Source organism: Loxodonta africana, chromosome 19 (genome assembly GCF_030014295.1).
Source record: "Loxodonta africana isolate mLoxAfr1 chromosome 19, mLoxAfr1.hap2, whole genome shotgun sequence".
Lineage (NCBI taxonomy): Eukaryota > Metazoa > Chordata > Mammalia > Proboscidea > Elephantidae > Loxodonta > Loxodonta africana.
The window spans coordinates 22493422-23067637 of record NC_087360.1 but is presented as its reverse complement, the minus strand read 5'-3'; the positions used below and the strand labels follow the sequence as shown (position 1 = coordinate 23067637).

Genomic DNA, 574216 nt, shown 5'->3' with positions numbered 1-574216 from the left:
GGGGTTGCAGCTGCTGTCTGTTATCATGACCAGTTGTGGGGAGAGGCCAAAGAGAGAATTGGAGAGGAAGAAACCTCACAGCTCCAGCCTTTTCTGAGGCCTCTTGGGACCTGAGCTTTGGGTGCTGGGCTACACAGGTGCAGGTGCTGGGGGTTGGGAGACAGGAAGGGCTTCTGGGAACCAGCAAGCCCCATGTCCTCTCAAGGCCAGCCTCCAGCCTGGCTCAGGAGCCCTGGCCAGTGTGACCAGGCCTCCTCTGGTTTCCATCCTCACGCCCACACCATTCAGGCCCCCACTGAGAGCCAGGCCTCAGGTGTAAGCACATGAGCGCAAGCACAAACATGAAAGAACACTGTCTTAGTCATCTAGTGCTGCTATAACAGAAATACCACAAGCGCATGGCTTTATCAAAGACAGGTTTATTTCCTCACAGTAAAGTAGGCTGAAAGTTCAAAATCAGGTGTCAGCTCCAGGGGAAGGCTTTCTCTCTCTGTCAGCCCTCTCATCAGTCTTGCCCCGGACTAGGAGCTTCTCTTCGCAGGAGCCCCAGGTCCAAGGATGAGCTCTGTTCCTGCCACTGCTTTCTTGGTGGTATGAGGTCCCCACTCTCTGCTTGCTTCCCTTTCCCTTTATCTCTTATAGGATAAAAGGTGGTGCAGGCCACACTCCAAGGAAACTCCCTTTACATTGGATCACAGATGTGACCTTAGTAAGGGTGTTACAATCTCACCCTAATCCTCTTTAACGTAAAATTACAATCACCAAAAGGGAGACAACCACACAATACTGAGAATCATGGCCTAAGGAAATTGACACATATTTTGGGGTGACACAATTCAATCCATGACAAACATACATGTGTGCACACGAACACATTCATGGGCAAGGCCTGCCTGAACAGGAGTGAGTGCTCACAGCCCCAGCATCAGGAAGCCAGCACCAGGCCCCTGCTGCCTGGGCCCTCCAAGCCCTGTAGCACCACCCAGGGGCCCTTTGTGCCCCCGACCCATTTCCCCAGGACTGGGGTGGACACAGGCCTCTTGCAGGCCTGTCCTGAGCATGAGGGTCCCACTACAGATCACACCCTGGAGGTGTGCCCAGGCCCCACAGGAGGCTATGAGTAGTCCTGGGGAGAGCCAAGGGTGGGTCCTGGTGTGTCACTGACCCAGGTGGGAGAGGCCACGTAGGAAGCCTCTCCTTCCGCCCCCTCCACTAATACTCCCCACCCCCACCCCATGAGACCTGCCTCACTGTGTGAAGGCTGTTTTCTCTGGAAGGCAGCACACAAAACGCCCTGGGCTCCTGGGAGCCTTTCCAAGGGGAAAGCTCTGAGAGCTGAGCAGGAGACAAGCTTAGGCCATGGTAGGGCAGAGATGAGAGACACCTTGGGGAATGAGGAAAGGAGGTGTTGATGCCCCTGGATCTTCCAGACAGAGCTGGGCCAGCCTTCTTTTCCCCATGGTGGCATAACAGGAGCCATGAACTGCTGGCTAAGGGAGTAGGGATGTCTGTGCAGCTGCCCCTGTGTGTGGGCTCCCAGGACAGCTGAGCCTCATCCTGCCATCCATGAAGCACCCATGACCACACCACGGAGGCTGCCCTCCCTCTGAGCTCCTCTGCTGGACCCAGATGCCACCTGAGAACGTCGGGCAACATGCCTCTGCTGCTGAGAGGGGTTACCTGAGGTGGGGAAAGAATTCAAGGAGACGAAGGTCTACTGTGAGACAAGTCACCCCTTCAGGGGCTCTCATCTGCTCTGAAGAGGAGAAATCTCTCCATAAGTGCCACCTCTTCGTCCTTCCCATACCCATTCTTCTTCTGTCCTAAGGTGCCCCTCATGGCAGCTGTCACTCATATTAACGGTGTCACCATTAGGACACCCTTGTCAGGCTGCAGAGTGGGCCTGCTCATGTAGCCTCAGAGGAGGCAGATGGACACACAGAACACAGAGCTTCTGGGTCTAGCCTTTGTTGTTTCAGAGCAGAAAGGGCATCTCTGCAGAGCTTCCCAGCAAGCCCCTCTCTCTCACACACATCATCTTGAGAGGGGCTAGGCAGAGGGGAGGCCAGGCACAAGGTTAGCACCGAAGCTAGGCAAGGGGCTGGTGTGATGGACCCTGTGTCTTCCCAGGGAAGGACTTTTCCCCTCAGTGGGGAATCCTTTGCACGGAACCATTGGTGTAGTGGCACGGCGGAGGCATCTGACCTCCCCTAACTTCACGAGGGGGAGAGAGAATCACTATCAGCATCGGTCCAAGGCTTAATCCCATGAAGCAGAGGTCAGACATATCTCCTCTCTCCAACCTTTTTACTGATTCTGACACCAACCATCCCTCCCACGGCGCTCTACTTCTCTGCTGGGTTTGATAATTCGTTGCAATGGCCACATAGAGCTCACAGACCATACTCACAGCCATGGGGTTTATTATGGAAGCAACAGGTTACAATTTGGGATCAGAAACGACTCAGAGTAGAGTTCTTTGGTCAGGATAGCCTCTTCTCAATTGTGCCCACAGGCATGCCTCTCTCTGGCCCTCAGCCTCTCTACCCCTTGGCCCAGCCTCTGCCCCACATGGACAAGCGTTACAAAGCTTATTAGCTCCACCAGTAAGTGCCCAGAGACACCCTACTCTGCCAGCAAGGCTTTTGCCTAAAGGTGCTCAGCTTTCTCACTCCATGGGCCGGGAAGCCCACTGTACCATCTCCTGCCAGGCTCCTGGCTCTGCTGCCTCCGCTTCTGCCGTTTCTCTGCCACTGCTTCTCAACATCTTCGGTGCTACAGCTCGCTCTCCGTCTCCTGGGTCTAGGAGGTTCTCAGTGCAGGTATCCCAGGTCAAAAGACACACTCCACTCCTGACTCTTCTTTCTTCGTAGTAGCGTGGTCCTCCCCTTCCCATCTGGCTCATTTTAAGCCTAACAGGATAGCAAAACTAACCAATCCCCTAGTTAGGGTCTAGACACCTTATCTGCATTATTAGCAAGCTGCCCAATCCCCTTGGTGGTCCACAAGTACCTTATTTGCATGGTCTCATCCAATCATTTGATGCGAGTTACAAGCCCATAGCAAAAAGGCCAAGAAGAGCAATCCATCACACCGAGGCCACCCCCTGGCTTTTCTGGCCATGGTTCTTTCATACTTGGAGGATAACTTCCCACTCCCAATCATCTGACCAGCCCAAAACAGTCAATAACAACTAGTCCTTCAGTAGGGCAAAGAGTTCTCAGGGTGAGGTTACTAACATACCAGTCATTCAGGTCTGCTGCAGATGTCCATCTGATCTGGTCAGATTCTCCAATAGTTCATCTCAGCTTCACCCTTCCTGGTGTCTAAAGGCACTCAGCTTTCTTGCTCCATGGGCTGGGAAGCCCACTGTGCCATCTTCTGCCAGTCTCCTGGTTCTGCTGCTCCTTCGTTTCTCTGCTGCTGCTTCTCGCCATCTCTCATCATCTCCAGTGTTACATCTCTCTCTGTCTCCTAGGTCCAGGAGGTTCTCAGCACAGGGACCCTGGATCCAAAGGATGCACTCCACTCCTAGCTCTTCTTTCTTGGTGGTAGTGAGGTTCCCCACTTCCTATTGCTGGGACAGCTCATTTCAAACCTAGAAAGATGGCAAACCTGACCAATCCATCGTCATTAGGGTTCCATGCACCTTGTTTGCATGGTCCACCCCCACAAGGGTACCAAGCACCTTATTTGCATTATTAGCAAGCCGTCCAATCCTCTTTGTGGGCTGCAAGCACCTTGTTTGTATAGTTCTACCCAATCATTTGGTGGGAGTTAAAAGACCATGGTGAGAAAGGTCATATAAAAACTATCGCACTGCAATTGGAATGCCAGGGGCCACACTAACAAATCCTACCAACTACGCCAATTGTGCAAACCAGCTCAGGATGACTGAGATCACCCACATGTGATGCCAAATTGTGCAGCGGATAACAAATCCCACTCCACACGTCAACTGCATCCTGTGGAAAGCTCAGCTTCCCTTGCCTGTTCAGTTCAAACCCCAGACGCCCGCACAGCCCTTCTCTCTCTCTCATCCCCAGCCACCTGGGGCTGGGTCAGTGCGTACTGGCTGCAAGCTTTGGAGCCCACACGACTCCCTCCATTTTAGGTCAGCCAGCCCTAAATTCAGGATTTTCCTCTATTCCCTCAGGGTATCAGCTGCAAGCCCAGGAGTCCACTTGACTACCTTCACCTCAGACTGGCCAGTTTGCACTGCTCATTTGGGTCTGAGAATTCGCTGGAATGACTCACAGAATTTACGGAGAGCCATACCAGCAATGACAGCTTTGATATAACAAAAAAGGATACAAATGAAGAGATTTGTAGGGTGAGATCTGGGAATGTCACAGCATGGAGCTTCTGCTTCCATTTACCCAGGAAGGATGCACCATCCTCTCCCATTCGGTCACGAACTGGGAAACTCCATCTGGGCCTTAGGGCTCAGCACTTTTATTGGCCTCCCACACGACCATGATAGATTACATCAGAGGCTTAGGCAAATTTGGGCCCCCAGGTGGTCCTTCTTGGTCTTGTCAGCCCCCATTCATTAGCCTCAGGTGTTGATCTAGCTAGAAAGAACTGAGAACAAAAGGCCAGAATGCCTTCTGCAAGGAGATTCCACACCTTGCAACCATCCACACCTCTTTGCCTTGTACAATTGCATTTGTAATTGTGCAGAATCAGCCATCTGGACTGGCACCTCAAGACTAGCTAAATTTCAGAGAGGGCTTGGTTAGGACAAAGCAGCTTAGAACCCAAGCCCTGTCTCCTGACTCCTGACTCTCCTAGCCACTTAACAAGGACCTGTCCATGCATGTGAGTTTAGGGGAGGAGGCTATGTAGGAAGCCAAAAATGGACCCTATCCAACTGGAATGTCAAGGTGGCTTCAGGGAGGGGTAAAGTTGAGTGAGCCCTCCCAGGGCCAACAGGTCTCAAGGTGGTCAGCTCCAGGGCCCATCTCTTTAAGGCGCCAGTTAGCAAGTAAGAAAGAGGAAGCTTGAGCAAATCTGCACCTGATTTACAGGTGCCTACACAGAATTATGCCATCCACTCAGAGGCAATTTTCAAGTTAAAATGTTGTCACAGGGCTGTCACAGTTTTGATCTTTCTTTTCTGTTCTTTTTCAACCCACCCACACTTTCTAGTTGGGTTGGAAAGGGGAGTGAGGGGGATAGAGCCTGGTTTAGATTCAGAGTTTTGGAACTGTTACAGCTAATTGGGACTTAGAAATTATCCAGTTTTCTTTTAGGAAAATTCAGGTCCAGAGAGAAGTGAGCTACCCAAAGTCACAACTCTTCTGTTGGCTTCACAACTTTTAGGCGATCAAGGGTATCCAGCCAGGCCTTCCACAGTTATCTCCAGGGCTATCTCTTGGGGTTTCAGCTTCAGTCTCTTTTCTACCTAGTTCAGAGATTCCAAATAATCTGCCACTTGCTCCTTCCAACCCTGCCCCACACAAGTCGGAATGGGGTCAGACCAATAGGTTGGAGGCCTGGCTTGGCCGCCGCCTCACTCTTTGTCCAGGCAAGTCACTCTCTGAGCTACCATGCCTACTTTGTCAGGAAAGACAAAACAGGACAATAAATGTGGAAGTGCTTTGGAAGATACGTGTACCATAAAATACCCAGGGTCAATATTACTTGCCATAAATCCATTCTTGGTTCAGAAAATACAAGAGGACAAGCAATCACAGCTCCAGTTTTCTGGACATCAGAGAGTGGAATGGAGGCAGAAAGGGGAGAAAGACAGAAGCACCTGAGAGAGGTCTGCTTGCCTGCTGTCTCCCTTCTCACTGACACAGCCTGCCACTGCCAAGTCCAGAAACATGGGAAGTGTGGATGTAGATGGTCCAGCCCCTGTGGGTCTGGGAGGTGGATGTGGGAACAGACACATGACCTGGGCAAGGGGCACTGGTTAATGGGTCATTTTAGCCATCAGGGTTGCCCTCAGAACCCTATCTTCTGCCTAGTCTGCCCTAAGTTTATTAAAGTCTAAAAGTCAGAGGGTTTGGGCTGATCATTTATATGAACAGAGAATCAGAATTCAAGACAACCTCAGGTGGAGGGATGATAAAACCGAGCAGGGACCAACGGAAAGGTCTGCTCTGAGTTTGAAAGGCTAGATACCAGGAGGAGATGCGAGAGGAGAGAGACTGGTCCTGGATGACCACGAAGGGCAGGCCAGTCAACAGGGCTCCCAGGGTCAGAGGGCTAAGACAGGACACTGTGCTCTGTTCTCAACACCAAACCTCATCAGTGACAAGGCGAGTTACCAAATGGGAAAGGGCCTGCACAAGATGGTAATCTCTCAATTACACCTAACAGAATTAATAAGTGGCCAAAGGCAGTAGGTCAAGATGGGGTATATCTGGAACCCGAAATTGAAGATGGTTGGAGGCAGTGAGGTTGGAGAAGACTTAGGGAGAGCAACTACAAAGGACTTAGGCTGGAAGAGGAACCAGCTTGCCACCGGCTCTTCCAAGGGTCTACAGGCACTCAGGGCTCCAGACACTCTGGTGGGATAACGGGTCCACATCTGAGGCCACCATTCTGCACCAGCTTAAGGTCCAGCCTCTGAGGGTTTGCAAGCCTCACTGGCACACGGGAGTTTGGTTCCCTTCCTGGGCCTGGAGAAGCCTCCCATGAACCATGGGGCACAAGGCCAGATATAAACGGCTCATCTTTCTTGGCCAGAATTGTCAGTCTTAGGATGCTGGAAGTCCCATCAGGTACAGAGGGAGTAGACAGGGCATTGGGAGGAGGAAAGGATAAAGTCTAAAAAAGGTCACAGAGAAATAATATACATGTTAGACTTCATTAAAATAAAAAAAAAATTGTGCATCAAAGGACACTATCAAGAAAATGAAAAAACAACCCACAGGGTGGAAGAAAATATTTGTAAGTCATTTATCTGGTAAGGATTTAATAAGGAGAATATATAAGGAACTACAACTCAGCAATAAAATGACAAACAACCCAATTAAAAAATAGACAAAGGACTTGAATAGATATTTCTTCAAAGAGACCTACAAATGGCCAATAAGCACATGAGAAGATTCCAGTCTAAACCACCATGAGATAATACTTTACACCCACTTGTTGTTGCCGTTAGCTGCAGTTAAGTCAGCCTCCCCAGCTTATGGTGATTCCCATGCACGATGGAAGGAAATGTTGCCCCATCCTGCACTATCTCCATTACTGGTTGCCAGTCAGACAGTTGTGACCCATTGGGTTTTCACTGGCTAATTTTTTGAAAGTAGGTCACCAGGCCTTTCTTCCTAGTCTTCACACACTACTAGGAAGGCTATAATAAAACAAACAAATAACAACAAAAACCAAACAAACAGAAAATAACAAGTGTCAATGACTGTTATAGATTGAATTGTGTGTCAACTTGGCTAGGCCATGATTCCAGTACTGTGTGGTTGTCGTCTGTTTTGTGATCCGGTGTGATTTTCCTGTGTTGTGGATCTTACTTCTATGATATTAATGAGGCAGGATTAGAGGCAGTTATGTTCAGGAGGCAGGACACAATCTACAGGATTAGGTTGTTCCTTGATTCAATCTCTTTTGAGGTACGGAAGAGAGAATTGAGCAGAGGGCAGAGACTTCCCACCACTAAGAAAGAAGAGCTGGGAGCAGAGTGAGTCCTTTGGACTCAGACCCCTGTTGAGAAGCTGCTAGATCAGGGAAAGATTGATAACAAAGACCTTCCCCCAGAGCCAACAGAGAAAGTCTTCCCTAGAGCTGGTGCTCTGAATTTGGACTTCTAGCATCCTAAACTGTGAGAGAATAAATTTCTCTTTGTTAAAGCCTTCTGCTTGTGGTGTTTCTGTTAGAGCAGCACTAGATAACTAAGTGAGGACGTCAAGAAATTAAAACTCTTATGTGTTGCTGGTGGGAATGTAAAATGGTGTACTTGCTGTGGGAAACAGTTTGTCAATTCCTCAAAACGTTAAACATAGAATTACCATAAATAAACAAACAAAAAAACCCAGTGCCGTTGAATCAATTCTGACTCATAGCGACCCTGTAGGACAGAGCAGTAGAACGGCCCCACAGAGTTTCCAAATGATTCCAGCAATTCCATTTCTAGGTATTTACCCTAAAGAATTGAAAACAAGGACTCAAACAGATACTTGTATGCCAATGCGCACAGCAGCACTATTCACAACAGCGAGATGGTGGAAACAACCCAACTCAACTGTCCATCAACAGATGAATGGATAACAAAATGTGGTACATACATACAACGGAATATTACTCAGCCGTAAAGAGAAATGAAGTCCTAATACATGTGTATAACATGGATGACCTTTGAAAACATTATGCTGAGTAAAAAAAAACAGACAGAAAAAGACAAATATTGTATGATTCCACTTTTAGTTTAGTCCTCCACTGCCATCAGCTGGCCATGTGACTTGGGGTAAGGCGGACAATGGTCCCTCTCTGCAGAATGATGAGACAGGCAGATGGCCACAAAAGTCCCTTCCAGCTCTCACGTTCCCTGAGTCCGTGACTAAGGACTAACCCGTCCTCAGGCTGGCTAGAAAAGGAGCAAGGGAGGCTAGGGGCCAGCCCTGGGAGAGAGAGAGGGTGAAGGAGATACAAGCTAATAGCTCTTGAGGAAGGAAGGACATGCTGGGCTAATGGGATAATTGGATAATCCTCAGAGCTAGGGGCTGCCAGGCTGGGGCCAGCTGTTAGATTCAGACACAAATAGCACAAGCAAAACAACAGCGCTGGTGCAGGAAGCAGCTTGCTGACAGATAGTGGAGGAGGGGGAATGAGAGGGAAATTGAAGCCCGGTTTTATGGGAATGTTGAGAACGGGCCCTTAGGGATCTAGCACTATGATCCTGTAACAAAGACTACATTAAGGGCCTTGGACCCATCTCTGTACCAGAGAACATTCTTAGGGGCCACAAGCTTATTTTGGCTTTTACAGCCCGTGTCCCAGCCGCCAAGGCCACCCTGAGGGGTCGTGAAGCCCTCACCCAAGCCCATAGAGGGTTATCTGCAGATGGTTGACACACTTGTGAAAATATTGCTGAACTTTTATAAAATAATAATCTTGGATACATGTAGGTTATCCTAGGACCAGACATCCCCTTCATTTTAGGCTAAAGTAAGTTAGTGGGGGTGGGACATAGAACAAAAGAAATTTGGCAGGTGGTGGGGGGCAGTGCGGTTCTAGGAGTCAGAGTTTGTCTTCCAGCTCTGGCTCTGCTGGGTCACATGATTCATGATGTGCTTTCTCTGGACCTCAGGTAGTCCATCCAAAGAATGGGGTGATAAGCACTCCCCTCTCAGCAGGGCCATGGTGGAGCTCAAATAAGATCACAATTGGGAAAGTAATTTGAAATTTAAAAGTGCTTTGCAAAGTAAATTACTCCCAACACTAACTCTGTATGATTTTAGAAAGACTATTTCCTTTCTCTGAGTTCCAGTTTCTTCCCCTGGAAGAAATGAGATATGAGTGGATGACATTTAATTCCCTCATAACTCTAATTCTTATTTAAAAAATTGTTATTTTTTACTTGTATACAGTATAAGGGCAGTATGAGAAAGGAAAATTAAAGGCCAATCTTATTCATGAACATAGATATAAAATACTCAATATGAGCAAACCATAACCAGTAATGTACAAAAAATAATATAAGTCATCACCCATTAGAGTTTATCCCAGGAATGCAAGGATAGCTTAACATTGGAAAATCAATCAGTGTTAATTTTAAAAAGTTAAAGAATACTATGTGAGCATCTCAGCACATTTGATTTAAAAAAAATCAACACCCATTTATAATAAAAACTCTTAGTGGACTAGAAATATAAAGGTATTTTCTTAACCCAATAAAGCATATTTTCTAAAAATCTACAGCAAACATCATTCTCAAAGGTGGAATACTAGAAGTCTTCTCTTTCAAGTCAAGACCAAGCCTGGCCACCCTAATGAGCTCATTAATAAAATCAAATGAGATAAAAGATAAGCAGCCGTCAAAGTATTAAGTACATAAAAAGTTATTAACTTTTTATCATTCTCAGGAGATAAAAACACCTGTTCTCTTGCTTTTAGGTTCATGAGATATCCAGTTTGTAAACACATTTGATTTTGAGCTTTGTCATTGAAGATAAGAGGCATGGTGGTGGAGGGTGGAATGTGGGACTAATTCCAGACATAGAACTCTGTGCTCCCTTTTCCTGGCTTTTCTGCATGGGGGCTTTGTGCCACTGAATTCTCTGGCACAGGAAGACAAAGAGGCAGCCGGGGGTCTCAGGAGGCAGGGTCAGCCTGTTCTGACAAAATATTGAAGTTGGCCCAGCTGTCTCCCCTGGGCCCTCTCACTGGCTCAGCCCTCACTGCTCTCCCTGGGTGTTGTGAGGCGGAGGGTGGTAGGGGGGTGGTGGGGAGTCTGCACAGCCTCCTCCTCCTCTCAACTAACCAGTGCTAGGTTCTCCCGATTCCAGTCCGTGAGGAAGATGAGGCTGGGACCTGGGCCTGATACTCAGTGCCTGGGCCCAGCTTGGTGGAGAGTCCGAATTCTGCAAACGCTGCACTGTGTCAGAAGGATGCCTGTGTGTCTTCTCCCTCCCCAGCAGTTCTGTGCTCACAAGGTAAACATCAGCTGCATCCCTTATCATGGACTGTTGGTGGCTGTCTTTGTTTCCTAGAGCTGCTGTAACAGAAATACCACTAGTGGGTGCCTCTAAAGAACAGAAGTTTATTTTCTCACAGTTAAGGAGACTAGAAGTCTGAATGCAGGGTACCAGCTCTAAGAGAAGCCTCTCCCTCTTCCGCCAGGGCACTGGCCCTGGGGGAACAGCCTTGTGTCAGCTTCTGTAACCCCATCGTTCCTTGGTTCCTTGGCAATCTCCATGTGGCATCTATTTTTCCCTATTTGTGCTTGCTTCTCTTTGTGTCCATGCTACTCTTTATAACTCAGATGTGATTAAGTTTAGGACACACTCTACACTGAGATGGTCTCATTAATATAATGAAGAAAACCCTATTCCTAAACAGGATGGCATCCACAGGTATATGGGTCAGGACTCCAACACATATTTTTTGGGGGGACACAGTTCAGTCCATATGAGGTGCCATTGCATGGCCACCCCAGGCCCCTAGAGAGAAATGAAGGGCCATGGGGCTGGTCCCCTGGGGTCGTGTACGGAGGGTATTCAAGGACCGGCTCCCCTCCCTGCCCTGACTTTCTTGGTGCAGCCTGAGCCTCCTCACACCACATTTCATCAAAGAGGTAGTGATGGAAAGGGCTTTGTGGTGGAGCAGGTTACGTCCCCTGTCTTTTCTCAGTGTTAAAATGCAGAAATCTTTCCTGTTCTCCTGCTTCGTGGTGCTGTTGAGAAGACCACATGTGAAAATGAACAAGAAGAGAACTGAGACAAGCAAAGCATCTCCTGAACCAGCCTGGCCTCCCAGGCTCCCCTTCCTGTGATCCTTGGGCCACTGCCAGCATGGATGGTGGTCCCAAAACACCTCTAGTTGCCCTTCTCTCACCCTAACCAAGGATGGAGGACTGGACTTGGAGGGCCCTGCCCTCTGGAATGACCTCTTAGCTGCGCAGGATTGTCTTCTATGCCAAATGGACCAAAAGGAAGGAAGGCCAGCGAGACATTGATTCTTTTCTTAGCTCTTAAACATTCCAGGAAACCAGTGCTCTGACTGGGACCAGAGGGGATTCCAGTTCATTCTGCCTGTTTGCAGACAGGGTCAGTCGTGTCAGACAGGGAGTCATTTTAGAGATTCAAGGAAGGCCCCTGTCCAAAAATCCCTTCCAAACTTATTTGCTGTTGCTTAGAAATCCATCAGTAAAGCTTCCGCTATTTGGCACAGGCAAATGTGGGTTTTTGTCTTCTTTTTAAAGTGAAAATCACACAAAATCTGATCCATCACCTCAGTGTGAATGGGGGAAACTGGCTCTTTTCCTGAGAGTGGGTGTAGATGGAAAGGAGCAGCCAGGAACACGTTAGGGAGGGGATGGGGGGAAGTGGAGTGGAGGGGTGGGGTTGGGAAGGCTGTAGCTCCTGAGGCCAGAGGGAGAGTGTGCTGGCGAAGCCTTTCACCTGGACAGTCAGGAGTGGCCTCCATAGGCCCATATAAACTACATGGCAAGCTGGAAAACAAGACCAAAAAGAGGTAATGTCTTATGATTCCATTTATATCTAGAAAATGTGAACAAATCTATAGTGAGAGAAAGCAAATCAGCATTTGCCTGGGCCAGGAGGGGTGGGGGTGGGGAGTGGGATCACTAAGAGGCATGTGGGGACTGGGGGATCAACACCCTGATTATGACAATAGTTTCAGACTTGGTGCTCTGCTCTGTAAAGATCACAGCCTAGGAAACACTATGGGGCAGTTCTACTCAATAGCACCCAAAACAACAACATAGATGTGTCAAAACCTATCAAATTATACATTTTTAATATATGCAGTTTATTGTATATCAATTATACCTCAATAAAGCTTTTTAAAAGAGTTTAAAAAACAAAATGATGTGGGTACTGTGCTAAGGTCTTTGGGTGGCGCAAATGGTTCGCACTCATCTAAAGGTCTGAACCCACCCAGTGGCACTGTGGAATAAAGGCACTGTGGTCTGAACCCACTCAGTGGCACTGTGGTCTGAACCCACCCAGTGGCTCTGTGGATTAAAGGCACTGTGGTCTGAACCCACCCAGTGGCTCTGTGGATTAAAGGCACTATGGTCTGAACCCACCCAGTGGCACTGTGGAATAAAGGCACTGTGGTCTGAACCCACCCAGTGGCTCTGTGGAATAAAGGCCTGGAGATTTGCTTCTGTCAAGACTACAGCCTAGAAAATCCTATGGAGCAATTCTACTCGGTAACAGAAGGGGTCACCATAAGTCAGGGGCCGACTCAATGGCAAGGGGTTTGGGTTGGTTTCCCATGTGCTAGCCAGGTCCTAATTCTCACATCCCCTCTAGCAAGTTCTGGCAGAAACCAGAGTCCTCAGAGGAGGTGCTTTACTTCTCTGAGCACCAGTTTCTCTTCCTGTGATTTGATAGATAGGTTGACAGAGGTGAATTAGATGACCCCAAGGCCCCACCCAGTTGCAAAGTTCTATGTTGTGAGGGTCAAATATGATAACTGCTAGGAAGCCATTAGAAAAACTTAAAGCCTTAGATATGAAAATAAGGTAGGAATTATCTAATAACTAGTGCAGATAAGGGTACTGGCTAAAAATAGTGGCTCGAACACATATATATAACTTCACTATACATAAAAACCCACTATGAGGCAGTGATGGTTCCGTGATAGAATTCTCACCTTCCATGCCAGAGACCTGGGTTCAATTCCTAGCCAATGCACCTCACGCACCGCCACCACCCTTCAGTCACTGGAGGTTTGTGTGTTGTTATGTCCCTGAACAGGTTTCAGCGGAGCTTCCAGAGTAAGATGGACTAGGAAGAAAGGCCTGGTGCTGTACTTCTGAAAATCAGCCAATGAACACCCCATGGGTCACAGTGGTCCAATCTGCAGCCAGTCACAGGGACGGCACAGGGTTGGACAGCATCTTGTTCCGCTGTGCATGCGGTTGCCATGAGTCAGGGACCCACTAGATGACAGCTAACGACAACTGCAGTGCAGTGTGTTTCTCTCATATATGGCCTTTCTGGCCTTAGGTTTATAATTCTGCCAAAAACAATTGGTTGGGCCACAATCTCACAAGGGACTGGTTAGTCTACTATGCAAATAAAAAAAAAAAGGGTATGTAAAACCATCCAATAGGATTAAGTCACCTTGTGAGAATTGGTTGATTATGATTCAGATTGAGTGACTGTGGTCTACCAAGGGGATCGATCAGTTTGTGGTCTGGCTGGGAGGGCCATGCCTTGAAAGTGAATATATGCGCTCATTCCACAGAGGTTGAGTGGGACCTCACTACGGTCAAGAACAGCCTGGAGTGGAGTGCATTCTTTGGACCCGGGGTCCCTACACTGAGAACCTCCTAGACAGAGAAAGAGCTATAACACTGAAATGGAGTAAAACAGTGAGAAATGGTGGCAACCACAGTAGAGACCAGCAGCAGAGAAACAGCAGCAGCAGTATGAGCAGTGGGAACTGGGAGACCGGTGTGAGGCAGCTGTAGTGGGCTTGCTGACCCACGGAACGAGAGAGGTGAATGCCTTTGAACTAAGAGACCTGATGGCGGAGTAGGGTGCCTGCGGGTACTTGTTGGCAGAGCTAAAGACTGTAACCTTTGCCCAAGCAGGGCAGAGGCTGAGAAGGGTTGCCTGCCTGTAGGCATGGCCAAGAAGAAGCTGAGAGCTGTCTTGGCTGGAAGCTGTCCTGATTGAAGAACTATCTCCTGTCTCCTGAGTTGTATTCTGTTACTTCTAAGTCAATCCTTATCCCAAGTTATAGCCTGTTACTTCCCTAAATAAACCACATAATCATGAGTATGCTCTGTGAGTTCTGTAAGGCCACTGCAACGAATTATCGAACGCAGCAGAGAAGTAAAGAGTGCTGTGGGAAGGATGGCTGGTGTCAAAAATGGTGAAAAAGTTGCAGAGTATCTGACCTCCACCTCACAGGAACCAGCTTTGTGCTGATCCTGATTTTCCTTCTCCCTTGTGGATGTAGATGAGGTGCAATCTAATAAATGATGCAGCAAGACCACAACAACAAAAGCCCCACTAGAGGGAATTTTTTCCCCCAAAGGTAAAACTTTACAGTGGGAGCTCTTGAAAAGAAAAAAAATATGACATCAGAAATGAAAAGAATTAGAAGAATTAATGAAAGAATGAGAAGACAGGTTGAGGAAATTTCCCAGAGTGTAGAATAAAAAGACAGAGATAGAAACTAGGAGAGAAAAGATGAGAAACTTGTCCCAACATCTGAATAACAGGAGTTTTAGAAACAAAACAAAGGAAATAATTCAAGAGAACTCTCCAGAATCAAAGGATGTGAGCTTTCAAACGGAAAGTGTCACCAAGTGGTCAGCACAAAGAATAAAAACGTGAACACATCAAGGCATACCACTGTGAGATTTCCTAAAGCTGGGACAAAGGCATGGGCCTTCTCAAGGGCAGCACTGGGAGCCAGCAGACAATGGAGCCATGCTATCAAAGTGCTGAGGCAAAGTGACTTCTTATCTGGAACTCCACACATAATCAATCAAGTGCCAGACATGTCAGATGTGCAAGATTTCAAAATCTGTACCTCTCCTGCACACTCAGGAAGCTCCTGGAGGGCATACGTCATCAAAAAGAAGAAAGGAGGCAAGAAATCAGAAGATATGGGAACTAGGAAGCAGGTGATCCAGCAGAGGAAAGAGGCAAGGGATCCCCAGTTGATGGCAAAGGGAGGAGCTGCGTCTGCCAGAGCAGGGGAGAAGGCTCCAGAGGTTTTTCCAAGTACACATTGAGAGAAGATCTGACAACTGGACAGCGTTTAGGATTCATTAGTGATCAGACCTTAGAATCCTAAGTATACAAAAAAAAAAAAAGATACATTGGAAAGGAAAAGTAATCATAGTTGACTACATGGTTTTGCTGTGAGTGGCATTTACACTGTCATAATAATAAACACACTAACTATTAATCTAATGAACATTCCAAAATAATATACTGGGAGCAAGGTGGTCTGGGAAGTGTATGTGTATGGGAAGCAGGGCAAGTGGGGAAAAGGGCGCCAAATCCTCATCTTCCATAGTGGGAAGTCCACTGATAATGCCTACACCGAAAGATCAGGAAGTAGCAATACAAACATGTTATTTAGAGATAGGTGAATTCCAGACGAATTAGCTAAACAAGTTGAAGGTGGTCCCTCCAGGGAAGGGGAAGTGGGGGCGGGGAGGAGGCTGAAGACTGAGGCTCTTTGTCTCAACAAACCTTGCAGAACTAGTTGACTTCTTAATCTATGTGCCTATATAACTTTGATAAAATTTAAAACAAAAAAGGGAGGGGGTATGGTGAAGGATGGTGAAATTAACATTACTGAATGCTTACAAAGGAGCCCCGGTGGTGCAGTGCTTAAAGCCATCGACTGGCTCTGAGGGAAAAAGATGTGGCAGTAACCCTATGGGGTCACCATGAGTTGGTATCGACTTGATGGTTTCGGGAGTGCTTTCAGTTATTGGCGAGTCATTGTGACTCATGGTGCCTCCATGGGCGTCAGAGTAGAACTGTGCTTCATAAGGTTTTCAGTGGTTTATTTTTGGGAGTAGATTGCCAGGTGCCTCTGGGTAGGTTCAAATCTCTAACCTTTCGGTTAGTAGCCAAATGCTTAACGGTTTGTGCCACTCAGGCCTGGCAACCTCCTTCTGTAAAGATTACAGCCAAGAGAGTCCTGTGGAGCTAAGTCCTACTCTAACACTTGGGGTTGCCATGAGTTGGAGTTGACTCAATGACAATTGGGTTTGTTTGTTTTTGAGTGCTTACAGTGCAAACACCTGTCAATACAGGTACGTGTTCTACATATAGGTGCCAACCTGCAGATGCCCAGGTTTTATGAGCTGCTAAGGGTCATGCAAAATACATAACACATGTATGAAAGTGTTCCTATCTGGGAAATAGCATGGAGCTCATTCCACAGCTGCCACTTATTGCTACCTCAGTAGAGTGACTACTTAGCCTCTCTTCGCTGTCTCAGCTTCAGAATAGAGATATACAAGGAGTGGTGGCCATTGCACAGCAAATGTCCGCAAATCATCCAGGCTGACAGGTCCTTGTTTGGAAAGAGCAGGGTAGAGTGGGGCAGGGAGGCACTGCCTGAGGGTGGTGAACAGCCCTGGTAGCACAACTAAAAGTGAGCTGGGAGCTAGCTGCGTATCAGGCTCTGATTTTTGTCCTCCTCTCTTAAAGTTCAGTGGAAACTGGAGAGTTTCTGCTTTGAGGTGTTGAAATGGTGACTCCTTAAGAGTTTTTTTTTTAAGAGTGGGTTCTATGACAGCTACCACCAGCAGTCACAGCAAAGTGCAGATTACACCCTTCAGAGAGCCCAAAACCAACAACCAAACCCATTGCTCTCGAGTCCATTCTGACTCATAGTGACCCTATAGGACAGAGTGGAACTGCCTCACAGGATTTCCAAGAAGCAGCTGGTGGATTTGAACTGCCAACCTTTTGGTTAGCAGCCGAGCTCCTAACCACTGCTCCACCATGGCTCCTCCTGTCAGAGAGGCCACAATCTAATTCGAGAGCTAAGGTGAACCATGAGCCAGCACCATTCCCAGCACAAAGCCCAGTATGGAGAAATACAGCCAGAACAGGAATGAAAGAAGCAGATCCCAGGGTCCCTTCCCCACTGCATCACACTTGGTGTCCCTGGGTAAATCTCTCACCCTTGATGCTCATCTGGAAGAAAGTAGACTCCTCTTGGGCAGAGACCTGGTCTGTCTTGTCCCCTGCTCTGTTCTTAGCACCTAGCACAGTGCTCAGCCTACAGCAGGGACTCAACAAATACTTGCTGAATAAATAAAATGGATAGTTTTCTATAACCTTAAAACTGGGAAATGACCCCATTTAGTGCCTTAACTTCACAGATGAAGAAAACAAAAGCCCAGTGAGAAGAAAAATATGTTGGAGGTCACCACAGCTAAGCAGGAATGGAGCTGAGAGTCTAGCCCCAAACCTGAGAGAGCTCAGGAGAGGAGGGGTCAGGGGAGGTGAGGAGGGGGAAGAAGGCACCTCTAAGGAGAACTTCAGGGAGCCAAATAGTATTCTAAGCTGATGAGTAAAGTCTGACTATGGAACAAGCTGCAGTAGGAAGAGCACACAGTATTTGGGTTCAAGTCCCAACTCTGTACTTAACCTGTGTGATCCTGAGCTAGCTACCTAATTTCTGAGTCCATTTCTTCTTCTGAAAACCAGGGATCATAATAGGATCTGCCTCTGTGTGGTGGAGAGGTGGGTGTTTGATGTTCAATACCACTTTGCCTATTAAACAGGGTCCTCACCTACCCACACCAGGGGCCTAAGAACTGGTGGCTCCACCCACGTCACCTAGCCACCCACGACAGGGGTCCAAGGATAAGTGGTACCTTCCAGTCCTTACAACCAAAAGCACTGGGTGCCCATGGTCTGTCTGCAGAACCCACCCACCTGTGCACTCTAGGGAACAGGAACGTGCTTTCCTCACAGACTCTTGGGGAACAGTTGTCAGCCCCCTTCCTTGTTCAGAGCATGACCTCCTTCTGCAACCAGATACCCCTGCCTCTCTAAGACTGTAGGACAAAGCCTGTACCACACACTTGATGACCAACTACCTGGACACCTGACCTGAATCCATACAAGAAAAGTGAATGGACTCCTAGGCTCATATACCTGATAACAGCTCTAGCCCTCTGGTGACAGGACGTTAGAGCTTCAAAGGCAAAAATAATCAAGCTAGCTCACTCAAGCAACTTACTTCAGCATATCAAAACAAAACAAAGAAGCTAAGATATAGTAAGCAAACATAAAATAAACTACTATGATAACTTACACATGGCTCAGAGATAACAGTCAATATCAAACCCATAAAGAAGCAGACCTTGATCACTTAAACAAGCTCTCAAAACAAAGAATCAAGGAATCTTCTGGATGAAGGTGTCTTCTTAGAATTACCAGATACAGAATACAAAAGATTAATAAACAGAACTCTTCAACACATCATGAACGAGACCAGGAAAGAGATCAGGCAAAACGCAGAACAAGCTGAGGAACATACAGATAAATCAGTAGAAAAAATTAAAAAGGTTATTCAAGAACATAATGAAAAATTTAATAGGCTGCAAGAATCCACAGAGAGATATCAATCAGAAATTCAGAAGATTAACAATAAAATTACAGAATTAGACAACTCAATAGAAAGTCAGAGGACCAGAATGAGGAAGAGGAAGGAAGAATTAGTGAGATGGAGGATAAAACACTTGGCATCAATATATTTGAAGAAAAATCAGATAAAAGAATTTTAAAAAATGAAGAAACCCACAGAATCATGTGGGACTCTATCAAGAAAAATAACCTACGAGTGATTAGAATACCAGAACAGGGAGGGATAACAGAAAATACAGAGAGAATTGTTGAAGATTTGTTGGCAGACAACTTCCCTGATATGGTGAAAGATGAAAAGATATCTATCCAAGATACTCATCAAACTCCACATAAAGTAGATCTCAAGAGAAAGTCACCAAGACATAATACAATCAAACTTGCCAAAACCAAAGATAAAGAGAATTTTAAGAGTGGCTAGGGATAAACAAAAAGTCACCTACAAAAGAGAGTCAAGAAGAAAAAGCTCAGACTACGCAGAAGAAACCATGCAGGCAAGAAGGCAATGGGATGACTTACACAAAGCATTGAAGGAAAAAAATTGCCAACCAAAAATCATATATCCAGCAAAACTGTTTCTCAAATATGAAGGTGAAATTAGGACATTTCCAGATAAACAGAAGTTCAAGGAATTCATAAAAACCAAACCAAAACTACAAGAAATACTAAAGGGAGTTCTCTGGTTAGAAAATCAATAATATCAGATATCAACTCAAGACTAGAACACAGGACAGAGCAACCAGATGTCAACACAGATATGGAAATCTCAAAAATAAATCAAGATAAAAAAAAGGTCAAAACAGGCAAAAAGCTATGTCATTATGTAAAACAAGACAACATTAAAACAATAAAGAGGGACTAAGAAATGGAGTCATAGATCTTTCATATGGAGAGGAAGTCAAGGCGATATAAAGAAATAAAACTTAGGTTTAAACTTAGAAAAATAGGTGTAAATATTAAAGTAGCCACAAAGGAGACTAACAATCCTACTCATCAAAATAAAGACTCAGCAAAAACAAAATCAACAGCAATGAATAAGAGGAAAAGACAATATGTATAGATAAACTACTCAGATCAAAAAATTAGGTGGGAAAAAGAAACTGTCAAATAAACACACAAAAAAAGACATCAAAACGACAGCACTAAACTCATACTTATCCATGATTACGCTGAATGTAAATGGACTAAATGCACCAATAAAGAGACAGACAGTGGCAGAATGGATAAAAAAACACAATCCGTCTATATGCTGCCTATAAGAGACACATCTTAGAGACACAAACAAACCAAATCTTAAAGGATGGAAAAAAATATATATATATCAAGCAAACAACCATCAAAAAAGAGCAGGAGTGGCAATATTAATTTCTGACAAAATAGACTTTAAAGTTGAATCCACCACAAAGGATAAGGAAGGGCGCTATATAATAATTAAAGGGACAATACACCAGGAGGATATAACCATATTAAATATTTATTCACCCAATGACAGGGCTGCAAGATACATAAAACAAACTCTAACAGCATTGAAAAGTGAGATAGACGGCTCCACAATTATGGTAGGAGACTTCAACACACCACTTTCAGTGAAGGACAGAACATCCAGAAAGAAGCACAATAAAGACACAGAAAATCTAAATGCCACAATTAAACAATTTGACCTCATAGACATATACAGAACACTCCACCCAACAGCAGCCAAGTATACTTTCTTTTCCAATACACATGGAACGTTCTCTAGAATAGACCACACATTAGGTCATAAAGCAAGCTTTAGCAGAATCCAAAACATCGAAATATTAAAAGCATCTTCTCTGACCATAAGCCCATAAAAGTAGAAATCAATAACAGAAAAAGCAGGGAAAAGATATCAAACACTTGGAAACTGACCAATACTCTGCTCAAAAAATACTGGGTATAGAAGACATGAAGGATGGAATAAAGGGATTCATAGAATCCAATGAGAATGAAAACACTTCTTATCAGAACCTTTGGGACACAGCAAAAGCAGTGCTCAGAGGTCAGTTTATATCAATAAATGCACACATACAAAAAGAAGAAAGGGCCAAAATCAAAGAATTATCCCTACAACTTGAACATATAGGAAGAGAGCAACAAAAGAAACTCTCAGGCACCAGAAGAAAGCAAATAATAAAAATTAGGGCAGAACTAAATGAAATAGAGAACAGAAAAAAAACAATTGAAAGAGTTAACAAGACCAAAAGCTGGTTCTTTGAAAAAATTAACAAAATTGATAAATCACGGGCCAAACTGACAAAAGAAAAACAGGAGAAGAAGCAAATAACCCAAATAAGAAATGAGATGGGCAATATCACGACAGACCCAACTGAAATTTAAAGAATCATATCAGAATGCTAAGAAAAATTGTACTCTAATTAATTTGAAAACCTAGAAGAAATGGATGAATTTCTAGAAATGCACTACCTACCTAAACTAACGCAAACAGAGGTAGAACAACTAATGCACACATAACAAAAGAAGAGATTGAAAAGGCAATTAAAAAACTGCCCCCCTCCCCCCAAAAAAACCCTGGCTCTGACGGCTTCACTGGAGAGTTCTACCACACTTTCAAAGAGTTAACACCAGTACTACTAAAGGTATTTCAGAGCATAGAAAAGGATTGAATACTCTCTAACTTATCCTATGAAGCCAGCATATCCCTGATACCAAAACCAGGTACCGACACCACAAAAAAAGAAAATTACAGACCTATATCCCTCATGAACTTAGATGCAAAAATCCTCAACAAAATTCTAGCCAATAGAATTCAACAACATACCAAAAAAATAATTCACCATGACCAAGTGGGATTCATACAGGAACACAGGGATGGTTCAACATTAGAAAAACAATTAATGTAATCCATCATATAAATAAAACAAAAGACAAGAACCATATGATCTTATCAATTGATGCAGAAAAGGCATTTGACAAAGTTCAACACTTATTCATGATAAAAACTCTCAGCAAAAGAAGAATACAAGGAAAATTCCTCAACATAATAAAGGGCATTTATACAAAGCCAATAGCCAACATCGTCCTAAATGGAGAGAGTCTAAAAGCATTCCCCTTGAAATCAGGAACCAGACAAGGATGCCCTTTATCACCACTCTTACTCAACATTGTGCTGGAGGTCCTGTTGTTGTTGTTGTTGTTAGGTGCCGTCGAGTCGGTTCCGACTCATAGCGACCTTATGCACAACAGAACAAAACACTGCCCGGTCCTGAGCCATCCTTACAATCATTGTTATGCTTGAGCTCATTGTTGCAGCCACTGCGTCAATCCACCTCATTGAGGGTCTTCCTCTTTTCCGCTGACCCTGTACTCTGCCAAGCATGATGTCCTTCTCCAGGGACTCATCCCTCCTGACAACGTCCAAAGTATGTAAGACGCAGTCTCGCCATCCTTGGCTCTAAGGAGCATTCTGGCCACACTTCTTCCAAGACAGATTTGTTTGTTCTTTTGGCAGTCCACGGTATATTCAATATTCTTTGCCAATACCACAATTCAAAGGCGTCAACTCTTCTTCGGTCTTCCTCATTCATTGTCCAGCTTTCACATGCATATGATGTGATTGAAAATACCATGTCTTGGGTCAGGCGCACCTTAGTCTTCAGGGTGACATCTTTGCTCTTCAACGCTTTGAAGAGGTCCTTTGCAGCAGATTTGCCCAATGCAATGCGCCTTTTGATTTCTTGACTGCTGCTTCCGTGGCTGTTGATTGTGGATCCAAGTAAAATGAAGTCCTTGACAACTTCAATCTTTTCTCTATTAATCATGATGTTGCTCATTGGTCCAATTGTGAGGATTTTTGTTTTCTTTATGTTGAGGTGTAATACCTACTGAAGACTGTGGTCTTTGATCTTCATTAGCAAGTGTTTCAAGTCCTCTTCACTTTCAGCAAGCAAGGTTGTGTCATCTGCATAACGCAGGTTGTTAATGAGTCTTCCTCCAATCCTGATGCCCCATTCTTCTTCATATAGTCCAGCTTCTCGTATTATTTGTTCAGCATACAGATTAAATAGGTATGATGAAAGAATACAACCCTGACACACAAAGCTTTCCTGACTTTAAACCAATCAGTATCCCCTTGTTCTGTCCGAACGACTGCCTCTTGATCTATGTAAAGGTTCCTCATGAGCACAATTAAGTGTCCTGGAATTCCCATTCTTTGGAGTGTTATCCATGGTTTGTTTTGATCCACACAGTCAAATGCCTTTGCATTGTCAATAAAACACAGGTGAACAACCTTCTGGTATTCTCTGCTTTCAGCCAGGATCCATCTGACATCAGCAATGATATCCCTGGTTCCACGTCCTCTTCTAAAACTGGCCAGAATTTCCGGCAGTTCCCTGACGATATACTGCTGCAGCCATTTTTGAATGATCTTCAACAAAATTTTGCTTGCGTGTGATATTAATGATATTGTTCTATGATTTCCACATTTAGTTGGATCACCTTTCTTGGGAATAGGCATAAATATGGATCTCTTCCAGTCAGTTGGCCAGGAAGCTGTCTTCCATATTTCTTGGCAAAGACGAGTGAGCACCTCCATCACTGCATCTGTTTGTTGAAACATCTCAATTGATATTCCATCAATTCCTGGAGCCTTGTTTTTCGCCAGTGCCTTCAGAGCAGCTTGGACTTCTTCCTTCAGTACCATTGGTCCCTGATCATATGCCACCTCTTGAAATGGTTGAACATCCACTAATTCTTTTTGATGTAATGACTCTGTGTATTCCTTCCATCTTCTTTTGATGCTTCCTGTGTGGTTTAAATATTTTCCCCATGGAATCTTTCACTATTGCAACCTGAGGCTTGAATTTTTTCTTCAGTTCTTTCAGCTTGAGAAACACCAAGCGTGTTCTTCCCTTTTGTTTTTCCATCTCCAGTTCTTTGCACATGTCATTATACCACTTTACTTTGTCTTCTTGAGAGGCCCTTTGAAATCTTCTGTTCCGTTCTTTTACTTCATCAATTCTTGCTAGCCAGAGAAATTAGGCTAAATAAATAAATAAAGGACATTCAGATTGGTAAGGAAGAAGTAAAATATCTCTATTTGCAGATGACATGATCTTATACACAGAAAACCCTAAAGAATCCTCAACAAAACTACTGAAACTAATAGACGATTTCAGCTAAGTATCAGGATACAAGATAAACATATAAAAAATCAGTAGGATTCCTCTATACCAACAAAGAGAACTTCAAAGAGGAAATTACCAAATCAATATCATTTACAGTAACCCCCAAGAAGATAAAATACTTAGGAAGAAATCTTACCAAAGACTTAAAAGATCTATAAAAAGAAAACTACAGGACACTACTGCAAGAAACCAAGAGACCTACGTAAGTGGAAAAACAAACCTTGATCATGGATAGGAAGACTCAACATTGTGAAAATGTCTATTCTACCCAAAACGATCTATAGATACAGTGCAGTTCCAATCCAAATTCCAATGACATTTTTTAATGAGATGGAGAAACAAATCACCAACTTCATATGGAAAGGAAAGAGGCGCTGGATAAGAAAAGCATTACTGAAAACAGAAGAACAAACTGGGAGGCCTCACACTACCTGATTTTAGAACATATTATACTGCCACGGTAGTCAAAACAGCCTGGTACTGGTACAACAACAGATATATAGACCGATGGAACAGAATTGAGAATCCAGACATAAATCCATCCACATATGAGCAGCTGATATTTGACAAAGACCCAAAATCAGTTAAACGGGGAAAAGTTAGTCTCTTTAACAAATGGTGCTGGTGTAACTGGATATCCATCTGCAAAAAAATGAAACAAGACCCATACCTCATACCATGCACAAAAACTAACTCAAAATGGATCAAAGACCTAAATATAAAATCTAAAGCAATAAAGATCATGGAAGAAAAAATAGGGACAATGCTACGAGTCCTAATACACGGCATCAACAGTATATAAAACATTACTAATGATGCACAAATACCAGAAAAGAAACTAGATAACTAAAAAAAAAAATTTTTTTTTTTTTTTTTAACTAGGAGCTCCTAAAAATCAAATACCTATGCTCATCCAAAAACTTCTCCAAAACAGTAAAAAAATTACCTACAGACTGGGAAAAAGTTTTAGCTATGACATTTCCGATCAGCATCTGAACTCTAAAATCTACATGATACTGTAAAAACTCAACAACAAAAAGGCAAATAACCCAATTAAAAAATGGGCAAAGGATATGAACAGACAATTCACTAAAGAGGACATTCAGGTAGGTAACAGATATATGAGGAATGCTCACAATCATTAGCCATTAGAGAAATGCAAATCAAAACTATAATGAGATTCCATCTCACTCCAACAAGGCTGACATTAATCCTAAAAACACAAAATAATAAATGTTGGAGAGGTTGTGGAGAGACTGGAATACTTATGCACTGCTGGGAAGAATGTAAAAAGTTTACATGCACTTTGGGAATCTATTTGACACTTCCTTAAAAAGCTAGAAATAGAACTACCATATGATCCAGCAATTCCACTCCTTGGAATATATCCTAGAGAAATTAGAGCCTTTACATGAACAGATATATGCACACCCGTGTTCACTGCAACACTGTTTACCATAGCAAAAAGATGGAAGCAATCGATGTCCCCATCAATGGATGAGTGGATAAATAAATTATGGTATATTCACACAATGGAATAGTACACATCGCTAAGGAACAATGATGAATCTGTGAAACATTTCATAACATGGAGGAATCTGGAAGGCATTATGCTGAGTGAAATTAGTCAGTTGCAAAAGGCCAAATATTGTATGAGACCACTATTATAAGAAATAGTTTAAACAGAGAAGAAAATATTCTTTGATGGCTATGGGGGGGTGGGGAAGGAAGAAGAGAGGAGAGGGATATTCACTAATTAGATAGTAGACAGGAACTATTTTAGGTGAAGGGAAAGACAACACACAATACAGGCGAGGTCAGCACGACTGGACTAAACCAAAAGCAAAGAAGTTTCCTGAACAAACCGAACATTTCGAAGGCCAGTGTAGCAGGGGCGGTGGTTTGGGGACCATGGTTTCAGGGGACATCTAGGTCAATTGGCATAATAAAATCTGTTAAGAAAACATTCTGCATCCCACTGTGGAGAGTGGTGTCTGGGGTCTTAAACGCTAGCAAGCGGCCATCTAAGATGTATCAATTGGTCTCAACACACCTGGATCAAAGGAGAATGAAGAACACCAAAGACACAAGGTAATTATGAGCCCAAGAGACAGAAAGGGCCACATAAATCAGAGACTACATCAACCTGAGACCAGAAGAACTAGATAGTGCCCGGCTACAACTGATGACTGCCCTGACAAGTAAAAAAACAGAGAGCCCCTGACAGAGCAGGAGTGCAGTGGGATCCAGACCTCAAATTCTAGTAAAAAGACTAGACTTAATGGTCGGACTGAGACTAGCAGGACCCCGGAGGTCTTGGTCCCCAGACCTTCTGTTAACCCAAGACAGGAACCATTCCCAAAGCCAACCCTTCAGACAGGGATTGGACTGGCCTATAGGATAGAAAGTGATTCTGGTTAGGAGTGAGCTTCTTGGCTCCAGTACACACATGCGACTATGTGGGCAGCTCCTGTCTGGAGGGGAGACGAGAAGGCAGAGGAGGACAGAAGATGGCTGAATGGACATGGAAATAGAGGGTGGAGAGAAGGAGTGTGCTGTCTCATTAGGGGGAGAGCAACTAGGAGTATGTAGCAAGGTGTATATGAATTTTTGTATGAGAGTCTGACTTGATCTGTAAACTTTCACTTAAAGCACAATAAAAAGTTAAAAAAAAAAAAAAAGGATCTGCCTTACAGAATTTTTATTAGAATTAAAATATGTGGTATGTGAAGAAAATATTTTGCAAGTGGTTGGCCGGGATCCCCCCTCCTGAGTAATCACTCACTCACTAACAAATCAGTGTGGATTATTAGTAATTGTCCAGCAGCTTATTGTCACTTTGAAAGATGCAGCAGGGCAGAAGGCAGGAGAAGTGGGCAGTTAGAATCTAGGGGACACAGCAGGGCCGGATGTGAGTGGCCGAAGCTGAGCATAGAAAGGGCCTGCCAGGTGTCAGAAACCAAGGTCCTAGACTCTGTGACTTGGGGGCGGGGATTCTGTTCACCCTCCTGGTCTGTTTCCTCATATGCAGGGCAGAGATAACAATGCCACCTCCGTTAACTGGGAAAACCAACTGGGAGGCTGTTGTAAATTCACCAAGATTGTGGTGTGAAGAATTTGTAAGAATGATCTATCACCATCTCTGAAAATGGGAGATCATCAACCCTTCATAAGAGCATGGATGAGGGGCAGGACACACATTGATAACCAACCTGGCCACCCTAAAATTCTACTCTCCTTACTCCCTTCCCCAGAACAGGTTCTCCCTTGTTGCTGAGGAGTACCACACAAAAACGGCTCCTGGAAAGAAGGAGACCCAGGAATCAGAGAAGGAACGGGGCCACAGGTCTAACTGCCTCCTTTGCAGGACTTCATACTGGTTCAGAACAGTTCAGTAATTGCTGACATAAATAAGGGCAGTGTATTATACATTACACATTGCATAGCAAGCAAATATGTTGCCCATCAGATTTTCACCTGTGTAGGAGACACACAGTGGTGCCCAACTCAAAGACGGTGGCCGATAATGCTGCTTTGAATGTGTGTCACTCTCCACAAACCAAAACCAAACCAAACCTGCTGCCACTGAGTCGATTTGGACTCATAGCAACCCTATAGTTCTGCCAGTAATCCAATCTCCCACACGGATCTTGAAAGTTTCAGGGGTCTGATACAAGAGACTGGATTATTGGCAGGACTGTGGAGAGCAACACACATTCAAAGCGGCATGGTTGGCTGCCATCTTTGAGCTGGGCACTGCTCTTTGTTTCCTACTTGGGTCAAAATCTGATTGGAAACAGATTTGGTTGCCGTGCCACACAAATGCTGCCCTCGTTTACTTGGGCAATTATTGAAATGTTCCTGAACTGTTCTGAACCTGATTGAAGCCCTGTTCCTTTGCCATGGGACAAAAACAACTGGATGGTGCCCAGCTACCGTTACTGAATACTTTGATCAGGGTCTCAATAGATAGATCCTGACCAAAAGAGGGTAAAATGTGGAAAGAATTTAAAATTCTTATGGAACCCAGACTCTGACCCATTGAGACTGGAAGAGCACCCAAATCTAATGTCCTGAGACAATCTTTAATCCTTGAACCTAAATTATCGCTGAAGTCATCATTAAACCAAACAACAGTTGGGGTCAATTAGTAAAAAAATGTTTACTTTAAGCATGGCCCCATCTTAAAGAATAATCTATATGAGATCAAAATGACAACGGTAGCTCTAAATTATAGATGAGAAATTTAGGAGGCAGTGAATCAAACTCGAAAGTGTGAAATAATTGGGTAGAGATAAAAAGAATGATGACACAATGGGAAGAATGTAACCTATGTCAATGTAGAAATTGTTGAATGGGTTATATTTTGCTGTGTATATTTTCACCAAAAATAAAATATTAAAAAAAATACTTCCTGGAGACAGTATGGCTAGCAGGAAAGATGGAGAGGCAGTGGCTCATGGTCACGCCCAGGCATGAGGACCTTGCCCAGTAGAGCTGTGAGTTATGCATCTGAAGAGCTGCACAGGAGGAAACCAGTTTTGTCTGCTCTTGGACACTAAGTTTGTCTTTTTTAGGAAGAGAAGAGGATGGAGGCCCATGAGTAAAGCTCAGTTTTTCCACTTTGTTATATGAATAGTAATTAGAAAAATGCTACCTTAGAACTAGGGGACTACTGAAGAAGAAGAACAAAGTGAGAGGTCTCACATTACCTGATTTTGCACGTGTTATACTGCCACGGTAGACAAAACAGCCTGGTACTGGTACAACAGACACATAGACCAATGGAACAGAATTGAGAACCCAGACGGAAATCCATCCACCTACGAGCAGCTGATATTTGACAAAGTCCCAAAGTCCCTTAAATGGGGAAAAGACAGTCTCTTAACAAACGGTTGAAGATAACTGGGTGTCCATAACTAGATAACTGGATATCTATCTGTAAAAAATGAAATAAGACCCATACCTCACACCACATACAAAAAGTAACACGAAATGGGTCAAAGACCTAAATATAAAATTTAAAACGATAAAGATCATGGAAGAAAAAATAGGTACAATGCTAGGAGCCCTAATGCATGGCATAAATAGAATGCAAGCCATAACTATCAACGCACAAACACCAGAGAAGAAACTAGATAACTGGGAGCTCCTAAAAATCAGTCACTTATCCTCATCAAAAGACTTCACCAAAAGAGTAAAACGACAACCTATAGACTTGGAAAAAATATTTGGCATATCCAGTAAGGGTCTAATCTCTAAAATCTGTAAGATACTGCAACACCTCAACAACAAAAAAACAATCCAATTAAAAATGGCCAAAGGATATGTACAGGCACATCATCAAAGAAGACATTCAGGCAGCAACAGACACATGAGCTCACAATCATTAGCCATTAGATAAATGCAAATCAAAACCATCTCACCTCAACAAGGCTGGCACTAATTCAAAAAGAACACAAAATAGCAAATATTGGAGAGGTTGTGGAGAGATTGGAACTCTTATGCACTGCTGGTGGGAATGTAAAATGTTATAACCACTTTGGAAAATGATACGGCACTTCCTTAGAAATGTGGTATTTCCATAGAAATACATATGATTCAGCAATCCCATTCCTAGGAATATACCCAAGAGAAATAAGAGTTATCACACAAATAAACATATGCACACCCACGTTCACTGCAGCACTGTTCACAATAGAAAAAAAGATGGAAACAACCTAAATGCCCATCAACAGACGAATGGATAAAGAAATTATGGAACATACACACTATGGAATACTATGCAACAATAAAGAACAATGATGAATCTTCGAAGCATCTCACAGCATGGATGAATCTGGAGGGCGTTATGCTGAGTGAAAGAAGTCAGTCACAAAAGGACAAATATTGTATGAACTCACTATTATAAGAACTCAAGAAAAGGTTTACACACAGAAAAAAAGCATTCTTTGATGGTTATGAGGGTGGAGAGGGAAGGGAAATTACTAACTAGATAGTAGACAAGGACCAACTTTGGTGAAGGGAAGGACAACACACAATACAGGGGAAGTCAGCACAACTGGACCAAAGCAAAAGCAAAGCAATTTCCTGGGCGTATTCAAACACTTTTGAGGGACAGAGTAGCTGGGGTTACTCTGGGGAGCACTGTTTCAGGGGACATTTAGGTCAACTGGCATAACAGTTTATAAAGAAAATGCTCTACATCCCACTTTAGCGAGTGTCATCTACGGTCTTAAAAGCTTACAAGCGGCCATCTAAGATACTTCTATTGGTCCCATCCCACCTGGAGCAAAGGAAAATGAAGAAAACCAAAGACACAAGGAAAATACTAGCCCAAAGGACTAAAAGGCCAAATGAACCAGAGACTCCACCAGCCTGAGACCAGAAAAACTAGATGGTGTCCAGCTACCGCCAATGACAGGGAACACAACAGAGAGTTCCAGACAGAGCAGGAGAAAAAAGTAGAACAGAATTCAAATTCACGTAAAAAGACCAGACTTAATGGTCTGACAGAGACTGGAAGAACCCCGAAACTATGGCCCCTGGATACTCTGTTAACCTAGAACTGAAACCATTCTCCAAGCCCACTTTTCAGACAAAGATTAGACAGGACTATAAAACAAAAAATAATACATGTGAAGAATCTGCTTCTTAGTTCAATCAGATATATGAGACCAAATGGGCAGCTCCTGTCCAAAAGCAGGATGAGAAGGCAGGAAGTGACAGGGACTGGTTGAATGGACACAGGGAACCCGGGGTGGAAAGGGGGAGTGTGCTATCACATTGTGGGGATTGCAGCTAATGTCACAAAACAATACGTGTATACATTTTTGAATGAGAAATTAATTTGAGCTGTAAACTTTCTTTTACCTAAAGCACCATTAAAAAAAAAAAAGACCTTGGGGGGAAAAAAAAAAGAACTAGGGGATGGTATTTGCATCTTGGTTGGGAGCTCCAAAAGGATGTGGCCTTCTTTGGGGGCTGAATTAGATCAGAATTCAAAAAAAAAAAAAAAAAAAATCCAGCAACTCTGTATTAGCTCTTATGCACCAACTTCCCAGGTTCACTCCTTCAACATGTTTTCTTGATTACTTACCACACATCAATCTCTATCATAACTCGTAGAGATACAGTGATTGTAAATCCAGAGATACAGAGAATAAAATAAGAGTTCCTACCCTTGCAGAACTTACAGTTGAGTGGGGAATACAAATAAGGGCCCAAGTATGAAAATAAAACTCTTTGGCCTACCATTGAAAGCCAGTTCAATCTGGATCCAGCCAACCTCTTCAGTTACCTTCTACCCTCCTACTCAGACACCTTGCTCCAACCATTCATCCCAATCAACCCTTCCTAAGCTCTGTAGGTTCCCTCCTCATTCTCTCTGGAATGCTCTCTGTGCCTTATTTAAATCCTATCCACCCAGCAAGCTGTGGTAGGCAGCTAGGATGGCCTCAGTGGTCTCTGTCTCTGGGTATTCACACACTTGTGCAATTCCCTTCTCTGAGTGTGGGCAGAAACTAGTGACTCCTACTATGAATAGAATATGGCAAAGGAATGGGATTTCACTTCTCAGATATGTTACAAAAGGACTGTGGCTTCTGTCTTGGGCATTCTTGCTCTCTCCTGATCTCTCGTTCTGGGGGAAGCTGCACCATGTCTTGAGGTAGCCCTGTGGAGTGGCTTATATGCAAGGAACCAAGGCCTGCCAATGACTATTGAAGTGAGCTTGAAATCAGTTTCGTTTCCACCCCTATAGAGCCTCTAGTCTGAAAGCCCAATTGCAGCCTCATGACAGAGCTTGAGCCAGAGGCACCCAGCTAAGCTGCCCTGATTCCTGACCAAAAGAAATTGTGAGAAAAGAAATAGCTATTGTTTTAAGCCACTAAGTTTTGAGGTAATTTGCTTGTGGCAATAGATAATTAACACACAAGACCTGGCTCAAATTGGAGTCCCTGGGTGGTGCAAATGTTTAATGCACTTGGGGGCTGAAAGATGAAGGTTCGAGTCCATCCAGAGGCACCTCAGAAGAAAGGCCTGGCAATCTACTTCTGAAAAATCAGCCATTGAAAACCCTATGGGCCGCAGGCTCCAGAATGGGTTGGAGCCACTGCAGGCGCACCAGGCACCGCAGCTCCAGCCACCTCTGCCAGCCCTGGGACCGCATCTGCGTTCACACTTCTGCCTCGCCTGAGCAGACCTCAAAAGCAAAGACAAAGTGGCTGCCTGGGAAGCTCCCCAGTGGCCAGGAACCACAGGCTCCAGGATGGTTTGCAGGGGACTTCGCATGTCCTAAGAACTGCCTGTGCTCCCTCAACCCGCTCTACATCTTGGTCAGCCTGCTGCTAATTGGAATTGCTGTGTGAGGCATTGGCTTTGGGCTGATTTCCAGTCTCCGGGCGGTCAGTGTGGTCATTGCAGTGGGCGCCCTTCCGTTCCTGATTGCATTAGTGGGCTTATTAGAGCCAAATAACACCATAAGATTTCTTTCTTTTTTTTTTTTTTTACATGATTATTCTCTTACTTGTATTTATTGTTCAGTGTTCTGTATCCTGGGCTTATTTAGCCCTGAACCAGGAGCAACAGGGTTAGCTTCTGGAAATTGGTTGGAACAATACAACAAGTGCTTGAAATGACATCCAGAGAAATTTAAACTGCTGTGGTTTCCGAAGTTTTAGCCCAATGACACCTGTTTGGCTACCTGTCTCAAAAGCCGTCACCAGTGCTCGCCGTGTGTTCCGATAATAGGAGAATATGCCAGAGAGGTTTTGAGATTTCTTGGCAGCATTGGCCTGTTCTGTTTTACAGAGATCCTGGGCGTTTGGCTGACCTAGAGTTACAGGAACCAGAAAGATCCTCGAGTAATCCTAGTGCGTTCCTGTGATGGAAAAACAAGGAAAATCATTCATTTTCTGATCTCTTTCACTTTCTGTAATTTCTGTAATTTTTAAGTTAACCTGATTTGCCCATTTAATTGAGGAAATAGTATCTGAAAAATTACATAATTGACACTGAAATTATACACTTTTACTCTCAGGTTTCTCTAAATGTTTTTCTTTTCATTGCTGAAAAAAAAAAATCGAACTCTGACGCTCAGTGGTGCTTATGATCTGCTGTATTCACAGTGCCTGGCACTGTCTGCTGTGGCCATTCTTAGCATTCGTACCTGCAAAAAAGCTTTGTATGGCACTATAGTGTTGATCATATTGTGAGTCTGAATACACATTTCATTGGAATAATTTTATATAGCACTGTGCTGTGTAGATAGTTCCTACTAGAAAAAGAGTTGAAGTTTATAAAAGCCAGAGAGTATGAAGTTCTGTCATGTTAAATTCAATAAGGGAAATCCAAAATCTCAATTTTTTCGTCTTTTTAGGAAAGATGTGTTGTGGTGAAAACTTAATACAAAAGTGATACTTTAGTTCTAGTAGTCTTTTATGACTACATTAATGTATTCTAGAAACAGTTGTCTTCAGAAAAATGTTGGTTTAGTTTTTAAACTTTTACAGGTAAGTGCAATGGAGAAGTAGTCCTACGAAGCATTCTATTATGTAACATTTACCTTTACAACAAGTTAGAGTAATTAAGAAAGTATATTTATATAACCTTGATTATTATTTTGTGATAATTTGAAGTCCAAAAGACTGCATTTTTAGACATGTCACTATTGATACGTTGGCCCATGTAGCGAAAAGATATTTGATTACATCTTAAAAAATAAATGGTTAAATACCTTTTTCAGTATTTCTCAGTATTTAACAGCAACTTGTCAAATCCATGCATATTTGAACGTGATCTCTCATAATTTGAAATTGGTATTGTATATTATGTAAAAAAAATTAAAGAATGGTGTTATGGATTGAATTGTGTCCCCCTAAAATATGTGTCAACTTGGCTAGGTCATGATTTCCAGTAGTATGTGGTCATCCACCCTTTTGTCTTCTATTTCATGATTTTCAGTATTATGTGCTCGTCTACCATTTTGTCTTCTGATGTGATTTTCCTATGTGTTGTAAATCCTATCTCTATGATGCTAATGAGATGGGATTATCGGCAGTTATGTATACTCAGTCTATAAGATTAATCTACAATTTAAGCCAATCTCTTTTGAAATATAAAAGGAAAAAGTGAGCAGAGAAATAGGGGGACCTCATACTACCAAGAAAGTAGTACCAGAAGAAAAGCACGTTTTTGGACCCGGGGTCCCTGCACTGAGAAGCTCCTAGTCCAGGGGAAGATTTATAATAAGGATCTTCCCCCAGAGCTGACAGAAAGAGGATACCATTCCCTGGAGCTGAGGACCTGAATTTGGACTTCCAGCCTACTAGACTGTGAGAGAATAAACTTCTGTTTGTTAAAGCCATCAACTTGTGGCATTTCTGTTAGAGCAGCACTAGATGACTAAGACAAATGGAAAACTAAAAGAAAACACTATGGAGCACAGCTCTACCCTGACACACACAGGTTCACCCTAAGTTGGAGTGGACTTGATGGCAACTAGTTGGTACTGAGTTTTCCTTGACCTTCCTAGCCTACAGCAGCCTTTGCCTCCTGGGAACCTCCACGTACATTTGTTCTTCTCCTTGGCCATTTTGCACATCCATAATGTTAGCTCCTTTTCATACTGTGTGTTTCTCGTCCTAAGTAACCTGAAGCCAGGAGTTGCTTAAATTTCTTGTGTGTCCCTTTTCAGAGCTCATAGTTTAGCAAAGAAAAGAGATAAGTGGTCTTTGAGAGGCTAGACTGTCAGAGAGAGTGGCCCGACGTTTGCTAACTGACGGACAAATGACTTGTAGATGGGAAATGGAGGTGGATGCCAGAAGAGAGAAGAGGTGATTTTGGGTCTTTATCAGCCAGCCAGCCCTAACAGCCAGCCCTCCTTGTGACTTCTTGCTGGCGATTTCCCTCCTATTGTGTGAGACTCAGGGCCCTGGGTGGGCTGTCGTGAGAGGCAGCAGAGAGGGCGGCTCTGGGGTCATTTCAGAGGAGGGGAGTGATTGTTTTCTCAGTACCGTTCTCTCCGCGTTTATTCTTTCAATTGGCCTCTGTGGCAGGGTTGCTCTGAAGCCTACTTCCTACACGTAGCACCATTTGTTTAAAACACATACCACATACACACAACAAACCAAATGCAAAGGAAAAAGGGGGAAAAAAGGCTGCCGAAGATCAGAGTCACTAAAAGTTCAGGCTAAGAATAGACAAGGAACTCTGAGAGCCGCTCGGCTATGTGACCTTCTGCAGGGTCTTGGCCCTCAGCCCGACCCAGCTTTGTTTGTTTCTAGGCCTTTACAGAGACAGAGCACTGCCTGGAGAGTCAGGAGACCTGGGTGCCAGGCCTCCTTCGATGAGTCCTTCCTGTCTCTGGGCCTCAGTTTCCCATTTGCAAAATGAAGGATTGAACTAGGCACCAAGATTTTCCAACTCCAACACTGAGAGGAGGCAAAGGAAAATGGGGAGAATGCCAGCTGGCCTAGGAACCTGGATACCTGGCTTCTCGTCCCAGCTTTGCCACGAAGGAGCCCAGTCTCTCTTGGCCTCTGCTTCATCATCTGTAAAATGGAGCTCTGGTGGTGCAATGGTTAAGCACTCCACTTAACCCAGTGGCTCTTCTGGAGAAAAGTCTGGTGATCTGCTCCCATAAAGATTACAGTCTAAGAAACTCTATGGGGCAGTTCTACTCTGTCATATAGGGTCTCCATCAGTCAGAATTGACTCAATGGCACACAACAACTACACTCATCAAATCTTTCTTGAGCACATATTGTGTGCCAGGCCTGGTGCTAGGATAAGATAGTGGGACAAGACAAACACAGCCCATGCTGTCATGGATTTCCAGTCTGTTGGACTGGGGAGGAAGGGAGAACTGTGATCAAACAATTGCACAAATGAGCTTGGGGTTAATGCCAAGGTGAGTACTCCAAGGGAAGGACGACTGAGTTTCCTGAGGACCATAAGCAGCTCAGTGGCCACAATCTGCTTCAGATCCAAAGCCTCCATGATCCCACAGGCAGCTCTGAGAAACCTTTTTTTTTTTAATTGTGCTTTAAGTGAAAGTTTACAATTCAAGTCAGTTTCTCATACAAAAACTTATACACGCAATTTTATGTGACCCTAGGTGCTCTCCCTACAATGTGACAGCACACCCCTTCTCTCCATCCTGTATTTCCCGTGTCCATTCAACCGGCTCCTGTCCCCCTCTGCCTTCTCATCTCACATACAGACAGGAGCTGCCCACATAGTCTCGTGTGTCTACTTGAGCTAAGAAGCACACTCCTCACCAGTATCATTTTATGTCTTATAGTCCAGTCTAATCTTTGCCTGAAGAGTTGGCTTTGGGAATGGTTTTAGTTTTGGGTTAACAGAAAGCCTGGAGGCCATGACCTCTGGGGTCTCTCCAGTCTCAGTCAGACCATTAAGTCTGGTCTATTTACTAGAATTTGAGGCCTGCATCCTACTTTTCTCCTGCTCCATCAGGGATTCTCTGTTGTTTTCCCTGTCAGGGCAGTCATTGGTGGTAGCCAGGCACTCTGAGAAACCTTTTCAAGACTCCAAGGAACCCATGTTGTTATGGATTGAATTGTGTTCCCCCAAAATGTATGTCAACTTTGCTACTCAATGATTCCCAGTATTGTGTGATTGTCCACCATTTTGTCATCTGATGTGATTTTCCTATGTGTTGTAAATCTTAGCTCTATGATGTTAATGAAGTGGAATTATCGGCAGTTATGTTAATGTGGAAGGACTTAATATACAAGATTAGGGTTTTTTTAAAGTCAATCTCTCTTGAGATGTAAAAGAGAGAAGCAAGCAAAGAGATAGGGGTACCTCATACCACCAAGAATGAGGAACCATGAGTATAGTGCGTCCTTTGGACTGGGGTCCCTGTGCTGAGAAACTCCTTGACCAGGGAAGACTGATGACAAGGTCTTTCCTTCAGAGTAGACAGAGAACAGAGAAAGCCTTCCCCTGTAGCTGAAACCCTGAATTCGGACTTCTAGCCTCCTAGACTGTGAGAGAATAAATTTCTCTTTGTTAAAGCCATCCACTTGTGCTATTTCTGTTGTAGCAGCATTAGATATCTAAGACACACATCTAATGCCATAGCTTTTTCAGAATGGCACAGCTCAATTAAACCAAGCAACCAAGAACCATCTATTGGGTCCCTACTGCAGGGAAACCACCACCCAATTTCTGCCTTCCTGGCGCTTCCATGAGTGGGCAGGCTGGACTCAGACACTGACATCACTATGGAGTGTCTCATACCACTCTCCGCTAATTGCCTCTTCAGGCAGTAACTTTTGTGAGAGTCAAGAATCGATGGGGATTTAGATGTGCTAGGCAGAGAAATTTCCTTACGAGCCCTGAGATAGGCCCTGAGGGTCTGTTGGATAGTTTTGGGCAAACAGAAACAACAGTATCAGGGTGCAACGGCCCCATTTCTTCCAACCAGACAGTACAAGCTCCTGAGACATACAAGGGAGGTCCAACGTAGGAAGCTCCTAAGGCCTCTGTTTGGGCAGGAGAGATGCAAGCCCCCCTTTCTGTCAAGGAGGAAAAGCCCTCTCCTTTACCTGCACGAACACTGCAGGTATTCATACATGGATTGGGAAACCTGCTACTGTAAACTTCCTGACTTGGGACTGCTGCCTGTCTTCTGAGTTGGTGACCTCATTTGTAAAACAAGGGTTAGATGGTCTCCAAAGTCCTTTACCACACCTGGAAAGATGGCTAAAATCTGATTCTTTCTTCCAGTAAAACTGGTGGCTGCAGCTGTGGAGTATGAGCCATGGAATTGTAGACAAGTTATTAAGCTTTCTAAACCCGACTGGAGAAATAATTTGGAAAAGGATAGCAATAATGGTTGCACAGCTCAAAGAATGTAATCAATGTCACTGAATTGTACATGTGGAAATTGTTGAAATGGTGTTTCTTTGGCTGTGCATACTTTCACCCTCGACCCCTCAAAAAAAAAAAAGTGTTCGAAGAAGATTTCAAAAGATGTAACTGTTTAGTTTTTAGATTTTAAAATCAAAAGAGTAATACATGCACATGATTTAAAAAAAATCAAAGACTACAAAAGAATATACTGTAAAGGAATATGTTCTCCGTCCCAACCCAGAACCCCTGGTCCCCTCCCCTTAGGCAACTAGTCATTTCTGTCTCTCCTTCTAGAAATAGTCGAGGCATAAACAATTATTCTTTAAAGTCTATTATATCTTTTCCTTTTAGTACAAGTGGAAGGAAATGATATCGTGTTCTGCACTCTTCTTTTTTTTTTTAAATAATATATTTCCCAGCATGTTCCAAGAGCCCTGGTGGTACAGTGGTTAAGAGCTTGGCTGCTAACCAAAAGGTCAGCAGTTCAAATCCACCAGCCATTCATTGGAAATCCATACTCCCACCTCTGAGAAGAATTCCATAGCAGAGACTGACTGCAATTATTTTAATGAGTCCTCTAGTTGAACATTCTGATTGTTTCGAATCTTTTTCGAGAATAAGCAGTGTTGCACATATAACTTTAGGCACCTGCAGGAATATATCACCCAGGGGATCAGTTCCTAGTTCTGGTGTTGCAGGGTGTTGCATGTTAAACATCAATATTACTAAAATGACAACTTCCTTAGAGTCAATCCCAGTGTATACTCAGATCAAGAATTCATTCATTCATTTTTTATTTGACCAATATTTGAGAGCCTGCTGTGTGCCAGACACTATTCTAGGCCCTAGGGTCACAGCAAATGAACAACAACAACAAAAAGACAAAACGCTATTCTCTAATGGAGCTTACATTCTTGTAGGGGGAGAGGTAAACAAAAAAGTAAACTACATGTATTTCAGGTGGTGATAAGTGCTATAACTAAAATAGAGAAAGGAGTGTTGGCCAGAGGTGGGGGTTGACAATTTAAGTAGGGTGGTGAGGGTGTAAGGAGCCTTAGTGGCGCCGTGGTTAACATGTAGCTGCTAACCAAAAAGTCGGCAGTTCGAACCCACCAGTACTCCTTGAGAGAATGATGTGGCAGTCTGCTTCCATAAAGATTTACAGCCTTGGAAACACTATGGGGCAGTTCTACACTGTACTATTGCGTTGCTATGAGTCAGAATTGACTCAGTGGCAGTGGGTTTGTTTTCTGGAGGGTTGGTGAGGGTATGAGAATTCTAAGCTGAGGCTTATCTGTAAAATAGACATAATAACACTACCTGTACCACACAGTTCAACTCTGTTCTATAGGGTCGCTATGAGTCGGAATTGACTCGATGGCACAGGGTTTTTTTTTATACCATAAGATTATGTCTTGCACATAGTGAACATATTATAAATGGCAGCTATTATTATTATAAACAAGAGGTCCCTGGGTGGTGCAAACGGTTTGCATTCAACTACTAACCTAAAAACGTTGGTGGTTGGAACCCCCTCAGTGGCACCATGGAAGAGAGACCTGGCGATCTGCTTCCAGAAAGATTACAGTGAAGAGGCGGAGCCAACACAGAGTTATAGCTAGAACCACCATGCCGTGCCTTCACAGCAAATACCCAAAAAACTAAGTAAAACAGATACAAACATCAATCCTGGAACCCTAAGCGTCAAATGAAGGGATAAAGGACTCAACCAAGCACCAAATGGAATAAGAAACTGACAGAGAACAGAGAGCGAGAAGAGCTACGGAGTGGAGATTCCCTATCAGCTAACGCAGCACAGATTCGCCATCTTGGACCCCTCAGCTACCAAAAACAGCAGGCAGGGAGTACGGGAAGGCAACTACATGGAGCTCCCAGCGGGAGACAGAGCACCCAGTAACCAGGGATATGCTCTTTCCCACCCTCATTTCCTCTGCACAGCCTCTGCCTCTTTCTGGCAGGCCACAGTCCCTTGCCCTGGGAGGCACCAGCTCTTTGCCACTTGGATTTGCCCTGTCCCCACCAGCTGGCTCCTTCAGTGCCATTTTTTTTGTTGCTGTTGTTGCTTTTTTGGCTTCTTTTGGTTTCTTCTCTCTCTCTCACCTCCTTACTTTTCTTTCGACCTGGTGCCATATGCCATCTCTGCGCCTTCTTGACCGGCTGAGCAGCACTGATTGGCTGGGGAACCACTTCCCCAATCTGCACTGCCAAGCCTTGGGGCTTTTCTTGCCTCTTTTTTCTCAATTTCTTTCTCTCTCTACTTTCCTTTCTCCCAAACACCTGACATTGTGTGCCATCTCTGCTCCTTCTAGGTGGGCTGTGCAACATCACTCAGCCAAGGAGCCCTTTCTCTGATCCATGCAGCCGGGCCAGTGGGATCCCTTGTGGCATTTTCTTTTTCTTTTTGTCTTTTCTCAGTTTCTTGCCTCTCTCTAGCTTCCTTCCTTTCCTTCCTCCCCACAACCTGGGCATGTGAGCCTTTCTCTCTCTCTCTTTTTTTTTTTTTCCAGTTTCTTATCTGACTCTCCCTCCCTTCCTTTCCTTTCTCCCACTCACCTAGCTACATGTGCCATCTCTGCCCCTTCTTGATGGGCTGCGCCTCACCATCTAGCTAGGAAGCCACTGACACATGGCTTCCCTGGGTCTACGCCACTCCAATGGCAGGCTCCCTCAGTACATTTTTGTTTTGTTTTTGGCTTCTGTTTCTCTCTCTTCTTTCCCACACCCACTTAGCTCCACGCATCACATCCTCCCCCTTCCCTCCTGCCTATATGCACCACACACTGAGCACCCCATCCCCAAGTGCGATACAGGCATGGACCAGGGAACTCCGCCCTGCTCTGCCCCCTGGCCCTGCCCTATCAACCCCATTACATACCGCAAATGACCTATTCCCATCCCTCCCCTTCCACTGGACCTGTCCTGCAGCATCATAGCTGAGCAACTTGTCCTGTCCACCTAGACAAGGTGATAAGAAGTATCATACCCACAGATGAGCAAACAAAAAAGAATGCCCAGACTGCCTACCCGGAATTTACTAAATAAAACACAAAAGCAGGATGAAACAAATTTACAATCAATAAATGAAGAAAATAATTCTGAATATCCCAAAGACATCAGACAATATCAAAACATATCAAAAAAAAAAAAAAAAAACAGGACAGGGTGGTTCCAGTAAGCATCCAAAATAAAACACCAAATGACCTTCTGGTAGAAGAAAGGGCACTGGAACTACCTGACAGGGAATTCAAAACTCTAATATTCAGGACTCTACAAGAGGTGAAGGAAAACGCAGACAAAAATAAGGAAAAAATAGACAAAACCATGGAAAACACAGACAAAATCATAGAACAGACAGACAAAACAACGGAGGAGTTCAAGAAAATAATACAGGAAAAAATGTCAAAATAAACACACAACTAGAAATCATACAAAAACAGCAATTAGAAATCCAAAAGATAAACAAGATTTCAGAAATGGACAGTGTCATAAAAGGTTCGAGGAGCAAGTTTGAAGCAATAGAAGACAGGATCAGCAAAATTGAAGACAAATCCTTGGATACCGTTTTGTTTGAGGAAAAATCAGAGAAAAGAACCAAGACAAATGAAGAAACCCTGAGAACGATGAGATACAATCAAAAGCAAATATTTGTAAGTTATCGGAGTTCCAGAACAGGGGAGAAAACAGAAAACACAGAATCATTGAAGAATTGCTGACAGAGAACTTCCCTAAGGGCAACATGGCACTATAAACAGAAGCACCACGCCATCCTTCCACAGCAAAGACCCGAAAAACTAAGTAAAACAGAGACAAATGTCATTCCTGGAACCCGAAGTGTCAAATGAAGAGATAAAGAACTCAGCCAAACACCAAATGGAATAAGAAACTGACAGAGGACAGATAAAGCAGAGAGGAATATGTGCGGAGGTTCCTTGTCAGCTAACACAGCACGGATCCACCATCTTGGACTCCTGTTGGAGATCAGCTGACAGGGAGCAGGGGAAAGCAGCATGACAGAGCTCCCAACAGGAGACAGAGCACCCAATAACCAGCGATACATAGTTTCCCACTCCCCATTCTATCCCCGCTGCTCTACCTCTGAGCTCCCTTGCTGGTGGCAGTGTTTCGGCGGTCTGGGAAGTGCAGCATCCATGCTGCTTGGATTTTCCCCACCCACATCACATATCAGCAGACAGAGAGTACCGGAAAGCAGCTTCACAGAGCTACCAGCAGGAGACACAGCATCCAGTAACAGGTGATATATGCTTTCCTGACCTCTACCCCTCTTTGCCTCCTCCTTTGGCCTCCTCTGCTTCCCACCAGCCACAGCCTCTTGGCCAGGAGGCAATTGCTTCCACCCTGGGCTGCTTGGAATCGCCCCACCCACACTGGCGAGGTCCCTGAGCTGATGTTGCTTCTTTCCCTCTCTTTTGGTTTCTTCCATGCCTCCCACAACCTCCCCCTACTTTCTCTTGAACACCTGGCTCCGTGCACCATCTTTGCTTTTTCTTGAAAGCCTGTGAAGCCCTGCTCGACAGGGGAGCCACTCCCCCAGCCCGCAACACCACGCTGGTGGGATCTCTGGGGCTTTTTTTTTTTTTTTGCTTGTTTTTTGTTCTCTTTTGTTTTGTTTGCTTGTTTTCTTTCTCTTTTAGCACTTGGGAGCCCCTTCTAGCTGGGCTGCACTGCACAGCTTAGGAGGCACTCCCCCAATCTGCGCAGCCACGTGGACAGGATCCCTGGGGGCATTTCTTCCTTCCCTTCCCTCCCCTCCCCTCCCCTTCCCTTCCTTCTCTCTCTCTCTTTCTTTTCTCTCTTTTTCCCTTTCTGTCTTTCTTCATTTCTCAGTTCTTGTCTGTCTATACTTACCTTCTTTTCCTGTCTCCTGATTACCTGGTGCTGTGTGACATTTATCCCCCTCTAACCAGGCCACACTGCACAGCCTGGGATACTTCCCTGGTCTTCACAGCCACACCAGTGGGACCCCTGGCGCTTTTCTTTTCCAAATTTTTATCTAGTTTTTTTTTCTTTTTCCTTTTTACATTTCTCAGTTTCTCATCTCTCCACTTCAATGGCAAGCTTCCTTTGCACTCCTTTCATTTTCTTCTTTCTTTGTTTGTTTTTGGCTCCTGTTTCTCAATCTTCTTTCCTTTACCAATATTAGCTCCATACATCACAACCTCCCCCCTCTTTCCTGTCTACTTTCACCATGTGTTGAACATCACACCTCCGAGCAGCATGGGCACAACCTACAGGAACCTACCTGGCACTGATTCCTGGCCCACCCTGTCAGCCCTAGTACATGTCACAAACAACCTACCCCAACTTCTCCCCTTCAGCTGGGCTTGCCCTGCTGCACCATAGCTGAGTGACTGGCCCTGCCCATTGGACAAGGAGGTAAAAAGTATAGTGACTAGAAAAAGGAAACAACAAAGAATTCACAGCCTGCCTGCTCAGACATAACCAAATTAAAAAAAAAAAAAAAAAAGGACAAAACAAACAAATCTACAATCAAGAAATGAAGAGAATAAATACTGAATGTCCTGAAGACAGCAGACAATATCAAAACACAAAATAAAATAAAATAAAAAAAGAACAGGATGGTTCCAGTAGGTATCCAAAATAAAACACCAGATGACTTAACAGTAGAAGAAAAGGCACTAGAACTACCTGATGGGAATTAAAACCTCTAATATTCAGAGCAATCCAAGAGTTAAACCAAAAAGCAGACAAAAATGAGGAAAAAAACAGACAAATTTATGGAAAAGGCAGACAAATTCATGGAAAATACAGACAAAAAATGGGAGAATTCAGGAAAATAATAGAGGAACAAAATGCCAAAATAAATTCACAACTAGACATCATACAAAAACAACAATTAGAAATCCAAAAGATAAACAACAAGATTTCAGAAATGGACAGTGTCATAGAAGAGCTGAGGAGCAGGTTTGAAACGATGGAAGACAGAATCAGTGAAATTGAACACAAACACTTGGATACATCTCCGCTTAAAGAAAAATCAGGAAAATGAACAAAGAAAAATGAGGAAACCCTGAGAAGTATGTGCGATATAATCACAAGAAAAATCTGTGAGTGATCAGAGTTCCAGAACAGGTAGAGAAAACAGAAAACACAGAGAGGATCCCTGAAGTATTGCTGACAGAAAACTTCCCTGATATCATGAATGATGAAAAGCTGACAATCCAAGAAGATCAATGAACGCCATATACGATAGACCCCAAAAGAAAAACACCAAGTCATATCATAATCACACTTGCTAAAACCAAAGATAAAGAAAACATCCCGAGAGCAGTTCGAGAAAAAAAAAAAAAAAAATCAAATACAGAAAGAAACAAGAAGACTAAGCTCTGATTATTTGGCAGAAACCATGCAGGCAAGAAGGCAATGGGATGAGATATAGAAAATCTTGAAAGAAGAAAATGTCACCCAAAAATAATATATCCTGCAAAACTCTTGTTCAAATATGATGGCAAAATTAGGATATTTCCAGATAAGTAGGAATTAAGGGAATACATAAGAACAAAACCAAACTTACAAGAATTATTAAAGGGAGTCCTCTGGTTAGAAAACCAAATCTACGCTACAATACCATATCAGCCAGATACCAACCTAGGTAATGAACTCTCAAGGATAAAACAAAACTAAAAAGTTTGCAATAGGGAACCAAAAAAGAAGAAAAAAAGAAAAACGAAACCCATTGCCGTCAAGTCGATTCTTACTTATAGCGACACTACAGGACAGAGTAGAACTGCCCCATAGAGGTTTCCAGGGAGTGCCTGGTGGATTTGAACTGCTGATAGTTTGGTTAGCTGCCATAGCTCTTAACCACTACACCACCAGGGTTTCCAGCAGGAAACCAGAAAGGTAAGTCTGTAAATGACAACAGCATCAGAACAGCAAAAGAAGGAATAAACCATGTAGGTATAGAACTTTCAAATGGAGATGAAGTCAAGGCAATACCAAGTAATAAATACTGGTTTAAACTCAGGAAGATAGGGGCAAATTTCAAGGTGACCACAAAGAAAGTTAACAAACCTACTCATCAAAATAAAGAAGAAAAATATAAAGTCTAAGTAAACACAAAATCTACAAAAACAAAAGAAACAACAACAACAAAAATCCACAAACAAAAGGAATTCAGCATAGGGGAATAAGAGGAACAAAGAAAATGTCAGTACCACAAGAAAAAGCACTACAAAATGAGAGCAATAAACTCACACCTATTAATAATCATACTGAACGTAATGGCCTAAAACCAAAACCCATTGCCGTGGAGTTGATTCTAACTCACAGCAACCCTGTAGGACAGAGTAAAACTGCCCTATAGGGTCTCCAAGGAACACTGGTTGATTCGAACTGCTGACCTTTTGGTTAGTAGCTGAACTCTTAACCACTATGTCACCAGGGTTTCCAAATGGCCTAAATGCACCCATAAGGAGACAGAGAGTGACAGAATGGATTAAAAAACAGGACCCATCAATATGCTGTCTACAAGAGACACACCTGAGAAACAAAAACATAAATTTATTAAAAATCAAAGGATGGAAAAAAATATATCAAGCAAACAGCTACCAAAAAAGATCAGGAGTGACAATACTATCTCAGATAAAATAGACTTTAAAACAAAACAAAGGCCAAAGAAGGGCATTACATAATGATTAAAGGGACAATCCATCATGAAGACATAACCATAATAAATATCCATGCACCCAATGACAGGGCTCCAAAATACAAAAAAAAAAAAAGCTCTAACAGCACTGAAAAAAGAAATGGACAGTTCCAAAATAACAGCATGAGACTTCCACACACTTTTTTTTTTAATTTTTATTGTGCTTTAAGTGAAAGTTTACAAATCACATCAGTCTCTCATACAAAAATTGATATACACCCTGGTACTCTCCCCCTAATGAGACACCACACTCCTCTCCACCCTGTATTTCCTCGTCCATTCAGCCAGCTTCTGCCCCCTCTGCTTTCTCATTTCCCCTCCAGACAGGAGCTGCCCACATAGTCTCTTGTGTCTACTTGGTCCAAGAAGCTCACTCCTCACCCGTATCATTTTCTATCATATAGTCCAGTCCAATACCTGTTCTCCATCACCACTGCCGTAAGCAGCCAGGGCCCGGGCGCTGGTGCCACCCTCCTCGAAGGTAAATTCCTCAACATAATAAAGGGCATCTATATAAAACCAAAAGCCAACATCATTCTTAAAGGAGAAAGCCTGAAAACATTCCCCTGGAGAACAGGAACAAGACAAGGATGCCCTTTACCACCATTCCTATTTAACATTGTGCTGGAAGTCCTAGCTAGAGCAATAAGGCTAGAAAAAAATAAAGGGCATCCAAATTGTTAAGGAAGAAGTAAAACTGTCCCTATTTGCGAATGATTTGATACTATAGGTAGAAAACCCAAAAGACTGCAGGAGAAAGAATCAGCAGAGTAGCAGGATACAAGGCAAACATACAAAATTCAGTTGGGTTCCTATACACCAATATTGAGAATGATGAAAAGAAAATTAGGAAAACAATATCATTTATAACGGCCCCCTAAGAAAAAAAAATACTTAGGAATAAATCTAACCAGGGACGTAAAAGACCTGTACAAAGAAAACTACAAAACGCTACTGCAAGAAACCAAAAGGGACTTACATAAATGGAAAAACATACCATGCTCATGGATAGGTAGACTCAACATTGTGAAAATGTCCACTCTACCCAAAAAAAAACCCAAAGCAACCTACAAATACCATGCAACCCCGATCCAAATACCAACAGCATTCTTTAAAGAACTACTCATTAACTACTCATTAACTATCCAAGAAGCCTCGGATAAGTAAAGCACTACTGAAGAAGAATAAAGTAGGAGTACTCACACTACTTGACTTCAGAACCTATTATACAGCTATAGTGTCGTAACAGCCTGGTGCTGGTGCAAAAACAGACACATTGACCAATGGAACAGAATTGAGAACACAAATGTAAATCCATCTGCCTAGGGTCAAAAGCCCATCAAATGGGGAAAAGACAGTCTTTTTAACAAATGATGCTGGCAAAACTGGATGTCCATCTGTAAAGAAATGAAAGAGGACCCATACCTCAAACCACACACAAAAACTAATTCAAACTAGATCAAAGACCTAAATATAAAACCAAAAACTATAACGAGCATAGAAGAAAAAATACGGTAAATGTTAGAGCCCCTTATACACAGCATTAACAGGATACAAACCATAACTAACAATGCAAACACCAGAATATAAGCTAGATAACTGGGATGTTCTAGAAATTAAACACCTGTGCTCATCAGAGTGCTTAATTATCAATTTACTTAATTTAATTACCAGTTTACTCAAAAGAGTAAAAAGAACCTACAGACTTGGAAAAAATTTTTGGCTATGACAAATCCAACAAAGGTCTAATCTCTAAAATCTATGGGAAAATCCAACACTTCTACCACAAAAAGACAAATAATCCAATTAAAAAACAGGCAAAAGATATGAACAGACACTTCGCCAAAGAAGACATTCAAGCTGCTAACAGGCAAGTGAGGAAATGCTTCTGATCACTAGCCATTACAGAAATGCAAATCAAAACCACAGTGAGATACCATCTCACACCAACATTACTGGCAGAAAAAAAAAAAAAAACCTGAAAATAATAAATGCTGGAGAGGCTGTGGGGAGAATGAAACTCTTAAGCACTGCTAGTGGGAATGCAAAATGGTTCAATCATTTTGGAAAATGATATGGCACTTCCTTAAAAAGCTAGAAATAGAAATACCATATGACCCAGTCCCACTCCTAGGAATATATCCTAGAGAAATAAGAACCATCACACGAATAGACATATGCACACCCATGTTCCTTGCAGTATCATTCATAATAACGAAAAGATGGAAACAACCTAGGTGCTTACCAACAGATGAAGGGATAAACAAATTATGGTACATGCACACAATGGAATACTACACAACAATAAAGAACAACGATGAATCTGTGAAGCATCTCACAACATGGCTGAATCTGGAGGACATTATGCTGAGTGAATTAAGTGAATCACAAAAAGACAAATACTGTATGAGACCACTACTATAAAAGCTCAAGGAAAGGTTTACACACGTAAAGAAACAATCTTTGATGGTTACAAGGGAGGGGTGGGGATGGAAAAACACTAAATAGACAATAGGTAAGTGGTAACTTTGGTGAAGGGAAAGACAGTACACAATACTGGAGAAGCCAGCACAACTTGTCCAAGGCAAGGTCATGGAAGTTCCATAGATACAACCAAACTCTCTGAGGTACCACGCTACTGGGCTGGGGACCATGGTCTCAGGGGACATCTAGCTCAACTGGCATAACATAGTTCATAGAGAAAATGTTCTACATCCTACTGTGGTAAGTAGTGTCTGAGGTCTTAAAAGCTTGTAAGGGGCCATTTAAGATACTCCACTGGTCTCACCCCATCTGGAGCAAGAAAGAATGAAGAAAACCGAAGACACAATGGGAAGATTAGTCCAAAAGACTAATGGACTACAACCACCACAGCCTCCGCCAGACTGAGTCTAGCACAACTAGATGGTGCCCGGCTACCACCACTGACTGCTCTGCCAGGGATCACAATAGAGGGTCCCTGACAGAGCTGGAGAAAAACGTAGAACAAAATTCTAAATCACAAAAAACAAACAAACAAACAAAAAGACCAGACTTACTGGTCTGACATAGGCTGTAGAAACCCCGAGAATATGGCCCCCGGACACCATTTTAGCTCAGTAGTGAAGTCATTCCTGAGGTTCACCCTTCAGCCAAAGATTAGATAGGCCCATAAAACAAAATGAGACTAAATGGGCATACCAGCCCAGGGACAAGGACAAGAAGGCAGGCGGGGACAGGAAAGCTGGTAATGGGGAGCCCAAAGTCGAGAAGGGGAGAGTGTTGACATGTTGTGGGCTTGGCCACCAATGTCACAAAACGATACGTGTTTTAATTGTTTAACGAGAAACTGGTTTGCTCTGTAAACTTTCATCTAAAGTACAATTAAAAAAAAAAAAAGATTACAGTCAAGAAAACTCATGGAGCGGTTCTACTGTGTCACACATGAGTTGAAATCAGTTCAATGGCAAGGGGCTTGGGCTTTTTGTTGTTGCTATAAAGAACTTTACAGCTGAGGAAACTGCGGCCCAGAGAGACGCACTTTGTCTGAGGTCTCAAGGAAAATTAGTGGCTGAGTAAGAACCAGACGCCAGGTTCCTGACACCCATGTAACTGTCAAGGTACGGAAGCACCAGGAAGCCATCCTCCCGGAGCTGATAGTGGCCTGCGTGGTTTTCAGGTGGAGGACGCTCTGATAATGTGCTTTTCAACATCAGCAAGAAGGGAGGGGAGACGTGGAAGGCCCTTCTCTGAGGAAAACAAGTCGGCTCTCCCGGACGGAGGCTAAGCCTGCCGGGTGTGTGCACAAGACGCCCCAACTCAAGCCAGCACACTCAGCCAAAGGCAACAAGCTTTCTGGCTGCTGCTGGCCATCTGCTCTGATGAGACTCTCCCAAGCCCTGGACTCCCATTGGTTTCATTCCAAGGAATCTCCTGGAGAGAAGATAAGCAGAAATGAAGTCACAGCTGTAGAAATAATATGATCTGGAGGGAACTTGCATTCTGTTTGGCTGGGTAAGATTTTCAAGTAGGCCACATGGGTGGTGGTGGTCTCTCAATCGCTCTCTGTGCCCATTCTTCTCACCGTGGCACCTCCTATCCCCACCTACAACCAGGGATCCACTGCTTTCCCGGGCCTTCTCCCTGCCTGTGTTCCAACCTTCCATTTAGCCTTCTCCATTCTTTATTGGAAATCTCCCTCCCTCCACTCATCCTCACCCCTCCTTTGGGAATATCTATTTTGAAAGAATAAGTTTACTAGCTGGACAGAGTTGGCATGGACAGGATTCCAGGAGGCCAGCACTGTGGGCTTGACCTCTTTAATAAGTGCTTATATGCAGTGGTGTCACTAGGAGAGTGCGGGTGTGTGGACCAAGCTGGGTGACACCGTCAAAGGGGGTGACACCAAAACGACCATTGATAAAATTTTTTTGCAGTGTTGCTGCAGAAATTTATTTTTTATAAAAATATCCCTGTAGTTAGCTATAACAACAAAAACATATTTTGTAAGTCCAGCTTACATTTATCAATATACCTACAAGGCTAAAACTCTATGCTATTTTATTATTTTCTAACACGCTCCAGTCAGAGCTGTCGTTATTACCCAATTACAAGGACGCTTCAAATCACGTGTTTTTTTCTGTATGACAAGGACACGCTGTCATTTTTGTGGCTGCCGGTGTTTTTTTATAGTTGCTGATTTTGTAAAACTTTCTAGCGTCTTAGCTACAATATTGTGATAATTAGTATTTGTAAACTTATACCATTAACTTTTTTTGAGAATGAAGTCGTAATGAAAGGAAAAGAAGGAGCAAAATCAAAAAAGGCTTCCACTTAGTTACTAATAATGTAATTCAATGGAGAAAGATTTTACAAAACAATTTTTGTTGTTAGTAGTCATATAAGAAATATTACATTTAAGCAAGTTACAACTATATTTATCACATATTTAGTTGAGATACTCACTTAGTAGTGAAACGCTTGTGTATTTATTCCTGTTTATTTTATGGTATTATTTCATTTATGAATATATTTCCATATGCATTTGTCTACAACTTCCACATTATTTGGACTGTTACTGGTCATGCAAACCTAATCCATTAATGTATCTCATGTAATGATGAAGTTTAATGAGAAAACGAACATAATTTTGATGTAGGTCTTAATGCTTTTACTTCAAATTCTATTATTTTCTTACTGAATTTTCACTTTAACTGCATGAAACTATGTAAATGTAAATACATTTAGGCTGTGCATATGATATTGTAATTTAAAGGTGTAATTTTAATTTTATTAGTTGTTTATGTCACTACTATTGCCATTACAGTCAGTGATACAGAGGAACTAATGATTTACAGTGACACGAGTACAAAAAACATTGCTAAGGATTCTGTATGGTCCAGTATGGGAGGAGGTCTATGGGGGCAGTGACACCATGAGTTACCACACTGGGTGACACCAACCCTAGTGATGCCACTGCTTATAGGAACTTGAGCAAGTCCGTTAGCTTCTCCGGGCCTCAATTTCTTAATCTAAAAACTGCTATGTATCATTTCAGGTATTGTGAAGTAGATTTTTCTGCAGAAGTCAGACCCAATGATCTACCTAAAGACAAAAAGTACACAGAGAAATGGTGAGGCGAGGGTAGAAGTTTTTAGGGTAGAGGTGCAGGACACTAGTGTGTTACTAAGTGATGTGGCATGATGACCAACAGACGGCAAATGGCACCCAGTACCTAGTCCTAGAAGGATGTTCACACTGGGCAGGAAGGAGGCCTAGGCTTTAAAGTCTACTCCTATATTGAGTAGACCTCAATGCGAGGACAATCCAGACCAGCTCTGGAGCAGGCCATATCTACTCTCGAGAGGGGAAGTGTAAGTAAAAGAAGCTTTAGCCCAGGTCACCAACCCCTCAGCGACTTGAGCATCACAGTGGAGGGGCTAGCTACAAAATTCCTCTCTAAGATTGGAGTAGAAAGAGGAGAGAAACATTCAAGCAGATTGACAAGAGGGATCTTGAACTCATATTTGCAAAAGCGACCTAAGAAGGCTTCCAAAGATGTTAGGTCTATGAAAAATAGACTTGCTGCATACAAGTTCAAGATTTTTTACACTTCTTTTTAACCTTAAAATACATACCATCACATATATAGTCAGAATATCAAACATTCCCATTGCCACTCATAACGACCCTATAGGACAGAATACAACTGCCCCATAGGGTTTTCAGGGAGTGGCTAATGGATTTGAACCATTGACTTTTATGGTTAGCAGCTGAGCTCTCAACCTCTGAGCCACCAGGGCTCCATCCAAAAATTACTTGAATGTATTTTCTCTGTGTACATATGTTATCAATTTGATACATAGATTAAACTGTTTCTGATTTTTTTATCAGTATTAGAGTTTGCTTTTTAATATCCTACTTCATGTCTTCATTTTAAACAATACAGTATAGCAAACTGTATAGCAATTAGAATAGCAAATTGTTGGTTCATCCCTATTCCCTCCATACCATTTCTACCACCCCCTAGAGATAATCATTTTCATTGGTTTCTGCTTAAACCTTCCTTTCTGGTTAACCCATCCTGTATTTCATTTTGTAGAATAAAAGGATAGATGAAAATATATAAATGTACTTAAAAAAAAAAAAAAAAAGATGTTAGGACTGTAAGCAAACATGTGGCCAGTGACATTAACAGAAGAGGCTTCTGCTGGAGTAATTAGACAAAACTTAGACATCTTAGTTACCATTGCTAATGAATGTCGTCTTTCAAGGTGGAGTCCACAATCTCAACTTTGCCCACAGAGAAAGGTAGGGAGCACCATGGAAGATGGAGACTTGGAGTTCTAAATTCTAAAATCAGCGGTGGAGTTGCCACCTCATTGCTCCTGCCTGGAATGGCGGTCCAGACCCAGACTTTCCTTCAGTGACTCCAGTGAGCTGACCAAAGCTCTCACAGGCTGGAACCCTGGAGCGTTGTGGGACCTGCAGAAGCCACTGCAGACTTTGGTGCTTGGGTTGTAAGTTTGCCACGCCTGCCTTGTATGGGACATCGGTGTGCTAAGACCTCCAGCTCAGCAGGCATCCTCGAAGGGAAACACTGAAGGAGGTGGCCCTGTCTTCACAAAGCCCTCAGTGACTTTCCACTGAGCTCTGGGAAAATTTGACAGCTAATTGTGGCTGAATCATAACCTGGAGGTCCTGACAACGCAGATCTCTGAAGATTCCTTTCTTTCCTTTCCCAGTTGGGGGACCTGGGCAGATTCCAGCTGGGTAATTCCATTTGTCCTCTGTTTCTTGCACATACACGTAAGTACAGTGCTGTGGGCCCTTGTGGTGGCTAAGGGGTGTCAGAATAACAGCAGCTATGATCTGTAGTCACAATAGGTAGTGTTTGTCTAGTCCTCAGTGTGTCTCAGGCACTTAAATAGATTTCTTTTTCATTGAGTCTTCACAGCCACCATGTGAGGAATTTACTGTAATTATCATCCCCAGCTTACGAATGAAGAAACTAAGACCCAGAAAGGCTGATGTCACACAGCCTGTATGTGGGGGTGCCAAGATTCCATTTAACCTAAACATTCTAACTCCAGTGTCGGTGCTCCTAACACTGTTATGCTGTAGCCAAGCACCAGCACAGAAATTCCAAGCTCAGAGGCACTTTAGATATTACAGACTAGCCCCCAGATTTTTTTTTTTTTATAATTTTCATTGTGCTTTAAGTGAAAGTTTACAAATCAAGTCAGTCTCTCACATAAAAACTTATATACACCTTGCTACCTACTCCCAATTACTCTCCCCCTAATAAGACAACCCGTTCTCTCCCTCCACTCTTCTTTTCGTGTCCATTTCGACAGCTTCTAACGCCCTCTACCCTCTCATCTACCCTCCAGGCAGGAGATGCCAACATAGTCTCAAGTGTCCACCTGATCCAAGAAGCTCACTCCTCCCAGCATCCCTATCCAACCCACTGCAGCCCCCAGATTTTGCAGCTGAGAAAATAAGCCCAGCGAGATGCTGAGAACGGCCCAGTGGCAGAGCCAGGATTCAAGACTCTTCCTACTATGTCAGAATGCCTCATTCTCTGCCCCACCCTGGGAACCTAGAGTTCTTTGGTACCTTATCCCATTTTCTTTAGGGAGTGGAGCTTAAATTTATATAAACACAAAAATACTTTCAAATACTTTTCCTACAATATACTGATCCCCCAATTTCTTCCCAGACCTTTTTAGGGGCATTCTTTTTTTTTTTTTTTTTAATTTGGCTTCTTCTTGCTGCCTTCTTCCTTTTTGAAAGCTGAAGCAAGCTAAGGCAATTTCAGGTAGGATAAAAGAATCTTTTTTAATTTTTTTTAAAACTAACTTTCCCTTCTTTTATGAAAGCATTGAGAACACTAGGACACTATATTCAATATTCAGCTATGATTTCTAATTGTCAAGCATCCAATAAGTGTTTCTTGAAGGAGCCCTGGTAGCACTTGGCTTCTAACCGAAAGGGCAGCGGTTCAAACCCACCAGCGGCAGAAAAAACCTGGTGATCTCTCTGGAAATATTACAGCTAAGAAAACCCTATAGGGCAGTTCTACTCTGTCATGTGGGGTCGCTATGAGTCAGAATTGACTCAACGGCACACAACAAACAAAATCTCAGAGTTTTGCCTGGGTGGCATAAACAATTAAGTGCTCAACTACTAACTAGAAGGTTGGTGGTTTGAGCCCACCAGAAATGCTTTGGAAGAAAGCCCTGGCCATCTGCTTCTGAAAGGTCACGGCCTTCAAAATTCTATGGAGTACAGTTCTACTCTACAACACATGGGTCACCATGAGCCGGAATTGACTTGATGGCAACTGGTTTGGCTTTTTGGGTTTTAAACTCTTCATGATAACCCTCATCTGCCCTGCTCTCTTAGAAGATGACTGACTAAGGCTCTTTGCCCCTTCCCCTCAACTCCTGGGTTTCCAGCTCCAGGTCTAACGTGGGCAAGTTCTTCCTCAACCCACAGTCTCTTGTCACCGAGACGAGTGTCCCTACGGCTCCCCAGGTAGCCTCTCCACAGGGAACTTGACATCACCCTTACCTGTTGTTAGATGCCATTGAGTCGGTTCCAACTCGTAGCGACTCATGTACAACAGAACAAAAAACTGCTCAGTCTTGCACCATTCCCACAAATGTTGTTATGCTTGAGCCCATTGCTGAAGCCACTGTGTCAATCCATCTCCTTGAGGGTCTTCTTCTATTTCTTTGACCCTCTACTTCACCAAGCATGATGTCCTTCTCCAGGGACTAATCCCTCCTGATAACATGCCCAAAGTAAATGAGATGTAGTCTCGCCATCCTTGCTTCTAAGGAGCATTCTAGCTGTACTTCTTCTAAAATAGATTTGTTTATTCTTTTAGCAGTCCATGGTATATGCAATATTCTTTGCCAACGGCATAATTCAAAGGCGTCAATTATTCTTCAGTCATATCTGGACCAATAAATTGTCCCTTTTCTTTTGTGATAGATTAGAGGTGGGTAAGAGCCTGAATAAAACACTGGTGGCATAGTGGTTAAGCGCTACAGCTGTTAGCCAAAAGATCACCAGGCACTCTTTGGAAACTCTATGGGGCAGTTCTACTCTGCCCTATAGGGTCGCTGTGAGTCGGAATCGACTTGACGGCAATGGGTTAAGAGCCTGAAAACAGCAGGGTGCAGTGGAAAAAGCTTGGGCTTTGTAGTCGAACTAACCTTGATTCCTCTGAGCAGATTAGTTAGTTAATCATATGTTGACTGGGTATGAGACCCCTGCTTACCAGGTAGTGATGAGAATTAAATGATTTTAAAATACATTATACATCTACAGTAATCAAATCAGCTTGATACTGGTATAACAATAGACACACAGACCAATGGAATAGAACTGAGAGTTCAGAAATAAACCCATACATCCGTGGTCAGCTGATTTTTGACAAGAGTGTTAAGTCCATTCAGTGGGGAAAGAAGAATTTCTTCAATAAATGGTGTTGGGAAAATTGGATTTTCACATGCAGAAGAATGAAACAGGATCCATGTCTCACACCATACACAAAACAAATTCTAAATGGATTAAGGAACTAAATGTGAAAACTACAACTATAAGATTCTTGGAGGAAAATATAGGGACAAGGCTCTTAGGCCTAGCTTTTAATAACGAATTATCTAATATAGTAATAAAAGCACAAACAACAAAAGAGTAAATAAATGGGACCTCGTAAAAAATTAAAACTTTTGTTCATCAGAAGACTTTACAAAAAAAGGGAAAATACAAGCTACCAACTTGGAGAATATCTTTGGAAACCATATATCCAATAGGAATCTAATAGTAAAATACATAGAAAGCATCAACAACTTAACACAAAAACAAATAACCCAATCATAAAATGGACAAAAAACCCGAATAAACATTTCACCAAAGAGAACATTCGAATGGCTACCGAACATATGAAAAGATGCTCATCATCATTAGCCATCAGAGAGATCAAAGATTTGCATGAAAACCACAATGAGTTACCATTTCACTCCCACTAGAATGGCTAAGATAAAAAAAAAAAAAAAAAACAGAAAATAACAAATGTTGGCCAGGATGTGGGGAAATTAGAACCTTATCCACTGCTGGTGGAAATGCAAAATGGCATAGTTGTTGTGGTTAACAGTATGGTGGTTCCTCAAAAAACTAAAAATAGAACTACCATATGAAGCAGCAAGTCTACTCCTAGGCATATACCTGTTATCAGTTGAATTGTGTCCCCCAAAAATGTGTCAACTTGGTTATGCTATGATTCCCAGTATTATGTGGTTGTCCTCCATTTTGTGACTGATATAACTTTCTAATGTGTTGTAAATCCTAATCTCTGCCTGTAGTTAATGAGGCAAGATTAGACGACGTTAAAGAGGATTAGAGTGGGATGTAACACCCTTGCTCATGTCACATCCCTCATCCAATGTTAAGGGAGTTTCCCTGGACTGTGGCCTTCACCACCTTTTATTTTACAAGAGATAAAAAGAAACAGAAACGAGCAGAAAGTGGGTGACCTCATACCACCAAGAAAGCAGTGCGGGGAGCAGAGCATGTCCTCTGGACCTGAGGTTCCTGTGCAGAGAAGGTGCTAGACCAAGGGAAGATTGATGACAAGGACCTTCCTCCAGAACTGACAGAGAGAAAGCCTTCAACTGGAGCTGGCATCCTGAATTCGGACTTCTTACCTACTAGACTGTGAGAGAATAAACTTCTGTTCGTTGAAGCCATCCATATGTGGTATTTCTGTTATAGTAGCCCTCGATGACTAAGACAATACCCAAAAGATTTGAAAGCAGAGACTCAAACCGACACTTGTACACCAGTGTTCATTGCAGCACTATTCACAATAGCCAAAGGTGAAAACAACCAAAATGCCCATCAAATGGATGAATGGATAAACAAAACGTGGTACACACGTACAATGGAATACACACAGCCAATAAAAGAAATGAAGTCTTGATACATGCTACGATATGGATGGAGCTTGAAGAGATAAGCTAAGTGAAATAATTCAATCATAAAAGGACAAATACTGTCTGACCCCACTTACATGAAAAGATAAAAACAGGCAAATGTATAAAGACCAAAGTTGTATAGTGGTTACCAGGGGCAAGAAGGAGGGGGGAAGAGTGGGCTATTGTTTATGGTGTACTGAGTTTCGTTTTACTGTGATGGAAAAAAATCACACTGATTAAAGGTAGGGTTGAATAACTGATTAATATAATTGCTGAATTGAGACACAGAGCCAGTAAGTAACTTGCCCAAGATTACACAGCTATGTGCAAGGCCTTGTACTAAGCACGACAGGCACAGATGGATAAGAGAGTTCTTGCTTTCAAAGATCTCATAAACCAACCAGACAGATACACAAGTGATTGCCTCATAAACAATGACCTGTAAGCCATGTGTTAGGTATTGCAATAAACATATACACAAGGTAAGAGGGCTATTTTAAGAAAATCAATCTAAAAGTGTTCATCTAAAAGGGCTCTACTGAAAGACAAAAACATGGAAATCAGAGTAACTAACTTCCTAGCTCATCCAGCTTCCTAGCTTATACACCAGCCAGAAGGTGATGACAGTGATGTTGGTGGACATAGTAAGGATGCAAAACATTAGTTCTAAAGCAGGAATGATAGTAACAGGTTTAACGTAAGAAAAATAAATCAAAAGACAAGCCATAAATTGGGGGGAAATATTTGCAAGACATATACCTGATAAAGGACTTGTATCCAACACATACAAGGATCTCTTAAAACTTAACAATAAGAAAACAATCCAGTTACAAAATGGGCAAAAAATCTGAACAAACACCTCACCAAAGAAGGTATTCCCACTGCCATCAGGTCAATTCTACCTCATGGTGACCACATATGGTATGAGTAGAACTGCTCCATAGAGTTTTCTTGGCTGTAATCTTTACAGGAGCAGATCACCAGGCCTTTTTTTGCAGCACCACTGGGTGGATTCGAACTACCAACCTTTACATTTATACCAAATCCGTTGCTGTCGAGTCTATCCTGACTTATAGCAACCCTATAGGACAGAGTAGAACTTCCCCATAGGGTTTCCAAGGCTGTAATCTTTATGGAAGCAGACTGCCACTCTTTCTCCTGTGGAGCAGCTGGTGCGTTTGAACTTCTGACCTTTTGGTTAGTAGTTGAGTACTTAACCACTGTGCCACAGGGCTCCTTATGTTAGTAGTTGAGCACAGAAGAAGATATAGAAATGGCAAATAGGTATTTGAAAAGATGCTCAGTGTCATATGTTATTATGGAAATGCAAATTAAAACAACAATGATAAATCACTGCACACCTGTTAAAAACCAAACCCAGTGCCACTGAGTCAATTCCAACTCATAGCAACCCTATAGGACAGAGTAGAACTGCCCCATAGAGTTTCCAAGGAGCGCCTGGTAGATTCGAACTGCTGACCCTTTGGTTAGCAGCCATAGCACTTAACCACTACACCACCAGGGTTTCCACACAACTGTTAGAATGAGTAAAATCCAAAACACTGATATTACCAAATACTGGTGATGATATGGAGCAACAGGAACTCTCATTCAATGCAAGTGGGAATGAAAAATGGTATAGCCACTCTGGAAGACAGTTTGGCTGTTTCTTTCCCTTTTTTTTTTAAATAATTTATTTTTTTGTTGCTGTTGGGAATACACACAGCAAAAACATACACCAATTCAAGTGTCTACATGTACAATTCAGTGACATTGATTACATTCTTCAAGTTGTGAAACCTTTCATACCCTCCTTTTCTGAGTTGTTTCTCCCTCATTAACACAAACTCACTGCCCTCTGCTGAGCAGTGAAATGCTTTAGCGTGGCTCGCTCTTCTAGCCATGGCCTTAGCGTGGCTCGCTCTTCTAGCCATGGCCTTGTAACTCCCACAAAATAATTGGGTGGAACTATGCAAATAAGGTACTTGTGGAAGCAAGGGGATTGGACAATTTTGCTCAGGTATGGGTCTTGTTTCTTTTTTTTGCAGATAGTTTTTTTTTATCTAGTTAGGCCAGCACCATTTGTTAAAGAGACTGTCTTTTCCCCATTTAACGGACTTCGGGCCTTTGTCAAATAGCAGCTGCTCATAGGTGGATGAATTTACGTTTGGATTCTCAATTCTGTTCCGTTGGTCTGTGTGTCTGTTGTTGTACCAGTACCAGGCTGTTTTGACTACCGAAGTGGTATAATAGGCTCTAAAACCATGTAGTGTGAGGCTTCCAACTTTGTTCTTCTTTTTTAGTAATGCTTTACTTATCCGGGGCCTCTTCCCTTTCCATATGAAGTTGGTGATTTGTTTCTCCATCTCATTAAAAAATGCCATTGGAATTTGGATCGGGATTGCACTGTATCTATAGATCACTTTGGGTAGAATAGGCATTTTCACGATGCTGAGTCTTCCTATGTATGAACAAGGTATGTTTTTCCACTTACATGAGTCTCTTTTGGTTTCTTGCAGTAGTGTCTTGTAGTTTTCTTTGTATAGGTCTTTTACGTCTCTGGTTAGATTTATTCCTAAGTATTTTATTTTCTTGGGGACTACTGTAAATAGTATTGATTTGGTGATTTCCTCTTTGATGTTCTTCTTGTTGGTATAGAGGAAGCCAACTGATTTTTGTATGTTTATCTTGTATCCCGATAGTTTGCTGAAATCTTCTACTAGTTCCAGTAGTTTTCTTGTGGATTCTTCGGGGTTTTCTGTGTATACGACCACATCATCTGCAAATAGAGATACATTTATTTCTCCCTTACCAATTTGGATGTGCTTTTTTTTTTTTTTTCCTTTTCCTAGCTTAATAGCTCTGGCTAGGACCTCCAGCAGGATGTCGAATAAGAGTGATGATAAAGGGCATCCTTGTCTGGTTCCCCTTCTCAGGGGGAGTACTTTCAGGCTCTCTTCATTTAGGATGATGTTGGCTGTTGGCTTTGTGTAAATGCCCTTTAACATACTATGTAATTTCGCTTCTATTCCTATTTTGCTGAGAGTTTTTATGATGAATGGGTGTTGAGTTTTGTCAAATGCCTTTTCTGCATCAATTGATAAGATCATCTTTTATTTGTTTTTCTAATGTCCAACTGCCACGCATACCTGGTATGAATCCCACTTGGGTTGACACACGTTTTGGGGGTCACGATTCAATCCGTAACAGCAGGCTGCTGGCTCAAGTCCCAAGAACTGGAGTTTGGATGATGATGAGCTGAGTGCAGGATCCAGATCTGATCAAAATGTAGCAAGTTTTGCCAGAAAGTCCATATATGTTGAATGTAGGCCATACTCCCAAGGAAACTCCCTTTCAACTGATTGAGTGCTTATAGCAGATCTCATCATGGAAAAGATTCCATTACATCAGATCTTATCATGGAGGTGATATATCATTACATAACTGCCAAACTACATAACTGCCAAATCACTGAGAATCATGGTCCAGCCAAGTTGACACACAACCTTAACAATCACAAACAGCAACACTAAAAGGTTATTCCAAAGGTTGTACCACAGGCTGCAGGCAACTTCAAGAGTTGTTGTGTGCTGTCGAGTCAGTTCTGACTCAGTGACCCCACGAAACAGACTAGAACTATCCCATAGGGTTTTCTTGTTTGTAATATTTACAGGAGCAAATCTCCAGGACTTTCTCCCCCAGAGCTACTATGTGGTTTCGAGTTGTCAACCTTTTGGTTAGCAGCTGAGTGCTTAACGGTTGCACCACCAGCGACTTTAAAACTTCAAAAGAAGTTTTCCAAATATATTCTAAGAAACGGTAATATCAATGTGGGGAAGGAATGGCAGAGAACGTTACGGAGTCCCTACTAAGGGGTGGGCATTGTACTGCTAATTATCACACAGACCTGATTTTCATTTAATCCTTGAGCAACCTTATAAGAAAATGCTACCATCTTATGCTAAAGAAAAGTAAAATAAGGTCCAGAAAATTTAGGTAACTTGCTTAGGGGTATAAAACTAACCATAGCAGAAGTGGGACTCAAAAAAAAAAAAAAAAACTTATGATTTTGCTTTTTACCTTGCTGCTTCTGTTAAGATATTTCTTTCCAATGGATGGAAAAGTTATTCAACAGTATTTTTACTTTATAATCGTATCTCACGTAGCCATAAATTTAATAGTCTTACGATTAAATTTGGTTCACTGCCACTTTCTCTATAATTAATTAGGGAAATATTTGCCAAATGCCTAACATGAGCATCCAGCCATAAAAATTTTGAAGTGACCAACGCCACTGAACAATTTGTGTAGAAATTGTTGAATGGAAACCTTAACGGCTGTGTAAACCTCCACTGACACACCATAAAATATTATTTAAAAGAATTTTTTAAACTAAGCCCACCTTAAAGAAGAAGGGAAAAACAACCAAAGCTGCTGCAGTCGAGTCGTTTCTGACTTATAGCAACCCTACAGGGCGGAATAGAACCACCCCATGAGGTTTCCAAGGCTCTAATCTTTATGCAAGCAGACTGCCACATCTTTCTTCCACGGAGCAGCTAGTGTGTTTGAACCACCGACCTTTTGGTTAGCAGCTGAGTGCTTAACCACTGTGCCACCAGGGCTTCTTTATAGAAATATAGAACCGTAGAAATAGAAAAGGAGTCCCTGGGCGGCCCAACTGGTTGGGCACTTGACTACTAACCAAAAAGTTGGTGGTTCGAACCCACCCAGAGGTACCTGAGAAGACAGGCCTGGTGATCTGCTCCTGACAGGTCACAGCCCTAAAAACCCTGTGGAGCAATCCTGCACTGCACACGTGGAGTCACCAGGAGTCAGAATCAACTCGACAGCAAACTAACAACAAGAACAGAAATAGAAATGTCTTCAAATCATCAGAGTTATGATTATGCCAGCATAATATGATTTAAGTATGTTATAATCCAGGGCCCTGGTGATGCAGTGGTTAAGAGCTCAGACTGCTAATCAAAAGGTCGGCTATTTGCATCCGCCAGCCGGGCCTTCGAAAAGCTAAGGGGCAGTTCTACCCTGTCCTATGGGGTCACCATGACGGAATCGACTCGACAGCAATGGGTTTGGCTTGGGTTTTATAGTCCAGGGCAACGAGCAAATAGTATTTTTTTTCCCTTTATACAATGTGACAGCTGAGGCTGTCCTGTGTTCGTCATCAGGGGCTTTATGCTTGCCATCACAGTTGAACTCCAATAGCAAGTTTCACTTATTCCTCCCTTCAATTCTCTTGTTCGCCACTGGAACACGACACACTTTTCTATATATTAGACTGTTAGACTATCTTAAACTGGGTCGGGAGCCTGCAGGCTTAAATTATTTACAAGAAAAACATTTCCACTTGTCCTGCCAAATGAGTTGATCAATGTTCACTTAAGTGCTGCAATCATCTGGCGTTCTGTAAGGTCTACTTTCTCTGCAGGTGACAAAGCCGCCTGCAATCTTCCTTCCTCTAATTGAATAATTTTCAGGCTTGTGCCTTATCCTTCCGGTTTTTACGAATTCATGCAATCGATTTCCCCTGTGAGTACAGTCAAGGGCATAATGGCAAGTCTTTCCTCAGCACCATGCCTCTAGAGCTCTCCGGATCAGGCTCCGGGCACAGTGTCAGCGGAGCCCTGTATTTACTGTGTATCCCAGAGACTGGCTCCTCTGCCTGGCCATCTCATTCTGTTGTAAGCCTGCTTTTCCTTCTTCTGGGACTGCCCTTCCTATGTCCTCCAACTGTTCTGGCTCAGATGCTTGTTCTTCTGTCTCTGAACCTACGTGTCACGTTTGGTAATGTTCTCACTTAACATCATAAACACAGCTACTGTTTATTAAACACTAGCCATGTACTGTATTTAAAGCCTTCTGCATGTCATAAAAACTGCCCAGCTTTCTCCTGCCCCTCGCAATGCTCCTCCAGTTTTCTAGGGGCCTAGCACAGTGCCTGGCACACTGTGGGTACTCAATAAACAGAGGCCACGATAATGATGATAAGAATAAGCACCATACGAACTTATTCTTGTTTGACTCCAATGCTTGGCACATTGTCTAGCTCACTCAATACACATTCGTAAAACTAATGATTAGAACAAATATTGACTGACTAGAAGATCCCTGTGACACTCATGGTGTAGCTCCAGGTAGACAGCTGTTATCTGCAGATGGGAAAGTCCAGAACACACACCCGTTTGGCCTGGCTTAGAAAATATCTAATTCTTTCTATATACGAGTTTTGCCATGACTCTGTGTGCAGCTCTGGTATCTACTTGGCCTCTTAATCCCCATACAGTTTTTCCCCCTAATCTAGCGCCAGACACAACTTCTTCCATGTTGGGATTGCTTTTTACAACCACGAGGTAGTTATGTCACTCCCTGATTCAGGGACCAGAACACCTGTCACCACTATGTCCCAGGTTCTGGGGTTCACACACTCCTACAGTAAAAGTGGTCCATTTCCTTTAAAGCCAGCCAAAGCAAACCAAACTAATGGTAATAATAACATCTTCCCATCAGCTGACTCTTCGGTAAGATCACGCCCTTGACTTTCACTTCCTCAGATACTAAACTGTCTGTCTTGTATCGTTCTATGGCCTGTTTATGGTTCTCTATAACATCCCACAGGTTTTTGTTTCTTTTTTGGTTCCTGGTAAAGCAGTACACACTTATCATGCATTATGTAGTTCAGCCTCCCATCTGATGGCTGACTTGCTTCTACAACACTCCCACCAAGTGGTCAGCTGGCCTGCACTTGGACACCTGCAGAGGTGGCCTGCTTCGTCTTTTGACACCCCCTGTGGGCAATAACAGTCTTGGGCTGAAATACGCCTCCCAGAGGTGGTATCCGTGAACTCCAGCTCCTCTCCATAGGGCCATATGGACAAATATAAACCTCAGAAGCACGGCCCCTTCAGGAATCTGAATCAAGTGACAATATCTTTCCTGAGTTTGTTGGCTTTGTTTTGTTGGAAGAATATTCCCAGTGTGTTCAACTATTTGTTGTTGTTGCTACATGTTCTCTTTTGGATGTTTTCAAGATGATCTCCACGCCTCATAATGTGTTGGTGCCAGAGCTGGATTAATTTCAGATGTGCTCCGGCCAGCTTAGGCTGGAGTGGGACAATCACCTCCCTTGTGTTCTGGACACTATGGCTTTCATGATGCAACCTGTGACTTTATCAGCTTTTTTTGGCAGCCACAACACAGTGTTGACTCATGTTGCGCTTAGCAATAGACAGCTGAATACCCCTAAATGCCGCATGTATTGCTGCTAAGCCCATTGTTTACTTAGGCAATTGTCTCAGGGGGAGAAAGAGGTAGAGAGGAAGGTTTATTTATCACATTGACACTTCATGAAAGTGGGGGCCTAGAAATTCAGTCTGGGATTTTGCATTCGTGATGGTCCAGCAGCCATGCTTAGTTTGCCGGCACAAATTACTAGATAAACTACTGATGAGTCAGTTTCAGCTTTGCTTCTTTTTTTATGGCCTCAGACTACAGCCTTCCTCAAAATTCACCATCTTTCAAATGTATGCTATTTATGATCTGAAGAACTGATTCGAAGAATATAAATGATGCAATCCAAAGCCACTATTACCACTGGAAAAATAACTCAGAGGTCAGTATCCAGTACATTAAGGATGGTGTCTTTATGATTTCCTGTGAGAGAATTATATCCTAACACCTTTTCCTCAGTTAAAAATAATATCTTACAGAGATAACATTGTATAGATTTTCATAGATATTTTCAATTTAGCTAATTTGATTCTTTCAAATCAAAGAAAGTGGGGGTGGGTATTACTATCTTCAATTATAAATTAAGAAACTGAGGGGACGTGGGGCCAAGATGGTAGAGTAATCAGATTCTTTCTGTGGTTCCTCTTACAACAAAGACACAAAAAAACAAGTGAAGTGATTATATGTGACAGTCTAGGAGCCCTGAACGTCAAAGGCAAAGTTGGGGAATCAGACTGAGCAGCAGGGGGTGGGAGAAACGTTTCAGAAGCATCAAGGAGTTGCCAGACCTGACTATCCAAGATATCTATCCAAGAAGCTCATCGAACCCTACCTTGTGGAAGTAGGATCTGCTTTTAAAATTCTCTATCTTTAATTTTGGCAAGTTTGATTAAAATATGCCTTGGTGGCTTTCTTTCGGGCCTAACCTTGTGTGGGGTTCAATGAGCTTCTTGGATATCTTCTCATCTTTCAGTATATCAGGGAAGATTTCTGCCAACAAATCTTCAACAATTCTCTCTGTATTTTCTGCTATCCCGCCCTGTTCTGGTACTCCAGTCAGGAGCTAGGGATAAATGGAAACCCTGGTGGTGTAGGTGGTTAAGTGCTACAGCTGATAACCAAAAGGTCGGCAGTTTGAATTTCACCAGGTGTTCCTTGGAAACTCTATGGGGCAGTTCTACTCTGTCCTATAGGATCACTATGAGTCGGAATCGACGGCAACAGGTTTGGGTTTTTTTCATTTAGGGATAAACGAAAAGTCATCTACAAAGGAGAGTCAATAAGACTGAGCTCAGAATACTCAGCAGAAACCATGCAGGAAAGGAGGCAATGCAATGACATATATAAAGCCTTGAAGGAAAAAAGTTGCCAGCCAAGAATTGTATACCCAGCAAAACTGGAAACTCATCATCTCTCAAATATTAATTAGGGTATTTCCAGATAAACAAAAGTTTAGGGAATTTGTAAAAATCAAACCAAAATTGCAAGAAATACTAAAGGTAGTTCTCCAGTTAGAAAACCAATAGCATCAGATAACTACCCAAGACTACAACACAGGACAGAAGAACCAGATATCAACCCAGATAGGGAAAAAAAAAAATTAGATAGGGAAGCCACAAGTAAATGAAAGCTAGAACACTGAATATAGGGAAACAGATGTCAATATGTAAAAGATGACAAATTAAAACAAAAAAGAGGGACTAAGTAGTATAGTCATAGATCTTTCATATAGAGAGGAAGTCAAGGAAATATAAAGAAATAAAAGTTTGGTTTACACTTAGAAAAATGGGGTAAATATTAAGGTAACCACAAAGGAAACTAACAATCCTACACATCAAAATAAAATAGAAGAAAAACATAAAGACTCAGCAAATACAAAATCAACAATGAAAAGGATGAAAAGAAAATACATAAAGAAAAACAACTCAGCACAGAAAATTAAGTGGAACAAAAAAACTGTCAACGACACATGAAAAAATACATCAAAATGACAGCACTAAACTCACGCCTATCAATAATTACGCTGAATGTAAATGGACTAAATGCACCAATAAAGAGACAGAGAGTGGCAGAACGAATTAAAAAAAAAAAAAGATCCATCTATATACTGCCTACAAGAGACACACCTTAGACTTAAAGACACAAACAAAGTCAAAGGATGGAAAAAAAAAAATCAAGTAAACACATGAAAGAACAGGAGTGGCAATATTAATCTCTGATAAAATAGATTTTAAAGTAAAATCCACCACAAAGGATAAGGAAGGACACTATATAATGAATCTGAAACATCTCATAACATGGAGGAATCTGGAAGGCATTATGCTGAGTGAAATTAGTCAGTTGTAAAAGGACAAATATTTTATGAGACCACTATTATAAAAACTCAAGAAAAGGATTAAGCACAGAAGAAACCATTCTTCGATGGTTACGAGGGTGGGGAGAGAGGAAGAGGGGAATTCACTAACTAGATTAAAAAAAAAAAAGGGAAGGACAGCATACAGTACAGGGGAAGTCAGCACAACTGGACTAAACAAAAAGCTAAGAAGTTTCCTGAATACAACCAAACACTTCAGGGACAGAGTAGCAGGGATGGCGATCTGGGGACCATGGTTTCAGGGGACATCTAGGTCAACTAGCATAACAAAGTTTTTTAAGAAAATGTTCTGCATCCCACTTTGGTGAGTAATGTCTGGGCTCTTAAAGACTAGCAAGTGGCCATCTAAGATGCATCAATTAGTTCCAACCAACCTGGAGCAAAGGAGAATGAAGAACACCAAAGACAGAAGGAAAATATTAGTCCAAGAGTCAGAAAGGGCCACATAAACCAGAGCCTCCATCAGCCTGAAACCAGAAGAACTAGATGGTGCCGGGCTACCACCAATGACCACCCTGACAGGGAACACAACAGAGAGTCCCTGATGGAGCAGGAGAAAAGTGGGGTGCAGACCTCAAATTCTACTAAAATGACCAAACTTAATGGTCTGACCAAGGCTGGAGAAACCCTGGAAGATATGGCTCCCAGACTCTCTGTTAACCCAGAACTATAACCATTCCCAAAGCCAACTCCTCAGACGAAGATTAGACTGGACTATAAGACATAAAATGATACTCATGAAGAGTGTGCTTCTCAGTTCAAGTAGATACATGAGACTAAATGGGCAGCTCCTGTCCAGAGGCAGGATGAGAAGGCAGAAAGGGACAGGAGCTGGCTGAATGGACATGAGAAATCTGGGGTGGAAAGAAGGAATATGCTGTCACATTACAGAGAGAGCGAGCAGGGTCACATAAAAATGTGCATATAAATTTCTGTATGAGAAACTAACTTGAGCTGTAAACTTTCACTTAAAGCACAATAAAATATATATGTAAAGAAACTGAGACCCAGAAAGGCTGTGACTTGTTTACGGTTACATGGTTAAAAGGGCTAGAACCATGTCTAAACACTGAGTCCTTGGATTTCTAGTCCTGCGCAGTCCCCACCGTACGCATGGCATTCCAACACAAGTGAGACCTGCCCCCAGCCTGTAGGGGCTAGTCTCTGAGAGGCTCTCCTCCAGGTGTGAGGCGGCATGTGCTATATTTGTCTGTGCCATCCCACAGGAAAAGACGGTCTCACTGAGCATTCACTATGACACTTAAGTGGCACTGAACTCCAGCAATCGTAAAATCATAGACTTTAAGAGAATTAGGCCAATGCCTTCATCTTTAGAGGGTAGGACAAGTTACCAAATAATTTACCTAAAACTGCACAGTTCACCTCAAGTTGCAAATCCAGGACTAGAACCTATTTTTATATAAACAGTCCAGTGTTCTTTCTGTTACACTTTACTGTTTCTCAAAACGCAACAAGTAGGCACCTGAAAATAGGGTCTGATATGTATTCTCCGTAACTGAGGAATGTTCTGGCTAAAGATCCCACCAAACTCCTAACCCAAGGGAATGTGGATCGGGAGGCTAACGAGAGAGGGACGAACCAAGAGATATTGAACCAGCACTTCCTAGTACAGAGAGGTGTACTATGTGAAGCAACCTCCAGGCTGGACCACGCTCTCCCCGCCCTACCCCGTATCGACTGTTGTTTGACCCTCTCCAGAACTTGTACTAGTGTCCTAGATGACCAGGGTGCAAAAACAGCCAAGAGTCTTGTTGAAAGGTGAGGATTGTAAATCTGCCACAGCCAAGGGTTGTCTCAAAAGCAGGCTAAACAAGCAACTACTGAGTTAATATATGTAAAGGAGATCTGGTGACTATAGAAACATTTATAAATACTGATATGATGTTCAATTTGGTTCAACAACATTTATTGAGTATCAGTTATATGCAAGACACTGTCATACTCCTATCCTTTCTGTTGAAACTTAACAGACTCAGTATTCCTGCACAGAGTGCTACAGAAACACAGAAGTGGGGACTTAGGCAAGACTGAAGGACCAGGAAAGGCTTTACTGCAGAGAAGTCACTTAAACTGAACCTGAAGGACCGAGTAGGAGTCATCCAGGTGATGAAGGAGCCATGCCTGAGCAAAGAGAGAGGTATGAAGTGGTGTGGAGTGTTAGTGTGATGAGAAGCAGTTCGACACTTCTGGAGCTCAGAGTGTGAGGCAATGGAGAGGCATGGCAGGAAGGCAGCCAGATCAGAGGGCCTCGTGCCATGGCATTCAGTCTTCAGCCTAAACTGATGGGGTACTGGTGATGAACAGATCACCACAAGAACCATGGCAGAGGGGGAACTTGAAGTTGGGAGGCAGATGGTCTGATTATGAGTTTGCTGACATATCCAGGGGATGATGAGAGCCTGAATAGCAATAAATGTATAAGATGCATAAGACAGGCCACATTCCAAAAAAAATCGTATAGTGAATGATGTTACCTGAGGCGTGGGGTCTCCTGATCTAAATATTTCCCTCAGTGCCTCTCCACATGCCTGACATTTCTACCATCAGAGGCCCTTTCTGTAGGATCTTTGAGTCCCCTACTAAAATCGAGTTGATCGGTGCATTTCTGTGTTGATCAACTAACATGGACTGTGAAATTTTACTGGGAGTAAAGAAGGTCTTGTAGGGCTGGAAATAGTTGTTCATGAAGGGAGACACAAGGGGCCCAAAGCAGAAACAAGGAACAAAAAGTTCAGGCTGCTAAAAGGGAGATAAAGAAACTTCCTATGTCAAAACTTAGGCTGGGCTCGCCCTTCTCTGCTGCAAAACCTGTGTTTAGTCAGCTTGGATGCTCTCTCCCAAAACTCTTTCATGTGAGACACTTACATTTACTTAAGGATAATAATAATAACAACAAAATAAGCCCTAGCAAAGAAAGAAGAACTGTGACTTGTGAGCAAAGAAACACTGTGTAGGGATAAGTTAACCCCGAAATTAGACTTTTAGAAAGCTGCTTAGAAATTGGTCAGCTCAGATCTTGCCCCGCTTAACTCTGAGTGAAATATTGGCTCCTAGAGTTTCTTTCCCAGTAAATGTCGTGTTTAACTTGGATGTCAGACAAATACCAAGAACTCTTGCCCCATACCTCACAGTATTATTGGGAAGATCAAATACGACAAAAAGATAAAACAGCCTTTGAATGCTGGGAAGTGCAGGACAAGGGCATGAGCAGCCCCTCTGGTCTACAGGAGAAAGGGGGCGGGGTCCCTACATCAAGGCCCTGGCAAGGATTGCTTGTCAGTGATGGTCATCAGTGTTTGGTCCTTCAACTGTGGATGAGCAAAACCCATGGTATCTAAAATACTTTCCCCAAGGATGAAAATTAATGCACACCGTGAACTAAAAAGTAACCGCTAAACACAGGCATTAATTTATTTTTAACAAATGAGCTCTTTCTATAGAACCAGCTTCTGTAATAAAACTCCCTTGTTACAAATAAGCGTTAAATAGTGGAATTTACAGATGGCTAGATTACTAGGATCTATGTTCTTAGAATTAGGAAAAGACTTATATCATCTATACAACACTCTCTACCCAGCACCCTCCTCCCCCGTTTTACAACAGGAAAACTGAGATAACGGTGGCACTCAGACTAAAATGCAGATTCCTCACTCCTCGTCTAAGGCTCTGTCTTAGTTCTCTGGTGCTGTTATAATAGAAATACCACAAATGAATGGCTTTAAGAAACAGAAATTTGTTTTCTCACAGTTTAAAAGGCTGGAAGTCTGAATTCAGATTGCCAGCTCTAGGGGAAGGCTTTCTCTCTGTCGGCTCTGGGGGAAGGTTCTTGTCTCTTTATCTCCTGCTTCCTGGTTCCTTGGAGATCTCCATGTGTCTTGGCATTGATCTTTCCCATCTCTGCTTCTCTGGCTTGTTTAATCTCTTTTATATCTCAAAAGAGATTGACTCAAGAGACACCCTACACTAATCCTGCCTCAACATAACAGAGACAACACATTCCCAAATAGAATTACAATCACAGGCAAAGAGGTTAGGATTTACAACACGTATTTTTAGGGGACACAATTCCATCCATAGCAGGCTCTTTTCTAAAAAAAAAAAAAATTTAATACAATATTTCAAATATAAAGAAAAGCATATCATTGTTGTTAGGTGCCGTTGAGTTAGTTCCAACTCATAGTGGCCCTATGTACAACAGAACAAAATACTGCCCTGTCCTGCATAATCCTCACAATTGTTGCTATGTTTAAGCCCACTGTTGCAGCTGCCATGTCAACCCATCTCCTTGAGGGTCTTCTTCTTTTTCACTGACCTTCTACTTGGAAACCCTGGTGACATAGTGGTTAAGAGTTCAGCTGCTAAGCAAAAGGTTGGATTCACCAGGTGCTCCTTGGAAACCCTATGGGGCAGTTCTACTCTGTCCTACAGGGTCCCTCAATGGCAACGGGTTTAGTTTGGTTTTTCTACTTTACCAAGTATGAAGTCCTTCTCCGGGGACTGGTCCCTCCTGGTAACATGCCAAAGTATGTGAGACAAAGTCTTGCCATCCTCGCTTCTAAGGAGACAAGAAAGACTTGTTCATTCTTCTAGCAGTCCATAGCATATTCAATATTCTTCGCCAATATCATACTTCAAAGGCAGCAATTCTTTTTCAGTCTTCCTTATTCATTGTCCAGCTTTTGCATGCATATGGGGAGACTGAAAATACCATGGCTTGGGTCAGGCACACCTTAGTCCTCAAAGTGACGTCTTTGCTTTTTAGCACTCTAAAGAGGTCTTTTGCAGCAGATTTGCCCAATGCAATATGTTGTTTGATTTCTTGACTGTTGATTGTGGATCCAAGTAAAAGGAAATCCTTAACAAGGTCAATATTTTCACTGTTTATCATGATGTTGCTTATTGGTCCAGTTGTGAGGATTTTTTTTTTCTTTTTTTTTTTTTATATATTGAGGTGTAATCTGTACTGAAGGCTATGGTCTTTGGCCTTCATCAGTAAGTGCTTCAAGTCCTTTTCACTCTCAGCAAGCAAGGCTGTGTCATCTGTATAACGCAGGTTGCTGGTGAGTCTTTTTCTAATCCTGATGCCACATTTTCTTCATATAGTCCAGTTTCTCAGGTTATTTGCCCAGCATACAGACTGGATAAGCATGGTGAAAGGATACAACCCTGACTTACACCTTTCCTGATTTTAAACCACACAGTATTCCCTTGTTCTGTTTGAAAGACTGCCTCTTGGTCTATGTATAGGTTCTGCACAAGCACAATTAAGAGTTCTGGAATTTCCATTCATTGCAATGTGATCCATAATCTGCTATGATCAACACAGTGGAACGCCTTTGCATAGTCAATAAAACAGAGGTAAACATCTTCCTGGTATTCTCTGCTTTCAGTCAAGATCCATCTGACATCACCGATGATATCCCTCATTCCACATCCTCTTCTGAATCCAGCTTGAATTTCTGCAGTTCCCTGTCGATATACTGCTGCAACAACTTTTGAACGATCTTCAGCAAAATTTTATTTGCATGTGATATTAATGATATTAAGAAACGTATTTGTAAAAACAAATACCCAGATTTTTTAAATGTTCATATTCTTGTGTTTCAGATCTTTTTAGAAAGAATCAAGACATCATATATAGCAGGTGATCCCCATTCCTCTACCCTAGTCCCCTATCCGCCCTCTCCAGAGGTAACCACCACGCTGAGGTTGTTGTGTTTGCCATCCCTCCTGTTCAGGCTTTTGTACACGCACTGTCTTAGTTATCTAGTGCTGCTATAACAAAAATACCACAAATGGATGGCTTTAACAAACAGAAATTTATTCTCTCTCAGTCCAGGAGGCTAGAAGTCCAAATTCAGGGTGTTAGCTCCAGAGAAAGGCTTTCTCTCTGGTGGCTCTGGAGGAAGGTCCTTATTGTCAATCTTACCCGGTTGAGGAGCTCTGCAGTGCCGGGACCCCGTGTACAAAGGATGTGCTATTCTCCTGTCTCCTGTTTCTTGGTGGTATGAAGTTTCCCTGTCTCTCTGCTCACTTCTCTTTTATATTTCAAAAGAGATTGATGTAAAACACAACCTAATCCTGTAGATTGAGTCCTGCCTCATTAACATAACTGCCTCTAATCCTACCTCATTAAAATCACAGAGGCAGGGCTTACAACACACAGGAAAACCACATCAGATGACGAAATGGTGGACAATCACACAACACTAGGAAACATGGCCTAGCCAGGTTGACACACATTTTTGGGGGGCACAATTCAATCCATAACACTCACCCAATGATTTTATATCCATAAACCATACCATGTTGCCACAGAAAGAGCTAATCTTCAAAACAAGGAGAAGAGTCCCTCACTCTGGTTATAAGTCTGAGTTTGGCTGGATATTCCAGAAAGAAACCAGGGCAGAGTTTAAAGTCTTTTTGAACAATTATTGCAGAAGGCTCTAGTGAAGTGTCTTATTCTTCAGAGTGCAAAATTAATCAGACAAATATAAAAAACTTAATACAACTTTCAGCTAGCCTTCTCAAGTTAATGTTTCATATTTGTGAAATACTGGTTATAAGGAGTTAGTGTAAATGACCTGTCATGGAACAACATGGAAAGATGAATTAAGCAATTTAACTAGTAATAAGTTTGTATTCCTGCTTCAAGATCCAGCTCAAATGTCACCACCTTAACGAATCTGTCTTTGATCCCCGTAAGAATTAATTCTTTCTATACTCCAGTACAGGGTCAGCGGAAAAGAGGAAGACCCTCAAGGAGGTGGATTGACACAATGGCTGCAACAATGAGCTCAAGCATAACAATGATTGTAAGAATGGCTCAGGACTGGGCAGAGTTTCGTTCTGTTGTGCACAGGGCCGCTATGAGTCGGAAACGACTGGACAGCACCTAACAACAACAACAACATAGTCCTTTGAATGCCAAAGTCCTAGTAGATACAAGAATAAAACAGACCCAGTTCCGTCCCAACCTGTTGCCTTCCAGTTGATTCTGAAATGCTCTAACAGAGGTATTAGTAAAGGCCTGGGGAGCCTAACCCCAGGCAATTGGAGAAGACTTTACAGGGGAGGGGCTGTTTGAGCCACATCTTGGAGGATAAGTAGTGTTCACAAAATGGAGGATGGAAGGTCATTCTATGTAGAAAGACACTGTATGAGAGGGTACCGGAGGCTGGTAAGATCTTAGTTCCAGAAAGACAACTAAGGAGAAACATTGGAGGTAGAGAGACAAGATAGAAGACTGGCAACAATCCAAGCAAAAGATGACATGATCACAGAGCATAAAGTGTGAGAGGGGAGGATGTGAGCAAAAATTCTGATAAATTTAGCAAAATTTGATGTTTGATTTTATGGGGGTGGGGAGAGAAAGAACATGGAGGAGTTGGGGATGACTCCCAAAGGCTCGGCAAATGAGGAGGTAATAAGGCTGTTAAGAGAAATAGGTAATACAGTATAGAAAAGCAGACCTGAGAAAGAGGGAGTCAAGTTACATTTGAGACATTCTGCCTTCCTTGAAGCCTTCAACGATTTCCCTTTGTAGGTGAGAAATCACCCCTTTCTCTGAGCTCCCATAGCACATTGCCTATACTTTTTTTTTTTTTTTCCTAACCTGCAGTTGAATTGGCCCTCCAAGTCCAGACCACACTATACACAACAGGATCAGACCGTTGTGATCCTTAGGGTTTTCATTGGCTGATTTTTGGAAGTAGATTGCCAGGACTTTCTTCCTAGTCTGTCTTAGTCTGGAAGCTCCACTGAAACCTGTTCAGCATCATAGCAACACACAAGCCTCCACAGACAGACAGGTGGTGGCTGTGCATGAGGTACGCTGGCCAAAATTGAACCCGGGTGTAAAAAAATGGCACAATGGCAGCATCAGACCTCTGCGTCTAACTTCACAAGGAGGAGAGAGAATCACCATCAGCGTCAGCCCAAAGCTGGTTTCTATGAGGTGGAGGTCAGACATACCTACACCTTCCAACTTTTTACCAATTCTGACGCTAGCCACGGCACCCTCTACTTCTCTGGTGGGTTCAGTAATTCCTGGCAATGGCCATACAGAACTCACAGACTATACTCACGGATATGGGGTTTATTAGGGAAGCAACAGGTTCACCTTGGGATCAGGATCCAGAAGCATACAGGCAAAGGCTGGAAGGCTTCCCTGAAATGGGGAGCACATCCCTCCCTTCAGCGCAGGACAGCTCTCTCAGCTGCTCTCAGCCGTGCAAGCAAGCAGGCCCTTCTCTCTGCTGTGTGTGTCCCCTCAGGACAGGCCTCCTCTCACCCCTGAGGACAGGCTCCTCTCAGCCCTGGCCTCTGCCCTGCTCCAGCAAGTGTTACAGTCTTTTAGCAACATCAACAAGTACCTGGAGGTACCACGCTGTGCCAGCAAGCCTCCTGCCCAGAGGCGCTCGGCTCCCCTCCTCTGTGAGTCAGCACATCCACTGCAGCCACCTTGCTCCATGAGCTGCAACGCCCACCATGCTGTCTCGTGCTTGTCTCCTGGTTCTGCTGCCACCATTTCTCTGCTGCTGTTTCTTGGCCATCTCTGGTTTACAGCTCTCTCTGTCTCCTGGGTCTAAGAGGTTCTTGGTGAAGGGAACCCCAGGTCCAAAGGATGTGCTTCACTCCCAGCTCTTTTTTCCCCCCAGGATTATGGGGTTTATTAGGGAAGTACAAGCTACAATTCAGGTTCAGGAACCCTCAGGATACAGTTCTTAGATCAGGACAGCTTCTTCGCTGCCATGCCCACAGGTACCCCTCTCTCTGGCCCCTCAGATTCTGTCCTGCCCAGGTCCCAGTTCTTGATGGCAGTGAGATCCCCTTTGCACCTCTAGGATTGGCTTAGTTTAAGCCTAGGGGGATGGCAAGACTGACCAATCTCACTAGGGTTCCACACACTTTATTTGCATGGTCCCACCCAATCATTTTGTGAAAGTCACAAGATGGCTAATCGAAAACTCATTGCCATCCAGTCAATTCCTACTCATGGCGACCCTATAGAACAAAGTAGAACTGCCCCCGCAGAGTTTCCAAGGAGCAGCTGGTGGATTCAAACTGCCGACTTTTTGGTTAGCCACTAAGCTCCATGCATGGCTAGAAGGGCCATATAAAGTAATTCAGTGCTCACTGAGTCTGTCACATGGAAGGCAAGAATTCTACCATGGAACCATCACGCCCTCTTTGTTTATACTTTTTCATGTCAAATTATTTAAATCTGCAGTCTTGTTTGGTATTTACAAGTTTGTCTCTAACTTAAATCATGGAGGACACGTACTAGGTTTTGTTCATTTTTGTATTTCCCTAATATACAAAAAGTTTCAATTAAAGTTTGCATACTTGAAAAGGCAGCTCCATCAGACACTAGAAACTGTCAGTTAATAATGATCAAAACTAGGAAATAAGCAACCTATATAAAGTATCTCAAAAAATTGGTCCTACTGCACCTACTTTTAACTATTATTAGCTCTCTTTGTGCTCGTCTTTTCTTACTTTTAAATAACACTGTGAGTCTTATTGTATTCCTATCTTACAGATAAGGCAACTAAAGCCCCAAATCAAAGCAAACCCGTTGCTGTGGAGTCGATTCTGACTTACAGCGACCCTGCAGGACAGAGTAGGACTGCCCTATAGGGTTTCCAAGGCTCTAAACTTTTTTTTTTTTTTTTTTTTGGACTTTAGATGAAGATTTACAGAACAAACCAGCTTCTCATCAGTCAGCACACATTGTTTTATGACATTGGTTAACAACCCCGCGACATGGGCAACATTCTCCCATCTTGACCTTGGGTTCCCCATTACCAGCTTTCCTGTCCCCTCCTGACCTCCAGTCCTTGTCCCCGGGCTGGTGTGCCCCTTTAGTCTCACTTTGTTTTATGGGCCTGTCTAATCCTTGGCTAAACGGTGAACCTCAGAAGTGACCCTACTACTGAGCCAAAAGTGTATCTGGGGGCCGTACTCTCAGGGTTTCTCCAGTTTCTGCAAGGCCAATAAGTCTTGCCTTTTTCTGTGAGTCACAATTTTGTTCTACATTTATCTCCAGCTCTGTCCGGGACCCCCTATTGTGATCCCTGTCAGAGCAGTCAGTGGTGGTAGCCGGGTTCCATCTAGTTGTACTGGACTCAGTCTGGTGGAGGCCATGGTAGTTCTAGTCTATTAGTTCTTTGGACTAATCTTTCCTTTGTCTTTTGTTTTCTTCATTCTCCCTTGCTTCCAAAGGGTTGAGACCAGTGGAGTATATTAGATGGCCACTCACAGGTTTTTAAGACCCCAGACACTACTCACCAAAGTAGAACGTAGAATATTTTCTTTATAAACTATGTTATGTCAACGAGCTAGATGTTCCCTGAGACCATGGTCCCCACAACCCTCAGCCCAACAATTCCATCCCTCAGGGAGTTTGGATTTGTCTATGGAGCTTCCATGACCTTGCCTTGGACAAGCTGTGCTGGCTTCCCCAGTATTGTGTACTGTCTTAGTCTTTACCAAAGTTACCACTTATCTATCGTCTATTTAGTATTTTTCCATCCCCACCACTCCCTCGTAACCATTAAAGATTGTTTCTTTTTGTGTATAAGCCTTTTCATGAGTTTTTATAGTAGTGGTCTCATACAACATTTGTCCTTTTGTGATTGACTAATTTCACTCAGCATAATGCCCTCCAGATTCATCCATGTTGTGAGAAGCTTCAATGGTTCATCATTGTTCTTTACTGTTGTATAGTACTCCATTGTGTGTATGTACCATAGTTTGTTTATCCATTCATCTGTTGATGGGCATCTAGGTTGTTTCTATCTTTTTTGCTATTGTGACCAATGCTGCAATGAACATGGTATGCATATCTCCATTCATGTGACAGCTCTTATTTCTCTAGGATGTATTCCTAGGAGTGGATTGTTGGATCATATGGTATTTCTATTTCAAGCTTTCTAAGGAAGCACTGTATCATTTTCCAAAATGGCTGTAACATTTTGCATTCCCACCAGCACTGCATAAGAGTTCCAATCTCCCCGCAGCCTCTCCAACATTTGTTATTTTCTGGTTTTTTGATTTGTGCCACTAACAACGCTATAATCTTTATGGAGGCAGACTGCCACATCTTTCTCCCACAGAGCAGATGATAGGTTCGAACTGCTGACCTTTTGGTTACCAGCCGAGTGCTTAATCACTGCAGCACAAGGGCTCCTCTTTATTGAAGCCAAGAGTGACCAAGTAACTTCCCTGGGTTCACAAGGTTTACAAGTGGCCAAACCAGGATTTGGACAGATTTGGTCTTTCACAAGGAGTCAGTGGGCAGTACAAATAGTTAACGCACTTGGCGGCTAACTGAAAGGCTGAAGGTTCAAGCCCACCCAAAAACAACTGGTGCGTGGTATGTTCTTCCACCATGCTGCCCACCAGAGAGCTAAGCTAGTCTTACCGTTCTAACTCCCAAACCCGCTGCCATCAAGTCAATTCTGACTCATAGCGACCCTGTAAGACAGAGTAGAACTGGGTTTCCAAGGAGCGGCTGGTAGATTCGAACTGCCTACCTTCTGGTTAGCAGGCAAATGCTTACCCACTGCGCCACCAGGGCTTGGTTCTAACTCCCAGTAAGGCTTAAAAAGAGGCCCCTTCTTTGGCTCCTGAGAGTGCCACCCTCTGGATCACCAGGAACACCCAGAGTAGTGCTCACCTCTGCAGTAAGCTAAAGTGGCCCCTGCCCAAGAACATGGAATCCTGGGTGGTGCAGAAGGTTCACATTCTTGGCTACTAACCAAAATGTTGGAGGTTCAAGTGCACCCAGAGGCACCTTGGAAAAAAGCCCTGGCAATCTACTTTAGAAAAACCTGCCATTGAAAAGCCTGTGAAGTTCTACTCTGATTCTGTGAGGTCTCCATGAGTCAAATCAACTGACCCAAGAACGTGCCCATGATGGACAAGCCCCCCTGCTGCCCAGGAAAAGGGGCACCCCGAAAGGGCCGAGGGTGCCGAGGTGACGGAGTAGGCCCGCATGTCAGTGCCGACACCACAAGGCAGGCTGACTCTCTGTTGCCCCATTGCTGACCTCGCAGGGAGACCGGTCAGGCTTTCTCCCAGGTGGGCGGCCAGCAGGGCCGGCTCTGGAGCAATAATCCTCTGACGCGACAGGCTCTGGAAACCGGCCCCCTCCTGCCGCCGGTTGGCGTGGGGGGCCTTGCCAGGGGCTGCCCCTCTGCTGGGGAGGCAGAGGTTGAGCGGGAATGGGCAACAGGGGCCGATCAGCGACTGCAGCGTTCCGCTCGGACACCCCCAGCCTCCTGGAGGCACGCCCGGCCCCCGCCGCCGCTTCTTCCGGTGCCGTGCCGGCAGGCAGCCCTGGCGGCTGAGGGGAAGGGGCAGAGGCGAAGGTGAGCGAGTGGGCGCCCTGGGGCGGCTGCAGGCGGCCGGGGGCCCTGACTCCGCCGGTGAGCGACGGTGCCGGCGCGGCCTGGGCCAGACGATCCACTGAGGCGCGGGAGCAGGGCCGGCGGGTCCGCGGAGGGGGCGGTCCTGTCCGTGGAGGGGGCGTGTCCAGGCGCGTGCGGCCGAGGCGCGAGGGCACGGGGCGGTCCAGTCCGCGAGACTCTGGAGCGCTGATTGGCTGCGCGTCCGGAGGCACGAGGAGGGGGCGTGTCCGCACAGCAATCCCCGCTCCCCCATCTCCCCCACTCTCCGTCGAGGGCGCGTGCGCGGGCCTGGCTGCCTGCTTCACCCGAGGGCAAAGGGCTGAAAGTTCTGGCCTGGACATCGGGCTTGTGCACACCAGGCAGCATGTCGGGGCCTCAGTGGGGGTCGCTGGAGCAATGCTTGGAGCAGCACCTGCCGCCCGCAGACCTTCGGGAGGTGAAACGTATACTCTATGGCAAGGAGACCAGGTCTGGGGCTCACAGGCTGAGTTGGGGGGTCCTGGGCCCACAAAGCGTGGGTCTGGGGGACCAAGGGGAGGGCTTCAAGGTTTGGGGGATTCTGAGGTGGGGCAATAAGCTCCTGAGTGGGGCATCGAGACTACAGGGACTTGACGGGCTCCAGGGTGCTCAGGGACTGCAAGACCAGTGTAACCTTTACAAGCTACTTACCCCCCACCGTTCCCTGGAACCGAAAGGGACAGGTCAGAGTTTACTCTCCTGGGCATTCTCTTTGGCCACCCAGCCCTTCTCCCAGCGGAATGAGCAGCGTCCTCCCTAGAGTCAGTGTTTGGAGGACCCATGCATGGCCCAGACTCAGCGGAGTCAGTTCCTTCAGCCAGAGCCCCCACAGGTATGTGGAGTGTCCATATCCAGCACCCCTACCAGCAGTGGCCCGACCTCTGGAGGACCCTTAGGGGTAGAGGCAGGCTAAACCTGGTTGGAGAATGAACCAGGCTTCCTTCCCACTGGCTGGCTCCCTGCGTGAGTTACCAGCTTTGAATGTAAACGTCTTTCCACTCCAGCGAATCTCACTAGGGTGTTTCCTTGTTGTTGGTTAGTGTGGAATTGACCCTGACTCACGGCGACCCCTGTGTACAGAGTAGAATAGCTCCATAGGGGTTTCAGGGCTGTGACTTTTCAGAAGCAGATTGCCAGGCCTGTCTTCTGAATGCCTATGGGCGAGTTTGAACCGCCATCTTTTCAGCCAGTAGTTGGGCACTTAATGGTTTGTGCCAATACAAAGCTGGAAGAGACCTCTCTCTTTACTCTTGTTTTCTCTTCAGTGCATTCTCCACGCAGCAACCAGAAGGATCGCTGAACATGTAAATCATATTCTGTGGCTCCTTTGCTTAATTAAAACCCTACCATGGCTCCTAGAATGATATTCAAATGCCTGGCCCCGCCTGCAGGGCCCTGCGGTCTGGCTCCTGATTTGTCTACTTCCACTTCCCACAATCCAGCCAGAGTGCACACTTCATGACCTTGAGGCAGTGACCTTGCGGCTTATCTATAAGAGGGTGTTGACTGGAGTTACTGCAAACCTCAAACCCACAGATGTTTTCACAGCTAGTGGGTAGTAGAGGTGGAAGAACTGCCTTTGGAATGATGGTTGAAAGGACTCTTCACACCCAGAGGGTAGGGGCTGGATGATGTTCAAGACCCTCCCAACGCTCTCCCCAGGACTTCTCTGGTACTTTCTTAGAGTTGGGGCATCCAAAGAAGGTATCTTAAAACAATGAGTGTCTCAGCTTCCAGGGCTGGGAATGAGTTTGTTTTAAGGGTAAAGTGGGCATGTTCTCCTGGGTGAGAGAAGTGGTGGGGAGAGTTTCTGGGGGTCAGGGAGAGGTAAAGCAAAGGAATATTAGGAAAAGAGAAATAAGTTTCCCACCCAGGAGACCAGCTGGGCACATTCTGGAGTAGGGCTAAGGCCAGGCCAAGGACTACCTTGCTAAAGGGATTTTGTCTAAGTAGCCGAATAGCTCCGGGGGGTAGGTATCATCATGGGCAGTGAGGTGGGAGTCAGCTCAGTGACCAGTGACAGGCTAGGTGCACAGTAACCCAGTGAGTGGCTCCCCTTTCCTATCTTTTTCCTACTCTCCTTTCTTGGCTCTGTGCCACTCAGCACTTGCCCCTTCCAGGTTTTACCTTTAGGATATAAAGCTTTGTACTTGCGCAGTCCTTGTGATTAGATGAGATTTGTCTATGAACTGGGCTGTGAACTAAAGATAGAAAGTTATTTAAAAAAAAGCAAACAGTTGCTGTGGACTGTGACTCATGGCAACCCTATGTTTGTCAGAGTAAAACTGTGCTCCACAGGAAATAGAAAGTTATTAATCATTTAAAAATTTCTTCTCCCTCTGAGTGGTTCAAATGGTTAATGCGCTCAGCTACTACCTGAAAGGTTGGAGGTTCGAGTCCGTCCAGAGGCACTTGGAAGAAAATCCTGGGGATCTAATTCTGAAAAATCAGCCATTGAAAACCCTGTGGAACACAGTTCTACTCTGACACACGTGGGGTCACCATGAGTTGGAGTTGACACGACAATAGCTGGTACTTGGTCTCCCACTGAACTCCTGTGGATTCCTCAAAGCCAGATTTGGACATGTCACCTCTGGGAAGTCCTGGTGGCTCTGGAGTCCTCAACCCCTCTCTGGACTCACACTGTGCTCCACAGCCTCTCCTGATTACTTGTGCCCAACCAAAAGGAAACACTAGTGAGTGTTTGCTGAGTGAATTAGTTAAATCGGCCTTGCCTTAGCCCCAAAGAATATCATTCTCAGTTTTAAGACAGTCTGAACCAGGAAGCATTCATTCACTCAACAAACATGGCCTGAGCACTTGTTTTTGTCTTACTTGTCTCTGTACTTCAATCACTTGTTTTGGGCTTGAGGTACAGAGATGAGTAAGCATGATTCCCACTCTCAAGGGCCTTCCTTTTTCTGGAGGAGACTAGCTGATGACTGCCCTAGGTGTGAGAGGACACAAGGAGGCTGGCGGGAGCTTATCATTCAGAGGGGGGACCAGGAGGGGCATGGGGGCTGGAGGGAGCTTACCCCTGTGGGGTGGCAGGCCAGGAAGGCCTCCCAGAGGTGGCAGTGTTTGAGCCGTAACCTGAAGACGACAGAGGATTTAGTTTAGGGACAGGAAGGGCTTCAATATTCCTCGCCAAGCCCCTAATACCAGGGGACCTGCCCATTCAGGACTGTGGGTGTGAGACATGGGTCATGGAGAGCTGTCCCAAGAGAGGAGGCATGGGGTGCCGGGCTGGATCCTGGGGGCTCTGTGTCATGCTGGGGCCACAGGACTGTTCCCTGAACATGGGGAGCCTTTGAAGATTTGCCTGGTGGGAATGGACTGGAAAAAAGTGGGTGAAGGATGGGGAGCCTAAAGCAGACAAAGTCCTGCAGGTGGAGAGGAGCAACGTTCCGGGGGCCCCAGGTGGTGGGCGGACAGACAGTGTGGACCCACCTGGGGTGGCGAAGGAGGCCAAGATCATGCCTGGCTTCTGCTTGGACATTGGGGGCTGGCAGGCTAGTTTAAGGAGGGACACTTTTAGGGAAGGATGATGAGTTCAGCTCTGTACACGATGAGTTTGGGGTGCCTTTGGCATCCCCAAGTGGAGGGTCCAGTGGCTGTTGGCTGTGTGGAGGTGGCCTTGTGGAGAGATCAGGCTTGGGAGTTGTTGACCAGAGGTATCATTCCAGGTGGTGGAAGGGGTACAGAACAGGAGAGGAAAGAAGTGTCAAGTGACACAGAGATATCTAGGAGGATGAGACAGCAGGGAGACCACTGGCTTTAACAGCTAGAAGGCTGGTGACTGGGTCCCCAGCAGTTGCCCAGGTTGGAAGTGGGAGCTAGAGCACAGGGGACTGAGGGGAAGTTTGTCCGGGGAGTACCTGAGGTAACAACAGGGACACGTGCAGAGAAGGGATTGTCTTTCACCCCTCCTCTGTCTCTCTCTGTGTCTTCCCCCCACCCCCCATTTCCCTCTTTATCTTTTCCTCCCTTACTTTCTTTTCCCCCCTCTTTCTTTCTCTTTCTGTTTTTATCTCCATCTACCCTGTTCATCTTCCTTTTTCTTTCTTTCTTTCTCCCTCCCTCTCTCTCCCTTTTCCTCTCTCCTTCTTCCTTCTTTTCCGTTTATTAGTGGAACAGACTCACACAGCTTTCAGAGTGGCTGCGGTAGGTCTGTGCACAGTGACAGGGAACGATGTCTGGGCTATATGTATGGCGGAGTAAAAAGGGCCCGTGGAAGACCAGAACATACAGAACATACAGAATGGCATAGAACATACAGAACGGCATAGCAGAACACACACATAGAAAAATACTATGTGTGAAAATAGAAAATAGAAAAATAAGAGGGGCTGGCCTCTGGGGTTGGTGACTGGGGCTTAGAGGTGGGGAAGGGAACTTTTTTTTTTTCATTTTCTCCCCTTTTCCACTGATTGATCCCCCCTGCCACGAGCATGTATCACTTTTCTAGCAAAGCTCTAGTTTTAAGTATTTAAAATCCTGATGAGGCCGCAGAAGTGAGACGTTGCTGATGAGGCAAGCGCACAGCTCCTCTGGTGGGCATGGTGGGTCCCGGAGAAAGGCCCGGGAGGTACATAACACAGGGGGTAGGGCTGGGCCAGGAAGGGCCAGGCCTCCCTCTGTAGTCAGAGTGAGGCTGTGAGGGGCCGGGGGGCTGAAAACTGATAAGGGGCACAGAAAGGCTTGGTGTGCTTGCAGCTCATGCGCTAGTCCCTCTTCTGGGCTGTGATGGGTTTGGTCCCCTTTGGTGGGCACCCCACGCATTTATTGAATGAGTCTGCACAAAGTGTAGCTCAGGCTAGGTTCCCGAAATCTAAACGGGCGGGATGCAGTGCTGGAACACCTGGATGACAGGAGACATGGCGGCCTTGTCGGCAGGACCTGGATGGTAGATGGGTGCCGAGGAGAGGTAGGTGTCCCAGGGATTCTGTGAGGGAGGGGCAACCCGAATGAGGCAGTCTGCAGGGAGCCAGAAGGCCCAGGTGGTGCAAATGGTGAATGCTCACTTGGCTGCTAACAGAAAGGTTGGAGGTTCAAGTCTTCCCTGAGGCACCTTGGAAGAAAGGCCTGGTGATCTACTTCTGAAAAACTAGCCATTGAAAACCCTGTGGAGCGCAGTTATACTCTGATACACAGGGGGCTGCCCTGAGTCAGAGTCGATGGGATGACGACTGGTTTTTTGGTTTGGCAGGGAGCTGGGACTAGAAGGGTAGGCAGCCCCAGGGGTGGCGATCGCACTTGTAGACTGCTGGCCACGAGATGGGGTTTGAGTATTTGGAATGACGGTGGTGGAAGAAAGGTGGGGAGAGGATAGTGGACGGGGGGACAGTTACAGCATCTCCATTTGACATCTTGCTGGAGTGAGACATGGGTTTGGTTTTTTGTGGGAGGTGAGACAAGGCAAGGCCAAGGGGGACAGGACTCACCGGAACCATTACCAAAGGGTGGTATGGCCCACCTGCAGGCCCCGGTGCACCCTCAGGCCCAGGGGAGGATAACCACGTGGAGCCTATTTCCCAGGGCTGGCTGGGAGCGTGCAATTACAGTTACTAGAAAGCTACTGTGTGTGTCCCCATCTGATGCTGTCCTGGGGTGGGGGATGACCTCTGAGGCAATCTCTGCTGACCAAGGCGGGGGGGTTGCGCAGTGTGGGCACCGCTGCTGTTTGTAACCCGCCGATCAAATTGAAGGCAAGCTGGTTGTCAGGGGTGGAACTGAACCGGAGCTGTCAGGGGGCGGTTCAGAGCACAGGGCTGACAGGGCTGTGATTTTGAAAGGAACGTCTCTGAGAGAGTGATTTAAGGTGGGAGCAGAGTGTTATTATTAGATCACAGCTGTCAGGTTACCTTTGATGTATTCTCAGGGTATTTCATAACCACCTCTCCCTTAGATGGGAGGCCTTCCTGGCCAGGGGACATGTCCTGGGACTCTTGTGTTGTTCACTCGGGGGCCGAGCAAGCAATGGGTGTTAGGAAGTATTTGCTGCTTGATGAGAGGTTTTGTAGATAATCTACTTGACTTTGCTAACAAACCATCAGCCAGGATGAACACTGGGGCCTTTGGTCTGATGGCTGAAGTGGGGGTGACCTACCCAGCATCAGGCCAATGGGGGCCACATTTCAGAAGCAGCAGCCAGGCAGTGGGGTCTCTGAGACTTACAGTCCTAGTGGGGTATAGCCACAGGATGCTTCTAAGCCACGTGTTCCTCATCTTCCATAGCCTGTCCTGTCCCCACACCCTGCCCTTCCCCCAGGCTCAGCACAGCCCTCGGAGACTAGTTCTTACATAGTTTTGGAATCAGTTCCCCCTCTCTGTGCTGACTACTGGGACTTGAATTCCTGCCTTCATCTCAGCACCTCAAAATGCCAGCCTCTCTTGACTGGCTGCCCTGCCTCCTGCTGCCCCTCTGCCAGTCTTCACCATGCTGCCTCCCTAGAAAGTCCAGGCTTGTCAGTGTGCTGTTCACCATGCGGCTCCCCCACCTTGGCCCTCACCCTGACCTGCTGCAGCCCCCGCCTCCTCACCTCTGAATGAAGGCCACACAGTGAGGAGGGAGAGGGTGGTTTTAAACGTGGCAGATCTCATCAAAACCATCTCCCTTCTTCTCTCCTGCCCACTTCAGGAAGCTCAACCTGCCCAGTGTGGCACTGGACGAGGCCTCTGCAGGGGACTTTGAACTGCAGGGGTATGCCTTTGAGGCAGCCAGAGAGCAGCTGAGACAGCCACGCACCGTGCGCGTGGGGCTGGTGCAGAACAGGACCCCGCTTCCCGCGGATGCTCCGGTGGCTGACCAGGTGCACCTCTTTGACCATAAATATGTGAGCCTGGATGTGGCCCTAATCTTTGTTGTGAACCTGTCCATTGTCCCTGGCTGGTTGCCTCTGCCCCCACCCCCCAGGCGGCAGCACAGCACCCATGGTGATCACAGGGATGGCTTCCACCCTGGCTGGCCTGCCATCTGGCCTGCATCTCTGCTTGTTATCATCTGGCTCTTACCCCTTTGCCTTTCTCTCATCCCTCACTGTCCTCCCCACCGTCCCCTCTTCTCCTCTGCTGATGTTGATCTGAAGTTCCATTTACCAGCTGGGGGGTGCGCTTTTGGCGGCTGGTGCTGTGTCCACAGGACTCTGCCTTAGTCTCCTGCCAGCCTACATAGGGCTGGGCCATCTGTGTTCCTGGTTAAGCCGAGGTAGAGGCGGGGACACACGCTACCTAGAATGGTCAGCTGACGGTGCCTGCGGGGCTACAGGGGTATGACGGGCATCCCTGTGACCTTATAGGTGGTGTACAAGTATAACAGATGCATCTTGTATTTCCCTAAGGAAACATGTTGTCACAGATGCAGGTGGTTTGTTTTATATGCTTCTCACCGTGTTCTTCCAGCTGCCTAAACCTTCAGGGCTTTCTCTTCAGAGGGCTCCTCAGATGTAGTATGCTAGAGAATTCTTAGGTATTCCGAGACACGGGAGGTCTGATGGCCCTGTCTTGCTTTTCTTGGAATAAAAGGTTTCTGGCCCCTGCGTGGTGCAAACAGTTTGCACTCGACTTGGCGGTTCAAACCCACCCAGTGGCACCACGAAAGACAGGCCTGGCGATCTGCTTCTGTTAAGATTACAGCCAATAAAACCCTGTGACTTCTTAAAATCAAACAATAGTTTAGCTTAACTAGTGAAGAATGTCTGCCTTGAGCATTGAGCTCTTTTAAGAGCTATCTATACGGGATCAAACTGACAACAACAACTTGAACGATTAGACAGGAACCTTAGGGGGCAGTGAGCTTATGTTAATGGGAGAGGAACAACTTGGAAAAGTAGGGTGAGAATGGTTACACAACTCGAAGAATGTAATCAGCGTCACTGAATTGTACATGTAAAAAAAAATAGGAACTGTCAAATTGGTGTATGTTTTGCTGTGTATATTCTCAGCAATGACAACAACAAAAAAGCCCTGTGGAGCAGTTCTACTATGTAACACGTGGGGTTGCCACGTATTGGAGTCGAGTTGATGTCAGTGGGTTTGGTTTGGGTTTTTTGGTTCTCAATTCCTTTTTTTGTGTTTGGATCAGCTGTTTATGAATATATCTGGTAAAGCAGAGGGTTCGCAAAAATGAGGGAAACCTTATGTGAGATGAACTGACAACAATGGATTCACACATACCAAGGATTGTGAAGATGGTACAGGACTAGGCAGCATTTTGTTCTGTTGTATATGAGGTCGCAGTGACAACCACCAGCATTCGGATTATCAGGGATTAGGGGCAGGATGTCGTTCTCGCCCCCACAGCACCTAGAATGCTTTGCACTGGCAACACCGAGCAGATGTGTGCGTGCTCTCATGGCTGGGGCTCTGTCCACCGAACCCTGGAGCCCTCACATGGACAGCCACACCGGGAGAGAGACAGAATATAGAAGAGTTTGTGCTCTGAATTCTCAGCCTGATTCTGTTGGTTGTTCTTTGAACAAACACTTCTAAATCTCTCCTGGGAGCCAGGCAGCATGGTGGGGACACAGAGAAGATCAGAATGCTTTTTTCCTGCCCCCAAGGAGCTTGTGGGGCATGGGAGTGGCAGGCAAGGGACAGACAGTGACAGCACCATGGGACAGCACTGCCGCAGGATGCAAAAGCCTGGGAGCACCAGTCACCCCAAGACTCAGCCTGCTGAGGATGGGAGGGTTGGGAGGGTGGGTGGTGTGGTCGGGGAGGATTGGAGTCAAGGGTGGGGTGGGGGGAGAGAGGACACGTTCCTGCAGAGTGCTTAGCACACATCAGGCACTTGGGAGAATAGAAGTGGCAGGACAAGGGTGCCCAAACCCATGGGTGCAGGATGGTGGAAAGGGCTGCATCCGGGGCAGAGGGAGGGCTAGCCAAGGCCATGAGCACAGGGTGCTGTGGCCCCACTGTGTGTGGACCCTGATTGCTATAAGTGACACATGTCCTCTCCTCCACACCTCTCAGCAACCTCAGGTGGTGTTCTCCCCATTTTGCAGGTGAGGAAACTGAGGCTCACAAAGACTGCTAGCCAGCATCCAAGTGCCCACCTCTTATTGCAGATTTTTGCCCTAATGAAAGAATCAAGCATCAGAACCTCCCTACCCTACTCACCATCATGCACCTGGTCGGGGGTTGGGCGTTTCCTGTGTGTTGAATGAGCTCCTAAAAATGGCCTTACCAGTAGAACTAAACTGGGTTTAATCCTCGCTTTCCTTTGTCAGGTCTCCGCCCTTCACAGACGAATTGAGGCCATCACAGAGGTGGCAGCCATGTGTGGAGTCAACATCATCTGTTTCCAGGAAGCTTGGAGTAAGTCTTTGTGGTGCTGCTTTCTCTGCCACCTTCAAACAACAGTGTATTATCTCCATATTGTCAAGAGTGTCTGCTACCGATTTTTATAAACATTTCCTTTCTTTTCTCATCCCTAGAAAAATTCTTTATCAATAACACCAGGAGCCTAGGTAGCCCTCGCATGTGCCCCAGTCTGTGGTCTGGTCCTACCACTTCTGCCTACTGAATGATCTGAGTCTACTCATTCCTCCCTACCTCTTCAGCACTGCCCTGAACCAAACCACCATCAGCTTCCCCTCAGCTTTTGTGATTGCCTTGTCTTGTGGGGGGGGTTATTTTAAATAAGTATAGAAATGCTCAGGCTTGTCATAATAAAGTCATTTAGTTTATCGTAAGGTAGTCATGGCATGGAGCACAGGCAAGACTCCAAGACATTCATGTAGACCTGGAGAATTGGGGCAGGGTAAAGGTAGTCCAAGAATTAAATCCAAATCTTCAGCCGTCAGGTGTTTACCTTTGACAAGTAGTCTCGGGAGGAAGGTTTGACCAGTGGCTCGTCCTCCGGTGGATGTCCCTCATAGCTGGGGTCCAAGGTCAGTGGCTGTGGGCAGAGCCTGGCAGTATCTCAGTCTTCGGAGAAGGTCAGAGTCTCAGTGGACAGAGTTGTTCTACTTTTGCCTTGCTCTTGTTGGAAGAGCAAAGCCCAGAGTTTGGGTTCAGTCCCTCTGGTCTGGTATGGGGAAGGACCAGCTCACACAGCATCAGGGTGACTCACATCACAGGTTCATGATCAGGTGCACACTGGGGTGCGTAACATGATAAACTAAGGACTGTGCCACATCATATCAAAGTCAAGCAGGTGTATAAGGTAGCTAAATATATTAAAAATTAGGACAGAAAAGTTGCTTTTCAGTTTTAGATTGTTTACAGCTTAGCTTAAATGCCCAAGTCACACATTACCTATTTCACACATGTAATTTGGGGTCACTACATAAGCATACATTACCTGCCTCCAACTGGCACCTGCGCCCTCCGGTCTGGGCCCTGCTAATTTGCTCTCCACACCTTATGGGAATAATCGCTGCTGCCGTCTGTGCCTTCCCACCTCTGCAGCCTCATCTCTGCTGAGCTCAGCCACAGCACCTACTGTTGCCTCTGCCTGCAATGCTCTCCCCTCCCACAGCCTTGTTAACCGTGCTCAACCCTCAGGTCTCCACTCAGAACCACCTCCCTAGCTAAAGTTGAGTCCCCTCCTGGCATCATGTACCTTTTGTTTATTTTTTTGTATTTTTATCAATGTTATTCATGCTCATGGTTTAGAGTCAAATGAGTCTACAAAGTCTGTTACGAAAAAAGTATTTATCCTCCTCACCAGAGTCTTTGGATTTCCCTTTGCTCTGTGGTGGTTTCCTGACTTTTCTGCTTTGCATCATCTGTGGACTCCTCAGTGTGGATGAGGATAGTATTTGTTCTTCTCTCCTCCTACCCCCTACACACACATGGACCCTTCCCGTTCCATCCCTCATCTGTTCTCTGCCAAGCCACTTTGTAAGCTTTGATTTCTTTTCCTGAATAACCTTCTTTTCCCTGAAGTTGGCTTTGTTTCCTACATACTTGCCACAAAGTCAATCCCAAACTTTATTCTGGTTTCCTAAATTCTCTTAAACAGTCTACCCATTTTACCTCCTTAAAGGAACCTGTCCTGAACCTTTTGAGCCTTCTGACCGCTCTCATCTGAATGAGCTGCCCCTTCTACTGTCTGCACAAATGTCATCCTGGGATTTCCTTTGACCCATCATCTTGGGGAGTCCCCCTGCCTCGCTCTTGAGTTTCTTCTGTCTCACATCTTCCTCTTTCTTGGTTTAAGCCCTCATTTTGGTGGAGTAGTTCTCTAAGAAATAACACGTAGAAGGTAAATTTCTTGAGACTTTGCATGTCTGAGAATATGTTCCTTCTACTCTCAAAAGTGTTTGATAGTTTGGCTGGGTATAGAATTCTAGATTAGAAGTACTTTTCCTTCAGAAGTTTGACACGTTGCTCCATTGTCTTCTAGCTCTGGATATTGTTGAGCAGTCCTAAATCATTTTGATTTCTGATCCATTGTATATTAACTGTTTATGCTTCTCTGGAAGATTCTAGGATCTTCTTTTTCTCTAATACTCTGAAATTTCATAATGATGTACTGTTGTGTGTATCTATCTTAATCCATTCTGCTAGACACCCAGTGGGTCCTTTCAGCCTAAAAACTTGGGTCCTTCAGGTCTAGGAAATTTTCTTGTATTGTTTCACTGGTGATTTTTGCCCCTAAATTTTCTCTCTCCTCTTCCCATTATTCCATTTATTAGGATGTTGCAACCCTGGACTAGTTCCCTAACTTTCTTATGTATTATGTCCTATTTTCTTTCTCTTTGTAGTCTTGCTCAATTTTATGAGAGATTTCATCTAATTTGTCATTTAGTCCTATTAATTCTTTCATTTCTGCTATCATACTTTTAATTTACAAGAGTTCCTTTTGGTGGTCTACAAATTCCTATTCTATCACATCTTGTTCTAGTTTCATGGTTGCAATATTTTCTCTTTAAGGATAATTAATATTACATAATATATATTTTTTCTCCCTACGTAGTCCCTACTTCAGATTGGTCTTTTTTTTCCTTTCCTAGTTGTCTGCTTATATTTTAATAGCTAGAAATTAAAGAGTTGATGGCAAATTCTGAGTGTGTGGAGGGCCTCATCCTCTGAGATTCCTTACAGGATGGTCTGGTGCAGCTGTTTGTTAGGTAATCCATGTTGCTGGTGTCTTCAGGTCATTATTTTCAGGCTGCTCACGTTCCCAGAGAAGAAAAGTCTTCTAATCTCCTGCCAAGAAGGAAGAGGACTGGGCCCCAGTGTGCTGATGTTTACTCAATCTTTCTTTCTTGACACATCCCTCTTTGTCATCCAGGCTTTTCCAAGGCCAGAGACCCTCTGTGGAACGCTCTCTGGAGAATGAGCCTCTAGCCGTCTCTAGGGGGAAGAGGCAAGTCTCTATTCCTAGAGTGGGGGAAGGGTCTGGGCATCAAACTGCTTAATCAGACTCCACCAGTCCTCCTTGTTTAACCCCCTCTCACTTCTCCACCTTCAGGCGTACACAGGGCTTTGGCTGCCTGAGCTCTGGGGTCTGTGGTGGCCTTCTCGACTGCTGGGGACTCGGTGTTCAGATCAGCCGAGATACATACCTGTATCGCCCTGCTTGCCAGATTTCATATTTTGTTGCTGGTCTCCTCTCTCAACGCCCCACCTTTGTTTATACCTTTACATAAAAATCCCTTTAGTATTGGCGGGGTTTCAGGAAAGAGCAAAGACTTATGTCCAATCTGCCATCCGCCGTCTCCACAGATGTCCGTGTCATTTTTTATGTTTCTTGTTAGAACTGTATTTCCACTCTTGTTTGCGTGACTCTTGATTTGTCTGCCTTCTCAGTGCCTGCATTTTTTGTCTGTCTTTCCCATCCCTACTCCCCACTGCTTTTATCGTTAGTGACAACAACCTCTGGTTTATGGCGGGCACTACAAAATACCTACTGGATTGTTCAACCAACTTCTTCCCTTTCTTGGGCCTGGAAAACTGCTCATCCCTCAATACCTAGAACATTTGCCCCTCCTTTGTGGGGCCCTGGGGGCTCTCCTACTTGCAGCCATACTGAGTTATAAATCGTCCCCTTCCCTCTAGAGCAGGGCCAGTCTGAGTCTGGAGACTGACTCCCCCTCTTGCTTGAAAACGCCATGGTGGTTGGGACTCTGCAGCCAGCCTCACCCGGCCCCAGTCCACAGCCTTCTTCTGTGAGTTTGTTTACATTACAGAGCTTGTGTAAACAGGAAGAGAAGACATTAAAATGGAGATGGAGAAATTTGGAACAAAATGGAGAAATGGGAGGTTTTATTCCCTTGGGGCACTTGAGTCTCTGCTAAGGTTCTAAAAGCTGAGAATTAATGGTCATTAACAGACATTTTTAACAGACATTTTTGTTATCAACAGCTTTTTTTTTTTTTTGGCTTCCTTAAAATAGTTAATCCCTCTTCCCAGAGGCAAGCCTGAGGCATCCTGAGCCAGGCCCCCAAGCTGTTGTTGGCAGCAACTGCTGTCCACTTACCTGTGTGTGTGGGGCGGAGGGGGGGCGGATAGTGGTGGTAATGCTATTGGTGGCACCTTCTTTCTGGCACAATTTTAGGACCAGGTGTCCTGAGGCTGGAAGGAAGTGGAGACTGAGGCTTCTCTTCCTTCTCTGTGAAATGAGGTCAGTCACACCTGCTTCACCGGGTGTCACAGGAGGAGCTGCTCATTACCAGGCTTCTCACGGTGCCTGGCATGAGGGGGGTATTAGGGAAATGGGGGCCACTTTTACTACCACCTGGAGTCCCTGAGTGTACAAACGGTGAACAGGCTCAACTGCTAACCAAAAGATTTGAGGTTCAAGTCCACCCAGAGGTACCTCCAAAGAAAGGCTTGGCAATCTACTTCTGAAAGATCAGCCATTGAAAACCCCACGATGATAGCGATAATGGTTACAAAACATAAAGAACATAATCGCCACTGAATTATACATGTAGAAATTGTTGAATTGGCAAATGTTTTGTTGAGTTTGTTTTTACCACAGGAAAAAAAAAAGTTAAAAACCTGTGGTGCACAGTTCTACCCTGGTGCACATGAGGTCACCGTGAGTCGGAATCCACGTGACAGCAGCTGGTTTTTTATTACCACAAACAGGCCGCACCTCATGCCACAGCCAGTTGCAGCAGCACCCAGTCCCATCGTGGTGCTTCCTGCAAGTCTTAGCGCAGGTTACTCAGAACGTGGACCATGGCTGCTCTTGCTGGGCTGCCAGCAGGTGTACCCTGAAAGGAATGGCCTTGGGTTATTGTGAGAGGGAGATGCACAGTATCCTGCATTGGTCCAGACAAGGAATTGAGTAGTCCGAAGGAAGAGGAGAAGACAGGCAACCCAGTAGGAAATGGCCAAGGGTGTGACTGAGAACGCCCAGAGATAATCCAGAATGGCCAGTGGACAGGTGGCAAGGGGCTTACCTCACTAGTGATAAGGGAAATGATGACATGCCAGTTCCCACCATCAGATATTAAATATCTACAGATATTAAAGATATCCAAGAGTCCACATGTTGCAGATATTCCAAGCATGGCTGAGATCCTTGAACAACATTACACACAGACCAAGGTCCCTGGCCCCCTTCCCTCCCCCATTGCACTCCCTGCCCCGAGGAAGTAGCACTTTGAACCGGGTGTGCATGGGGGTGACAAACATGTCTGTACTGTCACTATATATATATGCCTCTACTGTTTAAGAAAAGGCAAACTAAAATCAGTTTAATGATTTTCGTGCTGTTTCTACATAGTACCTGCTTCTACTATTTTACTATTTCTCTGCTGAGAAATGCAGACATGTCCATACATATCATCACATTTAATCGTTTTGGCAACCATGTGACCTAGTTATTTCAGAAAGGAAGGTGTCGGTGTTTATTCTCATAGCTCATAAGTAGTGTAAACATGTACTGTGACTTTTGATTCTGTGGGTTTCTTCTCACTGTATCTCAATAGAGAGAATTTCTATTTGCAATTCAGAGAATATTTTATATTTGTTTTGGTAGCATAAATAGAGCCCTGAGCAATTGTCCTTTCTTTTTAATGTTTTACTGTGTTTTCAGTGAAGGTTTACACAGCAGTTTAATTTCCCATTCAGCAATTTCTAGACAAATCGTTCAGTGACATTGGTCACATTCTTCACAATGCGTGAACATTCCCATTTCTGTTCTGGTTGTTCCACTTCCATTAATCTAGTTATTTAGCCTGTTATTTAGCTAAAAGGTGACCTCAGGAGCTTGTTTCAGTTCAAGGTTTAAAGAGCATCTCAGAGTGAGCTTCTCGGAGCAAGTAGACACATGAGACTATGTGGGCAGCTCCTGCCTGGAGGGGAGATGAGAGGGCAGAGGGGGTCAGAAACTGGCCAAATGGACATGAAAACAGAGAGCGGAGGGAAGGAGTGTGCTGTCTCATTAGGGGGAGAGCAACTAGGACTATATAAAAAAAAAATTTTTTTTATATAGCAAGGTGTATTTAAATTTTTCTACGAGAGACTGACTTGATTTGTAAACTTTCACTTAAAGCACGATAAAAATAAAAAAAAAATAAGTATCTCAGAACAATAAAAGTCTCGAGGAGCCCTCCAGTTTCAAAGTCGGAATTTTTTAAGAATTTGAGGATCTGTTGCAGATTTTTCTCCCATTCTGTCGGGATCCATCTATTGTGGCCCTGATCAGAATGGCAGGTAATGGTAGCTGGGTACCATGTAGTTCTTTTGGTCTCGGGGTAGATGAGGTCGTGGTTCATATAGACTAGTCTTGTAGACTAGTTTTTTCTTCGAATCTTTTGTTTCCTCCTTTTTTTTTTTTTTTTGTTCTGGACTAGAGAGACCAATAGTTGTGTCCTAGATGGCCGTTTGCAAGCTTTTAAGACCCCAGACACTACTCGCCAAACTAGGGTGTAGAACATAAAGTATATTATGCCAATTGACCAATATATCCCACAAGACTATGGTCCTAAGCCTTCAAACCCAGAAAATCAATCTCGTGAGGTGTTTGGTTATATCTAAGAAGTATCCATAACTGTGCCCTCATGTGGTTTGTTACATATATGAATATATATGCATGCACACACATATATACATATACAAATGCATACACTTATATATGCACACTCGAGGTCATATTTTGGCTCTCGTGGACTTGCTCTGATTTTCTTCAGTTTCAGCTTGAACTTGCATATATGAGCAATTGATAGTCTGTTCCATAGTCAGCCCCTGGCCTTGTTCTGAGTGATGATACTGAGTTTTTCCATCATCTCTTTCCACAGATATAGTCAATTTGATTTCTGTGTGTTCCATCTGGCGAGGTCCATGTGTATAGTCGCTGTTTATGTTGGTGAAAGAAGGTGTTTGCAATGAAGAAGTCATTGGTCTTGCAAAATTCTATCATTTGATCTCTGGCATTGTTTCTGTCACCAAGGCCATGTTTTCCAACTACTGATCCTTCTTCGTTTCCAACTTTCACATTCCAATCGCCAGTAATTATCAATGCATCTTGATTGCATGTTGGATCAATTTCAGACTGCAGCAGCTGATAAAAATCTTTGATTTCTTCATCTTTGGCCCTAGTGGTTGGTGCATAAATTTCAATCATAGTCATATTAACTGGTCTTCATTGTAGGCATGTGGAAATTATCCTATCACTGACAGCGTTGTACTTCAGGATAGATCTTGAAACGTTCTTTTTGATGATGAATGCAACACCATTCTTCTTCAAAAACGGCTGCAGCAGTATATTGACAGGGAACTGCCAGAAATTCAGACTGGTTTCAGAAGAGGACGTGGAGCCAGGGATATCATTGCTGATGTCAGATGGATCCTGGCTGAAAGCAGAGAATACCAGAAGAATGTTTACCTGTGTTTTATTGAGTATGCGAAGGCATTCGACTGTGTGGATCATAACAAATTACGGATAACATTGCGAGGAATGGGAATTCCAGAACACTTAATTGTGCTCATGAGGAACCTTTACATAGATCAAGAGGCAGTTGTTCAGACAGGACAAGGGGATACTGATTGGTTTCAAGTCAGGAAAGGTGTGCGTCAGGGTTGTATTCTTTCACCATACCTAGTCAATCTGTATACTGAGCAAATAATAGGAGAAGCTGGACTATATGAAGAAGAACAGGGCATCAGGATTAGAAGAAGACTCATTAACAACCTGCATTATGCAGATGACACAACGTTGCTTGCTGAAAGTGAAGAGGACTCGAAGCACTTACTAGTGAAGATCAAAGACCACAGCCTTCAGTATGGATTGCACCTCAACATAAAGAAAACAAAAATCCTTACAACCGGACCAATGAGCAACATCATGATTAATGGAGGAAAGATTGAAGTTGTCAAGGACTTCATTTTACTTGGATCCACAATCAACAGCCATGGAAGCAGCAGTCGAGAAATCAAAAGACATATTGTATTGGGTAAATCTGCTGCAAAGGACCTCTTTAAAGTGTTGAACAGCAAAGATGTTACCTTGAAGACTAAGGTGTGCCTGACCCAAGCCATGGTATTTTCAATCGCCTCATATGCATGTGAAAGCTGGACAGTGAATGAGGAGGACCGAAGAATTGACGCCTTTGAATTGTGCTGTTGGTGAAGAATATTGGATATACCGTGGACTGCCAAAAGAACAAAGAAATCTGTCTTAGAAGAGGTACAGCCAGAATGCTCCTTAAAAGCACGAATGGCGAGACTGCGTCCTACATACTTTGGACATGTTGTCAGGAGGGATCAGTCCCTGGAGAAGGACATCATGGTTGGCAGGGTACAGGGTCAGCAGAAAAGAGGAAGACCCTCAATGAGATGGATTAACACAGTGGCTACAACAATGAGCTCAAGCATAACAACGATTGTAAGTATGGCTCAGGACCGGGCAGTGTTTCGTTCTGTCGTGCATAGGGTCGCTATGAGTCAGAACCAACTCGACAGCACCTAACAACAACAACATATATACGTACATATATATATGTACCTACACACATATATGGAAACCTTGATGGCGTCGTGGTTAAGAGCTATGGCTGCTAACCAAAAGGTCGGCAGTTCAAATCCATCAGGTGCTCCTTGGAAGCCCGAGGAGACAGTTCTACTCTGTCCTGTAGGGTCGCTATGAGTCGGAATCAACTTGATGGCAATGGGTTTAGTTTTTGTTTTTCATACACATACATACATAGATATGTACCTGCAGATATATTTTTTGGTTGTTGTTGCAAAATTATAAACCCTGGTGGCGTAGTGGTTAAGTGCTACAGCTGCTAACGAAGAGGTCAGCAGTTCAAATCCACCAGGCACTCCTTGGAAACTCTATGGGGCAGTTCTACTCTGTCCTATAGGGTTGCTATGAGTTGGCAATCGACTCGACGGCAGTGGGTTTGGTTTGGTTTATAGTAATTACCAAAAAGTCCCTTTTGCTTATGTACATCTTAGTGACTCATTTACCTTTGTCAAGCTATGTGCACTTTGCCCTCATTCAGTGTTAGCTTTCCCATCACCAGAAATAATAAGCATGTGCTGCTAACCAAAAGGTCGGCAGTTTGAATCGACCAGGCACTCCTTGGAAACCCTATGGGGCACTTCTACTCTGCCCTGCAGGGTCACTGTCACAGATTGAATTATGTCCCCTCAAAAATGTGTGTACCAACTTGGTTAGGCCATGATTCCCAGTTTTGTGTGGCTGTCCTCCATTTTGTGATTGTAATTTTATGTTCAAGAGGATTATAATAGGATTATAATATCACCCTTACCCAGGTCACATCCCTGATCCAATGTAAAAGAAATTTCACTGGGGTGTGGCCTGCACTACCTTTTATTTCTCAAGAGATATAAAGGAAAGGGAAGCAAGCAGAGAGGAGGACCTCATAGCACCAAGAAAGCAGCACCAGGAGCAGAGCGTGTCCTTTGGACCTGGGGTCCCTATGCCCGAGAAGCTCCTCAACCAGGGAAAGATTGAGGGCAAGGACCTTCCTCCACAGCCGACCAGGAGAGAAAGCCTTCGCCTGGAGCTGATGCCCTGAATTTGGACTTTCAGCCTTTTTTACTGTGAGGAAATAAATTTCTCTTTGTTAAAGCTATCCACTTGTGTATTCCTGTTACAGCCGCACCAGATAACCAAGACAGAACTTGGTACCGAGAGAGTGGGGTGCTGCTCTAACAGATACCTAAAATGTGGAAGTGGTTTTGAAACTGTGAATGGATAGAGAACCAGGAGCAGCAGAGAACCTGCAGTGGCAAAGAAGCTGCAGCAGCAGAGAACCAACAGCAGCAGAACCAAGAGACCAGCACAATACGGTGCTAGAGCTGACCGCAAGCCAGAGAGCTGAGTACTTGTGTGCAGGAGGCTTCCTGGTGGAGTGGGATGCCTCCGGGCACTTATGGGTAGAGGTACAGAGCTTTGGAACACTTGCCCCAGCAGGGCAGATGCAGGTGTGAATCCTGAGGAGCCGAGAGGCCAAGAAACCAGAAAACAGAAGCTGAAGATACAAGGAATACAAGAAACTGAGCTGCCTCAGTCTCAAAAGGTATGGCCATGACCTCAGGAGTTTCAAAGGGTGGAGCCGTGCCCTACGGTGTTTCTAAGGGTGGAGCTGCCACTAAGATGGAAGAGGAAAACAGTGCACCTAAAGCCAAGGGAGCAGAGTTGCTGTCCCAGTGAGCCTGGAAAGTGGTGCTGAAGCCGAGGGCTGAGGGGCTTCCACTCAGAATTCAGAGAGTATGGCCAATACCTAGAGGCTGGAGGGCAGGGCCATTGAGTAAATTGTCTCAGAGAACAGAGGATTATTTTCAAAGCATTAAGGGCTAATGTGTTCTGCTGACTTGCTTGGTGCTTGTTATTCCTTCTTTTCCTTGATTTTCTCTCATTTGTAGTGGTAATGTCTAGCTTGTGCCTGTTCTGCCATTGTACCTTTGGAATCAGATAACTTATTTTCTAGATTTCACAGATGAAGAGGAATTTTTGGATTTTGGGCTTGGGAGTTAAGACTTTTGCTATAATATGATGGGATGACTATGTTTTGCATGTTGCGAGGATGTGATTTTTTGGGGGCCAAAGGGTGGGATGTCATGGATTAAATTATGTCCCCCCAAATATGTGTGTATCAACTTGGTTAGGCCATGATTCTCAGTATTGTGTGGTTGTCCCCCATTTTGTGATTGTAATTTTGTGTTGCAGAGGATTAGGGTGGGATTGTAACACCACCCTTACCCAGGTCATATCCCTTATCCAATGTAAACAGGAGTTTCCCGGGGTGTGACCTGCACCACCTTTTATCTTTCAAGAGTTAAAAAGGAAAGGGAAGCAGGCAAAGAGGGGGACCTCATACCACCAAGAAAGGAGCACCAGGAGCTGATCTTGTCCTTTGGACCCAGGGTCCCTGTGGCTGAGAAGCTTCTCGACCAGGAGAAGATTGAGGACAAGGACCTCCCTCCAGAGCCAACCAAGACAGAAAGTCTTCCTCTGGAGCTGATGCCCTGAATTTGGACTTTTAGCCTTCCTTACTGTGAGAAAATAAATTTCTCTTTGCTAAAACCATCCACTTGTAGTATTTCTGTTAGAGCAGCACTAGATGACTAAGACAGTTGCTGTGAGTCAGAATCAACTTGATGGCAATTTTTTTTTTTTTTTTTTTTTAATCTAGAGAGTGAATACCCCTCTCCCCTCACCCACTCATCCCTGGCAACCACTGATGAACATTAAAAAAAAAAACATAAGGTTCTGTATATTTACCTATTTATGTCATTTAGTAAACATGGGAACATACAATATTTGTTTTTCTGCAGTTAGCTTATTTTTTTTAATAGTTTTTATTGTGCTTTAAGTGAAAGTTTACAAATCAAGTCAGTCTTTCACACAAAAACCCATATACACCTTGCTACACACTCCCAATTACTCTTCCCCTAATGAGACAGCCTGTTCTCTCCCTCCACTCTCTCTTTTCGAGTCCTTTTCGCCAGCTTCTAACCCCCTCCACCCTCTCACCTCCCCTTCAGGCAGGAGATGCCAACATAGTCTCAAGTGTCCACCTGATCCAAGAAGCTCACTCCTCACCAGCATCCCTCTCCCACCCATTGTCCAGTCCATTCCATGTCTGAAGAGTTGGGTTCGGGAATGGTTCCTGTCCTGGGGCAACAGAAGGTCTGGGGGCCATGACCACTGGGGTCTTTCCAGTCTCAGACCATTAAGTCTGGTCTTATGAGAATTTGGGGTCTGCATCCCACTGCTCTCCTGCTCCCTCGGGGGTTCTCTGTTGTGTTCCCTGTCAGGGCAGTCATCGGTTATAGCCGGGCACCATCTAGTTCTTCTTGTCTCAGGATGATGTAGTCACTGGTTCATGTGGCCCTTAGCTTATTTTTCTCAACATAATGTCTTCCAAGTTCATCCATGTTATAAGACCCTGAGCAATTTTCTTAACATAATTAAAATTACTATGGGTAAAAAAAAAAAAAAACAAACAATGTGTTTACTGATGCTTCTTAGTGAATGAGTCCCTGGTGGAATCTAGTCAGGCATTAGCTGTGGTGGAGTCAGCCCCCCGATTCATGGCAACCCCATGTGTTACAGAGTAGAACTCCTCCATAAGGTTTTCTTGGTTGTAATCTTTAGCAAAAAGAGTCCTGGTGGCAGAGTGGTTAAGCGCTCCCCTGCTAGTTTGAACCCACCAGCCTCTCTGTGCAAGAAAGATGTGGCAGCTGCTTCTGTAAAAAATACTACTGCCTTGGAAACCCTACTGGGCAGTTCTGCTCTATCCTGTGGGGTCGCTGTGAGTCAGAATCAACTTGATGGCAATGGGTTTGTTTGGGCTTAATCTTTAGGGAAACGGATTGCCAAGCTTTTCTTCCACGGTGCCACTGAGTTAGAACCACCAGCCTTTGGATTAGCAGCTGATCACGAACTGCTCATGCCACCCAGGATACTGGGAAGAATGCATTTCTCCTTGGAGGTGCATGTCCCGTCCAGTGGTACCCAGGCTTGGTGTGGGGTCATCAATGGGTGGCTTTCTTATTCCTGAAGAAGCCCTCCCGTCCTTGGGAGGAGGCAGTCATGATGGTGGAGTGCCGAGGGGCCCAGCACCGTCCTCAGTGGCCGCTGATACTTCTCCCAAGGAGTTCTGGCCGGCTGAGCTCTTACCACCTTGCAGGTAGGTGGGCCAGCAGCTGAGGCTCTGCTGGCCGGGAGCCACTTTTTGCTGTAGCGTTTGCAGTTGCTTTTTTAAGACTGTAGGAAGGACATTCAACCCAGCCCCTGATCCTGCCATGAAGCCCAGAAGAGTAGGGTCTGCCCAGTGCCCTAAGCCGGGATCGGGTCCAGGAAGCCATTTGCCCCAGCGCTCCTGAGGTCTTGTTCTTCTGTGGTGTCCCTTCCCCTACACTGCCAGGCTGAGGAGCCCGCCCAGAGCCATGAACGTTGGGTGTTATTCATGATTGTTTTTTCCGATTTCAGCTATGCCCTTTGCTTTCTGTACGAGAGAGAAGCTTCCGTGGACAGAATTTGCTGAGTCCGCGGAGGACGGGCCCACCACCAGATTCTGTCAGAAGGTAGAACATTAACTGAACATTAATGCCTCCTCCGAAAGTAGCTGCCAAACACGAGTAGGTTGCAGCCCACGGCCACAGCTGTCAGGTGTGGCTGTCCACCAAGGAAAACATACCAGCCTGGTGCTTGTTTTATAGATAAGACTATTTGCCACCTTTTTTTTAGTGTCCTTTCACTTACATTATAGCGTTTCAGGGTCGGAAGGGCTTTTAGTGGCTTTTTGAGGCGAGGGACCTGAAGCCCAAATGGGGTGGCCTGGGATGACACCTACAGGTTCTACAGCCAGCGAGTCATAGAGCTGCTCCTTGGGAACTGAGGATGTCTAAATCTATATCCAAAGCTTTACTCGATTATTTTACCATTTGCTTGAGCTAGTAGCCTGTCTCATCAGGGCAGAAATTGGTTTTGATTTTTCTTAATTAAAACCTCCTAACAATTTTTTTTTTTTTTTTTAACACACGTCATATGCTCCCATTTATACGAAGTGTCTAGAATAGGCAAATCCAAAGAGACAGAAAGTAGTTGCGTAGGGCTTGGGGGAAGGACTGCTAGGTCTTCTTTTTGGGGTGGTAAAAACGTTCGAAAATTAAATGGTGATGGTTGCACAACTCTGTGAATATACTAAAAACCACTGCATTGTGCACTTTCAAAGAATAAATTTTATGGTATGTGAATTTGGTGGTAGAGTGATTAAGAGTTATGGCTGCTAACCAAAAAAGGTCAGCAGTTGGAAGCCACCAACTACTCCCTGGAAACCCTATGGGGCAGTTCTACTCTGTCCTATTGGGTCACTATGAGTTAGAATTGACTCAACAGCAACGGGCTTTTTTTTTTTTCTAGATGGTACAAACAGCTAAGTGCTTGACTACTAGCTGAAAAGTTGGCAGTTCGAACCCACCAAGAGGCAGCTCAGAACATAGGCCACCTGGCAATCTGCTTCCAAAATGTCACAGCCTTGAAAACCCTGTGGAGCACAGTTCTATCCTGCACACATGGGGTCTCCCTGAGTGAGAATCGACTCAATGGCAACTAGCCACAATAACAACAAAGCTCTTATTAAAAATCTCATAACAAAGAGATAAACCAAACCAAACCCGTGGCCATCAAGTCGATTCCGACTCATAATGACCCTATAGAACAGAGTAGAACTGCCCCATAGGGTTTCCAAGGAGCACCTGGTGGATTCGAACTGCCGACCCTTTGGTTAGTAGCCATAGCTCTTAACCACTACGCCACCAGGGTTTCCAGCAAAGAGATAATGAACAGTGATTTGTCCTTATTCTCGCCTCTGAGGAAAGAACCTTTTCATTCCTCTGTGTCTCCTTTTCAGATTTTACACACATACTTGGGATTTTTTAAGCAGAGCTGTATCATACGTTTACACAAACACCTCATGCATTATACTTTTTTTTTTTTTTGCTGACTGCCCTGTGCCAGAACGGTTTTAATTTCATCATTATTGTGTGTTATGTGTGTGAACACGTTATTTATGTGGGCGCGTTATTTGTGAAAAAATACAGTAGTCACAATGATTCTAATCAAGACAGAGTTGTGCTTCCAAACATCAGCGTTCTTGGGTGATAGGAAGGCAAACTCATATCCACCAGGTTGTTAATTCTGTGCTGTGGAAATAGAGGCAGGGGACTGGTTAGGAGACCATTGCAGATGGTGAGCCTGAAGCAGGATGGGAGAAAGAATGGGCACTAATGCCAAAGGGACACCTGTCTGCACAGAGAGGGGCCTGGGGAATGGAGGCAGCATTCACACAGCTCCTAACATCGCCTTCTGCCTGGGTGTACCTTTTCCTGCCATGAAGACTAAAGGTGATGAAAGGCTCATTAGCATGGAGGACGAATGACTAGCTGGGCTGCTCATCCTGATGGCCACCACGTCCTGATGTTCTTATTTGAGATAAAAAGAATTCAGTACCAAAGAGCTTTTTTTTTTTTTGACGGGGCAGATAATGGATGAGCAAAAGGGTCCCTGGGTGGCGTGAGCGGTTTGTGATCAGCTACTAACGTACAGGTTGGCAGTTGGAACCCACCTCGTGGTGCCATGAAAAAAAGGCCTGGCGATCTGTCCACGTATAGATGTATAGATGACAGCCAAGAAGATACTGTCTAACAGTTTTACTCTGTCACATGGTGTCGCCATGAGTCAGTCGACTTGATAGCAATGGGTTATGGATTTGAGTTCGAGTCTTACTCAGCTAAGCATGGGTATCAGGATGACCCTGGCATTTCATCTTTTAAACAGCAAATTCAAAGGACAGCTCTGTGGCCAAGCTTAGTCAGGTAGCAGGATAATGAAATTCTTCCCCGAGAAAAGCATGACAGTGGATCTGAACAGAGGGCTCTGCTGTCTCCGCTTCCTTTCTAGCTGGCCAAGAAACATGACATGGTGGTGGTGTCGCCCATCCTGGAGCGGGACTTCGTGCATGGGGATGTCCTGTGGAACACAGCTGTGGTGGTCTCCAACTCGGGCGCTGTCTTGGGGAAGACAAGGAAGAACCACATCCCCAGAGTGGGTGACTTCAATGAGGTGAGTGTCCAGCCATCCGATGGCCAGCCCGCTCGGTTTGTGGGCCTCTCTGTGAGCAGAATTCTGTGTGGAATCCATTGGATCGTACAACGCTGAAACAGCAAGGCTGCCGCACTCGGCGTGTCCCTGGACACTGCCCTGCGCAACCCAGGCTCCCTTGGGGTCTCGTACATCTAGCACATGGGGTTATTCTTCTTGTTTTTAAAATATAATCTGATTTGGCTTCCTGAAGATTTTTTTTTTTAATAATTTTTATTGTGCTTTAAGTGAAAGTTTACAAATCAAGTCAGTCTGTCACAGATAAGCTTATATACACCTTACTACATACTTCCATTTACTCTCCCCCTAATGAGACAGCCTGCTCCCTCCTTCCAGTCTCTCCTTTCGTGACCGTTTTGCCAGTTTCTAACTCTCTCTACCCTCCCATCTCCCCTCCAGACAGGAGATGCCAACACAGTCTCAAGTGTCCACCTAATACAAGTAGCTCACTCTTCATCAGCATCTCTCTCCAACCCATTGTCCAGTCCCTTCCATGTCTGATGAGTTGTCTTCGGGAATGGTTCCTGTCCTGGGCCAAGAGAAGGTTTGGGGACCATGACCGCCATGATTCTTCTAGTCTCAGTCAGACCATTAAGTCTGGTCTTTTTATGAGAATTTGGGGTCTGCATCCCACTTTTCTCCTGCTTCCTTAGGGGTTCTCTGCTGTGCTGCCTGTCAGGGCAGTCAGTCATCGGTTGTGGCCGGGCACCATCTAGTTCTTCTGGTCTCGGGATGATGTAAGTCTCTAGTTCATGTGGCCCGTTCTGTCTCTTGGGCTCATAGTTACTGTGTGACCTTGGTGTTCTTCATTCTCCTTTGATCCAGGTGGGTTGAGACCAGTTGATGCATCTTAGAAGGCTGCTTGTTAGCATTTAAGACCCCAGACACCACACTTCAAAGTGGGATGCAGAATGTTTTCATAATAGAATTTATTTTGCCAATTGACTTAGAAGTCCCCTTAAGCCGTTGTCCCCACACCCCCGCCCTTGCTCCGCTGACCTTCATAGCATTCAGTTTATCCCAGAAACTTCTTTGCTTTTGGTCCAGTCCAGTTGAGCTGACCTTCCCTGTATCGAGTATTGTCCTTCCCTTCACCTAAAGTAGTTCTTATCTACTAACTAATCAGTAAATAACTCTCTCCTACCCTCCCTCCCTCCCTCCCCCGTCTCGTAACCACAAAAGAATGTGTTCTTCTCAGTTTATACTATTTCTCAAGATCTTATAATAGTGGTCTTACACAATATTTTTCCTTTTACATCTGACTAATTTCACTCAGCATAATGCCTTCCAGGTTCCTCCATGTTATGAAATGTTTCACAGATTCATCACTGTTCTTTATTGATGCGTAGTATTCCATTGTGTGAGTATACCATAATTTATTTAACCATTCATCCGTTGATGGACACCTTGGTTGCTTCCAGCTTTTTGCTATTGTAAACAGTGCTGCAGTAAACATGGGTGTGCATATATCTGTTCGTGTGAAGGCTCTTATTTCTCTAGGGTATATTCCGAGGAGTGGGATTTCTGGGTTGTATGGTAGTTCTATTTCTAACGTTTTAAGGAAGCGCGAAATCGATTTCCAAGGTGGTTATACCATTTTACACTCCCACCAGCAGCGTATAAGAGTTCCAATCTCTCTGCAGCCTCTCCAACATTTCTTGTTTTCTGTTTTTTGGATTAATGCCAGCCTTGTTGGAGTGAGATGGAATCTCATCGTAGTTTTAATTTGCATTTCTCTAATGGCTTTTTTTTTTTTAATGGCTAATGATCGAGAGCATTTTCTCATGTATCTTTTAGCTGCCTGAATATCTTCTTCAGTGAAGTGCGTGTTCATATCCTTTGCCCAATTTTTGATTGGGTTGTTTGTCTTTTTGTGGTTGCGTTTTAACAGAATCATATAGATCTTAGAGATCAGGCACTGGTTGGAGATGTCATAGTTGAAAATTTTTTCCCAATCTGTAGGTGGTCTTTTTACTCTTTTTATGAAGTTTTTAGATGAGCACAGGTGTTTGATTTTTAGGAGCTCCCAGTTAGCTGGTTTCTCTTCGTCATTTTTAGTAATGTTTTGTATTCTGTTTATGCCTTGTATTAGGGCTCCTAACGTTGTCCCTATTTCTTCTTCCATGATCTTTATCGTTTTAGTCTTTATGTTTAGGTCTTTGATCCACTTGGAGTTAGTTTTTGTGCATGGTGTGAGGTACGGGTCCTGTTTCATTTTTTTGCAAATGGATATCCAGTTATGCCAGCACCATTTGTTAAAAAGACTATCTTTTCCCCAATTAACTGACACTGGGCCTTTGTCAAATATCAGCTGCTCATATGTGGATGGATTTATATCTGGGTTCTCAATTCTGTTCCATTGGTCTACGTGCCTGTTGTTGTACCAGTACCAGGCTGTTTTGACTACTGTGGCTGTATAATATGTTCTAAAATCAGGTAGAGTGAGGCCTCCCACTTTCTTCTTCTTTTTCAGTAATGCTTTACTTATCCGAGGCTTCTTTCCCTTCCATATGAAGTTGGTGATTTGTTTCTCCATCACATTAAAAAATGTCATTGGAATTTGGATCGGAAGTGCATTGTATGTATAGATGGCTTTTGGTAGAATAGACATTTTTACTATGTTAAGTCTTCCTGTCCATGAACAAGGTATGTTTTTCCACTTATGTAGGTCCCTTTTAGTTTCTTGCATTAGTACTTTGTAGTTTTCTTTGTATAGGTCTTTTACATCTTTGGTAAGATTTATTCCTAAGTATTTTACCTTCTTGGGGGCTACTGTGAATGGTATTGATTTGGTGATTTCCTCTTCAGTGTTCTTTTTGTTGATGTAGAGGAATCCAAGTGATTTTTGTATGTTTATCTTATAACCTGAGACTCTGCCGAACTCTTCTATTAGTTTCAGTAGTTTTCTGGAGGATTCCTTAGGGTTTTCTGTGTATAAGATCATGTCATCTGCAAATAGAGATAATTTTACTTCTTCCTTGCCGATCCGAATGCCCTTTATTTTTTTGTCTAGTCTAATTGCTCTGGCTAGGACCTCTAGCACAATGTTGAATAACAGTGGTGATAAAGGGCATCCTTGTCTGGTTCTTGTTCTCAAGGGAAATGCTTTCAGGCTCTCTCCATTTAGAATGATGTTGGCTGTATAGATGCCCTTCATTTTGTTGAGGAATTTTCCTTCAATTCCTATTTTGCTGAGAGTTTTTATCATGAATGGGTGTTGAGTTTTGTCAAATGCCTTTTCTGCATCAATTGATAAGATCATGTCGTTTTTGTCTTTTGTTTTATTTAGATGGTGGATTACATTGATGGTTGTTCTAATATTAAACCAGCCTTGCATACCTGGTATAAATCCCACTTGGTCGTGGTGGATCATTTTTTTGATATGTTGTTGAATTCTATTGGCTAGAATTTTGTTGAGGATTTTTGCATCTATGTTCATGAGGGATATAGGTCTGTAATTTTCTTTTTTTGTGATGTCTTTACCTGGTTTTGGTATCAGGGATATGGTGGCTTCATAGAATGAGTTAGGTAGTATTCCATCATTTTCTATGCTTTGAAATACCTTTAGTAGTAGTGGTGTTAACTCTTCTCTGAAAGTTTGGTAGAACTCTGCAGTGAAGCCGTCCGGGCCAGGGCTTTGTTTTTTGGGGAGTTTTTTGATTACCTTTTCAATCTCTTCTTTTGTTATGGGTCTATTTAGTTGTTCTATTTCTGATTGTGTTAGTTTAGGTAGGTACTGTTTTTCTAGGAATTCATCCATTTCTTCTAGGTTCGCAAATTTTGTTAGAGTTCAATTTTTTGTAATAATCTGATATGATTCTTTTAATTTCAGTTGGGTCTGATGTGATGTGGCCCATCTCATTTCTTATTCGGGTTATTTGTTTCCTTTCCTGTATTTCTTTAGTCAGTCTGGCCAATGGTTTATCAATTTTGTTAATTTTTTCAAAGAACCAGCTTTTGGCTTTGTTAATTCTTTCAATTGTTTTTCTGTTCTCTAATTCATTTAGTTCAGCTCTAATTTTTATTATTTGTTTTACTCTGGTGCCTGATGGATTCTTTTGTTGCTCGCTTTCTATTTGCTCAAGTTGTAGGAACAGTTCTCTGATTTTGGCTCTTTCTTCTTTATGTATGTGTGCATTTATTGATATAAATTGACCTCTGAGCGCTGCTTTTGCTGTGTCCCAGAGGTTTTGATAGGAAGTGTTTTCATTCTTGTTGCATTCTATGAATTTCTTTATTCCCTCCTTAGTGTCTTCTATAACCCAGTCTTTTTTGAGCAGGGTATTATTCAGTTTCCTAGTATTTGATTTCTTTTCCCTAATTTTTCTGTTATTGATTTCCACTTTTATGGCCTTGTGGTCTGAGAAGATGCTTTGTAGTATTTCGATGTTTTGGATTCTGCAAAGGTTTGTTTTATGACCTAATATGTGATCTATTCTAAAGAATGTTCCATGTGCACTAGAAAAAAGAAGCATACTTTGCAGCTGTTGGGTGGAGTGTTCTCTGTAAGTCTATGAGGTCAAGTTGGTTGATTGTAGCAATTAGGTCTTCCGTGTCTCTATTGAGGTTCTTACTGAAAGTCCTATCCTTCTCCGAAAGTGGTGTGTTGAAGTCTCCTACTGTAATTGTGGAGGTGTCCATCTCACTTTTCAGATCTGTTGAAGTTTGTTTTATGTATCTGCAGCCCTGTCATTGGGTGCATAAATATTTAATATGGTTGTATCTTCCTGGTCAATTGTCCCTTTAATCATTATGTAGTGTCCTTCTTTGTCCTTTGTGGTGGATTTAACTTTAAAGTCTATTTTGTCGAAATTAATATTGCTACTCCTGCTCTCTTTTGATTGTTGTTTGCTTGATGTATTTTTTTCCATCCTTTGAGTTTTTGTTTGTTTGTGTCTCTAAGTCTAGAGTGTGTCTCTTGTAGGCAGCATATAGACGGATCGTGTTTCTTTATCCAGTCTGAGACTCTCTGTCTCTTTATTGGTGCATTTAGTCCATTTACATTCAGTGTAATTATAGATAAGAATGTGTTTAGTGCTGTCATTCTGATGCCTTTTTGTGTGTGTTGTTGACAATTTCATTTTTCCACTTACATTTTTGTACTGAGATGTTTTTCTTTGTGAATTGTGTGTTCCTCATTTTCATAGTAGTCGAATTTATGTTTGCTGAGTCGTTATGTTTTTCTTGGTTTTTATTTTGAGTTATGGAATTGTTAGACCTCTTTGTGGTTACCTTAATATTTACCCCTATTTTTCTAAGTAGAAACCTAACTTGTATCATCCTATATCGCCTTGTTTTCCTCTCCATGTGGCAGTTCTATGCCTCCTGTATTTAGTCCCTCTTTTCGATTATTGTGATCTTTTACGTAATGACTTCAATGATTCCCTGTTTTGAGAATTTTTTTCTTTTTAAAATCCTGAAGATCTTTGAAGTTCCAGTTAACCAACTGCCATCAAGTTGATTCTGATTCATGACGCGCTGGCGTGTTTCAGAGTAGAACTGTGCTCCGTGGGGTTTTCAGTGGCTGGTTTTTTGCAACTAGATCACCAGGTCTTTCTTCCAAGGCACCGCTGGGTGGACTCAAACCTCCAGCCTTTTGGTTAGCAGCTGAGAATGTCAACCGTTTACGCCACTCAGGATCTCCTAGCCAGTTGCCACTGAGCCTGTTCCAACTCATGGTGACTCCACGTGTGTCGGAGTAGAATTGCGCTTCGTTGGATTTTCTTTCTTTCTTTTTTTTAATTGTACTTCAAGTGACTAGCAAACAAGTTTCTCATTAAACAATTAATACACATATTGTTTTGTGACATTAGTTGCCAACTCCACGACATGTGAACACTCTCCCCTTCTCGACCTTATGTTCCCCATTACCACCTTTCCTGTCCCCTCCTGCCTTCTCATCCTTGTCCCTGGGCTGGGGTGCCCATTTAGTCTCATTTTGTTTTATGGGCCTGTCTAATCTTTGGCTGAAGGGTGAACCTCAGGAGTGACTTCATTACTGAGCTATAAAGGTGTCTGGGGGCCATACTCTCAGGGTTTCTCCAGTCTCTCTCAGACCAGTAAGTATGGTCTTTTATTTATTTTTTGTGAGTTAGAATTTTCTACATTTTTTTCCAGCTCTATCCAGGACCCTCTATTGTGATCCCTGTGAGAGCAGTTGGTAATAGCCGAGTACCATCTAGTTGTGCTGGACTCAGCCTGGTGGAGGCTATGGTAGTTGGGGTCCACTAGTCCTTTGGACTAATGTTTCCCTTGTGTCTTTGGTTTTCTTCTTTCTCCCTTGCTCCAGATGGGGTGAGACCAGTGGAGTATCTTAGATGGCCACTCACAAGCTCACCAAAGTAGGATGTAGAACATTTTGTTTATAAACTATATTATACCAGCTGATCTAGATGTTCCCCGAGACCATGGTCCCCACAGCCCTCAGCCTAGTAATGTGATCCCTCAGGGAGTTGGGATGTGTCTGTGGAGCTTCCATAACCTTGCCTTGGAGCCGCTGGGTTTCCAGTGGCTGATTTTTCAGAATTTGGTCACCAGGCCTTTCATCTGAGGCACCTCTGGGTGAACTTGGACCTCTCTAAGCTTTTGGTTAGCAGCAGAGCCTATCTGTTTGAACCACCCAGAGGCTTTCTTTGAAGTAAGTGGTATGTAAATTAAAACCAAAATAAATAGTATGCAGTGTGGCATGATTCTTGTGGTCCCCTTTCAGGCTCTGAGCTCCTCACCTGCCCTGGTCCAGTCCTTGCTTTGGGGAGCTATTTCTTGTCCCTGGCGCACATGGGTTCTGGTTGGCCTGTGTCCAAGTGTCGAGTGACCGTGCATGACTCTGCATGTGTGTCCCATGGAGCATCTCGTGCCCTTGGTCAGGGCATAAGTCAGGGTGAGGGTGCTGTTTGACTGGTTAATGCAAATATATGGGTAGGTGGGATGGAGGGGGTGGCCACTTGAAGGAAAGGATGAACTCTCAGACCTCAGATACTAAGTCTGCACTTGATTTGCAATAAATACAGCTGTTCAGGGTGTGATGTCCCCAGTCCTGTCCCCCTCCACCCATGGTCATCTGGGGGGCTCCTGGCCAACTGCCAGGCCAGTCAGGCAGCTGAGGGACAGTCCCTAGGAGAGGGCAGAGCCCTGTGCTTCTCAGGAGCAGCTGGAGGTGGGGGTGAAATATGTGGCCCCTTGCTGTTTACCCTGGATTAATCTTTAGCCCTGCAGATGGAGCCAGGCTTGTTGCAGCTCAGCAGGGCCCGCGTGTCCTCCTAGTGTGCATACCCTGCGCTGCCCAGCTCCTGTGGGTTTTGAAATTAATGGAAAGAAGTGAAAAGCTCTGGGAGCAGACCTCTTTGGGGACCGCAGCTTGCCCTCTAGCCCCCCTCAGTGCCATCTAGAGAAAAGTTCCACCCTGAGGGGCAGGTGAAGAGGCAGGGATGGTAGGGCTGTAACCCAACCTGGCTCCTCCTAGGCCACCTGTGCCCACCCTGTAGGACGTCCTTCCCTGGGCAGGGCACTCCGGAGCTGTGTGGAGAAGGGCACTTTCAGGGCATGAGTCTAAGTCTTAGATTTGGCCTTAGCAAGCCAGGCAGGTCTTGTGGCCTCTCAGGGTCTGTCTTTCCCTCAGAACAGGGAGATGCTTGCTCTTGGGGACCACTGGGTCCCTTCAGCTCTGACACTCTCCAGAGGGACGCTGACCAGCTCGTGTGAGCACTGGCCAAGCCCCAGTCTCTAGTGGCCTCGTGGTTGAAACCTAACCATCACTTATCCTTGAAGCATTGTGGGAAGTTGCTTCGGGAATTTTTTGACAGATGAAAAACGAGGTATAAACCACAGTGATTTCCCCTTGGGGTTGGTTTGTTGTTACCCTGTCTGGGTTTGTTTTGTTGTTTTTAAACATATTGAAATTCTGGAACTGAAGTCAAACCCAAGAGTGGCACTCTTGGAGCACTGATGCGATTCATTTCTTTCTGTGAAGTCCAAGGCAGTTCCATGCGCAGAGCACCAAACGCTGGGTCTTTATTTTCCAGTCCACTTACTACATGGAGGGCAACCTGGGCCACCCCGTGTTCCAGACCCAGTTCGGGAGGATTGCTGTGAACATCTGCTACGGGCGGCACCACCCCCTCAATTGGCTCATGTACAGTGTCAACGGGGCAGAGATCATCTTCAACCCCTCAGCCACCATTGGAACACTCAGGTCACTTGACAGGCCGGGATGTGGGGGTGCCTGAGCTGGGAGCTCGGGGGTGAGCCTGGGAAACCACAGCGGGTGGGTAGGACCACCAGGGTTTCTATGATATGTGTTTAACCAACTGTTCAGTGAAGAAAAAAAAAAAAAAAAAAAACTCAAAATTACGATTACAAACCCCTGAAAGAGACACTCCCCTGTAAAACACCAATCTTGGCTACAATATTGAATGTTGACAAGATGGCCCCCATCTCACCCCCAGTGTTAGGATTCACAAAAAGCAGCGCCTTCAAAGTGCCAAGTGGAGCACGTACTTGGCAACAATGGCTGTCCTTCTCCCATCACAGTGCTGCTCCCTTTGGGTGCTCCTGGGTTGGGGGAGAGCACGGGGAGGGACCGCTGTTGAAAATGAGGAAGTTGGAGCTGAGAGACTGTGTATTAGTTTCCTAGGGCTGCCGTTGTAAAGGACTACACACTACTTGGATAGCTTAAAACAACAGAAATTTATTCTCTCACGGTTCTGGAGGGTAGAAGTCCTAAATCAAAGTGTCTGCAGGGATATGTTCTCTGAAGCCTTTAGGGGAGAAACCGCTCCATACCTTTCTGTCAGCTTCTGGTGTTGCTGGCCATCCTTGGCATTCCTTGACTTGTAGATGTATCACTCCAATCTCACTTCCCCGGTCACATGGTCTTCTGGCCTGTGTGTGTATGTATCTCTTCTCCTCCTCTTATGAGGAGCAAGTCCTATTGGGATAAGGGCCAGTGCGAGCTCATCTTAATTACATCCACAACAACCTTATTTCCGGTTAAAATCACACTCACAGATACCGGCAGCTTAGAACTTCAACGTATCTTTTTTGGACACAATTCAACCCACAGCGGGTCCCTAAGAGATCATAATCAACTGGCTTGGAAACTTTCTTTTAACCAGTGACATGTTTTCTTGTTATAACACCTAACAACAAGTATTTGAGGACAGTGGTTATTCAGTGGTAGAATCCTCACCTTCCATGTGGGAGACCTCACGCGCAGCCGTCTGTCCACGGAGGCTTGTATGTTACTGAAATGCCTGACAGGTTTCAGCAGAACTTCCAGGTTAAGATGGTCTAGGAAGAAAAACCTGGTGAGCTACTTCAAATATCAGCCAGCGAAAACCCTATGGATCACCATAGTCCAATCCCATTGTGCATGGTATTGCCATGAGTTGGGGGCTGACTCCATGGCGACTGACAACAATGATAAGTGTTTAGGTGTTAGCCTAATCCCTAAACAGATAAAATTGCTCTGGCAGGTGGGTGGGGGAGTGGCCCTGGCAGCCGATGAGGCTCCTAGGAGGGCTCCCAGCACTGAAGGAAAGCCCGTTTAACAAATGGCTCCCTTCCCTAACGGGGAGCATTTGGGTGGTTTCCAGTTCCTCATCACTGCAAGCAGTGGGGCTCTAGGAATTCATCACACAGGCTTTTCTCCCCAGTTTCCTTTCTCTGGAGCAGGGTCCTGGGTGCAAGTGGGGGCTCACATTTACTGTCTCGAGCAGCAGGTGGACTGTCCCTCTGGGAGACCAGGTGGCGGGTGAGGTCTCCTGGGCAGCTTGGGGCTCTCCATCAGCCCACGCTTATCTCCCCTGTCATTGCTCTTGGCAAAATTTCAGTCGAATTTCTTCTGAATTTCCGAATGTGAGACAGTTCCACCCTGTCTTTCTTGTAGGCACGGTACGCCCCCTCCCTGAGAGTGACCCCCCTCTGTGCATCCCCTACAGGGCTGGGACACAAACCCAGTCTGCTCCCTGGGCCCACGGCCCTGTCTCCCCACTTGGGAGCTTGCCCCAGTCCAGAAGGGCAGCAGAGGAAATTCCTATCTCTGGTCTCCCCTTGGTGGCACAGTAATTAAGAGCTCAGCAGCTAGCCAAAAGGTAGGCAGTTTGAATCTACCAACCACTCCTTGGAAACCCTATGGGGCAGTTGTGCTCTGTCCTATAGGGTCACTATGAGTCGAGATCAACTCAAGAACAATGGGTTTGGTTTTTTGGCTGGTCTTCCCTCAGAAGAGAACCCACCTGGGACCTCCTGCAGCCTGGCCAGCAGGGACAGTGTCCCATGGTGGTGTGGGGCAGGGTGGTTATTGATTCTCCAGCCACCAAGTCTGGGCAGACCCTCAGGCCACCCCAGAGCAGCCCCTTCTGCTGGGTGTGAACACCACCTCCCCACAGGGCCCCTGGAAGGGCCTGGAGCCAATACTCTGGGCAACTGAGCCTGACTAGCTCTTGGGGTGCTGCAGAGGCCCTCACTAGCCTCTTTTATTAGCTCCAATTAAGCAAACAGAAGCACCTCGACGTAATACACACGACTGCTTATGCTCTCTGCAGCCTGTTAAACTTATTAAAAATGATTGATCTTCCTCCCTTGGCCAAGAGTCACCCAACCTGGGCTCTCAGGGGTGCAGTATACACGGGAACTGGGTGCTGCATGGGCCCTTAAAGGTTTATGTCCTTTGGCCAGGTGATTATACTGCTAGATCCTCAGCCCAAAGAAGTTATCTAAGAGAGGAGCAAAAGGCTGTGCATGTGAAGATGTTCACAGAAGCAGATTCTAGCCCATCTCTCCCTGATACAGCCACTGAAAAGAGGCATTACGAAGATAACACAGCATTGTGGCAGAAGGTCTACAAGCAGTTAAAAAGATGTTCCCAGGCTGTGGTCATACCCTGTGAGACTTTTCCCTACGGACAAGGATGGTCAGAGAGTGTGGAGAAATTAGAACCCTGGTTATTAGGATGGGGGGGGTGGTTCTGGATGATTGCCTTAAAACAATCAATGATGGGTTGTTGGGGAATCAATGGTTTTTAAGTCCAGTACCGGGCAGATTCCCACTAGCTGCACACAAGTATCGAATCACAGTTTCTGAAGTCATCCATCCCCTTCTCTGGCATCTTCTGCCCCCTGTGTCAGACCCCCCCACCCCCTGCATAACCCTGTGGGTTGGCAGGGCTGTCATCATTCAATTCTGGGTCCGGCACTTCTAGGTATAGGTTCCCGGGTGGTGCAAACAGTTAAGCGTTAGCCAATAGCCAAAAGGTTGGTGGTTCTAACCCACCAGGAGACACCTTGGGAGACAGGCCTGGTGAACTGTTTCCAAAAGGTTGTATCCTTGAATACACCATGACACAGTTCTACTCTGCACACATGGGGTCACCATGAGTCAGAATTGACTCAACAGCAACTAACGATACCAGTTCTAGGTACCCGTGGAGTCTAAGTGCTTTTGGATGGATTGAGCGGTTCCAACAGACTGTGGTTGTGTCCCTCGAGGCCTGTGTGGCTGAAGATCTAGCTGTATGTACGTGTTAATTAGGAAGTTGCCATCCTGTCCCCCCTCACATTTGCCCTCCGACTGTGTTTATTTTTAGTGGCCCGGTTACACTGGGAAGATGGCAAGTGTGACCCTCCCCACCAGACTCTGCGCAGTCCCCGAACACGCGGGCTCTCACGGCCTGGCTTCCTCACCCTGAATTGTTTAGAGAGCTGTGGGTTTGAGTCCCACACAGAGCACCCTCCCTGGAGGATTGCAAGAAAGATGTTTGATGGCAATCGCCCGGCTGCTGTCGATTTAATTCCTGAAAATGTCACTTATGGGTGTGTTTTTGGTGCAAATCTTTTCTTAAAAGTTTTGTCAAGCTTGGTTTAGCAGCTGGGGGAAAAGCAGCAGAATGAGGCCCCTCAGTCAAGCCTGTGCTTTTCTCCAGTCTCTTGTGAATCTTCCTAAGAATTAGGCTGTGACAACCACCCACACTCCACCTACTCCCCGGTCTAAACCAGGTGCATGCTGACAGGAAGGAAGGTTCCAGGGCGTTTTGCTCCCAGTCAGTCAGCATTTCTAAGTGGGTATTATGTCTGTCAGTCTGAATCTTAATGCTTCTGTACCTCCGACAAAAGATCAGTAGTGACAAGAAGGCCGACTGGATTCCGGGGCATTTTCTAGTTGGGGGGCTGGAGGACAGGGCCTCTGGTCAGAGCGAGGTCTCCCCTCTGGTGTGTGAACTGAGGGAAGACCCACAGCTCAGCTGTGCTGCAGGGGCCTCCTTCCTGGGCTGTCCCCTGGCCAGTAGGAGGACCATGGAGCCCCTGCCTAGAGTCTTGGGGTTCAGAAGAGAATGGGAGGGCACTGGGAAACAGGGCCAACTTGGGGGCAGTGACCCCGGCTACAGAATCCTATTTATTACCTTTCTGTAGGCCCATGGGTGGTGCAAACGGTTTGTCGTCAGCTACTAACCTAAAAGTTGGTGGTTCAAACCCACCCAGTGGTGCCATGGAAGAAAGGCCTGGCAACCCATCAAGATTACAGCCCCCCAAACCCCATGGAGCAGTTCTATTCTGTAACCCGTAGGGTCGCCATGAGTTGGGGCTGACTCAACAGCAACGGGTTTGGGTTTTTGAGTATTACCTTTCTGGTTTACTGTTTCCAACTGCCCGAGTCTACCCCTTTGAGACCGTTTGGTATGGCAGCCCAGTAGGGTGAGAGAGAGTGAGGCAGGTAGAGTTGGCCTCCCAAGCCCCCCAGCCCCTCCCAGTGTTTACCAGGCAGTTGAGGCTCTGCCTAGCCCACAGGTGTGCTCCTAGGAGGGGGACGTGGCAGCTGTAACACTCCCCTGCTACCAGCCACAGTGGGGAGCTTCATCTGCATGGCCACGCCCTCTTAACAATCTCCCCCTTTTAGGAAGTTTCCAAAAGGGAAAGTGAAGCATGGGGCCAGGACTTGATCCGGGTCTGCCTGACCCTCTTCTGGCAGCCCCCAGCCATGTGGCTTCTGCCTGCAGCAGGACATCCCCCAAAGTCTTTGTGGGCTTGAACAGGGGTCTGCTTGCAGGCTTGGGTGCAGGTAGCCTCCCTGGTATCCCCGCCACAGGGCTGGGAGCTGGTGGCTGCAGCCTGGGGCTGACTGGGGACATCAGCAACCTGGTTCCTCTCATTCCTCTTCACAGTGAGTCCCTGTGGCCCATTGAGGCTAGAAATGCAGCCATTGCCAATCACTGCTTTACGTGTGCCATCAACCGCGTGGGCGAGGTGAGTCCCCAGGAGCCTACTGGGCTCCTAGGTTCAAACCAGGTGTGCTGGGGAGGGGAAGAGAGGGAGGCTGCTCCTGAGATGGGCCTTCGTCTTTAGGCCAGCACAGGGCACACGGAAAGGACTGCCATCTGGTGGCCCTGGTGGGGAAGTGTCCACCTGTTGTTGCACATTCTTTTCTCTGAGTGCAGGCCACAAATCCTAGGGCCCCAGAAGGGGGAAACCGGCTTGGCCTGTGTGTTAAGTACGGAGCAAATGGTACCTTTGTTGCCAGCTGCACAGTAAGGAGCAGTGTAAAACCAGTGCCCCTCGAATGCCTTCCACAGCTTGGAGAACAACAGCTCGGTGCCCAAGGTCTGTCTTTTCTGTCAGCAGATTAGAACTCCCCAAAGGCAAAGTCCAGGTCTTTCCCTTGGTTGTCAAATTCCGCAGTTCTCAGCACGGACATTTAACAAGTCCTTGTTGATTGCCCAGTAAGTGCAGGCGGCTCCATCCCGTGTTAACTGTTCTTCAGTAACGCAGATGCAGCCTGACCACTGTTCTCAACCAGGGAGCTTATTTGTCATGAAGTGTAGAGTTAGTGCCACCTATGGGCTTTTTTTTTTTAATGGGCTTACCTTCCGGTAAACCAGTTGCTATTGAGTTGACTGACTCATGGTGCCCCCATGTGTATCAGAGTAGGGTTTTTCATGGCTGACTTTTCAAAAGTAGATCTCAGGCCTTTCTTTCCAGGCATCCCTGGGTAGACTTGAACCTTCAGCCTTTTGGATAGCAGCTGAGCATTTTCACCACCACGCAGGGACTCCATAGGTTTATCTTATTTTGGTTTTATATCACAGGAGCACTTCCCCAATGAGTTCACCTCTGGAGATGGGAAGAAAGGTATGTTCCATGGATTTCCATGGCAGCTGCGACTGGCTGAGGAGTGGGCCTTCCAGGGCTTTGCGCCGCATTCCCCTCCCCCATCTTGCCAGACTTCCTCTGGCACATAGGAGGTGGCATTGGCCCCTGTCTGCCTGGTGACTTTATGCAGCCAGCCATCACTGACTGGCCTGCAGCAGAGGGCCTAGTGGTGGCAGTAAGGGTGGGCAGTCCTGGCCACCTTATCCCGCGTGGGGCTTGGATGCCACCCCACCCGCAGGACTGAGTGATGATGGACCCAGGTGATATGGGGGCAGTCCTTGGTGAGCCCCCAAGGGGAGGTGGGGCTCTCATTCAGTCTGCAGTTGCTCGTGGGGTCTCCCTCCCTCTTGCCCTTTACTCCCCCCCCCCCGCCACCCCCCCCCCCCAGCTGTGCCCAGAGCATCAGCAGGGATCGCCTGAGTTACTGGAGTCCAAGGCTTGCTCTAACCTGAGGGCAGGGACCACCTCACCTCTGCTAGCAATCCTCGCCCCTTGTCTCTGGCCAGGAATGCAGAGGACTGGGGGCCTGCCCCCATAACCAAGGCAGGTATCTGAACTAGGTCAGGGTGGCCCCAGAACTTGAGAAGGGCTGAGCACTTCCTGAAAGGGTGCTGGGGCACCCTGTGTGCAGAGCCTTCAGCCCCAGTCAGCTTCCTACAGAGGCAGCGTAAAGAGGGAGGGAAACACTGTATCAGCCCTCATGGTGCACCCTCTGCTCCTCACCTGCGAGTTGGGCTGTGTGCCAGCTTAACTGGTAAGGAGCTGCAGGGGGTCACAGCTGGCAAGTGGGGCGCGGCCTCCAGCTGCCTCTGTGGGGCACCATAGGAAGCCCAACAAGGCCATGTGAGCCTGAAGGGCTGGGGTGGTGATGTCTGGAGCTAAGGGCCAGCACCTCTATAGAGTGGTCCTTGGAAGTCTCCAGGAGGTTTTACCTCCTTTTAGGAGAGTGAGTGGTAGGAGGGTGGCTTTGGCAGCCTTGCCGAGCCTTCAGGCCTGGGAGGGAAATGGGCTTTAGACCTCAACGATTGTAACTTGTAACGCTAGGAAGTATGGTGTGGCTGCTCCCTCCCCGTGTCCACTGAGCCTGCAGGGCCATGCTCACCGGTGCTCCCCTTTGCTCCTTCATAGCACATCAGGACTTTGGTTACTTCTATGGCTCCAGCTACGTGGCAGCTCCAGACAGCAGCCGGACCCCCGGGCTCTCCCGGAACCGGGATGGGCTGCTGGTAGCTGAGCTCGACCTTAACCTGTGCCGGCAGATGAACGACACCTGGAACTTCAAGGTGGGTCCCCAAGTGAGCCCCTGGCCCTGGCCTGCCCTCGGTGCTGGAGCCCCTGCTACTGGGTTCCCCTTCAACCCGAGGACCAGTGGTGTAGAGCCCAGGCTTGTCTCAGCCTCCTAATGGTTCTAACCGGCGCAGCCAGGGCTAGTGTTTATGAGGTGCCATGCAGTCCAATGATGCATAGGCCTCAATAAATCTTTCTCTCTCCTGACCGAGATTCTGGGCACCGTCGTACGGATCAATCTCAACTTCGTTTGTCCAGAGAGCGGGCTGGGTCGGCTGCTGTCATCCCATCTCTGGTCCAGCACTTATCACAAAATGAATGTTCATACCTAGTTCTGCCTGTGGCCAGTTCCCAAGGTCCAGGCCGGTACAACATGGGACACAGACCATGCAAAGAAGTGAAACGTCCACCCAGCCCTGCTGCTGCTTCGCTTTGGGACCTCAAACAAGTCACCCCTGCCCCTGGGCCTTGGTGCTCCTGTATAGAGTGAGGGTCCTCGAGCTGCCTCTTACACCCAAGGCTCTATGACATGGGAAGAGTGCAGGTGCCCGCCCTCATGGATGGGGCAGGTAGTCATGGCCTGGGACCCCTGAAAGGGCTTCAGGTTGCAAGCTTTCCTGTATTAGTATCTGGCAGTATTTCCACTGGGCACCACCACCCATTTGTCAGGAGAGGCTTGTGGGTTGCTCTGATGCTGGACAGGTTTCAGCGGAGCTTCCAGACTAAGAATAAAGGCCTGGAAACTGACTTCCAAAAGCCAGGCAGTGAAAACCCTATGGATCACAGTGGTCCGATGTGCAATAGATCATGGGGATGGCCAAGGATCGGGCAACATTTCTTTCCATTGTACTTGGGGCCGCCATGAGTCCAGCCCATGCGAGGGCAGCTAACAATAACAACAGCATTGTTTTCACCAACTCAGCACCACTGATAAGCAAATCACACATGTGGGTGAAGGGTCTTGTTGGCAGGACTGAATGAATAGCTCTTCCTAGCAAGTCTGAGAGGGACCAGGGTTTCAGATCCGTCAGACACAGGTTCCAGGCCTGGCTCTTCATTTACCTGAGCTTGGGTTCTTGGCTGGATCCCTGTCAAACCAAGGTGCTGCTCAAGCAAAAGACTCCTGGCCCGTTTCTTCTCTTCCTGGGCCTCTCAGACTCAGGATTCCACACAGATTAGAAGTTGGAGCCAAGAACACTGGCCAATTCTTTTAATAAGGCAGTATCACCATGATACTAGAGGCCCTGGGTGGCGCAAAAGGTTAAGCGCTTGGCTGCTAACCGAAAGGTTGGGGGTTCACATCCACCCAGGGGCATCTTGGAAGAAAGTTCTGGGCGATCTACTTCTGAAAGGTGATAGCCTTGAAAGCCCTATGGGGCACAGTTCTGCTCTGGAATTGACTCAATAGCAACTGGTTTTTTTTTTTTTTAATCACCGCGAGCAGACTGTTTCACACTGGAAACAGACTGTTGCTTACTGGAAACTTCTTAAAAGTGAAAGAGTTCCCAGGCTGTGGTGATGGCCAAGCTCCTGTTGAGGGAATGCCAGGGGAACTCCCTGGGTGGGCTTTCCAGCCCTGCCCTCACCCACCCCCAGCCTCTCTTTGTGTCTGTGATGAGATGCCATATGGTGTGGACAGACCTCTGGACCAGATTCAGGAGACCTGGTTTCAACTCCCACTGCCCTCTCTACTGGGGGTCTGCACAGGCAGAGACCGTGCCCTCCAGATGGACAGTTTGCAGAGGTCACCCGGCAGTGTGTTCGTCACCGGTCACAACAGAAGTGGTGGGCTGGGTGAGTCATCTTGGCCACAGCACTGAAACCAGCTCTGAGAGATGACACAGGGCTTGTTCCTCTGTTACGTAGTCTCTGAAAGTATCCTGTCAGCCAGCCTCCTGACAAGTTTCTGTCCCACGGCTGCCCTCCAGTGGCAAGAGGTGGTAGCGAGTCAATGGGAGCACGTTTTTAAACTAAACTAAACTAAACTAAACTAAACCGAACCAGCGGCTGTGGAGTCAGTTCCAACTCAAGGCGATCCCACGTGCATCTGAGTAGAAAACTGTAGGGTTTTCAGTGGCTGACTTTTAGGAAATAGATTGCTAGGCTTTTCTTCGAGGTACCTCTGGGCGGACTTGAACCTCCAGCCTTTGGGTTAGTAGTCAAGTGCTTAACCGTCCCGTCACCCAGTGACTCCTACTTAGAAGAACGAGAGCCTCTAAAGTGTTCTGTGTTTTGCTTTCAGATGACGGGCAGGTATGAGATGTACGCACGGGAGCTTACAGCAGCTGTCAAGCCCAACTACAGCCCCAATATCGTGCAAGAGTTGCTGACCGTTAGCCCCAGCCCACCCAGGGAGGGCACCTCTGCCCTTAGCAGATTAGCAAGTGAGATGAGCTTAATGGATCCAAGTTCTCCCTAAAGATGGCACCATTCAGTTGAGTTCAAAATGCCCAGCCTGGGGAAGAAGGGATGGGGAACAACTGCTTCACGGGCACAGGGTCTTCTTGTGGGGTGATAGAAATGTTTTGGAACTCGATAGAAGTGATGGTTGCACATTGTGAATGTCTAAATGCCACTAAATTGTATGCTTTAAAATGGTTCATTTTATGTTACCCGAATTTCACCACAATTGAAAAGAAATTTCCAGGCACTGCTTTTGTAGGTTGACTTGGTCAGACAGCTGGCACACTCCCTGCCCAAGGTAACTCACTGTTGGCTCCTCGAGGGCCACCCAGGGGTCTGTACCCAAGTGGAAAGAGAGTGAGGCTGGTCGAGTCACCGAGCTACCAGATGGCATGGGCAGGTGGGACGGTCTTCTCATGTGTCCATTTGGCTTGGCTATAGCCCCTAGTCATTTAAACACTAACTTAGGTGCTGCTCTGAAGGTGTTTGGTAGTTGTGACTCAAATCCATAACCAGTTGATGTTACCCAAAGACCCACTGCCATCAAGTCGATTCCAACTCATAGCGACCCTATAGGACAGAGTAGAATTGCCCCGTAGAGTTTCCAAGGAGCACCTGGCGGATTCCAACTGCCAGCCTTTTGGTTAGCAGTCATAGCACTTAGCCACTACACCACCAGGGTTTCCATTTGATGTTAAGGAAGGGAAGTTATCCTAGATCATCTGGGTAGACTTTTATTCAATTAGTTGAAAGGCCTTAAGAACAGAGCTGAGGCTTCCCTGATGAAGAGGGAGCTCCACCTGCGGGGCAGCAGCAGCAGTGTCTCAGAGTTCCAGCCTAGCTTCCTGAGGGCCTCCCTGCCTGCCATGTCAAGCCTGCTAGCGGCCCCAGTCACATAAGTCAATTCCTTGGGATAAGTCTTTACATATATACATATATTCACATTAAAGACCACTACCGTCAAGTCAATTTTGACTCAGAGTGACATTACAGCACAGAGTAGAACTGCCTCCATAGGGTTTTCAAGGCTGTTAATATTTACAGAAGCCGACTGCCACATCTTTCTCCCATGGAGCAGCTGGTGGGTTCCAACTGCTGACCTTTTGGTTCACAGCCAGGCGCTTCAACCACAGCACAACCAGGGCTCCACATTACCACCATGTCTGTGTGTATATATACACATCGCCACCATACATGTGGTATACATATACATGTCACCACAACAGGAAATCTCAATTCCTTGATTCCCAGACTTCAGCCAGTTTACAGACCCATAGCCCCTTGATTAAGGGGAAGCTGGGTGCCCTTAAGGAAGGACAACACGGCCAGAAATTTATACTGTGAATCTTCCAGCCTCCCAAAGGGGCCAATGGCCATTTACCAGGGTGACTGTGTACTGAGGAAAGGGAATAATCAGGCTTTTCAGGGATTACTGGATACTGGCTCTGAACTGACGCTAATCCCAGAAGACCCAAAATGTTATTGGTCCATTAGTCAAGAGTAGAGGCGTGTGGAGGTCAGGTTACCAATGCAGTCTTACCTTAGGTCCATCTCACAGTGGGTCCAGTGGGTCCCTGATTTCATCATGTGGTTATTTTCCCAGTCCTGGCTGCATAATTGGAATAGACATACTCAGTAATTGGCAGAATCCCCTCATTGGTTACCTTACCTGTGGAGCGAGGGCTATTATGGTAGGAAGGGCCAAGTAGAACCCACTAGAACTGACTCCACCTCCAAAGATAGTAAACCAAAAGCAATACCACATTCTTGGACAGATTGCAGAGATTAGCACCACCATCGAGGACTTGAAGGATGCAGGGGTGGTAATTTCTACGATATCCCCGTTCATCTCACCTGTCTGGCCTGTGCAGAAAACAGATGGATCCTGGAGAATGATAGTGGATTATGACAAACTTAACTAGGTGGTGACTCCAGTTGCAGCTGTTATTCCAGATGTGGTTTCATCGCTTGGGCAAATTAACACATCCCCTGGTACCTGGTATTATGCAGCTATTGATCTGGCCAGTGCCTTTTTCTCCATCCCAGTTTCTAAAGACCACCAGAAGCAGTCTGTTTTCAGCTGGCAAGGCCAGCAATACACCCACTTTCACTGTCCTACCTCAGGAGGACATAATTTAGTCCACAGAGACCTTGATTACCATCCCCTTCCACACAACGTCACAATGGTCCATTACACTGATGATATTACACCAATTGAAAAGGCTCTGTAACAGGTCCAGGCTGTTGCGCAAGCTGCTCTGCCACTTGGGTCATATGATCTGGCTGATTCAGCGATGCTTGAAGTGTCAGTGGCAGATAGATATGCTCTTTGGCGTCTTCGGCAGGCCTCTATTGGAGAGTCACAGCACAGACCCTTTGGACTTTGGAGCAAGGCCCTGTCATCCTCTACAGATAACCACTGTCCTTTTGAGAAACTACATTTTTGTCTGGTTACTGGGCCTTAGTATAGACTGACCATTTAACCATGGGCCACCAAATTACATTGTGACCTAAGCTGCCCATCATGAACTGGGTGTTGTCTGACCCACAAAGTCATAAAGTTGGACATACACAGCAGCGGTCCACCATCAAATGGAAGATGGTATATACAAGATCAGGCCCTGAAGACACAAGTAAGTTCTATTAGGAAGTGGGCCAAATGCCCATGGCCCCTACTCCTCCTACATTACCTTTTCTCCCCTAGCCTGCACCTGTGGCCTCATGGGAAGTTCCCTACGACTAGTTGACTGATCAAGAGAAAACAAGGGACTGATTTACAGATGGTTCTACACAGTATGCAGACATCACCTGCATACTGGAAAGCCGCAGCACTGCAGCCCCTTTCTGTTGCATCCCTGAAGGACAGTAGTGAAGGGATGTCCTCCCAGTGGACAGAACTTTGAGCAGTGCATCTGCTTGTTCATTTTTCCTGGAAGGTGAAATGGGTGGTAGAATTCTCACCTTCCACGCAGGAGACCTGGGTTGGATTCCCAGCCAATGCACGTCATGCACAGCCACTACCTGTCAGTGGAGGCTTATGTGTTGCTGTGATGCTGAACAGGTTTCAGTGGAGTTTCCAGACTAAGATTAGGAAGACGGGCCTGGCAATCTCCTTCTGAAAATCAACCAATGAAAACCCTGTGAGTTCGATCTGCAACAGATCGTGGACATTTGGTTCCATTGTGCCTGGGGTTGCTGTGAGTCGGGAGCTGACTCAATGGCAGCTAACAACAACAAGAGTCTATATCAATTAATGGGCTACGGCCAATGGTTTGGCTGGATGATCAGAGTTTGGAAGGAACATGATTGGAAAATTGGTGACAAGGAGGTCTCGGGAAGAGAGATGCAGATATCTCTTTGGGCAAAGAATGTGAAGATATCTGTGTCCCCTGTGAATGTTCACCAGAGGGTGACCTCAGAAGAGGAGGATTTTAATTATCAGGTGGATAGGATGACTCATTCCGTAGGTAACAGTCAGCTTCCTTCCCCAGACACTCTGTCATTGCCTGATGGGCTCATGAACAGAGTGGTCACGGAACAGGGGTGGAGCTTATGCATGGCTCAACTACATGGGCTTGCTCTCACCAAGCCCAGTTTGACTACAGTCGCTGCTGATTGCTCAATCTGCTAGTAGCAGAGACCAACACTGGGCGCTCGATATGGCACCACTCCCCAGGGTAATCAGCCAGATACCTGGTAGCAGGTTGCTTGTATTGGACAGCTTCCATCTTGAGAGGAGCAACATTTCATTCTTACTAGAATAGACACTTACTTTCCCTGAACACAGTGATTCTGCCAAAACTTCAGTCCTTGGACTTACAGAATGCTCTATCCAGCAGAATGCTGTATTCCACACAGCATTGCCTCAGGTCAACAAACTCACTCCACAGCAAATGAAATTCAGCAACGGGCCCACATTTATGGAATTCATAGGTCTCACCATGTTCCCAATCATGCTGAAGCAGCTGGCTTGATAGAATGGTGCAATGGCCATTTGCCGTGTGATAGATCACTGTTGTGTGTGGCCTTTCTAGCCATGGTCTTGTAACTCGTACCCAGGTGATTGGGTGGGAATGTGTGATAGGGTAACTGTAGCCCACCAAGGGGATTGGTCAGTTTTGCCATCCATCTGGGCTTGAAATAAGTCACCCCAGAGGTGGGAGAGAGAAGAGCCCACCACCACCAAGGAAAGAGAGACTGGCAGCAGAGACCTGGCAGTAGGAGATAGCACGGTAGGCTTTCCGGCCAACGGAGAGAGAAAGCTAAGTGACTTTGGGCAAAGACTGAGGGCCAGGGAGAGTTATACCTCCGAGCACAGCTGGAAAGAGGCTGCCCTGATGGAAGAACTCTATTCTATCTGGCGAGGTCCATGTGTATAGTCGCCATTCATGTTGGTAAAAAAAGGTATTTGCAATGAAGAAGTCGTTGGTCTTGCAAAATTCTATCATTTGATCTCCAGCATTGTTTCTATCACCAAGGCTATATTTTGCAATTAATGATCCTTCTTTGTTTTCAACTTTTGCATTGCAATCACCAGTAATTATCAATGCATTCTGATTGCATGTTTGATCAATTTCAGACCACAGAAACTGATAAAAATCTTCAGGTTCTTCATCTTTGGCCTTAGTGGTTGGTGCATAAATTTGAATACTAGTCTTATTAGCTGGGCTTCCTTGTAGGCATATGGATATTATTCTATCAGTGACAGCGTTGTACTTCAGGATAGATCTTGAAATGTTCTTCTGGACGATGAATGCATCACCATTCCTCTTCAAGTTGTCATTCCTGGCATAGTAGACTATATGATTGTCTGGTTCAAAATATCCAACACCAGTCCATTTCAGCTCACTAATGCCTAGGATATCAATGTTTATGCATTCTATTTCATTTTTGACAACTTCCAATTTTCCTAGGTTGATACTTCGTACATTCCAGGTTCCTATTATTAATGGATGTTTTTAGCTGTTTCTTCTCATTTTGAGTTGTGCCACATCAGCAAATGAAGGTCCCGAAAGCATGACTTCATCCACATCATTAAGGTCGACTCTACTTTGAGGAGGCAGCTCTTCCCCAGTCATCTTTTGAGTGCCTTCCAACCTGGGGGGCTCATCTCCTGGCACTATATCAGACAGTGTTCCACTGCTATTCATAAGGTGTTCACTGGATAATGCTTTTCAGAAGTAGACTGCCAGGTCCTTCTGCCTAGTTTGTCTTAGTCGGGAAGCTCAGCTTAAACTGTCCTCCATGGGTGGCCCTGCTGGTATCTGAACACTGGTGGCACAGCTTCCAACATCACAGCAACACACAAGCCTCCACAGTACGACAAACTGATAGACACATGGAGGACCCCAATTATAGTAAGGAAATATTTTACATAAAATTTAGATAAATGAGGGAAAATATGGTATAGTAGTTGATTTTTTTTTTTTTTTTTTTGGCTAGACTGTGGTTCCTAGTTGCCTGATCAAGCATGGTTTAGATGTTACTGTGAAGGTATTTTGTAGGTGTGATTAACATTAAAATCAGTTAGCTTTAAACAAAGGTGATTACTCCCTATAATGCTGAAGGCCTTAAGAACAAAAACCGAGGTTTCCCAGAAAAGAAAGAATTTTGCCTCAAGGCTGTAACATATAATTTCTGAGTTTCCAGCCTGCTGGCCTACCCTACAAACTTTGGACTTACCAGCCCCCACAATCATGTGAAACAATTACTTAAAATAAATCTGTATCTCTATTGCCATAGCTAGAGTCCCTGGGTGGTGCAAACAGTTAAGCTCTTGACTACTAATTGAGAGGTTGGTGGTTCAAACCCACCCGGAGGCACCTTGAAAAACGGGCATGGTGATCTGCTTTCAAAAGGTTACAGCCTTGAAAATCCAGTGGAGCAGTTCTACTCTGCACACATGGGGTCGCCATGAGTCAGAACTGACTTGACAGCATTGACAGCAACTAACGACACCATCATATCTATATCTGTATCTATCCTATTTGCTGTGTTTCTCTGGAGAACACTGACTGATACATATGGAGAAGGGAAAAAAAATATTCTCTAGTCCTCCAACCCAGAGATAAACCATAGATAGACCTTTTGGTTAGCAGCTGTAGTTCTTAACCACTACACCACCAGGGTTTCCAAGAGATAAACTATAGTTAACATTTTGTCATATTTCCCTTTCTAATCTTTCTTTATGCCTATTTTAACATAGTTGGGATCATAATGCATGTATATAATTATGTGGTATTCCCCTTTGTTTCACAATATAATGTGAGCTTTCCCTATATCGTAAAAATGATTTTAAAGTATTTTTACCAGCTATATAATGTTCCACATGTGAAGAGACCCTTATTTTTTTTATCCTTCTACATTGTACATTGTGATTTATTTATTTACATGTTTGTGTGTTTATGCATTGCTATTACAAATGATGCTGGTATGAACATTCTTATGACTAAATTAGGCTTATTTGTGTTGTTTTATTTAGAATAAGAAACCCAGTTGCCTTTGAAGCAACTCTGACTCATGGCAACCCCATGTGTGTCAGAGCAGAACTGTGCTCCGTAAGGTTTTCAGTGGCTGATTTTTTGGAAGTAGATGGCCAGGTCTTTGTTCCGAGGTACCTCTGAGTGGACTGGAACCTCCAACCTTTCAGTTAGCAGCCGAGTGTGTTAACTGTTTGCACCACCCAGGGATAGGTTCCAAGAAATGGAATTCACTGTTTAAAATGCATGAACTTCACATCAGAAACTGTGAAGAATCTGAGATTTTACACTATTTGCAAGCCCACAAGTTAGCCTGCCACAGTTTCATGGATGCTGGCAGCAGACATGACACTCCTCAGGTAGAGACAAAGAGGAGTTTATTACAGCAGTGGTAGTAGCCAGAGTATCAGCATTTTTTTGTACCAGCTCCCCAAGCTACAGTTTCCATACAACAACACCAAGAAGCAACTCCTGCAAATGCAGTGGATTGCATTAAGGAGAGGAACTCTGAGCTTAGGGAGTCCGAATCTTTTATACTAGACAGGAAGCATGTCTGCCCTTTGCTCTAAAGGGAGACATCTCCCAGGGTCGCAAACACACACACTTTATACTCCAGAGGGAGGCACTGTCTCTGGCTTCCAAGACTGTTTGCTGTGCAAACATCCTTGAAAAGATAGTCCAGAACAAAGGCCTTCACAGTTTCAGCTCTCAAGATGTGCAGAAATGTTAGACCCATGGAAAATTGTCTCCCATCAACATCCGTCTGTCATTTCTACACCATCCTGGCTTCTGGCAATTTCTGCATGAGTACACCACTCCAACAGCGACTCTGATTAATCTGATCAGGAGAGGCTCGGACCAAATCAGTTTAATTTGTCTCACAGCATTTAGTTAATTCAGTTCAAGTTAAGCAGCAGGATGAAGCCAACCTTAAGCATTGGCCTCAGTCCTGCCTCCCGGGATCCTGGACCCGACAGGCTGAATCCATCCCCTAAATTATCAAGGCCTACCGTGGAAAGCAGGTGGCTTTCTCAAATACTGAACTTTCTACTTGGCCCAAGTGGTTAAGCCAGGTAGAACTGGACACATGAAATATTGCACAATCTCTACTTCGGCTCACAAGGAGGAAGTCTAGGGCAAGTCTATCACCTGTAACACTCCTGCCAATGAGTTGAGGCTGACCTGAATGTCTTCCAGGGTCACAGTGGGATCATTGGTCACTCCAGCTACAGTTAGGGACAAATTTTCCATCACTCTAATTGGTGGCTCCCATTATAGGGATAACTGTCCACAGGGTGCACAGAAATAATGAGTCAGTTATCTCTCCAGAAAGCTCCCCTGAGTAACAAAAAACAAAACAAAAACAAATCTGTTGTTGCTGAGTCGGTTTTGACTCACGGCAACACCATGTGTTAAGAATAGATCTGCTCCATAAGGTTTTCTTGGCTGTAATCTTTTATAGAGGCAGACCACAGGTCTTTCGTCCATGGTGCCACTTGTGGATTTGAACCACCAACCTTTAGGTTAGTAGTCTACTACTACTACTTTAGGTTAGTAGTCAAGTGCAAACTGTTCCATTTGCGCCAGCCAGGGACTTTTGAGTAACCTAGGGTAGCCTCATTTTAGGGAGATCTTCACAGTTGTCTAAGGGCTACATGATCTATTGATGGTGTTTGCTAAACACTTGAAGGTCTGTCATGACCACCCCTAAGATGGAAGTCAGTGCTTTTGGGAGGGAAGGCAGACTTTGCTGTCAATCTTAAGGTGCTTGCAAGAGTTGGGAGGGCTGCACCAGGGCATTTTCTTTCATAAAGAAGTCTCCAGGGGTATTTCTGAAAGATCGTTACTGCCCCTCCCTCCCAATCACCAGGGGTCTAAGGTGTTTCCTATCCAGGTGCCAAAGCTGTTGCTTCCATTTCCTTCACTGCAGCAAAATCAGCTATAATGTTACCTTCTTTCCAGTCATCCCTTACATCCAGACCTTTTGTTTAGAAGGGTCAGGTGCAAGAGGGACAAGGAGACCAAATTATGTTCTCCTTTGTCCCATATAGGCCATTGAACATAGTAAGCAGTGAACTTACCCAAGTGGTCCTTATGATCTAAGACCATGTCAGTGTAACAGGAGAATCCAGGTGGCTGAGCCAGAATTAAGTTTTAAGCCCTTAGCCACCTTTTGTTTGGGCTTCCACCTGGAGGGTATGCCAACCAGGCTGGCCTGGGGTTGCTGATAGAGAAAATAAAGAAGCAACATGCCCAGGAATATTCAGGAGAGAATCCTAAATTTTCAAAATAGATCTTTGTAACCCTTCCACCCCTTTCACCCAGATCATTACCCAGTAAGCAGTCTTTCTAGAGACAGCTACATTCAGTGACCAAATTGCTTTACTTAAAGTGTGTGGACCAGGAGGAGTTGAAGGAGGGAGAGTCAGAAATCTTTTTTGTGTTGATTTTTGAGGAGGCCATTCCAATGCTCATCAATACCAGAGGCCTACGAATGGCAGGGAGTGTGGAAGGGCCATTGAATACTTTGACTATCAGCCTGTTGAGTGGCTATTGTGGTAAAAGGCACATCATTATCAGACTGCAAATGGCCCGGGAAGTAAAAAACATGGCACATGTTAGTTTTAAAGGCTACAAAGGAGTAGCCACAGTTGGAAGATTGGACTGGACCAGCAACATTAACTGAAAAAGTGTCAATGGTCGTGAGGCACCCCCAATAGCTCTGAGAGGAAGTCAAAGGTCCAATATTGTCAGTCTGCCAGGGCACTGTGGAAGGTGACCTTCACTGAGAGATAAATATGCCAACTTTTGAAAGGAATCACAAGTCTGGCATGCAGTGGTAGCCTCTGCATCTTTTATTTTGTGTCCAGGCCACAATAGTGGAGATGTTGAAATACACAGTACATTAATGGATCCAGGTGGCAAGCTGGGTAGTGCGGGCTCCATTATCAGCTCTGTTCCAGTTGGTATCAGAACATAGGCTGTCATCATGAGCATCTACATGAGTGATCCAGACAGTTAGACCACTGCCACAGTTTGTCTCCACAGTTCGTGCCCCCAAGACAGGTATCGTAATCTGATATTTTGAGGTTTTCTAAGTGGCAGACCAACTAGGCCATTGGTAACATTCCAAGAGTCAGTAAAAATATAACTGGGTTCATCAAGGGTGTTAATGGCCAGAGCTATGAGAATGGCCTTGAGTTCTGCCTACTGAGCAAAGAACTCACATCTGTTTTCAGTTCTGCACACCTGGGTGTTGAAGTTGAACAGCTATAGCAGTGGGCACCATCAGATTTTAGCTTAGTCAAACCATCAGTGACCCTGGCCCAGGCAGTCAGGGAAACCACTGTGAATTGAGGTCCCCATTGAGCCAGTGGCTTTGTTTCAGGTGGTGGAGTGGAGGATAAAGTTTCCCCCAAAAGGGTAGCTGCCAATTTTTTTATGTAAAGCTGAGATGCTACTAGGGTCAGGCTAGCAACATTTTTTTTTTTTTTATTGTAGTAAAAAATATATAACAAAAAAATTGTCATTTTACAACCCAAAACCCATGTTGTCATTTTTTGTCTGACTCATAGTGACTCTATAGGACAGAGCAGAACTGCCCCCATAGAGTTTCCAAGGAGCGCCTGGCAGATTCGAACTGCCAGCCTTTTGGTCAGCAGCTGTAGTTCTTAACCACTGAGCCACCAGGGTTTCCATTTTAGCCATTGTTAAAGATACTACTCAGTGGCATTAATTACATTCACCATGTGCAACCATCACCACTATCCATTTCCCAAAAGTTTTTCATCACCCAAATAGTTGGGGGTCGACTTGACAGCAGCTAACAACAACCTTAATGCTGCCCCATTGTCATTATATTAAGTTTTTGCCCAGTTTTAACATAAGAGTTTTCCAAGGCGATGGGGCTAACTGCAAGAACTATTGATGCATGTCATTTTCTACTAACGGCCTGTGAGAGTCTCACCCTTCTCCCAGAAAGTCATATATCCGTCAGCATCCCATCCTCTTGGGAAATGACTATGGGTTATGCTTGCACAACATGATTAATGTACACCTGAAAAATGTTGAATTGGCAAATGTGTTGTATATGTTTTTACAATAACAATTTTAAAAAAGGAGGCGGGGCCAAGATGGCAGAGTAGTCAGATGCTTCTAGTGATCCCTCTTAAAACAAAGACACCCCCCCAAAAAGTGAAATGATTATATATATGACAAGCCACGATCCCTGAAAATCAAAGGCAAAGTTAGAAAACGGACTGAGCAGCAGGGGGAGGGAGAAACAGTTCAGAAGCGGTGAGGAGCTGCTGGACCTGAATCACCAAGAACCCTCAGGCCCCACTCCTTGGAGCGACTGTGGCAGGCCTAGTGGTAGCATTCCAGACATGGTTGCCTCAGGGAGAAACAGCGAACCGCACAGCCTACTCACACATCCAGAGCTAGAGAATAATGGTGCTCTCGGTAAAAGCTAGGTACTTGAGTTTATTTTACCACGCCCCTAGCCTCCAGGCTGGCTTCAGTGGCTGTCAATTTACCTGGGCCCAAGATAGGTCCTGCTGAGCGTTCTGACCCATTCTCCTGGCCTTGGAGAAGAAATAAATTCACAATTGAGGGAAAAGATAATCTGTTAGCTCCACTAAGCTGGGGAGCTCAGGACAGAAGCGGTTCCTGTCCAGGCACAAATAGTCCGCGGACTTTGAATACCTTTCAGCCCTGCGTGGATCTTTGTGGGCCAATTTCAGGAGAATATGCCCTTGTTGGCAGACTGCAACTGTTTCAGCTGTGCAGTAGAGAGGTGGGTGTTTGATGTTTGACAATTCTTTGCCTATTAAACAGGGTCCTCACCTACCCACATCAGGGGCCTAAGGACTAGTGGCTCCACCCACGTTACCTACCCACCCACCACAGGGGTCCAAGGAAAAGTGGTACTTCCCAGTCCTTACAACCAAAACCCTTGAGCATTCATGGTCCAGCTGCAGAACCCACCCATCTGTCTGCTCTAGGGAACAGGGACACGCTTTCCTCACAGACACTCAGGGGATGGTTGTAAGCCCCTGGCCTCGTTCTTAGAGTGACCCCCTGCTGCAACCAAATACCTGTGCCTACACCTATCACCCCTGCCTCTCTAAGACTGTAGGACAGAGCCTGTACCACACACTTGATGACCAACTACCTGGACGCCTGAGCTGAATCCATACAAGAAAAGTGAATGGACTCCTAGGCTCGTATACCTGGTAACAGCGCTAGCCATCTGGTGACAGGACGTTAGAGCTTCAAAGGCAAAAATAATCAAGCCAGCTCACTCAAGCAGCCTATTGGGCATATCAAAACAAAACAAAGTGAAAAGCAAGGATACAGTAAGCAAACATAAACTAATACAGTAACTTATAGATGGCTCAGGGACAACAGTCAATATCAAATCACATTAAGAAGCAGACCATGATCGCTTCGACAAACTCTCAAAACAAGGAACCCAGGAATCTTCCAGATGAAAGTGTCTTCCTGGAATTACTAGATGCAGAATACAAAAGATTAATATACAGAACTCTTCAACACATCAGGAACGAAATGAGGCAAAACACAGAACAAGCAAAGGAACACGCAGATAAAGCAGTTGAAGAAATTAAAAAGGTTATTGAAGAACATAATGAAAAATTTAATAGGCTGCAAGAATCCATAGAGAGATATCAATCAGAAATTCAGAAGATTAACAATAAAATTACAGAATTAGACAACTCAGTAGAAACTCAGAGGAGCAGAACTGAGGAACTGGAAGGCAGAATTAGTGAGACTAAAGATAAAACACTTGGCAACCATGTATTAGAAGAAAAGTCAAGATAAAAGAATTAAAAAAAATGAAGAAACCCTAAGAATCACATGGGACTCTATCAAAAGAAATAACCTACGAGTGATTGGAGTACCAGAACAGGGAGGGATAACAGAAAATACAGAGAGAATTGTTGAAGATTTGTTGGCAGAAAACCTCCCTGATATTGTGAAAGATGAGAAGTTATCTATCCAAGATGCTCATCGAACTCCACATAAGGTTTATCTCAAAAGAAAGTCACGAAGACATATTATAATCAAACTTGCCAAAGCAAAGATAAAGAGAGAATTTTAAGAGTGGCTTAGGGGTAGACAAAAAGTCACCTACAAAGAAGAGTCAACAAGAATAAGCTTGGACTACTCGGCAGAAACCGTGCAGGCAAGAAGGCAATGGGATGACTTATATAAAGCATTGAAGGAAAAAAGTTGCCAGCCAAGAATCATTCATCCAGCAAAACTGTCCCTCAAATATGAAGGCAAAATTAGAACATTTCCAGATAAACAGAAGTTTAGGGAATTCGTAAAAACCAAACAAAACTACAAGAGATACTAAAGGGAGTTCCCTGGTTAGAAAATCAATAATATCAGATATCAACCCAAGACTAGGACACAGGACAGAGCAACCAGATGTCAAACCCAGGTAGGGAAATCTCAAAAATAAATCAAGATAAAAAAAATGCTCAAAACAGGGAAACAGTGATGTCATTATGTAAAAGAAGCCAACATTAAAACAATAAAGAGGGACTAAGAAATGTAGTCATAGATCTTTCATATAGAGAGGAAGTCAAGGCAATATAAAGACATAAAAGTTAGGTTTAAACTTAGAAAAAATAGTGGTAAATATTAAGGTAACCACAAAGGAGACTAACAGTCCTACTCATTAAAATAAAATACAAGAAAAAAATACTCAGCAAAAACAAAATCAACAGCAATGAATAAGAGGAATAGACAATATATAAAAATAAAGTACTCAGCACAAAAAATTAAGTGGGAAAAAGAAACTGTCAACAACACACAAAAAAAAAAAAATCAAAATGACACCACTAAACTCATACCTATCCATAATTACGCTGAATATAAATGGCCTAAATGCAGCAATAAACAGACAGAGTGGCAGAATGGATAAAAAAACATGATCCGTTTATATACTGCCTATAAGAGACATGCCTTAGACTTAGAGACACAAACAAACTAAAACTCAAAGGATGGAAAAAAAGTATATCAAGCAAACAACAATCAAAAAAGAGCAGGAGTGGCAATATTAATTTCTGACAAAATAGACTTTAAAGTTGAATCCACCACAAAGGATAAGGAAGGACACTATATAATGATTAAAGGAACAATATACCAGGAGGATATAACCCATATTAAATATTTATTCACCCAGTGACAGGGCTGCAAGATACATAAAACAAACTCTAACAGCATTGAAAAGTGAGATAGACAGCTCCACAATTATATTAGGAGACTTCAACACACCACTTTCAGTGAAGGACAGATCATCAAGAAAGCTCAATAAAGACACGGAAGATCTAATGACAGAATCAACCAACTTGACCTCTGGACATATACAGAACACTCCACCCAACAGCAGCCAAGTATCCTAGTGCACAGGGAACATTCTCTAGGAGAGACCACATATGAGGTCATAAAGCAAGCCTTAACAGAATCCAAAACATCGAAATACTACAAAGCATCTTCTCCAACCATAAGGCCATAAAAGTAGAAATCAATAACAGAAAAAGCAGGGAAAAGAAACATTTGGAAACTGAACAATACCCTGCTCAAAAAATACTGGATTATAGAAGACATTAAGGATGGAATAAAGAAATTCATAGAATCCCATGAGAATGAAAACACTTCCTATCAGAGCCTTTGGGACACAGCGAAAGCAGCCCTCAGAGGTCAATTTATATCAATAAGTGCACACACACGAAAAGAAGAAAGGGCCAAAATCAAAGAGTTATCCCTACAACTTGAACAAATAGAAAGAGAGCAACAAAAGAAACCCCCAGGCACCAGAAAAAAGCAAGTAATAAAAATTAGACAAAAATTCAATGAAATATGGAACAGAAAAACAATTGAGTTAACAAGATCAAAGTCTGGTTCTTTGAAAAAATTAACAAAATTGGTAAATCATTGGGCAAACTGACAAAAGAAAAACAGGAGAGGAAGCAAATAACCCAAATAAGGAATGAGATGAGCGATATCACAACAGACCCAACTGAAATTAAAAGAATTATATCAGATTACTATGAAAAATTATACTCTAACAAATTTTAAAACCTAGAAGAAATGGGTGAATTTCTAGAAACACACTACCTACCTACACTAATACAAACAGAGGTAGAACAACTAAATAAACCCATAACAAAAGAAGAGATTGAAAAGGTAATTAAAAAACTTCCCCCACTCCACAAAAAAACCCTGCCCCTGATGGCTTCACTGGAGAGTTCTACCAAAGTTTCAGAGAAGAGTTAACATACCTACTACTAAAGGTATTTCAGAGCATAGAAAAGGAAGAAATACTCCCAGACTCATTCTATGAAGCCAGTATATCCCCGATACTAAAACCAGGTAAAGACAAGACACCACAAAAAAAGAAAATTACAGACCTATATCCCTCATGAACTTAGACACAAAAATCCTCAACAATATTCAAGCCAATAGAATTCAACAACGTACCAAAAAAATAATTCACCATGACCAAGTGGGATTCATACCAGGTATGCAGGGATGGTTTGACATTAGAAAAACACTTAATGTAATCCATCACATAAATAAAACAAAAGACAAGATCTTATCAATTGATGCAGATAAGGCATTTAACAATGTCCAACACCCATTCATGATAAAAACTCTCAGCAAAAGAGGAATACAAGGAAAATTCCTCAACATAATAAAGGCCATTTATACAAAGCAAACAGCCAACATCATCCTAAATGTGTAAAGAGTCTGAAAGCATTCACCTTGAGATCAGGAACCAGACAAGGATGCCCTTTATCACCATTCTTATTCGACATTGTGTTGGAAGTCCTAGCCAGAGCAATTAGGCTAGATAGGGAAATAAAGGGCATCCAGATTGGTAAGAAAGAAGTAAACGTCTATCTATTTGCAGATGATATGATCTTATACACAGAAAACCCTAAAGAATCCTCAAGAAAACTTCTGAAACTAAGAGTTCAGCAGAGTATCAGGATACAAGGCAATCATACAAAAATCCATTTGATTCCTCTATACCAACAAAAAGAACGTCGAAGAGGAAATCACCAAATCAATACCATTTATAGTAGCCCCCAAGAAGGTAAAGTACTTAGGAATAAATCTTACCAAAGATGTAAAAGACCTATACAAAGAAAACTACACGATACTAATGCAAGAAACCAAAAGAGACCTACAGAAGTGGAAAAAAATACCTTGCTCATGGATAGGAAGACTCAACATTGTAAAAATGTCTATTCTACCCAAAGCGATCTATAGATAACAATGCAATTCCGATCCAAATTCCAATGACATTTTTTAATGAGATGGAGAAACAAATCACCAACTTCATATAGAAGGGAAGGAGGCCCCGGATAAGTAAAGCATTACTGAAACAGAAGAACAAAGTGGGAGATCTCACACTACCTAATTTTACAACCTATTATACTGCCACAGTAGCCAAAACAGCCTGGTACTGGTACAACAGATACATAGACGAATGGAACAGAATTGAGAATCTAGACATAAATCCATCCACATATGAGCAGCTGATATTTGACAGAGGCCCAAAATCAGTTAAATGGGGAAAAGAAAATTTCTTTAACAAATGGTGCTGGCATAACTGGATATCCATCTGCAAAAAAATGAAACAAGACCCATACCTCACACCATGCACAAAAACTAACTCAAAATGGATCAAAGACCTAAATATAAAATCTAAAACGATAAAGATCATGGAAGATGAAATAGGGACAATGCTAGGAGCCCTAATACATGGCATGAGCAGTATATAAAACATTACTAACAATGCACAAACACCAGAATAGAAACTAGATAACTGGGAGCTCCTAAAAAATCAAACACCTATGCTCATTGAAAGACTTCACCAAGAGAGTAAAAAGATTATGTACAGACTGGGGAAAAGGTTTTAGCTATGACATTTCTGATCAGTGTCTGAGCTCTCAAATCTACATTATACTGCAAAAACTCAACAACAAAAACACAAAAAACCGACTGCCCTGAAAGGAAACACAACAGAGAGCCCCTGAGGGAGCAGGAGAACAGTGGGATGCAGACCCCAAATTCATGTAAAAAGACCAGACTTAATGGTCTGACTGAGACTAGAAGGACCCCAGAGGTCATGGTCCGCAGACCTTCTGTTAGCCCTAGATAGGAACCATTCCCAAAGCCAACTCTTCAGACAGGGATTGGACTGGACTATGGGATAGAAAATGATACTGGTGAAGAGTGAGCTTCTTGGATCAAGTAGACACATGAGACTATGTGGGGAGCTCCTCTCTGGAGAAGAGATGAGAGGGCAGAGGGGGTCAGAAGCTGGCCGAATGGACACGAAAATAGAGAGTGGAGTGAAAGAGTGAGCTGTCTCATAGAGGGAGAGCAATTAGGAGTATATAGCAAGGTGTATATAAGTTTTTATATGAGAGACTGACTTGATTTATAAACTTTCACTTAAAGCACAAAAAAAAAAAAAAGACAACCCAATTAAAAAATGGGTAAATGATATGAACAGGCATTTCACTAAAGAAGACATTTCAGGTAGCTAACAGATACATGAGGAAATGCTCACGATCATTAGCCATTAGAGAAATGCAAATCAAAACTACAGTGAGATTCCATCTCACTCCGACAACGCTGGCATTAATCCAAAAAAACACAAAATAATATTGGAGAGGTTGGGGAGAGACTGGAACACTTACACACTGCTGTGGGAATACAAAATGGTACAACCACTTTGGAAATCAATTTGGTGCTTCCTTAAAAAGCTAGAAATAGAACTACCATACAATCCAGCAATCCTACTTCTTGGAATATATCCTAGAGAAATAAGAGCCTTTACACGAACAGATATATGCACACACATTCATTGCAGCACTGTTTATTTACCACAGCAAAAAGATGGAAGCAACCAAGGTGCCCATCAATGAATGAATGGAAAATAAATTATGGTATATTCACACAATGGACTAGTACACATCAGTAAAGAACAATGATAGATCTGTGAAATATTTCATAACATGGAGAAATCTGGAAGGCATTATGCTGAGTGAAATTAGTCAGTTGCAAAAGGACAACTTGTATGAGACCGCTATTATAAGAACTCAAGAAATAGTTTAAACATAGAAGAAAATATTCTTTGATGGTTACAAGAGTGGGGAGGGAGAGGGAGGAGGGGGTATTCAATAATTAGATAGTAGACAAGAACTATTTTAGGTGAAGGGAAAGACAACACACAATACAAGATGGGTCAGCACAACTGGACTAAACCAAAAGCAAAGAAGTTTCCTGAATAAACTGAACACTTCGAAGGCCAGCATAGCAGGGGTGGGGGTTTGGGGACCATGGTTTCAGGGGACATCTAGGTCAATTGGCATAATAAAATCTATTAAGAAAACATTCTGCATCCCACTGTGGAGAGTGGCGTCTGGGGTCTTAAACACTAGCAAGCAGCCATCTAAGATGCATCAATTGGTCTCAACCCACATGGAGCAAAGGAGAATGAAGAACACCAAAGACACAATGTAATTATGACCCCAAGAGACAGAAAGGGCCACATAATCAGAGACTACATCAGCCTGAGACCAGAAGAACTAAATGGTACCCAGCTATAACCGATGACTGCCCTAACAAGGAACACAATAGAGAACCCCCGAGGGAGCAGGAGAGCAGTGGGATGCAGACCCCAAATTATCATAGAAACACCAGACTTAATGGTCTGACTGAGACTAGCAGGACCCCAGAGGCCATGGTCCCCAGACCTTCTGTTAGCCCAAGACAGGAACCAATCCCAAATCTAACTCTTCAGATAGGGATTGGATTGGACTATAGCATAGAAAATGATACTGGTGAGGAGTGAGCTTCTTGGATCAAGTAGACACATGAAACTATGTGGGCAGCTCCTGTCTGGAGGGGAGATGAGAAGGCAGAGGGGGACAAAAAGCTGCCTGAATGGACACAAAAATACAGGGTGGAGAGAAGGAGTGTGCTGTCTTATTAGGGGAGAGCAACTAGGAGTATATAGCAAGGTGTATATAAATTTTTGTATGAGAAACTGACTTGAGTTGTAAACTTGCACTTAAAAAAAAAAATTTTTTTTTTTGCAATAAAATTTTAAAAAAAGGCATCCCAGCCTGGTCGCCGAAACTGTCAAGAACCATGAAGTATCTGAGATTTCACCCTTATCAAAAGCTCACAAGTTAGCCTGCCACAGTTTCATGGATGTTGGTAGAAGATACAAAACTTCTGGGTCAGAGACAATGGACAGTTTTTTACAGCAATAGCTGTTGCCAGAGAATCAGCATTTTCTTGCCTGGTTTCCCAAGCTCCATCTCCAAAGGGTAACACAAACAGGGCCAGGTGACAACCGAATTTCAATGGGTTGTGTTATAAAAAAGAAAGCCTGAGTTTAAAGAACCACCCTGGTGGTGTAGTGGTTAAGAGCTACAGCTGTTAACCAAAAGGTTGGCAGTTTGAGTTCACTAGGCGCTCCTTGGAAGCTGTATGGGGCAGTTCTACTGTGTCCTATTCAACGGCAATGGGTTTTTTACGGTTCTTAAATCATTTATAGTGGGCAGTATGCCTGCCTGTCTTTTGCTTCAAAGGTGGACACTATTACTCTCTTCCGGGGCTGTAAGCAAACCTTCCCTTTGCTCCAGAAGAAGACACCATCTCTATCTTCCTAGGCTGTTTGCTATACAAACACCTTTAAAGAGAGAGTTCAGAACAAAGGCAATCGGTGCCTCTGCTTGTGAATGAAACGTGCAGAAATGCAGAGCCCTGTCGGGGAATTGTCTCCCAATAGTACAGTGCTAAATTACACTGTGAAAAACAGTCTCCGTTTACCCTTCCACCAGTCCTGGTGGGAGAAAGTGTCTGCTGAATTTTGCATGACATCAAAGGCTCAAATGCAACCTCCCCTATAAGGGTGGCTGTTTTGGAAAGTACAGGAAAGCCACTGAGACAGGAGTTGTTAAAAACGCTGTAGGCTTAGAATCCAAGGCATTGGGTTCAAGTCCCAGCTCTGCCTCCTAACCCACTCTGGGTTTCACATCTGGGCCAGACAGGGATAATCCCTGCCCTGCCTACCATTCACATTTACTGAGCACCCACTAGGGGTCAGGCACCAGGGCTGCCTCAGTGGAGACAGGATGATGTGGTTGAGTAGGGATGGGGGCGGATGGGTGGAGGTGCCCCTTTAGAAAGTGGTGACATTTGAGCAGAACCCTGAGGGAGGGGGCAGGGGAACAGCAGGTGCAAAAACCCTGAGGAAGGAAAGGACTTTGGCAGATGAGAGGCGGGCACCAAGAGGAGACCAGCTTGGCTGCCCCATGGGTCTGCGTGAGGGTGGAGTGAGACGTAGCTCTGAGACACTCCCCAGGGCTGTGGGAAGCGCTCCCCCCCCCCCCCGCCAAGGAAATCACAAGGACTCTGGGCAGATCCTCGGGGAGCAGATTTTAGGGCAGGCAGCTGGGAGAGGTAGAGGAGTGAGGCTGTGGGGCAGGAGAGAGTGAAGAAGCCCTGGAAGGGCCTCTAGTCTGGGCCAGGGGCATCTCTGCCTCTTCATTTCCTGTGTTGAGTTTTTTCCACGAGCACTCACAGCCATACAGGTCCACTCCTTAGCCCTTGGGAACCAGCAGCTCAGCAGGATGATGCCTTAGTCTCTTCCTGGTTTTCTCATTTCTGTTGAGGCTGGAGGGAGGAGCGAGTCTGTGATGTGGGTGCCCAGATGCCATGGGGGTAGGTCAGATGGGACAAGCTGGCAGTAGGGCAGGACACATGATCTTCTAGGGGATTGCAGCCACTTGCCAGTTTTCCACCTGGAGGCAGGCCCCGGGGGCCAGCGCAGCCAAGCTCCAGAGCTGAGTTTGCATTCTGGCACCATCTCAGCCTGACAGGATCTCTGGGGGTAGCTCTGACCATGGCTGGGCCAAGGGTTGGGCAAGCAGCAGGGGTGGATATGGGGCTGGCTTTGGCTTGCCAAGTGATGACCTTGGGCTGGTGGCTGCCCCTCTCTGGGCTCTGGTCTGCACCCCAGGTAGATCAGTGGTCACCCAAGTGTCAGTGTATTTCACGGAACTCCAGTGTTACACACACACAAAAGGACTCTGCAGCTAGGGGAGCCCTGGATGGATGGAGGTTACACAGAGCCATTCCGACATGACCTAAACCTCCTGGGGGGACAGTGGCATGCACTGTGTGCCAAGCTCACCTGCTGGGGACACCCATTTGCACAGAACTTCTTACTGGTGTTCTGAAAGACATGTCTTGGGGGGTGCTAGGCCATATGGTCTTCAGGCCTTTTTAGCTCTGCTCAGAGATTTAAAACCCTGAGCCCCCCACTGACTGTTGTGGTAGGCAGCCTTTAAGGTGACCCCAGTGATGACGGCCTTGTGGTGTTCATGCCTAGTGTAATCCCCAGTGTGCACTGGACTTGGTGATTTGCTGTCAACAACAGATGCTGCAGAAGTGAGAGGCTGTCACCTCTATGACGAGGTGGCTTCTGTCCTGGGCATTCACTGGCTTTCTCACAGGCCACCAGCTGTCAAACAATGAGGACACCTAGTCAGCCTGTGGCCAACAGCCCCAAGAGCTTAGGGGAGATCCTCCAGCCCCAGCCAGGCTTATGAAGTAGCCACAGCCCCAGCTGATGGCTCAAGCTAAGCCATACCCAGACACAATGAGATGACAGATGTGCTGTTTGGGTGATGTGTTGTGCATCAGTAGATAACTAAAACATCTCACAATGGTCCACAGTCCATGTGTGTCTGGCTGTACGTATATAAGCACTGATAACATGTGGAATCTACCCCTCTGCCTAGACAATGGCCCAGTGTGGCTCCCTCAGGCACTGGTGGCCTTTGGGGATCCGAGGGTGGCCTCAGGAGGTGCTGTGCAGAGGTGGGCTCATGAGGTGACTAGGAATGGGGGTACCACCCCCTACTACAGAGCACTACCAAGGTGGGGTGGCATGTGTATTCCCACCCCAGGAGCGGCTGGTCCTGGTGTGTCATCTGGGCTTAGAACTCTGTTCTGGCCTGGCCCTCAGCTCCCAGTGAGACCCCTCTCTGGAGTTCTCTCCTGTTGCGCCATCCCACGCTGCATGCTCTGGACAGCCTACTCCACCTAGGGCTCACCAGCCACCCACTCTTGTCCCTCCTGCCTCAACACTCCCTGATGCTGTCATTTTTCTCCCACCATCAGGTTTAGGCTGTGCCCATTCAGTGTGGGGCCCTTGCTCCTGAGGCTTGAGCTGAAGTCAGAGAGGCATGTTCATGCTTTGCTGGCCACAGGCAGGACGCTCATTTTGCTGCCTGGTATCCTACTATAGCTGGGGGCTTGCATGGCCCCCCTGGCGGGGTCAATGCCCAGTGTCTACAGGGCTCTCTTCAGTTTGGAGTAGCATCCAAGACCTCAGCCAGAACTCCTAATACAGTAAAACCTGCAAAAGCCAAAACCTGTGTGTCATGGATTGCAATATGTGCCCCAAAAATGTGTGTATTAACTAGGTTAGGCCATGATTCCCGGTATTGTGTGGTTGTCCTCCATTTAATTGCAATTTTACGTTGAGAGGATTAGGGTGGGATTGTACCACGACCCTTACTCAGATCCAGTGTAAAGGCAATTTCCCAGGGGTGTGGCTGGCACCACCTTTTGTCTCTGAAGAGGTAAAAGGAAAGGGAAGCAAGCAGAGAGTTGGGGACCTCATACCACCAAGAAAGCAGCACCATGAGCAGAGTGTGTCCTTTGGACACGGAGTCCCTGCGCCTAAAAAGCTCCTCAACCAGGGGGAGATTGAGGACAGGGACCTTCCTCCAGGGCTGACAGAAAGAGAAAGCCTTGCCCTGGAGCTGACGCCCTGAATTTGGACTTGTAACCTACTAGACTGTGAGAAAATAAATTTCTCTTTGTTAAAACTATCCACTTGTGGTATATCTGCTTTGGCAGCACTAGATGACTAAGACAGAATTTGGTCCCGAGAGAGTGGGGTGCTGCTCTAACAGATACCTAAAATGTGGAAGTGGTTTTGAAACTGTGAATGGATAGAGGAGCCACAGCTGCAGAGGACCAGCACAGCATAGAACCTGCAGTGGCAGAGAAGCAGCAGCAGCAGAGAACCAACAGCAGCAGAACCAAGAGACCAGCACAAACAGCGCTGGAGCCAATCCACAGAGAGAGATGAGTGCCTGTGAGCAACAGGCTTCCTGGCAGAGTGGGGTGTCTCTAGGCACTAATCGGTGGAGCTACAGAGCTTTAGAACACTCTCCGGGCAGGGCAGATGCGGGTGTGAGGCCCAAAGAGCTGAGAGGCCAAGAAACCAGGAAGAAGCTGAGAAGCAGAGCTGCCTCAGTCTCAAAGGTCTGGCTATGACCTCAGGGGTTTCAAAGGGTGGAGCCATGGCCTCTGGTGTCTCCAGGGGTGGAGCTGCCACTGAGATGCACTAGGAGAATGGTTCGCCTAAAGCAGAGGGAGCAGAGTTGCTGTCCCAGTGGGCCTGGAAGGCAGAGCTGTTTCAGGGCTGAGGGGGCTCCGCTCAGAATGTGGAGAGTGTGGCCAGTACCTAGAGTCTGGAGGGCAGGGCTATTGTGTAAATTGTCTCAGAGGGTTATTTTCAAAGCTTTGAGGGCTAATGTAATGTGTTCTGGTGACCAGTTTGGTGCCTGTTATCCCTTCTTTCCCTCCAGTTTCTCCCATTTATGATGGAAATTTCTAGTTTGTGCCTGTTCTGCCATTGTATCCTGGGAAGCAGATAACTTGTATTCTAGATTTCAAAGACAAGGAGGAATTTTTGGCTTTTGGCCTTGAAGTTAAGACTTTTGCTATGATATGATGTGATGAATATGTTTTACGTGTTGCAAGGATGTGATTTTTGGGGGGCCAAAGGGTGGAATGTCAAGGATTGAATTATGTCCCACCAAAAATGTGTGTATCAACTTGGTTAGGCCATGATTCCCAGCATTGTGTGGTTGTCCTCCATTTAATTGTAATTTTACGTTGAGAGGATTAGGGTGGGGCTGTACCACCACCCTTACTCAGATCCAGTGTAAAGCGAGTTTCCCTGGGGTGTGGCCTGCACCGCCTTTTTATCTCTTAAGAGATAAAAGGAAAGGCAAGCTAGCAGAGAGTTGGGGACCTCTTACAACCAAGAAAGCAGCACCAGGAGCAGAGTGTGTCCTTTGGACACAGGGTCCTTGTGCCTGAGAAGCTCCTCCACCAGGGGAAGATTGAGGACATGGACCTTCCTCCAGAGCTGACTGAGAGAGAAAGCCTTCCCCTGGAGCTGACACCCTGAATTTGGACTTGTAACCTACTAAACTGAGAAAATTAATTTCTCTTAAAGCCATCCACTTGTGGTATTTCTGTTATGGCAGCACTAGGTGACTAAGACATTGCTAAGGCGGAAACCTGTCAGAGAAAGAAAACTCAAATCTTTTCCACTAAAACCAGCAATAGGGAAGTAGTAAGACTGCACCCTGTCACAGGCAGAAAACTTGTGAAACCCAGAAAAACAAGCCAGTCCTGTTGAGTTCCAGCTCTCACAGGTATCACTGTACATCTCCACGATGTGGGCAATGACTGAAGAGCAGGGTGAGAGCACAAGGGCGGAGACAGGGACCCCACCCAAGAAGCCAGCTTTGGCTCCACCAGCTCCCTGCTGGTCCTGGGGTTGGCAGAGGCTGTCAGATCACCCAGCACTCCCAAACATGCCCTTTTACAAAGGTATAATTTTTACCAGATGAAATACTAGATAGAAGCCTCCTATGTAGAAGGGGGAGATGCTGGTTGGGGGCAGAGGGTGCAGAGAGGGCTGGCCTCCCCCTACCTGCTCCTGTGGCCGACTGCTCCCCTCACTCCCCTCACTCCCTCTGCCCAGGGCTCTGCCTCCTCCATGCCTCTTCAGGAACCACAGCCAAGACACCCACCAAGGGCTCCCTCCACCACTGCCACAGGCCTGGAAAGGGGAAACTGGGTTCTAGGCCCCAGCCAGCACCAGGGACAGCCAATCAAGACCCAGGTCCCCAGGTGCTTATGAGGCTGAGGGGACCTGCCTCAAGGAGTGACTAGGACTCGGGATGGAGACAGGCATTCTGCAAACCGGGGCACCTCCACAGGCGGGCAAGGGCTTCGGCCACTCTGCAGTGAGAATAACGTTTATTGAGAATGGCTTGTTACAAACAAAATATATTTATGTATAAAATCTCTGCAATGCAAAATATCCCTTTCGCTCCCTGCAGCTGGAGCTGGACCCCAGTGTGTGCAGGTGGGCATTAAGTCCCTGATGTTTGGGCTCCTTCTCTGGCCCACTGTCATGTCCTGTGCAAGAAGGCACCACAGCCAAGGTTTGTGTCCTGCCTCCAAGCCCTCCCAGGCACATCAGACAGCTCAGGGGTGGACCACCTCCAGCTTGGGGGCTTGCCCTGAGAGCCATCTTCGAAGCCTGGGAACTGTCTCTCTGCGTCCTGTGATGAAGTAGGTGCCATGACCACCATCTGTGGTCCAAGTGGCTCCAGGCAGCAGCCCGGCCTACGCACAGCCCTTGCTCACACTCAGCCTCCCGGAAGCTTCCTTTCCTCTCATCATCCTTCTGACGCGGCCAACTCAACCATGCTGCCATGCCTCTCCCAAGAAGACCAGGCTGTACAGCTTCCACGTGTGAGACTCCAGGGCCCAACTGCTCTGGGCCACGGGCCACCAGCATTAAGGCAATGGAGACGAGACCCATCTGGAGCCAACAGTCCCTGAAATCGGGGTGGCTGCCCAGCCAGCAAAGTGACCCTGCATGCCAACGTGCCCCTGGCCAAAGGCTGCTTCTGGTGTAGAGGAGCAATGTGGAGGTGCCAGTTCTGGGATGCAGAACACCCGGTGGGCAGGGCCGATGGGCAGGGGGGAGGGGTGGCAGTATCATCACCTTACTGCAAACCAGGACCTGGGTGTACATGGGGGCCCTACACCTTGGCCAGGAGGCGGCCCCTGTGAGAATGCTCCTAGACTCAAGGCTCCACACTGTCCTGGGCTGACTTTATCCAACAGCCAGGTTTGTCTACGAGGACAGGGCCGACACTCAGCCTGCTGGCGCTGGCCCCTTCTCTGAGGGCAAACCTGGGCTGGCTGACCTGCCTGGTGAAGAGAGGTGCTAGTGGTTCTGAAGTACCTGTGATATCACTATTATTGTCTGATGTGAAGGTGACCCTCGCCTCCAAAAGAGAAAACCTAAATCTCAAAAACTCATGAGACGAGACAGCTACAGCCTACACAACTTGCTGGGTTGTGTGATCCTGGGCAGGTGCCACCCTTCTCTGTCAAGGGTCCTGGGGTAAAAAGCAGGGCAGGGGGGCACAAGCTGGTTGCAGCCAGGAGAGTCGGGGTGCTGGTACTCTGAGGGTAGGCCTGGCTGTCAGGGCCTTGGCAAGTGCCAGCAGGCCTCATGGGTGTGGGGGCTCTTTGGGGCCGAAGCAATTGTTCTTGGACCTCAGGGCCAGACATTCCTAGGCCACAGTCTGTGCTGCCAGTCATCTGGCCCTCCAGTGGGACGGAGCCCACCACAGCCCTAAGGGCCCAGAGCTGGTGTACCGTGGAGGACTGGGCCTTGGCGCCCCTGTGCCCAGAGATCTGGGCTCTCCCCAAGGGCCAGGGCTCTGTGGGACGGTGTGGCTACATCAGTGGGCAGGGTCAGAGGCATCCTGGACAGCAAGACCTGGGCCTGCTGTGGGGGGATGAGGCGGTGGCAATGTGCCTCAAGGGGTGCTAGGGCTCTGCAGCCCTTCCCAGAGAGCAAGGGGAGAGAACAGTTCTTGAAGGGGCCCAAGGTGGGGTATGATGTCTCCCATACCAGGAATCGTCCTGCTCCTCTCAGGTTAGTGACGTCTCTCTCCAGGGCTCACATGCCGAGGTCCGTAGGGAAGACTCCGTAGGCCTCTCCCTCACCCTGGGGCTGTGCTCACAGACAACAAGGGCTCCTGGGGTGTGAGCTCCCACTGGGCATGTCTGACTCAGGCTTGGGATCCTGGGGGAGTTCCCCTTGGCAACCAGCACTGAGAGGCAGCAGCTTCATTATCCCACTTCCCAAAGCCGGGCTGCAACTCAGCTCCCAGCCCAGCAGGCTGGGCCAGGTCTTCTGAGTGGGCCCCGTGCACCAGGCCCCGCTGTCAGCTGTCCAGGTAGACAAAGAGGATGTCCTCGTCCGTGCCATAGCTGGTTCTGGCCTCCTCGAAGTTACTGACACTGGTGCTGCACATACCTGTAGGGGTGTGGGGGGTGCCCTGCTAGTGACTGAGCAGCTGGGTAAGTCTGACCACATCCCACTGCCTGGCTACCTCTCGAGACTTAGCTCAAGTTCTGCCTGTTCCAACCTCATGATCTCATTCTCTGACCAATTCAACAGAGGGAGAGAGTGAAGCCCAGGGAGGGGAAGAAGCTTGCCAATACCGCGTGCATCGGTGTGGGTCAGGCCAGTCTCTCCCTACACCCTGGGCCAGGATGGGTCTCAGCTGGGTATGGTCTGGCCAAGCCTTCCTTTCTCCACCAGTGTTTTGGAGCTGAGAATTACCTTTACCCAAAGAATACGGCCTTTCTCTCCTGTTCTGGGATACAACCCGTTTAACAGTTAATGGTCGTGGTTAAGTGCGCTCTAACTCATGGCGACCCCAGGTATGTCAGAGTAGAACTGTGCTTCACATGGTTTTCAGTAGCTGATTTTTTGGAAGTGGATCACCAGGCCTTTCTTCTGAACTGCCTCTGGGTTAGCAGCCGAATTCTGTCACTGTTTGCACCACCCAGGGACTCCTAGGTAATCTCTAAACCCATGGAGTTCCCCCAGTGACCAGAATGTCTTTGTTAGGCAGGCAGGGCCCCCAGACCACACCTGATGGTTTAGACATTTGAGGTGACTCGGGTTGGACTGGCCACACAAGACCCACCACGGCATAACAGCCCAACCTCTGGGGAGGGAGAAGGACAGGAGACGGAGTCTAATCACGTGGCCAACGATTCAATCAGCCATGCCTAGTAATGAAACTCAGTGACAACTTTGGACATGGAAGCTTGGAACTTGCAGTGGTGCATGGCTGATTGGGGGGTGGGAGGGAGCAGGGCCTGGGCAGTGGTGCAGGGCTGGTGGGGGCGTGTGTGGGAGGGCAGAGCCTGGGCAGTGGTGCTATGGCTGGTGGGCGGGTGGGGGGAGTAGGGCCTGGGCAGTGGTGCAGGGCTGGTGGGGGCTCGTGTGGGAGGGCAGAGCCTGGGCAGTGGTGCTATGGCTGGTGGGCGGGTCGGGGGAGCAGGGCCTGGGCAGTGGTGCAGGGCTGGTGGGGGCGCGTGTGGGAGGGCAGTGGTGCGTGGCCGGTGGGCGGGTGGGGGGAACAGGGCCTGGGCAGCAGTGTGGGTCTGGTGGGGATGTGGCGGGGGAGGGCAGAGCCTGGGCAGTGGTGCATGGCCGATGGGGGGGTGGGGGGAGTAGGGCCTGGGCAGTGGTGTGGGGCCGGTGGGGCCGTGTGTGGGAGGGCAGAGCCTGGGCAGTGGTGCGGGACCGGTGGGGACCGTGTGTGGGAGGGCAGAGCCTGGGCAGTGGTGTGGGACCGGTGGGGGTGTGTGTGGGGGGGCAGAGCCTGGGCAGTGGTGCGGGACCGGTGGGGGCCGTGTGTGGGAGGGCAGAGCCTGGGCAGTGGTGCGGGACCGGTGGGGGTGTGTGGGGGGGGAGAGCCTGGGCAGTGGTGCAGGGCCAGTGGCGGGGGTGGGGAAGGCAGGGCCTGGGCAATGGTGCGGGGCCAGTGGGGGTGTGGGGGGGGCAGAGCCTGGGCAGTGGTACAGGGCCAGTGGCAGTGGTGGGGGGGAAGGCAGGGCCTGGGCAGTGGTGTGGGGCCAGTGGGGGTATGAGGGGGGGCAGAGCTTGGGCAGTGGTGTGGGTCTGGGGCCTGGGCACTGGGGGGGTTGGGGGGGCAGGGCTTGGGCAATGGTGCGGGGTGTGTGGTGCGGGGCTGGGTGGGTGACTGGTTTGCCTGCACCGCCACAGGGAATGGAACCGATGACAGGAGTTCGGGGGGTGGGCAGGAGCTCTGGGGAAAGGACGAAGAGGGAAGTCTTGTCCATCCCAGGGTTCAGGGAGGGACCGCGGGCATGTGTACTCACGGTCGGCATAGGCGGGGTTGTTGTAGAAGATGCAGCCAGCGGCCCGGTTGTAGCCACGCAGCACAATGAAGTGTCCCTGGTAGTCGGGGGTGCGGCAGAAGCAGCGGTGCCCACGGGGGGCAAAGCAGCAGTACTTGATGGGGCTTGAGCAGAGGTCACAGTGCAGCACACCCGAGTTCACCAGCACGATGGCCACATGACCCTGCGCCAGGTGCGCCTGGATGTCCTGCACGCTCACTGTGCTGTGGGGAGGGGGATTCGGGGAGGCATCAGCTGACCGCCAGACTGCCCACCTCTAAGGTAGAGCCACGAATGGGCTCCCTGCCTCTGCCCATTCCCATGCCACCCCTTCCCCGTTCTGCCCTGTGTCAGAGGTCAGGGTCACGCACGTCCTCCCCTGCTCTGAGCTCCTGCATGTCCTGCCTGGTCTTGGGGCCTCCTCCCAGCCTGTGAGATCAAAGGTGCATAAGGCCCCTCTCCTAGGACCCGACCTGTGAACTGGCTGAGGATGGCTGCCTGCAAGGCCCAGAGCAGCAGGAGGCGCCTCTCGCCAGCCTAATCAGGGCCCTAGAGCCACACGCGGGAGCCCAAACCCCTTTTTACTGAGTCTCTATTGTTCCTTTAGTCTAAATTATACGTGGTCTATATTGGAAATTCCAGTCCAATTTAGCTCTCCAAGTCTGAGCTAAGCATGGCATGACAAGTTCCGACCAGATGCTTCTCTGAAGGTGCTGTTTTTTTCCTCAGGCCCCTCAGAAGGCCTTGTCGGCAGCCTCTCCGGAGTTGTCCCTGTCCAGCTGAGAGGACCATCTGGAGCAGCCCAGACAGGCACACAGGCACTGCCCCACGCAAAGCCCTCAACAGGCAGCCAGCTCAGATGAAGACCTACAAAAGGCGAGGGCCCCCCTGGCCAGCTGCCACCGTCTCTCAGAGGGAACACCCACCTGCTCGTGCCCACCCTCATCAGTGGCCTCCTCAGGAACAGGAGTGCCAGCCCCATGTGGCCTGGCCCAACTCCAGCCCATGCTAGACCACGTGGCCATGTGGCTTGCCGTCTTGGCCTGGGGAAGCCTGTCCTTTTCCCTTTGGTCTTTGAAAGAAAATAACTGGCTGAGCTCCAAACAGCCTGTGGATGGTGGGGGTCTCAGCAACAAGCAGCAGCCCCCCGCCCCCAGCCCTGTGAGCCCCTAGCCAGCACATTTTTCAGGCCTTGTCCCTTTATTAGTGCTCCTGTGCACTGCCCACACCCTCACTCTGCAAGCCAGCTGAGGCTGGCGGAGTCAGCCTCTACACCATCCCTCTAGTACCTGCTTAGGAGCCACCACGAGCCTGAGCCTTGGATGGAAAAACCAAGCTTAGGGGCAAGGAAGCTCCCACGGTCACTTGGTATTGTGGGTTAAATCGTGCCTCCTAAAAAGGTATGTTTAAGCCCTAACTCCTGGTACTTGTGAATGTGATCTTATTTGGAAACAAGATCTCTGCAGATGTTATCAGGTTAAGATGAGATCATAATGAATTAGGGTGGCTTTAAATCCAACATGACTGGAGGGAAGTTTGGACACACGGACACACAGGAGAGAAGGCCACGTGAAGCCTGAGGCAGGAACTGTGATGCATCTACAAGCCAAGGACGCCAAGGACGCCAGCAACACCAGAAGCTGGAAGAGGCAGGGAAGGATCCTCCCCTAGAGCCTTCAGAGGGAGCACGGCCCTGCTGACACCTTGATTTCAGACTTACAGCCTCCCAAACTAGCCACCTAATGACGGTGGCCTGAAGAAGCTAAGACACTGTGTAGGAAAACCCAGTCCTGCCTGACTCCAGAGTCCACCGCCCTTCCCAGGTGCACCCCGCAGAGGACCTCAGCCCTGTAAATCTATGCATGAGTGTGCTAGAGGAAGGGTGTGGGGGCTCACCATTTCTCCACCAGCACCTTGCAGGCCTTGGCCTGTGCGAACAGCTGGTTCACCCGGGTCTCCTCTGTGTCAAAGTGCTTCCTGTAGAAGGACTGGGGGGAGAGGGGCAGGCTGGAGCAGCTGCCGCCCTGGCTGCCCTCACCCTGTTTGGAAGATGGACTCAGAGATGGCAGGAGAGAAGAGGAGCCACCCATGGGCACAGGGCGTGTGCAGCCCACCTAGCCATAGCTGTGTCTATCCTGAGCTGTAGAGGGGCTGGCTGGGCATGAGGACAGCACAGGGGCATGAAGAGGATGCTGGGGGCGGCTCTCTGGGGGGACGAGTTGCCCGGGGCTTATACGCCCAACAGGTGGACAGGTGGGCGGGGGCAGGAGCTGGTAGAGGATGAGCAACAGGTCCACCTGGGCCCATTCTGCTCAGCCAGGCATGGCCAACCGGACAACTTTGTTTGTTACAGAGGCCTCAAGGAGGCCCAGCCCCACAGGAAAGGTGAGGAGACCCTGTTTGGGGGCCTTTCCTCTGCCTCAGCCGCAGGGAGCAGGCCAGATCTGAAAGCCTCATGCGCAGCCTCCCCCAGCCTGTGAGATCAAAGGTGCATGAGGCCCCTCTCCTAGGACCCATCCTGCGGCGGGCTGGATCCACTCTGGCCTGAAGGGGGCAGAGATGTACCAGGTGTTGGCATGGCTGACCATGTATTGGCATAATTTAAAAAAAAAAAGAATTCTGGCTTTCGTTTAGAATATCAATTATACAACTTAGAGCTGCTATCCCCTTGGGAAGAAAGATAATGGGCCTATGATGGCCGGATGAATTTGGACAAAGTGGTCTGTGCCCCTGGACCCCACCTCCTGCTAACGCATTGAAAGGCTGCAGGAAGGTGGCCTCAGACATAACCTCCTGAGAGCTGTGGGAGGTAGGCCAGGAGGGCCCCTGGGCCGTGAGGCAGGGGTGCCAGGGGATCCCCAGGACTCGCTGCTCAGATGCTCTGGGCAGGTGTGATGGCTAATTTTATGTGTCAACTTGGCTAGACTATGGTTTCCAGTGCTTTGGCCAAGCCTAGACTAATTACTGTTCTGTAATTTAACCTGATGTAATCAATTAATTAGTTGAAAAGCAAGCTCCTTAGGATATGGCCTGCTGACAGATTATAAACATATTTTGGCAGAACTCACTCTCTGCTCTTCACCCCTCCTGTCACCTGACCTATGGATCTTGGGACATAAGCCTGCAGAAGTCACCAGCCTGTTGCCTGACCTACGGATTTTGGACTTGCCAGCCCCCCGCAACCACGTAAGACAATCCCTTGAAGCAAATCATGATCTATCCCTCTACCCCTCTATCCATCCACCCATCTCACTGGCTCTCTTCTTCTAGACAACTTTGACTAAGGCAACAGGCTGGAGCTCAAAGGCCACCTGGTCTTACCTGCTTGCAAGCCCTGCCTACAGTAGGTCTGTCACTGCTCCCTCATCTCCACTCGCCTTTGTGCCCCTCAGAGGGTCCTTAATCATTACTTCCTCCAACAATTGCAAGTGGTCAATCACATCCTCCCACGGCCCATTAGGCAGGCCCTGGCAGGCAGCTCCTCACCTGGTTCTTGTAGCCCTTGTCAACGCCTAGGGTCTGGGTGCAGAAGCGGTGCCTCACGCCAAAGTGGCGCATTAGGTAAGCCAGGTCGATGGTCCAGATGCTCCTGGTCAGCCGCAGCGCCTGCAGGGCACTTTCAAACTCGCTGTCGTCCACCTGGCCTAGGTACCTGCAGTATACAGGCACTGAGGCCAGACCATCCTCCACCCATAGGCCCACCAGCACTCCAAGGCTCCATCCTTCATCACGAAGCCCTCGGTCCTGTCCACTGGTGCCCAGGCACAGTCTGAGGGCTGTCAGACACCACCCTGGCCTCAAGAGTCAAGGGCTGGGTCTGTTTCTCGAGTGTCCCATGTTGTGTGACTTTGGATCAAATGCTTCCTCTTTATAATGGGGACTTTGGGCTGCACTGGCAGTTTCCAAAGTTTTAGGCACAGAGCCCTTTCCTTGAACTCTGTCTTTCCTGGAACCCCAGGGTGTAAAACAGGGAAGAGGGAAGCCTCTCTGGGACTCCAGACAACAGACTGGATTCCCACACAAGGTGATAACCACAGTCCCTTCCAGCCCTGATGTTCATGTAGCCTCAGCTTAGAGGTTGGCTCTGAGGTGACCCCATCTCCTGTGGCTGGGAACCCGAGGCCAGAGGGTGTCTTAGGCGTGGGCCACTCTGTGGGGCAGGTCTGAGCACAAGAAGATTCCCAGCCAGCCCCAAAGCCCAAGAGGCATGGCCAGAGGGAGAACTGGAGGCCTGGTCGAGCCCTTACCAGCTTTGTATATGGGACTATCCCCTGAGGGAAGCCGAGCCTTTCTCAGTCCTGACCACAAGGCCTGAGGACAGTGGTCCTGCCCAGAGGGAAACCAGGCCTCTCCCAGTTCTGACCACGATGGCCCGAGGACAGTGGCCCCAGTCTCTGTGCTGCCCTCCCCGGGCGACCACTCACCGCAGCACCATCCTGGAGCAGGCCAGGCCACAGTCCCAGTGGTAGAGCTGCTGGATGATGGGCACGGGCAACTGCACAAAGTCCCCTGCACAGAAACACAGGGTCACCACCAGTCGGAGCCTCTGCCTTCATCCCCACCAAGACCCTGCTGGGGCTCTCAGGGGCCTGCCTGCCTGAGTCCCTCCAGTCCCTCCAATTCACTGTCCTGCAACAGCCAGGGGTCTCCCCAAATGCAGTCAGAATGGGTCACCCCTACTCAGAAATCTGTAGTGGTGGGTGCCCGTTGTGGCTGCTGCCTCCTCACCTCCCCACCCTCACCAGGCCTACCTCCAGGCAGAATAGTCACCTGCCACAGCCCCTAGCCCCAAGGTCTTTGCACACCCGAACCCTCTGCCTGGACACTCCTGTGCTTACTGTGCCCCTCAGGCACCGCTTCTCCAGGATGCTGCCCATCAGGTCCAGCCCCCTTAACGCACACCACAGACCCCAGGCCTCTCCTTCCGAGCCCTTCTCCAGGTGAGTGCTGTGAGGAGGTAGGGATAGGGCTGTTGTAACCCTGGGGCCAGCATGTAGGAAGCACACAGCACAGAGTCATGTCTGATTCCAGAGGGCCCTGGAGTGTCCCGACTCCACAGTCCCCAGAACTCCCAAGGTTCAAGCAGCATAGTTAGGAAGAGCAGCACGTCAGTGTGCGTGAAATGCTCTGCAAGCCTCACCACTGTGTCCATACCACGGCAGTGAGGGGCAGTGACAGGCACCAGACTTCCTCGTGCTGCACCGAGCCCAGCCATCTCTAAAGTGCAACTTTGATCCGACTCCATCATCCAATCCACACACAGTTCTCAAGCACTCAGTAAGGGGCTAGCATGTGCCCTGGAGATCCAACATGGAGGATACTGGCAAGTTCCTGTCCCGGGAAAGTGAAACTAGGCAGAGGATTGACCATGCCATGTGCAACAAGAAAACAGCAAGGGAGGAGACCCTGAGGAGGGCAAGGGAGGAAACCCTGGGTGGCACGAGGGTTAAGTATCTGGCTGCTAACTAAACGGTTGGCAGTCCGAACTCACCCACAGATGCCTCGGAAGACAGGCCTGGCGATCTGCTTCCAAAAGGTCACAGCCAAGAAAACCCTATGGAGCAGTTCTACTCTGCATACATGGGGTTGCCATGAGTGGGAATCAACTCGACGGCACACAACAGGGAACATGGTGGGGGACTGTTGTGGGCTGAATTGTGTTACGTTCAAGTCCTAACCCCTGGTACCTGTGAATGCGACTTATTTGGAAGTAGGGTCTTTGCTGATGTCATCAAGTTAAGAGGAGATCATGCTGGATTAGGATAGGCTCTAAATCCAATGACTGGTATCTTTATAAAGACAGAGACACAGAGAAACACTGGAGGGAAGATGGACACATGAAGACCAAAAGAGACTGGAGTGATGCAGCTACAAGCCAAGGAAGGCCTGGAGCCACCAGGAGCTGGAAGAGGATCTTTCCTGGAGCCTTCAGAGACAGCACAGCCCTGCTGATACCTAAATTCGGACTTCTAGCTTCCAGAACTGCAAGAGAGTAGGTTCCTGTCGTTTAAGCTGCCCAGTGTGTGGTAATTTGTTACAGTGGCCTCAGGAACCTAAGCCAGACTGTGCCTTGGAGGGTGAGTCAGGAAAGGCTGTGAGCAGGAGCCACCCACAAGACAGGAACAGTGAGCAGATGATAGCGTGGGCAAGTAGCAGGCGCTGGGGCCAAGGTAGCAGGGCTAGCATGGGGCTTACCAGGCTTCCCACTGTGGAAGGCCAGGAATCCAGACAAAGTTCAGAGCCCAAAATTCCAGAAGGGACTTCCCTGCACTGGCCACCACTCCATTACTCATTAATGATGCCCATTCAACGCTACGATCCAGCTGCTTGTCTCTCCCTCTCAGGGGTCCCAGGGACTCTCCATACTGAGCCGCTGGGGGGCCTGCCCCCTTGACTTCCACCGCTCCTTCTTCTGCCAGCAGGAGGGACCACTCCCAGGGCCTAGGGTTACCCTGGGCTTTCCAGCCTCTGTACAGTCCTGGCCTGGCCTGACTCCCAACTCCTGAACTGCTACGCTTGAGCCTACCCCAGCCATTAGGGCTGGCTCCAATGCCTCCACCTCCGATGCCACAACCTTTCATGTGTCTGCACTCTGCTTGACCCGAGTCTATGCTCAGTCCACAGGACAGGCCCTGTACCTGGCCCTGCACCCAGCTCTGTGCCCTGCTGGACTGAGTGTGTGCTCCCAGGAGGCAGGGACTTGCAATTGTCCTCTGCAGCACTGTACTGCCTCACACCCCACTCCTTACCACCACTGGCCTGCAGCAGGGCATGGAGGCCAAACTGCCACACACCGCCCCCTTGCTGAGCCGCCTGACCTGCCTACTCTGTGAAACGGCCACCACAGACCCCAGCCCATAGAGTGCTGTGAGCACCCAGGCAGGAATATGTGTAAAGCCCTTTACGGGTGCTGCCCTGACCCTACCCCCAGCTAGGGCCTGGTGCGTTGAGCCCATGGGCTTTTCAGTGACTGATTTTTCAGAAGTCGATTACCAGCCCTTCTGAGGCACCTCTGGGTGGATTCGAACCTCCAACCTTTTGGTTAGCAGTGAAGTGCATATACTGATTGCACCCCAGCAGCTCCACGTCTACCCCAGGTGCCTTTGAAAGGAGCCCAGGCCTCTGCCTGAGGTTCTCACATGCTTGCCTCCTTCTCCTTCCACGGATTTAGTCCTGCCTGATTCCTGCCTGTCCTTCACCCCAAATTCCTCCCCCAGCCCCAACTCTGTCTCCACACACAGCTGCCTGAGGAATCCCATGCAGTTTCCCAATGCTCTTAGAGTCCTCTCCTCTTCCTGTGGCCCTGCCCACCCAGGCCCCACCAGCCTCATTCACCCTGCTGCAGTTACTCTGTGAACCCATCAAGCCTCATCCTGCCCAGGGTCTTTGCACATGCAGGGTGCCCTAGCCTAGAACTCTCTTCCCCCGGCTGTTCTCAAGGCTGCTACTGCTTGTCATCAGGTCCCAGTTCAAAGTCTCCTCTGAGCAGCTTTTCCTGACTATACCTTTTGAGGGCAAAGGGGGGACCCTCCTTCATAGCATCCTCTTTGTTTCACATGGTACTTATCAAACGAAACTAAAAAAAAAAAAAAAAAAACTATTATCTGTCTCCCCACTAGACTGTATGGTTGCTGAGGGAAAATACCTCACCTCATCTTGTTCACTGTTATTCCCAGTACCTGGCATCCGATGCTTAAGATCCCTGGGTGGCGGAAATGGTTTGTGCTATCCTGCTAGCAGAAAAGTTGGTGGTTTGAACCCACCCAGCAGTACTGTAGAAGAAAGACCTGGCAATCTGCTTCGGTGAAGATTAAAAATCCAAAACCAAGCCCACTGCCGTTGAGTTGATTCCGACTCATAGCAACTCTGTAGGACAGAGTAAGAACTGCCCCATAGAGTTTCCAAGGAGCACCTGGTGGATTCGAACTGCCAACATTTTAGTCAGCAGCCGTAGCACTTAACCACTACACCACCAGGGTTCCCTGGTGTAGATTACAGCCACGAAAATTCTATGGAGTGGTTCTACTCTGTGACACATGGGGTTGCCATTAACGACAGTAACAGTACCTGATGCTTAGGAGTAACTCAATATCTGTTGGAAGAAATGAACTTATTAAGCACTCGCTGTGTGTCAGGCTCTGGGGACACACGGGTGATTAAGACTAAGCCCTGCCTCTGAAGACTCATATTCTAAAATAAGTATGCCCCACATGGGCTGAGGGGAGGGTGCAAGCTCTATATAGGGTGCTGTACAATCATGGAGGAAGGAAGGTGCCTCCCTTCTCAAGCACCCCTCGCTGTGGCCACACACCACCTGTTTTTCTCTGCACAGGCTGTTTATGCCTAGCCTTTGCACTCAAGGGTGCCTTAGTCTGCACCGTTCCTCCCATCTTTGAACATCTGGATACTGTGATTCCGATCCCCTCCAGGCCTCAGTGTAGAGTACCTGAGGTCACACCCACCTTCGCCAGCCAACAGCCTGAGAACACCTCAGTGGCAGGCAGGGAACCTCTGCCCCGAACAGGTGTTCAGACATACTTGGGGAAAACCAAAACCAAACCAAACCCACTGTCATCGAGTCAATTCTGACTCATAGCGACCCTATAGAACAGAGTAGAACTGCCCCATAGAGTTTCCAAGGAGCACCTGGCAGATTCGAACTGCTGACCTGTTGGTTAGGAGTCGTAGCACTTAACCACTACACCACCAGGGTTCTCCATACTTGGGGAAGAGAAGGCATTTTCCTGAGATGCCTGGGGCTGCTTGTCACTGCAATGATTTCCTGCCCCCAGGCTTCCAGACCACTGCCCTCTGCTTAAGGCTGCCTCCCTACTTTGGTTGGCACCAGCTCTGGCCACACCAGCTAGGCCATCTGTGGCCAGACCTCCCCTGTGGCCATGCTTGGCAGCATTCTCTAGGGCCCTGGGAGTCTTAGCTACCCCTCCTCCTCATGCCCTGAGCTCCAGAACCCTTGGTCCTGAGGCCCCAAAGGGCCAAAACCCCAGGTGGCTGTCCCCAGCCTTGGCCCAGGCAGGCCACTCTATAGAAAGCTGGAGGTGATTTTCTGCGTGTGGTGGGTGGAAGGATGATAAGGGCAGGCAAGACCTTGGTTTTTGTCCTGATAACAGCTTCAGCCCTTCAAGCCCACAGCCACTACCAGATGTTAATACATGGCACCAAGGAACACCCCAAGAGCTGGGCCTGCTTGGAGGGCCCTGGCATCAGCTGGCAGCTGTCATCAGAGAAGGGAGGGCGCTCAGTGGCCCTGGGTGCTCACCACCTCTCAGCCTCAGTCTGCTCATCTGTAAAACTGGGAATAACAGCAGCAGTAGCCTCCTTCATCAGGTCATCATGAGGATTAACGAGGTACTGCACATACACCACTCAGCACAGTTCCCACCTCATAGGAAACCCCCTATAAATATGAGCCGGGACTCGCTCAGGCTCAGGAAAGGCAATGTCCTGCCCAAGAGCGTAGCTGAGCTAACTGGAGAGCAGGGCCTACACTCTGCGGCAGCATCAGACCCCTGCTCCACCCTGCAATAACAAAGGCGACCCCTCCCTCGTGTGAGGACACCATCCATGACAGCTCAGGGCCAGTCCCATATGCTTTGGCCTCTCCCTGAGTTGGCACCTCTTCTCAGCAGAGCAGGAACCACCGCACTCCCCTACTATCCCCTTCTCAGACAAGCAAACTCAGGCCGCGGCACTGCCCCACCAGTAGTGGCCTCTGCTTCCCCAAAAGGCCCCCTTAGGGCAGAAGGAACCAAGGGTGAAGACATGTAGCAAGAAAAGAGCTGACCACAGTCTGAGAAGGGGAAGAGAAGGGGCGCACTCGCTCTGTGCTCCCGCCCAGTCCCCTGCCCTTCTCTGAGCCTCAGCGTCCTCCACAGTTCCCCGAGGGGACACATCTTCCACGCGTCTCCGGCTGGACTTCCCGCTTCTAGGCAAGGTGGCGCCCCGCCTCACAGCCGGGACCGGCCCCACCCCGCCCCACGGCCGGGCGACAGGGGCCTCAGCTCCGGGAGGACAATGAAACCCCGACTGGCAAGTGGGGCTGGGGCGGGGTGTCCAGCTGGCCCCGTCCCGTCCGAACTCCAGAGCGCTGCCCAGGCGGCAGTCCGCCCAAGGTCGCGCGGCCGGACCCTCGTCCCCCGGGGCCAGGGTTAGGCCCTGGGGAGGCACTGACCGGGTTCGAGCGGCGGTCCCGCTGCCTCCGCCTCCGTCCTCATGACCCGGGCGGCGCGGGGCGCCCATGGCCCCGACCTGGCGCAGGCTACCGCTCGGGCTGGGGCGGGAGCGCGGCGGCGGCGCGTCTGGTCCGCGGAGGGGACAGAAGGCGACGGTCCGCGGCCCCGAGCCCCGCCCCAGCCCTGCCTGGCAGCGGCCCCGGACGCCCCGCCCCCACCTGGGCCCCGGCTTGGAGGCCCAGTCCCTTCCGTTCCCCAGCCGCCTGATCGAAGCCTGCCCCGGCCATTCGCTGTCTCGCCTTCTCTTGACCCCGCCCCTTTCCCTAGCCCTTGCGCCGACGCACAGGCCCGTCCCCGCGGATCCCCGGAAGCCCCACCCCTTTCTTGGAGCCCCGCCCCGAAGGCTGGCGCTCTCCCTTAAGTCAGGCTCCGCCCCTGTGGGCCTCCCTCAGGTATAATCCCTGGCCTGCCCCTTGTTCCGCCGGGTCTCCAGGAGACCCAACCCTACTCCGACTACTCTATACCTCAGTTTCCCTGTCCATATAATGGATACCTCGCCTCGCTCGGGGCGCTCCTTACCGGGCGGTGCCGGGTTCCAACGGCTAACTTGCGAGGGCAGGTCCTGGCGCTTAGTCCCACAGCCTGCCGCCCCCGATCCGAGAGCCCAGGCCCCGCATCTCCGCCTTGCCGTCCAACTCGGCCTTGGTGTGGGGTGCCTGGAAGCGCGAGCTCCCCTTTCCCCTTGCCGGCCCGAGTATCGGTGTTTCCGGCGGCACCCAGGCCCTGTCATCAGCACGCTTTTTCGGGGCCGGAACTATAGTGCCACAGCCCGCGTTTCCCATCCGGTTGGGTGAGGAGGCAGCCGAGGCGAGACAGCGCCCACCACCGAAGAAAGGAAGGGGGCTGGCCTCGCGCGCGGCATTCTGGGAACGCGGGGTCTTCTGGGAGCGCGGGACCGCCATTCGCTCGCTCACGCTTTCGGTGCTGCTGAAGTCGCTTGTCCACGGAAGAAGTGGAAGAGGAGGCCGCAGCCGGTGAGGAGAGGCCGGGGACGGGTGACGGGAGGCCGAGGCTCCCGTGTGGGGCCGGGGCTGGGGAAGGACGCGCTGCCTTGAAGTTCTGCGGGCCCCTGGGAGGGAGGAGAGGGAGAAGCCCGGGGCAGTAGCGTCACCTCACTCGCGCCTGGAAGTGGGTTTATTGGCTCCTTCCAAAACTACATATTTATCCTTTTTGTACACCTCTCCATGTCATTGTTTTTTTTTTTTTCAGTATCCAGAAAATAATACTGGAATCGTTTCTGAGTGATTACCTCCTTTACCCCAAATCTTGTTTGGAGCTTCCTTTTCAAGGTTTTTTCACTTCGGATCATCTCCTGCTTTCCACGCTGTTGCAGAAGTTTTAAATGCTGCTACGTGTTCATTGGGTCATTTCTTCGCATGATTCTGCAGTGGTTCTCTCTGTCTTCAGCATAAAATCCAAACCCCTAAAGCTAGAACTCAGGGATTCTCACCAAAGGAAACCAACTTTTCCAACTTCATGGTCCCTTTCCGGGGTAGCGTTGAGTCTCCTGGAATCCCTTTCTGTTCTAGTTTTCAGCCTTTGTTCATTGCAGATTAAAAATGTTTGATGCTTTTTTCTTTTAATAGGTCCAGTCAGGTGCTTGCCCTGGTTGGCTTTTTTCTATAAGATAAACCTTTTTGCTTATAGCATGTCACTTTGTGAACTCTTCGATATTTTCTCTTTAGCTTCAGTGGTGATGTAAATGGGGTGCCATGGGACACTAAATAGATTGACTTAAAAGCATAACTTCCTCCTAAATTTGTTGGTGGATCTTTTGGTCTGCGTTGTCCACTGTGGTAACCACTAGGCACCTGTGGCGTTTTGAGCACTTGAAGTATTGCTAATGTGACTGAGGAACTGAAATTTTAGTCGTATTTCATCTTTTTAAAGTTCTAAGTAGCTACATGTGGACTGTGGCCACTGTATTGGGCAGCTTGGGTCTGTATCGTAGGTTCTCAAAGTGCAGTCGCCCACAGCAGTGAGTTGGCAGGTACGTTTGTACGGTACATGCATTCACTCCCCTCCCTCCTGTAATATTGGCTAATGGTCATTTGGAGAAGATAAAGCGATCTGGTAGTGAGGAGGGAGACGGGAGGCACTCTCTTCATTCCCCTTAGCCTTTTCTGCCCAGCCCCACTTTTCACCCTACCCCTCATCTTGCACTGTTTGCCAGATAGTTTTTTCCAAAGGAGCTAAACACCTTTTTCAATAGCTCAGGAAATACAGCTAAGTTTTATGGAGTGCCAGACCCTGGTGGTGTAGTGGTTAAGTGCTACGGCTGCTAACCAAAGGGTTGGCAGTTTGAACCTGCCAGACGCTCCTTGGAAACCCTATGGGGCAGTTCTACTCTGTTCTATAGGGTCGCTATGAGTCGGAATCGACTCGATGGCACTGGGTTTGGTGTTTTTGGTTTTTAGGCCCTGAAGGAGGCATGTGCATGCTATATGCCTTTTCTGGTTCTGAAAGATGAACTAACTGTTGTCTCTCTCACTGCAGAGTTTTCTTCCTGCCAAGATGTCTATTGGTGTGCCGATTAAGGTTCTGCATGAGGCTGAGGGCCACATTGTGACATGTGAGACGAACACCGGTGAGGTATATCGGGGGAAGCTCATCGAGGCAGAGGACAACATGAACTGCCAGGTACCTTGCTTTGCATATGAGACTGAAGGCGATAATGTGAGCCTGTGTTGGAGGACAAAACTGTGGTGACTAGAGCGCCTTCTTGAAGTTGGTCTCTTTCAACAGTTATTACTGAGTGCCTTATGAGTACCAGGCCCTCTTACAGGTACTCGGGATGTGGACATGAGCAAGAGACTTACTGTCTCGAGGCAGAAATGGTGTTTGGAAATTTGGAATATTTACTTGTCCTTTGTTTTCTCCATTCCATAATCATTTTCTCCCATATTTTTGGGGCTTTTTGAGATAAATGACACTATTCCTTTCAGGTTCAAGGCCATTATTAAGGCATGACATGTTACAGTTAGTAGCATCTCCTACTCACATGCTGTATTTACTTGCCATCTTCTTGGAGAAGGGGTCCCATTTTATTATTGCATCAGTTATTGTGAGGTAGGCAGGTTTGGTAATAGTTTTGTCATCTATGAAAATAGGATTCATCTACTAAATGTCACTCCATTAGTATATGATGGCATAGCCTCCTGATCTGGTTCAATTCCCATGACACAATTTGCCCTTTTTCTCATAATCGTGATACTAGAGTCATTTTACGAAGTATAAAACAGCCGGTTAAGAGCATGGACTTTGAAATCAAAGAAATATGGGTTTGAATCCTAATTGTATAACCTCAGGTATATTAATTACCTCAGTTTCTTCATCTGTAAAACAGGGGTGATGTTATTTCGGGCCATCTGAGGCACAGACACCAAGGTACAATTAAACATGCAAGAGATTTATTGGAGGAAGTGACAGGAGAAAAGAGAGGAAGCAGGAGTGGGCAAGAGAGCCACAGTCTGTCGTGCAGGCCTAACACTGGTGAAAGAATAGAGGGAAGAAAGGATCGAGTAGGAAGAGCCTGGGGCTACATTGTAGCTCTGAGGATGATTCATAGCCAAGCATAGATGACTCATTTGAGGAGTCTGGCATGGGACAGAAATGGCCTGTCTCTCGTACCCCTGCCGTAGGAGCAGTCTGGGGAGAGTAGCCTTGGGGTTTATGCAGTGGTGGGTCTCAAAGGTGTGACACCCAGAGGCCATCAGCTCCGTGCACTCCTCACAGCCTGTTCTCCCTCAAAGAGAGATCTGAGCATCTCAGGGCTGTCACAAGAATAAGCCTGAGCCCATGGCCTGTTGTCAGGACCCGATGAGCTGTGTGTGCGGCAGCTGGTGTGCTGCCTCTCCACCTCTTGAGTGATTGAGATTTTATTTTCTAAATGAGGGAACTGAAGGTCAGAGAGGTAGAGTGACTCACCGAGCTGACACTGCAGGTCAAGCATCCTAACTATCCACCTGTTATCTTGCCAGATTCATTCATTCACTTGTGCTTTCTCTGTAGCTTTGAGCATCTTCTTGCAGGTGGATCAGCTGGCAGCTTACTGGCATTGGAGGAGGCAGACGTCTGTGACCGCAGGTTTCCCTCTTCTGTGTGATGCTGTGGAGCTGCATGCTGTGGGCTCTGAAAGGCCTGTGGTGCCTGGTTTCCCTCAGGAGGGTTCCAGGAGGTGTGACTGGCTTTGTCCCAGCGCTTTTGCCTTCATGAGCAGCGGCTTTCATAGACCCAGGCTTGGGGCTTAAGGGTGTCCTTATCTGTTTAAGGCACTGTCGTTTGCTGAATAGAATACAGGACTGGGGACAGTGAATCTTGATGTGTTCATCTAACCAGCTGTACCTATTTGGGCAGGTTACTGAGTTTCCAGGGCCCCAGACTTCTCTGTGATATGAGGGGTCTGAAGAGGTTACAAGCTATCTTAGAGATGCGGTCTCTCATAAAGGAGGATGCACAGGACCTGGCATTAGACAGACCTACAGTTGGGGGCAGCCTTGACCTCCTTCACCCTGCTCCCTCCTCTGCATCTCTGCCTCAGGTTTGTTGAGCAGACGAAATGAGTGGATGTGTGCAACACTAGCTGAGAGCACAGTTGGTCACCTGCATCCCCGCCCATGCCAGGGTTCCAAGGCCTCACCAGATCTACCAGCACCTAGGCATGTTGAATAAAACCCAGTGGGCTGTGGGAGAGCCAGACCTAGCGGCAGGTGCGTGTTGACAGTAGCTCGCCCAGACAGATCCTGCTCTGTGAGGCTGCCTACCTTTCCAACCCTAGTCAGTCCTGCTTTGCAGAAACTGAGACATCTTAGTGCTTTCCGTACTTGTTTTTTTACTAGAGGGCAACTAGAATTTCGTATCTGACATGATGTAGTTTTTTCATAAAGTTTTGTATTATAAAAGCGGAGTGGGTCGTTAGCATACCCCAGGGATTTGGAAAAGAGATGACAGGATTGCACAACTCCGTTTTACATCTAGATGTATTTCCTTTTGGACTCTTTCCCCAGGCATGTATTTGCGTTTTACTCTGCTCCCTTTCTGAAAGAGCTAGAGGTGGCTTACGAAAAATCATAACAAAGTAGATAAATGGATCAAAGTGCAGGCAAGCTGGGGTTGAAAGTAAAATGAAACCAGGCAGTCAGTAAGTAAACCTGAGTCTTGTGTATTTAGTACAAGTACGTTTAGATGTTACCTTAGAACATGCAGTTTTAAGCTTCCTGGAGGTAAGGCACAGAGGGATATCATCAGTTCTGAGCTCATAGTATCCATAAGATTAAATATCAAAAGTGTCTTTTTCCCCGGCACTCACATTTGGGAGAAACTTTAATCTGGCCCCAGATGAAGGAGGTATGGTCCTGTATTAGGTAAAGTCCTTAACAGTATCCCCATTAAAAAAAAAACAAAACCTTTTAGGGTCCCTCGGGTATTATTAATATACACCTGTTCCTTACTGGGAGACCCTGGTGGAGTAGTAGTAAAGAACTGTGGCTGCTAACCAAAAGGATCGGCAGTTCAAATCTACCAGGTGCTCCTTGGAAACCGTATGGGGGCAGTCGTACTCAGTCTTTTAGAGTCACTGTGAGTCGAAATCGACTCAGTGGAAACGGGTTTTTGGTTATCCCTCACTTATTGCCTATCTCATTATCTGACAGTTCCCATTTACAGCAGTAGTAAAAAAATCTATTTTGCACAGTAGTGACCCTATTGACACACACCCTAGCTGGGCGCTGGGCGAGGGTTGTCCAGGGCACACGGAGGGAGGAGCTGTGCCACGTCCAGGATATTTAACCCCAGTCTAGAACCTGTGGGGCGCCCAACACTCCGATTCCTCCAAACCTGGGCTCCCACCTTCTCTCCCTCCCAGCTCTCTCCAGCATGCCCGACAATCTGCCTCGCATGGGCAAAAGGCAGCGCTCACCATCACGGAGCTGCCCTCTGGCTGAGGCCTCCATGCATCGTCCAGCCAGCGCCATCCTGCTTCCCGCACCAAGTGTACTGTGGAGCCCAAGCTGGGACGTTGGGCCAGCTGAGGATGCCTTGCCAGCATGAATTCAAATTCCAGTGAGCAGAGCGACGGCAAGCCCCTGACCACTGCAGGCACACACAGGCCGTGGCCACCAAGCTGGGAGGCGGGGGCCAGGGCAGGAAATCACAAGTATTTCACATAATGACCTGGTCTTTGAAACCTAACCATGTCAGTAAGTGAGGAGTGGTCTCTTTCCATTGCACTTTTTTTCCTATATGTAATTTATTTTAATTTTTGTTATTGTTGAGAATGTACACAGCAGAACATACACCAATTCAACAATTCCTACGTGTACAGTTCAGTGACTTTGATAATATTCTTTGAGTTGTACGCCTATGGTCATCCTCCTTTTCTGAGTTGCTCTTTCACCATTAACAAACTCACTGCCCCCTAAGGTTCCTATCTGATCATTCGAGTTGCAGTTGTCAGTTTGATTCTATGTAGATACATCTTAAAAGAGCACAATGCTCAAGGCAGATACTCTTTTTGTTAAGCTAAACTATTGCTGGTTTTAAGAAGACTTCAGGAGATGTTTTTGGTTTAAGGTTTAAAGATTATCTCAGGGCAGTGTTTTCAGGAGTTCATCCAGCTCCATGGCTCCAGAAAATCTGGATCCTGTGAGAAGCTGAAATTTTGTTACGCCTTTTTTCCCGTTTGATCAGGGTTCTTCTGCAGTCTTTGATCAAAACATTCAGTAATGGTAGCTGGGAATCATCTAGCTCCTCTAGTGTCACGGCGAAGGAGGCAGTTGTTCATGAAGGCAGTTAACCACACCTTCCATTTCCTCTTCCTGTCTTGCCTCTTGTTCCTCTCTTGCTCCAGGTAAATAGAGACCAATTGTTGTGGCTTAGATGGCTGCTTGCAAGCTTTTAAGAGCCCAGACACTACGCAACTAACTAGGAGGTAGAACAGAAGCACTAAATACGTTATTAGGCCAATTGACTGGGATGTTCCATGAAATCATGACCCTAAACCTCCAAACCGAGGAACCAAATCCCATGAGGTATGAGGTATTTCGTTTTACGTAAGCAGCTACTTTTTTTGTTGTTGTCGTCCTCGTGTTAAATGTCAATCACACAACTTCCTGTTCAACTTTTTAGAGATGTACAGCTGTTGACCGCAATTAACATTGATTGGCCGTGCAACCCTGCCCTTAATCTGTGTGATTTTTCCATCACCGTGTATGGAAATTCAGTACTCCGTAAACAGTAATCTCCTCTCCTCCTCCCTCCTACCCCAGGTAACCACTAAGAAACTTTGGTCTCTATACATTTGCTTGTTCTTGTCTTTTTATACAATTGAGGTCATACAACATTTGTCCTTTTGTGATTGACTTCTTTCACCCAGCATAATGTCTTCAAGCTCCATCCATGTTGTAGCATGTATCAAGATTGTTTTTTTTTTTTTTTACTGGGTGTATAGTATTCCATTTTATGTATGTACCGTGGTTTGTTTATCCATTCATGTCTTGATGGGCATTTAGATTGTTTCCACCTTTGGCTATTGTGAATAGTGCTGCAGTGAATATTGGTGTATTAGTTTCTGCTTTCAAGTCTTTTGGGTATGTACCTAGGAGTGGAGTTGTTGGGTCATATGGTAGTTCTATTTTTAGTTTTTTTGAGGAACTGCCACATTGTTTTCCACCATGATTGTTCCATTTTGCATTCCCACAAGCAATGGATAGTGGGTTCCAGTTTCCCCACATCCTCACCAGCAATTGTTGTTTTCTATTTTTTTTGTTTTGTTTTTTAATCATAGCCACTCTAGTGGGAGTGAAATAGTATCACTGTGGTTTTGAATTGTGTGATTTCGAGCATCTTTTCATGTGTTCAGTGGCCATTTGAGTGTCATCTTTGGTGGAATGTTTTTTCAGGTTCTTCATCTATTTTATGATTGGGTCATTTGTCTTTCTGTTGTTAACGTTGCTAACTTTTATATATAATTTGATTATTGGATTCTTATCAGATATGTGGTTTCCAAAGATATTCTCTCAGAAGCTTGTCTTTTCATTTTTTTGGTTAAGTCTTTTGATGAACAAAAATTTTTAATTTTTATGAGGTTCCATTTATTTTGTCTTTTGCTGTTTGTGCTTTTATTGTATTAGATAATCCATTGTTAAAAGCTAGGTCTGGTAGCCTTGCCCCGGTGTAAGGCTGTTTTGATTACTGTAGCTGTATGATAAACGTTTTAAAATCAGAAAGTGTGAGTCCTCCTGTTTCGGCATTGCTTTAGCTATTCAGGGCCTCCTGCCATTCTGTATAAAGCTGAGGGTTGGTTTTTCCATTTCTCCAAAGACAACTTTGGTACTTTTGATTGGGATTGCATTGGATCTGTAGATCGCTTTGGATAGTATTGACATCTTAACAATATTAACTCTTCCAATCCATAAATCTGGAACAGTTTTCCATTTAAGTCTTTTTTCCCTGGTAGCATGGTGGTTAAGAGCTTGGCTGCAAACCAAAAAGGTTGGAAGTTTGAATCCACCAGCTGCTCCTTGGAAATCCTATGGGGCAGTTCTACTCTGTCCTATAGGGTTGTTATGAGTTGGGATTGACTCGAGGCAACAGGTTTGGTTTTTTTTATTTGTTTAATCTCTTTCAGCAGTGTTGTAATTTTCATTGTGTAAGTCCTTCACATCTCTGGTTAAATTTCTTCCTAGGTATTTTATTCTCTTAGATGCATTTCCCTTTCAGATTTCTCACTGGTGGTGTATAGAAATCCGGCTGATTTTTGTTTGTTGACCATGTACCCTGCATCTTTGCTAAATCCCTATCTTCGCTCTAGAACCTTTCTTGGAGATTCTTTGGGATTTTCTATATACAGGATCATGTCATCTACTAATAGAAGTAATTTTATTTCTTCTTTTCCAATCTGGTTACCTTTAATTTCTTATTGTTCTGGCCAGGACTTGTAATCATAATGGGATAGAAGTGGTGAGAGTGTCACCTTTGCTTTTTCCCGATTTCAAGGGGAAAGATCTCAGTCTTTTTCCATTAGGTATAATGTTCGCTGTTGGCTTTTTGTGTATCCTCTAAATTGTATTGAGGGATTTCCCCTCTGTTCCAATCTTCTTGAGGATTTTCTTTAAGAAAGGTCGTTAGATTTTTTCAAATGCCTTTTCTGCATCCATAGAGATGATACGTGGTTCTTTTTTATTCTATTGATGTGGTGTATTACATTGATTGATTTTCTAATGTTGAACCATCTCTGCATTACTGGAATAAATCTCACTTGATCATGGTATATGATTCTTTTAATATGTTGTTGGATTCCATTCACTAGTTTTTCTTTTTGAGGGTTTTTGCATCTGTATTCATAAGGTATATTGGCCAGTAGTTTCCTTGTGATGTGTTTGTCTGGTTCGGGTATCAGGTTATGTTTGCTTCATAGAATGAATTAGGGAGTATTTCCTCCTCCTGTCTTTTGGAAGAGTTTGAACAGGATTGGTATCAATTTTTCTCTAAAGTTTGGTAGAATTTTCCGGTGATGCCACCTGGTCCAGGACTTTTCTGTTGGTAGGTTTTTGATCAGTGATTTAGTCTCTTCACTTGTAATGTGTCTGTTGAAACTTTGTTTTCTCTTGAGTCGGTTTGGGAAGGTTGTATTCTTCTAAGAATTTGTCCATTTCATACAGGTTACCGGTTTGTTCCTGTGTAATTACTCTGTCATAATTCTCTTTATTTCTGTCAAGTCAGTTGTAATGTCTCTTTTTCATTTCTTATTTTGGTTATTTGCATCTTTTTTTTTCCTTCGTCAGTGTAGCTGAAGGTTTGTCAATTTTATTGATGTTTTCAAACAACCAGTTTCTGGTTTTGTTGATTTTCTCTTGTTTTTCTGTCTTTGGCTTCATTCATTTATGCTGTGGTCTTTGTTATTTCCTTTCTTCTGGTAGGTTTAGGCTTAGTTGCTCTTCTCTTTCTGCTTCCTCAAGTTGTTAATTTAGGCTGTTGATTTGTGATCTTTCTTTTTTCATGTAGACCGTTTTTTGCTTGCTATACATTTCCCTCTTGAGTATCGCCTTCACTATATCCCAGACGCATTGGTTTGTTATACTTTCATTTTCATGTGACTCTAAGAAATTTGTGATTTCTCTTTTGTCCTTGACTCATTGGTAGTTTAGTAATATGTTGTTTAATTTCCACGTTTGTGTATTTTCCAGTTTTCTTCTATTATTGGAAAACTTCACTCTGTTATGATCAAAGAAAACAAAACACTTTATATGATTTCAGTCTTTTTAGATTTATCAAGACTTGCTTTGTGACCTAACGTGGCCTATCCTGGCGAATAATCCACGTGCACTGGAGTAGAATGTACATTGTGCTGTGTTGGGTATGTTACCAATTGCCAATCTAACACAAAGGGTCCTTTTCTTTTCCTGAGTAAGAATACAAGTGGAAGACAGACTTTATCTTCAGCAAGCTTTATTTTGCCTGAGTCAAGCAAAAGGAGTCAGCAGGGGATTAAGCCTCTCCAAAAGGCTGACTCCAAAAGGGAAGCAAGGCTAGGGCTTATATAGGTTCGGTGGAGACAATAAAGTGATGAATATTTAGTGGGCTTCTTTCAAGGGCGGGTACTTCTCAGAGTGGCAGAGCATGTTAATTAGGTTGCCCTCGCATCTGGAATCCAAGTTGGAACCCGCTGATGTTCAAGATGGAGTCCTCCCAGCAGCCTGTGGTGTCGCTTATTATGTTATATAGCACAAGCGCACTGATCTTTGGCACTACATCACCATCTTCAGAGGTCTAAGGAAGGTTAAATAGCGGTCACGCATTGTTCTTCTGCATATGTGGGAGCCTGTAAAGGGGGAAGGGACTAGAAAAAACACTAAGAAGGAGATAGTAATTCATGGGTTGTTAGAACCTCTTGTTGACAGGGTGTGGTTCCTGTTTACCCAACTTCTAGATAGTAATCTTTTAACAGCTCTTTTGTTCTGCCAGGACAGTTATCCTGTATCTGTCTCAGGTAGAGTATTGTATATATGTCAAGTTCAGTTGGTTTATAGTGTCGTTTAACTCTTTCATTCAGGTCCTTGCTGATCTTCTTTGTAGATGTTCCATCCTGTATGAAAAGCAGTATATTGAAGTTTCCAGTTATTATTGTGTTGTTATTAAGTGTCGTCGAGTCAGTTCCAACTCACAGCCACCCTGTGTACAACAGAACAAAACATTGCCTGGTCTTGCGCCATCCTCACGATCATTATGCTTGAGCCCATTGTTGTAGTGCTATCTGTTTTTCCCTTCAATTCTATCAGTGTTTGCTTTAGATGTTTAGTTGCTCCAGTGTTTGGTGCATACATATTTATGATTGTTAAATCATCTTGCTGAATTGACCCTTTCATCACTGTATAATGTCTATCTTTATCTCTTCTAATAGACTTTGTCTTAAAGTATACTTTGTCTGATATTAAGATTGCCACCCCAACTCCCTTTGGGTATTATTTGCACGGAATATTTTTTTCCATTCTTTCACTTTGGACCTATTTGTGTCCTTGGGTTTAAGGCATGTCTCTTGTAAACAGCATATAATTGGGTCTTGTTTTTTATCCATTCTGCCACCCTTTGTCTTTTGATTGGGGTATTTAGTCTATTTACATGCACTGTAATTACTGATAAGAATTTTGTAATTTGGTTTTGTGTGTGTTCAGCCTTTTTTTTTTTTTTTTTTTTTTGTCTTTGTTCCTTACTAAGGCTTGCTTTTGTGTTTTGTTAGTTTTTTGTAGTGAGCCGTTTTGGTTCCCTTCTCCTTTCTTTTTGTGTGTGTTTTTTAGATGTTTTCTTAGTGGTTGTTATGAACATTACATTTAACATCCTGTATTTGTAACATCTAGGGCAAGTTGGTACCAACTTCAGTAACATTCAAGAAACCGTATACCTATAGCATTCCTCCTCCTCCCCCCGCCGTTTTGTTGGTGTTATCACTGGTTTTGTCTTTATATTTAATGTGTCCTATAGTGTAATTCTGTCTTTGCTTTTTATACATTTGTTACTAAAAAGCATGAAGGATAAAACAATTAGAATTATCAAGCATGAATTTTTTTTATAGTGTAATTCTGTCTTTGCTTTTTATACATTTGTTACTAAAAAGCATGAAGGATAAAACAATTAGAATTATCAAGCATGAATACCTCATTACTAGGCCTTATACTTGCCCATCTAGTTCCCTTTATTAGGGATCTTTTATGTATTTTTTTGAATTACTTTCTACTGTCTTTTCATTTCCATCTGCATACTCCCATTAGTATTTTTTGTAGGGCCATTCTGGTGGATGTGAACTTTCTTGGCTTCTATTTGTATGGGAATGTTTAAATTTCACCCTCATTCTTGAAGGACAGTTTAGCTGGGTATATAGTGTTTTTGGTTGACAGGTTTTTTGTTTTGTTTTGTTTCAGCACTTTATATCATTCCATTGTCTTCTGGCTTCCAATGTTTCTGAGAAGAAATTGGCACTAATCTTATTGGGGATCCTTTGTATGTGTCTGTGTATCTCTCAAAGCTCTCAGAATTCTCTCTTTATCCTTACTGTTGGAGAGCCTAACGACAGTGTGTCTCAGTGTTGATCTCTTCTGGTTTATCTTGCTTAGGGTTCTTTGAGCTTCTTGAATTTGTACATTAATGTCCTTTGTCACATTGGGGAAATTTTCTGTCATTGTTTCTTCAAATATTTTTTCTGTCCCTTTGTGTCATTTTCTAGGATTCCTATGATGTGTATATTAGGTCTCTTATTGTTGTCCCATAATTTCATTAAGGTATGCTCAGCCTTTTGAGCCTCTATTCTTGTTCTCTCCAGTAATTTCGATTATCTTACCTTCTAATTCACTGATTCTGTCTTCTGCCGGATTAAATCTTGTTAAATTCTTCCATTGTGGTTTTCATTTTGGTTACTGTTCCTTTCAGTTGCAGTATTTCTCTTGGCTTCTTTTTATCCCTGTTTTTAGATCCTCATTTTGTTTTTGCTTTGTTTTCTTTATTTCTTTTAGATCTTTGTCTTTGTTTTCCCTTAAATCTTTAGTTACATTTAACATTGTTGTATTTTTACACTTACATTTTTTTCATTATTCAGTCTTCCTAGATGCCTTTCACTCCCTTCATCATGTTCATTGGGGTGGGCCGTTGTTCCTCTTTTCTTCGTGTGTCTTGTGATTTTTTTTTCTTGGGGCATTGAAATTTTCGAGGGTGTCAACTTTCTCAGTTTTCCATAGTATTTAGTGGTTTTGCCCTCACTGCTTTCTGCAAAAAACTCTTATGTGGGCAGAGCCTTCGGCCTTTGCTGACCATTTCCTCTCCCTCTCTGCGATAGCTCCTTCTCACTCCCTAGTTTAATTGGGATTTGCAAGTTCCATATCTTGGTTTTCAACTTTCAGTGTCTCCCAAACACACCAAAGAGTATAGGTAGTCCACCAGTGGGCACCACCACTTAGGTGAGATGTCATGCATTAATCAGCCTGTCCACCAGGGCTCTTCCCCCTGCGCCCCCCCCACCCCCCGCTGTTTATTGCTCCCATCTCTTCTCTGGGGCCATAGTGGTTAAGCGCTACAGCTGCTAACCAAAAGGTCTGCAGTTCAAATAAACCGGGCACTCCTTGAGAACTCTATGGGGCAGTTCTACTCTGTCCTATAGGGTCGCTGAGTCAGAATCAACTTGACGGCAACTGGCACTGGTCCCGTCTCTGTTTCTGTGACCACATTTTTAGTCAGAAAACCCACAGCCAGCAAGCCCCTTTCAGGGTGGGTGTTGCCCTCCGGTTTTGCCTGAGGTTTCCTTCCCTGCTTTGTGTGGGCTGTTTATATTTGAGCGGGCATTCAGGGAGAACACAGAAAGACTTTCCTTCATTTCAGGAGGAGAAAGGGCTGACACTCCCCATAAGGACCTCCCAAGAGACCTGTCTTGTTGGTTTCAGAACCCAGTGGCCCTGTAATGGTTGAGGTAGTAGTCTCTACAAAGGTGGTCCGCCTCCTGACTCCACTAAAGGGAACCTTCTGCAGGATTTCGTATCAGACCAGCACCCAGCAGTTACCAGATGGGGGAAGAGTTGTCATACTCCAGATGGAGCTCCAGAGAGGTCTACCTTGTTGCTCTCAGAGTCGGCCCAGTAGATTGTTTGCAGTGAATGCAGCCTCCACTTAAGATGCCTGCTTCCTAGCAGATAGCAGCCTCAGTCAGCAGTTCTCAGTGCCAACCAGAAAGTGGGGGCAGACTAACCTGAAATGACAGGGAGGTTTGTCCTGTTGGTTTTGGAGGTGATTTTGGGGTGATGAGGGAAGCAGGTAGAATGTTAACAATGGGAGCAGATTCCACTGCAGGGGCTTTCTGTAGTAACTCATAGAAGTCTTTTAGCTGACAGTGGGGGAGGGGGTGCTGGCACACTCCAAACAGACCCCTGGGGAGGTCTGCCTTATTGATTTTAGAGCAGAAGCTAGGAGTCCTGTCTCTTTGCACAGGCAGGGGGGTGGTAGTTAGGGAAGCAGGCTCTTTGGCTGGGGCCAGAGGCAGGGGCAATGAGAGAAGTGATTTTCCTATAGCATGTAAACTCATTGCTGATTTGCTGCTTCTTGCCTGTCTGTAGTTCCCTGCTGGTTTCCTTGCTCCCTGATTCAGAGTCCATTGAGGCCAAGCACCATTTCCTTGTTGTATTTGTGAGGGAGAGTCAAAGTGATGGTCTGTGTATGCCACCATCTTCCCAGAATCCATTACTCTTTTCTTGACATTTATGTTAAACCCAAAATGAGATGAGGTCCCTGGAATGGAGCTCATGGAGTCAAAGGACATAGGCACTTCTGTGCTTCTGAGGCATGGCCAGGAAGGTAGCCAAGGCTGTAGGATATGGCATCAGCTGCAGCTATGAGCATCTCCTGAGGGCCCCATATGGTTGAGAGTGAACAGGGCCATTGATGGGCCGTCCACGTTGTTCTCTTTAGTTGACTTCTGTTTTTAGCAGAGATGGGACATGATGGGGGTGGAGGAACATACATACCCAGTCTCTTACCCAGCTCCAGTGGGAGTAACTGAGAACCAGAACCTCCAAGTGGGGAAGTTGGCTGTGTGTACTTGACATAGACTTGAAGCACTCCTGTCTTTATTAAATGTCAAGGAGGGTGTGTTAGTCATCTAGTGCTGCCATAACAGAATACCACAAGTGGATGGCTTTAACAAAGAGAAATTTATCCTTTCACGGTCTAGTAGGTTACAAGTCCAAATCCAAGGCGTCAGCTCCAGGGGAAGGCTTTCTCTCTGTCAGATCTGGAGAAAAGTCTTTGTCCTCAATCTTCCCTTGGTCGAGGAGCTTCTCAGGTGCAGTGACCCCATGTCCAAAGGACATGCTCTGTTCCTGGTGCTATCTTGGTGGTATGAGGTCCCCAACTCTCTGCTTGCTTGCCTTTCCTTTTATCTCCTGAGAGATAAAAGGTGGTGCAGGCCCCACCCCAGGGAAACTCCGTTTACATTGGATCGGGGAGGTGACCTGAGTAAGGGTGGTGTTACAATCCCACCCTAATCCTTTTAACATAAAATTGCAATCACAAAGTGGAGGACAACCACACCATACTGGAAATCATGGCCTAACCAAGTTGACACACATTTTGGGGGGTACACAATTCAATCCATGACAGAGAGAAGTAAGGGATTTTACTTCAAAATATGAAGAAAAAAAAACTTAGGAAAGAAGGAAAAATTTGATGAAATATTAGGAATTATGAAAGGAATTCTAAGATGAGGCATAATGAGTAGGAATAAGCATATAATTTTTATTTTACAGGTTAAACTGTACGTATGTAACTTCTGGATGATTTTTGTAGCAGTTGATTTTATTAAGAATCCAGGTGAAGTGTTCTCAGAGGTTCCTTCTTAGATTCATAGTAAACGCTAGAAGTGTTCTCCCTGTCTAGCTGTGGTCATATTTAAACATTTTAGGACATCCTGTGACTTTTTTTATGGTAGAAGGGTGTTGTATTAAATATATAGGTTTTTGTAAGTAAAGAATGTTACCCAACTAAAAGTAGACAAGTCACAAAACTGCTAATTCACAGAAGAAAAAACATACAAGAGGACATTTAAAATGAAAAAATAATGGCCTTGTTAATAATAAAATATGCAAATTATAGAACTGAGAATTTTTAAACTAGTAAACGGGCAAAAATAAAATTAATAATGCTGCAGAGACTTCCTGCTACACTACTCGTGGTAGTGTAAATTGGTACATCCTTTCTAGAAACACATTCAATAGTATGTCAGTGTTCTTAGAAGAGTTCATGCCCTTTTTGTGCAATAATTCTACTCCTAGGAACCCATTCAAAATTGTGGACAAAGGTTTATATACAGCGGTACATATGCAGTACTTTTTTTTTTAAAATAGCAAAAACCTAAAAACAACCAACATGTTTATTTAAAAAGTTAAAATAAATTATAGCTAAACAAATTAGGGTATGTTAAAAATGTTATGGAGTCCCTGGGTGGTATGAACGGTTAGTTGCTTGGCTGCTAAGCAGAAGGTTGGGGGTTCAAGTCCACCCAGCGGCTCCTCGAAAAGTCTGGCAACCTACTTCTGAAAAATCAGCTCTTGAAAACCCTGTGGAGTACAGTTCTACTCTGACACACTTGGGGGTGCCATGAGTTGGAGTCGATTCGGTAGCGACTGGTTGTCTTATTTAATTTGATCTTCAGCAGTTCCAGGAAGTAAGTGGCAGTCTGATGTAGTGGTTAAAAGTAATGGTTTAGGGTCAGCTAAACTTGGGTTCAAATCTCATAAAAGCCACATAGCGGCAGTCTGACCTCAAAACCAAAAAACCAGACTCACTGCCGTCGAGTCGATTCCGACTCATAGCGATCCTATAGGACAGTAGAACCGCCCCACAGAGTTTCCAAGGAGCGCCTGGCACATTTGAACTGCTGACCTCTTAGCAGCCGTAGCACTTAACCATATTCCACCAGGGTTTCCAGTCTGAACTCAGGCAGGAGAATAGAGAATAGCTAAGTACATGACCCAGTTAGGGTTCCTCACCACGTGAGAGCACTTAGCATGCTTTAGAAAATCTGGTGTGTGGAGATAGTATTGCAACGTGGATGAGAGCTAGGGCTGTGGCACCTGGCTCACAGGGTTCAACTCTGAAGTCCCTGATATTCTGGCTATTTGGCTTTTGACAAGTTCCATTGTTTTTTATCTGTAAAAATGGGAAGGTAAGCTCTGTCCTAGGAGGGTTGTGAGGATCACATGTGTGAAGTGCTTTGTGCAGTCCCTGGTGCACACAGTACACACCCTGTGAGCAGCACATTTGTTGTGTTGCTCCCCCAGCTTACCTGGCCCTCTGGCTCCCAATGCCAGGTTCTGTATTCCTGGACGCCCTGGTCAGTCCAGGCCTCCCTCTTTGCATGCTCTATCCTCCCTGGTGCCATAGGCCCTTGCTGACGAGCCAGTGGTTTCCTTCCAGATGTCCAACATCACAGTTACCTACAGAGATGGCCGAGTGGCACAGCTGGAGCAGGTGTACATCCGTGGCAGCAAGATCCGCTTCCTGATTTTGCCTGATATGCTGAAAAATGCACCCATGTTAAAGAGCATGAAGAATAAAAACCAAGGCTCCGGGGCTGGCCGGGGGAAGGCTGCTATCCTGAAGGCCCAAGGTAGGTGTTCCTCAGGCATAGGCCCTTTTGCTGCCTGGGAGTGTGAGTGGACTTGGTTTCTGCCATCTGCACGCCCACTACCCGCCCTTGGGGGAACCTCCAGGGCAGGAAGCTGACTTCTCCCGGTTACAGGGGCTCCGTAGAAAGAAGGTGGGGAACTCTGTCAAGAGTTAGTCTCCTCTAATCCATCTCCAGGAGGCCCTTCATTCCAGAAGGCCTGGCTCCCCAGAGGCTGGGGAATTTTACTCTCATCAGGTATGCGGAGCAGACACACAAAATGTGTGGAGCTGGCTCTGGCGCATCCTGGCCCAGGGCGGTGGGGCACATGCACTGGTACCCCACAGCATGTGCTTGAAGAAATGCTGATGTTGGGGGTCATTTTCAGATCCGAAATAAACAGCTTTGAGCTACTTTTACCCATTCAAGGGTGCCGGACATCTATTTTGAAAGCTTATTATATTTGAAATTAAGTCCTTCCTTTAGAACATTCCAGTAGTGGGACTTCAGCCTTTCCCAGTGGTTTAGCCTGGCCTTTCTTCTGGGTCAGCCCAGTCAGAGGTTTTATATTTGGCCCGAAGGGAAGATCTGCCCTGTTGATTTGATGTGAAAACAAGCGTAGTCATTAGAAACTGTCTAAGTGTTACAAAAAGATTGCAGTTCAGGGAAGTACTGGGTTCTCCATCAGTACTGTTAGCTCTCTACATATTTTATATGAGATAGTTTTCTAGATTAAAGATGCAATAGAGCAATGCTTTAAAATGCCCTCCAAGAAAACCAACCAGAGGGGGCCGAGCCAAGATGACATCCTAGTCACACCCACCATAACGTCCCTCTGCACCAAAGACCTGAAAAACCAAGTGAAACAGAAGCAGATGACGATCCAGGAACTTGAACTTAAAAAAGAAAGTCTAAGGACTGATTGGAAGGAATAAGGAAAGCAGCAAAAGAGGGGTAACACGCAAAAGTGGAGTTCGCCAGCCATCCAGGTCTGCCGTGGCTAGGACAAAGCCAGCGGCAGGCTTGGGTGAAGAAAACAGCAAGACAGCTCCACGACTTTCCCAAGAGGGACAGAGAACCTGTATAGACACATCAGGAAGGAAGTGGAGACAGGGAGGATACCAGATATAAGACTGGAGATACTCAGGAGCAGGAGCGGTAGCCCTGGACCTCAGGGCAGGTGCAGCGAGACTGAGTGAACATCTGCTTGCCATTCCTTTCTCCCTTCCCCTGTCCAGGAGGAAGGGTGTGAGCATCTCTCTACTGCACTTCCTTTACCACTTACACCCCACCCCCACCCCCACCCCCCCGCAACCAGCAAGAGGCGATAAACATGCCTGTATTCACCTAGCACATTGGCCACTCCACCTGCACAGAGAGCATCATTCCCTGTGCCTGAGCCACCAAACTGAAGACAGACTGAGGCCAAAGCCAAACCATCCCACCACCTTCAGCTGCCCCACAAGATCAGTAAACAGAGACCCAAGATCCCACACCTACCTGCCCAAAGACAGGTGGGGGGGCTCCAGCACGGCCAGTCCGGCAACCAGAGCACCACTCCAACCACACCTGCCAGAAATCACAAAAGAAAAACAAATACAATAACCCCTTTAATGTCCCAGAGACAACAGACGATAGCAAACCACCTAAAGCAGGGCAAGATGGCCCAAGCAAATGACCATAGTAAAGAATCAGAAATCCTCCCTGAGGAAGAAAAGGTAATGGAGCTTCCTGATAAGGAATTCAAAAGGCCTATATATATATAGGGTCCTCAAAGGAATCAAGAAATACACAGACTAAATTATGGAGAACAAATAAAACCAAGGAAAGCACAGACTAAACACTAAAAAGAATTCAGGAAAACAAATATAAGAACAAAGTAACAAAATAGATAATTGCAAACAATACAGAAGCAGCAACTAGAAATCCAGAAGCTTAACAATAAAATTGCAGAACTTTTCAACTTAATGGAAAGTCATAGGAGTAGAACTGAAACAATTGAAGACAGGATCAGCAGAACAGACCAGTCCCTTGACACTAGTCTGTTCGAAGAACAATCAAAAAAAAAAAAAATGAAAAAAGCCTAAGAGTTATGTGGGACACCAGACAGAAAACTAATAATATACCAGACAACAACTTGAGATGAAAGCACATGACAATATCAGGCAGATAGCAACCCAAGTAAAGAACTCGAAAAAAATAAAGCTAAACGATGGAAGATGGGGAACCAGAGACGTTAATCTGTAACTGACGACCACTTCAAAACATTAAGGGGAAATAAAGGGTATAGTTTTAGAACTTCCATACGGAGAGGAAGTCAAGGCAGTATCAAATAAATTACTGCTTTAAACTTAGGAAGATAAAGGTAAATTTCAGGGTAACCACAAAGAGTAAATAAACCTATTCATCAAAATATAAAATAAGAAAATCAGGGATTCAGCACACACAAAACAAAAAAACGATGAAGCAAATAAAAAGACAAGCCACAACTTAAAAAAAGAAAAAACACAGAAAATTAAGTGGAGTGAGGAAACTGTCAACACCACGAAAAAAAAACATAATAAAATGACAGCAATGAACTCATACCTATCAGTAATCACACTGAATGTAAATGGTCTAAATGCACCAGTAAAGAAGCAGAGTAGCAGAGTGGACAAAAAACACGACCTATCAATAATGCTGTCTGCAAACTGTCTGCAACAGACTGACCTTTGGCACAATGATACAAATAAACTAAAACTTGAAGGATGGAAAAAGATACATCAAGCAAACAATAACCTAAATAGAGCAGGAGTGGCAATATTAATCTCCAATAAAGTGGGTTTTTAAAGCAAAATCCACTGCAAAAGACAAGGAAAGAATTATATAATGATTAAAGAATTAATCCAACAAGAGGACATAACCATAGTAAGTATATACGTGCCTGATAGAGCTCCAAGATAAATAAAACAAACTCTAATGGCACTGAAAAGAGAAATAGACACTTCCACAGTAATCTTAGGATACTTTAACACACCACTTCCGGTGAAGAACAGAACAACCAGAAAGAAACTCAGTGAAGACACAGAACATCTAAACACCAAATCAACCACCTTGACCTCGTAAAGGTACAGAGCTCATCACCCAACAGCAGCAAAGTGTACATTTCTTCTCCAGTGCTCACAGATCATTCCCCAGAATAGACCACATTTGAGGCCACAAAGCAAGCCTCAGTAAATTCAGAGGCATTGAGATAATACAAAGCATCTTGTCTGACCACAGTACTATAAATGCAGAAATCAGTAACAGGAAGAGCAAAGAAAAAAACCTAATAAATGGAAACTAAATAATACCCTGCTTAAAATCTGCTGGGTGATTGAAGAAGTCAAAGATGAAATTCAAAAATTCCTAGAATCACACTAGTTAGGTGGTAGATAAGAGCTACTTTAAGTGACAGGAAAGACAACACACAATACAGGCGAGGTCAGCACAGCTGGACTAAACCAAAAGCAAAGAAGTTTCCTGAATAAACTGAATGCTTCGAAGGTAAGCGAAGCAGGGGCAGGGGCTTAGGGACCATGGTTTCAGGGGACATCTAAGTCAATTGGCATAATAAAGTCTATTAAGAAAACATTCTGCATCCCACTTTGGAGAGTGGCGTCTGGGGTCTTAAACGCTAGGAAGCACTCATCTAAGATGCATCAGTTGGTCTCAACCCACCTGGACCAAAGGAAGATGAAGAACACCAAGGACACAAGCTAATTACAAGCCCAAGAGTCAGAAAGGGCCATATAAACCAGAGACTATATCAGCCTGAGACCAGAAAAACTAGATGGTGCCTGGCTACAACCAATGACTGCCCTGACAGGGAACACAACAGAGAACCCCTGAGGGAGCAGGAGAGCAGTGGGATGCAGACCCCAAATTCTCATAAAAAGACCAGACTTAATGGTCTGAGACTAGAAGGACCGCGGTGGGTCACGGCCCCCAGACCTTCTGTCGGCCCGGTACAGGAACCATTCCCAAATCCAACTCTTCAGACCTGGATTGGACTGGACAGTGGGTTGGAGAGGGATGCTGGTGAGGATTGAGCTTCTTGGATCAGGTGGACACTTGAGACTATGTTGGCATCTCCTGCCTGGAGGGGAGATGAGAGGGTGGAGGGGGTTAGAAGCTGGTGAAATGGACACGAAAAGAGAATGGAGGGAGGGAGCGGGCTGTCTCATCATGGGGAGAGCAACTGGGAGTATGAAGCAAGGTGTATATAAGTTTTTGTGTGAGAGACTGACTTTATTTGTAAACTTTCACTTAAAGCACAATAAAATTATTAAAAAAAAAAAAATCCTAGAATTAGATGAGAACAAAAACACAACGTACCAAAACCTTTGGGACACAGCAAAAGCATTGTTCAGTGGTGAGTTTATAGCAGTAAATGAACACATGAAAAAAGAAAGGACAAAAAACATGAACAGCACAACCCGAACATTTATAGAGCAGCAAAAGAAGCCCACAGTCACCAGAAGAAATGAAAATTAGAGCAGAAACAGGTAGAACAGAAAAACAAAGAATCAACAAGACTAAAAGTTGATTTTTGAAAGGATTTAATAAAATTGAAAAATCACCGGCCAAACTGACAAAAGAAAAACAAGATGCAAATAACCTGAATAAGAAATAAGGTGGGTGACATTACAACAGACCCAACTGAGATAAAAAAGATCATAACAGAATATTGCAAAAAATTGTACTCCAACAAATTTGAAAACGGAGAGGAAATGAACAAATTTCTAGAAACACACCACCTACCTAAACTAACACAAACTGGTATGGAAAATTCGAACAGACGCATAACAAAAGAAGAAATTGAAGGGGTCGTGAAACTCTCAATGAAAAAAAAACTGTGGTCCAGACGGCTTCACTGGAGAATTCTACCAAACATTCAGAGAAGAGTTGGCACCAGTTCTACTCAAATTATTCCAGAACATAGAAGAGGAAGGAATACTCCCAAACACATCCTGTGAAGCCAGCATAACCCTAATACCACAGCCAAGCAAAAAAAAAAAAAAAAAAAAAAAACACTGCTGTTGAGTCGATTCCAACTCATAGCAACCAGAGTAGACTGCCACACAAGGATTCCAAGGAGCGACTGGTGGATTTGAACTGCCAACTTTTTGGTTAGCAGCCAAGTTCTTAACCACCACGCCACCAGGGCTCCAAGCCAAGCAAGGACAACACTAGAAAAGAAAACTACAGACCAGTAGCCGTGGTGAATACAGATACAAAATCCTAGCAAATAGAATACAACAGTATATCAAAAAGATAATGCATCATAATCAAGTGGAATTCATACCAGGCATACAGCGTTGGTTCAACATTAGAAAATCACTCAACGTAGTCCACCACATAAACAAAACAAAGGACACGATCACATGATCATATCAATAGATGTAGAAAAGGCATTCGGTAAAGGCCAACACCCATTCCTGATAAAAGCTCTCAGCAAATATAGCAATAGAAGGGCAATTCCTCAACATTTTAAGGGAATTTATGCAAAACCAATAGCCAACATTATCCTCAGCAGAGAGAATCTGAAAGCATTCCCCTGAGAACAGAAACCAGACAAGGAGGCTCTTAATCAACATTGTATTCTAAGTCCTAGCGAGAGCCATGGGACAAGAAGAGGAAATAAGAGGCATCCACATTGGTATGTAAAACTATCCCTGTTTACAGATGATATGATTCTATACATAGAGAATCCTAAGAACTCCAAAGAAAACTGTTGGAACTAATAGAAGTATCCAGCAAAATGGCAGGATACAAGATTAACATCCAAAAAGCAGTTGGGTTTCTCTGCATCAACAAAGAGAACTGTGAAAAGGAAATCAGGAAAACAACACTGTCATAGATTGAATTATGTCCCCCCAAAAATGTGTGTATCAATTTGGCTGGGCCATGATTTCCAGCATTGTGTGGTTGTCTTCTATTTTGTGGTTGTAATTTTATGTTAAAAAGGATTCGGGTGGGATTATAACACTGCCCTTACCCAGGTCACATCCTTCATCCAGTGTAAAGGGAGTTTCCCTGGGCTGTGACCTGCATCACCTTTTATCTCTCAAGAGATGAAGGAAAAAAAAAAAAGATGAAAGGGAAGCTAGCAGAAAGTGTGGAACATCATAGCACCAAGAAAGCAGTGCCGGGAGCAGAGCACATCCTTTGGACCTGAGGTTCCTGGACTGAGATGCTCCCAGACCAAGGAAAGACTGATGACAAGGACCTTCCTCCAGAGCCGACAGAGAAAGCCTTGCCCTGGGGCCGGCGCCCTGCATTCAGACATCTAGCTTACTGGACTGTGAGAGAATAAACTTCTCTTTGTTAAAGCCATCCACTTATGGTATTTCTGTTATAGCAGCACTAGATGACTAAGACAAATACCATTTTCAGTAGCCCCCCAAAAGATAAAATACTTGGAAATAAATATAACCAGGGGTGTAAAAGATGTATACCAAGAAAACTACAAAAAACTACTGCAAAAAACCAAAAGAGACCTGCGTGAATGGAAAAACATACCATGTTCTTGGATAGGAAGACTTAACATTGTGAAAATCTCAATAGTACCCAAAGCAATATATAGATGTAATGCAATCCTGATCCAAATCCCAACAGTATTCCTCACCAAGATGGAAAAACTAATCACTAACTTTATATGGAAGGGAAAGAGGCCCCAAATAAGTAAAACCTTCTTTAAAAAGAACAAAGTAGGTTGCCTCACACTGCCTGATCTCAGAACCTTCTGTACAGCCACAGTAGTCAAAACAGCCTGGTACTGGTACAACAACAAACACGTAGACCAGTGGAACAGAATTGAGAACCCAGATGTAAACCTACCCACCTATGGACAGCTGTTACTTGACAAAGGACCAAAGGTTATTGAATAGGGAAGAGACAGTTTCTTCAACGAATGGTACTGGCAAAATTGGATATCTGTAGAAAAATGGATCAAAGGCCTAAATATAAAACCTAAAACCATAAAGATCATGGAGGGAAAATCAGGGGCAACTCTAGGACCCCAATAGATGGCATAAATAGATTACCAAATATAACTAAAAAAGCACACACAGACGAAAATGAACTAGATAAATGGTACCTCCTAAAGATTAAACACCTATGCTCAACAAAAGACTTCTCCAAAAGAGTAAAAAGAGAACCTACAGATTGGGAGAAAATGTTTGGCTATGCCAATTAAAAACAGGCAAAGGATATGAACAGACACTTTACCAAAGAAGACTTTTAGAGTGCTAACAAACACGAAGAAATGCTCATTACATCATTAGCGATAAGAGAGATGCAAATCAAAACTACAATGAGATACCATCTCACCCCGACATTACTGGCACTAATCAAAGAAAATAGCAAATGTTGGCAATGTAAAATGCTGGTGGGAAGGGAATGTAAAATGGCACAGCCACTATAGAAAATGGTACGGCACTTCCTCAAAAAGCTAGAAATAGAAATACCACATGATCCAGCAATCCCACTCCTGGGCATGTACTCTAAAGAAATAATAGCTGGGATACAAATAGACATATGCATACCCACGTTCATTGCAGCATTGTTCACAATAACAAAAAGGTGTAAGCAACCTAAGTATCCATCCACAGAGGAATGGATTAACAAACAGGTACATACACACAATAGAGTACTATACAATGATTAAGAATATTGACGAATCGCCAGAAGAACTAGATGGTGCCCGGCCACAACTGATGACTGCCCTGACAGGGAGCACAACAGAGAACCCCTGAGGGAGCAGGAGAACAGTGGGATGCAGACCCCAAATTCTCATAAAAAGACCAGACTTAATGGTCTGACTGAGACTAGAGGAATCCCGGCGGTCATGGTCCCCAAACCTTCTGTTGGCCCAGGACAGGAACCGTTCCCGAAGACAACTCGTCGGACATGGAAGGGACTGGACAATGGGTCGGAGAGAGATGCTGATGAAGAGTGAGCTACTTGTATCGGGTGGACACTTGAGACTGTGTTGGCATCTCCTGTCTGGAGGGGAGATAGGAGGGTAGAGAGGGCTAGAAGCTGGCAAAATTGTCATGAAAGGAGAGACTGGAAGGGCTGACTCATTAGGGGGAGAGTAAGTGGGAGTAAGGTGTATATAAGCTTATATGTGACAGACTGACTTGATTTGTAAACGTTCACTTAAAGCTCAATAAAAATTGTTATAAAAAAAAAAGAAAACATTCTGCACCCCACTTTGAAGAGTGGCATCTGGGGTCTTAAACACTAGCAAGCAGCCATCTAAGATGCATCGATTGGTCTCAACCTGCCTGGATCAAAGGAGAATGAAGAACACCAAGGACACAAGGCAATTACAAGCCCAAGAGACAGAAAGGGCCACATCATCCTGAGAAGAACTGGATGGTGCCCAGCTACAACCGATGACTGCCCTGACAGGGAACACAACAGAGAACCCCTGAGGGAGCAGGAGAGCAGTGGGATGCAGACCCCAAATTCTCATAAGACCAGGCTTAATGGTCTGGCTGAGGCTAGATGGACCCCGGTGGTCATGGCCCCCAGACCTTCTGTTGCCCCAGGACAGGAACCATTCCCGAACCCAACACTTCAGACATGGATTGGACTGGACAATGGGTTGGAGAGGGATGCTGGTGAGGAGTGAGCTTCTTGGATCAGGTGGGCACTTGAGACTATGTTGGCATCTCCTGCCTGGCGGGGAGATGAGAGGGTGGAGGGGGTTAGAAGCTGGCAAAATGGTCACGAACGGAGAAAGCGGAGGGAGAGAGCAGGCTGTCTCATTAGGGGGAGAGTAATTGGCAGTATGTAGCAAGGAGTATATGAGTTTTTGTGTGAGAGACTGACTTGATTTGCAAGCTTACACTTAAAGCACAATAAAAATTATTAAAAAAAAAAATCAAAGGTAATGCCAAAATTTGCGATGAACAGAATATCAGATCATCCGATGAAGTCAGGATCGATATTACTGATTGTTTTGCCTCTGGCTCCAAGATGTCTCAGCACCGCACTGTTTGTCACTTGTCCTATCCTTGTTTATTTTTAACGCTTTGCTCACCTATGGATTTTTTTAATAAACTTATTTCTTATATATTACATTAAAAAAAAAAAGAATATTGACGAATCCATGAAACATCTCACAGCATGGATGAACCTGGAGGGCATTATGCTGAGTGAAATAAGTCAGTCACAAAAAGACAAATATTAGACCGTTTTTATAAAGTAACAACAAAGGTTTACGCTCAGGAAGAAAAAGACTCTTTGATGGTGACCAGGGATTGGGGGGTGGGGAAATTACCAAAGAGGTAGCAGATGGTGAAGGGAAAGGTAATGCACAATATGGGAGAAATCAGCACAACACGAGCAATGCAAGAGAGGACACTGAGAGGAACGCAGGAATAAAGGACAAATAGCCTAGACAGTCCTGCAACAATGGAATCAACAAACAGTAATCTATGAATTGAGGTCGCTATGAGTCGGAATCGACTCGTTGGCAGTGGGGCAGTGGGGTAGATAGGCCAAAAGGTGAGGGAAGGGGTAAGGGAACACACCCACCAGCATATACAGGTTCAGTAGTGGAAATTTCTAAATACATGGCTCTAGGTGCTTCTCATAGATTAATATAGACAATAGAGCATACAAGTGGCACAGTTTGGGAAACTTCTTAGATGTAACTATACACCTCATGGGATGAAGTTCCCTGGCTCAAAGGCAAAGGACCATAGAGTCGGGGGACTTCTACATCATCTGGCACACAACATAGTTCTTAAAGTCAATGTTCTACATTCCTACTTTCTTGAATAGCGTATAGGGTCTTAAAAGCTTCCAAGTGGCCATCTAAGATACAATTATCAATCTCTTAATGTAGAAGTCTGGAGCAAAGGAGAGGGAAACTGAAGACCCAAGAGAGCAATTAGTCCGAGGACTAACGGACCTCATGAACCACACCCTTTATGACCCCAAGACCAGAAGAGCTAGGTGGTTCCCAGCCACCACTACTGACTGCTCTGACTGGGATTACAAGAGAAGGTCCTGGACAGAGTAGGAGAAAAATGTAGAAGAAATAATCAGATTTACACAAAGACCAGGCTTACTGGTCTGACAGAGACTGGTGGAACGCCTGAGATTATGGCCCCCAGACACCCTTCTAACTCAGGATTGAAGCCACTCCCAAAGTTCACCTTTCAGCCAAAGATCAGGCAGGCTTATAAAACAAACAGGCAGGAAGGAAAAAGAAAACTTGGAGTAATAGAATCAGGGGTGGAAAGGGAAAGTTGGGAGACTGCTGACCCAAAGTGAGATTGCAACCAAAGCCATGAAATAATTTGTGTATAAATTTTTGAATGAGAAATTAATTTGCTCTGTAAACTTTAACCTAAATCACAATGAAGAAAACCACCAGACACATCCAGCCCTTCCTAGGCAGGAGGCGGTCTTGGGGAGAAAGAACCAGGAGTTCCGGACCTTTTGTCCTGGGGCAGGAGTGATTTTCAGGAATGCTGGCTGGCTTCCTTGCTACAACTGCAGCCCTTTTTGCTTCCTGTGAGCAGGGTTCTCCTTGTCACTGTGCAGCAGGTGAGACCCACCAGCAGTGCACTAGAAGGGGCCTCGGCATTGAGTATGCCCAGGCCTACTGTCTTCTGCCTGAGCTGTCTGGGTCTCCCAACCCTGTGTTATGGTCCCGCGAACGTGTGGTGGGTTCTCGTGTGACTTTCCTCCCTCTTCTGGATGGCTCCAGGCTCTGTAAGAAAAGTGATATTCCAATTAGTAATCATCAGAAATTTCCACTTGTCCTTCAGAGCCACCTGTCCCCTTCCTTACCCTTGAGTCATAGAGAAAAACTGCAGTCTTGCCCTTTGAATGGGGAGTGGTTTTTGTTTAATTGCTGTTATGAAACATTTCACACATGCAGAAAAGCTCAAAGAATAAGAAAATTCCTCTCCACAATTTAGCAGATGTTAACATTTAACCATACTTGTTTCAGAATTTTAAAAAGGGAATTAAATACATCTGTAATGTTTCATTGGCTATCCCCAGCCTTTCGGAGAGAGCAGTGCTGGATTAGAAGGCAGCAGGCCAGTGCTGTCTCCACCTGGGATGCCCAGGCGCCAGTCCCCAACCGCTTCTGGATCTCTCCCCCTGTGAATGCAGTAGGGCAGGGGTGGTATTGGACAGGTGGCTTTTCACGTTCCTTCCAGCTCTGATGGACTAGGACTCTGGACACGAGCATGCAGTGGCTGCCCTAACCTGTGCTGTTATCTCCTCCCCTTCCAGTGGCTGCGAGAGGAAGAGGACGTGGAATGGGACGTGGAAACATTTTCCAGAAGCGAAGATAATTTTATCTGTTGAACAGAACTTTGCCCTTATTTTTTGTTTTTGGTTAGGTGGGTATGGGCGACGGGGTGCTTATCTATATGTCGTAGGTTTGCTTTTGACATCTTTTCATTAGGTCTGGGGAAATATTAAACTAAATAAATAACGCGTTTTTGTTTTTGAGAAAGTAAGGACTATATGTTCATTTTGGAGTCAGGTGTTCCTGTTTGCTTTGGCAGCAGGTCACATTTTGACACCCTGGGGGATGTCCCAGAGAATGCCATTACTTTGGAGTAGCCCAGTTATTGATAAGAGTTAAGCTGTTGTTCCAGGCCAGTTGCTGGTTAAACCCCAGAAAAATTCACCTCGGAAAAACTCCTAGAACACACGCACTGGATCTTCTTTGTCTTTTAGACACAGGCACTTAATGTGATGCTTTGTTCAGTGAAGAAATACCATAAACTCAGCTTTAACAGCACAGCATGGGTGGTCCCGGCCTTGAAAAAGTCCAGTGCTCTGACCTTTGTAGTCTGGAAATCCTCGAGGTTCAGCATTTGCCAAAGAAATCTAATATCAAAAAGTAAGTCAAAGGTGCATCTAAGGACCTTATCAAGAAAGTGAAGAGACAACCTACAGAATGGAAAAAATATTTGGGTTAAGTTTTTAATGTCCAGAATATATAAAAAATTTCTACAATTCAAAAGAAAAAGACAACCCAGTTTAAAAATGGACAAAGGACTTGGGCAGACATTTCTCCGAAAAAGATAAACAAATAGCCAATAAGTTCATGAAAAGGTGGTCAATGTCATTAGAGAAATGGAAATCAAAACCAGCTAGATACTAGTTCACACCCATCATTGTTAGTTGCAGTCGAGTCAGTTCAGACTCATGGAAAGTTGCCTGGCCCTACACCATCTTCATGATTGTTGATATGTTTGAGTCTGTTGTTGGAGCGATAGTGTAGGGCCTTCCAAACTAGGAAGTTCATCTTCTAGCACTATTCTGGACAAATTCTGTTGTGATCCATAAGGTTTTCACTGACTAATTTTTGGAAATAGATCATCAGGCCTTTCTTCCTAGTCTGTCTTAGTCTTGAAGCTCCAGTGAAACCTGTTGACTATGGATAACCCTGGTGGTATTTTAAATACTGGTGACAGAGCTTCCAGCATCACAGCAACACGCAGGCTACCACAGTGTGACAAACTGACAAATGCTGGTCATATCCATTAGGATGGCTATTATCAGAAAAATACAAAATAAGTATTTGGCAAAGATGTGGAGAAATTGGAATTATTTGTGCATTACTGGTAGGAATGTGAAATGGTGAAGCCACTGTCTAAAACAGTTTGGCAATTTCTCAAAAAGTTAAAAATAGAATTACAAGACCCCATAATACCGTTCCTAGATACACACTCAAAGACTTGAAAACAGGGACTCAAACAGATAATACGTTCAGCAGTGTTCTTTGCAGCACTATTTACAATAGCCAAAACGTGGAAACAGCCCCAGTGTCCCTAAACAGATAACGGATAAATAAAATTATTTTCATATATATTCATATATGAATATTATTCAGCCATAAAGATAAATTCTGATACATGCTATGATATGGAAGACACAAACAGACAACTGTTACATGATCCCACTTACATGAAATGAATAGGCAAATACATAGAGACCAAAGTTTGTTACTGGTTAACTGTGGGCTGAGGCAAGGGGGATGGGCATTATTGCTTAAGGGATACTGAGCTTTTGTTTGGGTAGTGAAAAGCTTTTGAAAATGGATAGTAATGGTTGTACAACATGGTGAGTGTAATTAATGCCACTGAATTACACGCTTAAAAAATGTTAAACTGGCAACTTTTTTGTTAATATATATTTTTATCACAATTAAAATTTGTTTTAAAAAGGAACTCAGGATCCTAGTGACCAGCACTTGTAGCTCATGGCCCGGCTACACAAGGAGGGTTTTCTGGTGAGTGGGGAAGCAGATTGTGGTCAGTTTATCTCACGTTGACTGGCACGTCCATGGATTTTAATGTAGCAAAGGTAACTAGAGAGGACAGGGTATGCAAAGTTCCTTAAGTGACGAAGCCACGGAAGTTGGAAAAGCAGCCTCAAGAAGTCAAAGTCTGAGAAGAGATTATGCAGGAATTCAGTCAAGAATGATCTACAGCATAAACCATCAAGAGGTAACTGGACCTTAGAACATTGCTTGTTGAACCAATTGCTCAAATAATGGAAGAGAGAGGGAGAAAGTCCAACACATCAGTTAACCTGAGCTCAAGTAGTGGTTTTTTAACAAGCTTTGTCTTGTAATCACTACGCTACTATAAAAATGGCCATGCAGGGACACCCACTGGCATGGTAAGAGCTAGCTGTGACCCTGCCTAGATCCTGGAGTACACCTTAAAAATACTCCCATTTACAGTTTTGTTTCCAATTAAATGTTCATTGTCAAATTTTGGAAATTTTTAAACTGGTGTCTTTGTCGTCTAGTGCTGCTGTAGCAAATACTACAAGTGGATGGCTTTAACAAACAAGTTTATTTTCTCACAGTCTGGTAGGCTAGAAGTCCAATTCCAGGGCGTCAGCTTCAGGGGAGGGCTTTATCTGTCAGCCCTGGAGGAAGGTCCTTGTCATCAATCTTCACCTAGATGAGGAGCTTCTCTGCTCTGGAACCCTGGGTCCAAAGGACATGCTCTGTCCCAGCGCTGCATTCTTGGTGGTGTGAGGTCACCAACTCTGCTCACTTCTCTTTCCTTTATCTCTTGTAAGATGAAAGTAGTGCAGGCCACACCCCAAGGAAACTTCCTTTACGTTGGATCAGGATGCGACCTTTGTAAGGTTGTTATAATTCCACCCTGATCGTTTTTAACATAGTCTAATCTTGCCTTATTAACCACAGGCAGAGATTAGGATTTATAACACACAGGAAAATTAAAATCAAAAAATGGAGGACAACCACACAATACTGGAAATCATGGCCTAACCCAGTTGACACATTTTTGGGGGACACAGTTCAATCCATGACAACCAATAAGGAAAATTAACTTAAAATTGGAATTATATATATATATATATATATAAAGTTTTCTATCCCTATATCCACAAGGTTAATTATGAAAGCAGCCCCCCTCTGCCACTGCCCCCATTTTCACTGCCTCAGGATCGTCACTTCCAACTCTTAGCTGACTGGTCTGTATTTACCTCCGTTTCTCTCGATTTAAGATGCTTTCACGACTTGTTAGATGCCGTAGAATTGGTTCCAACTGACAGCAACCCTATATATAACGGAATGAAACACTACCTGGTCTCAGTATTCTTTGCTAACACTGTAATTCAAATGCATCAATTCTTCTTGGATTTTCCTTATTCATAGTCCAGCTTTCACAAGTGATTGAAGATATCATGGCTTGGGTCGGGCACACCTTAGTCCTTAAAGGGACATCTTTGCTTTTCAACACTTTAAAGAGATCTTTTGCAGCACATTTGCCTGGTGCGGTGCATCTTTTGATTTCTTGACTGCTGCTTCCATGGGCATTGATTATAGAGAAGTAAAATGAAATCCATGACAACTTCAATCTTTTCTCTGTTTATCACCACACTGCTTATTAGTCTAGTTGTGAGATTTTTGCTTATGTTGAGGTGTAATCCATACTGAAGGCTGTAGTCTTTCATCTTCATCAGTAAGTGCTTAAGTCCTCTTTACTTTCAGCAAGGAAGGTTGTGTCATCTGTATATCGCATGTAGCAATAGTTTGTACTTTTCCATTGCTCAGTACATTCTTTTATATGAATATACTCAGTGTATGTATCCATTCTGCTGTTGCTGGACATTTGGGTTGTTTCCACTTTGAGGCTGTGACAGCTAGTGTTGCCATTCTTGGACATGTCTTTTGGTGGACATCAGTACTCATACCTGCTGGGTGTTATCATCAGAAGTGGAATTGCTAAGTAGTAGGGGATGTATATGCTTAACCTTAGTAGATTCTGCCAGACGTTTCTCCCCTAAAATAAACCAAACGTACCTCTCAACCCCCACCATCCCCACCAACCCCTAGGCAACTACTAATCTGCTTTCAGCCTCTATGGGTTTGCCAGTTTTGGACATTTGATATAAATGGAATCATACACTATTTGTCCTTGTGTGATTGGCTTCTTTCACTGAGCATGTTTTCACGGTTCATCCTTGTCATGGCTGAATAATATACCATTGTATGGATATATCACATTTCATTTATCCATTTATCCGGGGCAGATTATCCAATAGGCAAAGTAAGCACAGTGCATACCTCGCTTACCAGATCATATGTAGTGAACAATTTCACACTTTTTCACTACATCAAAGAGTCTACTTCTAGGTATGACTGGCACCTGAAGCCACACTGGGACTGTATGTGACTCTTCTTTCCCTTCTCTATTGTCAGTGTTCTGAAGGGTCTGTTTTCATGCTTTGTGCCAGACCCTTGATGAACCCTTTCAAAATGAACTCTCATCCTTTATTTCTGGGAAACTTTCTTGAATTATTTTGTTATTGTTTTCCATCCTCTGGTTTTCTGTATTCTCTTTTTCTGGAATTCCTGTCATGCAGATGTTGAACCTCCTGGATTTAACCTTATTTTTCTTATTTTTACCCCCATTTCCTTGTCTTTTAATTTCCTTTATGGAAGATTCCCCCAAGTTGATTCTCTGTTCTTCTTATAGTACCTTGTTCCATGGTTGCAATATCTTATCTCTGAGGACACTAATGTTTTGTTGAAGCTTTCATCTCCCTGTAAGTCATGTTTTTTTCCCCCTCTTTTTGTTTTGCATTTAATTGCCACGTTACAGACTTTGCTTACTTACCTGGCAATCATCAGTCGCCCTCATATTTAAGAATGGGATATTAAAAAGAGTATTATGAGGTGATCCAATTGAACATCTTCTGGGAAAATCCCCAATGTCCGTACCTTTAGGACTTCCTTTGTGGGCCGATCAGATTCCCTGGAGAAAATGCTAGTCTCATATTAGGAGAGCTTATCTTGAGCTGCTGGCCTCCTGTGAACTCAGTGAGGAAAGAGGGTTGGGTGGTTTCAGCATTCTAGTATGCCCAGATTTACTTCACCTTTTAGTTCTCTGGGGGCGTCCTCCTAGACCAGAAACCCTCTATCCCCATCTAGAAAACAAGCTCCCAACTTTCTGGCAAGATTAGGGAGGTGCAGTCTCAAGATGATGGGGAGATCTGAATACTTAAGCAAGTTCTTTTTTTTTTTTTTTTTAAAAAGGCTTGTATTTTATTTGAAAATGTATTACTTTAACAGAAAACAACTGGACAGATAAGATTATAAAACAAAGGATGGTGTCATAAAAAGATAACTGACCAAGAAACATGGGTTCTGGGTCTGACTCTGCTGCCACTGCTACTTCTCTCTAAGCCTCAGGTTTATTATCTATACAAGGGAGGGTTTAGACTCGGGATTCACTGGTGCTGACTATCCTGGCGTGTTTTCACCTGCTGGGTATTCCATAATCACTTTTAAAACAATCTTCTGCTTCCAAGATGGAGGTAAGGGACTGGATTTACCCTGGTGTCTGAAACAACCAAAAACCCAGACAAAATACATGAAACATTGATTTTCAAGATATTGGTATCTGAGTGATCCCTCAGAGATGGGAAATAAAGGTGAACTGTACAATTATGTCTTAGGCTGGGTTCTCTATAGAAGCAAAACCAGTAAAGCATATAAATATATACTTTGTATCAAGGAAATGGCTCACATGGTTGTAGAGGCTGGAACGTCCCAAGTCAAGTCTGCGGGTCAGGATGGAGGCTCCTGATTGACATAGTCAACAGGCTGGCAAACCCAAGATGGGCAGGTCAGGCAGCAAGGTTCTGACTTACAGGCTGTAAAGACCAATGAATCCCAAGATCAGCAGGTAAGTTGCTAGCTCAGGTTCCAAGAACCAGAGGTCAGACGAACGGGAGCCAACTGCAGGTTCCAGAGTGACCAAAAACCCATGAGCCTTGCCAGAAAGTCCACCTATATTGGATGCAGCCCCCACCCCCATGGAAAATGTTTCAACTGATTGGCTACTCACAGCAGATCCCATCATGGAGGTGATCACATTACATCAAATCTCATCATGGAGGTAATCATATCATTCTACGACTGTCAAACTACATCGTAACTGACAAACCATTGAGAACCATGGCACAGCCAAGTTGCTACAACCATAACAATCACAGATTGCTCCAGCGTATTACTTTGCAAGAGTTTCCAGGCTGTGGCACAAGAAGGGGAACCTGCCTAGGTTGAGTTAGAACTAAGAGTTCAGAGAGACCAAGGCAGCTAGAGTCCATAGGATACAATACCAGCTAGAACAAATCCATTCAGAGAGAAATATTCCAGAAAATATTCCAAAGAACTAAATGGTGCCAAGCTACCACTGACCACTCTGACAGGGATCACAATAGAGGGTCCCAGACAGCAGGAGAAAAATGTAGAACAAAATTCAAATTTACAAGACCAGACTTACTGGTCTGACAGACTGGAGGAACCCCCAAGACTATGGCTCCGAACATCCTTCTAACACTGAACCGAAGCCACTCCCAAAGCTCACCTGTCAGCTAAAGATTAGACAGGACTGTAGGGTCACTGTGATTCGGAATTGACTCCACATGGGTTTGGTTTGATTTTGGATAAAACAATAACACATCTGAGGAATGTGCTTGTTCGATCAGTCAAGTATATGAGAACAAATGGGCAACACTTGCCCAAAACCAAAGACAAGAAGACAGGAAGGGACAGGAAAACTGTATGAATGGACAAGGAGAATCCCGGGGGGTAGAAAGGGAGAGAGTGCTGACACTTTGTGGGGAATGCAACCATTGTCGCGAAACAATTTGTGTATAAATTTTTGAACGAGAAACTTATTTTTCTCTGTAAACTTTCACCTAAAGCACAATTTTTTAAAAAAAATCCACACACACAAAGACCTCAAGCACTACACATCAAACTAGGAGGTAGAACAGAAGCACTAAACATGTTATTAGGCCAATTAGCTGGAATGTCCCGTGAAACCATGACCCTAAATCTCCAAACCAAGAAACCAAATCTCATGAGGTTTTTGGTTTTACATAAGCCACCTCAGCAGGTATTCTTTTTTTTTTTCCTTTGCTGTTATTGTAAATATAAGTATCACAAGTTTTGCCAATTAAAGTTTTTAGAGGTGCACAATTTATTGACAATAATTACAGTAATTGGCAGTGCAACCCTATCCTTAACCAATCACCATTAACACCCCCCTTTCTCCCTCCCTCCTGCCCCATGGTAACCACTAATAAACTTTGTGAAAAAGAAATAATAGTTAAAAACTTCAAACTTGATGAAAATAATAAACCCACAGATTGAAAAAGCTCAGTGAGCTGCAAACACAAGAAATAAGAATACCAAGGCATATCAACTTAAAACCAGTGGTAAAACGAAGGTTTTATAAAGCAGCTAGAAGGAGGGAAAAAGTTACTATCAGAGGAACAAAAATAAGAATGACATTTCTCATTGGTAACAAGGCAAGTAAGAAGACAGTGGAGGGAATCTTAAAGAAAAAACCAACCTAGAATTCAATACTTGGCAAAAATGTCTTTCAAAAATGAAGGCAAAACAAAGACTTCAGGCACACGAAAGCTGAAAATACTGATCACCAGAAGACCTGCTCTACAAGAAATGTTTAAGGATGTCCTTCGGGCGAAGGACAGTGTTGTGTAACAACACAGCAGCACCTGAACCCAAGGTTGGCCGCATCTCCAAGAGACCGAAGAAAGACTCTGGAACTAGCGATCATGACATATGGTTTATTGGGAAGCTAACTTACGGGATCGTGGTCCAGGGCGGCAGCTGGACCAGTTTAGCAGTCTGCAACTACCTAGCAAGGGACACAAGGTTGTATACCACTCCAGCTGGGTCCAAGGCTCATTGTTTTTCTCCCACGTCCTTGGGCAGTGTTCCCAGAGACTTCACGTCCAGGCCCAGATGTTTTCCTTCTTGTTACTAAGGTGTTCCTCGACCTCAGCCACTGGCCTAGTCACGCCACTCCTGGGCTTGTACCTTAGCCAAGTCCATCCCAAATTAATCCCCAGCATGCTTCAGGGAAGAGCAAAGATGACTCCATTAGGATATAACTGAATAGCATTACCCTACATTCCAACCCTGCATGCCCTCCTAATGTCCTTACAATCTTATTACCCACTCCTGTGCGGCAGCCCTCAGACTGGGTATGCAGAGGAGCATCGCAAAAGTAGACCACATACTCAGTGTAACCAGCAACACAGGAAGCTTGTCCGCCAGGCAGATGGGAGGGATTGCAGCCAGCTGGAGATGGGGTCAGTGACATAATGTTCGATAGCAGTGATGTGTTGCTGTAAGTCCTGCGGAGCCAAAGACACATTCTTAGAGGCATCGGGGCTATACATGCAACATTCAGTTTTTATCATGGCACAGGTACCGCCCTGGGCGGCAGTCAGGATGTCAGGGGCCATCCTACTCTGAAAGACGGCCTTCTGTATTTGTTGAGTCTCTCCATTTAGAAGGGTGATTGCCCACCTGGTGGTGTTAAGTGCAGCCATGGTGTGTCTGGCTAATGCCTCTACGTGCCACTGCACATCTATAGTGGTGACCTAGGGCAGAACAGGGCCAAGGGGTAAAACCACCATGATGTGTGCTGGTATCTGTGCCAGGCTGTTACAGTTTGCCAATTGCTGGGAACTCTGGGGAGGGTGGAGTAAATATTAGCGGCTATGTATGGCCTCCACCCAGGTGCCACGCCCCACCCAGTCGTAGGGCAGGTATGGCCACCCATGTGAACCACATGCCAAGAGCCACCCTTTAGGCAACAAGTATGCCCGTACCTGTAGACTTTGCTTCCCTAACTAACTCTCAGCAACAACTAGCAGGGCTCTAGCACACCGTTGTCAGGGATCCGACCCATCACCCTGAGGGGACGAGAGGTATTAGTCCCATTCTGACACTCCCAGCAAAGGGGGACTTGGCCCTTTATAAGGACTTGCTTCCACTTGCAGTAGGGCATTAGACACTTTGCATGATGGTTTTTCCAACATGCTGTACCTCTCTTCTGCTTCTCGCCACAACTGGGACCAAAATCCCAATGGCACTCTCTTGTTGTTTTGCCTTTGCCACAGGCCCCACCCGTACCCCTTGAGGTAACAGGCTATGTCCAGTTGGTACCACTGACCCTGCATTAACACTCCTAAGGCCTGTATTTACAGTTTCTGGGCGGGGGTAGGCTTAGACCTTACCCATCACACTTCAGGCATCACTTGCGTCTTACCCGACCAGATAACACCCAAGTACTTGACCTCTGCGTTTTTCCCTCATTCACTGTCCATCCCCACAACTGGAGGTGTGCGACTACCTTACCAGCTGCAGTCTGCAAAGAAGCAAATGAATCAGAGGTCAGCATGACATCATCAATATAGTGGAATACAGCCACCTCGGCGGGGGAGTCCACTGCTTGAGGTCAGCAACAGCCATGCCATGGCATATGGTGGGGTTATGCAGGTACCCTTGTGGGAACATGGTGCCAGTCCATTGTCTAGCCTCCCAACTGAAGGCAGACTGGTCCTGGCTGTCTGAGTGTAGAGGGATGCTAAAGAGTTATTCAAGTCGAGCGCAAAATGGTAAGTGTCCAGTGTCTCCCCTGTTTGTTCCATCATCTGTGTGTTCCAGCATCAGACAAGGGGGGAAGTCACATTATTACATACCCGGTTGTCCACCATCATTCTCCAGGAGCTGTCCGGCTTGTGCACTGGCTAGACAGGACTGTGGAAGAAGCTCTCGGCCGGTCTCAGAATCCCCACTCAGCGCAGCTCATGCACGGTCCCAGTGATTTGGTGCCTGCCGGGGAGGCAGTACTGCTTAAGGGCCACAACCCGAGCTGGGAAGGGCAACCGCACAGGGGTTTAGCATTACCTCATAGTACAGTTTTTACAGCTCTTACTCGCAGGGGGAACTCAACAGCAGAGGTCTGCTGCTCCAGCCCCGACAAGATATCTATGCCCAGGATGTATTCCGGTATGGGGCTGTGTATACCTGATAGGCCTTTGGAGTAGCCTTCCAATCTGCAGCACTTGTTTGATTTGGTACACCCTGATGGCCCCACCCCCATCGTAAGGGTGCATCACCGTAATAAGGGTGCATTCTGTTCCTGTGTCCACCAAAGCCAAAACGTTGCTTGTTAGTGAGGGTCCAGTGTGTGATCATTTCAGTGTGTGGCCTCTGGTACCCCATCACCAAATGGAGGGCTTCTCAAACCTGCGGGACACCTTAGCCACACCCCTAGTCAAGAGGCGAGGGAGGCTCCCACCCCTCGGCAGGGGGATCCACAGGCTTGGTTCCTCTCATCCTCTCTGGTCAGTGCCTTTGTGGAGCCCAGATCTTTTGTCAGGAACAATTGTATACCAAAGAAACACATTTTGTAGAATAGACAGTTTGATCAAACCTACAGCACAAATAAGAAATGCCTTTGCAAAGAACTGCTGCATTGAGACTCCAGACTGCTTGCCTGAGATGCATGGTCCAGGCTGGTGTCGTCCCCTCCCATCAGCCATTTAAACCTGTCCATTGAGGTGCTCAATTGCCCCTGTGACTTGGGGTGATAAGGAATAAAAACAGTTTATTCAGGATCCAGTGGAAGCCTCTGTATAGGATAAAAGGCCCCGATATGATTTACCTGCGGAGAACACCATGGCCTGTTGGCTGGGGAATCAGTCCCTGCCCAGGTTTTAGCCTCGTCCAGGATCTTGTAGGCGGGTCAGCTTTCCTGTGCTGTCCAGCGTTTTCTGATGACGGGCACACCATGCGTGTAGGCTCAGTCTAGGATGGTGTGTGGATCTCCATGGACCATCCTCTCATAAATCCAGGATGTGGCCTATTGTACATCTCTTTACTCCGGAGCAGACAATGCTCCAGGCTCTGTAGTCAGTTGTTAAGGCCAGTCTGCTCGTTGGCTGTTTTCCACTCTCAGCATAGGGGCTTTTCTGATGACTATCCACACAAGTAACAAAAGCTTATCAGGAGCAGAACTGATTTTGTTTTCTTTTGCCCGTATGTCTCATCTCTGTAGGGCTTGCTTTATATGTCAGTCCGAGGGTTGTCAGTGGCCAGATTGCATGGCCAGGCTTTTAGCTATAGCCCATGTCGCAGTTTCCATGTGCCCCTCTAAAAGTGGCCCTAACTGCAGCAATTCCTATCAGAGCTTGAAGGCCAAAGGTTTCAAAGGCGTGCATTAATACGTCAACACCATCAGTACATACAATAAGGATTTGTAGGGGCCACAAAGGGAATCATCCATAGTCAGGCTGGGCAAGTGTCTCAATGATAGTGAGCTTAGACCCCAAAGTCTACCTCACCAAACTTTAATTGTAACACAAGATCTTTAGTCCTCCCTGGTGACAGAGGAACCTGGGCTTAATCCTCAGATTTAATTATTTCAGAAAGAAGACCTGGGAAATTCGGCAGAGCCCTCACTCATTTGTGGCGCCAGGCCTCTACCATACCAAGTGCAAGCAGAGGTCCGGCCCAATTGCCTGGTAACCTGCAGGCGGGCCCCCTATAGTTTTCCCCTTACCATTGCAGGTGCAGCTATGTTGCTGCTTGGTTATCTTGGAGGGGGCAGATATCAGAGAGGGTCTCTGAAGTCTCTTCAAGGTCACGCAACACAACCTATCTTGAAGGGCTTTTTACGCCTTTTTTTTTCCCCCCCTGCTGTTTTAACTCTTGCATTGCACTGGGTGTCACAGGGTGTTCTCTGTGCCAGAGGCCTGCTTAGCCTCCCCAACTAGCTCCAGTCCCATGCTCTACCAACTGAACTAGCCAGGCTCCGCTGACCAACCTGGGATTTCCCCCACAGAGGAGCATACGGGCCAGACCTCCCTACATGGAGGTCTCTGGTCACCCCAGGATTTCCCCCACAGACGCCTCTTGCTCCCGCAAATGGAACACTAATGTTTCAGTGGAGGAGAAATATGCTGTGTGCAAATCCTCCAATTGCAGCTCTGCTTCCAGCTGCCTAATTAGGGCCCTAGTGGCTGGCTCCACATCAGACACCCCTCTCAGTGCTGCCAGTAGGAGCCACCCCCCACTAGCTGCCGAGCCTCGGCAATCCTGCTTTCACTTTGGGACTTCCAGCTGACACAGCATATCTTCAATGCCATTAGGAGTTTGCAGGGCATCCCCGTGCTCACATGGTGGGCTCCAGCTATCCAAGATAGCCACAACCCCACCAACCCCCAGATGGAGGACAGGGGCCATCCCAGGATTCCCCCTGTCAAAGTCCTGCTCACTGCCGTATGTCCGGCATTCACGGAGGTTTCCTCGGTCTTCTGGCTGGCTCGCCAATTGTTGTGTAACAACCCAGCAGCAGCTGAACCCAAGGTCAGTCACATCTGCAAGAGACCAAAGAAAGATTCTGGACCCAGCAATCATGACATATGGTTTATTGGGAAGCTTACTTATGGGACTGTGGCCTAGGGTGGCAGCTGGACCAGTTTAGCAGTCTGCAACCACCTAGCAAGGGACACAAGCTTATATACCATTCCAGCTGGGACCGAGGCTCATTGTTTTTCTCCCACGTCCTTGGGCAGTCAGCATTCCCAGAGACTTCACGTCCAGGCCCAGATGTTTTCCTTCTCGTTGCTAAGGCATTCCTCGGCCTTGGCAACTGGCCCAGTCACACCACTCCCAGCCTTGTACCTTTGCCTAAGTCCATCCCAAATTCATCCCCAGCATGCTTCAGGGAAGGGCAAAGATGGCTCCATTAGGAGGGGATGCATATAGCTGAATAGCATTACCCTACAGACAATGATGCCAGATGGAAATGTGGATCTATCCAAAGAAGTGAAGATCTCTGGAGATGGCAACTGTGTGGATAAATATGTCGTTTTTTCCTCACTAATTTGATCTCTTTAGAAGATAATTTAGTATTCGTCTTAGTTATCTAGTGCTGCTGTACAGAAATACCACAAGTGGGTGACATTAATGAACAGAAATTTATTTTTGCACAATTTAGGAGGCTAGAAGTCCAAATTCAGGGTGCCAGCTCTAGGAAAAAGTTCTGTATCTGACCTCTCTGGGGTAAAGTCCTTATTTCTTTTCAGCTTCTGCTCCTAAGTTCCTTGGCAGTCATGTGGCCTGTATCTTCCCCTTCATTTGTGCTTCCTTACTTGCTTGCTTAATCAGCTCTTTCATATCCCAAAAAAAAAAAAAAAAAGGTTAATTTAAGAGACAGCCTACACTAGTACTGCCTAATTAATATAACAAAGAAAATCCATTCCCAAATGGGATTATAACCACAGGTATAGGGATTAGGATTTGCCACACATATTTTGGGGAGACATAATTCAATACATAACACCATTTAAACAAAAATAGTAACAATGTATTATAGAGTTTATGACATATGTCATAGTAAAATACATGACACTATTAGCGCAAGGACCAGGAAGGGAGAAAGCGAAGTATACTATTGTAAGGTTCTTATACTATATGTGAAGTAGTATACTATCACTTGAAGGTAGACTGTGATTGTAAAATGGAACTACTAGTAGTAAGTAGTGGCATCAGAACCTATCTAACTTCAGGGAGGATGAGGACCAGGATCAGCCCAAAGCTGATTCCCATGAGGTGGAGGTCAGACATACCTCTATTCTCCATACTTTTTACCAATTCTAACACCACTTGTCTCTCCCACGGCACTCCCTACTTCTCTACTGGATTTGATACTCCATTTCAGTGGCCACACAGAACTCAGAGACCCTACTTCAGCAGTTAAGTGGTTCATTAAGGAAGTAACGGTGTACAACTCGTGAACAGGATCAGCAGGCCACCGAGGATCAAGATCAGGAAGCATGTAGGCAGTCTCCCTTCTGCAGTGCAGGACAGCTCTGTAAGTTCCACTCAGCCATGCAGGCCTGCTCTCAGCCCCCTCAGGACAGGCTTCTCTTGGCCCTGCTGTCTGTCACCACTGGATCTACCTCTGGGTCCCTTCTGGGCCAGTTGCTGCCAGCTCTGCAGCTTCCAGGCCTCTCACTGTCTTTAGTGTTAACAGCCCTTGACCTGTGTTACAGCTCTTTTAGGAGATACCTTGCCTCCTTTCTCTCTCTGCTTCTTCTTTCTTCCTTCAGCTTCTTCCTGCTGCTTCTCTTTCTGCATCTTTTTGTCTCTGAAACCTTTTCTATGGCTGCTTATAACTACAAACTCCTCATGAATTTCAAGGCATGACTTTCCCACTAAGCCCACAAATTGACCAATCCCCTCTCATTAGGCCACAGACCTACTTCATTTGCATGGTAGGCTACAGATGCCTCATTTGCATATTCTGTGGTCACTTTATTTGTATAGTCTGTTGACCAGTCCCTGCAAAGTGCATACCAATCACACGGCAGGCTGCAGCCCAGGACCAGATAAAAAGTGTCAAACCACCAGTTGTTTACCCAGGAAATGTCAATCAAGCTGGACAAAAGTAACGAACCCTCTGGGGTAGAAAACTAGGGTAAAGGTAACTTCTCAGGGCTTAGGGGAAAAGTATCTCAAGCTGTTTTTCCAAAGAACCAAGGTAAAAGGCCACATAAAGGAACTCATTTCACCACAGTGATAAATTTAAGACATATAAACCTCAAAGCAACCACTAAACTAACAAAACAAAGGGTTAAGCCAATGTCCATCAACTGATGAATGGATGAACAAAATGTGGTATCTACATAGAATGCAATATTACCGAGCCATAAAGAAGAATGAAGTACTGATACAATCTACAACATGGGTGAACCTTGAAAACATTATGCTAAGTCAAAGAAGTCAGACACAAAAAGCCACGTATTGTATGATTCCATTTATATGAAATGTCTAGAATGAGAAAATCCATGGAAATAGAAGCAGATTAGTGGTTGCTGGGGGAGGGGGGAGAGGTGAGAAATGGGGAATGACTGCTTAATGGGCACAGAGTTTCTTTGTGGGGTGATGTTCTGGAATTAGATAGTGATGATGGTTGTGTAACACAGTGAATATACTAAACGCCACCAAATCGTACACTTTAAAATCATGAATTTTATGTGAATTTTACCTCAATAAAAAAGAGTTAAGCCAACAAAGGAGATAAATTAGATTCATAAATAGATAATTACTCCAAAAGAAGACAGGAAAAGGGAAATGAAGAACAGATAGGACAAATAGAAAACAACAAGATGATAGCCTTAGGCTAACTGTATCAATAATCACATTACATGTAAATGTATAAACATTCTAATTAAAAGGCAGAGATTGTCAGATTGGGTTTAAAAAAAGGCAAGACCCTACTACGTTTTACCTACAACTAACACACTTTAAATACATGAATAGTTTAAATATGTATATATAAACCCCATTGCTGTTGAGCCGATTCTGACTCATAACAACCGTATAAGACAGAGTAGAACTGCTTCATAGGGCTTCCGAGGAACGGCTGGTGGATTCAAACTGCTAAACTTTTGGTTAGCAGCCAGTGTCTTAACCAATCTCTTAATCAGGGCACCACACACACACACACGCGTGCGCACACACACATGCAAGTATATATATTAAATATAAACGTAAAAAAATATATAACAAAGATAGTACGTCATGACCAAGTGAGGCTTATCCTAGGAATGCAGGGTTGGCTTTATATTCATTAATCAATCAATGTAATTCACCATATTAACAAACTTTAAAAAATCATCATCAGCTCAATTGATGAGGAAAAAGCATTTGAAAAAAATCTAACATCCATCACTGATTTAAAAAAACAAAACAAAACTTTTAGCAAACTAGAAATAGAGGGCAACATCTTCAACCTGATAAAGGGTGCCTACAAAAAAAAAAGCTATAGCTAACATCATATTCAATGATTAAAAACTGAATGTTTTCCCTCTGATACCAGAAACAAGACAAAGATGTCTGCCCTCACCATTTCTCTTCGACATTGTACCAGAGGTTCAAACCAGTGTGATCAGGCAAGAAAAAGAAATAGAAGGCATTCAGATTGAAAATGAAGACGTAAAACTGTCTTTATTTTTGAATGACATGGTCATTTATGTAGAAAATACAATGAAATCTAAAAAAAAAAAAAAAACTATAGTATTCAATAAGTGAAGTTGTAGGATACAAGATAAATGTAAAAAATCAGTTGTATTTCTATATGCTAGCAACAAACAATTGGAAATTCAAATTTACAAAAACAACTTCTACAATAACATCAACAATATGAAAATTTAGGAATAAATCTGACAAGAGAGGTAAAACATCTGTACACTGAAAATTACAAAATTGCTGAGAGAAAATTTAAAAGCTCTAAATAAATGGAGAGATATACCTTGTTCATGGGTGTTGAAAGAAAAATCTGATCAACAAGTCAATTAGATTTAAAATCATTTATTGAGTGATAAAGTTCTCAAACAGGGAACACTGAAACTGAGGGGTGAGAGTTTTACATAGTCGCAATGCCTTTTCGATAACTAAGTATCTTGTCCTTTGCTTTGATTGGTAATTACATCCAATTTTCCTTTTGCTTTGGGCACTGAAATCTAAACTGGCTTATTTTGATTAGATGAGTGTTGCTCATTCATGCTGATAAGTAAAACTTGCTAAAGTTTCTATTCTGTTTTTATTTTTTGTAAATTGCCTTATAACTAATTTTTGTTTGGTTTTTGGTCCAGAAGCCATTTAACTCTTACATCTAAACAAACAAACAAAAAATTAACATAGGTCACAAGATTCAATATTGTCAAGATGTTGATTTTTTCCAAATTGACAAGCTGTTTCTAAAATTCATATGGCAATGCAATGGACCTAGGATAGCCAAAACAATGGATAAAAAGAATGAAGTTAGAGGGCTAACAGTCCCTGGTTTCAATAATTATTATAAAGCTACAGTAATAAAAACAGCATGGTACTGACATCAAGATAGACAAATAGATCAAAGGAATAAAACAGAGTGTCCAAAAGCAAATCCACACACATATGCACAACTAATTTTTTTACAAAGGTGCAAAAGCAATGCAGTGGAGAAAGGATGGCCTTTTCAAGAAATGGTGCTAGAACAATTGGATATCCATATGCAAGAAAAATAAATTTGGATCCATACCTTGCACCATACGTAAAAATTAATTCAGAATGGATCAGAGACATTAGCGTAAAACTTAAAACTATAAATCTATTAGAAGAAGATATAGGAGAAAATCTTTGGGACCTTGGGTTAGATAGAGATTTAGATATGGCATCAAAAGTACTATTCAACCCCTGAGGGAGCAGGAGATCAGTGGGATGCAGACCCCGAATTCTCATAAAAAGACCATACTTAATGGTCTGACTGAGACTAGAGGAATCCCGGCGGCCGTGGTCCCCAGAGCTTCCATTGGCACAGGACAGGAACCATCCCCGAAGACAACTCATCAGACATGAAAGGGACTGGACAGTGGGTAGGAGAGAGATGCTGATGAAGAGTGAGATAATGATATCAGGTGAACACTTGAGACTGTGTTGGCATCTCCTGTCTGGAGGGGGGATGGGAGGATAGAGAGAGTTGGAAGCTGGCAAAATTGTCACGAAAGGAGAGACTGGAAGGGCTGACTCATTAGGGGGAGAGCAAGTGGGAGTACGGAGTAAGGTGTATATAAACTTATATGTGACAGTCTGACTTGATTTGTAAACGTTCACTTGAAGCTCAATAAAAGTTAATAAAAAAAAGTACGATTCATAAAAGACTAAATCGATACATTGGAGTTCATCAAAATTAATAACTCCTGCTCTTCAAAAAACACTGTTAAGGAAATGAAAAGATAAACCACAAATTAGGAGAAAATCTTTGCGAAGCAAAATCTAATAAAGGATTGTATCCAAAACAAATAAAGAACTCTCAAAGCTAAACAATAAGAAAACAAAAAAAAAACAGTTTTAAAAATGGGCAAAAGATTTGAACACTTTGTCAAAGAAAATATATGGATGACAAATAAGCAGATGAAAAGATGCTCAACATCTTAGAGATATCATTAGGGATGTGCAAAATTAAAGCCACGCTGAGATTACACATCTATTAGAATGTCCAACAAAGTATTGATGAAGATGTAAAGCAACTGGAACTCTCATATTCTGCTGGTGGAAGTGTCAAATTGTACAGCCACTTTGGAAGTCAGTTTCACAGTTTCTTAAAATGCTAAAAATACACCTACTATATGATCCAGCCATTCCACTCGTAGTTATATACTCAAGCGAAAAGAAAATGTGTCCATACAAACACTTGTACACAAAAGTTTATACCAGCTTTACTTGTAATAGCCCCAAGTTGGAAACAACCCAAATGTTTATCAACATGTGAATGGATAAATTGTGCAATATCCATCCAGTAGAATACCACTCAATGATAAAAAAGGAACTATTGATACAGCGTGGGCAAGTTTCAAAATAATTGCGCCAAATGAAAGAAGCCAGACCAAAAAAAAAAAAAGTGCATTCTATATGACTGCATATATATAAAACTCTAGAAAATGTAAACTTTTCTATAGGACAGAAAACAGATCAACGGTCACTTGGGGATGAGGGCAGACAGGGAGGGATGGAAGGGAGGGTTACTTTACTAAAGGCCCAAGGGAATTTTTGGGGGTGATAGATATGTTTACCATTGTAACTCTGGTGATAGTTTCATGGGCATATGCATAAGCCAAAACTTATCAAATTGTACACTTCAAGCTTGTAACACTTGGTATGTCCAGATTATTTATCTCAATTACACTCCAATAAAACTATTAAAAAATAAAAAAGTGCACAGTTGGGAAAGAAAATACTGGTTTTCGTTGGTGTTGGGCAGCTATCTCTAAGAGGAAGACCTAGGACCTAGAGGAAAACCTCTGTGCTGGGTTGATAACAGCCACTGGGATCAGTCACCTGAGATTTTGGACTCTCAAGATGAAGACTGTCAGCATGGCTAGTGTTCCTATAGTCTAATGTCCTAACGCCTCTTATTTGGGCTCAAATTTCACAGGAGAAAAAAGAAGTTCCCAAGTGTCATCACAGAGGTACAGTGGAGCACAGGTATCTTTTCTACATGTTTCTTTTCTTTTTTGCAACTACCACCACTATTTATTTCCAAAACCCTTTCATTACCCCAAAAAGAAACTCTACCCATTCCCTCAGAAAGAAACTCTACCCATTAAGTAATAACTTCCCATTTCTCTTCCCCCAGAAAGGGTTTTCAATTGCTGGTTTTTCAGAAGTAGATTGCCAGGCCTTCTTTCAGAGGCATGTCTGGGTGTACTTGAATCTCTAATTTTTTTTTTTTTTATTGTACTTTAGATGAAGGTTTACAGAGCAAACTAGCTTCTCATTAAACAATATACATACTGTTTTATGACATTGGTTGCCAAGCGAACGACGTGTCAACCCTCTCGCCTTCTTGACCTTAGGTTCCCCATTACCAGCTTTCCTGTTCCCTCCTGCCTTTTCATTCTTGCCCCTGGGATGGTGTGCCCATTTTGTCTAGTTTTGTTTTATCGGCCTATCTAAACTTTTGCTGAAGAGTGAACCTCAGGAGTGACTTCATTACTGAGCTAACAGAGTGTCTCGGGGCCATACTGTCTGTCAGACCAGTAAGTCTGGTCTTTTTTTTTTTTTTTTAGTTAGACTTTTGTTCTACATTTTTCTCCAGCTTTGTCCAGGACCCTCTGTTGTGATCCCTGTCAGAGAAATTGGTGGTGGTAGCCAGGCACCATCTAATTGTACTGTAATCAGTCTTGTGGAGGCTGTGGTTACTTGTGCTCCATTAGTCCTTTGGACCAATCTTTCCCTTGTGTCTTTGGTTTTCTTCATTCTCCCTTGCTCCGGATCGGATGAGATCAGTAGAGTATCTTAGATGGCTGCTCACAAGCTTTTAAAATCCCAGACAATACTCACCAAAGTAGAATGTAGAACATTTCCTTTATAAATTATGTTATGCCAATTGAGCTAGATCTTCCCCCAGATCATGGTCCCTACAGCTCTCACCCCAGTAATTTGGTCCCTCAGGGTATTTGGATGTGTCTATGGAACTTTCATGACCTTGCCTTCATCAAGTTGTGCTGGCTTCCCCAGTATTGTGTACTGTCTTACCCTTCACCAAAGTTACCACTTATCTATTGTCTATTCAATGCTTTTCCCTCCCCACCTTTCCCCTCTCTCATAACAATTAAAGATTGTTTCTTTTTGTGCGTAAATCTTTTCATGAGTTTTTACAGTAGTGGTCTCATACAGTGTCTGTCCTTTTGAGATTGACTAATTTCACTCAGCATAATGCCCTCCAGATTCATCCATGTTGTGAGATGCTTCGCAGATTCATCATTGTTCTTTATAGTTGCATAGTACTCCATTGTGTGTATGTACCATAGTTTGTTTATCCATTTATCTGTTGATAGGCATCTAGGTTGTTTCCATGTTTTTGCTATTGTGAACAATGCTGCAATGAACATGGATGTGCATATCTCTATTCATATGATGGCTTTTATCTCTCTAGGATATATTCATAGGAGTGGGATTGCTGAATCATATGGTATTTCTATTTCTAGCTTTCTGAGGAAGTGCCCTATTGTTTTCCAAAATTGTACCATTACGCATTCCCACCAGCAGTGCATAAGAATTCCAATCTCCCTGCAGGCTTTCCAACATTTGTTATTTTCTCTTTTTTGATTCGTGCCAGTAATGTGGAGGTAAGATATCTCATTTTGATTTTTTTTTTGTTTTAGTGGCTAGTGATCGAGAGCATTTCCTCATGTGTCTGTTAGCCGCTTGAATATCTTCTTTGGTGAAGTGTCTGTTCATATTCTTTGCCCATTTTTTAATTGGATTATTTGTCTTTTTGTTGTAGAGGCTTTGGATTTTCCTGTAGCTTTTAGAGTTTAGACCTTTGTCGGATTTGTCATAACCAAAATTTTTTTCCCAGTCTATAGGTTCTCTTTTTGCCCTTTTGATGAAGTCTCTGAATGAACGTAAGTGTTTAATTTTTAGAAGATCCCAGTTATCTAGCTTATCTTCTGGCATTTGTGTATTGATAGCTATGGTTTGTATCCTGCTACTGTCATGTATTAGGGCCTCTAGTGCTGACCCTATTTTATCTTCTATGATCTTTTAATTTTTTGTTTCATAGTTAGGTCTTTGATCTGTCTCGAATTAGGCTTTGTGTATGGTGTAAGGTATGGATCCACTTTCATGTTTTTGCAGATGGACATCCAGTTTTGCCAGCACCATTTGTTAAAAAGACTGTCTTTTCCACCATTTGATGGACTTTGGGTCTTTGTCAAAGATCAGGTGACTGAAGGTGGGTGGATTTACAACTGGGTTCTCAAATCTGTTTCATTGGTCAATGTATCTATCATTGTACCAGTATGAGGCTGTTTTGACTACCGTAGCTGTATCGTAGGTTGTGAGTTCAGGTAGTATGAGCCCTCCTACTTTATTCTTCTTCAATAGTGCTTTATTTTTCCAGGGCTTCTTCCCTTTCCATATAAAGTTTATGATTAGTTTTTCCATCTCTTTAAAGAATGCTGTTGGTATTTGGATCAGGATTGCATTGTATTTGTAGATTGCTATGGGCAGAATTGACATTTTCACAATGTTAAGACTTCCTATCCATGAGCATGGTATGTTTTCCCATTTATGTAGATCTCTTTTGGTTTCTTGCAGTAGCGTTTTGTAGTTTTCTTTGTATAGGTCTTTTACATTCCTGGTTAGATTTATTCCTAAGTATTTTACATTTTTAGGGGCTATTATAAATGGTATTGTTTTCGTGATTTCCTTTCATCGTTCTCTGTATAGGAATCTGTCATGGATTGAATTATGTCCTCCCAAAAATGTGTGTGTCACCTTGGTTAGGCCACGCTTCCCAGCATGAGTGGTTGTCCTCCATTTTGCGATTGTAATTTTATGTTAAAAGGATTAGGGTGAGATTATAACACCACCTTCAAGCTGATCACCTCCCGGATCCAAGATAAAGGGAGTTTCCCTGGGGTGTGGCCTGCACCACCTTTTATCTCTCAAGAGCTGAAAGGAAAGGGAAGCAAGCAGAGAGTTGGGGACCTTATACCACCAGGAAAGCAGCACCATGAGCTGAGTGCATCCTTTGGACACGGGGTCCCTGTACCTGAGAAGCTCCTCGACCAGGGGAAGATTGAGGACAAGGACATTCCTCCAGAACCGACAGACAGAGAAAGCCTTCCCCTGGAGCCGATGCCCTGAGTTTGGACTTCTAGCCTACTAGACTGTGAGAAAATAAAAATTTCTCTTGGTTAAAGCCATCCGCTTGTGGTATTTCTGTTATGGCAGCACTAGATTACTAAGAATCCAGCTGGTTTTTGTATGTTTATCTTATATCCTGCTCCTCTGCTGCATCTTTCTACTAGTTCCAGTAATTTTCTTGTGGAGTCTTTTGGGTTTTCTATGTATAGTATCATATCTGCAAATACGGACGGTTTTACTTTTTCCTTACTGTCATGTATTGAATTGTGTCCCCCAAAGATATTGTCAACTTGGTTAGGCCATGATTCCCAGTATTGTGTGACTGTCCTCCATTTTGTGATTTTCCTATGTGTTATAAATCATAATCTATGTGGTTAAAGAGGATTAGGGTGGGACATAACACCCTTGCTCTGGTCACATCCCTCATCCAATGTAAAGGGGGTTTTGCTGGGGTGTGGCCTGCACCACCTTTTATGTTACAAGAGATAAAAGGAAAGGGAAGCAAGCAGAGAGTTGGGGACCTCATACCACTAAGAAAGTAGTGCCAGGAACAGAGCCTGTCATTTGGACCCAGGGTCCCTGTGCAGAGAAGCTCCTAATCCAGGGGAAGATTGATGACAAAGAGTTTCCTCCAGAGCCGATAGAGAGAGAAAGCTTTCCCCTGGAGCAGATGCCCTGATTTTGGACTTCTAGCCTATTAGACTGTGAGAAAATAAATTTCTCTTTCTTAAAGCCATCCACTTGTGGTATTTCTGTTATAGCGCACTAGATGACAAAGACAGAATTTGGCACCAGAGAGTGGGTCGCTGCTCTAACAGATACCTAAAATGTGGAAGCAGTTTTCAAACTGTGAATGGATAGAAGACTCAGAAGGAAGCGAGCAGAACTGTTAACACCAGAGAAGGCTCAGATGGTGAGAAACAGCAGCAGAGGACCAGCAGCAGCAGAACCAGGACACCAGCACCAGACAGCGCTGGAGGTGACCCATGGAGCAAGAGAACTCAATGCCTGTGCACAGGAGGCTTCCTAATGAAGCGTGTGCCTCCGAGCACTTACTGTTGGAGCTAGGCTTGCCAACCTACAAGCCAGAGAGCTGAGTGCCTGTATGCGGGAGTCTTCCTGGAGGAGTGGGGTGCCTCCAGGCATTTACTGGTGGAGCTACAGAGCTTGGAACACTTGCCCCAGCAGGGCAGATGCAGGCATGAGGCTCGAGGGCTAAGAGGCCAAGGAACCAGTAATCAGAAGCTGAAGACACAAGGAACACCGGAAGCCAAGCTGTCTCAGTCTCAAAAGGTATGGCCTTGACCTCTGGGGTTTCAAGGGTGGAACCATGGCCTCTGGTGTTTCTAAGGGTGGAGTCGCCACTCAGATGAACTAGGAGAATGGTGTACCTAAACCCTAGGGAGCAGGGTTGCCATCCCAGTGGCCCCGGAATGTAGAGCTGAAGCCCAGGGCCGAGGGACCTCCACTTAGAATCTGGAGAGTATGGCCAATACGTAGAGTCTGGAGGGCAGATCTATTGTGTAAATGGTCTCAGAAAACAGAGAATCATTTTCAAAGCCTTGAGGGCTAACGTAATGTGTTCTGCTGACTTACTTGGTGCCTGTTATGCCTTCTTTCCCTCCAATTTCTCCCATTTGTAATGGAAATGTCTAACTTGTGCCTGTTCTGCCATTATACTTTGGAAGCAGATAACTTGTATTCTAGATTTCACAGATGAAGAGGAATTTTTGGATTTTGGACTTGGAGTTGATTTAAGACTTTTGCTATGATATGATGGGGTGAGTATGTTTTACATGTGGCAAAAACGTGACTTTTGGGGGGCCAAAGGGTGGAGTGTCATGGATTGAATTGTGTCCCCCCAAAATATGTGTCAAATTGGTTAGGCCATGATTCCCAGTATTGTGTGGTTGTCCTCCATTTTGTGATTTTCCTATGCGTTGTAAATCATAATCTCTGCCTGTGCTTAAAGAAGGTTAGGGTGGGACGTAACATGCTTGCTTAGGTCATACCCCTGATCCAATGTAAAGGGAGTTTCACTGGGGTGTGGCCTGCACCACCTTTTATGTTACAAGTGATAAAAGGAAAAGGAAGCAAGCAGAGAGTTTGGGGCCTCATACAGCCAAGAAAGTAATGCCAGGAGCAGAGTGCATCTTTTGGACTCAGGGTTCCTGTGTGGAGAAGCTCCTAGTCCAGGGGAAGATTGATAACAAGGACCTTCCTCTAGAACCAACAGAGAGAGAGCCTTCTCCTGGAGTGGATGCCCTGAATTTGGACTTCTAGCCTACTAGACTGTGAGAAAATAAATTTCTCTTTGTTAGAGCCATCCACTTGTGGTATTTCTGTTATAGCAGCTCTAGATGACTAAAACACTTACCAATTTGGATGCCTTTTCTTCCCCCCCCCCCCCCCCCGCCCCCCAATTGCTCTAGCTAGGACTTCCAACACAACATTGAATTAAAAAAAAATTTTTTTTTTGCCATCAATTCCGACTCACAGCAACCCTGTCAGACAGAGTAGAACTGCCCCATAGACTTTCCAGGGAGCACCTGGTGGATTCAAACTGCTCTCCTTTTGGTTAGCAGCCATACTTCTTAATCACTACACCACCAGGGTTTCCCAGTGTTGAACAGGAGTGGTGATAAAGGGCATCCTTGTCTTGTTTCTGTTCTCAAGGGGAATGGTTTCAGCCCCTCTCCATTAAGAATGATGTTGGCTGTTGGTTTTGTATAAAAATCAAAAACCAAACCCAGTGCCACCGAGTCGATTCCAACTCATAGCAACCCTATGGGACAGAGTAGAACTGCCCCATAGAGTTTCCAAGGAGCATCTGGCAGATTCGAACTGCCAACCTTTTGGTTAGCAGCCGTAGCACTTAACCACTACGCCACCAGGGTTTCCCGGTTTTGTATAAATGCCCTTTATTATGTTGAAGAATTTCCCTACTACACCTATTGTATTGAGAGTTTTTATCTGGAGTGGGTGTTGGACTTTGTCGAATGCCTTTTCTGCATCGATTGAGATGATCATATGATTCTTTTAATTATGTGGTGAATTATATTGATTTTCTAATGTTGAACCAACTTTGCATACCTGGTATAAATCCCACTTGGTCGTGGTGTATTATTTTTTATATACAATGCTGAATTCTATAGGATAAAATTTTGTTGAGAATCTTTGCATCTATATTCATGAGAGATATTGATCAACTATTTTCTTTTTTTGTGGTGTCTGCCTCATTTTGGTATCAGGGTTATGGGGGCTTCATAGAATGAATTTGGAAGTATCCCTTCCTTTTCTGTGTTCTGAAATAGTTTGAATAGTACTTGTGTAAGCTCTTCTCCGAATGTTTGGTAGAATTCTCCAGTGAAGCCATCTGGGCCAGAGCTTTTTTTTGTTGGGAGTTTTTTTTTTTTTTTTTTTTAATTACCTTTTCAGTCTCTCCTTTTGTTATGGGTCTGGTCAGATTTTCAACTTCAATTTGTGTTAATTTGGGTAGGTAGAGTGTTTCTAGAAATTCATCCATTTCCTCTAGGTTTTCAAATTCGTTGGAGTATAGTTTTTCATAGTACTCTGCTATGATCCTTTTTATTTCAGTTGTATCTGTTGTAATGTCCCTCATTTCATTTTTTATCTGGGTTATTTTGTGTTCTCTCCTGTTTTTCTTTTGTCAGTTTGGCCAATGGCTTGTGATTTTATTGATCCTTTCAAAGAACCAACTTTTGGTTTTGTTGATTATTTCTATTCTTTTTCTATTCTCTGTTTCATTTATTCTGCTCTGATCTTTACTATTTCCATTCTTCTGGTGGCTGTGGGCTTGTTTTGCTGTCCTCTTTCTATTTGTTCAAGTTGTGTAGCTAACTTTTGATTTTGTCCCTTTCTTCTTTTTTGATGTGTACGTTTATTGCCATAAATTGGCAATTTTGGTATAACGTGTTTTCTTTCTCCTTTAATTCTATAAATTTCTTTATCCCACCTTTAATTTCTTCTTTTACCCAGTGGTTTTTAAGTGGGGCATTATTCAGTTTCCATGTATTTGATTTGTTTTCCTTGCTCTTCCTGTTATCAATTTCTATTTTGAAGCCATTGTGGTCTGAGAAAATAGTTTGTATTATCTCAGTGTTTTGGATCTTGTTGAGTGTTGCTTTGTGGCCTAAAATATGGTCTTTTCTGGAGAACTTTCCAAGTGCGTTGGAAAAGAATGTGTACTTTGCAGCTGTTGGGTGGAGTGTTCTATATATGTTTATGAGGTCAAGTTGGTTGACTGTCGCCTTTAGATCTTCTCAGTCTTTGTTGAGTTTCTATATGTCCTGTCCTTTATCAACAGTGGTGTGTTGAAGTCTTCTACTATTATTGTGGAATTGTCAGTTTCTCTTTTCAGTGATGTTAGAATTTGTTTTACGTATTTTGGAGCCCCATCATTGGGTGAGTAGATATTTATTATGGTTATGTCTTCATGATGGATTGTCCCTTTAGTCATTATATAATGCCCTTCTTTGTGCTTTATGGTGGATTTTTTTTTGTTTTTGTTTTTGTTCTTCTCAGTTTTTACTATTTCTCAAGATCTTATAATAGTGGTCTTATACAATATTTGTCCTTTTGCCTCTGACTAATTTCGCTCAGCATAATGCCTTCCAGGTTCCTCCATGTTATGAAATGTTTCAGAGATTCGTCACTGTTCTTTATCGATGCGTAGTATTCCATTGTGTGAATATACCACAATTTATTTACCCATTCATCCGTTGATGGACACCTTGGTTGCTTCCAGCTTTTTGCTATTGTAAAGAGAGCTGCAATAAACATGGGTGTGCATATATCTGTTTGTGTGAAGGCTCTTGTATCTCTAGGGTATATTCCGAGGAGTGGGATTTCTGGGTTGTATGGTGGTTCTATTTCTAACTGTTTAAGATAACGCCAGATAGATTTCCAAAGTGGTTGTACCCTTTTACATTCCCTCCAGCAGTGTATAAGAGTTCCAATCTCTCCGCAGCCTCTCCAACATTTATTATTTTGTGTTTTTTGGATTAATGCCAGCCTTGTTGGTGTGAGATGGAATCTCATCGTAGTTTTAATTTGCATTTCTCTAATGGCTAATGATGGAGAGCATTTTCTCATGTATCTGTTGGCTGCCTATTTCTTGATTAAATAACATCAGTTGAATTCTGGAGACACACATATACCTCCTAAGCCAGGGAGAGCTAAAGTCCAATATTTGTTTGGGGCTAGAATTTAGTCCGATTTTCACTCTACAGAAACAACTTTACTGTTGGCAAAAGGGAAATATAATGAAGAATGGGGAAAAGCCAACTGGAGAGATGAGCCAGGCCCATCTTCCTCTTTCCCTTCTAAATGGATTATTTTCTTTTTCTAAACAAAGATCCATTCCAGAGGGGGCAGATATTTTTCCTAAAGTGATTTTTGGGTGGGAAACGACTGCCTTCCTGCTTCTGCTTGCCAAACTGAAACTTTTTTTACGTTGATTTTTACAGCAAATGGGTCAGCCTGTATCTGAATTTCTGGCAAGCCCTAGAACATAACACTATACTTCTTTTGCATTTATGCCTCTCTGGCCGGACAGACTTTTAAAACATGAGGTAAATCAAGTGGGAAGATTAAACTCAGATGGTTTTGTGCGGACTACCAGTAATGAGGGGTAAAGCTGGTGTTTTTCCAGGGGCTTATTTGATTACACATCTTGTACTTCTTTTTAAGGCCAAACTAGGAGAGTTGGAAAGTACTGCTGAAGTCCAAAATGGGAAGCAGCCCCTAGTCACTCTTTTTTTTTTAATAACTTTTATTAAGCTTCAAGTGAACGTTTACAAATCCAATCAGTCTGTCACATATAAGTTTACATACATCTCACTCCCTACTCCCACTTACTCTCCCCGTCTTGAGTCAGCCCTTTCAGTCTCTCCTTTCTTGACAATTTTGCCGGCTTCCCTCTCTCTCTATCCTCCCATCCCCCCTCCAGACAAGAGTTGCCAACACAATCTCAAGTGTCCACCTGATATAATTAGCTCACTCTTCATCAGCGTCTCTCTCCCACCCGCTGACCAGTCCCTTTCATTTCTGATGAGTTGTCTTCGGGGATGGTTCCTGTCCTGTGTCAACTGAAGGTCTGGGGAGCATGGCCGCTGGGATTCCTCCAGTCTCAGTCAGACCATTAAGTTTGGTCTTTTGATGAGAATTTGGGGTCTGTATCCCACTGATCTCCTGCTCCCTCAGGGGTCCTCTGCTGTGCTCCCTGTCAGGGCAGTCATCGATTGTGGCCGGGCACCAACTAGTTCTTCTGGTCTCAGGATGACGTAGGTCTCTGGTTCATGTGGCCCTTTCTGTCTCTTGGGCTCTTAGTTGTTGTGTGGCCTTGGTGTTCTTCATTTTCCTTTGCTCCAGGTGGGTTGAGACCAATAGCTGCATCTTAGATGGCCGCTTGTTAGCATTTAAGACCCCAGACGCCACATTTCAAAGTGGGATGCAGAATGATTTCATAATAGAATTATTTTGCCAATTGACTTAGAAGTCCCCGCAAACCATGTTCCCCAGACCCCCGCACTTGCTCCGCTGACCTTTGAAGCATTCATTTTATCCCGGAAACTTCTTTGCTTTTGGTCCAGTCCAATTGAGCTGACCTTCCATGTATTGAGTGTTGTCTTTCCCTTCACCTAAAGCAGTTCTTATCTACTGATTAATCAATAAAAAACCCTCTCCCACCCTCCCTCCCTCCCCTCCTCGTAACCACAAAAGTATGTGTTCTTCTCAGGTTTACTATTTCTCAAGATCTTATAATAGTGGTCTTATACAATATTTGTCCTTTTGCCTCTGACTAATTTCGCTCAGCATAATGCCTTCCAGGTTCCTCCATGTTATGAAATGTTTCAGAGATTCGTCACTGTTCTTTATCGATGCGTAGTATTCCATTGTGTGAATATACCACAATTTATTTACCCATTCATCCGTTGATGGACAACTTGGTTGCTTCCAACTTTTTGCTATTGTAAAGAGAGCTGCAATAAACATGGGTGTGCATATATCTGTTTGTGTGAAGGCTCTTGTATCTCTAGGGTATATTCCGAGGAGTGGGATTTCTGGGTTGTATGGTGGTTCTATTTCTAACTGTTTAAGATAACGCCAGATAGATTTCCAAAGTGGTTGTACCCTTTTACATTCCCACCAGCAGTGTATGAGAGTTCCAATCTCTCCGCAGCCTCTCCAACATTTATTATTTTGTGTTTTTTGGATTAATGCCAGCCTTGTTGGTGTGAGATGGAATCTCATCGTAGTTTTAATTTGCATTTCTCTAATGGCTAATGATGGAGAGCATTTTCTCATGTATCTGTTGGCTGCCTGAATATCTTCTTCAGTGAAATGTGTGTTCATATCCTTTGCCCACTTCTTGATTGGGTTGTTTGTCTTTTTCTGGTTGAGTTTTGACAGAATCATGTAGATTTTAGAGATCAGGCGCTGGTCGGAGATGTCATAGCTGAAAATTCTTTCCCAGTCTGTAGGGTGGTCTTTTTACTCTTTTGGAGAAGTCTTTAGATGAGCATAGGTGTTCGATTTTTAGGAGCTCCCAGTTATCGGGTTTCTCTTCGTCATTTTTGGTAATGTTTTGTATTCTGTTTATACCTTGTATTAGGGCTCCTAGGGTTGTCCCAATTTTTTCTTCCATGATCTTTATCGTTTTAGTCTTTATGTTTAGGTCTTTGATCCACTTGGAGTTAGTTTTTGTGCATGGTGTGAGGTATGGGTCCTGTTTCATTTTTTTGCAAATGGATATCCAGTTATGCCAGCACCATTTGTTAAAAACGCTATCTTTTCCCCAGTTAATTGACACTGGTCCTTTGTCAAATATCAGCTGCTCATACGTGGATGGATCTATGTCTGGGTTCTCAATTCTGTTCCATTGGTCTATGCGTCTGTTGTTGTACCAATACCAGGCTGTTTTGACTACTGTGGCTGTATAATAGGTTCTGAAGTCAGGTAAGGTGAGGCCTCCCACTTTTTTCCTCTTTTTCAGTAGTGCTTTGCTTATCCGGGGCTTCTTTCCCTTCCATATGAAATTGGTGATTTGTTTCTCTATCCCCTTAAAATATGACATTGGAATTTGGATCGGAAGTGCGTTAAATGTATAGATGGCTTTTGGTAGAATAGACATTTTTACTATGTTAAGTCTTCCTATCCATGAGCAGGGTATGTTTTTCCACTTAAGTATGTCCTTTTGAATTTCTTGTAGTAGAGCTTTGTAGTTTTCTTTGTATAGGTCTTTTACATCCTTGGTAAGATTTATTCCTAAGTATCTTATCTTCTTGGGGGCTACTGTGAATGGTATTGATCTGGTTATTTCCTCTTCGGTGTTCTTTTTGTTGATGTAGAGGAATCCAAGTGATTTTTGTATGTTTATTTTATAACCTGAGACTCTGCCAAACTCTTCTATTAGTTTCAGTAGTTTTCTGGAGGATTCCTTAGGGTTTTCTGTGTATATAATCATGTCATCTGCAAATAGTGATAACTTTACTTCTTCCTTGCCAATCCGGATACCTTTTATTTCTTTGTCTAGCCTAATTGCCCTGGCTAGGACTTCCAACACGATGTTGAATAAGAGCGACGATAAAGGGCATCCGTGTCTGGTTCCCGTTCTCAAGGGAAATGCTTTCAGGTTCTCTCCATTTAGAGTGATATTGGCTGTTGGCTTTGCATAGATGCCCTTTATTATGTTGAGGAATTTTCCTTCAATTCCTATTTTGGTAAGAGTTTTTATCATGAATGGGTGTTGGACTTTGTCAAATGCCTTTTCTGCATCAATTGATAAGATCATGTGGTTTTTGTCTTTTGTTTTATTTATGTGATGGATTACATTAATGGTTTTTCTGATATTAAACCAGCCTTGCATACCTGGTATAAATCCCACTTGATCAGGGTGAACTATTTTTTTTGATGTGTCGTTGGATTCTATTGGCTAGAATTTTGTTGAGGATTTTTGCATCAATGTTCATGAGGGATATAGGTCTATAATTTTCTTTTTTTGTAATGTCTTTACCTGGTTTTGGTATCAGGGAGATGGTGGCTTCATAGAATGAGTTGGGTAGTATTCCGTCATTTTCTATGCTTTGGAATACCTTTAGTAGTAGTGGTGTTAACTCTTCTCTGAAAGTTTGGTAGAACTCTGCAGTGAAGCCGTCCGGGCCAGGGCTTTTTTTTGTTGGGAGTTTTTTGATTACCGTTTCAATCTCTTTTTTTGTTATGGGTCTATTTAGTTGTTCTACTTCTGAATGTGTTAGTTTAGGTAGGTAGTGTTTTTCCAGGAATTCATCCATTTCTTCTAGGTTTTCAAATTTGTTAGAGTACAATTTTTCATAATAATCTGAAATGATTCTTTTAATTTCCTTCGGTTCTGTTGTGATGTGGTCCTTCTCATTTCTTATTCGGGTTATTCGTTTCCTTTCCTGTATTTCTTTAGTCAGTCTAGCCAATGGTTTATCAATTTTGTTAATTTTTTCAAAGAACCAGCTTTTGGCTTTGTTAATTCTTTCAATTGTTTTTCTGTTCTCTAATTCATTTAGTTCAGCTCTAATTTTTAGTATTTGTTTTCTTCTGGTGCCTGATGGATTCTTTTGTTGCTCAGTTTCTATTTGTTCAAGTTGTAGGGACAGTTCTCTGATTTTGGCTCTTTCTTCTTTTTGTATGTGTGCATTTATTGATATAAATTGGCCTCTGAGCACTGCTTTTGCTGTGTCCCAGAGGTTTTGATAGGAAGTATTTTCATTCTCGTTGCTTTCTATGAATTTCCTTATTCCCTCCTTGATGTCTTCTATAACCCAGTCTTTTTTCAGGAGGGTATTGTTCATTTTCCAAGTATTTGATTTCTTTTCCCTAGTTTTTCTGTTATTGATCTCTAGTTTTATTGCCTTGTGGTCTGAGAAGGTGCTTTGTAATATTTCGATGTTTTGGACTCTGCAAAGGTTTGTTTTATGACCTAATATGTGGTCTATTCTAGAGAATGTTCCATGTGCGCTAGAAAAAAAAGTATACTTTGCAGCAGTTGGGTGGAGAGTTCTGTATAAGTCAATGAGGTCAAGTTGGTTGATTGTTGTAATTAGATCTTCCGTGTCTCTATTGAGCTTCTTACTGGATGTCCTGTCCTTCTCCGAAAGTGGTGTGTTGAAGTCTCCTACTATAATTGTGGAGGTGTCTATCTCACTTTTCAATTCTGTTAAAATTTGATTTATGTATGTTGCAGCCCTGTCATTGGGTGCATAAATATTTAATATGGTTATGTCTTCCTGATCAATTGTCCCTTTTATCATTATATAGTGTCCTTCTTTATCCTTTGTGGTGGATTTAAGTCTAAAGTCTATTTTGTCAGAAATTAATATTGCTATTCCTCTTCTTTTTTGCTTATTGTTTGCTTGATATACTTTTTTCCATCCTTTGAGTTTTAGTTTGTTTGCGTCTCTAAGTCTAAGGTGTGTCTCTTGTAGGCAGCATACAGATGGATCGTGTTTCTTTATCCAGTCTGTGACTCTCTGTCTCTTTATTGGTGCATTTAGTCCATTTACATTCAGGGTAATTATAGATAAATAAGTTTTTAGTGCTGTCATTTTGATGCCTTTTTATGTGTGTTGTTGACAATTTCATTTTTCCACATACTTTTTTGTGCTGAGGCGTTTTTCTTAGTAAATTGTGAGATCCTCATTTTCATAGTGCTTGACTTTATGTTAGTTGAGTCGTTACGTTTTTCTTGGTTTTTATCTTGAGTTATAGAGTTGTTATACCTTTTTGTGGTTACCTTATTATTTACCCCTATTTTTCTAAGTAAAAACCTAACTTGTATTGTTCTATATCGCCTTGTATCACTCTCCATATGGCGGTTCAATGCCTCCTGTATTTAGTCCCTCTTTTTGATTATTGTGATCTTTTACCTATTGACTTCCATGATTCCCTGTTATGTGTATTTTTTTTTTTTAATTAATCTTAATTTGTTTGTTTTTGTGATTTCCCTATTTGAGTTGATATCAGGACGTTCTGTTTTGTGACCTTGTGTTGTGCTGATATCTGATATTACTCGTTCTCTGACCAAACAATATCCTTTAGTATTTCTTGTAGCTTTGGTTTGGTTTTTGCAAATTCTCTAAACTTGTGTTTGTCTGTAAATATCTTAATTTCGCCTTCATATTTCAGAGAGAGTTTTGCTGGATATATGATCCTTGGCTGGCAGTTTTTCTCCTTCAGTGTTCTGTATATGTCGTCCCATTCTCTTCTTGCCTGCATGGTTTCTGCTGAGTAGTCAGAACATATTCTTTGATTCTCCCTTGAAGGAAACCTTTCTTTTCTCCCTGGCTGCTTTTAAAATTTTCTGTTTATCTTTGGTTTTGGTGAGTTTGATGATAATATGTCTTGGTGTTTTTCTTTTTGGATCAATCTTAAATGGGGTTCGATGAGCATCTTGGATAGATATCCTTTCGTCTTTCATGATGTCAGGGAAGTTTTCTGTCAGGAGATCTTCAACTATTTTCTCTGTGTTTTCTGTCCCCCCTCTCTGTTCTGGGACTCCAATCACCCACAGGTTATCCTTCTCGATAGAGTCCCACATGATTCTTAGGGTTTCTTCATTTTTTTTAATTCTTTTATCTTATTTTTTTTCAGCTATGTTGGTGTTGATTCCCTGGTCCTCCAGATGTCCCAGTCTGCATTCTAATTGCTCGAGTCTGCTCCTCTGACTTCCTAGTGCGTTGTCTAATTCTGTTATTTTATTGTTAATCTTTTGGATTTCTACATGTTGTTTCTCTATGGATTCTTGCAACTTATTAATTTTTCCAGTATGTTCTTGAATAATCTTTTTGAGTTCTTCAACAGTTTTATCAGTGTGTTCCTTGGCTTTTTCTGCAGTTATCTTAATTTCGTTTGTGATATCATTAAGCATTCTGTAAATTAGTTTTTTATATTCTGTATCTCATAATTCCCAGATCGTATCTTCATTTGGGAAAGATTTTGATTCTTTTGTTTGGGGGGTTGGAGAAGCTGTCATGGTCTGCTTCTTTAAGTGGTTTGATATGAATTGTTGTCTCCGAGCCATCACTGGGAAACTAGTTTTTCCAGAAAATCCGCTGCGTCCAGTCCAAATCCCTGCGGGACGGTTCCCCGGCTCGGACGCTGCTCTTTCTGCTCCAAGACCAGTCACTGCCTCCCGGGGACTTCTCCTACTGGCTGCCGGATTTTGTTTTAAAGTCTATTTTATCTGATATTAGTATTGCCACTCCTGTTCTTTTTTGGTAGCTGTTTGCTTGATATATTTTTTCCATCCTTTGATTTTTAATAAATTTATGTCTTTGTTTCTAAGGTGTGGCTCTTGTAGACAGCATGTTGATGGGTCCTGTTGTTTTATACATTCTGTCACTCTGTTTCTTTATGGGTTCATTTAGGCCATTTACATTCAGTGTGATTATCAGTAGGTGTGAGTTTATTGCTGCCATTTTGTGGTGCTGACATTTTCTTTGTTCCTTTTGTTTGTGGGCTTTTTTTTTTTTTTTTTAGTTTTTGTGTTTATGTTTTTATGTTTGACTTTATGTTTTTCTTCTTTATTTTGATGAGTAGGTTTGTTAACTTCCTTTGTGATTACCTTGAAATGTACCCCTATCTTCCTAAGTTTAAACCAGTATTTTATTACTTGGTATTGCCTTGCCTTGCTTGCGATTTGAAAGTTCTATACCTACACCATTTATTATTTTATTGTTCTGACGTTGTTGTCATTTACAGATTAACCTCTCTGGTTCCCTATTGTAAATCTTTTAGTTTTGTTTTATCCTTGAGAGTTCATTATCTGGGTTGGTATCTGGCTAACGCGGTCTTGCGTCATAGATTCAGGCTGTTGTCTGATGTTGTGAGCCTCCAACCTTTAGGTTAGCAGCTGATCATGTTAACCATTTGAACCACCCGGACACTCCCCCCAGTGGTAGAATACCTGTTGCCATCAAGTCAATCCTGACTCATAGCAACCCCCCAGTGATAGAATAGATAATCTCTAGTCTAATTTCTATTTGAGCTTGCCTATTCTAGATATTTCATATAAGTGCTATTGTACAATATGTGTATGATATCTGTAGACCTGTTGTGTCTTGCTTCTTTCACTCAGTGTGTTTTTAAGGTTCATCTGCATTGTAGCGTGTATCAGAACATCATTCCTTTTTATGGATAAGTAGTATTTCATTGTGTGTATATAATACCCACATTTTGCTTATCCATTCATCTGTTGATGGACACTTGGTTTGTTTCCACCTTTGGCTATCGTAAATAATGCTGCAGTGAACACTGGCGTACAAGTATCCCTGCTTCAAAGTATTTTGGGTTTATACTTAGGTACTTGTTTCTTTTTGATGCTCTTAACATCCTGGCAAGGCAGGTTCAGCTTGAGGGGCTGAGGTCCAGAGAAAGAAAGGCACTTGCTGAGGTCCCACTGTGGAAGTGTATCCTGCTTCCCTGAGCTCACTGCCCACCTGGGCTTCCTTCAGTCTGTGCTGAACTACTTCCAGATCCACTTCTCATTAGTGCCTTGCAGTCCTGGAAGAGGGCAGTGCCCAGATCATCGCTGCTACCCTCCCCAGTTGATAGATAGATAATCAGCTCCAACTCATGTTGACCTTGTATACAACAGAATGAAACACTGCCTGGTCCTGTGTCATCCTCAAGACTACTGGGATGTTTGAGTCCATCGTTGCAGCTATTGTGCCAGCCCATCTCACCGAGGGTCTCCCTTGTCTTTGTGGGACCTCTGCTTCACCCAACGTGATGTCATCCTCCAGCAATTGAGCCCTCCTGATGACACGTCCAAATCAAGTGATTCAGACAATGTTCCCTTGTGATCCATAAGGTTTTCACTGTCTGATTTTTGGAAGTAGATCACCAGGCCTTTCTTCCTAGTCTCTTAGTCTGAAAGCTCTGCTGAAACCTGTCCACCATGGGTGACCCTGCTGGGATTTGAAATACTGGTGGCATAGCTTCCAGAATCATAGCAACATGCAAGCCACCACAGTCTGACAAAGTGACAGATGGGGGGTACCCCCACTTATTTACAGATGAAGAAACAGGCTCAGGGAGGTCCAGGGGCAGTGTTGCTGAAGGGACTCAAGCTCCCTTCCACTCCCTGCTTTAGGACACCTGCCCGCAGAGCCACTGAGGCCATTTTCCTGCCTGGAATGTCCTCTTTGGAAGAGGCTTGCTCAGGACTTCAGGTGCATCTTGGGGACAGCCCTGGGGTGGCTGTGTGAGAAGCAGCGTGTGCAGTGGCTAGCAATGGCTAATGTCCCCGACTGACGTCCCAACGACGACTGACTCCACAGCCAGCTCCTCTAGGCCTAGCTTTCTGATCTTGGACAAATCCCTCACCCTCTGCCTGCTGCAGTTCCTGCACCCATAAAATGAAGGTGATAGCAGTCCATACCTCACAGAATTTGGAGGTGAATTCACTGAGTGTAGAGCCCTTGGAACAATTTCTGGCTCGGAGAAAGGCTCTGTAAGTGCTTGTTAAATGAATAAATGACTTCAGCTCTGCCTAGTGCCAAGGTTTGGGACCCTGCCATTCACACCCAGAGAACCCTAGGTGGAGGCCCACGTGGGCAGGTGCCTTCCAGAAGTTATGTCACCCTCGCTCCAGCATGAAGGGGGAGGTTTGGTGTATTTAGTCTCCAGGAGGACAGCGCCAACCCGAAAGGACTACACGCCAGCAAGTGATGGGCCAGGATCAAGGCCAGGGCTGTCTGGCTCCACTGCTGGCCTGAGAGAGGCTACGCAGGGCCCACATGCTTCCTCCTCTTTCTGGGGCTTGGTGCTCTCGGCCACACCAGGCTGCGTGCGACACAAGCCCCCAGTTGCCGGCGTCCCTGCCTGCATGGCAAGGAGGTCCAGCCCTCCTGGCCTCTCCAGTGGACGGGAGGCTCAGACTGAGGCCCTCAAGGCACATGGACACCTGCCTCTTGGCTGTTTCATGCTCAGCTCAGCTGTTTCATCGAGTGCCTCCTTCCATCCAAGAGGTGGGGAGATCGAGACCATCTGCTGCCACCCTGGATTCTTCCAGAGCTCTCCTGACGACGCAGGCTCTTGTCCCCACGCACCAACCAGCACCCCACCCTGTAGGAACCTTTACATGCAGTGACATTCCAGGGATGGTGGCTGGACCTGGGCCAGTGGTGGGCAGGGAGTGAGCCAGCAGGAGGCTTGACGATTCCCAACAAGGAGTTGCAAGGAGAGTGCAACTGCTACGTGTGTGTGTCGGGCCTGGGGGCTCTCAGCTGGCCAAGCCAGGGTTGGTGTCCCAGCCTCCTCTCCACCTGTCCCTTCCCACAGCCCACCCCACTTTGTGCCACCTTGATAAGCCTGGACCCCCTGTTCTGGGGGTGGGGCACAGGGAATGCCTGCCCTTCTGAGACACTGGGCAGGCCCATGTGTTTAAAACATGGAGTTCTGGAAGGAGCCAGCCCTCAGGAAGGAGCGTGAAGAGCAGAAGGGACTGTAGACACCGTTTAACAGAGGGGAGAGAGGAGAAACTAAGGCCAGGGAGGAGGAGGGCCTTGCCAGGGTTGCAGAGCAAGACAGAAGCAGGGCGGGCTGAGCTAGTGCTGTTGGCTCCATTTCCACCGTCTCCAAGGCTCACAGGGCCTGAGCTTGAGGCAGCATAGGAGGGGCCCTCTTCCTCCCTGACACCCCATCTTCACCCTCTTGGCCATTCCCTTGCCTTGGAGACTATTGCGCATCCAACTGGCCCGGGGATGGCCTGAATGCTGTTCCCCAGGGGTCAGAGTCATACCCATGCTGGTGGCTGGGGCACGCAGACCCAGTGGACCCTATCCCCAGACCTGGCTCCCTGGCTCTGCTTGGGGGCCTTAGGCCACTGGCAGCTACTGGCTCCCCCATGGTAGGTCTCAGTTTCCCTGTGGACATCTCCAAGTTTCCTACTTGCCTGCCCTGTCCTCCTAGTTGGGCCAAATTCTAACACCACACCCAGGACTATGAGGGTGACCAGTGTTTTTGGCTTCTGGCTTGAAGCCCCCCTGCCCAGAGGAGAAGGGACTGACTCCCCCCAGGAGCCAGCTGCCTCCTGGGGGGCCCTAGCTCTAAGGCCTCCTACTGTGGGCTGTGCCCAGTTCTGCCCTGCATGGAGTCCCACCATGGGAACCCCAGGCCTTGAGGGGACACACGAGTGCTTTGTCTCAGGCCTGATGCATCTCCAACCCCAGAGAGCTGCCGACTCACCCTGTACAGGGAGTCCAGGGGTAGGCACTGGGGCAGTGGGCAGTGCTGCATAGGGGGAAATGAGCCCCAAGTATCCCCCACAGGCATGCTGGTTTGCTCCCTGCAAGCCCTGGGCTCAGATATGAGCTCGTTTGCTGTACAGCTCCAAGCAGGGCTCTGTCCTCTCTGGACGCCCACCTACTCTTCCCTACCCCCCTTCTCAAGGTGCCCATACCCTGCCCAGATGTGAGGCCCAGGTCCCCAGAGGCCCCTCTAGCTCCCTGACCCACATCGTTGATCCCCAGCACCCCCCTGCCCACCCCAGGAGAAGAGTGACCTGAGGTCTGCAAAGCAGGAAGGCTGAGGCAGGTGGTGGCACCCTTTAGTGTGGGGTCTGCACGGTGGGTATGGCCCCTGCTGAGGGGGGCTGAGATCCAGGCTGGGCTGACAATGTGGCTCTGATGAGTCCATCTTCATATCGCTCCCCCCGCCACCCGCCCCGCAACCCCATGTGCTCGGGATCATCAGTCCTTCATGTAGCAGTGAGCTGGGGAGGTCACCTGGCGCAGCAGGCCTGGGGTTTGGGCCCTCGCGCTGCAGCCGCAGAGCATGAGGTGGCCGCAGAGGGTGTGGCCCTGGCCACGCAGCCCTTGGGCTCAAGGTCCAGGCTCTCGTGGATGGTGGACAGTGCGGTATGCTGGCTAAGCCATCAGCACAGGCTGACCAGCAGGGACTGTGGCAGGGAGGCCATGTCCATGTTGTTGTGCAGGTCCATCCAGGCCAGCGAGGGGAACTTGGCCGGGTCCTTGACTGCTTCAGTAAGTACCCGAGTGGCAGCCCTCGACAGTGGGTTGCCTTTGAGCAAGAGCTGGGCAAGATGTGGCAGTGGCTCCAGGCCCTGGGCGCCTGTGGCCCATTCCAGGGATGAGCTTGTGACCCTGAGAGGTGGCCTCTTGAGCCACCTGGAGCCTCTGCCTCAAGCAAACAGGAGCTAGGGGCTGCAGGATAACCAGGCAGGATGTGGCCTTAAGAGAGCTGTGTGGCCTCTCCAAACCTCGATCTCCTTCCCAGTGAAAAGGGAATCTTGCCCCAGTGTCCACCTTGATCGAAGCCTCTGGGAGGGCTCAGCCAATGCTTTCGAAGACCACCTGGAGTCCAGAGGCCAGCCCTTTGACAGGCCAGTACTGAGGGGGATGGAGGCAGGACAGTCCCAGAGAGATGAGAGGGCAGTTGGGGCTGGGGGGCTAGGTGGGCTTCCAGGGCGGGGTCTCACAGAGTGCAGTTCAGCCACCAGTTGTCCATTTGGGTAGCCCTGTTTCCAATAATGCCAGCTGGAGCAATAGGGAGCCCAGGATGGGCCCAGGGGCTGGAGGAGGGGCCGTGGCTGCCCCTTTACCCCTTAACTAGGTCTTCCTGTGGGGCAGGCCAGGGCCCCGCTGCCGCTTGGAGTTCAGGCTGAGGTGGCAGGTGAGCTGCCAGCAGATCTTATCCAAGGACATCCAGAACTCATAGTCCTACAGAGGCAGGGGCAGTGCTGTCAGCTTGAAGCCTAGCCCCCTTTCTCGAGGTGTGTGTCCAAGTGTCATGTATCTCAGAACAGCCTGCCAGCCCTCCTCCCCCAGCTCTGGCTGTAGCCTGGCCTGGGCCCAGGGGAGGCCGCCCACTGGGAGCTGGACAGGCTGGTCTGAGGCCCGAAGTGCCTGGTGGGAGGACACCAGACAATGGGCCCTTGTTCCCGGCCTTGAGGCCCAAGGCCAGCATCTCAGGCCCTTAGCCGGCTGCCAGCCCACCCTTGGCGCTCCAGGGGACTTGCCGAACCAGGAGGCCGGACCAGCCTCCTCCAGGGAGCCCTCTCACTGACTCCACCTCAGGGAATAGGAACAGCCCAGGTCAGCTTGTCTTCCTCTGCCTCGCCAAGCCGGGCAGCACTGGTGGGGCTGGGGCTGGGATGGCGGGCTGGGCATGGAAAGTTCTACCCTACAACCACCTGGCTGTCTAGGTCCTGACCGGGCACTCAGAGAGACCCAGTTCTGGACAAAATGCAGGGTTTGTGTGAATCCCCGCTTTACACGGGGCAATTCAGCACACACCACTGAGTGCTGGACAGGCTCCTTTCTCTGGTCTCTGTTCGTGGCCCCCATAGCATTCACACAGGTGGCAGCGAGCCCTGGGCCTCTGTGACGGCTGCAGGCTGTCTCAGGACTCTTGGTGATAATCCCACCTGATGTGGGTTTTCAGAGTGGGGAGGACCCACAGCAGACACCCTTTTTCCTACAGAGGCTCATGTGCCTGGGCGTCAGGGGCTCCCAGAAGCCTCGCACCCTTAGTGTTCACGTGGGATGTCTACAGGTCAGTCAGCTTGGGGCACTGGACAGGCATGGGGCTGCAGGCAGACCCAACTCTGCACAAGGCCTGAGCTGTCATGAGAAGCAGTGAGCAGGCTGTCCCTGAGAGTGTCTGCACCCATGGGGACGTGCAGACAGGGCTCCAGCCTGGCGTGGCTCTGAGGAGCTCTGGTCCCATCAGCAGGTCTGTCAGGACAGTCTATGTCCTGCAGGCCCCCGTAGGACATGTGCCGCCACTGGGAAATGGATTGGCACCATGCGCTATGATTCAGGATGGAGGAAGCAGGGCTCATATGTGCTCAGTTGCTGGCCAGCCTCTTACATGGAGCCCAGGCATCAGGGCCCAGAGAGGGACAGGGACCTGCCTCCACCACACAGCAGGCCAGACAGGGATCTAGGCTCAGCCTCGCCCTGGGCTCACCTTCTTACTGCACTGCCGGACCCAGGCCAGGCTGATAGCAGGTCATGGGAGGCAGGGTCCACCAGGTTGAGGAGGGTCCCCTCAAGGCCCAGGTCCTGCAGGCAGTGCGGAGAGATTCAAGCAAGCCAGGGTGGGCCTCCCTCCTCCAAGCCCGCCTTTAGGAGTGGGGGTGCAATGAGTAGGTCGTTGAGCCTGTAGACCACACTACCTGGTGATGAAACTGGCGTTGTGACACCCTGCCTTTGCTGAGGTGGGGGCTTGTTCAGGGGATTATCTTCGGGCCCCTTAAATGCTGCTATCCTCCAGCGTCCCCTTCGGGACCCTTTGCCTCCCACCTCTCTCCGGGCCCTTTTGAGCTATGGGCACTGTCTGCCGACAGGTCCCAAGCCCATCCTGTGGGGCAACTTCTCTCTCAGCTCAGACCCAGCATGCTCACCTCCTCTGGAGCCTGCCTCTCCTCCTGGGCCCCTCCCCCAGGCATCCGGGAATCATCCAGGATTCTTCCTGCATCCTCTCTGCTCCCAGCTTACCTAGCCAGTCCTCTCATTTCCCTCCCATTGCTCCTGCCCAGCTTCCTCCTGGGCTCCTGCTACCCCTCCAGTCCACTCTGGGGCTGCCAGGGGCTGCTCGATGCACACCTGAGCTTGACCCTTAACCCCTTCCTGATGTCCAAGGGCAACATCAGGGGCTTAGGCACACTGCTTACGTCACCTTCAGAGCCCCCATGGCCGGGCATTCACGCCACCCTAGCCCACCTGCCTCCTTGTTCACCCCTCTCCCACAGCAGGCACAGTCCCACTGCCCAGCTCCAAGCCTGCCCTCACCTTCCTGCCCCACTCCTGGGCCTTCTCCTTTGTCCACGCCCACAGCCCTTGTCTGGTGCTGAGCTCCCTTTGGGCCTGCTAGAGGCTATATTGGACACCCTGGTTGCATAGTGGTTAAGAGCTACAGCTGCTAACCAAAAGGTCAGCAGTTTGAATCCACCAGGCACTCCTTAGAAAGAGGCTATACAGCCAGCTGGGGGGCAAGCACAGTCAGGAAGGGCCCCTGAGCCTCGTGTGGGCGCTCTGCAAACCACATGCTCTGTGCATAAGCTCAGGCTCAGGAAGACAGGCCAGGTGCGATGCCTGTGGCTGGGGCTACAGGTCCCTGTGGGTATGGCAGGGCAGGAGCTTCTCGGGGGCCAAGTTTCGACCCCTGGCACCCAAGTGAGTGACCCAGTGGTCTCTGAGGGGGTGCCTTCCCTCCCAATGCCCACCTGGTGCCTTGGGGCCCCGGCGCAGGTCTGTGCCTCAGGGCAGATCCAGCACTGCTCTGCTGTTTGCCGTTAAAACTCAGAGATGCCAGGTAGGGAGGATCAGCAGCAGGGAGGGTAGCTGGTGAGCCCAGGCTGACCCAGACAGGGCCCCAGACCACAGCTGGCCTCTGAGGCCAGGGCAGTGCCTCTTAAAGGGCCAGCTCCACTTTCAGCCTGTGGGGCCCAGAGCAAGGAGATCCAGTGTGCAGGAGGTGCTGGTGGCCCTGGGCTACCTCTTCACTGTAAGCCTTCATTCCCATATCTAATCATTCATCTTCTGTAGGTCAAAGACCTGCATGGATGATTGAGGCCCACAGGATGGGCAGGTGGCAGTGGTGGTTGCTGCAGGGGTGGGGGCTTGCCTGGTGAAGATCCTGGGTCTAGAACCCAAGACTCCTATGGCAGCCCAGGGCTCAGGGTCTGAAACTCGGGTCCTGGTGCTTGGAGGCCACCCAGATGTGCTGGTGTTGTGTAGAGATGTGGACATGGGTCTCCAGTGGGCACCAGCTGCCTGCTGGGAGGACAGGTGACACGTGCCTCGGCTGCAATGTTGTCCTATGGGGAGGCTGTACTGCAGACGGGGGGCTGTGGCCTACCCCACCCTGGAGAAGAGAGGGCCTGCTCTCTTCCCACTCACCCTCAGTACAAGACGCTAGCCCCACACTTGCCACTCCTCCCGTCCCCCTTGCTTCTTCTGGAGGCTCAGGCTGGGGTACCTCCTCAACAAACACGTTCGCCCTCAAACGCAGAGACCCGACACAGACGCCACACTCCCGATCCCTCTGCACACACCCAGTGTGTCTAGCCTCCCTCAGCCCTCACATCAGCCAGTCGCCCTCCAGCCCAGTCAAGACCCCGACTCCGCCACCCGGGCAGCTCCGCATTGCCTCCCGGCCCCTTCCAGCTCCCCGCCCTCCCGCCGCCATCCCCGGCCCGCGCCAGGGCCAGCTCCGCTCCTTCTCTCGCCTGGCGCAGGAGGCGCAGGAGCTGCTGGGCGCGCTGCGGCGGCCGCTCGCGGAGTGTGGACCGAATCTCGCGGGGCCAGCGCACTCGGCGCTCGTAGGGCGTGGGCCACACTCCGTCGCCTCCCTGGCCTCCCATCCCACCTTGGGCCCCGCTCGCCGACTCGGCCGCGCCCCCATGGCGGCGGCGCGGCGCCGAGCGGGCGGGAGGCCGGATGTGCTGGCCCCGCCCCACCACCGGCCTGGCCCGGGATGGCCGGGTGGGGGTGCGAGGCCGGGGATGGCCGGGTGGGGGTGCGAGGCCGGGGATGGCCGGGTGGGGGTGCGAGGCCGGGGATGGCCGGGTGGGGGTGCGAGGCCGGGGATGGCCGGGTGGGGGTGCGAGGCCCGGGCCGGAGTAGCGGGGCGCGGGATGGCGGGGCGCGGGGCCCAGTATGCCGTGGTGGGGAGTCAGGGGCCCGGGAGCTAGTGGCGGAGCCCGATCCGGGCGGGGAGGGACGGGGGCTAGGGTAGGCGCTCCTGCTGAAGGCTCGGGAGCTTCCCACAGGGCTAGAGAAGGGTCGCGCTGGCCCTTGGCAGCCTGAGGAGGTGCTGAGCTGGGCGGAACGAGGTGGCGTTTGGCGCCTCTCAGCCCTCTGGCTCTGGGCAGGCTGTGACGTTACTTTGGGGGAGGAAAGAGCACTGGACGTGGAGTCTACAGGCGGGGCTGGGCTCAGTGCCGTTGCCACATTAGGCCAGCGCTGCCCCGGCTCTGAGGGCTCTCCCTGCAGGGGATAGATGTAGTATCTGACCCACCACCCCTGCACCGCAAACATTTACAGCCACGCCCTGCGTGGCAGGGACAGGCCTGGCCGGTGGGGTGGGGCCGCCCGCTGACCCCTGCCTGGGAGATAACCAGGATAGGAGCACTGGTTAACCGTTAGCCTGGCTCACGGAAGGCCGGCAGCGACTGATTCCAGCTTCCCACCTAAGGAATGCCTGGGATGGGTCAGTGGGAGGGATGCCTTGGCTCCTCCTGGGGACCAGGTTCGGACCCATCAGGCTCAAGGGGCCTCCACACCGGGGCTCTTTGGTTCCAGGCCTGTTGCCCTTCTGCAGCAGCCCCAGCTTTGGACCCTTCTCAAAGCCCCAGCTTTTGGCTCCCTGGGACAGCGAAAGGCAAGGAGGGTGGGTGACCAGCATGAGGGAATGGGCACAGATGAGTGTGTGTGTGGAGAGGGAGACCCGTCCAAAGGCACAGAAGTGGGGGGGGGGGGGACGGGTGGGAACACCAGTCGGAAGGCACAGAAGTGTGTGTGTGTGTGTGTGTGAGGGGACACCAGTCAGAAGGCACAGATGGGTGTGGGTGTGTGTATGTGTGTATATGTGAGGGAAGATCCGTTCGAAGGCAGACAGGTGTGTATGCCTATGTGTGTGTGTCTGTGAGAGGAGACCTGTCCAAAGGTACAGAGTCGTGTGTGTGTGTATGTGTGAGGGGAGACCTGTCCGAAGATAGATGTATGAGTGTGTGTGAGGGTACAGATAGGTGTGTGTGTATCTGTGTATGAGGGCACAGATAGGTGTGTGTGTGAGGGAGACCTGTCTGAAGGTATGTGGTGAGTGAGGACCGTGCAGCTCCTTCCTTTGGGGTAAGTATTGCCTACCCAGGGCTGTGTCAAGGGACAGGGAGCTGAGCTCCCACCTCTTCTCAGCTGAGCCCCTAGATAAGACAGAGGACAAAGAGTCCTAGTCCCTGACCATTGTCCCCCCAACCCCTGTTGCCTGCTTGGACACCCTGTTGGGCCCTCCCCTGGGTCCTTTCTGTCTGGGGCCCCTTTGTCCCCTGGCCCCGCCACCTGGACCTGGCTGCCTTCCACCCCTCCCATGGCTGGCATTGTCCAGTGGCACCTTGGCATCAAGGTTTCCTCCCTGGCAGAACTGCCTGGCCGACAGCCTACCCTCATCAGTCGGGGCACTGTGCTACAGGGACGCGGTGGCCTTAGCAGCAGTCCAGTGCCCTAGTGGCCTCCTGGAACGTAGTCCAGCCCTCAGCTGGTAAGCCTGCCCGTTCCTGCATCCTCAGGGCAGAAGCCAGAGCTGGGATGGCTCCAAGGTCCTGGCCACGTCCTCTCTGGACAGCGACCTCAAGAATGTGAGAGACTGAGGTAGAGGTGTGTGTAGGGGGAGGCTCAGCGTGGGTGTCATGAAGGGGACACAGGCAGTGGCATGGGCGGGGGCGGGGGGTGACCAGAAATCAGAGTCCTGTGGAAAGCATCACCCCACCCCCCTTGCCCCACCCTCTGAAGCCCTGGCTGAGAGACTCCTGGAGGACCTAACTCCAGAAAGGAGGGAGGGTGGGGCCTAGGCCAGATCCGGGATGGGTCTGTCTCAGTCAGCATGGGGGGACGTGCTGAGCTGGCACTCTGGGATGTCTCTGGCCTGATCTGATTTGGGTGGGAGCTCCCAGAGTCAGGACTGCCCCCCTCCCCAGCCTGCACGTGCGTTTAACCAGCGGCTGCCAACTCCCCCCTGGAGTTGCTATGGAGACCCTGTGGGGTGGGCAGGACTGTGTTGTGGCCCTCTCAGCTCTGGGGATGATTGGAGGTTCCAGGGCTTGTGCTGGGCCCCTCGAGGCAGCCCTGCAGCCCCTGGGAGCCACTGAGGTGGAAGACTCAGGGACATTACTGGACTCCAGGCCCTGTGCAGTGCCCTGGGCCCCTTAGTGGGCCCTGCCAGTAGGCAAGTAGTGGTGACAACCATACCTTTATCTTCCCAAGTCCTCAGCCATTATGCGGTGGCCCAGCTAGAGTGACAGAGAATCAAAGTTCAGTGACTCAGCGGCAGGGTGGAGGGCTAGGACTGGACCTTGACCTGCCTCACCTTTGGGCCCATGCTGCACCTACCCAGTGGGAAAGTCCAAGACCAGGGGGAAGAAAGCCAAGCTGGGGCTGATGGTGCTTCAGCTAGTAGGTGGGGCCACTGAGCCTCCTGGCAGCCACAGCAAAGAAGGATGCAGGATGGTTTCAGAGCAGTCACTGGCAAGAAGGGCAGAGGCCAATGCTCCATGGAGACAGAGGTTCCTAGGTGCTGTCTGTATATGGGTGGGCTGTCAGTCTTTTGCAGTGCCAGGAATTGCTGGGGTGGGTGTCGGAGGCAGCAGTGTGTGGGCGGTACAGGTCAGGCTCAGGACCCAGGTTCAAGCCCCCTGGGCTGCCACTTATTGGTGTGCAACCCTAGGCAAGGTATGTAGCCTTTGCAAACCTCAGTTTCCTCATCTGTAAAATGGGAACAGTCAAATGCCCATCTGGCAAAGGTGTTGCAGGAGCAGAGACACAATAGGAAGGCTTCCAGCACACCGCTGGCGTTCCACCTGTGCAAGCTACTTTTACTAATGTATCTTCTACGGCTTTTTACGGAATCCATCTGGCCACCCATCAGTCATCATTCATAAACTCAGTTTGGATTACTGGGCACCAGGGGACTAAGACAAGGTCCCTGGTCCCTGGAAGTTGCAGTAACCAGACAGCAACCCACAGCACGGGGGAGTCCCAGGCCCCTGAGCAGGAGGACTGGGATGGCTGGGAGGAGGGGGCATTGAGGCTGGGGTCTGAAGGGAGTGTGTCACAGGGGGAGGAGAACAGCATGCTCCAAGTCCCAGTGGGAGCACAGAGGAAGGGGCGGAGCCAGCAAGGCTGGAATTTATCCTTAGGCAGAGCGGGCCTTTGAAGGGCTTTCAGGCGGGGAGGGGTGTGCCCTGATTTGCATGCCGGGCACTTGAGCTGCAGGAGGGAGACAGCAGAGGGACCTGGGGGTCGTGGAAGAGCGCCATCAGGTGAGGGGGTGGCCCACAGTGCCTGGGGCCAGGTGTGGTGAAAGGTGGGAGCAGCTGGTCAGGACCGGTGAGGAGGCCAGGGCCGCTGTGTAGGACCACTCGGCCAACACAGCGCCATTCTGGAGCGGCCAGGGGAGGGAAGGTTCTGAGCTCAGGTTTGGGCGTGTTGGCCAAGGCGGCCATCATCAGCAGCGACTTGGCTCGCAGCACGAGGGGGACTGAGCTCGAGCCCAAGGCAGTCCCACAGGACAGGTAGGGGTCCTGGAAGCCCGGTAGAGTGTAGACGGGAAAGCTAGGCAGTACGGGCACAACTGGCTGGCTTGGAGTCAGAGAGGGGAGGTGGACAAGCGGATTATGGGGTCCTGGAGATGGCCGTAATAGTCGGGGCAGGGGCACAGAGGAGATTCAGGTGTGTGCCTCCCCTGTTCCTCAGTTGCTGCCAGACACTGCCGATAATTACGGGGTGATGGGATAAGTGCCGCCTGTGCAGGGTGCTGTGGGCCGAGGATAGGGCGGGCCGTCCCACGGGTCTGCAGCCAGGACAGACACTCAGGGCCTCTGCTCAGAGGTGTTTGGAAGCTTGGGGATTGGGCTGGGTTAGGGCCTTGAAGGTAGCGAGTGCTTCCTCCAGGCTCCATCTGTGCATGGCCGTCTCAGAGAATTGCCCCAGTGCTTCAGGTGGGAAACCGAGGACAGAAAGGGGAGCCTCCCAGGTCCCCACACCAGCAGTGACTGGGGTAGGATTGGAACCCGGGGCCCTTCAGCTATCTGCCCACCCACCTCCAGTTCAGGAGTTGGTCTTGGTGCCTCCAGGCGCAGGATGCTCCTAGGTGTTAATGAGCTGACATCTCCGGAGGCCCTCCTAGGCCCCACTCCAGCCCCTCTCCTACATCCAGGTGGGTGCTGGCACAGCCATCGGCCAGGCGCTCTGGGAGGTGAAGCCGCTCAGCCCCAGGGCCAAGGGCTCTGGTCTGCCTGCCCTCGCCTTGTGCCACAAGGGGCAGCAGCAGCCCCTCACCGCGTTGGAGTCTTCATTCTATCCCTTCACCGTGTGGTCTGTGCAGCTTTGAGGAGCTGGCCCTCCAGGGCCAGGGTGGCCCCTGCTTCTCTGTCTGCGGCCTCAGGGTCTGAGTCAGGCTCGCTGTTGCTGCTGCAGTAGATGATACAAGAAGGCAAATTGGGGCTCAACCCTTCGAAGAACTTTCCAACCATCCACGGCTTGTCTGCCCTGGAGATGGTGAGGCAGGTGTGTAAGCCAGTATTTCCAGGATGCTGGAGATGGGAGATAGGAGACCAAAGCCTTGAGATTCTGTGATCCTAAAGATTAAGATGCTATGATGCTTGGGTTTGAAGTCAGTTTTGTCCAACCAGTTTACCAAGCCCCTCCTGGGTGCCAGGACAGCAGAGGACACACAGTGCCCCAGGAGGCTGAGATCCTGTAGGGGCTTGACCAGGGCTACGTACCTGCAGTGCCCTGCTCCCTGAGATGTCATATGTCGGCAGCTGTGGCTTGACCTTGGCGTGAGACCTGCAGGTGCTTGTCTGACCTGACAGTGGGTGAGCCTGGGGAAGGCTGAAGTGATAAGTACAGGAAGTGGTTTGCACAGCTTCCCCTGTCACAGGTCACTGCTCTGCCAGTGGCTTTGGGCAAGTCCTTCATCTCTCAGCTGTGACTTCTTGTGTTGTAGCACCTTCTTGACCACCCAGTGCCCCGTTTCCCAGGCAGAGAGGTGGGGTAAGTGTGAGTCGGTTGGAATAGGAAGGGCTCGGAGGGCACCTTGGGCTGTATCTCAGAGGGGAGCTGGATCTTTGCTGAGCCACCCACCCACTGGACCAGCCCCAGCTGTGTCTGGCCAAGGCCCCTGCGGCACTCTGGCTGTCAGGTCCAGCACAGCGAAGGTGATTAAATGAAAGGCATTGAGGTGGTGGGTGGCAGTCCTGGTGCTGCCTGCAGCTGCCCCTGGCTAGAGGCCAGCTGGCCCAGGGACACTCCTCAGGCACAACGGCACAGGGGGCCCTGGCTGGCCAACCCCTTGCCCATGTGCTACCAACGCTCCTTTCTCCCATGACCCCTGCCCTCTGTCCATCAAAAGAACCAGGCTGGTTGCTAACGGGCACCCAACGGGGTATTAACCAGCAAGCCTGGTTAATGGGTTACCAGCCAATGACACATTCACCAGCTCTCAAAGTTCAGGCATGCCAGCCTGGCCTTCAGGTCTGAGCTTGGCTACCTCCCTTCCCGGCCTCAATGCCTCAGGCTCAGGAAGGGCAAGAGGCCAAGAAGTCTCCGTGAGGCTCCCAGAGGAGCCTCCAGTCCCTGGGCACCCCCAAGCCATGGCTCAAGGAGACCCCTCTGCCTGGCGTGTCCTCCCTGATCCAATCCCAGCTCCAGCCTGGCTCCCAAGCCCCGATCCTGGTGTCTGGCCCTCCCTCAGGCCCTGGACCCCTCCTCTTTTGCTGACATCTCCAACTAGGCTGGGGATGCCTTGAGAGAAGACTCAGAGGGTCCTTGATTTGGAGAATGTGAATGCGTGAGTGAGTTTCAGCTGGGCTGTGCTCATGGTGGCCATTTTGGCAGGTGGCAGGCTACGTGTAGACCTAATGACCTGAGGGCTGGGAGGGCAAGGATGGGCTTGGCCCAGCCAGCCCTCTGGGGCACCCTACCCTACCCTATTCCTTGGGCCAGAGCAGGTGAGGGCAGGACCAGCTGGGCCAAGTAAGGCTCCAGAGCCCGGCTGGCTCCAGGACCCCCACCTTTCCTCCCTGCCTCCATTGCTTCCTGACCTCCATCAGCCACCTGCCAACACCTTGGGAAGTTGGGGGACAGGGACAGGCTCCCTTCAGTCTGGGTGACTAGGCTCCCAGCGTGATAGCCCCCAGACACCCCATCTGCAGCTCTGAGGGTTGGGGACAGGGCATGTGTGGGGCTTCTCCCACCCTGGAATTGTGAAAGGGCCTAAAGCTCCTCAGATCTGGTTGGGCCTTAGATGCTTACACTCCTCCCCTGCTGGGAAGCTCACCTCCTCCCAGGACACCTTTGGTCTGACGCTCTGCCTTCAGGGATTCCCAGCCTTGTTCAGCCCCCCAAGGCCCTTGAAGCTAAGGGTTCTCAGTCCAGGTATGAGGGGCTCAGGCAGGCCCTGAGCTGCCCTGGGCCACACAGCCTCTTCTCACCTGGAACAGTCCTGTACCTTTAAAGCTGCCCTCTCCCAGGGTGTGGGGGAGGGAGGGGAGAAGCAGCAGTCACAGTTGGGGCAGACACAACAGAAGGACTGGCCAGAGACTGGTGACTCTGGCTGCACCCCAGTGCTGTGTGACCCCAAAGTGCCACTCACCATCTCTGAGTTGCTGGATGTCTAGGTGGGAGAGGTCAGGGTTGGGGCCTCATGGGAGCCCCAGCTTGGCCATGTGCTCAGCTGTGGTCTGGAGGCATCCTTTTCCCCATGTAAGCCTCAGTGTATGCACCTATGAAATGGGCATGAGGTACACTTGGAGGAGGGAAGTGTATGTGGGCCAAGCCTCAGGCTCCTGTATATGGGCTGGAGGCCTCTGTTTCTCATCTGGTAAATGGGTTTGAGACCACCTGTCCAGGCTCTCTGACTTGCTTTGCCTCAGGTGCTGGGTGCATGAAGGAAGGCTGGGGGGGGTTGGGTAGGGAGCTACCTAACTTCTTTGAAGACGCCCTTGAGGAAACCACTAGCAGCCCAGAAAGTGGAATTCTTGGAATTAAAAGGGAGGAGTGCCACACATGGAGAAACCGAGACCCTAGGGACAGGCAGCCCTGGGCAGGGGGAGCAGGGAGGAGGGCAGCTCGAGTGTGGCATCGAGCTTGGGATGGGGGCTGAAAGGAGCTGTGTGCCTGGTCCTGTTCGCCCTCTCTGGGTGCTGAATGTGACTGGGGTGGGGTGGGGAATGGGACAGGGCAGGTTGTGCAAGGGGGCATTGCACAACTCCAGGGAGGGCCTGGCTGACTACTGTCATTGCAGGTGCCTAGGCAACAGTTTCTGGGCAGGTAGTGGCTTTTCCTATTTCCCAATCTGATGCCACCAGAGAGGAGGTGGAGTCCAACTCTGGGCCTGGGTATTAGTGAGGACTGTGTTTTCATACCTGGGGAGGTGCCTCTGAGCTGGGGGCTGGCAGGGCCAGTGGGGGTCCTGGCACACCTGCAGCTCCATGTGCCTCCTGGTCACCTGACCTTGGGACGCTGAGTCTGCCTAAGCCTCCGTTTCCTGGCTGGGCTACCCATGGCTCTGGGGTTGTGGTGACACAGCATGGACTGGGCTGCAGGATTAACAGGGAAACTCCAGGCCGGCTGCTCTCTTTTCTTCTTCCTGTTCCCCTGTGCTATATCCTGGGAGCCTCTCTGCTCAGATTTGGGTTGGAAGGGTGTGTGTGTGTGTGTGTGTGTGTGTGTGTGTGTGTGTGTGTGTGTTGGGAGGAGGGGAGAGCCGAAGCTAAAGTTGGTATATCTGGGTGAGTGAAGCTTGCATACTCCTGGGGACAGGGAGCTCATCACCGTCTCTGGCCTAGGACAGGAGCCATAGGGTGTGGAGCAGACCTCCAGCCCAGCTCCTGCAGCCATTCCTGGGGTGATGTGATTTCCCTAGATCCACCATGTCCCAGGGCCCCTTCTGACCCACTCAGCTTCCTTCATTCTGTACGTCATGCCTCTTGATACGGCCTTTGATGAGGTACCTCCCCTCCCCTGGGACCTGCAGCTGCTGCCAGGCGTCATTTATGCCCCATCGCAGGCCGCCCTCTGTCCTACAACTTGCCCCAGCCTGGATTTTCCTATTGAGGTCATCTTTTGGGGTCTGGGCCCTCTTCTGCCCACTCAGACATTCATCTTCCTGCCCCCTTCCTCTACTGATCCTGGCACACCTGGGCTGTTCTGGGCAGGGAGGAAACAGTTGAGCAGGCTGGGGCTCAGGGCAGAGCCCTGTTGTTCTCCGCTGTAGACCACTGCCAGCTTCAGCCTGAAATGCGGCAACCCAGGCAGAACCTGGTTCCCTGACATCACTGGCTAGCATCCATCCCTCAGGGACAGATCCTGGAGCCTCAGTCCCTGGCTCCCACCCATCCGTCCTCCCAGTAAACCTGGTCTGCAGGAGGAGAATCTGCATCCTGGAACTGATAGGGGTTTCAGAGAGGGTGTATGCTGAGTTCAGTCCAGAGCCTGCCTGAGGTGCTGGGTGACAGACCAGGCCTGCGCTGGTCAGGTGTCCAGGACAGGGGGCAGTACCTGTCAGGTGGGTGGGGCTATGTGTCACAGGCAGAGAATAGATGTCAATTGGGGGCTGCAGGGGCTCTGGGGGCCTGGACACAGGGGGCCTAGGGGGCATGACTCAGGAGGTGCTGACTTTTGTCCTTGGCAGACAGGAATGGGAAGCAACGCTCAAGGTCCCCTGGGCCAGGCTGCTGCTGCTCCAAGCTCTGGGTTGGTTGGGGACATGCAGCCACAGGGGGCGGGGATGGCATGGCCAGGACACGTGGGCTGGTTGCAGCTCTGACCACCTTGGGCTCCGCCCTTCTGGTCCACTCAGATGGTTCGCCTGGCCTCAGGCATAAGGTTCCTGAGGGACAGGTGGAGGAACTGATCTTGATGTTCAAGGCCCCAGGCAGTGTTCTGGGGAGGAACCCTTTGTATCTCAGTCAGGGTGTGCTGAGGCTTTCCACCCCCGGGTTCTGGCCTGGCATTGGCTTTGCTGTGCTTCACTGCCTTGGGAACCGTCTCTGAGACACTGGAACTTCCCTAGATTTCCAGACCCTCTGAGTAGGGATGGCCAAGCTGGGGGCAAAGTCTGGCCTCACTGGAGGGGCTTACCAGGGGACGCCCAGCCTTTGGAGGGAATGGAATCCAGGAGAGAGGGGAGCCCTGTCCAGGCCCTTCCAGAACTTCAGTCACTGGTGACAGCTGAGTCCTCACTCCCCCTTGCTGCTGTGACTCGGCCCCCTGCAGTCCTCCTGGCCAGCTGGGACTCTCCTGGGGGTGGGGGGGATGCTGGGCACTGCCCGGGCTGCCCTGTAGCCCCTGTGGGATCAGGTGAACCCTTCTTCCTCAGAGGCGCTCACCCCCACATCCCAATTCCAATTCGGAGGCCTCCTTGAGGAGCCCTGCAGGAAGTGCAGGCGTGGCTCTGGGATGCTCCTGGGGTGGGGTGCAGCTGGCGCTGGCGCTGAGACTTTCCCAGGCAGCAAGTCAGCCTCCTTCCCTGAGCCCAGCCCCAGCTGCTGTCTGAGGGAGGGGCTTGCCTGGCTCCACTGCCCGGGGCCTCAGGTAAGCACATCAGGGTCCCAACGGGGCAGCCTGGGTTGGAGGCCATGCACAGTGACTGGCCTACTCTCTGGCCTCAGTTTCGCATCCTGGAACCAGCTTGGGGGCAAGTCAGATCTCTGGGCTTGGACATTCTTCTATTGACTCTTTGAGAACTTGGCAGGGGGGTGGGAAACGGAAGCCTGGTCCCCCAGCAGGGTGTCTTCCGCAGGGCTGGGGATTGCTGTCTGCAGAGGCTGGGCTGCCCTCCTGCTGCCTGCCCAGGGTGGGAGGAGATAAGTCAGTGCTGCCCAGATCCCTTCCTCAGTCTCTGGCAGTCTGAGGAGGGACTCACTTGGGCCCTTGGGTGAACAGATGGACAGACAAATGAATGGACAGTGGGGCTAGAAGGTCATGGTGGCCCACACCAGGGTCCTGAGGAGGGGAGTGGCCTAAAGGGGGCCTCAGCTCTGGTCCCATGGTCCATGAGAGCCACTGGGCCTCCTGCGGGGACCTGGGCAGCCCCATTCTGCCCTGCTGAGCTCCATGTGCTGGGAATGTTGCATGTCTGAGCACAGGCTTCGTGCTGCCGGCCGACTCCTGAGGCTTTTTGGACCTCCCAAGTGCCGCTCTTTCTGCCAGGACCTGGCACCCCAACCCAGCCCAACCAGAGGCCCGGGCGCTCAGTGTACCGGACAGTGAAGGGCACAGCCTGGTGGGCATTTTGGGAGGATTAAGGAAGGGGCAGTATGGGGCTTCAAGCCGTGATGGGGGGTGCTGGTTTGAATTCGATGGGGATGAGCAGAACTGGCCAGGTCCCTCTTCTCTGGGGTCAATGTCCTCCCCTGCACGGAGGGCAGTGGGCTCTATATTTCCCCTCACAAGATGGGGGTCACATACCATCACATCATTACCTCCATGCTCACCGAGCCTAGGGGTGGAAGGGGAAGTCCCTCTACCCCAGTGTTTGGAGCCCCCTCCTTGGGAGTGGGAGTGGCAGAGACTCTGTTCCTAGACCCCAGTTAGGGTTGACCCACTGCTTCCTCTGTCCTACATCTCTTCCTCCCCATTAGGGCCACACCCCTGGGCCTGCTGCCACTGCTATGGGGCCACAGGGCCACTGCTGTCCTTCTCTGCACAGGCTGGAAGGGAGGTCAACAGGGAAATGACCCAAGAGCCAGAGGTTGGCTGCTGCTGGCTCCCTCACAGAGTCCCAGTACTCTCCAAGTGCCTCACCCGTCCTAACCTCCTCATTCTTCCCATGCCCCTGAGGCAGTACACTGGCACCCCTGGCACAGAGGTGAGTGACATGCCAGGTTCCCACAGGCTGAGTGGACAGGCCAGCACAGACACAGCAGGTGGCCAGGGTCTGAACCGTGCTTCCTGGCTCTGTGCTGCCCCCCAGCCTGGTAGCGTCACCCCTTTTGTAGCGTGACCTACATCCTGGCAGTTCTTCAGCAGTGCCCAAAGGCCCTCTCAGCAGCACCTGGGAGAAAGGCTAGACACAGTCATGCGCAGGTGGGGGCTGACAGTGCCTGGGACTCCTGAAGTGGTCTGTAAATGGAAACAAGCCAAGATGAGGGTGGGCAGGGAGGCCTCAGGTACTCCTCCATTTTCAGGAGGACGAGGGCGCTGCCTGGCTAGGAGGCTCAGAGAAGACCCCTGCACAGCGTGAGGGAGGCCCCAGTTATTTCACTGGCCATTTCAGCCAAGCCCTCCTGCATTTCCTGGCCTCCTCTCCCAGCAAGGTACAGGGTCCCCACTCACTGACGGGAGGTAAGTCCCATCCCATGGCGGCCAAGCTGCTGGTTTACCGAGGGATACTGTGGGGTGCCCCCTTAAGGGCAGGCCAGTCAGGAGGCTGTGGGAAGTCTTGGGTTCAGGCCAAGTTGGGGGACACGGGTGGATCAGGCTCCCCGGCAGTGTGGGCACAATGCTGGGAGGGGGGTCTCTGGAGGGACCAGCTAGCAATGGGCTTTACTGGGAGGGGACTTCCAAGGATGAGCAGGGAGGAGTTGGGGTAAACAATAGGGACCAAGACCATTTGGCTCATGAAGCTGTCTGACAAAGGTTTGGTGGGCCGGAGGAGACCCAGGGCCACATTTCTGAGGCCTTAGATCTAGGCTGTGTTTTGCGGGGCTGGGGCAGGCCCTGACCCTGCTTGCCACCCTTGCCCAGAGCCATGAAGAAGCGGTACGCAGTGCTGGGCCTGGTGGCCATTGCCCTGGTGGCTCTCATCATTGGCCTCTGCCTCTGGCTGCCCTCATCCTCCCAGCTTCCCAGCCATGTGTACCCCAGGGGAGCCGTAGCTGCAGACGCCAAGCACTGCTCAGAGATTGGGAGGTAAGTGGGACCACCTGTGCAGAGCAGGGCATGGGGTCCATGTGGGGACACAAGTCCTAGAGGACAGCCATCACATGTGGACTTAGGCAAGACCTTCATTCCCCTGAGACTCAGTTTTCCCACCTGCAAGGGGGTGTCTGATTATGTGTGGAGCTGCCTGTCCCCATGGACTCTCTCAGCAGCCTCTGGTTAGAGGAAAAGGGGACACTGACCCCAATAGCAGCACATGGCGGAGCCACTTTCTCAGCTCCAAGATTATCTGTCTTCTTGGATAAACTCTGCTGTTGTGTTTTATTTTAGATTGATTCCTATCTCACATTATATACAAAACCCACTGCCACCACTATCACCAACTGCCATCAAATCAATTTCAACTCATGGTGCCCCCATATGTGTTAGATAGAACTGCGCTCCATGGGGTTTTCAATGGCTGATATTTGGCAGCAGATCACCAGGCCTTTCTTCCAAGGCACCTCTGGGTGTACTTGGACCTCCAACTGTTTGGTTAGCAGCCAAGCACATTAATCATTTGCACCATCCAAGGAGAAAAAACAGTTTTCACTTAACTAAAGACTTCAAACAGAAAAAAAAATGTTATTTTAATTAAAAAAACAATTTGCCAATTTTTTTCCAATGACAAAAATCATCTTAGCTTGAAAAAGAGGAAACTATAAGGTCTCTGGTGGTACCGTGGTTAAGAGCTGTGGCAGCTGACCAAAAGGCCAGCAGTTCAAATCCTCCAGTTGCTCCTTGGAAACCCTATGGAGCAGTTCTACTCTGTTCTATAGGGTCACCATGAGTCAGAATTGACTCAACTGCAATGGGTTTGGTTTTTTTTTTTTTTTTGGTTATAGGGTCCTTAGGTGGCACAAACGCTTTGCACTAGACTGCCAACCTAAAGGTTAGTAGTTTTAATTACAGCTGAGAAAACCCTACGGAGCAGTTATATTCGATAACACAGAGGGTCACCCTGAGTCATGTTTCTTTTGTGTCGATTTAAAAGCCTATCAGTTTTAGAGTTGTTGTTAGTTGCCATCAAGTCGATTCCGACTCATGGTGACTCCATGTGTGTCAGAGTAGGAGATCGCCAGACCTGTCTTCTGAGGTGCCTCTGGGTGGGTTTGAACTGCCAACTTTTAGGCTAGTAGTTGAGTGCCACCCAGGGACTCCTGTTTTAAAGTTACATGTCCTTAAGAAAAAAAAAAGGAATCCTTATGGGTTCTTCTTAGGTCCTTCTTTGGGCAGGTGGGCAGCAGGGTGTGTGTGGGAGGTGGGTCCTGAAGGTCCTCACCACCCCACCATATGTAGGGATGCCCTGCAGGACGGCGGCTCAGCGGTGGATGCTGCCATCGCGGCCCTGCTGTGTGTGGGACTCATGAACGCCCACAGCATGGGCATCGGGGGTGGCCTGTTCCTCACCATCTACGACAGTGCCACAAGTGAGTGCTGGTGGGGGGCAGGGGCGGGGGCAAACGACACATGGGGTTGGTCCATCTGGGGCTGGACTAGGGCTTTAGGAAGCACAGCGGTTCCTCCTGGGCTCACCTGAGGTGAGGGTCTGTGTGTTGGTCTGGACTGCCTACCACCTGCCTCTCCTAGGAAAAGCTGAGATCATCAACGCCCGAGAGGTGGCCCCTGCGCGGGCCTTCGCCACCATGTTCAACAGTTCGGAGCAGTCTCAGGAAGGTAAGGGTGCAGGCGCTGGGCTGGGACAGGCACCGTGCCTCATCCATGTGGCCTCCTCCTGCCTGGTGACAGAGGGGCAACTCTGGCAGCTGCTGCCGCCCACCCCCCAGAACACCCTCCCGTAATGAATGGCCAAGGCCATCGTCACAAGGGATAAAGGGACAAGAGCTTCTGTTACTCTGGTCAGACTCACCTTGTACAAGGAAAGAGTAATCATATTATGACAGCTCCCACTTACAAGGGCCTCACTGGGTTGGCACTCTGCTCAGCACTTTTCACCAATGAGCCCCTTGAATCCTCCCCGTACCCTTAAAGAAGGCGCTGTGGAGATTCCATTTTACAGGTGGGCATGCCCCCAGAGGGGTCGTGTAAATTGGCTAGAAGGTGGTGAAGCCAGGATTGAACCCAGGCTGTCTAAACCCCAGAGCCTGCATTTTAAACAGGCATCCCAGGCCATCCATCCATCCATTCGTTCATTTGCTCACTTGTGGAACAGCTCTTTAGGGTTTGGGACCGGGGCTCCTTTTTCTGACCTGTGCCTAAGCAGAGAAAGAAAAAAGTACCACTTACCTTTGAGTCTACTCTGAGTAGAACTGTGCTGTACAGGGTTTTCAAGGGCTGATTTTTGGGAAGTAAATTGCCAGGCCTCTCTTCTGAGGTACCTCTGGGTGGACTCCAACCTCCAATCTTTGGGTTAGTAGGTTAGCAGCAAGAGTGTTAACTGTTTGCACCATCTAGGGACCCCCTAATCAGAGAGAAGGACCTCAGTGGCAACGAAGGGGCACCAGCCAGGTTGAGGGAGAAGAAGATGGAAAGGAAGGGGCAGGGGCACCAGCCATAGTGGGTTTGATTCCCTGGCTGCAGGCTCTGACCTGTAGGCTGACCCTGGGTGTTCCCTGTGAGTGAAGCCTCACCAACAGAATCTTTGTATTTTTTTAAATTCAGAATCTTTGTATTTTACCAGTTGAGAAACTTAGGGAGTGTAGAAATGAAATCATTCAGAGAGTAAGAATGCTGAAATCTGATAGACTTAGCAGCCTATGGGATCTTGGATTCACGTATTTAACTAAAGCTTATTGAACATCTCTTAACAGTGCTGGGTGCTGTTCCCTAAGCCAGGGTACAAAACACAGCAGATAAAATCCTTGTCTAGCTGACATTCTGAGTGGAGGAGAGAGGACTACCAGAAAGTGAAGAGTGCTAGGGAGGGCGGCAGACATGATCAGGGAAGGGAAGTCAGAGCAAAGGCCTGGGGCGGTGGTAGGGGGATGGGGAAAGGTAGGGACAGGGAAGGGTAGGGGTCAGAGAGTGCAACCCAGGTCATGAAGACTCCACCTCCTGTGTGAGTGAGGTGGGGGCCCTGGCATGCCTGAGTGGAGGAGGGTAGGCTCTGACCCATGTCTGCTGAGCTCACTGCAATAATCTCGGAGAAGGAAGAGGGTGGTGGGAAGGGGCTGACACCGAGCTCACTCACAGGGACCACCCAGGGCCGGCCTATGGGGCGAAGCCAGCAGCTGGGGGATCAGACCAGCAATGCCTGGCACCTTAGTTTCTTCTCCTCCGTTTCCTTTTTATCCCTCAATCCAGCCTGTCTCTTTTGAGTGGTCACCCCTGGTGGCCACTGGCCTCCACTCTGCTGCCTAGGGAATTTAGCAGTCAAGAGCTCGGCTGCTAACTGTGGCAGTTCAAATCCACCTGCTGCTCCTTGGAAACCCTATGGAGCAGTTCTCCTCTGTCCTGTAGGGTCACTATGAGTCGGATTCAATTTGAGGACAAGGGGTCTCTGCTCAGGGAGTCCCCGGAGTGGCACAGACGGTTTGCAATCAGCTATTAACCTAAAGGTTGCCGGTTCAAACCTGCCCAGCAGCATCACGGAAGAAGAAGCCTGACAACCTGCTTCTGTAAAGATTACAGCCAAGAAAACCCTATGGCAACCCTGGAATTGACTCAGTGGCAGTGGGTTTGGCTTTTGTATTTTTCTCTGTTTAGGGCAGGTTAAAAAAGGGAGCCCCTGCCCCATACTCTAGAGAGCTATCCCCAAAAGTGAGCAAATAAACAAACGAATGAACGATTATTCAGTCTGTAGGTTTGCTGATGGGTTGGGTGTGATGTGGGTGTGAGGTGTCCACGATGATCCCTGGGAGGAGTTGAAGTGGTCCCTGTCATCTCAGGGTGGAAGCGGGCAGGTACATGGGGTGGGGCCACGGCTGCCCCTTTCTGGATAGAAGTGAGTGCTCAGGTGGGCAGCAGGGACCCCTGAGGAGCTGGGGGCCAGGGGTCTGTTTCCAGCGGAACCATGGGCCCCTCAAAGGTCAGAGGGGAAACCTCTTACAGTCAGATGGGGAAACCAAAGCCCAGAGAAGGGACAGGTCAGGGATTGGTTCAGGAGAGTGGAAAAGGGCAAGGGAGGCCTTTGCTGTGGGACTGGCTCAGCCTTAAGGGGTGGCATGGCTGGAGCTGGAGTCAGGGCCAAAACTGCTCTGGCTTTGGAAGGTCCTGGTGGAGCACATCAGTATTATGAGATGAGAGGCTTCCCCATAGCCTCACTGGGCACCTGTGGGCCTGGCACAGGATTCGGATACAGATGTCCTGTGGGGACAGAATCTGATCCTGGGGCCACGAAACCCAGCACCCACATTACCATCCCTCCATGCCCATGCCTGGCGTGCCTAATCGATCCACACTGTGCCCGCCAAGCCCACATATGATCTAGAATACGTTTCCTTCCTGTGTTCCATTGGCTCCATGTGAATGGGTCAGGGGAAGATGCCTGGGGTGCTACCCACAGAGGCCCTTCTTGGCTGTGGCTACCCACTGGGCCTCTCTCTCCACAGGGGGGCTGTCGATAGCGGTTCCAGGGGAGATCCGAGGCTACGAGCTGGCGCACCAGCGGCACGGCCGGCTGCCCTGGGCCCGCCTCTTCCAGCCCAGCATCCAGCTTGCCCGTGAGGGCTTCCCTGTGGGAAAGGGTCTGGCTGCAGCCCTGGAGAGAAGCCGGAGCACCATCGAGCGGCAACCTGCACTGTGGTAAGTCTGCATGCAGCCAGGTCCCTGGGACACAGGTGGGAACAGGTGTGGCCCCAGGGATGCTGCAGGTGGTGACCTAATGAATACACAGGGCAGAGAGGTACAAATTATTCCTGCTGTGTATGAGGACACATCCTCAGCCTGGAGCTTGGGGCCCCAGTGGACCCCCTGGTTGGCCTGGGTGGGACCCTTGAGGCATGGCATGGCCTGTCAAGGAGGGGTACTCAGGAAGATGTCCCCGGTGGAAAGGCTACGCACCTGTGGACGGGAGGTAACCATTCTTGTGGCCTTGTTTTCCCGGTGTGGGTGGGCTGGAAGGTGAGGGTCACCCCACAGCCCGCCTCATCTGAGTACCCTCTGCCCAGCGAGGTGTTCTGCCGGGACGGAAAGGTATTGCAGGAAGGGGAGCGAGTGGTCATGCCAAGGCTGGCCAGCACGTACGAGACGCTGGCCCTCGAAGGCGCCCAGGCCTTCTACAACGGGAGCCTCACAGCCCAGATCGTCCGGGACATCCAGGCAGCTGGTAAGTGAGCAACGTGGACTGGGGTGAGGGGCTCCACACAGGAACCCTGGGCTGAGGTCCTAGGGTAAGGGGCTCCACAGTGGGAGTCTGGGCTGGGCAGGGCTCTTGGGGAGGGTCGGGGCCATGCGGTATTACAGCTCCTGCTTAGGACAAAGCAGAGAGGCTGTGCCATCCCAGAAAAAGCCCCCAGGGCATAAATGGAGGGTGGGCAGGAGCCTTCCTAGGAGGGGAAGCCCTAAGGTACAGACTGAGGATCCGGGAGGCTTCCTGGAGGAGGTAATGCCAGAACGGCAGCTGGGGTGGACTTTGGCAGGTAGAGAGAGGAATGGCATTCCTGGTAGTGGGAACAGCTCAGGCTGAGGCCTGGAGAGAGAGGGCTTCATTCACCACAGATGAGGGTGGGCTTGGTGAGCGTCTCAGTCTGGGCTCTCTAGAGGCAAAACCAGTGAGATGCATGGAGGGAGAGAGAGAGAAACAAGGGAGGAGGAGGAGGAGGAGAGAGAGAGCTCTTGTTCTTGACTGAGCATGAGACAGATCACCCATGTATACTCTGGAGGCAGACCACACCCCCAAGGAAACTTCTCTTTCAACTAATTGGTTGATCACATCAGATCACATCATGGAAGGTGATTGCATTACATGAGAGGAGGTGGCGTGACGTGACGTGACATTCCAGAACAGCTACCAGTCCAGTGTCTGGCCACACCACTAGGAGTCACAGAATAGTCAAGCGACATATACAATTCCCTACCGTAGTGGGAGAGGCAGCGGAGGCACTGTGACCTGGGTGGGATGGGCTCTGATGGGCTTGGGCTCTGAAAGCCTTTCTCAGGTGCTGTTTTGTCAGCATTTCCTGGTGGAGTGTGATATGCTAACTTTATCACTGACAAAGTGTAAATTTCCCATCTGTCTGGTCTCTTCAAAGATTAAGAGTCTTCAGCCATGCACTCCTGGAGAAGAGGCAGGGCACGGGGAGATGGGAGCAGATATTTTCCATTTAGAAAAGACAGACCAGGAGGCCCATGAGGCAGGCAGCCAACAGTGGCTGGCCTTGTCCTGGCTGTGGGGTCTTGGGCCCTGCCAGGGAGAGCAGGGAGGACTGGGAGGGTAGCTGGGAAGGTGGAAGGCAGAGAGAGCTGGGGCCCTCTAATGGGCAGGGTCTCAGCAGGATGCAGCCCTGTTCCCCCACCATGATTTAGCCCTGTCCTCCCCTCATGACGTAGACCCATCCTCCCATAGTGCAGGCCCATCCCCTCCCCCATGGTACAGCCCCCTGCACCCCAAGGGCACAGCCCTGTCCCTCCCTCCCTATGGCACAGCCCTGCCCATGTGTCCACCTGGGCTATTGTCCTGTCGCAGGGGGGATTGTGACAGCTGAGGACCTGAACAACTACCATGCTGAGCTGATCGAGCAGCCACTGAACATCAGCCTTGGAGACTCTGTGATTTACACGCCCAGTGCCCCCCTCAGTGGGCCCGTGCTGGCCCTCATCCTCAACATCCTCCAGGGTGAGCTAGCCCTGAGGGCCTGACGCTGCCCCCATCTGTCCAGTACAAATGACTGAGTGCCCACGCGTGCCTGCAGGGGGCAGTGTGGAATGACCAGGGCCGTGATGGGTGGGAGGTGGCAGCAGCATCCCAGGGGATGGTAACAGCCCTGGAAATGCAGGGCTCCAGGGCTGGGGTCATCTTCTCTGCCTGGTAGCCTGAAGCCCAGGCTTGGACTGGCCCTTCTCCAGCCTTGCCCTAGTCCACCCTCACAGTAGCCCTGAGGTGGCCATGGCTGGTTATTTAACTCTTAGCTTTTCCCTTCTCAAGGTGGGCAAAAGTGCTCAGGGAGGCATGAGCTGCCTGGACACCCAGGGGAGAACAGGAAGGGTCTCCCTGCCAACATGGGCCCGGTTCTATCCAACCAGGGTACAACTTCTCCCAGGCAAGCGTGGAGACCCCTGAGAAGAAGGGCCTGACGTACCACCGCATTGTGGAGGCCTTCCGGTTTGCCTATGCCAAGAGGACCCTGCTTGGGGACCCCAAGTTTGTCAATATGACTGAGGTAAGGGGCACCCCAGCCTCAGGCTGGCATTATTAACGCACTGGCTTCCCAGGCTCTTGTTGTTTGCCTGCTCTGTACCAGGGATGGAAAAGTGACCTGGGGCCCTAGAGTCTAGGCCACTGCCCCCACAGAGCTCACAGCATGGGGAGGGCCAGGGAAACAGCCACACTACCAGTTCTTAGCACGCCCCCTGCTCTGGCCACCCTTTCACCTTGGGGCTTTTGTATGTGGTGGCCCTCTGCCCCGAAGGTTCTTCTCTGTGGTCAGAGTGAGGTGAGGAAAACCACAGGGTGCTGGAGGCCCCAGGGCGAGTTCCCTAAGCATGTACTGAGAGGACAGGTATGCCAGTGGGTACACCTGGGGACCTGTCACCCCTAGGAACCAACACACTTCCCGTAACCTCCCCCTTGTCATGTCCCTTCCTGCGCAGGTCCTCGAGTGCCCCCCGACCGCTTTGATCCAGGGCCAAAAAGGTTCACATTTTGCAGTCACCCACTGTCTCTCTAGTCTTGCAGCTGAGACTAGACCCCTTGGCTGTTCTGGGGGTGCTTTGAAGACCAGAGCTGTTCCCTTGCAGAATGTCCACATCCTGGGATAATCAAGAACTCTGGGAGTGTTGCTCAAACCTTTGTGGCTATCTTCTTTGCAGGCCTCCAGGACCCGTTCTTTGGGGCACTCCCTCAGGCCTTGGGGACCACAACGGTCTTTTTTTTTTTTTAATCAGCCCTTTAAAAATATAAAAAACATTTTTGCCTGAAGGCTGTACAAAAAACAGGTCGGATTTGGCCTCAGCTGCTTTGAGGTTTCCTCCCTCATCTGCTGACTCTTACCTGGTTACCTGAGACAGGTTGTGGCTCTGGGCCCTGAGCCTCCTCTCTTCTCTGCCGTTTCTGCCTGGGGGACCTCGTCCAGGCTCACAGCTCTAAATAGCCTCCTGTATATCATGTGGTAGATCAGTGGTAGAATTCTTGCCTCCCATTTGGAAGACCTGGGTTCGATTCCAGGCCAATGTACCTGGTGCAGAGCCACCACTACCCATCTGTCAACGGCGGCTTGCGTGTTGCTATGATGCTGAACATGTTTCAGCTGCTTTTTCAGGCTAAGACAGATGAGGAAGAAAGGCCTGGTGATCTACTTCTGAAAATCAATCAGTGAAAACCCTATGGATCCCGTTGGGCCTGAAGACCCACCCGAAGGCAGCTAACAACAACATACTCATGTCTGCTCATTTATCTCCCAGCCCCAACCTCACCCGTGAGCTCCACACATGTAGGTCTACCTACCTACCTGTGACAGGCTCGGCCATGTCCAACGGCGGCGCCGATGTCCAACATCAAGCCCCCGCTTGTCCCCACCCCTGCCCCTTTGCCGTGTCCACCTCCCTGGTAAAAGCAACTTCAAGCCACAGGTTGCGGGCCTGTCTTGGTTCCTGGCCAAGCCACCTTCCTATCTTGCCTGGCTCCACCCGAGTTGGGTTCTACCCTTGTCCCCACACAGCTGTCAGAGGGACCCTGTGAAAACAATCCCAGGGTGCTTACTGCTCTGCTCCAATTCCTGCCCTTCAGGGCAAGAGCCAATGGGATAGGCCTTGCCTGCATTCTCAGCCCCCTCTCCCTAACCCCCTTCCTCCTCTGCCTGTCATTCGTAGGCCTAGCACCACCTGCCTCAGGAACTTGGCATTTACCCTTCAGGCCTCGTTCAGTGCTCTTTTCAGATGCCACCTCCTCTGAGGAGCCCTCCCTAACCACTTCTTGTCCCCCTTGCACCCTTCCCTGCTGTGGTGCTTCCTGCAGAGGTGCTTCCTGTGGAGGGTGGGTCCCATGAAGGCAGGGACCTGTGTATCTGCTCCCTGATGACCTCCATGAGCCCCTAGTGCCCATACATATGTGCAGGAAAGAATGAAGGACTGAACACAGTGAGAGGCTGGGGCTTGCCGGACAGAGAGACAGCTGTTCAGAGCTGCTGGAGTCTGCAGAGGCAGGGGTTGGAGAAGGGCCAGTCAGATGGCCATGTGAGGCACCTGGCCCACCCCTGAGAGCCACAGGGCCTTAGGGTGCTGGAGGGTTGTGGTCAGAGCCATGGTGGAGGACTTTCTGAGACCTGCTCGCACAACCCTTTGCCCCATCCCCACCCCCTCCCACCTCCTCAGGCTAGCTCTGGGGTCTCAGCAGGTGGTCCGCAATATGAGCTCCGAGTTTTTTGCCGCCCAGCTCCGGGCACGAATCTCAGACGACACCACGCACCCCATCTCCTACTATGGGCCTGAGTTCTACACGCCTGACGACGGGGGCACAGCACACCTGTCTGTGGTCTCTGAGGATGGCAGCGCAGTGTCTGCCACCAGCACCATCAACCTCTAGTAGGGGATGCCGGCCTCCTGGGAGGGGGTGGGGGGTGTGGCCGGGTGCTGGGGGGGCTTGGCTGGAAGCGGGGGGAAGCAGGAGGGGGCAGGGGCTGACCGCTGTCTTCTACCATTCAAGAGGTGAGTGTGGGCAGGGTTGCCATGGATGCGACCGGTGGGAGGGTAGGGGTGGGGCCCCAGCACGGGGGGTGGGGGGGCTACAAGTTGGTGAGGGTCTGTGTAGCGCGGTAGCAGTCTGACCCTACTCCCCGCTGCTCTGAAGCTTCGGCTCCAAGGTCCGCTCTACGGCCAGCGGGATCCTGTTCAACGACGAGATGGATGACTTCAGCTCACCCAGCATCACCAACCAGTATGGGGTGCCTCCCTCGCCTGCAAACTTCATCCAGCCAGGTATGGGATAGGGGCTTGGGCTGGGTGGGGGCTGCATCCCGGGCAGCCCTGCTGACCCCATCCTTGCCCTTCCTGCCGGCCCCAGGGAAGCAGCCTCTCTCATCCATGTGCCCGTCGATCGTCGTGGGCCGTGACGGCCAGGTCCGCATGGTGGTGGGCGCCTCTGGTGGCACGCAGATCACCACAGCCACGGCGTTGGTACGTGCCACCCCTGCCTCCTCCCACTTCCACCCTGGCCACGCTGATCGCTTTGCCCTCCCCGCCCTCCCAGGCCATCATCCACAGCCTGTGGTTTGGTTATGACGTGAAGCGGGCAGTGGAGGAGCCCCGGCTGCACAATCAGCTCCTGCCCAACACTACGACACTGGAGAGACACATGGACCAGGTGGGTGGTGGGCGGGTAATGGAGTCACCCAGGCTGACATCATGAGCCCTTGGGCAGCGAGGGCCAGCTCTTCTGCTCCAACAAGATCCACAGTCCCAGCTGCCCCAACTCATTCTACTGGCCACGCAGCCAGAAATGGCGTGGAAGGCATGGCTGGGATACCCCTGGCCCCACTGAAACCCTCTCTGCCCCCACCAGGGAGTGACTGCGGCCCTGGAGAGCCGGCACCACCACATTGAGTTCACGTCCACCTTCATCGCTGTGGTGCAGGCCGTTGTCCGCACAGCCAGTGGCTGGGCAGCTGCCTCAGACTCACGGAAAGGCGGGGAGCCTGCCGGCTACTGAGTGTGCAGGGCGGCCAGGCTGGCCCAGGGATGAGATGCCTGCCAGGGCCAGGAGCGGGACTTTGGGAGCTTGCTTCCCCTGGGAATGGCAGAGCAGCACAATAAAGAGGGCCGAAGCACCAGGCTCTGGGTAGCCTCGTGGCCTGGCCTCAGCGTCTTTGTGTGTGAGTGGAGTGGTCCCCTGGGGAGGGGTGAGAAGCAGGGTCCTGGTCACTGGAGCAGCGGGCAGGGTGGAGCTGACCCGGAGCTCTGGGCCTGGTAGTGCCACTTCTTTGCATAGGCCACCAGGGGGCACCTGGCTCTGGCTAAGGAAAGGCATGGGGGATGTTTACCTGGACAGGTGTTAGGAATGCGGTCCTGCCCCCTCAGCCCTCTTGGCCAACGAGGGGGGCACGGTGCCCAGCTCACGTTGCGGGGATGTGGGGAGGTGAAGCTGAAGTCTGAGGGGAGGGGTGGAGGGGAAGCTTCTCACAGGATTGGGCAAGAGGCTGGAGCAATACATGCTGGTAGGAGCCCAGCCTGGGGCTTTCCAAGCACAAACCCAAGTGTACCCAAGCTAGGGTCAGCTCCAGAAGGAGGCCTGGTTCCCAGAGAACAGAGGGCTGGGAGTGGTGCCCAGGCCCCCCGGGGTCAGGGGCTGGCTGGGGTCTTGGCCAGAAAGGGCCATTTTGGAAGGGGACCCAGCGGACTGCCTCTCTAGTCCCTCCGGGCAGGACCGAATTACCCAATAAGCAAGGTAAGCACTCCTAATCTGTAGTGAACAATTTCACATGGGTTTCAGCCCCAGCATGATGCCCATTCCTCTCCCTGGGTCTTTGCTCAGGTGGTCCCTGCCCCTGGCCTCTAGGCCCTGTCCCCCAAATCCCTGGCCGCCAGGCTCTATGGTGGGCAGATAGCCTGGTCCCAGCCCAGGAAGGCACTTTGGCTCCTGGTTGAAAAATGTCACTGAGGCGAGGGCATCAAGTGGAGACCAGAGAAGAGCTTGTACCCCCTACCCCAGGCAACTCGAGACCAGACCTCCAGGAAGACTTGCCCCTCCCAGCCTCTAGGGCCCAGACTGGCCAGGGCTCTGGACCTATGTGGCCTGTATGGTGGCCCCTTGTGCACTGGGCCTCACGTTCTCTACTGCACCAGATCGCAGCCCCAGGTCTGAGTGCTGAGTGCTCAGCTGGAGAAGAAGTGGGAAGGCCATGGAGGACTGAGTGGGCATCCAGCACAGTCAAAAGGGCGCCTAGTGGACCTGACTCCCGGGTGCCTCCCAGGTGGGCACACCGAGTGAGGCTAGGGAAGGCAGGGCTGGGCTGGTGTCCCCAGGGGAGAAGGCACTGCATGGGCGGGAATATTCTGGAGCATTGAAAGATGGAGGGTCTGGGAGGCCAGAGCTGCAGGCAGGAGTCAGGGCCCAGGACAGGAAGCTCCAGGACAGATGGTCTGGGGGTCACTGGTGCCTGGAGGGGGGATCAGTGGTGCCTGGGGTGGGGTACATGCACTGTCTGCACCCCACATAGGCTTGTCATGGTCCAGTTGTCTGGCGTTCTTTTGTTTGCCTGCTCATTGTGCAGACTGGGAAGCTGAGGCCCCCTGGGGATCCCCAGCCCCCAGGCCAGGCTGTGGCTGAGCTGGGACTTGAATCAGGTCCTGAGTGGCTTGGCCTTGGGCCCCTCTCCACTGCTTTCTGGCCCTTGCAGCCCCACCTCTGTTCCCCAGACCCCCATCACCCTCTTGCTCTGCTCAGAGGCATTGTCTAACAAGAGAGACGCCCACCCTCTCGGCCTGGTCCAGGAATCCCTGTTTGAGCCCTAAGCCCAGCTTCCCATCTTCTGTGGGAACCAGAAATGACTGTGGGGGGCCCTCAGCGCTTGGGGTCAGCCTAGGCACCATAAGCAGCAGCAGTGTTGGTACCAGAAGGCTGGTCCTGGACAGGCCAGCCTGGCCACTGGCTTGGCAATGAGAGAGTTAATGACAGCAGCAAGTGCTGCTTCCTTCTGGAAGGAAAACTCCCCCCAGATACCCATCTGCTGGCCCCCCCCTTCCTCCCTCCCCCCCCCTGCCCCGCCCCCAGCCACCAGGGCTGGCAAGGGGCCGAAAACTGAAAGTTTGGGCGTGCGGCCAGTACTGCCTCTCTTGGCCAGCTTTAGCGAGTGCTGGGAGGGTGCAGCAGCGCTGCTGCCGCCACCACTGTCTGTCCTGTCCTTCGACGTGTCCTATCTGTTCTCCTGGCTGTCCGCTGCTCAACTATAAACCTATCTGTCCACCCACCCGAAGCTTGTCTTTGTTCAGTTGTCTAGCTGGCCAGCCTTCTCGTACTATCCAATCTGTCCAGCTGTCTGACTGTCTGTTGAGCCATCTGCTTGTCTGTCTCTGCCCACCACCTATTTGTCTGTCTGTCCAATGATCCGTGAGCCCACCAGTGCCTCTTCTGGTCCATCTCTTCATTTGTCTGTCCCCTGGCCTGTTCACCCGCTTGCCTCCCCTCCCCCAGGCTGTGGAGCCATGGCTTGGGGCCATGGGGCCACACTCAGCCTGGTGCTGCTGGGGCTTGGGCTGGCCCTGGCCATCATTGTGCCTGCCGCGGTCCTCTCCCGCCACCATACCCCTTGTGGTCCCCATGCCTTTGCCCATGCCGCTGTAGCTGCTGACTCCAAGGTCTGCTCAGACATTGGACGGTAAGTAAAGAGGGTGGGAGTTGTGTGGCTCTGGGCAGTGGTGAGAGCCTGGTGAGGGCTGTGTGTTGGCATGCATGGGCCGATGGGTTTGCCCCAGCGCCAAGCTGCTAGCTGCAAGGATGCAGCCCAGGACTCTGCTCAGGGGCCCATCTTCACACAAGTGGGAAATGGGGGCTCAGACAGGGTATTGGGGGCAGTGCCATCAGTCCGGTCCAGCCTGACCCCCATGGTGGGTGCAGGGAGTCCCCTGAGGCTGGCATCCTCTTCTGGTGATGTGGGCGAGGGGGGGCCAGGGTACAACATGTGAATACTGACCTGCCTGGGTGCCAGCAATGTTGCCCAGGGCCAGTCTCGGGCTGGGGAGGACCCTGCTCCCACCCAGGGCTGCATCTCTGAGTCACTCGGACCTAGAAAACCCGCCCCTGTGGCGCCACATCCCCCACATTCCCCCCTCCTGGTGCTGGTGCCGGGCCCTTGGCCAGCAGCAGGCGGAGCAACTGTGTGTTGTTTGGGGGGGCCGCAGCTGGCGTTTCCCACCCCTCTTCCAGGAAGCCCAGCCCTAGGGAGGCCTTGCTGCCTCCCCCCACTGCCCACTGCTTTGGCTGGGTCTGCTTCCCAGAATATCTGCCTCAAAGGCCACTGTAGGGATCAGAAGTGCTTTGTCACCGAATGGGACAGTCCCCAAGCAGGAAGAGTATGGCTGGGTACCAGCTCTGCTCAGCACTCTGCTCCCTTTCTCCCCGCCCTACAGGCTTCCTCCTTGGTTTGTGCGTTTGTTCATTCATTCTTCCCCCACTTCATCTATCCATCTGTCTCTGCCCCAACTGCTCATGCCAGCACCTGGGCCCCTACCCTCACTTGCCTGGCTCTCTGGGCCTTCCCAAGACCTCCTCTCCCCTCCCCTTGGGACTACTCCTCCATGACAGTTGCTGAGCTGGTAGCTCAGGGGTGAGGGGGGCTTGCTTTTTAGCAGGGGACCCAGAGACATAAAGCGAACCCAGGGGCAGTGGAGGGAGCCCCTACCCTGGGAGAGCCCTTTCTCTGCTCTGGAGGACTGGTGGACAGAGACGTGGAGCCCACGTGAGGCCAGGAGTCTGCCCCCACTACTCCGTCTCTCTCTGTGATGAAGGAGGAGGGCGGATGTGGCTTCCCCCAGTGTTTTCCTGTCAAACAACTCTCTCTGCTTCCTGTTCTTGTTTGAAGAAGCTACGAGGAGGAGGAATCCTGGCGCTGGCCCCAGCTGTTGATGTGGAACAGAAGGTCATGAAACCCCTGTGTCAGGAAGGCAGGAAGGGGCTGGTGCAGCATCCTCGCTGTCAAGTCCCTCCTGCGAGGAGTCTGTGCTCCCAGTGGCTGCACTGCAGCGGGGTCTTCTGGGGGCCGCCCGGCCTCCTTACCCATGGCCCTCCCACACCCTGTCTCCTTCCACCCTGTCAGCACCAGGGCATCTGCTGTAACTGGGCCCTGGGTGAGGATTCCTGCTCACCACACCCAATAGACATACAACCGGCTTCCCTTCCCTCCAGTCTGTCACCCCAGTGTGATGCTTCTGTGCAAACTAGGCTTGTGTGCAAACAAGGTGTTCTGAGGCTCCGAGTGAGGGTCTGCCTGTGAAGGAGACTGTGAGCGTCAGTTCAGGGGCTCTGTGCTGTCTGCCTGCAGTGGTCTCTCAGGATGCTGCTCTCCTTCCGTCTTCCATGGAGTCCTTGTGTAACTTGGCTCATGAGGAAGTTAAGGCCTTTGCAGAAGAGGCTGCCTGGTGTCACCGAGTGGGGGTTAAGCTGGGGGTGGCATTAGAGCCTGCAGACTGCCAGACCATCATTCCCACCCCTGCTGCCCAGTTGCAGCCCCCGTAGGGGTAGGACTGGGTGCGGGGTCAGCCTCTCAGGACCTAAGGCTAGTGTCCAGGGTCAGAGTGGACACTCTGACCTCACTCTGGGGAATGTTCAGAGGGATTAGGGTGTGGCCCCACCCCCCACCCCCAGGGCTGTGGCTCTTGGTACCACCTCTTCTTCCACTCCCAGCTTCACCTGGGCCTGTGACCAGTGTGGCCCTCTGTCCTCCCATGCCAGCTTGCCAGCAAATGTCTTGAGTTCCCTCTCCTCTGGAGCTCAGGCCAAAACAGACAGTGCACCTGGGACAGTGCACATGTGAGCACTCGTGTCTGAGAGTGGTGGTGATGGCAGCCCCATGGGAAAAGGCACATTAGACAGGTATGATGGTTTTGCATGGCACCTTTGCACAGCAGAGGAATCCCAGGCTCAGGATGGGAGAGCCACTTGCCTGTTGTCATGCAGCTGGGGAGCAAGAACTCTGCAGACATGGGCAGGTTCATGGAATGTATCAGTGTGTGCTTGGTTTGCATAACACTTTTGTCCATCAATTATGAATGGAGCCACCTACTATGTGCCAGCCACTGTCTACGGACACAGCCATCAACACAACACACAAAAACTCTGACTTCTTGTTTGGAAAGACAGACAATAGACAAATATCATACCTAATGTTGAGGACTGAAAACTGATCATTGGCCATCTGCATGTCCTCTCTGTGAGTTTCTATTCAAACCTTTTGCCCATTTTTCTTTCAACTTGTATATCAAATGCATTTTCTGCATGACTGAGATAATCAATTTCTATTTTAAAAAATGCAGTGAAGGGGGTGCCAAGATGGTGGAGTAGTCAGAGGCTTCCAGTGATCCCTCTTACAACAAAGACCTGAAAAAAGCAAGTGAAACAATTATGTTTATGAGAAGCTATGAGCCCTGAATATCAAAGGTAAAGTTAGAAAATGGACTGAGTGGCAGGGAGAGGGAGAGACGGTTTGGAAGTAGAGAGGAGTTGCCGGACCTGAATGGGCAGGTACCCTCAGGCACCATTCCCAAGAGTGACTGAGGTGAGCTAGTGGTAGCACTCATCCGCAGTTTACTCAGGGAGAAACAGCCAGTCACACAGCCTACTCACACCTCCGGAACCAGAGAAGAATGTTGCTCTCGGCAAAAGCTAAGTACTTGTGTGTATTTTACCGCGTTCCTCCCCCCAAGCCAGCTTCAGTGGCTGTTGATTTCTCTAGGCCTGAGATAGGTTCTGCTGAGCTTCCTGAGCCATTCTCCCAGCCTTGGAGAAGGAATAAATTCACAATTGGGAGAAAAGATAATCTTCCAGCTCCACTAACCTGGGGAGCTCAGGACAGAAGCGGCTCCTATCCAGGCATAAATGATCCATGGACTTTGAATAACTTTCCCTTCTGCACGGACCTGTGTGGGCCTATTTCAGGAGACTAGGCCATTGTTGGCAGACTGCAACTGTTTTAGCTATGCAGTGGACAGATGAGTGTTTGATGTTTGACACCGCTTTGCCTATTAAACAAGGTCTTTACCTACCCTCATCAGGGCCCTAAGGACCGGTGGCTCCACTCAGGTCACTCAGCCACCAGCAACAGGGGTCCAAGGATAACTGGTACCTCCCAACCTCTACAACAAAAAGCATTTGGTGGCCATGATCCATCTCCAAAACCCACCCATCTCTGCTCTCTAGCGAACAGGGGCGTGTTTTGCTCACACTTGGGGGATGGTTGTCAGCCCCCTGCCTTGTTCACAGCCGTGACCCCCTGCTACAACCAGATACTGGTACCTACACCAATCACCCCTGCCTCTCTAAGACTGTAGGAAAGAGCCTGTACCACACACTTGATGAGCAACTACTGGGACACCTGAGCAGAAAAGTGAATGAACTCCTAGGCTGACATACCTGATAACACCTCTAGCCATCTGGTGACAGGACGTTAGAGCTTCAAAGGTAGAAATAATCAAGATAGCTCACTCAAGCAACCTATTTGGGCATATCAAAACAAACCAAAGCAAAAAGCTAGGATATAGTAAGCAAACACAAAATAAACTATCACGATAACTTAAAGATGGCTCAGAGGCAACAGTCGGTATCAAATCACGTGAAGAAGCAGACCATGATTGCTTCAACAAGCTCTCAAAACAAAGAATCAAGGGATTTTCTGGATGAAAGTGCCTTCCTGGAATTACTGGGTGCAGAATACAAAAGATTAATACACAGAACTCTTCAAAACATCAGGGATGAGATCAGGAAGGAAATCAGGCAATGTGCAGAACAAGCCAAGGAACATACAGATAAAGCAGTTGAAGAAAGTAAAAAGGTTATTCAAGAACATAATGAAAAATTAAATAAGCTGCAAGAATCCATAGAGAGACATCAATCAGAAATTCAGAAGACTAATAATATAATTTCAGCACTAGACAACTCAATAGAAAGTCAGAGGAGCAGAATTAAGCAAGTGGAAGGCAGAATTGGTGAGATTGAAGATAAAGCACTTGGCAACAATATATTTGAAGAAAAATCAGATAAAAGAATTTAAAAAAATAAAGAAACCCTAAGAATCATGTGAGACTCTATCAAGAGAAATAACCTACAAGTGATTGGAGTACCAGAACAGGGAGGGATAACAGAAAATACAGAGAGAATTGTTGAAGATTTGTTGGCAGAAAACTTCCCTGATGTCGTGAAAGATGAGAAGATATCTATACAAGATACTCATCTAACTCTGCATAGGTAGATCTTAAAGTCACCAAGACACGTTATAATCAAACTTGCCAAAACCAAAGATAGAGAATTTTAAGAGAAGCTAGGGTTAAATGAAAAGTCGCCTACAAAGGAGAGTCAATAAGAATAAACTCAGACTACTCGGAAGAAGCCATGCGGGCAAGAAGGCAATGGAATGACTTATATAAAGCATTGAAGGAAAAAAATTGCCAGCCACAGATCATATATCCAGCAAAACTATCTCTCAAATATGAAGGTGAAATTAGGACATTTACAGATAAACAGAAGTTTAGGGAATTAGTAAAAACCAAAGCAAAACTTAAATAAATACTAAAGGGAGTTCTCTGGTTAGAAAATCAATAATATCAGGTATTAACCCAAGGCTAGAACACTGGACAGAGCAACCAGATGTCAACCCAGATAGGGAAATCACAAAAATAAATCAAGACAAAAAAATGCTCAAAACAGGGAAACAGCAATGTCATTATGTAAAAGAAGACAACACTAAAACAATAAAGAGGGCCTAAGAAACATAGTCATAGATCTTTCATATGGAGAGGAAGAAAAGGCAATATGAAGAAATAAAAGGTTTACACTTAGAAAAATAGGGGTAAATATTAAGGTAACCACAAAGGAGACTGACAATCCTACCCATCAAAATAAAATACTAGAAAAAACTAGAGACTCAGCAGAAAGAAAATTAACAATGAGTAAGAGGAAAGGCAATATATAAAGATAAAATCCTCAGAACAAAAAATTAAGTGGGAAAAAGAAACTGTCAACAACATACAAAAAAAGACATCAAAATGACAGCACTAAACTCATAAAAAAAAAAAAACTCACACCTATCCATAATTACACTGAATGTAGATGGATTAAATGCACCAATAAAGAGAGAGTGGCAGAATGGATAAAAAAAAACACGATCCATCTATATGCTGCCTACAAGAGACACGCCTTAGACTTAGAGACGCAAACAAAAACTCAAAGAATGGAGAAAAATAGATCAAGCAAACAATAATCAAAAAAAGAGCAGGAGAAACATAATAAAGGGCACTTATACAAAGCCAACAGCCAGCATCAGCCAAAATGGAGAGAGCCTGAAAACATTCCCACTGAGATCTGGAACCAGACACGGATGCCCTTTATCACCACTCTTATTCAACATTGTGCTGGAAGTCCTAGCCAGAGCAACTGGGCTAGATAAAGAAATAAAGGATATCCAGATTGGCCAGGAAGAAGTAAAAGTATCTCTATTTGCAGATTACAAGATCTTATACACAGAAAACCCTAAGGAATCCTCCACAAAACTACTGAAACTAATAGAAGAGTTCAGCAGAGTATCGGGATACCAGATAAACATAAAAAAATCCGTTGGATTCCTCTACACCAACAAAAAGAGCATCGAAGAGAAAATCACCAAATCAATGCCATTTACAGTAGCCCCAAAGAAGATAAAATACTTAGGAATAAATCTTACCAGGGATGTAAAAGACTTATACAAAGAAAACTACAGTACACTTCTGCAAGAAACCAAAAGAGACCTACGTAAGTGGAAGAACATACCTTGCTCATGGATAGGAAGACTTAACATTATAAAAATGTCTATTCTACCAAAAGCGATCTGTACATTTAATGCAATTCTGGTCCAAATCCCAAGGACATTCTTTAATGAGATGGAGAAACAAATCACCAATTTCATATGGAAGGGAAAGGGGTCCCGGATAAATAAGACATTACTGAAAAAGAAGAACAAAGTGGGAGGCCTTAGTCTACCTGATTTTAGAACCTATTATACCGCCACAGTAGTCAAAACAGCCTGGTACTGGTACAACAGAAACATGGACCAATGGAACAGAATTGAGAATGCAGACATAAATCCATCCACATATGAGCAGTTGACATTTGACAAAGGCTCCAAAACAGTTACATGGGGAAAAGAGAGCCTTTTTAACAAATGGTGCTGGCATAACTGGATATCCATCTGCAAAAAAAATGAAACAAGACCCATACCTCACTCCATGCACAAAAACTAACTCAAAATGGATCAAAGACCTGAATATAAAATCTAAGACGATAAAGATCATGGAAGAAAAAATAGGGACAATGTTAGGAGCCCTAATACATGGCATAAACAGTATACAAAACATAAAGAAAGTAGAAGAAAAACTAGATAACTGGGAGCTCCTTAAAATCAAACAATTATGCTCATCCAAACACTTCACCAAAAGAGTAAAAAGACTACCTACAGACTGGGAAAAAGTTTTTAGCTATGGCATTTCTGATCAGCACCTGATCTCTAAAATCTACATGATACTGCAAAAACTCAACTTCAAAAAGACAAATAACCCAATTAAAAAATGGGCAAAAGATATGAATAAACGTTTCACTAAAGAAGACATTCAGGTAGCTAACAGATATATGAGGAAATGTTCATGATCATTAACCATCAGAGAAATGCAGATCAAAACTACAAGGAGATTTCATCTCACTCCAACGAGGCTGGCATTAATCCAAAAAACACAAAATGATAAATGTTGGAGAGGCTGTGGAGAGATTGGAACACATCTGCACCGCTGGTGGGAATGTAAAAGGGTACAACCACTTTGGAAATCGATTTGGCACTTCCTCAAAAAGCTAGAAATAGAACTACCATAGGATGCAGCAATCCCACTCCTTGGAATATACCCTAGAGAAATAAGAGCCTTTATACGAACAGATGTATGCATGCCCGTGTTCACTGCAACACTGTTTACAACAGCAAAAAGATGGAAGCAACCAAGGTGCCCATCAACAGATGAATGAATAAATAAATTATGGTATATTCACACAATGGAATACTACATATTGATAAAGAACACTGATGAATCCATGAAACCTTTCATAACATGGAGGAATCTGGAAGGCATTATGCTGAGTGAAATTAGTCAGTTGCAAAAGGACAAATGTTGTATGAAGCCACTATTATAAGAACTCAGAAAATAGTTTAAACAGAGAAGAAAATATTCTTTGATGGTTACGAGAGTGGGGAGGGAGGGTGGGAGAGGGGTATTCACTAATGAGATAGTAGATAAGAACTACTTTAGGTGAAGGGAAAGACAATACACAATACAGGAAGGTCAGCACAACTGGACTAAACCAAAAATAAAGAATTTCCTGAATAAACTGAATGCTTCAAAGGCCAGCATATCAGGGGTGGGGATTTGGGGACCATAGTTTCAGGGGGCATAATAAAGTCTATTAAGAAAACATTCTGCATCCCACTGTGGAGAGTGGCATCTGGGGTCTTAAATGCTAGCAAGTGGCCATCTAAGATGCATCAATTGGTCTCAACCCACCTGGATCAAAGGAGAATGAAGAACACCAAAGACACAAGGTGATTACGAGCCCAAGAGACAGAAAGGGCCAAGTAAACCAGAGACTACATCAGCCTGAGACCAGAAGAACTAGATGGTGCCCAGCTACAACTGATGACTGCCCTGATGGGGAACACAACAGAGAACCCCTGAGGGAGCAGGAGAGCAGTGGGATGCAGACCCCAAAGTCTCATAAAAAGACCAAACTTAATGGTCTGACTGAAACTAGAGGGACGCTGGTGGTCATGGCCCCCAGACTTTCTGTTGGCCCAGGACAGGAGCCATTCCCAAAACCAACTCTTCAGACATGGATTGGACTGGACAATGGGTTGGAGAGAGATGTTGGTGAGGCGTGAGCTTCTTGGATCAGGTGGACACTTCAGACTATGTTGGCATTTCCCTCCTGGAGGGAAGATGAGAGGGTAGAGGGGTTAGAAACTGGTGAAATGGACACGTAAAGAGAGACTGGAGGGAGGGAGCGGGCCGTCTCATTAAGGGGAGAACAACTGGGAGTATGTAGCAAGGGGTATATAAGTTTTTGTGTGAGAGGCTGACTTGAGTTGTAAACTTTGACTTAAAGCACAATAAAAATTAAAAAAAAGAAAACATTCTGGATCCGACTTTGAAGAGTGGCATCTGGGGTCTTAAACGCTAGAAAGTGGCCATCTAAGATGCATTAATTGTCTGAACCCACCTGGAGCAAAGGAGAATGAAGTACACCAAAGAGACAAGGTAATTATGAGCCCAAGAGACAGAAAGGGCCACATAAACCAGAGACTACATCAGCCTGAGACCAGAAGAACTAGATGGTGCCTAGCTACAACTGATGACTGCCCTGACAGGGAACACAAAAGACAATCCCTGAGGGAGCAGGAGAGCAGTGGGATGCAAACCTCAAAGTCTCATAAAAAGACCAGACTTAATGGTCTGACTGAGACTAGAAGGACCCCGGAGGTCATGGTTCCCAGACCTTCTGTTAGCCCAGGACAGGAACCATTCCCAGAGCCAACTCTTCAGACAGGAATTGGACTGAACTATGGTTTTTTTTTATGGGGTAGAAAATGACGATGGTGAAGACTGGGCTTCTTGGATCAAGTAGACACATGAGACTATGTGGGAAGCTCCTGTCTGGAGGGGAGATGAGAGGGCAGAGGGAGTCAGAATCGCCGAATGGACATGACAACAGAGAGCAGAGGGAAGGAGTGTGCTGTCTCATTAGAGGGAGAGCAATTAGGAGTATATAGCAAAGTGTATACAAATTTTTGTATGTGAGACTGACTTGATTTGTAAACTTTCACTTGAAGCACAATAAAGATTGAAAAAAAATGCAGTGAATGTTACACCACCCTGTATTCTGGAACAAATTCCCCTTGTTGGTGACTTAATATCATTTGAGTATATCACTAGATTTGATTTGCTAATATTTTGTTTAGGATTTTTGTCCTTATGCTCATGAGAAATATTGGTCTGTCACTTTCCTTTCTCTTAATATCCTTGTCAGCCTTTGGTATCAAGGTTTTATTTATTTACTTATTTTTAAGACTGGTTTACTTCATCCAAACACTTAATTTGGAAGAATTTAGTAGTTAAGCCATCTGAGCATGAGTTGTGTGTGTGTGTGTGTGTGTGTGTGTGTGCGTGCGAAGGCTTTTAAATGATGGATTCTATTTCTTTAATTGACATAAAATGATCATTTCAATTCTGAAAGCAATACCATTTATAATAAAAAAAAATTTTTTTTTTTTATTATAGTCCCTAAAAAAAAAAAAAAAAAGGAATAAAACTAATCAGGGAGGTAAAAGACCTATACAAGAAATCTATAAAACTACTGCAAGAAATCAAGAGGCCTACAGAAATAGTAAAAATACCATGTTTATGAATAGCTGCCTATAAACATCATGAAAAATACTACCCAAAAACAACAACAACAACAAAAAATCCCAAAGAAATCTACAAATACAATCCTGATCCAAATGCCAACAGGATTATTTAAAGAGATGGAAAAACTAATAATTAACCAGATAAGTAAAGCATTATTGAAGAAGATGAGCAAAATAGGAGGCCTTGCACTACCTGACCTCAGAACCTACTATACAGCTACTACGGTAGTCAAAGTCACCTGGTACTGGTACAAGGACAGACACATTGACCAATGGAACCGAATCGAGAGCCCAGATGTAAATATATCCACCTACAGTCACCTGGTCTTTGAGAAAGGCCCCAGGTGCATTAAATGGGGAAAAGACAGTATTTTTAATAAATGGTGCTAGCAAAACTGAATGTCCATCTGTAAAAAAATGAAACAGGATCTATACTTTATACCATACACAAAAACTAACCCAAAACAGGTCAAAGATCTAAATATAAAACCAAAAACTATAAAGATCAAGGAAGAAAAAATACACAAACACCAGAAGATAAGCTAGATAACTGGGATCTTCTAAAATTTAAACACTTAAGCTCATCAAATGACTTCACCAAAAAAGTAAAAGAGACCCTACAGACTTGGAAAAAAATTTGGGCTATGACATATCTGACAAAGGTCTGATCTCTAAAATCTATAGGAAAATCCAACACCTCTACAACAAAAAGACAAATAATCCAATTAAGAAGTGGGCAAAGGATATGAACAGACACTTCACCAAAGAAGACATTCAGGTGGCTAACAGACACATGAGGAAATGCTCTCAATCACTAGCAATTAGACAAATGCAAATCAAAACTACAATGAGACACCATCTGGCCCAAACATTACTGCAACTCTTAAGCACTGCTGGTGGTAATGCAAAATGGTACAACCATTTTGGCAAATGATATGGTGCTTCCTTAAAATGCTAGAAATAGAAATACCATACGATCCAGCAATCCCACTTCTAGGAATATAACCTAGAGAAATAAGAGCCATCACATGAATAGACATATGCACACCCATGTTCATTGCAGCATTATTCACAGTAGCAAAAAGATGGTAGCAACGTTTAAGTGCCCATCAGCAGAGGAGTGGATAAACAAACTATGGTGCGTACACACAATAGAGTATTATGCAACAATAAAGAGCGATGTTGAATCTGTGAAGCATCTCATAACATGGATTAATCTGGAGGGCATTATGCTGAGGGAAATAAGCCAATCACAAAAGGACAAATATTGTATGAGACCACTACTGTAAAAACTCATGAAAAGGTTTACACACGAAAAGAAACAATCTTTGATGGTTATGAAGGAGGAGAGAGGTGGGATGGAAAAATGCTAAGTAGACAATAGTTAAGTGGAAAGTTTGGTGAAGGGTAAGAGTACACAATACTGGGGAAGCCAGCACAACTTGTCCAAGGCAAGGTCATGGAAGCTCCGTAGACACATCCAAACTCCCCGAGGGCCCGAATTGCTGAGCTGAGGGCTGTGGGGGACCATAGTCTCGGGGAACATCTAGCTCAACTGACATAACATAGTTTATAAAGAAACTGTTCTACATTCTACTTTGGTGAGTAGTGTCTGGGGTCTTAAAAGTCTGTGATCAGCCATCTAAGATACTCCCCTGGTCTCACCCCATCTAGAGCTAGGGAGGATGAAGAAAACCAAAGACATAAGGGAAAGATTAGTCCAAAGGACTAATGGACTACAAGTACCACAGCCTCCACCAGACTGAGTCCAGCACAACTAGATGGTGCCTGGCTACCACCATCGACTGCTCTGACAGGGATCACAATAGAAGGTCCCAGACTGAGCTGGAGAAAGTGTAGGAGAGAATTCATGTTTACACACGAAAAAGACCAGACTTACTGGTTTGACAGAGACTGGCAAAACTCCAAGAGTATGGCCCCGCAGTCATCCTTTTAACTCAGTACTGAATCACTCCTGAGATTCACCATTCACCAAAGATGAGACAGGCCTATAAAACAATAACACACATAATTCAACCATGTATATAATACTAAATGGGCACACCAGCCCAGGGGCAAGCACGAGAAGGTTGGGGGGTGGGTGGGACAGGAAACCTGGATGAATGGAAACAGAGAGCCCAAAGTCAAGCAAGGGAGAGCGTTGATGCGTTGCAGTGTTGGCAGCCAATGTCACAAAACAATATGTGTATTAATTGTTCGATGAGAAACTCATTTGTTCTGCAAACTTTCACCTAAAGCACAATAAAAGTAAATAAATAAAATGATAAAGTTTCTATTTCTTCTTGTGTCAGTTTTGGTAAATTCTTCCAAGAAATTATTTAAGGTAAATTGTCAACTTTATTGGCATATAGTTGTTCACAACAGAGTCTTATTGTCTTTTTGATGTCTAGAGGGTCTGTAATGAGTCCCCCCTTTTTACTTCTGATATTGGTAATTCTTATTTTCTCTCTTTGTTTTTGATCAGTCTTGCTAGATGTTTTGTCAATTTTTTTTTATTGTTTTTAAAGAATCAACTTTTGGCTCTTAATTTTTTTATTGTACATTTATTTCCTCTTTTCATTTGTTTCTGAGTTTATCCTGATTTTTTGTCTTCTACTTCTTTCGAGTTTGAGTTGCTATTATATTTTATGTATACATTTTGAGAAACATAAATTACAATATAGATACATAGGATTGTTGCTTTTTAAACCTTCTTTTGTGATAAGGAGCCTTGGAGGTGTAATGGTTAAGCCTTTGGCCGCTAATAGAAAGGTCAGCCGTTTGAAACCACGAGCCGCTCTGCAGGAAAAGATGTGGTAGTCTGCTTCCATAAAGATTAAAAAAGCATAGCAACAATTATGACGATGGCACAGGATAGGGCAGTGTTTTGTTCTGCTGTGCATAGGGTCATTATGAGTCAAAACTGACTCAATGGCTGGAAACAACAACATATCTTGTTGCGTTGTTCTTACATGCCGTCAAGTCAGTTCTGACTCAGCAAGCCCGTGTGTGCAGAGTAGAACTGCTCCACAGGGTTTTCAAGGCTGTGACCTTTCAGTAGCAAATAGCTAGGCCTGTCTTTCAAGGTGCCTTTGGGTGAGTTTGAGCTGCCAGCCTTTTGGCTAGTAGTTGAGCACCATTTGTGCTACCCAGGGACTTCTTTGTAAAGCGGCCAAGCTCTTAATCATTGTGCCACCAGGGCTCCTGGTAAAAAAGTAGAGGATCCAGCAAAACAAGGGAAACCCTCCTAAAATGGACTGACACGATAGTCACAACAATGGACTAAAAAATGCTTATGATCATGAAGAGCGTGCAGGACTCAGCAATATTTCATTCTGTTATACATCAGGTCACCATGAACTGGAGCTGACTTGACAGCAACTAACAACAGCAAAGATTACAGCATACATCCTTGACTTCTCAAATTTACCATCAGTTAGCACTTTTACCCTCTACCCGACCAGTGTGAGAACCTCAGAACACTCTAACTAAATTTACCCCCTCATGAATTTTATGCTCTTATTTCTGTGTATTTTAATTATATATGTGTATGTATATGCATATATGTACACTGTGACACTTGTGAGAGCCAAAACTTGACGGGACGCCTTGTTTTTCTAGGTCTTGGAAGTTTTCTGCCTTTGACAGGCTGCAGCCTTATCACTTTTCTATTGCTCTATTAGTGGAAAGTATTGGCATTTTCCTTCTCTGAGAAGTTTCTGCCTTACACAGGTTCTGGCTTTTGCAGGTTTTACTTTATACGTGTGTTTAATGCTTTAGACTTATTTATGTTGATAGTAGTTATGGAATGAATTGTGTCCCCCCAAAAATGTGTGTCAGCTTGGTTAGGCCATGTTTCCCAGTGTGTGATTGTCCACCGTTTTGTGATCTGATGTGATTTATCCCATGTGTTGTAACTCCTAACCTCTATGATGTTAAAGAGGCAGGATTAGAGGCAGTTATGTTAATGAGTCAAGACTCAATCTATAGGATTAGGTTGTAGCTTGAGTCAATCTCTTTTGAGATATAAAAGAGAGCATCGAGCAGAGAGGAGAGGGACCTCCTACCACCAAGAAAGAAGAGCCAGGAGAGGAGTGCTTCCTTTGGACCCAGGGTCCCTGTGCTGAGACACTCCTAGACCCAGGAAAAGATTGATGACAAAGACCTTCCCCCAGAACAGACGGAGAGAGAAACCCTTCCCCTGGAGCTGGCTCCCTGAATTTGGATTTCTAGCCTCCTAAACTGAGAGAATAAATTTCTGTTGGTTAAAGCCGTTTACTTGTGGTATTTCTGTTACAGCAGCACTAGACAACTAAGACAATAGCATACAGCATAAAGACAGCAAAACACTATGAAGCCCCATGCATTCTTTATCCAACTCCAGCAACTATCATCCTGTGACCAAGGTTATTTCCCATATACGTTTACCCACTTCTTCCCACCCCATATTACTTCAGTGCAAATCCCAGATACATAATGTTACCCATAAATATTTCATAATGTTTTATTATTTTTTATGTTTAACTTTTTTTTGTTTGTTTATTGTATTTTAAGTGAAAGTTTACAGTTTGAGTCAGTTTCTCATGGAAAAACTTCTACACATTGTTATGTGACCCTAGTTGCTCTCCCTAAAATGTGATGGCAACTCCTCCTCTCCACCCGGTATTTCCCATGTCCACTCAACCAGCTCCTGTTCCCCTCTGCCTTCTTATCTTGCCTCCAGACAGGAGCTGCCCACTTAGTCTCATGTATCTACTTGAGCTAAGAAGCACACTTCTCACCAGTATCATTTTTTATCTTATAGTCCAGCCTGATCTTTCTCTGAAGAGTTGGCTCCAGAAATGGTTTTAGTGTTGGGCGAACAGAGAGACCAGGGACCATATCTTCTGAGTTCCCTCCCGTCTCAGTCAGACCATTAAGTCTGGTCTTTGTACTAGAATTTGAATTTTGCACCCCACTCTTCTCCTACTCCATCAAGGACCCTCTGTTATGTTCCCTGTCAGGGCAGTCCTTGGTGGTAGCCGGGCACCATGTAGTTCTGGTCTCAGAATGATGCAGTCTCTGGTTTATGTGGCCCTTTCTGTCTCTTGGGCTCATATTTTCCTTGTGTCTTTGGTGCTCTTTATTCTCCTTTGCTCCAGGTGGGTTGGGACTAACTGATGCATCTTAGATGGCTGCTTGCTAGCTTTTAAAACCCCAGTTGCCACTCACCAAAGTGGGATGCAGAACATTTTCTTAATAAACTTTGTTATGCCAACTGACCTCGATGTGCCCTGAAACCATGGTCCCCAGACCCTGCCCTTGCTACTCTGTCCCTCGAAGTGTTTGGTAGTATTCAGGAAACTTCTTAGCTTTTGGTTTAGTCCAGTTGTGCTGACCTCCCCTGTATTGGGTGTTGTCCTTCCCTTTACCTAAGATAATTCTTGTCTAATATGTTGTTAGTGAATACCCCCTCCCTTCCTCCCCACCCACATAACCATCAGAGAATGTTTTCTTCTTTGTTTAAACCTTTTCTTGAGTTCTTATAATAGTGGCCTCATGCAATATTTATCCTTTTTCAACCAACTAATTTCACTCACATAATACCTTCCAGATTCATTCATGTTATGAGATGTTTCACGGATTCATCATTGTTCTTTATTGTTGTGTAGTATTCCATTGTGTGAATATGCCATAATTTGTTTATCCATTCATCCGTTGATGGGCACCTAGATTGTTTCCATCTTTTTGCTATTGTGAACAGTGCTGCAATGAACATGGGTATGCATATATCTATTCCTGTGAGGGCTTTTTTGAGTGGGATTGCTGGATCATATCGCACTTCTATTTGTAGCTTTTTAAGGAAGCACCGAATTGATTTCCAAAGTGGTTGTACCATTTTACATTCCTACCAGCAGTGTGTAAGTGTTCCAGTCTCTCCACAACCTCTCCAACATCTATTATTTTGTATTTTTGGATTAATGCTAGCCTTGTTGGAGTAAGGTGGTATCTCACTGTAGTTTTGATTTGTATTTCTCTAATGGCTAATGATCCTAAACATTTCCTCATGTATCTAGTAGCCACCTGAATGCTCATATTCTTTGACCATTTTTAACTGGGTTAATTGTCTTTTTTTTTTTTATATAATTTTTATTCGTTTTAAGTGAAAGTTTACAAATCAAGTCAGTCTCTCACACAAAAACCCATATACACCTTGCTACACACTCCCAATTACTCTCCCCCTAATGAGACAGCCCCTGCTCTCTCTCTCCACTCTCTCTTTTTGAGTCCTTTTCGCCAGCTTCTAACCTCCTCCACCCTCTCATCTCCCCGCCAGGCAGGAGATGTCAACATAGTCTCAAGTGTCCACCTGATCCAAGAAGCTCACTTCTCACCAGCATCCCTCTCCAACCCATTGTCCGGTCCAATCCATGTCTGAAGAGTTGGCTTCGGGAATGGTTCCCGTCCTGGGCCAACAGAAGGTCTGGGGGCCATGACCACCAGGGTCCTTCCAGTCTCAGTCAGACCATTAAGTCTGGTCTTATGAGAATTTGGGGTCTGCATCCCACTGCTCTCCTGCTCCCTCAGGGGTTCTCTGTTGTGTTCCCTGTCAGGGCAGTCATCGGTTGTAGCCAGCCACCATCTAGTTCTTCTGGTCTCAGAATGATGTGGTAGCTGGTTCATGTGGCCCTTTCTGTCTCTTGGGCTCATAATCACCTTGTGTCCTTGGTGTTCTTCATTCTCCTTTGATCCAGGTAGGTTGAGACCAATTGATGCATCTTAGATGGCTGCTTGCTAGCGTTTAAGACCCCAGAGGCCACTCTTCAAAGTGGGATGCAGAATGTTTTCTTAATAGATTTTATTATGTCAACCAACTTAGATGTCCCCTGAAACCATGGTCCCCAGACCCCTGCCCCTGCTACACTGGCCTTCGAAGCATTCAGTTTTTTCAGGAAACTTCTTTGCTTTTGGTTTAGCCCAATTGTGCTGACCTCCCCTGTATTGTGTGCTGTCTTTCCCTTCACCTAAAGTAGTTCTTATCTACTATCTCATTAGTGAATACCCCTCTCCCACCCTCCCTCCATTCCCCCTCTCATAACCGCAAAAGAATTTTTTCCTCTGAGTTTAAACTATTTCTCAAGTTCTTATTACTGGTCTTATACAATATTTGTCCTTTTGCAACTGACTAATTTCACTCAGCATAATGCCTTCCAGATTCCTCCATGTTATGAAATGTTTCACGGATTCATCACTGTCCTTTATCGATGCATACTATTCCATTGTGTGAATATACCGTAATTTATTTATCCATTCATCTGTTGATGGACACCTTGGTTGCTTCCATCTTTTTGCTGTTGTAAACAGTGCTGCAGTGAACACGGGCGTGCATACTTCTGTTCGTGTAAAGGCTCTTATTTCTCTAGGATATATTCCAAGGAGTGGGATTGCTGGATCCTATGGTAGTGTTTTTTTTTTTTTTTTTTTTTATGGTAGTTCTATTTCTAGCTTTTTGAGGAAGCGACAAATTGATTTCCAAAGTGGTTGTACCCTTTTACATTCCCACCAGCGGTGCAGATGTGTTCCAATCTCTCCACAGCCTCTCCAACATTTATCATTTTGTGTTTTTTGGATTAATGCCAGCCTCGTTGGAGTGAGATGAAATCTCCTTGTAGTTTTGATCTGCATTTCTCTGATGGTTAATGATCATGAACATTTCCTCATATATCTGTTAGCTACCTGAATGTTTTCTTTAGTGAAGTATCTATTCATATCTTTTGCCCATTTTTTAATTGGGTTATTTGTCTTTTCAAAGTTGAATTTTTGCAGTATCATGTAGATTTTAGAGATCAGGTGCTGATCGGAAATGCCATAGCTAAAAACTTTTTCCCAGTCTGTAGGTAGTCTTTTTACTCTTTTGGTGAAGTGTTTGGATGAGCATAAGTGTTTGATTTTAAGGAGCTCCCAGTTATCTAGTTTTTCTTTTACTTTCTTTATGTTTTGTATACTGTTTATGCCATGTATTAGGGCTCCTAACATTGTCCCTATTTTTTCTTCCATGATCTTTATCGTTTTAGATTTTATATTTAGGTCTTTGATCCATTTTGAGTTAGTTTTTGTGCATGGAGTGAGGTATGGGTCTTGTTTCATTTTTTATGCAGATGGATATCCAGTTATGCCAGCACCATTTGTTAAAAAGGCTCTCTTTTCCCCATGTAACTGTTTTGGGGCCTTTGTCAAATATCGACTGCTCATATGTGGATGGATTTATGTCTGTTCCATTGGTCCATGTTTCTGTTGTACCAGTACCAGGCTGTTTTGACTACTGTGGTGGTATAATAGGTTCTAAAATCAGGTAGACTAAGGCCTCCCACTTTGTTCTTCTTTTTCAGTAATGTCTTATTTATCCGGGACCCCTTTCCCTTCCATATGAAATTGGTGATTTGTTTCTCCATCTCATTAAAGAATGTCCTTGGGATTTGGACCAGAATTGCATTAAATGTACAGATCGCTTTTGGTAGAATAGACATTTTTATAATGTTAAGTCTTCCTATCCATGAGCAAGGTATGTTCTTCCACTTACGTAGGTCTCTTTTGGTTTCTTGCAGAAGTGTACTGTAGTTTTCTTTGTATAAGTCTTTTACATCCCTGGTAAGATTTATTCCTAAGTATTTTATCTTCTTTGGGGCTACTGTAAATGGCATTGATTTGGTGATTTTCTCTTCGATGCTCTTTTTGTTGGTGTAGAGGAATCCAACGGATTTTTTTATGTTTATCTTGTATCCCGATACTCTGCTGAACTCTTCTATTAGTTTCAGTAGTTTTGTGGAGGATTCCTTAGGGTTTTCTGTGTATAAGATCTTGTAATCTGCAAATAGAGATACTTTTACTTCTTCCTGGCCAATCTGGATATCCTTTATTTCTTTATCTAGCCCAGTTGCTCTGGCTAGGACTTCCAGCACAATGTTGAATAAGAGTGGTGATAAAGGGCATCCGTGTCTGGTTCCCGATCTCAATGGGAATGTTTTCAGGCTCTCTCCATTTTGGCTGATGTTGGCTGTTGGCTTTGTATAAATGTCCTTTATTATGTTGAGAAATTTTCCTTATATTCCTATTTTGCTGAGAGTTTTTATCATGAATGAGTGTTGAACTTCGTCAAATGCCTTTTATGCATCTATTGATAAAATCATGTGATTCTTGTCTTTTGTTTTATTTATGTGGTGGATTACATTAATTGTTTTTCTAATGTTGAACCATCCATGCATACCTGGTATGAATCCCACTTGGTCATGGTGAATTATTTTTTTGATATGTTGTTGAATTCTATTGGCTAGAATTTTGTTGAGGATTTTTGCATCTACATTCATGAGGGATATAGATCTATAATTTTCTTTTCTTGTGGTTTCTTTACCTCAGTTTGGTGTCAGGGATATGCTGGCTTCATGGAATGAGTTTGGGAGTATTCCATTCTTTTCTATGCTTTGAAATACCTTTAGTAGTAGTGGTGTTAACTCTTCTCTGAAAGTTTGGTAGAACTCTGCAGTGAAGTTGTCTGGACCAGGGCTTTTTTTTTGTTGAGAGTTTTTTGATTACCTTTTCAATCTCTTCTTTTGTTATGGGTCTATTTAGTTGTTCTACCTCTGTTTGTGTTAGTTTAGGTAGGTAGTGTGTTTCTTGGAATTCATCCATTTCTTCTAGGCTTTCAAATTTGAGTATAGTTTTTCATAGTAATCTGATATGCTTCTTTTAATTTCTGTTGGATCTGTTGTAATATCGCCCATCTCATTTCTTATTCGAGTTATTTGCTTCCTCTCCTGTTTTTCTTTTGTCAGTTTGGCCAGTGGTTTATCAATTTTGTTGAGTTTTTCCAAAAACCAGCTTTTGGTCTTGTTAATTGTTTTTCTGTTTTCTATTTCATTTATTTCAGCTCTAATTTTTATTATTTGTTTTCTTCTGGTGCCTGTGGGTTTCTTTTGTTGCTCTCTTTCTATTTGTTCAAGTTGTAGGGATAGTTCTTTGATTTTGGCCCTTTCTTCTTTTTGGATGTGTGCATTCATTGACATAAATTGATCTCTGAGCACCGCTTTTGCAGTGTCCCAAAGGTTCTGATAGGAAGTGTTTTCGTTCTCATGGGATTCTATGAATTTCTTTATTCCATCCTTAATGTCTTCTATAATCCAGTATTTTTTGAGCAGGGTATTGTTCAGTTTCCAAGTGTTTGATTTCTTTTCCCTGCTTTTCCTGTTATTGATTTCTACTTTTTTGGCCTTATGGTCAGAGAAGATGCTTTGTAATATTTCAATGTTTTGGATTCTGCTAAGGCTTGCTTTATGACCTAATATGTGGTCAATTCTAGAGAATGTTCCATGTGCACTAGAAAAAAAGTATACTTGGTTGCTGTTGGGTGGAGTGTTCTGTATATGTCTACAAGGTCAAGTTGGTTGATTGTGGCATTTAGATCTTCCGTGTCTTTATTGAGCTTCTTTCTGGATGTCCTGTCCTTCACCGAAAGTGGTGTGTTGAAGTCTCCTACTATTATTGTGGAGCTGTCTCACTTTTCAATACTGATAGAGTTTGTTTTATGTATCTTGTAGCCCTGTTATTGGGTGCATAAATATTTAATATGGCTATATCTTCTTGGTGTATTGTCCCTTTAATCATTATATAGTGTCCTTCCTCATCCTTTCTGATGGATTTAACTTTAAAGTCTATTTTGTCAGAAATTAATATTGCCACTCCTACTCTTTTTTGTTGCTTGCTTGCTATATTTTTTTCCATCCTTTGAGTTTTAGTTTGTTTGTGTCCCTAAGTCTAAGGTTTGTCTCTTGTAGGCAGCATATAGTTGGATCTTGTTTTTTAATCCATTCTGCCACTCTCTGTCTCTTTATTGATGCATTTAGTCCATTTACGTTCAGGGTAATTATGGATAGGTATGAATTTAGTGCTATCATTTTGATGTCTTTTATTGTGTGTTGATAGCTTCCTTTTCCCACTTGATTTTATGTGCTGAGTAGATTTTCTTTATATTTTATCCTTTCCTCATATTTGTTGTTGTTGATTTTGTTTCTCCTGAGTCTGTATTTTTCCTTTGTATTTTATTTTGATGAGTAGGATAGTTTGTCTCCTTTGTGTTACCTTATTCTTTACCCCTATTTTTCTAAATTTATGACTTTTATTTCTGTGTATCACCGTATCTTCCTCTCAATACGGAAGGTGCATGATTACATTTCTTAGTCCCTCTTTATTATTTTAATGTTGTCTTCTTTTATATAATAACATCACCGTTACCCTGTGTTGGGCTTTTTTCTTTTTTTAATATTGCTTTTTTTTTTTTTTTTGTATTTCCCTATCTGGGCTGACTTCTGGTTGCTCTGCCCAGTGGTCTAGTCTTGGGTCGATACCTGATATTATTGATTTTCTAACCAAAGAACTCCCTTTATTATTTCTTGTAGTTTCGGTTTGGTTTTTATTAATTCCCTCAACTTGTGTTTATCTGGAAATGTCTTAATTTCACCATCATATTTAAGAGACAGTTTTGATGGATATATGATTCTTGGCAGGCAATGTTTTTCCTTCAATTTTTTAAATATGTCATCCCATTGTCTTCTTGCCTGCATGGTTTCCGTTGAGTAGTCCAAGCTTATTCTTATTAGCTCTCCCTTGTAGGTGACTTTTCTTTTATCCCTCTCTGCTCTTATTATTGTCTCTTTATCTTTGGTTTTGGCTAGCTTGATTATAATCTGTCTTGGTGACTTTCTTTTAAGATCTACCTTCGATGAGCATCTTGGATAGATAACTTCTCATCTTTCACAATATCAGGGAAGTTTTCTGCCAACAAATCCTCAACAATTTTCTCTGTATTTTCTTTTATCCCTCCCTGTTCTGGTACTCCAATCACTGGTAGGTTATTTCTTTTGATAGAGTCCCACATGATTCTTAAGATTTGTTCATTTTTTTAAACTCTTTTATCTGATTTTTCTTCAAATATGTTAGTGCCAAGTGATTTATCTTCGAGTTCAGAAATTCTAGCTTCTACTTGCTCAGTTCTGCTCCTCTGACTTTCTATTGAGTTATCTCATTCTGTAATTTTATTTTTAATCTTCTGAATTTCTGATTGCTGTCTGTCTATGGATTTTTCCAGCTTATTAAACTTTTCATTATGTTCCTGAATAATCTTTCTGAGTTCTTCAGTTGCTTTATCTGTGTGTTCCTTGGCTTGTTCTGCATATTGCCTCATTTCCTTCCTGATGTCTTGAAGGGCTCTGTATATTAAACTTTTGTATTCTGCATCTGGTAATTCCAGGAACGCACTTTCCTCTAAAAGATCCCTGGATTCTTTGTTTTGAGAGCCTGTTGAGGTGATCATGGCCTGTTTCTTTATGTGACTTGATATTGACTGTTGTCTCCGAGCCATCTATAAGTTATTGTATTAGTTTATGCTTGCTTACTGTGTCATAGCTTCTCGCTTTGTTTTGTTTTGGTATACCCCTATGGGTTGCTTGAGTGAGCTAGCTTGATTATTTTCACCTTTGGAGCTCTGGTGTCCTGTCCCCAGCTGGCTAGAGCTGTTATCAGGTATATCGGCCTAGGAGTCCATTCAGTTTTCTTGTATGAATTCAGCTCAGGTTTCCAGGTAGCTGGTCATCAAATGCGTGGTACAGGCTCTGTCCTACAGTCTTAGAGGGGCAGGGGTGATTGGCATATACACCAGTATCTGATTGCAGCAGGGGGTCATGCTCTGAACAAGGCAGGGGTCTGAGAACCGACCCCCAAGCGTCTCTGAGGAAAATGCGTCTCTGTTCCCTAGAGCGTGCTGGTGGGTGAGTTCTGCAGAGGGACCATGGGCACCCAAAGTTTTTGTTGTAAGGACTGGGAGGTACCAGTTATCCCTGGACCCCTGTCGTGGATGGCTGGGTGATCCAAGTGGAGCCACCAGTCCTTAGGTCCCTGTTGTGGGTAGGTGAGAACCTTAACAGGCAAAGCAATGTCAAAAGTCAAACACCCACCTCTCCACCAGACAGCTGAAATGGTTGGAGTTTGCCAACAAGGGGCTATTCTCCCGAAATAGGCCTACACAGGTCCATGCAGAAGAGAAAGGTGCTCAAGGTCCACTGGATGGTTTATGCCTGGACAGGAGCCTCTTCTGTCCTGAGCTCCCCTGGTTAATGGAGCTAGCAAATTATCTTTTCCCCCCAGTTGGAAATTTTTTCCTTCCCCAAGGCCGGGAGGACAGCTCTAGGTGCTCACCAGGGTATATCTCAGGCCTAGGGATTCAGCTGCTGAAGCTGGCTTGGGGGGGGGGGGTGCGGTAAAATATAGGCAAGTACTTAGCTTTTGCCGAGAGTGCCATTCTCCTCAGGTTCCGGAGGTGTGAGTGGGCTGTGTGGCTGGCTGCTTCTCCCTAAGGAAACTGCGGCCGAACACTAGGACCAGCCCGCTGCTGCCGCAGCCGCTCTGGGAATGGTGCCCGAGGGCTCCCCGCGATTCAGGTCCGGCGACTCCTCTCCGCTTCTGAACAATCTCTTCCTCCTCCTGCCCCTCAGTTCGTTGTCTAAGCTTGCCTTTGATGCTCAGGGCTCCCAGCTTGTCACAAATATACTCGTTTCACTTGTTTTTTCGGGTCTTTGTTTCAAAGAGGGCTCCACAGAAGCGTCTGTCTATTCCACCATCTTGGTTCCGCCTCTAATTGTCTTTATTGTTGAGGTTTTGCAGTATCTTGTAGATTTTAGAGTTTAGACGAATGATCGGATTTGTCATAGCCAAAATTTTTTTCCCAGTCTGTAGGTTGTCCTTTTACTCTTTGGATGAAGTCTTTGGATGACCATAAGTGTTTGATTTTTAAGAGCTCCCAGTTACCTAGTTTCTCTTCTCGTGTTTGTTAGTTGTTAGTAAAGTTTTGTATTCAGTTTATGCCATGTGTTAGGGATCCTAGCATTGTCCCTATTTTTTCTTCTATGATCTTTACCGTTTTAGAGTTCATATTTAGGTCATTGATCCCTTTTGGTTCGTTTTTGTGCACGGTGTGAGGTATGGGTCTTGTTTCATTTTTTTCAGATGGATATCCAGTTATGCCAGCACCATTTGTTAAAGAGACTGTCTTTTCCCAATTTAATGGCCTTTGGGCCTTTGTCAAATATCACCTGCTCATACGTGGATGAATTTATGTCTGGATTCTGTTCCATTGGTCTATATATCTGTAGTCGTACCAGTACCAGGCTGTTTTGACTACTGTGGTGGTATAATAGGTCATAAAATCAGGTAGTGTGAGGCCTCCCATTTTGTTCTTCTTCTTCAGTAATGGTTTACTTATCCAGGGTCTCATCCCTTTCCATATGAAGTTGGTGATTTGTTTCTCCATCTCATTAAAAAAATGCCACTGGAATTGCATTGTATCTATAGATTGCTTTTGGTAGAATAGCCATTTCCACAATGTTGAGTCTTTCTATCCATGAGCAAGGTATGTTTTTCCACTTCTGTAAGTCTCTTGATTTCTTGCAGTAGTGTCTTCTAGTTTTCTTTGTATAGGTCTTTTATGCCTCTGGTAAGATTTATTCTGAAGTATTTTATCTTCTTGGGGGCTATTGTAAATTGTATTGACTCAGTGATTTCCTCTTCGACATTCTCTTGTTGGTGTAGACAAATCCAACTGGTTTTTGTGTGTTTATCTTGTACCCTAATACTTTACTGAACTCTCCTACTAGTTCCGGTAGTTTTCTTGAGGATTCTTTAGGGCTTTCTGTGTATAAGATCATGTCATCTGAGAATAGAGATACTTTTACTTCTTCCTTACTGATCTGGATGCCCTTCATTTCTTTATCTAGCCTAATTACTCTGGCTAGGACTTCCAGCACAATGTTGAATAAGAGTGGTGATCAAGGGCATCCTTGTCTGGTTCCGGTCCTCAAGGGCAATGCTTTCAGACTCTCTCCATTTAGGCTGTTGTTGGCTGTTGGCTTTGTATAAGCGCCCTTTATTATGCTGAGGAATTTCCCTTCTATTCCTATTTTGCTGAGAGTTTTTATCGTGAATGTGTGTTGAGCTTTGTCAAATGCCTTTTCTGCATCAATTGATAAGATCATGTGGTTCTTGCCTTTTGTTTTATTTATGTGGTGGATTACACTGATTGTTTTTCTAATGTTAAACCATCCCTGCATACCTGATATGAATCCCACTTGGTCATGGTGAATTATTTTTTTGATATGTTGTTGAATTCTATTGGCTAGAATTTTGTTGAGGATTTTTGCATCTAAGTTCATGAGGGATATAGGTCTGTAATTTTCTTTTTTTGTGGTGTCTTTACCTAGTTTTGGCATCAGGGCTGTGCTGGCTTCATAGAATGAGTTTGGGAGTATTTCTTCCTTTTCTATGCTCTGAAATACCTTTAGTAGTAGTGGTGTCAACTCTTCTCTGAAAGTTTGGTGGAATTCTCTAGTGAAGCTGTCAGGGCCAGGGCTTTTTTTCTGCTGTTGGGAGTTTTTAAATTATTTTTTCAATCCCTTCTTTTGTTATGTGTTTATTTATTTGTTCTACCTCTGTTTGTGTTAGTTTAGGTAGGTAGTGTGTTTCTAGAAATTTGTCCATTTCCTCTAGGTTTTCAAATTTGGTAGAGTACAGTTTTTCATAGTATTCAGTTATGATTCTTTTAATTTCAGTTGGGTCTGTTGTGATATTACCCATCTCATTTCTTATTTGGGTTACTTGCTTCCTCTTCTGTTTGCTTGTTTGTCAGTTTGGCCAATGGTTTATTGATTTTGTTAATCTTTTAAAAAGAACCGGCTTTTGGTCTTGTTAACTTTTTCAATTTTTTTTCTATTTTCTATTTCAGTTAATTCTGCTCTAATTTTTATTACTTGCTTTCTTCTGGTGCCCAAGTGCTTCTTTTGCTGCTTTCTTTCTGTTTGAGTTGTGGGGTTAATGTTTTGATTTTGACCCTTTCTTCTTTTTGGATGTGTGCCTTTATTGCTATAAATTGACCTCTGAGCACTGCTTTTGCTGTGTCCCAAATGTTCTGAAAAGATGTGTTTTCATTCTTATTTGATTCTGTGAATTTCTTTATTCCGTCTTTAATTTCATCTATAACCCAGTAGTTTTTGAGCAATGTGTTGTTCAGTTTCCATGTGTTTAATTTTTTTTCCTTGATTTTTCTGTTATTGATTTCTACTTTTATGACTTTATGGTCAGAAAAGATGCTTTGTAATATTTCAATGCTTTGGATTCTGTTAAGGCTTGCTTTATGGCCTAATATGTGGTCTATTCCAGAGAATATTCCATGTGCATTGGAAAAGAAAGCATACTTGGCTGCTGTTGGGTGGAGTGTTCTGTATATGTCTATGAGGTCAAGTTGGTTGATTGTGGCATTTAGATCTTCTGTGTCTTTATTGAGCTTGTTTCGGATGTTCTGTCCTTCACCGAAAGCGCTGTGAGCACTGGAGCTGTCTCTCTCTGTTTTCAATGTTGTTAGAGCTTGTTTTATGTATTTTGGAGCCCTGTTGTTGAATGTGTGAATATTTATTATGGTTATGTCCTCTTGGTGTACTAACCCTTTAATCATTATATAGTCTTTATATAAGTCCTTCCTTATCCTTTGTGATGGATTTTACTTTAAAGTGTATTTTGTCAGAAATTAATATTGCCACTCCTGCTCTTTTTTGCTTGTTGTTTGCTTGATATATTTTTTCCATCCTTTGAGTTTTAGTTTGCATCTTCAAGTCTAAGGTGTGTCTCTTGTGGGCAGCATATAGGCAGAGCTTTTTTAAATCCATTCTGTCACTCTCTGTCTCTTTATTGGCCAATTTAGTCCATTTATGTTCTGTACAGTTATTAATAGCTATGAGTTTAGTGCTGTCATTTTGATGTCTTTTTTTGTGTGTTGTTGACAGTGTCTTTGTTCCACTTAATTTTTTGTGCTGAGTCATTTTTCTTTATGTATTTTCTTTTTATCTTTTTCATTGTTGATTTTGTATTTGCTGAGTCTTAACATTTTTCTTGTTTTTTATTTTGATGTGTAGGATTGTTAGTTTCCTTTGCAGTTATTTTTTTTTTTTTAATATTTAGCCTTATTTTTCTAAATTTAAACCAATCTTTTATTTCTTTGTATTGCCTTGGCTTCCTCTCCATATGAAAGATCTATGACTACATTTTTAGACTCTCTTTTTTTGTTTTGATGTTGTGAACTTTACATAGTTACGTCTCTGTTTCCCTATTTTGAGTGTTTTAGTTATGATTTATTTTTGTGATTTCCCTATCTGGGTTGATATCTGGTTGTTCTGTCCTGTGTTCTAGTCATGAGTTGTTGTGTGATATTATTGATTTTCTAACCAGAGGACTCCCTTTATTGTTTCTTGTAATTTTGGTTTGGATTTTCCAAATTCCCTGAACTTTTGTTTATTAGGAAATGTCCTAATTTCACCATCATATTTGAGGGACAGTTTTGCTGGATATATAAGTTTTGGCTGGCAGTTTTTTTCCTTCAAGGCTTTATATATGTCAACCCATTGCCTCTTGCCTGCATGGTTTCTGCTGAGTAGTCTAAGCTTAGTCGTATTGACTCTCCTTTGTAGGTGACTTTTCTTTTGTCCATAGCTGCTCTTAAAATTCTGTCTTTATCTTTGGTTTTGGCAAGTTTGATTATAATATGTCTTCGTGACTTTCTTTAGGGATCTACCTTGTGTGGGGTTCAATGAGCATCTTGGATAGATATCTTCTCATCTTTCATGATATCAGGGATGTTTTCTGGCAACAAATCTTCAACAATTCTCTCTGTATTTTCTGTTACCCACCCTTTCTGCCCTCCCCCATACCCTGTTCTGGTACTCCTATCACTCATAGGTTATTCCTCTTTATAGTGTCCCACATAATTCTTAGGGTTTCTTCATTTTAAAAAATTCTTTTATCTGATTTTTCCTCCATAAGTTGGTGTCAAGGGCTTTATCTTCAAACTCACTAATCCTGACTTCCATTGCCTCAATTCTGCTCCTATGACTTTTAAATTTGTTGTTATGTTCTTCTCTAATCTTCTTTAGGTCCTCTACTGCTGTCTGTGTGTTTCTTGGCTTGTTCTGCATTTTACCTGGTCTGCTTCCTGATCTCTTGAGGAGTTCTGTATATTACTCTTCTGTATTCTACTTCTGGTAGTTCCAGGAAGTTTTCTTCATCTGGAAGATTTCTTGAATCTTTGCTGTGGGAGCTTGCTGAAGCCATCATGGTCTGCCTGTTTATGTGATTTGATATTGACTGTTGTCTTCTAGCCATCAATAAGTTATTGTATTTATTTATTTTGTGTCTGCTGTTTGTGTCCTACCTTCTTGTTTTGTTTTGATATTCTGAAATAGGCTGCTCATGTGAGCTAGCTTGATTATTGGTGCCTTTGAAGCCCTAACGTCCTGTTCCCAGGTAGTTAGAGCTTTTACTAGGTATGTGAGCCCAGGAATCTGTTTACTTTTCTCATATGGACTCAGCTCATGTGTCCAGGTATTCAATCACCAAGTCTGTGGTACAGGCTCTCACCTACAGTCCTAGACGGTCAGGGGTGATTGGTGTATGCACAGGTATCTGACTGCAGTAGAGGGTCACATACTGATCAAGGCAGGCTCCTGACAGCTGCCCCGAGTGTTTGAGGAAAGCATGCCCTGTTCCCTAGAGTGCATACGTGGGTGGGTTTTGCAGCTGGACTATGGGCACCCAATGCTGTTGGGTGTAAGGACTAGGAGACACCACTTATTCTTGGACCCCTGTTGTGGATGGCTAGGTGGCGTGGGTACAGCCACCAGCCCTCAGGTCCCTGATGTGGGTAGGCGAGGACTCGGCTTAATAGGCAGAGCAGTGTCAGATGTCACAAACCTCCCTCTCCACCATATAGCTGAAATACTTGAAGTTAGACTTCAGGTATATACACTGTTGTACTGTGCTAATAACAGCCTACAGTGTTGAAATGGGCCCACACAGGTCTATGTAGGGGCAAAAGGCATTCAAAGTCTGTGGACCCTTTATGCCTGTGCCTAGGCAAAGGAGCTGTTTCTGCACTGAGTTCCTGGCTTATTGGAGCCAGCAGATTATTTTTTCCCTGTTTGTTAATTTGTTCCCTCTCCAAGGCCAGGAGAATGGCTTAGGGTGCGTGATGGGTCCTACTTCTGGCCCAGGGGATACAGCACTCTCTGAAGCCTGCTTGGACCCAGTGCAGAGTGGGAAAGGGGCAGGTAAGTGGGAGAGAGGTTTTTCCCAGAGGAGTGTTTTTTGTTTGCACAGTAGGTTATATGCGTGTCCTTATCTTTTGCTGATTGAGTGCTGCTTTTCACTAATTCTGGTGGCATGAGTAGACTCTCCACCACTAGGTCTGTCTCAATGTGGAAAACTCATTCTGAATGCCACTGCTTGCTTAACCACACTTGTGCCAGTGGATCCAGCCTGCAGTGTGCCATTTCTCCCTAGGTCAGGTCTGGCAACTCCTTGCTGCTTCTGAACAATCTCTCCCTCTCCCTGCCATTCACTCTGATTCCTCAGCTTTGCCTTTGATATTCAGGGCTCCTAGGTTGTCATATATGATCAATTCACTTGTTTTGGGGGGGTCTTTTTTATAAGAGGGGCCACAGGAAGCACCTGATTACTCCGCCATCTCGGCCCCACCTCCTCTGTTTTAATATTTTAAGGACCACAATATACTATCATTTTTTACCAACAATATTGAGCTGGATTTTCCCACGTATTTACCTCTTCCACTGCTTTTAGTTGCTTCTTGCATCTCTTAGCTTCTATGTGGAACAGTGTTTCTTCTGCCTGAAGAATACTCTTTAGTATTCCATATAGTGCAGGTCTGCTGCAGACAAATTCCCAATTTTCATTTGTCTGAAAATGTCTTTACTTCACTTTCATTTTGAAGGGTACTTTCAGTGGGCATAGGATCCTAGATCAGCAGATTTTTTTTCCCCTCACTTTCCTCATCTTGTCTTCTAGCTTCCATTTCTTTCTATTGAGAAGCCAACTCTCAGTCCAATTTTATGGTTTTGAAGTGCTGAAGCGGCTTAACTACTAAGTGAGTAATCTGTAAAATAAATGATTTTAGAGGTTTTATTGAAGCACACAACACAATTTATAAATTGCGGAAGTAATGAAACCAAGCCTCATAAGTAAAATCAGTATCCTGAGGAATGGGTAAAATATTAAGAAATTATACACTCAAAAAAGGAACTAAATTATTGGGACAGCAGTTGTGGTAAAATCAATGAACATTGTATTAATCACATCTTGACTGAATATACGTCACACAGTTATGGTAAAAGTTATACATATTGTATTATAAGTAGCCTAAGAAACCACAATGGCTTCGTACTTTGTTTCTGACTGGTTGATACCTTATAAGAAACCACAACCTTAATTCTGATTGGTTGATTATCTTGTAATAATCTACAGGTTGCATTAAGAGTTTCCTTGGAACAAACTATAATATCCAATAAGCATGTTTTCCAGAGACAGAAAAGTTGAAGTAGATTTCTGACAATGGCCAAATGACAAGATGGAGTCTTAATTGTATATGAAGTTATAGGATGAAGTCAGGGCCCTAGTCATAAGTTGCAGTTTTTCCACAAACTGTGTCTCAGATTTTTTGCTCTTACTGAGAAGTCAACTTATGTTTTTTTCCTTTTAAAATTTTTGTCTTTGTTTTTGAACAATTTTACACTGATGTCCAGGTACTCTTTATTACTTCATTAAAATAAATAAATAAATTTTAGAAAATTCTCAGCTTTATCTCTTCCAATATTTTTTTTTCCCATTCTCTCTCCTTATGAAACTTCAATTTCACATAACTTATATCTTCTTAATGTATCCCTATGTCTCTTAATCTTTCTCCTACCTGTTTTATCCTTGTTTTCACTCTACTTCAATCTGGATATTTTGCATTGATTTGTCTACCAGTTCACTAATCTTTATTTCACCCTATATCTAATCTACTGTTAAATTTATCCATTGAGCTACTAATTCCAGTTATTTTTCAGGTCTTAAAATTCCATTTTTACAGTTGTCACTAAGTTCTCTGATAAAATTCTTAATCTTGTCTGTTCTATCCTTAAACATAGTGTTATGGATTGAATTATGTCCCCCAAAATATGTGTTGTAAATTCTAGCCTCTATGCCTGTGGTTATAACCACATTTGGGAATGGGTCGTCTTTGTTATGTTAATGAGGCAGGATTAGCATAGGGTCTATCTAGTGTCAATATCTTTTGAGAGATACAGGAAATTAAACAAGCAACCAAAGCAGAGACAGGGGAGGAAAGATGCCAAGCCACATGAAGATTTCCCAGGACCAGAAGCTTAGAAGAGACAAAGACCTTCCTCCAAAGCTGACACAGAGAGAAAGCCTTCCCCTAGAGCCAACTTCCTGAATTTGGAATTCTAGCCTCCTAAACTGTGAAAAAATAAATTTATGTTTGTTAAAGCATCCATTTGTGGTATTCCTGTTATAGCAGCACTGGATAACTAGTTATTTTAAAGTTTGTGACATGACAATATGAAAATCTGGAGACCCTATGGGTCTGTTTCTATTATCTGTGGTTTCTCTTGGATTTCATTCATGTTGTTTAGTCCCTTGTTTGTTTGCTTATTTTTAATTTAGTACTGGATCATGTTAAAAACTTCTTTAAAGTAATTTTTAGAAATAATTTGAGGCCTTGGAAGAGGGAACCAAAATCTGAGATCATCTTAATCCAATCTAAGGTACTGAGATTATCTGAAAACAGGCCACAGTCCTTGTAGGTGCTGATCTATTTCTGGTTTAATGTTACTTGTAGGATAAAGACTAATCCCCAAATGTGAGAAGTTTTCCAGGATCCCCTCCCCCAGTCACATGAGAATGTCAAAAGTACTACTTTGCCTCTTAGCCACCTCTTCTGGGACTGGCAATCATTTTGGGGGGAAAAACAGCTCCAAATGCTAGGTTCATCTCTCTCTACAGCCTTGTAATTCTTCACTGCCTTGTTAGCTCTATGATGCCTTTAAGCAGGTATTTTTTATTTGTATGGCTCTTTAAAATTTTATTGGAATTATGTAGTTTCCCATTACTAGGATGTCTTTCTTAGAAGCACAGCCAGAATGCTCCTTAGAAGCGAGGAAGGCGCTTCTCAGGTACTTTGGACAGGTTATCAGGAGGCACCAGTTCCTGGAGAAGGACATCATGCTTGGTAAAGTAGAGGGTCAGTGAAAAAGATGAAGACCCTCAGTGAGATGGATTGTCACAGTGGCTGCAACAATGTGCTCAAACATAACAACAATTATGAGGATGGTGCAACACCGGACAGCATTTCGTTCTGTTGTATACAGAGTTGCTAAGAGTAGGAATGGACTCCATGGCACCTAACAGCCGGATGTTTGATTTACATTTTTAAAATTGAGGTAAAATTCAAGTAACATTAAATGTACCATTTTAAAATGTACATGCCAGTGGCATTTAGCGAATTCACAGTTTTGTGAACCATCACCACTATCTAGTTCTAGAACATTTGCATCATCCCAAAAGGAAACCCTATAACCATTAGTCGCTCTCCGTTTTCCGCTCCTCCAGCTGCTGGCAACTGCTAATCTGCTTTCTGTCTCTATAGATTTACCTATTCTTGACATTTCATATAAGTGGAATATCATACAATATATGCCTCTTGTCTGGCTTGTTACCGTATTTTTTTAAGGTTCATCCATGTTGTAGTTATATTTTCACTTCTTTTTATGGCAGAAAAATATTCCATGGCATTGATTTATAACTACTTCTCACTTATTGACTGTCTTATTCAACATTTCACATTTATGACAATAGTAAAAAATCTACCTGGTGGGCCTTAGGAGCCAGATGGGGAACCGGGCGGTCCTTTGCAACCAATGGCAGGCCTGCTCCATGCAAGAGGCAGTGACAGCTGGCTGTGAGGAAGCAGTGGGAGCCAGGCCTCAAGAGTGTGTGTGTGTGAGGAAGGGGTGGTGAGGTGGGGCTCAGAAGTCTCTTTTTCCAAAGAGGCCTCTCTGCCACCTCTTCAGCCTCTGTCGTGCCCATGTGGCCAGGCCTCACCTGTCTGAAGGCCTGGAAACCACCGCTGCTGAGGTCTGTCTCCCAGGCCGGCTAGGCGTGATGCTAGAGAGGTGCAGGGGTCTGTGCAGAGGCCCGGAGCACAGCCAGGTGATGGTGGGCCCCTGCTGCTCCACAGCATCCTGAGACACATTGGTGAGAGATGGGGGTGGGTGGGTGTACCGCATTTTGTTTATCCCATCATCAGTGGAGGGACACTGTATTTTTCCCACCTTTTGGCTATTGTGAATAGTGCTGATATGCACATTTCTGTACCAGTTTTTGTTTGTGGCTGAGTCATTTACATTCTCACCAGCAATGGATGAGGGCTCCACCTTCACATTCTTACCAACACTTTTTTTTCTTTTTACATAGCCATCCTAATGAATGTAAAGTGGTATCTCATTGTGGTTTTGATTTGTATTTCTCTAATGACTAATGAAGCTGACCATCTTTTCATGTGCTTATTGGCCATTTGTATATCATCTTTGGAAAATGTCTATTTGAGTCTTTTGCCCAATTTATAATTGGGTTGTTTGTCTTCTTGTTGTTGAGTTTGCCCAGAAGGATGCTTGTAGGAGTTCTTTATCTAGCCCAGATACTAGACTATTATCTAGCAGGTATGGGCAAAGTTTCATTCTGTCGTATGTGGGGTCACTATGAGTCAGAACCTACTCGACAGCACCTAATGACAGCAGACCATTATCAGATATATGATTTGCAAATACTTTCTCCCATTTTGTAGGTTGTCGTTTCACTTTTTTTTCTTTTTTATTAACTTTTATTAAGCTTCAAGTGAATGTTTACAAATGCAACCAGTCTGTCACATATAAGTTTACATACATCTTACTCACTGCTCCCACTTGCTCTCCCCCTAATGAGTCAGCCCTTTCAGTCTCTCCTTTCGTGACAATTTTGCCAGCTTCCCTCTCTCTCTATCCTCCCATCCCCCCTCCAGACAAGGGATGCCAACACAATCTCAAGTGTCCACCTGATATAATTAGCTCACTCTTCATCAGCATCTCTCTCCCACCCACTGACCAGTCCCTTTCATGTCTGATGAGTTGTCTTCGGGGATGGTTCCTGTCCTGTGCCAACGGAAGCTCTGGGGACCATGGCCGCCGGGATTCCTCTAGTCTCAGTCAGACCATTAAGTATGGTCTTTTTATGAGAATTTGGGGTCTGCATCCCACTGATCTCCTGCTCCCTCAGGAGTTCTCTGTTGTGCTCCCTGTCAGGGCAGTCATCGATTGTGGCCAGGCACCAACTAGTTCTTCTGGTCTCAGGATGATGTAGGTCTCTGGTTCATGTGGCCCTTTCTGTCTCTTGGGCTCTTAGTTGTCGTGTGACCTTGGTGTTCTTCATTTTTCTTTGCTCCAGGTCGTTTCACTTTTTTGATAATGTCTTCGATACACGAAAGTTTTTAATTCTGATGAAGTCTAATTTTTCTATTTTTTCTTTTGTTGCTTGTGTTTTTGGTGTCATATCTAATAAACCATTGCCAAATCCAGTGTAATGAAGATTTACCCCTATGTTTTCTTCTAAGGATTTTATAGTTAACTCCATCTTTGCCTTTGATTCATTTTAAGTTAATTTTTATGTATGGTATACGAGACCTATCTTCATTCTTTTGTATGTGGAAATCCAGTTGTCCCAGTGTGTCTTGGTCATCTAGTGCTGGTATAACAGAAATAGCACAAGTGGATGGCTTTAACAAAGATAAATTTATTCTCTCACAGTCTAGAAGGCTACAAGTCCAAATTCAGGGCTTCGACTCCAGGGGAAGGCCTTCTCTCTCTGACAGCTCTAGAGGAAGATCCCTGTCATCAATCTTCTCTTGGTCTAGGAGCTTCTCTGTGCAGGAGCCTTGGGTCCGAAGGGCATGCTCTGCTCCTGACACTGCTTTCTTGGTGGTATGAGGTCCCCATATCCCTCTGCTTGCTTCTCTCTCATATATCTCAAAAGAGATTGGCTTAAGACCCTGTCTAATCTTGTGGATCTCATCAATATAACTGCCACTAATCCATCTCATTACATCATAGTGATAGGATTTACAACACATAGGGAGATCACATCAGATGACAAAATGGTAGACAATCATACAATATTGGGAATCATGACATAGCCAAGTCGACAGATATTTTTGGAGAGACACTATTCAATTCATGACACAGTGATTTACATTTTAACAGATTATTTTGTTAAAATGTGTAGGAACAAGGTGGGTACAGAGGGACCATGTAAGAGGCTGTTGTAATAACTCAGATAAGAGATGTTGGTGGCTTGGAACAGGGTGGTAGTGATGGAGGTGATGAGAAGGGATCAGAATATGGGTATTTATTTATTATTATTATTATTACTTTTAACCATCAAGTCAATCAGCAGGATTTGAATGTGGAGATGAAAGAAAGGAATGAATCATGGATTACTCCAAGGTTTATGGCCTGAACAGAGGGGTGAATGGTTGTATAATTTTCTAAAACAGCAAAGATTGGGAAAGGAGGACTTTTGGGGGCACAAGTGGGAGGGAGATAAAAAGTGCAGTTTAGGTGATGCTAAGTATGAAATGCCCCTAGACAGCCAGAGGAGGTATCTTGTTGGTAGTGGGATGGAAGAGTCTAGAGTTTAGGGGAGAGGACTGGGTTGGAGATAGAATCTGTCATCAACGTAGAGGTTGCATTTTAATCTGTGAGCCTGAATGAGCTCCTCCAGGGAGAGAACATAGATAAGCAAAGACCCAGGTCTGAGAAGGAGCCCCTGACTTCATGAAGACAGGAGAACAGAGGGTGAGAACAGGTGGGCAGCCAGAGAGGTAGGGGGAAACCAAAGCATGGCGGTGGGGTGCCTGGGAATCTGAGCACAGAGAGTGCTTTCAGAGGCAGGAGTGATACACAGGGTCAGATGCTGGGAAGTGAAGACATGTTCCATTGAGTAGGGAGATAAGTCCTTTGTGATGGGAGTTTAAAATGTTTTTCCCAGGTTTTCTTCTGATTTTGTTGAGGAGCTTTATTTTTATTAAAAACTTGCATTTCTCACAGCAGTCCTCTTTCTCATGGCTTCTGGCTTTGTGCCCTCATTCCCACTCCAAGATTACATGTGTCCATGTGGCACCCATATGTGCCCTAGGGTGGGCCAGAGAGGGGACATGTGGCCCACGAGCTGGGGAAGGACTGTCAGGTCACAGGTGCCTGAGCCGAGGGAGGGCATTGAGGTCAGAGGTCCCACCTGGGTCCCCTCCCATTTGGGCCCTACCTATAACTGTGGTTTACATGCTGGGGAGGATTCTTAGGTGTGAGGGGAGAGGCAGTCCTGGCGAGCTGTGTGGGCACTCAACACAGACCAGTCTGACCAGTCTTTCAGAGATGAAGGGCTTGCCCTTCCTTGCCCATGTACAGATGGGAAGCCTGAGGCCAGGATGTTATATGAGGGCCACCTGCAGAAGTCCAGCGTTGAAGAGCTTGTGGCCAGTGTGTCCCCAGAGAGATGGGGAGTGGAGGCTGCCTAGGTGGGTCCCTGGAGCCACTGGGAGGGACAGAGGGGCTGGCCTAGGTCTGGTCTTGCCTGATGCAAACACCCTAGACAATAATGGCTGAGGAAGCACGTGGCAAACTGAGAAGCACCTTATGTAAAGCAAGGGGCCCTGTAAATGGCATTGCACTCTGCAGTCTGTAGAGTGCTGCGGACCTATGAGTGGCTGGACTTGAGGGGGCAGACTGGTGTGTTCTCTGAGTTAACTTGGGGTTTAGTGGCAGCAGACGGGTGACCTGCTGACCTGTCACTGTTCCCCAGTAAGCCCAGGTAGGGAGGATGGGAAGGGAACCAGGCCGCTTACTCTGTGCGTGTCCCCTAGAGCTGTTCTGCAGCAGCGCGGCTCGCCCATGGATGCTGCCATAGCAGCTCTGGTCTGCACTGGTGTTGTCAACCCTCAGAGCACAGGCCTGGGCGGAGGGGTCATCTTCACCATCTACAATGCAACCACAGGTGGGCCCCAGGACCCTCACGGTGAGGGAGGGCTTGTCCACAACCACTTGGAAACCACGAGGTACTCCTAAGCCCCGCAAGTGTATGGCCGAGACTGTCCTGCTCGCCATGCCCAGCCAGCCCCCCACCATCCCTTCCACCTTGGCTGCACAAAGCCCTTGTGGTAGGTCCTGTCTGAATTTTAGTACCATCTCATGGTCCCGAGATGGAACTGAGGCCTAGAGCAGGCAGGGGTCATCTGAGGGGTGCATGATGTGGGGTAAGGCCTAGCAGCTCCAGGACCCACCCACCCTACATCGTCTTGTCCAACACGGGCCAGCTCCCCTGACCATCCTCACACCCTACCCTGGCTCCAGGGAAGGTAGAGATCATCAACGCCAGGGAGACGGTGCCCGCCAGCCCCACACCAGGCCTACTGGATCAATGTGAGCAGGCCCAGCCACTAGGCACAGGTGAGGACAGGGAAGGGCACTGCCCTCTCCCCTCCAGGCCAGAACTGTACCTGAGGGGACAGTGTGGCTCCCAGACAGCCTGTGACTCCTGACACCAGGGTGATGGGGGACGGGAACCCCATGGGGGCCTGACCAACTCCTGTTGGGGGTGTTTTCCTGGGGGAGAGGCTCTCTGAGTGGAAAGGGACTGCAAGCAGAGGGACCTGCCTGGGCAGAGGCCTGGAGGGATCAGTAGAGATGGCCACAAAGGTTGCTGGGACTGGGGTAGGGGTCCTTGGACCAGTTTGGTGGGGTGTGGACTTTGGCCATGGACTTTAGATAGAGGCCAGTGGAGAGCCATGGGAGTCTGAGCAGTAGTGTCAGGTGCATGCTCCAGAAAGCTCACTCTGGCTGCCATGGGGTGGGGGGTGGCGGGGCGGGGGGTGGGGGCAAGAAGCCTGATGGGGCCAGGTATGAGGGTGACAGGGTCCCTGGGGCAGGCCTAAAAGTCCCAGAGCGGGGACACTGCCTGCTGTGCAGGGGCCCAGTGGATTGGGGTGCCCGGGGAGCTCCGGGGCTATGCTGAGGCCCACCGCCGCCATGGCCGCCTGCCCTGGGCGCAGCTGTTCCAGCCGACCATTGAGCTGCTGCGTGGGGGCCACCGCGTGCCCCTGGTCCTCAGCCACTTCCTGAACAACAGTTTACTGCGGCCTTCCCTGCATGCGTCATCCTTGAGGTAAGCACATACTGTGGCCCCGGCCCAAGGCCCCTGGCAACCCCACCCCATTCTATCCAGAAGTTGGAGGCACAGCATGCACAGGGTGGTGTGTTTCTGCTCTATCCATGGACCTCAGGGCTCCCCATGCCAGAGCCTAACTCAGAGGGGGGTTCTGGAACCCCAGGGTGGATCTGCCCTCCAGCACTGGCCCCTTCTCATTCTCTCAGGGTGGCAGGAGGGCTCTGGCCACCCCTCCCCATCCTGTCAACTCACCAACCAGGTCTCCTCAGCATGTAGGGTAGACTGTTCCCGGGAGGACTCAGGCCTGCGGGAGCGGTGTGTGCAGGGTAATACTGCTTCACCCAGTCCTGGAGAATCTGTCCCTGATACCCATCCAGCCCCCTTAGGACCCTGGGCCTGGGCTGCCCATGTAGGGCTCTGCCAGAGCTCCAGCCTCTCAGAACCTAGCCTCACCCTGAGGCTGTCCCACCCCCACCCCAGGCAGCTCTTCTTCAATGGGACAGAGCCCCTGAGGCCTCAGGACCTACTGCCGTGGCCTGCACTGGCCACAACCCTGGAGACCGTGGCCACAGAGGGCGCAGAGGTCTTCTACACCGGCACGCTGGCCCAGATGCTGGTGGAGGACATAGCCAAGGAAGGTGAGCACACTTGGGCCCAAAGCCCTCACTGGCAAGAGAAGGAGCTAGGTTCTGGGTGCTGGCCAGGCCTGACAGGCCCTGCAGGAGTACAACTGTCTGGGGGCTCCGGATGGCTGATGGCTGCTCTGTCGTCTGCGCTCAGGTAGCTGCCAGGATCAATGGGACATGTGCCCAGCCCAGCCCACTGCCAGCCTCAGGGCCCCGAGGTCAAAGCCCTCGAGTCGGTGCCAACAAATTTGTTGGCGATGGCTGCTGCAGCTCCTAGGTCTAACGGCAGTCGGAGGTTGGCAGGGCTTAGGGCCAAGTTGGCCCTCTCTAGTCTCTGGGATGCCTGCCCTCTCCCAGCTTCCCTGTCCTCTCTCTCCCTGGCCCCCTGCCCCTGGTGTCTGCCCACCTGTCCCAGTCCTGGACCCAGGTCCCAGCCCTGATGTCGCACCCACTGCCCCATCATCACCCTGCTGCTTAGCTGCTGCATGCTGGTCTAGGGGATGAAAGGAATACCTGGTGTGACCTGAGGCAGTGTCTGTCTGTCTCCGCCTCAGTTTCCCCATATGTACTTGGACACCTGGCCAGGGCTGGGGTGCCCTGAACCCTCTCCGTCTCACCCCAGGGAGTCAACTGACCCTGCAGGACCTGGCCGCGTTCCGCCCTGAAGTGGTGGACGCCCTGGTGGTGCCCCTGGGGGATTACACTTTATACTCACCACCACCACCAGCAGGGGGCGCAGTTCTTGGCTTCATCCTCAGCGTGCTGAGAGGTAAGATGCCCAGCCTCTGAAAATCTGGGATCTCGGGGAGCCGCTGTCCTTTTCCAGCTCACTCCCCTCCTCTGTAAGCTGGGGTTGGCACAGGGATGACACTGAGTCCAGGGCAGTGGAAATGAGTCCAGATCGCATATTGGGAGGGCCATCTGCAGGAGTGTGGCTGCTTGGGGCTCGGGATGGGGCTTTGCTGAGGGTCTGATGTCACTGTCCACCAGGTCCACCTCCCACACTGGGTGACCACCCCAGGGTACAGGATGAGGTGGGCCTAGAAGTGGTTAGCTGTCCATCAGGGATGAAGGCCCAGGCACAGCCAGTCAACTGCAGGTGGCAGGGCATCTTACCCATGCCTGGCCTGGTGGCTGCCAAGGGTGGAGAGGGCTTTAGCTTCCTGGGGCCACTTTACCAAAGTGCCACAAATTAGGTGGCAAAAAAAACAGAAAGTTATTCTCGTACAGTTCTGGAGGCTGGAAATCCAAAATCAAGAGCCTTGCTTCCTCCAGGGGCTCTAGGGGAGAATCCATTCTTTGCTTCTTGCAGTTTCTGGTGGCTACTGGCATTCCCTGGCTTGTGGCCGCATCACTCTGATCTCTGCCTGCATCTTCACATGGCCTTCTTCTCTTCTCTGTGTGTCTATCTTATAAGGATACATGTGTCGGCATTTAGAGCCCACCAAAACAACCCAGCATAAATGTTTCCCCTCAAAGTCCTTAATCTATTCACGTATTTTGCCATATAAGATAACACTTTCAAGTTCTGGGGATTAGGATACAGAGTTTTTGATGGCAAGACTGAGGCCCCAAGCCCACCATTGAACCCACTACACAGAGCAATCACCAGCTGCCCCCCACCCCTCTCCAGGGTTCAACTTTTCTGCGGAGTCTGTGACCAGGTCTGAAGGGCGTGTGAACATGTACCATCACCTGGTAGAGACGCTCAAGTTTGCTGGGGGGCAAAGGTGGCGCCTGTGGGACCCTCGCAGCCACCTGGAGGTCCAGGTGAGGTAGCCTGGGGGAGAGACTTCCTCCATGGCCCAGGGCAACATAAAGGGAGAGTCAGCCCTGTGGCCCACAGGTCATGAGACCCAAACAGTGGGGCAGAGGTGGACGGAGGCATGTGTGGTTCCGGGCAGTGACAGCCTGGAAGTGCCCCTGGGCAGGGAGGAAGCAATGGGTCTGGGATCTGGAAGGGGCTCTGGAATAGCAGGGTGTAGGAGGGCAGCAGTGAGACTGCAGGGCCTGGAGGGAGGGCAGGTGGTCAGCAGGTAGAGGACAGAATGGAAAGGCCCCTAAAGAGGCTGAGAGTCCCAGCCCCTCAGCTCTGCAGACCCCACTGACCCTGCACCTGCCTGCCCACCCCAGAACGCCTCCTGGGACCTGCTGGGGGAGGCCTTGGCCCAGCACATCCGCCAACAGATCGATGCCCGGGGTGACCACCCTCTCAGCCACTACAACCTGGCCGGGGCCTGGGGTCAACCAATGGGCACCACCCACGTGTCGGTGCTGGGGGAGGATGGCAGTGCTGTGGCCGCCACCAGCACCATCAACACGCCGTATGTGGGCCTGGGGTGGCCAGCAGCCTCACTCCTTTGCTCCCTGGGTCTTAAGCCCCCTGACAAATGGCCTGGGACCCACCACTCCCAGCTTCCCCGAGTTGTCTCCATGGGGATCAGCTTGGCTTTTGTCCTTTCCTTCTTCCTCTCTGTCAAAGCACACCCCTCCTGGCCTTATACTAGGCTGCTGGTGGGTGGTCCTGAGCCTTATCCAGAAAGATGCCTGATGGGGGCATGGGTGAGTCTTTGGGGGGCCCCACATAGGCAGTGCAGGGGAGGGGGGAGTCGTGGTTCTGGCGCGCTGAGAGCAGCTGCTACAATTATGGGGTTCTAGAAGCGTGGCCCAGCAGCACTGCACTCCCCCCATGTCAGAGATGGGGAGGCCCAGACCCCACACCCAGGCTCTGCTCCCTGTCTGCAGCTTTGGCGCGATGGTATACTCCCCGAGGACGGGCATCCTGCTCAACAATGAGCTCCTGGACTTATGCTGGAGACGCTCGCTGGGCTCTGGCATCACCCCTCAACCTGGTGAGAGCAAGTGCTTCCAGCACGACACCCCCCCTCCAGGTTCCCCAGGGCTCAGCTGGGGACAGGAGGAAAAGTGGGGCAAGCCAAGTGTTGTGTGGCAGCCTCTGGGAAGGTCACCCCGTTTCTCTGAGCCACAGCTTGCTCAGTGGTGAATGTGGGCAGAGGTGGGGAGCTCCAGGAGGGCACTGGTTCAGAAGCAATGCCTAAGCAACACCTGTCTGGCCTCCAGTTCCAGGTGAGCGGCCCCCGTCATCCATGGTACCCTCCATCTTAGTCAACACAGCCGAGGGGTCGAAGCTAGTGATCGGCGGGGCTGGGGGGGCGCTTATCATCTCTGCCGTGGCCCAGGTGAGTCTGGGGACCCCTGGTTGGAGCAACCCAATTCTGGGTGGCCCCTTTGTCCTGCTTTCCCTGGGGGGTGGGGTGGGTGTGTCCCTCCCTCCCAGAATCCCCCTTTTCTTCCCAGGCCATCATGAATAAGCTGTGGCTTGGCTTTGACCTGAGAGCAGCCATTGCAGCCCCCATCCTGCACGTCGACAGCATGGGCCGTGTGCTGTATGAGCCCAAGTTCAGCCAGGTGAGGCCATGGTTTGAGACACAACTAGGCCGGACACCTGGGGCAGAGGCTCTACTAAGCGCCTCCACTAAAGTAAAAGCCCCCTGGGAGGAAATGAGCTACTATCTTAGGCCAGGCACACTTAGGTCTGGGAAACCTCGATGGGGGAGGCAACGAGCCAATTCTGTGAACTCCAGGACAGTGTCCAGGGTGTTTCTATGCTTCTCCCAAGCTAAGGACCTCAGTGTCTTGATCCCTGGGTTTATTTACACCATTCTCTGGAAGCTGTTTTTTCCTGGCTGTTGCCTCTCACATTCTTCCTCATGGAGACTTGTTTCCTTGTATGGTTTGCAACTTCTATCTGTGAGTTTGTTTGTAAAAGGGGTTGTTTTTCCCGTGGAAGTCTGCAGAGGGATTTTGTTCCAGGGCATTGGGGGTTGTACTGGTGTTCATTTCTTTTTAGTTCCCCCACAAAAGCCTCCGGTACAGCTCTAGTGAGTCAAATTCTCTTGGCTGACTTTTCCCCACCCCAAAGAGATGGTCAGCTTCCTCAGAGCTTCTGTGGGCTGGTGGGTGTCTTTTCCGAGAACCTGTTTAAAAGACTGACAGCTTTTCAAGGCTTCAAGCTTTATATACCTGGAGTCAGTTCAGCCAGCTGGGGTTCAAGGTTCGCAAAGCTGATTTTCCTGTTGTGAGTCTCTCTTGGTCTCAAGGCTCCTTCCATGACCCTTCTCCGAGAACCACAGATTGAGGGGCCTTTGGTCCAAAAGGGGTGTACAATCTCTGAGAACCTAGGTCTTCAGGACTTGGGACTAAGGACTTCAGCCCGTCAGATTCAAATTCTCAGAGTCGGATGCCCTCTCTTTGTAGTATCCTCTCAATGGTGTGAGGACTTGAGTGCCCCCTTGGGGCCCATAAGTTCCAGTGACCTTAGATCTGGAGGATCTCAGGATCCAGGCCTCAGCCTCTTAGGCCGTTTCACCTTGAGTCTTGCTAAGTCAGGTCGTTAGTCTGTGAAGGTCGATTCTCGAGACCTGGTACTCTGAGGACCTTAGACTCTGGGAATTTGGGAGATGACAGTCTGGGATCCAAGGTTTGTGTAATTCAGCAACCCACCAGCCCTTGGGAGTCAGAGCATTGGCTGTGCAGGTCTCAGGTCTTCCACCAACAAAGTCCTAGGCTCTGGGCTTGGAGACCCTGGACTGAGGTGAGGAGGATCTTTACAGACAAGACCCAGGACTGAGGTGAGGAGGGTCTTCATGACTCAGGGCCTTGAATTTGGCCACTAGACTCTAAGGAACGTGGTCTCTGAGGACTGTGCGTCCTGTGGCCTCAGCAGTGAGGGCCTAGGGCTTCAAGGACATTGGGCAGTTAGTGCCCTGGGCACAGAAAAAACACAATCAGAGGGTGTAGCACTTCAAACACTTTGTCCTCTCAGAGGTTCAGGCCATACTTCATGACCTTAGACACAGGGCACTGGTAACTTTGTTCCTAGGTGTCTTTGGAATCTAGGACCCTAGTGGAGTGGGCTAAGGTTTTTGGCCTGTTTGTTTAAATTGATATCTAGAGATCTTAGGCCCAGGTCACAAAGGTCCCTACACTACCAGGAATTTTGCCCCTTTCCAGGCTGGTGTATAAGGCCCATAATCCAAAGTAGCATTTTAGAAACCAGTACTACAAGTTTAAGGCCTTCCTCCTTGGTCTCTAACTCCCTCAAGTTCCACGGATTCGATCCTAGGGCCTTGAACTTTTAGGGCCTTGTGCTCTGAGCACTTTAGACTCTGGGACCACTGGCGTCATTAGCCTGGGGTTCAATTTCCTTGGACTCTTGGATGTTCAAAATGAATGGTATCTGGGGCTTTGGGTCCTCCTCTTAGCTTAATCCCCAACCAAGAGGGCCCTAAACTTGCAGCTTGCAGGGCCATGAGCCCTGAGGAGTTTGACTACTGTGCTCATGACTGTCAAAGGTCTCAAGTCTCCTCGTGTGTGTTGGGATCTCAGATTTTATGTCCCTGGGTGTTGAAGGTTTCAAGTTTTGTGTGTGTTGGGATCTCAGGTCCATACATTCCTGGATGTCGAAGGTCTCAAGTCTTGTGTGTATTAGGATCTCAGGCTCTACATTCCTGGGTGTTGAAGATTTCAAGTTTTTTGTGTGTTGGAATCTCAGGTCCTAGGTTCTTGGGTGTTGAAAGTCTCAAGTTTCCTCGTGTATGTTGGGGTCTCAAGTCTCATATAGCAAAACAGCGTTCAAGTCTGTGGACCCTGGAAACTTGGCACTTGAGCCTCTTCCTCCTCAATATCCCGAAGTCCCTGGGCACAGAGAAGCCAAAGCACGGCAATCCTGAGGACTTGGGACTCCATAAGCCCTAGCCTTCTAGAACGCTTTGCTTCCAAGGTCCTCAGAACTGGGGACCTCTCAGGCTAAGTCCTTAGACACTGCTTCCTCTACCGAATGCCCCTCAGAGCACCTCCAATCTTGCATTCTGAGGACTCTTGGTGTCTTCAGACCCAGCACAGAAATGAACTTGCATCTCAAGGTCCTTCTGGCCAAGAGACCTGTGTCACATCCTCCTGCCATATTCCCTGGAGACTGGACTTCTCCTCTAAAGCCCTTTGATTTCTTCAGGCTGTTGAGTGGGGGGCTGCAGGCTCTACGCCCTCTAGACCAGGCTGACCGTTGCTGTCTCTGACACCTTCCGTGTCCACGGCCTTTCCCTAGGAAAGTCTCAGGGTCTGAGGACCTGGAATTGTCCTACATTCTGAGTTGATTTTCTCAGATTCCTGCCCCAGGACCTCACCCTTCTGGAGGTGGACCTAAGCTTCACACCCCTGTGAATGTGCTTTCTCTTCCCTCCAGGAGGTGCAGACAGGGCTCCAGGACAGAGGCCAGAAAAAGACCAGTATGCGCTTCTTCCTGAACGTGGTCCAGGCGGTGTCCCAGGAGGGGACCTGTGTGTTTGCAGTGTCGGACCCAAGGAAGGATGGGGAGGCCGCAGGCTACTGAGGAGAACTACTCCACAGAGGGCCGGGCTTTGGCCCTATCATCCATCCTGGGCCAAGGCTAGTCATGGCCATGTCTCCAAGGGCTTCAGCTGAGTCTGTAACTCTAAGTTGGGGGGCCAGCCTGGGACTAGAAGAGACGGGGACCAGCTGGGAGGGAGATGACTGTGGAAGTGAGCCTCCTCCCTGATCCCCTCAGACCGCTTCCTGGCCTGGCTTTGACCTCTCTAGCCTTCCCCAGACTACTCACCCAGGCCTCCCAGCCCAACCCTCTGGCTTAGTCTCCCTCTGTATATCCTCTAGTTCAAGATTAAATCAAAGGCCCAATTCAGGAGGCTCTGAGTGGGGAAGAGTCCTCAGAAAGCACTGCTTGTGGGTGAGCTCCTATTGTCCTCCACAATGTTCTGCCGTGAGGAAACTGAGACTCAGAGATGGGCTGGGCCTCGCCCAGGCTGCCAGCTGGACAGAGACAAGGCCCACTGCATCCTGTCCACAGTATTTGCTAAGTGCAGCAGCAAAGCTGGCAAGAGGGCCATCTGTTGGGCCAAAGTCAGGAGTGAAGCCCGGGGTCTTGTCCCTTGTGCCAGGTAATGTTTGGAAGAAGCAAGACCTGAGCTACCTGCAACCCCAGCAGCCCACATTCTCTAGACCAGGGTCCTCACCTTCGTGCTATTGACATTTTGGGCCAGATAATTCTTTGTGGTGGGGACTGTCCCCACCGTAGGATATTCAGCAGCTGCCCCAATGGCAAGTACCCTTATCTCCACATTCCACAAACCAAACCCACCACCATCAAGTTGATTCTAACTCATAGCAATGCTATAAGACAGAGTAGAACTGCCCTATGAGGTTTCTAAGGCTGTAAATCTTTTTTTAATTTATTTTATTGTACTCTAGATGAAGGTTTACAGGACAAACTAGTTTCTCATTAAATAATAAGACATATATTATTTTGTGACTTTGTTTGCCAACCCCATGACTTTTCCCTTCTCGACCTTGGTTTCCCTGTTACCAGCTTTCCTGTCCCTTCCTGCCTTCTTGTCCTTGCCCCTGGGCTGGTATGCCCAGTTAGTCTCATTTTATTTCATGGGCCTGTCTAATTTTTGGCTGAAGGATGAATCTCAGGAGTGGCTTCATTACTGATCTATAAGGGAGTCCGGGGGCCATATGCTCAGGGTTTCTTCAGTCCCTGTCAGACCAGTAAGTCTGGTCTTTTTTTTTTTATTATTAGCTAGAATTAATTTTATTCTACATTTTTCTCCAGCTCTGCCCAGGACCCCCTATTGTGATCCCTGTCAGAGCAGTCAGTACTGGTAGCCAAGCACCATCTAGTTGTACTGGACTCAATCTGGTGGAGCCTGTGGTACTTGTGGTCCATTAGTTCTTTGGACTAATCTTTCCCTTGTTGTCTTTGGTCTTCTTCAATTTCCCCTGCTCCAGATGGGGTGGGATGAGTGGAGTATCTTAGAAGGCCGTCCACAAGCTTTTAAGACCCCAGATGCTACTCACCAAAGTAGAATGTAGAATTTTTTCCTTCTAAACTGTTATGCCGATTGAGCTGGTTGTTCCCGAGACCATGGTCCCCAGAGCCCTCAGCCTGGTAACTAGGTTCCCCAGGGAGTTTGGATGTGTCTTTGGAGTTTCCATGACCTTGCCTTGGACAAGTTTTGCTGGTTTCCCCAGCCAAGGTTGTAAATTCTTCAGAAAGCAGACTGCCACATATTTCTCCCACAAAGTGGGCTGGTGGGTTTGAACAGTTGACCTATTGGTTAGCAGCCTAGGGTTTAACCACTGTGCTACCAGGGCTCCCAAAGAAAAGCATCCAGGAACAATAAAGAACAAGGAAAGCAGAAGGAAGGACAAAGTAATAACTGAAGCGAAAATTGATAAGTTTGAAACAAAAAAAACAAGTCTTTGAAAAAATATATGTACTAGATATACTACTATTAGCTAGCCAATTAGTAAAAAGGAAGGAAGCGTGAATACATACACAAAATGAGAAACGAAAATGAGAAAATAACCTCAGATATATAGGGAGTTAAAAGTAGCATAAGAGACTACTCACTTCTATTCAAGTATATTTGAAAACCTTGACAAAATAAATGACTTTAGTTGCTGCCTAGTTAGTTCTGACTCATGGTGACCCCATGTACTAGAGAACGAAAGGTTGCCAAGTCTTGTGTCATCTTTACAATCATTGATATACTCTAGTCCACTGTTGTCAGGAGGGATCAGTCCCTGAAGAAGGACATCATGCTTGGCAGAGTACAGGGTCAGCGGAAAAGTGGAAGACCCTCAATGAGGTGGATTGACACAGTGGCTACAACAATGAGCTCAAGCATAACAAGGATTGTAAGGATGGCACAGGACTGGGCAGTGTTTCACTCTGTTGCACATAGGGTCACTATGAGTCGGAACCAACTCGACGGCACCTAACAAAGACAGCAGTCCATTGTTGCAGCCATTGTGTATTTGAGAGCCTTCCAACCTAGACAGCTCATCTGCCAGCACTATATCAGATAATATTCTGTTGGGCTTCACAGGGTTTTCATGGGCTAATTTTCAGAAGTAGATCATCAGACCTGTCTGACTAGTCTGTCTTAGTCTGGAAGCTCTGCTGAAACCTGTCTATTCTGGGTGATCCTGCTGGTATTTGAAATAATACTGGCATAGCTTCCAGCATTGCAGAAACATCCAAGTCCCCAAAGTACAACAAACTGACAGACAGATGGTGGAAATTACTTTCTAGGTAAATATAAGTAAGATTGCAATATTTGGGATGTACTTGTACTAAAAGAAATTTATTGTTGCTTATCTGAAATTCAGATTTAACTGGGCATCCTATAGTTTTTTTTGGTAAATTTGGCAAACTTAGATATAAATGATAAATTGATCCAAGAAGGGGCAAAAGATCTAAACGATGACCATAGAGGAAATTGAGAACCTTGCCAGAATAATTGCAGTCAGTTGACATTGACTGAATCGTCTCCAGGTCATGGCAACTTTATGTACAATAGAACAAACATTGTCCAGTCCTGTGTCAACCTTATGGTCACCGGCATAGTCCATTGTTTGAGGCCATTGTTGTGACCATTGTGCCCATCCATCTCACTGAGGATCACCCTTGTCCTCACTGGCCTTCTGCCTCACCAAATGTGATACCCTCCTCCAGCAATTAATTGATCCCTCCTGATGACATGTCCAAAGCAAGTCAGGCAACGTCCCATTGTGATCCATAAATTTCATTTGCTTATTTTTGGAAGCGGATTACCAAAACTTTCTTCCTGGTCTGTCTTAGTCTTGAAACTCCACCAAAACCTGTCTACCATGGGTGATCCTGCTTGTCTGTGAAATATGGTGGCCAGAACACTACACCCTTTTGGATGGTTCTACAGGCAAAGTGTATTCAGCTATTAGAACCAGAAACCTCTCCTGCTAGTTAAGCTCCCACAGTAGAGAACAAGGAGGGAAATATCCACATTCACTTTATGAAGCCAGCAACTGGCAAAGAAAACCAATCATGTTTATGAAACACAATGCAAAACTTCAAAAAGACCAAAGGTTCTGGATCGTCTGAATTATCCCTGGGAATGGGGATTGTGTTTCTAGTCAGAAAATTAGTGATGGTTGTCTGTATGATCCTTTTCTTTTTTGCTTCGTATATTTCATAATAACATCTCACTGCTTCCCGAATCTGCCTATTGACTTTAACAAAGTGATCAGCATTTGGGCCCATGTTTTCAAGCAACTGAAGCCCCTGATTTAGTTTAGAAAACTAAATCTATACAGCGGTGTTTTGAATAGCAAATCTTAAAATTGAATATCTGTGAGTGAAATCTGAGAATAATAACATCAGCAAGTTACATGCTGAAACATTATACGTAGTACATATTACTAATGAAAAGACGTACCAAAAAAACAGATCAATGGATGGTCTTAAGTGCTGTGTGTTTTAGCTCGAATACACTGTAAGTCCAGACTACCTGTGCATCTCAAAGCAATCAAAACAATTGTTGGGTGATGACCAAGGGCTGGGTGCTGTTTTATTGCCTTACATGTATTAATTCATATAGTTCTTCCTAAGAAGTGTGACTTATCACTACCCCATTTTACAGATGAGGGCACTGGAGTCCTAGTTCTCCAAGGGTCATACAGGATAAATACCAAAGGTCAAGAAAACTGGATAGACAAATTGAGAAAATTAATCTTGACCCCTACCTCACACCATATACAAATATTAATTTGGGATGGATCATAGAACTGAATGTGCTAAAACAGCTGCCTCTGCAATTGCTACAGTGTCATTTATTCTAAAGACCCCTATTTCACCCACTGAAATTCATTGGTATCTTTGTAAAAAAAAAAAAAATTCAAGTAACCAAACCCATCAGATTTAAAACAAATTATAAACATAGAGTAGTTAAAATAGTGTAGTACTGGCATATGAGTAAACTTAAGAAATCAATCAACCACAATACAGAACCTAGAAAGGGATGCAAATAAATATGAACTTTGTCTATGCTCAGTGAAGATACTGAAGCAGTAAGAAAAAAGATGCACTGTTAAGAATTGGTATTGGCAAAGGATATGAACAGACACTTCACTAAAGAAGACATTCAGGTAGCTAACAGATACTTCAGGAAATGCTCGTGATCATTAGCTGTTACAGAAATGCAAATCAAAACTACAATGAGATTCCATCTCACTCAACAAGGCTGGCATTAATCCAAAAAACACAAAATAATCAATGTTGGAGAGGTTGTGGAGAGAATGGAACACTTACACTCTGCTGATGGGAATGCAAAATGGTACAACCACTGTGGAAATCAATTTGGTGCTTCCTTAAAAAGCTAGAAATAGAACTACCATACGATCCAGGCATCCCACTCCTTGGAATATATCCTAGAAAAATAAGAGCCTTTACATGAACGGGTATATGCACACCCATGTTCATTGCAGCACTGTTTACCATAGCAAAAAGATGGAAGCAACCAAGGTGCCCATCAACAGATGAATGGATAAATTATGGTATATTCACACAATGGAATACTACGCATCGATAAAGAACAATGATGAATCCGTGAAACATTTCATAACATGGAGGAATCTGGAAGGCATTATGCTGAGTGAAATTAATCAGTTGCAAAAGGACAAATATTGTATGAGACCGCTATTATGAGAACTCGAGAAATAGTTTAAACAGAGAAGAAAATATTCTTTGATGGTTATGAGAGTGGGGAGGGAGGTAGGAAGAGGGGTATTCGCTAATTAGATAGTAGATAAGAACTATTTTAGGTGAAGGGAAAGACAACACACAATACAGGATAGGTCAGCACAACTGGACTAAACCAAAAGCAAAGAAGTTTCCTGAATAAACTGAATGCTTTGAAGGTCAGATTAGCAGAGGTTGGGGTTTGGGGATCATGGTTTCAGGGGACATCTAGGTCAATTGGCATAATAAAATCTATGAAGAAAACATTCTGCATCCCACTGTGGAGAGTGGCATCTGGGGTCTTAAATGCCAGCAAGCGGCCATCAAGGTTGCATCAGTTGGTCTCAATCCACCTGGAGCAAGGGAGAATGAAGAATACCAAAGACACAAGGTAATTATGAGCCCAAGAGACAGAAAGGGCCACATAAACCAGAGACTACAGCAGCCTGAGACCAGAAGAACTAGATGGTGCTGGCTACAACTGATGACTGCCCTGACAGGGAATGCAACAGAGAACTCGTGAAGGAGCAGGAGAGCAGTGGGATGCAGACCTCAAATTCTCGTAAAAAGACCAGACATAGTGGTTTAACCGAGGCTAGAAGGACCCTGGTGGTCACTGTTCCCAGACCTTCTGTTAACCCAAGACAGGAACTATTCCCAAAGCCAACTCTTCAGACAGGGATTGGACTGGACTATGGGATAGAAAATGATACCGGTGAGGAGTGAGGTTTTTGGATCAAGTAGACACATGAGACTATGTGGGCATCTACTGTCTGGAGGGAAGATAAGAAGGCAGAGGGGGTCAGAAGCTGGCTGAATAGACATGAAAATAGAGAGTGGAGAGAAGGAATGTGCTCTCTTATTATGGGGAGAGCAACTAGGAGTATATAGCAAGGTGTATATAAATTTTTGTATGAGAGACTGACTTGATTTGTAAACTTTCACTTAAAGCACAGTAAAAATGAAAAAAAAAAAAAGATTGGTATTGGAACAAGTGGCCAGTCCTCTGGGAAAATAACAAAGTGGGATCCCTATGTTTTTCTTTACACCAAAGAAAATTCTAGTTGGATCAAAGAACTTAAGAGTAAAAAAATGAAACCATATGAATACCACAAAAAACATGAGAAAAATTTATATTCTTAGACTGAAGAAGGCCTTTAAAGTATGGCATAAACCAAGAAAAGGCTGGTAAAATTTTAAAAACTTATTTGGAAAAAATGTACTTTAAAAATCAAAGAAAAACTTGGGAAAAAATATTTTCAAGACATACCATACTTTTACGCAAATAACGCATACGTTCTATGTTTGTTTGCCAGCTGCCTCTTCCCCTCATGAGGTGTTTCCTCAAGAAACTCTATACCAGTTTTATTTTACATGTTGCTATTAAAAAAATTTAGCATAGCACACTTATGAAAATACCTCACGGGGGAGGGCGTGGCTGGGAAACAAAGGTAGAAGGTGTGTCTTATTTGCATAAAAATATGGCAATTAGATCTTGGACTGGTTTAATATTTAAATATTTAATACGAAAGACCAAGTATTCATCAGAAATACACAGAGGGATATGACTCATTTGTCCACAGAAAGAAAACTACAAATAGCTGCTAGAACACAAAAAGTTGGTCAACCTCATTCATAACTCAGCATCTCCAATTAAAACAAAGGACAGAAAAAGTAACTCCAAGTTCAGAAAGCTTCACTGGTGAATTTTCCCAAACAGGATGGAATGAAAAACACCAGTCTTACACAAACTTTTGCAGGAAGCAGTAAAAAGGGAACATTGCCCAACTCTTTTTATGATCCTAGCACAAGTGATGTCAAAACCTGACAAGGAAATTTCAGGAGGGAAAAGTATAGGGTAACCTCATTCCTGAACAGAGATGCAAAACTCCTAAACAAAATATTAACAACCAAATCCACTGAGATATAAAAAAGATAATTCATCATCACCAATTTGGGTTTATTCCAGGAATGAAAGACTGGCTGAACATTAGAAAATCAAGCAATGCAATTTACTATAATAACAGAACAAACCAAAACTATCAACAAAAAAAAAAGGAAAACCAACACACGTGGAAAATCATTCAACAGAATTTCCCAACATTCACTCACTATAGAAACTCTCAGCAACTGAAATGGAAGGAGACTTCCTTAATCTGGTAGGGGTGGCTACAAAAACCCATAGTGAATATCATACTTAATGGTAAAACAAAAAGCCTTCCTTTTGAGATGGGAACCAAGATAAGAAACCTTCACTTTCATTACTTCCTTTCAGTGATATAAAGGAAGTCCTTGCCAGCACAATACCAGGAGAAAAACAAATAAAAAGTAAAAGGATTGGAAAGGAGGACCTAAAACTGTCATTATTTGTAGACACTCTATAGTCAAATTAGAAATAAGTGAACCTGGCAAGATCACTGGAATCAAGGAAAATATACAAAAATCAATTATATTTCCACATACTAGTCACAAGTAGAAAACACCTTATAAAATGAAATCACTTATAATAGCATTAAAAAAAAAACCTTCAAATACCTAGAAATAAAGGTAACAAAATATGTGTAAGACCTCTACACTGAACACAACAAAACATAATTTGAAGAAAGATTTAAATCAATTGAGCGATATACCATGTTCATGGAATAGAAGGCTTCATATCGTAAAGAAGAGTCCCTGAGTGGTGCAAATGGTTAATGCACTTGGCTGCTAACTGAAAGGTTGTCAGTTCAAGTCCATCCAGAGGCACCTTGCAAGAAAACCCTGGTGATCTAGTTTCAAAAAATCAGCCACTGAAAACAATAAGGGAACACAGTTCTACTCTGACACACATGGGGTGCCATGAGTTGGAGTCAACACGATGGCAACTGGTAACTGGTATACTGCAAAGATGTCAGTTTTTCCCAAATGCGTTAAAAAAAAAATTTTTTTTTTTTATCTATTTAGTCCAAGGAAGTCCTGATTGAAATCCCAACAGGGTTTTTGTGGAAATTGGCACAGATGCAAAGAGCCAGGAAGAGCCTGGGCAATTTTGCAGATGGAGAACAATGGGGGACTCACACCCAGATCTCAAGAACAAGCTGTGGTGGACCATTTGGAATCGGTGCAAAGAGAAACAAACAGGCCCTCGGAATAGAACAGAGATTACGATAGAGGGAACACGGCCTTGCAGTTTCCAATGAATGGTGCTGGATTGAATCACACAGTAGGGAGATGGGAAGGGAAGATGGGATAGAAAGTGGAGGGATTAAGGGCTGGCTGGACCCACACAAGAGAGCAGGGGGCCCATGAGGATGGACTAAAACCTCTGACCAAACTACCTCCCTGCTTGTGGCCTCTGACTTTGGTGACAACCGGTTCTGCAGCTGGGACCAGTGTCAGGAGCTAAACACACACCTGGCCCAAGGGAGGGTGGAGCAGCGCTGGCCTGCATCTGCCTCATGACAACAGAGCTAAGCAACTCCCAGTGTGAAGTTCACTGCCACCCTTCTGCTCCCCATCGCTTCCAGAATTTCCCCCTTAGCCCATCCCCACCAGAAACACACAGGGGAGGGGCGTGCGGGACAGCCACTCAGATCAGCCACATTTGTTTATCCCTCGATTGAGGAGGAAAACACTGGCTTCTTATGCCAGTCCAGGAGGCCGGTGGCGAGATGCCATTTGGGATAGCTCAGGAGGAACCCACATGAGCTGTGGAACTAGCAGTGAATTTCTCTGCAGGTAAATGTGGACTTAATCACAAAGCACAACGATGTTTGAAGAAGCTGGAGCCTGACTATGACTTAATTGTCCGTCAGCTCGGGACTAGTTAGGTCCATCGTGCTGTTTGAATTTTTTTAACCATGTGTGCTTACTGTTTATTTTTAATACTAATGAAAAACACAAAACCATCTTTTCACAGTCCGGCCCCTGGTACCTAGTTGGAAAGCCAACAATAGACCCCAAAATGCACTACAGCTTGATCACAACACAAGGGCACCGTCCCCACAGCAGTGCAGGCAGCGTGTCATTCTGTTGTGCGTAAGGTTGCCATGAGCTGGAGCTAACTTGAGGGCAGCTCGGAAACCCTGGTGGCGTAGTGGTTAAGTGCTATGGCTGCTAACCAAAGGGTCTGCAGTTCGAATCTGCCAGGTGCTCCTTGGAAACTCTGTGGGGCAGTTCTACTCTGTCCCATAGGGTCACTATGAGTCGGAATCAACTCGACGGCACTTGGAATTTTTTTGAGGGCAGCTCACAACAGCAACAGTACCAAGTCGGGGAATGGAGTCGGTGGGTCCTCTTCTGTGCTGGGACTGAGCTGGGACCAGGTTTTCGTGGCTTCCACAGACTCCTTAACTGCAAAGGCAGCTGGGAAATGAGGAGACAGAGGACAGCTGGGCTCCTGGTGGTCTCAGCAGCACCTCATTTCCCTAACTGGTTTTTATCCTGAGTCTGGACTGGAGTGACTAACCCAGGAAGCTCGCCCTGCCTCCCTCCCCCCACCCCCCTTTCCGTGAGGGGAGGGCCCAGGTCACTTCGAGCTCCATGAGGACAGGGCCTAAGAGTGGGCCCAGCAAAGGCCTTCCCCCTGCTCCCTCCGTGCTCCGACCACATCCAGCCAATGTGAGGCCCTAATGGGAGGCTGAGGACCAAGAGAGAATGAGGTGGTTACTTCTCACCTCCCTGTGGCCTCTGTGCTCAGGCCACACCAGCCTGCATGATTCTGACTTTTGTGGGTCTTGGCCCTGGCTCCAGCAGCACCTCCTCCCTTAGTCATAGCCAGGGTGGTGCTGGTGTCCTGTGGGGCCTACTCCTCCTGTGTGACTCCACTCCACATGCCCTGCAGCTCCAGGTTCCAGGATCATGTTCCTACCCCTGTTTTTGTCGGCAGGCAGCAGCTCTGAGGCCATGACTCTGATGTCCTTCCATCCCCCGTGGGCACCCCCTAGCAGCCACTGCTGCCTGTCCTCCATGAAAGGCTGCTGTTTGGGACCCCTCCCTGAGGCTGAGGTGCACGCCTGGTTTGTGGTCTGGGAGCCGACCTCTCAGCTCCTCTGCCCAGCAGCGCCCCTACTCCCTGCCCTGGGAAAATCCCCAAATGGGGCTTCCCAGCCTCGCTGCCCCGGCACTGCCATCAGGACCAGGAGCCAGCTGGGCAGGCAGCAGAGCTGCAGACCTTACATCATCTCCTGCAGGGAGAAGGTGGGAGGGCAACTCAAGGACCCATCTGGTTGGAGAAGGGTGTCACTCAGAGGGTGGGCCCTGGGGATGATGAAACCTGGTGAGAATGAGGTGCCTGGTGCCTCAGCAATCCCTCTGCTGGTCCTCAGGCCCGACTGTGCCTCTCTGCATTTGAGCCTTTACTCAGGCTATTTCCAGCCAAGAATGGCCTTCCCACCACTCCCAGCTCTGGGGGCTGCAGAATGGGCTCAGGGCTCAGCATCCGCTAAGTTGGGGGTGGGCTGCCCCAGTTGCCTTGGCCAGAGGAAACCAGCTTCACTCACTGCAGGTGCCTGGGGGAGGTGGGCCCAGCCCCACCTCATCTGCTGAGAAGGTACCTGACTGGGAGCCAAGGCCCCACCGCTGCCCTTCCTGGAGGGTGGGAAATGGAGCTGGGGGGTGGGAAGTGGTCCAGTGGGCGGAGGCTGACCACCTCCACGTGTCAGAGCACCTGTCACCTCCAGGCCTGGAACTCTCCTCACTGACCCCTCCTCTTCCTCTGACTCCTGGGTCCTCCAGGGCCAGGCCAGCCCCCAGTCCCTCACTTTCAGCATTGCCACACTGAGCATACCCTTGATCTGCTCAACCGCCTCCTCCAGGAAGCCCTCCAGTCAGGACCTACCCTGACCCAAGGGGAGGGCTGAGGGGCGGGAGGCGTGGCTGTGCCTTGTCTAAGACTCTGAGGCTGGATGATGTCTGGTGGCCCTGACACAAGTGGAGATGGAGGGGACACAGGGATGGGCCATTACCAAGCCACACCTGTGGATCCCCCTGCAGGGCCTGTCACCTGGACCCCATCACAGCCTCCCCTCTGCTGCCTCCACATGGCCACTCCTGGACCCCATCACAGCCTCCCCTCTGCTGCCTCCACATGGCCACTCCTGGAACTGCATCCCCAGCCCCCAGGCCTGCCCTTCCCTGGGGTCCTCCCCTCCCTGGCACTCCCTCTACCAGGGTCTTTCCAGGATGAAGTCGGACCCATCCTGCCCTCCCTATGCTCACGGCCCCCAGCAAATACTCTGCCACAAAGGAGACTTTCCACCTGGGCCGGAAGCCTCCACAGCTCCATCTCTCCTGGCACCTACATCCCTCCTCTCCCTGCCCCTCAGGTAGTGCTGACCAATGTGCCTCCAGGGAAGGGGCAGGGAGGGCAGGTGGTGGCATGGGGCCTGGGCTCTGTATCTGGCTTTTAAATCCTCCTGGGCTAAAGGTCCAGGGACCTGGAACAGGGCCTCAGTCCCTAGAGGAACAGGGATGTCACCACCAGTGGCTGCACCTAGCCACAGAGTGGTCCACCTGCCGAGCCAGGGGTAGGGGGCTGGAGACCCAAGGGCTGGGGGGCCAGGGGGCTGGGCGGCCAGGGGACAGGGGGCTGGGGGGCCAGGGGACAGGGAGCTGGGGGGTCGGGCCCAGGGTCAGTCCAAGCCAGCTTGTTGCAGGGCAGCTCTTCTTAGGGACCCCCAGGTTGGAGAACAAGGGCAGGTGCTTGACCTGGGGAGCGGGTGGGCTGGCAGTCCAAGTCTGCCCGTCTCATGTCCTGAGCACCCTAGTGTGGTGGCCTGTACCAAACCCTGGCAAACATCGCCCTGCCAGATGAAGAGACAAAGGCTGGGAGGGACCTGTGCCAGGTGACCAGGCAGTGGGTAAAGGGGGTGGGAGTCAGACCCAGGTCACTCTGGGTGCTGTTGGTGGGTGACACACAGGGCAGCTGGGGAGCTCTCTGGAACCGAAGGGTAGCATAAACACAGGACACCAGGGATGGGGCACCTAGGCTGTGTTTTTCCTCATATGAGGGGCAGGGTGCTTCCAAGTGATGTCCATAGACAAGCTAGAATTATAAGCCTGGAGTGTCAGGGGGTAGTCCCTTCATCATGTGGATGCTGGCTCTCCGCTCTGGGGTACTGAGGCCTCTCTGTGCCCGTGGGCTGGGCCGGGTGGGGTCTCAGGCAAGGCAGGATCTGGGAACCGAAGCAGCAGGGCATTGAGGGGTCACGTTGAGGGGCACTGGGACTCAAATGCTCAGGGGTCAGGGTTATGTGCATTGGACTATCAGGGCGTGTGTCTTGGGTATTTGAATATCAGATGCTGGAGTTTTAGGGCTAGGGACTTGGGTGCTAAAACTCCAGGGTATGGAGTCTGGGCCTGGTAGAACGACAGCATGGCCATGGCCTGGGGTCAAGTGTCTGCACTTGGGCAGCAGTTTTGGTCCGAGCAGAGAGTGGGCACCAGGTCTCAGGTATCCAGGCCCCAGTGTGTATCCTTGGCGTACAGCTGGCCATGTGGGCTAGGCACTCATGGCCTCGGGCCCCAGGCGATGGCCCTGCAACAGAGACACATGCAGCATGTAGCAGGCAGGGCACCTCCGGTCTCAGGAGAGCCTGTGGGGCAGGGCAGGGCCGGGCGGGGGTGGTCACCTGTGGCCCTTTCTGCGCCAGCTCAGCAGCACGTACAGCAACACGACCAGCAAGGCCACGGCCAGGCCTCCAAAAATGATGCTCAGCAGCACCGTGGAGCTCCGTCCTGGCTGGCACCTCGGGGTGGGCATGGACCAGGTGCCGTCTGCCTGGCAGGTGCTGGCTTCTGCCCCGTCCAGGCTGTAGCCGTGATCACAGCCAAAGCGGATGGTGGAGCCCACCAGATATGTGATGCCTTCTTTGTGCCCGTTGGCAGGTGGCGCCACCCAGCCACAAGACACCACTGGGGGGCAGGTAACAGGGCTGAGATGCTGGCCTGGGGTCCATCCCAGTGCCCCTGGCCCCCTTCCCGTCAACCCGGGGGATCCCATCTCAGTGCCCCTAGCCCCTTTCCTGCTGACCCAGGGGATCCCATCCCAGTGCCCCAGCCCCCTTACCACCGGCCCTGGAGGAGGTCCCGTCCTAGTGCCCACAGCCCCCTCCCCACCACTCTCACCCAGTTGCAGGCTCTGCACGAGGCGCTGGTGCAGCTGGTGGGCAGCCCTTGTGGCATTGCCCACACTCAGGCTCCCAGTGGCCACTACGTCGAAGCTGCAGAAAGGGTCCTCCCCACAGAAGGCATTCGCCTCGTGTACCAAGTGGGAGTAGGCAGTGACCTCATCGGGGAAGAGAGGCTGGAAGGATGGGTCGTGCTTGGGCCGGAACAGGAAGTTGTTGACCAGGAAGTGGGAGTCATAGGTGAACAGGGATGACTCATTCCGCACAGCCCCTGGGGGCATGGCAGGGTGGGTCAGGCTGCACGTGCTGGTGGCTGTGGGTCTGTGTGCCCCCTGCCCATCGTGCCCCTACGGTCACTCACATTCGGCTCCAAACCCAAACAGCTGCCGGGCACTGGCGGTCGCAGGCAGGACGTGCCCACTGGGCAGTGTGAAGTCATCGGCAGGATTGTCGTTGAGCGTCCCGAGGAGTCCCCGGGTGTGGTTCTGGAACTTCTCGGGCAGCAGGATGGTCACACTTAGGGACGGGCCCTGTGTGCTGACCTCCAGGCCAGCCCCTGATGACAGCATGATGGACACACGCTCCTCAGTAGCTACCGACAGGAACATGCCTGGATGTGGGGTGGGGGATATGGGGTTGGGGCTACCTCCACAGGCACCGTCCCCTGCCCCCGTAGCCCCAGGATGGGGTGGGTCAGCACCAGTGGGGTGCAGGGACCAGCAGGCAATGGGAGGGCACCCCCAAGGCCAACCCTCCACCTCTGCCCACACCCGTGATGGGATCCCCTCAGGTGCCCAGCCCCTGCAGAGAGCCCCATGCCAAGGCGGTGTGTTGGCAGGCTGCCTGCCAGGCCCACCCCCAACACCCTCAGTCCCCAACTGAGAACACTGTACTTGCTCAGGTTTCCTGAGGCGGCACAGCTGTGGGAAGGGGATCAGATGCTGGAGCTGGCAGATTGGCCTCTGTCCCTTCCAATGGACCCCCTTAACCCTCTAGGGGAAGGCGGGCAGGGTTAATTTCACTGTTCTAGGGGCTGTGGTGAGAAGCTTGCCCACCGTCTGGTCTTGAGGGGCTTAAGACCAGCCCCATGTATTGGACCTGGGCATTTCCATAGGGCAAAGGAGAGGCCAACAGCCCACAGACCAGACCAGCACCTTGAGGCTGGGCTTTTCCACAAGTCACCCAACCTCAGGCCTAGATCCATGTCAGGGGATCGGATTCACTACCTGCTGGGTGTGCCGGCACTCCCAGGTACCTCTATAGTTGGAGTGCAGGGTGAGGGGCTAACCATCACTCTGCAGTGAGCCCTGGGTGGCCCCTGTCTTTGCGTCCGAGCCCTAGGACATCCCCAGCCTACTGCCAGGGCTGGGAAAGGTGGGAATGCCCCTGGGCCTTTGGCTGCTCACCCTTGAGGTCCATCCAGCGTTGCTCGTCAAAGCTGAGTATGTGCTGGTTCAGCAGCACCTGCAGCATCTTAGCCCCATCAGTGAGCCGGACCTCCAACACGTCCGAAGTGCCCTCCTGGACCACCACTGAGGTCAGCCCTGTGCCAAGGGCCTGCGTGCCTGGGGGCAGACAGGGTTACTCGGCTCGGCCTCCCACTCCACCAATTCCCAGAGTCACAGCTCCCAGGGTCAGGGCTGGGCCTGCTGGGCGCCCCCAGCCAGCCTCACCATTAGGCATCATTCCTGGCTGGGCCCTCGCCTGCACGCTGAGCTGGGTCAGGCCCGCCTCCAACAGCACGTACTCGCCATGCCCATTGAATGTGAAGTTGGTGCCATCGAAGGTAAGGAAGTGTGGGTCCCCAAAGGCAGAAGCTGGGAGACAGCAGGGGTGGGTGGGTTAGACATGGCACACCGTGCCCCCACCTGGGTCCCAGGGTCCCACAGCTGGCCGGCACCCACCCAGGCGTGGGGGCTGGTAGTTGCGGCAGCCGCTGGAGGGCCGCCGGCGCATGTAGCGGTGGCACTCGGGCGCCCAGAGGCAGCAGTGGTAGAAGCTGATGACATCGTAGAGCCAGTGGGAAAGGCCAGGCACACGGGGTGGCACTAGGTATGGGGGTGCGCCCCAGTCATGGCCGCGGTCCGGGGTGCTGCCGCTGCTGGAGTCTGCAGTCAGGAGCTGCGTGCCGTCTGCTGTGTAGCAGCACTGCTGGCCCGATGCATAGCGGGGGCTAGGGGTGTGCACAGGTTAGGGAGCACCAGCAGGTGCCCCCACCCCCTGAGCCCCCCAGTCTGGGTGCTCACCTGGCTTGCACAGAGCGCACACAGTGCACAGCCCCTGGGTGATAGGTGCACACGCTGCCCTGCTCAATGTCACAGCCATAATCCGTCTGCAGAGTGACCGGCATCATCTGGTCACCTCGGGCCCTCCCTGGATGGTGCCCCCTCTGCCCCAGCACTGTCCTGGGGTTTCTCCATGGGAGACCCAGGGCCTGACGCCTGAGGAGCACAGGAACTCAGGGGTGCTAGTCCCAAAAACCTGGCCCCAGACTGCCACCTCTCAAATCCTAAGAGCTAGGTCCTAGAATTGGCATCCACAGACTGAGGCCTGCAGAACCCAGCCAGGGTGAGGGACATATGCGCCCTGCCCCAACCCCTCAGCCCCATTGCAGGTGGAGTCTCACAAAAAAGCGGCCAGAGTCAGCGCGGGCCTGGGCCAGGGTGCATGGGCACTCAGGCAGCTCCCCCAGGAAGTCTGGCAGCTGGTCCTCCAGCTCCTCCCAGGCCAGGCACTGGGTGCGTGCCCAGGCCACAGGGTCAGCCCGGAAGTCGTCACCCAGGTGCCAGGCCAGCGCATGCTCGTTGCTCCAGAGTGACCGCACATCCCTGTGGGGGAACACAGCCCTGAGGGGGGCCCACCCCCACTTTCCACCCCGCTGCCCACTCCAACCCCCTCCAGACCCAACCCTTACCCCAGCCTCCTGCAGATCCACCCTTCAGCCCACCCCCACCTTCTCTCTCCCTGTGGCTCACCCTCACCCCTACCCCACAGCCCACCTCCACCTCCTCCATGTGGCTCACCTCCACCCGCCTCCACCCTACAGTCCACCAGCCTCCCTGCTGAGCCATGGGTCATAGGCAGGTGGTAGTCAGGACATGGCCTCACCCATCCCCTGTGCAGCCCTTACCTTTTTCCTGCCTGGTGAGCGGCGTCCAGGATACGAAGTGCCCCCACTTCCCACCGTTGGTAGTTCTGTGGCGCAGGTTTGGGAGTAAAGGTGAAGGTGCCAGAGTTGGAGACATTTTCAGCCAAGGTGTACAGGTACGACCATTTTGCTGTCCACTCCTCTGAGTATGGCTTCCCTGAGGGCAGAGAAGACCTCAGTCAGCCCCAGCCCCTCTGTGGATCCTGGGGTGGGAGGGAGTTGGCACCGGTCTTCAGCGTGCAGAGCAGCCTGATGGAAGGACGAGGGACTGTCCCTGTAGGAGGGCCTGCCCTGCAGCTCCAGCCAGGACCTGGGCTGGGGGACCCCTACCTCCCACACCCAGGGTTATGGGCCCACTCCCGGCCAGCCCTTGGGGCTCGGGGAGGATGGGCCTCTTTTGTTTTAAGGACAAGATGCACCTCCTCCTTGCGCAGCCTGGAGAGGGACCCAAGCCACCTGCCCCTTTCCTGAGTTAATTCCCTTTCTCTCCCTTGGGACTCAAACCCCTGGTCCCTCCAGGCCCACAGAGGTGACCCCCAACCACTCACCTGTCTCCTCATAACCCCACAACTCGATGGTGACGTAGATTGTGGGCAGCGCCCCGGGGCTCCAGGTCACGGAGAGGTTGCCCCCGGCACCAGCGGTGCCGTAGTACTGCCATCGGGTCTCGTTCACCAGTGTGCACTTCTCTGTCTGTGACACCTTGCTGGGGTGCACTGGGTGGGGGAAGAGGCCAGTGAAGGTGAGGGGAGGGGCTCCGAGGACAAAGGAGTGAGCAGACCCTTTTGGCAGAATGGAACACGGGACATGGAGGCAGGGAGCGGCTGGGTGCCTGGTCTAGCCAAGCTAAGCTGAGCGAGGGTGCCTAGCCCTTCTTGTTGTGGGACCCAGCTGGGATGTCTGCTTGGATGCCAGTAGGGGTGGAGTCAGGAAACAAGGCAAGGAGATCCCCCGCCCTGTCGGGTGCAGCACCCACGGGCCAGGTGGGAAGCCCAAGGACTGGATGGGCCAGCACAGCGGGTGTGGCGGAGAGGCAGACTTCCCAGTGCATAGATGAGTGCTGGGAAAGTCCCTCCGCCTGCGATTGAGGGGTGCTCACCAGCCAGCCAGGTGCCAGAGCGCTCAAAGGTGCGGCCATTGTCCAGCGAGAGCATGAATGGAATGGGGCCACTCTCATAGATCAGGGGTGACACGCAGTGCACCTGCTGGCTGTCATCCACATGGCCGTGTGTCTCCACACTCCCCTTAAACCTGTAGGGCCAAGAGCCAAGAGGTGGGCCAGGGCCAGGGGAGGCAGCTGACCCTCCCCAGGGAACCCATTGCTGCTAGTGGGCACAGGTACGAGGGGCGGCGCCCACCTGCAGACCACACCATCGGTGGGGCCAGAGCGTAGGTGCTGTACCACGAAGTCCTTGCCGCCCATGATGGAACCTGAGTAGGGCAGGATGTCCAGGCAGAAGTCCCGCACATCTGAGCAGCAGCTGCCCAGTCCGGAGCAGGTTGGGTGGCAGGAGCAGGGTCCACTCTTGTCCCCACAGCGCTGGGCACAGCTCTCCTGGGCCCCTGGGGGAGAGGACACTGATAGCTGGGTGAGCTACCCCATGCCCAGGTCTCATCTAGGCTCCCTGATGCCCATCCCAGAGAGACATCCCCTGGGGACATGGGGGGAGGGAACCACAGAGCTCGTGGGGATGGATGGGGTGATTCTCAGCACAAGTCAACCCTGGGGCACAACTGACCCTCAGCCACCAAGTTCCCCCGTTGCAAAGGCAGGGGTTCCCACAAGCCACAGTTGCCTAAAACCTCAGTGTGGTCTAGGGACCACTCCAGCTCTCCTGGGCCGGGATCTGACAATGTGGCCACTAAAAGTCCCATCTGAAGTCCAGTGGAGGGGATGTGCCAGGTGGAGTTCAACCCACCCCCTCTCCTGGGGCAATGCCCCGAAGATACCCCTGCCCTCAGGAGAGGCATCAAGGGGCACACACACCCTTCCTCCTGGGGGGGAGGGCATTTCCGGCAGAGGGCTGTGTTTTGGGAGGGTTTGTCTTTTCAGGCAGACCTGGAGGACCGGTCAAAAGCAAAGACTAGGGTGTGGTGTAGGCACCCTGGTCCTTCCTTATGTGTCTCCCAGGGCCTGGGCCAGAGCCACTTGGCCCCACTTCACCCATGGTACATGGTTTGGCACTCAAGTACATCAATAAATATTTATTGACCCATTTTTTTATGGAAATGGCTCAAGGGGGTGGGGGAGGGGGCTGAGGGATGCCAGTAAGTGAGATAAGACCAGGAGGGAACGGGATTGGGGGCACTGCCCAGCCCTTCTTGGGCTAGGGTCCTTCTGTAGTGCTGCCGTCCCCTGACTTTGAGGACTCAGTCCCACCTGGGTGAGGACTATTCCCTGGGTGGCATGAGGCACCTGTGCACAATTGTGCCCTCCATTGGCCAAGGTGCAGGCCTGAGGCTGTCTGGCCTCCTGCCCCAGCCCACAGCCCCCTGGCCCCCGGCTTTTCTGGGTGAGCATTAAGGCGCCCCAGGTCCCCGTCCTAGCCCCAGCCCACAGAACCCCCGCCTGCGGGCCTGTCTGGGGCGGCATTAGGGGAAGCCCCAGACCGCCGTCCCAGCTGGCAGCCCCTCGACCTGGATCCCAGGATTTCCCCTACCACCCAGTGCCTTTCCAGGCTGCTGATGGACAGGCAGAGGCTGAGCCCGAAGCAGATGGAGGAGCGCCTGTCCTGGCCAGCCCCGCAGCAGATGGGCAGATAAACAGAGGGTCGGGGCGGGCGGACGTACCTGCGGCAGGCTGGGGGCCCAGGCCTAGGGACAGCACCAGGAGCAGCAGGGCCCACGACAGGAGGGCTAGCTTCATGGCGAGGCCGGGTCTGCGGGCGGGCGGCGCGGGGCTGTGAGGGCTGTGGGTCGCGGCCGCTCCCTCCCGGCTGCCGCCCCGCCCCTGGCCCCGCCCCCGTCCGCCGGCCTCCCAAAGTCCACAGGTGGCGGGCCAAGGGCGCGCGGCCTGCGGGGTTAGCACATTCCTGAAACCCGCCTGGGATGCAAGTGAGCCGGACCTCGGCGGAACCTGGGGTGGGGGTGGGGATGAGGGTGGGGGCTAGAGGGTAGAGGACGGGCGACCTTTGGCCCCGCACGAACAGGAAGGTTGAGGGGGGTGGCACCTGCGGGATGGGTGGGTGGGACCATGCAGTCCAGACCTTACCCTCCCCGTCCTCAGAGTCTACCCAGCCATCCTCAGCGGGCTGGTTGGGGGTTGCAGGGGTCAGAGGGCGGACACTGGCTGGGCGTCCTGGCTGGGAAGGAATGGAGCTGGGGTGATGGTGAGACAGGCGAGAGATCGGACTGGCTATAATTAGCCTCTGATTCACTATTCTTGGAATCTTAACCTAAGCGCAGACCACCATATAACTTTTACTGCTAGCACCCAAGAACTACTTGTGATTAACAAACTAGGTGTTGTTAGACAAGATGTTGTTGTTAGGTGCCATCAAGTCGGTTCCGACTCATAGCAATCCTGTGCACAACAGAATGAAACACTGCCCGGTCCTGCGCCATCCTTACAATTGTTGTTATGCTTGAGCTCACTGTTGCAGCCATTGTCAATCCATCTCACTGAGGGTTTCCCTCTTTTCTGTTGACCCTGTACTTTGCCAAGCATGATGTCCTTCTCCAGGGACTGATCCCTCCTGACAACATATCCAAAGTATGTAAGACCCAGTCTCACCATCCTTGCTTCTAAGGAGCATTCTGGTTGTACTTCTTCTAAGACAGATTTGTTTGTTGTTTTGGCAGTCCATGATATATCCAATATTCTTCGCCAACACCACAATTCAAAGGCATCAATTCTTCTTTGGTCTTCCCTATTCATTGCCCAGCTTTCAAATGCATATGATGCGATTGAAAATACCATGGCTTGGGTCAGGCGCACCTTAGTCTTCAAGGTGACATCTCTGCTCTTTAATACTTTATCAACAAGATAAGGGGCTACTTTCCAAGGCCCTGTGTGCTTGACCAGCTATAATTACATAGCCTCTGATTCAGTATTCTTGGAATCTAAACCTAAGCACAGACCACCATATAATTTTTCCTGCTGGCACTCGAGGACTACTTGTGACTAACAAACTAGGTACTCAGACAAGATAAGAGGCCATATATCTTATCCCTACATGCTTGACCAGCTATAAATTACTGATAACCCTCCTGATTGTTTTTGAAGTCCCCCAACAGGTGCAGAGCATGCAAAGTAAAAGTCAAGGTAACCTATGGATGACCTTCCACATGAGATAATCATGAGCAAGAATCCCTTGCTGGGACTCAAACCAGGATCCAGAGACATCACACATGTGCAATATCCCAGAGTAAGTTCTGTTCAACACCCCAGCAGCCCTTGCAACAGACTCCATCTTAGTTCCGACAACCTCTGGGAGGAAATCCATCTTGAATTCCAACTGCGTGAGCATTTGATTTTCATAATCCCTCCCCTTCTCCTGGAAATCTCCTTCCATCTAATGAATGAAGAAAATCTTTTATAAGCCCTAGGAAATCCCTTGTTCATGAGCGACTGGCAGCTAGCATAGGTGGAAACCCCTCTCCATCTCTCCCTTGTGAGCCTTTTTACTTTCTTCCTGTCACTAATAAACCTTTGTTCATGTGGAACCTCTGAGCCTCTGCTGGTCATTCTTGGTAAGAAGACAGTAAGAACCTAGGCAGGGCTTAGTCGCAAGCTGGGAAGCCTTGCCCTGTAACAAAGGGAAGCCTTTGCCAACTCGCTGGGAGCCCGGAGGCCCCTCTCCACCCTCGGCCTATCTGCCCTGTGTCACTCTCAGAGTTTGCATAATCTTCCCAGCACTCCCCACCCCATCGTCTTTTTTATGCAGGTAAGGAAACTGAGGCCCAGCCAGGGTGAGGTCTTGGAGAGATACAGTGCCCGGTGGCTGCTGGCAATGCCACATCCAGGAGGTGAGGAGGGCTCAAGCTTAAGGTTGTCACTGGGCCTGGCCACCTCCAGCTGCAGGCCCAGGTCCAGCCAACGCTTCTCAAGGCATTCAAGGGGATGCTGCAACACAGTGCAGGATCTTAGCTGGCCTGGGGCTTTGACCAGCAGGCTGTGGCCTCTGTGCCCGTTGTCCCTGCCACAACCCCTCTTAGGGGTGGGTGTGTTGCTAAGAGCCCTGAGGTGCCCCCAAGAGCTGACTCTTAGAGAAGGGGGCAGGAAGCCTGCCAGGGTATGGGAGTTGGCTCTGGGGCCTAGGTTTGCTCCCTGCCCCACCTCATACCTACTGCCCCAAGACAGATGTGAGCAGGGCAAGCCCCCGCTGCCTCTCAGAGCCTTGGTGTAGAGGGGAAGCCCCTCACTCCCAGGAACCTGTCAGTGGCTGCCCTGGTCCTGCGCCAGGAGCCACTCCAAGGCAAAAACTCTACAGAAGGGTCAGGCCGAGGACAGAGTGCCCCAATAGCTCTAGTATGGAAGACGGCAGAATGTTCCGGGCCCTAGACATCGCAGTCCCCGAAAGAATGGGAAGGTGCTGGGGGAGTTTGCTGGGGTCTGCTCCTGGAGGGGGTCTGGTGCACCAGAGGAGGGCAGGCTGCTGGTTCCTGTTTCTCCCTGGGTGGGCATGAGGTTAGACACTGGGTTTACAGTCTGGGCCCCACACTGCCACCTAGTGGTGGCACCAGGCCCTACCGTGGGCCCGGCCCAGGGCGCCCAGACCCCCTCTCCACCCTCCACCAAAATGATTGCATCAGCAGGGATCCAACCACAGGCACGCCCAGGAGGGGCAGAGGACCGGGTGTGGGGGGCGGGGTAGGAGAGGGGAGCTGCAATGGCTTAAGATGGCCCCTAGGTAGGGGTTGAGGTTGAGGGGCTGACAGTGTGGTTTTGGGCTGGCCATGGAGGGGAGATGGCTGGTGTGGGCCTGGAACCTGTACCTCCCCCAAAAGGCCAGGTCCGCAGCCTGGTCTAGTGTTCTGCAGCAGCAGACTTAAAATTCTTAACCATTTCTGAACATGGAGCCCGTACATCTGTTGAGGGTGCTGAGAGGTAGATCTTCTCACCGGCCTGACACTCCCACCTCGTGGGACTCTCCGGCCCCCATTACACCTCCTTGATCTTCAGGGCCACACTGACACCCCCATGGGATCCAGCACCAGCCACCCTGAGGATCTTCCCTGGTCCTGCAGGTGCCCTGCTGGCCTGGTGGGTCCCCAGGGCTGCCTGAGCACCAGGCTCTGACCTCTGGAAGGAGGGTCCAGAACCCTGAGGGGAGCTGCAGGGAGCCCCAAGCCTGTCCTGGCTACCCCCCAGGAGAGGAAAGAGACAAAGACAACTGTTACATCTTTATTAGAAAAGAAATTAAAAAAAAAAAAAAAAGGACATGGGGTGAGCCCGGTCCCCGAGTAGCTCTGCACCGTGATGGCTGCCTCAGGCGGGGTGCGGGGGGATTTATAAAGGTGAGATTTCATGAAAAAGAACGCCGGCCCTGCTGTCCAGATGACCACCTCCACGAAGCTCAGTCAGCCGCCTCCTCCTGGGCACCAGGATCTCCTCCTGGCATGGTGGCCCAAGATCTGTTGCCTTGACCCCGGAAGCAGGAGGACCCAGTGAGGGGGGAAGGGCTGCTGAAGAAGGGCCCCAGTGGGCCTCAGCCTTGCCCTGGGCCGGGCCAAAGGAGTGTCCCAGTGCCTGGGCAGGATGGGCCCCCCTCAGATGTCCATGTAGTCATCATCCTCATCTGTCTCACTTTCCAGCGAGGACTCCTGGCTTGATGTCTCCAGGACCTCCAGGGCCGGCTGGCACAGGGTCTCCTTCCTCACATTGGCAGCTGACTGGGCAGACAGGATGGCCGACTGCAGATGGGGGGAGGGCAGGCACTGGTCAGGGGCGGCGAGGCTCCCACTTCGGAGCCCCTCTGTAACCTGAACCCCCCCGTTTGCTCCCCCCTGCCCCAAGGGGGCTCTCTGTAACCTGCTCGCTCCCCCCACCATCCCCATTGTCACCTTCAGCTTCTGCTTGGTCTCCTCTGAGATGCTGCCTTTGGGCGAAAGCAGGGTTGGGGTGGGCGGTGTGACAGTGATCTCGGGAGGGAACTTGGTGGCAGCCTCCGGGATGACCAACTTTGGCATGTTGGGCAGCAGACGTGGCTTGGCCCTGGTGGAGTCGGCTTTGCCTGGGGGGCCCCCAGGTGGCTGGACGCCCCCACTACTTGGGGCCTTGGAGCCAGAGGCTGTGGCGGGGAGGGAACGTGGGGCAGAGCCTTGTGACAGGCTCCAGAGGCCCAGCCCCTCTCCCTAGGATTCCCTCTAGAAGACAGAGGCACCAGAACACCCCTCCCCTGTTGCCTGGACTCCCTGCTGCCTTCACTTAGCCCTGGCTCCAGCCCACCCACCATGCTGACCCAGTCCAGCCCAGGCCTCCTCCCTGGCTGCCTGGCTCCCAGGCCCTGCAGGAACTGACAGGCTCTGAGCTGTGCACCCCAGGATGCAGCTGTGCGTTCTGCGTGCCTCGGCCAACACCCTGCCCCCCAGGGACTCACAGGCCCTCCAGCCTGTGCACAAAGGTGCTCAAACAGTCCTGAACCATCCCAGGGCTGGGCTGGAGGGGACGACAGGCAGCCCAGGCAGGGTCTAGACTAGGTTGATAGCCAGGGGCTGCTCTCCTTTGCGCTCCTGGACAAGCTGGGCAGTGTGCCCAGGGCCTCGAGGAGGTGGGTGGTGCAGGCTGCAGATGAGCCCGGCAGCTGTGGGGACCATGCACTGGGAACAAGTGTGACCTGGCTGGGCTCCACATTACTGCCCCGCCACGGCTTTAAAAGGAATGGGGTTCATTTCCTGCCCACGGTGGCCCTCGGCAGCTGGTGCCAGTCCTGCCAACCTGAATGGTCCTTGGAGGCCTTAGCCAAGGAGTCCCAGGGGCCAGGCATGGTCCTGGCTGGCGGGGCGCTGTCGGGAACAGGTTCGGACCCCATACTTGGGCTAGGGTAGTAGCTCAGCTGCCCATGGGGATGCTGGCCTAACCCATCAGTGTCTCACTCCTCCTCACGTACCTGCCCTCCCAGCCCCTCTGGGTGTGCCCCCACCCAGTCACAGCTAGGCAGCCTCAGCCTTGTGGGGCAGAGGCCTGGTTTTTAGCTGACCCTGCATGGCCAGAGCGAGTGCTAACCCTTGGGAACCACCTCCCACCCCCATCCCCAGTGCCTTCCTCTGTGAAGCAGCAGAATGAGACATTCTCAGGGCCCTTCTCTGGGCAAATTCCAAGTCCTGGCTTTCTCCTCCCCCCCTCTTTGCCACAGCCCCCAAGCCCCTCAGCCAGGGCCTCCTTTCCCCACCTGGCTCCCTGCCCACCCTTCCCAGCCTTGCCTCCACCCATACCAACACCCACGCTTACCCCTCAGTAGCCCCCCTTCCTCTGTACCTCATGTCCACTGAACCCTGCACAGGCCCCTGTCCTCCACACAGGCCCAATGTGTGCATGTGACCTCGTGCCCACCCCAGGCCTCTCTGCCCACACACCCAGCGCCCATCCGGGGGCCTCAGGGAATGCCCAGCGCTCCCATCCGCCTTACCCTGGCTGCAGGTGGGCTCAGCAGCTATCAGGGGGGTGGCCTCCGCTGGGGGCACTGCAGATGCTGGCTTCACCTGCTGGCCGTGCCGGGGCTCCTGAAGTGTGAAGCTGGCACCCTCCGCCACTCCTGCCAGCTCTTCTCCCTCTGGGGGGACATGGGAACCAGCTGAGGGCCACATCCTTACCCATTCACAGAGGCAGGGCCGTGGGGGCCTCTGGCAGGTGGGTGCCAGGTCTGCCCTGCCTTCTGCTCTTCTCCCCTGGGGTCACACACGTCTGTGGCTTGGTCGCATGGCAGAGCAGCAGGATGGGACTACACTGCTGGTGACCCTGCTTGGGGCAGTTCTCCACCTCCAGATGTGGGGTCCTTGGACTTGCAGGTGTTTGGAGGCCAGGCAGGTCCTGGCAGAAACTAGCCAGAAGTGGGTGGGTGGACCGGAAGCACAATGGTGAGCAAGATGCCACAGTCCACGGTCCCTCCATTAACACACATCCCATAGCAGTTGAAGCCTCCTGGGCAGAAAAGTGTCTGCTTCCCCCACTAGCTAATGTAAGGAGTACTCAGAACCTTGACCAAAAACCAAATCAACTGAGACTGAAGGGACAGAGCAGCATGCTGGTACCACTCTCCAGCTGGGCCCGACCACACTGTCCCTCGCAAGAGGCAGGGACAGTACCAGCTGTGCCACCTTCACCTGGATCCTCAGAGTACCTCAGCCAGCACAGTGGAAGAACTGCCATTGGGCCATGGCCACTCTCAGGCTTCCCCCAGCCCTGCTTCACCTGCCTCCAGGGTCCCTCACCACCCTGGCTCTTTGCCTCCATTCAGGTCAAGTTGGCAGTGCCCTACTTTGCCCACTGAATGCCCACTGCAGCAGGTGAAGCTGGCCTCTCCTGGGCCCAGGCGCTCCTGGGACATGGATGATGATGGGACCTGGCAAGAAGCTGCCTGTCCCCTTCCACCCCACCCCATGTCTGGTCCTAGAGGACACAGCTCCTCCTGGGAGCTGTCCAGCCCCAGAAAGGTCTGGGACCACCCAGGGACACACCCCTCCTCCAAGTGTCCTTCCGCCATCAGCCCTTTGGTCCCCATGCAGCCCTGAGGGAGCAAGGTCAGGCCAAAATGTGGTGGGAGCAAGGGACTGGGCAGGGAGTCATTTAGTTGGGTTTTGGAGAAGGAAATATAAAAGGATCAACTCTCCCAGCTGAAGTGTTTGTCAGAACACACTGTTCCCTAGATCCCACAGACAAAAACATGTGAACTACAGCCTGGGCCTGCCTGAGGCAGGCAGATGAGAGGACAGTATAGGAGGGGAAAGCCTCGGGGTACCCCACAAGCCCACCCCTGGTAGTCCAGTCCGCAGAGCCCCTACAATGTGCCAGGGTGGGTCTGTGTGATCAGCAGTACATGGTAAGCTGATGGGAAGGCAGCCCCCATAATTAGGTCACAGAAGACACAGTGGGGCCTTTCCCCTGCTCTCATGGGTCACTCACTTGGTGGAGCCAGTGCCAGCTGTGAGCACCCCCAGGCAGCCTGTAAGAAGGCCCACCTGGGAAACTAAGGCCTCCAGCTGAGACTGTGAGTGAGCCTGGGAGCAGACCCTCTCCAGATGAGCCTTCAGATGACTGCAGCCCCAGCCTGATCTCCACCCCGGGAGACCCTGAGCCAGAAGCATTCCACTACGCCTCTCCTGAGCTCCTACCCCTTAGAAACCACAAGATAACGCTGAAGACCGGAGTTGACGCTGAAGGCCCACCCGCCGCATGCTGTGTCCTCACCGAAGGCCTGTCCACCTGCCTGCACGCCTCACAGAAGGCCAGCCTCACCCCTGCCGCATGCTGTGTCCTCACCGAAGGCCTGTCCACCTGCCTGCACGCCTCACAGAAGGCCAGCCTCGCCCCTGCCGCATACTGTGTCCTTACCGAAGGCCTGTCCACCTGCCTGCACGCCTCACAGAAGGCCAGCCTCGCCCCTGCCGCATACTGTGTCCTTACCGAAGGCCTGTCCACCTGCCTGCACGCCTCACAGAAGGCCAGCCTCACCCCTGCCGCATACTGTGTCCTCACCGAAGCCCTGTCCACCTGCCTGCACGCCTCACAGAAGGCCAGCCTCGCCCCTGCCGCATACTGTGTCCTTACCGAAGGCCTGTCCACCTGCCTGCACGCCTCACAGAAGGCCAGCCTCGCCCCTGCTGCATGCTGTGTCCTTACCGAAGGACTGTCCACCTGCCTGCATGCCTCACAGAAGGCCAGCCTCACCCCTGCCGCATACTGTGTCCTTACCGAAGGCCTGTCCACCTGCCTGCACGCCTCACAGAAGGCCAGCCTCGCCCCTGCCGCATGCTGTGTCCTCATCGAAGCCCTGTCCACCTGCCTGCATGCCTCACAGAAGGCCAGCCTCGCCCCTGCCGCATGCTGTGTCCTTACCGAAGCCCTGTCCACCTGCCTGCACGCCTCACAGAAGGCCAGCCTCACCCTCCGGCAGCATCTGTGGTTTGCTGCTGCACTGGGACGGGGGTAGGGAGGTTCTGCGATTAGCCATGTAACCTTGGGTGTCTCGTTTCCTGACTCATCTGGAAACAGGACTGCTGCTCCGGGCAGGAATGTCTGGCAGGAAGACCAAACTAAAGCCCCTCATCAGCTGTGACCCAGGGTTGCTGCACCTGCAGGCATGTGGCCTGACTGGGGACTGAGGTGGGAGTCCTCCCTCTCTTGTTCTGTCCACCAGGTCAAGCAGAGGGCAAGATGGCCTGAGGTAGATAGGAGATGTAGGGACAGGACTGGGTCTTCGTGTAGTGAGTGACCCACCTCCACCAACTGACTTTTATTCAGACCGTGGGCTCCCCCATCACTGCGCTTTGTAATCACCACCACCAAAACCTGTACCTGTGCCCATGCTGACTACGCACCAGGCACTGCTCTAAACCCTCAGTGCTCTGTCTCTACTACATATTATCTTACACAGGAAACGAAGGCAAAGAAAGAAAGGTCATGTGGTGGCGGAACAACCCTCATAGGTCTTCAGCTGCCCTTTGCCCCGTACCCTTCAGAGCCATAGGAGCTGACCCAAGGGAAAGTGACCCTGCCTCCCAGGGCTGGAGACCCTGCACCTTCACACTCCTCCAAACGAACCGGTGGCAGTGTCAGGTAGAGAGACTGCAGGACAGAACAACAGAGGGAGAACCACACCTCAGCCTCCAGTCACGGACTCAGGTCACAGCTGATGAGGGGCTCTTAGGCCAGACTTCCTGCTGGGCACTCCTGCCTGGGGTGGTCCTCTCATCTTTCAGTCAGTAGGAAACGACACACCCAAGGTTACACGGCTAACCACAAGCCCAGACATTGCTGGGAGGGAAGGCAGGCCTTCTATAACAACCTGGTATGGGGAAATGGCTTGGGTGGCAGTAGAGGCCAGGCCTGTGGAGCAGGGTAGAAGGGAGGGGAGGACGTGCATGGAGGGCCTGGGAGGTCCGTACATCCCTGGCTGCCGCCATGGCCCAGGCTGGTCACTCCTGGCTCTGTCAGCTGGTGAGATGAGCCAGTTGGGGGCAGTAGAAATGAGGGCCCAGCAAGGTGGGTGCGACAGAGCAGAGGCCCAGGGCCATCAGTGCCCACCCGGCATGACCCTGGGACCTGGACACCAGCAGGGGAGCCCTGGGTGGAGACAGACCCCAGCTGGCAGTAGACATGCCCACCTGCTCCCCTTAATGCCCTTAATGCCCCCACCAGAAGCCCCAGGCTTGCAGCTGTCCTGGCCCCTCAAGCTGCCACGTCCTGGGCTGTAGGAGCAAGGGTACCCATGGATGAAGCCTCAAGGCCCACTACAACCTATGCCCGCCCCCTTCACCTTCCTGCAAACCAGCTGCCCTCTGCTGGCCCTGCGAACTGCTTGCTCGCATCAAGGCCTGGCATCAGGGTCCTGAATGTTGCATAGGTTGGACACTCCTTTCTTCCTACCTGACCAGTCTGTCCTCTATTTGTTGTAAGGCTTGTAGGGCAGAGAAGCTGCTATGCCGGCAAGCATGCCGGTGATGATGTTCCTGCCTTCCTCCTCCCACCCCATTCTACAGGTTGGGACCACGGCAGCGAGGGTGAAACTAGGAGAGATGGACACAGGGTGTGCTGGCCAGGCCTGTACCAGCTACCAACTCACTGGTGGCTGGCAAGGGCACAAATGGCCTGCCTACCCCCACATAGTTCTGACGATGTGTTGCCCTCCTCCCTCTTCCTGTCAGCTGGCAGGGGGCTGTCAGGACCTGCTCGTGGCTCTATGGGGACCCAGCCTGCCCTGGTCCCTAGCAGCACGAGCGCCACAGCCAGCAGGTAGTAGGGTAGGACTCACCTGGGGCCAGAGACGCAGCGCTGGGGGTGGCCTCAGGCCTGTGTAGCCTGGGGGGGCCAGGGTCCTTAGCTGGGTCAAGGGCGGAGGTTGATGCACAGGGCAGGCAGCTGATAGTGGCCATGGTGGCAGCTGGGGCAGGGCGGAGCTTAGCGTGGCTGTCGCTGGTCCGTTGGAGGGTGTCAGCTGGTACGGTGTCAGGGGTTGTGGGTGCTACCGCTGTGGGGAAAAAGTTCTCTCGGCTATCTTTGGGGTGCTTTGGGGTGGTGGGAGTGTCCCCGGCAGCCTGTGAGGACAGAGAAGAGGCGAGGAAGGCTTGGAGGGCAGGTCTAGCGTGCAGGAGGGTCCTTGCTGAGCAGCCTGCCAGCACTACCCCACAAGCATGGGGGAAACACCATCTGGAGGCCGCGGTAACTGGCCTGGAGAACTGCTTCCCAAAGGCCAGTAGGGAGGGTCCTGAGGGAGCTGGGGAGACCACCGCTGCCCCACCCTAGTGTGGCAAGGAGGGGCCCCTGCAGCCTGGCTTCCTGCCTACCCCTGCCACAGGATATTGTTCCTAGGCTTTTCTGGTTCCTTTAATGGGGCCACTCCCTGCCACCATAGTCCACCCTTTCAGGATGGGTGTCACCACCAGCTCTCACAGAAGCAAGCAGGTGGGGGCAGCAGACCCTGCAGTGGCCTCTCTGTGAGCTGAGCCCCCACCCTGGCTCAGGATACTCAATACCCACACCTGCCACCCTATCTGGACTAGTGCGGGATCTGACCCTTTCCAGGGGCCCCAGGCTCTGCGAGGGCAGCCTGCTCCCCCCAGTGTCTCTGTCCCTTCTGACACCTGCTTTGCTGGAAAATGCCCCAAGCCCAGCTCCACATGGTGGGGACATGCTGGCCTGTGGACAGCCCGCTCCGTGTTGGTGCTCCTGGGTCAGCCTCCTATGCTGGAGGACAGACTCTGCAGGTGTATCCAGCGGGGGAGCTGCTAGCATAAGCAGTCACAGGGGGTGGGGAAGGAGCGAAGGGGGCGGGTGCTGGGCCCTGTTCTCACTCAGGACTGGCCTCCAGCGGTGACGACAGCATAGGCTGCCATAATGACAGGGCATGCTGCCAGCAGGGAACACTCCTAAGACGGTGGTGGCTCTGAGTACATTATGGGTGGGCTAGAGGCAGTCCAGGCCAGTGGTAACTAACTCACCTTTCCACCCACAGGGTCTCCCAGCTCCCCTGACAGGCCAGGCCAGGCCAAGCCAGGTGCCAGGTACAGTGCCCAGTGGGTTTGGCTTATGGGGGGCAGAAACGATAGCCCCATTCCCGCCTCCTCCAGGAAAAGGTCTACCCTGGTGGGGCCAAGGGAGATGTGGGCTGTAAGGGGCCACACACGCAGCCCTCTTCAGAGGGTCTGGGGCACAGGAGAGGCCTCCTCCTACCCATGGGTCCAGGCGGCAGGCGGGTAGGACTATCCTCCCCACCCCACTGTCTCCCTTGGTGGGCTGTGCCTCGCTCCCAGCCCCTGCCCCCATTCAGCCAGCTTGCTCTGTCTTGCCCTGCAGACCCCAGCTCCACCATCACTTCCTCCACCTTCCACCCTTCCAGGTGATGTTAGCTGGGTGGGCACCATCCTCCCTGAGGGGCAAGGGGGCCCCTTGGGCACACACTTGGCAGGTCAAGGTCGGGGCCTGGGACTCTAACTCACTGTGGTAGAGGTTCAGACACTGGCTGCAGCCAGGGGCTTGGTGCAGAATGGGGCTTACCTGTCTCTGGGCAGAGGCCCCAAGGTGGACTTGACAGAACTTCACAGCCTGCTCCAGTGCTGCCTCCTCATCCACCTAAGGAGGAGATACTGTGTCAGAGACCTGGGCTGGGAGGCCAGCTTCCTCCCCTTGCTGAGCAGCACAGGGCACCCTGTACCTGGACTGGTCTGCGGGGGCCCTAAGGCTCAGGGACTGCCCACCTACACCATGGCTGACCCCACTGGCCCTACCTCAGCCCTGCCTGGGACACTAGGACAGGTACCTTATCTATCTCCTGGGCAAGGGGCTGGGAGGGGGGTTGGCCAAGGTCCCATTGCACCACGCTGGTGCAAGCCTGCACTTGGGCTGTCCCTCTGGCCATTTCTGTGGCTGTGTCACTTACATCATCAATGGCTAAGGCTGACCAGGAGGGTCAGGGTTCCAACCACGCCTTCAGAGTGTGGCAGAGGCCCAGGCATGAAGGACGGTGGAGTCTCTGAGCCTGAAGGCACCCCTTAAGGAGGCAGGATGGAAGGCCATAAGCAGAGAAGGCCTTTCAGAATCTGCGGTCTGGCTGCTGCGCAGGTATGATGGAGACACCCTGGTCAGCAAGGAGGTCTGACAGTGACACCCTACATGGGGTCAGCAGGGCCCTGGACAGGGCAGTGGGTGGGCAGGATAGTGCTGGGACAGGCCAGAGGGCAGCAGGGTGGGAACAAGACCAACTGCACCAGCAAGAAAAGCAATACTTTCTAATTGATCAGCAACATAAGCTGGCAGAAGTTAGAGTGGAAGCTGGTGAGGTGGCAACCGAACAGGCCCTTTGAAGTGCAACCCACGAACGGATACAACTGAGAAGCGGTAACCAAGAGCTTTCAAGTTCTGGGGCTTCTTTCCATGGAAAGAGCTTCAGAAATAGAGAAAAAAGTATGTGCTTGGTACATAAAAAATTTTTTTTAATATAAAAAGGGAGGTACACAAAGAGGAGCTCAAACCATCCAGTCACATCTACTTGAAGCCATAGCTACCTGATAATGACAGTCAAAAGCTGAGGGGGCTGAGGAGGAAGCATGCCGCCATGTGAGGACATGGCTAGGGGACACTAACACACCAAAGGATGGACACACACACTCACACAGATGGACACAACGCACACACACAGATGGACACGTAACACACACAGGGATGGGCACATACACACACAGATGGACACATACGCACACACACGGATGGACACATACATTCACACACACGGATGGACACACACAGAGGGACACATACATTCACATATGGACACACACACACAAAGATGGACACACACATGGATGTATGCATACACACACACTCACATATGGACACATACACTGTCAGAGATGTACATGTATATTCACACTCACATATGGACTTATTCACACACAGAGATGTACACATACACTCACATATAGACACACTCAGCAATGTACACATACACTCACTCACATATGAACACATACACAGAGATGTACATACACACTCACAAATAGATGGACACACATGGATGGACACACACACATGGATGGACACATACACTCACACATGGACACATACACTCACACACGGATGGACACACACTCATACACACGGATGGACACATACACTCACACACACGGATGGACACATACACACATGGATGGACACATACACTCACACACGGATGGACACATACACTCATACACATGGATGGACACATACACACGGATGGACACATACACTCAGACACACGGATGGACACATACACACACACACAGATGGACACATACACTCACACGGATGGACACATACACTCAGACACATGGATGGACACATACACTCACACGGATGGACACATACACTCAGACACATGGATGGACACATACACTCAGACACATGGATGGACACATACACTCAGACACATGGATGGACACATACACTCACACGGATGGACACATACACTCAGACACATGGATGGACACATACACTCACACGGATGGACACATACACTCAGACACATGGATGGACACATACACTCACACGGATGGACACATACACTCAGACACATGGATGGACACATATACTCACACACACATACACTCACATGCCCAGTTTCAGCCTCATGGAAAACAATGACATATGAATGAGAGAAGTCCAGAAGGAGCTGCCTACCAGAATGCACCCAGAGGCTCCATCATGGTAGACGGGTCAGGAGTCCCAGTTACCTCTGCTGGGTTTGATGAGATGTCTAATGTGGTCTCATTTCTTTAAAAGTTGAATATGTTGTTCTTGTGGGCTATTGTTGAATCAGCCCCTGACTTATGGCGACCCCGTGCACAACAGGATTGGACTGTTGTGATCCGCAGGGTTTCCATTGGCTTATTTTTGGAAGTAGAGTGCCAGAACTTTCTTCCCAGTCTGGAAGCTCCACCGAAACCTGTTCAGCATCACAGCAACACTCAGGCCTCCACTGACACGGGCAGTGGCTATGCATGAGGTGCGCTGGCCAGGAATCAAACCTGGGTCTCCACGTGGAAGGCAGCGCTCTCTACCACTGAACCACCAGTGCCCCTATAAAGGTTGAATACAGACTTTTAAAAAGCTTACTGTTTTTCCGACTCTAAAATTATCCTATGCCATCCTATTGTCGTACTGCGGGGGCTTGCGTGTTGCAGTGATGCTGGAAGTTATGCCACCGGTAGTGAGGTACCAGCAGGGTCACCTGTAGTGGACAGTTTTCAGCTGAGCATCCACACTAGGACAGACTAGGAAGAAGGACCTGGCAGTCTACTTCTGAAAAGAATTAACCTTATGAATAGCAGCGGATCTGTTGTGTTGTTAGTTGTCCTCAAGTTGGTTGCGACCCTATGCACAACAGAACGAAACACTGCCCGGTCCTGCGCCATCCTTACAATTGTTGTTATGCTTGAGCTCACTGCTGCAGCCACTGTGTCAATCCACCTCGTTGAGGGTCTTCCTCTTTTCCACTGACCCTGTACTTGCCAAGCATGATGTCCTTTTCCAGGGACTGATCCCTCCTGTCCAAAATATGTAAGATGCACTCTCGACATCCTTGCTTCTAAGGAGCATTCTGGTTGCACTTCTTTCGGGACAGATCTGTTCGTTCTTTTGGCCATCCATGGTATATTCAATATTCTTCGCCAACACCACCATGCAAAAGCATCAATTCTTCTTCGGTCTTCCTTATCCATTGTCCAGCTTTCACATGCATATGATGTGATGGAAGATACCATGGGCCGGGTCAGGCGCGCTTTAGTCTTCAGAGTGACACCTTTGCTTTTCAACACTTTGAAGAGGTTCTTTGCAGCAGATTTAACCAATACAACACGTCTTTCGACTTCTTGACTGCTCCTTCCATGGCTGTTGATTGTGGATCCAAGTAAAATGAAATCCTGAGCAAATAATCCGAGAAGCTAGACTATATGAAGAATGGGGCATCAGGATTGGAGGAAGACTCATTAACAACCTGCGTTATGCAGATGACATAACCTTGCTTGCTGAAAATGAAGAGGACTCAAAGCAATTATTGATGAAGATAAAAGACCACAGCCTTCAGTATGGATTACATCCCAACATAAAGTAAACAAAAATCCTTGCAACTGGACCAATAAGCAACATCATAATAAATAGAGAAAAGATTGAAGTTGTCAAGGATTTCATTTTACTTGGATCCACAATCATCGCCCATGGACGCAGCAGTCAAGAAATCAAAAGATGCATTGGGCAAATCTTCTGCAAAGGACCTCTTTAAAGGGTTGAAAAGCAAAGATGTTACCTTGAAGACTAAGGTGTGCCTGATCCAAGCCATGGCATTTTCAATCGTCTCATATGCACGTGAAAGTTGAACAATGAGTAAGGAAGACCGAAGAACTGATGCTTTGAATTGTGGTGTTGGTGAAGAATATTGAATATACCATGGACTGCCAAAATAACAAACAAATCTGTCTTGGAAGAAGTACAGCCAGCATGCTCCTTAGAAGCAAGAATGGCGAGACTGCATCTTACAAACTTTGGACACGTTGTCAGGAGGGATCAGTCCCTGAAGAAGGACATCATGCTTGGTAAAGTACAGGGTTAGTGAAAAAGAGGAAGACCCTCAATGAGATGGACTGACACGGTGGCTGCAATAATGGGCTCAAGCATAACAATTGTAAGGATGGTCCAGGACCGGGCAGTGTTTCATTCTGTGGTACACGGGGTTGCTATGAGTCGGAACCGACTTGACGGCACCTAACAACATCAGACACAACTAAAAATGCATGAACAAAAGAAGATAAATTAGTAACTGGGACTTCCTAAAAATAAAATATTGATGCTCATCAAAAGACTTTACCAAGAGAGTAAAAAAAGAACCTACAGACTGGGAAAAAAATCTTTGGCAGTGTCATATCTGATAAACATCTTATCTCTAAAATATATAGAAAACGTCAATAACTCAACAATAAAAAGAGAAATAATCCAGTCAAAAAATGGGCAAAGGACTTGAAAAGACACTTCACTCTTTGTTTAGCTAACAAACACATGTAAAGATGCTTGAGATCATTAGCCCTTAGAGAGATGCAAATCAAAATGACAATACGATACCATCTCACCCCTGCAAAAACAACACTGATCAAAAAAACAGAAAACAACAAATGCTGATGAGGTTGTGGGGAGACTAGAACTCATATGCTGCTACTAGGATTGTAAAATGGTACAATCACTACGAAAAACAGTATGGTTATTTCCTTTCAAAAAGCTAGAACTAGAAATACCTTATGATCCAGCAATGTCACCCCAGGTACACATCCTAGAGACATAAAAGCAATGACACGAATAGACATGTGCACACCTATGTTCATTGCAGCATTATTCACAATAGCAAAAAAACAGAAACAATCTAAGTGCCCATCAATGGATGAATGCATAAACAAACTGTACATGCATACGGTGGAATACTATGCAACTATAAAGAGTAACAAGAAGTCCATGTAACATCCTATAACGTGACTCAATCTGGAGGACATGCTGAGTGAAACATGTCAATCACAAAAAGACAAGTGGTCCCACTATTATAAAAAGTCAGGAATAGAACACACAGGGAGCAATGTTCTTTGATGGTTACTAGGGATGGAAGGGGGAGGGTGGGAAAATCACTTTCTAGATAAAATAGTAGATACTTATTACCTTTTGTGATGGGAAAGACTATACCAATATAGGTGAAGTCTGTACAACTTCACCAAGGTAAATGAAGACACTAAGAGGTATGCAAGAATAAGGGACAGTTTCAGCCAATGCTATAACATAAATAACTTTGTAACAACAGTAATAACAACCAAAAAATATGGGTGTAGTTACATAGGTAGATATGCATGCACATATCTGTATAGGAAGGCACATGTGAGTATACGGGTATGCAGGTATAGCTGTATCTGTAGGCATATGTATATACGTGTTTATGTGTGCCACATGGAAATGCTGGTGGCGTAGTGGTTAAGAGCTATCGCTGCTAACCAAAAGGCTGGCAGTTTGAATCCACCAGCGCTCCTTGGAGCAGTTCTACTCTGTGCTATAGGGTTGCTATGAGTCAGAATCGACTGGACGGCAAGGGGTTTGGTTTTTTTTGGTGTGCTACGTATACATTCACATATGTAATAAGGCACACAGGGGCACAGTTCTGGAGAATTCCTAGACATATCCAAACAGCTGGAGGGACTCGTTTACTCAAATAGCAGGCTTAATTAAGATCACACCTTCTTGGCACATCTCAAGTCAATTGGCATAACACACAGTTCATAAAGATAATGTTCTACATCCTAGTTTGATAAGTAGAGTCTAAGGTCTTAAAAGCTTTTGAGTGGCCATCTAAGACAACTACAGTTCTCTACTCAGCTGGAACAAAAGAGAATGAAAGAAACCAAAGACTCAAAGAGGAAACCAGTTCACAGGACTAACAGCCCACACATACCATGGCCTCTTCTAGCCTGAGACCAGAATAACTAGGCGGTGTCTGGCTACTACTACCAACCATTTTGACCGGGACACAACAGAAGGTCCCAGACAGAATGGGAGAAAAATGTAGAACAAAATTCATATTCCTAAAAAAGACCAGATTTACTGGACTGACAGAGACTAGAGGAACCCCTGAGACTACTGCCCTAAGATACCCTTTGAACTTGGAACTGAAGCTACTCCTGAAGTCACCTTTGAGGCATCTAATAGATTATCTTATAAAATAAACATCACCCATGAATAATGTGCTCCCTTAATCAGCTATATGAAACCAAACAGTCAACATTTACCCAAAGGCAAAGATGAGAAAGCAAGGAGGAGCAGGGAAGCTAGATTAGTGGAAACAGAACAAACAGAATGGAAGTAATGAGAATGCTGACATACTGTGAAAACCATAACCAGTGTCAAAGAATAGCCTGCATAAAAATTCTTAAATGTGAACCTGATCTGCTGTGTAAACTTCCACCTAAAACACGCTATTAAAAAAAAAAAAAATCCCATGCTCATTGCAGAAAACCTCAAACGTAGGAAAGTGACAGCAGGAAGGGGTGGGAGTAACACCTAAAGCCCCCCAACCCAGACTGTAGCGCTCTGGGTGTTGACGCACTCCTCCAAGAGAATATGAACACGAAGCATGAAGGTTCTGCTTCAGACTGGCCTTTGGGTGCCCCGTCCCCAGCCCTACCCTGGCCTCACCACCTCCCTAATCCTTGCCCCGCCCCCACCCCATCCCACCCCCACTGTCATCCCAGTGAAGCCCCTCACCCACCCGACCCCACAGCACAGTCTGTGCCCTGTCACCTGCTTGATGAGCATGTAGGTCTCAGACATGATCCTTTCGATGCGACCCAGATCATAGGCCACACCCTTCTGGCCCTGCTGCCACACGCGGTAGGCATCCAGCAGGAGAGTCTTGCCTGACTCCGAGTCCTCCAGAAGCTTCCTCTTGCGGCTGGACTTCGGGGCAGGCTCCTCTGGAGGGCCTGCCCTGTGCCCTGGCACCAAGGGGGTGGGGGCTGGTGGGGCTGGTAGGGCAGAGGCGGGCAGGGCAGGCTGCTGCCGGGCACTGATGCTCAGCTCCTCCAGCGACAGTTCGGTTGGCCGGCTCTCAGGGCCCCACTCCCGTGAGGGACGACCCAGAGGCAGGGGAAGTGCCCGCTCTGCATCAAGGCGACGAGCAATGACCTCGTCAGTGTCCATGGGCTCTGTGGAGCCAGCCCGGGGGCTCTCCTTGTCCCTGCGTTCCCCACTCTGGTCTCCACCGTCGCCTGCATCCAGGGTCACAGGCCGGTGGTTGGGGGGGGTTGCTTTGCCCCCTGGCTCAGCTCCTGGCCCTGAGCCATCAGCCAGGGGAAGCTTCTTGGGGTGCTGGAGGCCCTCCTGGCCATCCTCAGGGCTGGCCTTGTGGGAGATGTCCGTGGTCATCCTGGTTCCGGGGAGGCCACAGGCCTTGGGCCCTGGGCGTTCGGATCCCTACAAGGAAATGGAAGATTAAAAGAGCCTCTGTCCCTGGGGTCTGCACCCCAACAAAGCTCCCTGGGCGCCAGGCCAGCCACTCAAGACGTCTGCCACTCAACACCACGGGGTTCTGTACATCTTCTAGCCATCAGGGCTGAGTCCTCATGTATTGGAGGAGCATGCTGGCCCGAGACCTACTGGAGGAAGGCCTCCCCTCTCCAGACCCAGCTGCACTGGGAGGGTTTCCTCAGCCTTGGCCATTTGAGCCCCCTGGGCAGCCCTGGACACTGTTGAAGGGGACTCGCCTGTAGGCACCCAGTGAGCTGAGCTGCTGTGGCTCTCATGTGTCCCCACCTGCACTGTGTGGTGTGGGGGTGGGGTGAGGACACCCCCAAGCTCTGGCACTGTCCTGGGCCCCTGTACCACACCCTGGCCAGCCTGCCTGGGCAGGGGGCTCTGGGGCCAAACTGTCAGTGCAAATCCCAAAGCACCCACCCGCTACCCTGGTTACTTAACCTCCTAAGCCTCAGTTTCCTCAGCTATAAAATGGTGATGGATGTACCTGCCCTGGAGAAGGAGAGAGAAGTACATGTGTGCACAGCACCTCTCATGGGTCTGCTCAGCCCCTAGAGCTGACCGTGGGGAGGGCATCGTCAGCAAAGCTATGAGCCCAAACGCAGGACAGGAGCCCTGGGTTGGGTGTGATGCTCAGAGCTTGGGCCCTGTCACACTAGTGACTACAGTGCTGCCCCCATGGTATCAGTGATAACACCCCACCTGGTGCAGTGTGTCAGCTTCACAGGTGAGGCTCACGCTCAGAGACACAAGGATCTGCCTGAATGGCTGTGTGTAGGTGCGGAGTCTGGACCCCATTTGGGATGGACCTGGATGCATGTTCAGGGGCATGTGGGGGAGAGCATGGTGCATTGGAAGGGCCGAAGTGGGAGGGTGATGCAGGGGTAGCAGTGGGGAGGCATGGGGTCTCTGAGCACAGGCAGGCAGCGTACCTCTGCAAGCTCACTCAGCGTGTCCTCCAGCACCTTCACGGTGAGGATGAAGGCCCGCTGTGCCAGGACCTGGCGGTCAGCATCACGCAGATACTTCCTGCAGAGGACAATAGGGCCCCAGATAGCACATCGCTCAGCAGTGAGCATGACTGGGTGAAGGCCCCTTCCCTGAGGCCCTGTCCCTTAGCCTCCCACCTGCCTGGGCTCTGCTTTCCCAGAAGCCTCCCGGCCCTAGCGCAGTGTACACCTGTGGCCTCGGCATCTGCATGCTGTTCTGTGCCGCCTAGGCCTGGCTGTTTGAGTCTCCAACACACCTCTGGCTCAGCTCCTGGCATGATACCTGGCAGCCATAGGTGATGCAGCAGTGAAGAGGTGTAGCGGGGCTGGCCCAGAAGGTGCCTGCTGGCCTGACCAGCAGTGGAGGGCCTCACAGCCTGGCCCAAACCGTGTCGGAGCTGTGTCTCTCCCAGGGTGCCCTCATGCCCCTGTAAATGGCAACTGTGACGCCTCCCCTGTCCTGTCTGCCCTTTCCTGGGGGCAGGGTCCCTTTGAGGCTGTTGTCGCTGGCCCTTGCCTGGGGCACTATGGCACAGTTTGAATGCCTGTCCTCCTCACATTAACAGCAGCTCTATTAGCCCCGAGTTGGGGGAGCAGGAGGAAAGAAAGGGTAGGCAGCTCCAAGTCTCAATGTGGAGACAGAGTTCAGAGGAGCATTCAGGGCAGGGTGGTACCATTTACATTTAGACACTGGGATAGAGGACCCTGAGGAGGGCTGTCCAGGCCACCTGGCTGCACATGCATACCCAGGACTGGCCACCACCTGTGCTCTAGCTCTGGGTCCCTGATCAGTGGGCATGACTGGCTGAGTAAGCAGGTGGAGAAACTGGTCTGGGCTGCAGACCCCAGCTGGTGTACCCATCCCGACTGCAGCATCCCCATGGGGGCTGCCTGGCCCCTGGCCTGGTGGATGGCATTCACTTTCACTGATCCAGCCCCTTGGCCCCCAGCCCCATGGTGGGCTATATTCACTTGCCCTGGCCTGGACTGACAGGCTGCACTCACTTTGCCCTAGTCTGGTCACTGACACCCTCGAACCCCTGGTGGGTGGCACTCACTTGCCCTGGTCGGGTGTGCGCTGCAGCATGGAGGACACCTTCAGCAGGGTGCTGTGATCCCGTAGCTGGGCCAGCACCTTCAGCAGCAGCACAATGGAGCGGTTCATGTGCCAGGCGAAGCTGCCTGGCCGGTCGATCTCGTCCACGGGGATCCGCCAGATGCCCTGCAGGCAGGTAAGGGGTGTGAGCAGGGCTGCCCAGAACCAGGGGTTCCCATAGTCCGCCCTGGAGCCAGGGGACATCTGCCTGGTCCAGTGAGCCTGCCCCTCTCCACTGGCCCACACCCTGGGGTCCCTACAGCTCTAGGGAATGATGCTTGGCCAGGAAACCCTGCCCCTCTCCACTGGCAGACGCCAGCCTCACACAGATGGCTCCTTCTTGGTATCCCAAGGAGGACTGGAGTGCTGCAGCCCCACTTTCCCCAACAACAGCAACCTGGCAACAACAAGGACCTGCAAACCCTCCTGAATGGCTGTGTTGCACACATTTACTTGATACGTCTCCCTAGGTGGCACTTGGGCCACGCCTGATCTAATGTGGTGACGGTGAGGGCCCAGGACATTTGTCTCTCCGCATAGGAGAAGTCTGGCCATAGGATCAAGTCCTAGGGGTGGGACTGCCTGCCACATTGGACAGTTTACTCTGGCACGGGCCCTCCCCACTCTGTGATGGCCAAGTCGGCTAGCTCCACACCCCCACTGAGCCTGCCATGATGTTTGACCACACTCGGGGTTCAGCCAAGGTTTGGGGATGGCACCAATGTCCAGGACTGACTGAAGAGTGATGCAAAGTCTCGTGTCTGGAAGGACTGAGGCTTCGGTGCCACACTCTAGGAGTCCCGTCTCTGTGGTGGGACCCCTCGGGCCTGGGAGGACTTGGCTCCCAGATGGGTCCCTGGAGCCCACATTCTGGAGAAGCTCCTGTTCTAACGGACACACGGCCTGGCCGCATCACTGCAGTGAGGGCTCTGGGGCAAGACTACCAGCTTGTGGCCATGCTGGGTGTACAGGCAGCCCTGCACCCACCTGGAGCAACAGTTCCAGGAGGGAAGCCAGGATACTGCTGTCCTAAGCAAGCAAGGGCCCGAGAGGGGCTTACAAACCTCTGCCTGGACCCCCTGTGGCTCTGGGTCCAACCGCAGAACCAGGCTAGGACACTGGGCAAAGTGATAGCCTGGCTTGCCTAGCGATGGAGAGACCCTCTGGGCAGGGTGGGATGGCATGGAAGTCTACAGCCACCCTCCACCCCAGCAGTGCTAAGCAAGGTTGTCAAGTATACCCCGAATGGACAACACCAGGGAGCTGAGGCTGCCCACAACCAGGAGGCTTATCAATGCTGCACCTCCCACCCAGGCAGATGCCGCTCTGCTGAGGGGATGCTGCTCAGAAGGCATAAGGGACGATGTGCTGAGAAGCCTCCCAGCCTGCAGAGGCCAGAATCCCAGGCTCTGGCACCCGCCCTCTGCCTAGTGTGATGGCAGCGGGGGGAAGGTGCTGTCCCAGCCACCCCCATCCCCAGTGACAAAAGACTAAGGAAGGGAATGGCCCCTTTAAGGCCCCACAAAGACATGCTCATGGTGTCCTCATGACAGGGAGCTCATAGAGTTGGGGTGACTCTGCCCAGGCCACACAGCACAGGTGTGAGTTCCAGGCCAGTTGTAGGCCCACCTGACTCCAGATCCCATCTCTCCATCGCACCATAGCTTTGTGGATAGGGGCGTGCTCCCAATGGGCCTGCCAAGGGAAGGCCTTCCCCCAACCCCCACCAGCACCACTCCCCGCAGCTACAAGAGCTCTTCCCACACCATACAGGCGGGTCACACCCATATGTTACCATCTTACCCCTCTCAGGAGCAGGGAGGGCCTAAGTAGCTCTCAGTGAATCCCCACCCCACCCTACCCCCCAAAGGCAGGTGGTGTTACTCCCCCCTGCCCCCTACAGACAGAAGCCTCTACTAGGGTAGGATGGGCCTGGGATAAGGATGCTGCCTGCCCTCCTTGGGGGGAGCAGGCACGAGAGGAGGCAGAGAGTCATATCTGTGCCTCCAAACTGTGTCTGGGGGATGGGTTTGAGAGGACCCTCCCCGGGGAAGTGCCTCAAAGGCCAGGGAAGGCCTGGTGTCCTCACGTTGCCCCATCCTGCATCTCCACCGTCACAGAGCCAGGCCCTGGGTATAGGGAGGAAGGCCCGGGCTGGGGGCGGGGGTCCACAGCCAGGCTGCCGGGGGATTAGGCCAGCCTGGTGAGACAGCAGGGCAACGCTGAGGAGAGGGACAAGGCTGTGGGGCCTCAGACATCAAGTTAACACCTCCACAGTCTCCTAGGCACTTGGGGCCAGACAAGCTGTCTACAGTAGCTGGGCCTCAATGCCTGGCCCTCACACCCGCCAGGACACCCACCTCTGTGGGTACTTACAATCTCTGGAAGTGGCCCTTCTTCACACTGTGCTGGACCCTGGGGACAGTCCCCACACCCCCACCCCAGCACTGAGGGCCTATGCGCTAGCGCTCTCCCACTTCAATGTTGCTGCCCCAGTTCCAGCCTCCTTATCAGCCCTCAGACCTACTCAGACAGCCAGCGCCGAGGCCAGCTTTGGGACAGGACAATCTGGCTACATCCCTGCTTAAACCCTCCACAATTCCCTTTAAGCCCTTGGATGCAGTCAGCCACCCTAGGCAGGCCATGCACCCACACTGGGCCAGCCTCCCCTCATGGGGTGCCTTCTCCAGCCCCACATGAGCGTGAATGTCATGCCTGCCAACTACGGCTGTCCCACTTCTTCCTGAGTGCCCCCCACCTCCACCCAGCGGCACTCCTGAGCCCCTCAGGCCCCCGGGGACACCACTTCCTCTCTGAGGCCCTCTTGGCTTACTGCCGTCCTCCAGTTCCAGCTAAGACCACTCAAGGACAGCTGATGTCACTATCAGGGTGACAGGCATGTGACTAGGGTGTGTCCCCACCAGAGGGCCTGCTTCAGCTCCAGGTCCCCAGGAGGGGCAGGAGTGTCTCCTGGCTTGAATGCAGGCTCAGGGAAGCCTAGGTTTAGGGGGGGTCCCAGCTCCCCCTGCTCCCCACCAGGCGATTGCCCTGGAGATACCTACATTCACTTGTACAGGGCCAAAAATCAATAGACGCTGAGTCGATTCTGACTCATAGCGACCCTACGGAACAGCACAACTACCCCACAGAGTTTTCAAGGAGCGCCTGGTGGATTCAAACTGCCAACCTTTTGGTTAGCATCTGTAGCACTTAACCACTACACCACCAGGGTTTCCCTGAACAGGGTAGGTGGGAGGTAATTCTGCTCACAGCAGCCTCAACTCTCTTCAGAGCTCCAGGTAAAGAGGAGCCCCACACTGGAGGGCCACTGGGAAGGTAAGCAGGTCTCTGTGCCGAACCAGCAATTACTGCAAGTCAGAGGCACCACAGTAATGTGCTGTGTGCTCACAGAGCACAGGTGGCAGGCTCACGGCCAGTGTGTCCCCACCTCCCTTCTCCCAGAGGGCTGAGACAGTGCTGATGGAGAGAAACCGCACTTGGTCCCCTGCAGGGGGGCCGATGGGCAGAGTGGATTTGGCAGATGCTGGGGGTGGAGATAAGCAGGGCCCTGCAGGAAGGCACACGCCTACTCTCAAGCTCTGGGATCGAGGGCACAGGATATCCATATATACATGTACACACGACCAGCTACTGAGCTGATTCTGATTCCACCCCACCTGGATCAGAGCAGAACTGTGCTGACCGTCTGGAAATAGATCACCAGGGCTTTTCTTTCGAGATGCCTCTGGGAGAACTCAAACCGTTCGCCTTCTGGTTAGCAGGTGGGTGTGTTAACCTTTTGCTCCATATATACATACATATATATACACATACACATATAGAAAACTCTGGTGGCACCGTGGTTAAGAGCTCTAAACAGAAGGCTGGCAGTTTGAGCCTACCAGCCGCTCCCTGGAAACTTTATGGGGCAGTCCTACCCTGGTCTACAGGGTCACTATGAGTCGGAATCTACCCCACAGCAACAGGTTTGGTTTCCTGTCTTGTTACATATGTACATACAAAAATACATACATACGTATATACATATATATATATGCATGTACCACCCACAAAGGGCGATGAGCTCCACCTGCCTTGTGAGGGCTCCCTTCTCTGGCTGGGGCTGGCAGCCCCCTTCCACCACAGCTGCTGACCGAACACCTCACTGGGCAGCCTCTCCACAGCCACCTGAAGAGCAGGCACAGGGGTCCTCTGCCAGAGACAGATCCCTGTGGGGTGTGTGGCCCAGGAGTGACAGGGCCAGGATATGGGTGCCAGGCCATTGCTCAGCCATGCAGGTTACAGGCACTGGGCACTCAGGGCGCTGCCTGGCACTGGCTTCCTGCCACCCTACTTGGGGGACGGGCTGTAGCCGGTAAGTGCATTTGGACCTAGTCCTGAGTTTGGCGGGGATGGGGTCCAAGGGTGCCATTGCTGGCCCACTGAGAGCCTCCTAAGCATGCCATCCCCCAGTCCTCTGAGAAGCTGGCACTCAGAAGGAGATGACTGACGGAGCCCCAGAGACTCTTCAACCCCCAGTGGAACAAGCTTGGGACTCAGGGATCTGCCCTTGCTGCCCATCTGGGCTCACATACTTGCCCTGGGCCAGGTGCTGACTCCACGGAGGCTGGGAATGAATGAGGGTGCTGCTGCTCTCAGCACCCGATTAGGGTGCAGGGGGAGGAAAGGCAGGGGCCAGGCAGGGGTGCAAGGCTAGGACTGGACAGTGCTGGAAGCCACAGAGTAGAAGGCAGGTGGTAAACAACAGAGACACATACAACACGAGGGGAAAGAACCTACAGTAAGTAAGACTTCTCAAAGATACCGCTTCCCAACGTCAGTATTAAAGACCAACGCAGCAGAAGCCCTCTCCCAGGATGGCAAGGCCTGCTAAGGGCAAAACAAGGCTCTGGCTTGGTGTAGGTCAGGGCTTTTACTCCCACGCCTCTCCTAGAGCCTCCAGAACAGACCATCATCTGTCTCCCAACACCTGTGACCTGCACCACACTCTAGAGCAATTTGGATTCCTACCAGGTACTAAGTGGAAGGTTGGTGGTTTGAAGCCACCCAGCAGAATTGTGAAAGAAAGGCCTGGCAATCCACTTCCAAAAAATCAGCCACTGAAAATCCTATGGAGCCCAGTTCTACTCTGACACCCATGAGTTAAGAGTCAACTCCTCAGCAATGGCTTTTCTCACAAGGGATCTCTATTAATCCGTATCATTTTCAGACACGCGTATGCATATATTTTCAGAAACAGAATACCAATCAAGGCTGTGTGCACTTGCTCCCTGCTCTCTCTCAGAACGTGTGTGAAATGTACATACCTGTGCGTTTTCTCATTTTACTGTGGCATCTTGCTTAGCCTTTTCCTGATAATCTGGTCCCTAAGGGCACATGTGCTAGGCATGTTTGGCTGGCTCGAGGGCCTTCATTCATTCGTCCACATTCATTCATTCACCCACATTCACCTGCAGCTGTGCAGGCCTCACCTTGATCTACTGGAACCATGTACCTCCTACCACCTTACCCCGTAATGGGCCTGTCCCCTCCCCACTACCAGGATTGGGCCAGGGCTGAGACTTACCTTTGAGCCTTGGGGTAGGTGTGGGACCCCAGCCAAACTTCCCTTGGGCTTCCCTAATAGGAGCCACCAGGAATGCCTTCTTGGCTACCTGGCACAGGACTAGAAGGACAGACATAAGCCCAGAGGTCCTGTGGCTGTGAGGCCAGCTCCCAGGGATAGCAAACTTGAGACTGAGGAGCCACCAGGCAGTCACGGGCCTGCAGAGTGGTGAGGAAATTGCTAACTCCATTTTCTGCTAAGCCAAAGCCCTGATACAACAGCAGCCAGGAGACAGGATGGACTTGCCCCTCCTCCTGCTCAGCCAGAGAGGGAGAAGCCAAGCACAACTGCTCTCCCCCAAACCCTCTGTATCACCCCTCTGGGAAAGCTGGCTTTCCTGACGAGCCCACCTTCCCCACCATGGAGCCAGGTGGGACATCAGGCCCTACCTGCAGAGACTGCCCCCAGAGGGCGGGCGGGTAGCTTCAAGAAACACTAGAGTTGTGCAGGCTGCACTGAGAGAGAGCTAAACGGGGACAGTGAAGATGGGCTGGGCAGATGGAGGAAGCCCAGAGGGGCTGGCAGCACCACAGCGTCCGCAGGGAGGGCCACAGTAGAGTTACCGATGGGGCTGGAGCCAAGAGCAGGCACGGAACCAGGGAGGCAGGTACCCAGCGGTGGTACAGGTGAGAGCTGACCCTCAGGGAGGAGCAGTGCTGGCATCTGGGGTGGCTTGGAGCCAGGGTGGCATGTGAGGTGCCCTGACATGGGTCCCTCCTTGTCCTCCTGCCCCTGCTTGTCCCTAGGCATGCACACATGCCTCCATATCCCTGGAGCCTCTGTGGACAGTAGCTGGGTTGGTGCTTGGGGGGCTGTGGGTGTTCGGGTACCCAGCTGCTGCTTAGGAGCACTCAGAAGTCATGGGGCTGTGCCCACAGCAACTCCCACAACCCACGCACCTTCTTAGTAGCATCCTGACACTCCCAGCCCTTTAGTGGCTCCAGGCTCCTCGACAGCAAATGAGTCACTGAGATGGCCCACAGCACCCCAAATAACTGATGGGGCACCAGCCTCACTGAGCATGCAACACAAGTAACCAGACCCTCCTGGTGGCCTCAGGATGCAGATGTCTTCCCCTTCTCTTGAGAAAACGGAGCTTCGGCAGCTGCCCCACACTGAAGTGGCTCAGGGCCATCACTGGCTGCCAGGCAAGCCTGGGGTCCAAGGAGGCTGGGGCAGCCACGGGTCTGGGGGTGCAGAGTCTCTCCTAGATGGGTAGGGCCATGGTGGGCACAGTGCCCTCAGCCTGGGCTACTGCTCACCAACGCTCTATCCCTTCATAACAAGGCTGAGTCAGGATGCAGGCCAGAGCTCAAGGTTCTGGGGCCTTGGCCTCCAGCCATGGCAGTCTCAGCATAGCCAGGGCTGGTGGTGGGTGGCAGAAGTCCCAGAAGGTAGGGAGGCACTGTGTGCCCCCAGGCCGTGATGCATGCTATCTCCACACCCTGTGGTCTCAGGGCTTCTTCCTGCAGTGACACGGGCACCAGCTCTTCTTTCCCCAGACTCCTCAGCTCTGCCGGCCCATCTGTGCTGCCCTCACTCAGCTCAGGACAGCAGACTTCTGCCTGATCCACGCTCCAGCAAGACCCCTGGCTCCTCGAATACTAGGGCCACAGGTGCTCCCCAGCCCCAGGCCATCTCTGAGCTCAGCAGCCTGAGGTTTTCACAGTAAACCCAGTCACTCTCTGCTGGTGGCTGCAGCCACGCTCTGGAAGCACCTAAAGCTATTTTGCAGCTCCATTTCACCTGGCTCCTGGTGGGCCACAATGCACAATCATGGCTCTTCCTAGAGTCTCTTCCTCGCCAAGGGCACACACACACACACAAAAACCAAACCTATTGCCATTGACTCAATCCCAACTCATAGTGACCCTCTACGACAGAGTGGGGCTGTATATCATACGGTTTCCAAGGAGTACCTGGTCGATTCTGGTTAGCAGCCGAACTCTTAATCACTACGCCACCAGGGTTTCTAAGGGCCCAAAGCCCCCAGGAAAACAAACGCCCCAAATGCCAGAGCAGGGAATATAGTGGTACGGGTGTGGCCTGACAGGCTCTTCTCAGAGCGGCTACTGTCAGACCCAGGCTTGTCACAACGAGCACTGAGATTCAGGATGGGGGGCCAGGCCCAGGATTGGAGATCCAGCCCACACTGGACTGACCTACCCCTCATTTCCCAGAGAGGGACTCTGGGTCCAAATAGCCTGCCCATGGCTGCCCAGTATCCCGAGGTTGGGCTGGGACCCAGGACCATGCCCCCCCCCCCCCCGCCAACAATGCAGCCCTTTCCCACACCCTCCTTTAACACAAAGGAATGAGAAGTCAGAGTGGGAGCGGTTTCACAGGCTTTGAAACAGAAGCACAGAGAAGTTATGGTGGCACCAAATCATTTCAGTCTTGAGACTGGTGCCTTTCTGACTAAACTTTGGGATGCAAGAAAACCGTGGCTGAGCTCCCATGCAGGGAGTCTCAGCTGTCTCAGGGCAGGCTGGCATTGGACACCCACCACAGATGGGTGGCCAGAGTACACCTCTAGCACTCACAAGTCTCCGGGGCCCCTGCCGTAGGAACTGTCCTCCAGCACTGGTCCTCCAGGAACTCTGCTGGGTTTCCCAGCAGTCACCTGCTGCCATACCCCAGGACTCAAATGCTGCTCCTAATCACTCTCTACTCCTGGGGCCAGCCCTGGGGAAGGGGGCTGGGCCTAGGCGCTGTGCAGAAGGCTCAGGGCAGTGATGGCACTCTGGGAGCCCGTGGCCTCAGCCTGATAAAGGGGCAGCCCAGGGCTGGGCAGTGGCCATCTGCTCTACATGGTAGCTAGTCTCCTCTCCAGCTCACCTGTGCTGCCCAGTCACAGGCATGCATGCCCCCTCAGGTCCCGAGAGGCTCAGGCCAGACTAGTCAGGACCACCACGGGAGGGTTTCAAGGACTAGCCCAGCTCTTAAGGGGGGAAAGGCAGGCGAGGGGTCTGCATTTCTCTTGTTTGCCTGGCTTCCAGACCCTTGAATAGAACATGGCCTCCTGAGGAGCTTGGTCTCCTCGTTCCCAAGCTCCTCAGGGTAGGGGAGGCCAGTGACAGGGACACTGGCCCACTGGGTCTGCCACAGACCTTCTGGAAGAGGAACGTCCCTGGCCAAAACTAAAAGCCTGCCCTCCAGGTCCCCTCAGCCTAGGGCCACTTTGAGGCTTCTGAGAGAGACCCATGAGGGCAATGGAAACATCCTGTCCTCTCTGGGCTCCTGATGCAACATCTAGGCCAAGCTCTGGCAGGTTCTGGGGAGTTCACGCCACAGCAAATTCCTCTGCGGTTGGCTGTGGGTCTCCCAGGGCAGGTCAGCCCGGCAACTGTTCAGACTGTCTCATGCATGCCAGGGCCATGCCTCACATGGATGGGCGAGGTACACCCCCAAGGGGGTCCTGGTTGGGAGGACAGACAGCAGACACACGTGGTTATGGTTCAGGGGTCGGTGTGAGGGGATAGAGAAGCTCATACAAGGGTTTATGGCTGAGAGAGTAAGAACTTTGTGTGAGTGACTGGGTATCAGTGAGTGCGTGTATAGTACGTGTGTAAGACTGTGAGTGCTGGTGTGTATGAAAGCAAACAAACGTGTGTATGTGAGCATGAATGTGTGAGAGTGTATGAATGTAACTACCAACATGTGAGTTTGTGAGTATGTATACTCTGAATACACATGTGTGACTGTGGATGTGCGTGTGTGTATGTGAACGTGTATATGCGTGTGAGTGTGTGTCGGAGGTGTTCAGGGAAAGCCACAGAGGAGCCAAGCTGGAGCAAGAATCAGAGGAGGAGCCTGTCAAGTGGGTGCAGACATGGGCAGGAAGGCCCAGGGGTGAGTCCGTCTCCCTCAGGGTCTCCCCAGCCACCCTGGGTGTCCAGAGCAGTGGGGACATGTAATCTTTCCTTGATTTTTAAGTCAGTAAACAGAACAGACCTATTTCCCATGCAGTTACAAACTTCCCATCATTAAAGTGGCCACAGTGTGCCTCACCCCACGGAGGCAACCTGGGTTCACCCATCCCTGACCAGCGGCACTGGGCCTGAGTCCCAGGGTTCCCATGGAGAATGCTGGGATGACCCCCTCCACACAGCTATCCTCCCGCTCCTAAGGATGTACCCTCAGAGGGGGGCCAGTGTGGTAGAGATGGAGTCTGGGGGCCCACCGTGGGCAGGGGGTGAGCCTCCATCAAGCTACCTGCAGTGAGATAGTGAATAAAGCAGTTCACTCTGACAGCCCTCACACACACACATGGTGCTGGCGCACCCGGGGGAAAGCCTGCTCCCCAGGTAGAGGATTTTGGCACCTCCCGGCATGGGCACCACAGTGACTCAGCGCACCAGGCAGGTAGGGCGGGAGCTGCTGGCATCCCACTCCTGGGAAACACTGCTCAGGTGGGAGGAGCTGGCTGCCATGAGCTGAGGACCAGCACCGTGTGGAAGCTGGAGCTGGGAGAGTGGTGAGCCTCTACTAGGAGGGGTGCCCCATCAGGAGCAGCACAAAAGCTTTCTGGCAGTTCTGGGACACCTTGGTGCTGTAGCCTGACCCCAAACTGAGCCAGGAGTAGGGACAGAATCTGAACTGCATGTAGCCAGGTCAGTAACAGCTGTGAGAAAAATACCAGCATCCTCCATAATCTTGGGACAATACCTGTAACCTGCAAATCCAAAAAACCACCTAAACCACAAGACCGCTTAGTGGGGAGCAGGTGAAGGACTGCAGGGCTGCATTGGGTGCCTGTGCTCACAGGGTGAGCAAGCCCACACACGGAAAGCCTCCCACCTCTCCAGCAAGTGACCTCACACACACCTCTCCCTCAGTGGACACTGCTGCAGGGCACTTGGCCAGCAGGGAGCTGAGATGCCAGTAGAGTTCCACTCACCCATCTTCCCGCCCCTGAGAAAATGAGCACTCAGACAGAGCCAGACCCACGTGGAAGAACCACGGAAGAGCCACCTACCCAGCAGCCTGAGGCAGCGAGGACCAGGGCTGAGTTTCCCAATGGGAAGCTCTCCATCTTCTGAGGCACTAAGAGCCCGTCCCTCCCACAGTACTCCGAGGAGGCTGAGGGCCCCAGGAACAGGCCAGCGTGAACACCCCGGGGGCAGGAAGTCTTTGCAGGTTCCACACAAACCCAGTGGGGCGTCTCCCCGCCGCAGGATTGCGCAGAGACCGCTGGGGCATCCCGGGTCCTCCCCACCCCCACCCAGCCGGTCCCTGTCGCCCTGGCTGGGCTGCCCGGGGCCAGGAATTCTTCCACACCATCCACAGGTAACAAAACCCAGTCAGTGCCCACAGGGCTGGGGAAGCCTGCAATTTGTCTGCGTTGTGTGCCACTTCCAGCCTCTCCTGCCAACGGAGCCCGTGCAGTGGGTCTCCAGAACTGCGGGCTGCCCCTCCCCCGTCCCAGGAGACCCAGAAACGACAAACAAGTGACTGTGGGCGCCCTGCTCCCGCTGGTGTGCCCCAGCCCTCCCACTCTGCCGCGAGACTAGCTTCCCGCCCCCGCACAGAGGCTATTTATAGCTGGGGACACTCCGCGCCGGGGCCGCCGCTCCCCGCCAGCAGCTCACCATCCCCGGGCGGCTTGAGCAGCTCCTCGGCGCCACCGCCCGCCCTCGCGCCCCAAAGTTGCCCGGGCCTGGCCAGTGGCCGGCTTTCGAGTTCGGCGGCGCAGCACAGCGCTCACCTCCGCACGCCGGCCAGCCCTGGCTTCCTCAGGGTGGGCTCGCTCGGGGCTCGCCCCTCTTCCCCTCGGCGCCCCGCACGCGCCCCCACACGCAGCCCCGGCCGCCCACCTGACGCTGCGCAGGGCGCCGGCCCGGCATGGGCCCCGCGGCCGCCGGCGGCCAACTTCCTCCGCAGGGGCGCCCGGGAAGCCACAGCCCCGAGGGCTTCCTGCTGCGCCCGGCGGGCCGGGGCGGGAGCGGCCGCCCAGCCAACCGGGGAGGGCCGAGCAGAGGCGGCAGGACGCCCGGCGAGCGGGCCAGGCCGAGCGGAGAAGCAACTGCGGCCCCGGCCCCCGCCCCGTGCCCCGGGCAAGTTCCTACCCGCCGGCTCCGCCGTGGCATCTGTGCAGCGGAGCAGAGGCGGGCGCCGGGCCATGGCCGCCGAGGCAGCTCGCGCCGGGCCGGGCGGGGCAGGCAGAGCCGGACGGGGCGCGGGCTTACTTGGCCTGGCCGCGGGCCCAGCACAACTACGCCGGCCAATCCCCGCGGCTCCAGGCCTGGCCGCCGGCACTACGGTGGGGGGCTGCGGAGCCGCCAAGCCGAAGCCCTCACTGGGGGAACATGTGGACCCAACGGCCCAGACGGGCCGACCCCGGGCGCAAGCTGTGGGTATGGGGCCACGGGCGGGGTGGTGGGAGCCAGGAGTGCTGAGTCGGGGTGGCAGTGAACTATAGCTTACGCCATGGGCTGTCCCAACCTTGCCTGCTCCGCGCTATGGAATAGCGCCCCCATGAGTTGTGCCACGTGGCACCCCGGACAAAGATTAGGTATTGGGGGGAGGGGGGAGGACACGCCACACCAAGCAGCCCATACTGTTGCAGTTAGGCAGAGACAGACTGAGTGCACCTTTGGCAATAACACATGGGGGGCGGGGCAGAACAATTCAGAGGAGTGATGGCAGTTCCAGCAAAAAGGGCCCCAGGGATCACCGAGTCCAACCCCCCTCACTTTACAGTTGGGCTGTAGTAGTAGTAGGTGCTTGGCAGAGATCCAGGAACCCCCTCAGCCTCTGCCTTCCAAAAACAGCAGCATCACCCCTCCTGCTACCCCTGGGAGACCTCTAGCTCTGCGGATGCCTGGGATACTGCACCCATTTCACAGACAAGGAATGGGCTCCAAGGAAGGGCCTCACCCCAGAGCACACTGCTGCTACCCTGGCACCCACAGCTCCAGTGTGCCTCTTCCTTCCAATTTCTCCCTCGGGGGTGGGGAAGAGACATGCCCCATGAGGACTGCCCAGCTCCCCTGGCTGCTGCCCCACAGGGAGGCGAGACTGAGGCAAGGCAGAGGCAGGCAGGCTGGCCAGGGGAACAGGATGGAAGATGCAGCCTGAGCCCTGGCTGCCCCAACACAAAGTTGCTCTGGTCACCCACAGACCTCATCCCGGCTCACTTCAGTCAGAGAAAACCAGAGGCCTCAGGCATCCCTTGGTTGCCACAGGGTCTTTTCCATGTTGGGTCCCTCTCCCCACTCCACCTTTGGGACAGATGGGTCACATGAGGACAACAGGAAACTGGCCCTAAGTGCTGCCTCTGCACCCCAGCCCACAGCCTGGTCTGGCCTCTCCTGAACTCCTGCTGTGAGCCAGAGCTGAGGTCAGCCTGCCCAGGAAGTGGCAGTTGGGCTGGGGGAGGGATGCCACACACAGGCCTCTTCTACTACTGCCTCCACTTCAGGGCATCCTGATCCACAGAACCCTGCCTGTCTGGAGCTCCTGCCTGTCCGGGGCTCTCTGCCCTGCTTTCCACCTCCCTGCACCTCCTCTGGCCCAGTCCAGCCAAGGGCCAGCTCTGGAAGTCCCAATCCCTGTGACCCCAGCTCCTGTCCACTGGCGTCTCCTGGCAGCCAGTAGTGAGGGAGGTGGGCAACTTCACCCATTTCCCACCAGCATGCTCTCACAGCCTCCAGCCCAGTGCTGGATCCCCTCCGTATTTGCTCCACACTGCAGCCATTTTTGAAATGCAAAATGCCCACTGCTCTTAGGAGAAAGGCCTCAATCCTCAGCCCCAAGGCTTCTCGTCCCCTTGCAGTCTTGGCCTAATTGTCCCATCTTGGGGCAGCTGCCTCCCCTTCCATTCATGTCACAGCCAGTTGGTAAGAGTCCTGTGAGGGCACACAATGTCTGCAGCCCCTGGGAGCCAGGCAGCCGAGCTGGCAGAAACCGGAGAGAGCGAAGACTGGGGGATCACAGTACTCATGTGGGCAGAGGCAGATGAGGCCAGGAGGATGAGTGGGGTCAAAGGGCAAAGTCCAGAACAATCTCATCCTGTCAGTGTTGAGCAAGAAGCAGAGAAATATGAACAGCCCGTCAGGGTGGTTAGGTGTGTACCTCACACTGCTGGGCAGCCCCAGGCAGATGCTGCCATTCCCTGGTACAGAGTGCCAGCCACATCCCCACGCCTCTGCAGGGAGGGTGGCAGGTCCTTGCCCTGGCTGGGCCCACTCCAGAGGACACCAGGCACTGCTCGTCTGTTCCAGGCCACCTGGTCACTTGGCAACTTAGGCTTCCTTGGAGATGTACATTCAGCTACAGGCTTGGGCAGCTGTAAGAGCAAGTGCTCCCAGTGGCAGTAGGCTCAGGCCCTGCAGAGCCCAGGACAGGGCTGCTGCCATGAAGGTGGCTGGCTGGCCCAGAGGCACCTGCAGCCATATGGCCAGGGCATGAACCAGGGCTGACTTCAGTCACCCCTGGCTCCTTGTTCACCACTGTTACCTCAGGCCCCCCGTGTCAGAATCTGTCTTCCTCCTGGGCTGAATCTTAGGTGCCAAGATGCCTTTCTTTGAGTTAACGGACCTTATTCTCAGCTCTGGAAACCCTGGTGGTATAGTGGTTAAGAGCTATGGCTGCTAACCAAAAGGTGAGCAGTTCGAATCCAGCCAGTGCTCCTTGGAAACTCTATGGGGCAGTTCTGCTCTTACACCACTGCCTCCACTCCAGGGCATCCTGATCCACACAGCCCTGCTTGCTGGGGGCTCCCTGCCCTGCTCTCCCCAACCCTGCCCCTTCTCCGGCCCAGTCCCAGGCCCAGTCAAGGGTCGCTATGAATCAGAATTGACTCGATGGCAACGGGTTCGGTTTTTGTTTTGTTTTGTTTTTTTTAATTCCCAGCTCTGGTGGTGCAATGGTTAAGAGCTGCAAACCAAAAGGTAAGCAGTTCGAATCCACCAGCCGCTCCTTGGAAACTCTATGGGGCAGTTCTATTATGTCCTATAGGGTTGTCGTGAGTTGGGATCGACTCAACGACACTGGGTTTGGGTGTTTTTTTAATTCTCAGCTCTGAGCTTTGAGGGTTCCAGCTGGTTCCACTGTCCACCTGCCCCCTGCTGCAAGACACTGAGCCCTGTGTCACCTGTGCCTGGATCTTGCCAGCCGAATGTGCCTGCTGGGCCTGGTGATTCTGTGCCTCCACCCATGGCCAACACAGAGTACTGGGCCTCTGCCCCAGGCACACAGTCCCCCAGCAACTTCTGCAAGCTCTGTGGTTCAAAGGCCCCAAACTCCAGTGCATTCTGACAAACCAGAGCTTGTGCTCAACAATTGTGGCGCTAGAACGCCATAGCTATCAGGTGTTTTTAGACTTCATTGAGTCCAACTGTTCTGTTTGTCTGTCTGGCCCATGAGTGAGGATGCAGAGGCTGTGAGGATGAAAATGGCCGCCCAAGGAAACGCTGCCAAGCTGACGCTGCAGGGCTGGTCCAGGTCCTGTCCCTGACTCTAGGGCTGCATCTGCCATGCTCAGAGCCATGGATCAGTACACCCTGAGCATCTGGTGTGCACAGAAGAGCAAAGTGGTCCTTACAGCCACCCATTTACAGAGAGGAAACCAATGTCCACAGAGGGACCTGCCCTGGTCCCCATTCCCAGGAGGCAGATGCCAGGATGGTTGTGATAGCCCACCCATGGCTCACAACAGCTGGGTTCACCTGGCTCTACTAGCCCTGCTCGGAGCTTGAGGGCAGATCACATCATGGGGGTGAGAAACAAGGACGGGCGGTAGAGGACAGATGGATTTCAGGAGTCGGAGTGGGAGCTGGCAAAGCAGAGTGGAAGAGAAGACATGCCGGAGGAAGGCACAGATAGGAAAGGCCAGGGCAACCAGTAAGTCCATGGGATTGCATGGAGTGTAATGGGGCTGCATGTGGCCTCTGTGAAGGGAGAGGGGCTGCGGAGGGTCTGGGGAAGGGGCAGGGCAAAGGAGGTAGGACAGGAGACTCCAAGGCCTCTCAGGGTGAGTGGGGATATGCGCATGACCTGATACGGCCCTGCTGGGCCTCCTGGGACTCTGAAAATGAACCACTGCCCAGGCTGCTAGAATAGGCCACTCTTTGGAGGACTGCCTAGCTGCTTCCTCATCCTCTCAGGAGGGGAACCACATCCTAGAAAAGCCACGTCTGACTGCAGCTCTTATGGCCAGCCATCTGGGGTTCAGGAGGCTTGGGCCCCTCTGGCTGGGATTCTGAGAGGGGGTGGAGTTGCACGGGGAACCCTGAGGTAGGGTGGTTCAGGCCCCAGGTCGTGGCAGTGGCCATACCTGGGCCACATGCCATCCTTAGATGGCCACAAAGGAGCCTCCTACAGGGTGGGATGGGCTGGCCCAACCACGGGACAGAGGCAGCCAGGGCTGGCACATCCATAGGCATGTGGGTTCGCAGCCCTGCCTCCTCCTGCCCCTGATAGCCATACAGAAAAATTCTCCAAATCACGCCAGTAGGATCCGAAAGAGGAACCAACTTGCCCAGGCTCGCCTTGTAGAGCCTAGTCCCAAATCTGCAGAGCCCCCCAAACCTGCAAGGCAAATACGCCTGTGACCAGAAAGATGCTGCTCAGTCACAGTGTCCCTTCACCAACGGGCAGAGCTGCTCCCACCCTCTAGGGTGACCCCCAGGGTCTGAGGGCAGAATTTGCCCAGGTCTTCATTCCAGATCCAATGCCCACCCCCTAGCCAGCAAGAGTGCGTGAGTGTCTGACACTCTAGCCCCTTGGAAACAGGGTAGTCACAGTCCCATGTTGTGCCCTCCCCAGTTTCTCTACACCCAGGCCATTCCCAGGGCCCAGCTCACTGCCACAGGACAGAGTCCTTCTGGAGTGTGGACAACAGGTAGCCCCCCAGGACGGGGCCATGCCACCCTTTCCACTGCTGTCTCACACCACCTGGTGATGGACCCCGACACCCCCTCCCCTGGGTACCACCTTGCCCATGACAGATCCCAGGCTACCCCTTCTTGGGTACTCCCATGACAGACCTGACATGCATTCCCTGGGCACTGTCTCCCCCATTGAGGGGACCTCGACACCCGCTCTGAGCACACACCTTCCCCAGCAAGGGGACCCTGACACCTCCTCCCTAAGCATACCCCCTCTCCTGTGAAGAGACCTGACACTCCCTCCCTCCCTGAGCACAGCCTCTGCCATGACAGACCCAGCATCCCTTCCTTGGGCACCACCTCCACCGTGACAGACCTGACATCCCCTCCCTCCCTGTGCACAGCCTTCCCTGTGAGCAACCCGATACCCCCTCCCCTTCCCTGAGTGCAGCACACTGCCTCCCCAGTGTTATGGATTAAATTGTGTCCCTCAAAAATTATGTGTTGTAAATCCTAACTCTTATACTTGTGGATATAATCTTACTTTGAAATATGATTTCTTCTGTTATGTTAATGAAACCATGTCCGTTCATTTAGAGTGCGCCTTAAGCCAATCAGTTTTTGAGATATGAAAAGAGCAGCTTAGGCACAGAAGAAAGCAAGCCAGAATGGGGGAAAGATAGATGCCACATGGAGATCTCCAAGAAGGTCTAGAAGAAAGGATTTTCCCCCAGAGCAGATGGACAGTGCCTTCCCCTAGAGCTGGCACTCTGAATTTGGACCTCTAGCACCTAAACTATGAGCAAATAAATTTCTGTTTATTAAAGCCACCCACTTGTGTTATGTCTGTTAATGCAGCATTAGGAGACTAAGACACCCCATGACAGACCCTGGCACCCCCTCCCTGAGCACTGCCTCTCCCGTGAGGGACCTGACACACCCTCCCTGGGCACCACCTCCCCTGTGATGGACCCCAACATCCCCTCTCTCCCTGAGCTCAGTGTGCGGACTTCCTCTCCCCCTCCAAAGGACCCTGAGGCTCATGCTATGGTGTACTTAAAACCACTCAGAGTGTGAACCAGTGACTTTGGGCCATGCCTGGGTAAGGCACTGTGGAGGGTGGTTATACCTGCCCTTCCAGGACTGGGCTCTGAGAGTGGTTGGAGCTGGAGCCCCCCTTACCACCAAGCCACGAACAAGGTGTCCCGTCTCCTGGGGGACAGGCCAGTTTGCACTGCAAAGGGCCTCCATGGCCCCACCTCCCCAAGTATCGACAGGTGGGCCTTCTCTGGAAATGAAGCTCAGAGTGAGCTGGTGTGGCCAGTTTCTGCTTGAGTCCCTCCTGGCTGGGATCCCCCAGTGGCGAGGATCTGACCCCATGGTACAGAGCAGCCTTGCATATACTTGTTGACCAAATGCTCTACCATCCCTACAAGGTGGGGGGGCTGCACACAGGTTTTGGTTCATGTAGAGTTCCATGAGGCCCCACTCTGACGCCCCTTGGTGTTAAACTTCTTATACATCTTTATAGTGTTCAGACCCCTGAACCTCCTCAGAAGCCTTCCAGTTGGCCCAGGACCCCAGTGAGCTGTGTGTGCCAGGCCTTCACTCCACACCTGCCCACTCCTTTCCACGCCATCCCACCTTGCACAGCCTGCACAGCTAATACAGCACTCCGGCTCATCGCCACGGCCTCTCGCACTGAGTGGTCCTGTGGCTCACCGTGTGGCCGTTAGAGATCTTAAGGGAACACACTTTCCACAAATGCTGTCATTGGATTCTCACAGTAACCCTGAGACACGTCTGGCCAGCCCATTGTGCAGATGAGGTAACTGATGAGCCTTAGAAACACTGACGGGTAGAGGCGAAGCCAGGAGCCCAGCAGGGCCAGGACATGCTGGGCACCCTCTCTGCCCCTCCCTTTAGTGGCTCATGTAAGTGAGGCGGGGTAGGGGTACGTGGACAGGACACATGCTGGGGCAAGGCTGGCCATGGGCCACAGGTATGGCGGGTGGTGCCCAGCCTGGGGTCTGAGCCTGCAAGGAAGCGTTGGGCTGTTCTGCCAAGCCCTGTCACCATGGTAACCAGCAGGGGCTGGGGAACACAGCTCTGGTTGGATTTCAACCCAACGCCTCTCTCTCAGAAGCAACTTGGTCAAATTTTCCAAATAGGAAAAGTGGAAAAAGAGCGAGGGTGGGAGAGACAGATTCCCAGATAGAAGTCAGCCTGGCCCAGGTTGAGGGAAGTCTCTGGGAGCACAGTAGGTGCTGGAGGACTGCTGGAAGCAGAGTGGATGGGGACCCACAGTCTCTCTAGGTTGCTCCCCTTCCCTCAGCGGTAGGCTGGGGGAGTGCAGCCTGAGTGGGTGGCACTGGCCCTTCCTGCCTCTGCTGGAGCAGCCTCCCTTTCCTCTGTTTTTCATCAGGCCAGGTGAGAAAGATTCCTTTTGGAAAAAGGGCTGGAAAACCACTGAGCTCACCCAACGGGTCCAATTCTGGAGATGGAAAAACTGAGATCAGAAGAGGCCTAAACTCTGAGGGCAGGCAGGGTTCACCTGGCAGGTTGGCCCAGAATGGGGGCCAGGTACCAGGCCCCCCGACTGTCTACAAGCCCACACCTGACAGGCACCTCGGCCCCTCTGCAGAAACTCCTGGCTCAAGGCTGCACACAGGGCGGCACCTGCAGCTGTGGGCACAGCAATGGACACGATTTCAGGCCACAGAGTGGCCTCCATTCTGGGCTCAAGCCCATGAGGGCCCCAGAGAGCTTCAGCAGCCCCTGACAGCTCAGGCACACAGAGTGCTCACCATTTGGGGTCAGGGATGTGGCTGATTCCAGCCTGCCCCTCCTCAGAGGAGGAACCAAGGGCCAGTGGGGACAAGGCTCCTTTTCCAAACTCTACAAAGGGTCTTGGATGTGAGGCCACCTCTGCACACCTATCAGCCAGCACCCACTGACAGCACCTGACAGATAAGGCCTGGACACAGGCTGGTGTGTCAGGGAGGCAGACATGGGCCTCTAACCACCTAGCCCCTCCAGGGCCCCTGGGCAGGCAAAAGAGGCCACAACCAACTCCACCTCGAAGCAGACAGGGTCAGGGGTTGGCCAGAGGCAAAACCAGGGAGATGATGATGGGAACCGTGCATACGCCCGTGGAGCACACACTTGTGGAGTTCATGGAGTACACACCCGCAGAGCATGCAGAGCACATGGAGCATATGCCTGCACCGCACATGCTCATGGAGCACTCACAGAGCACGTGGAGTGCATGGAGCACACGCCCATGGAGCACACGCCCACAGAGGACGTGGAACACATGTCTGCAGAGCATGTGCCCACAGAGCATGTGGAGTACTTGGAGTATGTGGAGCACACGAAGCATATGCCTGTGGAGCACATGCCATGGAGCACATGCCCACAGAGCACGTGGGGCACATGGAACACACGCCTGCAAAGCACGCACCCACAGGGCACATGGAGTACGTGGAGCACATGGAGCACACACCTACAGGGCATGCAGAGCACATGGAGCATGCAGAGCACATACAGCACACGCCCGTGGAGCACACAGCTCACAGAGCACAAGGCTGTGGAGCTCATGGAGCACATGCCCATGGGGCCCACACCCACGGAGCACATGGAGCACATGCCAGCAGGGCACGCAGAGTACATGCCCATTGCCCTTTCCCCCGTGAAGCACACACCCACTGGCAAGGCAGGGCAAGTGCTGGCAGCAGGGAATCGCCACCATTCAGGTCTGTGACAATCCCTGCAGGAGAAGCAGCGGTGAGATGGGGCTATGGCAGTCGGAGGGCCTCCTGGGACCCTGGGGAGAAGAACGCAGTGTAGAGGCCAGGCCTTGGCACTGAGACTGACCAGACAGCGGGCCCCATGCTCCCGTGGGCCAGCTTGGCTACTACGAGAGTCCACAACGAGCAGAATCTAAGGACCCATTCTCTCTCGGCTCGATGGCAATAGTGCCTATCTCTGGGTCCCAGGAGATACTGCCGGGCCCTTACTTGGGTCCCCATGGGGCCAATGCCCAGTGCCTCAGGACATCACCTTCTACTGGGGGTTCCAAGTTTGGGACACTCCAGGAAGCGTGGCAAAGAAAAGATGGCTCACAGGCAGGGGCAGGCACACAGTGCCCACCCCTACTGCCAAGCCCATTTGGGACCCTCCACTGCCCTCCACCCCACCTCCTCTCACACCCTCTTGGGGTTGCTCTCTCTATTTTTATTTGTCTGGTGAGTTTCACAGGGGCAAAACAGAAATGTTAAACGGGAAAACAACAGCCCATCCACCACTAGTGCGGCAGCAAGGCCTGGCAGGGCGACCCATCCGAAATGACCTGGTGCCTCTGCCTGCGTTTCCAGGATAGGGCAGCCACAGAGCTGTGGGAAAGTTGGGCCAGGCTGTGTCCTGACACCTGGGTGCGCCAAATCCACTTCAACACACCACTGGCGCGGCAGGGTGTGTTCACACCTCCCGTCTTACAGGCGAGAGACTGAGTTTGTGAAGTCACACCTTCAGGACACCCTGGTTGGTCAGTGGGAGGTGACAGTCCCCACAACAGCGGTCAATGGCAGGAGGCAGAGCAGAGAGCCCTGGATTCCAGCCCCCTACTCCCCCCCTTTCCAGCTCTGGGGTCCCATTAAGATAATGCCCCTCCCCCTCCCCTGGTTTTGTGGGCAGCAGACCAGAGTCAAGGGCACAGCCAAGCTCAGGTAGGGTAGGCAGTCCCTTATGTGATGCCTGCTCTGCATTTCCCAAGGCCCCCAAACCCTGGGTACTCTGCTCTGGAATCCTGCAGAGGCTGGATGGCTGGGCCACCTGGGGGTCTGGGCTGTGAGGATGGAGGCCTAAGGTCATCAGGGCCCATTCTATGCTCACTGGCTGTGCAGCGCTGAGCCTATGGTGCCACCTCTCTTGGCCTCTGCCCATCTGCCTATCATGAGGTGGGGTCTTCAGGGAAGCCTGAAGTGTCTGCCACCTCAGTACCCCCTCCCCACACGCCCATGAAGACCAGCCCTGTCCCTCTCCCCTCCAGAAGCTTGGCACCAGCATCCTCCCCATTCCCAAACCTCCAGGCCCTCGGCCGGCCCATGGCGCAGGGAGCGTGTTTATCTGGACTGAGCAAGGCCCAGGGCCCAGGGCACAAAGCCAATGTGACACTGCCAGGCTTCCTTTCCGGGGTGGGGGGGGGGGGGCGGTTTCAGCAGAGACCCTGCTCCTCCAGGGCCTATGGGCACCCCTTTTCCTCTCAGTCTGAGCCCCTATTGTGCCTCCCCCTTACATTCATGCTGCCCCTTCAGCCTCTCTGCCTTTGGCCACTGTTGCTCTCCCAGGCTGAACTGGCCCACCTGCCTGGCTCCACTTCCCAAAGCCTCTCACCTGGATGCCTCCCCTGGCTGCACCTTCAGCCTGCTCTGCCCAGGCCTTACTGGGTAATGCACCAGTGCCCACACCAGCACCTTTATCTGGCTGAGGCTGCTGTCCGTAAACCTCAGAAAGACATGGCAGGGACACTCACTCTTAGAGCAAACTTCTGAAAAACAATTTGCAGTGGGAAGAGAAGCCTACACTGAAAAATGCTCTCCCCTTCGGGAACATTAAACAATGAGCTCTTGACTCAACAGCCCAATGGGAGGCGGGAGGGTTTTGGGGAGGCTGCGGGGAGAACAGCATCAGAGACGCTGGGCACACATTATGGCTTGGAGGCGCTGGGCTTCGGCCATGCATGGGTCTGTGGGGGCTGTGACGCCCTATGAGCTGGACTGTAAGGGACACGTCCCCTCTGCCCGAGTGCCCTGGTGTGGCTGAAAGTCTGAATCCACACCTGGACAATTGCTGTCTCCAGATGGCCAGAAAGAATCTGTACCTGGGAAACGATCATCTAGAGGCTTTTCGTGCTGGGAGTGAGGGTTCATGGCATGGGCAGGGACTTCTGAGTCTCTGAGCTGTGGTCCTGTCAGGGTAGGGGACTGGGCATCATGTCTGTCTGATCCACCTTGGTCCCCACCACCCTCCTGTGCCCCACAGGCAGGGAGGTGGAGAGGCAGGTGTAAGTGTCCCTCAGCTGGGACACAGGGACAGGAGAAAGGATAGCTAGGTGAGGCCCGAGTCCAGTCTCGGTTTGACGCAACTGTGCTCACTTTCTAAAAACTCTCAAGAACTGGCCCTTTCCTCGAGAACGCAAAGTATTTCGTTTGTTTATCCTTTGTGTAGCCTGCTCATATATCATCTCAACAAAGCTAAAAATAGGGCATTGCAGCAATTCCTGTGACAGCCAAGTGGCTCATGTTTCCTCAATTTAAACTTTTTTCTTCTTTTTTGTCCTAATTCTCTCTCTGATGAGGCTGGGTTTCCTTTAAAACCAACCAGACCAACAAAAGCCCAGTCTTGGTTCAGCACATCTACACACCTCAGGTGACCCAGGAGACTTAAAAGGATGAGGCTTAGGGCAACCTGCCAGGGTAGGGCTGGAGCATAGGCCAGGCCCCTCTTCACAGGCCGGGGCGGGGTCTCCAAAGCCATCAGTGGCGGCATCATGGGAGCTTAGAGAGGAAGAGGGAAAGCTGCCACCAATCCTAGAGCAGTCCGTCCCAGAACAGGACAGCACTAGTGCTCAGACGTGTACTGGGCAACAGTGGATGACAAGCAGCGCACATGCACGGCCTCACCAGCCTCTCCACAGAGGATTCTGCTCCTCTTCAGTGCATCCCTGCAAGGCCCGTTGCGGGAGGGTATGCCCACAAATTCACAAACCCAGGGCCACACATCCATGCGTGCGTAGCACACAGGGCAGAGCCGACAGGCTGACGAGGCCAGGCAGAGCCAAGAACCAGACTCTGCCCACCTTCTTGGTCCCGCACTGACCAGTCACCACGTGCCCTCCTGAACTGGTAATCATCTGAGCTAGAAGTGGACCTCACCCATCCTCCTCAGCCCATCAGTCTGTGTGTGCTTGGGACCCGGCCTCTGGCTACCACTCCACTGTCTAGGACTGGGCTCAGAACTGACTTGCTTCATCCATGAGGCAGAATAACAGGAGTACCTGCACTTCAATATCTGTAGGATATACTCACAGATGCTCTAAGTAGTAGCGCCATGCACTCTGGAGCTCGCAAGAGCACCAGCTGACAGCACCAGTAACCGTGGCGGTCACTACCAGCCTTACCCCCAGTCCATCCATGGTGGCCATATGATGTCTCAAAGAGGCCTGTCTACTGCAGCCCCTCTACCTTCACAAGTTAGTGCACACCTTTACCTGGACAGACTGGGACTGGGACCCCCACCTGGCCTCTGAGCCTCATCCAAGGTGTGACTGGGGCTGGTACCAACCCATCTCAGTAACATCCCTCCTGTCTGAGCTGTGGCCTCTCTAAGCCTACTGGGCTCTACAAGCACGCTCATGGCTCTGCAGACCAAGCTCTGGCCCTTAAAGCAACTGTAGAGAATGGCCTCTTGTCTGGTTGTTGTGACCACCTGCCCATGGGTGGCCCCAGCCTAGGTCAGAGTCCAGCAGGTGCCCAGGACCTGCCACTGGGGCCACTGGCCAATGTTTGCTCACCTGTGCTTGGGCAGACCCCAGTGTGTGGCCTCTTGGCTGTGGAGGCAGCACCACATGCAGGGGCAGCAGTGGCCAGCCGGCACCCCTCCCTTCCCTAATCCCAAAGCCAGCACAGCTACCAGCCCACCAGCCTGGGGAACAAGGGCAGGACCAAGCCTGTGCTCCATTCCCAATGGCGGGAGACAGGGTTGAAACGAGCAAACGCCTCACCTAAAATAAGTCAATGTTTTGGAGAAAGAAGAAGAGTCTCTCTGGTTTGGTTACTATGGGAATGCTTCTAATCAACTATGAGGAAAAGACGTTCACCCTGGACAGAGGCCCTGGCCCCAGCCCCACTCACACCAGTCTGCCCAGCAATCCACACACATATGCAGGTAGCCCTGGAAGCTTCCTGGAGCCCACAGACAAGCCTGAAGCCTCTGTGGTGTGGGGAGCCCCCCAGCAAGACCTGCCATCCAGCCTGACACGTGCTTCCCTTGCCCCTCTGCTCAGGGAGGATAGCCAGACCCTGCCTCCCACCGTGTACAATCTCCCCTTGGGCCTGGCACTGGTTCAGGAGGGTCCTACATCTGCCAGCCCAATGCCAGCCTCATCGCCCTGCCCCAGTTTCAGCATCGTTTTGTGGGGAGTCTGTCTGAGGGCTTGTCTCCAGCATGGCACAGGTCCCTTTCCCTAACATGCGGTCTATTCTAGAGACTATTCCATGTGCACTACACAAAAGAAAGTATACTTGGCTGCTGTTGGGTGGAGTGTTCTGTGTATGTCTATGAGGTCAAGTTTGCTGACTGCGGCATTTAGATCTTCCCTGTCTTTACTGAGTTTCTTTCTGGATCTTGTGTCCTTCACCGAAAGTGCTGTGTTGAAGTCTCCTGATTGTGGAGCTGTCCATCTCACTTTTCAATGCTGTTAGAGTTTGTTTTATGAATCTTGCAGCCCCTGTCACTGGGTGCATAAGTATTTAATATGGTTATATCCTCCTGGTATACTGTCCCTTTAATCATTATGTAGTATCCTTCCTTATCCTTTGTGGTGGATTTAACTTTAAAGTCTATTTTGTCAAAATATTGCCACTCCTGATCTTTTCTGATTGTTTTTTTGCTTGATATATATTTTTTTCCAGTTTTAGTTTGTTTGCGTCTCTAAGCCTAAGGTGTGTCTCTTGTAGGCAGCATACAGACAGATCGTGTTTTTTTCATCCATTCTGCCACCCTCTGTCTCTTTATTGGTGCATTTAGTCCATTTACATTCAGTGTAATTATGAATAGGTATGAGTTTAGTGCTGTCATTTTGGTGTCTTTTTTGTGTGTTGTTGACAGTTTCTTTTTCCCACTTAATTTTTTGGGCTGAGTAGTTTATCTTTATATGTCTTTTCCTCTTCTTTGTTGTTGTTGATTTTGTTTCCTGAGTCTCTTATTTTGAAGAGTAAGATCGTTAGTCTCCTTTGTGGTTACCTTAATATTTACTCCTATTTTTCTAAGTTTAAACCTAACTTTTATTTCTTTGTATCTTTATTGTTTTAATGTTGTCTTTTTTTACACACGATGACATTGCTGTTTCTCTGTTTTGAGCTTTTTTTAATCTTGATTTATTTTTTTGACTTCCCTATCTAGGTTGACATCTGATTGCTCCGTCCAGTGTTCCAGTCTTGGGTTGATACCTGATATTACTGATTTTGTAACCATAGAACTTTAGTATTTCTTGTAGCTTTGGTTTGGTTTTTATGAATTCCCTAAACTTCTGTTTATCTGGAAATGTCCTAATTTCACCTTCATATTTGAGAGACAGTTTTGCTGTTTATATGATTCCTGGCTGGCAATTTTTTTCCTTCAATGCTTTATATAAGTCGTCCCATTGCCTTCTTGCCTGCATGGTTTCTGCCAGGTAGTCCAAGCTTATTCTTATTGACTCTCCTTCGTAGGTGACTTTTCGTTTATCCCTAGCTGCTCTTAAAATTCTCTTTATCTTTGGTTTTGGCAGGTTTGATTATAATATGTCTTGGTGACTTTCTTTTAAGATCTACCTTACGTGGAGTTTGATGAGCATCTTGGATAGATATCTTCCCGTCTTTCACGATATCAGGGAAGTTTTCTGCCAACAAGTCTTCAACAATTCTCTCTGTATTTTCTGTTATCCCTCCCTGTTTTGGTACTCCAATCACTCCTAGGTTATTTCTCTTGATAGAGTCCCACATGATTCTTAGGGTTTCTTCATTGTTTAGAAAATTCTTTTATCTGATTTTTCTTCAAATATATTGGTGCCAAGTGTTTTATCTTAAATCTCTTGAGTTCTGCCTTCCACTTGCTCAATTCTGCTCCTCTGACTTTCTATTGAGTTGTCTTATTCTGTAATTTTATTGTTAATCTTCTGAATTTCTAATTGCTGTCTCTCTACGGATTCTTGCAGCTCATTAAATTTTTCATTATGTTCTTGAATAACCTTTTTAATTTCTTCAACTGCTTTACCTGTGTGTTCCTTGGCTTGTTCTGTGTTTTACCTGATCTCCTTCCTGATATCTTGAAGAGTTCTGTATATTCATCTTTTGTATTCTGCATCCAGTAATTCCAGGAAGGCACCTTCATTCAGAAGATCCCCTGATTCTTTGTTTTGAGAGCCTGTTGGAGCAATCATGGTCTGCTTCTTTATGGGATTTGATATTGACTGTTGTCTTCAAGCCATCTAGAAGTTACTTTAAGAGTTTATTTTATGTTTGCTTACTGTACCCTAGCTTCTTGCTTTGTTTTGATATGCCCAAACAGTTTGCTTGAGTGAGCTAGCTTGATTATTTTCACCTTTGAAGCTCTAACATCCTGTCACCAGATGGCTACAGTTGTTACCAGGTATATGAGCCTAGGAGTCCATTCACTTTTCTTGTATGAATTCAGCTCAGGTGTCAGGTAGTTGGTCATCAAATGTGTGGTACAGGCTCTGTCCTACAGTCTTAGAGGGGCAGGTACAGGTAACTGGTTGCAGCAGGGGGTCAAGCTCTGAACAAGGCAGGCAGCTGAGAACCATGCCCCAAGTGTCTGTGAGGAAAGCACATCCTATTCCCTAGAGCACCCAGGTGGGTGGGTCCTGCAGATAGACCATGGGCACCCAATGCTTTTGGTTGTAAGGACTGGGAGGTACCAGTTATCCTTGGACCCCTGTCGTGGGTGGCTGGGTGACATGGGTGGAGCCACCAGTCCTTCAGCCCCTGATGTGGGTAAGGACCCTGTTTAATAGGCAAAGCAGTGTCAAACATCAAACACTCGCCTCTCCACTGCATAGCTAAAACAGCTGCAGTCTGCCAACAAAGGCCTATTCTCCTGAAATAGACCCACATAGGTCCATGCAGAGCGAAGAGGTATTCAAAGTTCATGGACTATTTATGCCTGGACAGGAGCTACTTCTGTCCTGATCTCCCCAGGTTAGTGGAGCTGGCAGATTATCTTTTCCCCCAATTGTGAATTAATTCCTTCTCCAAGGCTGGGAGAATGGCTCAGGGCACTCAGCAGCGCCTATCTCAGGCCCAGGGATATCGACAGCCACTGAAGCCAGCTTGGGGGTTGGGAGCGTGGTAAAATATACGCAAGTACTTAGCTTTAGCTGAGAGCGCTGTTTTTCTCTGGTTTCGGATGCATGAGTAGGCTGTGCGGCTCATTGTCTCTACCTGAGGAAACTATGGCTGGAATGCTACCGCCAGCTCGCCACAATCGATCCCAGGAATGGTGCCTGAGGGTTCCCAGCGATTCAGGTTCGGCAACTCCTCTCCGCTTCTGAACCATCTCTCCTTCCCCTGACACTCAGTCCATTTTCTAACTTTGCCTTTGATGTTCAGGGCTCCTAGCTTATCATAAATATAATCAATTCACTTGTTTTTTCGGGTCTTTGTTGTAAGACAGAAGTGTCTGACTACTCCTCCATCTTGGCCCCGCCTTCTGGTCCCTCTCCCAACGCTGACCCTTCATGGATCCGCTGCCTCAGGACAAGCCCCAGAACCCCATTCCCAGGTCTGCTTGGGCCCACCCCTTCCTTGGTCTCCTCTCTCGCCAGTGCTGTCGGCTCCATGAGCCAGGCCCTCGGCTGAGACCTCCTCCCCTGGAAGCCTCCTCTGGGAGGATGCATGCGTCCCCAAGACCAGGCTAGGATGTGCTAGGATGGGGTCACCCTGGGCCAGCCCTGGGCATATGCCATAGCCAGCGAGAGCCTGCCTGAATGAGGGCCTGGGGTCCAACACAAAGCCTGGGCCTGTAATCTCCCACCTGGCATATGGTTAGAGGCTTGAGTGGCAGAGGCGGCCGGGAGGCTGTGGCGGAGGCCAGATGTGCCAAGCAGACCTGGACACCATCACAGCTAGAATGGTTCCTCCCAGGAATATCTGAGGCTGGAAGGACCCTTATCACCTTGAGCATGGCTCTGTCACTTTGACAATGGACTTCATAAATGCAGGGAGCCCCTCGTCAGGCCCAACACCCAATGCTCCCATGCATAGCCCACAGGAGAGAAAAGGCACAGCCAGGTGACTCTGGGTATACGGCAAGGCAGTGGGGCTGCGGGCCTGGGCTGGGAGGCCACTCTGGTCCCTAACTGCTGTTTCCCACTAACCCTTGGGGTCAGGGCATCCAATATCCCTGAGAGCCTCCTGTGTGCCCACCACACTTCCTCATGTGCTCACACACGGCACAGATGAGGGGACAGTTCGAGAGGTCAGCAGTGGATGTTGGCGAGCCAGGACTCAATCCCAGGGCTGCTGCTGATCAGGTGGCCAGTTCCTCCTCATGCTAGAAAGGATGGCACCAGTGCCCAGAGCAGGTCGGGCTACAGGACCTCAGCCAAGACGAAGTCACCTGAACCCTGTCTTGGCAAAGACCAGATGGTTCTGCCTGGAGGGAAAGGAGGTGGAGTGTGTTGACTGGGGTTCCGGCCTGCCATGCAGCCAGAGCTACGAGCTCCAACCTGCTGGGATGACACCCTGGAACAGGGATTTTCAGGGCAAAGACGCAGGAGGCAGGACAAGGGGTACGCAGGGAGCTGCTCTTTCTGGTGGAGGGGGACTAGTTCAATCTTTGGGTGGAAAAGAATGGGACATGGAAGGGCAGTAAATCCTCCCTCCCTCTACCTCTTCTTTTGCTCTTATCCACCACACACTACTACATGCCACAACTGTGTCCCGGCCAGCGAGCAGCCAACCGTGTGTAGACCATGGAGTGTAGGAGTTTGCATCAGGACAGCAGACATGGGAGTCCCAGGGCCATATTCACCGTGCCCTCAGCACCCACCCCTATCTCCTTAGGCTCTCCACAAAGGCTAAGCTGCATCCCACCATGCCTCCAGCCCACCCGGGTCCCTTGAGGGCCCCCGCCCCTCCCATAGATCCACAGCCCTCCATGGAGGCCCTGCTCAAGGTATCTGTACTCAGGGCTCTGCTGTGAGCCTGTGAGTGTCCCGTGGCCTCTCCCTTTTCCCATTACCCTCAGTACGGGCTTGGCCAGAAGAGCTCGCCGGTCAGAGGGATGATAGGATCAGCCGGGGCCAGGGCCCAAACACACACCTACCAATAGGGACTGCAGACTCCACACAGGACAGAACACTGGGAAGCAGCTGCAGCAAGTGAGACAGAGCTACGTTCTCACACGGGAACTTCTCTGAGACTTGCTGTCTGTCAGTGCAAAAAAGCAAGTCATAGAAAAGCATACATATACACAATGACACACACATATATGCACACTTTTTAAAGCTGCAGGACAAGTCCATCTGTTTCTGTGCACACACCCAGAAAAAGGGAGCAGTCCCTCCGGGAGGAACAGGTACTTAGGGTGACTTAAGGGGGTCTGGGCCGCCGTGATGGGCTGGAATGGTTTGCAATGACAACGTCCTCCTTCATGATTCATACAATTTTCATCAAATGTCATAATAGGAGGTTCCCCAGACTAGACTGAGTGATGAGAGCTGTACGGACAACTGGTGGGCAGAGGGAAGAGTGATGCCAAGCCTGGGCAGCATGGTGGCCCAGCATGGTGGGGACAGTGGGATGGCAGGGCAGGGTGCCCACTGACCTTGCCCTCACTACTACACCATCTCATGGGCCCAGCCTCCCCACTCTTGCACCCTCCACCAACCCCTAGATGAGGCAGCAGATCCCAATGTGCCCTGGAAAGAGAAAAGCCAGCTTGCTCACTTGACCCCTGCCTATCTGTCAGCCCACCACACCTTCGAGACTGAAACATCTGCTTATGCTTAGAACATGTGCAGGACAAACTCATTTGATGAGCATGCTCAGTGCCTGCCCAGTGTTTCCTCATGCACTGGACACCAGGTGGCTGGGGCAGGGGTCTGCCCTGAGAGGCCAGCCTGCAGCTGCAGCTAGGACAGGGGCAGCCTTGGCAGGGCCGTTCCACCCCCACCAGGCCTGTGGAGTTCGTGTTCCTCAGTACTCTGTGGGGTAGAGGGGGAGGTATGTGTCTGTCCATGGCGGTTCTGCCCCCACTCAGAGGCTGCCTACTGAACAGTGAATATTAAAAAAAAGTTCAATAATACAGAGTACCGATGAGGCTTGAAAAAATGAGCCTAAGGTTGGGAGTGTGGGCCAGGGCAATCTCTTTGGAGCCTGGTAGCTACTAAAAGTTTAAAGGTATCACAAACCCAGTGGCATCACTAGGGGAGTGCAGGGGGTGCAGACTGCACCAGGCAACACTGTCAGAGGGGGCGACACCAAAATGACTATAAAATTTTTGTGCAGTGTTTCAGCACACACCACCCCTGTACCCCTCTATGCACTGCACAGATGCCCAGACAGCAGCCACAGAGCCCCGGCTGGGTTGGGCCTTGCCAACGTAGCATCTGGGGAACGACCCAGGCGGAGGCGTGCATCTGTTGGTTACACTGCAGTGTTGCGCCGGCCGCCCACCGGGACACCTGTACCTGGGGAGCAGCCCCTGTACGTGTGCTCAGTGAGGCAGGAAGCATCCAGACAAGGCGTGAGTGGGGACAGATCAGATCGTGTGGGCCCCGAATGCATGGAGGACCGGGAAGCGGGTCAGAAGAGGAACAGTAATGAGTGCCTAGGGACAATCTCTAAGTTTATGTACCCCCCAACCCCTGCTGCCTCCTTGGCCTTGTGCTGGGGGGCAAATGCCCCCTCTAAAATCTTCCCTCACTAAGCCTCTGGCCACTACCTGGATGTGGAAACCACCTACCCCCCATCTCTCCCTGCCCTGCCGCCAGGCGCAGGACCACCTGCCCCCACACACCAACACCAGGGTGACCCAGAGGCCTTGTACAGCGAGAGGGAGGGAGGCCTCCCCACTCCCCCCCGCCCCCAGCCTCCACCTCCATGCAAGGTCTCATTTTGCTCTCTTCTCCCAGGTGCAGTGTCCCCACCTCCCTCCCCTAACAGGCTGCTGGTAAAGTTTAACATTAAAATGCACATTAATTTTTAAGTAGTTCTTAAAAGTTTTTACTTCAAATTCTACTGTTTTCTTACTGAATTTTCACTTTAACCACAAGAAACTATGTAAATGTAAATACATACACATCTAGCCTAAATACATTTAGGCTGGGTATGCATATTATAATTTGAAGATGTAATTTTAATTTTGCTAGTTATTTATGTCACTACTATTGCCATTACATTCAGTGATATACAGGAATTATGATTTACAAGTAAAATTAGTACAAAAAACATTACTAAGGATTCTGTATGGTCTGGTACGGGCAGAGGTCCATGGGGGGAGGGTGACACCATGAGTTACTGCACTGGATGACATGAACTCTAGTGAGGCCACTGCATAAACCCTCTGACCCAGGAATTCTACTTCTAGGAATGCAGACTTCCACATTAAGTGCAAAGATGTATAATGAAATGCTGTAGTAACAAAGAACTGGAAACAGTCCAAATGTCCATGGAGAGGGCATGGTAAGTAGGAAAACTGTGGGACATTCACACATTGAGGTGCTATGCAGCTATTAAAAAGAATGAAAGTCCTAAAATGCGCCCCAAGACATACTGTTAAGTGGCAGAATCAAGGGCAGAGCCGGGTGTGATATTTTGCACTTGCGTCAATGGGCAGACGCCTCCTGGATGGAGAGCCATGAGGTTGGGGACGGAGGCTGGGGCTAGGCCTTGAAGCAAGAGAAAAGCTTCTCTATCCCTACAATCCCTTGGTATGGTGTGGGCTTATGACCAGTGTCCACTACTTCGTCTAAAATACCAACAGAGAGATGGGCTGCAGACAAAGGCCCGCAGGCCCAGAGCCCCTGTCCAGCCCAGTGCGCTGCTGCCTATAAGAGAAGAGGCCTGAACCCAGATGCCCCCACAGCTGGCTTCTTGGGCGATCAGTGCCCCAATCACATTTTCTCCCACAGGCACTCCGAGAACTGCTTCCACCACACCCCTCAGGTCCCAAGACCAGCTCCCTCGGCTCCTGTTCAAGTACCCCCTGCCTTCGGTTTCCCTGTATGTAATGCAGAATCAGGAAAAACACACAAGAAACCAAAGCTCAGAGAGACTGTGCAATTCACCAAAGCTACATGGCTTGGAGCTGGCAGTGCTGGGAGGGGTGGCAAAGGACAGGGCGAGGACTTGGAGGGGAAAGCAGTGAGGTGCTGGCTGCCTGTGCCCAATGCTGAACTGAGGGAATACGCAGGAAGCCCAGAGCCCACCAAACTTTGTTTTTATGCAGTAGTGCCCTGCCTCAATCACTCTCTGAGACGCCAAGCCACACAGGGTCCTGCAAGGCTCCCTGGGGCTAAGAGCCAGGGGCTTGGAGTCCCCTTCGTCATGGACTACGTTATTCCCACAGCCCTGGAGCTCCAGGAACCCTCTGAGCTCGCCCAGCTGGCAAACCAGTGCCGGTGGTGCATCACCCTGTGCCAGGTCTTTGCCCTGGACTGCGCCACCCACTTGCCCTCCCTCCAAGGGTGCCGCAGCCTTTGCCCAGGAACGCCACCCAGGGGGGCAATTGTGCCTTGGTGAGACGCGGGTGGAGCCAGCGGCCTCAGAAATCAACAAGCGAAGTACTCACGTTGAAGAAATTGGTCTTGTTCCTCTCGCAAAAGAGCCCCTGTGCCGGCATGTGCTGCAGCTGTTGCCATGGGATACTGCTGCCTAGCAACACATCGCGGGCCCACTGAAGGTTCTAGGGAGACAGAAGTAGGTTGGGAGTGAGTGTGTGGGCTGCTAGGCGCCCATGGGGAGGGAAGGCAAGGTGTCCACGCAGTCGCCCCTGCGGATGCGGCTCCTGCAGCCCCGGCAGCACTGGCTTTGATCACTGGCTGTAGGGCTCATTTTCTGAGCTGGTTTCTGCCTAGCAGGGCTGACTTAAAAAAAGCGTAGCCTTGGATGGCCCAGGGTAGGCAAAGACAGGGACCTGACGCCCTACAGACCTTCCAGAGCTTTTGCATGGACCCATCATCCTGCCTTCCGTCAAGAGACCTCCCCTGACCCAAATGGCATGTCCTCTCTCATTTGTGAGAACATCTGCAAAGCTCCCTCATCTCCACCTCCGACACCTGCCTCGGGAGAGACGGCTCTGCACGATGCAGTGCCTTCATGCTGGGGTGGAAGGGGGAGGTCTGCCTACACTGCCCATGGTGAAACCCAGAGCCAGTGGTCTGGCAGGTGGAACAAGAGCCTACTGACCTGTGGGACTGTGGGGATGAGCATGTGAGCCTTCTAATGATCCAGAAGTAGCCTGCCCTCACCAGCTGGCCTGGCCTCACCCTGCCCTTGGTCCCCTGCTGAAGGCTTCTACTCTGGTCCCCCTTCGGTGCCCTGCCCTCTGTTCCCTGGGGAAGGCTCCCACTCTGGTCTCCCGCGACCCCCCTCCCCCCGCCCCACAGAGGCTCCCTTGGGCACAGACCAAGGCTAAGCCATCACGTGTGCACTCCTCCATCCTCAGGACAGTCCTATGTGACAAGCATATGGCGTGGGTGAGTCCCTAGCCCCCATGTGCACAGACCAGCAAGGAGCAGAACTAGGACTGTGCAGTCCCACCCCAGCCCGTAGGTCTTTCTCCCCACCTTGCCTCTACCCCTCAGGGCTACACTGTTCCTCAGCCTACAACCCCATGCCCCCTGCTGTTTGTTCTGTTCTCGCCTGGCCAGGCTAGACCTACTCAAACTTCTCTCATCACAACTTTAGGCAAAAGTGCAAACCCCAGCCCCTGTCTACACACAGGAGCTGTCTTAGTGGATGGCTTTAACAAACAAATTTATTTTCTCACAGTTTGGGAGGCTAGGGGACTTGCCTAGCCAAGGAGGTGGAAGGACCAGATGTGGGCATGTGCGTGGCCAGCGGGAGCTGTGGTGTGCAGGGTCAGGCTGCCCAGGGATCTGAATCTGTACATCCTCGCCACTGTCAGAAGACAGGTCCCAACACTTCCCAATCCCTCCTCAAGCCAGGTGACCCCTGGGAGACACTGAAGAGCATCTAGCTTGCACTGCTCAGGAGATTTGAGAAAAGTTACCAGAGCCATGATCCCAAAGGCTCTTCTGGGCCCCCTGGGGCCTGCGAGAACTGTCCCAATGACCTTGCAGGGGGCATCAGTTCTCAGGGAAGGGAGACAGGAGAAGGTGGTTTGAGGAAGCATATTCATGGTCCCCAGCATTTTCATAACAAATCCAAGAAAATAAAGCTCAACAAAGACTTTGGCTGGGGGCTACGAAAGGTAAGGGTAAAGAAAGCTGGAGACCCTGCTTCCCATCACTTAGGCACCTTGCCCTAGGCCCTGAAACCAGGCCTGGAGTGCATATTCCTCCTACAGGCAGGTACAGCTACACTCTTGCTTTTCTGATGACTTGCACAAAGACAGCCCTTCCTGCCAGGATGGGCAGAGCACGGAGGGCCAGGGAGTTAGGAGACAGGGAGGGGCTTCCAGGGATGTTAAAAACCTGAAAACCAGGCATATGTAAGGAGTGCAGCATGCTGGCCTGCAGCCAAGCCTGAATTATAAATGACCCCCCTGCAGACTCCACTGTGAGCCTGCAGAGAGTACACTTTCAGTCCAGCTCCCCAGGTACCCCCAGAAAGAGCCAGACGGATGGCTGAGGCATGAAGCGTCCAGATAGCTCCAGGGGACCTTTAATAAGTCTTGTCTGAGGCCTGGATGTGAGCTCACAAGACAACGAGGCCTGCCCAGGGAATCAGTGGGTACCAGACAGGGGGGTGACGGGGCTTGGGCCTCTGATGGGCCTATATGAGGGGCAGGGGACCTGACAAGCCTTGCAGCCTTGTGATGTAGTAAGGAGACATGATCTTACCCAGCTGAGCACGGCACCAGGCATGTCATAAATTAAGGTTTCAAGAAGCTTGACAGCCAGCCCAAGGCCCTAGAGCAGGGAAGTGGCAGACTCAGCTTTGCACCACCCTTCCCCGCCCCTTCTACATGCGCATGAAGTCCATGCTGTCTGTGTACACACCACGAGGAAAATGGTCCCTCCAGCTCTGGAGGCCTCGCACTACCCTAAGGCAGTGGTGCAGGTTATCCATAACATGTGGTAGTACCCAGGCCCAAAGTGGAGTGGACTCTGAAGGGCACTGTCCTTCCCATCTAGAGACTCTGAAATGAGCTGGCCAGGTCCAGTGCCCAGAAGTGAGTCATGCATCAGAAGCAGTTGGGCTAATCGGTGGCTTTCAAATGAGTCTGGGGGGCCCTGAAGCTAACACTGGAGGAGGAGGTGGTCGGGGGAGGCTCAGTTCCAGGGCCAGGGACCTGCCACCCAATGTCATCTAGAGCGTCTCCATGTTCATCTGCTTTGGGATGCTGGGTTCCAGGTCAGACTTTGTTTGAAAGAGGTCTACGGCTTTAAAAAGTCTGAAAACAACTAACTTACATCATCTGAGATTCTGTGATGCTGTAGGGCACAAATGAAAAACAACTATGGGCAAAGCCTAGGAAGAGAAATCTTTGGAAAATTAGGACATTCAAAAGAATTTATGTATACAGGGGAATTCAGAAACCTACGTACATGCCCAGGGCAAGACGTGTGTTCAAAAAATACTTGAGAAGACCCTACATTTTCATCTGGGGCTGATCCCTAGGTCCAGTGCAAGCCTGGCTAAGTGTTGAAGGAGTGCCCAGTGAAGAGCCAACCTGCAAAGCAGGGAGAGGTATTTTTTTTATTATGCTTTGTTCTCTATAAAAACATTACCTGAACACAAGCTAAAGAACAGTGACTTCAGTAACCACACACATCCAGGAAGACAGTTTTTGCAAAAACAGGGAAAGTCACTAACAAATTGACTACAACTGCCTTCAACAATAAACAAACAAAAAAACCCAGCAAATCCTGGAGAAAAGGAATAATCTGGTTTCCACAGTTGTTGTTGTTGTTGTTAGGTGCTATCAAGTCGGTTCTGACTCATTGTGACCCTATGTACCACAGAAGGAAATGCTGCCTGGTCCTGTGCTATCCTCACAATTGTTAGGCTTGAGCCCACTGTTGCAGCCACTGCCAAGCCATCTCATTGAGGGTCTTCCTCTTTTTTGCTGATCCTCTAATTACCAAGCCTGACGTCCTTCTCCAGGGATTGGTCCCTCCTGATGACATGTCCAAAGTATGTGAGACAAGTCTTGTCATCTTTCCTTCTAAGGTTCATTTTGGTTGTACTTCTTCCAAGACAGAATTTATTCATTCTTCCACGGTATATTCAATATTCTTCACCAACACTGTAATTCAAAGGCATCAATTCTTCTTCGGCCTTTTTTATTCATTGTCCAGCTTTTGCACACATATGAGGTGACTGAAAGCATCATGGCTTGGGGTCAAGGTGTACCTTAGTCCTTAAAGCGACATCTTTGGTTTTTAACACTTTTGCAATAGATTTGCCGAATGCAATGTTTCACTTCTTGACTGTTGTTTCCGTGGGCGTTGATTGTGGATCCAAGTAAAATGAAATCCTTGACAATTTCAATCTTTTCTCTGTTTATCACAATGTTGCTTATTGGTTTAGTTGTTAGGATTTTTGTTTTCTTTACGTTAAGGTGTAATTCATACCGAAGGCTGTGGTCTTTGATCTTCATCAAATAAGTGCTTCAAGTCCTCTTCACTTTCAGCAACCAGGGTTGTATCACCAGCATATCGCAGATTGTTAATGAATCTTCCTCCAATCCTGATGCCCTGTTCTTCATATAGTCCAACTTCTTGGATTATTTGCTCAGTATACAGATTGAATACATTTGGTGAAAGGATACAGCCCTGATGCACACCTTTCCTGATTTTAAACCATGCAGTAAGTATCCCCTTGTTCTGTTCAAACGACTGCCTCTTGGTCTATGTACAGGTTCCTCATGAGCACAATTAAGTGTTCTGGAATTCCTTTTCTTCATAATGTAATCCGTAGTTTGTTATGATCCACATAGCCTTTGCACAGTCAATAAAACACAGGTAAACATCTTTCTGGTATTCTCTGCTTTCAGCCAAGCTTCATCAGTAATGATATCCCTCGTTCTATGTCCTCTTCTGAATACAGCTTGAATTTCTGGCAGCTCCCTGCTGATGTACTGCTGCAACTGCTTTTGAATGGCCCTTCGGCAAAATTTTACTTGTGTATGACATTAATGATATTGTTCGAAATTTCTGCATTCTGTTAGATCACCTTTGTTTGGATTGGGCACAAATCCGGATCTCTTCCAGTTGGTTGGCCAGGTAGCCATCTTCCAAATTTCTCAGTATAGACGAGTGAGCGCTTCTAGCACTGCATCTGTTTGTTGAAACATCTCAATTGGTATTCTGTCAATTCCTGGAGTCTTGTTTTTTACCATTGCCTTCAGTGCAGCTTGGACTTCTTCCTTCAGTACCATCGGTTCTTGATCATATGCTACTTCCTTACTATACTATTCAAATGCCCAGTTTTCAGCAAAACAACACAAGACATACAAAGGAAAGAATGCTCCACTAAAGGAACAAAATAAAGCAACAGAAGCCATCCCTGAGGAAACCCAGAAAATAGACTTACTAGACGAGGAGTTTAAAACAGCTGTACTGAATATGTTCAAAGAGCTAAAAGAAAACAAAGAACTAAAGGAAAGCAGGAAATGATGGAAGACAAAATGAGACTATTAATAAAAAGGTAAAAATTATAAAAAAGGAACCCAACAGAAATTCTGAAGCTGAAAAACACAATAACGAAAATGAAAAATTTACTAGAGGTATTCAACAGCAGATCTGAGCAGGCAGAAGAAACAATCAGTGAGCTTGATGATAAGAAAAATGAAATTGAGTCTGAGGACAAAAAGAATAAAGAAAAGTAAACCAAGCCTAAGGAACTTGTGGGACACCATCAAACATACCAAATGGGTAGAAAGAATATTCAAAAAAAAATAATAGCGGAAACTTCCTAAATTTAATGACAGACATGCATCTACACACTCTAGAAGCTCAACGAACCCAAAGTAGGATAAACTCGAAGAAATCCACACTGCAAAAAAAAAAAAACTGAGACAGATTATAATCAAACTGTCAAAAACCAAAGACAAAAACAGAATCCTGAATGTGGCAAGAGACAAGTGAATTGTCACATACACGGGATACTCAAAAACATTATCTGATTTCTTCAGCAGAAACCAGAAAGATCAGAAGACACTGGCATGACATACTTAAAGTGCTGAAAGGAAAAGAAAAAAAACTGTCCACCAAGAATTCTATATCCACCAAACTGCCCTTCAAAAATGAGGGCGAAATTAAGACATTCCCAGGTTAATAAAAAATGAGAGAGTGAGTTACCGATAGGCCTACCCTATAAAAACCAAAAAACCAAACCCAGTGCCATCGAGTCAATTCCAACTCATAGCGACCCTATAGGACAGGGTAGAACTGCCCCATAGAGTTTCCAAGGAGCACCTGGCATATTCGAACTGCTGACCCTTTGGTTAGCACCCGTAGCACTTAACCACTATACCACCAGGGTTTCCTACCCTATAAGAAATGCTAAAACGAGTCCTTGAGGTTAAAATGAAAAGACATTAGACAGTAACTCAAAGCCATTGTTGCTGTTGTGTGCCGATGAGTAGATTCTGACTCATAGCCACCCCATAGTACAGAGCAGAACTACCCCATAGTACAGAGCAGAACTGCCCCATAGGGTTTCCACGGAGCCACCTGTGGATCTAAACTGCCAACCTTTTGGTTAGAAGCCTGAGCTCTTAAACACTTCGCCACTCAAAGTCATATGGGGAAATAAAGATCTACGGTAAAGGTAATTAATTTCATCAGAAGATATAATGGCCAGTTTATTGTATTTTTGGTTGGTAACTCTACTTGTTATAACCTACATGATGCAAAAGGAAAATGCACAAAAAGTAATTACAAATTTAAGTTACTAGGTACACAATGACATTAAGGGTGGTTTTTTAGGGAGCTGTATAGGAACAGACATTTTAGTATGCTATTTTATTAAAATTAAGTTGGTATTTGTGATCGTTAAGGTTGTGTGTCAACTTAGCTAGGCCGTGATTCTCAGTGGTTTGGCAGTTATGATAGTTTGGCTGTCCTATAATGACGTAATCACTTCCATGGTGAGATCTGATATAATGTGATCATCTTCATGATGGGATCTGCTGTGAGTAGCCAGTCAAGTGAAAGGGCGTTTCCTTGGGGGTGTGGCCTGTGCCCAATATAGGTGGGCTTTCTGGAAAGGCTTGCAGGCTTTTGCTCACTCTGGAACCTGCAGCTGGCTCCTGTTCATCTGACCTCTGGTTCTTGGGACAGCTTACCTGCTCTCTTGCCTTTCGATCTTGGGATTCGTCAGTCTCCGCAGCCTGTGAGCCAGGAGAAGCCTCCAGTCTGACCCACGGACTTGGGACTTTCTAGCCTTTACAACTGGGTGAGCCATTTCTTTGCTATAAATCTCTCTATATGTATTTATGGAAACCCTGGTGGCGTAGCGGTTAAGAGTTTGGCTGCTAACCAAAAGGCTGGCAGTTTGACTCCAACAGGCACTCCTTGGAAACCCTATGGGGCAGTTCTACTCTGTCCTATAGGGTTGCTATGATTTGGAATCGACTCGACAGCAACAGGTTTGGTTTTTTAATATATATACTTATACGCTTTACTAGTTTTGCTTCTCTAGAGAACCCAGCCTAAGGGCAGTATCAATTTAAACTAAATTGTTATAAATTTAGGTTTGTTAGGACGTTATATGTAATACCTATAGTAACCACAAAGAAAATATCTAAAAAATATAAGCAAAAAGAAACAAAAGGGTTCACTTCAAAAATCAAATCAAACACAAAAGAAGGCAGTGTTGGAGGAAATAAGAGACAAAAAAAAAGGTATAAGACACAGAAAAAAAATACCAAATGAAAGAACCAAGTCCTTCATTGCTGGTAATTAATTTACATGGAAATGGATTAAACTTCCCAATCAAAAGGCAAAGAGTGGCAGAATGAATAAAAAAACATGATTCATCTATATGCTGTCTGCAAGAGACTCCCTTTAGATCCAAAGGCACAGATAGGTTGAAAGTGAAAGGATGGAAAAACTATTCCATAAAAAGGAATCAAAAGAAACCTGGGATGGCTATACTAAAATAGAAGTCGGAATCGACTCGATGGCAATGGGTTTTTTAAGTAAAAAACTGTTGAGAGATAAAGGAGGGCCTTATGTAATGATAAAAGGGTCAATTCATCAAAAACATATAACAATTATAAATACATATACACCTTACAACAAAAACAAGTCCCAAAAATACATGTCGCAAACACTGACAGAATTGAAGGGACAAATAGACAGTTCTACAATAAGAATTGGATACTTCGATACAGTATATTCATTAATGGACAGAACATCCAAAAAGAACATCAATAAGAAAACGGAGGACTATAGCAACAATATAAAGCAACTAGACCTAACAAAGATCTATAGAACACTCTACCCAACAACAGGAGAACACCTTATCTAGTGCGTATGGATTATTCTCAAGGACAGCCCATATGTTACGTCACAAAACAAGTCTACATAAATTAAAAAGGTTGGGATCACACAAAGTATCTTCTCCAATCACAAGAGAATAAAACTAGAAATCAGTAACAGAAGGAAAACTGGAAAATTTGCATACATGTGGAAATAAAACAACACAGTATTAAACAACCAATGGATCAAAGAAGAAATCACAAGGGAAATTAGAAGATAACTTAGGAACAAATGAAAATCCAACAGGCCAAAACTTATGGGACACAGGAAAGGCAGTGCTCAGAGGTAAATCTGTAGCTAATAAATGCCTACATTAAAAAAAAAAAAGAAGATAGCTTTACACTTTGGAGTAGGGAGCAGGACTAGAAAACGAAAAACAAAGCCCAAAGCTAGCAAAAGGAAGAAAATGATGAAGAATAGTGCGCAGATAAATGAAATAGAATCGACAAAATCAGAGGCTGATTCTTTGAGCAGGTCACTAAAATTAATAAACCTTTAGCTAGACTGAAGAAAAGAGAAAAAACTTAAATCACTAAAATCAGAAATGAATGTAGGGACGTTACGACTGGTTCTATAGAAATTAATGAAAAAAAAAAAAGAACTACAAAGCATACAAAAAAACAGGAAAGGATGGCCCACCCAGAAATAAAAAGGATTATAAGAGCATATGATGAACCACTGTATTTCAACAAACTAGATAATCTAGGCGAACTGGACAAATTCCTAGTAATATATAAATTACCTAAATTGATTCAAGAACAAAGAGATAATCTCAGTATACCTGTAACAACTGAAGAGACTAAATCAGTAATAAAAAAACCTCCCAACAAAGAAATTCCAGGACCAGATAGATTCACTGGTGAATTCTACCAAACATTTAAAGAATTAACACCAAACCATCTCAAACTTTTCTGAAAAATAGAAATGGAGAGAACACTTTCTAACTCATTCTATGAGACCAGCATTATTCTGATTCCAAAGCCAGATAAAGACACTACAAGAAAACTACAGAACAATATCCCTTATAAGTACAGATGTAAACATTCTCAACAAAATATTAACAAGCCCAATCCAAACATATAAATAGAATTATGCATCATGACCAAATGGGAATCATTCCTGGAATGAAAGGGTGGTTCAACATAAGAAAATCAACCAATGTACTATACCACAATAATAGAATGAAGGAAAAAAAAAAACACAAAATCATTTCAATTGATAAAAAAAAAAAAAGCATCTGACAAAATCCAACACCCTTTCACAATAAATACACTCAACAAATTACTAGGAACAGAAAGGATATTTCTCAGAATGATAAAGGGCATTTATGAAAAACTCACAGCTAACACCACGCACAATGGAAAAAGACTGAAAGCTTTCCCCATAAGATCAGGAATAAGATGTGGATGCCTGCTTGTTGGGTCTGAAAAAACCCAACACCACACGATGTTCCAGCATTTCCCACTGTGTGCCAGGTACCATCTCATTTCCCAGATAGAATTCTGTCAAACAGCACCTTCCTGACACATAACCAGTGCCAAGCTAGGTCGGTCTCTGGCCAACCGCCCATCCTGGTTCTTCAAAAGTCCCAAGAGTGAAGAGGTGGCCCAGGGGAGCCAGCAGGACCTGACTGTGTGGTAGGGTCAGACAAGAGCAGACCAGAAGCGGGGCTGCTCAGTGGCACACAGCCAGAACCCTGATGCCTGCCCTGATGGGCCCTGCCCACAAAGCCTTCCCTGGGTCCCCCCACCACAGTTGCCTGTGCCGCTTGCTGTGTCTGGTGCTCTCCCTTCACAGTCACCCTACAGGTTTCAGCATAAAAGGTGCCTCTCAGAGCCCCAGCAACACCTGCCCTGCCGGGCACCTGTTGTTCTTTGCTTACTCTGTTTCTCATTTTATAATATGCTCTTGCTTAGGCTGCAACTCTGTAGGAGAGGTCTTGACTCTGATGCTGTCCCCCCAGTGCCACCTACACAGCAAAGAGTGATGGGAGGAACCACAGCGTGCTGCATCCCTTCCAAGTGCTAACTGCCCACAGAGGAGATCTGGGGGTGCTCTGGGAGCCCTTGGCCCCCGGGCACATCTGTTAAGACGCTCCGCTATCTGCTTTTCAGGAAGAGCTGGAGGTTGCTGTCTGCACCACCATGAAGCAGAGCTGTGAAGACAGTCCAGGCAGTGGCACCCAAGGGTGAGTCCAGGGCAGGGGGATGACAAGAATGCCTCCACGGGCTGCAGCCAGAGGAACGAGGCCAGGTGAGCGCAGTCTAGTGCAGCAAGGCAATAGAGGGCCCAGGACATGGGAGGAGGACAGAGGAACAGCAGGGGAGGGGAGCCCAGCCCTAGGCAAAGAGAGGCCCCAGGCAAGACCTCACATGGGAGGGCCAGTGGGCTTGCTGTCCCTCATCCTTATCCCAAGCATGTGCCTAAGCCTAGGGTCCTGCCCTTGAGCCTTTCCCACACTGGCCATCCTTGCTGCCCCTGTCCCTTGCCCACATTTCTACTTTCCCATCCCCACAATTACTACTGCCCAAACGAGGCCTTCTCCAAAGCATAATCCGCTGTCTCCAGTCTGCTCACCAAGCCCTGGTAGCCCCTTACCCGGTGCGTCTTGCTGTAAGTGTAGAGGAAGGCCAGCCGGTAGAGGCTCTTGTAGTGCTGGGGGAAGCGGCTGAGGCACAGGCGGAAGGAGGCGATGCACTGTTCCGTGAGGAACTGGCGCTGTTCCTCTACATTGGCTGGCAGCCCCTGTGGGAAGGCCGCTGGCTCCCCGACAGGGTCCCCTCTCCTCTTGCCCTCCCATGCGGAAGGGGTAGACACTGCAGGCTTGGTGGGGTGGCAGGCAGACGTGGGGGGCTCTGCAGCAGGTTTCTGGCCGCCCTGATCTGCTGCCTGGAAGCCCTCCGTGCTCTCCAAGGACTCTTCGGTTTTTCCTGCAGTCGAGAAGAAAAAGGTCAGCTCGGTTCAGACCCTGCTACAGTGATCCACCACTGGTTACCACACAGTGGCCAGAGCCCCTGCTGAATGGGCACTGGACTCTGTACCTGTGAGGTGGGGCATCTCCACTGACACAGCAGAAGGGCCACTGGGCCCCAGGGGCTGTGGTGAGCAGTGCTTCGGCCCAGGCCCTTGTGCTCCCCCACTAGGGTCCAGGGACTTTCCCGCCCCCAGCTGTGCAGGTGCAGGTAGAGCACTCCACAAAGGGCAAGTGTGGCCACCACCATCATAGAAGCCACACGCGGATGGGTGTATCTGGGCCACACCTGCCCCAGGGCTGCACTTATGTGGACTGATGGCTCCCACAGCCACTTTGGCAGTACACTCATTCCCAGCACTCTGGCCTGCTCCCTCAGGGACCATACGGCCAGGAGGCATGGGAAGGCCGGGCCAGGCAGCAGAAGGCCGGAGGCTGTCCAGGACCATGCACAGTGGACTGGGGTGACTCCAGGCTGGTCTCTGAGGCGTAGGCCCCTTGGCTACAGAAGATGGATACTGTGTGCCCCAGGAGAAGGAGAATGAAGGCAAGCATCAAAGCGAGGTGTTGGGTACCCCTAGCCTGCACTTGGTGGAGACCTACCCACCCTCAGTCCCGGTGGTTCTTCCCCACAGTAGCAGGAGCCGGGAAACTAAGAGAAATCCTCTTCACTGAGAGAAAATCCGAGGGGTCACTCTGTGCTCCCCTCAGCTGCCAAAATGGAGCCAAGCTTTCAGCAGGGCCCACAAAGCCACCTGCCACCACCCTTCCCAGCTACCCTCCTGGCCTGGTGCCCTGTGACCAGCCACTCGGAGGGTCACCTGCAGGCTCCCCACTCTGTGCTGCTCCTCCTAGATGCCCTGCGCTCCCTCCCTACTGGCTTTCATCCCTCCTGATGTGCCTCTGGGTTCCCTCCTCTTCAAAGCCTACCACCTCCGGGGTCCTGCTCTCTAGGCTGCATTATCAAAGGGTCTCCCTGACTCCACCCCAGGTCCACCCCACATGTGAAGCCTGATGGAAGGAAGGGAGGAATAACGGAAGGTCACATCTGATTGCAGCACTCTGCTCTCCTCTCACGCAGCCCAACCAGTGACAGGTATGCAGCTCACAGGGGACACCACCGCCTGGCTCTCAAACGTGCCAACCTTCTAGTGCATTCAGTACAAAGGCGCATTCAAAATGTGGCTCAGCAAACACCATCTGAGCAGTGATTCTGGCCAGCCCTGCGATGGGTACCGGCGACAGGGACCCTGGATGAAGATCAAACAAGGCACTGAGCACTGGGACACGGACACACAGAATACACTATTCATGGAAAGCAGGCACGGGGGCAAGAAGCAATTTCAAGAGCTGGAGATAGATGCTGAACATACTGAGACAAAGAAAAGAGCAACCCCAGAGAGAGTTAGGACCTGAAGTACTCAGGGCCTAGGTGGCCTGCAGAGGGCCAAGAGAGATGGGCCTCCCCAAAACCCTAGGTGACCGAAGAGGGTTGAGCCGGCATGTGCCCACACCGACTGCTAAGTGAACCTCGCCAAGTCACCACACCCTCCATATGGGCCTGGGTGGAAGGAGGGGTGGGCTGCAAACCAGCCCCCACTGTGTGTCCTCACCAAGAGGATCCACACAAAGCCTGGCTGTGGGAAGGTGGCAAAACCCCTTCACTGCAAGGACTGGCTACAGCATGGTGCACAGTGAGCGGAACAACTGCCATTGGACACTCCCCCCACATCCAGTGGGCTTCCTGGAAGCTGTGGGATCTGACCAGACAAACAAGGTACAGACCTGCCTCTGAGGAACTTGCACGAGGCACAGGTCCTGAATGCCTCTGACAGCTGAGAAGTTGACTCTAACTCTGCCTAGCAGGGACTGCAAGTTTCCCTCTCCTGACTTCCAAAATCCTCTCACTCAAACCCCACTGCCTGAGCCCAGAGAGGGTATCCCCACAAAGGACAGGCAGGCAGGGTGGGTAGGGCAGGGGCCCTGGGGCTGCCTGTACACCGTCCACTCCTTGCCCTGCCCTGAGGTGCTCACAGGCCTCATGATGGTGGGGTCTGCTCTGGGGAAGGAGCCCTGAGCTGGACAGGGGCAGCTTGGCCATAGTTTGGTGGTCCCAGGATGAGGAGGCCCAGCTGGCAGGGAGAGCCAGGCCAGGAGGCTGGAGGCCAGGCCCTGGTCCACTGCATGGACCCCAAAGGTGGACAACTCCTCTGGGTCTTACCTGCTGCTCTCTAAGCTTAACAGAGTATGGGTGTGGCTGGAGGAGCGTAGAGTTGGCAGAGGACAATGAAAGGCTTGTGTTAGGTGGTAGAATGGTGATTTTTTTTCGATTAGACAAATAAATCTTCACTGTTTTTGCATTCACACTGTACACGTTTTTTGAAGCCCTGACCCCTGCAGCAGTCACCGGGGAGCTTTTCTCCTGGGGGCCCAGAGTAGATAGAGTGGCAGTAAGATGAAATCTGGTGAGGCCTAAGAAGCGAAGGCAGGACAGTGCATGCCTGCGGGACCCAGAGTGGCACCTGCGGATATGCCTGGCCAGACAAGCCAGGCCTCTCGGGGGGACCACAGCAGCATTGCGTGCTGTCAGAGCCCAGCCAAGACCAGGACTCCGTCCCTGCTGCCTAATACATAGACAGAAGTGCATGACATTGATCCTGGGTAACCTAAGGGTGCAAAGGAGCAGGGTCTGCTGGAGCAGTGTGGAAGCACAGGAAGGGTACACACCGCTGCACCATCATCTGGTGGCAAAGTGTCGACCCCTGGCTCTCCGTAGGAAGATCAGGAGCTGCTGCATCCTAGAGGCTGTGGTGGCTTGGGCTGGTGTCCACTGGGAACCCAGGGTGGGTGGCGGAGAGTGGAGAGAGCTGTTGGTCAAGGCCCGGCACCAGCTCCTCTATACTGTCTGCTACGCATTGGCTCAGACAGATCACTACTGCACCTAGGAATTCCATCGACTTCTCCCTGCAGTACTAGGAGTGGGCTCACAGGGAGGACATGCCAGGGGAAGCAAGAGGCTTCACTCCAGGCTCCCCAGTTCCTGCCAGGCCCCTTGGTCCCCCACCTCTCTTGACCAGTGGTGAACCCACACACTGCTCACAATTTGGTCAGAATGAAAGGATGTTCCTCACATGTCTGCAAGCCCAAGCAAGGCTGGTTAGGCCAGAGGCGGGAGGTGGCTGCTCTTGGCTTAATAGCCCCCATCACATGGGCACCCCCAGCCAGTCTACTGACATCTCATGCACCCCCAGCCAGCCAGTCCAGACCACCACAGGGCACCACAAGCAGCTCTAACACACTCAAGTAAGTCTTCCTACCTCTTTCCTCTGTGGTCCCCTGCAGGTCTTTACTGGTCAGTCCTGCCTGGGAACTGGGAGTGGGCAACCTCTTCTCAGTGGCGTAGGACTTCCGGGAGCCCTCCATTGAGCTGGTAGGCTCACTGAAGAAGTCCTGCGTTGAGCTGGAGTCTGAGAGTGCTACAGCTGTGCTGTCCTGGCTCCGCTCTAAGGGGAGGAGGGAGAGAGGGTAGGAGCGTGAACCACACCCCCTCCCATGTGGAAGTGCTCCCTGGGGCTCATCTCCTGTCAGTGGATGGGACCCCCACAGAGAAGCAATCTAGGTACAACTGCTCTGACACTGCAGAGCCAGCCCATCTGAAGGCAGCTGTGCAGCTCAGTAAAAGGTGTCCATCTCCTTCCGTTCTCCACCACCCTCCCCCCCCTGCAGTGGTGCTCTGGTAAAGTTTAACAACTGCTTTCTGGGGGAAAAGCCCTCATTGTAGCCTTGCTAATTTTAGTTTTGGCATAGATACTCCCCACCGTGGCCAACAGCAAGCTACCAACATGGTGTCACTGAGCTGGAACTGGGAGGAGACGCACAGTAGCCACCATCACACAGCATTTCTACTGTACAATATAATAAACATAAATAACTGGAAGGAAAAAAACAGTTGCCATGGAGTCAGCTCAAACTCATGGCAACCCCACGTGCATCAGAATAGAACTGTGCTCCACAGGGCTTTTCCTGAGGCAAGAACATGGAGAGAGACCTTCCTGAGGTGACAAAAGGCCTCAAGCTGAAGATGCAGCTTCAATATTGAGGGCAAACCTTCCAACAAACCAGCTCCCACTCTAAGCACAAGATAACACTACTGGAATTTGAAGCCAGATACTAAAGGTAGCCATAGCAACAACAAAACCCAAAACGCAGATCAATTTCTGACTAGACTAACTCAACTTCCCATACTAACAGCCTAGAAGCAGAAGTGGAAGCCCATTTCAAGCACACGAATTGTCTAGTTTGGTTTCTTCTGTTCTACACATATCTGGTATTCACTTAAAAAAATAAATAAATAAAAGGATGTGGGGCCAAGATAGTGGAGGAGTCAGATACTTCAGGTGATCCCTCTTACAACAAAGACCACAAAAAGCAAGTGAAATGATTAAATATATGACAAGCTAGGAGCCCTATACATCAAAGGCAAAGTCAGAAAACGGACTGAGAGGCAGGGGGAGAGAAGGACAGTTCAGAAGCAGCGGGAACCCTCAGGCACGATGCCCTGGAGCGACCCCTGAGGGGCTGACGATATCATTCTGGACACAGTTTCCTCAGGGGAATACATCAAGCCACACAGCCTACTCATGCCTCTGGAACCAGAGAACGGCACCCTCAGCAAAAGCTAAGTACTTGCTTTTATTTTATCATATCCCCAGCCCCCAAGCTGGCTTCAGTGGCTGTCGATTTCTCTGGGCCCGAGATAGGTCCTGTTGCATGCCCGGAGCCATTCTTCTAGCCTTGGAGAAGGAATAAATTAACAATTGGGGGAAAAGATAATCTGCCAGCTCCACTAAGCTGGGGAGCTCAGGACAGAAGTGGCTCCTGTCCAGGCACAAATGGTCTGAAGACTTTGAATACCTATCACCTCTACACAGACCTGTGCAGCCCCATTTCAGGAGAATAGGCCCTTGTTGGCAGACTGCAACACTTCCAGCTGTGCAGTGGAGAGGTGGGTGTTTGATGTCTGACACCGCTTTGCCTATTTAACAGGGTCCTCCTCTAACTGCATCAGTGACCTAAGGACTGGTGGCTCCACCCAAGTCACCTAGCCACCTGTGACAGGGGTCCAAGGACAAGTGGTGCTTCCCAGTACTTACAACTAAAAGCATTGATACCCATGGTCCATTCGCAGAACCCACCCACCTGTGCATTCTAGGGAACAGGGATGCGCTTTCCTCACAGACAATCGGGGGATGGTTGTCAGCCCTCTGCCTTGTTCAGAGCATGACATCTGCTGCAACCAGATACCTGTGCCTACACCAATCACCCCTGCCCCTCTAAGACTGTAGGACAGAGCCTGTACCACATACTTGACGATCAACTACCAGGACACCCGAGCTGAATCCATACAAGAAAAGTGAACGGACTGCTAGGCTCATATACCTGGTAACAGCTCTAGCCATCTGGTGACAAGAGGTCAGAGCTTCAAAAGCGAAAATAAGCTAGCTCACTCAATCAGTCTATTGGGCACATCAAAACAAAACAAAGCAAGAAGCTAGGATACAGTAAGCAAACATAAGCTATTACAATAACTTCTAGATGGCTCGGAGACAACAATATCAAATCACATAAAAAAGCAGACCATGATCGCTTCAACAAGCTCTCAAAACAAAAAACCAAGGAATCTTCAGGATGACATTGTCTTCGGAACTACCAGATGTAGAATGCAAAAGATTAATATACAGGACTCTTCAATACATCAGGAAGGAGATCAGGCAATACACAGAACAAGCCAAGGAACACACAGATAAAGCAGTTGAAGAAATTAAAAAGGTTATTTGAGAACATAGTGAAAAATTAAACATGCTGCAAGAATCAACAGAGAGACAGCAATAACAAATTCAGAAGACTAACAATAAAATTACAGAATTAGACAACTCAATAGAAAGTCAGAGGAGCAGACTGAGGAAGTGGAAGGTAGAATTAGTGAGACTGAAGATGAAACACTTGGCACCAATATATTTAAAGAAAAATCAGATAAAAGAATGTTAAAAAATGAAGAAACTGTAAGAATCATGTGGGACTCTATAAAGAGAAATAACCTAGAAGTGATTGAACTAGCAGAACAGGCAGGGGTAACAGAAAATACAGAGAGAATTGTTGAAGATTTCTTGGCAGAAAACTTCCCTGATATGGTGAAAGATGAGAAGATATCTATCCAAGATGCTCATCGAACTCCACATAAGGTAGATCTCAAAAGAAAGTCACCAAGGCATATAATCAAAATTGCCGAAACCAAAGACAGAGAATTTTAGGAGCAGCTAGGGATAAACGAAAAGGTACCTGTGAAGAAGAGTCAATAAGAATAAGCTCGGACTACTCAGCAGCAAACATGCAAGCAAGAAGGCAATGGGATGAAGGAAAAAAACTGCCAGCCGAGAATCACATATCCAGCAAAACTGTCTCTCTCAGCTATGAAGGTGAAATTAGGACATTTCCAGACAAACAGAAGTTTAGGGAATTCGTAAAAACCAAACCAAAACTACAAGAAATACTAAACGGAGTTCCCTGGTTAGAACATCAGTAATATCAGACACCAACCCAAGACTAGAATACAGGACAGAGCAACCAGATATCAACCCAGATGGGGAAATCACAAAAATAAATCAAGACAAAAAAACGCTCAAAACAGGGAAATAGTGATGTCATTATGTAAAAGACGACAACATTGAAGCAATAAAGAGGGACTAAAAAATGCAGTCATGATCTTCCATACGGAGAGAAAGTCCAGGCGATATAAAGAAAAAAAAGTTAGGTTTAAACTTAGAAAAACGGGGTAAATATTAAGATAACCACAAAGGAGACTATCAATCCTACTCATCAAAATAAAATAAAAAAATAAAGACTCAGCAGAAAGAAAATTAACAACAACAAATGAGAGGAAATGACAATATATAGTCAGCAAAAAAATTCAGTGGGGGACTGGACCAAAAGCAAAGAAGTTTCCTGAATAAACTGAATGCTTCAAAGGGGTCAGCAGAGCAAGGGCGGGGGTTTTGGGGCTATGGCTTCAGGGAACATCTAAGTCAAGTGGCAAAATAAATTCTATTAAGAAAACATTCTGCATCCCACTTTGAAGTGTGGCATCTGGGGTCTTAAATGCTAACAAGCAGCCATCTAAGATGCATCAATTGGTCTCAACCCACCTGGATCAAAGGAGAATGAAGAACACCAAGGTCACAAGATAATTATGAGCCCAAGAGACAGAAAGGGCCACATGAACCAGAGACTCACATCATCCTGAGACCAGAAGAACTAGATGGTGCCCGGCCGTAACTGATGACTGCCCTGACAGGCAGCACAACAGAGAACCCCTGAGGAAGCAGGAGAACAGTGGGATGCAGACCCCAAATTCTCATAAAAAGACCAGACTTAATGGTCTGACTGAGACTAGAATCCCAGCGGTCATGGTCCCCAAACCTTCTGTTGGCCCAGGACAGGAACCATTCCAGAAGACAACTCATCAGACATGGATTGGACTGGACAATGGGTTGAAGAGAGATGCTGATGAGGAGTGAGCTACTTGTATCAGGTGGACACTTGAGACTGTGTTGGCATCTCCTGTCTAGAGGGGATATGGGAGGGTAGAGGGGGTTAGAAACTGGCAAAATGGTCATGAAAGGAGAGACTGCAAGGAGGGAGCAGGCTGACTCATTAGGGGGAGAGTAAATGGTAGTATGTCATAAGGTGTACATAAGTTTATATGTGAGAGACTGACTTGTTTTGTAAACGTTCACTTAAAGCGCAATAAAAATTATTAAAAAAAATTCAGTGGGAAAAAGAAACTGTCAACAACACAGAAAAAAGACATCAAAATGACAGCACTAAGCTCATACCTATCCATAATTACGCTGAATATAAATGGAGTAAATGCACCAATAAAGAGACAGACAGTGGGGAGAATGGATAAAAAAACACGATCCATGTATATGCTGCCTACAAGAGACACACCTTAGATGTACAAACACAAACTAAAACTCAAAGGATGGAAAAAATATATATCAAGCAAAACAACAATCAAGAAAGAGCAGGAGAGGCAATACTAATTTCTGACAAAATAGATTTTAAAGTTAAATCCACCACAAAGGATAAGGAAGGACACTATATAATGATTAAGGGACAATATACCAAAAGAATATAACCATATTAAATATTTACACACCCAATGAGAAGACTACAAGATACATAAACTCTAACAGTATTGAAAAGTGAGATACACAGCTCCACAACAGTAGTAGGAGACTTCAACACACCACTTTTGGTGAAGGACAGAACATCCAGAAAAAAGCTTAATAAAGACACGGAAGATTTAAATGCCACAATCAAGCAACATGACCTCACAGACATATACAGAACACTCCACCCAACAGCAGCCAAGTATACTTTCTTTTCCAGAGCACATGGAACAGTCTCTAGAATAGACCACATATTAGGTCATAAAGAAGCCTTAACAGAATCTAAAACAACAAAATATTACAAAGCATCTTCTCTGACCATAAGGCCAAAAAAGCAGAAGTCCATAACAGAAAAAGCAGGGAAAAGAAGTCAAACACTTGGAAACTGAACAATAGCCTGCTCAAAAACGACTGGGTTATAGAAGGCACTATTAAGAAGAGAATAGAGAAATTCATAGACTCCATTGAGAATGAAAACACTTCCTATCAGAATCTTTGGGACATAGCAAAAGCAGCGCTCAGAGGTCAATTTATATCAATAGATGCGCACATCCAAAAAGAAGAAATGGTCAAAATCAAAGAATAATCCCTACAACTTGAACAACTAAAAAGAGAGCAACAAAAGAAATCCTCAGGCACTGGAAGAAAGTAAATAATAAAAATTGGAGCAGAATTCAACGAAACACAACTAAATTAAATTAGAGCAGAATTAAATGAAGTATGCTTCCTTTTCCAGTACACATGGAACATTCTCCAGATTAAACTACATATTAGGTCATAAAGCAAGCCTTAACAAAATCCAAAACAACTGAAAGAGTTAACAAGACCAAAACCTGGTTCTTTGAAAAAATTAACAAAATTGATAAACCACTGGCCAAACTGACAAAAGAAAAACAGAGGAGGAAGCAAAAAACCCAAATAAGAAATGAGATGGGCGATATCACAACAGACCCAACTGAAATTAAAAGAATCAGATTACTACAAAAAACTGTACTCTAACAAATTTGAAAACCTAGAAGAAATAGATGAATTTCTAGAAACACACTACCTACCTAAACTAACACAAACAGAGGTAGAAGAACTAAATAAACCCATAACGGAAGAGACTGAAAAGGTAATCAGAAAACTCCCAACCAAACAAAAAGGCCTGGTCCGGACGGCTTCACTGGAGAGTTCTACCAAACTTTCAGAGAAGAGTTAACACCATTACTATTAAAGATATTTCAAAGCATAGAAAAGGATAGAATACTCCCAAACTCATTCTATGAAGCCAGCATATCCCTCACACCAAAACCAGGTAAAGACATCACAAAAACAGAAAATTACAGACCTATATCCCTCATGAACTTAGATGCAAAAATCCTCAACAAAATTCTAGCCAAAAGAATTCGACAACATATCAAAAAAATAATTCACCATGACCAAGTGGGATTCATACCAGGTATGCAGGGATGGTTCAACATTAGAAAAACAACTAATGTAATCCATCATATAAATAAAATAAAAGACAAGAACCACATAATTTTATCAACTGATGCCAAAAAGGCTCTTTTCAAAGTTCAACGCCCAGTCATGGTAAAAACTCTCAGGAAAATAGGAAGAGAAGGAAAATTCCTCAACCATGTTAAAGGGCATTTATACAAAGCCAAAAGCCAACATCACCATAAATGGAGACAGTCTAAAAGCATTCCCCTTGATAAAGGGAACCAGACAAGGATGTCCTTTACCACCACTTTTATTCAACACTGTGCTGGAGGTCCTAGCCAGAGCAATTAGACTAGATAAAGAAATAAAGCGCATGCAGACTGGTAAGGAAAAAGTAAAAGTATCTCTATTTGCAGATGACATGATCTTATACACAGAAAATCCTAAAGAATCCTCAAGAAAACTACTGAAACTAATAGAAGAATTCAGCAGAGTATCAGGATACAAGATCAACATACAAAAATCAGTTGGATTCCTCTACGCCAACAAAGAGAACATCAAAGAGGAAATCACCCAATCAATACCATTTACAGTAGCCCCCAAGAAGATAAAATACTTAGGAATATATCTTACCAGAGACATAAAAGACCTATACAATGAAAACTACAAGACACTACTTTAAGAAACCAAAAGACACCCACATAAGTGGAAAAACGTACCTTGCTCATGGATAGGAAGACTCAACATCGTAAAAATGTGTATTCTACCAGAAGCCATCTATAGATATGGTGCAATTCCGATCCAAATTCCAATGACATTTTTTAATGAGATGACAAAACAAATCACTAACTTCATATGGAAAGGAAAGAGGTCCCAGGTAAGCCAAGCATTACTTAAAAAGGAGAATAAAGTAAGAGGCCTCACACTACCTGGTTTTAGAATATATTATACTGCCATAGTAGTCAAAACAGCCTGGGACTGGTACAACAACAGATACACAGACCAATGGAACAGAATTGAGAATCAAGACATAAATCCATCCACATATGAGCAGCTGTTATTTGACAAAGGCCCAAAGTCAGTTAAATGGGGAAAAGACAGTCTATTTAACAAATGGTGCTGGCATAACTAGATATCCATCTGCCAAAAAATGAAACAAGACCCACACCTCATACCATGCACAAAAATGAACTCAAAATGGATCACAAGACCTGAATATAAAATCAAGGCAGGAAAAACAGGGACAACACTAGGAGCCCTAATACATGGCATAAACAGTATATAAAACATTACTAACAATGCAGAAGAGAAACCAGATAACTGGGAGCTCCTACAAATCAAATACCTATGCCCATCCAAAGACTTCAGCAAAAGAGTAAAAAGATTACCTACAGACTCCGAAAAAGTTTTTAACTATGACATTTCTGATCAGCGTCTGATCTCTAAAATCTACATGATACTGCGAAAACTCAACTACAAAAAGACAAGTAACTCAATTAAGAAATGGGCAAAGGATATGAACAGGCACTTAATTAAAGAAGACATTCAGGTAGCTAACAGATAACTGATGAAATGCTCATGATCATCTGCCATTAAAGAAATGCAAATCAAAACTACAATGAGATTCCATTTCACTCCAACAAGGCTGGTGTTAATACAAAAAACACAAAATAATAAATGTTGGAGAGGTTGTGGAGAAACTGGAACACTTATACACTGCTGGTGGGAATGTAAAACGGTACAACCACTTTGGAAATCAATTTCGCGCTTCCTTAAAAAGCCAGAAGTAGAACAACCATATGATCCAGCAATCCCACTCCTTGGAATATATCCTAGAGAAATAAGAGACTTTACACGAACAGATGTATGCACGCCCGTGTTCACTGCAGCACTGTTTACAACAGCAAAAAGATGGAAGCAACTGAGGTGCCCATCAACGGATGAATGGATAAATAAATTATGGTATATTCACACAATGGAATATTAAAAAAAAAACCCAGTGCCGTCGAGTCAATTCCGACTCATAGCAACCCTATAGGACACTACTACACATCGATAAAGAACAATGAGTCCGTGAAAAATCTCATAACATGGAGGAATCTGGAAAGCGTTATGCTGAGTGAAATTAGTCAGTTGTAAAAGAACAAATATTGTATGAGACCACTATTATAAGAACTCAAGAAACAGTTTAAACAAAAAAGAAAATATTCTTTGATGGTTACGAGGGTGGGGAGGGAGGGTGGGAGAAGGGTATTCACTAATTAAATAGTAGACAAGAACTATTTTAGGTGAAGAGAAAGACAACACACAATACAGGGGAGGTCAGCACGACTGAACTAAACCAAAAGCAAAGAAGTTTCCTGAATAAACCGAACACTTTGAAGGCCAGAGTAGCAGGGGCAGGGGTTTGGGGACCATGGTTTCAGGGAACATCTAGGTCAATTGGCATAATAAAATCTATTCAGAAAACATTCTGCATTCCACTTTGTTCAGTGGCACCTGGGGTCTTAAATGCTAGCAAGCAGCCATCTAAGATGCATCAACTGGTCTCAACCCACCTGGAGGAAGGGAAAATGAAGAACACCAAAGACACAAGGTAATTTTGAGCCCAGGAGACAGAAAGGGCCACATAAATCAGAGACTACATCAGCCTGAGACCAGAAAAACTAGATGGTGACTGGCTACAACCGATGACTGCCCTGACAGAAAACACAACAGAGAATCCCTGATGGAGCGGGAACGCCGTGGGATGCAGACCTCAAATTCTCATAAAAAGACCAGACTTAAAGGTCTGACTGAGACTAGAAGGACCCCGGAGGTTATGGTCCTCAGACCTTCTCTGTTAGCCCAAGTGTAGAACCATTCCCAAAAGCCAATTCTTCAGACAGGGATTTCTTACCTTATTTCTATAAGATAGAAAATGATAATCGTGAGGAGTGAGCTTCTTGGCTCAAGTAGACATATGAGACTATGTCTGGAGAGGAGATGAGAAGTCAGAGGCGGAGAGAAGCTGGCTGAATAAAAATGGACACGGGGAATACAGGGTGGAGAGAAGGAGTGTGCTGCCTCATTAGGGGGAGATCAACTAGGAGTATATAGTAATTTTTGTATGAGAGACTTACTTGATTTGTAAACTTCCACTTAAAGCACAATAAAAATTTTAAAAAATTTTTTAAAAATGCAAGTGAAGAAAAGAAAAAGTCCACTGTCAAGATACAAAAGAATCAACAGAACCAGATTCACAGATGACACAAATGTTGGAACTATCTGATGGGGAATTGAAAATAAGTATGAGTAACATAATAACTATGATTAATACAGTTAAGGCTTTAGTGGAAAAGGTAGACAACATTTAGGAACAGACGGGAAATTTTAGGAGAGAGAGATGGAAGTTGTAAGCAAGAGCCTGATGGAAATGTTAGAAATATTTAAAAAAAACAAAACAAAACAAAAAAACCAATAAGAGATGAATAATGGTTTTGTCTGGCTTCTCAGTAGATCTGACACAGCTGAGAGGGAAAAAAAAAAAAAACTTGAAGATACATCAGTAGAAATTATCCAATCTGAGAGGAAAAGGCTAAAAAACAGACAATAAAACACAGAGAAAAGAGCATCCAAGAGCACCAGATGACCTAACATATTAATTGGAATCCCAGAAGGAGATGAGGTAAACAGGATGGAAAAGACTGAGAATTTTCAAAAAATAATGAAAGACCTGAAATCACCAAGAAATTTGGAGAACACCAAGCAGAAAAAAGACCACTCTACTTCTGGAGCCCTTGTGGATAGTGGTTAAGAACTTGGCTGCTAACCAAAAGGGCAGCAGTTTAAATCCATCAGCTGCTCCCTGAAAACCCTATGGGGCAGCACTACTCTATCCTATAGAGTTGCTATGAGTTGGAACCAGCTTGAATCAATGGCACCTAACAACAACCACATTTCTCATCAGGAACTATTCAAGTCAGATGACATCTCTAAAGTGCCAAAAGAGGGGAAAAAAGTCAACCCAGAATTTTATGTCCAGTGAAAACCTCTCTTGAAAAATGGTGAAGTAAAGACTTTTTCAGAGAAACAATAATTGAGAATTCATTACCAGCACACCTATGTGACCAGAAATGTTACATGAAGTTCTTTAGGTAGAAGGAATATAATACCAGACAGAAACCTGGATCTACACTCTCCAAAAGTGAAGTAATGGTAAATACTCTTTTTAAATTTTTAATTGCTCTAAACTACTCCTGACTGTGTAAAGCAAAAATTGTAACAACGTATTATGGGTTTATAGCATATGTAAAAATGAAATGAATGACAAGAATACAAAAAGATGGGAGGTTCTTTACACTACATGTGAAGGAGTATAATATTATTTGTAAGTAGATTGCGATTAGTTAACAATGTATTTTATAAATCCTAAGGCATTACTACATTCTTAAAGAGGTATAAATAGACTAACAGTGGAGAAAAAATGGAACCATAAAAAATAAAAACATACTTTGTCTTGAACTTTGTGTACCTGAAGGTAAAGCTCAATGAACTTGGAATCAAGAGAGCTAAGTCCAAGTTCCTCTTGTACCATTCACAAGTTGCATGACTTTATGCAAGTAAGTCCCTTCCCCACATTTAAATTGCTGCTACATCCATCTAAGAGAAGTCCATTTCGTAAAAGCTTCTGGAGACACAGGGAGCAAAATAGACACAGTCCCCAGACACCCCAACCCTTCGCTCAGCTCCTTAAAAACCTAGTATGGAATGATGCATTAATATCCAGCAGGCAATCACGGGAGCCCACTGGGAGGCCAGATGCAAGCTAGCTGCTTGGTGGGCAAACAAACTTGCTACTCTGGAGAAGTTGTTTCAACAAAATTCAAGGCCTGGACTCTGAAAGATCCAGGCTGCCTGAGTTCAGTCCTGCTCTGTCACTTACTAGCTCTGAGAACCTGTGCCAATGCCCGCATCTGTTCACACTTCAGTGTCCTCATATGTGCAATCCTGACAACACAAGTGCCCACTTCATTGTATTGTTATGAGGATTAAATAAGTTAATACATGTAAAGTGCTTGAAATAGTGCCTGACACAAAGTAAGTGTTGCTCAATTATCGTTATTTCCAGAGAACCTGGACTTATTTATCTGTGATATCTCAAACTTTACTTGACAAATTCAGTTCTGAATGGGCAGCACCCTGCTGATGGGTGACCCACTCCTTAAATACTGACACACCAGGGCTGTCAAAGCAGGCCCGGCATCAGAGACATCGAGAGCTGAGCCTGTGCTTCCCAAGGTCGTGCTGTCGCTTGGGCCTCTTCATCCATATCTATCATGGACTAGGGCTTGGGGACAGTGGCATGCATGTCCTGTCAGCCTGCCACAGCCCTTCCTTCATGGCTGCCTTTGTGATGTCCTCTGCCCAGGGCCTCGTGCGCCAGCATAGCACCTCTCCAACGGCACATGCTAGGCTGAAAGAGCAAAAACACACTGGGATTTCAGACGTGTGAGAGCCACACCTGATGCAGAGTCTCATTAATGGGGGAGCAGAGAACTGGTGGAACCAGGTCACCTTTTTGCAAAGGTGCGTGCTTATCCCTGATGTCAAGGTCAGATCCCAAGGCACCATCAACACTCATGGGGTTACACGCAGACCTGTGCCCTCATGAGACGTCCTCAGTGTGGGGGTCACCGAATTGGCAGGGCAGCGAGTTTGCCATCTGTGTGGAAGGCAGAGGAGGCAGTGCGAAGGAGGCCCTTGACTCCAAAGGCCACACGGGGTCACTGCAGCAGCTCTGGACGTGGATGTCCCAGATCTTCCACTGCGCGGCTCGGTAACCTTAGACCAGTCATTCCACTGCTCTGGGCTTCCAATGTCACACTTTCAACAAAGACTTGAGAGCTATCACTGCTCTCCTCTCTCTGCCTGTGGCACACACCCAGGGTTCCCGTGAATGAAGTCCCAGTGGCCCGCCCAACCCTGCAGCACTCATTGTGGACACACTAAGGCAACACTGCTGAGGCCTCAGACTTGGAAAGATGTGGGTCATGCGCCTGCTGTATAAGAATCTCCTGAGAGGGAGGCCATGTGTACTCTTTCAGCGACATCACCACATGCCAGGCAGGTGCCCTGGAAGCAGGCCCAGCTGGTACAATGTCCTGAGCACTGGCACATCACCTCACAGCTGCTGGGTGTCTGGCCTCAAAGAACCACCAATTTGGTGAAATCCCAATTGTGATCTTTACAAAAACACAGGCTTGGCTTAACCAAATGCTATTTTCTCACAGCGTGCACACACCCTCTCAATGTGGCACTGGTGGAAGGGGGCCGGCCTTGATAAGAATGGAGTGAGCAAAGAAGGGCTGTGCTCTGCGCTCCCGGACACCTGCCCACTGGTCAACCACTGGCTGAGCAGCAACTTCATGGAGCACCTTCTAAAATAACAGCAGCAAGAGGAACAAGCCCAGGAAAGCAGGGAACTGAGCAGGGAAGGGCCGATGCCCCCAGGGCCTCCCTGAACCTCTGGGACATGCCTCAAGGCCCAGCCAGGACTCTTCCCACACTTGAAGTCAGGACTGCTGAGCCTCTGGAAGGTGAGAACAGACACCTGTGTCACCTGAGCGGCCCTACAGTGATTCTGCACAAGCCCTCGCCCCACGTGTGATCGAAGGCACCGAACAGGCCCTGAGGAAGTCACTGCTCTTGGGGCCAATGCCAACACAATATTGGCTCAGGAGAGAAGTGATAAGGGCCGTGGTTGTGGGCCACTGCTCGTCCCCCTCCTAGATGAGGGTATACCCATACCCACTGAGGTCGAGTTGTTTCCAACTCATAGCGACCCTATAGAACAGCGTAGAACTGCCCCATAGAGTTTCCAAGGGATGCCTGGCGGATTCGAACTGCTGACCTCTCGGTTAGCAGCCTTAGCACTTAACCACTACGCCACCAGGGTTTCCTAGGTAAGGGTAGTACCCCCCAAGCCCTGCCCTGACCCCTCCTGAACAGCTGACCAGCTTGGGCTTATGCACTATGGGCCTCTATCACCACACATGGTCCCTCACGCTGCCAATATGCCCTAGTAAAAGGGATGTGGGGAGCCAGAAGCGGGGGATGTTCCGGCTTGGGGAACACAAACCTTGGCTCCAGTCCAGCTCCCCTGTGAAGCCACATTGGGAGTTCCAGTCCTCATCTGGAATCCTGCAGGCCCAGGGCCCAGATGGGCTGGTGAATGGTTTTATGTAGGGTTCATGTGCTCCCATTGCCTGAGCCCATGGGACTTCTATGGGTATTGGCCTGTGCCAAGTGCTTAGAAGGACCCAGTCAGTCCATGACACCCCGCAGGCAGTGTCTGCCAGACCTGAAGTAGGGCCACGGGAGGAGAGCGGAGGGGCAGGGCCAAGCTGGCCATCAGCTCTCAGCCTGGAAATCCAGGAGGCGGGGTTTTCCCAGGCTCCTGGAACTCAGAGGGAGATGGAACTTTCTGTGCAGAAAAGCTAGCCTCAGCTGAACCCACACAGCAGTGCCCAAACTCCCAGGGAAACATGCACACTGACTGGGATCCCTGGATGGCCCCAGGGGGCTCCTTGCCTCCAGGCTGAAGAGTGGAGGGGGTCTCTGTGAGAAACTGCCTGACAGTCAACAAGAAACAAGACTGGTCACAAGGCAGAGGCTTCCGGCTGGCCCTGGCTCTTCTTTTTAGAATGTTCTTTTAAAAATCTGCCCACACAAAACCTGTTCACACTAATTAACATTTGTGGGAAGATTATAAATATTTCACTCTCTTGTTGTTAGTCTTGGGAATACCTCGCATCTGTGCATCTGGGCTCCCCCGGCCCTTCCTCTTGGCCTCTGCCAAGAGTTCCTGACGAAGCCTGTCTGCTTCGAAGCACTGTACCCTCCACTCCCAAGAGAGGTGCAGATGCAGGGCTCTGGCTTGGCAACAGGAAGGCCCCAGTCTCTGAGTCTTGCCTTTAAAAGTTTGACTCCTTCAAATCTCTTGAGCCTTCTCAGGATTTCCTCCCCAGCCTGAAAGAGCTCTTCAGTGACAAGAGGCAGGTAGGTCCCTGGTGGGTTTTTAGAACATGTGGGGGTGCTATCACAAACTGTAGCAACCCTGACTAGTAAACTCAGAATCACAAATGTCCTGCCAACCAAAACACATCAGGTCTCTACTAAGAGTAAACTTGGGTGGAATCAATATATTGAGAAACCTTTCAACTGAACACAGCCTGCCCCATTGGCCTCTCCTGGCCACTATGAAAGAGACAGGGCTGGCTGGGAGCAGGGGCTAGGTATGTAGGATAGACGCCCACCTGCAGGCTAGGAGACAGGTACAGACACAGAGGAAAGACACCAGAAACATGGTGGGCCCAAGAGAGAGGAACACACATAGGAGGCAGCAGGTAGGCTGACTCAGGTTCATCCCCACCAGGGCCCCTTTTCTGCTTTTGCTCTTGAGTGAGGGCTGTCCAAACACCTCCACCGTGCTCATATAGGGGTGCTGTTCCACTTGGACCCTAACATCTGAGGTAAGACGTGACCTTACTGAGCACCACCCATCGTGCACTGTACTCACTGTGCACACTCAGAACCACTCATCGTGCACACTCACTGCTCCCTCATTGCTCACACTCACTGAACACCACTCTGCTCCCCTAGCCAGGCAAGGCTTTAAACGTCCCCTCCCCAAGGGCAGGTGGGTGCCTCTTCCGATACAAATGCCAAGTGAAAGAAGCAGCTTTCTGGTGAGGTTCCTAGAAAGGCTCATCACACAAAGGATGGCTGGGAGAATGTGACTTATTTAAAGGCAAAACAGATGTTGTGATCACGTCACTCTATGTTCACAAGTAGGAGCACCTCCAGTTGGGCTGAGCTGGTGTCCCAAGCTCTCCCCCCGGGGTCTCTCTCCACCCAACCTGGTCATCTCACTGTTTTCCATGTCTTTGCTCTCATTGTCACTCACCCCAACTGACCCTGAAAGCCTCACTCTGGAGACCACCTCTTGCAGAAGTCCTCCCAATCTACCAAATCTCACTCTTGCTTCCTCCTCCAGTTTATGGCACTCCTCTGGATACCAAGCATTGTGTGATACCTAGGGACCAACACCCTCATCTTTACTCACCCATGGCACCCTCTTCCATGCGTGGCACACAACAGGCACTCAATAAATGCCACGGTCAGCCACGGCCTGAAGAGGTTTTAAAAAGTTAAAAATGGAAGAGGTGGGGACAAAGGAGATGCCTGGTCTGCCACTTACAGACAGCCCCTCCCCAGCCCCAGCAGCCTGCCCTCAGCCTAGGGACCAGCGAGACAGCCTGCTCCACTGAGTTTTCCTACTTTCAGTAGGTCTGTTTCCAAGCACAGTTTTCTTGCTCTGAATGGACGGGTGGCAGGGACCACTGGGCAGTGCTCCCCTACAGCCTGAACACCACCGACCATAGATCGCCTCAGACACCCTGCACGCTCTGCGTTTTTACACATCTATCCATGCAAAGACAATCTACCATCTCAGAGCCTGCCTGTGTGCGTCTGTGTGTGCACGTGTGTACACAAGAAAGAGCAAAGCAATGGAAATACAGGAATAAGACACCTGACAGGCAGTGGCCAGCAGGGAGAGGCCACCTGCTGCATCGGTTGGTCAGAACTGGGAAGACAGGTAGCCGGCAGAAGCCAAGCACAGCAACACACACTCTGCAAACCACAGGCCAGCGGACTGTATGGGACCCCTTGTCCCGGGAGGCAGGGAGCCGGACTGCGGGCTGAGCATGCGTCTGGGCTGTCCCAGAAGCGAGCCGTGACACGTGCAAGCAGGAAGACAGCCTGGAGGACAGAGTGGGTCAGGGTTAGGGGCAGCACGGGCAATATTGGTGGAGGGGTGTGAGGGGCAGGCAAGGATGAGCACAGACAACATGGCACAATGACAGACAATGACAGCATGGTGGCAGGTCGGGGAGGATGGTACGCACTCCCAAAAGCCCCAAGAAGCCCGAGGCCTCCAATGCTCTGCTCTGTTGCAGGTGGGCCACCAGCCCCACAGCCCACTTCCCTGCCCCTGTTGGATCCCTCTGATACCTGCAGGCCTCCCCATACCACCAGAAGGCTTGGCCGGTCTCTGTGAGGTTGACCCCTCCTATCTGGCACAACCCTGGCTGTTACTCCCCTAGCAGGGGCCTGCAGTAGGGACCAGAACTGTCCCATGGACTTGCCCAGCCCTCAGCTATGTAACTGGCTGACAAGGGCCCACTTCCTCCCCCGCAGGCAGGGGCCTACAGCAGGGCCCAGGGCTGACACCTGGAAGGGCTCAGCCCCAGACTGACCACGTGGCAAGGCCCACCCTCTGCGGCCTTTTCTGGCTCCAGCATGCTGAAGCAACACGAAGCGTGACAAACAGACAGCAAGAGTCTTGGTCAGTCCCCCAGAGCTGCTACGGACACATCCCCAAGGCCACGGAGCCAGGTATGGTTGTGGACCCATCCACTCTGCAGTGGCCCTGCTTGCAGACCCTGCCCCTGCCCCTGCAAAGCCTTCAGCAAAGGGAAGGGCATGCAGCTGCATCTTCCTTAGGGCCGGCCAGCAAGCACAGGGTACCTTCCTGATGCTAGCACCACCCAGGCCTGGGGGGAGGGAGGCAGACTCACTCTTGGCTCCATGGTGACTGGCCGGCAGCCCTAGCGGAGCACTCATGTGCCCTGGTACCCTTCCTCACATGTACAACAGGGACACTGCTGCTCTCCTGCCAGCGCTCTGCCCAGAGCATGCCCTTTGGTGTGGTGGGCCCAATCACGTACACACGCACGCACACAGTATGCGGCAGAGGGCACGGATTTTGCTCACAAATATCCTCATGCTGTTGGAACATGTGTGAGCGTCAATCACGGGGAGGGAGCCCCTTGAAAGTCACAGAGGGCTCCCCAAGTGATTTTCTTCCTGGCCTGGACACCAAAATACTAAGGGCTTCAGGACTGTGGGCAAATTCCACGAGATACACGGAAGAAGTCAGGTGGGGACAAGCAGTTAGGCAAAGTGGCTCCCTCTCTCTGTCTCTTGGCTTGGCCAGAGGGCCCCTCAGGTTAACTATGGGCCCCTCCCACTGCTCAAGAGGGGCTGGCTGTAATTGGGCTGGGGTGGAACCTCAGAGAATCTGAGGGCTGGTTCCGCTGGCTTCTGACCCGAGTTGTGGGTGGAAGGGAGGAAGCTTTCCACCCTACTGTTGGTGGTTCAGAGGGAATCTGGGTCCTACAAAGTGGTTATTATCAAATATCAAGTTATCTAAAAGTAACTGGAGATATTCTCCACAACTCTTCTAAATCTTACACCAAGTAAGTGTCAACTTCGGCTGATTTCTGTGTGTGAGGAAAAGGCACGTAGAAGTGGAGAGGTGGCCCTAACACAGGGCTCTGAGCCCAACTTCCTGGCCCCTCATGTGGAACCCTGTCCAACTGGGGGAACATGAGTCCAAAACAGGCTCTGGGGAGGAGGACTAGAACACAGCCCTCAGGAGACGGAGACAGGCCCAGAGGGTTTACACCAGGCCCACTTGGGGCTGCCTCAGAGCATGAGGGCTAGCCCTTCCTCCAGAGCAACACTGATAGCCACCTGGCCCTTCCTCTACGGCCTGCTGTGCCTGATCCTCACCCAACTCCACCAATGACCTGGGGATGGACTACATCTAGGAGAGGGTTATCTTGAGCAAGCACTTCATTTAATACTCATGCCCATCCCACAAGGAAAAAACTATACGTGTTTTACAGAAAAGAGGGGTCCCTCACCCAAAGTTGCTGAGCAAGTTAGGGATGGAGCTGGGCAGGAACTCAGATCCCCCAGCTCTAGGGCCTGTTCTGGGCTGTCTACCCTAAGCAGGTTCTTGGGCTCTCTGAGCTGTTTCCTCACCTGTACCAGGGCCAGTATGCCCACTGCCTTCCCCCTGTGCTGGGCTTCGACTGGAGTGAGTGCTGATATCCTCTCCTCCACCATAGGAGACCTGAGGCTGTTCTCTGAGGCCAAGGGGTAAGTGAAGGTGAGCGGCCACATGTCCTCCACCTCGAGCCCGCCAGCCAGCACCGGACGGGCCATAGGAAGGAGGACATGCAGGCAGGACGGACCCTCAAGGCTACTGCCGTGTCTGCTTCCACCAGCAATCTGTTGCTTCGGCCTGGAACTGGGCCCTTCCCTGGGAACTTGTGTGGATACTGGCAGGGGGGGTCTTGACAGGAAAACACTCTTCTGCTCAAATACGGACATGCCACAAGCTAGTCTAAGATCCTGACTGTTTTAGAGCCAGCATGTTTTCCTGTTGCAGACAGATGCTTTTCTCTCGGAGGTGAAGAGGGTGATGGCTCTAAAAGTACCATGCGACTTGCCTGGGCAGAGCCTGTGTGTGGCCAGAGCAGGGCTGCTGGCATCAGGGCTGGGGCCGGGCTGAGGTGACCGAGGGATCCTGGTGGCTACATCGCTGACAGGGATCACGCTGAACTTTAACAACATTCAAAACGTCACAACCATCAGAACCTATTTGTAGGGCTCCCTCTACAAACTTCCCTTCTGGGAACTGTTGTGTTGGCACAGCATCACCAGGGGCCCTCCACAACAGCACTCCCTGCTACATTTGTGTGCCAATATGGGGAGAACCGGCAATGGTGCCAGGCAGTAGCATCGGCCACCCTCTGAGGAGGTCCTGCCTCCCTTCTCTGTGCCTGGAAGGCACCTACTTTGGGAAGGTGTCACCAGGTTGCAAAGCAGAGTGTACAGCCCCGCCCCCTGGCCTCATCTGGAGCCTGTAGGACTGTGTGTGTGGTGTGCTGGTGCCCCTGGGTTAGGTGTGCATGGTGAGCAAGGGGTACACAGTGTATAAGTGTACTTGTGTGTGGGGTGCTCTAGGCCCAGACATGCAAGGTGAGCAGGGGCACACAGCATGGGACAACTGAACAACACCTCTCTCTTCTGAAACTTACGCATCATGCAAAATCCTCACAGGAACAAATTCCCAGAGCAGGGCTAATTTCTAACATTCTGCCTCAATGTTCTCAAGATTAACAGATTGGGATCAGGGTGGTATTTGTTTCACCTGAGTTACGTTAAGAGGAAGGGAAGAAGACCTGTTTAGAAAATGTTGGCAGGATCCAAGTGCAGAGGGGGGAGCAGTCTGCTCCTCCCGGCTCCGATCTCAGCTGGAAGAGTAGGGGTGTCCACAGCTAGGGGCTGGGGTAACAACAGAGACATAAGGACGTATGTCCAGGGAAGGTGTGGATGGGCAGCACGGGAGGGTGGGGATGGGCAGCACACACACAAAGACCCAGACGCTCCTACTAGTGCTAGAGACCAAAGCCACACCCAGGTGGGGAGCTGAGACCCTCCTCTGCTCTCAGGAAAGGATCAGGTCTAAGTCATTCAACTCCTTCCCCAAAGTAGCCGATAAGTGGACTCCTTCCATGCCTTCCTGCAGCTTGTACCTAAGCCTGCTCTCAACCCGCTCCCCATCTCAGGACGCCAAGGCCAGAGCAGCGCTCTCTGGGACAATGCTCCAGGTGGGGCCTCCACAGGAAGGCTGGAGCCTGGGTGCTGCCAAGGGGATATGGTACCAGCTCCCTCCCACCAGGCCTGTGCTGCTTCTCACCTCCCATGGTGCCCCAGGGCATGTCCCTCCTCCAAGGAGCCATCTATAAAAGCCACCTGGGGAGGCAAAGCTCCGGGGTTACTATCGGAGGCAGAGCCAGGGCTGTCCCCAAGGCCCTCAGGAGATGCGTGACGTGGGAGTGAAGCCCAGCATCTCTGCCCATCACTACTTCCCCAGGGCTCCACTCTGCCGGGTCTGCAAGTCCCCCAGTGCTGCGCCCCCCAGGAAGCACCGTCACCAGCTTACCACTGCAGAGGTGAGGAGGAGATGAGGAGCGAGAGGTCAGCATGCAAACCTCCTGATGTTAGCAAGGGTATGGGTTAGCGGTCGCCACCTGCCCCTCCCACGTGGGCGGCCTTGTGCATAGCCCAGCTGACCCACAAATGACCTGTCTGGGTTATGCCCTCCTGCGACCATCAGAAGGACAGAGCTGTCACAGAGCAGTGTCACAGCACTGCCATTACCAAGCTGACAGCCATAGACACAGGCAGCTAGTCTTCAGAGTCTCCCCAGGACTCCGTTGAGAAGTGCAGGCTCAGAGAGTGAGGGGATCCAGCCTACCCGCCTCCCTCCACCCAGGTGGGTGAGCTGACAGGTGGCGACGCTGCATGTCTTGGGAGCACAGAATCACCGTGAGTCCATGAGGTTAATGAGAGCTGCAACATTGCCCGTGTCGCCCCAGACCCAGCACCCACCCTTGCCAAATCAAGTATCTGCTCGCCCGAAGCCCTCCCCGGCCCCCCATGGCTGGCATGCCGCCTTGGGCTGGCGGTAGGGAAAACAGGGACTATACCGTCCGACGTTGCCTGCTGGTGGGGTTTTTTACATTTGACGTAATCGTGGTCAATCGGAGTGGCTGTGTAAGGTGGGGATGTCAGACCTGGGCCAGAGGAGGAGGGGAGGGAAGCTCCAGGGCCCGGCAGTGGCCCAGCTGAAGAGTGGGAGTCCTCGTCCACCAGGCAGGCCTTCTCCCTGTGGGACAGACGGGGGTGGTCAGAACCTCCCGTCCACCAAGCAGGCCCTCTCCATGAGGGACTGAGGGAAGGGGAGGAGCTGGCTTTGCCCCAGGACCTACCCAAGGTCAGGCAGCACCAGGCCAGGCCCAACAGAAATGCCTAGGAGTCAGGAGCTTCCAGATGAATTCCAGAGACCCCACAAGCATTTACTCACTAGCAAACCTCTGAGGGCAACCTTGGGTAAGTGAGCCATCTGTGGTGCACACGGGCTAAGCATGCAACTCACTTTTCCGAAGCTTTGGGCATGTTCTTCTCCTCGCCCCGGGCAAAGGGTCCTTCTGCAGCCTCCATCATAAAGCTGAGCAGCACTTCAGCACCAACCCCATAGTCAGGTTTTCCCAGAAGCTTCAGGATGGATGCATGAAGTCGGAAGTACACCTAGGAGACGACACAGGGCATGAGCAACCTCACAGTTGCTGCGGCTCATCACATAGATAGTTGGCCGCACTGGGAATGGGCCAGCAGAGGGCGAGACACTGTCACACAGTATTTTGCCTTATTAGCTTTAGACCTGCCAACTCATAACTGATTCAAAGCCAGCTCTGAAAATTAAAACGGATGCCAACTGTCTGCATTCCAGCTTACATGATTACCCAGTCACACAGCCACATGAGGATGAGACAGTGAGAGTAACAGCACCCTCGGCTCCACTCACAGCACTTCCTCCCCACCAAGGAGGGTACACGGGCTTCTGTGTGCCCCTCACCTGCAACTCCAACAGATGGGAACTCCATGAGGCAAGGACATGGCTTGATTCCTGTTTTGATCCAGCACCAGTGCACAGCCAGAACCTACAGGTCCCCAAAAGCCTCTGCAAGTGGGCTGTGGGCAGCTGGGAAACGAGCCACAGCTGCCAGGCCTACTTCATTCCCGTGAATTTTCACCGTATGCCTTAATTTACAAATGGGTTCGGTGAACTGCCCAAGGACCCACTGCCAGGCAAGTCCAGGGTCAGGGTCAGGGCCAGTCAAGGCCTAGCCTGTCTTCTGCTCCCAAAAGATGCCATGCCAATTTAAAAATGACATTCCTCCCAAAGGCACAGGGCCTGACAGCTTGCGAGGCACCTCCCTACACACTGCCATGGAGTTGCCTGGCCTTTCCGCCCAAGCATGGAGTGGTGCACACCCCCATGTACATTGGAGACCATGGGGGTCACACAGGCATGGAATGCAACTGGCCCTGCTTGGCTGGGCTGCTCTCACTTGAGAGGCTCTCAAGAGAAGGTACAAAGGGAACAGCCAGGTGAGCTGCTTGGTGGTCCAGGCCTAGAAGAGCACTCTCAAAAAGAACATCCCAGACAGGAGGGCCATGCCCAGAGTAAAGTAACAGCCCCTCCACCCCTAGCCCACCTGCGGACCCCAGAGAAATTGGATCAGCAATTCCCCTTTGGATGCAGGAGACCTCGAGGCACCAACACACACCCAGGTGGCAAACTCAGGGAGAGCAAAGTTCATCTAAGCAGCATGTCAAGTATTTTGAATGAAGGCTCAATGGCAGAGGTAAATTTACGATGGGGGGTTATATATTTGGGAAGAATATCATTTTTAAGACAAGATATACACACATATAAGCACACCAAAGTTACATGCTCCCAGAAATGCTGGCCATGGCCATACTGGCCGGGGAAAGTAGACTACCCCAAATATCTCTCTGCATGCCCACTCTTTTGAGAGTCATCCAGTATGGCAAGGGCATCAGCCATGCCTATACTGGGTAGTCCACATCCCTGAGACCTGGGCCCCACACCCAGAAGCCCCTGGGCCCTAAGGCCACCATCCTGCCTGCTCATTGGGACCAAAAGGAATAGCAGAGGCCAAAAGTGGAGGAAAAGTCATGGAGGAGAAATAGAACTGATGCATTTTTCCTGTGGGCTGGAGCACTCCTGCTGCATGAGGAGCTCCGTGCTGCCCAGAAGAGTGTGTGGGCACTGGGGACTTGGAGGGAATGATGCTGGACCAGGGCCTGGCCTCAGCTCCATCCCTTGCCCACAAGTCACATCAAATCTCTAAGCCTCAGCTTTCCTGTCCCCGAAGTGACAGTGCCTCTGGGAGGAGGCACATTATCCTCATGGGAAGCATGGAAGAACTGTGACAGGGAAGGACTTGAGACCTGGGGCTATGAGTGACAGCAACAAGGAAGGTGCTAGAGAAACCTCTAACAGGAAGCTGGGCTTCCAAACTTGAAGATGAACCCCAAGAATGTGGGCCTAAAACAGCCACAGGAAACCATCTAGCATTAATCATTTTTAAAAGGCCGATTTTAAAAAGACTTTTTTTTTATTGCTTACTCACTGAATTAGTAAATATTAACAAGACAAGACGAGCGTGGTTGAGGGAAAGCAGGTACACTCAGCTATCAGTACAGTCTTTCAGGGTGGCTGGACACTGCTGATCAGAGTCCTCGGTGACCTGCCATGCCTTGTGTTGGACTTTAGCTCTTGGAAATACTCTCAAGGTGCTCACTGACACACACACAAGGATGCACACTGCCTGCACATGTGTTGTGGCAAAACATGGAGAAGTGGGTCAGACCCATCAAGAAGGGGCTCGTCCAATGGAGGATGCAGCCAACTACAGGATGCTGGACAGGGAAGAGCATCCATACAGCTTCTCTCCTTTTGTCCAATGAGAAGGGTGAGTTGCAAAAGGGTAAGAAAATGTGCCTCTGCATTTATGTCCTCAGGAAAACTCCGGATGTATACCAAACCCTTAACAGAGATTACTACGGTGGGGGTGGGTAGGACCACTGGATACTTTAATTTCTCATTTTATAGACACTTCTGAATCGTTTGACTCTTTTTTTCTTTCTATAATCATAAACAAAAAATTTTATAAAGGCAAAAAAGAACGAGCACACAGCGGATTCTGCCCCAAATGCCAAGAAGAGTGCTGGAGGCATACAGCCTCAGAAAAGGCAAAACTGATGAACTCAGGACCCTGGGAGGCAGCTTGCCCTAGGAGGTGCCTCATGTCTGGATCCTACTTCCTCGCCTACAAAGTCTGCCATACATAGCTGACGGCCCACTGTACAGTGCTGTTGTGAGCATCATGAGAGTGTTGGTGGTGGGATGCTCTGGAAATGAGAAAAGGAAATCCAGGCTGTAAAGAGCTGCTCTTCTCTTGAGGAGCCGTGGGAAGACCTCACGTCAGGGTACAGGAGAGCTGCTGCCTGTCCTGCTCAGCCCTGCCACGATGGGTGTCCCAGCACGCCATGGCCTCACTGGACTTTGGTTGTCTCATAGCGTACCTGGGTAGGCCCTGCCTGCCTCCTGCCCACTGCAGAGTGTGAGGCCCTAGGTGCCACCAGGATGCACTTCAGGGCACTAACCAGCACCCTATGGCTAGGCTCTTGGAACCTGAGTGTGCCCGCGAACACAGTTCTCTTCTGAGTGAGAACAAAACACTGATCTCCCAGAAACAACATAAGCTCCTCTTAAAAAGACAGAGAAGAGGCTACTTTAACGTAATTGCACAAAAATCTGCAGAGCACAGAAGGGGACCATGTGCCCCATCCCAGGCAGGTGAAACCGAGGGGTCAAGTAGGCTCCACCCTGCCTCCCCGCCCCAAGCCAGCTTGGCGTCACCTCCAGGGCCTCCATGGCCAGCTCGGGGGGGTTGTGGTAGTGGATCTTCTTGGGATAACGGGCAGCCTCCTCATGCAGGTAGTGGCCAGCCTGTCGGTAGTGTAGCAGGTAAACGGTGGGCGGCTGCTGCTGCTTCTCAGCAACCTTGCCCAGCATGTAGTGGATGAGCCACTCCTCTTCGTCACCATCACCCTCGCAGTGGGCCGCCGACGTGAAACAGTGCCAGGCTGTCTCCAGCATGCTGTCACGCCGCCCCTCCATCTGCAACGAGATGGGGCTGCCTCAGATGCAAGGCCTGTACCTGCCCAGGGGTCATGCTGTCTCTGACAAAGCCTTATGCCATTTCTTCAAGTGTGTATCCTCCCACCAACCCTGAGATTCAGAGCTGCTGCCACCAACTCATAGGTGGGACATCGGGGAGTGGAGAAACCCCCTACAGCTAGAGTACTGGGGAGTGGAGAGGCTCCCTACAGCTGGGACACTGAGGAGTGGAAAGGTTTCACCTCACAGCTGGGACACCATAGAATAGACAGACTCCCTTACAGCTGAGACATCAGGGAGTGAAGAGGCTTCCTCATAGCTGGGACATTGCATCTCACCAAGAGGAGCTGCAAACAGACACTCAGGACAGGCAGACAGGCCCCTTCCTTCTGGCCCTGAACTAGGGTAGGAAGCGGTACTGAGGAGAGCATCCACCCACACTCAGATCCACAGCACTGAGAGGGTGTCCACCTTGAAGTACAACAGGGCCTTTCATCCTGACCTACGGTGCTGGTAAAAGTGCAGATTCCTGGGCCCCATCCCAGTCCCACTGACAGTGTTGGTAGCAAGGGCTTCCAGCCCCTCCCACATACTGAGGGACAAAAGCAGCCAGGGTAGAGGTCCAACTTCTAGAGAACTTCCAACTCAGAGGAGCCATCCCTCTGTGAGGACCTGTCCCTGGGTCCACCACCCCATGCAGGATGTCAGCTGCCAGCCCACATGCACTCCTTTGTTTCAGAGTCCCAGAGCTGGGAGCTGAGGGAAGACAGCCTGTGTGGGGTCATGGAGCCATGGTTGTGAGCACCCCAAGTCTCAAGACCCCCTGCTCCATGCCCCTAGCTCAATGGCAGATGGGAGAGGATGCAGGCACTGGGCTCCAACAGGGAAGCTGCTGGGTACCTGCGTAAGCAGCACATAAGGCCTGCCCACAAGGCACCCCTCTAGGCACTGGCCCAGGGCGATGTTCAAGTCATCTCAATGCCCTGCAGCAATGACCTGGGGCTGATGTAAGAGGGCAAGTGTACCTGGGCTCTGCCAGGCCCTTCCTTGGAAAGAAAATGACTACCCAGGAACCAGGGGACCATTACTGGGCCAAATGCTGTGGAAAGAACCACAGAACAGGAAAAATGCTGTACAAACCAGGTGACTCCTTTATGTCCCCTCCAAAAAGAAGTCTTGAGCAAACCTGCTTAAGTGAAAGGCCACTACTCAAATGGAGTCCTGCTCCAACTACTCCAACTGTGTGGCCCTGACCAGCTCTGCAGTGACTCCGTGGCCACCCACTGAGAGGGGGTTATGAAGAGTGCCCACCCAGACTGGGTGCCACGCAGATGCACTTAGCGGGAGGCTGAGTATCAGCCCACCAGAGAACATACTGCCCAGGGTGGCGGGTGCCACTCGGATGTCTGGCTCACAGGGACAAGAGGGTGCAGTCACAGCATCCATGTTAGGCACCTCCCACCACGTTCCGTCCTCAGTGGGACATGTACCCCAGCCAGGGCACAGGTTGTACTGTGAGGCCTGGGGTGTGCGGGTCTCCACCGAGTGAGCCTTCAATCAAGGTGTTGGCCAGGGTCGGCCATGAGAGGGACCCAAGTGCTCCCACTGAATTCTCCCAGCACTGCTGTGGGAAGGAAAGACCATCCCCTTTTCCAGCTGACACATAGCCTCCAGAGCCTCTGCCCCAACGTGAGAACCAACACCATGGCATCACATACCTTCTCCTATCACTAACTCTTCACCAAGTTTGCAGGCAGGATCTGAAGGGCCCAGAAGCTCAGAGAACTCTTAACACATGGCCTACCACCCTTCCCTATCAGACCAATAAACCCAGGAACATCTCCAGCAACCAGGCAGCCATGTACCCATGATGCACTTCAGAGTCAGAGGCCCCGGGCAGCCCTCCTTGCCTACCAGGACAGCTGCACGTCTGGTGGGTCTCTCTCTCTCTCCTGCCATCCCCAACACCCTGGGAGACAGCCTGGATCAATGGCTTCCATGGGATCAACACTGAGGTCAGCCCCAGAGACCATGTATGAGTAGCGAGACCATCTATGAGTAGGAGAGACCATGTATGAGTAGGGGAGAGAACAGGCCAGGAGCAGAGGTGTGGGGAGTCAAGGTGGGCCCCGTCTATCACTTCACCCCCACCTCCCCTCCCTGCTTTAGGGGAAGCTGTAGAATTTCCTTCTCTCGGGAGATGCTACAAGTAACCTCACAAGTCCCAAAGGCAGAAAGAGCACTGACTTCCCAACACATTTACTTTCTGGAACTCCCACTCTGTGAAATCCCATCTGGCACTGTTGGAGGAAACTACAGTAAGGACTACAAGGATCACGATGTCCTGGCTACTGGGGCGCCTCCTGAGGAGGCAGGCTCTGCACCCCGAGGCAGCAGCTTCAGCTCCCAGACAGAATCCAGTGAGGGGCTTCTGCACAGGACAAAGTAAAATATGTTTGAGCAGTTAAAAGGAATGTACTAGTGCCACGGACAGGGCCCAACAACATGATGCTGAGTGAAAAAGGGAGCCTAGCACCATATATAGTATGGCAGCATTTAGGTTAAAAAGAAAAACAGACGCATCTGTGGTGTTTTTGTAAGAGTACAGACATACATGAGGAAAAGTCTGGGAAGATACAGGCTGCCTAGCAGTCCCTTTGAGGCAGGGGTGAGGGGTGGCATCAGGGAATGGCCAGAGACTTTAACCTTGTTCTTTATGTTGAACTGACTTACGTAACACTGTACCCCTTGTAGAATGTAAAAGTAACTCTGCCAGGGTTTGGCACTGTGGCAACACCAATACCTATATTCTGTGAGCTCATGAACAGAGCCACCTATGGCTGCCCACCCTGCCCTCCACCTTGGTCCTCAACCACTAGGGTGGGGGCCGGGGCCATGCCCACACCACGATGCTGCATCTCAACCAAGAGAACCTGGCAAAGAAGACAATTTTTGATTCTGGGTCCTGGCAGGGCCTTTTCTTGTGCACCACCTGAAGTCTGAGGCAGTTAGGTTTAGGAGCCACAACCCTCACTGAACTGCAAGGTTCATGCAATCTGGGCACCAAGAGAGGGAAAGGCAGGGCCTGATGCCCAGTTTTGGAGCCTGAGACACTCTCCTAGGCTTGAGGGGTGACACCCAAGGTGCACACGGAGTGGGCAAAGCCAGTGGACAACAACCACTGAACAAGAGTGAGGTGGGGGGGTGGGGCAGAGGGCTGTGCAGTGTGCAGAAGAGCTGGCAGTGTGCGGAGACAGGGCAATGTGCAGAGCAAGAAGGGTCAGCCTCTTCAAGGCTTTATCAGACTTTACCCAGGATGTATGTCATAGAGCCTAAGTGTGAGAAATATGGGAGGCCCCACAGCTGTTGGGAAGGGACGGTGGCAATGGTGGCCATCACAGCACAAAGATGTTTGAGCTTGCTGCTCCCACAGCCCTGATCAGCACCCTCACTGCAGCTGTCCCTCCACCTGCACCCACGGGCCTCCCCCACACCCACAGCCCTCCATCAGCTCTCACACCATGGCCATCCTTTTCCCATTCCCATGGCCCACCCCCTGCACCACAGCCATCCTGCCCAGTCCACTTCACCAGTTCCTTAGTCAGTCTCTCACTGACTTTCAGACGCAGTCCAGTGATCCAATGCAAATCTATTGCAAAGTAAAACTGGCAACTTTGCAAAGATGTAGGTTTCCCAAAGTTGACAACAGGGATGCTAGGAAACTGCTCCCCCAACAGGCAGAGCCTTTGATGCTTCAGGACCAGGTATAATTAAAGGATTTAACAACTGACCACAAAGGAAGGAAAAGTGGCCAAGAAAGATGACAAAACATGTTTCTTAAAGGAGAAGAGACTTGAGACACAAGGAATTAGGAGAACCCTGAGAAAACAATTGGAGCCCTTGAATACTTTTATAAAAAAACTCAAACCAAACCCGTTCCCGTCAAGTCAATCCTGACTCATAGCAACCCTATAGGACAGAGCAGAACTGCCCCGTAGAGTTTCCAAGGGGCATCTGGTGGATTCGAACTGCTGACCTTTGGGTTAGAAGCTGCAGCACTTAACCACTATACCACCAGGGTTTCCATTTTTACAAACGCAACCCTTACATTCACACTGCAAAGGTGAAAAACATCGTATCACGTCTTCTTAACACGGTTGGAAAATTAAGCCCCTCGAAACTAATCAAACTTAATCCATTCTTTATTTGAAGAATTAGCCAATAATTGCAATTATCACCAGTGTCCTAATAAGATTAAAGCATTGTTTTCATTATCATGGATTCTTTTTTTCAAGACGAAGTCCCAATCGCACCTTTAATCCAACGTTCACTGCGATGGTGTAGTCCTGTTTAAGTGGAGCCACTCAGGGACCCTTTTCTAGTGCTGACTGCCCTCAACAATAGCCCTTCTTTTCATCTGTGTGGCAGGCATGGGTGTCCCCCACACAGTTACAGTGGTTATCTATTATCTTCTTTATGCTCTTCTGTATTATCTGAATTTGTACACCAACCCCTACCATTTTGTAATCAGAAAAAGCAATGGAAAAGTTGCCACCTCTGTGAGCAGGACTGGGACTTCTCATTATTTAGTTCTTTACTAGGCAGAGGCCTCAGGAGGCCAAGGGTCTAGGAGGTCTGAGAACCTGAGCCCTTCTCCGCAGGGCCACAGGGCAGGGGACCTGGAGCTACAGAGTCCACGGGGATAGGGGGCCTGGATTGATGATGGAGACTATGGGGGTGGGGGGCCTGGCACAACCACAGAGGCTGTCTGAGGGGCAGAACAACATAGCTGTGTACTGAGTGTCCTACTCTTGGGCCTTATCTCGTTTAATCCAGCCAACAAGCCTATGAAAGTATTAATAGTGTGAACATCTTGTTTGGTTCCTGAGCACAGACAGCTGCTGTGAAATGTCAGGCCCAGTGCCATCTGTGGCCACCAGGCCCTTCAGTTCCACTGGGAGGCTGCTCTGACCACGGCTGTCTCACTGCCACACACCTAGACATATAGGCGTGGCTCCTGCAGGCCCATCTCAAGGAACCAAGGACCCCTGCTCAGCGCAGCGCACCTCAGGCCAGACACCCAGCACCCATACCAGAGGAACTCCCCACCAGGATGAACCTCAAAATCCCAGCATACTCTTGAGAACATAACAAGGACTCAATCAGCTCCCTGGAGGGACTGGGAAAGAGATGGTTACTTCTGTGGCCAGTACTCACCCCAACCTCTCAAACACCCTAAAACCAAAAGCTGAACCATAGTTACTAACCGGGTCAGAAGAGCCAGCACCTAAACATGCCCACACTGGCCTGAATGTCCATCAAGATGTCACTAAGCACGATGGGGCCTTCACCTCGAAGGGTGAGTTATCCATGACTGCCAGCACAACTGTGAGGACAAGCTCCACTGACTGTAGGCATAGATCGGCCCCTCCTCACCTGCTGCACCACTTCTGGGGGCAGCTCGGTCCTCCACTGCTTCAGCTGGCGCGATGCGAACGAGTGCAAGGCATAGGACATGGTGCCATACTCAATCCACAGGGACAAGTTGGAGCTGTCAATCTCCAGGGCCCGCTGAAAGCAGTTCAGCACTGGTGTGGCATGCTTCCAGATGGGTCCATCGCTCTTCAGCTCATTCGAGTTCAGTTTGTCCTGAATGCGGCTGGCCCGGGCTAGGGCCATGCCCGCCCAGGAATCAAACCTATGGCGGTGACAGAAATATCAACTAAACATGGGCCACTCTGGGAGCTCCAGACGTGACACCTAGATGGGAAGGCAGACAACAGGGTTCAATCCCAGCTCACCACTCGCTAACTCTGAGCCCCTGCCTGGACCAATCACACCAGAGCCTCCTTTCCTAAGCATGGAACACGATGAAGAAGACCTACCCCAAGAGGAGAGCTGCCATGAGCACTCAAGACATAATGAATTTGAGATTGTCTAGAACCTCACAGGCACTCAGTACCTGCTCCCAGAAAATCACCATCACCTCGGGGTTTGTTGCAAGGCCCACTGTGCCACCACCACAGATGGACTCAGACCCTGACCCTCTCCTGCCTGCCTTTGAAGGGTCATCCAAGGAACATCTCAGATGTAAAGGTACCACAGCAATAGTCCAGCCTCCCTACCCCACACACCAGGACTGAGATGGGCACCTCACACCTCCAATGATCCCAACACCTGCCCCAGGACCTTCTGGAATGAAACCTTCTCCTGCTGCTCTCCGCTCTGTGGAGAACCTACTTTTCCTAGGAACTGCAGAGCACGAAACACCCCTGCTCATTTCTCTCTCCCCGGTCTCTCTGGCTGTCCCGCACCCCTGCAGCCAGCCAGACCCTGACGTTGCAGCGTCACCAGTACTGACCTGTCAGGGCAGATGCAGATGTCATGCATGTAGAACTTGATGGCCTTGGACTGTTCCTTGTTTTTGAAATGGTAATCGGCCAGGAGGTAGTAGAGTTCATTCACCACTGGAGGGGAGGGGTCAGCCCCTTCTGGGAGGCAGGGTACCTGGCAGCGGGGGTGGGGAGGGGCAAGCAGAGGGGAGTCAAGGCATCAAGGGTTACTGGTAACACCACAAACCCAGGACTGTTCAGTCATATCCACACAACCCGGCCCCCGCTGCCCAGTGTGGGGCCCACCTCGGCTGAGGTCCCCTCGATGTAGGCAGACACTTTGTCCAGGCTTAGCGCCGGCCTCTCTGTACGGGGCACAATGGTAGCGATCCTCTTCAGGAGATTGGCCAGGTCAGCAGACACAGTGCTGGTCTTATAGCTGTCGAACTCAGGAAGGGTCTTGGGCTTAAAATACTCAAACATAAACAGGGCATCCTCCCATATAAGGTCCACCTTGAGAAAAGACAGAAAGCAGGGCTGTAGAACACTTGGTGTAAAGAAAAACGGGAAAAAGTTCTCCTTTAGAAAAGCACTGTATCCAACGTAAAGGAACTTATTAGGAATGGAGTGGAGAGCCTAAACCAAGTTCTTGACACACTTTTTAAATGCTGCACACCCACTGCAATCCCAAATCCGAGTGTCTGAAGAGCAGACAAGTAGCCCTCATGAGTATGGTCAGGTTAGAGACAAACACTAAAACTGATGGCTGCACTCTGTAAGCCCATATGGCTGCCCCAGCAGGGAGGTACGTGACCCAGCTGAGGGTGGCTCAAGCACACCTCAACTGCTCATTGGTCACTTGGTCAACAAGCACTGAAAGAATGGTTACACTGGTGTGGGTGGTCCTAGGTACACAGGACACAGTGGAAGCCTTGCCTCAAGGAGCTGACATTTTAGGGATGGAATCCATAAAGTCAGAAACTAACCAGCAGTATTGAGGAGCCATAAGATAATACACTGAATGCTACTGTGTTGTAGCTGCCATGGGGTCAGCCCCTGGCTCATGACAACCCCATACACAATTGAACAAAATGCTGCCTGGTCCTGCGCCATCCCCATGATCGGCTGTAGGTCAGACTGCTGTGATCCACAGGGTTTCCACTGTTAATTTTTGCAAGCAGGTCACCAGGTCTTTCTTCCTAGTCTGTCTTAATCTGGAAGCTTAAACCTGTTCAGGATCATAGCAACATGTAAATCTCCGCTGGCAGAAAGGTGGTGGCTGCGCATGAGGTACACTGGCTGGGAATCAAACCCGGGTCTCCCACGTGGAAGGCAAGGAGTCTACCACTGAACCACCAATACACCCGATAAAAAAAACAAACAAACCAAATCCACTGCTGTCGAGTCTATTCTGACTCATAGCAACCCCACACGGTTTCGGAGCAGACTGCCACACCTTTCTCCCATGGAGATGCCGGTGGTTTGGAACTGCCAAGCTTTCGGTTAGCAATCACTTCAACTACTGCACCACCAGGGCTCCTTATATACCCAATAGTGCCTTAAAAACCAAAACAACAACAATAAAAATAATTAATTATAAACCTCTAAGTTAATAAAAGGGATTATTTATATCATCCAAATAGGGAAAAACATCACTGAAACTTGCCAAGGTACATTTCTAAATGATTAGTTAACATTTGCTCGCTTTTGTAAGGAAAGCCCTCTCTCTTGCCTGACGCAACTCCAACCTCGGACTGTGGAGCTACATGTCAGCAAGTCTAATGTCCTCCAGAGAGCTCAGCATCTGTGTCCGTGCGGCCGCTCCGCCCTCACCTGCTGGGCCGAATGCTCCTCCAGGTACCTGGCCTTGCTCTTCTTGCTGGGAAAGCTGTACAGGCAGTAGAAACACTGCTCCAAGGCTGTCTCCAGCTCCTCCTTGTACGGGTGTGTGTCTTCCGAGGTGGGCACAGCAAGCTCCTTCTGGAGAACTCGCACCTGCGGTGGGCAGAGGAGATGCATGAGGAGAGGGCTGCCACCCTCTAACCTGAGGAAGCCATGTCTGTCAGATTCCTGTGTGATTCAATTCTAAACACAACCTGTGCCCTGGAAAGAACACGCCATTTGTAATGGGGTCATTGGCCCAGCTTGGGCAGGGGCCCCTGAGGGAAGCACCACACCACCTTCCTTCAGCACACCTCAGTTTCTATCAGCTGCTAGGAGGAGGTACGATACACTCCCTGGAAACTTCCTTACTCGCTGATTTAGCCATTCATTTGCTCCCCAAATATTTGTTGAGCACTTACACTAGGCACAGTGCAGCACAGTCCTTGTTTTTACAAAGCTCAGAGATTCCAATGAGGTGTACAGTTAACAAGTAATTATAATGTAATGTGAGAAGTGGTATCAGGGCTGAGGGAATCTCTCAAACATTAGTGAGGATCACAGGGGATGTGAACACAGCTAACAAGTTATATCTTCAGTATTAGACCCAGTGACAATTGTTACGCCCAATTGCGAGCAAGTACACATTCCTTTAAAGCATTCATGGGGTTTTGACAAAAATGAGACAAAAAAGAAGTCAACGGATACCAAAGGCTTAATATAATATAGGTCACATCCTCCGGTTTCAATAGAATTCAATAAATAATAAAATATGAACATAAAATTTAGATAAATGAATAAAATGGTTCAATAAAATTAGAAATCAATCACACAGAGATAGCAAAGAAGAAAATAAACTCAAACATTTTTAAGTTTTAGAAGTCCTTTAAATAATATAAGTTTAAGAATAATTTTAACAGAAATAGGAAATATGTAGAACTAAAGGATAATAAAACATCAAAGTCAAAGCTTACAGGATGCATACAGCTAAAATGCACTGGAAGACACTGGCATCTTCAATGAACGCATGAGACCAGAGAGCTCTGAAATATGCCTCCAACTCAATAAAGCAGAAGCAACACAGGGTAAAGTCAAAGAAAATAAAAAGAAGCAGTAAATATTAAAGTAGCAATTAATGAAATAGAAAGCAAAGAAATAGATCAATAAACCAAGAGCTGATAGTTTGAAAAGACTAGACAAATTTCACGAAAGACTAGTTTTTAAAAAGTAGAGGGAAAGCACAAATAAGCCATATTAGCAGTGAAAAAGGAGAACGTAACTAGAGGCTCCAAGAGATTTTCTAAATTATAAGCAAATACCATGAACAACTTTATGTCAGTGAGTGCCCACTATTCCAAAAAATATAAGTGACTTAAGAAAGTGAATGGACTTATAATCTCTAAAAAATTGAGTCAACAGCTGATATTTATTCCAAAAGGGAGAAAGCGAGCTTTAGACCAGGGATTGGCAAACTATGGCCTGTTGTCCAAATCCAGCTATTGTCTGCTTCTATATAGCATGTGAATAAGAGTGACCTTTATATTTTTCACAGTTGAAAAAAACAAAACTATTTTATAACACATGACAATGATATGAATTCAAACTGCAATGTCCACAGGTTTACTGAAGCACAGCCCTATCCATTCATTTATGTACTGTCTGCTGTCAAGGGCCCTGGTGGTACAGTGGTTAAGAGCTTGGCTGCTGGAAGCCAACGTGGTGCGATATACAGAAGCACCGCTCCAACCCTCTACAGCAAAGACCCACAAAACTAAGTAAAGCAGATACAAACATCAATCCTGGAACCTTAAGAGCCAAATGAAGGGATCAAGAACTCATCCAAGCACCAAATGGAATAAGAAGCTGACAGAGAACAGAGAATGCGGAGAGCTATGGAGTGGAGGCCCCTATCAGCTCACATGGCATGGATTCGCCATCTTGAAGCTCAGCCACCAAGAACAGCAAACAGGGAGTACGGGAAAGCAACTTCATGGAGCTCCCAGCAGGAGACAGAGCACCTGGTAACCAGTGAGACACATTCTCCCACCCCTCACCCTTCTTCCCCCTCCCCAGCCCCCGTTGCTTTCCAGCCACCCAAGGTCCCATGGCCGGGAGACACTGGTTCCTTGTTACTTGCATTCACCCTTCCCCCACTGGCTGGCTCCTTCAGTACCATTTTTTTTGTTGTTGCTGTTGTTGCTCTTTTGGTTTCCTCTCTCTCTCTCTCTCACCTCCTTCCTTTCTTTTCTCACAAACACCTGATGCTGTGTGCCACCCTCCACTTCTAGAAGGGCGTCGCAGCACCACTTGGTGGGGGAACCCCTTCCTGGGTCTACACCATCACACCATTGGGCTCCCTTGGGGCATTTATTTTTCTTCTTTCTTTTCTCGGTTTCTAGTCCCTCTATATCTTCCTTTCTTTCCTTTTTCCTAAACGCCTATGCCATGTGCCATCTATGCTCCTTTCTGACAGGCTGTGCAGTGCCACTCGGTTGGGGAGCTGCGTCCAGTGGGCTTCCTCGGGCCATTTGTTGTTTTTTTCTTTTTCCTTCCTTTTTTTTTTCCCCTCCTTTTTTTTTTCCCCCTCGGTTTCTCATCTCTCTTTACCTTGCTTCCTTTCCTTCCTCCCAACCACTGGCATTTATTTTTTTTCTAGGTTTCTTGTCTCTCTCTACCTTCTTTCCCCTTTCCTCTCTCCCACCCACCGAGCCACATGTGCTGACTCTGCCCCTTCTGGATGGGCTGTGCCATACTGCCTGGCTAGAAAGACACCAGCACCCGGCTTCCCGGGGTCTATGCCACTCCAACTGTAGGCTCCTACAGCATCTTTTTTCGTTGCTTTGTTATTTTGGCTTCTGTTACTCTCTTTTCGTTCTCTTCTTCCCCACACCCACTTAGCTCTACACATCACATTCTCCCACTCCCTCCTGCCTATCTGCACCACATGCTGAGCACTGTACCCCCAAGCAGCACTGGCACAGACCACTGGACCCAGATAAATAAAGCAATACTGAAGAGGAAGAATAAAGTAGGAGGACTTGTACTACTGGACTTCGGAACTTACTATACAGCTACGGTAATCAATGTCTTGGTACTGGTACAATGACAGATACATTAACCAATGGAACAGAATTGAGGACCCAGACGTAAATCCATCCACCTACAGTCACCTGATCTTCGAAAAAGACCCAAAGTCCATCAAATGGGGAACAGACGGCCTTTTTAACAAATCATGCTGGCAAAACTGATGTCCATCTGCAAAAAATGAAACAGGACTCACATCATGTACAAAAAAACTAACTCAAAATGGATCAAAGACCTAAATATAAAACCAAAACTATAAAGATCATAGAATAAAAGATAGGGTCAATGCTAGAGACCCTAATACACGGCATTAACAGGATACAAACCCATAACTAACAATACACGAACACTAGAAGATAAGCTAGATAACTGGGATCTTCTAAAAATTAAACACTTATGTTCATCGAAAGACCACCAAAAGAGTAAAAAGAGAACCTAAAGACTGGGAAAAAATTTTTGGCTACGGCAAATCCGACAAAGGTCAAATCTCTAAAATCGATAGGAAAATCCAACATCTCTACAACAAAAAGACAAATAATCCAATTAAAAAATGGGCAAAGGATATGAACAGACACTTCATCAAAGATGACATTTAAGCAGCTAACAGACACATGAGGGAAGTGCTTGTGATCACTCGCCACTAGAGAAATTCAATTCAAAACTACAATGAGATACCATCTCACCCTGACATTACTGGTAGGAATCAAAAGAACAGAAAATAACAAATGATGGAGAGGCTACGGGAGATTGGAACTCTTACGCACTGCTGGTGGGAATTTAAATGGGTACAACCATTTTGGAAAATGACATGGTGCTTCCTTAGAAAGCTAGATATAGAAATACCATATGAACCAGCAATCCCACGCCTAGGAATATATCCTAGAGAAATAAGAGCTGTCACACGAATGACATATGCACATCCATGTTCACTGTAGCATTGACTACAATAGCAAAAAGATGGAAACAACCTAAATGCCTGTCACTAGCTGACTAACAGAATTTGGTACCAAGAGAGTGGGATGCTGCTCTAGCAGATACCTAAAATGTGGAAGCAGTTTTGAAACTGAACAGATAGAGCAGCAGCGAGAGAGGGCCAGCAGCAGCAGAGAACCTGCGGTGACCGAGAAGCGGCAGCGACAGAACCAGCAGCAACAAAACCAGGAGACCAGTGTCAGTGCTGGAGCTGACCCACGGACCGAGAGAGCTGCGTGCCTGGGTGCAGGAGGCCTCCTGGTGGAGTGGGGTGCCTCTGGGTGCTTAATCAGTGGAGCTACAAAGCTTTAGAACACTCGCCCCAGCAGGGCACATGTGGGTGTGAGGCCCAAGGAGAGAAGCCGAGAGGCCAAGAAACCAGGAAGCAGAAGCTGAAGAGACAACACAGGAAGCACAGTTGCCTCAGTCTCAAAAGGTATGGCCATGACCTCAGGGGTTCCAAAGTGTGGAGCCATGGCCTCTGGTGTTTCTAAGGGTGGAGCTGCCACTCAGATGGACTAGAAGATGGTGCACCTAAAGCCAGAGAGCAGGGTTGCTGTCCAAGTGGGCCTGGAAGGTGGAGTTGAAGCCCAGGGCCAGGGACCTCCACTCAAAATCTGGAAAGTGTGACCAATACCTAGAGTCTGGAGGGCAGGGCCATTGCGTAAATTGTCTCAGAGAACAGAGGGTTGTTTTACAAGCTTTGAGGGTTAACGTAATGTGTTCTGCTAACTTGCTTGGTGCCTGTTGTGCCTTCTTTTCTTCCAGTTTCTCCCATTTGTAATGGAAATGTACAGCTTGTACCTGGTTCTGCCATTGTACCTTTGGAAGCAGATAACTTATGTTCTAGATTTCACAGATAAAGAGGAATTTTTGGATTTTGGACTTGGACTTAAGACTTTTGCCATGATATGATGGGGTGAATAAGTTTTGCATGTTGCAAGGATGTGATTGTTTAGGGGCCAAAGGGTGGAATGTCATGGATTGAATTATGTCCTCCCCAAAATGTGTGTATCAGTTGAGCTGGGCCATGATTCCCGGTATTGTGTGATTTTCCTATGTATTTCCCTATATGCTGTAAATTCTGCCTCTATGATGTTAATGAGGGAGGATGGGCAGCAGTTATGTTAGCGAGGCAGGACTCACTCTACAGGACTGGATTGTGTCTTGAGACAATCTCTTGAGATACAAAAGACAGGAGCAAGCAGAGAGACATGGGCACCACATACTACCAAGAAAGCAGTGCCAGGAGCAGAGTGTGTCCTTTGGACTTGGGGTCCCTGCACAGAGACGCTCCTAGTCTGGGGAAAGGTTGATGAGAAGGTTGACAGTGAGAGAAAACATTCCCCTGGAGCTGACACTCTGAATTTGGGCTTTCACAGCCTACTTTACTGTGAGAAAATAAACTTCCCTTTGTTGAAGCCATTCACTTGGGGTATTTCTGTTATAGCAGCTCTAGATGACTAACACCATGCCGACCAATAGATGAATAGATAAACTATGGTATATACACACAATAGAGCACTGTGCAACAATAAAGAACAATGATGAATCTGTGAAGCACCTCATGACACGGATGAATCTGGAGGGCATTATGCTGAGTGAAATGAGTCAGTCACAAAAGGACAAATATTTTATGAGACCACTACTATAAAAACTCATGAAAAGATTTGCACATGTAAAGAAACAATCGTTGATGGTTACAGGGGAGGGGAGAGATGGGAAAGGAAAAACATTAATAGGAAATGTTTATTAATTATTGTTTATTAGTAGGTAATTAATAGGTAAGCGGTAACTTTGATGAAGGCTAAGATAGTACATGATACTGGGGAAGCCAGCACAACTTATATAAGGTAAGGTAGTGAAAGCTCCTTAGACATATCGAAACTCCCTGAGGGACAAAATTACTGGGCTGAGGGCTCTGGGGACCATGGCCTCAGGGAACATCTAGCTCAACTGGCATAACATAGTTTATAAACAAAATGTTCTACATTCTACTGTGGTGAGTAGCGTCTGGGATCTTAAAAGTTTGTGAGCAGCCATCTAGGATACTCCACTGGTCTCACCCACTCTAGAGCAAGGCAGAATGAAGAAAACCAAAGACACAAGGGAAAGATTAGTCCAAAGGACTAAGGGACCATAAGTAACACAACCTCCCTAGACAGAGTCCAGCACAACTAGATGGTGCCCAGGTACCACCACTGACTGCTCTGACAGGGATCAAAACAGACAGTCCCAGACAGAGCTGAAAAAAAACGTAGGACTGAAAAAAAAAAACATATTTACTGGTCTGACAGAGACTGGAGAAACCCTGAGAGTATGGCCTGGCCCCTGGACATCCTTTTAGCTCAGTAATGTAGTCACTCCTGAGGTTCACCCTTCAGCCAAAGATCAGACAAGCCCATAAAACAAAATAAGGAGGCGGAGCCAAAATGGCAGAATAGACAGACGCTTCCAGCAAGCCCTCTTTACGACAAAGACTCCAAAAAACAAGTGAAACGAGTATATTTGTGACAAGCTGGGAGCCCTGAGCATCAAAGGCAAGCTTAGACAATGAACTGAGGGGCAGGGGGAGGAAGAGACCGTTCAGAAGTGGAGAGGAGTTACCGGACCTGAATCCCGGGGAGCCCTCAGGCACCATTCCTGGAGCGGTGACGGTGGCTGGTACTAGCATTCAGGCACGGTTTCCTCAGGGAGAAGCAGCCAGCCACACAGCCCACTCACACCTCCAGAGCCTGAGAAGAACGGCACTTTTGGAAAAAGCTAAGAACTTGTGTATATTTTACCAAGCCCTCCCCCCACCCCTAAGCCGGCTTCAGCGGCTCAATCCCTGGGCCCGAGATAGACCGTGGTGACTACCTAGAGCCATCCTCCTGGCCTTGGGGAAGGAAAAAACTTGCAACTGGGGGGAAAAGATAATTTGCTAGCTCTATTGAAGCAGCTCCTGTCCAGGCATAAACCATCCGTGGACCTTAAGCACCTTTCCCTTCTGCATGGACCTGTGTGGGCCTATTACGGGAGAATAGGCCCTTGTTGGCAAACTCCAACCATTTCAGCTGTGCAGTGGAAAGGTGGGTGTTTGATGTCTCGCACTGCTTTGCCTATTAAACAAGGTCCTCACCTACCCACATCAGGGACCTAAGGACTGCTAGCTCCACTCAGGTCACCCAGCCATCCACGACAGGGGTCCAAAAATGACTGGTACATCCCAGTACTTACAACAAAAACTTTGGGTGCCCATGGTCCCTCTGTGGAACCCACCCACCAGCATGCTCTAGGGAACAGGGATGCGTTTTCCTCAGAGATACTCGGGGGTCGAATCTCAGCCCCCTGCCTTGTTCAGAGCATGACCCCCTGCTGCAATCAGATACTGGTATATACGCCAATCACCCCTGCCCCTCTAAGACTGTAGGACAGAGCCTGTACCACACATTTGATGATCGGCTACCTGGAAACATGAACTGAATTCATACAAGAAAACTGAATGGACTCCTAGACTGATATAACTGATAACAGGTCTAGCCAGCTGGGAACAGGACACCAGAGCCCCAAAGGTGAAAATAATCAAGCTAGCTCACTCAAGCAACCCATAGGGGTATACCAAAACAAAACAAAGCAAGCAGCTACAACATAGTAAGCAAGCATAAACTAATACAATAACTTATAAATGGCTCGGAGACAACAGTCAATATCAAATTACATAAAGAAACAGACCATGATCACCTCACCAGGCTCTCAAAACAAAGATTCCAGGGATCTTGTAGATGAAAGTGCATTCCTAGAATTACCAGAGCCAGAATACAAAATCTGAATATATAGAACCCCTCAAGACATCAGGAAGGAAATGAGGCAATATGCAGAACAAGCCAAGAAACACAGAGATAAAGCAATTGACGAAATTAGAAAGATTATTCGGGAACATAATGAAAAGTTTAATAAGCTGGAAAAATTCATACACAGGCAGCAATCAGAAATTCAGAACATTAACAATAAAATTACAGAATTAGACAACTCAATACAAAGAGGAGCAGAATTAAGCAAGTAGAAGCTAGAATTTCTGAACTCGAAGATAAATCACTTGGCACTAATATATTTGAAGAAAAATCTGATAAAAGAATTTAAAAAAATGAAGAAACCTTAAGAATCATGTGGGATTCTGTCAAGAGAAATAACCTACGAGTGATTGGAGTACCAGAACAGGGAAGGATAACAGAAAATACAGAGAGAATTGTTGAAGATTTCTTGGCAGAAAACGTCCCTGATATTGTGAAAGATGAGAAGATATCTATCCAAGATGCTCATCGAACTCCACATAAGGTAGATCTTAAAAGAAAGTCACCAAAACTTTTATAATCAAACTTGCCAAAACCAAAGATAAAGAGAGAATTATAAGAGCAGCGAGGGATAAATGAAAAGTCGCCTCTGAAGGAGAGCCAATAAGAATAAGCTTGGACTACTCAGCAGAAACCATGCAGGCAAGAAGGCAAGATGACATATTTTAAAAATTGAAGGAAAAAAATTGCCTGCCAAGAATCATATATCCATCAAAACTGTCACTTAAATGTGAAGGTGAAATTAAGACATTTCCAGATAAACACAAGTTTAGGGAATTTGTAAAAACCAAACCAAAACTACAAGAAATACGAAAGGGAGTTCTTTGGTTAGAAAATCAATAATATCAGGTATCAACCCAAGGCTAGAATACTGGGCAGAGCAACCGAAGTCAACCCAGATAGGGGAATCCAAAAAAACAAAGCAAGATTATGAAAAAAAAAAAAAAAAAAAGCCCAAAACGGTAACAGCGATGTTAATATAGAAAAGAAGACAACATTAAAATAATAAAGAGGGATAAAAAATGTAATCATACACCTTCCACATGGAGAGGAAGATACAGCGATACAAAGAAATAAAATTTAGTTTTAAATTTGGAAAAATAGGAATAAATATTGAGGTAACCACAAAGAAGACAAACTATCCCACTCATCAAAATAAAATACCAGGGAAAAAGAGACTCAGCAGAAACAAAATCACCAACAAATATGAGGAAAGGACAAAGTATAAAGAAAATCTACTCAGCACATAAAATTAAATGGGAAAAAGAAACCGTAAACAACACACAAAAAAGACAGCAAACTGATAGCACTAAGTTCGTACCTATCCATAATTATCCTGAATGTAAATGGACTAAATGCACCAATATAAGAGACAGACAGTGGCAGAATGGATTTAAAAAAAGGATCTATATGCTGCCTATAAGAGACACACCTTAGACTTAGAGACACAAACAAACTAAAACTCAAAGGATGGAAAAAAATATATCAAGCAAACAACAATCAAAAAAGAGCAGGAGCGGCAATATTAATTTGTGACAAAATAGACCTTAAAGTTAAATCCATCAGAACGGATAAGGAAGGACACTATATAATGATTAAAGGGACAATACACCGAGAAGATAAAACCCTATTAAATATTTATGCACCCAATGACAGGGATGCAAGATACATAAAACAAACCCTATCAGCATTGACAAGTGAGATAGACAGCTCCACAATAATTGTAGGAGACTTCAACACGCCACTTTCGGTGAAGAACAGGACATCCGCAAAGAAGCTCAATAAAGACATGGAAGATCTAAATGCCACAATCAACCAACTTGACCTCGTAGACATATACAGAACACTCCACCAAACAGCAACCACGTATACTTTCTTTCCTAGTGCACATCGAACACTCTCTAGAATAGACCACATATTAGGTCATAAAGCAGGCCTTAGCAGAATCCAAAACACTGAAATATTACAAAGCATCTTCTCTGAACATAAGGCCATAAAAGTGGAAATCAATAACAGGAAAAGCAAGGGAAAGAAATCAAACACTTGGGAACTGAACAATACCCTGCTCAACAAAGACTGGATTAGAGAAGACATTAAGGATGGAATAAAGAAATGCAGAGAATCCAATGGGAATGAAAACACTTCCTATCAAAACCTTTGGGACACAGCTAAAGCAGTGCTCAGAGGCCAATTTATATCAATAAATCCATACATCCAAAAAGAAGGGCCAAAATCAAAGACTTATCCCTACAACTTGAACAAATAGAAAGAGAACAACAAAAGAAATCCACAGGTACCAGAAAAAAACAAATAATAAAAATCAGAGCTGAACTAAATGAAATAGAAAACAGAAAAACAACTGAAAGAGTTAACAAGAACAAAAGACGGTTTTTGGAAAAAATCAACAAAATTGATAAACCACTGGCCAAACTGACAAAAGAAAAACAGGAGAGGAAGTAAACAACCCAAATAAGAAATGAGATGGGCGATATTACAACAGACCCAACTGAAATTAAAAGAATCATATCAGATTACCGTGAAAAATTGTACTCCAACAAATTTGAAAACCTAGAAGAAATGGATGAATTCCTAGAAACACACTACCTAAACTAACACAAGCAGAGGCAGAACAACTAAATAGACCCATAACAAAAGAAGAGATTGAAAAGGTAATCAAAAAACTCTCAACCCAAAAAAAAAGCCCTGGTCCGGAGGGCTTCACTGCAGAGTTTTACCAAACTTTCAGAGAAGAGTTAACACTACTACCACTAAAGGTATTTCAGAGCATAGGAAAGGACGGAATACTACCAAACTCATTCTATGAAGCCACCATATCCCTGATGCCAAAACCAGGTAAAAACACCACAAAAAAAGAAAATTATAGACCTGTATCCCTCATGAATGTAGATGCAAAAATTCTGAACAAAATTCTAGCCAATAGAATTCAACAACTTATCAAAAAAATAATTCACCATGACCAAGTGAGATTCGCACCAGGTATGCAGGGATGGTTCAACATTAGAAAAACAATTAATGTAACCTAAAAAAAAAAAATTTTTTTTTTATCGCATAAATAAAACAAAAGACAAGAATCACATGATTTTATCAATTGATGCAGAAAAGGCATTTGACAAAGTTCAACATTCATTCATGATAAAAACTCTCGGCAAAATAGGAATAGAAGGAAAATTCCTCAACATAATAAAGAGCATTTATACAAAGCCAACAGCCAATATCACCCTAAAAATGGAGAGAGCCTGAAAACATTCCCATTGAGATCGGGAACCAGACAAGGATGTCCTTTATCACCATTCTTATTCAATACTGTGCAGGAAGTCCTACCCAGAGCAATCAGGCTAGATAAAGAAATAAAGGGCATCCAAATTGGCCAGGAAGAAGTAAAAGGATGACATGATGACATGATATTATACATAGAAAGCCCTAAGGAATCCTCAAGAAAACTAATGTAACTAATAGAAAAGTTTGGCAGAGTATCGGGATACAAGATAAACATACAAAATCTGTTGGATTCCTCTGCACCAACAAAAAGAACATCGAAGAGGAAATCACCAAATCAATGCCCTTTACAGTAGCCCCAAGAAGATAAAATACTTAGGAATAAATCTCACCAGAGACGTAAAAGACTTATACAAAGAAAACTACAGTACACTTCTGCAAAAAACCAAGAGAGACTTACAGAAGTGGAAGAACATACCTTGCTCATGGATAGGAAGACTTAACATTATAAAAATGTCTATTCTACCAAAAGCGATCTTCACATTTAATGCAATTCTGACCCAAATCCCAACGACATTCTTTAATGAGATGGAGAAACAAATCACCAATTTCATATGGAAGGGAAAGAGGCCCCAGATAAATAATGCATTATTGAAAAAGAAGAATAAAGTGGGAGATCTTACTTTACCTGATTTTATAACCTATTGTACCACCAGAGTAGTCGAAACAGCCTGGTACTGGTTCAACAATAGATACATGGACCAATGGAACAGAATTGAGAATCCAGACATAAATCCATCCACATATAAGCAGCTGATATTTGACAAAGGCCCCAAAACAGTTAAGTGGGGAAAAGACAGTCTTTTTAACAAATGGTGCTGGCATAACTGGATATCCATCTGAAAAAAAAATGAAACAAGACCCATACCTCACTCCATGCACAAAAACTAACTCAAAATAGATCAAAGACATAAACATAAAATCTAAAACAATAAAGATCATAGAAGAAAAAATAGGGACAACGTTAGGAGCCCTAACACATGGCATAAAGAGTATACAAAACATTACTAACAGTACAGAAGAGAAACCAGACAACTGGGAGATCCTAAAAATCAAACACCTATGCTTATCCAAAGACTTCACCAAAACAGTAAAAAGATTATCTACAGAAAAAGTTTTTAGCTATGACATTTCCGATCAGCACCCGATCTCTAAAATCTACATGATACTGCAAAAACTCAACTGCAAAAAGACAAATAACCCTATTAAAAAATGGGCAAAAGATATGAATAGATACTTCACTAAAGAAGATATTCAGGTAGCTAACAGATACATGAGGAAATGTTCACGATCATTAGCCATTAGAGAAATGCAGATCAAAACTACAATGAGATTTCATCTCACTCCAACAAGGCTGGCATTAATCAAAAAAACACAAAATAATAAACGTTGGAGAGGCTGTGGAGAAACTGGAACACTTATACACTGCTGGTGGGAATGTAAAATGGTACAACCACTTTGGAAATCGATCTGGCGCTTCCTTAAAAAGCTAGAAATAGAGCTATCATACAATCCAGCAATCCCACTCCTTGGAATATATCCTAGAGAAATAAGAGCCTTTACACGAACAGATATATGCACATCCATGTTTACTGCAGCACTGTTCACAACAGCAAAAAGATGGAAGCAACCAAGGTGCCCATCAACGATGAATGGATAAATAAATTACGGTATATTCACACAATGGAATACTATGCATCGATAAAGAACAGTGAAGAATCTGTGGAACATTTCATAACATGGAGGAACCTGAAAGGTATTATCCTAAGTGAAATTAATCAGTTGCAAAAGGACAAATATTGTATAAGACCACTATTATAAGAACTTGAGAAATGGTTTAAACTGAGAAGAAAACATTCTTTTGTGGTTATGAGATGGGGGAAGGAGGGAAGGTGGCAGAGGGGCATTCACTAATTAGATAGTAGATAAGAACTACTTTAGGTGAAGGGAAAGACAGCACACAATACAGGGGAGGTCAGCACAATTGGACTAAACCAAAAGCAAAGAAGTTTCCTGAATAAACTGAATGCTTCGAAGGCCAGTGTAGCCGGGGCAGGGGTCTGGGGACCACGGTTTCAGGCGACATCTACGTGAACTGGCATAACAAAAGCTATTAAGAAAACACTGTGCATCCCACTTTGAAGGGTGGCTTCTGGGGTCTTAAACATTAGCAAGGGGCGATCTAAGATCCTTCAATTGGTCTCAATCCACCTGGATCAAAGGAGAATGAAGAACACCAAGGACACAAGGTGATTATGAACCCAAGAGACAGAAAGGCCACATGAACCAGAGACTACATCAATCCTGAGACCAGAAGAACTAGATGGTGCCTGGCTACAACCAATGACTGCCCTGACAGGAAACACAACAGAGAACCCCTGAGGGAGCAGGAGAGTAGTGGGATGCAGACCCCAAATTCTCATAAGACCAGACTTAATGGTCTGACTGAGACTGGAAGGTCCCCTAGTGGTCATGGCCCCCAGACTTTCTGTTGGCCCAGGACCAGAACCATTCCCGACGCCAGCTCTTCAGACTGGACAATGAGTTGGAAAGGGATGCTAGTAAGGACTGCGCTTCTTAGATCAGGTGGGCACTTGAGACTATGTTGGCATCTCCTTCCTGGAGGGGAGATGAGAGGGTGGAGGGGGTTAGAAGCTGGCGAAATGGACACGAAAAGAGAGAGTAGAGGGAGAGAGCAGGCTGTCTCACTGGGGGAGAGTAATTGGGAGTGTGTAGCAAGGTGTATATGGGCTTCTGTGTGAGAGACTGACTTGATTCGTAAACTTCCACTTAAAGCAGAATAAAAATTATTTAAAAAAAAATACACCACAAATGCAAAAGCACGAAAAAAAAAAAAAGAGAGACTAAATGGGCACATCAGTCCAGGGGCAAGGATGAGAAGGCAGGAGGGGATAGGAAAGCTAGCAATGGGGAAGGGAAGGAGAGAGTGTTGACATGTAGTAGGGTTGGCAAACAATGTCATAAAGCAATAATGTATACTAAATGTTTTATGAGGAGCAAGTTTGCTCTGTTAACCTTATTCTAAAGTACAATTAAAAAAAAAAAAAAAGAGAGCTTGGCTGCTAACCAAAAGGTCAGCAGTTTGAATTCGCCAGCCACTCCTTGGAAACCCACCAGAGTAGTTCATCATTGTTCTTTATTGTTGTGTAGTACTCATAGGGTTGCTATGTGTCAGAATCAACTCGACGGCAATGGGGTTTGGTTTGGTTTTGGTGGCTCCTTTTGTGCTATGATGGCAGAGTTCAGTACAGGCAGTCCCTGACTTAATGATGTATTGCACTGGGCAAATCTTCTGCAAAAGACTTGTTTAAAGGAGAATGAAGAACACCAAAGACATATAGTAAAAATGAGCCCAAGAGACAGAAAGGGTCACATAAACCAGAGACTACTTCAGCCTAAAATCAGAAGAACTAGATGGTGCCTGGCTACCACCGATCACTGCCCTTACAGGGAACACAACAGAGAATCCCTGTTGGAGCCGCAAAACAGTAGATGCAGATCTCAAATTCTCATAAAAAGACCAGGCTTAATGGTCTGGCTGAGCCTAGAGGGACCCTGGAGGTCATGGTCCCCGGACCCTTTGTTAGCCCAAGATTGGAACCATTCCTGAAGCCAACTCTCTAGACAGGGATTGGACTGGACTATACGATAGGTAATGATATTGGTGAGGAGTGAGCTTCTTGGCTCAAGTAGACACATGAGACTATGTGGTCAGCTCCTGTCTGGAGGGGAGATGAGAAGGAAGTGGGGAGACAGGAGCTGGTTGAACAGACATTGAAATTACAGGGTAGACAGAAGGAATGTGCTGTCTCATTAGCAGGAGAACAGCTAGGAGTACATAGCAAGGTGTGTATAACTTTTTCTATGAGAGACTGGCTTGATTTGTAAACTTTCACTTAAATACAATAAATTAATTAAAAAAACAAAAGACCTCTTTAAAGTGTTAAAAAGCAAAGATGTCACTTTGAGGACTCAGGTGTGACTGACCCAAGCCATGGTATTTTCAATTCCCTCATATGCATGCGAAAGCTGGACAATGAATAAGGAAGACTGAAGAAGAACTGATGCCTCTGAATCACGGTGTTGGCGAAGAATATCGAACACACCATGGACTGCCAGAGATCAAACAAATCTGTCTTGGAAGAAATACAGCCAGAATGCTCCTTAGAAGCAAGGATGGCAAGGCTTCATTTCACCAATGTGGACATGTTATTGGGAGGGACCGGTCCCTGGAGAAGGACATCATGCTTGGTAAAGACAGGAACGCCCTCAACGAGATAGATTGATACAGTGGCTGCAACAATGGGCTCAAGGATGGTTATGATTGTGAGGACAGCACAGGACCAGGCAGTGTTTCATTCTGTTGTACACAGGGTCACCCTGAGTTGGAACTGACTCAATGGCACCTAACAACAACAGTCTCTGACTTACAACATATTTGAGTTTTGATGAACCACACTTATGACTATCAGTGTATCTGAACATTGCATCTTCTGGGAGGAAGTTACAAGAAAATGTATGCAGGGGATATAGGAAAAATTGCTGAGTTATGTGAACACACTCCATGCATTTGATCCGAATAATCCGTCCATATGGCAAGAATGCTGAATTTAGAACCTGATATTGCTAATATCGAACTACTTATAGATCATGAAGAAGGGTAACTGACAGATCAGAACTTAATGGATTTTGAAAAGGAAAGAAACTCTGAAGAAATAATGAGAAAGAGGAAGGAAAGAAGTTAAAAAAAAATTTTTTTTACAGTGAAAGGATTAGCTGGAGCTTTTTCTAAACTAAATCAGGGGTTTCAGTTGCTTGAAAATACAGACGCAAATGCTCATCACTTTGCCAAAGTGGATAGGCAGATTCCGAAAGCAGTGAGACGTTACGGTGAAATGTATCTTAAGTAAAAACGAAAAAGGCTATGCAGACAACTCTCACTAATTTTCTGTCTAGAAATGCCAACCCCATTCCCAGGTGTGGTGTAATGAATTGCTTCTGTGTGGCCTTTCTCGCCATGGTCTTTTAACTTCCACCCAGGTGACTGGGCAGGACTGTGTGATAGAGGCATTGTGGCCTACCAAGGGGACTGGTTAGTTTTGCCATCCCACTGGGCCTGAAATGAGCTACCCCAAAGGCAAGAAAGAGAGAGATCCTGCAGCAAAGACTAGCAGGACAGGCCTGGCAGCAGAGACCCAGCAGCAGGAGATGGCATGGTAGGCTTCCTGGCCCGTGGAAAGAGAAAGCTAAGTGTCTTTGGGCAGAGGCCTAGGGCCAAGGAGAGTAATGCCTGCAAGCACGGCTCCGAAGAGGCTATCTTGATGGAAGAACTGTATCCTTAAGTGTTCCTGAGCCTGAATTGTAATCTGTTACTTCCCTAATAAACCCCATAATTGTTGAGTATGGTCTGTGAGTTCTGTGTGGCCACTGCAATGAATTATCAAACCCAGCAGAGATATAGAGAGTGCCATGGGAGGGACAGCTGGTATCAGAATGGGTAGAGATGGTGGAGAGAGGAGGCATGCCTGGCCTCTACTTCATGGGGGTCAGCCTTCAGCTGTTGATCTTGGTTCTCCTTCCCTCTTGTAAAGTTAGAGGTGGTCTACACTCCCCCTCTCCATGCCTTTTTTACACCAGGGATAATCCAGATGACCTAGAACCTTCCACAAGTGGAGTTACTATTGCAACTGCAAAATGCCCAATGTTGTCCAACTCTTCATTGTCAGCGTAAATTTTTTTATGTGTTTTTTTTTAATGTATGTATTAAAATATATCTGTAAGTTTATATGTAATGTTTCTAACCCCAAAAGACAAATAAAAATCAGATTTATCAAGATACTAATATTAAAAGGCAATAATAATGAAAACTAAAAAAAAAAAAAAAAAAGAGGTGTCAGAACCAACTTACAACAGGGGTCATTGAAATGGAACCCTGTCATAAGTTGGAGACTACCTGTAGTTGTAACAAAGACCGTATAGCCCATAAAGCCTAAAAGATTTACTATCTGTCCCTTTAAAGAAAATTTTCCTGATCCCTGGCCAAGAATATGAGACAAGAAAAAAAAAGAGAACTTTAAGTACTGTATACATAGAAAATTTAAGAAATCTAACATGCATTAGAATAAAATCAATATGCAATGGAACTATGCACAAGATAAATTTATTAAAAAAAAAGACCAGTGTTCCTACACACCTGCAAAAACAAAACAGAAAATTTAATTTTAAAATATCTATATACAACAGTAATAAAACAATGATAAAGCTAGTTGCCATGTAGTCGATTCCAACTTATGGTGACTCATGTGCCATCAGAATAAAACTGCGCTCCACAGGGTTTTCAATGGCTGATTTTTTTAAAGCAGATCACCAGGCCTTTCTTCTGAGGTACATATTCTGCAGTGAATTACCTAATATGGCCCTTGTAGCTGTAGTCTTTGTGATTCCCACACAATGACTGGGTGGGACTATGCAAATAAACTGCTGTGGCCCACCAAGGGGGTTGGACAGCTTGTTGCTAATGTAAATAAGGTACACAGAACTCCTTGTGGGGGTGGAACCATGCAAATAAGATGTATGGAACCCTAATGAGGCAACTGGTCAGTTTTGCCATCTTGCAAGGTTTAAAGGGAGACACGGAGACAGAGAAGGAGCTGTAACACGGAAGACAGCGAGCGATGGCAGTGCAGCAGTAGCAAGAGCGATATCATTGTGAGACAGCAGGAATCAGAGACAGGCACGAGCCAGCTGTGGTGGGGCTTGTGGGCCCACAGAGCTCAGAGCAGTAACACTTGCTCGTGAAGGCCCTGAGCAGGGCCCGGTGGCAGCGAGGCCCTGAGCCGGGCGTAACAGCAGAGGGCTTGAAGAAGCTATCCTGATCGAGAACTGTATCCTGAGTTGTTCCTGTTACTTCCCTAATAAACCACTTAACCGTAAGTATGGTTAGTGAGTTCTGTGAGATGCTACAGCGAATTAAGGAACCCAAAGACCACAGAGAGAATACCGAGGGAAGGGGGAGTAGTTGATGTTAGAGATGGAGTGGTATAGCAGTTCGACAAAGTCGAACACTTGGGACATCTTTAACTTCCACCTCATAGGACCAGCCTTGCGCTGATCCTTATAAAAGAAATTCATGTGCATCAGGGTGAAACTGCACTCCATAGGGTTTTCAATGGCTGGCTTTTTATAAGTAGATTGCCAGGCCTTTTTTCCAAGGCACCTGTGGGTGAATTTTAAGCCTTCAACCTTTATATTCGCAGCTGAACATGTAAACCATTTGCAACACCCAGGGACTCAAAGGAAAAAAACAAAAAAAAGACACCCAGGCATAAATCTAACAAAAGATCCCCAAGAGTTTTATAGAAAAATCTATAAAATTGTATTAAGGGATATACTTTTTCTTATAAAAGTACAAGACCTAAATAAATGGAGAGATATACTGTGTATATTTCATGACTGGAAAGAATTATACAAAGGTGGCAATTCTCCCCTGAATTAATCTCTAAGGTCGATGTCGTTCCAGTCAAAACTCTAATGGGGTATGTCATTAAACTCTACAGACTGATCTTACAAAGTTATGGAAGAGCAAAGGGCCAAGGATAGCCAAGGCAAGCTTACAAAGAGGAGAGTAGATTAACCCTAGGAGGTATCAAGGTCTCTCAAAGATGCTGTGGTATGGGCAAAGGAACAGACAACTACACCAATCCAAAGAACAGAGTCCTAGCACAAACCTCACATATATGGAGAGAACAAAGAGGTGCCCTTACCAATCAGTGCAGAGGAGACACACTCTTCAATACAGGGTATAAGCCACCTGGTCATCCATATGGAATATAAAACTGAATCCCTACTTTATCTCATAAGCAAAAAAAAAATAGAGATGGAATAAAGATCACATGTGAAAAAGACGAGTGAACTTTTAGACTAACATATAGAAGGATATCATTATGACCTTGTGGGAGGAGATAATTTCTTAAAGTATAAAATCATAAACCAGTAAAACTGACATGAAGTTTTTAAAATTCTGTAAAACAAACACTTTGCACAAAGTTAAAAGATAAGGCAAATAAGCCAAATAAACAGAACCAAGTACAAATACACACACACACACACACACACGACTGCATAGAAAATTTGTGAAATCTGAATAAGGTTGGTGGGTTGGATCAATGTCAATTTCTTGATTGTAATAACTGTACTATAGTTGTACAAGATGGTATCTCTGGGGAAAACTGAGCAAAGGGTACACAGGATCTCTCAATTTCTTACAACTGCATGTGAAGCTGTAATTATCTCAAAATAAAAACTTAGGGGGAAAAAAGAGGGACAAGTCTCACTCTGAAAGAAGATATTTGCAACATATATATCATAGAAATTACTAGAATTCAGAATACATAAAAAGCTCTACAGATTAATAGGAAAAAGACAACCCGACAGAAAAATGAGCAAATTATATGAACTGGCAATTTATCAAAGTGGAAACCCAAAGGGCCGATATAAAAAGATACTCAACTGCGCTAATAATTATCAAGAATATTTAAAGAACAATGAAATATCATTCCATGCCTCTCAGATGGGGTTCAACAGCTAAGTCCACAGTACCTAGGGCTGACAGGGATGTGGGGAAACTCCCATATTGCTAGCAAGAGTACAAAATCAGTTCAATGATCCTGGGAGAAAAAATTGAAAATAAAGCTTTTTAAATTTGAAAATGTGCATACCCTGCAATCATTTTATAGGAATCCACACCAGAAACTGATATACATCATCACGATAAATGGAGAAGAAAGCAAAGTGGTGAACAACTGCATTATACCTGGATCAACAATCAGTGTCCATGGAAGGAGCAGTCGAGAATTGCATTGAGAAAATCTACCGCAAAAAAGACCTCTTTAAAATGTTAAAAAGCAAAGATGTCACTTTGAAGACTAAGGTATGCCTGACCAAGGCCATGGTTTTTTCAAATACATCATATGCCTTCAAAAGCTGCACAATGAAAAGATATCCAGAAGACAGAAGAAGAATTGATGCATTTGAGTTATGGTGTTGGCAAAGAACACTGACTATCGTGTGGACTGCCAGAAGAACAAACAAATCCATTTTAGAAGGAATACAACCAAAATGCTCCTTAGAAACGAGGATGGTGAGACTTCCGCTTACTTACTTTTAGACACATCATTAGGGAAGACCAATCACCGGAAAAAGACATCATGGTTGGTAGAGGGTCAGCAAAAACAAGGGAAACCCTCCATGAGATGGACTGACACAATAGCTGCAACAATAGACTCAAACACCCCAAAGGTCATGAGGATGGCACTGGACTGGGCATAGTGTTGTTCTGTTGTACATAATAAGGCTTCTATGAGTTGGAATCGACTCAACAGCAACTAACAGCAACAACACACCAGAGACACCCACACATAAAATAATTTCTTGAAGGATATGAACCATAATTCTGTTTATAACCAAAAAATTAGATGAACAATGTCATCTTTGGGGGACTAGATAAAAAAAAATACAGTAACAAATATTGACAGATGAAGTGATACAATGTCTAGGATTTGCTTCAAAACAATGTGAGATGGGGGATAAGTGGGGTGTGCCCATACACTAAGTTACTAACTGCTGATCAGCGCTCAGTGTATGGGAGTGCACCATACTGCTATCATTATTTTACATATATTGGGAATTTTCCACAATAAAAAGCTGAAATTTTTGGTATACTTACACAATAAGGAAACCCTGGTGGCATAGTGGTTAAGTGCTACGGCTGCTAACCGAAGGGTCGGCAGTTCGAATCCGCCAGGCGCTGCTTGGAAACTCTATGGGGCACTTCTACTCTGTCCTATAGGGTTGCCATGAGTCGGAATCGACTCGACGGCACTGGGTTTGGTTTGGTTTCGGCTTTACACAATAAGATCCTATAAAGCAATGAAAGTGAATGAATCATATTTACTTGTAGCAATGTGAACATATCTCAGTGTCTTGCAATGATAAAAAGCTGCTAAATGTTATATACTACATATTATGTGTAAAAATTTTTAAATTCATTGTTAACTGATACACGGATATGCAATAATGCATAAAAGTATGGACAAAAAGACTTTGAGAGATGGAGAGAGGGTGATAAAGAGCAGGCTATATATCCTATCAGTAACATTTCTTTTAGAAGGAAAGTTTGTAGCAAATCGGGCAGATTGTTAATATATACAGAATCTGGGTGGTGCTACATGGGATACAGTGGAAGAAGCAACTATCTAGAAGTTAGTAAAGACTCCACAGGAGAGGGTCCGTTTCAGCTGAGTGTAGAACAAACAGAACACTTGAAAAGAAATACTAACTCAAGTTAAGAAAAGATGGGACCCCAGAGGACTTGCCCTAAGAGAACAGCATTTCCACTCTATCTGAGGATTTGATCCACACAAAAGTCTCTCTTATGTTTGTCTCAAAGCACTCTCAAAACACACTCTTTACCTCCAGTCCAGAAAAGGCAGTGATGAAAACACAGCACCCAGAATGATGAGCGCTCAGCAAGCATTCTGGGTGAATGAATGAATTCTTCATATTCAATCATTCATTCATTCATTCCAGAAATACTGATTTGGCAGTAGTCTACGCCAGGCACTGCTCTGGGCCCCAGGGATGTTGCAGACAGCAAAACAGAAGAGGTCTTTGGTTTCATGGAAGCTGTCTGGTGTGGGTAGGGCATATGACCGAAACACAGAAGAGCGCGCTATCCAGTGGGGCTGGGAAGGCCTCTTTGAGAAGTGCCTTCCAAGCTGGGATTTGCAGGAAGAACAGGGAGAGGGAAGGCAGTGGAGGCAGAGGGCCAGGTGGTAGCCAGGCCCTGGGCAGGGAAAGGATAATTCAACAAGAAGTGGCCTGTCCGGTGTCAGCACATCAGTACACCTATCACTTCTACACCCTCAAATTCAATGGGCAGACCCTGACAGCCTAGAGCTCCTGGGTCACCAAAAAAGATACACACTAAGAAAACTGGAGAAGTGAGGTTTGGGGACCAGGTTCATGCCGCTTACCCCAGCAGGACCAGGGAGCAACCTTCCATCACCCACAACTGATATGTGAGAGGACGCTTGTTTACGTTTGCTAAATATGTACTGAGTAAACGAAAGCAATGACTATTCACTGAGCATATGCTGCACGGTGTGATGAGCAATGCTTGCTGAGAAGGTGGGGTTAAGTGATGAATGCCATTAAAAAAAAAATCTAAATTACTATTAAAGTGCCTAGCCCTGTGCCTGACATGTAAGAGACTCTCAGTAACAACTCACTCTAAGTCTACCTACTGGTCAAGGCCAGATCCAAGGCTCCATAGCCTCAGTTACACAGGGAACAACTCCAGACTCTGGCCACTATGTGCAGTCACACATGGAATAAGCCAGAGAAGCCCACATGGGCCCCACTGCAAGGCACAGCCCAGCAAACCCAAGACGGCCCGCAGCCCTGCCCCACCCCAAAGTGGCTCAGGCCAGGGAAACACTCACATAGAAGCGCAGCAGTGCCCCATCTGAATTGCAGCACCAGGACCTTCTACCCAGATACTCGTGGGCCGTGTTGAGCAGCATGAGGGAGGACGGAAGCAAGGGCGTCTCCGACATCCCTGGGGAAACACCAGACAAGAGAGCATGGGAATGTGTGGCCTGTGCATGGGGCTGGGGTGCAGGCTCTCCTCTTGACCAAAACCCCCAAAAAAATCCAAACCCATTGTTGTCTTGTTGTCCTGTCAACTGACTCATAGCAACCCTACAGGACAGAGTAGAGCTGCCCCAGAGGGTTTCCAAGAAGCAGCTGGTGGATTTGAACTGCTGACCTTTTGGTTAGCAGCCTGTGCTTTTAACCACTGTGCCACCAGGGCTCCAATTGGTCTTTCTTCCCCCCCCCCCTCCTTTTTTTTTTAAAGTAATGACTTGATTGGCTTTATTAAAGCAATACATGCTTATTAAAAAATAATTCAAACCATATAGAAAACTCTACAGAAGAACTCTTCACCCTCCAAAATACAGCCCCAGGTCACCAATGTTTGCATTTGGTAAACATCACTCAAAGCGTCTTCCTGTGACTATATGAGACTTTTAAAATAGAGAGAAAGATCATTTTAATGGACCACGCACTTCATTGACTTTCTTAACTTAAAGATTATTAAATTTAGGATTAGTTGAATATTATAGAAGAAAAGGTAAAGCAAAAGAAACAACAAATACTAGATTACAGTAAAACATTTGTTCATGACTAGAACTATGATTAGTTCCTTAAGGATTCCTTGGTATTTTCAAACCGCAGGCCATAACCCATTAGTGGCTTGTAACCATCACTTTTAAAATGGATTAGGATAGAACACTTTAGAATAGAAAATACCAGAGGATATCATACCCAGGAGAATAAGGATTCTTTTTTGAAACTTCTTTTGTACTTTACTATTGGTCATTCTCAGTCAAGACAGTTTGAAAAGCATACGTTTAAAAAAAAAAAGTCAGAAAATTTTTAAGAAGTTCAAGCCATCCAGATTTTTTATGGTTCTTCCATTTCCCACAACATCAAATGTCTACAAGATTGGTGTCATGGATTGAAGTGTGTCCCCTAAGAATGAGTGGTAAATCCTAACTCCCATACTTGTGTTTATAATCCCATTTGGAAATGAGTTTTCTTTGTTAGGTTAATGAGGAAGCATTAGTGTAGGGTGTGTCTTAAATCAATCTCTTGAGATACAAAAGAGATTAAACAAGTGAGTGAGAGCAGAGATGGCAGAAGACAGGTGCCATGCCACATGAAGATCACCAGGAGCCAAGGAATAAGGCCCTTCCTCCAGTCAACAAGGAAAGGCTTACCCTAGAGCCAGCACTCTTAATTCAGACTTTTAGCCTCCTAACCTGTTACAGGGTCAGTGAAAAAGAAGAAGGCCCTCAATGAGATGCACTGACGCAGTGGCTGCAACGATGTGCTCAAGCATAACAACAATCCTGAGGATGTCGCAGGACCGGGCAGTGTTTTGTTCTGTTCTATACAGCCACCCACTTGTGGTATTTCTACTACAGTAGCACTAGATAACTAAGACACTTCCTTCTCTCTCCCCATCTCCTAATTTTGTTGCAAATATTATTTGTAGCAGTTCCAGGTTTACAATACTTATATTCTGTTCTGCAACCATAATTAGCCCACTTGCTTTCTCTCATTATGGATTTGGTGTTCATCGCAAATACTCTCCCATTGCCTTTCCATTCCTGAGGTATTTTATTTTGACTTACCATTTCCTCTAGTAGTGTTTTTTTTGTTGTTGACAATATACACAGAACATACCTCAATTCAACCATTTCTACATGTACACTTCAGTGACAGTGATTACATTCTTTAAATTGTGCAACCATTCTCACCGCATTATCTGAATTATTTTTCCCCCATTAACGTAAACTCACTGCCCCCTAAATTGCCTACCGAATCTTTTGAGCTGCTGCTGTCAATTTGGTCCCATATAGTTCTTAAAAGAGCACAATGCTCAATGCAAGTGTTCTTTACTAATTAAGCTAAACTACTGTTTGGTTTAAAGAACGCTTCAGGGGATATTTTTGGTTTAAGGCTTGAAAATTAAAAATTATCTTAGGATAATAGTTTTGGTGGTTCATCCAGCCTCTACAGCTCCAGAAATTCTGGATTCCATGATAATCTGAAATTCAGTTCTGCATTTTCTCCCTTTTGATCAGGTTCTTCTATAGAATCTTTGACCAAAATATTCAATAGCGGTAACCAGGCACCATCCAGTTTTTCTGGTCTCCAAGGTCTCAAAGCAAAGAAGGCAGTGTTTATTGGGCAATCAGCCATACATTCCATTTCTTCCTCCTACTCCTGACTCTCCTTCTTCCTGTTGTGCCAGGCAAATAGAGACCAACTGTTGTACTTTGGATGACTGTTTGTAAGCTTTTAAGACCTCAGGCACTATGCAATAAACTAGGAGGTGGAAACGAAGCACTAAACACAGTATTATGCAAATTAACTGGGACATCCCATGAAACCATGATCCTAAACCTCCAAACCAAAAAACTAAATCCCCTGAGGTATTTGGCTGTACATAACCAGCCTCACCAGCTACTTTTTTTTGTTGTCATCATAAATATATCTAGCACACATTTGCAAACTCAACATTTTACATGTGTACGACATACTGACATCAATCACATTAATTGGCTGTGCAACCCTTACTCTTAATACAATTTTTCTAATACCATAAACTGAAACTCAGTGCTCCATAAGCAATAAATCCTCCTACAGCCACCCCCCACCCCTGGCAACCACTAATAAACTTTGGTCTCTATACATTTGCCAGTTCTCTTTTTATATAAGTGAGGTCATACAATATTTGTCTTTTCATGATACTTATTTTATTCAGCATGTCTTCAAGGAGCCCTGGTGGTGCAGTGGTTACATACATGCTCGGATGCTAACTGAAAGGTCGGCAGTTCAAACCTCCCTTTTCACATAATGCCGATTCTGCATAAAGACTTGGTCTCCAGAACCTAATCGTGTTGATAAGTGAAGACAGGGTGTATTCTTGGTCGACAGTTTTTTCTTTCAGTACCTTAAATATGTCATTCCACTGTCTTCTGGCCTCCACTGTGTCTGAGGAGAAATCAGCATTTAATCTTATTGGGGATCCTTTATATGTGATATTTGGCTTCTCTTGTGCTGCTTCCAGGATTCTCTATATCTTTTTTAAATTTTTTTTTAAAATAATATTTTATTGAGTTTTTGGTGAAAGTTTACACAAGTTAGGTTTCTGTTTGACAATTTCCATACTAAATTGTCTGGTGCCATTTGTTACATTTATCACAATGCGTCAACATTCTCTGTGTTCAGTTTGTTCCCTTTTCAATACTCTAGTTTCCCTGCCCCCTTATCTTCTCGTTTGTGCTTTTAAGTAACTGTTGACCTTTTGATCTCATACTGACGATTTTTAAGGTAGGGAACTGATTTTATGGGTAATATACTTTATTTAGTGTGCCTCTCTGCTATTTCACTAAAAGGTGATCTCAGGGGATTGGCTCGATTCTACGTTTAAAGAGCATCTCAGGCCAATGGTTTCAGGAAGTCCTCTGTTCTCTACTATTCCAGTTTGTCTGGACTTTTTTTTTTTTTTTTAAATAAGAATTTGAGGTCTGCTCCACATTTTTTTCCCATTCTATCCAGGACAAACTATTACGACTCCATTCGGAACAGCTTTTCGAGAGCCTGATTATGACATGTCTCTGTGTAGATCAGTTTTGGTTTAACCTGCTTGGCGTTCTTTGAGCTTCTTGGATTTGTAAATTCATGTCCTTCATCATATTTGGGAAATTCTGTCATTATTTCTTCAGATATTCTTTCTGTCCCTTTCTTGCTCATCTCCTTCCAGAATTCCCATGATGCATTTACTAGGTCTCTTGATATTGTCCCGTAATTCTATTAAACTTGACTTGAGACTCCAATCTTGTTGCTCTTCAGCCTTTGTAATTTGGACAATCTTATCCTCTAATTCACTGATTCTTTCTTCTGCCTAAGTCTGTTGTTAAATCCTTCCATCGTGTTTTTCATTTCAGTTGCAATATTTCTGTTTGGCTTCTTTTTTTAAATCCTCATCTTGTTCATGCATTGCTTTCCTTAAATATTTTATATCTTTATGAGTCGGAATCTACTCGACGGCAACAGGTTTGGTTTTGGTTTACGTTTTCCCTTAGTTCTTTAATTATGCTTAACCTTGTTGTATTACATTCTTTCATTCTTTTCATTATTTGCACTTTCATAGATGCAATTTTACTTCCTCTGTCGTGTTCATTTGGATGCACCATTGCTTCTCTTATCTTTGTGTGTCTTGTGTTTTTTTTGTTGGGGTATTGATATTTTCAAAAGAATTAACTTTGTCAGTTCTCCCTGGTATTTGGTGTTTTTGTCCACACTATTTTCTGCAAAAAAAAAAAAAAAACTCTTAGGTAGTGTTTTAGGCTGGGTTCTTTAAAGAAGCATATATATAAATACAGAATGAGATTTACTTGAAGTAAATGGATCACGCAATTATGGGGCTTCCAAGTCCCAAATCTGTGAGTCAGGCGGCAGGCTGCTGGCTCATGGGGTCACAGGAGCTGGCGAATCCAAAACCTGCAGGTCAAGCAGCAGGCTGAAGGCTTCTCATATCCCAGGAACTGGAAGTCATATAGGACAAGCGCAGGGTCGAGAGAAAGCGAGCTTTTCAAGAACATCCATTTACATACTGGATGCCGGCCGCACCCCCAGGGAAACTCCCCTTCCAATTCACATCAGATCACAAAACAAAGAATGATAGTGTTTGCGAAACCACTGAGGATCACGGTCTAGCCAAGGTGACACAACATTAACCATCACAGGTGAACAGAGCCTTCAGCCTTTGTTTACCACTTTCTCTATCTCTCTGTGATAGCTCCTTCTCCCTTCCAGATTTAATTAGAATTCAAAAGTTCGAGATCTCGGTTTTCAACTTTCAGTGTCTCCTGAACACACCAGAGAACACACCGCGATCAGTCTGTCCACCAGCAGGCACTGCCACCCAGGCTCGATTACCATGCACTAATTAATCTGTACACCAGGGGATGCAGTCCGCTCTGGTTAATACTCCCTTCCCTTACCTGGTTCTGTAACCACATTTTCAGTCAATAAACCCATACTCTGTGAGCCCCCTTCAGGGGTGTGGGTGTTGCCCTTCAGTTTTGCCTGAGGCTTCCTTCTCTGCTCTTGGGGCAGGGGGTGCTTATATCTGAGCTGGTATGCAAGGGAAGCACAGGCAGACTTTCCTACGAGGAGGAGGAGGAGGAAGGGCTGGCACTCCCCAGGAGGTCCTCTGAGAGATCTGTCTTGTTGATTTCAGAGCCCCAGTGGCCCTGTGGTGGTTGGGGGAACATTCTCTTAAATAACCTACCTCCTAACTCCACTGCAGAGGATCTTCTATAGGAGTTCGTATCACTCCAGCAGCTAACAGTTACTCGGTGGGAAAGGGGCTGGCACACTATGACCAGAGCTTCAGGGAGATCTGCCTTGCTACTTTCTGGGCCCCATCAATAGTATGCTAGGAGTGGGTACAGGTTCCAATCAAGACGCCTGCTTCCTAGCACACAGTAGTCTCAGTCAGCAGTCCTCAGCACTGACTGAGAGGGAGGGCAGACAGACCTCCTGTTAATTTCAGAGGCCTGCACTATGGGGTGCATAGGTCGGCACAGTGCTGGCAATAGGAGCAAACTCCACTGCAGAGGGCCTCCTGTAGTGCAACAGCCTGGCAGCTTACGGTTACCAGACCAGACGTAGAAGGATGGGGAGGAGAGCTGTCACACTCTTAACAAAACCCCAGGGAGGCCTGCCTTGTTGCTACCAGAGCCCTCCTGGTAGTATGTTGGCTGTGTGTGTAGGCTCCATTCAAGGTGGCCACTTCCTAGCACACAGCGACCTCAGTCAGGAGTCCTCAGTGCCGACAGGAAAGTGGGACAGGCAGGCCCAAAACTGACCTCCAGAGTGGTCTGTCCAATTGGTTTCAGAGGCCTGAGCCATGGGGTGTACAGCCAGAGAGGTAGAGTCCTGACCATGGGAGGAGACTCCACTGAAGGGGGAGGTCTGAAGCAATTCGCGGCAGCCTGGCAGCCAACAATTACAGGGTAGGGGAGGTGCTGGCCCTCTCCAAACTGACCCCCAGGGAGGTCTGCCTTGTTGATTTCAGAGCAGAAACTTGGGGTCTAGTCTCTTTGCGCAGGCAGGGGGTGTGGTGGTTAGAAAAGCAGGATCTTCTGCTGGGGCCACTTTCCCAGTTCACAGCCCTTGTGGTTGGGGGAAGGGGCAGGGACAACGGGAGAAGTGATTTTCCTACCGTATGCAACTTCTTGATTCATTGATTCTTGCCCATCTGCAGTTTGCCTGTTGCTGTCCTCTGCTCCCCAGTTCAGAGTCTCTCAAGGACAAGCACGATTTTATTGCTGTATTTCTGGTTGTATTTGTGCGGGAGGGCTGGAACGTAAATCTCTTTATGCCACCATCTCCTCAGAATTCTCCCCCAGGGCTCCTCCAGCAGTGTTTTTAAGACGGGCTCATGGGAACTGAAGTCCATTTGTAAACGTCTGTTACCACTGTAATTATAACTTGTCTGGATATCTTAGGTCACACTTTCTTTCCCTGAGAACTTTGTAGACTTATAAACTCATCCCAACTGCATCGAGTGATGCTATGGAGAAATCTAACATGAGCCTCATTTTTCATCCCATGACGGAAGATAAATTGCTTTTTCATTTTATCTTTCATCTTTAAAGTCGATCCTTAAGCAAGATGTGTCTTAATCAGTTTTTCTCAGAATATGGTATATATGAAGCCCTGGTGGCACAATGGTTAAGCGCTCAGCTACTAACCAAAAGGTAGGCAGTTCGAACCCATCAGCAGCTCCGCAGGAAAAAAGACCTGGCAATCTACAAATAACTTACATGTTATACGTTTTTTTGCCAACTGCACTCACCCCCTGTGAAAATACCTTGAAAGAGGAGGGCACAGTTAGTGAAAAAACATATAACACGCATGTCATTTGCGTAAAAATGTGGTACAGCCTAGGAAACACTATGAGGCAGTTCTATTCTGTCATGTGCAGTCACTATGAGTCAGAATCGACTTGACAGCATACAACATATGGTATATAGTTTTAGTGTGCAGGTTCACTTTTTATTACAATTCAGATAATTCTTCCTGTAGTGGATGTGGGGTTGACTGCTTCTCCCGTTTCATTTGTTGGACTCTTTACATCAGGGGCACCACCCACTCGTATGCTGAACCATCTTTGTCCTCCACATCTTTCATCTTTTCCCCAATGCTTTTATCTCTTAATTGTATCCACTCGTTTCATTTTCAGTCATATTTGTTCTGCTCTTTGCTGGTTTTTGGTTATTAGTCTATAATGGTGAGGTTTGGTTTACAGTATTTTCCCTTAGTTCTGCAATTTGCCTTTTCATTTCTTTCAGTTTATCAGCTTATCTATGAAATATGTTTTATTGAATTTAAATTTTTACTAGATCATTTTCTTGTGCAAACCATTTACAGGAATTCCGCCTCTGTTCCTTAGTATATATTTTCTTCCAGACTGGACTCATGTTTTTTTTTTTTTTTGGCACGCTATCTTCTTTCCTTTTTTTCCCCTTCCTGAGGTGGGGGTGGTGGTGGTGAGCTACAATATGTTAATATACTCGCCATGCCATCCTTTCCATCCTGCTTAGGGTCAGCTTGGGCAGTTCCTCCAGACTAAGGGTTCTGATACATTGTGAGTGAATTTTCTGGGGTAGGCTCCCACATAACATAAGACCAATTTCCCTTTCCCTTAAAGCTACCATTTTAAAGCAAGCTCTGCTCTGAATGCACTTCCCTGTAGCCTGTGCCAGTACAGGTAGAAGGGAGACAACATGGCTGTGCACAGTCTTTGCTAGAGAACTGAAGTATTGTTCTCTCTCTGGAGATCCCATTACATATCTATCACAGGCACAGAGATCTCCCTTTAAGGTAGGACCCGTTGCTCAGTGAGGGGACTGCAGTCTGCAGGCAGCCTGCAGATGCTGGCTGCTGTGGGTCTGTGCAGCTGCAGAAATTCACCGTACCCAAGCTTGTGCACAAGCTCATGTGTGGGTACCCACAGTCAGTGACTACATGAGATGGGAGTACAAATGCTTGGCAAATTCAGTCCAACGTGGCAGAGCAACGCCTACAGGCAACTTTCTTTCCAGAGCTCCCTGCCAAGGCTTTGTCAGGCCTGCCTCACAGTTCAGCTTCTCCCTCTGCCCAGTCTTGCTTCTTCCCCCCTTCCTTTCCCAGGTACTGATCCCAGCAAACTTTGTTTCAGTGTCCGCTTCTGGAGAACTCAATATGTGACAATGTGCTATATCAGGACCCTAAGCAGCTGTCCAGAAATGTGTTTTGTCCTTGGGTCCTTCCCTCAACTCAGTCTGCTCCCTAGAAGACAGCAGAACCTAAAAACACTTCCCACTTCTCCAAAGGTCCAGGGCGATACGGAGGTTCTTCACCATCAGTTCACTTCTCTACAAATAGGAGGATATTAATAATATTTCTAGGATTTTGTCAACTTACAACCCTCCCTCAGTCTTCCCACTAGGGCTGGAGGAGGGGACCAGAAGCCACACCTGAAGCCAGTTCACCAGAATCTTTGATTTCTTTCCTTGGCCTAAACATTTCAAAATTTATGGCATTTGATTATTCCTCTTTCCTTGTTTGCTTGCTGACAGTTGTTTTTTTTTTTCCCAACAATTTTTTATTCATATAATTAATTTTGAAGGAAAGGAGAATCTTAACCAAGAAGTTTTTTTTGGGTTATTTTGTGTGTGTGTATGTGTGTGTGTGTGTATTATTTTAAAAAGAAAAGTAAGAAGCATTTATAGTTACAAACCTTAAACTTTTTTTCACCAGTAAAATACTTTTGGGAACGAATGAGGTACTGTTAAGAGCTCTACAGATGTTACCATTCCTAGAAATTTATCCTAAGAAACAATTCAGAAGCAAAAAGGTATGCCTGAGGTGCTGACCATGGTATGGCACAAGAAAAATACTGAAGCCACCCCAAGGGTTCGGCAGGATGATGGTTCAGGGGTGCATGTAACCACTCATCAGTATTGCAAAAACTATGAAGCAACTGAGAACATGTTTATGAAATAGTCTAAATGCCTTTCACAGTCCTTTGCACTTCTGACTCACAAGCACCAGCCCTCCTTCTGGCCTGGAGCTTTCCCATGCCCCGCATGTCCCCACCCACAATCCCCCAGCCTGTCAAGTTGGAGATTCATTATTCACAGGGCCTGACATGAAGCTAACAAACAGTTTACAGAGTGAACAAATGGATGGAAGCAAGCCACGATGTCAACTCTGGTTTTCTCTAGATTGCTTAATAAGAATGACCTTTCTTCTTTTCTACTTTCTTATTTTTCAAATTACTAAGGAAAACCCCCTAATACCTAAGATAGGTTAATAAATGTGTACATACATCTATTAAAATCACAACTTTACTTTTTAAATAAAGTATATGTATACAGGCCAAATTTGGACATACCATGTAAGAAAACAAAAAAACAGGTCCAGCATCTTTACTTACTCTTTCATTTAGCTGTTATTGTTAGCTAATTTCGTCAATAAAGCAAATTTTATACTACTGTCTCAATGACAGTTCAAGGTCCCCCTCTACTCAGGGTCTGAGGCTCTGGCTTCTCAACTCATAATAGCTACTAACTGCTTAGCACCCACCGCATGTCAAGACCCAATTTGCTGCGGCAATTGATGGGTTTATTACTTCATCCCATCCTCTGTGGCAGGTATGAATGGATGTGGGAAATGGGCTGACAAGTGATGTGACTGCTCAAGGTCAAAGGGCTGGAGTTTGAGCCTGTGCAGGCCCATAATGCCCACCTTGCTAGCTTCCATCCAGGACGGGTTAGGTGCAGCAATTAAGTGAGAGGGCTCTGGAGCCAGGTCACCCACCTCACAGGGCTGGCATGAGAATTAAAGGCGCTGACAGGCATGGAGGCTCTTGGGGCAGTGCGAGCACTCCTGGTGTGCACCTTCCAATGCAGTCATCCCCGTGTATGCCAAGTACACCAGCCACGGAACATGCCCACACCCCCCCACCCCTGCACAGGGAGCAACTGCAGGAGGAGACAGGCCCTGCAGACTGTATCCAGGCATGCCTACTACTCTGGACAGCCTGCAGCGCCCGGGGCAGAGTCACGTGGCAGGGACACCCAGGTCAGGGCCCACCCCACATCCTGGCACCTTCCTCCGCCGGGCTCTGGAGCTGCTGCTGGTGGCACAGAGAGCGGAAGGTGTCCTCCTCCTGCCAGATGATGCGGTGCAGGATGATCCAGGGCAGCACTGAGGACACGTGTGGCTCCTTGGACTCCTCCTGCATGGCCATGCTGCAGTCAATGACCTGCGGTGGGAAGAAAGGCACGGGGGTCACAGCAGGCCAACTCTGGCCCACCCTCACACGATAAGGAGCAGAGAACTGTTGCCTGCCTGGCCATGAGGGCTTGCAGCCACTACATGGATGTGGGACACTGTGCCAGCAGCATCTGCGTGTCACTGACAGTCCCATGCAGGCCAGCATCAGGAGAGCAGCAGCTCAACTGTCCTCCCTCATGTACGTACAGCTCCTGGCTCCTCAGCACATGCTATGTGCTGGTCCTATGCCAAATGCAAGGATTACAGAGGTGAGCGAGGTTTGGAGAGGTACAGTCACAGGCAAGAGACCTGAGCTCAGGATTGGTACAGCTGCTGTGATTAAAGCAAATCAGCTACAGTGGGGTCTCAGAGGAGGATGGGACAAGCAGAGCAAAGCTATTGAGAGAACCCTTCTATGCTAGTGGATGTCAGGTGCCAGACTCCCAGAGAGGGTAGGGCATGGGAACAGAGACCCAGAGGTAGGACAGCCATCTGCTTAGGATGGCTGCAGCAAGGAATACAGCAGGAAGGAAGTGAAGGATGAGAGAGAAGACGACCAGGTGAGTCAGTGTGCTCACATGTTTACAAAGTTGGCCATACTCAATTTGGCAGGAATGTGCAGGGCTTTAAGTAAGGAAGCAGCAGACTCATACTCTGCTTTGGAACGGTGCCTCTGTGGTGGGGTGGTGGCTGGATGGGTGGGGGAGACCAAGGCAAGAAGTGCTGCAGGACACGTGCAGCCACAGACTCAAGCGAGAGGCAGCCACAGCTCGGGTGAAGGTGAGGGAAGGAGATGGAAAGCAAAAACAGAAGCTGGAGTTGTTAACGGTAGGGAGGACAAGGTTTTGCAGAACTTCCTGTGGCTGAGTGGGGTTGGGGACAGGAGGTGAGTGCACCCTTGTTCTCTGCACAAGCCTGCTTGGGTGCTATGGGAAGCTGTGACCACTCCCCAGCAAGAACAGCCCATCTTTATAAGGAAGGAAGCCACGTGCCAGGACAACATGGGAGTGAGGGCCCTGGCAGGGAGTCAGGAGGCCTGGCCCTGCTCTGCCCCTGGCTCACCACATAGCAGGCAAGGGGCCTCCCCACTCTGGGCAGTTCCCCACTCTGGGATTAGGGGTCTTGCACCATGTGGTAGTGTTATGGATTAAATTATGGCCCCCAAATACATGTGTTGTAAATCTTAACCCTTATACCAGTGAATGGGGCTCTGGTGGCACAGTGGTTAAGCATTTGGCTGCTGACCAAAAGGTTGATAGTTTGAATCCACCAGCCACTTCCTGGAAACCTTGCAGGGCAGTTCTACTCTGTCCTATAGGGTCACTATGAGTGGGAATTGACTCAATGACAATGGGTTTGGTTTTTGGTTTTATACCTGTGAAAAGAAGCCCTGGTGGCACAATGCTTAAGTGTTTAGCTGCTAACCAAAAAAGGTTGGTGCTTCAAACCCACCCAGCTCCTCAAGATAAAAACCTGGCAATCTAGGCTATAATCTTTGATGAAGATTCCAAAACCTAGAAAACCCAGGGCATACAACTACATACCTGTGGATGTGATCCCATTCGGGAATAGTTTTCTTTGTTATGTTAATGAGGCCATATCAGTAGAGGCTATGTTTTAAGCTAATCACATTTGAGATGTAAGAGAGCAGATTAGGCACTAAAGCAAGAGGACTTGTCAGAGACACACCTAGGGGATGGGACAGGACAGGAAGGAATTGAGGGTTACCTGGATGAGGTTGCTGGTGAGCCTGACAAGGCCTGTGGCAGAGGAGGACTCCTTCAGGATGCTGCCACTGCCATCTGCAGAGAGTGCCTGCTCGATGCCCAGCAGCAGCTGTGTGACTGTGGCCACCCATTCCTCCTTGGCCGCAGCATCACCTGCATTGACCATCTGCTGGACCGCTTCATTCAGGGCCACGTCAGAGCACTCAAAGCACTGCCGGTGGTCCTGCAGCTGGAGCAGGGAGTCCTGAGCAAAAGAAGGAATGACAGGAGGCTGTGAGAGAACACATAAGACACTCAGCACACAGGTCCTCAGAGGGGTGGGGGAGTAAGGGACGAGAGACACTCCCAAGGAAAGGGTGAGGAGGCTGCTACAGAACAGATGCAGGTTCCATACAGCCCAGAGGCCTCTGTGGGCACCCAGGTGACTTGTGTGTAGTCACAGCAAAGCAGGCCAACAACCAGGGGCTCAGTTTCCCATTTACAAAGCCCGGGACACTGGGAAGAGTCCATAGAGCCCACCAGCAGCCACAGTAAAACTGAGAATCTAACAGCTCCATCAGCTCTCACTAAGCACTGGGCCCTAGGCCGGGGGCAGGTACATTCCCCCCAGTTGTGTGTCTCTCAGCACCTGGATCTGGGAGGTGCCAGAGGAACTGTCTCAGTGGAAAGGAGGAGCCCTGAACCAAAGTAACTGATCAGAGGCGGGGCCAAGATGGCAGAGAAGTCAGAAGCCTTCTGTGGTCCCTCTTACTACAAAGACCTGGAAAAAAATAAGTGAATCGATTATATATGACAATCTAGGAGCCCTGAACATCAAAGACAAAGTGGAGGAATCAGACCGAACAGCATGGGGAGGGAGAGACTGTTCAGAAGCAGCGAGGAATTGCCAGACCTGACCTGGCCGGTATCAGCACCCTGCAGGCTGGATCGGCTGGTACACGCAGTGAGGCAAGCAGTGGTGATCGGGACACGTTTTCCACGTCGGGAGAGACTGAGCACCAGAGAGTCTGCGCAAGCCTCTACAACCAGCAAGAAATGGTGCTCAGTCGTTGAAAGATAAGTACAAGCAACTAACCTACTGTGCTGATCAAAAAAAAAAAACAACCCCTTTTGAAAGTACCTGTCTCCCATTTACTGCCCCCTTCCCACTCTGCTCTGGTCCTGGGTCCAGCTTCAGTGATTGCTGTGCTCCCTGGGCTGGAAATAGGACCCACTGCGCGCCCTGAGCCATTCTCCCCGCTTTGGAGAAGGAACAAATTAACAAACAGGAAAAAAAAATCTGCCAGCTCCCCTAAGCTAGGAACTCAGGGCAGGCACAGCCCCTTTGCAGAGGTACAGGCATTAGGGGTGCACAGACTTTGAATGCCTTTCACCCCTGCACAGACCTGTGTGGGCCTATTTCAATAGCGTAGGCCCTCATTAGGACAATATAACCAGATATATATCTGAAGCCTATTTTCATCTGTATCTGCTATAAGGGGGAGTGGCAGATTTATGACACAGGACACAGCCCTGCCAATTAAGCAGGGCCATCACCTACCCACATCACTGGCTGGAGGACTGGTGGTTTCACCCATGCCACCGAGCCACCCGTGACAGGGGTCCAAGAATAAGTGGTGACTCCCAGTCCCTACAGCCAACACCACTGGGTGCCCATAGTCTGGCTGCAAAACCTACCAACCTATGCACTCTAGGGCGTAGGGACACGCCTTCCACCCAGACACTTAGGGGCAGAAGTCAGTCCCCTGCCTTGATCAGCACATGACCCCCTACTGCAGCCAGATACCTGTGCCTACTCCAATCATCCCTGCCTGCCTAGGACTGTAGGTGAGAGCCTGCACCACACACTCGGTGACCAACAACCTGGACACCTGAGCTGAATCCACACAAGAAAAGTAAATGGATCCCTGGGCTCGTGTTCCTAGTAACAGCTCTAGCCTCCTGGAGACAGGACGTGAGAGCTTCAAAGACACCAATAATCAAACTAGATCACATGACCAGCCTATTTGGGCATATCAAAATGAAACAAAGCAAGAAGCTAAGACACAGTAAAAAAAAAAAAAAAGCAAACGCAAATTAAATAAGTGTAACAGCTTACTGATGACTTGGAGACAACCAAAACCGAAAAAAAAAAACCAAACCCATTGCCGTCGAGTCAATTCCAACTCATAGAGACCCTATAGGACAGAGGAGAACTGCCCCATAGAGTTTCCGAGGAGTGCCTGGTAGATTCGAACTGCCAACCTTTGGTTAGCAGCCACAGCACTTAATCACTATGCCACCAGGGTTGGAGACAACGATCAATAACAAATCACATAAAGACGCAGACCATGATGGCTTCAGCAAGCCCAAAACAAAGAATCAAACCTTCCGGAGGAAGAGGACTTCTTGGAATCACCAGAGATAGAATTCAAAAGACTAATATACAAAACTCTCCAAGAGATCAGGAAGGAAATCAGGCAAAACACAGAACACACCAAGACAAAGAACAGACAAGGCAATAGTGGAGCTTAAGAAGGCTATATGAGAGCATAATGAAAAATTTAACAGGCTGCAAGAATCCATAGAGAGGCAGCAAACAGAAATCCAAAAGATCAACAATAAAATTTCAGAATTTGACAACTCAAGAGAAAGTCATAGGAGCAGAACGAAGGCAATGAAAGTCAGAATTAGTGAAACTGAAGGTAAAGTGCTTGACACCAACTTATTTGGGGAAAAGTCTAATGAAAGAATCTAAAAAAAAAGGAAGAAACCCTAAGAATTATGTGGGACTTTATCAAGAGGAATAACTTACGAGTGACTGGAGTACCAAAACAGTGGGGATAACAGAGAATACGGACAGAATTGCTGAAGATTTGTTGGCTGAAACCTTCCCTGATATCAGGAAAGATGATAAAATATCTATTCAAGAAGCTCATCGAACTCCACACAAGGTAGATCCCAAAAGAAAGTCATCAAGACATATTATAACCAAACTTGCTAAAACCAATGATTAAGGGAGAATTTTAAGAGCACCTAGGGATAAGCAAAAAGTCACCTACAAAGGAGAGTCGATAAGACTAAGCTCTGACTACTCAGCAGAAATCATGCAGGCAAGAAGACAATGGGGTGACATACATAAAGCCTTGATGGAAAAAAACTGCCAACCAAGAATTGTATGTCCAGCAAAACTGTCTCTCAAGTATGATAGCAAAATTAGGGCATTTCCAGATAAACAGAAGTTAATGGAAGTTGTAAAAACCAAACCAAAATTACAAGAAATACTACAGGGAGTCCTCCAGTTAGACAATTAATAACATCAGATATCAACCCAGAGAGGGTAGTCACAAAAATAAATCAAAGCTAAAACACTGAAAATAGGAAAACAGAGACGTCCATATGTAGAAGATGAAAATATTAAAACAAAAAAGAAGAGCTAAAAAATGTATTCATAGATCTTTCATAAGAAGAGGAAGTCAAGGCGATATAAAGAAATAAAAGGTTGGTTTAAACTTAGAAAAATAGGGTTAAATATTAAGGTAACCACAAAGAAAACTAACAATCCTACACATCGAAATAAAGTAACTAATGAGGCAGCGCTGGAGTCAACTGGACAGGCTGGGGAAGGCAGCAGCGCTAGGCTAGGGGAAAGAGGGTCCAAGGTAATCCCAGGGTAGAATTCCCACTCGGGAGAGGGTGATGAGTTCACAGAGCAATGCCACTGAAAGCAAGGGCTGGGCTGTGTCCAGAAGGAAGAGAAAGAGAGCCCCAGGGCAACACTGTCTCCAGCCAAAGATGCTCCTGTAAGCTCCCCAGCAGGGTGTCAAGCCCTCTAGGGACCTCCCCAACATCGGGTACAAGTTCCCCACCAGGGCGTCAGGTCCTCTCGGGACCTCCCCATCATCAGGTCCTGATGTGTGCGCTGTCAGGGTACGTCTTGCAGCACTGCCCTTTTCTCCTCCCTGCCTTGACCTGGGGTGAGGCCACAAGGGGCATTACAACAGTGCAAGAAGAAAGGGGTCCTGCTGCAGCTCCAGAGCCACATGGCCTGAGCTCACACCCTGACTTAGCCCCTCAGGAGCTGGGTGACCTAGGCAAATGGTCCTGCCTCTCTAAGCCTAGAGTTACAGCAGACCCTGTGCCTATGGGTCATGGCAGCGGTTAGGCAGCAGGTGCAAGCACAAACAAGACGCTGTCACAGGCATGGTAGCTGTGGCCTGCGGTCACCCTCACATCTGGCATGCCACACATCAATCTGGCCTCCCAGACTCTTTAGACCTCCAGGAGCACAGCAGCTGTGCCATCGTCCACAACCGCCACATGTTAAGAGCTCTCATATACCACACTGCTCCATTAGCTCCATTTTAAAATCTCCTCTGTGGAAGCCTGGCATAGTGATTAAGCGCTTGGCTGCTAACAAATTTCGAATCTACTAGCCGCTCTTTGGAAACCCTCTGGGGCAGTTCTACTCTGTCCTATAGGGTCATTACGAGTAGGAATCAACTCGACGGCAGCGGGTTTGGTTTTTTTGGTCTGTGGAAGCCAGCGCTGTATGCAATACTCCTTTTGGCCCTAGAATAAAACTCATTTGAATACTGTGGAGCTCGGCCGCATTCAACACCACACCGAGTGAAGGGGGAGCAGCCTGCCTGAGAACTCAGGCCACGGAGGCCACTTGCTGGGCTCCAGGAAGCACCTATCACTCCCTACTCAGCAGGCTCTGATCTCCAGCAGCCAAGGCCTCGTTACCCACAGAACCAGCAGAGACACCTGAACCCACCTTTGGGCTCTGCTGCAGCATCCAAAGGCAGGGCAAACCAGCCCCAAGGTCGGCTAAAAGGGCACCTAAGCACAAGAGGCGCCTCCTGGTGCAGACTCGGAATCCAAAGACCTAAGCTGACCACCCCTGATCAAAAAACCACACAAGGCAGGGACAAATGACTCCTGTCTACCAGGACAGAAACTGTTAACCTTGAACTACAGCCAGAGTCGCTGTAAAAGTCACCGGCAAGGTAAGGGCCCTGCCAGCAACACTCTAACAGAACATATTCCCAGAGCTCAGGCCAGGAAGTGCTAAAAATCCAAAGAGTAACAGTCAACCAATGAGACAAGCAAATCACTATTGCGGGTGGGCAATGCGATCTTCTATACACACACACACACACACACACACACGCACACACTCATCAGAAACACTGAGAATTCAATGTAACAATCAACGGCTTTCCTATAAGCCAACAATGTACAATCAGAAAATATGACAGCTGACAAAAAGATCCTACTCAAACCAGCAACCAAAAAGATAAAGAATTAAGAACCAACTCAACAAGGAAGCTATACATTAAAGAATATAAATGGTAGCTTGCCTAAATAGGAAGAGTCACCATATTCTTGAACAGAAATATCCCAAATGAGACCCTGTTCCACTCTAGGTAAGCCAGGTGGAGCGAGTTACAGACAAACATGGAACACCACTAGAAGAAAGCAAAGGCAAGCACACTTTTTATCTCCCTGTCGCACGTTCCTAGTCTGCCTCTCCTCAAGAGGTCCATCTCTCACCCAGGCGCTCTGCTTGCTTGAGGGATAAGGGCAGGAGTGTTTCTCAAGTCTTGGAAGGCTGTCGAAGCATAAAGACCGGTAACAAAATCACAAACACGGGAAAACATCAAAAGATTTACCGGCATAAAAATTCAGAACTTCTGCATGCCAAAAAACCAAACAAACCAACAAAAAAAAAGCCGCAGTTTAGAAGCAAAAAACAAGCTAGGAAAAATATTTGCGACATATGATGAGAAAAAGATTACTCTCTTTAATGTCTGAAAAGCACTCTGGATCAACAAGAAAACACTCTCCCCCACAGGAGATTGAGAAAAACCCAGGAGTCACTTTTCACAAAAAGCAGGTGCTCCCAGGTCACATAGCTGAGGCCTCAACCACAGACCAACCACACACAGACCAAGCCTTACTGCTCTTCCAAACAGCTCCTCCTCCCACTAGCGAGCATTCACCATGCCCAGTGCCTCTTTCCCTCAGTTGTTTTGGTGGCAATAGGAGCAAGATGCCATCTAAGCCATTGGGACCATCTTACAGAAGCAGAGGAGGCAGCTCTCTACCCCCGTCAACTCACTCAATGCCCTCCCTGGGTACACCCAGCTATCCCCCTACATACAGCTATACAGGGCCACCCACAACCTACCGTGGTGATGGAAGTTCAAGACATGTCATTCCCTGAGCTTAGTTTGGTCTGAGCAAGCAGGCGTCCTCCCTGTTACCCTCTTCCCTTCCTCCCTCCATTCCTATTCCCTCTTCCCTCTCTCCCTTCTTCCCTTCCTCTTTCCTCCCTCCCTCCCTCCCCCTCCTTTTTCCCTTTCTTGAGGATGGTGGCAACATGACAGCTAGCACTCATGTGATACTTACTATGTGCCAGTCATGGTACCAACACACATTAACTCCTAAATCCCCACATCAGGCCTCTGAGGTGAGGACAGTGATCATTCCAATTGCAGAGATGAGGAAATGAGGCAGAGAGGTTCTGTAACTTGCCCCGGGCCCAGCAGAAGGCCAGCCCCCTTCAGCTCCAAGTAAGAGTTTACTTCCTAAAGAATGGGGGGTGGCAGGCAGGAGGCAACAGGGAGCTCGAAGCACAATGGGGACATTCTTTTCCTTCAGCTAGGCAATTGCACAGAAGTATTTATTTTATCTTCATTCTTTATATTGTACAGATACTTTTATCCATATTTATAACTACTTAATAATTAATTTTAAAAGCAATAAAAAAAGATGAACAAGTGGGTGGACAGATGGATAGATGGATAGGTAGGGGGATGGATGAATGGATGGGTGGGTGGATGGACAGATGAGTGGACAGGTGGTTGGATGGATGATGGATGGGTGTGTGAGTAGATGGATGGATGGACGGACGGACGGGTAGATGGATGGACGGACGGATGGATGGACGGATGGGTGTGTGGGTGGATGGATGGATGGACCAGTAGACAGGCAGTTGGATGGGTGAATGCATAACGAATGGATGGACAGACAGGTGGATGGATGGATGGACAGATGGGTGAAGAGACAGATGGATGGATGGTGCCCCTGAGTACCCTCCCTTCTTCTCTGCCATAAAGAGGCTCAGAGTTATATGTGGGTTCACCCTGAGCCACACAGAACCCTAGAACCTGCACTCCTAAGGTCCATCGTTGCCCCAGTCTTGATCATATCTTCCTGGGTGCTGAGTTAGTAGTTTTTACTTCCGTTTTTCTCTTCTAGGTAGGTGTTCTTGAAGGCTGCCTCAATGCCTCCAGAAGGAGACAAATAAGTGGAAGATGAAGGGCAGCACACACCTGCAACAGCAGCAGCTGAGCTGGCCTCTCTGGGATAGACGTCATGAACTCCAGGTGCTTGGCCCGATCAAAGCCACTGGCGCACAGGGTGGGGCGCAGCAGACGTACAACAGCCTTGTAGTCACCAGCTTCATACAGTCGCTGAATCTCTTCCAAGGACTGGCACCGCTCCAGTGACTTCAGGTTCTTATCGATCTGAAAAAGGCCTGGGAATGCTACTGATGGCAAACTCCCACTCCCCTCTGAATCAGCCATGTCTGTGCTTACCAAACCCAGATAAAGAGGACAGAAACTGGACTCCCCCTTAGTCATGAATACATGTGTTTTTAAAAGTATTTCTATTTAGGGCAAAGTATTCTATAAAAACTAAGAAACATACCAAAAAACAGAAACTACCCCAGAAGCAGAAGGGTTCCAGAAAAATGTCTTCCAAAACAGTGGTGCAGCCTCATGGCCATAGTTCAGCAGATCCAATTCATGGAGCTAGAGCATCTGCCAGTCAGGGACCTTGGTGAGTCCAGGTCAGAGACTGATAAACACTGCTGAACTGTACAGCCCCTTCATAGGATGTCTGAATGCACCTGGCCCTGCCCTGAGATCATTCTGTGGAAAGTGTGAAGGCCTGCCCAGCCCCTATGGACACGTACACCACCAGTATGGAGCCGTAGTGCGTCTGAGCTACACAGTGAGAAGACAGCCCCAGATGGGGCCTGGCGTAGCACCGGGAACCACTCACCCAGCCCTGTGGCTAGATCAGCACTAATCTGCTCAGGCCTCCATTTCTGTTAGGGTAGCTGCCATACTCAGCCTTGAGAGCTGAGGAAGTATCACCTCTAAATTGTGCTGACAAATGCCCCACCTCTGCTGTCTGCTGCCCATCCATTGGACACACTTCCCAAGAGGGTGCCTGGGCTGTCTGTTAGGAGTCCCTCCAAGAGCACTGCTCAGCACACCCTGCTCTGTTCCTGAGGAGCAGGTCAGATCTAGTCTACCTGGGCCAGCCCAGCACCAATCTCTGACCAGGAGCCACCATCACACACATGGCCACGTACCTCCTCCAGGGAGACAATGGAGTCATTGTGCAGGTTGGGCAGCCGGATTACCAGGTCTCCCCGCTCAGCCCCCACTGCAGCCTGGAGAGTAGCCGAGCTCTGGAGCATCTCTGTGCAGATGTCATAGTTCTCCAGGGCCTGCTCCATGTCCCCCTGATCAGAGGAAAGCCAGGTCAGGGTGGGCGAAGGAAGGGACTGAAACACTGGGCAGGGCCTTACACTCCTGACCCCCTGGACTTTTGGTACCACGAGGGTGGAGTTTTACCTGATTACTGTTCTCGTCTCCAGAAAGGGCCCCCACATAGCTGAGCTCAATGAATATTTGTTGAGTAAATGAATGAGTGATGAGTGAATGAATGATTTCCACCACAACTGTGTGAGAACAGATATCATTAAACTCATCTTACAGTTGAGGACACTGAGGGCACTTGGGCGGGGCCAGGTAATCTACTCAAGATCATGAGCCAATAAAAGCAGAGCCAAGACTAGAAGTTGGGCCTGGAGTAATTCCAGAGCTGAATTAGCAATGCTGTTTCCCTTAGACTGAAACGCTGCTGAAGGGACTGTGGCAATCTCTTACTCATTGTGCCCAAGGGCAACAGGTACCACCAGGTATTAGAGGTGGGACGCTCTGAGGAGCTTTCTGAGGACACACACACCCCCTTCTAGAAATCTCTGCATCTACTCATTCACTAGTTCAGGCTCTCTCAGAAAACATAGGCCGAGGGTCAAGACCCTGAAGGAACCTTGAGTCAGGGAGTCTTCAGAAGGCACTAAGATCACTTCTGGACTCTGTAGGTGTGTTAATGCGCTCTAAAACTGCCTGATACCATGTTTGGATTTCTGAGATGCTGAAAATTCCTCACCACTTCCCAGATCCTCCCACCAAGCCCAGTGCCCGGGCAGGTGCTGCACTCCTTCCCACCCACCTACACACACACACACACACACACACAGACATCCTCAGCACACTCTAGGGGCCTTCCTTCCCTGTCAGACGTGAAGACATACTCCCCAAGAGCTGGCCACAGAACCAACCTGCAGAGCCAGGAACCGAGCCTTCAGCCAGTACACACGCACCACAAACTCCAACCAGCCATCCTCAAAGAGGTCTCGCTGGGACGATGCAAATGACAGCTGCAGCAGGTCACCCAGAAAGTGGGTTCCTGGGAAGTCAGGCCCAAACCTGCCGTTCACCACACCAGCAGGGCAATTCCGAGGAGACACTGAAACCAGTCAAGCCGGAACAGGTCAGCTTCCAGTGCAGGGTCCAGAGTTCAATGCCATCCTACCCACTCACACCCACCGGGGGTTGCCTCAGCCTGCACCACTCCTGCCCTTGGTCTAAATGAGTGACCCGGCCTCTAAGGGCCTACAACCCTCATTGGACAGGCATCAGAAGTCTAACAAGTCAGACAGAGAAGATCTTCATTCCACCTAGTGGTGGTAGGGTGAAATGAATTCCTTTATGTGGTGTTTTGTCTTGGATTTTTGGAAAAACAGCTTGAAAGATTTTTCACCTTTGCCCTAGGTGTTTGGAGAAGCAACTTGGGGGTGGCAGCAGGGGAACTCTCAAGTTATTTTCTACCCTAGAGGGTTTGTTACTTTTGTCTAGGTTGATTGACATTTCCTGGGTAAACTGTAAACAACTTGATGGTTTGATATTACTACCTTTTGTCTAGCCCTGGGCTGCAGTCTGCCCCGTGATTGGTGTATTCCACGCACTTTGCAGGAACTGGCCAGGTTACTATGCAAATCCACTGATTAGATTGGTCTATTCATGGTCCTCCTGGGAGGGCTATGCCTTGAAATTGACAAGGAGTATTGCTTATATTAGCAGGCAACTCCACAGAGGGTTTTAGAGAGGCAAGAAGAAAGAAGACAAAAGCAGACGAGGAGGCAAGGAACCTCTTAAAAGAGCTGTGACGTGGGGTTAAGAGCTGTAACAGTAAAGACAGCAAGAGGCTCAGAAGGGGCCCTGTTACAGAGCCAGTGGTGACAGCAGAAAGCTGCTGCTAGCAAAGCAGCTAAGAGAGCTGAGAAAACTGCTACACTGGCTACAAGCTGGACAACTTAGCAGTGGAGAGGCCTGCACAGCCAAGAGGTGGCATGCACAGCCAAGATGGGGTATGCACGGCCAAGGAGAGGCTAGCAAAGCTAAGAGGAGGGCCTTCTTGAATGGCCAAGAGAAGGCCGGCACGGTCGAGAGGGAGCACGCACAGCTGAGAAAGGACGTGCCTGCTTGCTGGCGTAGCCGAGAGGAGCTCAGAGTCGTCCCGTGCTGAAAAAGGGCGAGATACGTTCTTTGCTCTGGGGGGGCCTTCCAGACCTTGCTTACGTGCCTTCTGATCTAGATCCTGAGCTGTAACCTGTTACTTCCTTAATAAACCACGTAACTGTGAATATGGTCTGTGAGTGCAGTGTAGCCACTGCAATAAATTATCGGACCCGGCAGAGAAGCAGAGAGTGTGGTGTGGGGAACGGTTGGTGTCAGAAATGGTAGAGGTATGTCTGACCTCCACCTCATAGAAACCAGCTTTGTGTTGATCCTGATTCTCGTCCCTCAGGAATCTAGGCAATCCCTTATACTGCAACACAGGTAAATTACGTCAGAACAATCTGTATCTGGGAAAATGACTGGGGACACATAATGTGTCAAGTGGTCATTCCAAAACTAAGACCCCACTTCCTCTGACCCCAGGTTACAGGAAAAGTAGGCACTGGTGTCCCTTGAGGGCTCAGCAGCTGCCATCTACTTCTTGAAATTCTGAGGGCCTTCTCTTAGGGCCCTGCGGATAGGAGTTTGAATTCAATGACTTGGCTTCCCCCTCCCCATCATGCTGGCTGCAGCGGCTCCAAGCAATGACCCTGCCACAGGGCACAGATGTCCTACCTGCAGAGCTTCTGCCTTTGGTCAGCAACCACTGGTCCAGCTGGAGCTCCATGCAGGAAAGAGACATCAGCATCATGTCCTGTGGGACAGGCACAGGGGAGGTCGGGCAGGAGCCGATGGAAGGACCAAGACTAAAATTCGCTGAGACAAATACAGTTCTTCCTTCCACCTACTTCCTACTTCACAAACGATCATCAGTGGCTATTTGCCAGGACACAAACAGAAATATGAGGACTAATGCTGGGACAGGACTTGGGGGGAGGCAACCGTAGCAGAGACCTGTCTTCAAAGTCCTGTGGAGGAGGCAACCCTGTCACCTACAGGCACCAGGTCAGACACTGCTCCACACTCTAGTGCACAATCCTGCCCTGTGCAGTACCCATGAGAAAGCTGAACTCACTGACAAATGCGCACAGCCTGGCCTGTCTGGAGACACAGTGTGGCTCCTCTCACCGTTCCACGCTGCCCCAGGGAGGAAGGCCTGGGGGCAGAGCTGTCAGGAGGCAGGGCCAGCTAGGCTGCAAGAGATCCAGGCAGTCCCTGCAGTGTCCTGAGGCCCAGGGACAGAGCTGCCAGGACACAGGGCCAGGTTGGGCCACAGGAAATCCAGGCAATCCCTGCAGCGTCCCAGCAGAGGCTGCACACAAGGGAGTGCTGGCCCACACGGCCCCAAAGACCTGTAACCCCAAGCTCCTCCACCTTCTGGGCCTCTAGCCGGAAAAACCACACCCTGTGCTCCTTCCTCCGCATCTGGCATCCTGTTTCCAACAGAAGGGGCCGAGCATCTCAAGTGCACTTGAGCCCCAAAAGTACCGAGTGGGAGGAACCTGGAAAGACGAGCTCAGTGGGTGGGCTGGTGGGTGGATGCAGATCTGCCCCTGCTGATCGATGCCCAACCACTCTCCTAAGCCACTACTTAGCTCTGCACTTCAGCTTTCTCACCTGTTAGAAAAGACTGGTAACAGTTCCTGGCACCTCATAGCCAAATGCCTCACCTCCCCAGCCCCCTCCCATGGCTTTCCTTCACCTCAATAAATGACCCCACCATCCCCAGCCCCAGGGCTTGGGCATCCCTAGGGGCCTCCCAGTAGCTCTCTCTCCCTTTACATCCCATCCCCCTGCCATCGCAGGCCTCAGCCACCCCCAGCCTTGCCTGGCACAGCCCTTGATGGCTCTGCTCCCATCCTCATCCTGAGGCATCCTCCCCTCGGCCGCCAGGGATCTTCCTGGGCACAAGCCCCCTGCGGCCCAGGCCCACAGGGAGACACAGCCCCAGGCCTGATGGTCCCTCAATTAGCCTTTCAGCTCAAGCCAGCTGACCTTGATGTGCCTGTTGCTGCAGTCCCTCAGCAGTGGGTTGGGCAGGCTGGTGCTATGGCGCCTCCAGCTGTGGTAGATGCTGAGTACAACATCCGCCAGCCCTGGTGGCCAGCGCAGCAGGAACTTGTGGCCCATGGCCTTCAGGTAGCGCATCATCAGCTCCAGGATACCACCGTTGGTCAGGTTCCCCAGCAGAAACTCGTGCACGTCCTGCCTCTCTGCTCAGGGGAGACAGCGTGCTGTAAATGGAGGGCCTTCCAGGCCAGACTCCTCAGTCCTTTAGAAGGTGAAAGAGGAGAGCAACAGCAGGGTCGGGCAGAGGCAGAGGAGAGCTGTGTCCTTCCTCCACTGCCCAGGTCCACTGGACACAGCATTATGCTGTGGGGCTGAAGTCACACTGCCAGTTCAACTCTTGGCTGAGCAGCGCAGCTACACGCAAGCCTCCCTGAACCTCTGTGAAAGGTAGGCACTGAAGCCAACCTCCTCATCCAGCCATGTACACACAGTGAGATCAGGCATGTCAAAAACTGGAACATGGTACGCACTTGATAGCTGTGGTCATGGGCCTTCGAACCTGGCCTTACACAAGTGTCTTTGGAGAGCACAACCAAGCATGAACAAGGCCTGGCCATTCAGCAGCCCTGCAGGGCTGATCACGGAGCTCAGGACCGAGACTACTTAGGTCCTAGCCACTTGTTTAAAAACACCGCAGGATCATCCTCCCAGGACAGAACATGAGGCTATAAGACAATGAGAGGACGCCCGAGCAGTGAATGACCACCTTCAGGGTTCCTACCAGACTCCATGAATGTGGCCGAGTCAAAGGACATTCTGTGCAGCCCCGCACTTGAGCTGTGGTCTGGCTTGGCCTCCGACTGGACTTCATAGTTGTTGAAGGGGCCATCCTCCTCCTCAGGGTCCAGCTTCCTCAGCCTACAGGGAACATGGCAGGTCACAAAAGCCATACTACACACTCTGACATCAGTGCCTGAGTGTTTCCTACTCAAGAAACTAAATCTGCACAGAAAAAAAAGACCACAGTGAGCAAGTGGTCTTGTAGGGAGGGTTGCTGACCAGCGCACGCCTGGTAGACAGGCCTGAGGGTACGCTGGCCCACTTTGAGATCAGTGGTGTACGTTAGGCAGCCACATGGGAGCCACGTGGGACCCAAGAGAAGACAGAGGAGCCCAGTAGGAGCCTGTATAAAGCGGTGGAGGGCCCAGCCTGTTCCACAGGACCCTGGGCAGGCTGAGAGCCCAGAGGAGGTCTGGAGAAGACAGCTGGCAGGGCCCTTCCAAGCAATGACCAGGGAGGCCTGGCCCAAAGACACAGTCTGGTCCAAAGGCAGGTAGCTCTGCTGGGACTGGCCCTCAGAGCCAGCATGACAGATAGTACCATGCAGCTCCCACCCTCCTGGCTCTGCAGTCTGCACTCTGCAAACCACTTGCTGCCTCTACTGCCCCCCTGGGAGAGCACCGTCAGTGATGTCCAGGATCCCAAGGGTTCTGCCTCACACAGAGATTCTGGAGCCTCTCTCCTTGCTCCACAGATGTTCACTCCACCGACAGATGGTCACTGAGCACTGGCTACGCCTGGCGCCAGAACATAGCATGACTGTGGCAGACCTGCCCTCGGGAAACTTGTGCTCCAAGGGGAGAGAGACAGTGAGCAGGTGTACCCACACAGAGTTACAGGGACACCTGCACTGGGGCATCAGAGAAGGTCCTCAGAGAGGTGATGCTCATGCTGACCTGGGAGCAGGGGAAGGGGCCAGCCAACAAAGCAGCAGGACAAAAACAGGCACAGGGGACACAGACAAGAAGAGCACCTGGTGTGTCCCAGGACCTGAGGGGGCCCAGTGAGCAAGAAAGAAATAGATGGGTAGGTATGGAACCACAGGGAACGTCTGAGCCCACCCCTCCACTGCAAGCTCACAGGTTTCTCAGCCTATAAAGCTCTGGGCTTGGCCCAGCCTGAGACTGTGGAGGCTAGGACCCTGTGCCTGGTCTTGACAGCTCACACTCAGGGCAATCTCAGTGTACTCATTCCCTATTTCACACTCCCATGGGACTGCTTCGAACAGGTTCTCATGCTGTTCTCGTCTGACCACTCAAAGCGGCAGATGTTAAAGCCACACAGGAAACCAACGATTAAAATACAGATAAAGAAGAAAATAGAAATGGGGCTACAAGACAAGGCCTTGAGTTGGAATGGCACAGCTACCTAGGAAAATGGGTCATTCGGTCTTCTTAGCATCAGCAACCCAAGCCCACGCCTATGGCTCTCCTGAGGGAAGCTCCTTGCTGATACTAAGGCTCAGGAAAAACTTGTCAGAAGGCGTTTCAGCCTCACTCTGGGTCCTCCATTAAGTATTTACCTAGAACAGCCTTGACTTCTAAGCATTTCACCTTCACCACAGAAAGAAAGGCAAGAGCAGGGAAATTAGGAATCTTTCTATAAGACAGAATTTACAATCTACCCAGAGCTCCAGCTCCTGCTCCTGTGCTTGGATGTCGTCACCACTGAAATAAACTCTCACAGGACAAAACAACGTGACAAAGCCATGGCTGAGCTTTACAGGTAAAGATGCCATATTGAGCAAATGTGGTCACCTTCTAAACTGCAGTGCAGTAGCTGTGAAGGAATAATAGGCACAAATCGACAAAGAGGCAGGGGAGAGGAGAGGATGCCCCACAGACTAGAACTGTGCCCACCAATTTCAGAAGACAGAAAGATGATGCGCCAGTGGAAATGAACTGCTTCCTCCACTCACAAGGGCTAGAAGGCAGCAACAGGAAGCCCGCCGCTGGCACCATGACCCTGGGAAGGATCAAGAAACAAGGGCCCTGGAGCCTCTGAGGGAAGAGAGACAGTAAAGGCAAGAAGTAGGAAGGCTGGCTGAAAATTTCTATCAGGAGCACTGGGCCCAAACCCTGCCCAGCTCCAAGCATCCTGGCCCTTCTCTTCCTCCTGAGGCAGCTCTGAGGATCATCATGAAACAGGAAAGGATTCACAAGTTCCTCCTCCACCTCCTTGAAACACCTGGGGAAAGTCAGGCAGCAGGAAGCCTGAGAGCAGCAGGGTGGCTCTTCTGTTGGGCTTCCTCAGGTCTGCGTCCCAGAAGGAGCAGGCCCTCCCCCCACCCCCTGTGGTGCCCACAGTGCCAGATCCATCCACTTTCTGAGAGCCTAGGAAGACCTAGTCCTTCCAAAGATGAGCAAGTCCCGGTTCCCACCTTCAGGCAGCTCAGAGGCAGAGAGAGCTGAGAACCTCTGAGGCCTGACCCAGTGAGGCTGTGATTCGGTGTTTGCACATATGCAACGGGGAAGCCAAGGAGGTGCCCCTCAGAGAGGGTGGCAAGGGCATTAGCGGGGTGACTGTGGTGGGCCTTGGGTGGTCTGGAGGCTGGTTTGTTGCTTGTCTCTGCACACCAGAAACAGGTGCACATACCTGGACGGCAAAAACTTCACCAGGAGCTCCTGGAAGTCCACCTTCTCCTCCTTCTTGCACTTGGTGTTGCGGACACGGGCTGAGCGCCGCTTTGCCGTCTCACCGTTCTCCTCTGCAATCTTCTTCCGCTTCACCCCCTTCTTGGACCTATCTCCCCCAGAAGCATCGCCTTCACAGAGGGCAAAGTGACATCTTACAGAGGGCAGGGGCCTCGGCCCCCTTGTTTATAATGCCAGCATTGACCTCTCCTTGACATTCAAGTGAGCTCCCTGAGTGAAGCTCACTGCAGATGCCTCATGCTCACACTGTCTCCAACTCTCAGACCCAGAGCTTAAGCATGACAGCACTTTGCAGCCCACGGCTGAGAACACGGGGTCTCAGCATCAACCCCACTCTCCCACTGACTGGCTGCGAGGGCCTCTGAGGCCGCAGTCCAGGTACTGGGGGATGGGACCCCTGAGCACCCAGTGATAGGACGTGAGTCAGAGAATGGTGTTGACTAGAAAGAGAGCAATGTCACAAAGGGTTATATAAAAAAGTTAGAGGTATCCACCTACACATTCACTCAGAAACTTCCTTAACTGCTAGATACCCCTTTTTTCAGTGACACAGAAATCACGAAATTAGGCTTGGGATCGTTTGCCTAAAATTTTTTACAACTCCAATGATAACTTTAAAAAATTAATAAAACTAAAAACAATAAAAAAAAATTAACAGACCTGTACAAAAACATACCACCACATAAGGCAGTAACTTTACTGGTGTTTCTGAAAGCCAAAGAACTCAGAAGGAGATTTTGAAAAAACCCACTCCCTCCTTCAAGCAAACACATGGAGAGCCCGTGCCCTGCAGCACTGGACTGTGAGCGCACTGCAGCAATGCCAGAGCAGTGCCGGCAGGGTGGAGCCTGCCCCCTCACACTGCAGAGTGCTCTGAGGAATGGTTACGCTGGGACTCATCGACAGGCTCTCACTGGGGCCAAAGGTGCTGGCAATGAGTGAGGGGCTACACCCCTGAGCCCTGACCCCTTGCTCCAGAGGCCTCACTGCTGAGATGCTCCCTTAGGCGCAGCAGCCCTGTGCGCAGGCTGAGAGGCCATGAACATCAGTGGGCCTGTTCCCCCGGAGGGGCTGGGCGCCTCCACTCTTGTCCTGGTGGCCTATACACAGGCCCCCCACACTCATACCAGAAGGCTGCTCACCCACAGGTAGGCTCGTCTCCAACAGGCTGAGGCTGTGGCATGGGAAACTGGTGGCAGCCACAGGGGTGTAGGTGAGTATGGGCTCTACCACAGCCCCAGCCTGGGGTATGCTGACCGGGCTCGGCTGGATCACGCTGATGGGCGGCACCACCACGGAGGAGGCCAGCTGGGGGGCAGGGTCCTGGTAGTCAGACAGGTCGATCCTCTTCCCGAGGCTGGGCCGTGGGGGCTCGCAGGTGGTAAGGTGGTTGTACATTGCCAGCAGGCTCTCGCCGAGGCACTTCCAGCTGCAGGGAGAGGCCGGGAAACTGGTCAGCACCGTCACAGGCCCCCAAGAGCACAGAGCTAACAGGCCTATTGGGAAGGCAGTAGAGCCCCTCCCGCCGCGGCCACCTTCATGGGGCTGGGGAGGGGGTCGAGGTTTGGTCGTGGTGTCATCAACAAGATCTTGGGTCTAACAAGCTGAGGGTGGAGCCGTCTGAGCTGGAGCTGGAGCAATGAACTGGGACAGCACCCTGCTCATGCCTGGGGGCGCTGAGTAGGCCGGGGCAGCAAGCTGTGGCCTGCAGCCTATTTGTCACGGCCCGGGAACTAATAATACACAGCAGAGAGCTGATGCAGCCCATAAAGCCTGAAAAACTTACTGCCTGGCCCTCATCGGAAATGTGTACCGATCCCTGGAGTGGGGAGTGATTTTGATGCCAGAGAGAGAATCTTTTTTTTTTTTTTAGTTTTTTAAATTTTTATTGCACTTTAAGTGAAAGTTTACAAATCAAGTCAGTCTCTCATACAAAAATTTATATACACCTTGCTATATACTCCTAGTTGATCTCTCCCTAATGAGACACTCCTTCTCTCCACCCTGTATTCCCCGTGTCCATTCAGCCAGCTTCTGTACCCCTCTGCCTTCTCATCTCCCTCCAGACAGGAGCTGCCTACATCTTCATGTATCTACTTGACCCAAGAAACTCACTCCTCACCAGTATCATTTTCTACCCTATAGTCCAGTCCAATCCCTGTCTGAAGAGTTGACTTTGGGAACGGTTCCTGTCTTGGACTAACAGAAGGTCTGGGGACCACGACCTCCGAGGTCCTCCTAGTCTCAGTCAGACCATTAAATCTGGCCTTCTTATGAGAATTTGGGGTCTGCATCCCACTGCTCTCCTGCTCCCTTAGGGGTTCTCTGTTGTATTCCTTGTCAGAGCAGTCATCGGTTGTAGCTGGGCACCATCTAGTTCTTCTGGTGCCAGAGAATCTTGCCACACCCTTCTTTAATAACCCCACCCTATGCTTAACGACTAAGCATCGCTTCCTTCAGTCTAAACTAACTCTCTCATACTCTCATTTGGCCTGGCCCTGCACTCCAGAAAGCAACTGTAATGGCATCTTACAGCCCATGTCACCACAACTTACATCACTTTCTTCAAACCTCTACCTCCTTTACGCTAACAGGGAGGCGCGTGGCCCATCCAAACCCCCAGTCACTGTGGTTGGGAGCCCAGGTTCAGACAGGATGGGGACACTGACCCAGCTGACAAAGTGAAGAAAGAGCCCTGCTAAGAGTCCTCAAGCAGCCCTGCTCCCTGACCAGCTTTAAATCAAGGGCATGAGCAACATTCCCAACTTACAACCAACAAGAGCTTACCACCAGAATGGCAGTCACGTAAGCCAGCCCTCCTGGCTGTGCACTGCAAGCTGCTCTGTGCCAGCCCCACCCCTGCTACTTAACTACCATGACAGTTCGACAAGCAAGGGATAGCACTCTCCCCAGGGCACCCAGCTAAGAACAGCAGGACGGACGGGACTGGACCCATGTCTGTGTGATGCTGGTAGGAGCACCAGACCACTGTGTGACAGTGGCTCTGAGGGAGAAAAGAGGGGGAAATGGAGCCCAGCTGCCATGCTAGTTCAAAGATTCAAGGAGCCATGTGCCAAAGCTCACTGAGGGGCTGAATGTCCCAGCTCCAGTCAGGCCCTACCGCCACATGCCCTTCCCAGAAGGAGGAATGCTCACACTGTGGCACTCACAAGGGCCACGCTGAGGCCCATTTTCCAGGGTGCCCTGCATGGCCCAGAGAGGGAGCAACAGGCTTGAGAGGCATGGAAGTCAAGGCCTGGGACTGACCCAGCTCCCTAGTCACCACCTAACTGCTCTGACCCTGGATTTCTTCTGTCCAGTGCTTGGCACTCTGGGGACGGCAGGCTGAGAGGGGCTGACAGGAATTTGGCAGCAGATGACTCAGATCAAGAACAGCAACACAAGAGAGGGGCTCCCACGGGCATGCTGAGAGGACACTGACCAAGCTGTCTGCCTGGTGTCTAGCCAGCCTCCTTCCCTTCATGTCACCAGCCCAGGATCAGGCCTGTGTGAGGTCTTCCTGAGACCCAGGACCTACGTGAAGAAGGGGATGGGCTGCACCAGCTTCAGGTCCGGTGCCTTCTCCCGCACAGTCAGCGCCTGCCTCCTCCTCCGCAGCCCCAGAGCCTCGTCCATGATGGCCTGCGCTTCATCTGCATTCACTGTCGCATCATGGATTGACATGTCACTAGAAGGACGAGGCACAGGAAGGAATTACTACATTATACACTAGAGCCAAGGCTGACATTTCATAGACAGGGATGTATTTCCACTAATACCTTTAATTTGTACTGATTATTCCTACAAATAAAATAACCACCTGAGTCTGGCCTCCCAAGGGCAGCAACTAACATTCCTAACGCCCACATGCCCTAGACATGACTGCTGCCCTCTGTTCCTCCTACAACTCAAAAGTGAGCAAAGAGAGGGTTTTCAGATATGTGAGCAGGACCACAGCAAAATAAAGTTGTGCTCTCAATTATTTATAGACAATTTAGAAAGAAGTCAACTACCCCAAACTGCCCATCCCAATAAGAAGTCATCAGACAAGCCAAGAACACCAAACTCTGGCATCCCCAAAAGACAGAAGGTGTCCTCCCATACACACCTCTGCTAGAAGGTAGCCTGGCCATACCTGCCCTCCTGCCCAGCCCACCTGAACACCTCCTGAAGGGCCACACCAGAGTACTCACTCATGGACGTGTCTTTATGTATTCGTTATCTACAACCCCTTGGAAGGACAGATGTGAACAAGAGGCATGGTCTTGGAGGTGACAGATACTGAGATAAATAACCATGGAACTCCCAACAACAGGGAGTCCCAGGGCTGAGGAAACATCAGGGGCACGAAGGGCTGTTTACTGAAGGGTGGGGGCAGGCTGCCAGAGCTAGGAGAGCTGCAGAAGTGACCCTGAGCTAGGAAGAGCTGCAGAAGTGACCCTGAGCTAGGAAGAGCAATGGCAGGATGGGTAGAGAGATGGGAAGACAGAAACCCAAGTGAGGGCACAGTGCAAGTCAGGCCTGGAACCTATCAGGGGCCTGGTATAGTTCTTATAAATAAGCCTAGGAGGGAATAGCAGGGCGGGAGTGGGAAAGGTCAGAAGAACACAGCAGGGGTGAGTGAGGAGGGAGGAGGGCCAGGAGGGCAGAGTGTGTGGGGAGGGGCAAGGGCCAAAGAGCAGAGTGGGTGATAAGGGGGGAGGGCAGGGAGAGCAGGACGGGTGGGAAGGAGGAAGGGCAGATTGGGAGGGCCAAGGGGAAGACTGGAAGGGTCAGGCTGCAAAAGCCCTCTGGGCGATGCTTCTGAGTGGACTTTGTCCTGAAGGCAGGCAGTCAGGGGCAGCACATGGGCAGAGTTGTTATCTGGGGCACTGAGCTCAAGCAGCACTGGGGCAGGACACAGGAAGGAGAGCAACGAGCTGTGGAGAGGCAGCCTGGGCAGGCCGTACCAGAGGAGGCCCGGCGGGCAGCGCAGAAGACAGCAGTGAGGAAGGCAGGCAGTGACAGCCTTCACAACACCAAGGAGATGGGCCCCCCAGCAGAGTGTGGCAAACACAGAGTCAGAGCAAGCTCACTGGATGAAGGATGCAGCTAGGGGTAAAGTCCAGCACATGGCATCCGCCAGCAGGTCAAGACCGGAGAGGTGCAGATGGCCTCCTGTATTCACCAGCCACACAGGCATGTGGAGAGGCAGGACTTACTTACCATCTGAGGAACATGCGGAGCGAGTCCTTCCGGAGACAAGGCTGCTCCTCAAAGATCTTCTCCTTGAGAACCAGCCCCTTGCTGTACCGGCAATCCTTCTCCAAAGCTTTGCAGATGAAGTACAGACACGCTGGCAAGGAGAGACAGTTATGACTCCACGGCTGCACTCTACACCACAGGCCTTACCTGTTCACACCAGGATAGCATTTCCACACTGGGGTCCAAGAAATGCACAGTAAACAGGAACGTGACACCACTCAGCCGATTGAACTGGGAGCTATTTCTGAAAATAATAATGACCTGAGTAGATGGGGTGCTGCAAAATGAGCAAGCCTGAACACGGATGAGGAATGAAAGATGTGCATGGCCCTTCTGGGGAACCACGGGGGTCACACACCGACCACTGACCCCACAATCCCACTTCTAGAAACTGCTGCAAAAAGCCTACAGGGTCGACAGTGACAACTGGCTAACTGGAAAACGGACTTTGGTGCTCTACCATGAGGCCTGGTGGAGTGGATATGGCTGACCCAGACAGTGGGCTGAGTGTGGTCCCTGCACAGGTGCCGAGGAGCATGCTTCCTGAGCAGCGAGATGGCCACGCCAGCCCAAGGAAGAGGCAGGGACAAGGCCACAGAAGTTGTGACCTCTGTACGTATAAAGTTGCTCTCTCTTCTTTTTGCTTACCTGTATTTTCTAATTTTCCTACTTGTGTATTTTTTTTAACCTATCCTTACAAAAAAATTACTGCTTTAAAATTTAAATTATGTACATCATTCGTGTCAATATAACGAAGAACCTCCTAAAACCAACGCTCTGGGAAGCTGTCCCAATTTCGGCTCCTGCGACAGGGGAGACAGTAACAAGCAAACTAACATACACTGCTGCTTACTTCAGAGAGGAGAGGGATGGCATGGGCTCCTGAGCAGGGCCGTGTCATTAATTACAAAGCCGCTGTCACCCACAGTGACAACTGGCCAGACACATGTGACTGCTGAGGTCCCCACCAGAATCAGCAGCGCCGGGCCTCACCTGGGAGCATGGAAGGCCAATGGCACAATGCAGAGCAGCCAGCCCTGCTCACTCAGGCATGGGGCCGCTACCACACCTTGCACCAGTTCTGTTTGCATGTGGATACAGAAAGGCTGTGCATACCTCTCCTCCCTTGACCATGCTCAGATCTGCTCACTTTGCAGCATCCCAGAGATCAGGAGCAAGATAGCGGGGAGTGCCAGAGAAGTATGGCAGGTGGTGAGAGAAACAGGAAGTGCTCTCTGGGGGGGCCTTGTGGGAAGGTGGAGCAGCGAAAGGCTCATGCTGCCCTCTGGGGTGCCGCAGGAGCGAGGAGCTGAGAGAGGCCCGCCTGGCCAGGTCAAGGTGCTCAGCAGGGACCAAGTGCCACAGCCGCGCAGCCTGTGAGGCATCTGAAAAGCCCCAGCACAGCCCAGTAAGCTGCCAACTACCCACTGGAGAGATGACTCAAACGGTCCTGCCTCAGACAAACCGCGGTGGGATCAGAAGAGTGGCCACGACTCTCCTCCGGGGAGAAAACCCAGCAGCTGGAAGGCCTGGCTCTCAGCAGGCGCATTCGCTGCAGTAAAGCTCAACACACTGGCTGTACTATACCCACACTCCAGGAAAGGGGGTGCCTAGGAAGTGTCCAGGGAGTAGGAGACAGTCAGCAGATACAACCCAGCAGCACCCATGTTTCCTTACCAAAATGCATAAAATGCCACTGGGCATCAATTCAGCACACTGCTTTCACTTTCTGATTTCAGTGAGTGCAAAATCGATCAGGGCTCTCATGGAATATATGCATCTGTTTGGTCCCCAACTCCATTTTTCCCACAGGATGTTAAGTTTACCAAGCACAACTTCTGCCATGAAAGACAGGCACAAAGAACTAAACCAGGTGGCCAGGGGAGGGAAGGCTGTAAGCTGAAGACCCTCCACCTCAAGGTGGCACCCAAACCACAGGAAGAACATCCCAGAAGAAACAGCTTATGGAAGAAGAAACTTTGACTACAGTCAAAATGGCGGCCTGTTGGAATTATACTGGGGCAGCCAACAGATCTAGTACACGTGTCTACCAAAAGACATCCGCGGGAATGCTCACAGCAGCGTATGCATAGAAGCCAAACCCAAACACAGCCAACATGTCTGTCCTCAGACAGTGAAATCGTGGCAGTCACACAACAGACCACATAGAGTACATGCTGTGTGACATGACCTAGAGGAATGGCAACAATAAGCAAAGCTCTTCTCTGCTCATAAAAGGAAGAAGTGGGGGTCCCCTCAGGGGGTGGTAAGACAGCCCGCCTTCCGGAGCACTGCAAACGTTCTAGACCTTGGAATGTTTTCATATCTACAAAGGAACGGACCTGTGGAGCTCAGATGTGTGCACTTTGCTGCATGTATGCTTTACCTCAATCAGAAAATCTTCAAAACGATTCTGGAGGAAAGAACTGCTGGCAGGGAGGGGTGAGTGGCACAGCCTAGTGCTTCTCAATGTTCTACCTGGTGGGCTTGTCTTTAGAAGAAAAGACCTCTTGAGTCAGCCTTCCAGGCTTCAACCTTCAGAGCAAGAGCAAACCTGCTTGTCAGCATATCTGTCCTGTATAGAATGTTGGGCTTGGCCTGGTATGGAGCACCCTCCACACAGGACCTCACCACCCTGTAGCACACCTGGTCAGATCACAGTACTCATGGCACTCCTGGGGCTCCATCCTCTGTGCTGGCCTCAGAGAGCACCAGGCTCCCAAGGCTACAGCACTTCATCAGGGTCTGTCTCAAGACCAACCCATCCTGGGGCAGAGTGTTATCTGTGTGCAGAGGGCCGGGCCAGGGAACAGAATTGACGAGAAGGCAGCCTGGGCTCCATCCGGCAGAGTCCTTTCCAACAGCTCTGCAGCCCTGCAGAGAAGCAGGAGCCTCTGGAGGCAGTGAGCACCCTGTTCCAGAAGACCTCCAGCTGCAGGGCAAGGCTATCTGTCTGCAAGGTACAGAACAGGGTCTGGTCCAGGGCAGGCCAGCAGGGGATGGAATGAGATGAACAAGGGGAAGCCACTCAGAGAACATGCTCCTTGTCACTACCAAGTACTTGACAAATCTCAAGGAAGTGAGAGATACAAGACAGAATAAAGCAGGGATGCAGACACACCTCTGTTCCCATCACCCCCACCTCTCACAGCAGGCAGAAAGCCCTCAGGGCTAACTGGGACTTCATGTTTGTCCAAGCTACATCCCTCCCTCACTGTCCCCAAAACACAGACACATGGAAGATACCATCAAAGCTGGACTCACTTGTGTAATCACTGAGGGTGTACAGGATAGTGATGAGGTTGTCCAGGCAGGGCCAGTGGTCGGGGTTGCACCGCAGCCCTTCCTCAAAAGCATGGCGAGCCAGGGGGACACGGACGAGCCTCAGGGCCACGTGCCCAATTTTATACCAGAGGTTGACATCGGTGGAATCCAGCATCACTGCCTGTGAGAGCACATACCCAGGTAAGATCCCCCCCCGGGCGGGTGGCGTGGGGTGGGGAGGGCACAGTGCTGGCGCAGCCACTCACAATGCCCAGAGAAATGGCCCGAAGCAGCCTGGCTGTCTTATCACAGCCAGGCAGGGCCTCCTCATCTTTCCTAGAGTCAGACATGCTCCCCAGGCCCAGAGAAACGGCAATAGAAAGTTAGGTGGCCCTACTTATTTCATTCAGAACATTTTCTTGATATATTCTGTCAATATGAACATCTGTATTCCTCACACAATTGGTAGGAAAAGAAGTGGAAATGGTAGAATTAAAAAGAAATAAGGGGGTCTTGTGGGATTCTAGAAAGACGGTGTACTTTAGAGAAAGGCCTAGGTTCACAGCCTTGCTCAGGCATGTCTTGGTAGCATGATCCTGAGACTCAGCTTCTTCGTCCCTAAAATCACGCCAAAGACATCTTTCTTGGAGACTGCGTGAGGAACAGAGTATGCGTGGAAAGCCATTGCCATGGTGCCTGGCACCTGAGAAGTGCCCAGAGAGACAGTGGTCATAATAATCAAAACAATGGCAACACTTCCATGACTGGAATGTGTACTGGGCCAAGTGTCAGGCACTTTCACGTGTACTAACTTAGTTTTCACAACAGCTCTCTCGTTTATTATTCCCACTCTGTTAGCATAGACCTGGAGGCACAAACAGGTGAAACACCTAGCTCACAATCTCGAGTCCACTGAGAGACAGAATTCACGCACAGACCTCTGCATATAAGCCGTCCCACCCTCCTCTCCACCATCCCTCTGCGCATGCTGTGACCACACACCAGCCAGGTCCTCAGCAGTACCGCTTGCTGATATACAGCTACAAATTCTTCCTTTCAGCTGACAAAACCACACCTCATTCCCTCCAGCCAGAGCTTTCAAAGCCACCCCAGAGGCTTAGCACTGCTGAGTCTCACCTCCAGGTAGAACTCCATGGCAGTCTCCAGGTCCTCTCGCTGGGCCGCCAGCTGGGCCAGGTTTTTGTACGTGGAGTACTTCAGAATCAGCCCAGGGTGCTTCAATCCCTCTTTCTCATCTCCTGATGAGACTGCCTGTGAACAAAGCAGAGATAAGAGTGGAAGTGACACCAAGGCCCTGAAGCCTCCATGGATGGTCAGCAGCACACCTGGCCCTCAGGCCAGTCCAGTGCCACCTCCATTGGAAAGGTGCTGCCCTGGATACTTGAAGAGGACCATTCCAGCTTCAAGCTGGCTTTCCCCCAACCCTCTCTCAGGTATGTTCAAAAGTCCACAGCATGCTGACAGACTCCCTGAGCTCATGGGCTGTCACTCAAATGGCATCTGCCAAAATGTGCTGCCAACAGGATCAATAGGTGTCGGAAAACTGTGGGTTCCAATCCCGGGCTTCATGCTTTGCTATGAGGGTGGCTTTGAACCATCCGTACCTCGCTAAGCCTCAGTTTCCACATCTGTAAATGGGGACAACAATGCCTCCCACCCACTGGGCCGAGTGGTTGTGAAGGTTAAGTAATAACGACAGCTGGCACTTACTGAGCACTCACTATCTGCCAAGAACCGTTCCATATGCTTTACTTCATTACCTGCTCAAACCTCACAACAACCTAGTGAGGCAGACACTCTATTACAGATGGGGCAACTGAGGACAGAGACATAAAATAATGAGTTCAAGGTTAACCAACCAACAAGGCCACCTGGCCCCAGGGCCGGTGAACCACCTGCACGTGCATAGGCAGCTGCCGGTGCCTCACCTCCCGCAGGAGACGCGCCTCCAGAAGCTCATGGTAGGCTTTGGCTGACTCTTCAAACCTGTCATGTTTCTGCAGATCAAGGGCCTTGTGGTACAAGGCAAAAGCCTCTGCTTCCTGCAAACCAAGATAGGAGATGTGTTCACATGATACAAAGGTTTGTCATTTTTAAGCCAAAAACGTTTATCAGGGGAGCTGGAGTCACGGCCATGTTAAGTGTCAGCTCTACCCTCTGTAATGGAAAAATCATAATACTCCAACCTCCCACAAGCTCACTGCTGCATGAACTTAAGTGTGACCCTCATGAGCCCCACAAGGAGACACATGCCACACAGGCCCAGCTAAGTCTAAGTGACAAGAGACACAGGGCCCCAAGGCACAGAGTCATGGCACTGACAGGTAGGAGCCTGGTGGGCACATCCTGGCAGAAACCAGGAAGATGGCCACACCACACCAGACTGACCCAGAGAATGGAGTGTGTGTGGAAGGTTTCCACTGCTTTCTACCTACCTCTCCATCTACGTGAGATCACTGCCCTGGGGGCAAGAGCCCCCTCTGATGGGGAAGAGGCACTGGGCAGGTCAGGCACCACTGACACCCCCTGTAGATTGAGGACAGCTGACCAGCAGACTTCTGAGAGGGCTCTGGAGCTGTCCTGGTTTCTCCCTCAGGGGAGGAGGTATGGCTTATTCCAGGATAAGCAATGACAGGGAGCAAAGCCAGAACAGGTCATAGGGGGAGAGATGGACCGGTGAGAGGAAGGAAAGCTGAAATGAAAGAGATGCCAGCCCTCATGGTAGAGAAGAAAGACCAAGAATCTAAAGAGCTGGGGCTGGGCCTGGCTGCCCACTGCACATCAGTGAGGCCCCTGGCAAGGCAGCTCCCCTCAATGGCTTCATCACACTGAAATGAGGGCAAGGCACTTGGAACCTCAAAGCACAGCTACAGCTGATATTCTACTGTTCCCAGGTCTGCTAATTCCCAAGGCCTGCACAAAGAACAGGCTGCATCAGAGTGGCCCTAGCTGGGGGGGGAAGGCCCAGGGATGAACTGGCCGTCACATACCTTCACAGAATCAATGCCATTTCTCTTCGGTTGTGCCTATCCCCCAAGTGAAGCAGGTTAACTAACATGAGATGGAGAGATGGTCACCTTCCAAAATGGGATTTTCCCCTAAAATCCCAAGGAGACACACCAAATGCTTTTAAAATAAGGCTCCATCCTTCACTGAAGAATTCTACCAGAGAAGAATTGACACCAATCTTCTTGAAACTCTTCCAAAAAGTAGCAGAGGAAGGAATACTCCTCAACTCTTTCTATGAAGCCAGCATTACCTTGATACCAAAGACAGATAAAGGTACCAAGAAAAACAAGAGACCAGTATCCCTTATGAATACAGATGCAAAAATTCTCAACAAAATACTAGCAAACAGAATCCAACAGCACATTAAAAATATATATACATGTAGCAAGGTGTATATGGATTTTTGTGTGAGAGACTGACTTGATTTGTAAACTTTCACTTAAAGCACAATATAAATTATTTTTAAAAAAATTAAAAAGAAAAAAAAAATATATATATATATATACACGTCATGACCAAGTGGGATTTATCCCAGGAATGCAAGGATGATTCAGCATTAGAAATCAATCAGTATAATACACCACAATAAGAGAAAAAAGGAAACGAATCACATGATCGTATCAATTGATGCAGAAAAGGCATTCGATAAAATCCAACATCCTTTCTTGATAAAAATTCTCAACAAGATAGGAATAAAAAGGAAGTTAACCAATCTGATTAAGAGCATTCATGAAAAACCAACAGCCAACATTATACTCAATGGAGAAAGACTGAGAGCTTTTCCCTTAAAATTGGGAACAAGACAAGGGTGCCCACTCTCACCACTCTATTCAATATTGTATTGGAAGTCGTGGCCAGAGCAATAAGAAAAGAAAAAGAAATAAAAGGTACCAAATCCGAAAAGTAAAATTATCTCTATTCACGGGCAAAATAATCCTATATATAGAAAACCCCAAAAAATCCACAAGAAAAGTTTCTAGAGCTAAGAGAGGCATTTAGCAAAGGTGCAGGATACAAAGTCACATACAAAAATCAGTTGGTCATCAGACATGGAAGGGACTGGACAGTGGGTTGCAGAGAGATGCTGACGAAGAGTGAGCTACCTGTATCAGGTGGACACTTGGGACTGTGTTGGCATCTCCTGTGTGGAGGGGAGATGGGAGGGTGGAGAGGGTTGGAAACCGGCGAAGTTGTCACAAAGGGAGAGACTGGAAGGAGGGAGCGGGCTGACTCATTGGGGGGAGAGTGAGTGGGAGTGTGGAGTAAGGTGTATATAAGCTTATATGTGACAGACTGACTTGTTTTGTAAACTTTCACTTAAAGCACAATAAAAATTATTAAAAAAAGGGAAAAAAAATCAGTTGGGTTTCTGCACACCAGCAATGAGAAATGTGAAAGGAAAATTATGGAAACGAGTCCACTTACAATAACATCTCAAAGAATAAATACCTAGGAATGAATTTAACCAGCAATGTGAAACTTATACAATAAAAATTATAAAACTCTGCTGAAAGAGATTAAAGACCTAAATAAATTCTATTTTCATGGATTTGAAGACTTAATATTAAGATGTCAATACTACCCAAAAGGATCTATAAATTCAATGCAATCTCAATTGAAATTCTAACAGCCTTCTTTACACAAATGAAAAAAACCAACCCTCAATTCTGTATGGAAAAGTATGAGGCCCTGCAGCGTGATGGATCACTTTTGTGTGCCTTTTCTCACCATGGTCTTCTAACTCCCACCCAAATGATTGGGTGGGACTGTGCAAATAGGGTAATTGTGGCCCACCAAGGAGACTGGTCAGTTTTGTCATCCCGCTAGGCTTGAAATGAGCCACCATACAGGCGGGAAAGAGAGGATCCCCACCACCACCAAGGAAGAAGAGCCAGCATGTTTCTTTGGACCCGGGAGCCCAGCACTGAGAAGTTCCGAGAACCAGGAGAACGAGAGACAGAGAGCTGGCAGTAACCCTTAAGACAGCACGAAGCAGCAGCAGGAGACCATACGGTGGGTTTCCTGGCCCACAATGTGAGAAAGCTAAATGCCTTTGGTCCAAGGCTTACTTGATGGAAGAACTGTATCATGAGTGTACCTGAGCATGAATTGTAACCTGTTACTTCCCTAATAAGCCCCATAATCATGAGTACTGTCTGTGAGTTCTGTGTGAACATTGCAATGAATTACTGAACCCAGAAAAGAAGTAGAGAGTGCTGTGGGAGGGACAGTTGGTGTCAGAATCGGTAAAGACAGCGGAGAGAGGAGGCATGTCTGACCTCCACCTCATAGGAATCAGCCTTGAGCTGTTGATCTTGATTCTCCTTTCCCCTCATGATTAAAGAGGAGGTCAGATACCACCCCTATGCCATTTTTACAGGTCCCAAATAGCTAAAGCAATTCTGAACAAGAAGAACAAAATAGGAATATTTACACTCCCTCACTTCGAAACATTCTATACAGCTACAGTAATCAATACAGCCTGATACTGGTATAATAATAGACACAAAGACCAATGGAATAGAACTGAGAGTCTGGATATAAACCCATGCAGCTATGGTCAACTGACTTTTGCCAGGGGTGCTAAGACCGTTCGATGGGAAAGGAACAATCTCTTCAGTAAATGGCACTGGAAAATTGAATTACCACATGCAGAAGTACGAAGCAGGATCCGTGCCTCACGCCATATACAAAAAACAATTCAAACTGGTTTAAGGACTTAATTGTGAAAACTATACCATAAAATTCTTAGAAGAAAATATAGGAGAGTGGAAGTCAGGCCTAGCTTTCAATGATGAATTACCTGATATAATAACAAAATCACAAACGGCGAAAGACAAAACAGGTAAATGGGACCTCATAAAAATTAAAATACTTCTGTTTATCAAAGGGCTGTATCAAAACAGTGGGAAGATGACCTACAGGTTGGGAGAACATTTTGGGGGACCATATATCCAATAAGGGTCTACTATCCAAAATATATATAAAACTTCTATCACTTAACAAAAAGACAAACAATCCAATCAAAAATACACAAAGGACTTGGATAGGCATTTCACTAAGAATATCCAAATGGCCAACAAAGGCATGAAATGATGCTCAATGTCTTTAGCCATCAAAGAGATGCAAATCAAAACCATAATGAGATACCACCTCATTCCCACTAAGATGACTAAGATAAAATAAATGAAAAATAGCCAACGTTGGTGAGGATGTAGGGAAACTGGAACCCTTAGCCATTCCTGGTGGGAACGCAAAATGGTACAGCCATCGTGGAAAACACTATGGTGGTTCCTCAAAACACTAAAAACGGAACTGTCCTATGACTCCAGAATTCCAGTCCTAGGTCCATACCCAAAGGATCTGAAGTCAGCAACACAACCAGACATATGTACATCAGTGTTCACTACAGTACGATCCACAATAGCCAAAAGGTGGAAACAACCTAAATGCCCATCAATGGATTAATGGATAACCAAAATGTGGTACAACATACAGTGGAATACTACACAGCCATTAAGAGAAATGAATTCTGATACACGCAACAACATAGATGAACCTCAAAAACATTATGCTGAGTGAAATAAGTCAATAACAAAAGGACATTGTTTGATTTTACCTATGTGAATTGACACAAATAGGCAAATGTATAGAGACCAAAGTCTACTGGTGGTTATAAGGGGTGGGAGAAAGAGGGAAGCAGGAGCCATTGTTTGGGAAGTAGTAAATCTGTTGATAGTGAAGGGAAATCTGACATCACTGGGGGTGATGACTATACAACGTAACTAATGTAATTGATAGCACTAAGCTATATACCTGAAAGAAGGAGCCCTGGTGGCGCAGTGATTAAATGCTCAGTGATCTGGCAATCTGGTCCTGTAAAGGTTACAGTTCAGGAAATGCTATGGGGCAGTTCTACTCTGTCCTATAGGGTCATGATGAGTCTGAATTGACTTGACAGCCCCACACAACAACCTACACCTGAAAAATGTTGATATGGCAAAAGGTGCAATATATATATTTCTACAAAGAAAAAAAAGCCAGCTCTTGATACTGCCTATGTATAACCAGACACCTCACAAAATTTGTTTCCTAAGTTCAGAAGCTTAGGGTTGTGGTCTCATGGAACATTCCAGTCAACCAGCCTAATACTGATTTTGGTGCACTAGAAAAAAAAAAAAAAAAAGTTCTATCTCCTAGTTCGTTCTGTAGTACCCAGGGTCTTAGAAGCTTGTGGGTAGCCATCCCTACTCACTGGGAGCACCAAAGGAAGAAAGAGGGTCAGGAATTGGTGGAGGAAAATGGAAAGTGTGTCCAATAACCTCCATGAACAGCTGCCTCCTTTGACCTGAGGTCAGAAGACAGTGCCTGGTTACCAATACTGAACATTTAGGTTCTTCTATAGAATCCTGATCAAAAGGGGGAAAATGTGAAACAGAAACTCAAATTCCTATGGAATCCAGGCTTTTTGGTGCCATTGAGGTCAGATCACCCCCAAAACAATTACCCTGAGGAAATCTTTAAACCTTACTGAACTATCCCCTGAAGTCATCTTTGAAACAAATAATAGTTTACCCTAATTACAAAAGAATGCCCACGTTCAGCATTTGTGAAATGTGGGTAGTACTAGCCTTTGACCTAACTTCAGGGGGGATAATGAGAATCCGGATCAGTCCAAAGCTAATTCCTATGAGGCAGAAGTCAGACATACTTCCACTCTCCAACCTTTTTACCAGTTCTGACACCAGCCATTCCTTCCACAATATTCTCTACTTCTCTTGTGGGTTCGATAATCCGTTGTAATGGCCACACAAAACTCACAGACCACACTTACAGTTAAGTGGTTTATAAGGAATTAACAGGGTACAACTCAGCATCAGGATCAATTGGCTACAACTCAGGATCAAGATCAGGAAGCATGTAGGCAAAGTCTAGAGGGCCCCCTCAAGGAGAAGAGCACATCCCTCCCTTCTTCAGTGTAAGACAGCTCTCTCAGTCGTGCAAGCAAGCAGGCCCTTCTCTCTGCTGTGCACGCCCCCGCCTCAGCCACGCTGGCCTCCTCTCAGGCCCCTCAGGACAGACCTCCTCTCAGCCCCCTCAGGATAGGTTTCTTCTTAGCCTCCCTCAGGACAGGCCTCCTCTCGGGCCCCCTTAGGACAGGTCTCTCAGCCCTGTTGTCTGTCACCACCACTCTGCCGCAGAGCCCCTTTCAACCAGTCGCTGTTTTCAGTATTACAGTCCTTGACACATGTTACAGCTCTTTTAGAAGGTTCCTTGCCTCCTCTCTCTGCTTCTCTTTTCCTTCTTTCTTCTGCTGCTTCTTTTCTGTCTGCCAGCCTCTGCAGGGTTGGCTGCATATATAAGCAAACTCCTGGTCAATTTTAAGGCATGACTCTCCCACCAAGGCCACAAACTGACCAATCCCCTCTGGGTAGGCCACAGGCACTCCTTTTGCATTGTAGGCTATAGTCACTTCATTTGCACAGGTATATTGACCAATCCCTGTAAAGTGTGTAAAACAGACCAATCACAGGGAAGGCTGCAGCCGAGAGCCAGACAAAACCTACCAAATCGCAGATTGTTTACAGATTACCCAGGAAATGTCAATCAATCTGGCCAAAAGGAATGAACCCTGTGGCATAGAAAACTAGGGCAAAGGTAACTTCTCAGGGCTTAGGGGATAAATATCTCAAGTTGTTTTTTCCAAAGAATCAAGGCAAAAGGCTACATAAAGAAACTCATTTCACCACAGCATTACACTTTTTTAGAATTATCTATATGTGATCAAACTGACAGTAGCAACACAAAAGGATAGATGAGAAGCTTAAAGGGGCAGTGAGTCTGTGTTAATGATGGTGAAATAGCTTGGAAAAAGCCATGGAGGAAGGTACCACAACTTGAAGAATGTAACCATTGTCACTGAACTGTATATGTAAAAAGTGTTGAAGCGATATGTTTTGTTGTATATATTTTCACAAAAAAATAAAACAATAAATAAGACTCCACCTATGGAGATTAGAAGCAAGGTCTGCCCGCAGGTGAAAAGACCATGGATTACACACCTGAGCTTCCTTTGTCTGGGTTTTATGACTTTTAAAGCTTCCTTCATGATCGTCCTCAACTGTGGAGCTGGCATTTAAGGCTGCAATTCGAATCTAGAGATGGGGGGTTAGGAGAAAGAAACATTGCTTTTAGTTGAGGAGTCAGTCTTTTCAACAACCCCCAAATGAATAGAGCTTTCCTTCAGCATATAATATATTCTGCCTCGAAAAGCTATGGCCTTCTCAGAATCTGGGAAATGAACAAATGATCATCTAGGAAAAAAATAAGGACCAGCACATGTCTTTGGGGTCATGCCAGTCTGTTTAGGGAGCACGCCCTGGGTAGAGTACACTGCAAAAGGAATAGGGGCTAGGGACACCCGAGGAACGGCCTGACACAGCAAAAGACCAGGCATTAGAGTAAGAAATTCCAAAAAAAACATGTTAACTTTTGCCTTTCCAGCACCTGTGATAAGGCCTTGCAAGCCACGCCAATGAAAGGGTACCCACAGATGTCCCCACAGTCCTCCCAGCAGAAGGCTGCCCACAGTGAGGGCCTTCAGAGTCCACTCAGAAAAGTGCCCCTCACGCTGGGAGTGAAGTAATGTGAAGGAACTCTTATGCCAGCAAAACAGGCAGGTCTACATCCTTACCATGTTCAGAGAGACTCAGCACTGTTGCTTCACGTCACTTCCCATCACTGGCGGAGGCTGCACAGGGCGACGAACCTGCTAAAGAGGAAACAGGACAGAGAGAGGCCCATGAAAAGCCAGTTAAGTCACACTGCCCACAGGTCTCCCAGGCTCCACACACAGGCTGGTAAGACACCGCCTGGATGGCTATAGGGTCTGGCACACAAGGCCCCTCTGTCTGAGCATCTGCCCTACCAGGCACTGCACCAAGGCCTGAGGACACAGAAAAAAGGGAGACCCACGACTCACTACTTAGCAGAGGCAAGAGACCCATGAACAGCAGCTCTTTTTTCAAAAGCCAAATGAAATAAAGCAAGACCCACAGGCAACATCTAAGGATGGAAAAGAACAATTCTCTTGGAAGGGCTTAAAGAAGGTGAGAGAGTCAGCACGCCTGTGAAGTCTTAAGGAATGGAAACCATCAGAGTGGAGGGACAGTGAAGCAAAAGGCTGAGGGAGCATGGCCTCCCGCGGAAACGAGACATGATGCTGCCAACCTCAGAGTAGGGATGTGAGTGGAGGGCGAAAAGTGGTTTAGGGCCCATCACAGGCTCTAAGCCACAGCAGAAAATCCGAACTTCATTCTGTAGGTAACAGGGAGCCACAGTGGGTTTTCAGGAAAGCAAAAATTTTCAAAGTACGGTTTAGAAATATAATGGAAAAAATAATGATTAGAGGCTGGCAGACCAGTTTGAAGGCTGTAAGTGATGATGGGATTGACAAGGATGTGGAGAAACTGGAACTCTTATACAACTGCTAGTAGGTGCAGCCACCACTGTGGGACGTTTAGTGGTTCCTCAAGAGGTTAAAAATGCCATCAGCACACAACACAGCAATTCTACTCCTGCAGCAGTCCCACGCCTATTTAAATACTCAAGAGGGTTGAAAGCAGGGGCTCAGACAGACACACGGATGCCAGCGTTCACCGAAGCATTATTCTCGATAACCACGAGGTGGGAACAGCCCGAGTGCCCGTCAACAGATGAATGGATAACACAAAGTGAGGTCCGCCCACACAGGGGGTCTTACTCATCCATAAAGGTACATGCTGCAACGCAGATGAGTCCTGACAACATTATGCTGAGTGAAACAAGTCAGACACAAGTGAACAAATACTGTATGATCCCGCTTGCATGAAATACCTAGAATAGACAAACGTACAGAAACAGAAAGTAAATTAGAGGTTACAGGGGTTGGGGGTAGGAGGGAATGAGGAGCTATGACTTAATGGGTACACAGTTTTTGCTTGGGGTGATGAAAAGTTTTGGAATAGTGGTGATGGTTGCACAACACAGTGCGTGTAATTAATATCCCTGAATTACATCCTTAAAAAGGGTTAAAATGACAAATTTTATGCTATATTTTACCACAATAAAACATATATATATATAAAACTTTTTAAACCTGAAAATGCTATACTGACTGAATATAGCAAGAGATGATTCTTCCCAAATCTCCCCTTTATATCTCCAGCTCTGCATTTGAATCACTCCATCTCTGGGTCTGTTCCTCCCACTGGCCTGGAAGCTCCTCAAGGGCAGGGGCACTGCCTTATTTGTGTTTGTTCCCCCATGTGTGGCACAAAACAGGTGTTCAGTGAGGGCAGGAATGAAGGTGCAGGCAGCAGTATCCTGGCAGCTCAGCTCCTTTCATCAAGCCCTCCAGTGGGGAGAAGCTAGGTGCTCCCAGTGCAGGAGAGACTGCCCTCAGGTGGGGAGAAGCTAGGTGCTCCCAGTGCAGGAGAGACTGCCCTCAGGTGGGGAGAAGCTAGGTGCTCCCAGTGCAGGAGAGACTGTACCCCACTTTAGAGACAAGGAGGCTGAGGCTCTGCAACATCTTCCCAAGGATGGGATCCTCTGAGAACAGCAGCTTTCTAACGAAGGCGACTAAGTAAAGATACAGCAAGAACTGGAGAGATTGAAGGACAAATTTAACTCTCAGTCAGTCCTCCTCCGAGACCAACACCGCCACTCACAGGGTGCCCCGCACGGGGCAGGCCAGATGGAAGCCATGCAGAGGGGCCCTGCAGGGGGACAGCTCACTGAGGGCTTTGAGGATGCTGTGGGTGCTGCCGCTCTGGGTGACGAGGGGAATCTCTGTCTCAGTCCAAATGGGACTTCATCAAGGAGGATGTCTGAACCCCACCCCCTGGTGCTGCCCCCAGAACACATGCTCACCAACACCGTGTCCTCCACGAATGATAAAATCTCTCAGCAAACTAAGACTAGAAGAAGATATTCTGAGGCTCACAAACGGCATTTACAAGAAAGCTAACATCACACTTAACAGTGTAAAATTGAATGTTTTCCCCCTAAGATCAGGAACGAGCAAGGGTGACCATTCTCATCATACCTATTCAACAACGTATTAGAAGTCCTAGCCAGGTCAAGAAGGCAAGAAAAAGAAATAAGGGCAAAAAGATTGGAAAGAAAGAAATTCAACTGTCCATATTCACAGATGACGTAATTATCTACGTAGAAAATCTCAAGGACTCTACAAAATAAAATCCTGAAACTAAAAAATGAGTTTAGCAAGGTCGTAGAATAAAGGTCAGCATATAAAATAGTAGGCAGCCATCTAAGATACTCCACTCGTCTCACTGTCAGGAGCAAGGGAAAATGAAGAAAACCTAAAGACATAAGGGAAAGATTAGTCCAAAGGACTAATGGACCACAAGTACCACAGCCTCCACCAGACTGAGTCCAGCACACTAGATGGTGCCCGGCTACCACCACCAACTGCTCTGACAGGGGTCACAACAGAGGGTCCAGGACAGAGCTGGTGAAAAATGTAGAACAAAAGTCTAACTCACAAAAAAAGACCAGACTTACTGGCCTGACAGAGACTGGAGAAACCTCAAGAGTATGGCCCCCAGACACTCTTTTAGCTCAGTAATGAAGTCACTCCTGAGGTTCATCCTTCAGCCAAAGATTAGGCCCATAAAACAAAATGAGACGAAAAGAGCACACCGGCCCAGGGGCAAGGACTAGAAAGCTGGAGAGGGCAAGAAAGCTGGTAATAGGGAACCCGAGGTCAAGAAGGAAGAGTATTGACATGTCGTGGGGTTGGTAGCCAGCGTCACAAAACAATATGTGTACTGTTTAATGAGAAGCTAGTTTGTTCTGTAAACCTTCATCTAAAGTACAATAAGAAAAAAAAAAAGGCAATGGTATATTGCTGCTTTTGCTGTCAGCTGCCGTTGAGCTGGCCCCCAACTCATGTCTACCTAATCCACAACAGGATAGATAATAAACAACTGGAAATCAAAATTGAAAAAGAATATAATTTACAAAAGCTCGAAACATACTGAGGCATAAATCTAACAAAATATGTACAGAATATGTATTCTGAAATCTAAAAAACACTGATGAAAGAACCCAAGGCATAAATGGGAAGACAGACCACGTTCTCTCCAAATGACAAAGGAACTGGAATAGCTCAAACCATTCTGAAAATATGAACAAAGTTGAAGGAAACACACTCCCAATTTTAAGACTTATTCTGAAGCTGCAGTCATTAAGATAGTGTGGAGCTGGTGAAGCAATAAACCCATAACTCAATGAAACAGAATGAAGAGTCCATAAATGCACCCAAACAAATACAACCAATAGATTATTGAGAACAATGCAAAGACAATTAAATGAAGAATCTCCTTTTCAGTAAACAGTGTTGGAAAAATTGAACATCCAAAAAAACTTGACCTAAAAGTCACATCTAATACAAAAATTAACTCAAAATGGACTAATTCTATATGTAAAACTATAAAACTTTTAGGAGAAAATGTCTGAAACCTGAGGTTAGACAAGAAGTCCTTACAGATGATACAAAAAGCACAATTCATAAAAGAAAAAAACAGATAAAACAGATTCCAAAATTAAAAACTTTTGCTTTGTGAAAGACACTGTTACAAGAATGAAAAGAGCTACAGACTGGGAGAAAACAATTGCAAATCACATAACCGAAAAGGACACATATCCAGAATACATAAAGAACTCTCAAAACTCACCAGTAATCAAAGCACCAATTAAAAAAGGGCAAAAGACTTGAACAAGTACTTCAGCAAAGATGTACAGATGACAAATAAGCATGTGAAAAAGTATTTAATATCACTAGCAATTAAGGAAATGTACATTAAGACCATGATGAGATACAACTATGCAGTTATCAGAATAACCAAGTTATTTTAAAAACTGACAATGCCAAGTCCTGGTGAGGATACAGAGCAACTGAAACTCTGATTCATTGCTGGTTAAAAAAAAAAAAAAAACCAAACCCATTGCCATCGAGTTGATTCCGACTCATAGCGACCCTATACAACAGAGTAGAATTGCCTCATAAAGTTTCCAAGGACACCTGATGGATTCAAACTGCTGACCTTTTTGTTGGTAAGCATAGCATTTAACCACTACACCACCAGACTTTGCTCATTGCTGGTAGAGACGCAAAATGGCACCGCCATGCTTGAACAGTTTCTCAAAAGTTAAACATATACTTACCATGTAACACAGGATCTCACTCCAAGATATTTACCCTACAGAAATGTTCACACACAACCTGTATAACATGCATATAAATTTTAGAATCTCATGTGCTGGAATATCTGAATTATGTGACTTCAGATCTAAATTTAAAACTTTATTCTGAACTAAGATTTTCATTTCTACTCTTCTAAAAAAAAACAAACAACAACAAAAAAAAAACCATTCAACCTTTTGTCAAAGTTTTACTGCTTGGAAAAAAAAAAACAGAAGTCAGCATTCTAACCCAGAAAAAGAATTACTTGGTGCCTGATAATGTTTATGAAGCTGGCCCCAGAGAAGGTGCCTTACTGATAATGCTAAATGAAGTTAAAAAATGAAGTTAGAACCTGTAAATTACTTAATAACCAAGACAGGTATATATCAAGCCTTATCCTTATTCTGACTCCCAAATTAATTTTCACTCATTGGGATTTTTCCACAGCTATTTCTGTTAATTCTTTGTAAATTGGTAACTAGGCAGAAATTACATTAAAATAAGGGCAGAGGCTGCAGCTATAAAAGTCTTGACTGGTCTGTACAGAGATTTGAGCTTTAACTTATGTAAATAAACTTGCTATCTTAACTGCTTTCAGGGAACTCACCTGGCCCTACCTCACTCCTCCATAGATGGATGGGCAATGTTTACATTTCAAAAGACTTCAGATTTAGAGCTGATTTAATCTGCACTCTTTCCTAACTAATGGACTCCAATTAAGTTTGATTCAGTCTGCAATCAATCACTAAACGCCCACATCAAGAATGTTTCCACATCTCACTTCAGAAATATTGCCTTAGTCATACTGTACCAGGGATAAAAGATTTATGTTAGGCTAGAAATTGATGTTAAGAAAGTTTGTAGCTTAACCACCCCTTGTAAATTTCCCTTCTCCACACTTTCTTTGATGTGAAACCATTTGCTCTGCCTATTAAATACCCTGCTGTTTTCCCTGCAAGGCAGAACACACACTGCTGCCTATTTGGATGCCATGTTTTCTCCATTCCAAGGAATAAAATTATTCCTTCAATAAAATTTTTGCTTTAATTTTTATCAGAGCATTGGTCTAATGTTTACACCAACACAGCATAAATTTTTAGAGTGGTTCCATTCACAGCACCAAAAACTAGAAACACCCAACTGTTCTCAACAGGTGAACAAATAAACAAACTGTGATACAGCACACAATGGAATACTACTCAGCATCAACACTATTCATACAAAGAAATACTACTACCAATTAGAAGGAACAAACAATTGGTACCAGCAACAACACAGATGAATCTCAAAGCCACTGTGCTAAATGAAAGAAGCCAGACTCAAAAGGTTACATACTGGTTGGTTCCATTTACGTGACATTCTTGAAAAGACAAAACTATAGTGATACAACACTGGTTGCCAGGGGCTCAGGCAAAGTGGGGGGCGCCTACAAAGGGGGAGCATAAGGACTTTTTTTTTGGGTGATGTAATTGTTCTGCATCTTGATTGTGGTGATGGTTACACAGTAAATACATACATATGTTAAAACTCATAGAACTGACCATCCAAAAAAAGATCAATGTCATTATGTTAACTGTAATTTTAAATAATGTAAACTTATTGAATTAAATTTAATGAACATAAAAATAATTTAATAAAAATGGACTACTGGACCACAACTACCATAGCCTCCACCAGACTGAGTACAGCACACTAGATGGTGCCCGGCTACCAACACTAACTGCTCTGACAGGGGTCACAACAGAGGGTGCAGGGCTGAGCTGGAGAAAAACGTAGAACAAAATTCTAACTCACAAAAAAAGACCAGACTTACTGGCCTGACAGAGATTAAAGAAACCTAGAGAGTATGGCCCCCAGACACCCTTTTAGCTCAGTAATGAAATCACTCCTGAGGTTCATCCTTTAACCAAAGATTAGATAGGCCCATAAAACAAAACAAGACTAAAAGGGCACACCAGCCCAGGGCAAGGCCTAGAAGGCAGGAGGGAACAGCAAAGCTGGTAATGGGGAACACAAGGTCGAGAAGAGAGAGTGTTGACATGTCATGGGGTTGTTAACCAATGTCATAAAACAATATGTGTACTAACCGTTTAATGAGAAGCTAGTTTATTCTGTAAACCTTCATGTAGAATAATTTAAAAAATAATAATAATTTAATAAAAAAAAGTTTTTTAAGGGGCAGCAATCCAGCTATCAGACACAGTAGATTTAAGCGCAAAAGTATTAAATGTGACAAAGGCACAATTCACACTGATGATGTAAACAATTATGAACATGCACTAAATAACACAGTAGCCAGCATTAAGAAGAAAACACCACAGGAGAGGCAAGGACACGTAGTTAGAAACACTAAAAATAGGAGACTTTAATACACCATTCTTAGTAGAAGACAAATCAAGTGGACAAAAATAAGTAAGGAGGCAGAAGGTCTAAACAATATAACAAATAGATGAGATAGTACAGCTGGATATATATTAAAACTGTTGTTGTGTGCTGTCAGGTCAATTCCAATTCATAGTGAACTTTTAGGACAAAGTAGAACTGTCCCACAGGGTTTCCTAGGCTGTAATCTTTAGGCAGCATATCACCAGGTCTTTTCTCTTGCAGAGCGGCTGGTGGATCTGAACTGCTGACCTTTCAGTTAGCAGCCAAGTGCTTAACCACTTTGCAACCGGTGTTCCTTATGAAACTACCAGATGACCCAGCAATTCCACTCCTGTGGATATACTCAAGAGACTTGAAAGCAGGGACTCAAACAGATACACGTATACCAATGTTCACTGCTGCATTATTCACAATAGCCAAATGGTGAAAACAACCCACGAGTCTATCAGCAGATAAATGGATAAACAAAATATGATGCAATATTATTCAGTCATAAAGAGAAATGAAGTTCTGATAACATGCTTGCCATGCAGTTAATTACTTAATGTAGCCCTTCTAACCACAGTCTTTGTTACTCCCACCAAATGACTGGATGACGACTATGAAAATAAGAAGCTTGTGGCCCACCAAGGGGACTGGATGGCTTGCTAATAACGTAAATAAGGTGCATGGCACCCTTATGCGGGTGGGACTATGCAAATAAGGTGTAGGCAACTGTGGTATTTCTGTTAGAGCAGTAATAGATAACTAAGACAGCATTTGATACTGGGAGTGGGGTGCTGCTCTAACAGATACCTAAAATGTGGAAGTGCTTTTGAAACTGTGAATGGATAGAGGCCCAGCAGCAGCAGTGGACCAGAAGCAAAAGAGCCAGGAGACCAGTGCCACATAGCACTGAAGCCAACCCACAGAGCAAGAGAGTTGAGTGCCTGTATGCAGGAGGCTTCCTGGTAGAGTGGGGTGCCTCCAAGCACTTATCGGTGGAGCTACTGAGCTCTGGAACACTTGCCCCAGCAGGGCAGGTGGGGACGTGAGGTCCGAGGGGCCGAGAGGCCAACAAAACAGGAAGCAGAAGCTGAAGAAACAAGGAACACAGAAAGCTGAGCTGCCTCAGTCTCAAAAGGTATGGCCTTGACCTCTGGGGTTTCAAAGGGTAGAGACATGGCCTCTGGTGTCTCTAAAGTTGAAGTCGCCACGTAGATGAACTAAGAGAATGCTATGTCTAAAGTCAAGGGAGCAGAGTTGCCGTCCCAGTGAGCCTGGAAGGCAGAGCTGAAGCCAAGAGCCAAGGGGCCTCCACGCAGAACCTGGAGACTGCCGCCAATACCTAGAGTCTGGAGGGCAGGACTATTGTGTAAATGGTCTTAGAGAACAGAGGATGATTTTCAAAGCCTTGAGAGCTAATGTAATGTGTTCTGCTGACTTGCTTGGTACCTGTTATACCTTCTTTCCCTCCAATTTCTCCTATTTGTAATGGAAATATCTAGCTTGTGCCTGTTCTGCCATTGTAGTCCGGAAGCAGATAACTTGTATTCTAGATTTCACAGATGAAGAGGAATTTTTAGACTCTGGACTTAGAGTTGATTTAAGACTTTTGCTATGATATGATGGGGTGAATGTTTTACATGTGGAAGCATATGAATTTTGTGGGGCCAGAGGGTGGAAACCCTGGTGGCGTAGTGGTTAAGAGCTACAGCCACCAACCAAAAGCTTGGCAGTTCAAATTCACCAGGTACTCCTCGGAAACCCTGTAGGGCAATGCTACTTTGTCCTTTAGGGTTATTATGACTCAGCATCAACTTGATGGCAACGGGTTTGGTTTTTGTTTGTTTGAAGGGTGAAATGTCATAGACGGAGTTATGTCCCCCGAAAGTATCTATCAATCTGGCTAGGTCATCATTCCCAGTATTGTATGATTGTCTACCATTCTGTCATCTGATGTGATTTCCCTATGTGTTCTAAATCTATTACTATGATATAATGAGACAGATTAGTGGCAGTTATATTGATGAGATCTACAAGATTAAATACCATCTTAAGCTAATCTCTTTTGAGATATAAAAGAGAAAAGCAAGCAGAGATGGGGACCTCATACCACCAAGAAAGCAGTGCCACGAGCAGAGCGCATCCTATGGACCCGGGATTCCTATGCAGAGGAACTCCTAGACCAGAGGAAGCTTGATGACAAGGGCCTTCCTCCAGAGCCAACAAAGAAAGAAAGCCTTCCCTTGGAGCTGGCACCATGAATTCAGACTAATAGTCTTCTGGACTGTGACAGAATAAATTTCTCTTTGTTAAAGTCATCCACTTGAGGTATTTCTGTTATAGAAGTACTAAATGAGCAAGACAGGAACCTTAACAAGGTGATTGTCAGTTTTGCCATCCTGTTAGGCTTTAAAGAACAGTCAATCCCAGAGCCAAAGGAGACCTACTAACACCAAGAAAGAGCTAGGAGTTAAGTACATCCATTGGACCAAGGATCCCAGTGCTGAGATCTCCTAGACCTAGGAGACAGAGAGGGAGAAACCTGTAGCACGAGAGATGGCAAGAAGCAGCGGCAGAGAAATGGCAACAGCAGAGGCAGCTGAACAAGGAGACTGGCAGAAGACAGCAAGACAGGCTGCCTGACCCACACAGCAGGGCAGTTACAGTGGGTTTGCGGACCCACAGAGTGGTTGAGCCAAACGCCTTCAGGCAGGAGGCCTCCTGGCAGAGTATTAGAAAAAAACTTCGGTGAATTCCTCTTTAACCCTGATATAGAGAAAGCCCTTCTAGCTGTAATTTAAAATCCAGAGTCAGTAAAACAAAAATAATTATAAATTTTGCTATACAAAAAATAAAAAATTTTGCATGACAAAAAATACAAAGAAGTCAAAGGCAACTGACAAATACAACATATACCAAACACAAAGGGCTAATAACCCTAAAAGAAAAAAAAAACCCAGTGCCGTCCCTAATAATATATAAAACCAAAATACCAAATCCATTGCTGTCGAGTTGGCTCTGAGTCATAGCGACCCTGTAGGACAGAGTAGAAGTACTCCATAGGATTTCCAAGGCTGTAATCTTTATGGAAGCTGACTGCCACATCTTTCACCCATGGAGCGGCTGGTGGGCATGAACTGCCGTCCTTCTGGTTAGCAGCTGAGTGCTTAACCACTGTGCAACCTTAACAATATATAAAGAACACTTAAAAATGGATGGAAAGAACACCAGGAATCACAGCCCAGCCAAGTGACACACACATTTTTGGGGGAACATAATTCAATCCACGACAGAAGGCAAAGAAAGAAAAAAGAGCAGGGCCAAAATGGCAAAGTAGTCAGATGCTTCCAGTGAGCCCTCTTACAGCAAAGACCCAAAAAAACAAATGAAACAATTACATTTATGACGAGCTAGAAGCCGCGAAAATCAAAGGCAAAGTCAGAAAACAGGCTGAGCGACAGGGGGAGAGAAAGACCGTTCAGAAGTGGAGAAGAGTTGCCAGACCTGAATCGCCAGGAACCCTCAGGCTGCGGTCAGCTGGCAGTAGCGTTCTGCCACAGTTTCCTCAGGGAGAAACAGCCAGCCACACAGACTATTCATACCTCTGGAACCAGAAAAGAATGGTGCTTTTGGCAAAAACTAAGCACTTGCGTATATTTTACTGTGCCCCAGCCCCCAAGCTGGCTTCAGTGGCTATAGATTTCCCTGGGCCTGAGTATACGTCCTGTTGGGCACCCTGAGCCCTATTCCCAGAATTGGAAAAGGAATAAATTCACAATTGGGGAAAAGATAATCTGCCAGCTCCATTAACCTGGGCAGCTCTGGACAGAAGCGACTCCTGTCCAGGCATAAACGGTCCATCGACTTTGAATACCTTTCCCCCCTGCATGGATCTGTGTGGGCTTATTTCAGGAGAACAGACCCTTGTTGGCAGGCTGCAACTATTTCAGCTGTGTGGTGAAAGGTGGGTGTTTGATGTTTGAAACTGCTTTGCCTAATTAATCAGGGTCCTCACCAACCCATATCAGGGGCCTAAGGACTGATGGCTCTATTCAGGTCGCCCAGATACCTGCAACAGGCATCCAAGGATAACTGGTACCTCCCGGTCCTTACAACCAAAACCACTGGGTGCCCAAGGTCTGTCTGCAGAACCCACCCCCCTGTGCACTGCAGGGAACAGGGATGCACTTTCCTCACAAACACTCGGGGGACAGTTGGCAGCCCCCTGCCTTATTCAGAGCATGGCCCCCTGCTGCAACCAGATACCGGTACCTACACCAATCATCCCTGCCCCTCTAAGACTGTAGGACAGAGCCTGTACCACACACTAGATGACCAACTACCTGGACACCTGACCTGAATCCATACAAGAAAAGTAAATGGACTCCTAGGCTCATATACCTGGTAACAGCTGTACCCATCTGCAGACAGGATGTTAGAGCTTCAAAGGCAAAAATAATCAAGCTAGCTCACTCAAGCAACCGATTTGCACATATCAAAACAAAACAAAGTGAGAAGCTAGGATACAGTAAGCAAACAATAACTTACAGAAGGATGGCGTGGAGACAACAATCAATATCAAATCACATAAAGAAGCAGACCATGATTGCTTCAACAAGCTCTCAAAACAAAGAATCAAGGGATCTTCTGAATGAAGGTGCCTTCCTGGAATTACCAGATGCAGAATACAAAAGATTAATATACAGAACTCTTGGAGACACGAGGAAGAGATCAGGCAATATGCGGAACAAACTAAGGAACACACAGATAAAGCAGTTGAAGAAATTAAAAAGGCTGTTCAAGAACATAATGAAAAATTTAATAAGCTGCAAGAATCCACAGAGAGACACCAATTAGGAATTCAGAAGATTAACAATAAAGTTACAGAATTAGACAACTCAATAGAAAGTCAGAGGAGCAGAATTGAGCAAGTAGAAGGCAGAACTCATGAGATTTAAGATAAAACACTTGGAATCAATATGTTTGAAGAAAAATCAGATAAAAGAATTTAAAAAACAAATGAAGAAACCCTAAGAATCATGTGGGGCTCTATCAAGGGAAATAACCTACAAGTGACTGGAGTACCAGAACGGGGAGGGATAACAGAAAATACAGAGAGAATTGCTGAAGATTTCTAGGCAGAAAACTTTCCTGATACCCTAAAAGAAGAGAAGATATCTATTCAAGATGCTCATCAAACTCCACATAAGGTAGATCTTAAAAGAAAGTCACCAAGATATAGTATAATCAACTGTGAAAAAAACAAAGAAAAACAGAATCTTAAGAGCAGCTAGGGATAAACAAAAAGTCACCTACAAAGGAGAGTCAATAAGAATAAACTCAGACTGCTCATGAGAAACCATGCAGGCAAGATGAAAATGGAGTGACTTATATAAAGCACTGAAGGAAAAAAACTGCCAGCCAAGAATCATATAGCAAGCAAAACTGTCTCTCAAATATGAAGGCGAAATTAGGACATTTCCAGATAAACAGGAGTTTGGGGAATTTGTAAAAACCAAATTAAAACCGCAACAAATACTAAAGGGAGTTCTACGGTTAGAAAATCAATAATATCAGATATCAACCCAAGACTAGAATACTGGACAGAGAAATCAGATCTCAACCCAGATTAATCAAGATAAAAATATGCTCAAAACAAGGAAACAGTGATGTTATTATGTAAAAGAATCCAACATTAAAACAATAAAGAGGGACTAAGAAATATAGTCATAGATCTTTCATATGGAGAGGGAGACAAGGCAATATAAAGAAATAAAAGTTTAAACTTAGCAAAATAGGGTTAAATATTACAGTAACCACAAAGGAGACTAACAATCCTACCCATCAAAATAAAACACAAGGAAAAAATAGAGACTCAGGAGAAACAAAAACAACTACAATAAGAGGAATAAGAGCAAAAGACAATATATAAACTACTCAGCACAAAAAATTAAGTGGGAAAAAGAAACTGTCAACAACGCACACAAAAAGACATCAAAATGACAGCACTAAACTCATACCTATCCATAATTACGCTGAATGTAAATGGACTAAATGCACCAATAAAGAGACAGAGAGTGGCAGAATGGATTAAAAAAACATGATCCATCTATATGCTGCCTAAAAGAGACACACCTTAGGCTTAGAGACACAAACAAACTAAAACCCAAAGGATGGAAAAAAAATAGATCAAGCAAACAACAATCAAAAAAAAGCAGGAGAGGCAATATTAATTTCTGACAAAACAGACTTTAAAGTTAAATCCACCCCAAAGGATAACGAAGGACATTATATAATGATTAAAGGGATAACATACCAGAAGGATATAACCATTATTAAATATGTATGCACCCAATGACAGGACTACAAGATACTTAAAACAAATTCTAACACCATTGAAAAGTAAGATAGACAGTGCCACAATTATATTAGGAGACTTCAACACACCACTTTCAGTGAAGAACAGGACATCCAGGAAAAAGCTCAATGAAGACAGGGGAGATCTAAATGCCACAAACAACCAACCTGACCTCACAGGCATACACAGAACACTTCACCCAATAGAGGGCAAGTATACTTTCTTTTCTAACACACATGGAACACTCTCTAGAATAGACCATGTATTAAGTCATAAAGCAAGCCTTAGCAGAATCCAAAACACTGAAATATTACAGAGTATCTTCTCTGATCATAAGGATGTAAGAGTAGAAATCAATAACAGAAAAAGCACAGAAAAGAAATCACTTGGAAACTGAACAGTACCCTGCTCACAAAAGACTGGGTTATAGAAGACAGGAAGGTTGGAAAAAAAAAAATTCATAGAATCCAATGAGAATGAAAACACTTCCTATCGGAACCTGTGGGACACTGCAAAAGCAGTGCTCAGGGGTCAATTTATATCGGTAAACGCACACATACAAAAAGAAGAAAGGGACAAAATCAAAGAATTATCCTTATAACTTGAACAAATATAGAGCAACAAAAGAAACCCTCGAACACCAGAAGAAAGCAAATAATAAAAATAAGAGCAGAATTCAATGAAATAGAGAACAGAAAAACAATTGAAAGAGTTAACAAGACCAAAAGCTGTTCTTTGAAAAAATTAATAGAATTGATAAACCACTGGCCAAGCTGACAAAAGAAAAACAGGAGAGGAACCAAATAACCCAAATAAGAAATGAGATGGGCGATATACAACAGACCCATCTGAAATTAAGAGAATCACATTAGACTATGACAAAAAATTGTACTCCAATAAATCTGGAAACCTAGAAGAAATGGATGAATTTCTAGAAACACACTACCTACCGAAACTAACACAAACAGAGGTAGAACAACTAAATAAACCCATAACGAAAGAGACTGAAAGGGTATTTTAAAAACTCCCAACAAATAAAAACCATGACCCTGACGGCTTCACTGCAGAGTTCTACCAAACTTTCAGAGAAGAGTTAACACCACTACTACTAAAGGTATTTCAGAGCACAGGAAAGGACGGAATACTCCCAAGCTCATTCTATGAAGCCAGCATATTCCTGATACCAAAACCTGGTAAAGACACCACAAAAAAAGAAAATTACAGACCTATATCCATCCTGAACCTAGATGCAAAAACTCTCAACAAAATTCTAGCCACCTGAATTCAACAACATATCAAAAAAATAATTCACCATGAAGAGTGGGATTCATACCAGGTATGCAGGGATGGTTCAACATTAGAAAAACAATTAATGTAATGTAATCCACCGTATAAATAAAAGACAAGAGCCACATGATCTTATCACTTGATGCAGAAAAGGCATTTGACAAAGTTCAACACCGATTTATGATAAAAACTCTCAGCAACACCAGAATAGAAAGAAAATTCCTCAACGTAATAAAGGGCATTTATACAAAGCCAACAGCCAACATCATCCTAAATGGAGAGACTCTAAAAGTATTCTCCTTGAGATCAGGAGCCAGACAAGGATGCCCTTTATCACCACTCTTATTCAACATTGTACTGGAGGTCCTAGCCAAAGCAATTAGGCTAGATAAAGAAACAAAGGCCATCCAGACTGGTAAGAAAGACGTTAAAGTATCTCTATTTGCACATCACATGATCTTACACACAGAAAACCCTCAAGAGTCCTCAAGAAAACTACTGAAACCAACAGAAGAGTTCAGCAGAGTATCAGGATAAAAAAAAAAATTTTTTTTTTTTTATAGGTAAAAAATCAGTTGGATTCCTCTACACCAACAAAAAGAACACTGAAGAGGAAATCACCAAACCAATACCATTTACGCTAGCCTCCAAGAAGATAAAATACTTGGGAATAAATCTTACCAGAGATGTAAAAGACCTTTACCTAGAAAACCACAAGACACTACTGCAGGAAACCAAAAGAGACCTACAGAAGTGGAAAACATACCTTGCTCGTGGACAGGAAGACTTAACATTGTAAAAATCTCTATTCTACCAAAAGCCATATACAGATAAAACACAATTCTTATCTAAATTCCAACATTTTTTAATGAGATGAAGAAACAAATCACCAGCTTCATATGGAAGAGAATGAGGCCCCGGATAAGTAAAGCATTACTGGGGAAGCCTCACTCTATCTGATTATAGAACCAATTATACTGCCACAGTAGTCCAAACAGCCTGGTACTGGTACAACAACGAATACACAGACCAGTGGAACAGAATTGAGAATCCATACATAAAACCATCCACATATGAGTAGCTGATATTTGACAAAGGCCCAAAGACAGTTAAATGGGGAAAAGACAGTCTCTTTAACAAACGGTGCTGGCATAACTGGATATCCATCTGTAAAAACATGAAACAAGACCCATACCTCACACCATGCACGAAAATGAACTCAAAATGGATCAAAGACCTAAATATAAAATCTAAAACGATAAAGATCATGGAAGAAAAAATAGGGACAACGTTAGGAGTCCCAATACATGGCAATAAACTGCATACAAAACATTACTAACAGTGCAGAAGAGAAACCAGATAACTGGGAGCTCCTAAAAATCAAACATCTATGCTCATCCAAAGACTTCACCAAAAGAGTAAAAAGATTATCTACAGACTACAAAAAAGTTTTTAGCTATGACATTCTGATCAGCGTCTGATCTCTAAAATCTACATGATACTACAAAAACTCAACTACAAAAAGACAAATAACTCAATTAAAAAATGGGCAAAAGGTATGAAAAGGCACTTCACTAAAGAAGATATTCAGGTAGCTAACAGATACTTGAGGAAATGCTCACAATCATTTGCCATTAGAGAAATTCAAATCAAAACAACAATGAGATCCTACCTCACTCCAACAAGACTGGCATCAATCCAAAAAATGCAAAATAATAAATGTTGGAGAAGTTGGGGAAAGACTGAAACACTAATACACTGCTGATGGGAATGTAAAATGGTACAACCACTTTGGAAGTCGATTTGGCACTTTCCTAAAAAGCTAGAAATAGAGCTATCATACAATCCAGCAATCCCACTCCTTGGAATATAGCCTAGAGAACAAAGAGCCTTTACATGAACAGATATATGCACACCCACATTCACTGCAGCATTTTTCACAATAGTAAAAAGATGGAAGCAAACAAGGTGCCCATCAACAGATGAATGGATAAATAAATTATGGTATATTCACACAATGGAATACTACGCATCGATAAAGAACAGTGATGAATCTGTGAAACATTTCATAACATGGAGGAACCTGGAAGGCACTATGCTGAGTGAAATTAGTCACTTACAAAAGGACAAATATTGTATAAGACAACTATTATAAGAACTCAAAATATTGTATAAGACCACTATCATAAGAACTCGAGAAATAGTTTAAACTGAGAACACATTCTTTTGCGGTTATGAGGGGGGAGGGAGGGAGGGTGGGAGAGGAGTATTTATTAATTAGATAGTAGATAAGATCTACTTTAGGTGAAGGGAAGGACAACACTCAATACTGGGGAGGTCAGCACAATTGGACTAAACCAAAACAAAGAAGTTTCCTGAATAAACTGAATGCTTCGAAGTCCAGTGTAGCAGGGGCAGGGGTCTGGGGACCATGGTTTCAGGGGACATCTAAGTCAATGGGCAAAATAAAATGTATTAAGAAAACATTCTGCATCCAATTGTGGCGTCTGGGGTCTTAAACGCTAGCAAGCAGCCATCTAAGATGCATCAATTGGTCTGAACCCACCTGGATCAAAGGAGAAGGAAGAACACCAAAGACACAAGGTAATTATGAGCCCAAGAGACAGAAAGGGCCAGATAAAGCAGAGACTACATCAGCCTGAGACCAGAAGAACTAGATGGTACCTGGCTACAATCGATGACTGCCCTGAAAGGGAACACAACAGAAAACCCCAGGGGGAGCAGGAGAAGAGTGGGATGCAGACCCCAAATTCTTGTAAAAAGATCAGCCTCAATGATCTGAGACTAGAAGGACCCTGGAGGTCATGGTCCCCAGACCTTCTGTAAGCCCAAGACAGGAACCATTCCCAAAGCCAACTCTTCAGACAGGGATAGGACTGGACTATGGGATAGAAAATGATACTGGTGAAGAGCGAGCTTCTTAGATCAAGGAGACACATGAGACTATGTCGGCAGCTCCTGTCTAGAGAAGAGATGAGAGGGCAGAGGGGGTCAGAAGCTGGACAAATGGACACGAAAATAGTGGAAGGAGTTTGCTGTCTCATTAGATGGAGAGTAACTAGGAATATATAGCAAGGTGTATATAAGTTTTTGTATGACAGACTGGCTTGATTTGTAAACTTGCACTTAAAGCACAATAGAAATTTTCCAAAATTTTTTTTTTTCAGAAAAAAATAATAGAAAAAACCCAAAAACTTGATAAATACGAAAAAAATATGAATGGACAATTCACAAAAAAAAGACACACAACTGGCTCTCAAACATGAAAAGACTTTCAAACACATGTACTCTCAACTCAGCAATTCTGCTTCTAGGAATCTATCCTAAAGATATACTTCCAACAATATGGAAATACATATGCACAGGATTATTTATCATAGCACTGCTTGTAATGAAATGTATTACAAGCTTTTGGAAACAACCTAAATGACCATCAATAAGAAAGTAGAGGAATAAATTATAGTACATCTACACAATGAAGTAATATACAGGTGTAAAAATTAATAAGAGAATGTTCATAGCAATATTATCCACAATAACCAAAATATAGAAACAATCCAAATGTCCGTCAACTTTAGAATGGATAAATAAAATGTGGTACATCCATACAAGTGGAATATTATTCAACCATAAAAAATATGTAGCATGAAGTTCTGATACATGCTACAACATGAAGAAATCTTGAAAACATTAACAAAAAAGCTAGTCACAAAAGACCACATATTGTACAATCCCATTTATAGGAAATGTCCAGAAGAGGCAAACCAATAATAGAAAGGAGATTAGTGGCTGCCAGGAGCTGGGGTAGGAGAGGATGAGAAGCAACTGCTAACAGGTACAGGGTTTCTTTTTGACATGATAAAAATGTTCTAAAATACACTGTGGTGATGCTTCCACAACTCTATGACTACACTAAAAACCACTGCAATAACTGTATACTTTAAACAGGTAAAATGGTATGGTATGTGAATTATGCGAGTCCCTGCGTAGGGCAGGAAACCCGGGTGGCGTAGAGGTTAAATGCTATGGCTGCTAACCGAGAGGTGAGCAGTTCGAATCCACTAGGCGCTCCTTGGAAATTCTATTGGGCGGTTCTACTCTGTCCTAAAGGGTGGCTAAGAGTTGGAATCGACTCGACAGCAGTGGGTGGTTTGGTAGGGCAAACTGTTAAGCATTCAACTACTAGCTAAAAAGTTAATGGTTTGAACCCACCCAGAGGAGCCTCAGAAGATAGACCTGGTGATCTGCTTCTGAAAGGTCAGTCTTAAAAACCCTAATAGAACAGTTCGACTCTCTAACACATGGGGTCACCATGAATAGAATCAACTTGATGGCAACTAACAACATGTTAATAAGATCTCAATAAAGCTGTTTAAAAAAAAAGAACGAGGAAGACTTCTATGAACAGATATGGGGCGATTTTCAAGACATACTGTTAAGTGAAAAAGCAAACGCAAATATCTATAGTATGCTGGCCTTTAATAAAGAAGGAATATAAGAAAATACACATATATCTGCTTATTTGCACCAAGGAATTACAGGACGGATTAAACCAGATACTAAAGAAGATTGGCTACCTACAGGGGGTGGGCAGAAAAGTGGTGAAAAGAAGGTGAGACCAGGAAGAGGTGGTGGAGTAAGAAGGGAGTGGCACTGCTTTGTATACATCTTCCTGTATAGTTCTGACTCTGGGAACCACAGTCATGTACTGCACACTCCCAAAATAAACAATTAAATCAACCAAAACTGCGTATAAACAGAAACAAAGGAACTTAACTGTGGTACAAATGAATAACGACCACACTGACGGGCATGTAGAAAAGAACCTTGGAACTCTATGGGGCAGTTCTACTCTGTCCCATAGGGTTGCTATAAGTCAGAATCGACTTGACAGCAGTGGGTTTGGTGGGGGTTTTTTTTTTTTTAATTCTTCTATAAAAGGAACCAGAGCTCCTTGGAGAATTGGTTGAATCCAGGTTTGAGGCAGGGAAAATATAAGATGAGCCTGGAACACTTGTGGTGCCACAGAAAATAAGGAAGTAGTCAAAAAAAAAAGAAGTGAAGCATTTTTGAAAGGACACAAAAACCAACCTGAAGGAGATTCTAAACTGCCAAAGCTGGAACACTGAGCATCAAAATAAAACATGATAATACTGGATTTTGATTAACAGAATAAAATGATCCATGGTCCATAGTGATACGAAGAAATAATCAAATAAATAGGAGAGACAGGACAGCTCATCCTTACAGTAGAATTTCAGTTAATGAATGTAGAAGGAAAGAGTGAAATAGAGAATCACCACTAGGCAAACATCATAGCAATAAATGTTGCGCACAGATCCAAGATGGATGCTAAACTTAGCAGCCATAAGTTTGTGGAAAAATAGAATTTGTACCCGCTCAAAGTATCTCTCCCAAGATAACAACTACAGAGGGAAACATACAACCTTATACTACAGAAACATGGCAGACAACAATTTAACCAAGTGACCAAGATAAATATCACAGGTTGTAAGACATATCAACATCATGAACCCTTTAATATGTCGCACTAAGAAGGACATACCATCATGTTTGGGTTATTCTGGCCAAAAACACATAACCTCACTCCAGTCATGAGAAAACATCAGACTAACCCAAACTGAGGGACATTAGAAAAAAATAACTGATCAGTACTCTTCAAAATTATTAAGACCAAGAAAGACAAGAAAAGACCAAGGAACTGTTAGGGACTACAGGAGGCTAAGAAGAAATAACTAAATGCAACATGAGATCCTGGATAGGATCCTGGAATAAAAAAAAAAAAAACAAAAAAACGAACATTCATGGAAAAACTGGTAAAATTCAAATTAGGTCTATAGTTTTGTTGGAGGAATGGGTCTGCCTCTACGCCTCGCAACCAGGCTGCCTAAGTAAAGGCCTTGGGCCCAGTATTCTCTGATAAAGAGGCTGGGAACTGGGTTGCCTTCTTTCTCCCAGCTCCTTCTTATCAGAGAAGCCTTCCCCCTGTTCTGGGCACACCGTAACTTTCTTTGTCTCTTGCATATGCACAGGCACCATAAGGCGCCAGGCCTACCCCAGTTCTATATCTTTCCCAGCAGGGTCTCTCATACCAGGGTACAGGAAAGAAAACGTGCCAGATTATAAGAGCCGGCCTTGGTGGGTAGACTGAAGGGGAAAAGGGCTTTGTGATGCCAAACACGGGTGCCCCCATGTGGTTTGCTAGTTCACTACAGCTTGCATTCTTATGTAAGCACCTGGCATGCAGCCACTATCATCCACCACCACTATAAAATTTCTGCCTTCCCACTGAGGGGTGCAGAGATCTGTTCTGGTCCTGCAGCAGCCCGGACTTGGACTTGGCCTTGTACGTAACTCTCCCTAATGAAACCCTTTACCATCACCCTGGAGTTGCCTGCTTCTTTCTTCAGTCTCTCGGCACCCTCCATTTTTGGAGACAAGTTTCACATTACTGGCCCATGTCTGGACAATTGGTGAGCCAACCAGGAGACTGAGGAAATGGACAATAGGTGTCAGGTGTCTTTGGGGGAAATCCCGGGTTGGCCAGCAACCTCCAGTGGGGAAGCCTGGTCCGTATGCTTTTCTTGAGGGGAAATCCCAGCTGGTCACCAAAGCCCAGCTAGCTGCTGAAGCTTGCATAAGAGCTTTGCATAAAGAGTTACAATTGGAAAGGAATGTGTGGCAGTCATGAGGGCATGATTGACACACTGAGCATCGGCGCTGACAAACAGGATGAGCAACCAGAAATGCTCACCTGCAGGTTTGTAAAGATGGGTGATTCAAGGGCTAAGGGAACAACCCCCTAGCCACTGCCCAAAGCCCTCCAAGAATGGGACTGAAGATAGTTGGAGTTAAGCAGGTCCCTGGCACTGAGAACACCCTGTAACACCCAGTCCAAAGCAAGAGTTAAAACAGCAGGAAAAAATTAAAAAGCCCTTCAAGATAGCTTGTGTTGAACGACCTTAAAGAGACCCTCTCTGATAGCTGCCCCTGACAAGATAACCAAGGAGCAACATAGCCACAGCTGCAATAGTAAGGGGAAAACTAAAATAGGAGGACCCATCTCCATGTTACCAGGCAACTGGGCTGAACCCATGCTTGTACTTGGTATGGTGAAGGCATGGCTCCACAAATGACTGAGGGCTCTGCCAACTTTTCCTAGATCTTCTTTCAGAAATAATTAAGACTGAGGATTAAGCCTAGGTCCCTCTGTCACCAGGGAGGACCAAAGGCCTTATGTTATAATTAAAGTCCAATGAGGAAAACTTTTGAGTTTGAGGTCACTATCACTGAGACACTTGCCCAAGCCTGACTATGGATAAGTCCCTTTGGGGCCCCTACAAATTCTTATTGTATGTACTGATGATATTAACGCACACCTTTGAAAACTTTTGCCTCCAAGTCCTGATGGGGATTGCCGCAGTTAGGGCCGTTTTTAGAGGGGCATACAGAAACTGTGACATGGGCTATAGCTAATAGCCTGGCCATTCAATCTGGCCACTGACAACCCTCTAACTGACAAATAAAGCAAGCCCCTATGGAGATGAGACATCTGGACAAAAAAATCAGTTCTGCTCCTGATAAGCTTTTATTACTTATGTGGATGGTCACCAGAAAAGTCCCTAAGCTAAGAGTGGAAAACAACGAACAACCAGCTGACTGCAGAGGCTGAGGCACTGTCTGCTCCAGAGCAACGAGACAGGCAACTGAGCACCTCCTGGATTTAAGAAAGGATGGTCCATGCAGATTCACACACCATCCTAGACTGGGCCTACATGCATGGACTGCCACTGTCATCAGAAAATGCCAGACAGCACAGAAAAGCTGACCTGCCTACAAGACCCTGGCCAAGGCTAAAACCTGTGCAAAGAGATTCCTGAGCCAAGAGGCCAGAGCATTCTTGGCAGGTAAATCATACCAGCGACTTTTATCCTATAGTCTTCAACTGGCTCTTGAATGAACTCTTCATGTTCTACATCACCCCCAAACCACAGGGGCAACGAGTACTTCAATGCACACACTTAATCGGCTGATGGGAGGGGACGAGACAACCCCAGCCTGAACTATGCATCTCAGACAAGCAATCTGGGGTCTCCATGCAGCAGTTACCTGCAAGGGCATTTCTCATTTGTGCCATGTTTGATCAAACTGTCTATTTTATGAAATGTGTTTCTTTTGTATACAATTGTTCCTGACAAAAAATCTGGGTTCCCACAGAGGTCACTGCCTCAAGACTAGGGCAAACAGCCTGGGTGGCTATGCCTGGGCAACCCTCACCTCAAGTGCCATGGGTAATAGGGGAAGGGAGAATTGTTAATGTTGACTCTCTTTCTTTCCAGATTATCTCACAATGATGGGCAGGCCCCTCATTCATGGGCGGGCCCCAATGGTACAGGCTTTTGCTAGAGCTACCTAGCCGGCCAAGTGCTGGCCGTTACCCCGCTTCTCTATCTGTTCCCAGAAAAGAAGGAACAGGGTATCTTGTACTACAGCACAAAAGGGGGGTGCGGCTCAAGAAAGAAACACGCCAGACTGTAAGAGCCAGCCTTGATGGGTAGACTGAAGGGGAAACAGGCTTTATGAAGCCAAACATGTGTGCCCCCATGTGGTCTGCTAGTCCACTACATTCTTATGTAAGTCCCTGGCATGCAGCCACTATTGTCTACCACTACTATAAAACCTCTGCCCTCCCACTGCAGGGTGCAAAGATCTGCTCTGGTCCTGCGGCCACCCAGGACTTGGCCTCATACGTAAGTCTCCCTAATGAACTCCTTTACTACCACCCTGGAGTTGCCTGCCTCTTTCTTCAGTCTCTCAGCTCCCTCCAATTTTTAGAGACAAGTTTCATGTTACTGGTCCATGCCTAGGCAAATTAATACTACTGTACCAATGTTAGTTTCCTGCTCTTGATAACCATACAATGATCATGTAAGATATAACAGTAGTGGAAGAAGGATGAGGAGCATAACAGAACTCTTGGTATTATTATTGCAACTTTTCTGTAGGTCTAAACTTAATTCAAAATTAAAAGTTTAAAAAGAAATAACAATTTTAGATCATGTATTTATTATCAGTAAGCAATATGAAGATCAGGACCATAAACTCCAGAAACCCACCAAAAAGATCTTTAAAAAAAAAAGTGGTTAATGAAGACGAAAAAGTATCCATTCATTTCTCAGATTCCCAGTATAGCAGATACATTTTCTAGAATTGCACGGTCACAGGTTTAGCTTCACCAGTTTCCATGGCCTTAAGGACACGATACGAGCAATACACTTTGAGCATCTCGGCACCCTGGTCCAGAGTGGTAGGACAGTGGTGTTTCCTGGCATGCTCTGGCCTGGGAGTTTGGAAGTCTAGGTCCTAAGCTTAGTTGTGGCACTACTACCTGACTGTGCGACTAAGATGGCATATGACACCACTATCTGTGCCAGTTTCCTGTACCATGTGAGGCTTTGGACTAGACCAGGGGTCCACAAACTAACCAGTTGACTGTTTTTGTACAGCCCAGAAGAATGGTTCCATGTTTCTAAATAGTTGAAAAGATTTGTGACCCATGAAGATTATATTAAATTCAACTTTAGTGTTCGTAAGTAAAATTTTGTCTTTGACTTCACACTACAAGACCAGAGACAAGTATGGCCTGCAAAGCCTAAAATATTTACTATCTGGCCCTTTACAGCAAAAGATTGCCAGACTCCTGAACAGACCATTCTAAGGATATTCTAGTTCTAACCAGTTATGGGTCAGCAAAAAAAACGAAGACCCTCCAGAAGATGGACTGACATGATGCCTGCAACGATGGGCGCAAACATAGCAACGACTTTTTCGTTGTCATACATAAGGCCGCTCTGAGTCAGAAACAACTGGAGGGCATGTAACAACAACCTAACAACACATTCATTATAAGTCACAAAAAAGGAACCTCAGCCGTATTGAATCTGTCTCAGTTTCAGACGCAGTAACCAAAATCCCCCAAAGCCACCAGTACTCACACTGGGAGCATCAGGAGAGCTCTACCCATGTCCCACCTCCTAGAAGGCAGTATGTAGCACAAAATAGTCAAGATTTTTAGTCTGGAGCGGGGCTGACCCACAGGTTAGCTAGGTGACCTTTGGCAAGTCACCTCACCTCCCTCTCCCCCTGTCAAAACCAAAAAACCAAACCCGTTGCCGTCGAGTCGATTCCAACTCACAGCGATCCTACAGGACAGAGAACTGTCCCATAGAGCTTCCAAGGAGCCCCTGGTTAACACTTGTAGCACTTAACCACTACGCCACCAGGGTTTCCTCTCCCCCTGTAAGTAGCCCTAATATCAGCACTCGTCTCACAGGGCTTCTGTAAAGGTGAAGAGAAAGGACGCGAGTTAAGATCTGGCGCCCGGCTTTGCACCGGCAGACGCCGTATCAGTGGTGCCTCCTGCTGCTGTCTCTGTGAACCACTCACCAGGCCGGGGCCCGTCCTCGGCCCCCTAGGAGGGCGCGCAGACCATGAGGGCCGCGGAGCTGCAGGGAGGTCCGGCCTCGCCGCTCCGCCCTCCGCCCTCGGTTTCCCTGACAGTGGCACGGGGGCTCTCCGCTGAGCCCGGGCGTCCCCACGGGTCTCGGTCCCCCGCAGGCCACCCCTCCGGCCGGCGCCACTGCCCCAAGCTTGGCAGTGCCTCGCCTCCACACCCGCTAGGCCCCCAAACTCGCCCTCCCCGAACTCACCGGGTGTCTCCAAGGCAACGGCCCGTCTGCCGCGACCCCCGCGTCCGCCGGCTGAGCGCCTGACAACAAGGAGCGTCCCCATTGGCTCCGGCGCCGGCCCCGCTAGCCAATCAGCGAGGGCGCTCGCGCCGTCTGCGCTCGCCAGGCCCCTCTGCGCGGCCTCCCGCTTCTTCGTTCGTTGGGTGGATTCTCGGTGCCAACCTGTGTGGGTCCACGGCTCCCACTGCTTGTGAAGTGCCGAGCTCAATGCTTAATGACAATTAATGACGAGGTGTGTAATTGTTACTACCTGGGACAGGTGCGACCTGGGGAGACACTTTAGAGGGAACCGCAGGAGGGGCATTGTCACTGACGTTGCAGTCAGTGGTTGAGCTGGCTGCTTACCAAAACATCGGCAGTTCGAATCCACCAGCCATTCCTTGAAAACACGAGGAGGCAGTTCTACTCGGTCAGTAGGGTCGCTATGAGTCGGAATCAACTCTAAGGCAACGGGTTTTCTCTCCCGAAAAGGCTCTGAAGCCCAGAGGCATAAGTACATTAAAGTATTGAAACAAAGGAAAAAAGCAAGACCTGGTAAACGACCAGCATGGGGTGGGATAGGAACAGCGTTGTAGAGCTGGAAAAAAGGTTTCATCATTGAAGGGTTTCTTGACGATTGTCTGGGACTGACCGTGGTCACTCTCTTGGGAGTTGATAATAGTATTTCAGGGAAGGGCTTCACACTGTGGTTGAATTCATAGCTGTTTAAGGCCAACAAAGATGATTTAAACAGACATGAATGTTATACCCTTTATTATTAAGCCAGGAGGTACAAAATAAGTCACCAACCTTGAAGGGTTATAGCCTTGGAGGGAGGGGGTGTGGGGAACAGACACATGAACAGATGGTTTCAAAGGTGCATGGGTAACAGGCAGCTTTGGTTGTAGCTCCCACCCCAGAGTTACAGCTTGAAAGATGAGTGGGAGTGAAACAGTTGGAAAAAGGCAGGGAGGGTGGCAGGAGGGAGTAGTTGGTGAGGATCATTCAGGAACCTCATGCAGCACAGTATTGGTTAGGTGCCATCCAGTTGCTTCTGACTCATAGTGACCCTTTGTACAACAGAACAAAACACTGTCCCATCCTGCCACCCTTCCAATCGTTATGTTTGAGCCCACTGTTGTGGCCACTGTGTAAAGTAGTACTACCCGAAGGCAAAGCTTGGGCCACAAGTGGAAACAAGGCTGGAGAGGTGGGAGGGGCAGCCATGCTGATGACTTATCACCCTGACTACAACAGGGATGGCAGATTTTAAGACAGGGAGGCTAGATAGGAGACTACTGCATTTGGTCCCTGGAAGGGTTGGTTTGAATCCTATCCTTGGACATGCAGTCATTCATTCACATTCAACCCACTAACATCCTCTCAACCCCTCCAGGAAGCAGGAGACCCATGCAACAATGACTGAAGGGATCAGTGCAGAAACACGTCAGGCAGGGAGCCAGGGGAACTCCCAAGGTCTAGCTTTTAAGACAGCCCTAAAGGGTAATTAGGTACAAACAGGAAGCATTGGCATATTTCATTGGAAACTAACTTTATTAACTAGCAACGTAAACTGAGTAAACTGAAAATCTCAATTTGGTATTTCACTGGTGCACTGAAGACAAGGATCATCAAACCTTCAACTGCAGGGAAATACAGTACCCACCCATGTCCATGTGGTCACAGATGTAAACTCTGCATCCAACATCTGGGAAGCTACTGAAATGAAGACTACTCCCATCCCCAGCCCATCTACCTTCTGAAATGGGGAAACATGATACAGTATTTAGACTGGGGGGGAGGGCAGGGTGGAGAACCACTCAGTTTGTAGTGGCAGAGATTGCATTTCCAGGTTTGACATCTGGGACATGGGTTTTACAAGGTACCTCGGAATGAGTCAGGGGAGAAGGTAGTGCTCGGAAACAGAGGGAAGGTCCCTGAACCCCAGCCCACCCTGCTCCTCTATATGGCACAGTGGTATGGCCGGGAACTGCCCAGGCCACCCCAGGCTGAGGAGAGGTGCGTCTGGTCAGGAAAGTCTGCAGGAAGACACAGGCTGGCCCAGCTGCCTGCCTCTCCCCACCAGCCCTGCAGAGGCTAAGCCTGCCACCCTCAGATTTGAGCAGCTGATGTACATGAAACACAGTCACTCTGAAAAGAGAAAACATCCCACCTCCCAGGCTCCCTACATTCCCCTGTCCATAAAGCAAGTTTGCTGCCCAGGAAGGCCCAGAATGTCGGGGGAGGGGGGGGCAGGTGCACGGAGGTAAAGCAGTCATGTTTCAAGGAGGAAGCTCTCTGTTCATTTATTTGGTATGGGGAAGAAAAGGACTGTGAAGTTACAGGCATATCTGCGTGAGGGGGTGCCAGAAGCTGGTACCCACCAGGCCTTCGCTCTGCTGGGAGGCCACTTCGGAGGAGGCAGCCAGCTCACATGCCCTGGATGCCCTCTGTGCCAATCATAAGAAAGTCATGACTGTCCCTTTCTTGCCAATCTGCCAGAGCTCCAGGGGGAAAAAGCGGATAATTATCCTTCAGAAGATGGAAAAAAAGATGTCATCAGCTCCTTGTCTTAACACTTCAAATTCCAAGACCCTCTGCCAGGCACCTCCCACCACGGGCTTCAGGCCTGCCAGCCTCAGCCCACCAGGCACTTTGCACGCCTGCCTCACCCTAGTAATGACCCCCCCCACCCCCCACCCCCGGACGGAGCAGTGAGGCTGTTGGGCTGATGGCAGCTGCCCATTAGCACTGCCCACCCAGGACAGACCCTCGACTTGGCATCCTCTGTGGTTACTGCACACTCTCTCATCTCTTTAAGACTGTAGCTCAGGACACAATGCTCCCTCGTCCAGACTGCAAGCCCCTATGGGCACACACAGTACCTCAGCCACCTCTACTCAAACCTGGGCTCAAGGTCAGGCACCGTGTGGCCCCCACTGATGTCTGTGGAGTGAATGAATGTGCCCATCACAGAGATGATGGGACATTCCTGGTGAATAGCACCAGGGCTTGGGATAGCCTGGCAGGAACGCAGGAGACTTGGTCACAGTTTTCCCATCTGTGAAATCTGCATAACGGGAGGTATCTTCCTCATCGAATAGGCTTGTAATGATCAAATGAGATCACACATGTAAAGTACCTGGCCCATGGCAACCATTCAACCATTACCTATTGTTAGTTAGGATTATTACAGCATGATGACAAGGTCTGAGCACCTACCAGGAGCAGCCATTCCTACTAGCCTTCCTGGGCCAATAAAGGCTCGATTCTGGACTGCCCTTTCAAGTTTCTGTTGCCCTTAGTTCCTCACAGGCATGGACTTAGCCTGGAAATATTCTTCATTCAGGCAGAAATTTCAACCCTGTCACAGAGTCCCAGGTTTGGGGACTGTAGGAGTCTCTTGGAGAATCATTTAATCCACCCCCTTCTATTTACAGAAGAGGTGGCTCATATCCAGGTCTGTCTGGGGTCCCCCTGCTGTGCTGAACCCAGAACTCAAGTCTCCAGACACCCAAACCAATGCTTTTTCCACCACTCTGTGACCTGTGATCATTCTGGAAGCCTCCACCTGGGACCTGGTTGGGCCACAGGTCCAAAGATCACAGTCTGAGGACATACCCAGAATTCCTCCTGCAAGCCTGAAAAAGTTGTAGAAAACCAGACTGTGGCTTTTCTAAGAGGCAGAGAGACCTGGAAGTAGATATTAATGGCTATGGCTAACAACATCCTACCTGCCATGTGACAAAGCAGGTACAGCATCCAGGCCATCCTGCATGACCCTTACAATGTCCCTGGAAAGTGAGTGAGGGCAAACCTTCCCATGCATAGCTGGAGATACTGAGCTGAGAGGCCACACCTTGCCCAGGTGTCACAGGGACCACTGCAGAGCCAGAAATGCATTCAACTGGGCAGCCATTCTGCAGGCAGACCCACTACCATGGAGCCCCAGGAGTCAAAGCACCCCGGGTATCAGAGGCCCTGATGTGTCCATCTTGGGCAGGACAAGTAATGTATTTTTTCCCCCAGTGTTACAAAAAGGCCCTGAGGTGGGACCACTGCCCTCGGAAAAAGAGCCCCCTCTCGCCACTACCCACCGGTCCTGGCCCAGGGGCAGCTCCTTGGTAAGGAACTCGAAGAACTGGGCGCTGTGTCCGCGGTTCTCCTCGGCAGTGCCCACTACACCGATGGACGACACGAACAGCTGTGCACAGGGCTCTGAGGAACCGTTTACCGTCATGGCCAGGCCGGGCCGCACCGTCACGTTCACGCGCTGCGAGGGGCACAAGTCTCCCCTGAGCCCAGGGCGCACGGGAGCGGAGACGCGCGAGGCCTGGGTTGGGGGGACGGGCCGGAGTCCTCGGGGGTCATGTCGGGGTCATCGCTGGGAAGGGCGACATTGGGCAGACGTGGGAGGACCCGGTGTCCCAGGGCGCGGGTGGTTAGAGTAGGCTGGCGAGCGTCGAAGGGAGCAGGAGAGGGGACACGGGGTGGGGGGCAGCAGTCTCCCCGCCTGGCACGGCCCACGCTCACCTCCTCGGGTTTGCCCAGGATGGAGGCTGTAGCCGCGCAGAGCCGTTTCTCCAGCCCCGCGGGCACGCGATCAGCTGGCAGATTCGTGTCCAGCTCCACGAACGGCATGTCGGCTGGAGGGTGCGCGGCCGCGACTGTGAGATAACCCGGAGAGTCCGGCTCGGCGTTCCAGAGCGTCGCAGAACGGGGCGTGACGGGGCGCTTTTCATCGACCGAGCAGCAAGCCCAGAACGGCTACGAAAGCTGCGCCCAGGCCGCGCCCACAGTTGTCACGTGCACGGGCTCCGATTTCCGGAAGTGCCTTGACCCGCTGCGTAACAGCGTCCCGAGCCGTGGCACCGCCCGCGGCGCCTCAGCGCGCACCCGCAGCAGGTCCTTCGGCCTTGGGGCGCTGCGGCTATCCAGTTCCTAACCCATATTTGAGTGGAAGTCTGAATTCCGCCCCCGCAAAGCACACACACACCTATAGGGCCCTTTCATAAGAGTTAAAAAAAAATTTTTTTCAGACGAGTTTACCATTTTAAATTCAGACTTCACGTTAAACATTGGAATCTGCACTCCTCTTAATCAAGAGACCTGGGTACTCACTGCGCCCACCCCCCTGCAGACATCTATCTGCATCTGTGGCCTCTCTATCCTCAGAGTGGCCCACCTTCCATCAGGCGGGCTGCCGGGAGGGCTGAGGAGGGTGGTGGGTGCCGGGGCCCAACTGCACTCCCAGCGGTATGTATCAGTCTTTATTTTTATAATGAAAAACCAAAGGTGTGATTTAAAACATCAATGTCTGTTGGTATGTCATGATTCTCTCTTGTTCTTTCATTGGTGTTCCAAACCTGACTTGATTGAGAACATCACTGAAATTTTGTGTGAACAGTTTCAATTACATATCACATTTTATATGATTGTACCTATACATGGAGCCTCCGGGAAGGTAGGTGGGTGGAGAGGCTCTGTCTGCATTCATGACCCCATCCCCTTAACTCTTTATTAGATGACTCAGATGTCAGAGGTTCTAGAGACAAGACAGGTTGGTGGTGACAGTCCTGAAGGGAGACAGCAGGGACAGACCGAAAGTCTGGGGCCCAGAGGGGAGCCTGGAGAAGATACTGGTTACAAATAGGCATGGGGAAGCAAGGCTGCCTGCTGCCCTTGGAGAGCAAGGAAATAGCCTGAGACACAGGGAGGTTCCTGACCCAGCCCTGCGCCCCACTGAAGTAGAGAAAATACATTTTCTACAGTGTTTTAATATTAGAGAGAAGATATTCCTTCGTTCGTTTTAGTATAGCTGTATAAAATGTGATTAATCTCTAGTCTTTAGAAAATGGTGCAGGTTCTGTTCAAGATATGGCTGAGCAGCCTGTTCCATTCTTAACAAACACCCTAATGCCTTACAACATGTTTTCTCCTATTCACAATGGGTGATTGAGAGCTTGACATAACTAATACCATAATGATGCTCTAAGTAATCCTTAAAAACATTTTTTATTGCACCAGTCTCTTCCAAAGCGGTGCGGAGCTCTCTCAGCTCCCATGGCCTTGGTCTCTCTTCTCTTTTTTGTTCTCTTGAGAAATGGCCTTCAGCCCACAAAACGACAGAAAAGCTGCCTGACATTTTTAATCTACAACTTTCTTTCTTGCTCCCTATCTCAGCCAGAGTGGACTTGGGAGAACAGTTCCACTAGCCGAGAGATTCCTGTGAGTTTTTTCAGGCTGTTACAAACATACTGGTTAGAGTCCAGATGTCTGACAGGCATATCTTTAGTTTAACAGTTTCTTGTAGTTGTTTTGTGATGTATAAGACCATCTGTGGACTACTGCTGAAAACATTAGGTGACCTTCGCCCTATAAAACTCTCTGGCTAGCTCTTTAGAATTGGACAGAATTTGGGAGAAATTTAACCCCCTCTGTCTCTTGAATACCAGTATTCAGAAAAGCCCTCTTACTGCTTACCTCCTTCTGTCTCAATATTGGCTTTGCAGCAGGCAGCTCGAACCCATGATTGGCAGTAACAGCACTTGTGGGAGAAGAAATGCCCAATACCTAGGCCATTTCGGATTCAGACATTTCTTCCCCCAGTCTACTAGGATGTGTGCTCTGCCCTGGGGGCATGGAACTTGCTCCCTGCCAGGACCGAGGGGAGTACTGGGGCTAAGGAGCCCAGAGGGGTACCCAATCTGGCCTGGGCCTGGGGAGGTCAGGAAGTCTCCCCGGTAGAGGTGACATGGTGCCAAATACCAAAAGATCAGGAAGGACCACCAGGCAACAAACGTGAGGAGGGACTCTTTGAGCAGAGAGAATAGCATGAGCTAAGGCCAAGGGCCTGGAAACCACAGACCTCGTGTGTGCTTGGAGGATTGGGGCAGCCCCTTGAATGCAAATAGCTTGCACTTTAGCCTCCTAGCAGTGAGGAGCCAGGGAAAGGTTTAAACAGCGGAGGAACAAGATCAAAGATGTGTTTACTAATGTTTTCTCAAGTGGTTCAGTGGTAGGAGACCCAGATTCAATTCCCGACCAGCGCACCTCGTGCACAGCCACCACCCATCTGTCAGTGGCGGCTTGTGAGTTGCTATGAGGCTGAACAGGTTTCAGCAGAACTTCCAGGCTAAGACAGACTAGGAATAAAGTCCTGGCAATCTATTTCCAAAAATCAGTCAATGAAAATCCTATGAATCACAATAGTCTAATCCTATTGTACATGGGGTCCCCATGAGTCGGGAGTCAAACCCATGGCAGCTAACAACAACAGTGCTCTTTCTAGAGGTCATGTGGAAGCTGGTGGGAAAGGCTGACTGGAGTGGGGAGAAAAAGAAAGAACAAAGCATGGAGGGGACCGTGGACAAGAAACCACGCAGGTATGTCTTGCTGTCAGCCGAGGAAAGGCAGTGCATCTCTTTATTCCGATCACATGGATCCTCTGTTGGTGGCCCTGCAGGCTGGGCCACCATTCACTGCAACAAACCCTGCACCAAGGGCCTGAGCTTCTCCTTCGTGGAAGGGTCTGCCGGAGGCAGGTCCTTGGCCTTCATGACGACTGCGTGGGCCTCCTGGAAGAGATCCTCCCCCACTGTAGCCTACACACGCTGGCGTCATGCAGCCAGCTTAGGTCAGCCCTCAAAGATTTGGCAGCCAGCGCTGATGGGCTATGAGGAGAGGGAGCTGGATGAAGGGGCTAGGTGCAGCCACACACAGACCGCAGGCCTGCTTCAGGGTCCCCACGTAGACTTTCCCTCCTCTCTCACATATATGAGAGGTTGAGGCTCCCCTCCTAGAGGACCCTAGGAGACTCTTCCATGTCGCTGTGGGGTGCGGGGGTGAAGCCCTATTTCTCAGTTGAGGACGTCAACACTCAGAGAGGTGAAGTGACTTGCTCAGGGTCCCACAGCCAGGAACTTGGGATGTCGGCTCCCACCCAAGGCACCCCACTGCCCAACAGGGCACTCTACCCATTGCACTCATGTGCATCAGCTCTGTAATGGCCACCAGATCAGCCACAGAGATGTGGGGCCCAGTAAGGAAGGCCTTGTTCTGTAGGAATTTGTCCTCAAGCAGATGCAGGCACCTGTCCAGCTTGGCCAGTGTGGCCGCCAGTGTCTCGGGGGGCACTGGCTCACCCAGGAACATGGGGAACGTCACCTGGTGGGCTGGCAGGCAGAGCAAGGGGTCAGGAACCTGCCCAAAGCCCAGCGTGGTTCCCCCCGCCATCCGATCCATCACCAGGTCTTTGGCTTTCTCCTCACCCCCTACCCCTTCCACCCACAGCCACCACCAGCCCAGGCCTCTCATCTTCTCAGACATGGCAACAACCTCCCCCTCTCCCTGGGTCCTCATGCAGTGTGGCCAGTGGGATCCTTTTGCAACCCCAATCTGCCTATATCCTCTCCCTGCATAAAGCCTTCCATGGCTCCCCACTGCCCTCACGACAAAAGCCTCAGTGCAGGGCCCACCCCAGTGCAGCAGTCATCCTTTGCCAACTCCCCACCTACTACTCCACACCAGGCTTCTCAAGCATGAATGTGCCTGTGAATCTCCCTGGGATCTTGTTAAAGTGGGGCTTCCTCAGTGGGTCTGGGGCAGGCCTGAGACTGCATTTCCAACAAGCTTCTAGTAATGCTGAAGCTACTGCTCTGTGAACCACATTTTGAATAGCAGGACTCCTGGGTGGTACAAATGGTTAACGCACTTAGGGGCTAACCAAAAGGTTGGAGGTTCAAGTCCATCTGGAAGCACTTTAGAAAAAAGGTCTGGTGATCTACTTCTGAAAAACCACCCATGGAAAACCCATGCAGCACAGTTCTGCTCTGATATACATGGAGTTGCCATGACTCTGGGTTGACTTGAGAGAAGTGGTAAGGTGAGAATTTGATTTTTTTCCTCCCCCAAAAGGCAATGCTCCCAGGCAGCCTGGACTATGCAAGCGGGCATAAGATTAACTACCAACAATCAGGAATCAAGGCACCTTGGGGGAGTTACTCCCTGGCTGTGTGCCTTGGTTTCCCCTCTGGATAAGCAAGTTGGTTGGACTAGACAATCTTGGCATCTGTTACGGACTGAATTGTGTTCCCCCCTCTACAAATAAGTGTTGTAAATCTTAACCTGTATACCTGTAGTTATAATCCTATTTTGGAATGAACTGTCTTTGTTACGTTACTGAGACAGGATTAGTATAGAGTTTCTGAGTCTCTTTTGAGATATAAAGGATTAAAACCAACAAGCAAAAGAAGGAGAGATGGGGGAAGAGAGATGCCAAGCCACATTAAGATCACACAGGAGCAGAAGCTCAGAAAAGACAAAGACCTTTCTCCAGAGCCAACAGAGACAGAAAGCCTTTCCCTGGAGCCGGCACCCTGAATTCAGACAGCTAGCTTCCTAAACTGTGAGAAAATAAATTTTTGTTTGTTAAAGCCATCCACTTGTGATATTTCTGTTATAGCCGCACTAGAAAACTAAGACATCATCCTAAGATTTGGTGGTTCTAAGATCTCAGGTTTGACAAAATTTTTTATAGAGAAGCATCCTGGGTGGTGCCCACCCCTCCCCCTAGGCCTCACCTGCCACAGAGTGTGGGTGCAGCTGCTCCGCAGGCCCATGTGCTGCCACGCCAGGTACTCGTCTGAGTACCAGAGCACGGGTCTGCAGGTCCTGGGGGTACTAGTGGTCTGGGGTCTCATACTTGTGGCTCAAATACAACAGGATGGCCACACTGGGGGGACGTGGCAGGGTAGGTGGCATGCCCAGTCACCCTATGGGGCCTGGCCCTGTGCAGGGTGGGCCCCGCTCACCACATACTCTTTCCCCATGCATGCCCTGTGAGGGGCATTTCACTATCCCCAAGGTGTAGGGGAAGTCGGTGAGGCTCAGAGAGGTGACTGCCCAGGGTCATGCAGCTCTACACTGGGCAGCCCCATCATCTGAATCAAGGCCACAAAGTAGGAAAGAGTATGTCATGGGGATTCAGAAGGGGGCATCACAGAGGATTCCAGGAGAATGGGCATGGGTCTTGAAGGATGAGAGCAGCTTGGGCAACCAAAACATGGAAAGCACCAAGAACTAGGCCAGCTGCCCTCGAGCACTCTCCTTGGGGGTGAGGAGGCCGCCCAGATGCCACTGGAGCATTGCTTCCACCCTGTCCACCTCTGTTCCACCTACCTAAAGCCTCCACTTACTTCTCCCCATACCATATCTGGCCTGGCAGCCTGGAGCCCAAGGTATAAAACTGTTTAGAGGATAAGCTCTGGGGCCAAACACCTCCGAGTGTGAATCCCAGCTTTTAAAAGAATACCACCAAAGTGGAGGCTAGCCCCTGTCCCTCCCACCCACCTCCAACCCATCAGCAAACCCTGTGGCTTGACCTTCAACACACAGTCAGCTGGCTACTCCTCCTGCATGCACCACCACCAGCAGCCCAGCACCCCTCCCCTCCCACCAGGGTCTCTGTTTTCACCTGATATGGAGACCCTAAAAATTAATATGAGGCATTTGATCTGAGTAAGAAAGGTGAAAGTAGAGTCCAGCTTCAGAATTCACTCTGTGTGGAAAACCCATAGACAGAAAGCTAAACTGGTTGGGGCAGTTCTATCTGTTATCTGATATCTAAGAGAATGTGGTTTTTCCATGTAAAAAAAAAAAAAAAAAGGCAAGGAGCTTTTATGTAACTTCTACATTTCCAGAGAAGAATGTCTGTGACCACTCTGTAAGCACTCTGGTTGTTAAGCGGTACCTAACCAACAGAGCACCCAAATCACCAAGCAGTAGCTACCTTACTTTACCAAGTACCAATCAGAATTTTGTTAGCTTGTTCCCATAGAGCCTTAAAACAAAACGGCAAGCCACCAATCAATGTAATGTCACTAAGTAGGTAACTAGTCAACAAAAGCTCTATAAACCAATCATTATTAAGGTCCCACTTTGTTATCTGGCCTTTGACAATGGTGTAGCTTTACTTCCTTCTTTAGTAGTATATTAGAGGCTCTCTGATTGTGATTCGGTGGATTCTGCCAGTCTCTGGTGCCTAGTGCACACTGGCAGATCCCTCATTGTAATGATTGCCTCTTTCTTTGCTTAATAAAAATCTCTTCTGATAAAATTTTAACCTGCGATCTTTTTTCCCCATGACACACCCCAGCCAGAGGGACACCTCTCACCATCTTCCCCTGCCCCTTCTGGCCTCCCCTCCTGCTCTCCCCATCACCCCAGCTATGCTGGCCACCTCACTGTCCTGCCTGCACTCTAAGTATCCCTTGCCTCACAGCCTTTGCCCAGAACACTCTTCCCCACATGCCCCCCATTCTTGCAGGTCAGGGCAGTCTTCCCTCAACATCCCACTCCAATCTCACCCACCCCAGCCTGCACTAGACCGTGAGCTCCAGGAGGGCATGGGCTCTGCTCACTGCCTCCCTGCCTGGGCCCCGAATGCGGCCCCCAGCTGGCGCTCAAGGAAAAGCAGCTTTCTGGCATTCCCTCAACTCTCTAAGGGGAACTGAAATCGTGCCTGCCCCACGGGATCGGCGGGAGAAGCAACAGATCTAAAGTGCCCGGTACAAATCCCAAAAATGAAACCAACTGCCGTCAAGTTGACTCTGACTCATGGTGACCCCATGTGTGCAGAGTAGAACTGTGCTCCATAAGGTTTTCAATGGCTGATTTTTCGAAAGTAGGTCACCAGGCCCTTCTTCCAAGATGCCTCTGAGTGGACTCAAACTTCCAACCTTTTGGTTAGCAGCCAAGTGCATTCACCATTTGCATATCCAGGGACTTCTGGTACAGCCATTACTATTACTTAGCAGTCTCTTTTCTTCTGAGGGTTGGGCTGGCCTAGAAGCAGGCTGGGACCTGTGACCTTGCTCATATCCCTGCCCCCTCTGGGCCTTAGTTTCCCCATGTGTACAGTGGGGCAGGGGAAAGAGTAGGGATGCCATGACTTCAATGGCCGCACCCACCCTGGGCACCTCTGCCCACTCTCCACCCATGGCTGGCACACAAGCCTCAATCCAAGCCATCAACAGGAGACATGCAGATGGCTGGCCTACGAGGCCTACAAGCAGCCCGGATCCTCAGTTACCTCTTAGCCAAGGTGAAGTTCCCATCCTTCAAGGGGGGCACCTTCCTTAGGGGGTTCACCTGGGCAAAGACGTCACTGTGGTGCTGGACTGTAGGGGAGCCCAATGAGGTGGGTGGGGAGGAAAGTCCTGAGCCTCCTGTGGTCTCTGCCTGCCTCCCACCAATGCCCAAGTACCAACTTTCTGAGGGCCCTGTCCAGATGGGGCATCAGGGAAGAGGAGGCCATTCTGCTGGTCATTGAATCAAGACCCTCACCCCACCAGAGGTACACCCTTCTGATGCCCACCCCCTTGGAGCTGGGCCAGGCAGGATCTCAATTTTGGTCTGGTCTTTTCACTCCAGAAGGCTGTTAAGGAATGGGGGTATCATAGCTACAGGCCTCAGGAGCCCCAGGGTTACATTTGGGGGGACTTCGCCCTGGCAAAGACAGTAGGGGAAATTCTGTCCAATCCCAGGCACCCCTGCTGGGACCTACAGGGCTTCTGTTCTCTACGGGGAGGATTAACTGGGATGGAGGATGCAGGGCCCTGCCCCATTCCATACATGTCAGACACCCCTGGCCAGGGCCCCTCCAGCCTTCTCCCTGGACTTTAGGTTTGTCCCCTCCACTCTGTCTTCCTATCCCAGATCAGGCTGAGGGACTTGTCCACGACTCCAGAACTCCAGCCATACCTGCTCTCCACCCCCTCACCAGAACACCTGCCCCACTATCCAACCAGCCTCCAGCAGCTCTGCTCATTGCCCTTTCCTGTGCCAAACCCTCAGGGCTCCTCCCTGGAGGCCCTGTCCTAGCCTCCCCAGTGGGGCCTCCAGGTCTGACTCACCTATGTATACCCCCAGCCCAGGCCTGGGCCAGGGGTACACTAGGCACCCAGTTAACGTGTATGAAGTCAGAGGACCCCATGAGTCTCACTGTGCAAGGCTCCAGCCTGGTGCTAGGCTGACTTGTGGGCTCTTTGCCTTTCTGCTAGGTGGACACGCTCACCCCTGCCCATTCCGCCTCCAGAAACTGCCTCTGCTCAGCCCCTGATTCATGGAGAGCTGGGAAGGCCACAGCAAGGGTGGCAGTGCAGAAGTGGGTGCCTGAATAGACCACATATTAGGTCAAAAAGCAAGCCTTAACAGAATCCAAAACATCAAAATATTACAAAGCATCTTCTCTGACCATAAGGCCATAAAAGTAGAAATCAATAACAGAAAAAGCAGAGAAAAGAAATCAAACACTTGGAAACTGAACAATAAAAAAGAACAATACCCAGGTCAAAAACCACGGGTTTATAGAAGACATTAAGGATGGAATAAAGAAATTCATAGAAGCCAATGAGAATGAAAACACTTCCTATCAGAACCTTTGGGACACAGCTAAAGCAGTGCTCAGAGGTCAATTTATATCAATAAATGCACACATACAAAAAGAAGGGCCAAAATCAAAGAATTATCCCTACAACCTGAACAAAAGCAACAAAGGAAACCCTCAGGCAGCTCAAGAAAGCAAATAATAAAAATCAGAGCAGAATTAAATGAAATAGAGAATAGAAAAACAATTAAAAGAGTTAATAAGATGGAAGTGGGTGCCTGGGCTGGAGACAACAAAGAGTGAAATGTGGAAGGGATCCTCCAAGCAGGGGTCCCCTCCCATGTGTTGGCCTTACTGTCCAGTCCTTGTCTCTCCACTGGGGCCTGCTCTAGCTGTGTCTGCAGGCCAGCCAGGCCACCCAACACCACAGCTCTGCCCGGGGCTTCCCAGAGCCCTCAGGGCCCTCAGCCTCCAGAGACCCAGCAGCCCTTTCCAGCTAGTGGGAGCCCCCCCATGATCAGGAGCAAGCCAGAAACTAGAAAAAGAAACAGCAGAAAAAAAAGACAGGTAAGAAATAGAAATGGAAGGGACCTAGGCAGGTGGGAGGAAAGGGGAAACCTTTGGTTGGGATGGAGGCGGGTACCCTGTGTGTTTGGGACAACCCTCTCCTCCCCAGAGATGCAGACACTGAAGAGATTGGGCCGGGGCCAACCGGAAGATGAGGCAGCAGCATCACGTTGTCTCTAAGCCGGGGTGTGGAGGTATTCCACCCTCACCCCATTCCTCTCCCCATTTCCTCCACCACCGGCAGCCCTCGGTCTGCTCTGCTCCATCTTAATCCATATTTTGAAGAATATGTTGTATTCACCAGACAAAGTTCGAGGCTCTTTAAAAATACACTCTGAAGCGCGGTGTCCCGGTTGGAAAGCCTCTCTAAGGCGGCGCCGGTGGAGGGGGTCCGCTTGCGCCAAGGGGCCCAAATCCCCGGCCACCCGTGAGCCCACCTTTGAGCAGCTCCACAGGGCGCAGCTCGAAAGGGACACCATTCTTAGCGAAAATGTACACTGCGGGGCAGGGCTGGGACAATAAGTCAAGGTAGATCTCCAGCCCCTGGAGGGGGCCAGAGGGGACAGCAGGGAAAAGAACGGCGAGATCTCAGAGGCTCGCCCGCGCGGGCCAAGCCCTCCCCGCCTGTTGGCTTGCTCCCCAGTACTTTGAGCCAATGTACAGCGCCACAGCAGGAGGTCCCTTGCAAAACAAGAGGGCAGGGGTAGACTTGGGCTCTTAAACTGGGCCCTTGATGCTAAGTCATGCCCCTTTCCCCAGATCTCGTGCCCACCTCTGTCTCATGGGGAAGGGGCCCACCTCTGTCTCATGGGGAAGGGGCCGTGGTAATGGGGAACTGGATGTGTGGTCGTCAAGGGCGCTTCCAGCACAGACCTTCGGTGAATTTAAGGTTGCCTGCAGTCTGCCCAAGCCCCATCCCTCCCCCACCCAGAGATGAGGGAAGAGAGGAGCTTAGGGGTGTGCTGGGAATACAAAGAGAGGAGGAGCCCAAGAAAGGCTGGGGAGGGTGTCTGTGCATCCTTGAGGCCAGGCCCCCACAGCCCGGCTGGAAAGAACTGCCCCTCCCCAGTTCCTGGGGTCCTATTCACTACACTTAGCTAATCTCTCCGGCAGAGGGCTGGGGCCAGCAGAAGTGCCTGGGATTGGACAGAACTTCCCCCATCCCCTTTGCCAGGGCCAAGTCCCCCCAGCTGTAACCCTAGGACCCCTGAAGCCTTTAGCTATGATACCCCCAGTCCTTAAAAGAGCCTCCTGGAGCTACAAGAACCTGTCATCAACCTCAAGGTTCAGAGGCAGCGCTTTGGCCAGAAGACTGTTGACCAGGAAACTTGATACTATCTTTGCCTCCCTGGGGCCCAGGGCCCTGGCCCCCCACGTTCCCCATTTAAGCCTTATCCCTCACAAGGGGGTCTTCTTGGCCTCGTGCTGTGGCCCTCTCAGGCTGGGATCCTCCACCCCCTTCAGTGGCTTGTCCTGTCCACAGGTCACCTTTGCCCGGATGGCTATAATATCCAATCTCCCTGCTTCTTCTTTCACTGCCCTCCAGTCCAACCCTCACCAGCAGCCAGGATATTATTTCTAAAATGCAATCTGAGCACTCCATTCCTGTTTCTAGCTTACAGCCAGATCCCTAGGTGTGGCATTCAAGGCCCTGCATGACTGGGCGCTGACCAGGAGAGCTGCTGTTTGAATTTTCTTCTCGGGACCAATTCCTCTATCGACTCATGAGTGAAAGTATTTCATGCCATGTCCTGGAGGCCAGCCTGGCCAACTGACTGACCACCATACCTACAGCTAACCCATGTTGGATGCCTGCTGACCCCCATGTGGTCTGATAAGTTACTTTTTCCAAGAAGCAGAAGGCTAAAGGGAATTTGTTCATTTCACTCAAGGCTACCTTCAAGGGAAAGCTGACCCACAGGACCTAGGAAGGGAAAGTGCTTTTTGAATAAAGACCAAGACCATGGCCAAGATAGAAAGTCATATAAATCACACAACAGAGTATGAAGGAGAACCACAGACCAAGGCCAGATTTACTACCCAAACTTAAATCAAAAATCAAAAAGCAGTGATTAAAGAGGTGTTCTGGGTGTGCCCTTGAAGGTCTGTGCATTATCATGGTGACTTGCAGGCAGCTGTGGGAGAGAGATCAGGGAAGGCTCTGGCCTGGGAAGCCAGGTGCTCACTGCACCTGCCTTTGGTGGGATCATGAAAATGCAGGTGCTTTGTGAGCTGCTGAGGGCGGACCTCACTGGATCATGTCCAGCACCCGCGGCATCAACTTCTGCTTTGTGGTGGGGTCTGCAGGTGGAGTACTCTTGACCTTCAAGATGACCTCATGGGCCTCCCGGAAAAGGTCCTCCCCCACTGCCGCCTCCACGCGCTGACGCCATGCAGAAAGTTTGGGTCTGCCTTCGAAGACCTGGCAGCCAGCACCCACAGGCTGTAGGGAGAGGGGAACACGATAAGGATAATAGAAGAGGCCAGGGACAGGGAGCATCTGCCTGGCCTTGGGGACACAGAGCTCCAGAAGGGGTCTCCACATCAGCATAGTCCCACACCAGGCAGAGGAAGCATGAGCAAGCCTTTAGCAGCCACCTTGGGCTCCACCCTGCCCACAGCACTCACGTGCATCAGCTCTTCGATGGCCACCAGATCAGCCAGGGAGATGTGTGGCCCAGCAAGGAAGGCCTTGTTCTGCAGGAACTTGTCCTCAAGCAGCTGCAGGGTCATATCCAACTCTGCCAGAGTTGCTGCCACGATCTCAGGAGACTGTGGCTCTCCCAGGAAGACAGGGAACATCACCTGTTGGCAGGAAGGCCAAGAGGGGGTTGGGGCCAGCCCAGCCTTGGGGAGCCAGGAAGGCAAGACCTTTCAGGGCTGCCTCCTAGTTACATGCGCCTTTCTTCCAAGGCCCAGCTAGGCCAGCACAGAAGGACTGGCACTCAATTCCAAAGGGTGGTGGCCTCTCAGGAAGGAGTCACAATAACAAATAACAAAGAAATCATTCCATTTTTGTTCTCTAATGTTTCTTTTTTATATAAAAAATGATTTAAGACAAGACAATAAAACCCATGACCTAGAATTAGCTAAGGAATTCTTTGGGTGTTGCAAATAGTTAACACTCAACTGCTAACCAAAATGTTGGTGGTTTGAGTCCACCCAGAGACATCTCAGAAGAAAGGCCTAGTGATCTATCTCAAAAAAATCAGCCACTGAAAACCCTCTGGAGCACAGTTCTACTCTGATACACATGGGGTTGCCATGAATCGGAGTCGACTCAATGGCAGCCAGTAGAATTAGCTATAAATTTTTTTGTATTTTAGAAGACTTGGTGTTCCACTTCTGATTAGTATACAAAAACCCAAAAACCCACTGCCGTCAAGTCGATTTCGACTCACGGTGACCCTAGAGGACAGAGTAGAACTGCCCCTTAGAGTTTCCAAGGAGCGCCTCGTGGATTAGTATATATTATATATTAGTATATAGATGTTGCAAAAGACCATTGCTCCTACAATGACACTGGAAAGAAAAAAAGCTTATTTTTCTTAAGCCATCAAAGAGCTACGGGAGAAGGAAAAAAAAAAAAAAAAACAGGAGAAAAAGGAAACGAAGCCTAAACTTTTGCTAACACGGTAACCACTTGTCACAAGTGGCTACTGAGCTCTTGAAATATGACTAGTCCTAATTGAGATGCACATGGCCTCAGGATGGGAGGAAGAAACTCATAAACAACCTGCAATATGTAGATGACACAGCCTTACTTGCTGAAAGCGAAGAGGCCTTGAAGTACTTAGTGATGAAGATCAAAGACTACAGCCTTAAGTATGGGTTATACCTTAACATAAAGAAAACAAAACTCTTCACAACTAGGCCAATAAGCAACATCATGATAAACTGAGAAAATACTGAAGTTATCAAAGATTTCATTTTACTTGAATCCACAATCAACGCCCATGGAGAGATGGAAAGTTTCAGCAGAGAAATGGAAATCCCAAAAAAAAAAAATCAAATGGAATTTCTAGGACTAAAAAATACATATCTGAAATAAAGAATTCATTGGATGGGTTTAATAGCAACCCGGGCACAGCAGAAGAAACAATCAGTGAACAACAGAAATTATCTAAACTGAAAAGAACGGAATGGTGCCTGAGCCCCTCTGGGGTGGTGCCCTCTGCCCTCCCTACCTTTCCCTGGAGCCTCACCTTACGCCACAGGGCCCGGAGACAGTTTTTCCTCAGGGCTGTGTGCTGCCACGCCAGGTACTCATCCACAAGGGCACAGGCCTGCAGGTCCTGAGGGTACCAGTGGTCAGGGACCTTATACTTGCGGGCCAGGTACAGCAGGATGGCCACACTGAGGGAGGGACATGATGAGTGCTAGGTGCTTTATAGAGAGTGCCTTCTGTAATCTTCCTGACAATCTGCCAAGGTATTATCCTCATTTCCCAGACAAGGAAACCAGGCTTGGCAAAATGAAGAGACTTGCCCCAGGGCACACAACCCTTAAGTGGCAGAGCTGAGAGTTTTTCAGAGGCTAATGCCCAGGCTTGTCCTACCACCAGGCAAAATCCCATAGCAGAGTGTCCTGCCAGGTGTTCAAAGTTTCTGATCGGAGAACTAGAGAGAGCTTTCTGGGGAAGATGGCACCAAAGCTGAGCCATAAGGAAGTTCAATTCTTTCCATTTTGCATCTAGTCCCATTATCTGGCATTCAGACTGACTTCAAGTGGCCTGATTTTTCATTAAGACTTTCTTGTCAGACCTTTGTTCTTTATGACACTCTGTCTGCCAGGAAGAACGTCTGCCTAAACCAAATGGGATAGTTCAGCTCCCTAAAGCATCCTTCAGGAAATACTGGTGGCACTGCAGGACAGTGCAACAGCAGCAAAGATAAGGCCCTTGGTTACAAAGGCAGAACATGGTGTCGGGACAGGGATGGGCCTGGAAGACACTGAGGATGTGTGAATTTGGGACCATCAGAAAACTTTGGGGAAACTGCAGCATATGGGGCTGGGCATCTGAGCCTCAAAGGCAGGAAGCTTCTGAATTTGCCCCTGGTCCGTATTCCCTACTACGAATCCTATACCTAGCCCCTGCTTAATAACTCGGTCATCTTTGCAGGATGCCCTGGAGTGCCTTTTTGGTCCCAGCTAATTATTCAAGCCACCCCACCCCGACGAGGGCAACAGGCTCCTGTGAGCCACGGAGCTTCTGAGGGTGAGCGAATACAGAGACTGCATGCTTCCCCTGCCACACCAATGGGTGCTGGCACAGACAAGCACAAGGACTCAGGACATTAGGGGCACCAACGAGAAGAATGGAGCTGGCAGCGTGTCAGAGGGATTCACTGGGGGTGCATCTACTTTGAGATTTTAGAGGAGACAAGCTCTAAAGCACAAACTCCAAGTCCTCCTTGGAGTGACATAGCTGATAAGGGATAGAACCAGGAAACATTACAACTTTCCTTGAAGAGGTCTCAGCTTTTGGGGGACCTGCTGTGATGTGAAACATCCACATGTCTGTCGGTTCTCCTACAGGGAAGTTCTCCTACATGTCATCCACACGTCTGCTGGTGCCTATGTCCCCTTGCCCACCCCGCCCTGGGCACTAGAGACACAGCCATAGCTCTGCCATCAGGCTCTGCTGAAACTGAGACAGTTGAATTTCTTGCCCCATCCACAGCTCAAAAGGCCCCACCTGGGGCCAGAGATGCACCCAGAGATGGAGCCACTGGGCAGCCCACACTCCTCTGGGTCATCTCGACCCAAGCTTGGCAAGAGGTCTGCCCCTCCACGGCTGTGCTCCATTTGGGTGAATCTGCCACCCTTCCCTATCTTGCCCTGTGACCCAAGCCTTGCAGGAAAGGCATGCACTTTCCAAAGGGTTGGTGCAGAAATAAAGTCAGATGCTTGCTTTTCCCACCATCCCCATGAACGGGAGCAGTGGGCGGCAGGGCCTGGGTCCCACCCCTCATTCTAGGTGGGACATTGGGCAAAGGGCCCTCCACCCTTGAGGACTTCAGTCCTCGTGTCGACAAAATAGAGGGTTACGACAGGTCAGTTCCAGTGAGAGCTGGCAGTGGCCCTGGAGCCTTGGCTACCTCTCAGTCAAGATGAAGTCACCGTCCTTCAAGGCTGGCACCTTCATCAGGGGGTTCACCTGGGCAAAGTCATTGCTGAAGTGCTGGCCTGTGGGGGAGATCAGCATGAGTGGGACACTGAGTCTTCCATGGCCTGGACCCACTGCCTGCCCTGCCCAAACCCCAATTCTGTGGCTCTTCTTCAGGCCCTGGGCTGCTTCCCACATGGCAAAGACTGAGTGGGGTCACTACAGGAGGAAGGAGAGGCTCCTGTTTCCGCTGGTGGGAAATTGGCTTTACCTGCCTTGTCACGTCTCTACGGGCACAGCCTCTCGCCACCCTTCTCCTGCTGCCACTCCTCTCCAAGGAGCTCAGTGTGCAGGGCCAGGTGCTCCAGCTGGCCTGGGGTCCATCTCTGCCCTGGCACTCCTTGCACTCACTCTCCCGATTTCCACCACTGCCAGCTTCGGGGTGCCCAAGCTGCGGGGGCAGAGTGGCTGATCACTCAAGTGGTGCACCCCCTCCCAGACTCTAGGGGAGGGTCACTAGTCACAGAGAAGTAGCCTTTTCCTGCTATCTATTGGCTTGTGAGCATTCAGCTGCTAACCACATGGCTGGCAGTTCGAGTCCACCCAGAAGGAACTGGGAAGAAATGCCTGGCAAGCTACTTTTGAAAAACTAGCCACTGAAAACTCTATGGAGCATATTTCTACTCTGACACGCATGGGGTCACCATGAGTTGGAGTTAACTCAATGGCAGCTGGTTTGGTTATTTTGGTTGACTTACTCATAGGCTACTTTTACTGGTCTCTATGTCCCCTTGCCTATCCCACCTTGGGCACTGGGGACACAGCCCTGGCCCTGCCTTGAGGCTCTGCTGAAGCTGGAACAGTAGAATTTCTTGCTCTACCCACAGCCTATCAAAGGTACTGTCCAGTGTCCCCTGGGACCATAGCCTCTGGCTGAGTTCATCTGGTTGGTTTCTGTTCCTGCACATACAGCCAGAGGGAAGCTTCTGATGGGCAGTTAAGGCTCATTGCTGTTCTGCTCCACAGCCCTTGGTGTCTCCCCATTATCAACAGTCAGGTGGAAGCTCCTAGCAGCCACACATGGTCCTCTGGCCCTCCAGCTTCAGCCACATCCCCCACCCTTCCTTTCCCCTCTTTTCAGACTCTTGTTTCCCCAAGAACACCCTCCCCTCCTCTCCTGGTAAGGCGCTCCTCCCCCTGCACCTCCACTTTGTCCTCTCCCCAACCCCAGCCACACTCTGCACAGGAAACCCCTGCAGTACAAGTGGAGCAGTCCACAAAGGAGGCAGGGAGGGGCTGATGATGCTTTAGGCGGAGGGACAGCAGCCAAAGGCACAAGTCAGCCAGGCAGACCACAGTTGTATCCACCCAGTCCCGCTGGGGATCTGCACCCCTCCCCCAAGTCCTCACCCACCTGCCCCACCTTACCCTGCTGGCTGTGTCCTTGGGAACCTCAGGGGGCCTCAGGGACCCAGGGTGCAGGCCCACCAAGCCGCCATCCCCCTCCTGATCCCAGCATTCCAGAGTACGTGCTGGTGTCTGAAGCTAGTGCAGCCCCCTGGGGTACTCCCCTTCCTGGCTGCAGCAAGCAAGGCAGAGGAAAATTAAAGCAGGGGGGCAAAAAGAGGAAGGGACAGAGGGGGCCCCAATAGGGACTGGGCCATTGTAGGGGGCAGGTGGGGAGGGAGGGGCCTGAAGGGGTTGTCCCCACCCTCAGATAGGGCAACACCTCAGACAGGGACCCAGCTCTGTCTCAGTCTCTCAACTTGCACCTCAGCCCCTTGGCCCCTCTCTTTCTGCCCAGTCTTTTTTTGGGGGTCCTGTATCTCCATGTCCTGCTTGCACCCCCTCCTGTTAGCCAGGTCTCTCCTCTGTTTATGTTCCCCTCCTTTATTTGGCCTCAGTTGAGCCCTGTTTTCTTTCCATGGGACTGAGCAGAGTTTGGGGGGTCTCCCTGGTAGCTTGCCTTCTGGGCCTGGTCTGCAGGCCTATGCTAGATCAAGGAATGGAGGATCCCCCTAAGGGAGGTCTGGCCTGTGGCCCTCCCGCCCTCTCGGCCTAACACCTTTGAGCAGGTCCACGGTGCGCAGCTCGAATGGGATGCCGTTCCTCCTGGCGAAGATGTAGACGGCGCGGCAGGGCTGGGACACTAGGTCCAGGTAAAGTTCCAGGCCCATGGCGGGGCAGCGGTACAGACTCACGGCGGCGGTAGACTCAGGCCTGGGCAGAGACGTATCACTTTATGGCAGGCCGTCGCGGCCACTCCCCCAGCCCCGCGCCTTGATGGGCGGCCTCGGGAGTCCGGCGCTTTGCTCCAATCGCTGGCGCGACCAGCGGGGCGGATCCGCGGGGCTGGGCTCATCTCTGCACCAGCAGCTGGATGGGCTACTCTTGGGACAAGTGGTCACTCAGCTCGGTGGGAGCGATGCCACGTGATATAAAGCATGGCTGTCTCCTAAAGCCTTGGCTACGGGCCAGGCAGTTTTTCTAAGAAGGGATTGGGGGCAAGTAGGCACCGTCAGCGGCAGTTGTAACGTTCTGGTCCCTGGGCCCCCTGTCCTCAGGTGGCCAGGACAACCTTTAATGGACCCTGGTCTAGGTCTTTTCTGCAAAACCAAATCCGTTGCCTTCGAGTGGATTCTCACTCACGGCGACCCTGTAGGACAGAGGAGAACTGCTCTGTAGGGTTTCCAAGGAGCGGCTGATGGATTCCAACTGCCAGCTTTTTTTCATTAGCAGCCATAGCTCTTAACCACCACCACTGCACTCCCAGGGCTCCACTGAAAGCCACTTGCACCTGTTATATGGGAGTTTTCTTCCCTTCCTCTAAGAAGTTCACTTCATTCTGGGTTTGAAGGCTTAGGACCATTGTCTTAGGGGACAACACAGTTAATTAGCATAACATACTTCACAAAAATTATGATCTCCATCTTAGTGAAGTGAGTAGGGTTTGGGATATTAAAAGCTTGTGTGCAGCCATCTAAGACACAACTACAATCTCTACTCACTGGGAATGAAACAGTAAGAAGGTAACCAAAAGCACAGAGAAGAAGCAAGTCTATATGGGCCACAACCTCATCTACCCTGAGACCAAAAGAATTAGATGGTGCCCAGCTACCATCACTGAACATTCTGACTGGAGTCACAAAAGTTGGTCCTGGATAGAACTGGAGAAAACTATGGAGCAGAACTCAATTTCTCATTATTTAAAAAAAAAAAAAGCCAGACAAACTGGAACAGTAGAAAACAGAAGACTCTGAGACTACCACCCTGAGACGTTCTTTAAACCTAACACTGAGCCTCTCCCCTGAGATCACCTTTTATCGAAGTAGCTAAGTGGTACACAAAATAAAGGATGTTACCCATAAGATTGGTGTCCTACTTAAAAACCATCGGCATTCTGCATCCCACTTTGAAATGTGGCGTCTGGGGTCTTAAATGCTAACAAGCAGCCATCTAAGATGCATCAATTGGTCTCAACCCACCTGGAGCAAAGGAAAATGAAGAACACCAAGGTCATATGACAACTAAGAGCCCAAGAGACAGAAAGGGCCACATGGACCAGAGACCTACATCATCCTGAGACCAGAAGAACTAGTTGGTGCCCGGCCACAATCGATGACTGCCCTGACAGGGAGCACAACAGAGAACTCCTGAGGGAGCAGGAGATCAGTGAGATGCAGACCCCAAATTCTCATAAAAAGACCATACTTAATGGTCTGACTGAGACTAGAGGAATCCCGGCGGCCATGGTCCCCAGAGCTTCCGTTGGCACAGGACAGGAACCATCCCCGAAGACAACTCATCAGACATGAAAGGGACTGCTCAGTGGGTGGGAGAGAGATGCTGATGAAGAGTGAGCTAATTATATCAGGTGGACACTTGAGATTGTGTTGGCATCTCTTGTCTGGAGGGGGGATGGGAGGATAGAGAGAGAGGGAAGCTGGCAAAATTGTCAAGAAAGGAGAGACTGAAAGGGCTGACTCAATAGGGGCAGAGCAAGTGGGAGTACGGAGTAAGATGTATGTAAACTTATATGTGACAGACTGGATTTGTAAACGTTCACTTGAAGCTTAATAAAAGTTAATTAAAAAAAAAAAAACATCGGTATGAGCAGGAAGGGACAGGAACTGGACAAACGGACACAGGGTACTCCTGGTGGAAAGGGGGAGTGTGCTGTCACATTGTGGGGATTGCAACCAATGTGACAAAACAATATGTGTAAAAATTTTTGAGTGAGAAATTAACTTGAGCTGTGAACTGTCACCTAAAGCAAAAAAAAAAAAAAAAAAAAAGCCAACAGTATGAGACCAAAAGGCCAACAATTACTTAAAAGTAAAAATGAGATGATAAGGGTGCAGGGAAGCTAGAGTACTGGAAAGGGAACAAACTGAGCACAATTAAAAGAATGTTGATAAAGTGTAACTAATGTCACTGAACAATTTGTGTGAAAATTGTCAAATGGGAACCTAACTTGCTGTGTAAACTTTCACCAAAAACTCAAATATGATTTTAAAAGAGAATGACTTTCCTGAGCTACTAGCAAGTTCATCTTATACTTACATAAAGCAGAGGTCCCTTTATAATGTTAAACCTCTTTATCTGTGCAAATAATTAATCTTTGACCCCTTGGCATGCTGTCACTGTATGTCAAAAAGATCCCAATGTCCTTAGACTTGGAATGTGGCCAAGATAAAACAGATAAATTGCGGGGGAAGGGGAAGGTCACTTTAGCTTTGAGTCCTGGAGGTTACGAAGTGCTGATGACCTTACAACAGTTTAGCACTCTTCCCAACAGGGCTCCGAGGAATGGAAACTACATGGTTTGGTGATGGGCATAGAGCACCGGGCTGTGTAAGTATAACCACAAGATGGTCCAACTGAAAGGCTTTTAGCTTTTCTTTGTTTTTATTTTTGATCTCCAGAGTGACGATGTTGAATTTTACCTGAAACTTGTGATCCTGGAAAACAGCAATGGTTAAAGAAATCCCCCTATCCTTTGTATTCTGGAAAATGACTACTGCAAATAACAACCCTTCTCCATAGGACTTAGATAAGACTTACAGATATCCCTTTGTTTACCTATGACAAGGTCATAACCTGTGCCCCTGGGCTGTGACCTTTGCAAGTACTTCTCAGCTTTTCTCCATCCCTTAAGTGAAACAGGAAGGCTAGAAGAGACTGGAGTTGGGTATTTCCCTTCCCCCAGGTCCGTTAAAGGAGCCCTCATGCCACAATGGTTAAGAGCTTGGCTGCTAACCCAAAGCTGTTCCCCGGAGGAAGACCTGTTGATCTACTTCCACGAGGATTACAGCCAAGAAAACCCCATGAGGCAGTTCTACTCTGTCACAGCAGGTCACTATCAGCTGAAAATCAGTTTGATGGCACCTAACAACAAAGTGTGTTGCTGGGTTTGGTTTGATAATATTTTATTGAGGATTTTTGTGTATATATTCATAAGGAATATTGGTCTTTTCTTTGATGTCTTTGTTTGGTTTTGGTATCGGGCCTCATAGAATAAATTGGGAAAAACTCCATCACCTTCTGTTTTTTGTTTTTGTTTTTTTGTGTGTGAATGACCGCTATTAATTCTTTTTCAGACATTTGGTAGAATAATTCACCAGTGAAGCCATCTGATCCTGGGTATTACTTTGTAAGGAATTTTTTAAATTATTAATTCAGTTTCTTTGTTATAAGTCTATTCAGATTGTCTATTTCTTCATGAGTCAATTTGAGTAGTTTGGGTCTTTCTAGCAATGTGTCCATTTAATCTAGGTTATCTAATTTGTTGGTATACAATTGCTCATAGCCTTTCCTTTATTCTTGTATATTTGTATAAAGTCTTTAATGTCCCTTTCTTCATTCCTGCTTTTAGTAATTTGAGTCTTCTCTCTTTTTTTCTTGATTAGTCTAGGTTTGTCGACTTTGTCAGCCTTTTCAAAGAGTCAACTTGTGGTTTCAGTGATGTTTCTCTATTGTTTTCTAGTCTCTATTTCATTTATTTCTGTTATAATATTTATTAAGGAGCCCTGGTGGCACAGTCGTTAAACGCTCAGCTGTTAACCTGCATTTTGAATCCAGCAGCCACTTTGCAGAAGAAGGATGTGGCAATCTGCTTCTGTAAAGTGTACAACCTTGGAAACAGTATGGGTCTCTACTCTGCCCTATCAGTCCGTATGAGTCAGAATAGACTCGACAGCAAACAACAACATAATATTTATTATTCTTTCCTTCTGCTTGTTTTAGATTTAGTTTACTCTTCTTTTAGTAGTTGCTTAAGGTGGAAGATTTGTGATCTTTTTAATACAGGCATTTACAGCTATAAATTTCCCCCTGCTTTAGCTGCATGCTATTTAAGCTTTGTCATGCTGTGTTTTCATTTTCATTTACATCAAAGTATCTTCTAATTTTTTTTGAAATCTCTTCTGTGACCCATTGGTTATTTAGAAGTGTGTTATTTAATTTCCACATATTTGAGAATTTTCCGATTTCTCTTGTTGATTTCTAATTTCATCGTGCTCAGAAACTATACTTTGTATTATTTCAGTTCTTTTAGTAAAACTTTTTTGTGACCTGGCATGTGTTTATTCTGGAGAATGTTCCACGTGGATTGGAGAAAAATGTTTATTCAGTTGTTACTGGAGTTCTGTCTGTTCCTTGTTGTTGGTTTGTAGTGTTATTCATGTCTTCTATTTCCTTGTTAATCTTTTGTCTGGTTATTTTATCCATTATTGAAGGTGGGGTATTAAAATCTTAAACTATTGTTATTGACAATTTAATCATATTTAACCTTTAATTTTTTAATTCCTTTGGAACCTAGGAGGACCCGTAACCACCATGCCCTCCCACAACAGACTCTCTCCCACATTGGACCCTATGCTTACACCAACTAAGTTCAGCAGCCATGGTGGTTGTGTCACTCTTTATTAGGCAAAAAAAAAACAGGTTGCTTTCAGCACCTCCTCTAAGAAGGGAGGCTCAGAAGTGCTGAGCCAGCCACGCCTGCAGGATGAGCTGCCTCTAGGGTCACTTGAACTTCTGCAGAAACTCACAGATCCTCTCTTTTACTCTTGGATCCAACGTTGAGCAGTCCCACTCTGCCAACTTCATCAGCCGGTCGTGGGCCTCCCAGAACAGGCCAGAGCCGATGGTCAGCTCCACTCGCATTCGCCACTCGGCCAACTTGGAGCTGTTGAGGAAGACGTTATGGTTGCCCCCCATGGGCTGTGGATAGACAAGGAGGAAGGGGAGGTCAGCCTGGGAACCAGTCCCACCTGGGTCCCCTCCTACAGCCTCAGGAGGCCTCCCCATCTACCTCCACAAATAATTACTCTGCTGACCCCCAAGAGCTGGGCAAGAGGGTCACAGGCAATGTAATAGACGTGGGATGGGGATGGGAGATCTGGAATCCCGCAGTGCTCTTGATCACTGATCTCGATCTAGTCCCTTGATCGCTGGCCCAGGTGGCTTCCACTCCTGAAAGCTTTCGTGGGTACTGCCCTCTTCCAGGGAAACTCCTTGTCCCCAGGTGAGGAGGGAAGAAGTTCAGTTCTTTCCCCCCATGTTGAACTTCCCTCTATGATCAGTTACAGGGGCTGGAATGAGAGACCCAGCAGGAAGCCTGCCCAGCAGTTTGGCTGACTCATTAAGAAATATGCCCCCAAGATATACTGGAAGCCAGGAGGGGATGAAGGATGAAATATAAGGGTTGCCCCATTCTGACAGGCTGGAGTGGGTTTTCCAGGTGCTGGTCTGCTTTGCGTACTGACCAGGGACCTAAGTGGCCCCTTTACATACTGGCCAGAGACCATGCTGACCTCAAAAGACACTGATGGGATCTAAACTGGCCACTCTGAACACCAGCTAGGTCACCCTCCCCTGCAGATAGAGGTCAGATAAATGCCCCACACCCAGGTATGCCCCCGGGTCCCCAGTTGATGCTCCTCCGGGAGAGCTGCCCTGCACAACCATCTGTCTGGGGCTCTGGAAAGGAGGCTATGCCAGAAGGACACTTTCCAGAAAGTCCAGAGGGAGAGGAGGTGCCCTAGAATCTTGGCAGAGTGACTAAGACATACAAGTGCTCTCCTCCTTACCCCAGGCTCATCTCCAGTTTCTCCACACACTGAGGAATCTTTGCCAAGTACACACAATCGTGACTCTTCCTGGTTTAAAACCTCTGTGATTCCATTGTCCCTGGTTGAGCCCAGGCACCCAGTCTTGGTTCCTACAGCTCCCACAGTGGCCCTGCCTGCCTCTCCCTCATCACATCCTCAGGTTCTGGCCCCACTGGTCACCTCTGCCCAGGCTCTGTCCCCACCTCCTCGCACCTGCATCATCTCCACCAGGGCCACCAAGTCGGCCAGGGAGATGTGATCCCCTGTGATGAACATCCTGTCCTGTAGAAACTTCTCCTCAAAAAGCTGAAGGTTGTTGTTCACTTCTTCTAAGACCTGCTCCGTCTTCTCACCTGACACCTCCTCACCCGTGATCATTGGGATTAGCAGCTGGCCAGGGCAGGAGAGAGAAGGGAAGAGGAGGGTGTACCCCAGGTCCTCTGACCCTCCAGGCTTCAGTATCCTTGTCTACCAGATGTATGTCAGGCAATAACCAGGATGTAAAATAGTTCCACCTCTTTTAGCAATTCTGATTGGTAGAAGTTGCCTGGGACCATTCATTCAGAAGGACTTGAGGCCCCTTGCCCCATAGGAAAGAATTCTGTGATTGATTAGTGATGTCTGCCACAGGTGTAGGATAAAAAGTAGGAAAACATGTACTGTCTATTTGTCATCTTCAAATTTGGTGATCTCTATGGGCCCTTTAATTAGGGGCCCTTTAAGTCGGAATCAACTCAACGGCACTGGCACTGGATGGGCCCTTTGGGAAACCCTGGTGGCTTAGTGGTTAAGTGCTACGGCTGCTAACCAAAAGGTTGGCAGTTTGAATCTACCAGGTGCTTCTACGAGATGCCATGTGACAGTTCTACTCTGTCCTATAGAGTCGCTACAAGTCAGCAACAGGTTACTCTACAGCAACAGGTTTTTTTTGTTTGTTTGTTTTTTTAATGGGCCTTTTGGGAGACCTGGTGGCATAGTGGTTAAGAGCTCGGTTTGTTTGTAACGGGCCTTTTGGGAGACCTGGTGGCATGGTGGTTAAGAGCTCGGCCGCTAACCAAAACGTCAGCAGTTCGAATCTACCAGCTACTCCTTGGAAACCACCTGGGGCAATTCTACCCTATTGAGTTGAAATCAACTTGACAGCAAAGGTTTTTTTTGTGGGCAGTTTGACTCTGATGAAATTTTTTGAATCCTACCTTACCTTGAGTAATACCGGCCCCTCCTGAGTGCCCTTCCCTGTGCTTTTAAAGGCTCCCAACAGCTGTGTGTGGTGGGCAGGAGCGGGGGCTGAGGAAATAAGGTTGGGTAGGGAGGGAGACCTGCTTACCAGCACTCAGCAGGGCCAGGCCTGGACTCCAGGCTTCCTGACTCCCTTCTTCACGAGCCCCAGCCTCATTCTGGCAGCTGTCCCAGGCCCTGACCAGGCGGCTTCTGCACCCCTACTCACCTTGATCCAGAGCATCTTGCTCATGGGCTGCTGAATGGCCGTATGCTGCCAGGCCATGAACTCGTCCACACGGGCACGCGTGTGCAGGTCTGGTGGGTACCAGTGTGAAGGTGCACTGTACTTGCGGCACAGGTAGGAGAGGATGGCCACACTGCAGAAAGGGCAGGGGAGGGCACTACTCTTGCCTTCCTGAATGCCCCTATGCTGGCAAGCTCCAGCGGGGCCAGGGCCCAACTACTGGGGCTGCAGCCACCGGCAGGCTCTAGGCACTGGCATCCTCCTGGGAGAGGATGAGCCCCAAGGGCCCTGGGAAAGCCCGAGCCCCAAGGGCCCTGGGAAAGCCCATGCCCCAAACAGGCAGTCCATCAGTCAATGAGACAGGGAAGGAAACCTGAGGGTGAGCAGAAGTTGGCAAATGACATAAAGAAGGGCAGTCCAGGCCACGGAACAGCATATGCTCAGACATCAGGGGAGGGGGAAGCACAGTAAATTTGGAGAACTCAGTGTGACTGGAAGGAGACAGGGACAGACAGCCAGAGATGTTGTGAAAGAGGCCACAAAGGGAGGTCCTTGGAGGTTGTGGAGTCCCTCCCTGGGTGATGCAAACCATTACTACGCTCAGTTGCTAACCAAAAGGATGTTGGTCTGAGTCCACCCAGAAGAAAGGCCTGGCAATCTACTTCCGAGGAATCAGCCACTGAGAACCCTATGAACACAGTTCTACTCGAACCAACATGGGGGCACCATGAGTCAGAGTCAACCTGATGGCAATTGGTGGCGGTTGTTGGAGGTTGCAGGGATGAGCATAGACTTAATCTCTAAGGTTATGAGTTATGTAAGCAGGGGAATGACAAGATCCACCATGAACTTTAGAGAGATCCCTCTGGTAGGATGGAGGGAGGCCAAGATGTTGGCCTCTGCAATACACAAGCTAGTGGTGTCGCTGCCTGGGGAGAGCAGCGGTTGTGGGACGGAGGGGAGGGAATGGATTGGAGACATGCTTCAAACGGATGTTGCTGATAGCTGGTGGGGGAAAGAGAGGGAGGAATGCAGTGGGGAAAGGTAGGGAACTCAGGGTAGACAGCCATTTGAGCTGTTTGTACATCTGAATGGAGACAAGTCTGGGGCCCCAAGAGAGTCTTAAGCCTGAGTCTGTTATCACAACATCAAAGTCAGATGGGCAAGTGGAATCCCTGGGTATTGCTGGCAGGCAAGGAGGGAGCAGAGATGGGAGGAGGGAGAGGAAATGGAGGAGGAGCAGCCAAGGAAGAGGAGGGAAGCCCTGAGGTCCAGAGACGTAGCTCAAGAAGGGAAAAACAGGGCTGGAAGACCGGGGCGGGGCGGGGGAGGGGTGGCGGGGGAGTCCTAACATCCACTTACATGCGGCCATCCTAGGTCTGATTACCTCATTTGATCTCACAACAGCCCTGCCAGATCGGTACCAGAGCTCCTACTTGCATATGAGGAAACTAAAGCTCAGAGATATAAGTAACTTGTCAAGGACACGGATCCGAGGGGCAGTGCTAGAGTTTGGCCCCAGCAGCCTGGCTGAGCTGAGCCCTGCCACTTATCTGACTGCTGGGGATGGCTGGTGACCTTGGCTGAGTGGTGGGAAGTAGTAGGGCTGGGGTAAGTGGGAGGGAGGAGAGAGAACTGACAGCAGAGAGGATGAGAGGGGCAGGCGGCAGAAGCAGAGCGGAGGGTGGTTTGTAGAGCCTTCAGCCACTGCAAGACCCTCAGAGGCAGGCATATGCTTGCCTCCCTGGCTCCATACCCTCCCCATTCTGCCATCTCTGGGCCACCCCCCCCCCCCGCCCTTGACGGCCCTTGGTGGCCCATCCTTGGATCATGACTTCTCTGGGCAGACACATCAGCACTCCTATGGCATCACCTCTCTCTGAACCTCTTTGCCTCTTTGCCTTGCTGCTGGAGGTTGGGGTCCCCAGTGCTCATTCCCTGACATCAGCCCTCTTGGCTTCCCGTGGCAAGACTGGGGATGACCAGTCTAGTGGTGCCAAGAGCAGACCTGGAGCAGCTGTGCCTGGAGGACGCCCAGCTCCTTCAGGGAGGAGGCACCCTGGTCAGGGGTGATCCTTGCTGGGCATCTCCTATTCCCCTCAGGGAGCTCCTCCACCATCACATGGTTCCTCGGCACTGGCTGCCAGTCACAAAGTCCCACACCCTGGCCAGTGATTGGTCCACAGGGAGCAGGTGACTCAGACTGGATCTATCAACATCTTCTCCGGAATTTCTGCTCATTCGGAAAGGAGGGTGTCATGGATTGAATTGTGTTCCCTCAAAATATGAGTCAACTTGGTTAGGCTGTGATTCCCAGTATTGTGTGGTTGTCCTCCACTTTGCGATTGCAATTTTCGTATGTGTTATAAATTCTAATCTCTACCTGTGGTTAATGAAGAAAGATTAGATTATGTTAAACAGGGTTAGGGTGGGATTGTAGCACTCTTACTAAGGTCATATCCCTGATCCAATGTAAAGGGAGTTTCCTCAGGCTGTAGGCTGCACCACCTTTTATCTTACAAGGGATAAAAGGAAAGGGAAGCCAGCAGATAGTTTGGGACCTCATACCACCAAGAAAGCAGCACCAGGAGCAGAGTGCGTCCTTTGGACCCGGGGTTCCTGTGTGGAGAACCTCCTAGTCCAGGGGAAGATTGACAACAAGGACCTTCCTCCAGATCCGACAGAGAAAGCCTTCTCCTGGGGCTGATGTCCTTAATTTGGACTTTTAGCCTACTAGGCTGCGAAAGAATAAATTTCTCTTTCTTAAAGCCAACCACTTGTGGTATTTCTGTTATAGCACCACTAGATGACTAAGACAGAGGGGCTGCTCCTTTCCTGGATCAGGTACTTCAAAGGTGCGACTACAGAGCTGCTGTTGGCCCTGATTGCACAGAGAATACTGAGAAAGTGAGGCCACACACCTGGAGAAGCTGAGATGTGAGATGAAGGCAAAACAGGGAGAGAGGAGTGAAAGACAGAGAGAGAGGCATAAACAGAGAGAAACAGAAACAGAGAGAGGAAGCATGCACACTGGAGGATACAAGAGCCCTGCAGTAGACCTATCCCAGACTTGGTAGTTTGTCATACCCTGTATCGCCATGAAGTAGATTCCAACTCATAGCAACCCTATAGGACAGAGTAGAACTGCCCCATAGGGTTTTCAAGGCTGTAATCTTTACAGAAGTAGATTGCCACATCTTTCTCCCATGGAGTGGCTGGTGGGTTCAAATCGATGACCTTTGGGTTAGCAGCCTAGTGTTTGACCATTGCGCCACCAGGGCTCCTCCTGGTTTGGCACGCCAGGCATTAAATCGCCTTTTTTCACAAACTGGTTGCAGTGCGATGAATCACTTTTGTGTGACATTTCTTGCCATAGTCTTGCAACTCCCACCCAAGTGAGTAGGTGGGACTTTCCAGATAAGGCAATTGTGACCCACCAAAGGGGTTGGTCAGTTTTTCCTTAAAAGAGAGTCAATTCCAGAGCAGAGAGAGAGCCCCACCATCACCAAGGAAGAACAGCCAGGAGCAGAGAGTGCGTCCTTTGGACCCAGAATTCCTGTGCTGAATAGCCCCTGGACCCAGGAGACAGACAGCTGTCCTAACACTGAAGACAGTGAGAATCAGTGGAAGAGAAATGGTGACAGGAGATGGTGCAGTGGACTTCTGGGCCCATGGAGTGAGAAAGCTGAGTGTCTTTGGACTGAGGCTCACTGGTGGAGTGAGGTGCCTCTGGGTGCTTATCGGCGGGGCTTAAGGAGCTTTTTAACACTTGCTTGAGCAGCGCAGAGGCCAAGGGGTCAGAGAGAGGTGTGCCTATGGCTCAGCTGGGAAGAGGCTGTCCAGATGGAAGAAGTGTATCCTGAGTGTTCCTGAGCCTGAATTGTAACCTGTTACTTCCCTAGTCAATTCCATAATCGTGAATATTGTCTGTGAGTTCTGTGTGGTCATTGCAATGAGTTACTCAACCCAACAGAGAAGTAGAGAGTGCTGTGGAGGGATAGTTGCTGGAATTGGTAAAGATGGAGGAGAGGGGAGGTATGTTTGATCTCTGCTTCATAGAAATCAGCCTTGGGCTGTTGATCTTGATTCTCTTTTCCCCATTGTAAAGTTAGGGGGCAGACACTGTTGAGCTTTGTTTCTGCCATTTGTAGCCATTGTCCTGACCCCTTCAAGCACTCTGATAGCCACTCAGACCCTGGAGGCTTGGTGGCTGATGGAAAGGGGTGGGTCATTGGAGACAGCCTTGAGGAATTGGGGGGGTGGGGGCGGGGATGGGATTCACCAGGCATGGAGAGTAGTAGATGATTCCAAGGTCAAGGACAGAAAGCTGGGAGGGACAAGATTACCAGGTGAGAAGGTGGCATAATAAGGAGGCCGAAGGTTTAGGTGAGGAGCCCTTGCGTTTTTGAGGTTGTGCTCTATGGCCACCATGACCACCATGGTCCACTTGGAAGAGACGCTTTCAAAATCCTGAGAACGCCTATGAAGCTGACTTGCGGAATAACCAGCCCTGAATCTCATTTGGCGTCTAAATTCAACTGCTTATTTTCAGGAAATGGAGGAAAAGAGAAACACATTGCATGAGGAGCCATCAGTAAATCCAGACCTTGGGGAAACCACAGGACAAAGAACCTGGCTTTGTCCACAACAAAATAACAAGGAAAAAGAGAGAGAGGGATAGATTAAAAGAGACGTGAGACATCAACAAGCTATAATACTTGGAACTTATTTGGACCCTGATTCGAGCAAACAAACTGTAAAAAAAATACTTATGAGACTTAAATACAAACTGGATGTTTGATGAAACCAAGGGATTATTGTTAATTTTATTAAGGGTCATAGCGATATATTATGACGATGCTTTTTGTTACAGTTCTTATCTCTCGGAGGAACATTCCTAACATTTATGGATGAATGATGGGTTGTCCAGGAGGTGGGGGAACTAAATGGGGTACCAAAAATGCCAAAACCAAACCCATTGCAGTCAGGTCAATTCCAACTCATGGCGACCCTTGTGCAGAGTAGAGCTGCTCCATAGAGTTTTCAAGGATATGGCCTTTATGAAACATTACCAGGGCTGTCCTCTCAGGTATCTCTGAGTGGGTTCAGATTGACAACCTTTTGATTAGTAGTTGAACCATTAACTATTTGCGCTACCCAGGACCTCCTCAGTGGGGTACTTATGATACAAAATGGGCTGTGAGCTGACCACTGTTGGAATTGGGTGATGGGTATATAGGGTTTATTAGACTGCTTGTTAGTTGTTATTCATTCTACTTTTGTGTGTGGAATTTTTCGTAATAAAAAAAAATTAACGCTAGTGGTTGGCTCCAGCTAAGTCTGGAGCAGAGGTGATGGCAGGAGGATCTAGTGAAGATATTACCTTTCAGATAAGATAAAATTTCCATCTTTGAGACTGGGCAGCTTCCTCAGGGGGTTTATCTCGATGTACTCCTTGCTGTGGTGGTGACCTGAGAGGGCAGGGAAGGTCTGAGGCTACTGGGATCCCAGGGAAGACAGCTGGCCTCCTGGAGGCGGAAATGCCTTCTTCTCTGTTTTCTCAAAAAGGGGAAACTGAGGCCCAGAGAATGATGTGGCTTGCCCAAGTCGTAGGGCAGGTCGATGGCACAGCAGGGGCTGGGATCAGGCCCTATGGCCTCCTGTCTGTGCCCTAGAACCAGGACAACTGTTTGGCTCACAGAGGTGGGGAGCCTCCAGCCCACATTCTCAACTCTGGGCCTGCAACTCCAGCCTGTGACTCAAACGCAGTCCTGGGGCCAGGATCCCACCCCACTTCATCCACCCTTCACTATGTCTCCCTCCTAAGAATGCAGGGAAGCTGGTGGTGGCAGCGGGGGAAGCATGGCCCCAGACCCAGCATGTCACTGGGAAGCCCAGAAGGGAGCCTCTCAGATGCAATTTGGGGGATCTGAACAGGCAGCTTGACTTAGAGACAGGAGTTTTAAATCATCCTAGGCCACTTACCTCCAGGTAGAAGCACTTATGGGGTCCTACTCATGCCCCAGGCTCCTGGGTTTCCTCCTCTGTACTCTTTTAAGACTTCCTCTGTGCTTGAAGCAGGGTTGGAGATGAATCTCCTGAACCTTACTTGGGGTATGTGTAACACTGGGGAGGATGGGTGTGGACTGAGGCAACATCTGGACTCTCAGGTGCAGAAGGACCATGTGCTTCTACCTTTGTCAAGCAAGTTGGCAGGTACTATGGATAACAAGACGCCCAGCACCCACAGGAGGAGAGGCTCCAGATGGAGCCCAGGGACTCCTTCACAGCTCTCCTTCCACTCTGTAAGAACCCGTTCATCATGTCTTGGGGACTGTCATGGCGTCCAGGAAGGAAGAATTAGAGGGGCTGGCGAAGGGAGGCCAGACAGCCTACAAATCCCTTGGAGCCTTTTCCTCCTCCGTGGACCTTTTGTGGGGGTGTCCTTGGTCTCTGTCCCCTCGTCTCAGAAACACCCCCACCTGTGTACCTGCCTCCCCCAAGGACCAGCCTGTCTAGGCAGCAGTGAATGCTGACCTTTCAGCAGATCCACAAACTGGAAGTCAAAGGGGATGCCATTCTTTCGGGCAAAGATGTAGACAGCACGGCAGGGGGCCGACAGCAGGTCCATGTACAGCTCAAGACCCATGTTGGGGGCCACTCTGGGTGGGCTGGCTGGAAGCCAGGCCTGTGTCTAGCCTGCTGAGCCCCAGGCCCCGTGCCCATCAGCCCCTGGCTTGACCTCTCCCACCTAGGCCCAGGGACACACATTCTGGAACTTCTTGCTCATTCGGTGTTGTCATGAGGCTGGGAATCCTGGAACTCTCACGGCACAGAGGATTCTGAGGAGGGCCAGGAGTCAGCTGGAAGAGGCCCTGCAGAGGGAGGGCTCGGGCCTGTGATCCTGCCCTTCCCCCCGTATGTGCACATGTGTGTCCCTGGTGGGACCAACTCAAGGACTCTCTGTCTGAGAAGGGCTTCTGAATTCCCGAGGCCAAACCTTCATTGTGAGACATGACCAAGAGGCTTTACAGGGTCCAGAATGAGGACTGGGTGGTGAGAACAACCCTGGAGGACTCAGACGTAGAGGCTAGGGGTGTCTTCAGGGAAATCTAACTAAACTGAGCTAGGAAAGGACTGTGAGAAAGAGAAACAGGGTCTGAGGACCGGTCAGTGGCACTGGGGAAGACGCCACAGGGGAGTCAGGGGCAGGCAGGCAGCCAGCCAGCCAGTGTGGTACAGAGGAGCCCAGAAACTGCACATCTGGGTAGGGACTGAAAGGGGTCACCAGGCTGCACACCTGAAACTCTGCACCTGGGGCTGAGGAGGGTGACTAGAGACTGTGTGCTCTGTGACATCCCCTGCCCTTCTAGGTTCATCAACAGAGCAGACCCGCTTCCTGGGGCAGAGTGAGGTGGGAGACAAGGTGAGGACACACAATGTGTTTCTTGTGGACAGCAGAGGGACGGGTGTGCAGCTGCCCTTTCAGTGGACCTGCTCCCCCAGTCACTCAAACAGCTCCTGGGTCATCTGGAGTCCCACGGCTGGAGTACGAGCTGAGCCAGTGTGCCTTCTGGACAAGTTTGGGGTACAGGGTGGCCTCCACGAGGGCCCACCATGCAACCAGGCAAGTCCAGTTTTGGAAGAAATTGCAGCCGACAGTAGTGAGCTGGGGAGATAGGCAGGCAGGCGGAAGGATCTCACCTGCATCAGCTCTGTGCTACCAGGTCTGCCAAGGAGACCTGTGTGGTGGCCAAGAAGGGCCTGGCCATCAGGACTTCCTGGTCCAGCCTCCCCAGAAGGTGCTCCAGTCCACAGGCTACCCAGAGAAGTGGGGCAGGAGAGACTGGGCCAGGAGGAGAGGGGAGCTTGTCCTAGGTCCCCCCCATCAATCTCCTCTCCTCCCTGCATCTATAATGGTGCCTCCTGGGGTTCTGTGTTCAGAAGGATTCTGAGGCCTGGTTCAGGCTCAGGGAAGAATGTGCTGTGGTGGGTTAGCAATGTCAGCCTGGGGCAGGGGAGGAGCATTGTCATATGGACCACTGATACCTTCTAGCTCTGGAGCTCCTGGCTCTGCCTGAACTGCATGATATGGCCAGGAAGACTCACCTTGCACAGGTGTACATTGGTGACAGGTGGCTGAATGGCACCATGCTGCCATGCCAAGTACTTGTCCACACAGGTGCGGGCCTGCAGCTCATGCAGGTACCAATGCTCCACTGGCTGACAGTTTCATGCTGTAGGTGAGGCAGACAGGACTGTCAGAGCTCTCATCCAGCCCAGGTGGAGCAGCTCCTTCCCTAACTCCCAGGGAGCTCAATGGGATTCTCTCAAGCCCACCTCCAGGGGAGGGCCTCCTGCCTTCACATCCCTCTCCATGCAGCATCTATACCCCAAACTGCTCCATTGGCTTAGAAGCCTTTCCTCCTTTAAACAAATAAACAAAAACCAGTTGCCCTCCAGTAGACCCTGACTCACGTCAACCCCCATGAATGTCCATAAGGTTTTCATTGGCTGATTTTTCAGAAGTAGGTTGCCAGGCCTTTCTTCTGAGGTGCCTCTGGGTGGACTCAAACCACCGACCTTTCAATTAAAGGCCCAGTGCTTTCAGCATTTGCACCACCCAGGGACTTCCTCCCCCTTTAGCTTCCTCCCTGTCCAAACTCCACTGTTCCCTGTTCCACGCTGCACCCTCCCTCCCAGCCACTGCTCCCATACCCACCCTCTGCCTCAGGCCCAGCTGACTGGCATCTGGGTGCCCTCTTGGCATGGAGAGGGACCTGCCTAGGGAGACACCTCCAAGGGGTCTTGCCCTTCCTGCACCACTTCTCCGCAGCGCTTTGTATCTGGAGGAGGGGGTGCGTAAAGTTTCCCTTGCTGAGCTCCCTGACCCCCGGTAGGAAGTGCCCATTTCCATCCTCAGGCCCTCCCCCATTTTACAGGGGAGCCAAGAAGCTCTGGGGCCCACCCAAAGGCACAGCAAGGAAGTAGAGGGTGGGATTCTGAGTTGCCTGGCCCGGTTCTGTCCAGGTTGTCCAGGCCTGACAGGGTGGCCTATGCCCCTTCCCCATCCCAGCAGTCTCAGCTCCCTTGCCCTAGTCCCAGGTGGCCCCTGCCTCTAGCCTTTGCCCACCCCTCATCCTCTCCACACTCCCCCGCCTCCTAGCTGGGCAACTTCAAGGTGGAAAAATCTCTAAGCCAGGAGGCGTCAGCTTCCCTTCCTCCTCCTCCTTCCCCCAGCATAGAACCCCCAAACCCTGACTGGCTCTGAGCCTGAGCAGTCATCAGGTGCCCCATTACCTCTCTGCCAGCAGGAAGTCACCATCCTTGAGGGCGGGCACCTTTCCCAGGGTATTCACCTTCAGGAACTCAGGTTTCAGGTACTCGCCTGCATGGGCAGAGAGCAGGAGAGACTTCAGGGTCTGGCCACTCAGTGCTCCCTCCCCAGAGGCCTGGCCCGCCCCCCCTCACCTCACACCAGTTCCGCTGTGCAAAACTCAAAGGGGATGCTGCTCCTTCTGGTGAAGACTACACGGCTCAGCAGGGAGGCAAGTATGGGTCCAGGAACAGCTCCAGCCCCATCGCTGCCCCCTCTGCCTCTGTCCCCAGGGCCCTTACACCGCCCTCATCTGGCCTCACCCTGTCATCCCACCTGCCTCCCAGACCAACGCCCCTCCTCTCCCACCCCCTTGAGCCCACCTCCCTCATAACTGGTAGGGCAGCCTGCCTTGGCTGTGCCCCTGTTGGTGGCTGGCTGCTTGCTCCTTTCCCAGAGCAGGGCCCCCATATCCTCTGCTCCTTCTCCATCTCCACAGGGTGTCGAAAGCCCCTGGACAACTCCCACCACCCATCCCTCCCCTGGGCATTGAGCCAAGCACACTCCCTCACGGGTCTGCCACCCTGTGTTTCCTTTCTAGCCTAGCTTCCTGGGCCCTCCAGTGGGTGATGGGGCTCGGGGGCCAGCTGGTGGGCACACATCATCAGGCCACCCTTGTCTTCTCTTCCACTACACCACACACTCACACATACACACACACACTCAGACATGCTGTCATACTCACACAGATGCACACAAACACATCTATACACACAATCATATACACACACACTGTCACTCATGTGCACACTCAAACACACATGCTCACACATATGCACACTCACACACTGTCACACATACATTCATGTGCACACTCAAATACACACCGCATGCACGCACTCACATGCTCTCACACTCACACAGGTACACACCCTTGCACACGACTACATACACACATGCACATTCAAACACTGTCATATATACATGCACACACATGCTCTCACTCACATACATTCACACATGCACACACAGAGCCAGGTACTTACACACATACATTCACACACTATGTCACACACATGCATGGCACGCTGACACTCGCAAGCTCACTCACAGTCACGCACTGTAACATACACATGCACTCACAAACACTCACACACACGCATACGTTCATGCACTCACATGAGTGAGCTGTCCCCAGGAGGCTTCAGGCAGGAAGCTGGCGCAGAACTGGCCTGGCCTGCAGGATTTCCCATCTGGGGTCAGGGCCAGAGAAAAGCAAGATGGGAGACCGAGATAGGGAGTAGGGGCAGTGGGGAGGAGGGGCAGTGAGGGGACCACTCACCCACTAGTTCATTCCTTCAACCAAGAGTGAGACTCAGAGACAGGCAAAACAATCCAGGGTGATGGACAAGGACCGGCAACCTTACTGTGTCTCCCAGCCATCAGCCTGCAGCCCCACCAAGGCCTTCGATTTGCAGCAGGACCCACTGGTACAGCTCTAATGAAGGCTCTGAGAGTGTCTGGTTGGCTGCCTGCCCAGGTACACAGGAAAGTTTCATTCCCACCTGTCGTACTGCCAGCCAAAGCTGCCTCTCAAATACATCTGAGCCAAGAACCACAGGCTGCAGGGACACCAGCCTTCTCCACAGACCCTACCTGGGGTCAAGGCAGGGTGACAGCCAGGAAGGGATCCCACCGCTCACTCAGGGGCCGCAAGAGCCAGGGCTGTTTCATTTATCAAATCGTGGGGGCCCAGCCCCTAAGCAGGGGCAGTGCAGGGAGGATGTTGGCTGCTCTGAGCCCACACCTGCAACAGCACCCCCTCCTCCAGCTCCGGGAGGCCAGCCAGGGTCACCTAGCAGCCAGCAAGTAAGGCCTATCCCCCAGGACCTTGTCCTCTGGCTGTTGCGGTTCTGGTCACTGGCAGCTGGCTATGGGCCAGCTTCCCCTTGGGCACCTGCAGGCCCACACACAGGATAGGCATGGGGAGGGGAGGAGAGGTAGAGGACAGGCTTGCTGTGGCCTCACCTCCCCTGACACCCCTCATTACCCTTCTCACCTAAGTCCACATGGACACACTCAGGTTGCCCGGGGAGCAGCCGGCTCAGGTACTTAGCCATATGGGCATGCATCTCAGACAAGACGATGCCAGTGCGTCATCAACTGATATTTGTGGCCTAGAATAAGCTGGAAGACCACATGGCAGGGTGGGGACAGGCACAGCGGCTATGAGGGCCTGCTAGCCCAGCATCCCCGACCCTGGCACAGACCAGCAGACCTCTGGCAAAGGAGGTCTCTGCCATTTGATAGGCCCCCTTCCCCCCGCCTTCCCCCAGCACCGAGGGGTCAGTCCTAGCCCTCCCCCATTCCCCTACCCAGACACTGAATTCTCCCTTTTCATCATGGCCCATGTCCATCCTTCCCAGGCTCACCTCCTTCGGTGCCCCAGGCCCACCTCCACTGGTGCCCCAGGCCCTACCTTCTGAAATCTGGATGCTCCAGATGCCAGACACACCCTATCCTCAGGTCCCTGGTCTAGCTCAGCTCAGCCCTCTGCCAAGGGCACCTGTTTGGGATTCACTTCTGGGGAGTCTTTTCTGCCCCCTCCTCCTGCAAGGTGACCCAGGGACTCTTTTGCTCCCTTATACTAGTGTCCAGCATGTTCAGCCTCTAGGAGTTACCCGTCACGGCACTACACAGGGAGTGGATGTTTAGATTTTTGTTTATTTGTTGTTGCTATCAGTTGCGTTAAGTTGGCTCCAACTCTTGAGGACCTCATGTACAACAGAATGAAACGTTGCCCAGACCTGTGCCATCTTCACAATTATTGGTATGTTAGAGCCCATTGTTGTAGCTGTTGTGACAATTCCTCTCAATGAGGGTTTACCTCATTTCCACTGACCCTCTACTTCACCAAACATGATGCCTTTTTCTAGCCACTGTCCTTTCTGATGACATGTTCAAAGCAAGCATGCCGAAGTCTCACCATCCTTGCTTCTAAGCACAACTCTGGTTCTATTTCTTCTGAGGCTGATTTGTCCATTTTTTTGGTAGTCTAGGGTATATTCAGTATTCAACATCACAGTTCAAATGTGTCAATTTGTTTACCTATACTTTACTGGAGGATCTTTTGAAAGCAAAACTGTCCAATTGTCACCACCAAAAATACAGCAGGTGTGGGCTGGGAAGGCAGCCCCAGCACAGATGTCCGCCTCGCACTGTCAGCCCCTCAGGGGATGATGCAAAAGATTCAGGCCTGCCCAGGAAAGTAGGCTGGGGTGTCTGGGGTATCACCCAAAGTATGAAGACTCCCTGAAAGGGACAGGATAGCCAGAATGGGACTGTAGAGAGAAGCCATATCAAGCGTCCCCAGGACAGGACAGCTGAATGGCGGGAGCTCCTCAGGGGTGCTTCAGGCTGGGAATGGCACATATAGGCACAGGGGGCACCAAGGCTCTGAGAGGCGGGGGGTTCCCTCAAGCAGGTTGTTAAGGAGCCATTCGTCAGTTAGCAGTGACCCTTTGGCACATCCAAGAACTGCAGCCTCTGGCTCTTCTGTGGGCGATATAAGGCACAAATGGTTAAGAGTTCAATTACTAGCCAAATGGTTGGCGGTTTGAACCCACTCAGAGGAGCCTTGGCACACAGGCCAGGCAACTAACAACAATAACCAACTAATAAAAGCAACTAACTATTACCAAAATGTTGGTAGTTCAAAGCCACCCAGCAGCTCCATAAAAGATAGGCCTGGTGATCTGCTTCTGTTAAGAACACAGCCTAGAAAGGCCTATAGAGCACAGTTTTACTCTGATACATGTGGAGTCACCATGTGTTGGAGTCAATTCCACGGCAATGAGCTCGTTTTGTTTTTTTGGTGCAGTGATCTGGACTACTGGGACACCCTTGCCCCTCCTTCTCAGAAGGTGATGCCCAGGGACTCCCCTTGGCCAATGGTGGAGGAGCAAGCCTGTCCCTCAGGAAGGCAAATCACTTGATTGAAAGTACTCATACCAGTCAGTGGAACTGTGAGGAACATGAAAGTGGAGTGTGCTGTGACCTGGGTGGTTTCTGTTGTTTACAAACCATTTCCTGAGCAGTTTGCATTTGGCTAGATTGTAGGTTGTGAGGATCCCCTGATTAGAAAACGGGTGGAAGTCTTTGGTATGATGGCATGTTGAACACAGGTGTTTATCTTTGTTTCTTTCGTACACTCTACTAAGATGTTTGTAATAGAATAAAAAGGTATACGCCCCCCACACAAAAAATCAAACCAGTTGCTATTGTCAATTCTGTCTCACGGTGACCCTACATGTGTCAGGGTAGAACTGTACTCCATAGGGTCTCCAACAGCTGGCTTTTCTGAAGCAGATCTCCAGGCCTCTGTTTTGAGGCACCTCTGATGGACTCAAACCTCCAACCTTTCCGTTAGCAGCTGAACACGCAACTGCTTGCACCCAGGGACTCCAAAAAGATAAACACTCCCAAGGAAAACAGGAGAGGGGGCTTTGGCAGATACGATTCCAGCCACATTCTGGAAGACAACCAGACCCTGAGAGAGGGGGAAGTGAGGCAGCGCCAGCCTCCAGGTCCAAGACACGGTGAAGAGGGGGAGGGCGGGAGAGAGGAACTGGAGCCTGGCTCAGCCTCCCAGAGGCTTAACTCTCAGGGCAACCACTGACAGGTGGGGCTGAGTGAGCTCAGGGCATTCACTGCAGTACAGATACGGCCCCCGATTTAATGATACTTAGCCATGTATATCACAAATATATTCATTCTACAACATAGTAGTGATTTTGCAAAGGACGTGAACTGAACAGGTCACAGGGAAGGAAATGCAAACGACTCCCAAACACTTGAAAAGTCCCCAGGCATGCACCTAAAAGAAAAATCACTGGTCTGCGGTCACTCTGTGCCCCATCAGGCTTGCCAAGTCCAAAGCTCAAGAACATGGTGTGCGGTGCAAATGTGTTGGGCCGGGCACCGCCAGACACTGTGTGACGAGTGAGTCGGCACAACCTGCAGACAGCAGTGGGAGGTATGAGTCCCTCCGCACCAATGCCGTTGTAGGTGTCATGGATCGAATTATGTCTCCCCAAAAATGTGTGTATTAACTTGGTTAGGCCATAATTCCCAGTTTTCCGTTGTCCTCCATTTTGCGATTGTAATTTTATGTTAAAGAGGATTAGGGTGGGATTGTAACACCCTTACCAGGTCACTGCCTGATCCAATGTAAAGGGAGTTTCCCTGGGGTGTGGCCTGCAGCACCTTTTATCTCTCAAGAAATAAAAGAGAAGTAAGCAGAGGAGTTGGGAACCTCACATCACCAAGAAAGCAGTGCCGGGAGCAGAGCATGTTCTTGGGACCTGAGGTTGCTGCACTGGGGTGTGCTCCCAGACCAAGGGACGACTGATGCATCACAAGGACCTTCCCCCAGAGCCCACAGAGAGAGAAGGCCTTTTCCTGGAGCCGGTGCCCTGAATTTGGACTTCTATCCTATTGGACTGTGAGAAAATTAATTTCTCTTTGTTAAAACCACCCACTTGTGGTATTTCTGTTATAGCAGCACTAGATGACTAAGACAGTAGGCATTTCCCACAAAAGACCTGTAATGGCTAAGATTGTGTGTCATCTTGGCTGGGCCATGATTCTCCATGTTTGTCTGTGATCACTCCCATGATTCAATCTGCTGTGAGTAGCCAATCAGTTGAAAGGAAGTTTCCTCGGGAGTGCGGCCTGCATCCAAATATAAGCAGATGTTCTAGCGTTTTTGCTCACTTTGAATCCTGTGGCTGCCTCCTGTTCATCTGGCCTCTGGCTCTTGGGACTGAAACTACCAGCTTATCTGCAGATCTTGGAATTCATAGATCTTCACAGACTGAGTGTGGGAGCCCTGCTCTCCAGTCTGCCAATCTTGGTTTCGCCAGCCCCTGTAGATACGTGAATTGAGAGAAGCTTCTATCCTGATACACGGACTTGGGACGTTTCAGTCTCTACAATCGGGTGAGCTGTTTCCTTGATATAAATCTCTCTCTCTACGTATTTATACACTTTACTGGTTTTGCTTCTCTAGAGAACCCAGCCTAAGACAAGACCTTTCTTTCAAGTGTAAAAAAGTTAAGATGTCACTTTGACAACTAAGGGCACATGACCCAATCACCTCATATGCATGTGAAAGCTAGACAATGCAAAAAGAATACAGAAGAACAACTGATGCATTTGAATTGTGGTGTTAGCAAAGAATATTGAATATACCACGGATTTCCAGAAGAAAGAACACATCGGTCCTGGAGGAAGTACAGCCAGAATGCTCTTCAGAAGCAAGAATGGTGAGACTTCATCTTGCTTACTTTGGACACATCATTAGGAAAGATCAATCGATAGGAAAAGCAGTTACCACACACATCATGTTTTGTAAAGTGGAAGATCAGCAAAACAAAGGAAACCCTCCATGAGATGAACTGACATGGTGGCTGCAACAGTGAGCTCAAACATACCTACTAATACGAGGATCTACTGTACGTAAGATCACCTCAAGTCAGAGCCATCTATACGGTGCCTAAAATGACAACCCATAGCCACACTCACATGTAAATGCTGATGCCCATTATGGCACTCTTGGTAATAGTCAAAGATTTACAGGTCGCCAGCAGGAACTAGTCACCTAAATTCTGGCCCACCCGTGCAGTGACTGTGCTGTAGAAAATGATGAGCAAGCTCGCTGAGCAAGGCTCCACAAGGACCTGGCAAGGTGATAATATGTAACGTGCTCAGAATAGTATTAGTCTGGAAGCTCTGCTGAAATCTGTCCACCATGATGGACCCTGCTGGTATTTGAAATACTGGAGGCAGAGCTTCCAGCATGACAGCAACACACAAGCCACCACAATACAACAAACTAACAGACAAGTGGTAGCTTCCTATTGACAGGCATTTCGAAACTAGCCATTTCAGGGGAAAATGTTTTCTGTTTTGAAGAGTTAGAATAGTTCAGTTGCAGACAATAAGGAAAGTGGAGACACTGAGCCCCTAAATTCCATTTTATCACTTCTGCCAATAGAACCATTAGCCCCTCCACTCCCTTTTAATGAGATTAAGCCAACTGTATCTAAAGCGCCTTTGTATGAGTTATTGCCTGGGACATAACCTAAGGTAGATGCCTTACAAGACAACGCTGAATGTTCTCAAAACACGTCAGAGCCATTGATTTTGGCATCTAGACCTGTAACTGGACTTAAGTCCCAGTGAGCCCCAAATGGTGAAGTACAAAGTATAACCCAGGAGGAGGTATGCTACACTCCAAAAGAACTGCTTGACTTTTCTAATATGTACAAACAGAAACCTGGGGAATATGTATGGGAATAGCTATTAAGGGTGTGGGATAATGGTGCAAGGAACATAAGGATGGATCAATCTGAGTTTATCGATGTGGGCTCACTAAGCACAGATTCTTCATTCAATGTTTCAGCTCGAGAAGTTAGGAAAGGATCTAATAGTTTATTTGGTTGGGTTGCTGAAGAATGGATTGCATGATGGCCTGCACCAGACCTGCCTTGATGTGCTGTAGTAGAAGGTATCCAAGGCTTAGGCAAATTGGCTTGGTAAAGTGGATTTATCAGGTTAGAGCCACAGACCCACACATGGAGTGCCCAGAGGACACAACTTTTACCACAACAGTGAGGAACAAATTTGTGAAGGGAGCCCCAGCATCCTTGAAGACTGTCGTGATTGCTGTTTTATGTAAGTCAGGCTTAACTGTGAGAACTGCACTGACTGGATTAAGACACCTAACAACAATGGGGCTGGTTGGAGCCCTGCTGAGTGGAGGCACTCAATCCACAAAGACAAGGTGGGCCTGTGTCTTAGTTATCTAGTGCTACTGTAACAGAAATACAAGTGGATGGCTTTAACCAACAGAAGTTTATTCGCTCACAGTCAAGTAGACTAAAAGTCCAAATTCAAGGCATCAGCTCCAAGGGAAGACTTCCTCTGATGGCTCTGGAGGAAGGTCCTGGTCATCAATCTTCCTCTGGACTAGGAGCTTCTCCATACAGGAACCCCAGGTCCAAAGGACATGCTGTGCTCCTGGTACTGCTTTCTTGGTGGTAGGAGGTCCCCACTTTCTGCTGTCTTGCCTTCCCTTTTATCTCTTCTAAGATAAAAGGTGGTGTAGGACACAACCCAGGGAAACTCCCTTACATTGGATCAAGGAAGTGACCTGAGCAAGGGTGTTACATCCCACACTAATCCTCTTTAACATGATCTAATCTTGCCTCATTAACCACAGGCAGAGATTAAGATTTACAACACATAGGAACATTATATCAGTCACAAAATGGGGGACAACCACACAATACTGGGAATCATGGCCTAATCAAGTTGACACATATTTTTGTGGGACACGATTTAATTCCTGACAGTGTGGTTACCATAATGGACAGCAGAGTCAAAGCAGTAAACAGAAGAGTCTGACTCATGTGGATTTATGGCATTGTCTTCCTAGTCATGGTGTTCCTAGGAGCAAATAGATGGGAAATCTACCAAATATTTACTTGATCTGTACAAGCAGATGAATTCTAGTTCAAGTGAACAACAGTCTAACTCAAATTACCAGAATAGAGAGTCATAGTGCCTCAATCAATTCCCAGACTTGAGTGAGTTCACAGATCCACAATCCCTTGATTGAAAGGAAGGTCAGTTCCCTTGAGGAAGGACACCAGTACACTGCCAAAAACTTATATTGTTAATCTTTCTCCCAGCCTTCACTAAAGTGATCTACAGCCTTTTACGAGAGTGACTGTTCATTGGGGAAAAGAAAATAATTGGACTTTTGGGAATTACTGGGTACTAGCTCAGAACGGACCCTAATTCCAGGAGACACAAAATGTCACTGTGACCCACCAGTCAGAGTGGGGTCATACAGAGGTCAGGTTATTAATGGTGTCTTAGCTCATGTCAGTCTCACAGCAGCTCCAGTGGTTCCCTGAACCCATCCTGTAGTGATTTCCCCAGTTCCAGAATGCATAATTGGAATAGAAATGGTCACCAACTGGCAGAACCCCCACATCAGTTCCCTCACAAATGGAGTAAGGGGTATTATGGTAGGAAAAGCCAAGTGGAAGCCATTAGAACTGCCCCTACCTAGGAAAATAGTAAACCAAAAGCAATACTGCATTCCTGGAGGGATTGCAGAGATTACTGCCATCATCAAGGACTTGAAGGATGCAGGGGTGGTGATTCCTACCACATCCCCACTCAACTCACCTATTGGGCCTGTGCAAAAAACAGATGAATATTGGAGAATAACAGTGGATTATCAAAAACTTACCCAGGTGATGACTCTAATTGCAGCTGCTGTTGCAGATGTAGTCTCATTGCTTGAGCAAATTAATACGTCTCCTGGCACCTGGTATGCAGCTATTGATCTGGCTAATGCCTTTTTCTCCATACCTGTTTCAAAGGACCATCAGAAGCAGTTTGCCCTTAGCTGGCAAGGCCAGCAATAGACCTTCAGTTGCCTACCTCAGAGCTACATCAACACTCTAGCCCTATGTCATAATTTAGTCTGCAGTAACTTTGATCGCCTTTCCCTTTCACAAGATGTCACACTGGTCCATTACATTGATGACATTATGCTGATTGTACCTAGTAAGGAAGAAGTGTCAATGACCCTGGACTTATTGGTAAAACATTTTGTGCTAGAAGGTGGGAAATTAATTTCACAAAAATTCAGGCAACATCCATGTCTTAGTCATTTATTACTGCTGTAACAGAATTACCACAAGTGGATGGCTTTAACAAAGGGAAATTAATTCTCTCACAGTCTAGTAGGTTACAAGTCCAAATTCAGGGCATCAGCTCCGGGGGAAGCCTTTCTCTCTCTGTCAGCTCTGGAGGAAGGCCCTTGTCCTCAATCTTCCCCTGATCAAGGAGCTTCTCAGGCACAGGGACCCCATGTCCAAAGGACTTGCTCTGCTCTTGGTGCTGCTTCTTGGTGGTATGAGGTCCCCAACTCTCTACTTGCTTCCCTTTCCTTTTATCTCTTGACAGATAAAAGGTGGTGCAGGCCACACCCCAGAGCAACTCCCTTTACCTTGGATCAGGGAGGAGACCTGGGTAAACGTGGTGTTACAATCCCACCCTAATCCTCTCAACATAAAATTACAATCACAAAATGGAGGACAACCACAAAATACTGGGAAGCGTGGCCTAACCAATTTGATATACACATTTTTGGGGGAACATAACTCAATCCATGACATTCCACCTCAGGGAAATTTCTAGGGACCCAGTGGTATGAGGCATGTTGAGATAGTCCTTTTAAAGTGAAGGAACTGTTATTGCATCTGGCTCCTTCCACAATTAAAAAGGAGGCACAGTGCCTAGTGGGCCTCTTTGGATTTTGGAGGCAAAATATTCCACATTTGGGTGTGCTACTCTGGCCTATTTATCAAGTGACTCGAAAAGCTGTTAGTTTTGAGTGGGGTCTGAATAAGAGAAGGCCCTGCAACAAGTTCAGAGCTGCTATGCAAGCTGCTCTGCCACTCCGGCCATATGATCCGGCTGATCCAATGGTGCTTGATGTGTCAGTGGCAGATAGAGATGCTCTTTGGGGTCTTTGACATGCCCCTATTGATGAATCACAGCACAGACCCTTAGGATTTTGGAATAAAGCCCTGCCATCCTCTGCAGATAACTACTCTCCTTTTGAGAAACAGCTTTTCGCTTGTTACTGGCCCTTAGTAGAGACTGAACGCTTAATCACGGGACACCAAGTCACCGTGCAACCTGTGCTGCCCATCATGTACTGGGTGCTCTCTGACTCACAGAGTCATAAGGGTGGACGCGCACGGCAGCACTCCTCATTAAATGGAAGTGGTATAGACGAGATCAGGCCCGAGCAGGACCTGCAGGCACAAGTAAGTTGCATGAGGAAGTAGCCCAAATGCCTATGGTCTCCACTCCTGTCACATTACCTTCCATATCCCTGCCTGCACTTATGGTCTTGTGGGGAGTTCCTTATGATCAGTTGACTGAAGAAGAGAAAACTCGTGCCTGGTTTACAGATGGTTCTGCATGATATGCAGGCACCACTCGAAAGAGGACAACGGCAGCATTACAGCCCCTTTCTATCCGTGGACTTACAGAATGCCTTATCCACCGTCACGGTATCCCACACAGCATTCCCTTGAATCAAGGAACTCACTTCACGACAAATGAAGTGTGGCAGTGGGCCCTTGCTTGTGGAATTCACTGGTCTTACCATGTTCCCTATCATCCTGAAGCAGCTGGCTTTATAGAATGATGGAATGACCTCTTAAAGACACAATTATGGTGCCAGCTAGGCGGCAATACCTTGCAGGATTGGGGCAATGTTCTCCAGGAGGCTGTACACGCTCTAAGCCAGCGTCCAATATATGGTACTGTTTCTCCCGTAGCCAGGACTCATGGGTCCAGGAATCAAGGGGTGGAAATAAGAATGGCACCACTCACTATTACCCTTAGTGACCCACTTGCAAGATTTTTGCTTCCTTTCCCCATGACTTTATGCTCTGCAGGTCCAGAGGTCTTAGTTCCAAAGGGAGGAATGCTCCCACCTGGAGGCACATCACTGATTCCACTGACCTGGAAGCTAAGAATGCCACTTTGGCCACTTTGGGCTCCTTATGCCTCGGATCAACAGGCAAAGAAGGGAGTTACCATACCGGCTGGTGTGACTGATCCTGATTACCAAGAGGAAATCGGGTTGATATTCCATAATGGAAGTAAAGAAGTGTATGTCTGGAATGCAGGAGATCCCATAGAGTGTCTCTTAGTACTACCATGCCCTGTGATTCAAAGTCAGTGGAAAACTATAGCAACCTAATCTGACATTACTACTAATGGTCCAGACCTTTAAGGAATGAAGCTTTGGGTGACCCCACCAGACAGCTTAAATGCCTGCTAAGGGCAAAGGAAATACGGAATGGATGGTGGAAGAAGGTAGTTCTACTAAATACCAGTTACAGCCACATGACTAGTTGCAGAAACGAGGACTGTAATTTTTATGAGTATTTCTGCTCTGCATCAAATATTTTTGTTTTCTTCATTTATAAAATATAAGATGTAAACAGGGCTATTGCATTTAAGGTTGTATGTGAGTTCGTTGTATCATGTTAGGCCCAAGTATGACTTTATAATTGTCTTTATTCAGAGGTTATATATGGTTTAAGGAGATGTGTACAGGTGCCAAGTTGACAAGGAGTGGAAAGTGATGGTTAAGGTCGTATGTCAACTTGGCTGGGCCATGATTCTCAGTGTTTTGGCAGTTGTATAATGTTGTGATCACTTCCCTGTTGAGATTTGATACGTGATCACCCCCATGATAGGATCTGCCCGTGACAGCTCACTGCTCCCCTCAGCCTCCATCTCTCCACCCTCCGCCACCTGGCTCTTCCTGCTCACTTTGCTGGGGCTTTTGCTTGTTCTGGATCCTACCGCTGCCTCCTGTTCTTCTGACCTCCAGCTCTTGGGACTTGAGCTGGCAGCTTGCCTGGGGTCTTGCCTGCTGATCTTGAGATTCATCAATCTTCACAGCTTGTAAGCAACAGCCCGGCTCTCCAGCTTTCCAATCTTAGGTTCACCAGCCCCTGCTGCTATGTGAGTCAGGAGAAACCTTTTCCTGGTCCATGGATGTGGGCATTATGCCTCTAAAAACCGTGTGACCCATTTCCTTGATATAAATCTCACTCTCTGTATATATATTTATATACTTTACTGTTTTTGCTTCTCTAGAGAACCCAGTCTAAGACACACAGACTGCCGGAAGAACAAACAAATCTGTCTTGGAAGAAGTACAGCCAGAACTCTTCTTAGAAACAAGGATGGTGAGACTTCATCTTAGGTACTTTGGACATATGTCTTTGTCATCTACTGCTGCTTAACAGAAATACCACAAGTGGATGGCTTTAACAAAGAGAAATTTATATCCTCGCAGTAAAGTAGGCTTAAAAGTCCAAACGCAGGGCATCAGCTCCAAGGGAAGGCTTTCTCTCTCTGTTGGCCTTCTCATCAATCTTCCCCTGGACTAGGAGCTTCTCCACACCAGGACCCTGGGTCTAAAGGGCGCTCTCTGCTCCCAGCACTGCTTTCTTGGTGGTATAAGGACCTCCCTCTCTGCTTATTTCCCTTTCCTTTTTATCTCTTGAGAGATAAAAGGTGGTGCAGGCCACACCCCAGAGAAACTCCCTTTACATTGGATCATGGATGTAACCTGGTAAGAGAGTTACAATCCCACCCTAATCCTCTTTAACATAAAATTACAATCACAAAATGGAGGACAACCACAGAATACTGAGAATCATGGCCTAACCAAGTTGACACATATTTTTGGGGGACACAATTCAATCCATAACAATATGTTGTCAGGTGGGACCAGTATTTTGAGAAGGACATCATTCTTGGTAAAGTAGAGGATCAGCGAAAAAGAGGAAGACCCCCAGTGAGATGAATTGGCACAGGGCTGCAACAATGGGCTCAAACATAGCAACAATTGTGAGGATGGTGCCAGATTGGGCAGAGTTTTGTTCTGTTTTACATAGGGACACTACAAGTTCAAACTGACTCGATGGCACCTGCAGGGCAATGAATTACTTAACATGGCCCTTCTAGCCATAGTCTTGTGACTCATACACAATGACTGAGTGCAACTATGCAAATAAAGTATATGGAATCTGTGATTGTTGAGATTGTGTGTCAATTTCGCTAGGCCATGATTCCCAGTATTGTATTTTAGTCCCCCATTTTTTGTGATCTGATGTAGTTATCCTTCCATTTTGTGATGTGTTGTGAATTCCAGCCTCTATGCCTTTGGTTGTGTTAATGAGGCAGGGTTAGGGATGTATCTTGAGTCCCTACCTTACTAAAGGGTATGACTCAAGTCACCATCGTTATCCCAGTCACTGTTCTTCCTAAAGGGTGTTCCTCAAGTCACTGGTCTTCTCAAGTAGGGGGAGTTTCCTTGAGGGTGTCTACATGGGTGTAGCCATTAACTCTTAGATTGGAGGCTGGCCCAGTCACCTCTGCCTTTGACATATGAGACAGCGATTTGTCAGGCCTCTGCCAAGGCCTTGCTGCTCCCTAGTCTCTTGAGCTTGATGGCACTTGTTTGCATGAGCCACTGCTGGGATGGGGAGGCCTAGGGCACAGTGGCAGGTACTTCCTCAGGCAGGAGGAAGAGAGCCTTGGTGGGAGACTCTCCCTGCTCTGTACTGGGCTGGGCCACTGGCCCCTAGGCCATTCCCAGCTGAGCTGTAACCCTGCACTCTCCCTTGCACCTGGATTCCAGCAGAACCCACCCTTGATTTCTACCCTCCTGGCCCCTGCCCCAACCCACAGTACCACAGCAGTCAGCTCCAGGAGGAGGTGAATGGCACTGGGTCATTGCATACGAGTGGCAATGGAAGGAGGTTGTGCAGAAATGGCCACAGGATGCAATCAGCTACCAGCTTCCCTATCAGACGGACTTAGACCATTGTGTGGATGCAAGGAATTGTGGGACAGCTGGAAACATCTGGAATTCTGAAGAATTAGCTGGCGTTGCCATGCACCATGGGGTATCAGAGTCAGGGTTAAGCCCTGCCCTAAAAACACCACATGCCATAAACTGAGGAGGGGGCTGGAGGGTTCTGGCACTATCAGCATCGCTACAACAGTGAGTCTTCACTCTGGGTGTGACTGTTCACTCCACGAACAGTGGTTGGGTCTGGTTTGCAGCTTTGCCAAGACTTCCACACTTCCTTCATCCTGAGAGATACCAGCACTATCCACCTGGTTTCCCCCTCAAGAGGTCTGGTGCCAAGGCCACAGGGCCCTCCTTGGAGTTCCGGAGGCATCAATACCCACTGTGGAGGACCCTTATCAAATGTTCAAGTTCCAGCTCCATGGGCCCTCCTCCAGCATCTAGGTTTTTATAATACCAATTTCCTCCCTTGGTCCTCCAGCCCTTGGGGTGGTAGCTCCTTCCTGCAGTGGATGCCTCTGTGAAAATCTGGATTATCTCTGCTTTTTCAGGATTCATAACCTGGTCACCAGTTACTGTGGGGTTGATTCTAACTCATGGAGACCCATGTGTGTCAGAGTAGAACTGCTCCATAGGATTTTTAATGGCTATAATCTTACAGAAGTAGACCACCAGGCCTTTCTTCCAAGGTGCCTCTGGTTGCACTCAAACCTCCAACCTTTTGGTTAGTAGCTGAGTGCCTTCACCATCTGCAGACCCAGGACTCCTGATTACCAATACTTCAAATGAATTCTGTTGAAATAGCTAGTGTGGGTTCCCTTTCCTAGCTAGACCCTGGCTAACATATATGCAGATGCGTGACACTGTTTTCTGTTGTTATGAAGCTATTCTTACCCGCCAGGAGTCCTTGCCAAAAGATGTTTTTTGTTTCCTAGAGTTCAAAGAGCCTTACTATGCCCCATCATCTGCAATTCTACCTGGTTTCTTACTTAATATCTTACCGCCCTGGGGATACT

At 47.9% G+C, this 574216-nt stretch overlaps 11 protein-coding genes and 2 pseudogenes across 21 annotated transcripts; 5 read left to right on the top strand and 8 right to left on the bottom strand.

Annotated features, from left to right (window-relative positions):
* The first annotated feature begins 32064 nt into the window (after positions 1 to 32064).
* Positions 32065 to 32852, top strand: LOC100677775 (tetraspanin-13-like; annotated as a pseudogene).
* A 46529-nt stretch (positions 32853 to 79381) lies between these two features.
* On the top strand, positions 79382 to 127377 carry UPB1 (beta-ureidopropionase 1). The gene is made up of 10 exons (XM_023559196.2): positions 79382 to 79549; positions 85740 to 85911; positions 88330 to 88417; positions 101475 to 101569; positions 103947 to 104108; positions 112169 to 112338; positions 117304 to 117385; positions 118225 to 118267; positions 119417 to 119571; positions 121818 to 127377. Exons 1-10 carry the CDS (start codon positions 79446 to 79448, stop codon positions 121992 to 121994), a joined length of 1248 nt encoding a protein of 415 aa, XP_023414964.2. The 5' UTR covers positions 79382 to 79445; the 3' UTR covers positions 121995 to 127377.
* Positions 127378 to 141925: 14548 nt separating this feature from the next.
* GUCD1 (guanylyl cyclase domain containing 1) lies at positions 141926 to 161714 on the bottom strand. 2 transcript variants are annotated; one of them, XM_064272407.1, is made up of 6 exons: positions 161409 to 161714; positions 155064 to 155148; positions 154126 to 154291; positions 152536 to 152627; positions 150622 to 150863; positions 141926 to 148738 (listed from the first exon to the last, which is right to left on the bottom strand). In XM_064272407.1, exons 1-6 carry the CDS (start codon positions 161617 to 161619, stop codon positions 148647 to 148649), a joined length of 888 nt encoding a protein of 295 aa, XP_064128477.1. In that variant the 5' UTR covers positions 161620 to 161714; the 3' UTR covers positions 141926 to 148646. The 2 variants fall into 2 exon arrangements, with proteins under 2 accessions (XP_064128477.1, XP_064128478.1); XM_064272408.1 differs by lacking the exon at positions 161409 to 161714 and adding an exon at positions 160829 to 160956.
* A 23-nt stretch (positions 161715 to 161737) lies between these two features.
* SNRPD3 (small nuclear ribonucleoprotein D3 polypeptide) lies at positions 161738 to 190039 on the top strand. Its single transcript, XM_003419152.4, has 4 exons — positions 161738 to 161863; positions 163386 to 163529; positions 178335 to 178527; positions 189814 to 190039. The coding sequence occupies exons 2-4, from the start codon at positions 163404 to 163406 to the stop codon at positions 189873 to 189875; spliced, it is 381 nt and encodes a 126-aa protein (XP_003419200.1). The 5' UTR covers positions 161738 to 161863; positions 163386 to 163403; the 3' UTR covers positions 189876 to 190039.
* Positions 190040 to 228896: 38857 nt separating this feature from the next.
* On the bottom strand, positions 228897 to 233545 carry LRRC75B (leucine rich repeat containing 75B). The gene is given in 7 exon segments (XM_064271919.1): positions 228897 to 229311; positions 229441 to 229524; positions 229745 to 229854; positions 229939 to 230040; positions 231115 to 231201; positions 233370 to 233470; positions 233473 to 233545. Coding segments are annotated over 7 exon segments (972 nt in total).
* A 5220-nt stretch (positions 233546 to 238765) lies between these two features.
* Positions 238766 to 256653, top strand: GGT1 (gamma-glutamyltransferase 1). Its single transcript, XM_003419148.4, has 14 exons — positions 238766 to 238911; positions 245049 to 245205; positions 245608 to 245772; positions 247081 to 247211; positions 247372 to 247458; positions 250293 to 250485; positions 250851 to 251008; positions 252368 to 252517; positions 252925 to 253061; positions 255233 to 255420; positions 255686 to 255813; positions 255899 to 256011; positions 256085 to 256198; positions 256397 to 256653. Exons 3-14 carry the CDS (start codon positions 245612 to 245614, stop codon positions 256541 to 256543), a joined length of 1707 nt encoding a protein of 568 aa, XP_003419196.1. The 5' UTR covers positions 238766 to 238911; positions 245049 to 245205; positions 245608 to 245611; the 3' UTR covers positions 256544 to 256653.
* A 2362-nt stretch (positions 256654 to 259015) lies between these two features.
* GGT5 (gamma-glutamyltransferase 5) lies at positions 259016 to 305231 on the top strand. The gene is given in 12 exon segments (XM_003419143.3): positions 259016 to 259208; positions 295885 to 296015; positions 296372 to 296467; positions 296987 to 297182; positions 297666 to 297823; positions 298434 to 298580; positions 299445 to 299581; positions 299945 to 300135; positions 300557 to 300673; positions 300810 to 301011; positions 301130 to 301240; positions 304077 to 305231. Coding segments are annotated over 12 exon segments (1806 nt in total). The 5' UTR covers positions 259016 to 259035; the 3' UTR covers positions 304224 to 305231.
* A 10926-nt stretch (positions 305232 to 316157) lies between these two features.
* Positions 316158 to 326791, bottom strand: SUSD2 (sushi domain containing 2). Its single transcript, XM_064271918.1, has 15 exons — positions 326768 to 326791; positions 325619 to 325752; positions 323246 to 324005; positions 322427 to 322562; positions 322046 to 322250; positions 321787 to 321938; positions 321236 to 321403; positions 320670 to 320844; positions 320166 to 320367; positions 319786 to 319871; positions 319444 to 319712; positions 319213 to 319356; positions 318946 to 319104; positions 317901 to 318149; positions 316158 to 317810 (listed from the first exon to the last, which is right to left on the bottom strand). Exons 1-15 carry the CDS (start codon positions 326789 to 326791, stop codon positions 317038 to 317040), a joined length of 3636 nt encoding a protein of 1211 aa, XP_064127988.1. The 3' UTR covers positions 316158 to 317037.
* Positions 326792 to 327049: 258 nt separating this feature from the next.
* Positions 327050 to 519820, bottom strand: CABIN1 (calcineurin binding protein 1). 7 transcript variants are annotated; one of them, XM_023559195.2, is made up of 39 exons: positions 519728 to 519762; positions 504836 to 504935; positions 504325 to 504514; positions 494408 to 494485; positions 493776 to 493868; positions 486633 to 486746; positions 485821 to 485955; positions 484684 to 484864; positions 481381 to 481510; positions 479714 to 479863; positions 477318 to 477604; positions 476117 to 476285; positions 473463 to 473599; positions 472667 to 472884; positions 471347 to 471425; positions 469492 to 469679; positions 468454 to 468606; positions 467402 to 467596; positions 460081 to 460323; positions 458185 to 458341; positions 447885 to 448000; positions 425129 to 425290; positions 423602 to 423808; positions 423325 to 423470; positions 422400 to 422661; positions 416703 to 416963; positions 413346 to 413497; positions 412897 to 413075; positions 392168 to 392353; positions 388478 to 388809; positions 377992 to 378105; positions 344921 to 345084; positions 343806 to 343902; positions 342142 to 342813; positions 335341 to 335415; positions 333599 to 333881; positions 329258 to 329401; positions 327693 to 327919; positions 327050 to 327542 (listed from the first exon to the last, which is right to left on the bottom strand). In XM_023559195.2, exons 4-39 carry the CDS (start codon positions 494408 to 494410, stop codon positions 327399 to 327401), a joined length of 6555 nt encoding a protein of 2184 aa, XP_023414963.2. In that variant the 5' UTR covers positions 494411 to 494485; positions 504325 to 504514; positions 504836 to 504935; positions 519728 to 519762; the 3' UTR covers positions 327050 to 327398. The 7 variants fall into 7 exon arrangements, with proteins under 7 accessions (XP_023414963.2, XP_064128473.1, XP_064128471.1 ...); XM_064272403.1 differs by having other exon boundaries at positions 494408 to 494482; XM_064272401.1 differs by lacking the exons at positions 504325 to 504514; positions 504836 to 504935 and having other exon boundaries at positions 519728 to 519820.
* A 2205-nt stretch (positions 519821 to 522025) lies between these two features.
* DDT (D-dopachrome tautomerase) lies at positions 522026 to 524502 on the bottom strand. Its single transcript, XM_003419132.4, has 3 exons — positions 524279 to 524502; positions 523843 to 524018; positions 522026 to 522277 (listed from the first exon to the last, which is right to left on the bottom strand). The coding sequence occupies exons 1-3, from the start codon at positions 524384 to 524386 to the stop codon at positions 522205 to 522207; spliced, it is 357 nt and encodes a 118-aa protein (XP_003419180.1). The 5' UTR covers positions 524387 to 524502; the 3' UTR covers positions 522026 to 522204.
* Positions 524503 to 526588: 2086 nt separating this feature from the next.
* On the bottom strand, positions 526589 to 535485 carry LOC100676078 (glutathione S-transferase theta-1-like; annotated as a pseudogene).
* Positions 535486 to 535713: 228 nt separating this feature from the next.
* Positions 535714 to 542035, bottom strand: LOC100677494 (glutathione S-transferase theta-1-like). Of its 4 annotated transcripts, XM_003419127.4 has the most exons (5): positions 541874 to 542035; positions 539801 to 539888; positions 537905 to 538055; positions 536328 to 536504; positions 535714 to 536142 (listed from the first exon to the last, which is right to left on the bottom strand). In XM_003419127.4, exons 1-5 carry the CDS (start codon positions 541983 to 541985, stop codon positions 535948 to 535950), a joined length of 723 nt encoding a protein of 240 aa, XP_003419175.1. In that variant the 5' UTR covers positions 541986 to 542035; the 3' UTR covers positions 535714 to 535947. The 4 variants fall into 4 exon arrangements, with proteins under 4 accessions (XP_003419175.1, XP_023415103.1, XP_064128023.1 ...); XM_023559335.2 differs by lacking the exon at positions 541874 to 542035 and having other exon boundaries at positions 539801 to 540252; XM_064271953.1 differs by lacking the exons at positions 536328 to 536504; positions 537905 to 538055.
* A 3911-nt stretch (positions 542036 to 545946) lies between these two features.
* Positions 545947 to 556607, bottom strand: LOC100675794 (glutathione S-transferase theta-4). Its single transcript, XM_003419122.3, has 5 exons — positions 555925 to 556607; positions 554771 to 554858; positions 549370 to 549520; positions 548136 to 548312; positions 545947 to 547032 (listed from the first exon to the last, which is right to left on the bottom strand). The coding sequence occupies exons 1-5, from the start codon at positions 556034 to 556036 to the stop codon at positions 546835 to 546837; spliced, it is 726 nt and encodes a 241-aa protein (XP_003419170.2). The 5' UTR covers positions 556037 to 556607; the 3' UTR covers positions 545947 to 546834.
* Positions 556608 to 574216: the final 17609 nt, after the last annotated feature.

Bases quoted from the DNA above. Each gene is read 5' to 3' on its own strand.
- LOC100675794 (XM_003419122.3), bottom strand. From the start codon at position 556,036: ATGGGTCTTGAGCTGTACATGGACCTGCTGTCGGCCCCCTGCCGTGCT. The intron at 549,521-554,770 runs GTAATATCTTCA...CCCTTTCTGCAG, and splicing joins AATTTTATCTTATCTGAAAG to TGTGGCCATCCTCTCCTACC. The intron at 548,313-549,369 runs GTGAGTAGGGGT...TGCCCTGGCCAG, and splicing joins GCAAGATGCTCTGGATCAAG to CTGCTAATCCCAATGATCAC.
- CABIN1 (XM_064272401.1), bottom strand. The intron at 333,882-335,340 runs GTAAGCCCCATT...CTGTCCTCACAG, and splicing joins GGGCCTCTGCCCAGAGACAG to GCTGCCGGGGACACTCCCAC. The intron at 327,920-329,257 runs GTAAGGCGGATG...TCCCCGCCACAG, and splicing joins TGAGCCCACCTGCAGCCAGG to CCTCTGGCTCCAAGGCCCCA.
- LOC100677494 (XM_023559335.2), bottom strand. From the start codon at position 540,006: ATGTGGGAAGCAGCCCAGGGCCTGAAGAAGAGCCACAGAATTGGGGTT. The intron at 538,056-539,800 runs GTAGCCAAGGCT...TCCCTCCCTCAG, and splicing joins GACTTCATCTTGACTGAGAG to TGTGGCCATCCTGCTGTACC. The intron at 536,505-537,904 runs GTGAGGCTCCAG...TCCTGCCAACAG, and splicing joins TCCGGGCCCTGTGGCGTAAG to GTGATGTTCCCTGTCTTCCT.
- GGT1 (XM_003419148.4), top strand. From the start codon at position 245,612: ATGAAGAAGCGGTACGCAGTGCTGGGCCTGGTGGCCATTGCCCTGGTG. The intron at 255,421-255,685 runs GTAGGGGATGCC...GCTGCTCTGAAG, and splicing joins ACCAGCACCATCAACCTCTA to CTTCGGCTCCAAGGTCCGCT. The intron at 256,199-256,396 runs GTGGGTGGTGGG...TGCCCCCACCAG, and splicing joins TGGAGAGACACATGGACCAG to GGAGTGACTGCGGCCCTGGA.
- SUSD2 (XM_064271918.1), bottom strand. From the start codon at position 326,791: ATGGGGGCCGGAGAGTCCCACGAG. The intron at 319,713-319,785 runs GTGAGCACCCAG...GCACACCCCTAG, and splicing joins GTGCGCTCTGTGCAAGCCAG to CCCCCGCTATGCATCGGGCC. The intron at 319,357-319,443 runs GTGGGTGCCGGC...GCTGTCTCCCAG, and splicing joins CTACCAGCCCCCACGCCTGG to CTTCTGCCTTTGGGGACCCA.
- SNRPD3 (XM_003419152.4), top strand. From the start codon at position 163,404: ATGTCTATTGGTGTGCCGATTAAGGTTCTGCATGAGGCTGAGGGCCAC. The intron at 163,530-178,334 runs GTACCTTGCTTT...GTTTCCTTCCAG, and splicing joins AGGACAACATGAACTGCCAG to ATGTCCAACATCACAGTTAC. The intron at 178,528-189,813 runs GTAGGTGTTCCT...CTCCCCTTCCAG, and splicing joins TGCTATCCTGAAGGCCCAAG to TGGCTGCGAGAGGAAGAGGA.
- GUCD1 (XM_064272407.1), bottom strand. From the start codon at position 161,619: ATGACAGGGCCTGGGTGCCGCCGGAAACACCGATACTCGGGCCGGCAA. The intron at 154,292-155,063 runs GTGAGTGGTCGC...TGTATACTGCAG, and splicing joins TGCTCCAGGATGGTGCTGCG to GTACCTAGGCCAGGTGGACG. The intron at 150,864-152,535 runs GTGAGCCCCCAC...CCCTCCCCACAG, and splicing joins AAGGTGCTGGTGGAGAAATG to CACAGTGAGCGTGCAGGACA.
- DDT (XM_003419132.4), bottom strand. From the start codon at position 524,386: ATGCCGTTCGTGGAGCTGGACACGAATCTGCCAGCTGATCGCGTGCCC. The intron at 524,019-524,278 runs GTGAGCGTGGGC...TGCCCCTCGCAG, and splicing joins TCCTGGGCAAACCCGAGGAG to CGCGTGAACGTGACGGTGCG. The intron at 522,278-523,842 runs GTGGGTAGTGGC...CATCTTCTGAAG, and splicing joins CTGCCCCTGGGCCAGGACCG to GATAATTATCCGCTTTTTCC.
- UPB1 (XM_023559196.2), top strand. From the start codon at position 79,446: ATGTCGGGGCCTCAGTGGGGGTCGCTGGAGCAATGCTTGGAGCAGCAC. The intron at 117,386-118,224 runs GTGAGTCCCCAG...TTTATATCACAG, and splicing joins CCATCAACCGCGTGGGCGAG to GAGCACTTCCCCAATGAGTT. The intron at 118,268-119,416 runs GTATGTTCCATG...GCTCCTTCATAG, and splicing joins CTCTGGAGATGGGAAGAAAG to CACATCAGGACTTTGGTTAC.